A 560,231-nucleotide genomic window follows, 5' to 3' on the forward strand; every position below is an offset into this window, starting at 1 on the left:
CTTTTCAGACAGACACCATTACCGACCAGCGCAGGAAAAATTTCGAACGGCCAACGATTCCGCTTTTGCTCGAGATCGACGAGAGATAGCCATCGATGCACGCAGTCCCGAAATGGTCACTCGAACTCCCTGATGTTTCCGATTCGACACTACCGATCCCCATCATCGTTCAGGTATATTTTTCAGGATTACTCATCCGAGAATCGTTCGAGCCGTTCAGGCTCCACATGAAGAACGAAGCCTGAACCTATCCACTCCTCCGGGACTTGACTCGTCAGAAAGCGTCGGATCGGCCATTGTCGAATCATTTAGTGAGGAATGAGGATTCATGAGCGTCATGCATTCGTTCTGAAGAGATCGATCTCCCTTGACGTTGATAAACGCGACATAATAAATTCACCTTTGGAGAAGACCACCCACTTGGTCTGGAGCGTTCGAAATTATTCAATTCATTTTTCTTCCTAGCATCATAAGATCTTCGGTGAGAGAATCTCATTGAATTCGGCGCGGTCAGCCGGCCGTGTGCGCATAGTTTTGGCGACGCGACGCCACCGTGTTTGTCGCACACATGGGACTACACGTTGGGCGGCTGGCCTACGGCCGTCGAGTTCCTGATCGAAGAAGGAATGTTGCGGGAGATGACCTCAGTAGTGAAGAGAATGAGTGAGCGACAATCATTTTATAAAAGGAGAATGTCCGGACGAGCTCATGAGAACTTAGACTTGACTGGAATGACTAACAAGAGCCCGAGTTCGACTCGATCGGAATGACTAAGAGCTCGAGTTCGACTCGATTTAGACCTTTGTATCCGACACGGAAATCTGTGAGACGGTCGAGGTTCAGGTTAGGGATAAGCTCGAGTGGTCGCTCATGCGCCGCGTAGGTCCGCGTAGCATCTCGCCTCGTTGAATGCGACTTTCGAAATTCGAGCGATATCAGGCTCGACGGCGTTTATTTGTAAAGCTCTTCTCCAGATGACGAGTGGCTCCGAGAAAAAATCAATTTCCCATTCAGAAGTAACAATCTCCGGACGATTTGATGCTACAGTTCGCGAAACGGAATACGAGCACCAGGAGTCTTACGCAGATAACGCTAAGCATGTTTTTTATTCTGTTCTGTGCAGGCATCTAACTCTTGCTGCTTGGATCGCAGTGTTTCTTCAAGAATAACTTTCTCTTTTTCACAGGTGTTGTATTTTTCCACTGACGATTCAAGTTTTTTCGACGCATCCTGGGAAACCGATCGGAGCTCTTTGTATTGCCGTTGAAGAGTCTCCTTCTTATCAACGAACAGATGGAATTTTTCCTGGAAACAGGGACGTTTATTGTTATCAAGATCTCAGAGAAGATCTTCTATTCTTCTGTAGTCTGCCTTTCTTGATATAGCTCTACTCAATTTGTTCTTTGATTTCGGATGAGAGCCCGGAAGGCACTCGGCCGCACGACAGCGTTTTTTCTGACCATCTACCCTGAATCGATAATCGGGAGGGGAGCCTCTTATCCTGCAGGGGGTTTGTTCAAGGATCGCCTTGGATCGACACGAGTCGCGCTTGGTAACACTGCTGGCGCCCTCTGTGGAGGCTGGCGAAGGAGCGACGGAGCTGTCTACCCTACGGGAGGTTCTTTCAGAAATCTGACACCGGATCGATTGAACAGGTGATTCGTTCATAGAATCTATCGGGTTCAGCCTTTTCTCCGTCAAATCCAAAGATCGAATATCCTCCCAGCGACACAAAAATGTGTACCGGCAAATCGATGACAAAGTCAGGGAGGGGGAACATAGTTTTCATCGGAGTTCGGAGTCAATGCGCGACGAGCGTTCCAACGATAGCAAGCCGCCACTGTCGATATGTCTCAACTGACGAGATGAACGTTTTCCTAAGTCATGTCTCTGGGATGATGCCACCAAATGCAGAGTTTCCCTTGCGGGAGCGGACAAGCCTCCGTGTCTCCTGAGCGAGATATGAATAAATCAATGAGCAGGGGGAGGGGCTTTTTTGGAAAAACTTCATTATTAGGGTGCGTCACTTCATGCTTTAAAAAACCCAAAAAATGCATGCAGATATGCACTGAAAACGGGCAAAATATGCAGACAAAATGGGGAAATATGCACTGAAGAAATCGATCATTGGGCATTGGAAGAGTCGTAATTCTGACGTTCAACAACAATGCATTGTGAATTATATTCTGAAGGAGCTCGAATTATGGGTTGCAGAATATTACGAGGTGCATTTTCAGGTTTTCAAACGAGAAGCCCTGTCGGCGGTCGCTGAGAATGTACTTTAGACGGGAAAAACTTCTTTCGACGTCCACAGAAGTTATGGGAGCGAATTTCAAGGAGCAAATTTCTGAGGGCTCCAAAGCATCTGGAACCCGTGCAGATGACGTTTCTCTTAGGACTTCCGCAACGGCCTAATGACTGAGGCCTTCGTTTCGAGACACGACGAAATCGCATTTTTCGCGAATACCTTTCCCGATCGAGCCCGGCATCAATCAGAGACTCCGCCGCTCCCTCCTCCATTTAACACGAGCTTCTCTCTAGGCGAATTCGAGGAAACATTATCGTCTCGACTCTCGAAACACTGAGCTTTCGACCGAAAATCGGAGATAGTCGTAGTTATGCCTCGGACCGCTGGATATTACGGAGATTCCCTGGCAATATATCTGATAACATGCCTTTTGGAGGGGAAAACCTCGAAATATGCATTTTGCTCGAAAAACCGTCGAAATATGCATTTTCATGAAACATATGCAAAATGCATGAAGTGACGCACTCTATTCATTATAGATGAGAACAAATAATCCAATACGACGAAGTCGGAAGTCCCGGAGGCAAACTTCGATTGCAAATACGAGCTGAGGGTTTTGCTCAGACAGGAAAGAGATTCCGAATCCCATTCTATCTCACAGCCAGCAATGATAGAGGGATCCGTTGCTAAGTCTAGATTGAAGGTAAGGACCGCCGAACCTGAGCTTCAGATAAGATTTTCCTCTTTGCAGAGTTAGCTGGAATCAGGCATCATGCAACGGTACAATATGCCTTCGTCGGGAAGATGGGGTTCAGGTCACAGCTCCTCTCCGTCTGATTCGTAGAGTCTCATCCTCCCGTCGAAATCCATCCGAAATCTCCCCCTCCGAAGACAATCGTGCTGACGCTGCCGCCTCCTCACATAATTCTGTACTCATTTCTCGGTTCCCAGAAGTCGTCTATCCCTTCGCCTCCCTTGTTGGGTGAAGCGTTCCAGGAAAGTTTCCGGGGCATCAGGAAGGATCAGAGAGCCTTCCTCACTATCACACTGGAGACCAGACATTCGGTCAAATAAGAGATCACCGCCATGTAACTGCAGGCACTCCCGCAGGGCATGAGCCGGTTCCCGCCGAGCGCCGCGTCGCGCAATGAGCTCATTGCTCGAGAGTAGGATTCCGGGAGCGAAGTGTTGACAGTCCCCTTCATGTACCACGCGTGTCATGCAAAGAACTTTTGCAGTCGAGAGGTAAATCGTGATATCACCTACCTGGAGTTCTCGATAGCGTTCTTCGAGTGCGTGGTTTTCGCTGATCAGATGCCAGTAGATGACAATACCAATGCAGGCGCATATCGCGAGTCCCGCGATAGCGATCGGGGGTATTCGAGGCGCGCTCCGGGGAGTCGAGTATCGACTACTCTTTGGTAAGTGCAGCATGATTTTTCAGGCGAAGACTCGCCGATCGGGGAGGCTGGAAGACTTCAGCTGATGGACGCTCAAGACCTGAGGCTCAGATCGATTGCACGGAGTAGCCGAGATCGGACGACGGCGGCATGAACAATAACAAGCACGCTGATTTGCGCTTTCGGGATTTGCCGGAGGAACAATGTGAAGTCACGAGAATCGCGTGGGAATCTCGGACTTCTGGGCGTGGAATACGAGTGAATCGATCGGCGTCGGCTCGCTCAAGAGACGAAGTCCACTCGGTTTGGCCATGGACCATTCAGGGGAGGAAGGGTCTTTCCCTGTCGCTGTAAGTCAGCACGGTTCTCTGACAGTCCGACTGTCAACTTGGGAGGAAGGCATTCGATACTCCCCGCGGGACTCTGCCGTATCTCTCTCTGCTCGACCCGTACACTTGACGTCGAGTCAAGAGCATCCACTGTGCCTTTCCTCAGCAGACTCACAAAAATTTCCGGTCTGTTGTCGGAGTGCCTCGTAATATGAATGATGAAGTTCTTGCGTCGAGCGGTTTGTTTTGTCTCAAAAAATAACAAACTTGCCGTCTGCTAATCATCTGTTGTCGGATGAGCTCTGCTGTCGTTGTGGTGCCATCCAAATCTCAAGCACCATCGACTTGTACGGCGGTGAGGCATATACCTCGGCCTCATGAGGGGGGCATGGAGCCGTGCTGTCGGTGCCGGCAGGATCGAACTTCGCAGAAATGGAATCTTGGGCCAGGAGGAGAATCAGGAGGATTCAATGACATCGATGATCTTTGCTGATTACAGTTGAATCAGGCGGTCTCCTAAGGAACGTTTCGATTCGCACAGGAACCAAAAAAAGCGTAAGCTCCCTCTGCTGACACCTTCCACAATAAGGATCATATTGGAAGCAAATGACTGTCGCAATTGGGTTGCGGAAGCCCGGAATCAGCCTCCTGGGGAGATCCTTTGCTCGATACGGTCGGAAGACCCGCGGTCCGCCCAGGAAAATTCGCGAGTCCGTATCCCTCCGGTGCAGATGTGCCGATTCGAGCCCTTTGAGACCGTTGATGGAAGCATGAAAGCGTTGACAGTCAATTTGGCTCTACGAGATATCGTCGAACCACGTGCCCGTACAGCTGTGGCGACATGATTGAGTAAAGCCCAAACATTTGTTTAGGAATGACGATACGTGGAGAAACTCGTAAATCTAGCGGAAAGCATGCGTCTTAGTATATCTTGACCGCACGTAGGTGTGGGGGCATCGATTGGAGAGACTTTGAAGTCTGTTCGGTGAAGGAAAGCGCCAGATCGGTGACAGACGGACGTAGCGGTTTCATCCTGTTGGAGGAAAGGGGTATCTGTTTCCGTCGTGAGAGTTCTCATTCCGCCAAACGGAACATATCAGCGAGTTCGGGGCGAGCGACGTCGCTACCCCTCCAGGCCTCCAGGCCTCTTCCTAGGCTGTCGAAATGCCAACCGTTCTTGGCTCCAGGAGGGACTTTCCGTGATTTCATGCCTTCTACTGGCCCGATCACGAGAGGGCTTTGGTTGTACGCCCGGCTCGACCGCCTCCTGCGGGAATTCGGTCGGCCATGGTCAAGCGAATAAACCGCGGCAACAGCTACTCGGAGAGAATTCGGATACAACTGCGCCATTGCGTAGCGCGTCGTAGACGGGGTACTGAGAGTGCCGTCTCTCGCCGACAGAGAGTTCCCTCCTGGGGGGGGAGGGCAAATTCTGATCGTCCAATCGAATAGAGAACCGCGGGAAAGAACACGGATTTCGCGTTTTTTTCCCGAAGACGATTCCAGGGGGTTGGGTGAGAATCGTGAGAAACTGTCGAGTTTCAATTCACGAATGAGCTTCGTCGTAAGGATTCCTCTTATGATGCCACAGCTTGGCTTCGGGAAAATACGAAACTGAATTTCGGTTAAATCGCCGATGCCGTCGTGGTCGTCTCGCTGCGGCCCGTGAAGCTTTCGGACGTGGATGCACGTCAGGTTCCCCCCGCACCTCAGCGAACCTAGCTTTGACCACTCCTCGACAGCCATCGCTTTCTCTCTATTGCAGCATATAATTCTACCTCCATATGCGTCACACCTCTAATTACAAGCACCCGCCGGCAGCCCAGCAGGTCGAGCGTGAATAATTCGAATCGCATTTCACCCCAGTCCTCTAAATACCTAACGAGGAGGATCAAGGACGGATGCGGATGCAATATGTGGATAGTTTACGAATCAGGAGGCTGAGGGGCTAGGCTTCCAGCTCTGCCCACTTTGGAATCTCCTCCGTGAACGATCCTGCGAGTCAGACATCCGTTCGTCCCTGATAATGTCCAATCCCCAGATTGAATCCTTAGGTCTGTGATCAGAACTAGCTAGTGAAGAACGGGGAAATATCAGGTGATTCCAAATCATTCCTTATCAGCAGCATCCTGTGTCTGCTGTCTTTCGTGCAGGATCGTTCCAAACCCATTCTTCAGCAAGGCCGGATTCGGATTAGACGTCGTAAGATTTGCCCATCTCATGCACATTTGAGAATGAGAAGGTTTGCTATATTCACTTTTTCAGCAGAACTCGGCAAGCGACTTATTCTCTAGGGTACCTCTCAGCATCAGTGGCGCCCTCCGTGGCAGCTGAAGGAGCTAGACAGGGGAAAGAGGGCCTTTCCCTGGAAATGTCGTTCTGTGAGGCACAATAATTCCTGATTTCACAGGCAGTACAACATCCCCATCCGAAAGGTACATATGGAGGACTTCCGCTGACGGAGCCGTCTTATCTGGGATAGATTCCTCGACGGGAGGCATCCGGATCAGTGGAAATTTCGACGCGAACCAAGTCTCTCGCCGGGACGTGATTCTGCTGACGAGGCCTCGCGTATATATATGTTGAAGAGCCTCAATAATATTGGTGGTCCGGACTCTATACATACACGCTGACAACCTATGATTTCACCGCGACCTCGTGTACGTTCATCGACAGGCCATAGAGCTGAAATTGACCACCCTTTTGCTATATCGCCATCTCAAGCATTGAATAAATAATGCTCAGACTCACCACGACTTCCGCATATAAGCAAGATATGCGGTGGCTTCTATATAAATTGGGGGAGCTCCGGGAGAATATGGGCACACACATCCTGGCCTTTGCGGAGCCTCTTCACGCGAGAAATCGTGCTCCCCGGGTTCCCTCGGCATTAGGCGGCCGAAAAATCTAACGCCGATACTGTGATTGCGGGTGCTATGCTGTCTTCAAGCCCTGCTCGCCAAGTGTACCCCCAGCATTGTGTTTTCTGAATACATCCATTCTCCCTCGTTCGTGCACAATACCGTCGATTCACCGACTGTCGATCAATAAGGTACAGAGGAACACAAGAAAGACTTTTTGGCTCAGCAGAGCGTGAAGGCACGTCCAGGTTCCCGCTGGAATAGGGCTGGTGACGAGATATGAGGAAAGACACATGGGAGGCTCTATCGCGTTTTACGTCGCAAGGCTGGGATCCTCGCACCCGCTGACTCGATTCAATGTTTCCATCTCATCCTCATCTCATCGTCAGTAGACTCTCCATGTAGCGAACAGAAAGTCCTCCTCGAAACATTCCTGCTTCGCGCTGTCTCGTCCGCGATAAAGGCTTGTGTGAGCTCGCAGTTCCCAAGTGGACGATCTCCTCTCTTCAGGACACACACTCAATTCGAGCGGCAGCGACCGGAAGACCCGACGTGATTTCGATTATTCCACACAAATACAAAAGGCTCTTTGGAACCCGCCACTTCCTTCATTTCAGCCGCGGGCTGAACATCCCCCCTTGCCGCGCGGTTCGCTCTGAGGCCAGGCTCCGCTCCATCTGTGAGTTATTATCCGCTTCCGCGGACGACGGGTGAATCCCCAGGACTCGATCCAGACTAGACGAAGACCTTTATTGTGATACACATATTCCAGTATCGTCCGCAGTACTTAATCATTAATTCCGAGCAACGAAGTGTGCGCGACCACCCGTACCCGTTGTTGTTTCGGGCGGGCATGCCTGGCGAAGACCGACCGCGTCACCGATGACCTGCAGTAAACTAGATCGAGCTTATCTCATACTGGAATCTCTCGGCAAGATACCAAGCCGTGATCTCTCCCCACTGCGGAGTTCGCGAGAATGACCACAATCGATTCCGGTCCTGCGAGCCAGGTGGGAGCGGACATTTCCGCTCGGAAGCAGGGGATAGTGATTACCCTCTCCACAAAAGTTTCAGCAGTTTGAAATCCCGCCAACCGTTAACAACAACGGCGAATTTCCTGAAGCACTACAAGTATTCGGATTCTTTCTCATGGGTGAGTTGAGTTCCGTGGTTTGATGCTGGTTGACGAACCTCTCTTAGTCAGTCGGCTCAGCTGGCAGTCTTTTCATCGACGGGGCCGTCGAGTCCGTGAGAAAACCGAGAAGACAGATGCAATGTCGAGGGACTTGACGAGCACATCTCGGAACGCAGAATCGGTCGTTCAGGTTGAACTTGCTTTTATCCTCCCGCCTCAGGTAGTGATCCCAATCGATAACGAGAGGCTTGTTAATTTTCGAGGGTGAAATTATCAGACCCTCATCCCCGCTCTGAATGAGGCAGGTGCTCCATGAGAACTCTCAACTCGATCTAATGCTTACGATCGTCATGTCATTTGCTGACAGATATTCGTATGCCCCATTTGAATTGATGTGAGGTTTCATGATTTCAGTAAGATGCTTTTCGGTAAGCTTCACGTCATCAAACGCGATGGCGGCATGGGATCAGAATATCCCATCACGGAAAAGATCGTCATTGGCAGGTGAATACTCTTCCCGTAAACAATGATCTTATTTCTCGCATGCTGAACGGAGACGGAGCACGTTATCATGTGGTCCCTCCGCATCGAAGGTTCCACGAAAGGAAACTTCAAAATTCCCATTGGTTCCTTAGCCATCCTTCAGTGAACGTCAGGCTCAATGTTGAAAACGTCTCCGAGCGGCAGTGTCGAATCGTCCCTGAAGCCGCAACCAAAACTCTCCACCTTGAGGTACTCGACGCAGTGCACGCGACATCAGTCGGCGGGCAGCGTCTTAATTCGGGCGAGCGTAGGAAGCTCGAGAACGGGGACATAGTTGTCGTGGGGAATCGACGCTTCAAAATCATGTACCCCAAAACAAATTCCGACCGAAAGGTGAGCTCCCCGAGTCCGCACATATATCCTCCGAGTAAAAATAGCATTGGTGCTGAGGTGCTTTCGACTTCATCATCCTCGCGTTCCTCTTCCATCGAGATCAAATAATGTCCCTTTTTTCCAGCAACGGACTCCAGGTCTTGCTGTGTCAAGTTCGCGATCAGCGCAAAAGAAGCGGAAGAGCATTTTCGACTCCACTCCTCCCATACAAGCGAAGACCCCAGGTACTCCTCGGGACGAGGCCAGACCCGATCTGTCCTCCTCTGCAGCGACCGCGTCCACTGAAGGCATGAAAACTCCTCCGAAAGAAATGCAACCGAGAGCATCCCCGAGACAACTGAAGGGCATTCTGAGCGCGAAGAAAAATATTCTTGTCACGCGAACCCCGACTATGTCCCCGAAAGTTGTCCGTTGGGGCAGTCCCAAGTGAGTTTCCATCGTATTCGATCTAGTTCGGGGCCTCGGTCGGGAAATCAGAGCGATTCCGCCTCACGAAACGCTCGATCTGAGCCCCTAGAGCTGGAGTCTCCGAGATCAAGACTCGGCGGGAACCTATGATGAAACGGTCATCATCAACTTGATGATGGTATCATAGATTGTTCCGCCCATCCCTTCCGACCGCTGCAGGGTAACTGGCATTATTAAACTCTGAAATCGCTAATTTTGCATCCCTCTCCCAAGGTACAAATCACCTTCATCCCCTGGGACGAAACCGACCAAAGCGCCTCGGAATAGTACACCAGCTATCGTAACGCGATCCCCTGTCGTGGCTATGAGGAAACGCAGTTTCGGCACATTGGACGAAAAAATCAAGAAACTCGCTGCTCTTCCCGCGCGCCGTAGAAGTTCCACCGGTCCGAGCGCCAAGCCGGACACTTCAATTGTTGACGAAGTGCCCGAAACGCCTGAGACTTCTCACCTCGTGACGGATGAGCTCTCTGCTGTCACAGACACTCCGAAACATGACTTGATCATCGCAACGACCGCCCGTCGATCTTCAGGAGCATCGTCTTCTTCAGAAAAGCAACGAAATTCCGCCAAGATGAGCCTCTCCAGTTCCCGACGATCCGAACCGATAAAGGCACCATCGATTGCAACTCCCAATTCATCGAAGAGGTTTAGCACTTCTAATCTCTCCACGGTTTCGTCCACATCCAGCGCGTCCCGTAGGAGTCGATCCAATCAGAGCTTCAGGGTTTCGCCCATCGCGACCCCAAATGCCGTCGGGCTGAAACGATTGTGTTCTAAATCTCTGAGGGTTTCATCGAGTCGATCGTCGACCTCTTCGACATCTTCTCGCAAGTCCCGGCAAAGTTTCAGGGTCTCTCCTTCCGTTGCGGAAGTTCTCTCTTCGACTATGGCTGCGAGCCCTAATCTTGTAGCGAATGGGACGACTCAGCCTGTCGACTCGTTTGGTAGCCTCAGCGTCTCGGAGGCTGATCTGTCAATGTTCGACGGAACTTTGATAAACGATGCTAATGAGAACTCGACTCTCAAAGAGAGGAGATCCTCCGGATCCTCGTCCAGACAGAGGAATCGTGTCAGTCGCTCTCCGAAAGGTGAATCCCTCATGGAAGTGGATGAGTTCGCAGTAGGTGCTGAAACAGAGCTGGAGACTCCGGTGGGAGAAACTCCCGAAATTCCTCAAGCAGCCGACAATGAAGTCGACGCAGATTCTGCGTCTGTATCCTCCCGAAGGAGCAGTCGACTGTCCAGCGCGTCCTCGGGTAAGGTATCTGAGAACGCCGCCCCCGCGAACGAAGCCGGGACGGCTGCGACCAGCTCTGGGAACCAGGAGAACAAGGAACCGCTCAAAAAAACTTGGGCGGGAGTCTTGAAGCGGAGCATTGCTTCGGGCAGTCCCTTCAAAGTTAACCAGCGCAAGAGCTTCAGACTCAGATCGACGGTCAAGAATAGCGTCGCGAAAACTCTGAAGAAAAATCAGCTCCAGAGAGCGTTGAGCACTGAGATCGTCGCCGCCTTCTCAACGACGGGACACGCGCTTTCACCACAGACCATCTACATCAACAAGAAACTGAATAACGGTTCCACTCTGGAGGCGAAAACGACCCCGAAGCGAAACTCTTCGCTACTAAACAAAACACATGACATCGAATTGGAGATGTTTGTTTCTCCATTCAATACCCCTGACAACTCCGAGGCTCTGGAACGTGCGCGCGACTTTGTGAAGAGGTTGCCTTCAACTCGCAAACCCAAGAATCCGGACGACGACGCTTCTCTATCCGTCTCTCCGGGGGAAACTTCAAAGCCGAGGCGAAGCGGGAGAAGCTCGGGGACTTCCGAGATCGCGAACGAAGTTCCGGCGAGCGACGCTCGTGACACCGTAGAGGAGTGTGGACTGGGAGCGGAACCCGACACGACGAGATCGTCCTCGATCTCTTCGCGAAAGAGCACTAACTTACAGGGCGTCAAAAAACTTCTCGCGACGCCCAAAGAAGTCAAAAGCCCGAGAAATGACCTCGACTGCGACATGAGGGGCCTGAAGAAGATGTTGGCCACTCCGAAGCTCACCCGCTCTCCTGAGAACAATCTGGACACGGATTTCCGTGGGGTGAAGAAACTTCTTAGTACACCGGGGAACGTCTCTTCGCCCAAGAATGAGCTCGATGGCAGCTTCGGGGGAGTCAAGAAGTTGCTTCGAACCCCCAAGGCAGTGGCATCACCCAAGAACGAGCTCGATGGGAACTTCACTGGAGTGAAAAAACTCCTGCGGACCCCGAGGGAAGTTGTTCCGCCCAAAAATGAACTGGACGGAAACTTCACTGGGGTCAGGAAGCTACTGAGAACACCGAAAGAAGTCGTATCCCCTAAGAACGAGCTGGATGCGAACTTCACCGGCGTCCGGAAGATGTTGCGGACACCGAAAGAGATTAAATCGCCTGAAAATAATTTGGATTGTGATTACCGAGGAACAAAAAGGCTATTCAAAACTCCCGAGTGCGCAGAAGAACGCGACGGTCTCGGACCGAACGAGTCCGCCCTCGAAGGGGTTCGAGAGCTCTTGGATTCGGCGACCCCGAAACGGAAACCTCCGTCACCTGTTGAATCGAAAGCCAAGCGTAGGAAGCCTTCAACAGCAACAAAAGAGAGCGAGGATCTCCCGGTGAAGGTCTCTGAGAAGAGTCATCTCGATAACGTCATTCAGGAGGAGGAGTTCACCTCCAGATCACCGATGGCGAGGAGCCGATCAAAACGAGGCGAAAAAATTGAGCTTTTGGAGCCGCTAGCGGAGACTGAACCCACGAAAGCGAAGACGCCGACGAAGAGCGGGTCGAAGAAGACTGCGACGAAGTCGAAAGCGTCGACGCCTGCGAAGAGCAAAACGACGAGGTCTAGAGGCAAGAAGGCCGAACAGCCCGCCGATGCTGAAGAAAGGGTGCGACCGATCGTAGAGAGTTCTTCTGAGCTCGCTACTGAGAGTCAGAACTCCGCGGACGAAACACAGGAGAAGCCAGAGACGAAAACACGGTCTACTCGACGCAAGAAGGTAGAATTCGTTGAGTTGCCTGAAGCGAAAACTCCGACCGGCAGACGGGGCCGGAAGCCTAAGACGACGAAAACTGTGAAACCTCCAGGAGATGAGTCGCTTCCTTCCGAAACTGGACAATCAGAGCCCGAGTCGCAGCACTCCGAGATCGAAACGAATTCGAAACGAGTCCCGAAGAGGAGAACGAAGCGCCAGGCAGCCGAGAAAGGCCCTCAGCATGATGAATCCGAGACAGTTGACGAAGACAAGTCGCCCGCGAAGAGGGCCGTTCGGAGTCGACGGCCGAAGGCTGCTGACATCGAGACATCTCAAGGGACCGAAACACCAGCCGACTCGGCAGCCAAGACACGCCGTAAAGCGACGAAGCCCAAGACCGCCTCGAAAGCTACAGCAGAGGAAGAGAAAACCGAAACGACGATCCTCGATCAGGGCATCGAAGTCGTTGATGAGGAGGAAAGCGCGAACAAGACGAAGCGTCGCGGTCGGAGAGCGGTCACGAAGACTGAAGAAGTGAAGACCGGGGAAACGGTCCAGCCGACCAAACGATCCCGTGTCGTGAAATCACGAGGGAAGAAGCAAGAAGCTGAGGCAGGGGAGGAGACCGCTCCTGAAGCCGCGACCGAGTCTGCCTCTGAATCAGTAGTGGCAGACATCGCTTCGGAAAAGGAAACCAAGAGCAGGAGCAGAAAGCGTAAAGTCCAACCAGATGAGGGGAGTCCCTCGAAGAAAGTCGAGCCGAAGAAGCGCGCCAAGAAAGTCGAGCCTGAGGTGAGTCTAAAAAGATAAGGTTTCTGGATATATTATACGGAATTAGGGCAGATTCGAATTGTTTGAGGTCAATAATAATTCCCTCTCTGCCCGAACCGTCATGCAGTGCACGCTCTAACATCAGGTCCTTTCCGACAGGCACCCCCATCCACCTCATCGACGAGAGTGACGAGAGCACGTCGACGTTGAGCTCGCATCGATGGGATACGACGCAGCGCTTGAGCCTGGCCCGATGTGAACAGGAACGCCTTTACTAACGAGATTACGTAGCTTATCGGTTCCATTGCGCGGGACGTGCTCATTTTCGAGCACTACTTGGTAGATCGAATATTTCAAGAAGAGAGAAACACTCACGATCGGAAATACCATCACCAAATATGAGACGAGCAAGAATTTTGGGGATAGATTAGAAATTAACATGTAGTGGTAGTAAATATGTACCAAACGAAGCTTTCCGGTGTTTTTCTTCTGTGAAACAGCGAGTTCCACGAACCGATTAAAGTCGGATTCGCTCTTGTACTCATTAAAATATCGTTGTGCACTACATTTATTAACTGGACGGGCCGTCGATGCTGGAGAGCGAGCTGACTTGTACCCTCATCTATGAATAAACCTTATCAGTATTTAAGATTAGACGGCTATTTTCATTCGCCTGTTTCTTTATCGGTTATCGGCCCGATATCTTGGATCGACTCCTGAGACAGAGAGACGAACTTCATTTATTAACAAATTGGTTATCATTATCAACGGCTGCCCTCTCCATAAACACTGCATCATGCGATTCCCTGTCGTACCAGTAGCATTGCAAACAACCCTAACTAAGTGTAAATATTGTAAACAGTATTCAGACGGAGAAAGGCCGTGATGACTGCCAGGAGCAGGCAAATAATCGGAACCAACGTCAAACCCCTCGAGGGTTCAAGGATCCTCCCTCTCATGAAATGCTTCCCATATTCTTCTATTCTCACACGAACCGTCGAGCCGAGAAGTCCGGCTCTCTGAGGTACGAGGATTTGTTCGTAGAATTTGTTATGGCCGACGAGGTGGGTTTTGTCGGCGGCTATTTCTGTGACGAGAATATCGTATTCTTTGCCTATTCGATCCTTATACGGCGAGTAGCTATCGAACAATTGTGTGAGCCGCCGAGTCCGGTGCTTCACTATCTCCGTAGGTATTCTCTTCAGTTTCGCCGCCGGCGTCCCTGGCCGCGGGTAGAACTGATTTATATAGAGCGAAGGGAACTCGTACTTCGCACACAGAGACATGGTATCGTCGAAATCTTCCTCGGTCTCCGTGGGGAAACCGCAAATAATGTCGGTGGCGATAGTTATGCCTGGAACGCGATCTCGCAGGAAGTCAACGACCTGACAGAATTGTTCTCGAGTGTATTCTCTGCGCATTTCTTTCAGTACTGGATCACTCCCGCTCTGCACGGGTATGTGGAGGAATGAGTAGACTCGAGGATGAGATAAGATTTCAGCCATGTCTTCGAGGTGATCCATAATGTAAGGTGGATTTGTCATTCCTAGCCGGAGGTAGCAGCCTTCAGGTATAACCTTGACAACTTCTCTCAATAGCTCCGGCAGCGTTAAACCAATGTCTCGACCGTAGGCTCCTGTAATTCAGAATATAATATCGGTCACGACCCAAAGGGCATGGGGGGAGCTTCAAATGATGGGTGTTCGACCTGGGATCGAGAGATCGAGCCGAACCGACCTGTATCTTCGCTCGTCATCCAGATCTCCTTGACTCCTTCTTGGAAGCTCTGCTTGCAGCGTTCCACGATGTCCTCAATGGGATAGCTCCCCAGGTTCCCCCGGGCCATCTTGGTCTTGCAGTAAGTACAGTGGTTCAGACAGCCCGTGTTGATGGCCAGAATTTCGACCAATGGATTCTTCCGGATTTTGGGTAGACTCAGCTTCGCTCCTCCTTGCTTCTTCCCCTTGACCTATCGTGCAAGGGAGGATTTTACTGCTCTCCTGACGTCTTCTGGTATGATTTCGACTTGGGGTCCTATTGTCATGGCTTAAGGTGGGTCATCATGGGTACTTACCGATTTGGCGCCGAGCAATCGCACGGAATTCCCTTTCAAGGTCTCTTCCACGACTTCGACTACTCGGTCGATCTGATGCGTTCCCACGATGCTCAGACCCTGGAGGAATTCGGCCTTCGGCTCAGCTTGAGAAACGCATCCTGCGGGGCGAAACGCATTCTGATGCTTTGATTCGTCTGACGATAGATCCTGAGGAGATGGCTGCCGAACAAGGCGACGACGGAAATCTCGGGGTTTTAGTTTTCTCTTGTGGAAAAATGTCGCCACTCACCGGTCACAACAACTTTTTTATTCTGGCTCAGGGCCGATCTGATAGAATTTTTCAGATGTTCTTCCGAGGGATTCTTGACTGTGCAGCTATTCAGCAACCACAAGGATGCTTCATCCTTGTTCGACACGATAGGGTAGCCAGCAGCTGACAGCATTCCGCCCATGTACTCGGAGTCCGAAGAGTTGTGCGAGCAACCCCAGGTTTTGACATAGATTTTCTGATGACCTGTGGAGAGATCTCTGTTGCACTATCAATGAAGCTTCAGGTGAGAGCAGTGGCGTTGGAAGGAATTATCTCAATGACGATTCGACATGGTAGCCCCTCCCTCGATGAAGGTTTTCCATACCAACGCCAGTGAAACGGGATTCCTGGGGAAGAAGTCTTACCTGGCACAAAACTGTCTCCGTGAAATTCCTCCTTGTCTTTGGTCGGAGCTTTACGGATTATTTTCGGGACGACTTGACCGCGGGGCTCAGGGCGAGGGAAATTCCCGAAATCCAGATCTTCGATATCATCGACGCAGCGATCGCCGCTGGCGCCATTCTGCGCTTGCACCATGCTCTCGAATGGCTGACAGAGAAGAAAACTTCAGCAAAGAGGTTCGGGGCTCATAGCAATCGCGGAGTGTTCCAGTCTGGGGACATCGCGTGTGTTTGTTTACAAACTCACTCAGTGCCGTTCGCGCGGTCTGGAACCGTTCGCGAAAGAGTGCTCCGACAGTATCTGATCGAGAATATTGGAAGTGCGAGGACGTCTCGAGGAGACAGGTTGCGATACTGGAAGCTCGTGGTGCTCTCGACGCTCGCGGGATCAGGGGGCTCCTTCGATTCCGAAGAGCCATCAGCCATCACATACGACACATCTCCCCCATGCGTTCATTCATCGAGCTCTTCTGGCAGCTGCTGCCTTTGGCATACCTCTCCTCTCGAGCCGGATGGCGGTATTCTTGCCGAAGGATGCCAAAAAGGGTATATGGAAGTATGGTCCACCCACTCATCAATAGGTTCTGAGACGCCTCGCATTCGAGGAGGTTCCGACGAGGAAGATTCCCCCTCTCGAATGATACCTGACTGACTGAGCTTCTCCTGTACGTAACGCCTCGCGTTCCGACAGGAAACGCCCCCCTCTGGGGGTTTCATATCGTGGTATGAAACATGAAAATCAGTATGTCAGAGAGAACCGTGGATTAGATGAGATTGAGGAAAACGTCTCGCCAAGCAGTGATCAGACGTCATCGTTCAAGGAAGCAGGAAGGAGCCCCTAAAAGCATACCACAAGCTGGCGCAGGTGCGGCGCACGGGGTTTCCATCACTAAGCAGGTTCCGGAAAGAGACAGGACGCGGAGCCTGACCAGGGGTGCGACGAAAGTACTGCTCGCGATTTTTGTGCTCCAGTGTGAGATCAGACCGGCCATGGATCCTCGCCATAAATGAGGCCCTTGGACTTACTTCCTCGATCATACTTCCTCTACTTGTGGAGTCCGCTTCCAGGTGAGCAGCTGTGACAATTCCGGAATGGAAAGTCGGGAATGTATTTTGCATTCCTCCCAGACTCCCAGATACGGCTCCGGTCCGCTGCAAGGTCCCGGGAATCGGCGATAATGATTCGTATCGGCTGAATGAGTGAGCCTCACCGTCCGGAGGCGTTCTATGTTTGTTCTATGCTTTCCCTTGACGTTGATTTTCCGCGAGGGAATGGAGTCTCATTTCCGTTCTCCCCCGTCTGGATTAAATTAAGAAGATTCGCGGTGGAACTCTCTGACAACATGCTTCGAAGGATGCTTCTCACGCAGAGATCAGCGTCATCATCGATCTCTATTTACTCGTCTGCTAGACGACATCTCCTGCGTTCCTGAGCGTTTCGAAGTCCACTCTCCACTTATTCACCACAACTGATACGTTCGAAGTGCGTACCAGTATGGGTGCATTTAACTGCTCGCAAGTTTGATGTGATTCGATGGTTCGAGCTCTCTGGTCATCCTCGGTCAGCCCTACGGCGTAGAATCGAAACTAAAACCGAGAGGAGAAACTTTTGCTCTACTCAAAGAAGAAACTGCGTTTGTTTGCTCCTCCGATGAACTCCTTGTGACGCAAGCAATCTATTATGGTGAGTTACCTCCAGTATATTCAAAACTCAAGGTTCCCCGGCATCTTGACCGCAGAGTATTCCTGATTGCCACTCATCGATGGTGAATCTAGAAAGTTTCCTTATCACTCGAGCAATTTAATGAGAGTGATTTTGAGCGAGTGTACTCCTGTGGACATGAAGCGCTTCGCGTCGGCGAGAACTCAGTCTCTTGTGAATTTCATTGTTTCTTGTGCAAGGACGCTGCGACTCAACGTGGGACCCGAGGCTCTGGTGAAGATATTAGCAGTTGCTTCCGCCAACAAGCCTTGATGACACTGGATGAGTTCATTAGGAGCAACATATAAGAAAACATACATATGTCTTCTCCGCATCGCAGCTCATGCGATTTTCGGGGACATCGGCATCACATCTCGAATCCTCGAAGTTCCCACGTTGAGCTTCCATCGCCTTCTGCTCAGAAAGGGAGTCCAACCCCTACATCGTTAGGAATCATGCGCTGCTACGAGCCATGTTCTCTTTTGGGCTGAAAGACATCCTTCCGAGAGCCCCTAGCGTCTCGAAAACACCCGAGCGAGCCGCGCCCACCCACGACAGACTCCGGAACCTCGATCACCAACCCATTGGCTCGGAAGCACCGACCCCTATATCCTAGCGTCGGCGTCGATGGAGCTACTCATGAAATTCGCTCAAATCATTCTCTGAACGACGCCGCTGGACTGTGGGTGCATCCAGAAAGAGTTTCGATGGAGTCACCATGTTCTGAGAGAAAGAAATGATTGAGCCCGGATGGCGAAGGATGCTATCGAACCATCGTGTAGCCTCGTATGATTCAAATATCCTTGATTCGAGCTCCTGGCGTTTCATTTCAGACCGTCGGTTTGGGATCATCATCGACGGCCGAACTCCCGGATCACCTAGGCATTCCAGGTGCCGTCCCCCAGAAGAGAGTTTCATTCCGAAATAGATCTTCCAAGACAATGAGTCTCAGATCAGCAAGCTCGGCCCAGTCCGTAAGTATCACGAATCACGAGATCGACGTGGGGGTTCTCCGGACTTGCACCAGACTGCCCGGGAAAAAGTCCTCCTTTTAAGTTCCCTGCATTGCTTCCAGCAACTCGCCTTGTTCCTGAACTGCCAAGAAGTTACATTCGTCGCCAATGACCTGTCCACTTACAAACAATTCATCACGATCTTCAATCCGTACAGTTTCAGTGTTCGCTTCAAAGCGTTCTGCACATCTCCCCAAAAATACGAGTTATCTCTGGCGGGCGGCACGGTTCCTGCTATGAACAGTATTGATATCGTGGTAAAATTGAAAGACTCGAGCAATGTGGGCTCGGTGGATAAGTTCCGCTTCAAGATATCGGAGCCATCGAATCCCAATAATATATTGGGCGAGCGAGAACTTGATGTGATCCTACTGGCCGATAAGCCAACTTCGCACGAGATCCCGTCGGGAGAGAGCTTCCGGCCTCAGAGAGCAACGTCGCGTCCACGCGCAGTGATTCCCAACGAAAGCCAGGATTCCGAGCCGAAAGCGAACGTCTTCGTCATACTACTAGGCGTGTCCTGCTTGCTCAGTCTGTGCCTGCCAACAAGCGGAGAAGCTACGGAGTCGTCGATAGCTCAATACGTCACTCTCACTGTGAACCAAAAACTCATCGCTGCCTTCGTACTAGGGATGGTGACGATGGTGGTATTTAGAACAAAGTAGGTAGGCCGTGGTAGCGCCCCCGTGTACAAATCTCCGGTGCCTTTTGACACGCTCCTAGATTGTTATGTGATTACGAAGTTTTGTGAACGATTTGTGATGCGCGTTCTCAGAGAATCGATTTTGGAGGTTGAAATGAGAGCGAGCATGATTAAGAGTACGCGAGATCACATCTCTCATCTGTAAATGTTATCCACCTGGAAGCTGTAAGTTTAAATAAAACGATCATAGACGTTTTATACGAGCCTACGGTTTCGATACTTCATATTCTAGTCTGGTCGACCTCGTCTCGACGCGAGAGTCGACGTCACCGAGTTCTGTGAGCGAGGAAAGACAGGCAGGTTTGTAAAGCATTTCATTATTCAATGAGGAGCTCCAGTTCAGCTACTGCGCGACAATTGATAAAGTACCTTCTGAGTGAAGAATCAGTCAAGTTCGGCTTGAACTTCCATGTGATGACGGGAAATAGCTTAAATAAGGAGTCGACATAGGAAACAAGATTTAGCACCAACACGTTGCTGACTGCTGTGTGAACCTCACTCCCACCCATCGGTCGGAGCTGCTCGATTTTTGGGTTGAATTCTGCATCGACATGACTTCGGCGCGCCGCCGATATGACGACTTCCGCATGGATTCACTTAAAGTAACCGCCACACTCCCACTGACTCGACCGCGTTCCGGATAGTGTTCGATGGGCACGGTAGAAAAATAAATATACTGATACTGTCGATGAAAGCGAAATGGACGATCTGATCGTCGAGTCGATCCGCGCTGTGCTCTTCTGCTCGCAAAACACATGATCGAAACGAATTACTTCAACAATTAGTAAATTAATGAATCATGAAATAACTGATTGATCGAAAAAGAGACATATTGCCATTTGATTTCTTTCTCCTCAAGGTCTGAGTCGTCTGCCGATATCCTCTCTACGTTTCCCGAGTATATCCTGCTGATCGATGGTCGTCGCAAAATAGAGTGGCATCGATTTGCACTTCAATCTAAAAGTGATTGACGATTCGGGGAGAGCTTCTCCCCTCCCTCCGCCCTCTGGCTTCTTCTGGGAGCAACGTTTAACTCTATCTATGTAGGTCGTCCGGAATCTCCGTCGAATATAAGTCTATTTATGAGGCAATCGGAGTTCGGCGAGGCGTCGTTTTCTGAGAGATCGGCCCATTCTCTGATCGTTCGCAGCCAACGAATCTAATCGATGTCACAATGTTCTGAGCGTCTAAGGCGCTCACATGTTGTACGCAACATAGATCGGATCCAGCTGATCACTCAGGAACGAATCTCGTAGATGCATCCGCTGTTTCTCGCCCCTGGAAAAAATAATTAGGTAGGACACATTCCCTTAAATTCTCGATTAACCGTCCGAAAACGGAGGGACACATAAGCCGGATCGGAAGCTTCTGATAGCGGCGGAAGAAAAGCATTCACGAGGCGAACATTCACCTTGAGTTGATTGGCACCACGCCGGGATCCACGATAACGACAACGCCGACTATCAATTGATGTTGTTCCAGGACCCCTATTGTCACCAATGGGATCAAATCTAAGGCTTCGTTTTCAGGACCATCGAGCTCCACGACTGTCACCAGAAGATTGGTCCACGTGAACACCGCGCTGAAAATATGCCGGAAGGTCAGTCACGGACAGTAGTAGCCTCGAGCTCCGACCGAGCACACTCGCCGTCTCTATCGATCGGTCGGTGAGATTTTATCGCATCCGGTACGCACCATTCAGCAATCTTCTTGTGACATCTCTGGATGGTGGCTTCGATGTCGCATGGATGGTATCTCATGCCACGAAGCATTATCGTTTCTTCGAGCGCTCCCACAACGAAAACCGCATCGTGACCGTCTCCACGTGACTCTGTGACCACATTTTCTTCACCGCTGTCTGCAATTTCGAAATCGGGACTGATTGGATGGGAGCTTCCGAGAAGACCTGACAGGATTCCGACCCTATCTGCGGGTATTCTCTGCGTCCGAGGGTCTCGACGTCGGAGAAACCCAAAAAACGAAGATATCGATGTCGAAACGACGATTCGGAATTGCACGAACCTTCACCATCATCTGAGCCGTTCGTATCGCGAACCCTCCGTAGGAATCCGAGATAGCCAGTTCTGGCAAATGGCGTTTGCACTTCCCCTGCACTCAATTTGGCTTTGAATATGGCGTCGTGATCTGCGCCATCGCCGACCTTGAAGTAGCCGTTGGCGTTGTGATTACTCTGAACCCAAATTTCACCCAGATGCGAGTCCCCGCATTGGCCGAGCGTTTCCGGATTGGCGATTACTACTTTGACACCGGGCAAGAGCTTGCCCGACTCGAGCAAACACAGCGAATGAGGGGATCCTCGTTGGACGATTGTGACCCTGTCGTTGCGCAAGGCGCGCATGTCCACGTAGACAGAAGACGGATCTGGAGACGAAGCTCCTTGCAAGCAGAGGGCAACGTTGACCCTGCATCCGAACGAGGTTGAAACGGCTCGGGTAGATAGTCCGATGGCGGAGAAGAGTTTCGTAAAAGTCTGCGTTAGTACAGTTCGTGGTCGCTCTTCGGCCACGACGACGCAAGTCCGCACACGACTCAGATTGAGGCCGCGTTGCTGCAAGCGAACAGGGGAATTATATAACAGGGGAATATAATTTCAGAATAATTCAGTCGGCCGTCGTACTTCGTCACGGGGTTCCCGCTCCGCGTTCGGTTGCTCACCTTGAGCTCCTGTATCGATGTACCCAGTCCCCTCGTACACAGTTCCATGACTCCATAGGAACAGAACGTGTCCCTCACTTGATGTTGGCTCAGGGCTGCTAGCCAAAGGTGAGGGGCGACTTCAACCTCGGAAGGAGGTACGAGCATCGTATGATGTCCTGCATAGACAGAACTCAGACACCATAGCGCCAAGCCCAGACCCGAATAGGGTTCGAGGCATAGGCACACGTGTCGCGACGGGTACAGCTCACAGGCGAGTTTCATGCTTCTACACAGCCAGGTCGTAGCTGCATGAGACATCTTGATGCCTGAGGGGGAAAAGGAGAGAATTAGGCAGGGGGTGGGCAGGGGGAGGGGGTTGACGAAATTATTCCGCTGGGTCCCGACCCCGACCCGTTTCACGGCCGATTCTTCAACACTCAGGTCCGACACTCAGGTCCAACACTCAGGTTCGAACCGATTGCATCATCTGACGGATAAAGACGTCGCTCACCGGTTAGCATGCCTGTGGTACTGACGCTGAAGTCGACGTAGGCAATCAGGTCTGGCGACGGAGCCCGATACAATTGTAGACCTTTTTTCAGTTTGGGAGGATCATCCGTGTCCATCATCGTTGGCCACGATCTCACGTCAACCAGCGCCGTGGCATCCTTGCTTTTGAGCAGTTTGATCATTTGAGACGTGGTTAGTAATAGCGCCGATTGGCTAACGTCCACGATCATACGAACGGTGGGCAGAGTCGTAGCCAGATTTTGAGAATGCGGCGGACGTATCGGCACTGGGATCAGACCCGCGTACAGACAGCCGTAAAAGGCACATATCAGCTCCAAGCCCGCGGAGTACAGGAGGGCGACATTGTCCCCGGTGTTCACCTGCAATCGGACACGAGAGGTGTTCAAGCTCTGGAACGGACAGCGTCCGACTACCGCATGGAGAAATGGGCGTGCTTCGCTGCGGAGACGGGCACTCACCCTACCAACCTTCGCCTTATCCATCAACATTGAGGCAATTTTCTCGGCTTTCTTATACAGTTGAAGGCAGCTCAACGTGGTTAACTGAGGTGGTGCTCCCGGTTTCGAGCTCGAGTTGACCAACGTGAAGAGCACATGCTCCGGAGTCGATAGCGCTCTCCACTTGAGGATCTCTCCGATATATTGGTATTTGCACACCTCTTCTTCCGCTGAATCGGACAGGGGTCCCAATTCGCGACCACTGGCTGAAGCGAGTCGAACACCTGCAGAGGGCAAGCTTGCGTTGGGATGGCGGAAATCAGCTGGAGAGCACGTTCCGCCAGAATCGGTCATCGATCCCGTCGGAACAGAGCACGAGCAGAGCCTGAATGGGGAAACTCTCGACGCAACGAACCTTGGACAATGCTGCCCACCAGTACCGACGCGGGTCCCACGATTTGAGGTTCGCGCGGTTTCGGTAGATTAGTAACACAGGCATGAGGGCACATGAGGATATTGGCCGGATGCAATGAGCCCTCCAGGAAACGACGTTTCGTCTCCGGCAGGTGGATGCCTCCTAACGGTGTCTTGGGCAAGTTGCTCGGCGGTACTAACGCAAGGCAGAAGATTCCCACCTGATGAATACTGTCGACGGCCTGAAGAACTCGACTCATCCACTGGAATGATTCTTCTTCAGAACACTCGGGTCTCTGTTCGGCGACGACGACAACCCTCTCGTCGCGAAGAACTTTCACACCAAAAACAACAATACGTCCTCGGTAAATGAATTTCACGGGCTCCACGGCAAGAATCGTCGCTATGAGGTCATCGGTGTTGTGCTGCCTGCCTCCGGCCTGTATGAGTCCTTCTCTGCTCCCGCAGATGAACACCAGACCACCAGGACCGATGAACCCGAGGAGACCGGTGCGTACGAAGTTGCCGCTAGCGACGGCTTTCCCACTTCCGTTCACGGGTTGAACCTGGAAAACGCGAGATATTCGTGCTCTCAGCAAATTCCCTGGGATGCGATCATTTCGGGGAAGTCGGATCGGATTCAAGTGCGACATCGATGACTCACTTTGAAAATGCTCTGAGATAATCCCTGAAGACCCCAATACGAAGAAGCGGCAGTCGTTGAGCTAATACAAATTTCTCCAATCTCGTCTGTCCGACAGACTTGCAGTGGGCCGTCAAGTTTAACAACGACAGCTGTGCATTCCGGGAGTATGTGACCACAATCTTGTATCGTCAGCGAAGTCAATGAGTTTTCCAGGTCGACTCTGATCACGCCACAAGAAAGAGCCGACATCGATAGGACTCCTCGTCCAGAGGATCCCGCGCCCACTCTCCCCGGTCGACGTACTGACACCGTGAGACCTTCGGGAGAGCAAGCGCATGGGCAAACGGTCTCTGGCCGTAACCCTCTCGAGTGGAAGGTAGCGATGAACTCGTCGCACGACGACAAGGACCCTGCGATGCAAGAAGTCAATTAGATGGAGATCTTCCGAAATTCACCAGTCCACGATCATCCGTATTCCGGAGACTCCGAGGAGAGCAATTCGAGAGCAATAATTCGGATCCGCACTCACATGGATTGGCTCCGTCGGTGACCAATAGTAATCTGAGCGTTGACAAATTCACTTCCTTATTATCTCTCGTGGCCTGAACACCCCAATGAAGATCGCGGCTCTTGCACACAGCGATCGTGGCCTTGAATCGGGGTATTGAAAGCATCCAAGCAGCAGGATTCATTTTCAGCAATGAGTACGGTATGAACACAACGTGCATGCCGTTGAGAACACTCTGAGGAGACATGGGTGATTGTCAGGTAGGTGGGTAATCCGGGCACCGATCATGCGGGGCTCGATGTCGTGAATTATCAATTATTATTATGTTTTTATCATTATTATTGAATTGTAATCATCGTGATTATCATTATCATTCATATTTCCAATATCGTGAATCCTTCCGCTGCTGCGGAAGACGGTACTCACTGTGAGTACACAATGCCACAGTCCCATTTCTCTTTTATAGTCCACGACGCAGACCATAACGTCGCCTTCTGTGTATCCACAAGCAGCTGTGAGCGCCCTACTGTGGCTGACTAGGCTCTGCCGTGTTACGGCGACTCCTTTCATCGATCCTTCTTTATCGACGTAGTACTCGATATAGGCTGTGGTGCTATCCGCATGTCGCGGGGGTGGCTGCCAATCTTTGGGAGGCTTGGTGAGATGCTCTGTGACAAACCATTCAAGTCGAGGCCAGCCCTTGAAGTTGTGAACTTCCCCTGTGGACGACTTCGGCAAACTTTTGTAGCAAGCTTCCGACGTCAAAGCGTGGGATATACTGCAACTACCGAGTAGGAAGCCGAGTTGCTGGGTTGAGCTATCTCTCCGCGACAAGGGAACCTCGATCGCGACAGGGACGACACCCGCCGTCAGGCATCCGTAGAAGGCGCACATGAAGCCCAGCGGATCGTTGTTGGGATAAACCAACGCGACCCGATCGCCGACTTTGATAACGCAGCCTTCGGCGCCTTTCGAACCTTTTCCGAAGCGGTTCAGCAGGGCGAAGGCTATTTTCCTCGCGCGAGACCACAGTTTGCCTAACGAAATGAAATACGTCGTCGTAATCTCCGGGAGCTTGCTCGATAGTAGCAATATGAGCCCAGGACCTGATTAACCAGCACGTTCGTAGATAAGATTGGCCGGGTTCTTCCGTGAGCGAACCGGGCGGCTGCCCAACACTCACCGTAAAGAAGGGTCGTGCCCACTTTCCCGGCGTTGTCCAGAACAGTGGCGGCAGGGGCTTTCATTGTCGACGTCCCGTAGCGCTGAAGAGCAGCCTCGATGGACATTGGTAAACCTGCGGGCAGCTCGAGCTTTTCGCCGACCACGGGTTCCATCTCGGGTCCTTCCAAAGGAGGAGCCGCGACTTGAGCCTGGTTCGTACCTGATGGAAAGGAATCGATGACTTCTTTTCGAACTGATGCGGCTCAAGAACTAGGACAGTACTAACGTATCTTGTGGGGGAGTTGTTATGACCGTCTAGTTGGATGGAGAACGTTGCCTGTAGGTATCATGAATTGTGAATAAAATCCGATGTCGACTCACTGCAGTAAAATGATTCGTCATCTTGGTAGAACTCGGGGAGAGTCTTTTTCTTTGGCCTTTTGAGTGTTTGTAACAGTTGCTGGATTTTTGCGGAAACCTTCCACCGCGCACCGTCCACGGGTCCGTCTACCTGATCTCCTCTGTTGCTGTCGCAATCCCTGTCTCTGCTCGATCCCGAACTCGCTTGTAACGACTGTCTGCCTTGCGCTGCTGAGCTCGATGTCTGCGTGACGTCGGGTGGAGGCAGTCCTGTAAGCATCGTCAGAGGCGATTCGTCACACGAACTCGATTCATGTCTCGAGGAGCGGCGCATACGGTCGACGCATGTCGATGAATAAGGAACACGATCGACTTCAACAAGTTCCCTATACGATTCGTATATATAGTCGTTTCGGGGCGATTCTCAGTCGCTTCCGATGATATGATACTCACGCTGCCTCGGAGTAGGTGGCAGTGGTGGGGGCTGATCTCCGCTGATACCGGATAAAGGGGTATGGAGAGACTCGTGCGAAGTTGCCGTCGAGGGTGACGACGACAACAGTGGACGGCCTGTCGCGCTGTCCTCGTCGGACGAACTATCTGCTCGAGGGAACGGATTTTTTTTTAAAGATCAACTGACGATGAGCGCTATCCGGAAACGGGGGCACGAGAGATTGCGAGCTTACCATGCTGTAGATTTCTGTACACATTGGCATGCTGGCTGGCAGCCATAGAATTCTTCCGTTTGGACGGCATGGGGGCCCTGTTCGCCCTATCCTGAGCCTTGGCTTGGGCTAAAGCGTGCTGGACAGCCTCATGTCGAACCTCCGAATGGTATCTCGATTCGTTCCGGGTGACGCGGCTTCTGCGAGTGGCAACTGGAATTTTTGAAGAAGGCTTCGGAGTCGATTTCCCCAATAGCGCTGAAAAAAAATCGTAGCTCTCCTTTATCCGATTCGGAATCGCTTTTCTGCTGGTTCCCATCGGCTCGGTCACCACTCCTCAATGGAAACAATGCCTTACAAATCAGTGTAGCCGATAGCCGCCCACACCAGTCGCTGGACGGGATCGACAGGTATCGTGGGGGTCGATCATGCATGGCGCCAGGCTTCGATCGGGAATTCGCGCGACTGCTCCATTCCAAGGCATGGCATTTGATACAATACATGACATGTTCTCGTTAGACATATTAGTCAATATTCAAGGGTCATCAGTCTTCTCCAGTTTAGTCGAGCCGTCCAAGAGTGTAACGACCTTTTATCAATCACATGCTCGCGATTTCGAAGCGGATCTCGCCAGCGGAGAACGAACAAAGTTGTGAACCACGACAAGGAAGGCGCCAAGGCTGCTTGAGCTCCCGAATCGATCGAGATTCCGACAGAGAATACGTTCCCTTGCAAGCCCGCGAGGATCTCGATAAAAGCCTCCAACCCTCCAAGCCTTCGCTCCGTAGACCGAAGCGGGAATGCGCCCGAAAATTTGACCCGCGCCTCGCGAAATTTCATCCCATGCCGGACTCCTTGACGGCGATGCATGCAACGAGCGGTCTGACAGATATTGTCGTTCATATTCTTACCGGAAGACTCCGTGGTGTCCAAGAAAGGCTGGAGCAGCCGGCGACGCTTCTTTTCATAGCCTTTCTGAGTGATGTCGCCTGAAATTCCAAATATCTTAAGTTCATCATGCTGTGAATCGGGACATGAACCCATGCTCTGCTGGCGAATAACCTTGTCGGCTCTAATAAATCTGTCCGCTCGGTGACCGAGTCACGGTATTAACGAGGAACCCGATAATAACGCAATAGGCTTTCATTTGACGGATTCCAAAGAGTATCGATCAGACCCTGTGACACTTCAAGAGCCAAAATAAGCCGCTATGTTTCGAGCGCCGGGAACGTCACGATATCATCGCAGCTCACAGATATTTCCGCGGTCGAATCAGACAAAATTAATTCTCGCGCGATGGGGAGCGGTGATTTACGAACGAACATATCTCCTCAAGCGACGTATTGAGCTCAATGTTTTTTTTCATGACGAATATAGCTCCGACCCGGAACCACAAAAGGGCAGTTTCCTGGGAATCTCGAGCATGAGTCATTTGTTTAGCAAACCTCTTAGCTATGAATTTCGTCGTCGTTGTCGATACTGATCCGTTTCAAGCGACGGACGACTCCGTTTCCTCTGTCGTAGTGCTCGGGAGGATATTCATAATCTCCTCGGAGCCGAGGCTGCGTCTCTAGCGGAAGGCCGAGTCGCTCGAGTTCCTCTCGTCTCTCACGATTTCCGCATCGTTGTGGATAATCGCTGAGCGAAATCCTGCGCCAGCGAAATCTCCGCGAGCTTCTCGCGACTTCTGGCGGTCAACGCCTGTCAAAGAGGCTGGTCGGGCACATGTCACTCTACGAAGAGTTTCCGGTTCTCGGGTGAATCAAATCGGAAGCTTACGAACCTTCGGCCAGCTCGAGATCGAGCTCGGCCAGCCTTTCCAGGACATCTGGAGGGAGATGTAGATGGGATAAATCTTCGGAAACACTCATTTTGAGCCAGGGCGGCTAGCACTAGAGTGCCGCTGGTGATAGTGTTGCTGGCGCCGACGGTGGAAAAGTTCTTCTCGACCACAGTCTGTTCCTGCTCCTACTACTGCTGCGGCTGCTGCTTCTTCTTCGGAGCGTTTTTCTCGTCTGTTTCATTCAAACAAACTTGAACTCGGCGAACATGTTAGAAACCACCGTTGCGAACTCGCTACATGATTGAAATTAAAACGAGTCGGGGTTGAGAACAATCAACCCTTCAAACTATCAGCACCGTTCCGTCAGATGATAGCTCTCCCTTGTTCTCTCTCTGTGGTTGTTCAGTCGTTCGCTCGCTCGCTCGCACAAATAACACACACCCGAGCAGCGGTGGTGTGGTGGTGAGACACAGAGAAGATCCCAGTGCGCTGATCGGCGCGCTCTTTGAAAACCGTTCATGGCGCCAAAATTCAAAATCTTGTCCTTAGGAAGCGCCTGACCGACAGTAACGGCTCCCTGAGTCGTCAGAGGCCTGACGAGGAGCCAGCTACGAAACTCCGTGCTCGATGGGAAGCTTCGCTGAGATCGATCCCTGATGATCGAGGCTCTATGCCAAAGAACGCTCCGCGGGGGCTGCGAGGAAAATCAATTGGGTTCGCCGGAAAAGTTTCGAGAATTGTCCATTCCGAGTTCTTCTCCTTGGATGAATATCCATCCCGATCCTCCATCCCCATGATTTATATCTTTGACGAGCAGTAGCCTACATAAGGGAGGTTGGATTTCCCCAAGATTTGAACCGCCTCTCGCCCTCCTCTCTTCGGGAAAAATCGTAACTACGCGACATTTGTTGATGAGGCTCCGGGAGGTAAGATCCCAGGGAAGGAATTCACTCGCTTCGTTCGGTATCACAGCCAATCGAGTCCTACCAGGTGAGATGGGTTTCGGATCTCACTATCGGATCCCGTGTGGAAACCCTCGTCGGAAATTCTGGCGGAAACCTTGCCGGAAACTCGAATCTGGGATGCCGCTCCTAGCTGTTCAATTCTTCGAACTCCGGATGGTTGGACGTGACGACATTGATAACATGAAGATATTCGTAATAAGTCGTGGGATCTAAAATGCTGCGGAATATCCGAGAAATTTCGATCGTAGATACTTTTTCATCGTCGCTCCGCATTCTGTTCCGCCATGTTTCTGGGCGGACTTTTATCTGTCCACGCGAGCCCGTCACCCGGCGATTCCGGCCCCCAGGGCCGGAATCAGGAATTCCTCTCCATGAGGAGACGGGAATGAATGGCTCCTGAACCCGCCATAAGCCTGAGCCAATCGTCCCACTGGACGATGCGCTGCTGGGAGCTATCTCCGCATCGCGTACCGTTTCGATTCGGCCGACCGGGGGAGGGGCTTTCAAAGGAACGCGTTGGGTTGAAAGGAATTCTCTACATTCGCCGACGCGGCGGGCGCTCCTGATTAGTATCACTGCATCAGTCAGCCACAGCGATTTTGCTCTCAAATTCGGGTTATCCAGAGTTCGGCATAGCGAGCGGAGCCGATATCCGTCTTGACCAACCATTTTTAAAAAAGGTGGACTTTCGCAGTCGCTAGCTTCATGACGATGATTCGGAGAAGAATTGATTGCGACTTATCCGGATGCCCCTCGGAGAACACCGGGGAAGCTTCCGGGTCGCATGGAAGCAGGAGCTTCGCCGGGAGTCGAACATCACTCGAGTGATATTCTCAAGTAATGGAGATACGAGGAAGGGACCCATCCTGATGGCTTATTGAAACGCTTAGGCTCCCATTACCCTGGATTAGCGAAACGCGACGCTGCGCAATATAATCAGCTCCCGCGGAAAAGAAGCTGAACTAATGAGCCATTAATAATGCCCATTCGGCTCTCGAGAGATATCAAAATCAACGGATAATTCCTGGCGGCGCCGACGATTCCTGATCGAAATGATCTGGTGCACTCGGGAGCGCCTCTTGGAATTGCCATGTACTGGTCGGCTCATCGGAGATCCTCCATCTACTCTCAGTCAAGGAGCGATAGCGCAGATTTGGAGGAAGCGCGTTGAAGAGATGATCGACTTCGATAGATTCCCGAGATTATCCCTCACAGAAAGTTCCCATACGGAGGGATACCAAGAAAATACGCCTCAATCTGAGACCCCGCACGATTCTAAATCCGATGACGATACGTTCGATAGGTGCGCTTGCGGGAGCAAGGGCTGGTACCGGAACGGCTCAGAGTTCCACCATGCCGAGAAATTCTCATCACGTCCTGCTTGCTCGATGGAATTTAGCGTAACGATGGGATTCCCACAATAGACAGCAACATGCCAAACTCTTTCTGTGGTTCGCCGTAAACTTCCTTTGGTTGCTCTTGCCATCGGAGGGAAGACTCGTACAGTATGAGTCGAACGCCTACCTAAGCTTCCTGACTTTGAAACTGAGTGATAGATGAATTGAAGCTTGAGCGACTTCCCACTCCACGAGCTCAGAGATTCGGGCTCCATCTCATCCGCGGCTCTTCGAATCCGCCCGCGTTCTTACTGAGAATGGCTCCGCCCACCGTTGGCTCCTTCATCCCCGTCGTATTCCCGTCTCCTCTCGCGAGCCCGCGGTCTCTTGACGGCGAATATTTAGCGGGACCAGATTCTGGAAGACCCATCGGAATCTCTCCCGACTCTCATGAACGAAGACGAGTCGAGTTGGTTGTTAGACCTCAATGATGGAGATTGGATGGGGATCCGACAAGCTAGAGCGACGAAGTACGGGACCGGATCAAGCAAATGAATTCGAGAGTTCTCTTGAGCATAAATTCAACCTCTGGGTCGAATCGAGGCTCATCTGACAATGAGTTGATGACGATGACGCACCTTAGAGCGTTCCCGCTGTCATGATCGCCGCGCTTGCGGATATGGGCTCCCGACGTCTCGAGTCAGGAATCGGGGGAAAAGCCGCCGGATTCACGATTTATTATCACTCTACTCTTCCACATGCTGTGAAGCCTCGCTCGGCCATCGCGGGAATCCGCGCATTGCGACTGAGACACGGGAGCTCCCTGAACGACTGTAACGGACTTTAACGCGGGAGGAGTTCACTGAATGCTCCTTACATCCATCATTCATAGTACAAGAATGGCTCAGAATACTTCCGAGACTTTATTCATTCCGGATCTGATTGTTCGTTATCGATATAGCCACGTTCCTTATCTATTGGCAATAGCCAATCATCGCCGAAGAAGTAGTTGATTTTAACAACCCGATTGTTGCGATCGCTGGAAGTGAATTCATCGATTCATGATCAGAAAAATCTCATTTCTAATCGGAATGAAGTCCGAGACCGGCTCCCGGAAACTGCATAACCCGGCGGAAGACTGGGAGTTCGCCGAGATGAATCGCATCTCGGTCAAGTTGAACGACGAGAGATAGTGACCCGGAGGTCAAGAATCATCGGAGATCGGATTGATTCAAACAGTCGCGAGCAGAGCCGACCTTCCCTGTCCCGTTCCCAAATTGACCACATGTCGGATGAGAACCCTGTGCGTAAAAATTGTTTTCGGAATCTCTCCCCATGGTTCTCTGACTCAGACGCAAGATGGCGTTGCCCGTCCCGTGTTTCTGTTTCTGCTGGAGTAGGCAAGCACAGAGAACGACAGGCGCACGGGCGCTCGGGCGTGCAAGCGAGCAAGCAGGCGAGCTGGCTCGAAGGGTGGCTTGCAGGCGTGCGGGCGGGCAGGCAGGCAGGCAGCCTTGGGGCTCGAAGGACCCGGGGGCACGGAGAAAGGAACAGGGGGCACGTTGACGGGGGCAGGTGGAGAGGGCCGTGCCGTACCGCGGCGGCAGCAGCAGCGGGACGGCCTCGACGGCTGGCTGGCTGACTGGCTGGCTACGTCGGATCGATAGCCGTGCGCAGGGACCCCCTTCGGCCTGCGCAGCGGACGCACACAGCGCCGCTGAGAACGTGTCGTCAGATGGCCGGAGTGTCCCCAGCGATCAAGTGCGGCGGCGTAGTGTCGAAGGAAGATTTTTCGGGGCCTTGTGAAAACGGGTGCGCCCTCTCTTGCTATGTGAGAGTGAATGTGCTAGACCCATGTGCTCCCTAGGTCACGGAGTGAGGTGCCACCAAAGGCTGAAACAACTTCCCCACGACGTTCCCAACCGCAACCACCGAGTGCCCCAGTGCGCAATCGACAGCCCGACTTGCGCCGTTCTCTCCCGCTGCGCGGCGGTTATCTGTAGACGACGACGAGTCTCAACCGAGGATTTTAATCGAGGCAACGAATCGTCGACCTCGCTCGACTCACAGTATCGACTGCAGCAAGAGGAACCGAACGCTCAACTTCTTAAAGCGAGCGAAGGAAAGCCACTGAAACCCCTCGAGGAGGAACAACGAGAATTCGAGGAACAGAAGAGAGTCGGATCGAACTTCGACCAATCGACACAAAACGCAAAAGAGATCCGATCGGCAGCTCTCGGCAGCAGTGGTTTTGATCAGCAGAACGGCGGCAAGGGGCAACGAATCGAACCGAAGAATCTGTTGTTGGACTGTAAACGAGAGAACGAATCGCTCACAGGACGACGCTCGGCCAGATTAGTCGGCGGCGCAACGAGGAACTTGCGAGGGACTACCTCGACGGTACACAACTCCGAAAACAAGAGCGAGAGGCCGATCAGCCTACATCTACTACTACTACTACAACAACTACTACTTCTACTTCTAAATAATTATTCGACGAGGAAGCAGCGTGATCGTGCGAGCGCTGTGAATTTTCTTCGGTCGCAGAACTGTCGTTCGAAAAGCTTCTTCAACACTTTAGTTGCACCACTCCCACATCTGAACGAGCCGAAACTACCAACAAGGAAACCTCTGGGAGCAAACTCCGAAGTATCGGCGGTGAACGCCTCCACAAGCGCGATTTCATCGAGGAGACTGTGTCGTCCCTGTCTGAATCGGCGTGAACCCTCGCCGGACTCCGAGTTGCTGCGCGCTGCGTTGTTTCGAATTGCAAGCCATCGGAACAGCGATAGGAAGCTTCTGAAGCTAGTCCAGTCCGCGCTACGTGAATACGCTGCGAGGCCGAGATCGGGCTGCGCTCCGCGAGGGTCGTCAAGCGAATTCCGGCGACCCGGAGCCTTCACGAGAGGCAGTAGCTCGATATCTTTATCCGATCCACGTTATTCATCCACTTCATCGTTTCCACTGTCGTCATTATCTCCAGGAGTGTTCTCATTATCATCGTCATCATCGACCCTCCTGCCAGGGACGTCGCCGGAGACGAAAGCTGCAGCCGCGGCGGCGGATTTACCATCGCACGTTACATCAATTTCGCTCCGAGCATCAACGTCGGGACGCTCCGACTAGAGCAACACTCCACAGGGGCGAAAGTTGGACTAACAGCAAGTGTCAAATGAAGGTTTGTGTGAGTAGCAACTTTGATGGGCCGCGGCGATGAGAGACGACGACATCAAGTGCTGCTCCTCTCGTGCTCCTCCGACGACACGACCACACGCTCCGCCGACAGCATCAACAACACGATGAAGCTCTCTGAGTAGCAATTGAGAACTTGGATCAACAGCGGGTCCGACAACACTGGCGACGCATCGTACGAAGGTCTCTCCGACTGGCGAAGTGTCGCGGCGGTATCGTCAAGGATCATAAATCCGACTTCTGCCCGCCAGGTTAGTGCTGTATAATAAATTTTTTTCGCTCCTCGCTTTTACCACCCATTCACGGTCTCGGAAGCCACTGGTCTGCCGCGCTCTCAGTCGGCGGCAGATGAATAGAGAAGAACAGTCTAGCAATCTGCGGAATACTGTGCTTGAGAGACAAGCGTCTGACCACCAGTCGACCGAGTGCTGATCAGAGGTCGTTTTCGGCCGCTCCTGATCTAACGGGGGCTGTCGATGGTGGTGGTCGTCGTCGTTTGATCGACTGACTGACGGAATGACTGACTGACAGACTGATTACTTACACTCTGTTCCTCTCCCAATCAGAGACTACGCCATGTGGGATACTACCTCAGGCCTGGAAGTGAACTAACAAGAAACGATCCGGGCAAACGAAGCACAAAAACAACGAGGAACCACCCGGCTACTGCGACAGAGTGAAAGAGTGACAAAGAGGCCGAGAATATCTTCGGCACCAGGAGCAATTCACAACAATAGCAGTCGCAGCAGCAGCAACAACAACAGCAACGACAAAGACGGATACGACGGCTCCTGCGTTCAGCAGACTCAGTCCCGACCGACGTGAAGGCAACTCGAGTAGGTTGGCGACGACGATGACGATATTACCGACAGTATTCCTCATCGAGCCCCATCGTCATCGACACTGAAACCGCGCGACATTTTTTCCGCTTTGACTTTGATGGTTCGCTGCATCGGACCTTCAATCGGACGAACGGAAAAAGCCTGTACCTTACCATTAGCAAACCAAGGCGACATACGCAGGAAGAAAACGACGAAACCTTGCTCCCAAGCTATTCTCGCGGAACAACCGCATCCCTAACCTACCCTGAGAAAGTACTCCTAGAAGACGAAACAAAAAAACACCAGCTCCGAACCCGAGTGAATCAGCGACTGCGAAATATCGACATGAAGAAGGGCTGAGTGAGTAAACATCAGCGGAAGAAGCGGAGATTCGTTCTGCTGGCGCGAAGAAGGCGTCGACCCAACTTTTCCCGGACCCCGACCGAAGTCGAATTGATGAAAGGAAATACCCATCGAAACGCAACGTGTCTGCCCTGAAAGCAATCATCGACGAAAAGCACCGTATCGATATAAATCTACGGGGTGAACAGCGAAAGCGAGCGAGCGAGCGAGCGCCTCCTCCTCGTCGACGCACCGAGGAATCAGGATTCCAATCCGTCGAACTGAAATCCGCGGCTCTGGAAAAACTCCTGCTCTCAGTGAAAGCATGTGAACAGTGTTGGACTGCATATAATCTAGTTGTGCCGCGGTGATAGTCGGAGGATTCCGTCGGTAAATCGTTGTCCAGACGAAACGCCTAGGATCGTTCGCGAACCCTCACGGGAGGGACGGAACGTCCCGCGGAACTGAAACGGTGGAATCGAGGACCTGAACTCGAACCAGTGGTCGACAAGCGACACAAACATGCTCATTTGCCGGAATAGAACAACTTTCTACCTGTTGTTACGATCACATTGCTTCGCTGAGTGATAGACAAACTTCGAGTGATTCGTTCATCCACCGACCAATCGGCCCCTCGATCGATCCGAGGGTCGGTCGGCCCGAAGGCACGGCCAGCCGGCCATTCCAGCCGAACACACGCCGCGAGAGGCTCGCCGTGACACCGTCGACACCAACAACGGCTTCTCCTCGGAGAAGGAACACACCGGAAGGGAACCGTTGTTGTTTTCCTGCACTTTCGTGACGTCCTGTTCCTTCTCCGTTTATCAAGGTGCTAAGTGCGACGACTGCTGTTAAGCTCTACGAGACGGTGGCGTCTGAGTAAACAAAGCGGTAGCACATTTGCTCCAGACTGTGCTGGGCAGGCAAGCGAAAAACCCATAGTCTCTCGCTTGCGGTCCGAACCCCGACAAATAGCCAGCCGAGCGGCGGCGACGTCCTTTCCGTCAGCGTGGCACGAACTTCCACCAGCGGAAAACACACTATTGGGACAAGTAATAATCGGGGACACGGGAGAGGATTGGACCCGAGTCCGAACAGCACCGACGGCGGCTCGTAGCTCCTACGGCGCGCGCGTACCTCCTATATGAGGGCCAGCCGAGCGGGGCGAAATCGGTGCTTCTCGTCGGACTATGCTTGTGTACTGTCTCTACCAGTCTTGCCTTAGAATATCGACACTTCTAGCGCTACTACTAATTAAACTAATACTACTGACCGGTTGTGATTTAGCTGTGATCATTAGTCGACGTTTTCCAACGAAGCTACAACAGAAACAACAACAGCGATCGCTACGACGCCGACGTCAGCAGCGACATTCGGACGAGAAGCGGAGCTGTCGGATCTTGCGTTCAGAGAGAATTTCCCCGAAAAACAGTGTGAGCCACGACAGCAACACATTTTGCTCGGTCAACGATCAAAACGACGACGCTTCCGATACGAGGCAAGAGCAGAGATACCTTCGAGCGTCAGTGATTCCGAGCGTCGGAAAACTCATCGCTTCCATCGGTAGACTGGTTGCGGTCCGAGCGTTTTGTTGTTTATACTCGACCGGATATTCGTCAATTCCGCAGGGAGACAGAGTCCCCGGAGCGCTTGGCTTTTGTCGGATTATCGACTTCGATCATCCAGGAGCTCAGGAACAAGTCCCTAGTGTGACGGCGCAGCGACGAGACCCATCAACACCGGGAGCACAGCAGCAGCAGCAACAACTGAAAAAGGTTCAGCGTTCGGGAGAGCCGGGAAATTTTTCGCATATAGCAGAACGAAGACATCGCACTGTCCCCTGCGACCCGGACTCTCAACGTTCGAGGACGCCTATGCCATCTAGTTGGACAGCTCTGAGAGTATGATGTGTCAACGCTGGAAACCCCACACCAAAACAAAACACAGGTGAGTGCATAGAAATCGGTCGCCGCTCCAGCGCGATCCGTCCGCTCGAAATCTCAGGATGAACTCCCCCTTAATTATTCCTCGCTAGATCCGCCGAGTAGCGGGTTTGTTGTTTCTCGTGCAAGGCCAGTTTGATTGCTCGAAATATCCTGCCGATCGAGGCTCGTCGAGAGGGATTCCCTCGTGGTTCTCCGGGATTCCCCGGTTCCCCGCGGTGCGCTCTCCCCCTGAGCCAATCGGTGGAGATTCTCGCCGAGGTTGCTCGCCCGCTAAACTCTCGTCAAGCCGGACTGCTTCCATCCGGGAAATATGTAAGCATCGTCCTCCTGGGTCCTTTGATCATCGAAGGCTAATCTGCTCCGAACATCAGGGTTCCGCTGCTTGTCAGACGCGTCCAAAGTACGGGATGACAGAGTCCATTGGCGCATTTTTACACGATAGCTGTCTCGCTAAGAACTCTCAGACAGGTTCGGTGGCTGTCAAGATCAGCACGGCGATCCGAACCGAGGGCTGGGATATAGAAGAAAATTGTTCACCGAGAGCGGTATTTACCGCGTCTTCCGAGGGGAATAAATATGGGTTCACTTTGTCTTCCTCGCTTTCTGGGACAACTGTTGTCCCGAACGGAACTAGACAAGCGAATGAGAAGGCGGCCGCAGCCGCGCATTACCCGGGTTCTTCGTGTTTCCCGGAGAGTATTCATGGTGGAGGAAATCCCAATGAATGATTTTGAGATGACTCGGGAGCTCCCACCTCAGACATTACTCGGGCTCACCGATGGCCGCCGATCGATTACCTACTAGGTTGCCAACCCCGCAAGTGGCCTTTTTGATTCGAGTGTTCCGTCCGAACGCGAGGATGATGAACAAACCCCAAGGTCGTCGAAATGGACCTACAGCCCGAGAACACTCCAGGCCTTCGCTAGAATTCAGTTCGATTATCGCCTTTACGCCAAACGTCGACTCACTGGGAGATCCGTTCGGGAAGATTTCACGCCTCACGGCGTCGGTTCGAACTCCTGCAGACGTATTTCTTTAAGGGAGATCGCGGCACAGTTCGATCTCGGAACCATTGACTTGAGTGTCCACTTCGAGCCGTCGAGGCGAAACGAAAATCGTGGATCGATGATGAGTACCCGGCGGCTTCCGTTCGAATTTCGATGGCGTATTCCGCAGCTTGAGGGAGAAATCTCTACGAGACAGCTCGAATTTGCGCTTACGTACCCACATGTGGTGATAGAACTACGGCGCAGTGCATCGCGATCGATACAGAGGCTGACGTCAACGTTCTATTTTTGTTATACAATAAGGTATGGAAATACCGGACTCGTTGGCGGAATCCCGAAATTGCAAAACCGATGAAATAACAGATCCAGGCATTGGAAAATCCGCCTTCACATGCATGACACCACATTCCAATCATTTTCCACGATGGCTATTACTTAAATGTTACGCAACCAGACCTAATTGCGGCCTAATGTTCGTATCCGAAGCCGGAGTAGTACTAATCTACTGATAAAGGCTTGGGGTAGAAGGGTTGGCGTAGAAGTTTGAAGCCGGAGAGAACGACTTCGACACGGGATTTCAGTTTGAGCCGCATTGGTGTGCTGTGCTTCATCGAAGTCGATACACAAGGAACCGATCGATGGGAATTTCGCTCTACACAATCATTCTCCACTACGTCCGTGACGGAACTCGGAGGAGACAGCGAAAGCCATCACGAATACATGCGCAGCGAAAAAAAACCTGTGCATTCGCGGCGGCATTCTCTGCGGCGCTTGGCTGGATAATCGAGCGGCGGCCTCAATCGTTCGGCTCGTCCGCTGTAGTTGTCGTTCTTAGCGTAAAGTCCTTGTCAGCCTGTCGATACGTGGTGGGACGGCTATTGAAACTTTCGCTCTTTAAGATCCTGATGATTCCAGACTCGCATCGCGAGGCTTCGGATATCGCTCGGGCTGTCCGGAACCTGCGGCTCGGTATTCGGCAACAGCATCGATCCGTTATGACGTAGAGAAGACTAATTCGTCGAATGACAAGAATCTTCGAGAATCGACTAGCGAGCGCAGATTTTTCTTCGAAAGGGCGACAACTGACATGCCGGGAGGTCGTCTGCGAACGAACCGCTTGGTCGGTGCAGCGCGCGGCCGATGACCTTCCGGCAGCTGAAGGAGCTCGAGTGCGCGGCATGATTCCTTCACTCGGAAGGTCTGTGTCGATGAGCGGCGACATTCCCCTCGGGAGAACGCCGATGGGGGCGCGGTTCCGACGAAGTATTGTCGGAAACCATATATAGATCATTCCGAGGTTTTCCGGCATCCTCGCTACATTGGATCAAAACGCGATATCCTCAAAAGGCTAAGATTGCTCTCCGCTCGGAGAGCAGGAGCTCCGCCTCACTGAGTATCGATCACGGCGGCGCACTTTATAAATTGCGAACATATTTTGTCCTTGGCCGCGCAAAGAGCGAGAGAATGAGCATTTCGACTTATCTGCCCGGATTCGAGAGCTCGTATCGGATTCGGCCTTTCTCCACGAGGAAGCCGTTCCCGGCTCACGATTCCCGACCCGAGAGTCTGCATTTCGAGCATGGCTGGCGTGCCGCCTCAATGGAGGAGGATAAGACTGGCATTTAGCGTAATATCAAGAACCCCTTGTCTCTGCTGAGGTTGTCGCAAGTCGTCGCGGAGCAGACGGGATCGCTGGGATCCGCCGGCGGATTCGAGTCCAATGGGCATGATGATAGCATCCGGTTCGATGGGACCGTCCGGGGCTCGTTGCCGGCCGTGTATCGGTTCGAGGCCATTCTGGCTCTTGATTTCCCGTACGGCGTGTCCAAGTATCACCTCATCACGTGCGAAAGACCTCGTCCAGGTTCGGTTTGAATCGGAATAGTTCTCCAAAGCGCGCCCGTTCCGCGGAACTCGCGAGATCGTCCCCCGACGCACGGATCGATTCCCGTTCAGAATCGGCGGTCGATCACACATGACTCCTCTGTTCGAACGGACGCATTTCCGAACCGGAGAACAGACGTCTGCGCTCCCTCCGAAGTCTCCTCCGGTGCAATAAACTCCCGAAGAGGGACCGTAATGCGGAATGAATTGCCGGAATGGAGAGAACATAGTCAGGAGGAGACTTTAGACAATCATTTCCCAAATGGCAGATTGCCACCTTCCTGCCACTTGTGGAAGTGGAAATGTTTCTCGAGATCGAATCGCCCTCCGAATCAAAAAAATCTATTGAGCAGCTTGACGGAGGGAGAGAGGGAGCGGTCGGTCGGTCAAGTTTCAACAGAATACGGTCCAGGCCAGTGATTTTCGGCCTGAAGCGACGGAAATTAACCTCACCACGGCTCATCGTCTCGCAACGGTCTGGGGTGTGTGACTACCGCAATTTATCGCGTTACTTGATGAGCCAGATTAGGATCTTGCGTCAAGCAAACTGCGCGAACTCGATACCCAGTCAGAGCGAGTGGATTCGACGCAATGAGTTGGAAATGAGCGGTGATCTTGTTGTCTGTCTCGCCGACGACCGCCGGTCTCCAACTCGTTGTTGTAGGATAGCTTTCACGGTCAGAGCCACTCGACGGACGGACGGTCGGAAAGAGTTAGCGTATAGGTGGCTGGGTGTTTGGTATTGAGGGACTCTCTAGCGAGCGCACACCAATTGTAGTCGCAAGCTGGGCGAGCAGGCGGACGAGCGCGTTGGCGACCGGACGGGCTTGCACGTGAGAGAGCTCACCCACCGACCGACCGACCGACCGACCAACCAGCCAGTCAGTCAGGCAAGCGGAGCGAACGGATCGGTGTACGGACAGGCTGCAAGCAAACCGACCGACCGTCGAGGTTCAGTGTCCCTTCGGATGGATGACGTCACGCTCTTGAAACGCTGCCAGCAAACTAGCGGCAGGCGCAGCAGAAACGGGTCTCGTACGCTGCCGCCATGGCAGCCATAGCGGGAACATACGGCCCCGCCTAACCCTTTACTTTGGAGGGTTTTCTCTTCTCTCCGTATTTTTCGTGTTGTCACTGCCGTTTTCGTAAACGGAACGTCGACATCAAAGATGGCCTGCATCGCTCCGACGGGCCGATTCAGGTCCTCACAGCGAGGGGGCTGTTTCCTCACGAATTTACGGAGCGAGGGAGAGGGAGACAATTTATGAGGTTCCTAATACTCCTAAGAAATACTCTCTCAGATTTGAATCGACGGCGCCAACCGCAACACGATCTCCCCCAACACCGACAAAGGTTAGCCAGCTCCATACCGTGATCGGATTAATGTATTCAAGGCCCTTCGGGATTCCACTGTTTAAGGGGGAGGGCGAACGGGTGAGTCGGACGGTGCACTGGAGGGGCGAGCGGCTCGCTGGACAGCGCACGGGCGGGCGGTTGGTCTGAGCGTGCGAGTCAAGTGAACCACATGTTGGCGAGCTGCACGACGACCGTTGCCATCACCACGTTCGTTGCCGCCGCTGCTGCGTTAAATTTATCGGGAGATGCTCGCTTGGGAATTCTTTTTATGCGAAAAGATGCGATGGATGAACTGCTCGCGCGCTAAATACAACCACGCGGATTATCGACCGAAATCTCAAACGACGGGAAGTGACGATGCTTGACCGCAACTGCTGGGGGGAAGGGGCCGAGGCGGCGCGACCAATCGCCACAGGAGACGACCTCCGAGAGTCAAGCGATCCGGTCAAGTCGGTGGATCCGCAATCATTTTCAATCGATGCTTGTCGAAAGCTCGTGAATCCGGACGGAATCTGACGGAGCTGCCGCGGATTGATGAATCAGCTCCGAATAATTCAAAAAATGGATGCATCGTCACGAAGCCCGAGTTGCAATCGCTTCTGGATTGGGTAGGCCGGTGCGTATCGACTCGGAAGTGCGTCGGGCACATTCGCGGAACTGGGTCAGTTCATACGTTCGTCCGTTCATCCGTTTTTCCGTCCATGCCCTCTGTTTATGGACGGTGTACGGTCGAACTCGAGCCCCGATACTTGTTGTAGTCCGAGTGGTCCGAATCGAGCTCTCCCGCTCAAGAGCTCTGGAAGCTTTCTTGAAGGGAGAAGCGTTGAGGAGTAACCTCTTCGGAAATGAGCTCCTGTCCGTGTGGAACTTGAGTGGCGCCGGCGCACGCTCGACAAATCGGCAGTAAGTTGGACTGACAAGGTCAAAAAAATACCCTCGGACGCAACGTCGGAGAAGGGGTCCATGACGAACGAGGGCAAAGGGGAGGAGACGGGGAGGGGGGAGGAATAAGGGTCGGCGGAGTCTGAGAACGGAAAACGACAGCTCCTGCGGTCGCCGACAACGCTCTACGCTGGCTGGCTGGTTGATTCGTTCATTTGTCCGCTGCCTTGGCTCCCCGGTCAGAGTAGAGGGCTTGTTGTTGGGTTGGGCATGTGGGTCCTGATGCTGCTGCTGCTGCCGCCACCGCCTTCGGTGGAAGCAGACGACGGAGTAGGAGAGCGGAGCCCCTTACCGCCCAGAGTCCAACGAGTGAACGAACGTATGACGGCGCACCCACCCAACGATCAGGGCACGGTTTGCGGGTCCGAGTTCACCGGCGGCTGAAGCAGCGGCCGCGGTACCCTCGCTGCAGCTACGGAGGGCTGCTCTGCTTGCCTTGCCTGAGTGACTCCAAACTGGGTCATTGAGATTCGCGCCCGAGGTAGCAAGTCTACCTACTTGATGTTTAGTCGCTCATCTGTGGCCTTGAACGAAGAGTTCTCGACGGAGCCCTTTTCGCCCTTCCAAAAAGAAAGCAACAATGAACGACGATCGAGTGTGTCGATTGGGTACATTTCCCTGGATGAAACGTTTCCGGGAGCAATGCCTTATATCGCAAGATCTCTTCACACGAAATGATATGCCGCATATTGCACTTCCGAAATTCCGAAGCCTTACAGGCGAGCCCAACTTATACGGAATCGATCATATGACAGAGAGGAATCGTCGAGGGGACCTATCTACTGTTTCTAGGATACTTCTCGAAACCAGAAGGGCTGATCTCGGCGTCGGAATCGCAAGACGAAAAGCGACAACGGGCGATCCATAGCTAGTTCGGGTATCCGAGGAATTATTGAGCTCTATCTGTGACCGAGCCACCATCGAGCGAGTGTCTGATCGAACCTGCGATCGAGGACTCCAGTGAAGGAGAGGAGCTCGGGGAGGCTGTACTGTTTTTGCGTCCAAGGTCATTCTTAGCGGCGACCTCCGATCCGCCTATTCGACGGGCTACTCTTCACTTCGACGACTTTGTGAGCATCCACGCTGTCGTGTGCTGCCCGCTGGTGACAGATACAGCGGATGGGGCTTCCTGATAACATTATACGGAGTGTCACGCGGCCATTGTCATGACTTTGGCGGACCGTAATTCCAGAGTTCACAGAGCGCGACCATCGCTTGCTCTGATTACTGCTAAAGGCCGTAAGTGCGGGTGTCCCGTGGCCAAATAGTATCACGGATACGAAAAAGATTCATTCGACTATCTAATTCATCGAAGGAATAACAAATTGAGGGCGAATAGACATTTGAGCAAGTCCGATCCGGGTGCAATCAATGTGACCGCGATCAATCGGCGCGCATCGGCGCTCTGGCAGAAAAGGAAGCTGAGCCTGAGCTCGATGTGGTCTGGGGCGGGGGCATTTTTTCCGTATTCGGTTTTTCAATAGATCTTATGCTCGCTACCTCCGATGCCATCCATCTTTCGAGGCGCTGCCTTACGACCATAAAACCTAACCGAGGGAACGCGGAGGCTCTGGTGAGAGTGGGGCGCGAGGTTAGGCGCCCTGACCTGACTCTGCCTCTACGCCTATTGACTTGAGTCTAATTACCTCACATTAATTGTCAGAGTGACTTCCTCTCTGGGGCTGGTTGCAGCTGCTGACTTGTCATAGCGAGCTCGAGGAACTGCGCTCGAATTGGACCTGTGCACAAAAAGGATCAGCGTCCCAATTTCCACTCACGGAACTCAGGACTCAGAAAAGCTCCCGACTTCACTCATTGTCATGAAAGATTCCGAATATGGGAAGCGTTTTGCTAGAAATCATCAATCCATAGAGCTGGTGCTTATCGTCCGCATCTGTAGCGATGCTGTTCCTTCGGAACCCTCCTCTATCTCTTATCGACAGCAATCGAAGATTTCATCTGTGACAGACCGAGTCTCAGAAGTCAGGGGGCTGCCATCGCGGAAAACGTTGTAAGAATACAGACTTTAATGCCCGCATCCCTCATTTTCGCGACTGACGGGACGCCTCTCCGATTTCATTTTTGTCTCAAGAAACGAGTTCAGATGGGGCTCCGTCCGGCCGACGGCGTTGCCTCGATCTTTTCCGATTCAGGGATCATTCCTATGGAACTCAGAACGCATCTTCCCCGAGGATGCGCTCTCGTATTGAAAAGCACGAGTCCTTATAAACTCCTGAGGGGAAGAAGCTCCGACGCGCAAGCTCGAAAGAAAAAATAGGAAGAGGCGTCGCTGCGGATCCTCTCTGACCTCAAAGACGAATCTGTCGATATGAGTCTGCTGTTGAGTTTCGGCTCCGGCTATGGCTCAATGAAACGGAACGCGACGACGGCAACGTTCAGAAATAAAAGTGATGCTAAAATGAGGGAACGTTATTTATGACCGGAGTGTGAAGCGCGTTCCGCACGCTCGAGATGGAAATGACGTTGACGTGACATACGGTCACCCCTACGGCGAGAAAGAACCAACGAGAATGACATGAAAAATTTGAGGTCAATGTTATGCAGAAGACGAGAAAAACAAGCCTCGCTCGACAAGCACGTAAAGAGCCTGTCAGGCCACATCGATCCGCTACGGGGGAACCTTCATTTCCTCCTGTTCAAAATATTGAAATATCTCCCCCGAGCTAATCTCCACTCGTTCGGCTGCCGGACAAGTGTTCGATCGAGTTCTCGATATTCTGCTGAAGACCCTCCTGATCCATTTGAATTCATTGCAGGTTGTTGGAGCTACAGAGTTGCGTACCCGCTCGGGGAATAACGAGGACGAGCACGAACGCAACCATCAGGGAGTGTTGGCGAAGGAAAGTGTCAAAGAGGCTGTCGCTCAGGGACAGCGGTGACCGACCCCCCAGCCAGAGTCTTCCACCACTAAGGGGCCAGCGTTCGGGTTTCTAACCACTGTGTACAACTGAACGAACAGGACATACGCACTAATCGAGACTCGAACTTTGTCAAGTGTTCGGCAAGAAACTCGGTCGACAGTCTCAAGTTGGACAAGGAGAGCGCCTCTGAAGGAACTAAAGAGAACGATTGAAATCCCTCCCGAACGAAGCCACGGAGCAGTCGCGGCAAACAACTCGTCGTCGACCCCCGAGGCGGCTGAGAACGAAGGTTGTGGAAGCAGAAGCAGCGGCAGCAGCAACGACCAGAAGAGAACGAGAGCAGCCGTTCCCGCCGCAACGGCAGAGACAGGTTCGACCTCCTCGCTCGACAGCAAACTCTCGATCCCTTGTCGTTGTAGTTGTTGTTGCCATCGTCCCTAGTGTCGTGATCGGAGACGACCACGACGATACGAGCAGGAAAGAGAATAGGAAAATCATAGAAGGGAACAAGCGACCACAGGAGCTCAGCGAATTTCGAACGAACCGTAGCGCCGGTGTCAAGTCAAGAAGGAGCAACAATATCATCAACGACCGGAGGGAGCTGACTGTCGCCGTAACGAACGCCGCCGACACCATCATAATAAAAGCAATCAATACCATTCCCGGCAATATACGCGTCACGAACGTCGCTACGACAGCCGCCGTTGACACCACCACCGCAGTACCGAGTACCATCACACCGACGACGCCAACAACAAGAACAACATCCGTAAACGACAGCAGCAGCGACCGTGAGGTGTCTGACGAAGAAATCCAACGACGAAGAAACAGAAGGGGTAGCTACGAACGAAAAAGCAGCAGCAGAGGAAGCAGCAGCTGGCGCGCTCGAAGCCAGCGGCGAAGCGGGACAGTGAAATGCCACCGGTGCCCGCCGAGACTGCTTTGTCAGCTACCACAGAGCAGCAGCCGCCGCCGCCGCAGCCTGCTTTCAGTAATACCTGCAGCGCCACGCCGCACGCCCTTGCACTGCCCGTCGCAGGAGATGGCGATGACTGTCGGCGACTGGACCACTTTGTCGAAGATGAGCCGCAGTCAATTTTCAGACCTTTCACCAGAGAGAGTCTCGCCGCCCAACTGGCGCGCCTGGCCGAGGAGGCGGCCAAGAAGGCGCAGTTGGAGAAACTGCGGGAGGAAGGCATCGAGCCTGAGCCGCAGTTCTACCACCACAGAGAAGAGCTCGATCCGGAGCCGGGCCTCGAGGCCGGCTGTACGCTGCCGAAACGGATCATCAACGATTTTCCACCTGAGCTGATCGCCACACCGATCGAAGAGTTAGATAAATACTATGAAAATAAGAGGACATTTATGGTGATCAGCAAGGGCAAAGACATATTTCGCTTCAGCTCGACCAATTCCTTCTGGTTACTCAGCCCTTTCAACCCCGTTCGTCGTCTGGCCATCTGCATTCTGGTGCACCAATTATTCAACTTCACTATAATTTGTGCCATTCTAACCAACTGTATTTTAATGACTCAGGCTAGCGACGGAACCGAACAGACAGAGTGAGTATTGATCGGAATCGTTGAATCCTCTAGAATAATCGCGCGTGTTGGAGGATGTGTCGAATACTTTCCGTACAATATTTGAGCTCAAAGAACTTCCCGGAGTTCGCCTCGGATTACTCTTTTCGCTCAGGAGCCGCGTCGGCGGGAGCGCCAGAGAAAGATGAGGGACGATAGATGTAACTGTCGAATGGGCGATAGTGGGACCTTTCGGCCTAATATATGGAGATATCTATGGGGTACAAGCGCGTAGAATGTGGATGCTCAATGCTACGCCCGGGATAGTATTGTTCGCTCTCTGACGCGAGAAGCTCGAGTGACCGATACATACCCTGCTCTAACCAATTGATATTCTTCCCCAGAGCTATATTTACAACAATATACACATTCGAGTCTATCATCAAAATCTTGGCTCGGGGTTTTATTTTGGAGCGATTTACCTACCTTAGAGATCCGTGGAACTGGCTTGATTTCATAGTAATAACGTTAGCGTAAGTATCCCTCCCGATTTCTAAAACATACGAATTGAAATCGACGGGGAAGGAAAAACTGAATATGGTGAGCACGTCACCTAATTTGTCTTCCGCGTTCCACAGCTACGTAACGATGTTTGTTAATTTGGGCAATCTCAGTGCCCTGAGAACATTCCGTGTGCTTCGAGCTTTGAAAACCGTTGCTATTGTACCTGGTGAGCAATACAGATTCTACCATGTGCCCCTCGTCCGCCGATCATGCGGGACAATTGTGATATTTCTATCGAAATCGGGTCCTGACGCGGCTAACCCGTTCGCTCCTCTTGTTTGCAGGTCTGAAGACCATCGTAGGCGCCCTTATAGAATCTGTAAAAAATCTACGGGATGTGATAATTTTGACTATGTTCTCTCTGTCAGTGTTCGCCTTGTTAGGACTACAAATATATATGGGAGTTTTGACACAGAAATGCGTTCAGAGACCTCCAAAAGGTCTTAGCAATTCGGAGTGGTACGACTTTATCCACAACGAAAGTGAGCATTGGCAACACATCTCCATTGGCAACACATCTGGTAGATCTATGGGAGGGACTGGCGGATCACAGCTCACTATAATGGCTGCCTCATTTTTTTCAGCTCATTGGTTCAAAAATGCTGACGGCAAGTACCCCTTGTGCGGGAATAGTACAGGAGCAAAGTGAGTACCGCGTCAGCCCTTCTTGCATGGAGTGATTCATGGAATCTCCTGCCGTATTGAAATATTCCTCCCCCTCGAAGAAACCGAGCTCGATTTGTGGATGCATATCCACCGAGGTAGGATCTTGAGAGCACGCTTGAGGAGACTCGGGATTCAATCCTGGGAATATGTGACGATCACAATTCATTTCGCCTCACCCCGGGTCGATTATTGTCCCATCTCGACTGAGAGTGAAACTTCCATCGAGTATACATCTTCTGTCGAGCGTTTTTACGCTTGCAAATCTCGATTCACGTCTCGCTGGCTCGTTCGTTACCATCGAGGAGCTCCTTCATACGCAATGGGGTTCGCGACCACGTACTCGCTCTTAATCGGGAGCGGATATGGGTCGTAAACCCATTCTGAGCAATTAAGAATCTTCAAAGTTTCCAACTCCGATTGTAGCTCTCATTACGACTATCGAATGCTGTTGCTGTCCCGGCGGAGGAAACGAGCGAGCCTGTACCAGCCGCCGCTGCGATTGGGAACTGCGAGATACGCTGTAGGGCGGCAAACTATTCTCCAGTTGACGTAGACCGAAGTTTATTCTTAGCTCGAGGACTCTTCGGGATGATAGCTCGGAGAGGGAAGCTCCGACACGCTCCTGCTCTCAGGGCGTGAATTATTAATGCCTGGCCACGAAGCAAGGAGATTCGACCCATGAATCTCACGGTTCCTGCATTGACATTGATGACAGCTCTCCCTTGATCATGGTGGAGGAGTAAAAAATATTCGGCGCATCTGGCCGTCCCACATCCTACAGTCGATTTTGGTTTCCCACGCTCCAGATTCGTTGCATCGCCTCGAATCCTCAGAAACCACCTAGCAGCGATTCTGAATACGAGAGCCGCGTAACCCTTTCAGGCAATGCTCAGCTGACTACATGTGTATTCAAGGGATTGGCGAAAATCCCGATTACGGCTATACCAACTTCGACACCTTCGGCTGGGCCTTTCTTTCGGCTTTCCGCCTCATGACTCAAGACTACTGGGAGTCACTCTATCAAATGGTCCTACGATCGGCGGGGCCCTGGCACATGTGTTTCTTTGTCGTCATCATTTTCCTGGGATCATTCTATCTTGTCAACTTGATCCTTGCCATTGTCGCAATGTCATATGACGACTTGCAGAAGCGCGTCGAAGAAGAACTCGAAGAAGACCGCCTATTAGAAGAAGCAATGCGAAGAGTGAGTTCACTCCCGCTCTCCATGCTGAAATCCACGAGTTTTTTTTCGTTTTCGATCGTCCTCGAACCCTCTCAGCGATGGTCGAGTCCCGAGCATGATTGACAAAGCATGGGCGAAGCCGCGGGCCTCAGACGGGCTCGAGACGCACAGCGGGGATGCGTTTCAACAGAGCGCGTCACGAGTGTGCTTGTCGATTCCGGCACTCCGGCCGCGCACGGTTCGGGGCTGATTCGCTATTCAGTTTGTTGTCGTTCGCCCCTCTAATGCCTCTTCGTCGACCATTTGTCCGCAGGAAGAAGAAGATCGGGAAGAAGCGAGGGTCGAACTTGCCACCCGGCACGCAGAGGCTAAGCGTGATCGGCGAGAAGGTCGGAGGGAAGAACGGGAATTAGCTGCCGCTCAACAAGCTGCCGCCAACCAGCAGCAGCAGCAGCAGATGGTAAAGAGCCCCTCTGAGTATTCCATGCGCTCGCTCGACGTCTCTCAGAATCAAGGCCTAGACGAACAGACGAGTCTCAAGAGCGTCGACGGCGATTTACGCACCACAGCTCCCTACATGCAAAGTAGGAACAACGGCAAAGTCCAACGCAAGGTGAGTTCATGCGGGACTCGTGTCCTTCAATCGTCTCGACCGTTGACATACCTTGACTACGCCCTCTTCTGCGTCGAGACGTGAACGCATGCCGGTTCGATACCGGATCGCGTGTGTCCCTGTTTCGAAGGACGGAGATGTGGTGTAGTAATTCAGTCGAGATCGGATTCAAGGATCGTTTCTAATACTTTGGATCATTCGAAATTCTGGGGAGTTCATTGGAAATCCTTTCGCCTCATCGCGCTATAGAGGTAGCTGCTCACAAGCTGCCGCGTCTTATCTCTTCTCCATGGGCAGTATGCTTCCCTATCTGATCGTTTGTCTTATTTTCGATTGACCTGCTCCACTGTCCGACGGCGTGACGCGTTGCTGGGGCGTGAGATCAGTCACGTTGAACGAGAGTCGTCCAAAAGAGTACCCATGTACGGGACGTAGAAGCTCGCGTCGTAGGTCGTAGCGGGAGGAGCTAATCTCATGTCTCGATCCGAGCCGTTAGGATCCGAATACGGCTCCAGGCCTCAATCGATGGGCGCAACGTTCCCCCTCGCTCTCCCTGCAAGGAGCAGCGGGGAGCTCCCTGGACACGATGCTCCTTCCTGCCCGACTCCGCAGAAGCGGTCGGAGAAATCGCATCAACAATGAGGGCTATGCTTCGCCGAAGGAGGACACCGTGGGCTTTGGAGCCATGAATGGACTTCGACGGCGACGGTGCTATATTCATCCGCTCCGGCAGTCGCAGCCAGAGCAATTGAAGTCCTGCCTCTGTGCAGCCGTTGCCGAGTTGGATAGCTGGGCGAACGTGACCGCGATTTGAGCGTGTCCACTTCACGTCGACTGTCGGTTGGTCCTCTGTTCTGCTGAGCTCGCGTCGCTCCGCATACTGGTAGACGGAGTCAGGACGGATTTTGGACGGTTATTCGGCTACAAGCGCTCTTCATTCGGGCGAGAGTAACACCATTCTCGTTGACCGAAGCGCTTGTGGTCGATGATTTTGGAAACTTCATTCGATCCGACTTGAACTCTTTCGGATCGAGCTTGTCAAAGCCGCGAGGCAACGTGCCCACCCGATGATGCATTCGGTGGGGCTCTCGCTTGCCGTGTGATCCAACAATACGGCTCGCTCCTTCTACCCTCATGACTCATGACGAAATGAATGGTCCGAACGAGAGCTCACTTCGAGGACCTCATCTCTCAGGGCTAATGTAGCCACGGATAGCGTCCGTTCAGGTATACGCTCTGGATTGCGAAGCGGGGCTCTGGTCGCATTCTAACGTCGATGCGGTACGGTCAGCGTTGACCGATGGGTAATATTCAGTGTGCGCAAAGCACTGACTGTGCACCGGACCTGACGCTTTCTCGATCTGTGGATGAGGATCGAAGGTAAAATAGGGGCTCAGATTCCGCTCGATTCTCCAAGATGAATTTCGTCCACAAGGCAGAGCAACGCTGCGCCGACGAGAGGAAGCGAGACGTCGCCTCGATAGGCATCGAGAGAAAATCAGCTCGACCCCCGCTATCCACCTATCTGGTGACTCATGAGTCATGACCAATGACTGCAGGGCAACTCTTGAGCTAATTCCTCTTACAGGCAAGTCTTTCTCTGCCGGGATCACCGTTCAACATCCGGCGCGGTTCACGGTCAAGCGGCAACTGGAGACCTAATTATCCAGTTGCCAACGGTAGCCGTGGAAGACAACCTTGTTACGGGAACAAGCCTGTGGTGCTCCAAACTTACGTCGACGCCCAAGAGCACCTTCCGTTCGCCGATGATTCGGCAGCGGTGACACCGATGTCAGAAGACAACGGAGCCATCATTATTCCTCTATACTCCAATCTGCAGCATTCACGCAGATCCAGCTATACGTCGCATTCCTCGCGTCTATCGTATACCTCACACGGGGAAGTTTACTGCCTCACTAAAGAATCTCAGCTCAGATCGAGGTCGCGGAATCTCCAGAACTATTTCTACGATCAGGTGAGTGCTCTATTGCGGGAGCTCTGGCCTCGCGACCACCCCCCCCCCCCCCTGCATGGACGGCCTCGTACCCCAGTACGAGTTCCTGGGCGAGTGGGGGCCAGCGAGAGTTTTCGTCGTGCGACTTGCGGATTCGCGGTCTAATAATCGCAAACGCCTTCCCGGGGAGTCTCTCCGGGCTGATTCTTATCCTTATTTCCAGGAAACGAGACTCGACTCCGAAGACTACATACTGTCAAAAATCAAGCAAGTCAACAAACCTTACATGGATCCTTTGAATCGGCAGCCAATGGTCGACATGAAAGGTAATGAATTTTCGACCGCGTCGAGATATCCCTTGTTTCTCCATCCGCAGTCGAAAATACAAAATACTGAAATTCATGCGGAAGCTAGCTGCTCCCAAGATACTACTCGGGCATTGTGGTAGGGCGACCTGTATTGATTTGTCGACGCCGCCTCACTTTTGAGTCCGGTACTGTATCGATCAAGTGACCTCGACAATTCTCTGTGAGGCCTCTCGTGTCCAGACGAGAGCGCGGCCCATTTTTTTCCGAAGAGAAATGACACCATAACATCTTAACCATCTCAACTCGGTGCCCCTCTATATATGTGAACACGGGGTTCGAGTCTATCGACAGTAAATAGCACATGGGCTCGGGATCGTATGTAGTTTTCATCAGCAAACCCCGGAAATCCCCCTCGAGACTTGCTGACGTTCCTTGTCTGGAGATCTTGTCGTTCGAAGCGGCGAGGATCGCTGGTGATGAGCGGCGGTCGTCGGCAAGCGATTAAGCGATCGCTTCTGATTTCTTCCAGATGTAATGGTTCTGAACGACATCATCGAACAGGCAGCTGTCCACCAAAGTCGGACAGGCGAAAGAGGTATCCAGAGCAGGAGTAGTTAGAATAGCGCGACATGCGTAGGTTGTAGCGGTGACTGGGCCTTTACGAGAGAGAATGTAAGAGAGGAAGCGCAAGCAGAAGAAAAAGAATCAGGAACCACCTAGAGGGAAACGTCGGAGGACCTGGGAACAGAAGTATCCGAATGAGAGCTCAATCGAGCCACCGGAGTGTAGCCTTTGCTGCTCCCCTGGCGGATTTACTTCTGCTTGTCTGTCCTCGTTCGATTTCCGTCATTGTCAGTGGGATGGAGTGATTTGAATCGTAACTCTCGAGTGATCATGCGTTGTGCTTGGCTATGTTTATTTCGAGGAGTTGAGAGATGTCGTCTGTTTGGGATTGCCGCCGTTCGTTGATCGGTCAGCTTCGGAACAGCTTTGATTTGATGTCCTCTGGGATCGAATTTACGATGCTTATCGCTTTTCCGCATAGTGGCCGTTCGCTTCGATCCGAGGGAAGCGGACGAGAAGAGGGCGACGGAGGCAAGAACACCAGAATGGGTGTTTGCTTTCACTCGCCTCTCAGGAAAACCGAGAGAAAAAATAAGGAAGGCCAATGCTGAGAGCACACAGCTGTCTCCCGTGGGTTCTGTTGTATTTCGTCACTCGCGAGGGGGAACAACGACGGTCATGACGATGACTACCGAATTCCTCTCGAAAGACCTCTGCAGGCAGTGGTATCGATGGACGACCCTCTTTGTCGCGAGCGATCGCCAAGTCGTCGATATGCCTTGAGCTGAAGGGCTTTCGTGTTTCCGAAACGACTTTCATATAATTCTTTTTGCGGCTCACCCTGAGCTTCGGGACCGAGATCGGCAAGATGTGTCGTCCTCCTCGCAATAATCCTCAAGGGTCCGTATGTCGAGTGTGGAGTAGCGCGAGCAATGGTGAAGAACAGCTGATTGTGAGCTTGTCCGAATTCCTGTCTGAGTGGGTCAGAAAAAGGCTCTCTAGAACAATTTCTCGGCGGGGGATTCTACCTCTCTGGAAAGGAATCTGTGTATGATGAGGAGTCTTCCCCTTGAGTCAACCTTTCATGGGAGGCGGTTGTGTGTGCGAATAGCAATCGAGGCGATCGACGGCATTGAGACCCTTCCATCGGTTGGCAGCAAGCTCGCACCAAACGCACCTCAATTCGCATGACAAACGGCACGCATTTCTGGGAATTCCGTGGACCTGAATTAAGACGGTTGTCCTTGCGGCGGCGGGTGGGCAGACGGGCGGTCGAATATTTTCCCGCGCCGATCGGGATAGCCCTCAACTCGGAAGAGAAATTACAATGAGCTATATGCGACTAGTTCCGCGAGCCGACGAAAGATAGAGGACTGTCCTCAATGGTCGACCGCAGACTGCATGGATTGAGCTCTCCCCTGACACTTTCGGCTCACACGTGAGACTGAACTGCATATACCTTCTCTACGAACGTCTCCGATTTGTTGAAATCGTGCGGGACGAGTAAGTCTCGGCAGTCGCTGGTTGGTGGGCCGGTTTGTCATCGGTCGCTTCGATCGTTGCTAGTATGGTGCTTATTGCTTGTTTGCTTTCGCTTATCTGGAAAACCGGGACCCCGAAGATCACTGTCCCCCCGTCTGCGTCCTAGCCGGAAACCGACGAGAAGAATCAAGGGAGGGAGGATTCCCATTTTGTTCGAGACGGCAACGAAGGAAACGCTTTCGGCGGAAGGACGCGTTCTCGATTCCGGTCGCGCGCGAACAAAAAGAGCAGAAGAACAAGCAAATTGGTGATCATTCGTTACCGAGCGGATCGAGGGACTCACAGGGGAATGAGAGAGCTCGCTCGGAGTGCTCCCAATGGGCACTCGCAGACCCAAAATTCGAGAATCTGCGGGAGCGGACCGGAGCCGGAACCGCTTCGGTTGTATCAAAGTTTTAGACGCCGCTCGGGATGTCCAGGTTCAATTTTCCTTCCCTCGAGCCAATCATACGCGTACAGGGAATAATAATTCAATATGTTCACGGGGGGAGAGGGCGCCTGATCTTCCGAAGGAAAATCGACGACGCTTCCATGAGCGATCCTCGGGACTCCTGAATCGGAAAGAGGGTCGCTGGCCCGCTCTGCGCTGTCCAGCGACCGCCCTCGGGCTTCGCGCAAGGTAAGCTTCGACGAAATACGTCGGCTGGGTTCTTGATGGATTTCGAGGTTTGCTCCCGGAAGTTCGAAGGCAACTGCCCGCGGTCATCTCCGTTAAGCGCCGCGGATGATAACTCGCCCAAAAGGCGGTCAACTCGAGGACGCCGAGGCATATTCAAAGTTTGCCGAGTGAGAACATGTAATTCGGTTTAGGTAGGGTCCTGAGCCAGCACCAAAGCACCGCCGTTCACCGCTCAACTAAACGCATGATCGCGTTATTAGGTAGGAATTTGCAAGCCACTAGGGAACAGAGTCATCTACATCACTAACGATAGCGTCCGTCTACTACTTTTCGACAGACGACGACGACGACGACGATGAGGAAGACTCTACTGAAGAGGAGGAGGAAGAAGCGAAATTCAGAGAAAAATGCCTCGCAGGTTGTCTCAAATGTATCGATATCTTCTGTGTGTGGGATTGTTGTTGGTGCTGGATACGCGCCCAAGAGATTATTGGTCTCATCGTATTCGATCCGTTTATGGAATTGTTTATCACGCTGTGCATTGTGGTCAATACACTTTTCATGGCTATGGATCACCACGACATGGACCGAGACTTTGAAAACGTGCTTCGCTCCGGGAACTATGTCAGTATCCTCTTCGCTCGTTATTTCGAATCGAATCAGAAATTTTATTCAAATGATAAATCCATCCCGTGAACGAAAAAAAAACGGAGATACGAGGCGGGTCTCTGCGCGAGCCGAGCAAATCTCGCGGAGCACTGAGAACACCTCTAACGAGACTCCGATTCCACTCTTCCAGTTCTTTACGGCGACATTCGCCATCGAAGCAAGCATGAAGCTCATGGCAAAGAGTCCGAAAAATTATTTTAAAGAAGGTTGGAACATTTTTGATTTTATCATTGTTGCACTGTCGTTACTCGAGTTAGGCTTAGAAGGCGTCCAAGGATTATCGGTGTTACGTTCATTTCGATTGGTGAGTACCGTTCCGTCCATACCGTCTCATGATTAATTGTTCAATATATTGGAATTACTCGATCGCGGAGCGACTCTCGGCTTCGAAAAACTTCGTGTTCCAAAGTATCTCACTGACGGTAGAGCGTGAGCCTCGTCTCTGCCACTTCGGACTTCAACGGGACGGGTCGGCAAGCTGCTAGCCACAGTTATGAATGACCCTTCGATTATATCGATTCATCGACCCTCCCTTGAGTGCAGATGCGATCTTCCTCTTCCCAGTTGTCACCGCTTTTCGCCTACCGTGCTCCTTGTCTCGGAGTCTTTTCGAAAGAGGCGCGCGGCCGACCCTCCCAGCGAATGACTCCGAATCCGAGAGCTCGCGAAGATACAGACTAGCGAACTAACTCCCCTGCGTGCGATTCCAGTTGAGAGTCTTCAAACTGGCCAAATCATGGCCAACGTTGAATCTGTTGATTTCCATCATGGGCAAGACCATCGGGGCCCTGGGTAACCTGACTTTTGTGTTGGCAATTATCATCTTCATATTTGCCGTTATGGGAATGCAACTTTTCGGGAAGAACTATGTGGACAACAAGTGCTTGTAAGTACCTCATGAGAAGCCAGCGAAGGGCTGATAGCTCGGATCGGGACTCGAACCCGTGTACACGCGAAACACGCGGGAAGAGCCTGCTCACACGAGTCTTCGGGGAACCTAGAGGGGGAGAAAGAGGAAGATAGTTTACTTTCGCAAGCGGTTGCGATATGACGCTTTGCGGCTCCTTGCCCCCTTTGCGGATCGGCTAGGCGCCCGCTTGCTCGTTCGCTTGGTCGACTCGTTGGTCGCCGCCGCCACACCCAGTCATAATGTTAAGTGACCTGACCTCTTGCTCGCACGGTTGCTCCGCATTTACTTCTCGATTCCACCGGCTGCTCGCACGCCGGCTCACTTAACGAGAAGCAACTTCATGCTCACCGGTGTGTGAGGAGTCAGCAGGGGCTTCAATCAGATTAAGATTGAGGTTTGAGAGAAACTTCAAATCGGATGCAAGACGGAGAGCCAAGTACCTATACTATGGAGACTACTACTGTCCCATAGATTTTCTTCGATTCTTCTCTGACACGTCTAGCCCCCTCATGTTGTTCCCCGGACTCGAGATACGAACACGATCACTGTGAGATCTGAGAGTATCGACCTTGAGCTCGGCGCGCTCATATGACTATTGAATGCAGGTTCCCCGAACAAAAAGTTCCCCGATGGAACTTCCTGGATTTCATGCACTCATTCATGATCGTGTTCCGAGTGCTTTGTGGCGAGTGGATTGAATCGATGTGGGATTGCATGTGGGTATCCGGCTGGCCGTGCATCCCATTTTTCCTCGCCACCGTCGTAATTGGCAATCTGGTCGTACTGAATCTCTTCTTGGCCCTGTTGCTCTCCTCGTTCGGAGCATCCAGCTTGTCACAGGTGAGTTCATAAGACCGCGCTCGCGGATCATGTGCTCGCTGGCCTCGAAAAAAATTTTTGACGGCTCGAGCTGGCGGAGCACGAATCGATTTCCCCTTCCTCCCTGTCCGGATCGCGGAGGAATGTCTCGATTTCTGACGCTGGCGACGCAACTCATAGCGGTCCGGACTTCTTACAGGCCAATCCCGATTCGGGCGATACAAAGAAACTTCAAGAAGCGATTGATCGCTTTCACAGAGCTGGAAGATGGGTGAAACGAAAATTCAGAGACATGTTCATGGTAGGTTACCCGTTGCGCTTCTGATTCCTACGACGCTGATAGCAGCAGCGGAAATGCACGCCTCTGGTAGAAAGCAAGCGAACGACTTAGAAACTGCAATCTGCTGAGCAACACAATGTTAGAACGGCAGAGCACTGCCTGGCCTGACGTATCGTGAGTAGAACCTGAGAATATTCAAGGGGAGGAGGATTAAGGACGATTAGCCATTGAAAGCCTAAATTTTAGCCAGTACGGTGAACGATCACGTGAGAAAGAATGACTACTAACTAGAAAAACTACGAAGCACGTCAGAATCGCCCGAGATGGAGCCTCACATGCAGTATCTTAGCACCCTCAATGATGGACGGGATCGCATGGAAGAATCCTTAGACGGAAATGCTTGATTAGTGAAAGGATCGCAGAATTTCCGGGACATTTCAGGGGATTTGTGGCGGAAAGCGTCAAGATCATCGAATAATGTCGAAATCGGGCTCCTTCGCGAACGCCTCTTCCCCCAAAGCGGGTTCTCAATTTATATTTCGATCCCCTTCGGTTGGTTTTTTGAAAATTGTGGGTGCTCTGGGAGAGAAGTAACACAGATCCTCTCGGGAAAATCTTCGACCGCAGATTGAATGCAGGGAAACGACTTGCTTCGCCTTGGCGTGACGTTTCCGCTGCCGCTTAGATTTTGATCGGTTTCGCTGACTTTCAGCTGTGTTCCGGGAAACAGCGCAACCAGATCTCGGACCAAACTTATCCAGATGATCTCGACGCAGACACTGGAGTCATCATCATGGATGGTCAAGTCATAAAGAGGGAGAGCCCAACACCCGAACTTATAGATAGGCAAGTTTGCTACCATTAGAACTTTCGATCGGGAGTCCTAGAAGCGTGGAATCGACTTCAAGATTCTCACCGCCAGCCGTGCCTCAATCGTTTCTCATGATCGTCTGGACCTCGTCCCTTTTCAGGTTGGACATTGGTTTTCAAGGTGACAAACAACAGGACATTGTCATGCATAAGCTTAAAAACTATTCCCGACCTATCATTGGCAACTCGAAGGAATTCAGCAATAAAGTGCATCCGGGTCCGGATAATTACCTTCTGAAGCCGTCCAACGAAAGCCTCATTCAGGACACAGAGTTGGGACCAATTTCACTCAGTTCCCCATCTTGTATCGTCGACCAGCCATTATCCGCGCACGACAGTCTGCACCGGAACTCTGAAGGCCTCATCACCCCGCTGACCGGAGGATCTCCTTCGGTTCGCTTCAGCGCGGAGCTCGATGATAACCTTCAGCCGGGAGATTTCAGAGCAGCAGGTGCGTACCGGATTTCGTTCGCGTCGACATCGATTCACTATTCTATCGAGCCCCCTATTTGGCGTCGTCGAGAAGTTCTGAATCATTCTCCTAAACCAGACGGAGATTATTTTGTGCCTTGATGAACCCGATTGGTCTTCGCAGATGAATCTCCCGGTACCGGTTCCGGGGACCGGCCGATCAGAGGCGCGGATAGTGGGGGCGACAATGAAGAGAGCGCCGCCGACGAAGTCGACGCAAAGGAAGGGTCGGAGGGCGGCCACAACATCGAAGCCGCGGCATCCGATCTCATCATTCCGGAACTTCCGGCGGACTGTTGTCCTGAATGCTGCTATGTGCGTTTCGCCTGCTGCTGCGTAGCTGACGAATCAATGCCTCTGTTCGCGAAATATAAGATGTACCGAGCGGAGGCATTTGCTCTGGTTGAGAATAACTACTTCGAGACCATTGTCGTCGTCCTCATCTTGACCAGCAGCCTAGCTCTGGTAGGTATCGATGGATCTCCTCATAAGTATTGTATACTTCAAACGTATAAGGAGTCCCGGAGGATATACCGGCAGATCGGAACCTTGACATACATAGATATTCTTCCCTCACGATTGGACGACTGAGAGAGGTTTCTAACAAGCGGATCCCTTCTAGGCTTTGGAAGATGTCAATCTGAAGCAACGTCCATGGCTTGTCAGTATACTTAACGTCATGGACAAAACTTTCACTGTGATTTTCTTCTTTGAAATGTTACTGAAATGGCTTGCTTTCGGCCTACAAAAATATTTTACCAACGCGTGGTGTTGGCTCGACTTCGTCATCGTGTTCGTAAGTATACGACTGGTCCGACGGAATCCACACGGTCCGGGAATTCGGTCACTCGAATCGTTCCCATGGGTTCCCAAATCATCACTTTGAGTTGATCGAAGCGAAGAACAGCTCGCGCTGAAGATCATCTCGAATTGTGGCAAGTTCCCTCGAGACTCTTCCTCCTGATTGGTCTGAGCAGCGACCGCGATCCGTTCTTCGGCTCGTTGGATTCTGTTGGCGTTGGCCTGATTATCATCATCACCTCTCTCCTGAGTTCCCTTGAGTTATACGTTTTCTCATCGAGTTGACCTATTTTGCGAATTTCATTCCAAGGCTTCTTAGTATGACATGAGACATCACTCAGTCAGACGTACTCTGCGTGAGAAAAATTCAAGGATATTGATCCACATCATGAAGATGCCGATGGACGCCGCCAGCGGCGGCCCCAGATCGGGAGCGTCGACAGTCTCGCGGTCTCAGGTCTCACAGTCTCGAAGAATGGATCGACGCGGATCTGCCGACCACGAAAGCTGGACCCTTATAGATACGAATGTACTGTGTCGACAGCGATGAGGATATTTGCCCCGGATGATTCATGTACCGTTTTCTCCGTGGAGGACCCCGTGCGAAGGAATATCCCCCGACTTAGACACTTGAGCATCGTAGTGTTCAAGATGTCGTTATGAATAACCCACTCTTACTAATTCGACAGGTATCGGTTATTAATCTGGCGGTATCTATGATGGGTTTTGGGAAAGTTCCTGCATTTAAAACAATGAGAACCCTTCGAGCGCTGCGTCCTCTTCGCGCCATGTCACGGCTGGAAGGGATGCGAGTAAGTAGGCCGGGAATGATCGCCGAGCATTGTCGAGCTGCCCTGGTTTATTATCGTCGCTGAACCGAGTTGGGACTCCGCTGATTGCCCGAAGAATCGTCGTTGGCGCTTGTTTGACGGAGCTTCAAGGGGCTAGACTCGTAGCTCTCGCTCCGCTGGAATGGGGCCTTGAGAGCAGCCGAACAGAGAACCTTGGTGATCGAATTCGGATGCAGACCCTTCAGAGTCTGCCAAGAGGAAGGACAGACAGAGTCTGAAATGATGTCGGATTGTTGTCAAGCTCACGAAAAGCTCTTCACAACGATCCGTCAGCACGTACGGAATGTTGCTCAAGGGATTTCGACGGGTGCACATGGTGTTTGGCACAGCCTCGGGGCGGCGAAGTACGCGTCTCTTGCGACGACAACAGCAGCGAGTGCACGAGCACTGTCTGGTATCGCGATTTTGCGTCAGCTGTCGCAGTCTAATGTCTGTGAAATAATCCTCAGACTCTCAGTCTGATCCTCTTGCGAAGATTCGAATCGAAAAACACCATTCGTTCCCTATGTAAATGGCTACTGATATCGTGGAATTGATGATGCAATTGGATAAGGGTTACGAGCGCTGCAAGCGATTAACTGCAAGCGATCGATATGCTCTGCACTAGTGATTCTAGTCGATATAGGATGAGTTTGTTGGCATAGGCGTGTTTGAGGACAGAGTAGTAGACGGTACGGATAACGTGTTAGTATTCGAATGGCTGACTGACAGAAAAGGACAACCCATCCTTCTCTCTAACGCGATCAGCGGTGGATTTTTTCCAGCGTCTGGAAGGATGAATGACTGCCAATAGTGACTTGATGTAGAGCAGGCTTAGACTAGAACTAAACTGAATCGTCGTACATGTGTGCATCCATAGCCTCGAGAGGCAAATTAGTTGAATTATGGCCAGAACTAAAAGCGACATTACTTTTTCCGTACTGTGAGAGGGGAAAATTCGGGGACTTGATCGCAGAAAATACTGGGACAGGCTTATAGCTTCAGGGTGGCGCGGTGGGCCGGTCAGCGGTCAATCACCCGGAAACTCGCTTCGTGAATTGTGAAAAAGCACTCGACCGCTAGATCCGGCTACCAGAAACGAAAAGCGCGATCCGGCTTTCCTCCTCGTGAGACCTCATCGATCGATGTCAACTGGAGCAGGGGAGCGAATTCGTCGATGACCTCCCCGAATCCTCGACCGAAGACAGCTCCGAAAACATGGAACTCCAGGCCCCTCTCCCTCCGCTCCCAATCCTCCTCTTCCTCCCGCGCTACGTGAATCGTGTCTCCAGAGTACAACATAGATATCACCCATCCATCAATCATCCATCCATCCATCGTTTCTTGCCCTTCCCACTAACAAGCTTAGGCGTGGTTACTTGAGTGCTACCTCACAGAATTCTTCATCTTCCTTAGGTATCTGTGATCAATCTAGTAGCGACCTGGCTGGGAGCAGGTAAAATTCAAGCGTTCAAGACCATGAGAACCCTGCGTGCCTTGCGCCCTCTACGAGCGCTTTCCCGCTTCCAAGGCATGAGGGTAAGAATAGATCGAAGAGTGTCATAACATTCCATAACATCTCTCGAGTCGTTTATCGGCCTTCCTCTCTTTCCAAGCTCCAATCTGCCTATCGGCTTATCCACCTGAAATTCACCCTTCCACTTGCCCGCCTTTCTTTCTCTTCCTCAATGCATCCCTCGATCCTTCGTACACCGACTGTTTTCCTCTACTCGCGCTCTCGATTGACCCCGCCGCTGATCTTCTCCGATCTCGGTGTGTCTCTTGCTTCCCAAAATCGATTCTCTTCGAGCCCTTCCCCCAGGGTTCTCTGTTCTGTGTACTCTCCCTCTATGTTTCTCTCATCATCGAGAAAATTGGAAAGGAGAAGCCCTCAAGAGAGCAGGTCTCCGCTATCTCGGACTTATATGTATTTCCGGGGCCGGCCTCGAGCTCTTCCCATTCTGACAACTCGTTTCCGCATTCCGACTTCGCAATCTTTCTTCCTAGTTGAGTTTCTGAGTCTCGTTTCGGTGGAGTTGATCGTTTTGAATCATTTCCTCGCTTCGTCTTGCGTATACACCTCACTCGTACAGTCGCAAAGCATGCTAACCGCAGGGCCATTGTCAACTCAAATCTCTAGTGAACCGCCGAGTCCAATCTTTGCTGATTGTCTCTTTCCGAACCGGGGAAGGATCCTCGCGAGTCCGTGGAAATGAGAATCCGCTCCCGAGCGTCAAGCTCTCCGTATTTTGCCTATTTGAGATCAATACGTAGTTCGCTGAGCAAGGGTTTGCCCCCTCCCCACCCTCTTATTCCCGGATCCTCGATGTCCTATCAAGTTCCTTGACTGTTTTGAGATCTTTCCTCTACTATCTGTGTCTTATTACCTTGACAGCATCATTCGAGAAAACAGTTTCTTCTGTGCGTTGTGGGAAATGTTTTCGATTTAGTGCTTCGAGGTCTCTCTGTGAGTGATTTTCGGCCGGAATTCTCTCCGGTGATATTTCGTTTTGAATCTTATCTTCTGTGTGCGTGTCGGTGGAAGGATCGCGTGCCTCGCCCGAGGAGATTCTAGACCTTGGACCTTCTGGTTGGACGGAGTGAAGATATCAGTCGTCTGTATGTCAATATACTGTATGAGATCATTCCGAGAGTTGAATGAGGGTCGCACTGGCTCACAGTCCCCCACAGTTCAAGCAATCCGCTCGTTGCGGTTTTGGAAGAGTGGTTCGTCGTCCTGAGCAAGGTTTAGATCCTATCGCCGAGCGGTTGACTGTTTCCCACGGAATCTCAATCACGACCGGGGCAATGTGGTCGAATAGCGGGAGAAGTCCATAAGTATAGACATTATTCAATTGAAAAAATAGTTTACGGAAATCTACGAGAATTCGTGCTCCGAATTCTCATGGTAGGTCACCAGCACCGACCCTAACTCGCATGGGAACAGGATAGCATGATAAACTTCCACTAAATGACCACTATGTCCACCCATCGCGGCACTTAGAAACCTCTAATAGTCGCTTGTCCCGCTACTCATCGAATGAGAGAGCCCGTGAGGGTAGCGGTGACCGTCCCGGCTGAATGTTTCGAGCAATATCTTGACGTGACGCATGGCTTACGAAAATGAAACGAGCTCGTCCACTGATTGGCACTTTCCGAGGCTTCTCTAAACTCGAGATTCTTGCGGAATCCTTCAAACTTCTGATTCTCTCCTTTCCTCCGATAAACCGACAAATACGAGATCTTACTGAACCCGATTGAGCTCCTCGACCCTCAGAAGAGAGAGCGTGCACATTGGAATCGGATGGTCATTGGAACGACAACTTACTAACATGGGTATAATGTGCCGGCGTTTCCAGGTCGTCGTTAATGCTCTAGTCCAAGCCATTCCTGCCATCTTCAATGTGTTGCTGGTCTGTCTCATATTCTGGCTGATCTTCTCGATCATGGGAGTGCAGATGTTCGCGGGCAAGTTCTACCACTGTGTTGACGCTAACGGCACACAGCTGAACTCGAGCTTCATCCCGAATCGGGAGGCCTGCATAAACAACAACTTTACATGGCAGAATCCCATGATCAATTTTGACAACGTGCTCAACGCATACCTGGCCCTTTTCCAAGTGGCTACATTCAAAGGTTGGATCGACATAATGGCTCACGCTACGGATTCCAAATCAAAAGACGATCAACCTGACTACGAAGTCAACATATACATGTACCTGTATTTCGTATTCTTCATAATTTTTGGAGCATTCTTCACACTGAATCTGTTTATCGGAGTCATCATTGACAATTTCAATGAGCAAAAGAAGAAAGCCGGAGGATCTTTAGAGATGTTCATGACTGAAGACCAGAAGAAGTATTACAACGCAATGAAGAAAATGGGATCTAAGAAACCCGCAAAAGCCATACCAAGACCAAGAGTAAGTCCGCGCAATCGGCTCCGCTGCGCATCCCATTCCGAAATCCTTCCCGATCGGGGGCTGAGCAATTCTGACCCCAACGTCATCCCATCCGCCCGTTGGCCGACACCCAGCTGATCTTGACGGTCGCTTTTTTCTCTTGCAGTTCAAACTTCAAGCAATGATATTCGACCTAACAACGAACAAAATGTTCGATATGGCAATTATGATCTTCATCGTGCTCAACATGACGGTTATGGCTCTGGACCACTATCAGCAGTCAGACCTGTTCGAATCGATTCTAGAGAGATTGAATATATTTTTCATCGCCGTGTTCACTGCGGAGTGTGTGCTCAAAATCTTTGCCCTCCGCTGGCATTACTTCAAAGAACCCTGGAACATGTTCGACTTCGTCGTCGTCATTTTATCAATTTTGGGAACCGTGCTCAAAGATCTTATCGCCAAGTACTTCGTGTCACCGACTCTACTCCGAGTGGTGCGCGTCGTTAAGGTGGGCCGAGTTTTGCGTCTTGTCAAAGGCGCCCGTGGAATACGGACATTGCTGTTTGCCCTTGCCATGTCATTACCTGCTTTGTTCAACATTTGTCTACTACTATTTCTCGTGATGTTCATCTACGCGATCTTCGGCATGTCATTTTTTATGAACGTGAAACATCGGTACGGCGTTGATGAGAACTTCAACTTCGAAACATTTGGTCAGTCCATGATCCTACTGTTCCAAATGTGCACATCCGCGGGTTGGAGCGACGTCCTGGCCGCGATCATGGACGAAACAGACTGCGAGGAACCAACGATCGACGAAGACGGCGAAACCGAGGGAAACTGCGGCAAGAAAGGAATCGCCGTAGCGTACCTCGTCAGTTATCTGATCATTTCATTCTTGGTCATCATCAACATGTACATCGCCGTCATTCTCGAAAATTACTCTCAAGCCACCGAAGACGTTCAAGAGGGTCTAACAGACGACGACTACGATATGTACTACGAGATCTGGCAGCAGTTCGACCCTAAGGGCACCCAGTACCTACCCTACGCCCATCTGTCGAACTTCGTTAACGCCCTTGAAGAGCCGCTCCAGATACCCAAACCCAACAAGTACAAGTTGATCGTCTTGGACATCCCGATCTGCAAAGGAGACATGGTTTACTGCGTCGACATTCTTGACGCGTTGACGAGAGATTTCTTCGCTCGAAAAGGACATCAAATCGAAGAACCACCGGAGCTTACGGAACAAGTTATACATATTGACCGACCTGGATACGAACCTGTATCGAGTACACTTCTCAGACAGCGACAGGAGTACTGTGCCCGAGTAATCCAACACACGTGGCGGAGATACAAGGGTGAGCGCACTATCAGATGTTCCGAAAGGAAATTATTTTTATTGGAAGTATAAAGTAGAACCTCGTTATAGCGGACTTGACGTCCGGGACTGCATTCATTATGACGCGCCGCGCGACAATGCAAGGAACCTCGGAAATCGTCTGAGATTCTATCGCCCCCGACTTTCCGACTAGATTCTTTCATTATGCGGGGGGGGATTAGGGCTGGAACCGGGGCCGAGTCGTCGATCTATCATTTTCGAAAGTCAATCATCGGCGCCCTACATGGGGAATCCCACAGGCCGGCCGAGACGGAGCAATCGTTCATTTTTCATGAGCGTGTGTCCTCTATATCAGGGTCCCTATAACGAGGCTCCCACGGAAGAATTCTTGCACGTTGGCGATAGAGCTCGAAGTAGGGCGAAATCGATTCAAGAATGAAGATTTCTTCCGCTAAATCCTCAGGTGAGTACGATGATTCCGACGATGAGGCCGGAGGAGCTCAGGATACCGCCATCGTTGTTGTGGATGGAGACGACACAAAGACCAAGGTGGTTATCCGCACATCACCCCCTCCGCCGAAGGACGCGACTCGATCCGACGCGCAGGTATAGAACTAATTGACATTCGCGATCATGCCTGTCGGTCAACTCGGCGTACCAGTTCACACCACGTCCCACTGGATCAAGGTCACGGACTGCAGCACCCAGGGCACAATCTGACACCCAGTCTCTGAAACGAACATCTGGCAATGCTTCCCAAAAAAAATATTCGCCTAGCCGTCCCTACCCCTCCTATGGCTCGGCATTCACGTCTTCATGAATTGGGCCATTCACTCAACGCCACTCGCTTTGTGCCCTGGGTGCGGGAAATCGTCGAATCGATTAAGAACTAACTCAACGGATACTCCCATCGACCCACAAGTCGCCAACTGAGCCGGTAGGAGACGAAATTCAGCTGTAGAGCAGTCATGTCGAGAGAACTGCGACCCGCACGGTTTGCACGCTCTGGGGTCTGACTCTTCCTCTCGCGCCTCTCTGAGCCCTGAGTGGCCGCCGTGCTCAATTTGCAGTAAGTTGCCGAGAAACGTTAAATCCATTCTAATATCTGCACCGAAAGATTCCTGATTGAGGTCATCGGATTCCTGACTCCGGCTGGCGTTTCTTCAGCGCTCAGCCACCCGTCCAGGAATGAAACTCTCAAGCTGAACTGGACGCATCACTACTCGTGATCTTCCAAAGCACCGCCAAGGTCGCAGTTCTTTCGACATTAGACATCATTGTCCTCCTCCGCCGAAGACGTTCCCGGGGCTAAGGGAGCGAGGACTCCGTAGTTGAGTCCAGAAGAGTGTCACTCATAGGATTCGGTTGTTGCTGTAAGAGTGATGAAATACCTAGTTCAGACCACTAGGGAGGTGTAGGTGGATGCTGACAAGAATTTCGAACGCATCACAGACGCATGCAATCGTTAAAGTATGTATAACCCAGAACATCAAAATAGGGTTCGAGGGCTCGCAGTCACCCCGAGAAGGTCGGTCGACCGGTACAACACACTCCCAAGTTTTGTGCTCCAACAATAACACCAAAAACCACCACCAGCATCAAAGAGTATCAATGACGCAGAATGAATGAGCGAAGAAACAAACGTCAACCAATCTCTCCATAAATGAAATCTATGGAAGCTAGCAGGAGCTTGCTTTCTGTTGAAACCGGATTATCATGTCCTCGCCAGTTCCCGCCAATATTTGGAATAATTTGACGCTGCTACCAGAGGTTGTGACTTCATACACACTTCTCCCGCGCTCACTCGAGTGCATAAGCGACGAACGAACAAAAATCAAAGAAAAATGTCTGAATCGGCCTCATTGGCGCGACATGCATCTGAACGCAACATGCCGAAGAACGTTCCCCCATCGTCGACCCAATCGACATGATCCACTGTATGTCTTATCTATAACTATGGTGCCATCTCTCATTCACCCAAAAGATCTCGAATGTGTTTATCTCTCTCGTTGTAACAGAATACTTTGAACCCAATAGGATTCCGACTACCATCTTCGAAGAAAAAATCCATCGCACTGCCCTGATACCCCTACATTTTCTCATTCCTTCCCCCATTCCCCCGCCACTCCCGAATCCCTGCGTTCTAGCTCCTTGCCCAAGGTTGGAAACATAAGACGGGATTTTCGACTGGAATCGTATCACCTCCTTATGAGATCGGTCTTATAAAAGGAACTTATCGTTCCTCTATGAACCTATATTTCCACGTTTCTAGAGACTCCGATTGAGAGTTTCAAAAATTGTCAGATTTTTCGCTACGTCTTCATGAAATTATGGAGATTTACGAGATTCAATTATTCTTAACTTTAATAAGAAGTGACGACCAAGAGTAATTGCCAAACATCACGATTGAACCCGGCGATCCGAAATTCTAGGACGACGATTCGAACATTCCAACCTGTCTCGTCCCCTATACCGCTCAACCCAGAACCCATCATGACCCATCAACCCAATACCCCAGACCCTGATTCCCGAACCGCTGTTACACTTTCCCAACTACAAACCCGATAGGCTCAAGAATCCCTTGCTGATTCACTTTCCCAACTACAAACCCAATAGGCTCAAGAATCCCTTGCTGATTCACTTTCCGAAAAATCCTCTCCCCCCTCCCTCAAACACTCCCTTACCCTGACATAATATTCGAACCCTCTGCCTCCGAATTGCTCAGAGTATTCCAAATCCCCCGACTGATTCCCAGATTAACCTTTACCACGACAACAACTGTTACAAGGAAAACTTTTCTCTCTCTCTCTTGTCGTCGAGACATATGAAAACGTGCATTCTAGTAGCAACAGCAGCGGCCGCCTTAAAGCAACAAATGGCTTTGAGCGACTCGACTCCGAGTCGCATGACTAAGAAACCTACACCCAGCACAGAAAATTCCACCGGAAAGCTGGGTGCAAGTGAGCAAGCGAGAGCTTCAACTTTGAACTTAGAAATCGAGACTTCATGAACCGCAAACAAGCTTTGTGACCGACGAACAAACGGGAAGCAGAAGAACGTTCTAGGGAATGCTTATCGAGCCTCAGTAGTAAGCAGTCTCGGCGACCGGCAACGACCATTGTTACTAACAACACCAATGCAAACACCCAAATGGTTGTTCGCAAAGAGAAACAAATGAAGAAGGAAATGTGACTAAGAGCGGACCCCATGTCTTGACAAAAACGATACACGATACAAACAATTTCGACAACAGCCACGATTTGACGAACCATGTCATCAATCTGATCGAAATGCATCCCAGCCACGTTGTTCAGGAAACCGAACAATTTCAATTTTGTCCTGGAGTTTTGCCCCGGTTGTCTGCCTTCGTTGGCCGGCGACCCAAAGCGAAACAGTCGTACGACAAACTTGTGAATTTCGTTTAACTTGAGACAAAACTGACCAGAAAACCCATATGACAGGTGAAATATGCACCCATGAACGGTCTGGAATCGGAATGCGATACTTTTCGTATATCCGAACCTATCTATCCACTCTCCGAGACGCCAGAACCAAACTAACCACCCTACTTGACGCCCTTCGACTTTTTATGTTTGAACACAACTCAGAACTCTCATAGCACGTCTTTCCGAACTTTCAAAAGACTTCTGCACTCGACTCCTTGGAATCCGGCGCCGAACTTGCCTGAATGGAAAATTCAGTGGTTACCGCGTCGACTCCACACGGATACATCCGAATATTTCACGAAGCCCATCCATACACAAAAATACCGCTTGGAAAACACTCTCACCAATTTATTCTACAAATGGATCCAAAGAAACCTTTTCTCCTGAACGAATTCATAAGAATCATAGGCCTTCCATTATCCTCCAGTGCAAGTCCCTCCTCCTACATCGTGAATGGAATTCGTATTTTTGACCTCGACTTCATGAAGAATCTTTCACGTAATAATAACTGTCCTAATCACCCGAGTCGATCTTGGCTTGGTGTGACGAAATATTCGCTACTGACAACCTTTCTGTCCTGTTCTTCCAACAGAGCCTAACAGTAAGTTTTCTACAGCGAAGTCCAGCCATACCGGGTGTGTGCGTCTTTACCTTGTCGTATGGTATGTTGTGATTTGAGTCCTGGAAGATTCGTTGTTAATTTTGGACTGTGTATTGTGCTAGCGCATCCCTACATAACCTACTTATGGGAGTGTGCCCGAAACACACCGAGTCCAACTTGAGCAGCTCTCAGAGCCCACTGATCGAAAGGATCATCTGAACGAAAATAACAGCTCTGTACAGTTAAAAAATACAACAACAACAACAAGAACAACAACAACAAGGGAATACAAACGAAATCAACCAAACAACAACAATATATCGAAGCAACAATTACGACAATTACATTCATCGAGTATCGGACTCGACCGACGCGAACAGTATCAGCAGACGACGTCAGCACAAGAATTTCACGGGGAGGTTTTGACTGTTGATTTGAAGATTTTTGTATGATCATGATGATGATACGATGATTAAAGGTTCATGAACATTATCAAATGCAGGCGAGCGATCGATACCGATATCGCCATATAATTCTGATCTACGAGACATCATTTTGGAGACGCAAGAGCAATATATGCAAGTATAGTTGAGTACTAACTGACTATTATTGACTGGATAACAGAGACACCAACAACATCCCACCCACAAAAGACAAAAATCGACAGAAGCGAAATATGCCCAAGGCAAGTACTCGGAATGTTTCACATTTATCTTTCTATATCGGCTCGTTCATTTAACAACCTGAATATTCATATACACTGCCGTCGATCGACAAGAACGACGGTGAGGTGATGGAGTCAAAGATCTCCATACATGATGTGGAACAACGTCTTCTTCCACACACCCGACGATGAACTGATACGGAGTAACTTGAGACAAAAGGCAGCGATACTGTGACACTCCCTCATGATCGTGCGAGCGTGAATGGAAACATCGAGCTTACGACAACGAGTCGAGGACTCGACAAGACTTTTCTCCGACCGTCGATTAGCCGTCGACACCCATAAAACTTCGCGCAACCTCTAGGAAGAATTATACCAATTTACCTACCGGTGCGGATGAGCGTTCTGCGACGCAAGCGGGGCAAGTCGACCCAAGCTGTCGACCTAAGCAGAATAACATCGTCGAGATACGTGATCGTTAAAAGGTAGAATCAGATGACGCGATCCTCATGCTGTATCGCTGTCAGTTTCGCCCGTGTGACTGCTCGGACACACGAAACGTAGACTCTCTGACCGGTAGCACGACGATGATGATTATGAATGCAGGAGAGATGTAAGTGTGCAACAGAGGAATGATTGTAATAATGAGTAGAACGAATGATCGGATGAGCGAACGAGCAAGAATGCTAAACATGTGAAACTTCGATAGGTCATTACCGAACGCAGGTTATACATAGATGCGGATCGAGTGATGTGCTTAGCTACTCACTTGATAGAAATGACGAAAAGTTGATTACAAGTTGATCAGAGATCCACAGTATATTTGTTCAAGACCACCAAATGAGGCGCGCCCAACTCTTTCTATGCTTCGACTTTGGCTGGATTCACGAGATGAGCGAGCCGCACTCGTATCCAGTTAACGTGCTAGTTCTGGTTAGTGATTTTGGACTCTGTGGGCTGCCCTCGGTCAGTGTGGTTTTCAGGAGATACTCCGACGAGAATACGCGAAGTCCTCCATTTGTAGGACACGTTGTAAATTCATCTTGTGTAATCAGAACGATATGGTCGAATACCGATGGCGACAATAGTAGACGACAGTTAACACCGAACAGATACGGCTATTCTAAACCGGCAGACAAACAAAGCTACAGACAAACAAAACTAGGTACCTTCATCCCAAAGAAATCGCTCCATGGCGAGTCATCCGCATCGGATTTGAAATTCCTCCCGCGTGAATACGGAAAACCGCAAACGTGTACTCAACACAGTGAGCTCCAAGCGGGCAGTTGAAGAGGATGTGCTCGGTACTCATTCCCCTCGGGGGTTTGTCGTGCGCGGTCGTGACCCGCTGCGGGGAGATCGGACAAGCGTGGAAGGTTCACGTTCGAACAAGCGTTGTTAAGAGGATTGCGCAGGCAGTGGTCATCGATTCTCCCGCCTCGTTGATGGAGTAATTGACTGATGTGAAACGAAACGGTCAGTATCTCCGGAGACAGAGCCACTAACGTGACCGCATATTTGACGCTTACGTCTCGTTGAACAGCTCTATCTCGTGGAGAGTGAATGAGGACATCTCACATCGTTCACGAGGCTCTCAGAGGGAGCCGACGACAGGAGGCAACAGCGTGAGAAAGAGAGACAGGGGGACACCCTAGAGACATACGATAGTAGTGGTTGTGAAAACCTATTTGAGCACCGTGAGTTTGACAAACATAAAATTCCCTCGGCGTCGGCGGTCCATTTAAACTGTTCTGACGCCTTGTGGAGAACCGGTTAGTGCTTCTCGCTGCTCGCTTACATAGAGTTTATATCCATTTTAAGCAGAAACGCTTTGGTCTTCTGCGACTCTTGATGATGATGATAACAGCTATTCTTCTAGATAATTAATCTTGATATCGACAATATCGAAAATCATCCGACTGAGATCAGCAGGGCAGACGACTGATTTGCGGGCTTGGCGCGCCCGCTTTCATGTTGCCGGAATCGAGGATACCGATGCTACTCAATTCGAATGCGGAGATGGTTGACTCTCATATTCCGGCGACTTTTGCTGGACTCGAAAACCCAAACTGTTTACAAAGGTCGTGTGACTCGTGTCGTCAGAGATCAAATTATTGACCCCCACGATCAACAAACATTTATCTTATTGAGGCTCTGAGAATCCACGAGCCATCATCGCAACGGCCGTATGCCAACCCTGTGGGGAACTCATCAGCAGTGACGGAGAGGAAACAGTTCCCGGGATCATCGTCGGAGAGCCAGGACGAGCGATATTCGTGGTCTCCCGCAGCACTCAAAAGTGCTTGTGTCTGGTCGTGGATGAAAATTCGTCCCAAAATGATCCGTCTTCTAGTAGTGAGGAAATCGCTTCTATAACGATCCACCGCGAAAATTCGAGTTCAGAAGTGTAGAACGATCGATCCCCCAATCCAATCGGAAGTCGGAAACTATAACCGTCATTTCGGCCGGTGATAGAGCTACACATTTCTGAGCTTGTCGAACCAGTGGTGGAAGACCGTCTCTGACGTCGCGCGAGAGGTCATCGTGGACCGTCTTTAGGCAGCATTCGCAGCCGCCGCCGCATTAGAAGCAGCAGTCTTTGCATTGATCGAGGCAGTCTACCATTATCCGTCCTGGAGAAATAACATAGGCTGGCACTCCATGAAGGCTGTTCGAATCGAGCTGAATCCCCGCTTCGCTTCGAAATGCCGAATTTCCGACTCTCCGATTAGCCGAGTCGCGGAGGTGGACTGCCAGATCTGGGTCCTGTAAATTCAACGCACTAGATTTCGCCAGCCGTCTGGAAAACTGGCCGTGTGCTGATTCGTGTCTCAATCTCTCTCTCAGTAAGTGTGCGAGGAACAAGTTCACCAGCTTGACGGACGAACACCTATGTACGAGCTGATGTTTTTTGAACGCTGTCTCACCGCCTCTACACGTTCTTACGTGCGGCAGAACGCCTGATGTGTTGATGATAATTTATCGGGAGGGAATGTAGCTTTGAATAACGGCTTACAGCCGAGAGGCTAACGTTGTTTACTACTACTTCTACTACTACTCATACTCGCAACTTGATCAAGTCCGAGACGATTACTCCTCGGCGCTGACGCATACATTTTGCCAGCCAGCCAACACTTGAACTATTGATTAAGAGACAAACAGAAACTCAAGCAGGAACGAGCCTTACCTGTGCAAGCGGCCGTTCCCGAATTACTCGCGTTATCCGGTCGCTTTCATCGAGCGCCGGGAAGCCATTAAAACGGGCGGGATGAACTTTCCCCCAGAGATTCATTCGGGCCATTCCGCCCGAGTGAGTGGCACGGTGTTTAGTGGTACTACCTACTTGCAAGGAACTTTGTTTGGAGTTCTTCCGATTTCATCATAATGATGAGGGTGATGAAAGGAGCTCGCTGTTGTCCCTTTACCATGTCGTCGTCTACTACTACAACTACCAGTACTATTAAAACATAGCTCTATAGATGCTAGCTTGACCTGGACGGCAGGAGGTTGTGAGTTTTCTAGAGTAGATTTGACCCGGGGGAACCGTTCGAACAACCCACCAGTGAGGAACACTACTCGATCGCCTCTATTCCGAGTGACCGCTAAGGCGGACTTCGGCCGACTTCAGCTGGCGCGGCGCTAACCAAAAAGTAGAACTGGTTCTTTCGGAGGTATGCAGACCTCCGTAGACCATCTTCCATAGAAGCTGTCGACCGCTGGCGGCGAGTCCGTATTCACTGGAATAACTCTCACAGGCTGTTCGGAGTGTGTTTTTGTTTCTTGTTGACTGTCTGGTTCAGCCGAAATCAGTCTTGACGACCGTCTGCGCGGAGTTTTAAGCGCTGGCGTCAACGACGACGGATGACTGAGTTCCCGGTTCCCTATGCCTGCCCGCTCCGCTGGTCTGTGGACAAACATCAGAGCACTAGTTGACCACTTATAGCTATCATTACCTCTCGAGGCGAGGAAGAAACAATTAGGGAGAGATACATCAACGACAAAGAAAACAACATAATTCACACCGCAGAAGTCATTTGATGTCGCCTACGAAGCAACAATAATAACAATACTATCGATAACAATAATGACGGTAATGGAAATTGAAGAGGACGAGGCTGATGATGGTAACAATAATAACTACGACGATATTAATAATATTAAGGTGTAGGGAATTCATCTCGCCACTAATAAATATTTGAACCCAAGCGGATTTCGAGCAGAGGACAAACAGAGAACGAGTTTAATTCTCGTCCTCGATGAAGTTCGACAGTTAATTTAAGAGACGAGGACCCACCAATCAATCAACTCACCGCATGCAACTATACACGAACAGACGCCCATGCACAACCACGAACACGACACAACCGCAGAGCTAAATTTTCTGGCTCGATATTTTATCCTGGAAATCAGAACAAAATACCGGAACGAACAATGTCTCGGACATTGAGAATACGACGTCGAGTCGGGTTCGAGTACAGCGCATCTCTGGCCAACTCTCCACCGGAAGCAGCGCTGTCAGTTTTGAGAATTAAACTAACCACGTGAGTACTCAACAGACAAATCTACATGACACTCCGTACACGAAGTTTCCCCTCAGAAGAGTGAGAGGAATCGAATCAAGTATGATGAAGGTTTTGCAGACGGTGATGTAATATCGAAAGATCTCAGATATATCTGCTGAAAAACAAGCAAAATCGGCTCTCGAACACAAGTCGCGTCTCCACCGGAGAGCGTATCTCCGGTGGAAGCCCGGCACCCTCGTCGCCGGCCCGAGAACGGCGGGTTGTGCGACGGCTGTAGTTGATCATTAATACGATGATATTGATTATAGTGTTATCCATGAAAGTCTATGAAGTGGTTTTTGCTTTCTCGCTTTTTTAAGCATGATGACACTATACAGTTTGTACTGCATATGAATGTAAATAAAAGAAAACCCATCGAAGAAATTTTTTTAACAATGTTTGCCAACAAACAAAAAAATCTGTGTTTTCATTGGCCGGACTGACTTATCGAGGCGCTGGCTGCCGACATTCTCTGCAAGGTAGCGAGCGCGGTAAAAGAATATTTTGACCCTTGTTTCGGAACTTATGTACAAGACCGATGATATTCTCCGCTACTCCTGGGCATTCCTATGACGATCTCGAGAGAGGATTGAGCTTTGCTCTCATGATTTCTGAGCTCTTCCTGGGGATACCATATGCACGCATTCAACGAGACACTCCCGCCACCAATGATATCATTTGCGGAATGTCGAAGAATATCGACAGTCACTCCTGAGGCCCTGAGAAAGGTAGGTGCTTCCTTTTGCTCCCTCTGAAATTCCCTGGTATGGGCTATGTACATCCAGCGAATCCTGTTCTGAAGGAGTCCTTCTCTGGGGGATCACGCTCACGATAGTATCCATCTTCACAAGCTCTGCAAAACGGAAACAAAGCCGTCGAACTCCGTCTCTTCCGTGTACGGATTGCAATTTCAATTGTTATAGTTGAGTATCCCTTGGAAGACTCATTCCTCCGACACCGATCGAACTATCCGACGAGTCGCGGATAGTTCGAGCTAACGAACTGTCAAAGAACCGGTTTCGGAAATGTGACAGAAAAGCTCTCTGATTCAGCGAGGAGTTCTTTCTTTAACCTTTCAGGGTACTCGATGGAGTCGGGCGGTGTTAACTCGATGACTGCGATTTGAACCATCCGCGCAGTAAGTAGCGGCGCGGAAGAATAAGGGAATTATCGTCGATGGATCTTCTTTATTATAGCGCACCGTCCGATTGTCCCGTCTATTTTGTATATCTTATGTACACATGAATATATATCTCCGTCAATGATACTTTGTACGTTTACAATCTATACAAGCCGTCAACGCTTTTTCGCAACGCAATTCGATCATTGTCCTGTAGTGTTATCGGTGGAGATACGACGCGACGTGAGTGAGGGTAGTCTTCGCCATACAGATCTATCATGGAAGGATCTTACTCCGAGGAGTGATAACACGATTCCCTCCCGTACATTCGGGGAATACTACGTCGATTCGCTCGCCCCTTGACCACGTTCGTGTTCTTCCCAGCTTTGTGACCATACATTACAACTGAATTTTCCTAAGCATTCGTTAAACATCATAACTTAGTCAGCGGGAAAACTACATCCCGTGAGCCTCCCTCGGGGAGTTTTGCGCGCAATTTGCGGCCAGCGGGTGATTTTCCTCGAGGCCGCCGGCAGATTTTTCAGGATTTCCTGTCGGCACCAGCAGGAAGCTTCGTTCGACGCGTGAAGTAGCAGAAGCGCCACCTGCGGGCACCGAGTCTCCATTGCTATAAGTGTGTCGAGATCCGATTAAATAGGCTGAAGGCGCGCATCCATTTCAAGCTCTTGAGATAGGTCGGTCTCTCGATGGAGCCCAGCGATGACGCATCCTCATCATCCGCCGGAACCATGAACGGAACGCTGTTCTCCCCGGCATTGTCCACGTCGAGTGCGTCGGGTCGAAAGCGTCGACGTTTTTTCACGACAACCGGTCGATGGCGCAGCAGACGAACGGGTCTCCGTCTGCGAAAGCATTCATCATTCCGATAAATGAATTAAATTAATCTGTATGGGTATGACGTCGAGCCAAGGACGAGACCTTGGAAAAGTGGGAAAAACACTTACCCCAAGGCGAGCATCTGAGTATGTAGCCGGTCCCAGATTTCGATAACGTTCTCGGCGAGAACTTCCGGCGGCACGTCTGAAGCTTTCAGTACGTCCCATTTCGCCTCATCGACACAATGAGGGCTCTGAGGATGAGCAAAACTACTCAGAACGGATAAAAGAAGGTCTCGTGGAGGATGATCGAGCTCATGACTCAGCAGTCGACTGATTTAGTGATTTTCCATTTCTGTCATATGCCCTGGAGTCTAACCTGGAGTATCTTGGCGTCAAGGTTGTGGTCGCCACCTGCGGCGCCGCCCGTCGATATTATCGGTATTACAAAATGGTCGTTCCACAGGAACTGTTCCGCTTCGTGGGCAGCGCGGGCGTCCCCTGGAAGATAGAAAGGCACAAATCTTTTGAGAAACTTGATTGCAGGAGCACCGGTCCGAACAATGCAGCAGGCAGAGTTAGTTCCGAAGGTGCGTGCCCGCATGCATAATTCAAATGTGCTTGCCTCGACCGACTAAACCTTGACGGACCTCCAATGAGGATGCAAATGCTGAATGTCCTCCCGACGAGGAGCTCCCGTTCCTTGATCGAGTCCCCGATGTAGAGCGTTTTGCCACCTTCAGCATCTCGAAACGTTCCGTCGCTATTTTGAGGTGCATCGTCAGCGTAGTTGCCGGAATCTCTCACGGGTAAAAGGTGGAACAAGGACTGTGCAGTCGACGGTGCAGCGTCGGCAGCGGCTGCGCGGTTTTTCCGCGCTTCGAAGAAGCTTCTGGCCACCAGCTGTTGGACACCGTAGAAACCTCCGGTGATCAAGGTGATTGAAGCTACCAGAGCGAGTTTTTTCCCGATTTCACTGTAAGGACGAGAGAAAACATTGAAGCGGGATTGGAGCGGGATCGAAAGAGATCAATATCGGCCTGGCGAATGAATGAGCTGGTTGTCAATTGGTCATTTATTAGGCTAGTAAATTCAACGTCATGAGCGGTCGCTTCTGCTCCTGGTGCTTGCTTTTCTGGACGTTTGAGATTTGGCTTTGCTCCATCCAGACGCATAACACAGACAGAGGCTTTGAACTCACTCGCAGATTTTCGTTGTTCGCTCATCGATGTCCCTCGTTGAGCCCGACACGTAGACGCAGCCGTCTTGGGAGGGGAGTTTCTTCAGCTCGTTCTCCCACCTCTCGCAGATGTATTTCTCCTCGGTTTCATTGTCGCTCGCGGGATCCGATTTCTTGAGCTCGCTCTTGACCCGTTTATCCAGTTGAGCTTTGAAATCAGCAGCTTCGATCTGGAATTTCGCGATCTTTTCGGACAACTCTCAAGCAATACCGTCCTCGCACGGTCATGAGCAGGAAAAGATGGTATAATTTTTTCGAGCGGGATGCCTCGGGTTCCAGGGTCGGACTCGTCCCGAAGAATCCCGAGCTCCCGTTCAGAACTTACGTCGATGCTATCCGCGCCCATGAGAGAGTCCCACCAACAGGGAAGATCTTTAGAGAGTTCAGTCTTCACGACGATGACGTGCTTCCGTTTCTGACAATAGTAGACCTGCTGCATCGACACTGTGCTCCTCAGGAAACTGTCAGAAATCAGGAATATGACGAGCGTTGTTTGAGCTGCTTTCTTCGAAAAATGGTTACTTTGAGCGACTCTGAGGCGCGCCGACTCGCCGGATCCAACTCTGGAGGCGGGCGTGTGTTGTCCTTCACTAGGACTCTCTGGAATCCAGTTCAGATTCCGACTCGTAGGTGAGAACGCGAAGTTCGTGTGGGCGTGCGGTGGATCGCCAAGAGGACTGATGAGTCCCGATTTCTGTATTTCTTTGTCCATTTCCGTCGTCGACCAGACCGAATAGCCCTTCGATTTGAGATGTTGCATGACCTGATCTGCTCTCAGCTTCTCTTTAGGATGAGCAGAGATGAGGATGTCGATTTTCTCGTTGACCTTGGGGCTCTGGTTTGTTTCGCTCGCCTCCTGGACGCCTAGCGGGAAGGAGGCGACCTCCTCGACAGGCGTCTGCAGCAGGACCGAATTCCGAGGCGTTGGCTGCAAGTATACTCAATTAGGCGTACCGGTATCGTATATAATTCGGTGCGAATGTCGGTGGACAGCCGGAGAAGGTACTTGGTCTTTTGATTGTTCCTGAATCGAAGGCGAGCGCAGAGTACTTACGCGAGAGCTACTGATCCTCTTGACAGATTTACGCACGGCATTCTTCCGCTCTTTGTCACATTCAGCTTTGAAAATCCTCGAAATGTCGTCAGCAACGCGTTTGACGTGCTTGGCGTCCCATTTTTTGGTGGGCGTCAGAGGAAGACTAGTACTATGCGAATCCCCGGAATATCCCTCATCGTCGTGGTGATCTGTCGTTCCCTTATACGCGTGAATGTACTGAATCGTAGCTAATTGGATAGCGAGACAGTCTGGAGGCCAGCTATCAACAAACGAAACCGGAAGTATCTTCTTTTCCAGCTTGTCGGCCATCTTCACCTGCATTGTTTGATTCGGAAGTTCCTGTTAGAATGAGTGATACGAGGAAACGGCGCCATCGAGTCAGGTGTGAAAATTTCGTTCTTTTCACGAACACAGAGGCCAGGAGGATCTCTGGAAGCGCTCTCGGATTTCCATCCATCAAGGATCTTATTTCTCGAACCCACCTCACGGTTTGTCCATTTCGTGATACCATAGAGCGGAGAGACCAATGGCACAAAAATTTTGCAATTTTTAATGGCGTTGTTCAAGGAATCGGCCCAGTCGTCAGCGCCGTTGATTTCATGAACGTCGAGGAATACTCGGAGATTTTTCTTGGTCAGTTCTTCCTTCAGCTGCAGTGCGTGCTCCTCGGTCTCTTTTCGGGCATAACTGATCAAGATCTCCCATTTCAAACTGCAAGAGACGAATATAATCGTATATTGTAGCTTACGAGCCCCCAACTACATCGAGTCCACCCCCGGAAAAATCCTTCCCCGGGAGCCGGGCGTTCCCGTGTGAATTCTGCGACAGAAAATGAATGCGTACTCACTGCTCGTTAGGTTCGTGTATGCTGACACTCTTATTCGATCTTTTCGGCGTGTCCTTATCTTCGGGTTGCCGCAGCGGCACCTTGGCGAAAGACGGCACTTTCACAGGCTCAATCTTCTCCCTATCCGAGTGATCGATCTGATCCAGTGCACAGAATCTTTGTGTCGTTTGGATTGTGATAGTGTAGTTGTGAACTATGTCGAGCACGGTGAAGAACACCTCTTGTTTTGAGACGATCGGGAAGCCATACGAGTCAAGGAAATTAAATGAGTTGTTCGAAGAGGGAACGTCGTCGAAGCCCTGTTGGTCAATGAAGAGTTGCTCCCAGATCACGTCACGGACCTGCCGCAAGACCATGTTGTTCTCGACGAAGACGTAACCGAATTTCCGATTCCGATCGGATTGGACGCCGACTTTGTGTTTCTCTGCGATTCACCGAAGGTGTAACGTTTTAATGAGTTCGAATGAAGGGAGCAGCGGAAGGATTGATTCTGCTGTTCCTTAACAAGTGGGATGCGAATTTCTGTTTCAGGGCGGATCGCGTGAGAAATCGACTCGATGAACTCACCATATTGTCTCACGAGACGCAGCGATTGATTTTCAGCAATTAGACACTGCAGCGTCACGTTCCGCTCTTGTTTTATCTTTATTGGAGATCTGGAACGAGGCAAACAAAAATAATCGTAATCTCCCGGCAGACATCAACGCGCGGAAGTCCGCGACGAGAATCGTTCGGCCCATTCATGTCCGAAAGTGCGCGGAGCGCGGCGCCTGGCCACACGACTCTCGTAGATGATTGATCGAAAATATGTATTATTGGTTCGATTGCGAGGGAGCACGACGGGAAAATTCCAAGAAGATCGTGCGGTATTCGGCTCAAATCCACTCGGGTCTCGGCGAATATTCAGCCATCAAATATCGCGGCGCACAAATTTTTCTGTCGTTCCCGCTTCAGAAATATTTACGTTCACGCTTTGAATGAACGTACTTTCCCAACATTATCGAATACGACGGCGGCGTTGGGCATTTCCTGGCTGTCGTATTCTCGAGTGAATTAGAGAAAGCCGAATTTTTCATGTTGTTTCATTCGGGAGTTCCCTTGCCAGAAAAAAACTCACTAATGGACGTTGTTTCTACTTGACCGAACGTGCTGGAATCACTCATTGAGAAATTTCCCATCGAAACCTGAGATTCTTCTAAATAAAACGCAATGCTGGAGCTTTAGAAAGACTCCGTGGCGGGATCATGTGAACCGACCGAGTGCGGAGGAGCGCACCGTGAAGCAACGAAAAAATGAGCGATAGAGGACGCTCAGGTGGTCAGGTGACCCCAAGGTCAACACGAAACGACGAAGAACGCTGAGGCCAGTACGAAACTTTTGAATCGGCCCGAGGGTACGTCTGTGATGCCTTTCGCGTTTCTCCTCGCGAGAGAACACATAAGAGTATTTTCCAGCGAATGTTCCCCGATACAAAGCTAAGGTGTTAGCAGTGAAATGTGAGGGAGAGCGTGCGAAGGACACTAGAGCATCCGGGAGCGGACAGGAGGAGCGACACAACTTCGGAAGTCGGGAATGAACGGAGGAAGAGAATCCCCCCTCGAATCTGTCCGTCCCAACCATAAGCCCCGACCGTTCTTTGCAGCTGGGTCTGGAGGTCTTGTCATGAGAGAACTACCTCCGTTCGTAGTTCTCGGTCCGCGAGAGGAGTATTCTCGAGTCCTCATGGGAACAATGTCGTCTAGGGATCTCCCGAAACGAGAAAGGAAACGCCGCTTTACAACCCTCACTAAAGATTAGTGGGGAGCTTGGCGCCAGGTTATTTCTTCATTGGAAGCTGTTCGCATCCGTGGGTCATTGGAATGATCACGCCTAATCGTTTTATGCGAGTCAGAGAACGAACGAGTAGTGCCGTACGCTCTTTTTGGAATTTCGCCTTTTGTCGCGAGGACTTCGACCGATTCGCTGATTGGTAAGGCTTCTTGTCCACGAGAGCTCACTAAGAAATCTTCGGGTCTTCCTCGAAGCTCTTTTTCACGAGAGAAGCTTTCCGGAACTTTCCGGTTCTACGAGCCGACGTTGTTGCAGAGCGGCCACGAGTTCCGGGACAAGGCCCCCGTCTCGCTCGTTATATAAGGACGGCAAGCAATGCGCGACTATCTCTCAAGGAGCCGTACTCGCTTCGTTCACCCGTCGTATCAAGTCTGACAGGAACTGTGGTAGAGCGCATTAGGCCGGGATAGATGATTAACAACGAAACGGAGACCTCGGCCAACGTACTCTAAGCGCCATTCGGAAAGCCTCCTATCATCTTGGGCCACTGGTAACAACAAAAATATAAAACGGGAAGAAGAGAGGAGAAGAGCGCATTCCTTGAGCTTGCCCGCCGCTGCGAATCTCTGATGGAGTATCAAGCGTTCTTGCTGATTGTTGACCTTTCGCGTAGAAATGGAGGAATTACTAAATGAATGGAATACTGCGTATCCTCAAGCCTCATCCTCGGAGGAATGAAGGAGTGGATTGAATCCCCGAATTGCTCGCTCTCATTCCTTTCGTGACGATCCCTGAGGGACCTCCGCGATAAAAAAGAGGCATTTTCCCTCTGGTGAGTGACGTCGAATCAGGTGTGAGGGGGGGGGAATCTGGGAAAAGGTGAATACGATCAAACCAGTCCCTGCGAGAGGGGGGTATGCGAGAAATGTTATGTCCAATGCTCCCTCTTCGGCCTAACGGGCGATCGGTTTTCATCGTTCATTTGTCGCGTGCCACCGATCGCTATACACAGATACGAGAACCCGAGCCTGCCTCGATGCTGACCTGTCGACCGGGCTTGATTCAATTCGAGAATTCCTCCACCCGCGACCAGCAACATTCAGATTTGATCAGGAATAACTCGAGCTGTCACTGATCACCTTTTTCCTTCCAATCGATTAGATACCGAGATGTCGACTTGATCGTATCCGTGCCTTCAATGAACGAGGGCTCTGATGTCTAGCTTTCGGAAGGCCTCGTTACGAAAACCGCGCCGCCACGAGAATTGATCGCTCTCCCTGTTTCCGCTTGGACAGATAGTGAAACGACACGGGTTTTCCCAGAGCTCAATCGCCGACAGAAGCGAATTGAATCCATCGAAGCAAAGCAAGTCTGCGACTCAGTGGCGAGGGAGCGTGAACGGAGGAGCGCGGAGAGGTTGTATTTACGTGGAGGAAGTAAACCGAGGTGACAATGATCATTGATTCCGCTGGTTGACTGGCCCGTCGACCACGTCAAGGTCAGTCGGCGGAATAACCCACGATGCCGCCATTAGAAAAAAAAAACGTTGTCAACATCGCCGCCGATGCTGTCTGTCACACGAACACCGTTAGCGGCCGTTGTATATGGTAGCGGGCAGCGACATCGCTTGCACTCTGCGAAGAGTTCTTCTAGATAATTACTCTCAATTTGCTCACGAACGAAAAGCGAAAGAGCGAAACTGCCGGAGTTCCGTCAAGTCGTAACTGAGGCTAGCACCACCGGCGTTCATGCGCTATTTTTAGGACGACTAGAATGCACTTTCGTGGCATTGATGAGACAAACGGACCCCTTTTCCCGGAACGCGCGTCAATGATAAGAAATCAATGGCAAGCAAGGAGCATGCTCAAGAGTCGGCGATTTGGGGACTCGTCGATGATCCGGAGCTCCGCTCACCGTATATCTCGCTTATCGTTGATTTATTATTGAGAGTGACACCGACATGGAACTCCATAGGACGATGGGGAGATTCTCGAGCTTGAAGACAGCTACGACGGCAACGTCGACAACAACGAGGTCAAGTCGGCTGAGCATGCGAGACACGCAGCAGACGTTCGCGCTTGTAGTGCCTACATTCGATCCTGCGCTCGTAGGAAAAGAGAAACAACCCACGATGGAAACATCCGAAACCTTCCGCTAGGTCAGCCTTCTCAAATGGGTCGCCGAGTGCGTCAGACGCGAAATTGATTAGACGAGCTCCTTCGAAGGATACGATTCTCGGTAACGGAACGTACACCTCCGTCCACCTACATTGCCGACGGCAAATAATCCAGCGTTGCTTCGCCCGGCCATGAGCGATTCCACAACGGAGGATACGAACGGGAGTTTCTCAGGCTGACGCGATAGGCTCACGGCAGGTCATCGCCACCCAACGAAGGACCAATCATCGGCAAGCCTCCGAGTTCCGAGTATCCGCATTGGTGTTCATCCAGGTTCCTCAGACGGAAAATCCCCCATAAGAGGTCTCTCTTATGCTTTGGATTCTCGGGTACTCGGTCATGAGTAGCTCCAACGGGGGATGGGGAACGACTCGGAAGAGTGTATCTATTGAAGAATGTGCCCGTCCGTCTGCCGAAGCATTCGAGGTCTTATCAGAAGCGTCCGGTTCTGCTTCGGATCACACGCCGCACGAAAAGAGCCCGTCTGAGTGAATGCTCGTCTAGACGGAGCGGAGTCGAAGCGGCAGGGTCAAGCGACACTTCTCAGAAAACGAGCGCTGAAAATGCCGAAGTTAGCCAGATTCGCGATGAATTGCTGTGCTGACGTCACCCCGCCATGGTGAGTCATCACGCAGTCAATGGATGGCTTACGATTCGGTTGAAGTCAACGCAACTTGTGAAACTTGCTTTACGCTACACTACACTACGCATCACTCCATGTCTCAGTCATTGGCGCCGTTCAAGTTATTCATCGTTTTGGCGAATAGTAAGAGTAACTGTTCCGCGGCTAATCGAAAATCAGCGATGAGATACGTTCGGAGCCTGCGGCGACCTCAGATGCGAAACTCCTCCGATTCCCGGTGTTTCAAGCCGCGGAGAACACCGAGATCGGAAGCTGAGTGGATTGTATCCGCTCCGGAGCGACTCCGAGGGAGAATATTCACTTATGTCACGACGGAGCCGTTCGTAAGAATAACAAGATCAGACCTATCACGACCACTTGATTACGCAACGTGATTCGGCAAAGTCAACTGGAGCTCTGAAAGAACAATAGAGCGAGCGAACTTGAGCTGGATCCACCAAAGTTGGATTTAGGATGATTTTCAGACGGCTCACCGCCGCATCACCTTTCGGAATGGTCCTTATTTTTCCCCTACAATCCTTCCCCAACCCCAAACATTTCGGTACGGGTCCTCGGTCCTCACTCCAGCTATGCGTTGCGGGAGTCAGATCGGGCAGTCCCAAGTCCCATCCGTCATCGGTGGCTTCGACTTGCTCGGAGCTTATGTTAGTGTGGTAGAGCTTGTTTGGGCGAAATTTTGTCCCGGGAGCGGGCACATACGATCACACCAAGGCAGAACAATTGTCGGCCATTGGAGCATATCTAAGAGATTCATTCTGTTCGACAGGGCTGACGGCTTATGAGCGTGGTTTGAGCCGGACGACCGGGCTCGTGGTGACGGACTCGTTCTCATGTTTACCTCGCCGAGTTTCGACTGATACGCGTCGGAACGTAGTTGGCGTAAGCCCGCAAGGAGTCCGCACGAGCGAAAGGAGCTCTCGCTAAATGTCAGGATTAAGTCTCCAGGGGAAAATCGAATTGCTCGAATTCTTTCTAGATTGGAGCGTCGAGAAGATTTTTTTCCGTCAAAATCTCGATACAGAATTCCGACTTTCCTAATCCCTTGATACATACGGAGCAAAAGTGGGATTATTCGTTATCTCTGCATCTTCATGATGGGCTAGCGATGGCCGTATGTGAATTCAATCAGAACCAAATACATTGGAGGGGAGCGACGTTGGAGCCCCCACGGATCTCCAATTCTAAGCACAGAGTCGAATCCCGGCACGTACACAAGGAAACTTAGTCGTAGAAAGCGTAGACAGAAAGCACAGTCTCGGCTCGGAGATCTCAAATCTCCACTTCGAGGAAGTTCTCTTTGCCGAGTGAGGATCGATCTCGAACACGTCTTCGGGTGCCGAGAGGCAACGACAACTTTAGGTAATTGGAGCCGTATCGAGGAACGAGATCGACTCCGTGGTTTCCCGAAACCACGAATTATCCGAACTCCAGAGTCATTGAACAGAACCGTAAATGGTCGTGGTCATGCAGCCGACGATTTCTGTCGGTGGTCCGGGCGGTCGATCCGTTGGACGACCGGTCGTCTGCCCGACCTTCCCATTCTTGATCGGCGCTCTGTCCAGACTTGCCGAGCATTCCGTCAATTTGACGGTCGGCGACGGATTCCTCGCGTCGATAGCGTTATCATCTGATACTTTCTTCGTTCGTTGTATCATTTCAGTCTCCGCGTTTGAAGCACAATTATCGCTTCTTGTACAATGTGCGAGCTAGGAGCAGCCGTGATACACATCAGCCACCAGCAGCTCAGGCCGTTTCTGCGGAGCACGTATTCGGCGACTCACGCTGATACAGTGAGCGGTTTCCTACTTATGAGCAAGCGGCAACTTATCCTCTGAATATTAGGGTCATCAACAGCGTCGGCCCGTCGAGTTGCCGGCCAGCTCATGTTGACAATACATGGGGACATGGCGATAGCGTGGATTGACGCATCCCGACTGGACAATCGACGCGCGCGATGGGCATACCCGGCGCGGATATACTCGCCAGTATGCCCGCCATCAACGCTCCTCAGGTAGATAAGGAAAGATTGTAATCCAGAGAGATAATTTTCTTCGTTCTCACAAAAGGAGACAACGTGCTGCCGATCAGATAGCTGAGTGAGAACGGAGACTGCGAGACTCCAACGATATCCACGTGGTTTTCAAACTGGGCCAACGGACCAACTTGGACTGCCCATTGAGCGTATCTCGTACCTTCCCCCGGCCGCTGTGATTGCGCATCTCGCAGCTGTCAGTATCATCTACTTTGTCTACACTTCCATGTCATCTCAAACAAGCAAGCTTAAGTGGCTGTCTGCGTTAGCGATCGTACGCCGGAAGCAGCCGGAACCGAATCCATCACGCGTGACCTGATGCATTCGGGGAGCGCATATCGGAATACACGGTACTCTGAAGCCAAGTGCGCGCAGTGGCCGGCTCTTCTTGTTAAGAGCGATCAAAAACGAGAGCGGACAAGAGGGCGGCCGAATGAAAATGATGATTGCCTCAATGGAACGGAAACTCGGTTCTGTGGTAGAACCTACTTCTGTGCACACTGTAGACACTCGCGCGGTTGCAGAATGGTCGATTCGCGCGGCGCATGCGGCCGCGCGCCATCGTGACGCGACTATCGTCGGGAAGGTCCCGGATTCCATCCCCGTGTCCGGCCGGGGAATGAGGTCTGTGCCCCCGATCGAAGAGTGAAAATGTGCGAATGAGTCGGGATAAGGAAAAGAGAAAAAATATCATAACGCCTAGTGAGTATGTATCAGACCATACGAGGGGGAGGTACACCATGGTATATGCGCCATATGGATTAAACCAGGACATTCTCGTCTGCCGGAACAAATAACTTGTCAAAGAGAGGGCATGTCCCACGGCACGGCGGGAATGACCCATGGCGGCACGACGCGACGGCCAGGACTCCGGACGAACGGACCTCGTACTTTGGTCTGCGGTTGGGCTCCGATCTTATCAACGGAAGTCATTGAATGAGACGCGAAAGCGATCCACGGAGTCTCTGTATTGATCTCCCGAACACTTTGTCCGGGGCGCGTGCAAGGACGGGCATTGAAACAGATGAATGACCCACGATTACAATAATGGCTAGAACTGAAACAATTGCCGGAGTCGTCCAAGATGCACTAACAATAGCACCGACGACGGGGTGAAATAGCCATGACGTACTCGTAGAAACTATCGTGACGCCCATCGGAGAACGTGTCATATGCCGCAGGTAATCCACTTGCCAATGTTCTAAAGCATATTTCGTCCTCAATCAGATCCTAGAGCGGCGCCGTCGCGTGGTACAATGTGGTGTGGGCATCGATGGGAGGAGGAAAAACTAGTGGCTCAGAATAAATGTGTGCTCTCGATTTCAGTAACTTGTCATCCCGCCGAGCTCCAACCTCACGACCTGGAGCGCTTGCCGCTCTGATGTCGATCGAATTTAGGCAAGAAAGCTACCTCCTCACCGGTAGAAAGCTAACTCTGACTGGATGGGGCGACCTAGCGTTCGAGGCTGAAATCTCGCTCGCAACTTACCCATCACGGGAGAGGAAGAGGAATTTCACTGGAGCGTCGGGGAGCTGGCAGAGGAGTATCCTTCGAACTTCATCGGCTGGCATGTGTTCTTCCTGTTTTTCGATGAGAATAGAGCCCATGATTACTCCGTGGGACGGTTCTGAGTTCCGACGAGGGAAATCTGGGATGAACCTGACACCGATGACGATTCGCGGCTCCTGTGACAGTTCCCCACTCTCTGTATCGGAGCACACGATATTCCCGGTCGTCATGATCGGGGATCCGCAGTCCACCCTGGGGAGAGAAAGTCGGTCTTTTAGACGGATCGGACCTGCGTAGACCTCCGGCCAGGTGACTCCTGTTCCTACGAGGGTCTGAGGAAACCTATATCAGCTGATAGATTCAACGAGATCGGACGAAACTTTGAGAGATTCGCGAATACTTTTCAGATTGAGTGATTTCGATGGAAGCGTAGACTGACGTGCGTCCGGGATCATGTGATGTTCCGATCCGTTCGGCTCGACTCACAAATGTTTCCACGGTGGGGAATTGTGACTTTTTTTTCGCTATGGCGCCAAACAGAAAATATAGGGTCCAGCAGCGATATCGCAGGGCTCGAAACTAGCATGAGCAGAGACGTCACCAGTGAATGGAGGTATCTTTCTATTCAACACCAGAAGGGAAAACAATTAGGATGGACATCCGATGTTGGTGCCGTGTCGTGTTGAATGGAGAACGCCTGGTGGCTGGTTTCGTCGGGAGGGGTAGAATTAAATCTCGTCGTTTTTTCGCTCCGAATAGAATCGCTTGGGTTAGCATATCCCAGAATATGGAGTCAATGTGCACTCTTAAGAGCGAACTGAATAAATTTTGAGGCCTTTGTACGAGGCTGACTTCCCTCTTCTGCTCTTTCGGATTTTACGTTGCTGGGCAAGGAACAACGAAACCTCGAGTCACACTTACACCGAACAGGCGACGAAAGAGAGCGCATGCTCGCGTGCGAACTCGATTGAATCTCTGCGATGTTTCCTTTGTTTCCCGAATGGTTTTATCGATGCGCAGAGCAATGACAAGGAACGCTCAATAGCCTGAATCGGAAAGATGATAGGTGGAAACATCGCGGGCGCCGATACATTGCTCGCTCCTTGGTAACTCAGCGGGCCGGTCAGTGTGTAGACAAGCGCGAGGAAGACGACAACGACAATGCTGGAACGGCTTAAAGGCCGACAACTCCCATGGCGTTTTCCTCGAATTAAACGCCTTTACAGATAAGTCTTGATCATCTCCGTTGGAGCCTTGTGGCTGATTAGGGATCTGACTCGCTACCGCCCAGTGGACGACACATGTCGGATCTCGAGGTCCAGAGTCAGGTCGTGATGAATGATGTCTGAATCACTTTTTCAAAAAGTGTACAAGAGTTCATCGTCACGGTACATCTACTGGAAGAGGTCCGCGACTCTGCCGCGCTCCACGGTCCCAGAGGAGAGCTTGTCAGGTATTGTGTAAGACGCTATCGTAAAATGTGCCATAGCCGCTCACGGTGTACGAGCAAATGATCGCACAGTTTTGAGAAGGGACAGAACTTATTATTAGCGATGATAGCGGTTGGACAAAGCTCCATCGTTCGAAACCGACGAGCGGCAGAGGCGACAGATAGCGCAGGCTAAATGTTCCGGAGGATTCCCCAAGGGAGTGGGCTGATATACGGCAGCTTTCGTAGAAAAACAGAGCTACAACAGGAAGCCTCGACCGTGAATCCAAGCTCGTGTTTCGGCCCTCGACCAACTCCGTCGAGATGGAGATGACTCGATTGATTGAGTGTGATTCTGAATGAGTCCGATGTACGAACCCCCGGCGGCTTCGGAGAACATTTCTCGGGAGCGACTCGAATTTCCCGCACGATCAGAATTTCTGCGAAATCTGCGGCGCTTTTCAAGCCGAACGCGAGGGCGCGTACACAAATGTATCTCTGAATCGGAGTCGGAATCCCGAAGCGAGAAGATTTGGAGGGAATTCCGCGAATAGGGAAGCTCCTGGACCATTGCAACGACTCTGAAGAGCTGACGCCCTGCTCTGAAGGAGAACTACGTGCGAACGAACACGTACGCGGTGTGTCAAAATTTGAGAGTCAAATCGTCTGACTGGGTGCCGAGCTTTTAGTATGTGCTGAAGCACTCCGACACGGCTCCATCGCTACCTCGAGTCCGACAGTGATTGCCGCGTGAGGTGAAGCGGCCGCCTGCGTTCGTGGCGCGCGGATCCGCGCAATCGCTGCTTCACATGATCGGCGGGAACGGCATTACTGATAACTTGCGTGAGTGCCTAATTTGGGAGTCACAGACAGGAGACGCGCTCAGCGTTCGCCGCATTATGGCGACGAATATGCTTTTGTCCGATTCGCATAGGCGCGATGCTCGGCACGAAGCTTCGTGAACGGAATCGAAGCGGTCTGGAAACTCTGTTCGGGACAAGCGGACTTCACCTACCGCTGATAGTCGGGCTCATGCGATTCGAAACTGTACGCTACGTCACTCGAGAGCATTTGGGGCCTCGTTCTCGGGATGAGGTTACTGAGATCCAAATCCGCCGGTCTGGAGACAGCCACCGATATCATTGAGTTCTGGGTCATGTCAAGCGATGCTTCCATGCACCGGATTCACGGTAGAAAGTCACAACAACGGTACCCCTCTCGCTAAGGATACGAGGTGCTCCTTCTCCGAAGGATCAACACTAGGAGCTACTTTGTCCGAGCTTATCGAACTTCGATGGTGAACTGATCAGCCCGGCTGCATATCGGCTCGCACTATGCCATGTGAACACTAGTATTTACTGACTTGGGTACTTTACGTTCCGTATAGGAGAGAAAGAGACAGAGAGAAGTGCTCGCTGATGGTGGCGGCCTCGCGCGGCACTTTTGCAAATCTTCAAAGCCGCCCTTGCGTCGGGCATGCTGCTCGACGATGAGTCACGCTTTCGGGGCCAGCCCGCGCACGTGACACCTGTCAAAAATCGTCTCTCGCCGACGCTGTATCTCTCTGCGTGAAATTATGAACCCGATTGTTTGGGTTCATGAGACTTCGTAACGAAGCGTCTCGGATAACCGGCTTTGCGGAGGAAGAGGGAGCAGCCACGGCATTTTCCATAGAAAATATACGGAATCCTCGATCGACCGTATGCCTCATGATGAGAAATTGCCCTCCGTGTCACTATGGATTGAGTGTCATTTCCCTGATTCTGGAATATCCGAATATTTTTCGGGTCATTCGCTCCCGGTGGAAGCGGTGTCTTCGTATCGATATCCGATGAGTCGCCGAGCGGTCAATTCTTCCGTCTGTCCGGGTAATGAGTGAGCAGAATAGCAGTATTCGATGACGAATACTACGTGGGTGCTACACTGGCCCAACGTAAGGTCTACGCTTGTTATCGGACAGCGCTAAATCAGGAGACCTTCTCAGCAATTGAGGCAGATTAATGAAGATTTGTGGCGTTTGAAAACCGTGCGCGAAGGCCGCTAGGCTGCCGCGGTGAAATTTATATCGCCAGCGGTCACTTTAGAAGGGAATAGAGATATTGAGTTCTAGGGAACTTATTTCGCGCCGCTGATCGTCTGCTTGCGTACGACGGGAAACAATCTCTTGATAGAAGAAATCATTATGTGAGGAGCAACCGAGGCCGACACATGAATGCTCCGATGTGTTGGCATTGTGGCGTTGTCCGACACAATTATCCGAGCGCGAATGTAATTTATCGATGTGCTGCGGAAATCTCGTCGCTCAAGATAGAAAATAGACCGAGCGGCACTGAGAAACCACCGAAATCGTCCGTCGACTCGTGCTTAAGCTTAGCGAGGCTGGAGATCGAGGGGAACCACCTACAGCGTCGAGTTCTCATCCGACCGAAGCATGCGACCGATGGTGATTTTTGAGCATTTCGAGTCGTCGCTGCGCTCCGAGATCGGGGACGTCTCGTTCCGATCGGATTCATGGCCTGGTGGGTTTTTCAGCGGGTTTCGTGGAAGCGCCGTACATCCGAATGGAGCGCGGCTGGTCAGCACGACGCGAAGCATTCTCCAAAGAGGAGCACTGGAACGGTGCGTCGAAAGACTTCCGCCAGTGATATCACAGGAGGAAGCACTGCGACGATCCGGAGCGTCCCGAAATGAAGGAGATGGGATCAAGTGATTATTCGGGTTCCAGTTTTTCCTGGCAGAACGTCGAGGCAGGAGTTCGATTCCAACGGCTTGGGCCTGAATTCCACGAGGGTTTATCTGTCATCTCTCGAGGACATGTCTCACCGAGTAGGTACCCTGAGCGGTATCATGCATTTCGAGAGCATCGGTCTATCGAGTAGCTCTGCTCCCAGTGTGGCGATTGAAGACAATAATCGAATAGGTGCTATCCTATGAATTCTGGAAAACTCGATTCGGACCAAAGAGTGCCGAACTCGTAGCCCTGGCACGAACCTCCGCTATTTCGTGGTGACTAAGTGGAGCGATCCGAAATTTCGATTCGGTAGGAGCGATCATCCCGCAAAAGTTCTAGAAGCGCTCGTGAATAAAACGAACGCACGTGCGGAGCGTGATCCTTCATGATGTGTATTCTGACGGTTTTGACTAGTTTACGCTAGGTCGAAAAATATTAGCTCGATTATTACGTTGCCGACCGCACATCTTGAGCAAGCTTCGAAAATACTCACCTGCAAACTTTGCCCCAAACACCGCCTCTGTACCGCAGAGACGCCATCGATCTCATAGGCCATTATATGTACATGTATGAGCGATTCTCAGTATCCAAGCGTCGATCACTTCCGTTGATGGTTTAGCAGATCGACAGAAACAAAATCTCAGAGCACACTCGGAGAGAAGCCGCGGATACTGCTCGCGGAAGTCGTTCTCCCCTAAATCTCAACCGTCTCTGGGCTCTTTTTGGCGATCGGTGTTGGGCTCGAAGCAGATGTTTACATCAGGCGTTGCAGCGTCGCATCCGCTCAGTTCTTGTCAGGAAAAATTACCTGTGGGCTAAAATGACTCAACAAGGGGCGGAATGGGATGGATAGAAGCGAACACACGTTAGGGGTGCAGTTGCCGGCTCTTCACCGTCTGGGGGAATTCCCGTAATTTCTCCAGTAGACCACGATCTGTGCGTCGAGTCGACAGCTACCGTGCATATGCGATTCGTCCGCGAGATTTCAGGACTCCGCCTGCTCGAAGCGGATCGAAGCCGATCGCGACTCACAATCGAAGTCTTTATCCTCCTAGAGACTGCAAATGATCGTAGAATGGTGTCGTACGACTGGTCACGGTTGCGGTGAAACGTCATATCTGCCTTGAATGCGATTACTGCGACCGACATGTGTCATTGTCGCTGACTGAACACCTGTCCGGAATGCGGCAAGGGATTCACCCGGCGAAATCCTCCCTATTGTTCGGACAATAATTAGATCTTGAGACGATGCGAACACTCGAGACGTCATCGAAGACTCGTCACCCGACGGCTCCGAAATCTCGTCGTATCGAAAAGGTGGCTTGAGGAATCATGCGAAGCGGAGTCGTTCCAATGCGCGAAAAGTTGAAGACGCGGCAAGATCTGTGGAGTTCCATTGCGAGATTAGACTTCCCCCGACGGACCCGGAAGTAGCTCTCTGGGAGTTTCATGCGGCAATTCTTATATTCCCCCAGGATCTCACTCCATTTGCTCATGCGACATCGGAGCCTCGTGGTTGACGACTGTTTCAAGGGTTCGGCACAAACTCACTCACTCGCTCGCTGACCCAGCTCGTTCAGCAAAAGACTCATATCAATTTCCATGCGTCCTCTGGCTACATGATACGATTCCAGATGTGATACAATGCTTAACTCTGAATATGAGCCATGCATCGCAGGATCTACGGGAGAAGTAGCACCTTCGGGAAAAGGATCTAAGAGCACCGCGGGAATCGAGCAGCTAGGGCCTGCCGTAGCGTGAAAACGCACGCGTAGCCATGCGGCCATGGAGCAAGCGTTCTCTTCCCCGACCGGAATCAGAAAGAATGAGTTCATCGGTTTCAACGAATGTCTGATAAGCACGAAGACTCGATCCGGGTTCCAGATTCTTCAATAGACTCGTTCCTTGCTAGAAATTGTCTTAGATACTCGATATAGCTTTCTCCGGATAGAACCAGTGGGAGCCATCATCTGGGGACATTCCCAGGACGACTATCACGTCTCGCGCTCATACAATTCCTGAAAAGACTGAGGCGAGAGGAGAGGAGAGGCTTGTATCCATGTGAATGGGGGTTGGTGGAAGTTGGTAGAGATTTTGCAAGCCTCCGTTCCCATATCCCTCATGATGAGCATGAATCAGGGGTCCATGGACTGACCCGCATAAAGATTGGTTCTCGTACCGGATATAACCCGCATTTCTTCATACTTGAGCATTGACGGTCGGGTTACGGAGGAGAACCGTAGGTTGTCAAAAAGAGCGGAAGCATTGAGTCATCAGATGGCTTTTACAGTAGGCAGTATCGGGTGGATGAGATCGCTGCGATAAAACGAGTTTGGGAAATGTCTCCAAGGTTTTGCATCCCCGCTACTGCCTCCGATCGATGCGTCGTGGACTAGAATTCACCTCGCGGATTCGCCTGGAGGCTTCCCAATCGAATACGGGGACTTCAAGTCGGGGTCATCTCCTTACGGAAATCGTCACCGATGCAATACCACTGAATGTCGCATTCCAAAGGTCTTAGCCGATTCTTGATCTATTCAACAGTCCCGTACTGAAGCTCAAATCCACCTTGATAGCAGACCATGCTGAGTCTTGAAAATGAATTCGAGGAAACGAACGCCCATAGTGGCATCCATCGCTTTGAATGATCCACCGTCAAGCTCGAAGTATCGAGGGCCTCGATCGATTCGCATTTTATTCACTCGAGACGTCGGCGTCGTCGCCGGGAGCAGAAAGAAGGCAAAGATGGAAGAAGCTTCCGAGGACTGGTCACACGAGGAGATTGTATTGTTTTAGGCAATCGTAGGCGTTCTTGTCGACGATCGCAGCATCTTCAGGGTCGTACTCACTCATCATTTGACTCCAGAGCGTGTAGCCTATAGAAACTCGTTTCGTTATCCTTCCACACGTTTGCTTTGTTCAAAATTGAGTGCCTCGGAGGAATCATACCTGCGTTTCCATTGATGCGACAAACCTCCAAGATAAGGTCGGTCGCGCTCATGCCGGGAATCGCCAGCGTACGCTTGTTCCAAATTTCCAGTGCCTAGAATTCCGAAGCGGGAGCCGTTCCAGTTCAAATGAGGCATATTCACGTATCGGTCTGCTTCGGCTCGAAGGTTCCGGATACGAAACCGTCATACGAACCTTCGGTGGGGCTTTTGGCAGGCCACAATTGATGAGCGTCTCCATGATTTCTGCGTCGAGAGCTGTAAGAGTATGAGGGAAAGGAATCCTGGAACATAGGGTGGAGCATCCCCGGCATAAGGTGCTCAGAAGACTTCTATCGAGCAAGCGGCGGGAGATGTAGGATTTTTCCACCCACCACACGGGTTGAAAGTATTGGGCACCCAAGCTGCGAAGCACACAGAAGCTAAGCCCGAGAGAAGGAGGAACGTCGATCTCATTGCAGAGGCGAACTACCCTCATCAGCGGGACAGCGCTGCAATGACGGCCAGTCACAATGGTAATTAAGTCTATCGATCGTTTTTATAAAATATCGATGCAGAAAACAGTCAGACTTGATGAGCTTGTCGAATTTATTGCGCAAGCGAGCTTGCTCAGGTGTTCAATTGGCTCCGTGCGAGAGTTTGGTCGACTGCTCCGCGCTACCCGGGTACGTCGCTCTTCCCGAGTTGGATCCATCCAGCGATACAGGCCGTGGGAGACGAGGATTTTTCCCAGCAACGGGGGACCCACCGGGGGAATGAATTCAGTCATCGCGGAGCCATCAGATTATTATTATCCTGAGGAATCGTCTGGGCTTCAGTTCCCGCGATCTCGAGCTTCAATGCCCATGATTCGTTCGGTGAGGGAAGACGGGAATCGTCTTGAGTCTCTAGCGGTACGAGGTGAGCGATAACTTGGTAGCCGATATTCAAAACTCTTTAAATCCGTGTCCCGTGTTGATGACAGTGAGTCACGACTGGAACCATTGCCTCGAGTCCAGATTTATCTTGCTACATCACCCAATCTGGATCATTTTAATGCTCGAAAAGTCCAGGTCCGGTTTCCGAAGAGAAGCGTCGTTCGACAAGCAGGGAGTAGAGCCAGTGAGTCAGGACTCGGGACTTAGCTCCTGAAACAGGATTAATTAGATGGGATCCCAGCGATCAACGTGGAATTTCGGCTAGGAGGACGATATGCTCGATTGAAAGTGCGCGGTGAGCGTGTTTTCAAGACTTTGCTTGCGTTCAAGCAATGGAAATGAGTCACCGGGACTGCGCCCCAAGCGTATCCTGATTTCCCTAGGATGGTCCATGCTGCAGGACTGCACTCAAAGGGCTCCAATGGCCAATGCCTGAGCTTCAGATGAGGTTCGCATGATTGGGGCTATAAGGGACTCATAGGCTATTATTCGTTTTGGATATAGAGATCCGCTGGGATGCGGAGTGAGATCGCCTCTGACGAGGAACTTTCACGCGCGGAAATGATGCTTCGGTGAACCATGAGTTTTCATGCCTTGTGACATGACGAAAACTCGGCGGCGGAATATGCTCAAGTATCACCTTACAAATCATGCCCTGAGGGAGATACGATGATCAGGCTCCAAGGTTCTTATTCGGTTGCTTTCAGCGACCATAGACATGCAGGGAAGAAATTGAATTCCCTTTGCGTCGGATTCCATCATACGCTAATTCCTTTATTTGCGATCTGCTGCCCAATTTTCTGGATACTAGCGAGAACTCATCAGTCCCTCCGGACTGAAGGCTCGAGATTTCCTATACGAGAATCATTGGGCGAGCGTTTCGATCAACCCCGCTTTCTCATCGTCAATCTACGCCCGCTGTGGAGGAACAACAGCTATCATCAGCCGAGCTATTCATCACGAATCTCATCAATAATTGAATGACCATTTTCGATTGGATTTCCATCAACGAGTCGGCGAATCAGCGATCACTCCAATTATCATCATCATCATCAGTCTTCCAAGCGTCGAGCAATTATTATGCTCAGGGGAAACTAGAGGTCTCGTTGTTGACACACATGTCAGTCACGATCGCCTATTGTGACGGAATAATAGCGCGCAGAGAATGAGAGCGCATAATTTGTCGCAGCTCGTCATCGCATGAGCGCCGCTTCACGGAAAAGTTCTGGCGGAAATTCGGTGGCAGCTTGCAAGTTCTCCCTCCGGGAAGTCTGCTCCCTCCCTGCGTGTGCAGAACTATGATAGAAAGGCTCCTCCTCAGTATGTTTCGTATCTCGTTCATTTTTCCCATAATAATTATGATGGCTTCTAGTCGCGGGCTTCGATCTCGAGTCTCCTCGGGGCAGAGGGGATCATGCCACGGCCCTTGTCGAAAAAAACAGGTTGCTCGACTGAAAGGGGGGCTTCCTGAATAAGTGAAAGTTGAATCTGACTTCGCGAATCGGTATGTCATGGCACCGCTCCAGCCTCCCCCCATACCATCGATCTCAGGGCGGCGTATTATAAGGTACGATCTGATGCGAATGGGATTTCCGAGATGAATGCTGATGCCACTATAATTCGCTGTGGGAAACGGAGGGTTCTATTCCCCGATTCAGAGCCAACAGCATTGATGGAGATAGGCGAATATTATATATAATAATAATAATAAATAATAATCAACGAACTATATCCAGATATCGAATTATTTTACCCTATCAATTATCACAATGTATGGGCCAACTTCGATCGATCACTCGATCGCTTGTTCCCTCAATCCTCTTGTGTGTCCACCGACTTCTCCTCTCCGTCACGCTCAACCAGTCCGAGCCGGATTGTGTTCGCCATGTGAATCAGCGCCTCGTTGTCCGGCTGACTATCTTGGAATGCTTGTAACGCTTCCATGACTCGATCTTCGGACTTCCCATTGCGATACATGCTGACAGCCATATTGATGGCGATCAACGGGTCTTTCGGATTCAGCATGATCGCTTGTTGATACGCTCTATGTGCGTTCTCTACGTCTCGTACGTTGTCCAACGCCAGAGCAGAGACTTGATAGAGTTGCGATAGGGCTTCCTTGTTGTGACTCGCCAGGCCGAGCATGATAGCCGCCTGAGCAAAATGGAACGCGGATGCGCCTTGCTGCATGGTCAGGTGCACGAGGCTTAGGTTGTACAGCACTTGCCAGTGGAAAGGGCCGTAGTACTGTGCGCGTTTGAGGCAGCTTATCGCCGCTACGTATTTTTTCTTAGCGAAGAAACACATCGCGATGTTGTTCCACAGTGTTGCAGAATGCGGTCGTTGACTTCCCACCAATTTATACTTCGAGAGAGCTGCGTCTAAATCGCCGTAGCCTTGGAGGATATTGGCCGTGATGAGCAGTGCGTCGGGTCGTTGAGGTTGACGAGTCAAGGCCACCGCGAGTCGATCGTAGGCTTGCTGTGTGTCTTTGTTATACATTTCCAGCAGAGCCAGCTCACTGCAAAGCGTGGCGCTTCCCGGAAACAGGTCGACTCCCTTCCGGTAAATCTTTATGGCGCCGGCTAGATCTCCAGATTTCCGAAATAGCTGGCCAAGTTCCGTGTAACTGTTCTCCACGGGACGGATCTGGATGGCGGTCGTTAAAGCTTGTTGAGCCTGCTCCGGCTGACCGAGTTTTGCATAGCAAACTCCCAGGCCGTGGTGACTCTCCCAGTCTTTCGGGTGAGCTTTGACGCACTGCTCGTACACGTCAACGGCGTCTTGATGGCGGCCTAGCAAAAAGTAACATTTTGCCATGTGTTTCAGAGTTTCCACAGAGGGTCGGATGAGAGCGCAGTTTTCGAAGAGTTCCAACGCTTCTTGAACTTTACCCTGCTGGCGAAGCAGCAGAGCGTTGATTGTCAAGGGGTACAGGGAAAGACCTTTCGATTGCGCTAGCGCGTCCTTACAGAGTTTCTCACAACTCGCGAAGTCGCTCCGTACGTAGCACCAATGGAGGAGCCAATTGCGCCTTTCATGCGATTGGAAATCGCCCATGTTAAGTGGGGCAACGTTGACACCACGAATTTGGTAGTGTGCTCCCCCGGGAGATTTCGGTTACCAACGACAGTATGAACGGTTTCGATAGCAACAAGGTTCACCCAATCATCACATAGAGGGCACCACGGGCATGGGGCTGTCGACTGACTTCGCTCTCTCCGATCCACGGGGTAAAGTTTTATTTTAGACAAACGAGAGTGACCGATAGGTGTTACATCTTTCACATGAATGAGATTGGTCATACACGCTTTCAATGAGCATCCAGACTATCCACAGTGGGGTCTCAATCTATTCCCCCGTGGATTCGAGACTGAGGAAAACGATCCGATGACTCAACTGGTCCCTTGATGAAGCTTATGCATATTTTTCCCTGGAAGAGTTAGATATTTCCAAGTTTTCATGGTTCTCATGACTGTAGAAACACGCAGTGGATTCCAGCCACGAATAATTCCGCCCAAGGAGGCATCGTCGCATGCCTCTTCGCTTGATCGGGGGTATGTAGTCTCGGACTCATTACTCTTCCTCGTTGAGCGGAAGCTGCACTCCCTGTCAGAACGATCGAAGACGACGCGGATAGATTTAGGAGTTTAGGGTCTCAACGGCAAGGAGTTCCGTCCGAAGTGGGTTGGCGGGTCGGCGACATCTAGGCGTTGTTTTTGTTGCGTTGTCATTGTTTCTCCCTTGTCATCCCATGATCCGGGTTCCGATCAATCGGACAGTGAGCTTCCTTCGACTCGATTCGCCGGAGAGCTCCTGAGTAAAATTCCGTAGGTAGGTATCTCATTCCAGTCTACTTAGTCGGCAGCAAAGCACTCGATGCGACTCAGGAAGAAATCGGTCCGATTGTACAGCTGAAAGCCGGACTCGGTTCCCGGGGAAGTTCGACCTCGGTGGGCTTACTCATGTGCTCGTGCAATGCTTATAGATTGTGCCATGGGGGTCGGATGCCCACTGAATCGACGCCAAGGAAGCGCAGTCCCATGCCCCAAGTGGTCTCATCGAGAATGTGCGAGCAGGTGGTGCGGTCATCGACACCACCGTCTGTACTCGTGAAGAGTACGCGATCGTCTCAGTCTACCATACTCCTTCAATGCACCGGCACCGCATTGGCCGTGGAATAGCCGTGATACGTCACGCTAGGCCGTGATACGTCAAGCAGCATAGCATATGGCTGCGTGTCGTTTCTCATGTTCATTTCAAGTTGTGATCTCCTTTGTCATGTTTTTGATGTTGCCGTCACCAGGCAGTGGGATCTTTGTCGAGCCTCCCCAAAGTCGTGATCTCCCCGCTCTCCGTCCCAACTCTAGCGAGGGTGTTCCAGTTCGTCGTGGGCGTCCCTGTTTTCTTACCGAACGCTTGAACGACTCGTTGCAGTCAGTTGTCAGGCTCCCATGCTTCTTGTACCTACATAGTTGAAGCTTGTCTCTTCGTGTCCGCTTTGCATGTACCCTGACCGGGGAGGCTCGGAAACTCTGGATCGTTTCTTGGAGTTGAATTCCGCCCTGAAGTATCGACCTGATTCTACGACCATTCGTGCTCTCCAGAAGAATTTCGAGCAAAGTCGGGAGTCCGCACAGATATACTCTCAGCAACGATATCGAGTTTGAGTAGAAATTGATACTTGTGACCGGTTTAATGATAGAAATCAAGCTTGTCCGCTGGTCCAGTCTTGGATTCGAGAGCGCTATTGAAGAACTCGTGAAACTCGAACCAGATCTGAAAAAAATGTCCCGCGCTAGGAGAAACACCGTTTCACGCACAGCTCGGTGAAGTTCGAGGAGAACCCAGGAATCGGCCCACGGGGGATGCTCCGTTCCCTCAGGAGCGAGACAAATCTCAATGGCAGGCTTTCCCGTGGGATTTCGTTGTGAGGCAACGAGCGGATGTGAGTTATTATTATGAAGAAATCTGAACTGTACAAGCACGGTCCTCAGCTACCGAAAGGGTCAGGATCCCCTCACACAAAGGACGAGTTTTCTCTGAATGTCCGTTGAAGCCAAACTGGAGACATTTACGCAGAAAAGAGTCTTGGGGAGGGCTTCCAGCGGTTCCTACCCGAGGTTCTGGAACCGCGGGTTTCGGCCGATTCTCTCGGATCCGGAGCCGACTGGTTTTCTCGGTTCTTACCCGCGGTTCCGAGGGGGCAAGTCAAATCATTCCCGGCGTCTAAACCACCATTGACATGCTCCAAAATGAGTAAGAATCCAGGCCGAGATGTTTTCGATGGCTGAATGTCTCTCTCATGCACGCTAACAAGGAAAGTACTCGAACTGACCCTCGCGATTTAGACGAGATAGCGCGGGATTTGTAGGTCGACCCGGGTTTTGAAAACCCCACATTACATCTCGCTAATAATCAGGCCGCCTACATACCTATACAGTAAAAGCTCGATACTACGAACACGGAGGGACCGACGAAATTGGTTCGTTGTACCGAGTTTTCGCTGTAACGAATGCCGCTCAACACTATCCCCATGGCGAGCTGGCCAAAGGAGGAGAAATTCCTTGTTCGTTGTAACGGGAAATTCGTTTTAACGGGGGTCGTTGTAACGAGCTTTTACTGTACTCGGGGGTCAGATTATTCGGAATCGCGAGGGGGCAGTTCTGGTCACTTCCCCTGTAGCCGCTCGACAGATGAGCGGGCTTGCTCTCGCTGCTGGCCGACGTGGACCGTACCGCGAATACGGAGACTGAACTCGGCAAATATACCTTTCTGATGGAATAAAATTAATTCGACTGAGTCCGTTGGCTCCGAAGAATGGGTAGGTTCAAAATTCTCGATCAGTTTCGCCAGGTATCAGTCCCAAATCAGAGGAGGAAAAATTCGGTTCTTTCCGGTTTCTACCCGCGGTTCCGACTCCACGGTTCTCGGGTACCCGAGAATCGCGGTTTTCGAAACTGGCGGGTATTTGGGAGCCCTAGTCTTGGGCAACTTAGTGGGCATATTCGATCGCGTCCAATGATCGGCGGAAATTGGTGTCCGCTCGTGTGCGAACGGAACAGTATTGGATCCGTACACAAACGCCGACGGAATGCCTTGCGATGGATTCCGCTTTCGGAGTGAAATTAATAATCTCTCACGCTCTGAAAGATGCGGACAACAGCGGCGGGTCGTGATGTTCCCACTCGACATTCGAAGACGACTTAACGCACCATCGATCCTTCTTTTCTAATTTTAGTCCAGACAGCGTGGTTGTTCTGCCTGGCTTGAAATATTCATGCCAAAAACTTCCCTAACTGGCAGAGATGCGCTCGCTGAATTCCAGTCTCGAAACCACGCACAAGGGTCAAGAACTTCGTATAAAAAACGCCGAAAGTTTCTGCCAGACGCCTTCGGAACAGTGTTTCTTCATCGGTACAAGCCAAAATATAGCCACACTTGTGACCAATATGCGTTGTCTCGCTCTGCACAAGATGCGAATCCAGTGGTCTGCTTATGCACACTCTGACGCGCTATTTCCGAAGTGGCCATGACGGAAAGGAGATTTGTGTTGAATTTGATCCCTTCCCACGGGTTCTCCAGTCCCCGATCATTCTCCGAACTAGCCATGACATTCGGAGGGAGCAAAGAGTGGAAAATTATTCGATCGACTTCAGGAGCATTCATTCCTCGATACTGATGCCGAGCCTGAACGCTTGCGGAAGAGACTGACGACAGGAACGCTTTGTTCTCCACGAGTCAAAAATGGATCTGCTGTTTAGCCCTTCCTCAAGAGATTCTCAGGCTAGCCGTATGGCCCAGCGCTCAGTACATCAAGCGGTATCGGCGGCTGAAGAACTATTCTAACCATCAATCGCCGAATCCGGTATAGGCTGGAGCTACGCTTCCGAAGAAGGCTTATGCTGGCGATTTTCTTCCAATGAGAAAGAATAGAAGAGTCCGCATTATTAAACCGACAGCAGGGTTCATAAAAGTATCGTTCCGAACGAAAGAGGTAGTTTTGGCGTTGTCGTCTCCATTTGCCGACTTCATGACCTTGAAAGAGTCTCACACGCACAATTCGTAGACGGTAGAACTCTAGTGCCACGTTTTTCACGGGGAGGCGAGCGAGAATACGAGCCAATTTCTCGAGGAGCGTCATGCAGCACTCATTTCACGAGCCGTGACGTGTTCCTGAGCTTGGAGCTAGCTCCGGCACATACACACCGATGGAGACGTATACACGGGAATGTATGGGCATCTAGCATCGTCAAAGAGAGTTCATCACCAACATTATTGTGTCCCGAATAGGAGATTCTCTCAGCATGTCGACATTGGCGGAGAGACGAGTCCTTATCTTTCTCTGGCATAAACATCTTCTGGAGCCTCAGCTCCTTTTCTGACTTAACGATGGATTAGAGAGATGATTTGCGCGACGCTTCCGCTCACCTGACATGAGCTGCGGGAAAAACACGCGATGATGAATGCGAGACAGCACGTGTGTACAAACATAATCATCACCGAGCTCCTACAAGAGGTTAGGGGATCGATGGAACGCCTGTCGTTCAATCGAGCACTTGGACGGGCTCGCGCTCTCAATCTCTCAATGAGTGGGCCTGCTCTCGAGACAGTCAGCGAACTATATGAGCAGTCTTTGGGAATCGGCAGAATCATTGAAAACTTTATGGATTTTTTTGTTCTCGGCCCTCGCTTCACCGTCGACGATCACGAGAAGGCTCTCCAAGGATAATTTCCTTCCAGCGGATAAAAGGGCAACTACGATCTGGGCATGGTAAGCGACGCGGGATGTATTATTCGGAAAAAAGGAGAAATTTTGAGAAAAAAATATTTCGGAACTACTGGGAACCTACAACTCCCACAAAAGTCCGCTCCGTGAGTGATGAGGGACGGAGCGAATATCCAGCTCTGTCGAGTAGCGCAGCGAAGGGACTGTTTACATTAGCCTCAACAAGACGAAATTTCGGAGCTTATGCGGCTGTTGCGTTCCCGATCAATTTCTGTCTTGATTTGTTCGTTTCGCCTTGTGGGGTAGTGGCTGACCGCTATCGACCGAAAACTTTCTTAGTACCGAGAACTTAACCTAAAGATCAATCGTAATTATCAACATGATAATTACCGAATCGCATCGAAGGGACTGCTCCCGGTGAGCGTATACCGCGAAGAGCTCCTCTGAGCGGGCACGTGTGGAAAAACATTCTCCCGCTCGGATGGGACTTCGGAAGGCCCTTTTCGTTCCAATGGCAGCTTTCGAACTTTTAAAGTTTTTCCCCCGAAGTCCCCAGTGAATCCATATCTGCCGGCGGCTGGCTCCAAGACCATTACTCCGACTACGATGCCTTGACGCACTTGTACTCCAAGATTTTCCTCCTTCCTCCTCTTTCGGGAGACTTTACGAGAGGCTTGGCGCAGGTGTCTCCTCCGGCATCGACTTCATGGACGCCTCATCGGCTTCCCGAGTTGGCTGCTTCCCCACAAGCAGCAGCGATTGACACCGAAAATAGGAAAACAGACAAGCATGCTTCAAGCCATCGGGAGAAGCAACGAGCCATGGCGACTGCGTCCGAACACCGGCAAGCCAGCCGTCAGAGGGGATCACAGATGAAGTAGCGGCAGCCGTGGCATCAACAGCGAGCGAAGGCAAAACCGGGGGACTGTGGCTGGCACTGCGCGCCACAAACTTCAAACGAAGGAAAGAGTCGTCGCAGGAGAGCGAACCCGGGAGGCGGACCCTGTGTGCAACGTGTTCCCCTCACCCAGCCGCGTGCCAGTAGCCGCGTGTCCGCGCCACTGCGAGGATCGGGTGCTGATTCTTGTTGCAAGTGTTGTTGGTGTGGAGACTTTGACAGTTTTGTTTGCTTCGGAAGGATACTCGTGAAGTGATCACCGCTGTGCCGCTGAAGCCGTCCCGCAACTCGTTCGATGGCTGCCCCAGGACTGGGTGCGCTAAACTCACAGCCTGTCTGGCAACCAGGCTCCGGGGAGAATCGCTTCAAGCCGGAACGCGCGGCTACCAGAAGAAACGTCCAGAAATTGACATGGAGAAGCTCTCACTGGCAGGCCGGCTTCCAGGCCGATTCCGTTGACGCCGAGCCGCCGTCGACACAGGCCAGGATCCAATCGATGACAATTTCAGATGTGTCTCCCGGTCTCGCGATCCGGCGGATTCTCCGCATGTACGAAAGCGCGCAACACAAAGAGGCTGCAAACTTCATCAACAGACTGAACCAGTCGACTTTTCGTTCGATTCTGTCTGATCTGCCCATCGAAGTTTTTATCGAGACCATGCCTTCAACCCTGCCAATGCTTGAAGCAATTTACGCCAAAGTGTTCCTCGCAGACGGAATCGAACCGACTCTGAAGCCTCTTAAGCCCGACGCCGTTGTTTTCCAAATGGTAAAGCTGTTCGCAAGTTGCCACCAGGATTCAGCTCCTCTGGCTCCTCAGGATCAGCCTTCACCAAGTGTGAAACCAGATGATGCCAAAGAATCAGGACCGTTCTCAAATTCTACCGGACAGCCATCGGCGGGCGAAATTTCAGCCTGCAAAAAACTTCTAAAGGTACGTCTCGATCTGGTCAATCCGAAAAATTCCAATGCAGATGGCGGGAGGAGTGTCAAGAGATCCCCGTTCAATTTCGTTTTCCTGCCGATGTTTCGCGTGGAGTCAAGACTCGCTCCGATGCGTGATCTACGTCATCCCCAATCATGACTTCGGTCAAGAAATGATTGTGCGGCTGAATACCAAGCGAACCGCCCTTCATGTAGAAAAGCTCTCCACTCATCGAGTGCATCTTAAGTCAGAGAACGGAATTTCCCAAGTTTTGTCATCTGGGTCAAGCAGCGGCCATTGCGGTTTCTTTGCCCAGGTAGGGGTTGCATCCGTCTGTCGAAAAGATTCGAAACACGCGTAAAGCATGATACTTTCTAGTTACGTGTCCGATTGGTTTTCTCGCTCCACGGCGAGGATCTCCACGTCTCCATGGTGGACGCAGAGCAGAAAGGGATCCGTATCCCGACCAGGGGAATTTCGGATCGTTCTCTAGGCTCAGTTCGAATTCTCCTCTTTTGCTGCTAACATCGGCGCGGTGGATTGAGCGGAGGAGTCCTCTGAGGTCGACAGTGTACTCCTGTGCGTCCCCTCTCCGGGCTCGGATGAGAATGACTCATACACTTAGAGCCGCTGCCGAGTCCTACCTGGGGAGCACGCGACACGAGATGGAGCCGGAGAGAAAAAAATATTCTGACTCTGACTACGAGTCCCCCAGCTCCGCGGATCTCTCGCGCGCCATCGCTTCGCCCCCGAAGAGGATGTGCTCAGAAGCGTGTTTCACGTTCCTCGAACACTTTTTCCGCCGAAAATTCTTCCGGCAGTACACGCGAAGCCCCATACACTTTGTCTGCGACCACCAAAACCGTAGAAGACTTGTCAGTGTTCCTGAACTCGACTCACTCAGGAGAACAACGAATCGTGAGGACCTGCTCAAGCTCGCTCTGGATCTCGAAAACTCTCTCTGCGGAAAAAAGTTTCAAATAGAAAAGCTATTGCATATGCAAGCGGTGTTTATTCAGCGCTTTCAAACACGCATTTTTAAGCTCGCCACACGATCCATCTGATCTTGTGGGGAGTTGGGTGAAGTTCAGACGAGCACACCAGAGTCGCTGCAAACATTTTTCCTTTCTCCGCCTTGCGCTGCTTGATGATCGGTGGTTGTGCATGTGATGACGGCGGCGAGCGTATGAAATGAGGGGTCCGGTGACGGGCAAGGGGTGCCATGGGTGGCGGGCGAGCATGCAGTCAGTAGAAAAGAAAACGACAACGTCGGCAGCGTTGGCGGCGGGAGACAACAACAAAGGAGACGGATATTTCCTCTACTTTCCATCTTGCCTCGCTCTCCGAGTCGACCGCGAGAGCTGAGGACCGCAAGCGAGCCTCCCGCCCATAGAGTCCCTGCGGCTGCTATTCCAGCCGCAAACATCGAGACTTCCCCCCCGTTCAACTTGGGGGGCCTCCTCGAACTCGGCAAAGCTCGCTGTCAGCTCGACTGTCCGAAATTCTTCCACCGGCGGCGAGAATGTCAGAGCTCCGAATCAGACGTGCGCGGACACGAACGGAAGAACAAGAGCAACTTTGTCGGGAAGTTATTCGTGTTCCGAAGTTTTTCGCTCATTGTTCTCTTCACGGTCATCCGCGGCGCCTGGTAGGAATTATTTGGAACGAACAGGGTTTCTGGGCGTGCAGACGTCGGAGCCGGCACCTAGAAGAGGAAATTGCGAACCTAAAAATCGGACCAAGATTCATTTGTTTCCTCCCGTCGCGTCCTTCCGTGAGGATCCGAGCGGCGGATATCTTGTCTCCGTGGCGTTCCGGCGACGAACGTTTCAATTCAATCTCTCCGCGCCCGAGTGAATGGCGTAAAGGAGCTCTTTCTCCAAGAGTTGTCGGCTCTATCGGGATGAATTTCACGGAAGCACATCTTCCCGAACGTTGGCGGGAACTTTTGATTTGATGGATGAGGCATCGAGTCTGACACCGCTCTGACGGATAAGGGCAGAATTCCAACGTAAACTATTTGTTCGAACCCCTTGATCAATGATTGGGGGCAACTATCGGCGTCGTCGGGGCTTCCGGAGCCTTTTCTTGCTTCCCTCGGGCGAATGGGAGAAGATGCCGTGGCAGCTAAACGCGCAACCTATGCTCCTTCTCTGGGGATCCGACCGTTGTCCCGTAGGATTTGCTAGGCGAGATGAACCTTGGAAAAATAAGACAGCAACAGATGAAGTCCCTTAATTCTAGTGAGTTCGTAGGTGGAGTCGCCACTTGTACGTGGCCTCTCACGTCCTACAGCGAGCGGGCAAGCCCGCCAAATGCCCGCCGGAGAATACCAGCGGACAAGCGATACGGCGAGCCACACGGTCCGCTGAATTCTCTTTGAGTATCGCTGCTAGCGATCGTGATTGTCGGGGGACGGGTTAGGGTCGGTCGGTCGGTGGACTCGGGTCCGCAAACTAGACGATATATACACTATATCCGCCAGAGCAGACGAGCGCTCTTCTTGTTGCTCTATTCGTTCGACTGTTCATCGTGCTTTATTCGTGGTCACTGACAGAAGTTGTCTGACTGTCCTGAGGTTATTGTGTGCGTTCATGCTGAGGTTTGTGGCGGCTAAGCAGACCTGCACCTATTGTTTGTCTACCCTCCTGTTGCTATGGAACGAGCTGGACACTCCGACCGAGTACTCTATCCGCATTACAAAGACAATGCCATAGCTCTGTTATTGCTATAGAAAAAAAATGTCAGTGATCGTATCTAGACTTGCTGTGCTGGCATGAGCCTGCAATGGCAAAAATGCGTAAATTCTTTGATGACTCGGATAGAGTTCTGGAAAAGAAAGAAAATCTATCACGGAATGGGGCGCCTACCGTCGAGGAATAAGAAACAGTCCCTTCGACCGCTCTGCTCCCTGGGAGAGCTGGTCGACAGAGGTCACGAATAGCTTCCTGAAAATATCGATCTCGCCCCTTGTTCGCGATTCGAACGAAAATTTCTCGGCTGAGAAGTCGGCGGATCCCATTCCGCTCTCAGATTCCAGGAGACGAAGAACAAGGAGAGGATCATTTGCTCTGTGGCGGTGAGGTTGCGTGACGACAAGGCCACCTGCTCGGTCGCAATTACGGGGGAATCTGCCCATTCTTCTCTTCTCTATTCGTGCGACTCCTTTACGAGAGAGGGTCTCGAGTTTCTCGTGCCAGTATGTATGTATACATGTGTGTATATATATGAGCAATGATCTCAGGAAAAAGCACGACGGGGATGAGAAGCGAGAGCAGATACTCTGCCGACATCCTTCCGCTGCAAGCTATAAATCTCGCTACGGTGGTCGTTGTTCTCTCTCTCTGTCTAAGGGAGTCTCAGCTCCATGAAGCGAACCCCGGCGACCAACAGGAAAAAAAAGGACGAAAACTACACCAACTCAGTCGGCAGCAACACGAGGGAGACGTCGACGACAAAAAAATTCTTGGGGGAAAATGAGATGTGGGAGGGGCTCTGAACGCTTTGCTTTCCCTCTGGATAGATCCACTATGACTGTGAGATTGTTCCGGGCACGCGAGCCCTTGCACCGGCAGCCGCAAACCAACCTGTGCCTCTTGCCAGGCAGCGTCGGCGAACGGCTGAATTTTTCAGAATCCACGCAGGGAGAAACGAACTTCTCCCACGGACTCGTTTCGTTGTCGTTCGCCTCTTCGTCCGGCTTTTTACTGCTCACTACGAATTCGGGAACATTGTCTCACTCGGTGAGAATGCGGCGACGGCGAAATATATCCCAAGGGGATCCTCGTCCCTCGCGGTACGCGAAGCAGGAAGGCTAGATGATCGTGCGGATGGATAAGCGGATGATTTGGTCGATTCACGATAGCTCGCAGCCGAAAAATGAGATACGCTCATTAAAATCCATCGGGGCACGCTCGGGTCGCCGGGTGGTCCGCATTTCTCGGAGACTGTGAGTTTTCGTGACCGAAACACTGACGATATCCATTGTGTGTCGCGTGTGGAGGGACCCTCCAAGCTGTCCGACCCAATCACACTTGAGAATACAGAGAGCTCAACATGCCACTGCTGAATATTCACTTTGGACATCGGCACGCAGAACATACCGACGAGTCACAAACAACCATCGATGCGACAGCCGGCGAGATCCAGATGAAGAATACAAAAGGCGACTAACAAACGCCGTGGAGGTCGAAGACGAATCCCTTCGTGTCGTCGACGAAGAGGCACTGAGAGTTCGAGCCGTGACGGTGACGAGGGAGTAGAAGAACAAGGAGAACAGATTGCCAGATTAGGTCGTAGCCCGTCCGTTCCGCGTTCGTTTGCCGACTGCAAATAAATATCTGAACAAGTGAAATGCAAACTTGACTATCTGTTCCGACACGTCACTCTGCGCTACGAGGGGAGCGAGAGCTCTCCGATACGGACGCATTCGATCAGCGTTGAACCGTCTCCTCGTTCATTTCCGAATCAACGTCGAGTGTCCCCCCTGTCCGCTATATCACAACAGCGGGTAACCCCGTGTACATGGAGCGTTCCAGTAGGTTTTTACTCCGAACGCAACGAAACCAGCAAGCGTCGTGCACCGGATCGATGGAAACAATGAGACTCGACAACAGGCGAGAGAAATAGTGGGCGAGGAGTGTATATCGGAAATTTCCGGAAACACTATTATGGGTAGCCGATTCTTGGAACGAAACGAAAGGGACAGCGAACGAAAACGAACAACGATTGCGATGTTGCTCGCTACAAGGCCGCGCGAGAAAGCGAGTCTTCAATAATGACGCATGGTCCCTGGAACCCTGCGGGCTGCGTTCGATGGAGTTCGTGGTGGACTGGGGAATTCGGGGCTGGATCATCCGGTCTGTGTTTGAGGGATTTGCGGAGTAAGTGTACGCGACGATGGGCAGAGGGGGTACACGGACCGACGCCGGAAAGTGGGTGTGCGTCCAGCAACCACCAGCTGGAGGTTACGTGGTCCCATCTTGTTCGCTCAAACGTTTTGGTGGCCTATAAAAGTTCCACCAAAGGTACGCGGTCAGCCAAACGACCGAGCAAGCGGAGTTCCTGTTGTATCCGAGATCGAGACAGAAGTAGGAGATCAAAAACCGCTCAGCAAGTCTTCCCGTCCGTGTCCAACTCTGTGGGCTACCCACAGGAATCTCGAGTTCACCGAGCGACGGGAAACTTCCGAAGAGACCGCCGAATATATCAGCGGCGGGTAGGGGAACTAATGACTGACCGAGCTTTCATACGCGAACTATGACATTCATGTAATTGAGAGCGAGCGTAGAGACTACTCGCCGCTCGACCATGAGACGCGAGCCCGAGCCTCCCGAGCACAACTCCCTCCCGCTGCCGGGCTTCGGGTTCTGCGTTACGTTGTGGTTAAATACGCCAGTAATTTGTCTTGTGTTCGTTCCGCTGCCTGTGGTGACGTATGAGTGAGGTCGTTCCAGGCGGGCTCTGGATCTACAGGAGAGTCGAATTTAGCGACCATTGTAAACGGCAGCCCAGACGGGCCATCAAACTCTTCTCCGTCATAGTTTTATCGAGTCATCACAACTTGCGGGGGAATGTTCGGAGGATAATCTTCTAGCCTGTCGTGTATCATAATGGGAGCTCGAGCGATCGCAGATCAAGGCAAGAAGCTTGACGAGGATTAGTGGGGTTTCCGAGACACGCCATAATCAATTCCCATGGCTGAGAGGAGCGAACCCAATATATTAGCCCATGCATAGATCGGATCTATGATGATTATTTAGGGAACAAACTCTGTTGATGTAACGACACCAAGACGCCGAAACTCGCAAAGGAGAAAATTCAGGGAATGACCTCGGAATCGATGCGCAAACGAAGAGGTCTGGCTGCGCCGACCGTCCTCTCGGTCGCACTGAGGGAGCAAGCAGCGGGAAAAATCTCGAAATGGCAATCCTCCAAAAAATATCTCCAAGAGAGAGGCACAGTTCCCTATCGCTCAGTTGGGTACGCGAGGTCGCTCCGAGACACACATCCCGAGTCTTGTTTAATTTCCGGGAAACAGCGCAGATTATCAGAGTTGCTCTGGATTCAAAAAAGAACAAATCGTACGGACTTGAATCCGCGCGAGCTCTCATTCGGAAACTATCTCGTCCCGTGGAGAATATCCAGTCAGTGATGGGCGCTGAGTATCGAGGGATCGTTCGCGGCGGACAAAGAAATCAGTTCTCTTCCTGGGGTAAAAATAAGTGATTACGGTCCCGAGCCGAGCTCAAGGGCAGCAGTGCGGTCATCACGACGAACTAGAGGAGACTGTATAAAAGAAAGTCATTGCTTACCAAGCCAATGAATGATAAGTGCTCCTATCACTCATCCTAGAATATACGCCACATTGTCTCTGCGAACGTCTGACGTTCAATCACGGTAAGGAGTTGCTCGTTCGAGTCGGCTAGCCTCGGCCGGCCGGCCGGCCGTCCATGCCGAGACGGTCCATGATATCTGACGGATATTTCGAGGTCGTCGCCGAGCCTGTCGGCGAGGGATCCCCAGGCGGGAATCCTCGCCGACCTCGCTTCTCCCCGCCTTGGGAACTCCGGGACTGGATGCCGCGGGCGATCGTTCCGCGGCGGCAATCTGGAAGCAAAGCACAGTTTGATGTTGATAATGATCCCTCCGAGTCTTTCGTTGTGCGATGAGTCGTTTCTGCTGGGGGAGAATGAAAAAAAGAGACAGGGAAAATGCTCGAGAGGGAACCCCCGGATGTACTGAGACACTTAAAGAAAAGTGGTGTGTCTCTCAGATCGGCGCTCGCCGGCAGAGTCTTGATCACACAATGTTGGCTCGTCGTCGTCGTTGCTGTTGCCTTTTATCTCTGTAGACTGTTATGAAGAAGGGTGGTTGCTCGGTGGCTTTGCTAGTTGGTGCCTCGGCTAGAGTTGGGCGAATAAGCCAATTAAGCTGGCGTCGTATTTGAGTAATGAGAGCAGACGAAGGGAGCCGAGGGAGAATGGAGAAACCGAGCTTTGCGGAATTAGTGGGAAGGGCATCTTATGAGAAAGCCACATTTTGACTCAGCCGACCGACGTCCAACATGGATAAGATACAACGATGAGATTGTGGACAAGTTCAACGCATTTAGCACTCTTAGAAAGCGAGGGCTGCGTTTACATCCGAGTGACCTCAGCCCGTGACTCGCGTAGGTTCCCGTGAGGAACGGGGCTCATTTTTGATTAAGTTCCTCCGTGGGGAAACTCCGTGATTGCGAGTGATTGTTCCGAGCGGAATGGGGAGGCCGTTCGCCGCCATCGGAAGACGACTGAAGTCACCGTGTCCACTCACCGTCTAGTTGGGACGTTTGTAGATTGATAAGCCAGCTTGCTGGCACGTTGGAACCCACGAACAACCTAACGAACGGTGTGCGCCAGCTACAGAAGCGAACAGAAGACGGCGGCGTTAAATCAGAATTTCAAATGTAGCCAGCCGGCATCTACGCTTGGCTGTTTCGCTCGTTCGTTCGTTCGTTCGACCCACCGACCCTTCGACCGCCCAGCCGTATGCCTGTATGCTTGAGCGTGTCGCTAGTGTTTTGTCTATCGCAGCAGTAAATAGAGACCACATGCTCGGTCTTCTTGCTTGGTCGAATTCGGTTGCGTCGTTTCCTCGTTCGTTCTTTCGATGGTTCGCTGGCCTCGCTCGGTGGCCTTGCAAACATGAGGCCAACTCCGGTCGCAAGCCGGCACCGAGCCTGGGCCCCGTGCTCCAAACGAGAACACGGAGAGCACAATTCTGAAGCAAAAACAAGAAAAACGCAAAATAATCACACGAAGCCTACCGTAAGGCTTCAACTGCGCTCCGGTCAGCTTCAAGACACACTTCCTGTGGATGCGACATTACCGGCAGTGCTGCAAACGGTTTTTGGTTTCCTTCCCCTTTAGCGATCGGGGCCGGTCCGTTCCGAGCAGCTCCGGTTCGAGTTCTGACATTCCCAGTCGTCGAGGGAAGTTTCTCGTCGTGGCGGATCGTCGCGTCAGAGTTGATTGAAAGTTGTTGATGATTTTTCCATCGTCGATTCGCGAGCCCTGATTTCCCTGTTTGTTCATGACGCGGCAGCGAGTTCTGAGGAAAAGTCATTTACTCTTCCCTCCCCAGCTGCGTCGCTCGCTCCTCCAAAAAAACGAGCATGCAACCATTCCATTCAAGAGGTCTCAGTCTCTCCCGTCGGAGCGACAAGTACTCGCTTGTTCGATTGCTCAGGGACACTCGACGTGGGGCTTGGGTTCGGGGGCGGGCACGGAGAGGCGTTTGGAAGGTGAAATTCGGAGGAATCGATTTGCTGACACAGTGCGTCGTGTCGCGTTATTCGTCCCGAGAAAAATGTTCCGGAGTTTTCATTAGCATCGTTTCGTTGCGACCGACGCTTGATTCCTCTAAGAGGAGAACGACCGACGTACTTGTTACGACGCAATTAAGCTCCACCTGAGCTCCGGCATTCCTCGCTGACCGAGTTTCCGACTCGCGGTGAACTCCTTGCTTTGCCGACTTCGTCACGAAACGCTTTCTAGGAGCTCAATGAAACGACCGAGACGATTTAATGAGCGAACTGTCCAGATGAATCGAGCGCGCTCGAATCTCAGTGCGGGCCGGGATCTTGCAGAGAGCGTTCGTTTCCGACTCGTTGTTGGCGTCGTTGTTGTCGTAAAAGTCGAAAAGGAGCATTTGAATTGCATGTTCTCTGATTCCATTGCTCATGCGAGGTAAAAAAAGGCGAGAATGTGCGCCATAAAACTCTCGAGATGGATGGTTCAGAATTCGCTTTACGGGAATTCACGAGAAGATCTATTGTTACGCGCCATCCATCGAATTTTTCATCGGACCCTCCAACACGTCGCTGAGGTCCTCGCTCGGACGAGGCCGTACTGCCGGCTTTCGCTACTCTGACGGCCGGCCGACCGACAGACCGACGACGGGCCAGCTTTTCCCTTACACCGCACGCTATATGCAAATATGGTGGTTCGACGGTTCCTTTTGCGTGGCGTTGTGATTAGCGCTCGGGAGAGGTGGTGAAAGTGAGCTCCGCGGGACGGTTGACTTGACTGGCGGCGGCGGCGACGGCGGAGAGTTCGTGGTCCTTCCTCGACGTCTTGGTCCTGGTCGGTCCCGCTTTAGCTCGCCAGGCTCCGATGCTAAAAGGCCTAATGCTGTCGGCGCCAACTCGGAGTGGCCATTGAACTGTGAAACTCTTGAAAACGACGCGGCGATGACGACTACGATCGAGGAATCGGGATTTTGCGCTGCGATCAGCGTGTCAGACGTCGAGCGGCGACAGCGGCAACGGTCGAACGGAAAAACTCACCCGAGCTCCCGTTGACAGTCTCACTCAGCGGGCCACAGCGTATGAGGGGAAGAATTATTTTTGCTCGATCTTCAATGTTTGCTGTTCCTTTCTGGAGACCTTGACGCCTCAGCTCGGCGTTTATCGTGGTCACGAGCGTTGGCATGACTGTCGTAGTTGCATCTTCACGGAGGGGCGATCCTTCTCTGCGGAAAATATCGAACAGCGCGGTCTGAGCGATATGATGCGTCGAGTCCATCTTTTGGAAATTTCTCCCACGAGGTTTCTCACGGGGAAGAAAATACACGAACTGCGAGGGAATGAGCTCCTTAAGGGAGGGAAGCCAAAACAGACGGCATAGCTTCGTCATGACTTGCCCCTCCGATGGCGAGGATCCCAATCGATCGCCTCCAACTTCGAGAGACCCTTATCCGAGCCGGAGATGAAATTGTGTGCACTTGGGGACTGAGAAGTAGATCTTATGGAGAATCCATCTCTGATGGAAGCCGAAACCCCTCTCCCATCTGAGGAGGCGGAGGAGGAGCACACGTGGGAGGTTTGCGCAAAGGTCGCAAGCGTTCATTGAATTCCCCCTCCTATTATATCGAACCCTCATCCGCATCGTTGCGGTAATGCCTCTTTAAGTCAGTCAGTTCTATGATTACATTCGCATACAACGGAACTTGATCATGGTCACGGAAATTACGCGGGGAAAGTAGCTATCGACTGTTCGGCGCCACGGCGAGGCTCTCCGGCGAGAATCGTCCGAACGATGCTATCGGAAGGTCCTTGAATCCAGGAGGGGGAGTTGGTATGTGTTCCTTATTGTTCTTGTGTGCGAGACAACAAGGGAGTATCTGGAGCGGATGCCGGTCTCGTTATGTTGTTAACGGCTGAGACTCGTATCAAGATAAACTAATTGATCCCGGTATCTAAGTGAATTACGCACGGACACGGACAAGCAAGCAACGCGTGGAATAGCGGGACGCTTCGCGCCGCGGCGCCCATAATAATCAGGCTAATAATAATCGTCTGGAACGGAGTCAGACCCACGGTCTCGCGCAATATCCAGAGATCTTCTTCTGTCGACTGATCCGAAGAACTAGCCAAGAACTACCGAATCACGATTCCGCGTGAAACTCTCTCAAAGATCTAGATCCCTTCGCTCATCGTACCGCGTTGTTCCTGTGACAATCTCCTTAACCTCCGATTCGTTTATCCCATGATCGGAGATGAATAATTCGCCACTCGGCCGTAGACGATGTGGGCTTCCCTGGACTTCCCCGGAATCGTTGCGTCGATCGGGAGTGAGATCGGTTTCCGCTCGCTCGCACCTTCGTCGTCGGGTTCGCAACTCTAAAGTTTGATGCGAAGAGTTCCACACGGGATCCCAGAGAGCTACTCTCTCACCAGAGGAGCTTCCGAGTAGAAGTCAGGATGGAGTCTCCGAATCAGGAACAATCGCATAGGATCAACACGGAGCTAAACCCGGCGACCTAATTGAGGTTTGCTCAGAGTGACGGTAACTGCCCGGTCAGCAGAATGAGACATTCGATTCTTGACGGAGTCGGTGGCGGGAGCAACCCGGCCTCACGATTCAGAAGCTCTCCGATCGCTACGACAAACCAGCAACGAAGCCATTTTCCAAACGAGGGAAGCGACGGACCGACCGACCGAGCGACCTGGGCAGAATCTAGTTTGCTGAATCACTGCTTAAGATCCGCTTCTTCCCGAGGATTGATTCTCCTCCGCCGAGAAGGCTTCCAGACGGAGATTTACGGCGGCCAAGAGGAATCGCAGACGACAGCACTTTGAGATTTATGTCGATCGTTCTCTCGGCATTTGTCAGAGGAAAATTCCCAAATGGCTTCCGATAATTTGCGAATTCTTCGATCGAGGACGACTTCGGGTAGGCGATTGCATGACTCGGGATCAGCGGGTTCGACAGCTGCATTGAATCAATTCAGGTCCCACCTTTTCGGAAACGTTTCCAGATCGGGTTGATGATCGGAACTGAGCCGAGGAATCGGCGCCGGAAAATCTCCGTACGGAAAAAATCGGACGAGCCTCGTCCGAGTTTGGGCCGTCGATCCTGTTCCGGTGAACACGGGAAAAGAGCGTGCGATTTTCCCCGTCCTGAGCCGTCGTATATGCATTCGGGCTTTTGTGATTCGGACGAATTGAGATTGAGAAGAGTCTGCTGAAAGCTCCCGTGGTCCCCGGGAGTTCGTGGAGGAATCTCGGGCAACAAAATGAACTAGCACGCTCTGAGAAAAGAGTGAAGGAGAGAAAAGCATATAGAGTGGGGAAATCGAGACTCCGGGAGAGACTAATTGAAGGGATCACAAAGCTCAAATAATGGGGAAGCCTTGAACATTGCTCGACCATACGCTTGACAGGTAACCCCTCCGTCAGAGATATTCAGACGCGGATGATCCTTCTTCGTGAGCGCTTCAGGATCGATATCTCATCTGTGGCCTTGGGGAGCGCACCGAGACTCGGAGCGGAGGAGGTTGGCATTCTCGCTGGAGAGAACATTTCTTCCAGAAAAAACGTATTCTGTCGTTCACCTATGCCGGAAGCCATTCCATAAAATGTAGAGTGCGTTTTCCGAGCCGCTGAAAGGACAATAGGTACGTAGATCGTCGGCTCCACTGGCAGTCTGAACCTATTTCGTAGGATGGATGCGAGTTTTTCAGCCCGCTTTAATATTTCGGTCTCACGCCGAGTTGAAATATGGCAACGGTCATTGTGCGCGAACAGGTTCGTTTCCATTCATCCGGGTCTCTCGCTGCAGTCTTCGGAGCCGCAGGTCGTCGCGACGCTTGCAACGGTGTCAGTGACAGCGGTTGTGGTCAACTCGTCTTGCTTGGCCTAAGAACTCCGGCGGGCAGGCCGAATCGGAGGTCTACCGTGATACGTCGCCACCAGAGATGATCCACGCCAGTCAGACAAGCCCCGACCGAGCCACGAACCGGTACGAAACGGACGTTCGCTCTCCGCTTCTTATCTAGAGACCGGGTGACATTATTAAGATTCCAGTGGGGCGAAAATGAGTTACGGAAGACGTGCTGGCTCAGGTGAACAGGTGCCGTCACGGCTCCCACCAGCCACGGGGTTTCGACCACGACGCGTGGAGCGCTTGTGACAGCGAAGTGATCACATCGCGGATGAGCGAATGAAGGAACAAATATTCTGCGAAAAAACGCAGCTCCTCTCGCCTTCGACATCCGATGACGAGAGAACTTGATGGTAGAAGACCTCGAAAGCGGGAGATCGAGCTTCGTTCCGTCGGGACAGTGTGACCCGACCCACGTAATCCTCTGCTCGATCATCAGTACACTCTTGCTCCAACTCCAAACGGGGAACAAAAAGATCACGTCCTCGGTCGTACCTCGCGTATCGACGTCTAGCCTGACAAGGGATGATGAAGTTGTTACGGCGAGGTTTGTGGACAACATTCTTTCGGGAGCCGTGTCGGAATCACCGCAAACCCCACGAGCAAGTGAGACCGCACAGGGTCCAGTGATAGCAGCGAGCTGAAACTCCGACGACACCCACATAGCGGTCGATGGCCGTTACGTAGAGCGAATCTTTTCACTAAAAGCCGTCTCGCGTTCAGTGTGCGAAAGGCCGGCGCGCCTGGTCGATTTGAATATATATTGGTGATATTGAAGAGATGAAGTCTGCGCTGCCGCCACGGCCGCCGCCCCCACCGGCTGAGAAATCGTTCCGTTGTTATTCTCCCTTTGGCAAGGTTTTTTTCCCCTTTCCTTAAAGGAATCGCGACAAATTCTGCTTTGCGCCAAGAACTCTACATTCAGGTCCTCCCTAATGGTACTCCTACATAGTTGTACGTATTACGTGAGAGGAGACGGGAGGAGGGGGGCATGCCGACCCAAAATCTCCGAGAATTCATCCCCGGTGACTTTTGAGTGCTTCGGGCGCAGTTTCCGTCGACAGTTCCTATCACTGAAAGTTCATAAATTCGCATGTGTTCGTTAGTGGGGCCCAGAACACGTTGAGCCAGGTGCTCGCGATGTCTCGACCCTCAGATCGATGGGAGCGGGGTATTCGAAGGTGGAATCTCAACGTTGGATCTCCGGTCTTCACTTGTCGAAGGCAGCACAGTCTGTGGCCATCGGTCTCCTCACCTCCGCGCTGTTCCTTCGGCGAGTCCCGTAGGGGTAAAGTTGTGTCCGGACGTGTTGGAGCTAGGTCTCGAGAGGGAGAACAACAACAAGGGAACCTGCGACAGGGCTTGTTCTACGAAAAATGATCGAGGTCGACCCGTTTGGCGGGAGTTCCTATTTGTTCTCGGAGGTTAGAGGCAACGACAAGGAATAGTGATTGAATAGTGAACAAAGGGATATTACCCCGTTGTTCCCTAAGGTTGAAGAAACCTTCTCGACCGACGAGCTTCACAGGAACCGCCTGCTCAAGTGAGTGGTTGAGGTCTTTCGGCTCTCGTTTGTTTAGAGGTAAACAATTTACGAACAATAATTCTCTCCTTTTCTGTCAAGGCTTTTGTATGTAATGTGCTGTCGTCGTTGCGGCCGCAGCTCCGAGCGAGCCGCCAGAGTCCGCCCAAAGAATCCCATCGACCGGATCCCCATGGCCGAGTTCCTTTCTCGTTCGTTGCTCCTCGTCCGAAAGCGGGCCTGCCGAGCGAGCGGTCGGCTGCCCGGTCGGCAGGCAGGCGGGAAGGCAGGCAGGAAGCCGACCGAGTCACAAAGCACGAGTTATGGAATGTCTGTAGGTTCAAGAGAAACTTCGGCAGCCGTTTCATGAATTTAAGATTCCCGCTCGACTGCTCGCCGCTCATGCCGCCATTTTTATTTAAGTACGTATCGGAGCAGAAGTTTCGGTTCTGTCAACTTTGAAGTTTCTCTGAGGGTCTATCGACCGTCGGGGCTATCGAGAGATCAATGAAGCGGCTGCGCAAATGCCTGGGAGATATTTCTCTGAGAATAACGTTTGGGAACGTCTCCGTTCTCCCCTGTTTATTGTCGGACGACGGAAGTATCGGACATGTGCTCACGTAAACCGCTGGCTTGGCTCCCTGGATTCCGCTCACCGAAACATCGAATTATTTCACCGAGAAAACAAGCATGGTCGTTCATTGAATGATTGCGAACTTCCGAACCGGCTTGTCCCGGAGTATCTGGGCGAGGGGTATGCGGAGGTATCAAATCCACAGATTGGTTTGAAGGTGCGTAAAAACGGGCACAGGCTCAGTCAAGTCGCGAAGTCGAAGAAATGAGAAGTCGATACGAGGCGGTTTGAATGTCGGCCAATTTGGTGGGACTGGTCGCCTGCCTATCCACCTACCAACCCGCCATTCAGTCAGACAGCTACCCGAATCCATGGGCAGACAGCGAGGCTGAAACTGTATTGGTTTTGAAGTCTGTTCGACTTTCTTGGCTTCTTCGCCGTCTCTCTCTCTTCGACTGGTGGCCTATTAAACGGTGGCAGATGTTTTAGGGGCTTAGCTTCGTGGCTATTCATGCTTTCCGAACGACGAGTTCAGACGTCCTCTCGTGTCGTCGGCGTACGCTCCTGCGCCCCCGCTTTTCCAATGTCGACTCCCGCCGCTGCCACCGACGTCGTAGCTGCTGTTGTACAGGTGGGACTTAATAGCTCACGAAGCAAGACTGCCGCTGACGTCTTGGTCAAAAGCCAGCCAACGGCCGTGGGGTCCGCTCACCAACTAACCAGCAGGCTGTCTGAAGTCCTCTCAGTCAGTCATTTGTATTGCACTCAGCGCAAACGACCGACCGACCGTCCCGAGCAGCGAATGCGTGGTCGAGCGACCAGCCGGCTTGCCTGGCTAACCGGCTGCCATTTGAAGTGGAGTCTGGCACCTGCAGCACCTGAGTGAGTTGCTGCGAGACGACAAGTTCACCGCGGCCCTCTGAATCCCCAACACTTGGTCGGACCGCTGGAATGGAAGTCGCACCACTCGTCGCATCCCACGCTGAATTCGGCGTTCATATCTTCCCGCGGATCGTTGTACGAGCCGCTGAGCGTACACACGCGATATTCCTGAATTCGCTCATCACCCCCGTCTATGCGGTTCCCGGCGAACGAAATCCGTCGTAGAGCCGAGGGCCTGGAATCGTGTGCACATTACATGTAGATTTGCCCGGGCCACAATCGCTTCGTGAGACGACGGGTCAGACGCGAAATGATCCTCGTCCGTCTGGAAAACCATCGTGGAAATTATGTTTCTGAGCGTCTCGTGCGGGCACGATTCTTGCCAACACCCAGTGATCCCCCTCCGACGTGAGAGGGCTCATAGCGATTTTCAGAACGATTGCGATGGATCGAGCCATTCGGTCGCGAGCGAAACATCAATTAACGAGACTTTTCTCTCCTTGCAGGTAAGTCGAAACCGTAGATCGGGCTTCATCGGGGATCGGCTTGACATTGTTGGTCTGCTCGGGCGACAAAAGCACGCAGGCGTGCAAGAAGCGGCATGCCGAACATCTTTTCAACAACAATAGCAGCGGCGAAAGCGGTGGCGGCAGCTGATTAATCAACAGCACACTGCTTGTTGTAAGACTTCCGTGGATGCCATTATAAGAAGCAGCTTGCTTGCCCTCGGGTTGGTTTCTTGTTTGCTCGCTCGGTCGGTCGGCCGGCCGGTCGGTCTGAGCATCCGACCGACCGTCCGTCCGTCCTTCTGAGGGCCGGATGGGTGGGTGTGGAGCCTTCAACGGTGCCGTCAACGCCGCCCTCAATGGCCCTTGAGGTTTCTTAGTGCAACATCGGCCGTGAGAGGCCAAGCCGCCCTGTGGCGACCAGAGCAGACGCGAAACGGACTGGATGCCCACCGAGGCTTTTTTTCTAGCGCCCATGCTCCGTCAATCGGCGTCCGCGGACCGTGACAAGAAAGGTTGAGGATCGTCGGGCTCCAATCTACGCCCTGAGTCTCGACAAGCTAGGTATCTTAGGAGTATCATGCATTATTCGGGTGCCTTTCCGGACGACTGAAGTTCTCCTCCTCAAGTCAAATTCCTCATGAGAAATTCCTGCGCACCGTAAGCGATATCGGAAAACTCATACGGTTTATCGGTGGCTATCATGTGGTTACTTCTTGGCCTCGACCGATCCCTATCGGAAGCCGTTGGGGATCGTTCCGCATGGCGGGCTAAAAACGAGAGTTCTTGCGAACTAGATCGTTCCCCTCTCGCGGTCCAAAACCGTCAACATCAGGAGGGCTATAAAGCGTCTTACTCACGCTCGAGATTGATGGACACAAGTCGGAGGTGGCTCCTGGGGACCGAGCTCGCTAGCCGGCGCTCGAGATCTACTCGGAGAGCATCAATCGATCAGGTAATTTTAACATAGGCGAATTTTATTCGGCAACGCCTTCTGTGCCCGTCACGAGCGGTGCCGCCTTGGACTCCCTCCGCAAGCGCTCGGACTATTTCGATTCGCCACCCGATGCACGGATTGGTGCGAAGTGTAGCTCGGAGGTGAAGGTTTTTCGCAACGATTCAAGCCATCCGAGGACCGCTCAATGTCGATCGTCAGGACACGAGAAAGGAGATAGAATAGGTGACCGTTGGGGAGCTCGTGGTTGATGAAGCTTCCGGGAATATCAAAAACGATCCTCCCTCCCCTCATGGTCGGCTCCAGAAGGATTGACGAATGAGACCGCTGGACGACGGGTGAAAATCAGAAAATGCTTCCAGCAGTCCCTTCAGCTGGCTCGCGCTATCTCTCTCCGAGATGGAGCCTTGCTCTTAGTATGGCTCCTCCGGGAGATGAGAAGGAAGAACGGAAATTGCGGAGAAATCAACACGCGCCGCGCCCTCTTCATTCTCCGGCAGCGTCCCAGGGAGCCTTTTCCCCTACTCTTCTCTCTTTCCCCGCGGTTTGCCCCCCTCGCCGATTCCACCCGATATCCTCTCTACATTCCCCCTCTAGGGGAGCATCGCGATGCTTCCTGGGCTCAGCTATTCGGTTGTTGTGGATTCAGTCTCAAGTCCCTAGCGGCATAATGAATGGCAATATATCCTCAAAAACCCATCACGGCTTGAACTTCTAGAGCAGCAATCAAAACTTCGCGGCTGTTTCTCTTATCAGCGCTTCAGGAGATCCAATTAATGGAGTGGGTCTCGAGTGCAGATGACACTTCCGGACTAACCGCATTGAGTGAGAGGAGCTCATGAAGCCCCATGGATCGAAATATGGAGTCTATGGCCCAATCTCTCGTACTCACAGACCTGGAACTGATCACGCTGATCTTTTTCCCTGACTGACGATATACTCAGAACACAATCATTGAGAGACGTATTTCTCGCCGTTTCGATTCCGGGAGGTGGTCGAATCGCTCTTGCGCTTCCGCTACCCCATTTTCTGACGCAGGGCCCTATACTTGGGAAGTCTCATTCCCAACGCTGTATTAGGAGGTGTCCGACGAGAGTATCGACGAATCCCTATAAGTTAATCCCGAGTTTTCCTGCAGCTCCGCATTTGCGTCGTCGGCAGGAAATTGGTATTTGGCCTCGTGAAGGCTTCGGAACTCAAACAGATTCCCCTACTGACGCACGCCAGCAATCATCGTCATTCGGGGGAATTCCTCCTCCACCAAGGCGCCCTGTTCCGATTGCGTCGCTGTAGTTCCGAAACTCGACCAGCAAGTTCGGTTTCGACTTCGGAAATTCGCTCGAAACATATAGGTATGTACTGCTGTTCGTGTGGGTGATGATGATGATCTCCGTCAGCTTGATCCTAATCCAATTTGTTAGACGGACGGACGGACGAACTTGGCGGGTGAGCCTGCGAGGAAAAAGGAGAAGACGAATTCCCACTCGTTCAACACCTTGTGCTCCCGCTGTGCATTTCTCACGGCGAACAGAATGCGCTCGACCGGAATACCCTCGCACGGCGATCCATTTCGTCAGCAGCCGGCGATGCGATGGCCGCGTTCCCGACGGTATGGAATCCCGGATCCCCTCGCGGAAGCTCGACCGCAACAACCAGAACAAGCGCGCTCGTCTCATAATTCAGCCTCTGATTCCGTGCTGTCAATCGAAGCTTTGATAGAGTTTGGTGTAAAGGATATATTGCGGCCCGTGACGAAAGTTGCGACGACCCTAATCCCACGGATTGAGCCGCCGAAGCCGCTCCGCCTCCGCCGCCACTGACAGCTGAACTGGATCGAGTCCGTGCCGGCCGAGGCCGCAGTCTCCGCGTTCGTTGAAGATCGACCCGATCGAAAACGAAATCGCATTGATTATCAAGTCAGTTGTCCTGATCAACTGGAGTCGAAGAAAACGTCGCTAGGATTGTCGGTACGGTTCGAACCCGAGCAGAATTCTTTCATTTTTATCCTGTCGGAGAGCTTGAGCGCTGCTAGCGTCGATCGTGTCGGCTACGGGAGCTCCCGCGAGAGAAAAAGCCGCGGCGTGACTCGGTCGTGGGGCGCAGAGGCATGCGACGGCGTCGGATTTCATGACAATGAGAAGGAGAGCAGGATAGAGCTTGGGAACGAGGGGGGAGTTCTCGGTCGGGAGAAAGACATCAAAGCATGGAAAATTTCGCACTGTGCGAGCCCTCCGATCAGATTCGGCCAGGTTTCAAGCTCGGAGGTGACGCGGGGCAAGGGGGGGGGGCGGATGGCTGCTGTTGCTAGTGCGGTTGCCATCGTCGCCGTTGCTATTCGTGGCCAGGTCCGTGGGAAGAAGATGTCCTCCTCTCGACAGCTTCACAATCTCCGGTGTCCTCCTCCAAGTCAGTTCTGTTCTCCTCCAATCTGTCCTGTCACTTGCGTCCGATCACAGGACAAAGGACGGTCGTTGCATCTATCTGCTTAGGCAAGTCTGCCCGGTCTTTGCGACATGACGTATTCTTGGATCGCATTAAATGAGATAATATTTCATCGTGTGTACGTCATCAATCGAGTCGATGATTGTTCCACTGTCACGATAATTTATAATCGTTGGAAGAAGTATATAATTCGAGATAAAACCTACACCTCTAGATACGAAGGACGCGAAACTTGGCATCTACGTCTGAATCGGAATTATATCGATCCAGGACCAGGACGCTCATCTCTCATTCTCTTGGGAGGGAAAACGAGATGAGGTGATATCGCGCTTCGCACCTGGACGAGAAGTAGCGCTGACAAGGGCCACTCCGATCAGCAATAGAGATTGCGAGGCTCACTCGAGCAGATTCAGGTCCTGTCGAAGTCCGCTGAGAGTCCGAGCGGAATCCCCTCAAATCACGCTGACTCGCAACGTAGTCTACATAGAGCGCGGGCGACAACAGCAGCAGCGGTGGCACGACGACACATGCATACATTTCCCTGAGGCGCGTCCGAGCGTTAATGACCAGCACCGTTGCCATTACGAGCACTTATCGGGTCAAGCCCCGCTTCTCGTTAGGACTGTCCATGCTGACCGACCGACCGACCGACCGTCCGACCAACAAACCGACCGACGACGCACAGATGGGCTCGCTTTCACTGAGCGATTGCAGTAGCGCTCGACGACGGCGTCGTGATGGCTGTATACAGTAAGTTGTGGTGTTGCATACCGAAATATGTCGTTTCGTAGCGAGCTTCAATGCTCCGGGATCTATCCTACCGCAACCCAATCTGCCTGTAAAGGCCCTGAATTCTCATCATCATCAATCGTTGATCCTGTACCGAGATCGTTGAGGTCGTTTGAAAAGTTTCGCGTCCGTCGAGCCGGATGATTCTCATAAGAGAGCTCTTTTGGAATCTCGAATGACCGCATCCGTGAGTGGAATAGACTCCGAGGGCGAATTTTCGAAAAATTCATTTTGACCGCGGAGCTTCTGCGAGTGCAGCGAGAGGTGGGCGGCGGACGCTGTGCTCTGAGTCGTGCCGTCGTCTCGGCTCGTTTTCTCATCCCCGAAAAGTTGTCCTTGCTACCGTTGTAGCGATAGGCCTCTACGATTTCTCTCCGATCCGACGAAGTTCGGGAAGGACATTCGAATGATAAATCATCCAGCCGACTGTGGCGGCTTCGCTCGGTCAGCTGCCTCGGATGTGGCACCGAGGACTTACAAATTCCTCCGATTAAAATGTGGCCTGAGCGGGAATACGCTACCGATGCTGAATGTCCTCGTAACGATCAGAATATGCCTCTCAGGTACTACTACGGCTGATCCGACGACCTGATTTGTGTTTGTTGACCGCGCGATCGTGCGATTAGAGCTCCCAGAGGATCTTTCCGCCGCCGTGGCGTGGGCCCTGACCGGGGTCTCTCCGTGACCTCATTCGAGGATCAGAGATTGGACTCCGCCGCCATCATGTCCAATTAGATTCATTTTGACCGACTGTTGAGCGAATGAGATACCGATGGAAATAGGGGTCACTATCCCGTCGAATCTGCAGAACGAGGTACACAAACCCGACAGATTTTGAGCAGTCACAACTGCATCCCTTTCTGATCCGGAAGGATAACCGTTGTTGTTCGTTATTGGAAAAGACGAGAATGTTGAGCTGCGCGAGAGAGGTTCCATAAGGATGAGCCTTTGTATATCGGTGTAATCTCGAGGTTTCCTCGGAAAGTCTCTCCGTCTTGTACACCTGTTCCAATGACCAGCATAGAATGCAGCGGATGGAAGAAGTTACGAGATCTGAAAACCAACGAGATCAAGTGACTCAGTCCGCTCCGTGGAAGTTCACATCATGTGGGCGTGGATGAGAGGGACAAACGTCCAGAGTCCCGCCGTCAGGGCCCTGGCTCTTTGCTCGGAGCTGTTGCATCGGCCGAATACGGGGATTCCTGACTGGTTCTTCTCCTCGCCGGAAACACTCGAATCTGACCGAGAAATACAGTGGAATTTCGGCGCATCGACTCCGCATCGAGGGACTGAGAAACTTTCGATTCCGAAACCCCCGGTTTTTTCTTCCTAGAAGTCCTCGTGTCAAATCCCGTCAACATCCACGGATGTGAGAAAACGGGAGCGGATAATATCAGTCCGGGGGGCCATTGTGTGAGAGTTGAGAGAAACTCTTGTCGCTCATCCAGAGCTGGGGAACAGTAGAACGTTCCCCGAAATATTTCTCTCTCGATTCCGAATTCGTTCCTCTTGAATTCGAGCCTCGTTAGAGACGACGACGTTTAGAATTCTCGGTCTACGAGCGCGACGAGCGAAGAGCGCTTTCTCCCTATTCCTCGGGCTCTTCCTTCTAGCTTTCGTTGCTCTTCGGTTCGAGCAAGCGAGAGAGCGCGGCCGTCGCTTGGCGCTCAGCAAACGTGATCCGCAATCTTTGAATTCGGCCAAACAGAGAGAAAATAGTAAACGCCGCGCCCGAGCATTTTCTTCCTCAATCCCTCGCTATCCTTGCGTCGCGTCGGTGTTTTTTTAGCCTATTCCTTTCGGTCGCCGTCGCCACTTTGAGCCCGAGAGGACGGAATGGGGGGAATAATTTGGAGCTTGCCTTCGAGCCGCGTGTTTTGCTCCTCTCAATTTCGTGGTGATGTCTCCCTCCCTTCACCCCCTCGCCAGCTTCGTTGATAGCGTATCATTCGGAGCGACTGCGGTTCTGAGCTTACACGTAAGCGCGCCGAGAGCAGCAGCGCCATCAAAAAAAGCTCGGTTTTTAGTTGTTGTCGTCGTCGTCGACGTTCGCTAGATTTCCCGTCAACGAGCGGCTGACCGAGCTTGATATTAAAACGTGTGAAACGCTCCCGTCTCTCCACCCAGCCGCCCGTGCCGTGAGTTCGCTGCGGGTCCAGAGGCGGCAAGGCGAGTCATCCGATTCCGGAGGTCTGCCGACCTCGACAACGTCGAGTTTCGGAGCGACTAAGCGACCCGGAGCTCAAACACACCGCATTCCGCGAGGTGGTGTCGCAGTCGGGCGACCCGCCGCCCTGTAAACAGACAAACGGGGGAAGCCACAGAGTGCGGGGAAAGAACGGCGGGCGCTGGGGCAGCAGGTAGGCGTGGGGCATAGGCTGACGGGCTTGACAGAGATTCAGGATTAGAGGAGCGTAGGGAAAGCGCGAAACCACTTACCGTCGCTTTACGGCCGCTTTTCCGCTGGCTCAGGAAGAGAAAGAAAGAGAATTTCTTTCAACAAAAAACCCTGACGCGGCTGTCGGTGCTGCTGTTGCCGCGAAATGAGGCAAATGACGTCGGACGATAAAATCGCGTTTAGAGGAAAAGTATGAAATTCTTCCCATCCGCGTGTTTTGCAGCCCATTGTGTCGCCGGATGGGGCGTCAGCACTCCCCCAAGCTCCGGATTCTGTCTCAAGAGAGCTCTCTCTCCCCCCCCCCGCGCCCCTCTCTAGTATTTCTTTCTGGTGAGGAAAGTCCCCACCTGTGGCCACGGCGATCTGAGACGTTCTGAAGTGGTCGCTGCGAAATTCCGCCGACGTGAAAGTTCTCCAAAATTCAAGCGAGTGCGTCTTCTTCAGGCATCGATCTCAACAGCGGGGAGCTCAGGCTCATTGCGCTAGACAGCGAGCGACACGCATCTTCTCTTGCGTGTTTTCCATGACGAAGCGAACTCGCGCCGATTTCGGTATCGGCTCGATATTATCGAGCAGAAACCGAGAGTGTCGTCGGGTGGTTTCGGCGACTTCTCTCATTGCCGGCTCCGTTCAGCCGAAGAGCCAAAGGGAACAACCGGAGTAAACGAGGCAAGGCGGAGATGCGGGTAACGGCGAGTGGATCGTACCAGGAACACGACCGCGGGATTTCCTCTGGGGGCCATCGATTGTTCCATCAACTTGGCCATTTATTCGGGTGTCCTCCATCCATCGACTCCAGGCCTCTATCCGTGAATTCGTCCGCTCATTATGCATCGGATCATTCATCTATTCCAGGGATGGCCGACGTCATTCTTATTTGACTTTCGCCTTCCGTGGCCGCCATCCGCCTGTCAGTTAGGCTAGCCTCATTGGTTTGTTCGTCTACCACGTCTGCGAGTAGACCAAGAGGAAATGATACCACTGCCTCGCTCCCAGCACGGTAGTTATTGGAAACAGCCTTAGAGAGCGGGACAAGGAGAAGACGAGCCGAACAATATCAGTTTGTTACGGTACGGACGAAATTCGCTGGTGGGGGATCCCGCCGACGAGCAAATGCACGGTTGTCAAACGAGAAATGCGCTGATGGAAAGATACCACCTTGCAAGTCGATGAACGAGATGTGAGTCTGCGTTTACGGTCCGCGCCTGTTCGGTCGGGCACCGACACCAGCTCGCTGAAGGACGAACATGTTCACAAATGTTCATTCGGTCATCGAAAATTATGACAGCAATAAAATGTGCAAAGGGAGCGTATCGCGTGTGGATCTCGTCGTGACGAAGCCGTGAACGCATGATCTCGTTCGAGCCCGTCCGTTCCATCGGACAGAGCGGTGTCGCGACAGACAAAGTCAACAAACCTCATGACGCCCACGAATACATACCTTTGTGATTATTTCGTGGAAATAATCCTCCTCGGCTCAAGGCTCTGCTCGCCGCTTGAGCTCCATTGGGCATAGTTGGGGAGAACTCGAGCCGAGAAACAGCTTGAGCGAGCTCGAACGTTTTTCTCCTAGCCTCAGCGTCGCTGTCGAAGCGTCTGCGTGTCGTCTCCCTGCTTCTCTCGTCTTGTTCCCACTTTGTCGCTAATTGGGCCAAAGCTGATTAAATGCTGTCTGACTGCCGTCTCGATATCTACACAAGAGCAGAGCAGGGCCGACGAGAGCGAGTTGGAGAAGAAGACGACATCCCAAGTTATTTGCAGAGACGGCTGGAGTACATTATTGGCCCTAATATGGAAGTTGCCTCATTGGAAAGTGGCACGCCGACGGGCTGACCGGATGGCCAGCTGACTGACCGGATGGCCAGCTGACTGACCGGATGGCCAGCTGACTGACCGGATCCTCGCTGGTCAGCTGCCTGGCTCGCAGGTCGGATCTGTGATCGTGAATCGAGTCAGTCAGTTCGAATACACTTGCACAGACACCCTCACAGGCGATTTCGTCCTCCCGCTGAGTTAATCTCGTTTGCCGACACACCACCGCGAAAAGCGGCTCTCGATTACCCGTGTATCAGTGGACCTTTTACGTGGCTCCGTCGAGCTTCGCGCTTTTTTTTCTCTTGCGAAATGGGTACTTCCGCTCGGCTTATCTCAATAGAGTATCAAGCCCAGTCGCTCAACGAAACATCGTCGGAGCTCGTGAGCGTCCCATCGGTGGCACTGACGAATTCGGGACGAATCGCTTCCGCGGAAGGAATTATTCGTGGTTCCGAGTACCGGACTTGTATCCTGCCCGCGCTCGGATTTTCCGTGCCCTTTCGTTCAGAGCCTCTCGGCCGCGGCCGAGAACCTTGGGATGTAAACTCGACTGGAAGCAATGCGAGGCATCGAAGGAGTCACCTACGCGAATCTTTCCCTCATTTCGGAGCACGACCGGCCCCCATGCCCCATGGCCAGGGCGGTGCTACAATTACGGTCGCTCGAAAGTTCTCTCCGCCGACTCCCATTTAAAGGCATCCCGTTCATTCTTCCGCTGTTTAAAAGAGCTTCGAAAGCCATTTCAGCGGAAGGGGTTCTGGGGTTCTCCTGGTCGTGACAAGTGGACAAATCGTCGGCTTACCTCGCTCAGACCACCACAGTCCCGCTGCTTCGCCGACACTGAACACCCGGACCGATCCATAAGGCATCCAAGATCTTACCTCAGCGACTACTGCTCCAAGCCGCCCCGGAGCTTATGCACTACTCCATGCAGAGACCATTGTGACAATCCGATACAGAGCACAACATGCTAATTAGGCGCTTGTGATGGCGTCTCCGAGAGAATCCCCCCCTCCGAGAGAATCGACTTTCAGTCGTTCCTTGTCTGTGTTCGCCGTGTGGAGAAGCCCTGAAACAACTGGCGAACGATTCCTGATCCGAGTGAAGGGGAGCGAGGACTCCCTACTATCTATGGGCATCGTCGATGGGTTCCTTGCCCCCTTCGAGTAAAAATTTTCTAAGAAATCGCTTGCGTAGGGGGCGTGTCTGAGGAAGTCGAGCTCCTCGGAATGCTTGGATTGGAGGGAAAAAGATGTCAAAAGCATAAAAATCGCTCTTCCGTCGAAGGCCATCGGCGCGGACATCTAGGAAGAACGGCGCACGAGAACCATTTTCTTCTTTGAGGTCCTCTCCGAGGTGTTCCCGCGCTTGAATATGCCGTGCTGATGTTCCGGAGCGACGTCACTGCGGAGAGAACCTTTGCGCTCGCTCCGGCTTGACCCTTGCGATGGAGCGAATGAGCCATTCATCGTCTCCGGAACGCTTAGTCTTCTTTGTTGTCGCCATAGACTCTCGCCGGCTCGCTCGCTCGCACGACCATCGTCGTCTCCTGTTGCTGCTCCCGCTCGCGATGACGGTCCTGTCACAGCTTTTCGATCGGCTCGCGCGGTGATTCTCAGCCGCCGAGCTGCAGAGAAGCGATGGCGGCAGACGTGTCGAATCGCTTTGTACTCGAAATAGAAATGCGATATGTCTTCCGACGGTGCGTTGTGAGCGTTGCGACTTCCCCCGAGCTTAGCCGAAGTTATCTCTTACCCATACGTCCTCGTTGCAAATGTTCTCCAATCTACAGCTGAGGCGGATGGGACCGACCGCAGATGAGCTCAGAGAGCAGTGGCTTCGGTGGCTCCCTAAACGAACGGATGGGATGGCGACGTGTCACGAGCAAGTCCGTTTGTCGGTTTCGGGTTCGGGGCATGCCAGGTCTTCTCGTGAGTGGAGAACTGGAGAATCGCCGCTTCTCATCGAATCTCCTCACGCACCGCCGGAATTATTCTCGCGTCTCCTCACGGCAGGATATTCGATTCGAGACCCGCCTCGGGGGCACAACTCGCGCTCCCGGAATTCGATGGATTCGCTTAAGGTCCGCGCTCGTTGTCGCGTTCGTGTGACCGGAAGGAGCATCGAGTGAGGGGAGCGGACGTGAGCGAGCCTCGGAAAGCAGGGTTTAATCTTTCGTTTCTCGGGCAATATCTTTGAACGCGGTGAAGCTAAGTCAGCAAACCATGCCGGATGGAATTAGGGTTCTTTTGAGAAGTGGTTTGTTCAGATCAAGCCACTCCTGGCTCAACAAGATCAAAGCAAGAAGGAACCCGCGCCGGCAATTTACATACAGATTACCTTTGACTCAGAGTATGCGATATTAGGGTGAGGCTGACTGGATGTCCGGAGGGCCGCGCGACCGCCGCAATATGCTCGGATAATTACATGTTTTGGGTCTTTGAACGCGATATGGTCGGCACGAGTCTCCATGGGTTCATTGACAGACGCAACGAGCACCGATCTGCTAGGAAAAATGCTCTGGTCTCTCCTCGATGTGCCATGTGAATTTTTCCCGTCGACTTGGCGAGTTCTTTCTCGCGGAATCAAGCTCGGAGTCCGAGGCTCGGATCCTATCTGCTGATCGGAGCTGGTCTCGTATACTTTACGCTTACGAGGTAGAGACTGTGAGTTTCGACAGTGAAGTTTCGCTTCTTCGAGTCATCGTGGCTTTCGTTTTCATGACATGAAGCGAGAACGAGCGCCCTGGCGGTTCGATAGAGAGATAGACAGACTGCTTGCCCAAAATACGCTCGGTATTCTTTCGTTCTTCGTCTCTTGAGGAGAAGCTCATGACTAAATCGTTGTAGGCTCACCGACCCGTTGACTCGATGAACGAGCGTCGAATGTTCCAAGCTCTCCTCTGTCCGTACCTAAGTTCTCCTGAGCTTCCCACCTGAGCTTACAGGACTCTATCACGGCACGTGCTTCGTAGAGCTGCGTAGAAATTCATCTCGCGACGTAGGCTCCCCGACCAGCGGTTCATTCAGTGACTTTCGACTGAGGCCTCTCTCACACGGCCCCAGCTGACGGACGCACTCGACTGACATCGGAAAGGAGGAAATTGTTAAAGCCGAAAAAAGATTCAAGTATTGAGGAAAGAGTCTTTCCGTTGCCGGCACGACCGTTCGCCGGGTCGATCTCTCTGGTTACGTGCTAAGGGCTTCTGAACGTGCCCGGGAATTGGAGGCCATATAATTCAATCGCGCAGCTTCGGCGACCGTCGGGCGACTATCCGACGGCGGCAGCCAGGTGGCAAGCGGCCCAGACTGTCCGACGCGGGCGGCAGGCGGGCGGGCGGGCAGAGGAAAGCGGGGCAATCACGGTGTATGTATGGCGTTAAAAAGCAAGTTTCACTTCGTGGGGCCCTCGCGGCTGAACACTTTCCGAGTTCGCCGGCCAAGTCCCACTCAATAGCTGCACTCAATATGTGCTCTCTAGCGAATAGGGTTCTGCTGTCCATTCTGCTCTAAGCTCGCTATTCGCAATCCGGAAAACTGTCCGGCGGCCCTGACGTGGGAGAATCATGATCGTGCGGAGGAGAGTGTGCCATTCGATATGAATTGCGTCGATCCGATTGGAGGCAGATATCTTGGTCTCAAGACGGACAACCGCCCCAATCTGAGATCGAGTGCAAGGGAACAAGCTTCCACAGAGCTGTCTCTGTATGGACTAGAGCGGGCGTCTGCTTCAGCCGAACCCGGGGTTCGTTTTCTTGGAGGTCGACCAGAGCGGGGCAGGAGCCACCCCGCCCGCCTACGGAGCGCCTGTAAACGCGATGACGCACATATCGATATTTCTTGGGGCCAGACACGGTTCTTGCATTACGTGACCGAGAAGAGCATCGTATTGATTACGCCTGCTTTCGGCGGGACACAAGGTATGGGCGATCCCACAACTACCTAATAGATGTGAAACTTGCTGCGACGGTGCCGTACTTCAGGATAAGAGATCGACTCGCTACCTGCACAGGATACTTCTGCCCCTCACTAGGCAATAACATTGTTTTCCTATGTGCTTGATGCGCACCGAGACGCGCGGGACGTCCTCGAACGTCACGCCCTCCTTTTGACACGGGGTCCGGGCCAGCTTGCCATTGGGATGCTTCCCGTAGTGAGACGGATCGTTTGAGAGAGGCGAGAACAAGACCGAAAGCTTCAGGTCCGCAAGAGAATATCTAGGAGAGCTCGAACGGAGCAATTATACCGCGATGATGGTTTCGCTTCCGAAAGTTTTGCTTCCGTTGTCACGTCGAGCGCCCGAAAAAAAGTCAAATTCGTCGTCGACTGAGGGATCTTGTTCAATTTTGAAATGGGGGGATGTCAGAAGTTCGTGTGGAACAATACGGAGAACTGTTACAGCGAAGAGCTCTGCGACACCGTGGTGGCTGGATTTTCCTATGTCGGCACCGACACGTTGAGCTTTGTCGACTCGAAACTATTTCGCCCGAACAAAAAATCCGATTGTCTACGAGTCGGCGTTAGGAGTACGAAATCGAGCCAAAAAGGAATGAATCTCTGAGTCGAACTATAATTACTAGGGACCTTCGGGTTTTGAGCGTTACGAAGGGCGAACAATTTATTTTTTTGCGTCAACCTGGAGCCTAGAAGAGATATTCCGGAGCTTCGCCCAATCATCATTCAATAGCTACCTCGCCTGTTCGAGCGCGACAGGCAGATATTAGTGAGGTCTGAATAGATTGTGGACTATTATACATCTATAAAAATTTATTGAGGCCGAGCACTAAGGATTCCATTCTTACAGGTGAGTGTCTTATATGGCGAGGATGTTGGCCTCAGGACCGCGAGAAGCTATTCCATTGGATGACCACGGAGAGAGTAGGATAGGAGGAGCCTTCGGTCCCGACGCGACTCGAGTACTCTCGGTCGTAGGTAGTCGAATGGCCATGAAGACTCCATAAGATCCAAAGAACCCCTTCCATCACCGACAATGCGAGCCATTCCCTTGTCATCTCGGGCTTATTTTGGCGACCTCAGTTATTGAAACCTTGTCCGGCCCTCGACTTCCACGCGAGTGAGCTTCGCCAGGAGAAGTAGCCCACGTATACGATGTGAGAGAGCTCGCTATTTCTACAACTCTAGGTTCTAACTTCTGACGTATAATCAGACTGTGATGAGCGCGGTGGGCAAACGAGCTGGGAAAGCACAATAGACGAGAATTTCCTCAGTCTGCCGAACTAGTTGTAAGACTTGTGTACAAGATAGTGATTCTTGCGGTGGGAATGTTGAGGGATTCCAAGGCACGCTTGCATGCACGCATCTTTTTGTTGGCATCATAGAACTAATTACACCGTGCCTGAAACAGAGAAAATGCATCCATGGAGGCGAGAGCAACACGGAGGCAGCTCCGAGCCGAGGTCGGTCGTTGCGGGCGTCGCGTCGACGGGACGATGGTCATGACGAAGTCGACCGGGACCGAGAAGAGTTCCGGATCTTTACGAAGCGGTCTCGAGGAGGACATCGAATGATGATAACAGCAATTAGGGAATGGGACGCAACGCGACGGATTCCTCCGCTGGAATAGTCATCTCGTGACGTCCTTCAGTTGCTCTCCCTCTTCGGGTGGCGCCTCCACTTGTTTTCCTGCGTCTGTCTACCCCCTGCCCGGCCGATCGAATGTCGGACCGCTTGGCTGACCCCCCGCTAGATTGTGGAGTCGGGCTCGGCCTTTGAGCGGGAGATACGCCCGAGAGAGAAGCAAGACGACCAAGAGCGAATTTTTCTGGTGCCCAAGCGCGTATCAGGCGATGGGGTCGACTACTTGTTGTCGTGTATCCAGTCCGGGATATCCAAGGCAAAGATACATCCCAGGTCCTCGCAGATGATCCGAGCTCAACGTCTGAGCAGAGAACATGACTGAGTGCGTCTTGACTAATTGTGAGCTCTGAACCAGAGCTCGGTGCTGACGGTCAGGGCAACGGGAGTCGGGGGCTTGGCATGGGACCATACGGACAGGTATCTTGTCTCAACTACGTTGAGGAGCCGTAATTAGCAAAGTGCGTCCCGAAATCTGGGATTACGAGGCCTGATTCCCAGATTCATCCACAGCACTGCTAATAGGAACTAGAGACGACCGACCGACGAGTCGCCGGGAGCTCGGCTGGACAAGACTTTCTGTTTGCTTTTTTCCCGCTCTCAAGTTCGCTGTCACTTACTTTCGTTGTACGTCCGTCCGCTATCTCTGCGTCCCTCGTCTCGAGCAGTCCCCTCGACGCAACACCAGACGGTCCGTCGGGGAGGGCAAGGGCTTGGCTGCGGATTTGGTTTAAAGCCGAAAGAACGAAACACAACGAACGATGAGGCTCTTAGGGAGATTTACGAACATCAGCTGCAGCTTCTCTAAGATGCAAAAATTCAATCCACCCAAACAGTATCCCCGAAGTATCCTCGGACCGGCCAACTCGGTCTTAGGAGAACGAGCAGACAACGACCCGGCAGAGTCCGCCCATTCTCGAGAGGAAGAACTCGGGATTCCTTGCTCATGATCACGAAAAAAAAGTGGCGAAGGCAACGACTCGACGAAACTGCTGGAGCCGGAGGAGAGAATCTTAATTCGCGCTTCAGAGATATGAATTCAGTTCCCCGATCCGTCTCCCTGCTTTTGTGGTGTCCTCTTCCGCTGTGGCAGCTCGCTGGAAATAATTAGACTTGCGATTCACAAATCCGATCGTCTTAGCTCGAGTATCATCCCCAGTTTGGGACGGATCCAATAGCGGATATCGGAAACGAATAAACTCGAGAGCTTCCGAAACATTCGACGCGGAACAACGAAGAAACAAGAAATAAGTGGCAGGCTTGTGAAACTTGATCGCCTTGTTTGTTGATATCCCACTGTCGCGAAGGTTGAATCGAGTACGGAAAGTCTCCGCTGAAAATCTGACCCGCATTCTACGAATGACTCACGGTCGGTTCCCATGAGCTCGCTCTGCTCGTGGCGCTCATTTTCCGCGCACCCCACAGACGACAGTCATTACGCCTGTTTGAAGGATGCGGCGAGCGAAGTCTATCTGCTTCCCTCGGTCCATGTTTGCCGAATCTTTACTCGAGTGGCGTCGTTCTCCAAAGACGTCGTGTACTTCGTCACTCGTCCACCTCGCTACAGAGCTGTCTCTCCAATAAGCAACGATTCAGTTGTCGCAAGACTTTGCCGGAAGGGGACAGCTACAGTCGAAAAGGGAGAGGACGGAGCAATCCTTGAACGGAGGATAATTCCGTCGCTGTTCGCCTCCTGGTGTCGAGGATCGTCGCCGTTCAGTAGTGTCAACACACTTATGCTTCTTCTGCTCAATACAGCTTACGTTCGCTTCTCGTGGTTCCCCTCGGGGCCCTTCGGCTCGCCGAGTTCGCCTGCGACCGTGTCTCCCGTCGAGGCTGCCGAAACCTCTGTACCCTCCAGACCCCTGCCCGGTCCCCGGAACCCTCGAAACCCCAATCTCGTAGAGCTCATGCGTCGCGACTGAGGTGGCTGAGCCACGAGCGCGTAGCCAACGCCAGTGAGCCGCGAATAGGAACGAACGAAGTACGACCGACGCAGATGCGATCGGACCGGGACGGGGGGAGAACTGTAGAGGGAAAAAGCTGTGGAGTTTGGTGTGACTTATCAATTCCACGAGGATTGTTTTCTGCCGTTGCGCCGCCCATCCTTCGAGTGGGGAACGGAGGCTCGAGTCAGCCAATCCTCCAACAAGAAGGCACCAGCCGTGCAAGTCATGCGGGTTAACGCGGCAGACTGGCAGGCAGTCGGTTTTTTTTCATGTTTTCGTTGTTTCTCGTTCTTCCGCGGGCACGAAACGACGTTGGATATTCGTAGAACGAGACACGGAGCTTAAAGTCTGCCGAAACCAAAGTTTCGAGCTGCAACTTGCCCTGTACCAACTTGTCTCGACAAGATTGCCTACAGCGGCTTGGCGTTAGCTGGAAATCTTTTCGAGATTTTCGGGGCTTGAGTGATTCGGGAGTCGGGAGGCAAGTACGTATATTCATGTCTGGGAATTTCGGAAATTATCTCAAAAAGCCTTCGTGAGATCCACTATGACGGGTTTCTGCGAGGAGAAACCGAGCGGAATCACATGGGCGACGTCTTAGGGCGAGGAAAAAAGATCTTCCCGGGCGACACTGATCATTATCAAACGCTGAGAATCTTGGTGTCGCTCATCGTCAAATTTTTGGGGTTGAAAGAACGAATCGGACCCTCGGCAGAGGTTCACAGAAAAACGGAAGAATATTTTCATAACGAATTCTCCCATGAGCGAGCTACAACGGCACAGAGCGACTGGCAAATGCAAATAATGATTTGCACATTTTCACGTACCACTAGGCTTCAAGTTCTGGCTTCGTCTCGTTTGTTCGTGCCGTTGCGTGAAAGTGGTCACAAAGCCACCCGATTCGATCGTCATCTTGTGAATCGTGTTTATTTTTTTCTGCGCACTTCCACGCGGAATCGGGGAATTTCCCCGTTGTTTTTTCGTCGGCAGAGATCGAAGGAAAATACGCGAGACACTCTCCCCCGTGATGATTCTCATGCCGAAGATGCTCATGCCGTCGATTATGGTACGGCACCGTATTCAGAAGCTCGTCGCGACCCATCGACGGCTATGTCGGCGGCGGTCTTGGGACGAGGCAAGACGCCTTTCCGTGTCCGGTTGGGCTCGCCTTGGTTTGGGCACGGCTTGCCACCGCTTCACGGAGTGACTCGTCGCTGACATGGTCGGATCACTGCGCGGTGTACCGAAAGGGGACGTTCAGTGCGTGAGAGGAGCAAGAACAAAATTCTCATCGAAGCCGAACCAGAAAGACGGAAGTGAACAATATGACCGAGCGACGTCGTCGTGAATCGTGATCCCTTTATGTGTTCGGCCAGGAGCAACCGGTCGTCGCATCGGGCTACTGTTCCTCCCAGCTGCACGAGCAAATTGACGAGCAATCGACAGCGCAGAAAACGATTCAAAGTACAGATTGTTGTCCGTCGCTCGGAGCCACGACGACGCCTCGGAGCCGTTTCCGAGACAAATTGCTCCCGTTTTCTCGCGTTCATGAATTTAATTGGCCGCGATTCGTTGTCAGTGTGATCGGGAGCTTGAAGACACGTTGCACTGGCTCATGCGATGACGTGAGACCACTAGCGAAGGAGACGGAAACGACAACATCAACAACAACGACGACGACAACAGCGACTTGACGTTATTGACAAACAACAACGTCAGTAAGAGCCCGAAAGTCTCGCTCAAAGCTAGTCATACATACTCAGGGCGAGCCGTGTACCTAGCTGTTGACCCTTGGAAGCCCATTTTAGATAAGCAGCAAACAGATTTGGGATTCTCCGGAGCTCCTGTGAAAAACACAGAGAATTTCTCACTCGGTGTGTGTACTTCTGACTTGGCGGGCTTCTTCCAGAATGGAAGAACTCCAGAGGGGACAGGCATTCAGCACTTCTCAAAGCTGAAACGAGGGGAAGTCCACTGACACATTTCGGTGTTCACGTTTTTCTTTGGAATTAATTTCTGACTGTCTTTTGCAGACGTTTGAAACGATATTCGCTTCCTCGCAGTTGTCGTCGTTGCCATTGTTGGTTTCGCCGCCGCCGCCACCGTCGTCGTCGCTGTCATTTTTGCTTCCCGCTGTTCTCTTAGTTGCCTCGTGTGTGCGAGTGTATCGCTCGCTCATTCGGTAGCTTTCGCAGCGAAAGGAAGACACGAAGCATCTTCATCGCATTTCACATTTCATTCATAGTGAAGCTCGCTGTCCGCGAGGAAAACTCAACCTACTCGCCGGTCATCTCGTCACATTTATAAAGCAATGCTGTGTCCTGACTGCCGCGTTGGAAGAAGCGCACGAGCATACCGAAAATTTTTCATGAGGTTTCGCGTGTCGACAATGGCCCTCAGCGGGTTCGATGATTGAAGATGTTTTTTCTTCGGTGGGTCATATCTTCTTCGTTATGATTCTGGGCTTCAGAACGGAGCTCCCGAAAGGAAAATCGCGGCAACTCATTCCGCGATCTCTGTCAACGTGAACGAGGGCCTGATCAATCAAAGCCAGTCTTTGTCGAGTTTTGATAAATTTGAATTGGAAGCTTCTTGGCTGTTTATGACCGCGCGCGAAGTCGTCTCTTCACAATCTGCTCCTCAGATCAACGCGCGGTGGGGAAATCGATCACAACGAAGACCTATCCAGCGGCGGAAGACCACGCAGAAACATGCTTTCGCGGTGATGATTATTCCGCTGACGGGGAGAAAATTGCTCCAGATAAGGCTCTTGTTCGGACAAATCAATCTAAGTTTATCTAGCCGGAGACGTCTCAATCAAGTCCAGGTTCGCAGCATACAAACGCGACGGTCGCGATCGGGCCGAAAGGGAAGCGAGTCCTGACGAACGCTCTTGCGGAACCAATTCATGGAGCCGACATTTGACGATTCGACCCCCCTCTCACTCAGAGCAGGAGTTCGAAATTTTCTACCGGATGACTATACTCGTGTTCATATCGGCACGGACGCGTGACGGCAACATGAGCGATGGCATTCTCGAGATGATTTTCCGTGTTCGTCACAAAGTGATAGTTGGGATAACAATCGTGAGGCTGGTTGCCGGGGAAACGAAGGGGTTTCGTAACGGGAATTCAAACAATCTTTAACAAAGGGATACATCTGCTGAGATATGAAAATAGTTTGCTCAGACGGAGACCTGCTAAATATATGCCACTGTGACGAGAGCTGAGCCACAAGAAGCAGCGGCTAATAGTCGCTTCTATTATTGAAGCGTTTTTCATCCCGACGCATCTACACAGACCCACCAGACAAGACAAGCAGCAGTTTACGGTCGCCAATTTTCGCTCTCATTGTTGAAGTCGAACCGAGTGAACGTTTTTCCGTCGGTGGCGGCGATGCCGCCGTAAATCGACGAAGTCGTCGGTGTTCTCGCAGCTGCTACTGCTGTTGTTTTTTGAGAGCAGCATACGGGATAGTCCGCGGAGCAAGCACAGCAAGAATCGTCAGAAGAAGCGCAGAATGAGATGTCAGCTGTCATCGAACGAATTTCTTCGTTCCCCTGGTCGGCCGTCCACACGTATTTGACAGCAGACCGACCCAGGGTCGAACGGTCGTTCCGAGAGACGAATTCTGAGTTGGGAAATTCTTGGAATCTCATGATTATTCCAATTTCGTTCGTCTTTACATTTATGCGCAGAAATCGAGAGCATCGAATGCGCGAGTCGGATCTCGGATCGATGGATGCGACGTCGGTCTAGGACAAGAGAGTTCGCTTCGAATATTCTCGAATACCGTGACATAAGCGTGCGGGGGAACAATAGCGAAGGCTCGCGAATCTCTACTCCTCCACGGAACATTTTCTAATTTTCGAGATGGTTCTCAGTAGGGAAGCGAGATCATTCCACTCTTTTCGCTTAGGCATCAAGCCTCTGAAGCAGGCAGGGAGGCAAGTCGGGAGACAGCTGGCTAACATCAAACTGCCACTTTTTGCGCTAAAACAGACTGAGGATACGAGCTCTCCTTCATTGGGGCTCCCGTGGGGGAGACGGAAGCGCTTCGCAGTTAATTTTGAAAATCATTAGCGACGCGAGTGTTCTCCTCCGGCGACGATTTCGACGATTATGATATCTCGATGCCATTATCAGATGTCGCATGGGTTCCTTACACCAGATCGGATGCACGGGGCTGCTGTGTGAGTCTCGGTACTTTTGTCGATGACGTATGACCCCGACCGGGAATCGAAGAATACCTCTTGGCGACCTCAACTGACCGAGTGTGTTCCGCTCGAACGACCCTCGGGTTCTTGGGAATAGTCCATGATCCATGAGAGAAGATGAACTGCGAGATCACTCCCCGAGCGGACATCCCTAGCGTGGTGACATTTCCGAATGATCCAGAATTTTCACACCCGGTCCTGGTACCTACTCGGCGTAGCTCCGAGGTATCAGTTGATCGTGATACTGATTCTGGTTCCGTATCTTTTGGAATATCGAAGAATATTCGTCTGTCGGTCAAGGAGAAATGGCCCATGCTCGGCGTCATCGAGGACCGTCTCATTCGTTTTCAATACAATTTGGGAACGCTCCTCGACACCCGATTCTCTTCAAGTTCGTTGCGGAGGAGACGCATAGAGGAATAGATAGATTCGATTGGCATCGAGAATAGCGTGCTGCTCAATGAGTCCCGCGGGACCTTTGACCTGTTTCTCTTTCAACGCGCAAGCGAGCGAGCGAGCGGAATCTTTTTCTTTCGTTTCTCCCTCCGTTCCTCGCCACCGACTCGACAATACGACAATCTGGAATGGGATTGTCTTTTCTGTCCGTTTGAGAGCCAACCAGCCGACCAACCGCAGCTGCTCGGAGCGTGGCGAGGGCATCGTCGGATGTCTTCTCTGAGAGCCGCTAACTACAGATGGTATCGCTTTCGTCATTGTTTCTCTTCCTTCCCCGAGCGGATGTCCATTGATTGCTCGAAATTAGATTTCATCGCGAAAACGGCGATCGAAACGCTGAGAACTTTTCTAATTTGTTGGGAAGAGTCCGACAGGAACGGAAACCCATCGTGAAAATGAATGAATACTTACGTCGGCGTCTTCTTCGGAAACTATATGCTGACGGGGAGTTTATTCTCCGGGAAACAGTCACAACAAATAGAAGAGAACGCTTCGACCGCAGATTCTTCCCGCTATGCATTTCGGTAACAGTTTGACAAATAGCTGTTTTTATTCATTCTTCGCACACTGTTTTTTTTACTCCGTTTTTACGGGTTTCACGTTTTCGCACACGTTTTCGCATATTTCCATTCGCCATTCAGCCGCATCTGATCGGTGACGGGCCGGAAATGAGACATCCGTCTCATACAGAAGCGCATGGGGAAAAAGCCTATGAGGGAACGTAATGAATAAAACTCACGTAATAAGTAAGATTCGCCTAGTCGAAACCCGCTACCCCCGCCACGGGGGCTTCTCCCGTTCGACCGTCATCGAGGGAGCATTCTGCGGCTGACCCGCGATGTTTCCGGATTTCTTCCCGAAACAGAAATGTATGAGTGACATTTTTCCGGGAATATCCCGTGTCTGGGAGCGCCGATTTTTTCTCGGAATTCTGCTTTGCTTTGTCCCGTCGTTCACCCACGGCCAACATGGAGATTTCCTGCCGCTTCGTTTCCTCGGTTCAGACTTCGAATGAAGTGATTTCAAGATATTCAAGCTTGACAAGCTCCGAACGGACAACTCAATATGAGTGAGCTTGTGACTGTCATTGCAGCCTGCTGCATCTATTGTTGTGCTTGACGACGACGTTGAGGTCGAAGTCGAATCCTCCTTCATTCAGGTTCGATTTGACTCGAATCAGAACGGAAAGGTGAGGTGACCTCCAGCTCGTCACCGAACGACGACCAAATCTTCCCTGGCTAATTCACCGATAGAGGAAAATGTGACCGCCGCAATGACATTCTCTGATGGAGGTATCAACGAGTCCTACGGACATGGATGAGCGAATGGAACTGGTTCGTGGTTCGCGAGTGTCCCCATGCTGTCTCTGATGATGCAGTCGTCGTTCGCTGTTGATGTTTGCCGCAGAGAACCCGCAGCAACGTCACTGATAATGCTGGTGAAAATTATATGAGACGGCGCAACAACGAATTTAGAAATGTTCAGCGACACTCGGACGGCTGAGAACACACGCGAGGAGCTCGTTAAACAAGGGAAACAACAGCAACGACCACTCCGTTTTCAATATGCCAGCACCCATTCCCCGGAGCTTTCTTCTCCGGAAAGGCTGTGATTCGCAGTGTGAAGCGCAACGCGATCACATCATTCAAGATCAGAATGTCAGGGCAACGGATGGCACGCTATCGATTGGACTTTCCTGCATTGGATCATTATCATACGGCGGCCACCGCGTGCGGATGCGAAATCGCAGCGCGAGTTGTACGCAGCTCGATAAGCGCGGGGCTCGTCCGAGCCCAGGTCTGAATGATTGATCTGTCTCCGGAATTCCCCATGAGCTTTCTCGGATGAGCAAACCGAGAACAATTAATTTTTCGCTCTTCTTCTTACGAGTGTTATGAATATTTCGTTGGCGAACCCACAGCCGATTATCTCGGGCACTATCTCCCGCTATAAACGATGATATTACCCCCAATATACACGCCGAGGATATTCCGAGAGACGTCTTCTTAACGATGACATCATCAAAAACACTGTCGTTGTGATGACCACCATTTGATAGCGATCATGAATAAATCGAACAATCTTTTTGCCCTCCGCGGGCCTGACGGTGGGTCGCTCGTTCGGCCGGGCGTTCGGTCGTTGGAACAACGGCAAACCTCATTAGGAGTCTCGGAAAGATTCTGTAGCCGGCTGAGATAGAGAGAAGATTGTTCATCTGCTATTCTCACCATGCTAATCGGTGGATATTTTTGTGCTGGTACTTGTCCCGCTCTTCTTCTCCGGCCCAAGGCCAGCTAACCAGCGCCCCGGACGCCCAACTCTGCGACCCCCTTTTGCGCCTCTTCCACGCTCGGGGGAAAAACGCCGAACAACCACGTTCGGACGACAGCCAGCGGAAAAAAATTACTGATTCTCTTGTCGAGACGAGAATCAGTTTTTCATTGCCTCGTTCATTGACCATTTTTTCCCTCTGTCCCGCCAACGCTCTTTACGCGTTCCATCCCTCGGTTGAGTTTCGTCCTCTGATCGATTTGAAGAAAATCTAACGACAGATCTTGAACCCCTTCATTTCCACCTGCAGAGAAGATCTGCACGTCCAGCCCAGCTGCACGCAACGCTTCGGAGATTTTTTCGACGAGAGTGGGGCAGCAGCGATTTTTTATACCTTCGAATGGATCTCGACGGGTTTTTTTCTCGTCGCTGTCAAATTGAGCAGGTTTTCCAGATTTTATGAAGAACGTCGATATGATCCGCAGTGGACTCGCATAAGATGAGATCGATCGACAGAATCGGCTCGGTCTTGTTCTTCTTCAATTACCTCATACAGTCTCCGAAGTTTTTTTAGTGAATCGCCTCAGAGTGACTTACAAAAGATATCTCCATGCATATTCTCCTTCTACTCGCTTATTTTCACGTGGAGATTACGATCCGTCCACAGTCCACCTCCCATGGTCGTAGATCGGATGTCTCTGCGAAAAAAAATTGAGGGTTCTCGTTTCCTCGAGCGTGTTCATCGATTTACATCAGTGCAGTACTCGCTCAAATGGAAGAAAAACGCGCAGCGGGGTCTATGAGTGAAGAGTCCGCGATGACGGGCGGTGAGGCGGCAGCAAAATCATTGATTGATCCTCGCTGAAACGGACGTCCCGTTATCTAGGGAATCTCCCGGGGAGCCATGCGGACAAGCGCTAAAGAGTTTGCTGTTCACGATGCGAGTGTCGTAACTCTGAATGATTCGCTTGACGCACGAAATAGAATCTCGATTGTGATATTCGCAGACTTAGCCGGTTTCCGATGAGTTACTCAAGGGGTTCTCAGATTCCGCCGATGAATCTATTTCTGTTTGATTTTGAAGCAAGCCCATCGAAGGCGTCCCATGCGTTTCCGTTCCTCTGCCGAGAGTATGGAAGTGACCAGTCGGTTTCCCCGGCGGAGCTATAATGGAGTGCTTGATGCCGTACTTGGGGATTTATGCCGCATTTTCAGGACGTAAATCGCGCACGAGAGTTATTTTGCTCGGAAGAAGCCGGAGCTCTGTGAGACGGTGTCAGACAATTTCTGGCGCGTTGTGTTCGGGTTGTCTTGTCTTTCGGTCGGAACACTTCTGGGTAATGTCTGAGCGCTTCCACCGGCATCATCACGGCGGTCGTCGGAGTCGTCGTTGTCACCGACGACAACAACAACTCCGAAGAAATAACGGCGCCGACGGAAGATCCGCGATGCCGTCGGAGGCAAAGCACGGAGCAGAAGCACAGCCGTTAAGAGCAACAACCAACCATTTTGCCGACTTAGCGGTACAAGGCTATTGATCGTTGTCTGTTTGCCGAATTCCGAGCAGAAAGGAGGGCTGTCGTCATTGTGGAGCTTGCGGATTCTTCACGGCGAGCTGTCTCGAGAAGCGGCCCGGATTTTTTTCAAGCGTGGAACAAAATAACTAATCGTCAGTCCGGGCTCCATCGAGAGTTTCGGAAGAAAAAACGAGAGCTATAAGTTAGCCCGGGGAACCAGAGGAATCCCAAAAGCGAACAAGCAAGGTGCCTCGTTCAAGTTGTGACGCAGAGCAAACATGAGGATTCCCCCGAATGGAATATCCGCCGGCCAAACTCGTAAATTCATGCTACACGGAGCGCCGGGGAACGACTCGAGGTGGGGTGAGGTGGGAACCATAAGTGGATTAGTTTTATTGAGCTCGCAATTCGCTCGGCCGAATTAGGACCCAGCCTTGGATAGACCCTGGACAGCGCATTTGTATCCATCTACGCAGGTAGGTAAATCAGCCACGCGCACCCTACGATGCCCACAAGTCAGCAGGGACCCGGGTCGGGGCTCGCGGTCGGGTCAGTTCTTCAAGGAAGAGAATTAAGAGCGCCGATCGATGCATCATAAGGAAGGCGAGCTCCCAGAGGATGCCATCCCTTTGGAATTTTGTTAGTTTAATCGCTCAGCGGTTTATTGTGAGCTCTGAGAATTTGAGGCCGGACTCGAGCTTCCATACCCCGGGGTGACGTTTTTCCAAGAACAGGAGCGGATGGACGGGTACAAACCCCCCGGTTTGAGATGGCAGTCGACGTATCTTTTGCCAGAGGCACCGATTATTCAGATCGGTGTTACGAACGCTTTCTGTCTGCAGGGCAGGATAGAGGTAGTTCCATGGCTCTCTGTTCTCTTGCTCAGCATAATTCCGCTCGAATGCGGTCATGTAATGGAATGAGGTGTTATCTTCCAGAGAGCCAGAACGCTTGTCACTTTCACACGGTTTCTTATTTCCGAACGGAAGCTCGTGACGAATTGCGTTCTGAGAGTCTCGGAGAGCGACAATGTCGACGTAGATTCTCGTCTGGCTCTCCATGTCAAGCCTCGAAATCAGAACAACACGTCCGGGTCTGGAGTCTGGACTTGAAACGAGTGATCGCACGGGGAGGGATGCCGGACCGACTCTCGCCGGACGCGCGATTCCGTATTTTCTGCCTTGAACTCGCGGTGAAATCGAATCAGTTTAGCGTGGGTTGTACGCGCACTCATAAAAAATCGCTCCTTTTCAATAGCAGCTAGCGGCCACGAGGAGAACGCGTACGGGGCTGTGTATCAGATTCAACCACAAAAGAGACCCTCGAGAATGGAATGGTTGGACGTGATCGTCTGTAATTGCCGACTTAGCGCTCCGGCCCCACATCCCCACTGCCACCACCGACAGTCAGAGAGAACAGCGACAGGCAGTCACCCGACCAGCGCTAACCTGGCTCTTTTGTGAGCACCGCGGCATTTCGGAATCAAATCCAGCTTCACTGTTCCTCGAAGAGCGCTTCTTTTTCACTTGCCGAGGCGCATGTAATTTCGTAGTCGTCGCCGCTGCTACCGCCTCTCAACCACCGAGATCCCAACGACTTCCCTGTTTCGAATTCTCCCTCCGGAACTTTACATCCTTCTGTTGGTCGGAGGAAAATACCGGTGAACCAGTGGCGCCCATCCCGAATATTTTCGAGTCTGAGCAGCGGAGATCCTTCTCCTTATTCGTGAGACCTGCTTTTGTGGTTTTTCTAGAGTAGAATCTTTGAATTGTAAGTAGCTCGATCGTAACATGGTTTCGTGGATGTCAACGAAAACAAACGAGTGGAAAAAAGGGAGCAGGTTCACCTCGCGACGACATCTCTCTCTTTCGCTTCGATGGAACTATCGGCGGAAGCCGGACCGGAAGTCCTTCACCAATAGCCGTCAATTTGCACAGATAGCTCGGGCGGTGACGCGAACCCCCACGTACGGCCCCAAAAGTCGAGGCAAGTCGAGCCGTTTTCCCCGCGGGGCAAACTATGTCCATGGGAAAGTGAACGGGAACCGATGAGCATTTAGTCGGGAAAGCGGCTGCGCTTCCCGACGACAGATAGGAGACGCAGGAACAAACCGTAACGACGTATCCGCGAGCTGGCAGGCCGGGGAAGTGAACTCACGAGAAGGCGGGAAACTCAAGGACCTCGTCGGCTGTCGTTAAGGAAGCGAGCGATTGCTAAGCAAAACAACAGAGTCTCGGCTTTCCGAAATGGTACGTTCCGGATGTACATACACGTGTACGAACTTGGTCATCGGGTTAATAAAATCTATCGCTGTAATCCTCCCCAGATGGTGGGGGAGAAGAAGAAGGAGGAAAACTGCTGACCGGCATACTGATCAGCTGTCAGTTTACGACACGTTCACCCGTTCATTCTTCCGCTCTCTCAGAAACAATCGTAGCCGAAGAAATATATTTTGATGGGCATTCGGATGAATGAACGGATTGATGGATGGGTGGACGGACGGACGACCGATCGACCCAACGAATGGCTAAGCAGACTGACGACGCGGTCGCCACCGACATCGAGCGTAGCGTCGTACGCGCGGGGACTCCACAATGAGGTCAATTCGATGAAATTACGACTCTTCACAATGGTGAAGAATGGAGAGGAGAGCTTGAATATCATATTCCCACGGCCTGTTCTCCGCATCTCTCACGTTCCGCGCTGGTGTCACTTACCGCAGTCGCAGAACTTGGACATTAGCGCACCGAAAACGCGTACGATTTCTTCTCAGCAAGATTTTTGAGAGCTGACACCGGAAGGGATACCCCGATGCGAATCGCTCGGGAGAAGGGCAATCCGTGCGAATATAGCGTCCCTCGAGAACAATTCTCAGGGGTTCGATCTGCGATGGTTCAGTATCGTTTTGGGATTGCGGATCGAATTAATATTAATGAATAATATCGATATTAATATCCGACCTCCCGACGTCGCGACGGGGGATTCCCTCCGAAGAGTCTCGTGACGACCTCGAATTTCTCCCGCGCGACGATGACTTTGTGGTGAGCTGTGAGAGGTGCGCCCGAATTCGTCGGGCAGCCCATAGAATAACAAGAGTGGGCTCAGCGGACAGCGATGTCAACGGTGCAAGAAGAATGTTGGTGGTTTCACAGATAGCTTGGGAACTGCGGGTTCGGGGAACGGGATCGCATGATCTTTTCCTTATGATCTTCGTTTCCCTTTCTCCCTGCGCATCCGTCTCTCGGTTTGTTCGTCCGTTCGTCTGTCTGCCAGCTCGTGGTAAAGGTCAAAGAGTCATGCGTGAGTCGAGCTATCCTTAGTCAGCTCAGCCGAGCCCGCGCCGACCGCTCCTGACGCTTTCGGCTGCGAAGTTTCTAGGAAAGAAAATAGAAAGTTGAGTCACGTTGAGAACCGCAGTCGGGGAGCGATACTCCTTAACGAGTAATCCTTAATTTTTTCGTGGAATCCCCCAAGGGACCCAAAGTCATGACGAAGTCGATGGACCGACAATCCCCGGTAGATTTTGGGTTCGCATTGTTTCGCTTATTTTTACTTGGTTACGATAAATAGAGAATCATTTCTCCCAATGTTTGCGTCACCTCCCTCCGCGAGATCGAAGTTGTCGTCGCCAAACAATGCATACGACAAAGGAGCCTTCAATAGAGAATCCAGCTATCGATCCGACGCGAAAGATCTCATCCCCAGCCTCTTTGCGAGTGGGTGAATCTCAAAGCCGGCGACTTCATTGAGCAAACAATGTCCCCATATTACTTTCCGGGCGAACATCTGATTTTCCCACGTACTGGTTTGTGGATATAATTCCGTCGAAGATTGGCCCGGATACTCACATGTTTTGGACCGTACGATGAGAAGACTATTCTTGGACCATTTTTCCGAGAGCCTCCATGTATTGGCTTCGAGCCCTTTTCCGGGGACCAGAGCGTGGTCAGCGGAGATTTATCACTCGGGCGATGCGCGTTTCCCTGCTACGAGATTCGGCTGGCACCGGGGGTAGCGGGGAAACTCCCGCGGGGGAGGGTTGGAGCTCCTCGAAACATTGTAGTAGTGTCAACTCTGAAGCATCGACTCGCTGTCTCGTTAGATGACAGAACAAGCTTAGGGCCGACAATGTGAGAAATCGGGAGCGTCTGTTTTTTCCTCGAATTCCGGATCCTTCCGTTCCAATCCGGATATGGTGGAAACCGGCAGAGAAAAGTGTTTGGATACCGCTTGAGCTTTGCAACACGTTGAATAATCCTTGGAGTATTTATTTGTGCGAGAAGAAAACGACGCTGGTTGGAACGATTGGTGGTATCGAAATGAAATTCTTGATCGCTCCGTGGAATTCATGAGGCTCTTTGGCACTCTTCATGTCCGATTCGATAGTCACTCGATGATAGCATCACACTTCTCTTGACACGAGGTCGATGACGGTGGCCCGTCAAGTGCGTTGATACTTCAACGGATACGTATTTGCGAAGCGCTTCTCGCCTTACGCTCCCGCATTGTGAGGGCTCCGGTTCCCAGGACATTCACGAAGTTGCGGTTTCCTTGGGCAGCTCAGGAATACCATTCGAAACGGAATTTCGATATGATTCAGGGGCAAAATTCTTAATTACCAGTGGAGAGGAATGACGGGAGGCGCGGTGAAGCTGAGGGCGAGCCCACACGAATCCGGGAAGGTACTTCGGACGAAATTCAAAATCGTCGAGCATGACCGACGGAAAACTTCCCATGTGATACGTATGAACGTAAAAAACGCGTCTGGCCGGCTCGGATCCCGAGATCGCGCCAGTGTCCGATTCTTTTGGCGGAAATGGATTGTCCAGACAAAAAGCGTTCCAGCGACGAAAACAATTCAGCTCTGTTCACCCCTTATCTGCGTGGCCCTGCTCCCGTTTAATATCTCGAGTTGGGTTGGCTGCGAGAGGCCGAGCCAGCCGATGCTCGAGGGTATACGGCATCCGAATGAAGTCCAGCGCTTCGGAACTCTTATCGGCGGGGCTTTGCTGTCTCAGCGGAAGATCTCGACGCGCTGCAAGCAGCGTTCGGGCTGATCCGCCTCCATTAGCCGCGAGATGAGCTGTTGGTGTATTCGATGACAACTTGTAGTTGTGTGAGTTATCGCTTTTCCGAAAGCACAACTATTCCCCCTAGGACACTTCGCACTGACCGCAAGACGCCGCCGCCGCCGCTCCGCATATCGGAATACGAGAAAGCATGCGTCAAGGAACCCACTCCCAGGCTCGGGGACGTGAACCGCGGATGCCCCCGAAACGAGTGGGGGAAACAGGTGAACTCCGCTCGCGTCGAGGGGAGAACCCTGCTGAACACGTATGATTCTCCAAAAATTCCCTCGCGGCCGCTTGCCATCCCAGTTTCCGGAGCGTTGCCGGAGAGCTCAGAACTCCAAATGACAATTTAGTTGAATAATGAAAACGACCCGTCCGGGATGCGATGGTAGCATGAGCAGCAAACGTTTACAGTGTTGACCGACGCTGACGGACTGTTAGCAGCAGCTTCGGGTTGGCGACAGGACTCGTTTGTGTGCACACCGTAGCCGGCGGTGTTATACAACGTTACTTATGAGCAACTGCTCCAGCCGCACAATGGCAGGAAATTTTCCAGTGATTTCAACAGATTAAACAGGCGCTGCTGGGTCGTCGTAAGAATAATTTGGCCGCATGCAACGATACTTCCTGGTGGGGCTCGCTTAACTAACGAAATTAGTTCTGTCAGTTCATCCCAGGGGACTGACAGCGCGAAGAGCGAAGACAGCGGCGGACGGAGGAAGAAAAGAGGGGGAATAAATACCTGTAAGGTTCCAAACCGGGAGAGTCCTCGACAGGGTATTCGAAACTCTCGATTTCGAGCGAGCGATATGCCAAGGCGTAAACCAGAGAGAAAGCTATGATGTTCTTGAAAGAACTCGAGAATTTTGTGGTCGAGCTCCTCCACTCGTGACTCACTCAGTAAGACCCTTGGCGAGAAGATCCCTGTGGTGAGTTATGAGAGACCCATTCAGTTCTCTTTTCTCTGCTCTTCCTTCAAGCCACTAGCCGGCGGGGTCGGCAAGCTCGGTGGCTACGCCGTTCTTCGTCCGCTGTCAGTGACTAATGTGCGAAAAGACGGCTTGTCACGGATTTTGTGTTCGTTCTTCTTAATCTTCGTACATCCACGCCGTATAGCGTCCAGTGGTGGCTCAAAAAGCAGCTTGCTGTACAATTGCGAAGCGAGCGATTGCAGGGGGAAAAAGGATTGGCTCGCGCTGGCTGATGGTAAAAAGTCTAAGATTAAATAAGCAGAGTATCACGCTCTCTCCGAAATGTAGGCAGCATGGGTGAACATGGAAGAGGAAAATCGACCGGGAAAATCCGTGATCAAATTCCGTCTGTGTTTCGTTTCACTGAGTGGGAAGCGGCGGATGGAGCGCAGTTAACCCAAATGACTTGAATGAAATAAGACAGATTTCGAGATTTCGCGGCTGGTCTGGATAAATAAGATGAAATAAATATACTCATCTGACAGAATGCTTATCAGAAAAAAAAGTGACCGCTCCAGAACGAGCCTCAAACCTCTCTTGTCCCCTGTTTCGGGGCCAGGTGAAGCTCTCGATGCGTTTTCTGAATCCAGAAAGTCCCAATTCTGTCACCGTCAACAATAAGGCTGTTCGGGCCCCCAGCAAGTGAAGCTCGGCGTCTTGCCGTCCGCCCAACGCTTGTCATTCCACTTCATCGATGACGGTAGAGAAGAACCGGGTTGAATGGTGCGGTGCGCGAAAGCGATTCTCCTCATTCTGTAGTCATAGCATACAGTCAGGGGCCGTCCGGAAAAAAAAAAAATCGTGAGAGACGTCTCTGGCTGGGAGCAAGGGATTGGGGGGAAAGCGAGGGAGCGGCGTGGGAATAGAAAAATGAGGAGGGGGTTATGGTAATCTGGTCGGAGGAGAAAGCACAGGACGCTTCTGCCTTGCCGCCGTTGCCGGGCGGTCCGGACAACGCACGAGTCAGACGGGTTGGCTGAGCGGCAGCGGACCGCGGACTGAAAAGGGTAAAACACGCTCATTCGCGTTCACGCACTCAGGAGCGGGGTGGAGAAAGGAGACGGGGAGTCGAGACGGGAGGCTTCAGTTAAGCGGCCGGGGGCATCGGCAGCACGGCGACGGACAAGTTGACTGACAGGGCTTGTAAATAAAGGTCCCCGCCGGTTCCATCGCCGACGCCGCCACCGCCTTATCGTCGAAGTGACAGGAGTCTTTAAGTTTGAGATAAACAAAGCGAATCTCAGCCGGAGCATTCCATATTTCAAAACGTGCTCCGTCTCTCGCTTTGCGTCTCTCCCCCGGGCATATCATCGCGGAGTTTCAGCCAGATCTCCAAGCCGAGAATTCGATTCAGACCTGGGCGAACGCTTTGCGAATCAGGGACGATGTATTCCTAAGCTCTGAGATCTGCATATGACTTGCCATAGGGGAAAGAAGGAACAATTGAAGGAATTCGAATTGCGGCAGATCGTAGGGGAACTCACGAGAGGGAGAAGAAGTCGCTTACCCGGAATGCTGCACGCAAGCAGGAATGGGTTGAAACGAAAGGGGGAAACCGAGCGGACAAGTAGACACAGAAACAACAAGGGTACGATGATCCGTTGTGCAGGGCAGCGGGGAGAGGGGCATCGTGGCGCCGCTGCTCCTACTGAATTCGTTCCCTACAGCGTAAGACGGATCTCTTCCGCCGGACGACAGCAACAAAGGCAAACTCCGTATCCCTCGGCGGAGTAGCACCCATCGTTCGCTCCCTCGGATTGCGCTCCTCGCTCGTATGCATGCCTCCTTGTCGACCCCTTCGCCCTTCTTTCTCGCCTCCGTACGCCAGAAGGACGGAGGGAAGTAGTTAACCGGAACTCATCACGGAGGGCAAAGGCTTCATGAATCAGAGGGAAGTCTCAGCGAGAAAAGAAGAGTTCGAACTTCAGTCGCATCCGCTCACGCTCCGCGTCATAGGTGAAGGGCCTCGATTTTCGTCGACCTTCTGCTGCTCCGAGAATGTTCGGCCGGGGACTCATCCAGATTCTGGTAGATGAAGAAGTCCAGCCGCTTCACGTCCGAAGCGGTCGGACTTCTCTCGTGAACCTCCGTGCTCGAATCCCCGAATTGATACTCGGAGTACAGCCGACGTCCACGATTGCCTACCGAACTTGCGTCTGTATCTAAACCGAGCGCGTTGCCGTCCCGCGGTGCCCGCCGGAAAGCAGCTTGAGCACGAACGATATCGGGAAAAGTTCTTCAGAGCAATCGCTCGCCGATCAAAAGTTCCTGAGCTCCCTAATAAGGTAGAGGCAACATGAAACCCCAAGCTGCGGTCCACAATTAAATGGCTTACCTTCCAAGCTTCTAAGGGAACCCTCTCTTCGAAAGTGCTCACCCATCCCCGTGCCATGTCGAACGAGAAAAGCTCGACTGCAGCTCCCCTGGTCCCACCCAGAAAAGTCCCGAACCCGGAGACCCAGGGATGAGATTTACGTTCCGTGTGCTCGAGTCATAATTGAGTTTTTCGGTTCACCTCCTGAATTTGAATGAAGTCGACCAGTCGCTCCAGAATTCTATATTAACAAGGAATTCATCATCCTGAGCTCAACTTCACGGTCTGGGGAGCAGGAGAGGGAGGGAGATTTCTGCTTGCCGCCAAGGTCACGCGAAATATAGGTAGGTATATTTCCTTTCTGGAGAAAGCCAGGAAACAGCTCGAATGCGAAATGTGATTTTTTGTGCTCGCATATGAGAACGGAGAAGTTTTTCCGAAGCTCGACTCCATTCAACAAGCTGGACTGCTAATGAGATTCTAGCTTGCGACGTTGACACCTGCCCGAGCGATGGCGGAGACCGGGCAAGTGGAGCGGAGGCTCAAATATTGAATAAGCAAGCGGCCCGAGCAAGGAACCAACGAACGAACGAACGGACGAACTGACTAGCGACGCCGACGCAAGAAAAACTGAGTGAGCTAACTCTAATATCGGTTGTTCTCTCCTCCGTTTCTCTCGGAGCAGTCACGCGTTCGAGGTGGTTATGATCGTGATTTTTACTCACTCAGTCGAGAGAAACTTGACGGACGAACATCCGAAGCTAAGGGCCTTGCCCGGCAAGGAACCGCCGAGCCCCGCCGCACAGTCACTCACTTAGTGAAATATTCAGTGATGACTAAGAATCACAGCTTAGACTCCTAGGCGACTGCAACGACCTTCGCCCGGTCGGCGGTCGGTCGGTGGGTCGGTCGGTGGGTCGGTCGGTCGGTTGCTCGGTCGCTATCTGCGGGATCGAGATGATTGAGACCGATTATCGGCAAGGTGTTCCGTCAAAAGCGCTGCTTAATCCGCATCTCTGTCGAGGACCGTCGGAGTCGACCTCGAGTCGGCCATCTACCTGAGTGACTTTTACGGCCCAGTTCCCGAGGAGACTCAACGTAATTTAACTCCGAGGTCTATGATTGTGGATTGTTCACTTGATCCATGGGCTTTCCCATTTTGAAAATTGCAATCGGTCGAATGTGAGTGTGGAGCTTGAAAAATGGCGTGATACTCCACAAACCCCTTCCCCTCCCCCTCTCTCAAAGAATTTCCTTTGTACTACCTTTCCCTTGTTTCGATCCATCGTTGTTTGTTGATACTAACTGTCGGCACCCAGACGCGGTCCACCTTCTCCCCGGTAGCGTAATTATAGTCGACGAGAAGTGTACTTGATCATCAAGCGGTTTCCCCCGCACTAGGGGGGGGAAGCGAAGGAAAAGCCCCGCCGTTGCGTCAGCCGACAGAGAGGAACGGTCGAGGAGAGGGACCTGCCGCTCGCTGCTGCTGTCTTTGAGCCCCCGTTTCCCGCTCAGCAATCCAGCAAGTGGAGCGGCAGCCATCACTCGATGAAAGGATATAGGAGAACGACTTCGGACCGCCGCCAACGCCGCTCTAGAGCAGTTTGAGATAGGGCTGACTCAGTCGTCGCTTGGATCGTCGGTACTTAGTTGATGAGGGAACGCTTGCTCGCCCGTCGGCGCATCGCCCGTGAAGGTGGCCTCTGCGGCGGCAGCCTTCTCCTGGACCATCTCTTAGCCGCACCCACTCCGTGCCCGTTAATGACATTGATCGATGCGTGTTTTTCTCCGATCAAACTTGGATTTTCCTGGGATCATTGATTGCGCAGGGAGCTTCAACTCTGTGCCAAATGATAAGATTGATCTTTTTTGTTGCTAGTTGACAAGATCTGTCCGATGTGCCTTCGATTCCGGCCAGCCTTGCGGCCATAAGAGACTCCGTGACGTATTCGACCGTCGGAACGCGAGGTGTGAATCTGGCGGATTCGAACCACCGCATCTCCGGGCTCCATTCATGCAATCGCCGGGCAGAATATTCTCCGATCGGATTCCCCGATCATACATTCAACAGTCCATGAACCATTGAAATGCAAGTGACTTCCGTCGTTGTCAAAGATGTAGTGGAGGAGCGGACGTCAAGCTCACTGTTCGTAAACATTTTTATCGAACTTCATTGTGCTATCGAGAAGGGGAACTGCCTCCAAGTGAATCTCGATAACCTTGACAGTTTTGGACGTCTGAAATATGGATCTGCCATGCGGATCATTCATTTCGTAGGATCGATGCCGAATATCTGAGTCAAAATCAGTCGGGACGACGAGTCATTCGTCCGGAACTCACGATTAGATCGAAGGGAAACCCGAGAGGCAGAGTCAGTGAAGATTTTAATCTCCGCGATCTCATGTCCCGAGTGCCTCCTACAGGTCTCGAGAGATTTTTCTCGGACGGACCGTAATCGATGGAGAGAACTCCTCGGATGTGCGAAGGGAGCCGGGGCGGAAAAATACTGGTGCTCAGGCACTCGCATGACAAGAGCCTCCAGAACACAAGAGATTGAACGACCTCGTGGTCTTGAAGAAAACTCAATGCGAAGTTTACTTATATTCAAAGGTCCCGATGCGGGGGCGTGGGCGTAATTTCATTCGCGGACGCTCTCCGAGAGAGTTGACGACGAGCTCCAGAGACGCTCCCATCTACGCGGAGAGATATCGGGAGCCCCGGGACCTATTCTGTGACGTTATGAAAACTACGTGAAGTAGTTCATTCGTACCCGAGAGGGACTGGTTACTCGCAGAGGTACATCGATCGAATATCCCATGCGAATTTTCCACGACTTCGCGGGTCCATTGCCGACCCACCACTTTGACCGCTTTGTCAACCACTCATCGGACCGATCGTGTCGTGGAACGTCACAAGACTGCCTATTGGACGTGTAAGATCGATACGACATCGAACGCCGGAGGTTCCTGAAAGGAACTCCTTGCAGATCACAATATGCGGAGGACAGATTGACCGTTGTGCTCTGACGTCACGACTGCGCGTTCCTTGTACAAATCACTCACGCGGTGGCTGGAAACGTACCTTCTCATCATTTGGTTGCTGTTCTACAAGGCAACACCCATGCCGCGGCTGCGAGTACAAACGCGGAAGTCGCAATGGGAGCTGGAAGCTACGCTCCCGAGAGTAACGGATGGGAAAGCTCCCAGATATCTTGCGACGACTCGTTCGGGACTTCGAGCGGAATTCCATCGGAATCCGCGATGAAAATCGTTTCCCATGCTCAGTCGATGCGAGGTTGTTCTCCGAGACATATTCTTCCCGTGAAGAAACATATGAACCTTGGAAGTGGGCGGAATCTCGGATCAGAGACGACTATTAGGAAGCGCTACGTCCATCGAAGATTTATGTCCTCCAATTCTGACCTCTTGTAGGACCATTTAAAGTTCAGCGTTCATTGTTTGCCGTTTTCCGGTCCTCTCTGGGGCAGTGAGTTTTCCCAACTCGGCCGTTTAGAGGACCGGCTGTGGGCAGCGATAATGTCCCCGAGGCCAGCTTTCCTTCAACAGAGGAAAAAATAACAAATTAAAAATCAATGCTCCCGTCGCTCCTGTTGTTCTCGAGCCGCAGCAACGCGCGAGCTATCCTATCGGGACTTCTCTTGCGAGCGTTTACGATTCGACCTCCATGAATCGGGACTAAGCGACAAGGACCTTTCCTGAGAAGCACGGCGGAATCCCCCTATTCCCCCTATATAATAAAAGCGCTATGTCTGTCTGACACCGGACCACTTTTTAGCGCTCTCCACCTACGAACGGACCCCAAATTTTCCCGATCGTTGCGCAATCACTCCAGTGAGGTCGAGTTATACTTTTCTAACTGCTTAACCGCATGTTTTCCGTGAAATTTACGTGTTTCTCCAGTAATCGTTATTTTTCACAAAATGCAAAGCTGCTTCTATGATGTCATCAGTACTCATCATCTATTGCTTGCATACCCTCCCCCTTTGACAACGAAAAGCAACACTCGATTTTCTTAAGGCTGTGGGGGCGCGAAGCGCCCTCACGGCTAGTCTTGAATATATGTGGACGATACTGAAGAGAAAACGAGGTCTCTGCTTCTCCAAAAGAGCTTCTCATCGGAGGAGCTCTCTTGCTCACACCCGCATATCATAAGAAGCGCCCTCAAGAGTTTTGTAGGCGAATGCATATACTCGACGGCATGCACGCCGTCGCGCCGAGTTGCTTGCCACCCTCATTAAACGTGTTCCTCATAGCACTAAAACCAAACCTATGATCAAATCCATCAGTGTACGCTGGGATCATCATCAAAGCCCCACCCAAGGCGCATGCTGTTGGATTAACATCCAAATTGACCCTCTATGCCTGTAGTTGAGAGAGGGAGCGTGCTATTCATTCTTACCAGACCTATGGCTGCGGGGTCGAGACGACTCGGAGTAGAACGAATCGACTCTGTAGTCGGGAGAGTAGCCGACGGAATTCTGCTCGAAAGTCGGAAATTCCGATTGAAGGAGAAGGGATGAAACTTATCGGAGCCTGATTATTCATGACTTCATGAAAAACATGGTTCCAAACTGAGGAGGAAGTTCAAGGGGAAAGCTCTGCCGTCAGGCAACCCACTTCCGCCAGACCGTGACAGCTCACTCTGGACGTATTGCTTCGTTCGACGCAGAGATTCCAATCTGCAGTTGTTTCAAGTTTCGCTGTCACTGGTTTATTTATTGCTGCTCATGAATTTCAGTCCTGGACAAGCAAGGTGCGACCCACCGAAAGGAGCTGACTCCGAAACTCAAGTCAGAAGCGAGTTCTCTCGGAAATCTCCATTAGGTCTCGCTCAGAAAGCGCTCTTGCAGTGCGACGGTCTCGTTTGTAATAGTCCATGATGGCTGGCGAGCTGGGTGGCTGGCAGAGGGTTAATAGGCTGAAGAAATAAAGGCAGAAAGAGTGCTCCGTAATGAAGAAAGACTCTCCGAGGATTGCTTGCCGGTCGGCTTTATGGACGCGCATTAATAAACTTTGATCTCCGTCACTCGGAGAGATGTAACTCTCATATACAGTCAAGTCTGCTCGGGTCTGGGAAACGAGACGCCGTCTTCTCCGACATATCGGCTTGCAGTCCTCGCTCGGAATGTTTCCGAGGAATTCCTTCCCCGATAACATCTTCCCCAAGCGGGAGAATTGATTCTCGTTCACTGATTGACTTCCATTCGATTTCCAGGTGATAATACTTAGCGAACCCCAGCTGCGAGCGACGATCTGCCGACGAAAGAGAGCTTTCGATAGAGCGATTCAAAGTCTCGGACAACACGGACTGGTGGGGACGTCGGACGATGCTCTCATGAATTTGCACGACGCGCTCAAGGTATACCAACCGCAACCATTAATGCATGCATGCAAACTTTCCCCGTCTGGATGTGAATAATGACCAGGGAGAAAACGACGTTATCATTCAAAGAAACCTGAGAGTCACGGATTTATACGCTTCAGACACGAGATATACGCCAGCTCGGAGCCTCCTTGTCACTCTCATATCTTGAATTTTCAGCTGGAATTCGAGAGAATTCTGTCGCAGTACAAGAGCGCGGTCGGCAAACTCGACGAACTGTCGTTAGCTCCGAAAACTCCGGTTGCGAGATCGTTGTCTCACGGTCCCGCGCCGACGAAGGCTTCTCATCAGCGGCAACTATCTCTGAAACAAGGCGAAATCCAGGAACGACTCATCAAGAATCAGAGCCTGCTCAACGTGCTTTATCCCGCGCTCTCGAATCATCGAAACCTCGAAATTCTTCTCGGCGTTCTCCAACGACGCATTGATTTTGACAAAGACGTTCTATTCCAGGTAAGTCAAAACGAACAGCTCGCCGTAAAGTTTGCCCCTCGCGCCTCAATCATTAGGCCCGGTAGCAACAGCGGGGAGATCGTCGTTTATCGAACCTTGAACGAATCAATCGTCGATCGGGTTGCTCGTGGTCCCTTGTTGCAGCGGGGCGCATGTCTCTCGTTGCTCGATGATTTGTTCCGAGAGCAGGACGCTCTGTGAGAATGAGAATTTGATTCCTCCTCCTTCTAAGCCCATGACCCAGGAGGGAGGTAATCAAATCCTCGCACAGATGGACTTAGCAAAAACATGGCGTGTATTTGCCCGACAAGGTCGAAGCGGCCGCGTCAGAGAGCGCCGTACTGGCGAGGCATCGAATTTCATACACATGGTCTCACAAATTCGTTAATTCCTTCTCTTGGACCAATCTGAACGTGGGTAGCATCTCATCCGCGCACGGAGGACAGCTCCAGGCTCCGGCAGCAGCGGCTGTAGGGAACGCCCACGCCTATTATGGTTGCAATATGAAAACACTAGACCACTCGCCGGATCCCACTATGCGCATCTTTTACCTTGTCTGTTTTTTGGGGGGGAGACGACCCGTAAGCTCGCTCGCCCGACCATGATGGGCGTTGGTTACGGGAAACGGGAGAGAAATGGCTGGTTAACCGAAGCTGCTTTGGTCATCATCGATGTCCACCAACACGACGACCGCCCGCAGCAGCAAAAACAGCGGCTATGATGCCGGCACGAAGGAGTTGCCAATTTTCCGATCCATTTGCTGAGAGCTACGGGGATGTCTGAAAAGAGAGCTCCCCCATGCTTGCGGGGAACAAGTGGAAGAACGCCTCCCGACCTCGATCAGGAACGAGCTAATTCCGTCAGGAGAGACACATATTAGCCAATGAGTACGCGGCTGGAGCGATAAGGATCCACTCGAAGCAACCAGGAGACACATCGTAAATTCCCTCAACTCTTTTAGTGTCTAATACTAGAGTAGGGCTTCCTTTGGCGGAAAATCATTGAAGATCCGTTCGACGGAGATCGCAATTTACGCAGAAGGACATCGCACGTATGCGTCCACGAAACTCTGTCGACATTCATAAGTTCCCCTGACCGCTGAATAGTTGCGCAGCGGAGTCTCGCTTCGATTCAATATCCGACTTGCGGGAAATTAGGTTCAAAAATATTCCTCAATGAGCCTCTTCCATTTTGTCGGTGAGCCAAAGATGAATCCGTCGTATCCACGGCAACAGAGAGTCAAAACAAACGCGCACGACGAAAGCTGGTGGTCCCTTGTTCCATGGCCGTCGTTGCAGGAGCGGCCGGCTGGACGGGCGACCGTCGCCGCATCGATCTGCTAGGCGTTAATAATAGAGAGAGCCTCGTAGACCAGTCGTATACGATGGTATATGGCGAGCCCCGCTCACACCGAGACTTCGTGCAGGATGGCCTGTCGCGCCTTTGTCCGATGGCTTGGTATCCGCGCGTCCCGGCCTAAATGAAGAGGATGTCATCGTCGAATACAATACGCATTAATCGAGTCATTTTCGCCGACGAAGAAGCTTCGGCACTCATTCAAGGGAGCCGCATCGTCAGCTTGAGGTACCTTGTTTCATCTTATTCGACGGAGACCGGAAACGCTCTCGAGCCCTTCTATCTCCAAATTTCCGTTTGCTCCTCTTCTCGCAAACTATCGCTCGGACCCTGTGAATAGCGGAGAATGTATGATTTCAGAAGAGTCAGATACTGTTTCGAACCGGCAGTTCGAAGCGATGCTCCAAGTACCTCACCGACAAATCTTCCAGAGCGCGAAATCGCTCAGCGGTATCGGTCGACTAAGTGACTCTGTATCGCTTTATTCGTTGCGGGCGCGGGCTTGCGAGTAATCGTTGCCTTCGCCGTTGCTACCAACGATGACAACGTCGTCTTTATTGTTGGCTGTTGTCTCTCCGCTCCCACGATATATCTTAACCAGGGCCGAAATACTAAAGAGGAAAACGCGGGAGGGACGATAATGCGACCGGTCTTAGGAAAGGAATGTCTTATTGAGAATGCCATCAAGTCGATGAGGGAAAGTAGGACATGGCGAAGAACGTGAACCGATCCTTGTTTATGATCTCTGAGGAAGACCAGGAGAGAATTCTGCTTGTCCAAATATATGGTATGGCAAATACTGTCGGCTCCGACGCCCCTGTCACCGACAAGCACGCTGCTGGAGCCGCTGTCGGAAAGCGGCAGAATAGCCGAGAGAAAATGAGCGACAGTCTTATTGAATTCTTCCGCGTCCGTCGTTAATTCTCCCGATAATAATGAGCCGAAATGTAGCGTCTCGGAAGACAACGAGCCTTGGCCGCTCGAATTCCTGGCGGAGTTACGCGCGTCATGCCTTGACGAGTTCGTTCTCCGAGCTCTCAGTTGACCTGCCTCCGAGGCTCGCAAACAAGGAATGAGATCGGCGATACTGAATAAAAGATCTAAAATGCATGGACGATGATCGCCGGGTAGCTAACTCTCGAACGAGCCCACCCACATTGAAACGCTCTGGCTACCCCCATGAGAGCGACAGATACGGCAATGAACGTTGGTAGCCTACGGAATCGAGTTTTGAAATATCGATCGGAGCTCTCTGCCTCCCTCAACGATATTCTCTCAGATTCCGATAGCAGACGACGGTCAAGAGATTTCGAATATCGACAATTCCTGAGCCTTTGCAGAGACGTTCGAACTCGAAGCACCGTTCTGTCGTGCTTTCGCGGGGAAGAGGTTCCTCACTTTTTCGTCTCAGCTCCCGATGAATTTGACGTTGGCGCAGCGAGCTCCGCCCGTCCGTGGCGTCAATCGTCATCGGAACCACGAGAAACTTCTTCGGATACTCCGAGGATGTAGAAAATCTCGAGGAGAATTTCAAAATGTGGTACAGTTCTTCGGAACATGGTTAGCACTGAGCCATAGCTCGGTTCCGGACTCTGACGCAAAACACATCATCTAATTAAGACAGGACCCGATTCCTAGACGGAATCCACAGTAGGCTCTCGAGCTGCTTTGGAGCCATGAGCCCGATGACTCGGTCCCCAGCGGTAGAGTACAACAGGTCGAGGAGTTTTCTGGCGTGCCATTCGGTATCCTATATCGGTCATCCCGATCCGTGGACGGTCGCGCCTGGAGCTCCGGGACAGGTCGTACGGCTCTTCTTGTTCTGAGCGTAGCGGCTTCAAAAAGCCAGTCGACCAGCTGGATATTGCTTTCTGAGCAGGCGACACCTCGCTCGAGCTGCCTTCGAGACTCTCGGGTCTACAAGCCCGCGGGCCATCGGTCGCTCAGTCAGGAAAGCAAGTTGCTTTTGTGGAAATTCGTGGCCTCCATTTCCCATATCCGTTCGACATGTGTACGCTTCTGTCTTTGGCTTGTTTTTCTTCGCTCGGGCCGATCGTTTCCACGGTGCGGCCGTCTGCATGAAGACTTTCTCCTGGTATCGAACGGAAGTTTTCTTTTCGGGAGGCGTTTTACCTATTTCTGCCAAAATAAATCGCTTATGAGGAATCTCGCGGAAAAGTGTAGCCAAGTTCAACTTGGACGCCTTGGATTTCTAATTCTGTTGCTTAGGAGGCACTGAGGTCATCGGAGCCGAGTGATACCCCGCGCGGCGGGGGCGTTGCTCGCGGGGAGCGCATGACCTCCTCTCCGCGGATCATTTCGATTATGTTCACTTTGCGGGACAATTATGTCATCGACGTGAGTCGCATAGACATGCTCGGCAGCCTGATTTGGATCCATCGTTGTGGGTTTCGGCTTCGAGCTCCGATTGGATAGAATGTCTACAGAATAAACTGCGCTCGGCCTCAGGGAAACTTAATGAATTGCTTGTCAGGATGAGCCTCTGTCAGTTAGCTCCCTCTCCTCCTGCCGAATCGGAAAGCACACGACACAACTTCGGAATGCAGCAAGATATTTGAGGAAGTGCGTTCAACCACTACTCAGGCCTCGGAAGGTCCGTTGGAATCGAGTGATGTCTCCGACAATCCAGGAGATTCGAATATTCGACCCTCTCAGAAAACGAGGAGTTATTACCGAGGAGCGTTCAGCTCTAATCTGAGAATGTTTGGCCTCTATTGGGAACTCGACGTCCCGCCCCGGGCTCACAGAGCGTGGGATGCCTCGATGCACTCAGGAATGGCTTCGAACTTATGAGCGTCTGTAGACCCACCACGACGACGACGACGGAGAGACAGACCGAGCGCCGAGGAAGGACCGAGCCGCCGACCGAACGACCTAGCCCTAAAGCCAGCGACCTATATGAGCTGATAAGATAAGCTTTACGCCTCCATATAGCTCTACAAAAAAGATATCCCCCGCTTCCCGTAACGCGATACGGTGGCGCCGATACATACTACGAGTGCCAAAATGATTTTGAGGGCGTCAGTGAGGGGGAGTGAAGGGTTTGTGGTATTTTTCTGCCTTCTGAGAGCTTGACGAAGGAATACCCTTGATAACTATCGAAACGCCGGAATTTCATATCGATGTCGAGAGCCCATTAACGAGAGTTCTCAAGGCAGCTGGCTAAATTCATGAGGTCGAGAAACAGGAGAATCGCTCCTGAATTCGCATTCGGTCGAATATCGGAGATGATAAACAATAAGGTCCCAAAACTCCCCGTAGAGGCGTCGGCGACTGCGTCAAGTTCCGGCCCAAAAACTTATCAGTGCACTGCAGGCCAAGCGGACTGGCAGCCAGGCAAGTCGACCTCCGCACTTGGGTCTCTGGGAGCTCCTGCCTCTGCGTCCTCCCACTGGCAGCTCCTTCTAAAAACAATTCTGATCTGCGGTGCCATAAAGACGGTGAGCCAGAGCAAAAAGCGCAATCTGTCAGTGGCTAGCACCGAGCTATGGAATCCCTTGCTCACAGCGAGCGCGAGCTCGCACCCGGTCTTGAGATTCGGAGCCCAGGGAATATCACCGGATCGGTTGGTTTCCGGGATGCTTTGGGGATCCTCTTCCCCTCATCCGATCAATGAGGGCTCAAGCTGTTCGAAACTCAGTGGTTGCAGCGGATCTTCGAGCGCATGGCCTCTTTTCCGTAGCGAATATTTCAGTCATGATCTGAATAAAGCGTTCGTTGTCCTTTCAGTTCACTCAACTCCGGAAAGAGGCGAAGGATGTCGACGGAGATGCATCAGTCGTATCACAAGCATTGATGCGTTATTCCTGGGGTTGTCAGAAGGTCATCGACCTCATGAAAGAAGTGGAACCCCAAGGAAATCCAACATTCGATGATCACGAAGACGACTCATCCACGGACCTCAGTGCAGGTTATCATTCGGACTCGGATTCGAACTGTGCTCGATCGTCGAATTTGATATCGAACAGCAAGAACGTATCATCACAACATGGTGAGTCCTGAGTCCTGATTCCTGATTCCCCTTCAATATGCGGGTCTAGCTTTGGAATTCTCGTTGTTCTCACTGTTTTCCCGAAACCGCGCGATGAGGATCTCGAGTCAATCCTTTTCCTCTTGAACGGCGCCGTTATGCCCTAATTGATCAATGGGGTGAGGACTGAATTTCCAAAATCGATCAAATGAAGACTTCCATGCACTATGGCGTGACGGGAATCATTTCTTTTAATAATTTCTCGAAGATTAAATACGACGTCTCGGTGACCGACGCGGTTTTTTTACATAGTGTCTGCATAGGATCACAAAATATCACATCAGCGAGATTCAATAGTAGCCGTGGTGGCCGGGAGCGGCGAGGAGACCGGCCTTAGCTACGGGAGCGGCGGCATAGGTGAGGGCGGGAGCCGCGGCGACTTTAGCGATCGGGGCCGCATGTCCGTAAGCGGCATAGTGGCCGACAGCGTGGTTGGCGTAAACTGGAGCAGCGGCATATGCGGGGGCAGCGATGGCGTGCTTCGCGACAGGAGCGGCGTAGGCGGCATGGGCGCCGTAGGCCACGGGCGCAGCATATTGGCTGTGGTATGCGGGAGCGACCGATCGAGATTCGTAGGTCACGGACTTGGCGATGCTGGCAGGCGCGGCGTATCCATAGGCGGGGGCAGCAATGGCAGCCTTAGCGATGGGAGCGTTGTAACCGCCGAAGAAGGGGGCGGCAATCGCTGCCTTAGCGACGGGGGCAGCGTATCCGTAGGACGCTACGGGAGCGTGTGCGTAAGCCGCGACGGGGGCATGTGCGTAAGAGGCGACAGGGGCGGCGACGGCGGCCTTAGCGATGGGAGCGGCGTATCCATAGGAGGCCACCGGGGCATGAGCATAGGAGGCGACGGGAGCGGCCAGAGTTTTGGCGGCATATCCATAGGAGGCGACGGGAGCGGCGGCCACACCGTGAGCGTAAACCGGGGCGGCAGCTACGGCATGTCCGTAAGCGGGTGCGGCATGAGCGTATCCTCCGACAGCAACTCCACCGGCATTGGCAGCAGCCACCAGGGAAGCGAGCGTGATGAACTGCGGCAGGGAAAGTCAGCGAGATTAAAAATTATTCGATCTCAGATGAATCATTAGAGAATGAGAGACGTCGATAATTTCCGCGATGGCGTCCGATCGAGCACCATTTGCGACCACGACATCGGAGATCAGGATTCGGAAAATGAATCGGAAATTGCAAAACACGCATTTGCAGCGTGCAAAGAGAAACATCCAGCGAGTCCAACTCCGAGACATCGACCGCTAGATGCGGAAGCATGTATACTCGACGGTGAGCTCTCGGAAAGCGCCCTCCAATACTCACAGTGCGCATTTTTGCTCAGGTCACGTCGACTCACGTTCTTGATGTTGGCGCTATCGGTGTCCATATTTATGTAGTTTCCACCTCTCCACCCACCGTTCCCCCAAGATCAATGTCAGAAAGCGGTCGGATCGCTGGAAGTTGGGATCTGGCGCGCGGCAAAGCGGATGTTAAACGGATCGTGGGAGAGGAAAGATAAAACCGGAGCTATACCACTGCTGGCGATTTTTAATGATTATCTGATAGGATACCAGAACTTATCCAAATCACCCGATGCATTCATTCACTTTCGAGGAGCGTGAGAGCTTACCGATTCGGAGATCGAAGCTTCGGAGACTGGCATCTCACTTGATGGGCTTGATGTTCGGAGTTTATCCTGAACTTCGGTCGTGGGAGGGGTAGTACTACCGCCCCCGTTGACATTGGTGAATAATTTTTGTAAAGGGTCACCTTCAACCAGAATATCAACGGCTTGATAAATCATCAAAGATTGGGCTGCACCTTCTGATTCCGAAATACGGAGAGCCATTATTTGATTGATTGATGGATTGACTCACTTAGTCTATTGCGACTATTTTCATCGGAAGCTCATGCAGGCGAACGCTCTTGGTATTCAGCTCGAGAAGAACTCAGAGGAGTAATGAATGACCTCGCCTCAAGCCGTGGATTTCCCGATTTTTCGCACAATAGCGTCCGGCGAAGGTCGAGGTGGCAGGAGCGTGCAAGGCCCGTCGAACCTGCAGGCTCAGGAAACTCGAAAGCGACAGATGTGTATTGATGGAGAGTTAACCTTCAGTTCGGAAAGTTCCTGTTTGTCAGTTATTCTTTTGTGTCGTCGTCATCGTTCTTAAAATCATCATCAACGCCGTAATAAAGAGTCTCACTCAGTCACTCGATCGACTTGATCTGTGTTCGGGGTAGCTGCTGCGTTCGAATCCCTTCTGGGCATCGTTTTATAAATCCTGCAATCGTCGGAATAAGCTCCCTTAATGACAACAAGCCTTGGTTACATCTCATTATTCGGGAACTGCATCGGTACCACGTCACGCGCTTCGTAACGATGTGCTCGTCGTTTCTTTTTTTTTTCATTGCTTCCAACCTATAATCGTCATTCGTAATTGTCATCTAATTGCAGAACGGCTTTCTGTTGTGCATTATCCCGCCGTCAGTCGGGATCGAAGCTTCAGTATCTCGTGATTCATTGATTTATCTTTTCGTTTGTTCGTTCGACGAACGACGAAAACGAACATTCTGTTGTTTTTGAAAGGTACTGAACGGCGAGCCGAGCCTTTTCAACGGTTTGCCGAATTCCGTCTGTCTTGACATGGGCACGGCGGTCAGCTATTGTCAATTATAATTCTCTCGCCGGTGTATTTAGCCGATGGCTGTGGAAGCGAACGAAAATCGCCGCAAGCCGCTGACACAAGCAGCGGGTAAGCGACTCGACTCGCTTCAGGCTCACCTAGGGTTCAATTGGAGCTCCGACCTTGTGTAGTAGTTCGCTCCACCAGACCTTGTCATCGCTTATTTTCATCATTGCATATGCGGATATCAGATTCACAGAAACCGATCATTGCCTCGAGTGGATCGGGCCATCACTGTGATCGCCGCTGTGATCGTACGAGTTGACAGAGCGATGACGATTTTTCACCGTGAGTCATCTAATTACCGCACATATCCAACAGTTGAAAGTTCTTCATGCGTTCGTCAAATATAGATCGACACTCGATGAGATCAAGGTCCCGGCTTTTTTTTAATGCATTGCTCGCTATCCAGACTCGCTAGGGCACGAGCCGAGTTCGGAGGTTCCATCCTACCCGGGGACAGTTCCCGATTGCGAAAAATCAGATAGACAGGGATCAGGGATGAGAGGGTCATCAAAACGCCGTCATCTGCAAGCTTGATACTCTCGCACTTGGCGCAACCGGCACGTCCACGCTTTAGGTTCTTGGGCGCTCGAGAGGGTGAGCTTGAGAACTTCGCTCGGAAGGCTTCGGACGCGCATGTAGGGTGGCTGGGTGGCGGTTGGTTGGCTTGTCCGTTAGTCTGTCTGTCTACTTCGGCGACTTTTCCTCTCTGGGCGCTCGCCCGCCGCTCAGCGTAGAAGCGGGTGCCGTTATCTGGAAGGCGCACACCGCCTCCTGGGAATGGAGTCTCTCCTTCCTCCCTGTCTGTGGAGAAGTCATCTGGGAAGCATCCATTTGAGGAGAATTCCAAATGCAACGAACAACATTTTCTGTCGACTGTACATACGACCACCTCGCTACCTATCTCAGCTCATCCCCTTCCCGATCGCGTTGCTGATTGTGAACGTTCCACAATTGACTGAGAGCGGGTTTTCGGGGCAGGATTCCAAGCGAACGACGGGCAAAGCGGTCACGATGGTCTGCTTATCGTATTCGGCTTCGCAAGAACTATATTGACGCAGTTTCGGGCGGGAGATGGCCCAACGGTCCCGTACTTCTCGGGCGGGCGTCGATTTTGGGTCCCTAAACCATGGCCGACAAAGCTTCAGAGCCCAAACCCCGCGCATGGGCTTCGTGTAGTTCCTTGCGGCGGTACCAGCGGGAGGCTAGGATGGAAGGAGTCAGGACGTCGCCAGGTCGATTCCTAGGACGCCTTCCAACGTCACGTGGATGCGTATCCGTAGTGTCTCCACAGAACCCGAATTCCTCGGGAATACTCGGGATCGGGATGCTAGAATCTGTCGAGAGTGAGACGAACTCACTTCTCGTTTCGATGCCGCCCACGGGAAGGAACGGAGAGTAGCGAGCACCTGAGGGGAGTCGGAGTTTCTCGCACGAGACAAGCAACTCCCGAGAGCTGCTCCTGAGGAGAGAAGAAATATTTCGCCATTCATCTCTTATCTATCCCTTGTTTCGGGAACCGATTGTCGTCGCAGCCGTCGACACTGTCCGCTTCTATTCTCCCCTAGTTTGGACAAGCGATGATCATTCCTGATTTGACGAGAAATGTCGTTGCTGCTGCCGCCGCTGCTACGTTGTCGTAGTCCGCGAACAGACAGGACAAGCCATCTGTGCCAGTGGACTACGGCGCTCGACGAGTCCCTCGGGACAGCGACCGCGCGGTTGACTTCGGATTGAAGCCTTTGTTGGTTGTCCAACTCAGCTCACCTCACTCGCTCTCGCAGTCGCTTTTTTCGTCAGGTTGATTCGCCGTTGTCGACACCGAGTTTTCCCTTCTTTATATTTGCTCTTTTCCCGTTGACAGACTCCTTTGTCGCCGCTGATTGAAAGAGCGCTCCTTGCAATCTCCCGGATTCGGAGCGACTCTGTAAACTGCAGCGCTCACCAACTTCGTCGGCTTCCGTCAACTCCAGGGCTCTGAAATTCCAGTTCTGTTCCCAAATACTGCTTTTTCTTAAGGAGCAGACTTTCAGGAAGATCAAAAACCCTAGGCCTTGTCTCCGGCTCCTCAGGACCTGGTCCTCGAATAGTGGGTTTAGCTGCGAGGGGATTCGAGAACTTCTGAACCACGTCCATCGGCGCAGCAGTCTGGGAATTAATCGATGGCCGGCAATGAGAAGCACATTGACTGACATACGTTTATTGACACTTGCTTGAGCTGAATCCGAGACGAAAAGCTAACCAAGCACTCACCGAGCGCTTACAAAATGAAAATTCGCCAATAAACGCGTGCGCCGATACCGTCGACATCGGGAATCGGAGTCGGCAGCGACGACGTGACCATCATTAAGTGAGTAGTATCAGAGGAATCATGTGCTTGTAATGAGAGCAATTAGTCCCGGCAAAAAAATGTCTCCGGCTACCGGATTAATTGACTCGAGTGGGGCTTCTTCTGACGAAACCCCTAGTCAGTCGGCTCAACGTTAGCGTATTTTCCATGAAAGTAAAAAGACGTCGACTACCTCTTGGTTGCTGTGCTTCCAGTCAATGCACCGTCCCGACTTGCTGCAAGATCAGGAAAAATCGGAAAGCTCAGACAGACATTGAACGTCGTTCTCTTATGTCGGTTAACGTCAACGGAATCAGTTTCGAATGGGGAAGAAATATACATACATATGTAGCTGCGAATTCTTTCCTCCAAGCATTTATTATTCTCATTCGTTTTGGAAGATTTCGCATGGAAAAATATCAGTAACTCAGATTCCTTGTTTCCGATTCAGTTTCTATGGAGATATTTCTCCGCGGAGGGAAATTCGCGCGCGATGTGAATCCGACTCATGGACGGACTGGCTGAAAACTGGATTAGTGGTGTCAAGTCGGAAGTCCGATTCCGAAAGTTGCTTCTACATCGGGACAAAAAACGTAGACAGTGTTTCGCAAAGAACTCAAAGCGAGGGTGCGGAAAAAGCTGGATGACTCATGGCGAGAGAACATGGTCACCAAAGCCACATTACGTATATGTCGGCAAGCTAAAGACAAAAGGGGAGAGTAATATATACGACAACACGCGAGGCAACCGACTCCTGGCGCATGCAAGGGAAGGAATGCTCAACACCAGGAGTCGGCAACACGCCCGAGACCCTTCGATCGACGAGAGCGGTCCCAAGTGCGGAGCCCCAGACACGGACACCCACATCGTTCTAGAGTGCGAGGAAGGAGGATTCGACTCACAAGAGTTCTAGTACCGACTCGGACTTCACCCTGGTATTACCACGAAAGATCTTCGGAGGACGAAGAATACCTCGTTGCCTTTCAATTGAGGTGATCTCTGCGCGATGAACGACAACGACCGTCCTCGAGCAAATCGGGGTGTTCGGTTCCAACTCCTTGAGTCGAAAAGCACATACACATTTAGTGGCCCATTGGTAACTGGTGACGGGATGTTTTTCCGCCGAACATCTATACTCAAGCCCTGTGGCTAATCTTCCTGCCATCAGTGCTTCCTGTAGCGTCGGTATCCTGTGTATGTACGTGCGTGTGTCATTAGTAGCAACGCTCGAGGGGTCTATTACGCTGTGTTGTCTGACGCTAGCCTACGGACGAACTCGCAGTGATTTCGAGCCAAAAAAAACCCGGCTCCGTTCGGAACATAATTTCAAACTTTACCCCGTGAGAGCATCGAATGCGACTGAGGGAGCAAGCCCGACCCCATTCTGGCCTGACCCTTGATCAGGGAAAATTCGCCTCTTCCGAGATGGACGTTCAGTAAGCCCTCGTTTTTTTGCGATCAACGGGTTCCGAAGTCTCCCGCGAAACTCGAGCTCCCTCAAGTTCGAAGTATTTTTTTCGGGATTGTTCAAGTATTGAGGAAATGTCGGAAACACTTCTCATGCTCTGAATGTATGCAAACTAACACGAGTTTCTCCCTGACGAAGAGTAACACCGAGCACCACGTACTCTCCGTTGAAACACGCCTCGCGATGAGAAGCGCTCAATCGACTATGTTTGCACACGAATCTCATAATTTTATTGGAATAAGTTGATGACTTTCACTTACACAACAGAACACAAGATTTCCCTCCAATATGAGTCCGCAAGCACAATCGTTCGTTGCTTTCCGATACGCGCTCATGTCGGCACGTAATTATGATACGAGGTGTTCCGCGGATCTTTCGAGATTTCTATCAACTTCTCATGATATCGGATGCATTCGCGAAGAGCGGATCTTAATCGTGGGAATACGGCGGATGATATTGACATTCATATAACTAGTAGAACGAGAGCTGCGAATTATTGAGTATCGTTATTGATATCATACAGCGAGGGCTCACAACCTCCACACATCCGCGTATTCTAGAAACCGCGAAAATACAACCACGAATAGTCCGGGGCTTTACTGCACTCGGATATGCTTGGAGTTCGAGGGTTCTCCACTGATGGCCATCGCTTGTTAGTGATGGCATAGGTGGAGTTGTGCACGAAGAACTCGCTGCTGGAGGCTGTATTGCAGTCCCGAACATCCCGAAGGTTTCGGACGAGGTTTTTTTTCTAGTGGGGCAGCAGGCTGTTTAGGCTAGCTCAGAGCCCCCATGGAGTTGTATAGCTACAACAGTTTGACCTCGAGGTTAGTTGGAGATAGCAACTCTAAGTGATTCCCGATTAAGGGTCCCCGAGAGGTTTCATAGAGACGGTGTCTGCGGCACCTGCTGCCTCCGGGAGCGGCAGGGTGATGCCCGACTGAGGCGCAAACACCACTCGGCGGAACACTTGCGCACAATTTTCTCGCATTCTTCCGGATCTCGTACACACCTCAGCGACTCGCTCCGGAAACGCTTATCTACGGCTGACATGTTACAAGCCAACTCGAGCGGCACGCTCGCGAACTTAGCCGGGGCTTGCCTCTCTATCGCCACTCCCATTCCCCTTCAGAGGGTATGTGAACCTTCCACGTATGCGAGGACTTCATGAAATCAGAGGCGGACTCGAATCGTGGCTTGTAAGCACATTGCGTGCGGCGTCGGCTTAATGTTGCTCTGATTGAGGTAATCGTCAAATGAGAATGTGGCAGCGAAGCTACACGTCCAACGTGGCACGAGGGCGTTAAACGAATAAAACCCAGCCACTTAGCTCGAGCTCCTAAGCGATTCTAAATGAAACTGCTTACCTCCGGCTGTGAAAGGAACATCAACTACAGGAGAATCAGCGGCAGGACGACTGGTGGCGGCAGCGGCGGCCGCTGCGCCGCTACAACAACAACAGGAGTGGAGATTGTTGTTGCTGCTGTTGTTGCTTTCGCCGGCGCGGTCGTGAGAGCAGATGCCCAAATAGCTCCCTGATGTCCTAAGTTAGCGAACGAAAGCTGAATTAACTGCAGCAGCACCAGTCAGCGAAAGGCATCATCGTGCAACGTGCGAGCCTTATCTTAAAGTTAGCCGCAGTGAACGAGATAAAGAGTCATGAGAGAGGAAACGCAAGCGTTCGTTCGTCGGCTCACTCACTTAATGTAGATTAGCGACCTATCCAGTTAGCTAGGAGCCAGTGAGCGCGCTCGCCGGTCCGTGCGTCTGCGCGGCGAGCAGCTATTCAGACGGCTCACCTACGTGCAGCGGCGGGGGCGGTAGCCGTCGCGTCCGTCGTCGTCTGGCGATAGAACAGAAGCAACAGAAGGGATCTGCAATTAAAAGTACGCCTGGCTCGCTTACTTTCGGCTAAGCAGTCAGTCAATCGGGCAGGCAGTCCGGTACTCCTTCCTCCTGAGACTGAGTCCAGGGTTAATGAGCTAGCCCTCAGAGTAGCCTAACGAACGTCAGAGACTTTCAAATTCCCCGAGCTTGTCTTTTGTTCTTCTGCTCGCTTCCTCCAACCGTCTGCAGCCCGGACGAACGTCCACTTCGGAGCTCCGGCTCGAATTATTCTGCGGTTTGCCAAGGCATGGCTGTTTCCTTCGGTATACGAACGGTGGGAGTTCCGGGTTGGGTTCAATTCGCTCTATTAGAACCGCGGCTCGAGCACTCTCCTCCATACTAGAAATTAGATGGTGCTCGCTCATCAACTCATCACAGCTATCCGCGAACCCTCTTCGAACCTCTCTTCCGATCTATTCGCTGGTTTCTGGGTGTGAAAATGATTCCTTTGCTTTTCAGGGAGTGGTCCAAGCCCATCGAGCCGATCAGCGTCGTCGACAACCCCTGCCGTAGCATGGGATCCACCTAATGTACAATCAGAACTCGAGGCCCTGAGACTCGAACTCGAAAAGGCGCGACAGACCATCAATAGTATGCAACAGAACGAACAACAACTCAAACAACGGTGAGTTTCTCCTTCTTTCTCCAGTTTCGGATTCCGGAGGGATGATTCGAAGAGCCGTGCCAGAATACCACTCATGAGCGGTAGAGGAGTGCGAACCCGTCCCGTCACATACCAATGCATCGATTCCGTCGGAGCGACGCTTGAGAACGATCGTGGAATCGCTGAGAACGACTGGCGTCGGAGCTCGTTCGCTCCCGACAAGATATATGGAGCCGTGGCGAGCGACATCGTCATAGTCTCGAATTCTGAGGTTCTTGACTCCGCTCCCCGTTCGTCCTGTCCGCTCCCCGTTCGTCCTGTCCTTCTGGCTATATACTCCCGAATTTATCAGCCTTTCGATAGGGAAACTATGCCGCTGACTCCCAATCATTTCGAGAAATTCGAGTTTGAGCACTGGCTGTGATGCTGAAGTAGGTATACATAGATCCCGGGCAGGCGAGTCATCACATTGGTCGTCTGCCTCCCCCGACCCCCACAGAAATCCTGTCCGCCAGGCGTTCTACTAACTGGAGAGTTCTTGCTTGAAGATTGGCGGCGGCTCCGGACGCTCCACGAAGCGGCTCCTCGGACAAGAGTTCTTCGGCGAATTGCACGTTGGACAAAAGACCTTCAGCTCTCATTCGGCGTTATGGCTCTCTTTACGCGCAAGCGAGAATCGACACTCTCGATGCACTCGAAAAACTCCCACAGCTTAGCGATTGCGATGAGCTGAAATCCAAACTGCTGTTTTCTGTTGTCGTGGTAAGTATTCGCTGTTATCATCGGAACGAATGGTTCCTTCCGCGTGACCGGAATTGCCCCGGGCCGGCAGCCTTCGATTTACGTCGCGTAGGATCGTCGCCCATTCTCGTCCGACAATGCCCGATTATTCCGACTTCTGACACATTTCTGATGATTTGCAGCTCGCATTCCGGTCCGTACAGAACACCATAGCTGACATGAAGAGCCAGGTGAGGAGAGCTCTGAGAGTCAAGGATGCCGCTTCTGATCCTTACGCTGAAGATCTTGAAGCTAGCGTTGAACTTTATCTTCGAAGCAAGGCTGAAGACTTCGACGTAACGAAAAACATACAAGTGAGTTACCAGCGTTCAGGTGTTCAAAAAGTTCATAAGACCTGAATAACTACTCGTTTAGCTGAAAATGAGCTCTCGCCACGAACTCCGCATATATCTCCTACCCACCGAACGGCACGCTACTGGGGCGCGTCATTCCCTATATTCGAATCTCGCTCGTCAAATCTGGTTCAAACTCTTCTAGGATGTCTGCCAACAAATACTAGCAACACTTTACGACTACCCGTGTCTGAAAGACTGTCGAGGTTTGATCACCTACGTGGGAGACAGTGTGAGGTTGGCTTGGGCCTTATCAACTCAGACACCTCCCTACAGGTGGGTAATCGGTGTACGGCCCCCGTCCTGGTCGAGCAACTCTGAGCAGCCCGATCGCTATCGAGCGCAGAGAGTCGACGTCGATTTCCACGATATCCGTCCGTTGCCCCCTCGTTCCCGAATAAGCTTCGCTCAACGCTGAAATCATTCGAATTTTCAGACTGGAGTTTGAAACCCGCACATTCCGCTCAGACTACCACGTGCGATTCCACTCTTCGAATCAGAGTTCTGAACACATCCGTACCTACCTGTGGCCAGCGCTGATGGAAGCTGAAAATGGACCTTGTGTACACAAAGGAGTAGTTATCACATAGACTCGTGTGACTGCGATCATCTTCCGACTTCCGACCAAACCTGCATACATACACGTAGTGGACACGACAAGCATACACACAATCGAGACGGCAAGGGAAATACAGACATATCTTACACTACGTTCACAACACTTGCCTTAGTTGCCTCTCGTCTGAACCTTAATCGAAGACAGGCTCACCTCTTGCTCCGAGAGAACGAATACTGTGGCGCTGGTTCAGCTTGTTGTACATAGCCTGTATGCTTGCTCCTCGATCGCGGTTGAAGAGCAGTCACTCACAAGTGCTTTGTTACCGGTTCGTTTGTCGCATCTGATTATAACATTACACGGACGCATTCGTTGACGCAACGATCGTGATGGAACTCCTCTAACGTTGGTTCAACAAACAGCTACAAGTATGAGACAACGAATCACCATTTTCTGGAACGCTCAGCGAACCTTGTAAAATATATCATTTATTATTATCGAATTACCTCTCGAGGAAACTCATCATCATAGATTGTCGTTTAGCCCGGAGGTTCCGACGGAAAGGAAGGTGAATTTCTGACGGCGCCGGCGTGCTTAGATCAGTCCGGGCTGAATGGAATGAATACACACATACCTATCATGTTACCGTTGCTGGATTTATCATGCTCGGACTCGATGACGAATCGCCGTAGATCGGACAGCCATACATAGATGGGAGTTTTTCGCTTCTTCCGCCGGGAACTCTACGTGCCTCTACTGGAAAACTTCGCGCGGGTTTCGTCTTCCAGCTTACCGGAGTTGGAACTTCTGTCCGATTCCTCCACCGCATACACAGTGCCGTGTACATACATTCGAGATTGGGTGACGTTCGTAACAAATAGACAACCCAGCCCGAAGATTACGTGACTCATCGACTCCGGCGAACTCGGGCGATACGTCTATCACGGTGCCCGAGATCCTCCAGCCACGGGCACGTTTTGTCAAATATCAACCTACGTACCAAGGATGCACCAATAAAAAGAGAGAAATAGCTTATTTCATGAATTACCGGCTACGCTCTCTTCAATTTGCCGAAGATGGTAGGCATTTTATTCCTTCCGACGGCGCGTCCGTCATATCACGCGGCTCGCGGCGCAGAATCCGCTTAATTTAGAATTATCTTATATTACGCCCATCTCAGGGAAACCTATGCCGATTATTTTTTCTGATTTGTTCGAAAAAGCTCAGTGCCGGGAGCTTGCTTGATTTGTTTTTTGAAATGTTTCAAGCACCTCAAAGCTTGTTGTGGTGCTGCTTTCGTCAGAAGCACTGAGATTAAAATTGCCAGTTTGAAAGAATTCAGATAACCCATGAATTGTCCGAAATATAACAAAGACAAAGCACTCATCCATACCGAGACCGAAGCTGCGCCGCCACGTAGGGATACTACATTTATGCCCACGGCGGCTAAGGAAATGCTCTTCTGGAAAACTATACACATCCGTATCGATATTCGAGGGAGCGCTCGCACTTTACATCGGGGCCTGAATATTTTCGGGGAGTATATGTGCAAAGCCAGGAGCACTGTCGAGAAGACAATCGTCAAAATCGTCTCTAAGCTCGAAACCAGGAATATCACTAGAACCACGATAGGTAGGTGTCGACAAGTGTCCAGGGTACTTTTGAGAAATTGCAGCATGAGTTCTGCCGCTTGGCAAACGTCATGAAACATAGATAAGGTGTCGTGGAAGAGTGGGAGCAAGTGAGCCAAGAGATGCATCTTTTTCTGGAACGGTGTTTTAGATTTTCTCGTCTTTTTCACGGGTCTTCTCAACCTGTATCCAATGCGATGACTGGAGTTGCTAGAGGCGAATGAAGAATATCCGTGATTCCGGTATCCATTGCGTCCTCGGGATGAGGCTAGAAAGTTGAGAGGAACTTATAAGGGGGCGGGTTTGAAAATAATTCCCCTCTCTCAATGCTCAAGCTCAATGCGATTCCCGCCGAGTCGACAGCTGAAACTTTGCCATTCACTAACTCCAGCAGGGACTCAGACGGCAAGACGGAGAGACTCATGGAGATCCATCCAACAGAGGACGCGAAGTTCCCTGAAGTACTCTCGCACAATATGTTGGGTTCGACCTTTCCTCGAATCGTAACCCTCTCCTGCGAAAGCCTCGAATGCGTTCTCGCAGGGTGCGGATCTCGAACCTTCGGAGTCGTGATGAGTCCGAGGGCGGATCACTCTGTGAAGTGGTCCGAATGACTCCGGATCAATACTCCAGAGAGCTTCATGATCAGGGAAACGAAGTCGTACGCCTGGAGTCACTATCATCACTGGGCCTCAAGTCAAGTATGTATGAAGTCGGTGATCTACTCACTTGAATGTATGGTTTCGTGTAGTTCCGCTGGAGGTTCTAGACGAGCAGCTTCGGACACCACCAACTCCGGAACAGTTATGTGTTCGATTGGCGGGAGTTCGATCTCGATCTCTGGAATGCTGCGAATCCGTTCCAGTTTCTCCAGAGATGACTGGGACTCCCTCCGAGTCGACGAGATCGTTCTCTTTTTCACCTTCCTACGAATCGCCCCGATGAAATGAGCCGGTAAAAGGAAACGGAGACGCATTCTGATTCTCGAGCTTTTCGAACTCAGGCACTATTTACGCACATGTTGCGTAGTAAGAACACTGCCACACGCCGCCGTGACACGAACGTCGCGGAATACTATCGGGAATATCGAAGACTGAGGGGTGTCGCATATCAGCGGGAACGAGCTCCCGGGCAGTCGATGGAAATGGATCTCTCCCTGACAGTCTCCCAACTGGATCGCTCAGCTGTCGATCGACTGAGTGATGGTCGCGGGAGCTATTTGCGGTCTCAGACTGTAGCTCCAAGGCTCTCCGATCGGGGCGCCAACCCTTCGAATACGTTCATCCATCCATCCATTCGTCCAAAGCTCGATACGGAGCGATCTGATCCCTACGGACGAGCGTTCGAGGGAGGACGGATATCAAAGCAGACTCAGCACTTATCTCCCGATTTTCGATCGCTTCCGACGGGATCTTATCGACATTGCCCCTCAAGCTTTCCACAGAGGAAGAATTACTATTCCTTCCATCCCCCAAGCCTCATCGCAGCGCACCCCGAGTCCATTCGCTGTACGGGATGACGGTTCGCTGATAGGCGCCTTCAAAGAATGAGACAATGATTTAAAAGCGTCAGCTCGTTTAAAAAGCGCTTTTATATTTTCCCTTGCTTCCTCGCTCTCATCTATCGGAAGACGCGCTCCCAAGTTTTCTCGAATAGGCTCCGAAGAGTATCACTATGAACAAACTCCAAGGCGTATCTATCTATCTGGATAAAGCTCAAGCTTCGCTGGATATTTACAGAACAGATTCACCATCAAAACCGAAATCCTGATTTTGAAAGATCTTCCTTATCTCCCATGGGCTTCCCCCATTAACGGCACCCCCTGGTTGCTGACGAATGTTTGTGAGCTTCCTGGAACACTGGTGGTCGAGACGTACTCAGGAGATTCCAATGGTCATTTTTCAAACCCAACTCCGGTCCTGTGGGAGCTAATCTTCGTCTTCGATCAGTCTTCTCTCCTGAATCTCCGCCGATTCTGTGCTCTCGTAGCCGGGTAAGCACGGAATCTTTATGATACGATTGTAAATTTTCATTCCCAACACGAGTACGAAGAAGCCAGCCAGCGTCAACGGAATGAATGATTGCCATTTGAAGAGCACTGTGAATGACCAAATGACGATGATGCGAACAGAATCCAGAACCATGCGGGTCGTTGCTGAAATTTCTTTCGTGATTGACACTCCAGCGAAGTTGAAGAAACTAATCGACAGTACGGTTCCGAAAAAACCGCCGGCGATTTGCGGCGAGTTGTACATTTGGTAGAGTCCGTCGATCGAGTCCTCTATCGGAGCACCGTGATAATGGATGAAGTTTAGCGGTATGAGGAGCATTCCCATGCAGAGAATGCCGAATAGACCTTCCCAGCCGACGGCTTGCAGAGGAGGCACATTGCTTCCAACGACGAATTTTTCTTCTAGGACCATCTGGGTCGCTGTGACTACCTGAGCGCACACAATCAGTACATCACCTAAAAATCAGGAAATGCATGCCGTCATCCCTTATGCTCCCCCCGATCATCGCCGATCAAATATCAATTGTGTTGGAATGTCGGTTCGATGCCATCTCGAGCATGACCGGCACCCGCCAAGAGATCGACTCCTGCTTGAGAACGTAGGGACGAAGCTTACCCAAAAACACATTCGGAGCTCCCGAAGTATTCCCACCGTAGACTATATCAGCAGCTCCCACTATCGCTAGACCTACGAGAACAAAAAGGATGCCGATCCACTGGAACAGGCGCACCTGTCTCTTCAGGAAAATCATCGAGAAGAGTCCAGTGAAAAGAATAACAGCACCTAAAAAAGACCAGAGCGTGTGTCAAGATCACTGACGAGATTGCCCCGACTCCTGACTAAAGGACGGGTCGGAGGAGCCTCAACCCTACCGTCTCTTGCACATATACCATTATCGACTTGTGAATATTCTCTCACCTCGGAACATCTGCGCGGAAGATGCGAAGGTGAGGGTGAGACCAACGTACATAGTCGTCGTTCCGATCATATCACAGAGAGTCGGGGGTAGGAATATCAGTGGGTTGAAGGTGCGGCTTCCCCGGAGTACGGAGGGGATCGTATCTTGATCTTCATCCTCCCGTCCATTCCAGCCCACGTATCTCCATAAAAGGAGTTTGAAGACAACGAGACATGTGAACTCTCCAATGAACATTCCAAGCGCCTGCGGAAAATAGAGGATCGAACAATTCCTGACAGGAATCCCAATGCGAGTAGCTCTTTCGGAAATTCAATTTTAAGCAAAGTTCCGATCGCATGTTTTTGTTTCCTCAAGGCCGAATCGACGAGGGGATTGCGCTCTCATCTCTCGAGAAGCTCTCATACCTGCAAGAAGGCATGTTGGAAGGTGTGAGGAGTCAAAGTGCTCGTTCCGTTGCGCATGACGCCATCGGGTCGACCAGGAGCAACGCCTCTATCCGCCCATCTGGTCGAAGAAAGGGAGAAGATGATTAATATTCGGGTACGATGATCCTGCTGACGATTATAAGTGATTTTTCCACATAGGGGAGCCTTCTCACTTCGTCGCGAGAGTGTTGATCGAGCCGGTGAAGACCAGTAGGCCGGCCAGGAAAAATTGATAACCAGTCCAGGCCATAGCGATAAGTTAGACTTGAGTCTGAAATGAATGCAAATCGCGATAGAGTCAGAAACTTCCGGACGCGTGCCACGACATGGAGTGCGGCCCTATCCGTAGTACGCGCCCAGTTCTCGCGGCGCAATGAGAACGTCGAATATCGAGATCACGAGGTGAAATTCCGATCCGTTTAGATTCAAGCATGTCCAACAGAATGTGAGTCATAGAGGCCCGATCGGGGAGCTACTCCGCGCGATGAATAAGCCACCATCTCGCGTGAAATGCTCGCCCTGAACGATTTTACTTTCTTGATGACCTCTCCTAGGAAATCCCGCGTAAAATTCGAGAAAAGTATTTCTCGGACATGTCGCGACGCATCGAAATGGGTATTTCGGGTCGCAGAGACGATGCGATGCCAGGCCAGCTGGCGCGGGAACGAGAGCTTGCTTCCCCATAAGCCTGGTATGAGAGAGACGCGCAGTTATCAGGCCGTTACTCGGAACAGTGAAGCAGGGTGACAATTCGGGAACAGAACACACATGTGTCACAGACTTGGATGCCCATGTCTCGACGGGGAATTCTCATGAAAACCATAGTGCTTCAGGGACTCTGTCAGGTGGTTTTCAAGATCTGACATCGCATGGTGGGACCTGCGAAAATATTTCCTCCTCCTGGACGCAAAATCCATGGAACTCGGGTCCCTTCTCGCTAGTATGGAGGCATCAAAATGAAATAAGGATTCCAACCGAAAAAGGCCAGCGTCAGCGTGCGAGGTTTCGGAGGCATGGAATTCACTCGATTCCAGAAAACGGACTCCCACCGACACATCAATTAGCTCAGTTCGAGGGATTCTTGATAAAAATCTAGGCAATTCTACAAAGATCATCGATGAAAGGTTGTTCACCTGCTTATCGATTCTGAAGTTGTGAAACTCCTGGTTCCTCTCAACGACTGATCTCCGTCAGTGCCATGTACGTCAGAACGGGGGTCCCAGCTGTTTCGAAACGTTTCACGAGACGAGTCCGTGTCTGGGAGTTCGGGGAGTGAAGAAGCTTCGACGATTCACTATTCAACGGAGTTGGATCATCGCCCTAAGGCTTTCGTGGGAGATAAGGAGGAAATGTGTTATTCTTTGACAGACTCTTCAGATGGATCCGATCTCGATTTCCTGCATTAGAGATATTGTGTACAGATTCTGCGGATCAGAAGTTGCAATAAGCATCAGGCACTCGTTTCATTCGACAGCTTTCGGGTCGTTCCTCTCTGCCAATGACCGTTCCGACGAGAGTGTGAATCACTTCTGCTATGATTCGGCGTTGGGGGAACAAGGCGGTTTTGGGACCAGCTACCCCCGCATGGCTTCCATCTGTTTGCGGACAGGTTCCTGGAGGTTCAGATTCTGTGGTAGTGACGAGAGCTCACAAAGAGATCGTTCGCCTTAGAGCCAAGAGGATGGACAACGGAGAGCTTTCGCGCTATGAGAGCGAATCGGAGAAGCATCCCGTCGTAGGAGTGGAGGGAACCGGCGATAAGAGGGGCGAGACAGCTTGTGCGGCCCGATAGTCATGATCTCCTGACTTCGGAGAGTGAACGAATTCTTGCGTCTCGTTCAGTCAATGAGCCTAATACGGTCGATCTCATCGCGGTCAAAGCAACTTGTATACCACCTAATCCAATAATTCTTCGCCATGCTCGCATTAGTCCATCCTCTGTGTGTACGCGAACGATTGAAAACCGAACGCATTTATCCGTCACATATTGTGATTTGATGGTGATTCCGTCAGTGATAAGTGATAACGATTGCCTCTGATTACGGAACTTGAGTGAGACCGCTCGCTCTTGGTCAGCCGAGGCAACTGCCGTTATGGCTGAGCAGTACAAGGCACCTTCTCTCTACGCTCGATTTAGACTTGGGGAATTCCCGGGGGTGCAGTGCATTCGTGCTTAATTCGCATGCGGAATCCTCACAGAATCCGTCCGGAAAGCATGACCGCTTGCCTATGGGAAATCTGAAAGAGGCCCTAACGAACAATGACTTCGGGTCAGCCGCCGTGGTGGCCTCTCTCTACGACGGGCAAGACCAACAATCCCAAAACCTGAACATTGTTCTGACCACTGATAGTCTTTCATTGAGAGACAGGAACCCCTACAGACGAGAGTGGTCAACTCTTTTCAATCATCGCGAGTCGCAAGTCGCAAGCACTGTGGATAAGCCGTCGAATTTCGCGCGAAGCTGACCATTCGGATTTGATAGCCGAGATACGAGGGCTTGATTACGTTCACCCGTTCGCTTCCCAAGAGACAGCATACTTGGAAATTCTCTCCTTCAGAACGTTGAGATCCGGGATAAAACCGAGAGCCGAGGGTCGGGCTCTTTTGATGGATCACGATCATCATCCATATGGGTCGTCTGCTAGCCATTGTTTACCTCGCTGTTTTCGAGTGCAGAATACGAGCTGCGCAAATCCAGAGCAGCTGATGCTCGTCAGGTGCTCGATTGAAGTTTTTTCCTACCACGGTTACGGCTTGCTCGTCCCGGATAAGGATCGTCCACGGTCGGAGTTGAATTGGATTCGATGACGCTCTGTCCTTGAAGTGGGCGGTCGGACGGAAGGCAAGGAGCTCCCGTGAAATCTCGCGTTGCCGTCGGTGAACCGTGCGAGTTGTTCGGGTGAGCAGCGAGTGAATCGTTATGATAAAAGCAATGGTGTCGCTCCCGGTGCGCTCGAACGACAGTAAATTAGGACACGAGCGCTCCTTCTGAATGAAAAGTGACTCTCGGTGACTCGGTGATCGGTGCACGATGTGGATGTTGTCAACAATAGTGTTTCTTGCTTCCCTGCCCGACTGGTCGGAGTCTTACATAAGAGTATACAGCGGCAACTCGAACGAGAGCTTGCTCACGATCGAGGAGAGAACAAGCATCACGTACAGCACTCCTCCCGACGATGGAGCGTTGGGTCGACTGGTCATCGCGGCGCCCGTCAACGCCTGTACGACGATACCGAATGTACCGTACCCGAGCAACGATAGTTTTTCGTGGTTCCTGCTGGTGCGCCGCTATGATTGCACATTCTATGTAAAATTGACAAACGCGCAACGAGCTGGCTACGCCGGTGTCATAGTTTACGACAGTGATGAGGAACATCTTCTCGCTCGTCCTTTCGGTCTGAGCGACATCAGCATATACGCTGTTCTCATCTCGAAAAGAGATGGGAGGACGCTCCAGCAATTCACCTACGACGAAGGCTACTTGCTAGAATGGTATCCAACGACGGAATTCAACCTGCTCGGATACATTATTCCGTGTATCATAATTGTTTTACTCTGCATCATCATGATATCTTCTCTAGTCGTCGCTCAACATTGTGCCCGTTGGTATCGGGAACGACGTCGCAACGCTAGGTACAGATTAGCAAAGAAGTACTTGAAACAGCTGCCCGTGAAAAAGTGGACGAAGGGCTCTCCGGAGTTCGAGAGATACGAATCTTGTTCTATTTGTCTCGATGAATATCAAGAAGGAGATAAGCTCCGCGTACTACCGTGTTCGCACGCCTACCATGCGAAGTGTATCGACCCATGGCTGACAAAAAATCGTCGGGTGTGCCCCCTCTGTAAACGCAAAATCATACTACCGGGAATGCCGGAAGACTCCTCCGACGATGAGACAGCTCCTCTGCTGAGCAATCAACACGACACGGGCGGCGGGACATTTCGAAACGAATCACCGAGACCCGAGCATACCGAGGTGGGTTATTTGAAATTTCCCCGAGAACATACGCCCGGAACTCGTGCTCCTTGACTGGAGGATCGATTCTTTTTCGAGTGAATAAAAAAAATTCTTCCGCCTCCAGGTGCAGATCGAGGACGTTGAGGGTCCTGCTGGAGCGGCTTCCAGCTCGGCAGCCTTCGCCCCTGGAGGTCATTACTCATTGAACGATGAAGTCGAGGTTCTGCCGAGACGCAAATTGAAGAAAAAGAAACGATCTCGCAGGCACCGGCCGGAGCCGCTGGACGACGCAACTGTCGCCGGTCCCTCGACATCGGCGGAACTATCACCTCAAAATCAAATGGTGTGCGTTACCCAAATGGGGTCCGACGATGAGCAGCAACTGCTGTGAAGATGTTCGTTTCCCCCTTCCTTATTTCGATCGTGTTCCGTTCCGTTCGAAACGGAAATTTCCAACTCTCAGGTGATATACAAATATTATACAAAAGTTAAGGTGTGCGGTGAACCGTCCGTAAGCTGCGTAGGGCGCCCCAATGTATCTGAATGCCCTGTCGATCGAAATGGGATCGTCTGTCTTGTAGAGTTTCGTTTTTCGAAAAAGAGGAAAAGACCAATCGTGAAAACAACAACGACTTAACCCGATTTGAAGTCGAGCGCCTTCCATCTAATTATACCGAGCGTGTCTATTATGAGGCTCCCGCCGCATCGAGGTCCGTACGGATGAATTGATCAATTCAATCAATAGCGTGAGCTGAAGACCGGTGGACGAACCGATAGCCTTTCATTGAACCATCAATACTACGGTCATCGAGGGAGAGGATTTACCCCTTGTTCAATCTTCCCAGCGACCCTCCTGTTTTCTGAGGGATTTTCCTGGCTCATCGATTCCTTCTCTTTCTTCCTCCCAATTCCCGCGATATGCATGGATCATCTGAGGGAGAGTGATCATTCGTCGAGAGAGCATATTAGGCTTTAGGAAGACAGATCGTTGGAAAGAATACGCCAGTCACGCTGAAGATGAAGTCAAGCTGTCGATTGTGAGTGTGCTTCCTTCTCTGAGCTTGTGATCACCATTATAAGGTTCATTAATTCATTATTGAGGAGCCGCATCGCGTGTCTTCTCCCCCACGGAGTCACAAGAATTGTCGAGGTAGACTTCAAATCAGTGTCCAAAGAGAGGGTGTCATTGTAAATAGCTGTGTCGAGAAGAACGCTCTCTCTATACATTATTTTGGACCGAGTAGCTTGCTCGGCGATTGCGACGGTAGCTGTCGTCGGACACTGGAAAGTCCACGCGAAATGTTCCTCTGACGACACGGCGTTGAATCTATCCACCACAGCATCACAATCTCAGTCTATCTCTGATTTTTCGAGCTGCTCTGTGATGAGAGTGGTGCTGACCATGGTGCGAGTTGATGGCGACAAGACGAATTCGATCCGTTTCCGCGAGAAAAATAGTACCGAGAATTCAGTTTGAGCGTCCCGAGCATCATCTTTCCGAACAACCGTTAAGTATATTAAGCAATGATGCGAGAGAAAATCAGTGATTATGTTAAGTGAGCCTCCCAATTCCGAAATAAATGGCCGAGAGTTTCCAGCAGAACTGTAAGCCCCCGCTTTTCCCTCCCAATCGGATACTTTCTCGTCGATGTGACTAATGCGTTGCCGTTACTCCGTCACGACGTAATCTACGGGGCACTTGAGGAGCGTTCTTTGTTTTCACAAGCAAACGACAAACGATCCGCTTCTGAGAGCTCGCAGTCCCGCTTCTCACATCTGCACCGATCTCGCTCCAGAGAGATGAGGAGCCCCCCCATGCAGGGACACACCTCCGAATCCATAACTTTGCAGGAAATTCACTTTCATCGTGCTCCGACATCACGGAATCGACTCGGATGGAGATAGCGGCGCCCGGTCAGTCATTCGCGAATCAATTCCTCCAATACCGACTGCGAGATTTGGCGATCCGTCCGACTCTCGTATCTATGAATCAGGTTTTCGATTCCGCTGGAAAGCATTTAAAGCCATATTGTGTGATTCATGCGGTCATTAGGGCGAGTCATGCCGCCGCGCCGCGTATAGAGGAATCCCTCCCCTTTCGGGAGTTAAAGGAAGTCATGTCATCATGCGAAGGAGCTGCTTGAGTCAAATCGTCGCTCCTGACTGAAAGGATTTCTTTCCGCTGGGACTGGGGGGTATAAAAACTATCGATTCCTCAGCCGTCGATTCCCAGCCCTTACGCAGAAAGATGAGAAAGAGGTCAGCTGAGTCCCACAGCTCTCGGTGTCTTTTGTCATCCTTTATTGATTGAAGGGTGAACAATAAGATGTGCTCGTAAGCTCCACGCCAAGTCATGGGAGCGAGTCCTAGGCGATTATTCCGTAACTTCTGGCGCCTCCTGAAGTGACTACTAGAAAAATATTCTGACTACCGGCGAGAGGACCGAGGACCACATCGACGAGGCAATCGCCTCTGATGAGTTTTCCCCGTCGCCGGAAGATGTGGGAAACGCCAGGATGAGGATACTGCAACCAGATCTATCCTTATTCGAAAGTCGGAAAATTGAAATGTTCTAAATTCAGGAACTCCAGTAGTGAGTTATTGTAAGGTAAGACGCCCAATCCCGATGGGTAATGAGCAATAATAAGGTAGGGCGCCCAATCTCGATGGTACTGGAGACGTGTTTTATTCGGACTGGGCAGCTGTTTGCTCCAGGCTCCGTCCGCTTTACCTGTTTTAACAAATTATACGATACTCGAGGAATCAGCAAACATACCGCTGTTGAAACTAGCTAATCTGCATCCATAATGGATCAGTACAACCTAGTTCTTCTCGAAAGGAAGACGGATTATACAGTGACGAGAGGACCCGACATTCCACCATATCAAGGTTTCGGATAAAGCCAGAATGCCTCGGAAATCAACTTATTTCGTCGGGACTTCTAGATGAGTGGCTCTCCTCCCGGTTTCTCCTGGAAATCGCTGAGCAAATCGATGACCCAAGTTCTTCGCGCTGAACCACACAGCCAAGGTTTAACGTCTCGGGTACTGTAACCCGGGGCCTTGATTCCCACCCCCATCCAGGCTCAGTGTCTCTTCCGTGTCAGCAAACCTTGTCTACGTCCACGCCACTGGACCTACGAATATCATTTCTTCCACCTGAGAAGAAAATCGTAATGAGGAGTCGTAGTCAACCAACGGTGTCTGAAACCATAGGCCACGTCATCTGCGAATGCAACAAAGCATTCTTCGAGGAAGAGGAAATACTGAAACGACTGGAACTTCACAGAGATCCCTCCTCGAGGATGATACGCTACACCAAGAGACTCCTACAGCGGTGGGAGGAAGAAACTAACAATATCCGCTGAGACTACTCGCCACCGGAGTGAAGGTGTCATTTAAGAAACCTAAATGAGGATAAATAAATACCAATACCGAGTCTTAGATACCAATACCAATGGTAAAGTTTGCTGCGGAAGCACTCGCATCGATCGAGCGAGGATGCGCTTCGGAGGAGGAAGAGTATCCCGTCACGGGGCCCTTTGTTCCACGAGCTGACTTTGTTAGGATCAGATACTCGAACTCTGAAAAATCACGCGACCGCCGGAAACGATTGATACCGCGGCCCCGACAAAAGAAAAGGTCAGAGAAGAGGGTGAATGTTCGACGACCACTCAGCAGGCGTGGTCAGTGGAAGCTTCGGGATAGATGCGAGCGCTGAATCACTCGTTATATAACGTTGCCACCGCACCGGGTCCAAACCTCAATGAAACATGGATCGTTCCGCGATTAGCTGCTATAGGGACACACGAAAGAAATCTTCGGTGTAAGCAGCTCACATTCGATCCCTCCTCTCTATGCAGGATGATAAGTCCGAGAATGAGAAAAACTGCCCAGAGCTTAGTCTCGCGAGACCTTGCACGGAAGCCCAGACTCGATATCCAGCAAGTTCCGTATGGGCGCTCTCGTGCAGCATCACTCTCTCAACATGATTTCGCCCCGTCGAGTGGAATTCGGTGTCGGGAAGCCCAATTACATATTGGGGTCGCCTCCGTCAGCTCGGTCTCTCATGTGAGCCAGTCTGTCGGAGTATGTTCCCCGTGTCCCGTTCTCCGAATTGCATCCAGAGAGACGGAATGGAATCTTCATAGTCTAGGAACGTACCGTATGATTATAGATCTGGAATCCGACCCAAAATAGGGTCGCAGAGCCCGCTCAGGGGGTCGTTGGGCTCCAGCTATTTTTCAAGCATTGCTTCGGGGTCTTCGGCTATTCCGCACTGAAATCGACGCTGAAAATTCTCGCCTTGCGTTCTTCCGCGCCGCATTGCCGATTGGGAAAAGGGTGAAGATGAGCAGTACATGACAGCTCGATGCTGGACGGAAGCCCCCAACTATCGAGTCAACCCTCCGATTTGATCAGAGAACTCGCACGGAAAGTTTTGGATCTGGCGACTTCTGCTTTTCGAGCTGTCATCCAGTCCCCGCGAAGTGAATAGCGCAGTCACAGTGTTACTTCAGAAATCTGGCATAAAAACTCTAATCTCTGTCACGGGGTTGAGTGTGCCTCTTAGGGGGTTGCGGAGCAAAGTGATTCCTCTGAGGGGGTCCTGGGACGGGAGAGGGTTGCAGATCACTGTTATAGAGAAATTGTCCGACGCCTGATAGAGTCTTATTTGGCTCAGCTTTTCGAATTCATGCGGACGCCGTTGTTCAATATGACCCTTTCGAATACTTCGAGCATAACCTGGGTACCTACCCAGTCTGCTTCCCGAATGAATACGTCTGTTCAAGCAAAAACTTTCTACAAATTTATTCGTACCCCTCTCTTCCAGCGGGGAAGGATATGAACCGTCCTCGGTGCCCTTCCACCTCATGACGTGTTCTCCAGGAAGTTTGTCATCGATAGAGCGTGGTCTATCAGAACAAGGGCCAAACAATGATGCTAGTACATGGTAGACCATCGATGACCCAACATCGAACAAGAGGCGAGTTCAGTTGTCGTCGTCTCTTTTCGATCGCTTGTGTTTCTGTCTGCGATCTTCTTCGTCGTCGTCATGTCGCCGGGATTTCCGACTAGACCTGAAAGCGGGTGGAACAATTCAGCTTTGAGATCTCATTCGAAAACATTCGATGCGATCGATTGTCGCAGCTGAGACGGTCGTCTCCCCATTCTCCTACGATGAATTTTCTCTCACCTGTGTCTACTTTCGCTCATATCTCGGTGATCTCGGTCTCTGTCTCTATCCTTTTCCCTGTCTCTCCTCGAATCTCGGTCTTCTCGGTCTCTGTCTCTTCTGTCATCCCTTTCGCTTCTGTCGCTTCGGTGCCTTCTGTCTCGGTCGTCGCGGTAATCGCGTTCCTCACGGTCGTCCCTCGATCTGCGGCGAAACAGTCCACGATGTAAACCCGGAATCGAACTTAGGGGAAGTGGGAACGCGGACGAGAGCCGCGTCCCCGACACCCCCAGCAGGCCCGAAAGCCGTGGGGAAAATTATAATTTACCTGTGGTGTCTTCTTCGGTCAGAAAAGTCCATATCGTCCGGCATCATAGGTGGACGATCATCGGGCCGATGAAAATCGCCACCAACAACCGCATGTGGGGGCGGGCCACCGTAAGGATCGAAAGGAGGCGCCATATTCATCGGGGGCGGAGGGAATCTCGGATCAAACGGTGGGGGTGGCTGTGGCATCGCGTGGGGTGGAGGCATGCCATGATGTGGCGGCATGCCCTCATGGGGATCAAAACCAGGTGGTAATCCCGGTGGGAATGGCATGTCGGCGAGAGGCGGCATCATCTAGAAGGGAAAAATCCTCGTCCAGGGAATTTCGGAGCGACGCCGACGAACCAACTCTCCCAGAGCATCGAAATATCGTACATGATCCACTCACAGGGGGCAGTGCTTCTTCATGTCTCCTTGAGTTGGCACCTCCGATTACGTCTATGGTTCCGCTCTTCCTGAATTCTTTTGGTTCAGATCGAGGTTGGAATGAGGATCGGTACGGTTTTTCGTATGGAGGAGCCGATGACACAACTTGATTGACCAAGCTCTGCAAAGGTTAATTGTTTGTGTTGAACTCGCGCGAAAACTCCATTCAGACAGAAATCGGAGCGCCTACAATGGTCCCACTGAAAGCGGCAACGAGCGGTTTCTCGGCATTCATTCGACATCACGAACCTTGACACCCTGCGTGTTATTATTGTCTCCACGGAGTCGTCTCTGCCGATCACAATATACTTTCCAAGTATCTTCAGTGAAGCCATAATTGAAATAATCTGTTATGTCCGCACCCGGCTTCCTCCACGGTTTGTCCTCAAGGGAGTCGATGTTGAACTCGTATATGTTCGTTCCTATTTTGTATGAATGAATCATCGATTAATAAGCCGTCATCCAAACCTGATTCTACAACGCCGTCATCCGCATTCCACGATTCTGTACATCAGGATTGCTCATTATATGATGAAAAATAGTGTGAAGTCTTCAAGCGTCCATCTCCGCCTAGATCCTCCTCTCCGACGAATCCGATACAGTTTAAGAGCTGGGACTAACCATTTATACTAGCAACAGCGTCGATGTCTAAGCCTTTATGAGGGGCTTTAATCAACTGCCCGCCAGGCGCGGACGATGAAACTGCGGTTGTCGCTATGCTTTTCTTTATGTTTATGTTCACGGGAGCAGCGGGGAAAGCTGACGAAGGTGCTGCCGGTACTGCTTTCGTATCGCCAATGGTGATCTAGGAGAGGAAATCCCACTATTAGAGGCGTCTGAATCCAACGCTCTAGGTATGCCGAAAAGCGTCTTTCCGAGAAAAAAATAATTTCGCTAAAATCCTACCTCGATGTCGTCTTCGTCGTCGTCATCTTCTTCTTCACCCTCTTCGACCTCGCCGTCATTTTCGGCCTCGCCGGTATTCTCCGCGGCTTTCCCAGCGAGCGGATCTTCGATCAATGGTTCTTCCTGAGAATCATCTCCATTGGTTTCCTGTATGAGGTAGATGCGAAATCAATGGAAGAAATCTCCACATTGAATTATCGGAAGACAGACAAGCTCAATCCAGAGACCCCCTCGCGAGGACGGGGGCTTCGCGTGAAATACTTCAGAGAATAGTTCCAAGAGGGACTCCCCAAAACCACGAACAATGACCCTACCTGTGATTGCGCTCCCGTGTCTTCATCGTCGCCGGTACCCGGGGGAACGTTCGCGTCCACAGAATCTTCTCTCGATTCGTACAACCATGCTTCTTCATCCACGGTCTGAGGTTCTAGATCACCCATGGCTGTCACTATCGATTTGGCTCGTTACGCTCAAAAACTCAATCGACTCATCCGCGGGATTCAGCTTAGCAAGGGCATTTCGAAAAGGAAAAAGCAGTATTGTACTGATAGTGGCCGTCCCCGCTACCGCAGCTTCGAACGCAATAATGGCGGCGCCTATGCTGGCGCCCGTCTATTTACAAATATTCGACTCTGAGCAGACGGTCTTCATCTTCTCCGGGTGGTCTTCAGCGGGGCGGACCGACGGTGCGCACGTGTGTCTTGTTTTGAGTCTTTTCTTCGCTGTGCGTGAAACTTGGCGGACGCGATTGGCTTGCCAGTTTCAGAATTTGAGATTTCTCCGGATTCTTGTGTGGAGATCAGCTGTGGTCGTTGAACAGCACGAAAGATGTCTTCAAGTGATTCTAGTGACTATGAAGAGATGGATGCGGAACCGGTGGACGCAATACCGTGTGTATTCTGTACAGAGGCTTCGTCAAATGATCACGAGCTCATTTCTCACTGCGCGGCAAAACACGGTGTTCAGCTGAACAGCGTTTTCGCGCGGATGAAGGACGTATTCGACGTGATCAAAGCAATCAACTATTTGAGGAAAGAAAAGCCTTCGCCGGAAGAGTTCAGCCTGCTGTCCAGCGCGCAGTCGCCTCCCTGGAGCGATGACAAGTATTTGGAGCCTTCCATCCCTAACGATCCCCTTCTCAGGGTGGATTTCGAGCGTTCTCAAGATCATAATCATGACGAGGACTCGATGAACGATGTTGCTTTCCTCCGGGAGCAGCTGGATATCGCTCACCAACGAATCGTCCAGATGCAAAAAACAGCACGAGTGATTCTCGACGGGAGACAAGGACAGCCCGGGGATGTCAAAATATCGAGAGCCGTTGGAGATCTCAAAGTCTCCGAAGATTCAGGCTACATAGATTCATATTCGCAAATTGAAATCCATGAGACAATGTTGCAGGACAAGCGCAGAACAGAGAGCTATCGGGACGCGATCGTAACGAACACTCCGATGGTAAAAAACAGAGTCTGCCTCGATGTCGGCTGCGGTACCGGGATTCTCTCGATGTTCCTGGCTCGAGACGGCGGAGCTTCGAAGGTTACCGGCGTCGACTTCTCTGAAATCATTTACCACGCGATGGATATCGTTCGCGAGAACAAGCTCGAGAATATCGTGCATCTGGTCAAGGGAAGACTTGAAGATCTCGAGCTCGAGCCAGCTGATGTCATCATTTCGGAATGGATGGGCTATTTCCTCATTTATGAGAGCATGCTAGATACGGTCATCGCTGCGAGGGATAAATATCTCAAGCCCAATGGAGTGATGCTTCCCAACAGGGCGAACATGTATCTAACGCTCACCGACGATATGGAGCTATACAAGCAGCACGTGGCGTTCTGGGATGACGTCTACGGTTTCAAGATGTCATGTCTGCGTGAACCCGCAATAGCTGATGGAGTGGTGCGACAGCTCGCGCCCGAGTCCATATGCGGCAGTACCGCGACGATAAAAACCTTCAACTTGTACACTGTGACCGTTGCGGATACCATGTCCTTCCGATCCCCGTTCGAATTGAAGAGCGAGCGAGATACGACAGTCACTGGTCTCGTGGGTTTCTTCGACGCGTGTTTCGACCTACCGCGGAAGGTGGTGTTGAGCACCGACCCGCGCGGAGAACCTACCCATTGGAAACAAACTACATTCCTGCTCCCGGATCCCATAAAAGTGTCTGCAAACGACAAGATCTGTGGTACAATCTGCGTCGAACGGTCTCCCCGTGACCGGAGGGGACTAGAAATCTGCATTGAGCTCGACGGTCGCCCTCCCTTGAAATATCATCTGTGAGCGGGTGATCGTTGTAACTAATTTATACATATAATAATATCTGTATGAGCACGGCTTCACTATAAATGGAGTTTTCATTGGCCAAGCGCGAGGGGGGTTGCGAGTAATTTCCTTCCCGTCGAGGGGACTTCCTTTACTCGACCAATCTGTGACCGCGAGCAGACTCCCATCGTTTCCCCCTGACACTTCTGTCGATACGAGCTGCACAGGAAAATATTCAGACATGAATCACCTCCGTTTATTGAGGATATCAGAACAGTACAGCCCGGATGTGAGTCATGAGCCCATGGGAACGCCCGGTATTTCGGCACTACTTTGGGATATAACGCATTTAATGCACTTTTTCAGACGCAAAAAAGTTAATCCACCGATCCGAGGAATAGATTCCTGTAAGAAAAATAGAAGCCTCCATCGATTATTATCCAGGAAGCGTACCCTGGAGCAGGGGGCTTATTTTAGATGACAGGGTGAACTTGTCTCATTCGCGGCTCGAATCGATCCGATTCATTGTTCTATCTCTGCCGACTCCGCGAGTCGCTTCTCCGTCTATCTACATCAGCGATGATTCGTCCACAGTTTCGCGCTTCTGCAGAAGGATATCCAGAGACTCTCGGCTCATGCCGCTGACTCAGGGAAACGTCGAGGGTAATGTGTAATTAATAAAATCAGCTGATGCCCAGATAGTCGTCTATCTGACAAACATGAGGTGGCCTCGGTGCGGGAAGGGGTAATTCGGACTTATGACTACTAATTGAGATTACGGATCAGTGAGGATCACCGTCAAAAGCCTTTCTCAAGGAAACTTGCATGGGGGATCCTTTATCCGGGATTGAAGAGAAGCACACAGCGGGGAGCGTGAGTTTGTTCTGGGGCAATTTTGAGGTATCTTGGAACGGTCGGATCCGCTCACAAGGAGTCTATAGGTTCAATGGCAGAGTCGAGTCGAAAACATCATTGATTGTCCTTCCCGCAGACATCATTGAAGTCTCGCACAAGACTTGTCAGGCTGTACCTACCCGCAGTGGTCTTCGCTCAGATGTCCGATCATCCACTGATTCGGATGATCGCTGCCGCTGTCGGAAGATATAGCTCGAATATTATTCCGATGAGTATCACTCAATCTCTAAGCGTTCCTGCGAATGCAGGGAAAGACCACCCCTGATGAAAACTAAGAATAGTCTGCAGTGCTTGACATTTATGACAAAAATCGCTAGGCCATCCCCTAGATCCAAAACGGTATAGGTAGGTAGCTAATTTTTTCCTAAATCACCGCGAAGAGCTTATCTCGTCGGCTAGTAGATCTACTGCTTTCACTCCCGCAATTATTTCATCTTAAATCAGTCAACGGAATGCAGAATCACAAGCATTCGCAATACTCGTACATAAATCTTTCGGATAACTCCATTGTTCAGTTCCAAGCGAGAATCAGACTTTCTGAAATATGAGCGGTACAAAAATATCGATTCGCCGAAAGTATTTTCTGGAAAAGTCACACAAAGTATACAATTTGTTCAGTCGCATGTACAAATGTGAGTTCACAGAAGTTCAGAATTCGGGAACTTCCCTTTGGAATGAGAGCATTACTGGAATTCAACACCGCTCTTTCGTGATATCCATGGAATGAGTTGAGACTCGAAATAACTCGGAGTAGAATCATCGTCCAGAAGGAGACATTCCTCCGTGGGAGTGTCACACGGTTCGCAGGATTAAGGGGAGACCCTTCCTCCTCGGAGGATCTGATCTCCGGACGTCACAATTATGAGGTTCCTTCGAGATTCTTCCGGCAGTGCGGCTCCGAAAGCCACCGATTCAAGCGGATACCAGAGGATCTTGCTCGATCGATGCTCCGGCATTCACTGCTTTCATCGCTTCTGCTTTCTTGGATTTTCTCCGGCTCCTTATAATTAGAGGTTCCAATGACCATAATGATGCCGAAGCTATGCAGATGACTCCCATAGAGAAGAAGAGTCCATCGTAGTTCCCGAAAGTGTCCTTGAAAACACCTAGAAAGTGAAATCAGCCCATCAGCAACGAAACACTCCAGGTCATCAATCAAGAATGAGCATACGACCGGGTGGATTAGGCATATTTCATAATAGGTAATCTGCACTATCGGATTATATAATTTAGGGCGGCTGAGTCGACTCCCCCTCACTCGGGACAGGCGTATGATCTTTTTCACGAAATACACTAACCGATAAACGGTGGCCGGAGAAATCCGGTTATACCCACGAAAAAGTTGCCAAGACCGATTGCGAATGGGACCTGGTTTTCAGAAATATTCTCTTGGAAAATTATCGGACCGATGAACGAGAGACCACCCGTCAGCAGACCGTAGATGAAGGCTATGATGGCGAACCACAAGTAGGTCCGCGTATACGGCAAGATGAAGCATATGACGCCCATGGCAACAGATCCGATTATGAGTAAAGCTTTCGTCGTGAGAAAGTTGTTGTAGGTCAGCATCCCTGCAAGGAGTAGGGTATTTAGCGCGTCACAATGTAGGAGGAAAATCAAACGATGTCCGTGGACAAACGTGAGCCGTGAAGCCGCTCGAAGTTGGTAGGAGAAATAAGTGGTGTCCAATCTATTTGTGTGTCGCTTCCCGGGACCCACCCAAAAATATTCCGGGCACCCTTTTCGCTCCATGAGGCGGTGCGACGCAGTGCGTGGCAACGAAATACCGAGAAGGGCTTTTGATTCGCGACGCGAAACCTATTCATCAGTCTTCCACTCTAATGAAAGCTCGTCGAGGGCTCCTGTCGTGAATCGCTCGAGGGGCAGACACAAACAAAATTCACCCGTTCGCCTGTTCACCCAAGCTTCCACTCTCCGAGAAGTCAACGGCATTGCATCCAAGGTCGACGGGAGTTCAACGAATTTGAGAGTGTCAAGCCGCGAGAGAGTCATTCTGGCTCATGGACATGGCTTCTTTTTCCCAAAACGATTTATTACAAACCTGGAAGCGGTTTACTGATCAGGTCCGATATGCCGAAGATCGTCATCAGAAACATGGTGTCGGAGCGTTGAATTCCGCTATCCATCGCGTAGTCCGTTATCACAATGAAAACCGTGACGTATACGAAGAGGAAGCAGACTTGGGAAATAGTTATCAGTTGAAAATAAGGATCCAGAAAAACGCTCAGATCCTTCTGGAGCGTTTTAATGCATCGGACCAGAGGCGAGGATTTTTCTTCCTTTTTTTCAGCAACTGCGGATGTAAAGAAGTCGAAGGCTCAATTCGACGCTCATCGAATCGCTCCGACTCGTAGAATCATGAAATCGCCTAATTGATTACTGCTCCAATTTGACACGGCTGTCTGTGGAAAATGCAACAATGCCTGTCGCTAAGCCACAAACGGGTTCCGAACTCACACTTGATGCTAGGTTTCACTGTCTGATCGAACAGAGATCCGATTTCGTCTGAGTTCCCGATGCGCTCCTCGCGCTTGCCTCGCTTGACTCCGTCCCGAGCAACCTCATTCGGCCTACGTAGGAAGAGGGCGCCGAGTAGCGCGTTCAGGATCAAACCTGTCGGAGCGTGAGCGAGAGGCTAAGAGAACTGGTAGAAACTTTTGCGAATACCTTGTCTCCGCCGTTGCGGCTTGGCGGCTCTTACTGCAACCTCATCAGAAGCGGAGGAATTGATTACAATCACATTGATGAAAACAAGCACGACAAGTTCACTCGTTTTCAGGGTTTGTCATTAGCTTAGTCAACGTTCGACTCACCGCCGTAGATGAGCATGGCGCCGCGGAGGTTGAATTCTTTAACGAGCCATTCGAGCAGGAAAGGCCACACGAACGATCCAACTGACGATCCAGAAAAGGCTATCCCGTTCGCCTGGGGAACGATACCCGGTTTTCATCCATGGGGTATTGTCTCGAGGGCGAAAGTTACGTTCGCGACTACTCACCAAAGTACGCTGCTCGGGAGGGAATCTCTCGTTCAGGAGAACCGGAGTGAGCGTACACGTGAGCCCGGTTCCCAACCCATACAGGAGACCGATCAGGATCACAAAGTAGCCGACGTCGTAGACCCAGTAGCAGAGCGCGCAAGATGCGGACGCTATGAAAATTCCCCATGTTACGATCGCTCTGATCGATATAATTTTCTCCATCAAGCCCACCACCGGTCCTGTAAAGCGCGAGAAAGCTTAGAACATCAGAAGCTTGCCGCCGAAGACCGACGATATCTTTTCATGTTTGGATAGAATATGTCATGCATGTAATGGACACCGCAATCGCACGCTCTGTGACAGGATCATCGCTTGGCTTGAGTCTCTGGCGACGAATGCTGGTGGAATAGATCGGAATATAAGAAAGTGGTCGCCTCAAATAGGGTCTCTCAAGACTTTCTCGACTATTCAGTGATTCATCAAGAGTTTCGCAGCGATCCTCGCAAGGCGGAAAGGGACTCGGCGCACGATGCACCGCAGCATCGCCCCGACGTCGGCGGAGAACAGAGCTGCTCGAGCGGAACCCGATTCCGATGAAGTCGACCTTCGGAGTTGGATTCAGCCTTCATCGGGGTCATTGGCTCCGCTCTTCCACGAGGAGCGCCTCTCACATTCGGAATCTGAGGGCAGGAGGAGGACGAGGGATTCCATGACTTGCGATTCAGTCTCGAAGCACAGTCATTCGACGAGGAAGGAAGGAATCAAATATGAATTGGGACGTCTCCTCCTGAATATTGAAAATGATAGCTCAGATCTCAGAAACGCTCCGACGCCTCAGCGTTGGTCTCCAGCTCCCCAAGCGCAGTTGTCCAAGCGGAAATCTTTCACGAGGCGCCCTCATCCGCGATGACAGACGACACGAGCGCAACAACGAGCTCCATCAGACGTCAGCTGCTATCCCGGGGAAAAAATCACGGTGGAGGCCCAGCCTTCTGAGGTCAGACATAGCGCTCTGGAACCTTTCCAAGGTCTAGCGAAACATTGAGCTGCTGAATCGGAAGAGCTCCCCATCTCGGAATGATTTTTATCCCATGGATATTCCTGGCAAAGATTCGACTACTTTTTCGCGAGAATCCCGCGGGGCATCGCCTCAAGAGATGACGTCATCAATCTTCGACGATCAAACTATGTCTCGGTATACGAGAATTAATCCCTCATGAACGAGATGAGGGCGCACTCGAGTCACAAGTGCTGCGAGCCCCCTCGAGGACGGTAGGAATGTAAGTCAAACAATGTCCCTACTCGAGGGTGCTCAATTTCTTTTGGTTTGCTGATGACCTAGTAATAGGTTTTGTTTCTATCCGCGGTGGAAAGTCGATAGGTTTCCTCGAGTCACTGGGTCAGCGAGCGGCTGCCGAAAAAGCTTCAAACCACCAAACCATGTTATCAGAATCTCGAGAGGTTAGAGAGGCCGGTCGACGAGGCCGCAATAGTTTAAGATTCATTCGAAACCCACTTCGGAATAATCGCCGTCAATGGATCGAGAACAAGATATCGTCCTGTCTTCGGTGGAGTCAGATTTCGAATCCTCCGCCAAAGTTCCCCCGTGACTTGAGTAAAGGGAGGTGTTCGGGGCATTCCTGTTTTTCGATATTTCATTTTAATTACGCATCGATGCGAAATACTGTATTGAGCCTGGTACCGATGTACCCGGTGGATGGATAGAACACAGGCCGAAATTCGGGCTGTCGGCGACGACGAAGACTTCGGTCTTGGCGTACTCCGGCTTTTCAAATAAAAGTCAGTCCGTCGGTCTAGGTATCCGAGCGGAGGCGACATGCTTCATCGCGGGCAGACTGACGCGTCCTGACATGTCGAACGCAAGCGAGAGGCTACGCGCGATCGTTAAACGGCTCAATCACAGAAAATCGGCATGCGCGTCTCTGCTGGGCACCGGTACCGCCGCGGAAGATGGGGATGTCACTTACCTATCATACAAATCGAAGCTCCCGCCAGCGACAGAGGCCACGAAGCGACATCGTATGAGCAGTTGAACGTGGTGACCAATTCGACGTAGATCAGCGCACCGGATCGGAGGAGTCCGAAGAGACAGAAATTTATCCAAAACACGCACGCCACGATAAATTCATTTTCGTAGCGGCCGCACGTCATCGTGCGGCGGGGTTCCTATTCGCGAGAGCAGAGAGTACGAGAGTCGAGCAGCTGGCGATAGAGCCCAAGTGTCATTCCGGAGAAGGCGCGATACCGAGCGTGGCTCCTCGCGCTTCACTGACAGTCGCTCGCTCGGTCCCTCCGTCCGTCAGTCACGCAGTCAGTCAAGCACACACGTGCTCAGTGTTCCTTCCGACGAAAGTGAAAAAGCACAAGCGGTGGAATACCAATGATGCCCTCGCAGCCCACCGGCATCCTTCTCTCTGCTGAGCGGCAGCGGCGACCGCGGCTGCACTGTAACAAGCAGCGATCCTCACCCGCCTCCACGATTGACTTTCACTGTCGGATTGAGACAAATGAGAAAGAAGAACTCTGCTTCTTGCTTGGTCAGCAACAGTCGCTGACCTGCGGCTCGCCCACAGGCTCCTTTCGCGCTCCGTCGGTGGATATCAGTGATTCAGCCTTCGTGTCATTGCGATGCCGGAAAGTGGAGCAGCGGGAGGATGACGTACGGTAGCAGCGATTTCCAGTCGGGATTCCAAGTCAAAACGTCGCAGCAACATGAACACCGACAGAGGAGCTCCATAAACGGCGCTCTGTTTTCGTTTCTCTTCCACTCGCTCCCTCTGTTATTGAGGAGAGCGCCGGGTCAGTGACAGTTGCACGATTTTGACGTCGCATCGGTTGCTTCTCTCTGTCGCGAGCTCCAACGCGGACCTTACGCCGAGCTCCGGCCAGAACTGTCTTTCGCACAGTGGGTCTGACCCTGTTTACTTGGTGACTGTCAGCTTCGAAACCTCATTTCAATCAGGAAGTGTCTCTAGCGGTTCCGCCACCCTTCATCTCCTGCGGATGGAGAGGGTCCCGCCACCCGCCCGCCGGAAGGTCCCGTGTTTACGACGATCGAGCCGGGACAGCCCGCCATGTGAACCTCAATAAAAATCTCGGTACATCTGTCGTCCTCCGGGAAAATGAGGAGAAAATTCGTCCCTGGTGTGCCTCGGGGGAAGAGGCTGTTCCTCGATCAATACGCGCATAACGTATTTTCCCCCATCTCCCCCAGCCCCTTCGACTGCTGGGAGAATCATTGCCCTGAAGCTCCGATGCGATGCCTCGAGCCGAATCGAACGATGGCTAAGGCTAAGATAAGATCTCCATTAATCAGCGCCGGTGAGAAATATCGATTACTGTGCAGTGCGCGGAGCGTGAGTATCCAGAGGTCGAAAAAAGGGGAGCTCAAACTCCGTCTTGAGAATTGAGAATTTTTCAAGAATCCTGTCAAGCCATTCCGACGCTCCTGCATCAGATACGACAAGGGATATCATTGCTGACCACCTGCTATCTCACAAGCTCGGAACTCCATCCGAGGAGAGCATCTCTTGGCTCCGGACATCTCAGTGCTCAGCAAGGGTAATGTCTTGCCACACTGACTGGGACCAGGCACGTGTTTGATTTTCCTCTCCACTCATGGATCCGATGGCGCCACCTAGCGGTTACTGAGGAAACTGCGAAGTCATAGCATGGAAAAGTCTCGCGCATTGAGTTCCGGAGAATTATTTCCGTCTTCAGAAAAACTCCATAAGCTGAGCAATGAAATCGAGATACCCTTACGGAAAAGTTGGAAAACACCCCATTTTTCCCGATCCGATTCTTCCCCTGAACCGAAGGCGGATGGCGAGCGATGGCGCCAGTCCAAGGGAGCTGGAGCTAAGTATGACAAATTCGATTCGACACGACAAAAGTTCACTTTTCCTTAACCTCGTATCCGGGTAACGATTAAAAAGTTCGTGATGACAGCGTGCGAGTCCTCTATCAGGCAACAGCGGAGGACCACTGTGAGCGTGCGTACCAAAGAGTGCGATAGTCTTCCCCGAAAGTCTTTCATTTTCTATTCATGTACGATCGACATCGTCAAGCAGCCGCTCGCTCTCACTGGGCGTTCCGCGTGTGAAGACTCGAGATCGTGAAAAGGTCTTTTCACGACACCTCACAATCAACGATGCAGCTCAGCTGTGCTGCTCTAGGGCTATCAAGGATCCTGACCCACTTTCGAAAATCCCGAAACAGGCTCGAATTCACCAGGATAGCATTTTCGGGGTACAATAAACTCCAGGATAAGGATTCACCCGTGTTCATCGCTTGTCCGAGGAAAATTCTTTCGGCCAGGCAATATATCTCCGCGAGAGCTCGACACCTGCGATCAGAACACATCTGGAGCTCAACACAATGACTCTCCAGATAGGAGGGGAAATGGCCGGTGCTCCGGAGGGGAATTTACTTCCAACCGTTCATGTATCCGCAGTTATAGGGGGTCTTTCAGTACGAGCGACTCCAGGAAGAGCTGATTGATCGCCTTCTCGACGGGCCGTCAGTTTCCGACTCATTGCAAGTATGAAGTTTCTTCCTCGAGCGCAAGTGGAATGGAGAAATATAATGGTGCTCTCCGAAACCGTCCGAGGAAGCTGCCGTACTGCTTGGCACAGAGCCACCGGTGGTCCGCGCAGAAGTCCCTACAGATGTTCATTTTCAAGGCCATGCCTCACCGGCCCATCTGAGTAAGAACTCAATATTCCGTATTCGTTTCCAAGCGCGCCTGTCTTTCTCTCCCGGCACAGATTGTGTCATCATCGTCTCTAACAGGAATTCACTATTCTAATTAGAGCTCAAAGCATCTCCTCTTCTCAGAGGGGGAAAACGGCTGTCACACATTCGGTACACATCTGTATGCTCATATTGACAGGCCGATATCCTCAACCTGAGTAAGAGGAGAAACAAGAAAAATGAATCATGAATCATTGATATAATCCGGAAGACTCGAGGAACAGACATCGGCATCTTTGGTAGTTTGCTCTTTGTCCATGGTAAGGCTTCTCGACGACCCGACACTGTTCTCGCATCGTGAGCGGCGCGGCTCCGACTTCAGTCGAAGGGTTTGATCCTGAAGACCTCCAATACGGCAGCGAGAGCCTTGTCATGGAGTTACCCCGGAGAAGATTTGACCCAATGCCATCGCGCACGTCACCGCCACAAAAAATGAAGCCTCAACAGAATCAGTTTTGAGGATCTTTGCGCTCAACCCTCCGAACGTCTGACATGAGGTGTTCCCGGTTAGCTCTAGGGGCTCCCGCCGGATTGTGAAGGCCCGCGAGTGATGAGCTCCAATCTGACCTAAGCGATCGCCACTCGACAATATGTCATCCGTCTCCGAAATTGACCTCGCAAAGTGGCAATATATTCCGTCTCCTGCCGAATGTTGGCGCCGCGCCAAAAATAGCAACCAACCGCTATTCTTATCCTCCCCCGAGTACAGGCTGTAGCGTAGGTGGAGTGAAACCTTGAGGGTGATTTCCGAAGGAAACATCGTCTGCACTCTCCTGTTTACAGCTGATACCCACACTCCATACTGACTGAGAATATCCTTGCTCGGCGGCACCTGGCTCAGCAGAACTCCTTCTCCGGACCGTTCCGATGACGCAACATGGGGAAGAGCATGAATTGGAATCGAAAAGTTCGTCCCGGTCCCGATGGAGGCAGATCGAATGATTTTCGAAGCACAAGGGCGGGGGAATTAGCCTCCTCGGAAAAAAGGAAACTCCGTAAAAATTTGCAAATTCTGATTTCTGTCCCCAAAGTCCGGAGGCCGGATATCGGTAGCAGCAGCCGAGCTGCCCTGCCTCCTCCATGTCGAGAACAGCCATCAGCCGTCCATGACGACGACGCAAGCACTGATCCTTCAGCTCGCTGGCCTGCATTCGGGCTGCGGCAACTCTGAGTCGAGAGAGACAGCAGAGAAAAACAGATGTTCGCGATTTCCGGTGGATCGTTTCCATTTGACCATCAGGGGGCTTCCTGGAGACTGTCGAATATCCCCAGATATGATCAGAATTCTGCCGCTGCATCATCATCGAATAAAGCATGGGGGGTCTGCTCGAGGTGCGCGGGTTGCAAGCGATGCGCAGTCACCATTCAGTCGCTGGGCGAAAGTTCCATTTTCTTGTTGACATCGCCCATACCCATCGAGCTCTGTTCTCTTGGCATTTCCTCTTTCACGGCGATCGTGAAGGGTTGAGAACAAGGAGGACACAACGTTGTCCGTCAGGTAGCTCCAGGCTCCAGCTGAGTTTCGTAGCAGACGGCTGTCGGCGAGGACCGCTTGTCCAATCGATGCGCGGAGAGACATGCGCAGAGAGTGCCTTAACTCTGCGACCCACTGGCCTCCGATCGCGGAGTCGGTCTCGAGACTACGAGCGGTTGGCATGGCTTCGGGAGGTCCACATTGAACGTGCGCACTTCACCGAATAGGGAAGCATCGACTCATTGATTTGTTTCCCGGAAACCCGGTAAGCTGAGCCCTGATTTCGGCCTCGATCAACGAATAGAACACCAGCGGAAAATCATCTGCTCCCGCGACTCACTTCGAAAACCGCGGATATCTCACTCAGAGAAGTAGAACCCAACGGCTCGACGTCTCAGAATTCATCGAACACTAGGAGTTTGCCCGGTGGAAGTGCAACATGGCCGGAGCGAAATTTTCTCCTCGAATCGTTGTGGACAACGTCAGCGCAGGAAATTCTATCGACTGATGCAGCGGCCTCGATGGGCCACGTCGGTCATCAGCAGTTCTTGACGAAAAAAAAAGCTCGCGACGGACCTGCAAACATGAAACGAAAACAGGAACAGTCGACGGCCACACAGAAATCCCTCCACGTGCAAACGCTTCCCCAATGACCGGACATGGAGTCCACGGACCTTTCGAATGCCCAGTGTCCGGACTGGATGATCCTCGACAATGAAAAACTGTCCACAGCGAACGGCTTATCAGGGAATGCCGTTGTTCCGGATTTGCTGAAAAACGCCATCGACGAAGAACTTGTCGTTCGCTGCAGGCAGAAACTCTCCACGGAGTTGCAAGACAATAGCATGTTCCTAGATATCAAGGCCGACTTCGAGGAGTCCAATGACAGCGTTGAGGAGGCCACACAAGTTTGTTACGTTGACAGCCAAGGCAGATGGGTCGTGTGTCATTTCTCTGTGCTGCCGAAGTGGCTTCAAGATAACGACTTCCTCCTCAACGGACATCGACCACCTCTGAGGTCCTTCAAGGCCTGCGCAAAATCAATGTTCCGCGTGCACACGGAGACCGGCAACATTTGGTCGCACCTGATCGGCGCCTTCATGTTCGCCTTTACGGGATTCGGATTCCTAGCGTCGCAACCGATGAAATTTAGTGAACAATTGGCTTTCGCTGTATTCTTCTTCTGCGTGTTTCTGTGTTTCTTCATTTCAACGCTCTATCACACGATGCACTGCCATTCGAAGAAAGTCAGTCGTCTCTTCAGCCGTCTAGACTACTGCGGCATAGTGAGCATCGTAGCCGGCTGCTTCACGCCATGGATTCATTTTCTATTCTGGTGCTCTCCTTCAATCAAGCTTTTCTACATGGTGCTCGCGTATACGCTTTGTACACTGACCGTCATAATTACGATGTGGGAGAAGTTCGGTCGATCCCACTACAGGTCGATGCGGGCTTGCGTTTTCACGGGGCTCGCGGTGAGCTGCTCGATTTTGCCCGGCTCACACGGTATAAAGATCCACGGATTCAGAGGGGCTTTCATCGATCTCGCGTTCGGTTGGCTGCTGGCCATGTCGGCCGTCGCCATGATCGGCGTAGCTTTCTATGCATTGCGAATTCCAGAGCGTTTCGTACCGGGAAAGTTTGATATCATGTGCCACTCGCACCAGTTTTTCCACGTAGCTGTGATCGTCGGAGCTTACGTGCATCTTCATTGCCTCTGCCAGATGGCGCGCTATAGGCACCACGGTAGGGGAGCGACGTGTCCCGCCGACGAAACGAAATGGTGGTTCACTCCCAAGATTTGAAGAACTCGAATCGGATGGCGTCTCGAAGCGAGACTCGACTACGAATCCGAGGCTTGCTGTGCAATGCACTGCTGACTACGCTAGTCGTTAGGGGAACAGTTCAACAATCAACCGATGTCGTAGGTAGCTAGGAAAACAAATTCACTATTCCATTAGGTTCTGTACATACGGGGTCGGGACCTCGAGAAAGATGTTTTTTGGTCGCTGGCAGCAATGACCGTCGGAATGAGCACTACTGTCTTACAAGGGGACTCAAGTTGGCAGGGCAAGCTCAAAACAGTCTCTTTTGAAAATAATGTATCACAGTGGTTCTCGAGAAGGATCCTCTCGACCCCGGGCACATGCTCCCGAATACAATCAAGACGATATCAGCATGAGCGCATGGGACTATAGCAAGCCTATGCTCTAGGCGAAAGCACAGGAGCGCAAGAAGCTTTTTTACGGGCATTCCGGTAATGCCGGCGAGCAGAAATCTGACAATGGACGTCCAATACAAAGCCTATACATATACATACGCTGACGACAACAGCGTCGGCTAGAATTAGTGTAGCGAGTCAATGCAGCTTCGAAACTCCGACAAGCATTGCTACGTGTCAGCGTGAACGTACAGGAGTACGGAGGCTCCGCTAAAATAAGCCGAAGAGCTGCTGCCGCGGAATCATCGGTATATTCGGACGATCGATCCGGACAGAGGGAGCGGAACGGAATTGTGAGTCTTGTACGTATCCCGCATCGCAGAAACAACACCTGAATGTAAACTAAGGAGACTGATCCAAACTTCCGGTCAAGGACTGTCTGCCAAGCAATGCTCAAGGGGTTTCACTTGCTCTTGCACAAACCAAACGCGTCGAGCGTTCTCAGTGATAAGAATTTTGAAGGATCCATAGACTGCGCCGTCGAAGACATCGTGCATGATCGGTCGCAGTGAGCTGAAGAAGCACCATCTGACGTTTGCCTCTAGATGATTCTCCGATTGTTCGAAAACGCCCGATTCTAATTCGAAGACTACTCGAAATCTCCGGAAGTCCGCGTGGTGAAGCGCTCCGGATATCTGCTCTCTGAGGAATCGCTCCTTGTCCATTGTCAAAGAGAAGCGAAGACTCAGGGAGTAATCTCCGTATTCATTGTGAAGATGTCAGTTCGTCGAATAGTGCAAGCATACCAAAAATAATTGGCGGTTGTGAATCTTATCGGGATCGGATTCTTGAGGAGACGACGCTTTGTTGATGACTTGTTGTGGAGTTCTACCTCTCTGGAATTTAGGCCTTGCTGAATAAAGAAACCACTTTAGAAATCTTTATAAGGAAAACACAAACAATCCAGTCGGGTATTCTCTTCCTTCAACAATTGATTAAATATCTCGCAGTGGGACATCTCATGGAATATATGGAATCTCGCCGGTCCACTTCTCGCTCGAGGGCCCAAGGGTGAGGATGTTTATTGCGGAATGGTGATTGGAGCTCTCATGTCTTCAGCACCATGCAAAACTCGAGGGCGGATTGATGTTGCTCTTCCGCCTCGCGGGAATGCTCCCCCACGTACAGCGAGGGGAGCGAGCTCGGGAGCCTCATTCGGTCATCTCTACAGACCACGGCAATATCCCGATTCCCGTGAGACTTTGCGTTACTACTTTGCGTTGTATTTGTATCGTCTTGCGGAAATAGCCAATAGTACAAATTCCCACGATTTCCGGGAAAATATCCTTCGTCGCACAAGCTCGTCGTGATTTCCTTCGTAGGGTTTGAGGTCAGGGTCGGAGAGGATGCGGCATTATCATTTTTTCAGGACCGAGGTGGCTCCAATGACTCTGAGGAGCACTTGAACTTGGGAACTACGCATTAGAGGATGTGCGAATCGAGGTGCTCTGTCGTAAATCGACGGTTTCGCCGGACGGATACTGGACTGGCCAAGTCGGAAAGGCCAGCCTCGTGCAGGACTCGACGAGGTCTCTAGCTTCGTCCGCTCAGGGCTGAGATGGCGTGTTCTTCGTTCTTCCGTTCTCCTTGGGGCCCATCAAGGAATTCTTCATTCCATGAAGTTCCGACAGTCTGATTTCAGCTAAGACTCGGGATCGGGATTCACCGCAGCGCTGATCGTGCCGCAAAGTGCTCCCTTAATCCCGAAATATCCGGCCGATTATCAAGAGTCGCATGTATCATGGAGGAAGCAGAGCATCTGGAATAAGCACATTCTCGAACCATTGCGCACCGTCTCTTTTCTGCGAGGCATGGAGAAAACGATCTCAGATTGAGGATCCCGCTATGGAGGCGCAAGCATGTCGGATGGATTTTTGCGGCTCGTCTCGCGAGTTTCGCATTCCTCGCAATGAAAGACTCCGAAACCGGAGAACGATAGAATTCAGCTGCGAAATGTCGCAAGCTGCCCCACGTCCTCATGCGATTCACGTGGGATCCACTAATGAGCGTTTGAAACGTCATGTCTGGCCAATCGACGGAAGTCCTCCGCCAGTGGAACTTGCGAGTTCTCTCCGAAGGTCGGGATTATGCTCCGACTCTCGGGGACGGAGAAACGAATGCCAGCCGCCATATTTTTGAACATGTGCGGCGTTACTCAGCTCGTAGGCCTGATCTCGCAACTGGTCAGGAGATTGACGACTGCCTACACTCGGATTGAGAGGATCTTACGCTCAAATTAACGATGACCTCCCATCGCCAAGACGAAAGCGCGACATACGCGGGCGTTTCCATAGGTTTGAAAAATCACTCCTGTGGAGACATCAGGAACTGCTTTTCTCGACCCTCCATCATGTCAGATAACAGACCTCGGACTGGATCGTTTTTGTCACTTCCTCACGGACAATAAATACCAAGATTCTGGGTCAGAAAGGCCAAGCCACGCCTCTATTACATTTGCCTCCTTCGGGGATGGAGGCTTTTCGTGAGCCGCTCAACGCGACGTCAGATCCGTAACCGCGTCGGCTCTTCGCGTCGCTCTCTCGCTCAGTCGTCAAGTTTTCGCAAACACTTGGATTACGAGTTCCGTTAGCAGCACTCGGTTCGGAGAAACTTTGTGGTGAGGGAGGCTTCCCGCTTCCTTCGAGACGTCACGCCGTCCTGACAGAACGGTTTCAGTTTTTGCCTCCGGGGGATCATGCCCTGACCTTTGTGGGAGGAGTTTCGTTTGGGTTGCCTTGGAGAGACTCTACTCCTTACCAGCCTAAGAAGATAAATACAGATGCGAGTCCCCAGAGACATTCATCCACTCGTCACTCGTCAGGCAGTCCCTCCCACTAGATCCGCGAATCACGAGCTCTGATTGGACAGATTTGTTCTGTCATTCTCAAATTGGGTCTTCAAGGATCGACCCATTTTCCCGGCTTGTATGATTCTGAACATCGGGACGAACCATCGAAAAGAAAGGAGTCCTATGGTACGAAAGCCCGTTCCGAGCGGGCGCTGACGAGCTGTCACGATCCGGTGACAAAGAACGTGTACGAACGTCAGGGCCAACGGGCCCAGACTCATTGTGGAGGAAATGAGGGAAGCTCAATGAGTTCTGAGCCTCAACCAAACTCCGAGACGTATGAGGGGCTTCTTCTTCCCTACCAGACACTAGGGGGGAGGGGGGCTTTTCACTTCATGTGTGCGTTCCAGCGGATGCTTACGACCTGCATTTAAGATTTCATAATGAGGAAGTTTTCGCGAGTAATCTACGCACATCCAGAAATTGTCGGCTGGGCGAGCAAGCCGAATGGTACGGCTTCCTCTCCTCCCATCTCAGACACTCGATTTACCAGAAGTGCTTCGCGAAAGGGCGAGCTTAGAGAGAATGAGCGACGGCAGCGTAGGATGTCTTTCGCGACTAAGGATTCGATTCGGATTCTGAGTTGACCTCGGCGAATCACTATGTCGACCTTTGCAGTTCCCAGAGAAGCCATTCTCGAAGACCGCTCCCGATGTCATCCGGAAGGTTTCCTTGTAAGTATGAAAGCTACTGGAGGGATTCACTAAGTTAGTAATCTCTGAAGGCGGAGACTCCGCCTTCCATCTCGGACGCTCTCTTCGAAACGAAACTCCGGCGGGACTCTACCTCTTCGAGAACGGAAATTGTGGCTGAGCGCTGAGCCTCCGGCGACTCTCAATGATTGCCGTGCTGCTCAGTCACTTGGCGACGATTCGAGGTTTCGAGGTGTCTCGCAGGACGATGCCAGGATTGTCTTCCCCGACAGGGTCCGATGATAATGGCGCCGCCGGCCCGAGGTTTCTCCAGAGAAGTCATTGCCGCCATAGACCTGATCCCCCCTAATTATGGATTGCGGACCCTTGACGGCGGGAAATGCTGGGAATTCTTCCCACCCGCTGCGAGGAAGCTGCCCTAAACGAGCAGGTCCTGCCGTCGATGTTCAAGCTGCCCATTGAGCTGACGGTGAGCCCAACCCGAGCTTCTAGCCGAAGTGCATCCGACAGCGGGCGTCTTCTCCGTCAAGCGATGGGTCCCACACCAACTTTGTAAGAACGGAGCCTGATGTACACAGAGCCTTGCCGACTCGATTCGAAATTCAAAATTGGCAATCGAGGATCCGTCGATAATACATGTACATGTTGAATTAAAGCTGCGCCCGTGCACGTTACGCTGTCTAAACTCGCGAGCAGCCAGGAGAGACCATTGCAGTGAATTGATTCGGAGTAGCGAATGATTTTCCAGGAGGATTGATCGATTCGCTCGCCGATACTTGGTGTCATGCCTGGACGAGACTGTTGTCAATGAACGCTCTTGCGCGCTCAGAGCCTCATGACTCATGACTAGGGCTCGACTTTCGACTCACGACCGCGATTTTCCGTCGCATTTCGGGGCGTTTCCCCATGAAAGTCTCTGGGAGCCTGAAAATGCCGCGAGTTTCCGGCTAAAAAGCCGCGACGAAAGTCGAACCCTACTCATGACCCATGACTTTCATGAGGAAGAGGTGCTTCTCACAGCAAGATCTCCTTTCGCTTCCAAGTCATACCGGAGAGCGGGAGTCACTTCTGTCGCTCTTTGAATCCTGTCAAAGAGGAGAAGCGGCTCAATTCGGGGCTAAGGTTTACGCGGGAAACATCTCGCGGGAGATGGCGGAAGGAACCTTGGTTCCTGCCTGTCTGCGAGACTTCCACCTTGTTGAGCATCAAGATATCACCATGGTATGCTTCCCCTATCCATCAGCAAACATTCCGTCCGATCAGTGTCTGACGGAGTCGGCTTCTTGGCTTTTCATCGCCGCCTACTGAGACAACTTCACGCGCTTTTGATCTATAGAGCTGATCCATCGAGCTCCTTCAGGAAGTGTACCCCGGAATAACGAACCAGGCCCGTAGGGTGTAGCCTCGCGAAACATGGAAGGCTTCGGCGTCTGAGTCCTCTCCGGCAGCTATGCTTTATTTTCTTACAATAACAGAAGATCTCGGACCAAATAGTTCCACGTCTGGATTTCCACATGGAGGTGATGAGCATTTTCCTCGCGAGACTGCATCGTGACGAATCCTCTGCCTCCGGCGGATCTCCTGAATTCATTAGGGCCGATGACATGACGTCATGCAGCCTAAGAGCCATCCGCGATTTTTCTTCGAAGTTTTTGAAGCCTAGTTTTGCGGATCGCTAGCCTCTCACTGATCTCTGCGTCGGCTGCATGAAAGTATCGATCGATTCATATCTGAATATCATAATCGGGAATACATGAAAACATATCCGACGCAGACGATCTTCATGCGAACCTGAGTTGCGGAGTTCGTCCAAAACGACAGCGCCATCGGCACTGATTCGGATTTCGAAGCCCGAGCCGTATCCTGGCCAGTAATCGATGCCGAGGCCTAGACGTTCCAATACAGGGACGATATTTATGTCGGAAAGGGAATATTCCACAAAGTTTGTGCGAACATTCGGGAGGTCCCTATGGATATAGATCGATTCTGAAGTCAGTTGTGATTTCGGATGCGCTCCTGGGAATGGGACCGAGACGTACCTTAAGCGAGCAGCGATATCGTGCACAATCTCAGCGAATAAGATCTCCTCGAAACCTCTGATGAGTTGACGGTTCATGATGTTGAGGCATTTTTCAAGCGTTTTTTCGTCGGCATACGGCGGCAGAGCATGTCCGGTTTCCTTCGCCAAAAGGAGACTCTCGACGATCTGATACCTGTTGGTCGTACGGGGATTCGACGGTGAAGTCTTCTCAGAAGGGCGGGCGTCGAAGCGCTGGATCTTCGAAAGAGCTCCAGGTCCGAAACTCGTACCCGATCCCTCGTGAATCGAAACCACCACCATGATCACCCCAATCCACGGTCGCGCGTGACGAGGCGGAAGTCCAAGTATACCCAATCAAGTTCGAAACACTCATGCAAACTGGGAAGATGTTCGATGAGAATAATCCATGTGATGGTGGTCCCAATAAAAAATTGATTCGTCCCTTCGAAATATTGGAGCCTATCGGGGAAAAACTTACTTCTGCCATGGTGTCTCCTTGGTAGAATTTGCTTGTTCGTTCAAAAAGTTCACGTAGTCGCTGACACGGTCGCCTTGGTCGGATCTGAATTCATGGGCCATCATGGCGTCGATATTGCGCGCGATCATATCGTGGTAGAGATCCGCGAAATTCGTCTTCAAAACCTGTTTCAGAGAGAGATTCCGAGTGCGCTGAATCGCTTATCGATTCTATTAACGGAATCAGAGAGCGGTGAATTCCGAAGGGACCATGACGATGCACCTCCAACGTCGGAGAGAATCGAGTATGGGAGCTCAGCTTTTCAACCTCCGCGAGATTCCGGCCTTGGGTTTACTTACGGCAACATTGACCTCCTCGTGCAGGAAGCTCTTGAAAAGTATTTTAGAGCTCTCCACGCACCTGAGAGAAGGACCCCGTGGTGAGCAATCCCCAAACCGAACAGCGATCTGAATGGAGCTCGAGGAATTTTTGTCTTTATCCTCACCGTGGCACTGAGGACGCGATCGCTTCAGGGATTACCGGCTCAAGCGCGGCCATCCCGTCCGGCCCGTGCTCAAAGGCCAAATGCCGTCCGAGAGCAGCCATCTGCAGTCTTCCTCTATCAGTCAGCGTACCTTTCGACAAGCGGAGTCTCCATAAGAAAGAAATTGATTGGATCGAAGCAGAATATTCGGAAGGAGCTCCTCCTATGCTCTCTGATCCTCCTCGTCGAGAACTGCGATTTCTCAGGGAACAGTTGATCGAGCTGAGTTGAGTTTCGTATGGCACAGTCGGACATGCATCTTATTGTCTCACCGAGAAGCTCGGGCGTCACGGGCTCCCCGATGCCTTCGAAGTGCACGAACGGGTGTCGCATCCCATGTCGATGTAATAGGAGAATCAGCACGTTCGACACAGAAGTCATCTCGCTCTGGTTGTAGCTCTGCAGCGAAAAAAATCGCCCCGTTATGGAAAAACCCGCGGCTCTCAATAGATCTCCCCGTCGTTGGGAGCACTCGAATCGATCTAGTCGCGGATGTTTGCGTGATTGCCTCTATCAACATTCACGATTTGGGAAAGGATATCTAAACTCTCTAATCTTCTCGCGATCCCAGCGGAGGCGCGAATCTACCCCACACAACTAAACAGTGAGTAGCCGCGATCTCTGTCGAGAAAAAAAACAGCTATCGAGCTCCACGGATCGCTCGGAGCACAGCATGGTAGATCCAGGACCCCTATGCCGAGGAGAGCAACCCTGCCCATGAATGAGCGGATGCAGAGAGACGTCCCATGGATCGCCAATCATCTGCTCCGGATAAAGAGAACCGGTGGATTTCGCGGTGCACTTGAGCCTATCGAGCATGGATCGCATGCGACTGGACAGCTCCCAAAAAGGGAGGAGGGAGCGGGCCCACTGGTGGAGGGTCTCGCGCTTCGGGATTCCATGGATTTTTCTTTCTTGACCTAAGAATGGACAGAGAGACATCCCTAGCCAGCACTCGACACATCGACATTGAACCAGTCCCGAGCGTCAACGCGCCAAATTTGAAACGTGACTTGCTCGGCCTCACGCACGATGTTTCTCGCAAAGTCAGCGGAAGGGATCCACGTGGAGTAGAACCTCTCTGCCCACACGATTCGGAGCCCCTCATGCCGCAGAACCGTGGAGAGTCCACGGAGGGATGAACTATGGAGTATCTCGTTGAGAAGGACTTCTCCGAGCCATCCGATAACGCAAAATCCGCGTGTAAGCCGAGAGACATTTTCCATCACGCCTGATCCCGTTTTATTGAACCGATTTCAAACCTGATCTTCCGGCACCGTTCCTGAGGTGTGTTAAACATCAAACGCGTCGTTAGAGATGTAGGATCAAAAAGTCACACAGCTTTGCTAGAGTAAAGCTCGTATGAGCGACGCCCGCATAGTTCGTGAATTAGGAATGATGTTTAACGACTCGGAACCCGCAAGATGACTCGCTTCGATAAGGACCCTTATTCATTGCGAATCATGATCCGACAGACATGATAACTAGAGCTCGGAGTTTCGAGAGGAAAACGCGACAACGAAAAAACTCGAGACTCGGAATCGTCTCGGACCGGAGTTTGTGTGCGACAAGCGGGAAAGGGGGGGAAGCAATATTTTGCGAAATGAGTCCTTTGTGAGATCCTGGCAACAACTTCGATATCCACGCGAATTTCTACCTCTCCACGATTTCTACCGCCGAAGTTGCCAAGACTCCTGTGGATTCCGCTGGTCTGTGTTTCTCACGCTCCTCGGAGAAAATCCGAAGAACTCCTACAGGCGTGAATTCCTCGATATCCTCTCCGGAGATGATATGATTCTGATGAACGATGAGTGAAACCTCCTTCTGTGTTCACTCGAACACAGAGCCGAGGAAGCTTTCTCAGATATTGTCACCGGTCCCGTTTGGCCTACTCTGATTTGGAACGCCGCGCAATCGTAGGTCAACGCACGACGATCGCGCATTGGTTCGCGATGTCGGGATATAGCTCTGCGTTGCTCTGAACTCTGAACCCGTCTCCGATGCGAGAACACCGCATGAATATTACTGAGGTTGAAGATTGAACTTCCTGATCTCGAGAAAGCGTGTTAGGAGCGCTACTGGGGTAGCATCCGTAAGGGGGGATTTCTTGTCGACGCATCCGAATTCGACGTTTCATTTCTGAAGGACGTTAGCGGAGGAAGGCTTTGCCGGCTTAAGGCCCTAGGAAGTGGCCTTAAGCCGGTGAAGCTGATCAATACAGACCCATCCCGTGTCGAGCCACATTGAGCGCAGATAAAAGATCAAGCTTCAGGCCGTCGGGCCTTCTGAGAGTGACGAGACCGGGGATGATTTCCCGAGGGTTCTCGATGTTCTTCGCGGGCGATGTCGATGCGGGGAGCATCCGGAACGACCCTTGGAGCTCGTCGGATCGGGTTTTTGAGTTTGAGAATGTGTGTTCCGGGGACAGTTCACGAGGAAGATCCGTGCAGCCCCCGGCGATTCTCTGAGGTCCGATAACCTCTGGAGCTCATCGAGATTTTTTGTATTGGCGATTGCTCGGCAAGAGGGGAATCGGACCAGCGAGCCCTTGGAATATGATTCAGAGAGGCATTCCCTCAATCATATGTGAAATCATGAACAAGAATGCTCCATGGGGAGATCGAAGGGTTGACAAGCACGCCCCTTCTGAGGGATCGATTCAATTTTCAAATTCGGCAGGAGCTAGGAAGCCGGAGTGAGTGAATCCTCCAGAGCTCGGTGCATTCGTCAGGTGGCCAGGTGATCGAGCCGCGTACGATAAATACGAAGTGTGCCTATTCGGCGAGCACGGATGCGGCGGACGTCAGTAGGAACCGAATAAGCTCCCTTAGACTACCCTCTACCACAGATGTAATTCCCGAATTGCCCGACGCCGAGAGTCAATATTGCGCTAATGGTTCCCAGTCGGGATCCCTCGCCATCGATAAGAAATGCCAGCCCGAATCATGGTAGGAAATCGAATTGCTGATTAATGACGCTCCATCCTTCGGACGTGAACATAAGAACCGTCTACTCCCCGCTCTTGTTAGTGTGGTCGAGTCAATAGCAGTTCCCGGAGTGAGGGATAAAGAATGGGAACGCTCATCAAAGTTCTAATCGTATTCCACTTCTTGAACGATGCCTCTTCCAAGAAAGCTCTCCTGATGGAGTCATTCGATCCGGAGAAGGTTGGTCAGTCCCTCACCCCGATGATCGCGCGCTCTCCTGGCATGCTCCCGATTCTTGAAAACTTCCGATCTGATTCTAGATCCAAGGAACTTGGTATGTTATTCGCCGAAACCTCGAACTGTTCGATTCAGTGAAATGCATCAAATTCGATCTGAAACACGATTCGAAGATCGAAGATCTCTACGCGTTGACCACGCACTGGATAAACTCAAAGTGAGTTCGACACTAGAGTTTGAACGACGGAGGACAATGAAATTGACATCACCGAGACATGCATAATTTTCCGGAACGCAGCGGATAGCGGGACATCGAATATTGGTTCACAGATCCGATTACCTCGAGACACGCTTCAATATCGTTGACGATCGAGCTCACAGAGCTCGTTTCTTCTTCGAGTCCCAGAGTAAGTTCCCCTCCTAGCCGATTCATGATCGATTCTTTCTTTTCGGAAGAGTCTCGTCCGATCGGGGATAACTCTTCTGCTACTTCCGATTCTCTCCTAGGAGATAAGCTGGCGTCAATAACATTGGGAACCGACTACGACAATTACTTGGTGGGTTTCGGAGTGAACGGCGTCAGAGGCAAGTTTCACAATCGCCCATCTCGGCATGGATGATCTGGTCAGGTTTCCCAAACTCTGACCCACGCCCCTCATGATCAGGCACGAACATTCCCGGGTGATGGACGTGGGGTCTACACGTGAACGCAATCGTGTTGCACATAAGACTCTTCCAGAAGAATCCATGATATCTCTGATCGTCTGGGCAAAGTTTTCGATCGCTCCGAAACGAATATCTCTATTGCCCGTCTGACGACCCTGCGCGAAGAGCTGAACGGTATCCAGTATCGAGGCACTCTACGAATACCTGCTCTCCTCTGCGTTCAAGCAGGCGCTGATAAATAGACTCGAGGAAGATAGGAGCCATATTGCCCAGTCTCTCGGTAGGTGAATTCATTCAGCGCGACTGATTGATCGTTGTCCCCCTCAGAAACTTATTTCGTAGCCTCTCGTACAAAGACTCTCACCCCGGAGCACAACGCAGCAGCGAATGAGATTCTCGTCAAGAATGAAGTCGTTAGAGATTGGGTGGATGTCAGTCACGTAAGTAACCATCGACCGCAGGCCAGGCGTGGTATTCAAGGATCGATTTCCAAGTTTCTATCAACCCATGATCTTATCACTAGGACGGGTGTCCAGCTGAGCATTGATCGCAGCACCAGCGCGGGAATCTCTGCGTCGAAGGAGCCGCCCCTTTGCCCTCGCACAAAGGAAAATCTTATAAGTCCCTCGGCCGAGGGACGTCTCTCCGATGGGCGACAAAAGTTCCTTGACGGATCGAGTCGGGGGGAAGGGAATTCGGACCGACTGCTGCCGACCCGTAGGTGTACCCTGAGTGAAATCGTTCTCATGTATGGTGTAAAAAAACCGTACTCCTCGGATGTTGAGATTCGAGGCTCTCCCTATGAATAAAAACGAAAACTACTCTGTCTAAATCCATTGGATATCATGATTTAGTGTAGGTTGTTTCTGACGTCATACATGTACAAGGCTCACGGCCTATGGCTTCTCACAGATACAATTTGATGAGCTCATCGCTCACAGCAGAGGGTGTGAGGGTGCCCAGATCCGTTATCAGCAGACGGATGAAATCTGGTGATGTGTAATCCACGCATGGGTGGCCATCTTTTTCAGCGTTCGGCAGTGATTTGAGATCCCTCTGACTCAGGGGGAAGAATCGAATGCATTTCACGCTCTCGGCCAGTACATACACCGGTTTGTTGAGTTGTCGAGCACAAACGGCAATCTGGAAGTTCGAGGAAACTTTTCCAAACATGAATTTACGGTAGCAGTGATCAGTCCACCGACTCAAGGTGATAGTGTCCGGAGCGAAATTCCGCCGCGACTCTCATGAGCAATGACCAACCTGGAAGGTTCCTATCCGATTGATGATCCCTCCTGATTCTACGATTCCTTCAGCGCCTAATAAAACCAGATCGATGCGTTCCATGAAGTAACCGACAGCAGCATCTTTCAACACATGGCACTCGATACCGGCGACCGTGCTGAGTTCCTTCGCCATCTGAGCTCCCGACTGATCCGGGGCTGATTCGGTGATATATACCGTGAAATTGCTCCTCTGCGTGGGAAGAAGAACAAAGCGTCACAGATAGCTCACGGAACGAATAAAGTGAGTTCTCCCTCCGGACTGCGAGCAGACGTTTCTCATCCCTGATCAGTTGCCATAGACTTGTCGAAAATCGACTCATTGGTGAACTCTGCTCACCTTCGCTGCCTCGAGTAGAGCATCTCGAACGACCCGCGATCTCGAATGGACAAGAATTCTGTGACCGTTGAGAATGAAATGCGCCGCCAATTTCGCAACTTTGTGTCTGTCGCTGGAAATCTGTGAATATGGCGGGGGTCAGAAGTTCTGAAAATTGATCTAAGAAAAAGAATGGGACGAGAGAGGGAATCGGAGCCCTCATTTTTTCGAAGCTGCAATACTGAGGGAGCGCTCACTTTTCGTAGGAAGGATTCACCGCGAGACACAAGGGCCGGCTTCAACTGATTCAGGTCCACATCCAGGCGGGTTAGGGTGATGTATCTCTTGAACAGTTCGCAAGCGCTCTCTACCCCGATAGTGGCGCAGCTCGAAGTCATCAAGGACTCGCTGACATTGTTGAGGCTCGTCTGGGGAAACGGAGTCATCTGAGTGAGGAAATACTTCCCCGGGAGCTATCTCAGAATCCCGATCTGATTTCGAGAACGGTATTTAGAACACCATTCGAGGGACTCTAAGAACTCTGTTTGGCTCGGTCGATCTCGCCGGATGACTTCTGAGTCCAAAATGACTTCTGGTACTTCCTGCCTGGCGAGGAATGATCTGCCTTAATGAGACGGAGCTATTTCGAATACCTGGAGTTCTTGTATACTGCCGAAATCTGAATCTCTCAAGCAAGAGAGGAGAATCCGGATCGCGGGAACAATCGGAGCGAGATCTGGTTCTTCCTGACACTTCCTTTCCAGCTGTTGCGCATAGTCGACAACCATTATTATCGCAAGTTCCACAATACGTCCGGTTACCGCTGGCTCATATGAATTGAGAATTCGATAGAACGAACAGGGGAACTAGTTGGAAACTGATGAATGAATTGTTGAAGCTGCTCAGTCTGCTGCCTGCTCGGAAGGGAGAAACTGGAGCGGATTTCCGGGCGGGTCGTCCTGAAGCTGATTCGTGTGGGGCAGGCGTGATCCGATCTCAAGTTCAGCGATAGACAAGTCACTGAATCATTATCTTGGATCGGTGAGCTTGGCAAGAACATTGGATGCTGTCCGCGAGACGCAGCGAGGCTTCTATGGCGGGAGCGACTCCGTGTTTCAGGTTCTCTGCTGGTTGTTTTGGTTTCCGCTGCCGCCGGTCCCGAGGAGGACGAGCACAACAATCTTATTCACGGCGGTGTAGCTCATAGGCTCCGCGTCAGCGAGGAAAATTTTGAAGAGTACGCTGAATCTCGATTTCTCGCGCCGTTCAAAACCAGAATCGAGTCAAGATGAGTCGTCGACGAGCCTACGAAGATGATGACGAGGACGGTAAGTTCATCCACGGCGGAGAAATTCGAGCAAAGTAGTTGCGTAGCCGTCCATTACTTCTCGTCGCTCTTGCCTGGCGCCGACCGGCTGTCAAAGGGATTCCTTAAAGGACATCATATCGGGGAATGTCACGGACGGCAGATGCCGAGTGTTGTCCAAGCCATTTCGAGCCTATGCTCTACGGGGGGGAAGATTCCACAGAAACGTCAAAATCAGCGCCAGCTCACCCATCGTCGCCGAGCTGTTTCTAAGACTCGTCGTCCGATGTGATAGAGTGAACGAATCGATGGAAATCTCTGTCGCAACCGGGCTCCGCGGTTCCGGGAACCACACTAATTTCTGCGGTTCTGCGATCACACGGGGCGTTCACGGAGGACCGCATGGAACCGCGGTTCTCCGGAAAATACGCAGTATCTTGTCGAGAATAGTCGCAACCAGCATACTGAACCCTTCGACGAGACGAGCGAAGTGTCGCTTCGTCGTCTCGTCAGGTCCACGCACTAGGTGGTTGATCTGCGCGGGGGATTGATTTTCCCGCCTCTATCACATAGAGTCGCATATACAACATTGAGCGGCTGGATAAAATATATTCGAGAAATAAGAAGGATTTGGGAGCGAATGAATTTCGAATCTTGATTGTGGAACGATCCACTTCTCATACTCGGAATTCGATATACCACCATCGAACACTTTTCTACGGAGAAAAAAGAACAAGCTTCGTTAGCGAGATGTATCAGCGGTTTCCGGCGGGGCGCTCGAGGCATGGGACGGAATCCCCGTGGGACCTAACACCTTGTCCTGGTGCTTATAATCGTTAATCTTCCTCCTGATAATCACGAGAGCTCCATCTGAGGTTACTGACGCTGTGCAGCGAATCTCACCGCTCCATTTTGCAGATCTACGCTACCGCAAGAGGCGTCGTATGGTGTCCGAACCCCAAGAGATCGAAGATAAACTCGAAACGCTCATAGTCCGCGTTGGAGAAAAAGTGAGTTCTCTGCCAGGGTTTCGCCGACTTGGAGAACTTCCCGGCGAAGTTCTCATCGCGGCGAATCATCCTCGATAGTCCTTTTGATCCTTGGATAGCGAAAACTCGAAACACCATCTCCTTGTGGACAATACGAATTTATCACTTGCGATTTCAGAGTACTTCATCGCTGGAATCCAATCTAGAACAGTTATCCGGTGTTCTTGTGTCAGATCTATCCAACTTCAAGTCCAATGTCCTGAAGATCCTGATCGACTGGTAGGCCCTCCCGAGCACTGATGCGCTCGATCACCCGCTAAATCAATGCCGGATATCTCATCTTTTTTGATGCGACTGACCTCTTGGATCGAATTCCAGTGCTCAGAAGATGCCAGAAAAAACAACAATATATTCGACGTTGGTGGGACTCTTGAACGCGAAAAACTATTCTTTCGGTGGCGAATTTGTGGAAGTCCTCTCGAAGAGTCTCAAGGACTCGCTGAAGAACCAAGAGTGGGACACCGCGAGATACTGCGTCCGTTTTCTGGCTGATCTGGTCAATTGCAAAGTCATCAACATCAACAGCATTCTCAACCTATTGGAGAATTTCGTGGCTGTAACCAGCGAGGAGAGTATCCCGCAGGTGAGTTCTCGCGAATTTTTTCACATTCGCTCGATACTGTCGACGGCCTGGGGGACCGATTCCGAAACTTGTTGCTCGCATTGCAGGTTCGAGGTGATTGGTATGTCTTCACGGTCTTATCGAGCCTGCCGTTCGTCGGGAGAGAACTACACGAAAAGAAAGATCAAGAACTCGATCGGCTGCTCCGTCAGATCGACTCATACATCGGTCGGCGTAGGAAAACACACCTGCCTGCGCTCCAAGCCTGGAGCTCGGACACTCCACATCTCCAGGAAGAGGTAAACATCTGTCAACGCTAGATGAGTTGTCGAGGCTCGTGCGTCCGCGATTCTGCTCGAGCGACGGGGTACAGTGTTCCGAAGAGTTTCAGCGTTCATGACCGGCCCGGATCTCAGACGAGAAATTCTTCTTACAGTATCTGGACTGTCTGTGGTCTCAGATCTGCAAATTACGCAGCGACAAATGGACCGAAAACCATTTGGCTAGACCGTACTTGGCGTTCGACGGCGCGCTCTCTGAAGCCCTGCAACACAATCTCCCGGTCATCACTCCCCCGCCACATTCGACCGAATTCGTGTATCCCTCACCTTGGGTCGTTTTCAGGCTTTTCGACTACACCGATTGTCCCGATGTGAGCTCTGCGACGTTCGACCAAACAGATGTATGCGCATGTTCCCTCGGGAGGTCTCTCCTTTAATTCGCTAGATTCTCCCCAGGGCCCTTCACTGCCTGGAGCTCATTCGATCGAGCGCTTCTTGATCGAGGAGCATCTCCATCGAATTATCCGATTGCACCACAGGGAGCGGAAGCAGTGTGCCGCCGCGCTGCTCTCCTTCCACGGGAAGAGTAAAGTTCCCTTCGAATACATGATAACCGAGGTGATCTTCGGGGAGCTTTTCCTTCTGCCGAATTCCCCGCATCTGGACATCTGTTACGGCAGTCTCCTCCTCGAACTCTGTAAATTACAACCCAGCACCATGCCGCTCGTATTGGCGCAGACCGTGGAACTGCTCTACGAAAGGCTCGATACGATGCACACGAATTGTATAGACAGGTTGGTACTCAGCTGGATGCGATTGGTGCAATATCCTTGATGAACTTCTCTTCGGATAGGGTCACGATTTCTGCTCCGCCCCGATACAGGTTCTGCAGCTGGTTCGCATACCATTTGTCGAACTTCCAATTCCGATGGACTTGGGAAGATTGGCTCGACGCGGCCTCTTTCGACCATCTCCATCCGAAGCCCATGTTCCTGCAAGGCGCCCTAGCGAAGTGCATGAGGCTCTCGTATCACCAGAGGTTGATGGAGATCATCCCTCAGGACTTACAGCAGTTTGTGCCGAATCCTCCGCTTCCGAAAATCAAGTACGGAGAAAACGCTCCGGACGACACACCGGGTCTGGCCATTTCGAAGAAACTGACGGAGGCAATCAAGAGCCGCTGCACCGACGAAGAGGCCATGGAGATCATCCAAGAGCTCGGCAAGACCTCACCTGGAGACGAAGCGATGGACACGGGGGCAAACTTCGACTTGCTGAAGGTCGACGTATTCGTGCATACTTTAATGGCGATTGCTTGCAAAACGATGTCGCACTCTTTCGCCGGAATTGCCAAGTTTCATTTCGTGTTCAAAAAACTCAGCCAAGGCTCTGACGAGAAACAGCTCCAGATCCTTTTCTCTGTTTACGAAATCTGGAAGGATCACCATCAGATGATGCAGGGCATCATCGATAAATTCTTGAAGACACAGATCGTGGAAGCATCCACAGTCGCCAACTGGGTTTTCTCTAAGGAGCTCAAGGGCGACTTCCACAAGTGAGTGTAAATTCGACTGTGCTCATGTATCGAACAGCGATTTTTAGACTCGTTCCACAATTTTTCCATTGACCCGTCTGACGTCCCCGCAGGCCTTACCTATGGGAGATACTTCACCTCACGATTCGCATAAAAATAAAACAAGTGAAAAAGCTGCAGTCCGATCTTGAAGCCGCCAAATCGCGGAAAGAAGACGACGACGAGGAGCCGATCCCAATTGAAGATCTCGAGCGCATGGAAGAAAAACTCGACGCTGCGCAAAGCGAGCTCAAGAACCTGTTTTTGATCATTTTCCAAAGATTCATTATCCAGCTGACCGAGCACATCGCTGCCTGCGAAGCCGAAGGGACCGATTTCAGAACGCAGTGGTTCCGTTGGACGGTGGGACGGTTGTTGGAGGTATTATTTAGGGTGAGTTCCGATTGTGGAAAACGAATCCACTCCCGCTCCGGCGCAAGCGACCGCAGTGTTTCTCCGTATTTTTCCGCCAGCATCGTTCCTGCCGATGCTCAGATCGCTCTCGGATTCATCGGAGTTCTCACGAATAACTTTCTTTCCAGCACCATGAGCATGTCTTCAACTACATCACAACGCTTCAAAGTTTACTTTTCTCATCGGATGTGGACCCTCACATCCTGGCGGTTTACGAGCAATTCCTGGCCCTCCGTAATTAAATTGAAAGTCATACCAATTGTATCCTATATTCAATGGACGATCTGAATAAAGAAGTTTTCGTCAAGTCACGTCTCGATCCTTGCCGGCATCATGGGTCGACCTTCGATCTAGACACGTTCTATACTCCCGGAGGAAAAACATATCACATCGCTTTGAAGCTCTATGATTTACGCGAGGGAGTCCTCCAATGGAAATCTGAGAATATATTGCTCGTGACCCCGTCGTGTATGTGCGCGCGTGTGATTCCACTCAAAGCCGCCACGCTCAGATAAGGCTCAAACAGTGAGGAGAGGGAGGGAGCGCTCATGCTCTCAGACCTCCTCCACAATCAACGAGAGTGATGCCGGCGAGCAGAATTTCAGTCGCCGCTCGATAAGATCAAGATTCGCCCAGAATCCGCTCGAGTGGGCGCAGTGAGGTCCTCCTGTACATCTTGTGGAGTACTTAACCACCGCTGAGGATCCGTTAATTTCTCCGGTAAATCGGATGGAACCGCCGATTCCCGGGTCGAGGACGATCCGCGGAGCGATACGTTTAGTGCGTCTGATGGATTGGTCATGAACCTATCCCCGGACTCGATCCGGCCTACGGCGGGTGAGGAAGATGCTTAATTTGTTCGGGGAGAAAATATTTCCTGGATCGAGGAGGAGGCAGCCGATTCCGAGAAGCAGGCTTTTCCGCAGACCGCGATCATCTCTGACATAATGGAACCCGTTCCCCTAGTTCGTGATTTTCTTAGGGGATTCTCATCGGAAAGGCAATCAATGGAAATGATCGTGGAGGCAAGGACGGAAAATTGTGTTCCTAATCGGGATGTCGAGTGAGCTCGTCTTGGTTCTCATACGAATCGCTCATTACGGGAATAAAGGGTACGTTTCCGTTCAAAGTCGGAGCTTCGGTCGATCCGTTTCCTGAGTCAGTACCGCTTACGAAACCATGTTGACCAATATTCAGCCACAGCTGGCGTTTCTTGAACGGTCCCTATTATACGATCCTGCTCGCTCAAAGTGACATGTGGGACCACCAGCTTGGTGACCGCGGGAATACCTTAGCCATTCTCACAGTGTACAGCTCATCAAGTACGGGTCTGGGATTCAAGGGACAGCAGAGTCGGAAGCATATAGCGTGGTACAATCTTGATTTATTCTCCAACACCTTATTCCAGGTTCCAGGGTCCCTTGTGAATATCCGCCAACGGGAATCAATCGAAGAAGCCTCTCGCTCGGTATCCGACGAAGTTTCTTTCCGCCGCTAATCAGCTGGTCTTAGAATCATGGTAACCACAGATCTCGACGCGGGATCCAGGGAAACCGAGACATCTCCGGGAAGCTTGGGAACGACCGAGAGACAAAGTTTGGTCAGGACTGACCCTCGCCGCAAGAAAGCCTCAAGTGACCGAACTCCGTTGGTGAAAAATCCGACAGATGTCAGGGAGGAAGCCCTACGGGTATCGTTTCGGACTCGAGGACTCGAGACAGAGATTTGTGTGGAGAGCATTCTGAGACTCCCACAACCAACAATGATTCCCACCAAGATCCATAGGTCTGAAGCGAATCGAAATTAAGATGTGAATTCTCAGGTTCTCTCGTGTGTGCTGGCATCATCGGTTATCCTGACCCTGTCGGGGATGTGTTTGATTTTCTTCACCGAAGACATCAATGATGTTCTGTGGGAATCAATCGCTCTAATAATCATCGGCTCATCTGGAACCGTGGTCACCGTTCTGCCTGGCTCGGGTCAGTTTGATGCAATACTAAACGTATGATGATTCGATATGACTTCTTCTTATTTCGGCCCAGGGAGCTTCCTCGGTCGGATCTCCTTAGCGGCAATCTATGCCCGAGGAATTTCACGTCCAGTTTGAAAGATCCCCGCAAAGTGATAACCTCCCGATTCCCGATTCTGTCGAGCAGGGCCTTTCATAGTGGATCAGTGGAAAGACTTGAAGTCGTCTCTGCTGGTTCAGTGCCGTCATCTATCCTGCTGCGGTCCTTGTAAGAGCATCTACACCCGCAAATCACAAGAAACTACCGAGCCTACCGCCTAGTGCTGACCCTCATAATCGTGTTCATTGATATTCGTCGCGACAAATCATCTGCTCCTTGGATCGGTCTGAGACGCGCATATCCTACGAAGAGGACTACATCTACTAGGGAGTCGAGGTAAGAATGGGAAGCGTGCGCGGTTTGACGACGCCGAATCAAGTATCTCTACGTGACGTATGCATATACCGAAGTATCGCTCGACGGGTTCCTGACTGATGCAGGTAGGAACATGGATGCAATCGAAACAATGAAGAGTCCTTAGATCATTAGATCTCAATCATTTATTTTACAAGGGGCATGATTCCGATATTCGAGTATAAACACTATCAAACAGAATTTGTTCGAGTGTGAGAGGAGACGATCTGTTCACCCAGCGGAGTCGCCATCAACTTGATAGAAAACCGACTCAATATTGCCGGGAGAAAATATCATCGGTTGTACCAGAATAGCTTCTATCGAAACTAATTTAGAGCACGAGATGGGAAGACGAGGAAATCTCGGTTGCCCGTATTAGGAGCGGTCATTCCGCCTCCGAACTAAGCATTGGAGCAATAAAAATTGGAGACATCGCTCTTCGAAATCTTGAAATACATTCACAAGTCGTGCTCCGATTTCCGATATTGCCCTAGCTTTGAGAGTGAGGGAGGATCAGTCCGGTAATCCAGTCCGGCAACATCGTCCGTCTGGGTGTCTGCTGATATTCCCCCGAAGTTTTTGAGAGAGAACCAACGATCAGAGTCGGGCTCAGGTGACGTGGAAAAATATCGCGGTCGCAAGCCGAACTGCCAGGTTCTAATCATTATTGGGAGAGTGGGTGACAAGGGTGCATTCAGCGAACCATATTTTTCCGTGCCCGAATCCCGAGATTCTCGGTCATGGAGAATTCCCTGCTTCTCGGAGAATCGTTCCTTTCAAGAAATGCATATGTATGTTCGTCGTTGCATTTGGACTGAATCAATCCCATCTCGCGGAGAGAAATCGTGAACATTATTCAAGGATCCTGAGCAGATGACTCTAGAACACTTGTTAGGCGGAGTTCTCCGTCGGGCAGGTCTTGAAGCTCGAAGCTCCTCAAGTATCTTCGATGCATCGGGCTCGTCACCGAAGCTCCGGAAGACATGAGCTCTGTGAATGTTGCGGAATCATTTCGACCGTGGCCAAGTATGGATAAGCTCGCACGCCAACGCACAGACAGTGCCTCATCGAGATGACGGTTGGGAGAGAATAATCCTCTCAAGTTTCTACCCGACATCGGCTGTCGGAGGGAGCCGCATACCGTCTCCAACGCATCAAACTGGTCAAGCTCCCCGGGACTGTATTCGGGATGGAGGACCTTTTCCGAGTGGCTCCGTGGCCGTTCAACCAGGTCGACGGGTTCTCACCCTTCATGAATAAAGCTGGTGGCTTCGTAGCGATCTACCATGTGCGAATATCAAAAAAGTTAGTTTGCAAATTTTTGTATTTATTTTTTGCTCGTAAGGATCATGCAGTTGCTGATGCCGCTGTTGGTGGTCTCGCCTCTGCGCTCAAAAGAGTAATACTTTTTTTCTCGATGCGCAATCGCTTTCTCCCCAACGTCTCACTTCCTTCGAATTTCCACTCTTCGACATGTTTCAATTTCTCTATTGCCGCTCTTTTTTACTTCCGACTTTTTTATATACTCATATATATATTCAATATCGTTCCTCCTCCTTTCAACCTTCCCTGCTCTAAGATCTCTATGTTTGAAAACAGGAGAGAATCAAGGGGGCTGAAAATCAAATAATGCAGTAAGCGTAAGCCGGATGATGATGGGAATGATGGACTCGATGTCGAGTTCTGTCGGGTGCTGGAATTTCCTCCATTCTCTTGGCTCTCTAATGAAGGGATCAAGATTTGATTTCATAAAAGGGGGAATGGGTAGTTTTACTTCATCAAGTCCGGTCGGTCACCAATTTCTTCCGCTTCTCGCTCCTACTTTAACTTCGCTCCCGCCTGAGTTTATGAATCTGCCCATCCTCCATAGAAAATCATCAGTAGAGCTCCATCAAACGCACAGGGGTCGACGAGGTCAACCTCAGTATTCGTCTCGCCGTTGGTTTCCCGTTCGCACGTGTCTTTCCCAAAACCACATCCACGGCTCTCGTCTCGTGGGAACCGTTCCCGCCAGATGGATTCGATACCCAAGTCACCGATGGTTTCCTTTCATTTTGTAAATTATAAATGTAGTGATAATCGTCGTCGTTTCCGCCCTCCATCATGATAATAATAATGGCCCTTTACCTACTACTTGCCATCCTCAATTACTACACCGCTATTGGTAACAGCCCTCCCACCGTTCCAGCGTATCCACCTTGTTGCTTACCTAAGAGGTGCACCTTCTCTGCTGCATACATCTCAACCAAAAGAGAAATCAGTTCGGACTCGACTCGTCTATTCTGAACAGCAGTAACCTCGAGAAATTGAGTAACTATGTCATTTCAGGGTAGGGATGATCGGGAAGGATTCGGGCGGGACAGGTGGGCGCCATTTGGTGCAAACAGGGGTGGAGGGACAGTTCGTGATTAGGAGCTAACAAGAGAGGCTTTCGTAGAGAAGGATCTAACATGGAGTAACGACGCATATTCATTCTTGTCTATCTGTTTGTTTGTTTGTTTGCTTGAAGGGTTTTTTCTTGGTACGAAACGGTCGTTGTTACCAAATCATTCGATCGAGGGAGCGAATCGTGCTGCACAGAGGTGGCGATGGTGGTATGGTGTGTGGTCACGAGGAGGCAAAGATCGGGAGTTAAAATCACATTGACGGTCAGACTTTGCGTCGACAGCTGATGCTTCCTTATTTTTCCCCAAGATGGTGCTGTGGATGGTGGAGAAGGAGATAGCATCTACTTGCAGCATCCGCCTGATTGGTTGCTCTCTGCGCTCTGAGCCACATTTAACCGCTGTCCTTGTTGATTCGCTGCGTCATTCTTGGGGAGCTTCTTGGCGATCGCCAAAAATATATCGTTCACGTTCGTGGCCGTCTTTGCTGAAGTCTCCATGAAGAGCAGCTGGTTCTCATCGGCGTAGGCCTGCGACAAGGGCGTCGAATTAGGATCATGGCGCGGACGCTCCATTGTGGACTCGGGGCTCGTCGCCTTCAGTTTTCGATTCTCGGTAAACAAGCGAAAAATTGCTCTCCAGGAGGCGGGAAGGAGAATGGCCGCGGTAAACTTCCAAAGAGCGGGAATGACGAGGAGAGCGGGAATTACGGGGAGAGCGGGAATTGGGGACTCACCTGAGCTTCCGCTGTCTCGACGGCTCGTTTCGAAGCCAAATCAGCCTTGTTGCCGGCCAGAGCAATGACAATGTTCGGAGACGCCTGTCTCTGCAGCTCCTTAACCCAGGTCTTCGCGCGGGAAAATGTGTCCGGGTTCGTCAGATCGTATACTACAATGGCAGCCTGCAAATTGGAAATTGTACTGAATCTGTGCGCTCGAGTCTCGTTGTTTCGAAGGACGAAAATCAATGGACACACGGGTCATCTAGATCTGGGCACAGCTCGGGACTATGCGGCTCTAAGGGACCTACCTGAGCTCCCCTATAATACATGGGTGCAAGAGAGTGATATCTCTCTTGGCCAGCGGTATCCCAGATCTCGAATTTTACAGTAGTGTCATCCAAGCAAACAGTCTGCGTGAGAAAAGCGGCACCGATGGTCGACTCCTGATATTCGTGGAATTGTCCTTTTACAAATCGAAGAACTAATGAGGATTTGCCTGTAAGGGAGCAGAGAATATTAAGAGGGTGTCGGAAAACAATTTTCAAGGCAGAAGTTGAGTCTCTTTGAATACCTCCTCCAATCTCCGCTCTCGGGAAGGCGCGGGTGATACTTCCAACTCATCTACGTTTAACTCGATCGAAACTAGTGCTCAGCAGTCGAGCCAGAGGGAGGAAAGTCTTACCGACAGCACTTTCTCCGAGGAGAACGAGCTTGAACTGACAGATCTTGCCGGCCGTCGCGCCGTTACCCGGTCCGCCTTGTGCTCTGTTCGACATGGTTTCAGGTTCCCCCAAAAGCTTGGATCCTCCTTCCGGTGACGCGCGAAGTATCCTAAAACCGCTTCTTCACTTCAGACCTGGAAATGAACACGAAATTATCAAATAAGAAATCGAGACGGCACCAGGAGCCCACACAATCTCCACTGCGAATCCTTCGGTTTCGAGTGCACCGAACGGTTTCACGGAGCAAGCGGGATATCCTCTGGAATGAGATGGATCAGAATGCTTCCGACCCCACGACCCCGGCCAGCGATCCGAATCCCAGTGCCATGATTAGAGGAGGGATCTAGATATTTTGGATGGCACTCTCCCGGCTGTAGAGCGAGATTTCCCGAGAGATCGAGGGAAATTTGAGAAATTCCGGAAACTTGTTTCGGGGGAATCCGGTCACGGAGCCGTCGTTCATGGGGGACCGAGGTACGGACATCGGAGGGCATCAAGGATGTTCCTGGTTGTGGCCGGATCGTATCAACTGATGTGCCGCTTTTCTCTGCTCCGATGCTTCTTGTTGACTGGAGCATAACGGAGCTCCCCGCCCCGACAGTGACGTAAACTCGTGTTAGGCTTCAGGGTTAAGGACATCGAGCCCACCGAACGGAATGGGATAAATAGACGACCGACCGAGCAGAGGATACGGCGGCAGAAACGGGCACACGATAGGTCAGTTATGCACTAAGCCGACGGGTGAAATCCTTCGACATTCCAGCAAATGATGGGCGTATATCAGCGAATTCGATGGGTTCTGAGAAAAGCGGATTTAGAATGGGATCAAGCGAGAGATCAAGGTTTCTTGGCGAGCGCTTCAATCACTTTGGGAAGGAGAACCGCACCGATTCTGCCCGATCGCCCCCTGGCCTCTGAAATCAGCTGTTCTCCGGAACAGAGGCTTCGCCCGTAATCACGTCCCCACAGAGCGACGTCCGTGAGACTAGAGACCAGAGACCCGATGACTCGAGTGCATACGGTCGTCCATCTCGAGATGTAATGCAATTCAATATACAGATGAACGTCCGACCATCAAGAAGGCATATGTAGGCATTTGTGGAGTATGGGACGAACTCCGCAGTACTCGATGGAACCTCACTCGAAGCTAAGTTCGAAAACACGTGACGGCGTAGCTCTGCTATCGGCCACTGCTAGAAATAGGCACCCCTATGGCGAGCGAGAATTCCACTGCACACACCGCGACGTCGACGACAGGAGTTCCATTACGCAAAAATCATATTCACGCGGTACGATAACTGTGGGAGCCGTTTACTGCGACGGCGAACGCAACCGGAAGCACACAGCGTCACCAGTTGCCAGGGAGCTGCTTGAGGATCATTCACGAAAGTGCGAGTGAGTCTTCAATGCTTGCGAATAGCACTACGCAAACTGACGCGAGCGTACCGTGGCCGTCGCCGCGATCGACCACTCGCCCATCGGTAGGGTTGACTCCGAGTTCGTAATTGCGCCAGTTCAATGACAAGGGTATTCAATTGAAACCTCGGATCAACTTAAACACCACATGTGCCGTCGGTGTTATAGAAGCAGCAACGACAAATCGCCTGTCTGACGGACGGACTGAGTCATTTCCAAGTCGACGGAATGGAAGAGAGAGAGCTCTCTTATATCGCAAAATGGATTCCTACACCACGACTCAGGAGCTCGGACATTCCGAAGGAGCTCCCGGAATCCGTTTCGAGCTCTAGCGGATCCCGCACCTTGCTCGCTGGTGGGAATGTCAGGCCGTCACGGGAGCTAATTCAACAACAGTTCTGAATTGATCTCGCGACGTCGAATCAAGCGTCGATGGCTGGCCGTGTACAACGCAGTTCTGTCAAAGCAGCGCGTTCATAATCGAGTCGATATCGTCGCCGAGAACACTTTAGGCCTCACGACATCACTGCAGGTCGGCATCACCGCGACCGCGAAGAATAGTCCACGTACATGAGGAGACACGGGACAATTTTCGGTCCTTCTAGTGCATCTGTCATCGAGAAGGGGATCGTTCAAAGAGGAGGAAACCTTCAAAATCGAGCATAAATACGAGCCGAGAATCTAATTGCATCTAAAGGGACTCACGCGCTCCGAACAAGCAGGGCTTCTGAACCCTACGACAGGAAAATCACTGTATTATTGATTCCTCAAGGAATCGCCCCTTTCAAGAGATGGTAGCAGCCGCCGCAGCAGCAGCAGCCAGCAGCTCACTCAAGCTCATAGCTACCACTGGCAACTCCCACACGGAAAGTACGTAGCACACAAGTCAGCCGACTCGATGGCGTTGGGCTTCGATTTACCTCGGCAGGGCGCAATGTCCTGAATTGAAGCGGGTCCGACTCTGATTGCGTTTGTACGAATGCGATCTACGTGGGGCTTCTCCGTCTCTGCTTCCACTTACTACCTCTGCTGGTGCTGTCGACCGATGGCCACCACCACCAAGATGTGTCTTGTTGCCAACAAACAAACGTACCACGACTCCGACGTTACGGCGGAGGCACTTCTATGGCGCATTTCAATACTAGCTCACTACGCGACAACATCGTACAGTTTACCGCAACGCACTTGTACATCAATCGCGGCTACACATGGCGTTTTGAATTATCACACTCTGGGAATCTCACCTTACGCATGACGAATTCGAAGTCTTAGTCCGGACCGTTCACCCACCGAGTTTCTCGCTTAATGTGGAGCATTCGAAAAGTATAAGGCTCATTTTCCGAATGAAGTTCGTCTGCTAGGACTGTTTCGTTTAGGGTGCAGCGGATCGGGACCGAGGCGGAAAAATTCGACTTGTGGTTAATGGTGTTGAATTACCATTATTTATTAGTGGTCGGTAATCGCCCATCCTTGTCGCGCCGAGTTCACCGTGGCTCGTAGGCAGGAAGGTGCACGGATGAGATTTCCGTCTTTCTGCAAAGGGGATAGATGCCCGAATTTCTTGGCGGGGATACTCGGAGGAGAATTTCTCACGCCCTATCGATCGTCCAAATCATCACGAGACATTGGAGGGGACTTCAATCGTGACGAGTCGGACCTTCTAAATCCTTCCGTATCTAGTTACGGCGAAGCGCTTCATGTGAGACATCCGGAGCATCGGATTACGGCAAGGGTCGTACCTCGATCCGCAGGAGACTTAGAACAAAATGCGTTCTCGGAATGCCCGAGAAAAAAAGGAAAAGAATATCTCAAGAGAGCTCATCGGAGACGGCTCGAGGACCGTCGAGAACTTCTCTATCCTTCTACTAGCTGATTGTATCGTACGTTCATGGTGGCTAGCATCGATTCACCGTACGCGGGGCTTGGCCATCGCGGCTCTCTTGAGAGCTGGAACTTGGTCAAGATCGATTAGAGAGAGTCCGATGACTTATGCCATTGGCTACGGAGCGGGATTCCACGCTTATTACGGCCAACAGCTTGGCAGTTGCTCAATGAGTTCACTAAAAGGGGTGCTCCTGAGGAGGTAGCAAGTGGCGACTGTGCCCGGTCACGGCGTGACCCGGCTCGGCACCCTTCCCAGCTTCCGACTCTTCTGCAGCGGAGCTGATGCATCAGAGGTCGACAACGGGATGCAAGCTTACCAAAAGCATAGGGATTATTTCGAGCGATAGGTGCAGCCAACGAATGTTTACCAATCACTGAGGGACCCTGAGATCCATATACAGAGCTATGCCTATTACTCCAACCGATATTCAGGGGGGTTCGACGAAGGGGGAGGGGTCGAGGTGAAAAGTTGCGGACACAGCTCAACTCGAGCTCGGACACACAGATACTGCTCAGTACATCCTCCGTGGCCACGTATAGGGCAGCAATAATTTTCGCGACCCATTCAATGCGACGACGCGTGGAAGGACTCTATCAGCTGGATACCTGTATCCTGACGATGGCATTCAGACGATGCTGATAGTTAGCGCGGGGGATCGAGGGATACTTCATCGGCAAATCAATAGTCCATCGACACGGAGCCCTGAAAATTCTTTCCCCGCTGACAGATGAGAGAATACTGATTCCCCCGGGAGGAGCCCGGCCAGGAAGCTTCATGACCCGAAAATAGCGAGCTAGTATGTTCGTCAGGATCTAATATAGAATAAGGCGGTCTTGGCACCGGGATAATCGATGCTCGATCCAACAGGTATATTCTTGGTCTTTTTCATCCAACGAGAATGAAAGTTCGACTCCATGAGTCCGGATGCGCCTCACGCTCTCTGAAGCCGTCGATGCGCTCTCTGGCGTTCCAATCGATGTCGTGCACGACTCGCGCGTCTTCAAGCCGTTGCGAGCCTGTCCGAAACCCCTTTATTTACAAACTTCCTGCTGGACATCGAGAGGGAGACATCGAGGAACTGAAGCCAACCCAAGACGTCAAGTTTCACCGAGCTCATCCCAGGAAATCCGTGGTGCTAAATGGTTCTTTCCGTGGTACATCTGAGATGGCAGACATTCGAAAATTGGCGGGATCCGTCCCGGGAGCTCGACGGGATCCCAGGTCGTAGTTTCGACGAGAAGCACGGATGAGATCGGGAGGATTGTGTGATACCGCTCTCTCGAGATCTATCTGAGCCTTTATCCGCCGTGCCCTTGAGATCTGCTGGCATTAGCAAGACTGGGGTCGATACGCGATTTCGGAAGATGTTGGGAGCGCCCGCAACGGTCACGAGATGCGTTCATCCGTTTTCTGTGGCAGGCAGGACTATAGTCAACGGCGGCGGCAGTACAGAGCAGCAGAGCAGTTGTTGTAGCAGAAGGCTAGCAGACTCAGTAGTGCAAGGAGGGATCGTCGTCGAGAGTGGGTGCTACTATTGGGCATGATCACTAAGTGCTGAGTCCCGAAGGGGACAGGGGTCCCCTCTTCCAGAGGTAGCACTCCGACTCGAGAAGAACAACGGAGCCCATCTGCCGAGAATTTTCATCTGCCTCCTTACTCTTTCAACAAAACCGACGTAGACCTCATATTCTGAGAAAACAAACTACCACGAAACCATCATCACCCCTGATCTGGTCTGCCAATTGGATGCAAAGAACTCCTGAAATCCTCCACGATGCGAACGCCGGCTTTCGACGCGAGAGCCACTATGGCCTCTCTGGTGCTGCTGGCCGCCTGCGGAGTTTCGGCCCAGGAGACAGAATCCGTGAAAACCTACTCCAACGAATTCGTGGTGAAAATGCCTGGGAAGACACCTGACGAAGTGAGACAGCTCGCGGAGGAGCATGGATACACATACTTGGCGCCGGTGAGTTTCCCTCTTGCTTCATCCTCGATTAGCTGAACCCGACCCCTCGAGGGACGACGTGATGGGAACTTGGCAGGATTATTTGCACTCCAGCTGGGCTTGCGAAACTATGAGCCGGAGCGTCCAGACGGATATCCTATGTTCGTGGACCAGCCAGCATTCGGCGATTGGCGCTCTCCGGTCATTCCGGAGGCTATTTCTGCGGGAGCATGACCGCATGTACACAGATGCTCTCGTTATCTCTACAATTGTCGCCCCATCGGTTGAGCATCGAAATGAGTCTGGCTGCCTGCAGATGCTCAGGCAGCCGAGTCGCGAATTTCCCGGAGCCCTACACCGCAGTGCGAGGCTTTAGCCGCGAAAAATCGGCATGGAGTCGCCGGAGCTCGGGAACTGGTCTGGAGTATCGAGAGATCCCCCGTAAGCACGGCTCTGTGAGAGTTCGAAAAGAAAATTCTCATCCACCCGTTCGGCGCTCAACCCCTTGCGATGACCTTTCCTGCTGTCAGTAACTGCTATCTCAATCAGAATGAAAGTCAATGCAGATTGCCCATCGTTCAGATATAGACCAAGCTGTCTCTTTCTCCAGTTCGAGAAGGGATTCGGCATGGCTTGCTGATTTGAGCGAGGCCGATGTATCTCGTGTATCCTCATACGAACTCGTTTCCCTGTCCCGAGACTTCCTTGTTGAGTTATCTTCGCGCTGGGGGCCATCCGCCCGGTCGTAGGACCGTGGGGTTCGCGTAGGAGGCAACTTCGGCAACTTTGCAGAACCCACTTAAAAACTTTGGGAACTGTTCGCCGTGGCCTACGCTTCGATTGATAGCGCAATAAGAAACTCGGATCATTGGTAAACTTTTCCCAGCTCCACAACACTCTTGGAAGCTGTTCCAAGGAGAAATGCCGTATTAGCGTGTTTACGTCGTAGGGTCAGGTTTTCGAATGCACTCGGTGACGCTGTCGAAGAGCTGAAGTCTACGATCGCTGTGAGCGACTTCAAATGCCCGCAGTGAACGAGGCTGTTAGTCAGCAGGAAACCAGCTTCCGGAATGCTCCGGACCCATCGGTGATCGAGATGAGGTTCCCTCCGAAGAGACTCCAATGATATATGGAAAATCTTCGGTAGGGAATTGACTTACAAGAAGGAGCAACGGAAGGCGTCTTCGGCGTACTCAAATAATTTCGAAGTTCAAGTCGGGAATCTTTAGAATCGCCTGCAAGCATCGAATCTTTTTCGGTGTGGAACCGTTTCCCATTGTTCAATTCAGGCTCGCTTATCTTCTGGTGAAGTACGAGGAACGCTTTGTCATCTCGCTTCTCCGATCAGCTGATAATTCGGATTCTCAGTCGGCCGTTGAAATCATCTGTTAACCCATCGGTCAAATTCTTGGGCCTTCGTCCTTCTGTTCGAAGTGTCCTGTTCCACCCCTGAGGACTTTCCTGAAGCCGTTCGGCGCTGTTAATCCATTACTCAACCCTGAAAATGACCTCTCCCATGCAATGCTGGCGCTCGCCGTCGTGGGGAATGTTTAACAGAATAAGCGATTGACAAGAAGCGGATCGTTTTAGATGTTCACGTGTCTGGTTCGCCTTCCGGAGGTCACGGTTTCTCGTGGGAGACTCATCCGCCACGAGAATCGTGGTCGTCGATGCGGTCGACGGCGACAGTAGTCCTAAATCGAATCAGATTGGCGTTGACTGATGCATCGCCTGCTGGCGAAACGATAGAGACCTGGAATTTCACGGAGCTCCGACATAAGTCATGATCGTTTATAAAACGGCACTTGTAGCTTTATGGTCGATGTCGATGGTGTCTCCGCTCCGATAAAGTCATCGTCAGCAGGAAGACGCGGAGCGACGCCCATCCGTGCTATGACCAAGGAAACATCGCAGAGCACCGAGAAAAACTACAGGGGGGAAAGACTCGACGGGCTACCAAAGATTTCCATGCTCGGTATGCGACTGAGCTATTGCGGTCCGGTCTCATTAGCGATGAGTGTCGGAAAAAAATTCGGCAGGGTAGAAGGGTCGATTTGAGGGCTTCCCTGCGAGGAGATGGGTCAGGGCTTGAGAGAGCCTGTTTTTGGAATTTGATGAAAACTGTCCGACGAGAGCGTAACTAACAAGCGGAGCATTCGTCCCTGCGACGGTAATTCCGCGCGAGCAGATTGTGTCGGGATTGTGAACGAGCGACCGACTGAATGAACGAATCGACGCCCAACCTAGTGACAGAGCAGCACGAACAAAGACTTTCCAACTAGATGTAATCTACTAGAACGAAATTCAAACAGAATATCCAGGCGCGGGGACATTCGGTGATTTTTATAAGCCGCCACGGAATCTTTCCAAACACAAAGTCATCAGAGGCGCCTGGATGAATTTTCTGACAGTGATTTCACTGTTGTGGCTTCCATAGTCGACGGGAATCATTGTTCGTGCCGTGGGTTTCACGTTCTTTTTTTTTATCGCTCCGCGTAGTTCTGTTTCGACATAAAGATACTGTGTGAGGTGTTGTCTATTCATGATCAGTGATGACAGTCACCGCAGAAACAGCATTCATCGACTTCCGAGTCGAATGGAAACTCCAGTCCAGCTTCGGTTTCTGCAAGAAGCGACTGCTGAAGCGTCAACGTTCCATGATGATGCAAATTCCTAAATTCAAATTTGATCATATGTGGGTGTCGTCAAGGTCGCTCGTCCGCATGGAGATCACCGGCCTCGATGCCGAGCTTGAGGACGATTGCGACTTTGGGCTCGAGTTGTTTTCCGCAAGCTTCTCGAATCCCTTGTCCTCGTCGTCGGGGCTCTCGGGCGGGTTCGCCGTGTTGTCGGTAGCCCGAATTCCGGCGTCGACCGGCGGAGCGATCTGCGGCCTTCCCGTCTGCCTACCCGCCCGTCTCTCTATTCTTTCCATCAGTGTGACAGTTGCTCTGTTTTGCATCGGCAAATACTGACTTCGCGGCCACGACGTTGACATTGCCGTCGATGCACTGCGTCTGGCACTGATAGCTCTTCGGATAGATTTAAACTTGCATTTTCTTATGGGGGCCGTTTAGCGAGGAATTCGGCTGGCAGTCAAAGCGACTCCTCCGCCAACGTCTCACGTAGCTCGGGACCGATGCCCTGAATGCAGTTTCCTTGATAGTTTCGGTCGGAAGACGAATTAGAACCAAAGCGACTTGGGCTGATTTTCATTCCGATGGTGACGCGAGCACGAATATCTATTCTTATGCGGAGGATGAGCGGCTTTCGTGTTCTTCGCCGACGGGGTCCAGAGGACAAGGATGGCCGCTGATGATCTCATGTCTGGATCATGCAAAGAAGCTCCTCCACACTAAAAGCTCCCCCGATCGATGCAAATCACCTCTGGCAGACTGCAGTGTTCTCCTAATGACGTTAGTCTGAAAGGTCGCGCGGTCCTCGACTGTAAGACACTCTGTCCACATCTAAGTATATCATTTCTGAATCGAACTTGAAGACTCCGTCTAGTGAAACATCGAATCAGCCATGCGTCCCCCGAGGTGAACGCCTCCGCCTAATGGGCTTCATTCACCGAGCGTAGTGACCGCCCATATTTTATGTTCGTCGGTGACGTCCTGAAAGAGCCGAGTCAGAAAGTTCCAAAGCGAATTTCATGACAATGTAGGACACAGAGTAGAACGACTCGAGAAGACGAGGTGGAGGGTTGATCCGCGATACGGAGGAGCGTTTTGCGGATGCCTTTTCCAATTTTGGCCTCTATGGAGAACAAGCTAGCCATCGGTGGAATGACTTTTTCACTTGGGCTCGCTTTCTCCCCTGATGTCGTCGCGTAAAACGTGCCCCCCCCCTCTCCGGAAGCCTGAGCGCTACAACATTCACCTGATCCGTGCTCCTGAGCTTCCCGGATCCGATTAGGGGACGGAGCCTTCAGCGCGACCTCTTCTGCCTCAATACGCCATCGGGTACTTCACTCGAGTGCATGCCAGGAATCACCCGATTGTTCTCCGGGAATTAGTCTCTTCCCATGCGTCAGAAGTCATTGCTCGTTCTCCGTCGCCGCCCGAAAAATGTCGCTCTGACTCAACGAGTGAAAGCATTCGAATTTGGCAGCAGCTGATTTTGATGGCCACTGGTAAAGTGCCAAGAGCTGGGTCCAATCGTGCTCAAGAGTCTACTAGTCGTCTAGGTTGCAGGCCTTGAGCAAGGCGAACAACGTTTTGATACGGTTAGACGACAACCTGCTGGATATCGAGAATCGTTTCCCAAACCAGAACCGTCAACGGAGAGCGCTCGGAATGAACTCTCGTATGGGCGTCGGAGAATCATGCTCTCCGGAGCAACCCGCGAAGCTTTCTGCGTGGAATGTTGATTAGACATCATCATTGTTATATTGCGCAAGCAAAACAAACGGAAGCGGAATCGTTTTTTCGGTGCGAAGGTCACAAGTATATGCGGGGGAGTCTTCTTCATTCAGATGAGACGAATTTTCTGATATTATTCGCCTTATTCTGTTACGACGCCAATTTTTCACGCGCGGACATAATTCGACTTCCACATGCATATGTACATTCGCGGGTGCATATTTTACGCCGGAAACTCCGGAGGGAGTAAGTCCACAAAGAGAGATTTGCTAAGCAAAACCCGAGCAAGCAAATTCTAATGCGATTCTAGGACGCATAGCGAAAACGTTGCTTCACAGTGGTTGCTCTCAGTCAGTGAAACGCTCAGTCAATGACAAAGGATCTTCCGCTTCGAAGCCAAGCGAAGTTACCGGCATTAGATACGAACGAACAGGGCCCGCGAGTCCAACAAATAGTTCTCCTCCATGCTCGGCTCTCAGAAGTCCCAGATCATTCGAACGAATCGGCCGCGCCTGGGATCGAATACAGAAAATTTCAGTTAGGCACAATGACTTGAGAAACCGTGACGTAGCAGAACGGATGCGAGTTTGAGATGTCTCTTTGGGAAGCTCCAAATGATGAGTCACTGAATCGATGACCGGAGTATTTTACCCTTGAATTACGCCACCGAATGTCAGTTCCTCGGCCCACGGAATTTTAACGGCTTCTTGAGCGCCCCCTCTTCTTGATTTCTCTTCGTTTCCTGGAGTAGAGAATTCTCTCGGGTTTCGAGACGGAATGATCGGCGGTTTCGAAGAGATGCTGATTCCGTCGAGCCTTATCAGTCTCGCGGAAAACGATTCGACGCAGGAATGGGCATTGTTAGAAAATCTCGTCGCGCCGATTAGGAGCCCTGCCGCCACTTTGGAATTCGTCTCAAATTCCCCGTTCATTCGCGCAATCTTCGGCGCCCATTTTTCTCTCTCGGAGCGGTACACTCTACTCCTGGAGGAAGAGACACCGGCGAGAATCTGCGATTTTTTTCGAGGTCCGTGATTGTAGATCTCGGAGACACCTCCAACTTTCTTCTATTCTCGGGTAGTTTTTTCTCCCCGTATGTTCATACTGAACGTTTTCCGAGAGGAGGCTGAGGCCGGAACAGGAGGTCCCATGAATAATTGTCTTCTCTGTCTCCTATGTTTGCCCTCAGTAAACTCCGGCCGGTCGGCCAAGATTCGAAAAGGAAACGTCGAGCGGCGCTAGACGTCGTTTAGGCTTGAAAGTGTGAGTCGATTAGGTTACCTTGGGACTACGCAGTCTTTCAAGTGTAACCGACTCGCGTGGCGTAGGTGCTCTCTGTCTGTGCACACGTAGATGAAAAGCTCTCCACTCGTTCCCTCTTTCGCGTAAACGTCTCAAAGGCGCCGTATCGGGCCGTCGCCCTCCTCTAGCTAGCACTGGATTTGTCTCAGGGGTAACCTGAGACCGCAATGGCTGGCTAGCGACAGCTCGCTTGAGTCGAAAGAGCTCAGCCTGTACGTGAAGAGAGGAAGAAAAAAAAACACCGAGTACCTAGTAGCCCGGACGCTGTATCTCTTGTCGCCCAACAACCGGACGCTACTAAGCATTGATTGCACTTTTGTTGGGGACACTTCTGGACCATCAACCCCTGGGGAGACGGACAGGCGTCAGTCGCGCAAATTTTGGCTTACGCATCAGTAATTCGCCACAAATTCAAGGAGCGATGATCCTGCCATGAGCCATTTTTCCCCGGTTCTTCAGCAGAGCCGGACGCAATGCTTGCATCCCGACTGACAGAACCGCGTCCGCAGAATGTAAATCCGCTCCGACGGAACGAGTCAGACGTTTGACTCCTGACGAATACGTTTCGTTTTCGCAGAATGCTTCGCTGACGTCATGCGAAGCTTTTTATGGAGTCCTTTGGCTTTGATACGCGTGTTATCGTTCTCATGCTTTTCTGACATCTTACGAGTAGCTCGCTCCGATGAGTAATTCGCAAACGGAGAAAAAGGTCGATCCTGAGCAGCAAACTTCCGCGAAAACAATCGAGATCCTCTGATGTATTTGTTGATGAGAATTTTCTCCCATGGCCGAGTTTTCTCCTGGGACCCTTTTCAAGCTTCGGATGAAGGGGGTTGGGGTTGTGCAATCCGCGAGGAACAGATCCCTATGCCAGACAACTCGATTCAGTGGCAGTCCCCCTGATGAATCGTCAAGATTCAGTCCCTGGATCAGAGTCGTTAATTTCGTCAAGACTCTCATCCGTCAGACGGTCTGCGAAAGTACCAAACGTCGCTAATACATATTAGCAAAAAGCTCAAGCATCGCTTAGGGTGCTGAGTATGATCGAGTCGATGCGGTCAAAGGAGCGCCGAGCGAGTCACATGCTGTAGCCGAATGCGGCATATAACGTCACGCATGGGCCCATAAGATACCGTAGTTTTGGTTCACTGTCAGACGCGGCTCCATTGACATCAAAGACTCCTCGCTGATGAACGACTTCTCTCAATCGTGTGCCTACTGGAACACTAGATTGGGGCCTTACATCCGTGCGGCACACTGCACGTTATTCGGCGGCGGCGTCGTCGCATTGTCTTCTTAATGGACACGTAGGCGACCGCAGCGGCAGGCTCTATGCCGACGAAATAAGGGCACAGGACGACCGTATAGTTACCGCTGGCGTTTCCCTATCCCTCTCTGTTTGAATGCTCATTCATGCGGCCGATAGGCCGGTGACATAGAAAGTTCTACGCCTAGACGAGGTCCGCCGCGTGAGAGCCAGTGAGGAACACGAGTCCCCCTTTCTCCCCATGTGGATAGGGTACGATTCGGGTTGCGATGATTAATTCGTTTACGGTTCGGACTCTACTCGAGAACAAGGACCTCATGAGAATAGCCCTATGTCGTTGAATGCGAGCGGTGACCTGCTTATGGCGCAGTCCCCGGCGAGATGAAAACTTTCCGTCGGAATTGTCGCTCGTCAAATCGATGTACTCAAACAGGTCAATTTTTTTCCCTCGACTGGCGACAATAATTCCATCGTGGCTACGCCCTTTGACCGCCCATGCGGCGACCACCGTAAGTGTCAAAGATGATACACTCGGTGGCCCCAGGAGTGTCTGCGCGGCGGCACCGGTAGCCGTTGTTGGACGCTGATGTCATCGAGTGAAATGTGGGCCACGTGTCTATTGGTTGTGATCGATCCTCTCCCGATTAGTCATCTGGCACCCCACTCAGGAGTCTAGCTGGCTGATACTCAGAGAACGATACCCCGACGAGTTATTCCATGCTGCCGCTGAGTCAATAGCGGTATAAGAATTTTCCAACGGCGTCGTCGTCGCTGGGAACAGCTCGCTCGGCGAGCAGTCAGAACATCAAACAGTTCGGAAATGAGGACGGCCGAATTATGCGATGAGGTTTGCGAACTTCGCAGCTGGTGCCTCGCGCCGGTGTTGACGTACTGGAAGAGTCTTTCTTTTTTGAGACGAACGCCCCTTCTCCTGTTTTGCGTTCAGCTCTTTGTTCGGAACCACCCGTCGCGGAACGTATTTTGCTCGTGGCTTTGATACTAGACGAGAAATTTCCAGGTCTGATTCTATCCGAGCTCATTCGGAGGTAGCACCTATGCGTGTGGGTACGTCAGAACCGTCTTTCTGTAAATCGTGTGGCTTGTACTAAGCTGTTTGATGTATCTGTTCTTTGCTGCCATAGACGGAGTGGCGCTGTCAAGATGTTTGCTCTTCTTGTCGTGGAATGTGACACTGTTAATCAGAGTAAACGTGTGCGCTTTGTCCGCCACCGAAACGGCCAAGATTCGGAATCAAGATCTTCCCATCCCTTTTCATTATCGCGAACTGTTCGTCTAGAGTTGAAGCTCACTGAATACGACGGCTGGAAGCGCCATGATTCCGCTAGATGTCACCGAGGTTTTTCCTCGGTGTGCGTCCATCGCGTTTCGGAGAAATATTCTCCATGAGTACCGATCGAAAGGTCGGAACGGATCAAAGTGACAATCGAATTCAATTGACACGTTGCTCCTCGCGATACGGTCCCTCGCTTGAGCTGTCGGTACCGTTTCTGTCTCTTTTCTTTTTTTGAGGACCTTCCGAGGAATTGCAGAACTTCGGCTTTGATGGATCTTCGTCGGAAGACTGATTCATCCTACAGTACGGTGTTCGAGGTGAACGAACTCGGAAAGAGGAAGGAATCGCACCTCTCGCCGTGGTGCCGGCCGGCCGAACAGCATCTTGTCGGTAGAAATGCGAGGGCCTATGTCTTCGGCACCCTTCCGTATCCCGATATCCACCGATTCATTGGAATCGGAAACTCATTCGAGCATAGGAGTTTTCAGCTCGAAAACGATTCTGCTACCCTGTGCAATTTTCGCGCTGGTCGTAGTTTGCTCGTAATGCTCGATAACCGATTACGCTAGTAGTGCGTCTCCCTCCAACTTTGGCAACATTTGTCGATGCGACATTGGGCAATTTATCATTGGAATCTCGTCCGTCCGGAAAAAACTCCCCGCGAGCCGCTGGGCGTCAGCTCTTCAAGGAGTCGTGGCCCTTTTCCTACACGATGTAAGTGAGGGAGGACGAGGCACCGCAGCGATTGGATATTCAACAGCGTTTGCAAGTGGGATCGCACCACTTCGACAAACACAACAATAGCTTCTGTGGATGAAATAGCTCCGGTCAGAGGCTCGTGGCACGGACCAGTCACGCGAATTGAAGTTTCCGGAGTGAAATAGGGTGCAATGCACCAGTTGGCGGACCGTCACCGGACTGATTTCATCAGTCCACGAATGCCAGGGCTTGATAAGGGCCATTCATTTGTTCGTTCATCCCATGGGAAGTCGAGGACGAATGCTAACAAACTCCGAGATGCAGACCTTCTCCCGTTATTCTGTGCAATTCGAGAACGTGTTCACAGAATGAAGGTTGAAGCCATCATATGAAAATGATTTCATTTGGCAGATATGCACACTGTGAATGTTTTTGATTCGCTTCCGAATGTAATCGTTATGTCCTAGGTGGAATGTGGCTCGTTCCGGTCTTCCGGCCGAATTTCGTGGGGAAACAAAATTCTTCCCTGAACGAGATGTTTTTCCTTTCCCAATGTAGACAGTTGAGTTCCCCGAATTCCGCTATGATGTCCACTGTCGCGGAACTTCGGCGGAAACAAGATTGTTTCCTGGACATCGTTCTGATCAAGCGTGGAGAATGCAATAAGCCACGCTCTGTTCGGCCAGAAGCCTAAGAATGATTAGGGTAATTTGAATGTTCCCGGCTCGTCTCCCATCGGGGCTCAGATAGTTGCTGCTCACCCATGCTCGATCTTCTGTAATATATTTCTCATGGATTCGAAATGAGCAGCATTCGATAATTAATCTGAATAAACGCGCAGGAGGCCCGCCAGTCGCGAGACATTGCCGGGTAGAGGAAATGGCTGTGGAACATCAACAATGAAATACCTAAATCAAGTTTCGCACAACATGAACTGACGCCAAAGAGCTTCATACCCAAGTCGTGGAGCTGGTCTGAGGGTTGCCCCTGAGAGTCCCCATGGAAATTCGGCATTGGTTTCTGATCGGGTCTCAGTTGTTAAGGTTGTCGCCGCATTCCGAGAGCGGGCTCGCCGTCGACTGGTTTGCCAAAAGGTTCGATCATGCGTTGTTTTCTGGACCCGAACTGATCGCTTTTTGAACTGTTTTTCTCAATTCAAAAAGCTCCGATCAGATCCGGAATATTATGCTCATTGAAATTTATGCTTCGAGTTTGACCGTTGACGAAATGCATTAGACTTCGAATCGAGGGAAGCAGGTCTCGCGAGAATTCCCCGAGCAGCAGAAATCAACAAGGAACGCCTTCGTCAGGGCAGGACAGATCAATCGGAATCCCTAATTGGCTTGGGCGAAGATATTCGGAGTGCTTCTTTCGCGAATTGCGGAGGTCTTCCTGCGGTGCGGCTGACTTCATGGATTTCGGGGAAAGTACTGAATTTCTCCGGAAGAATCTAAATCGCCATCGACGACGCGGTCAGAGAAGCTCCCGAACTTCGGGTACGACAAGCGCGACCCCTCGCCGTGCTTCTCGACTCGGGCGTCATCTGAAGCCTCGCTGGCCTCGATTATGAAAGCAATAACTCAGAGAGCGCCTCCAAACTTTCCACCGGAGCCCCCGGACACCGAGGCCTTAATTGAGGGCGGTGGCTAGTTTTCTCTGCATTCTGATCTGAAAGCATGAGAGTCCCTCCATGACTGCGGCTCAAAAGACACGGAAGAATCCAGCAGTGCGGGTTGACGCTCCGCTAAGCAGTTGACGGCTTTTGTTATGTCGAATTTGAGAGAAGAGTTCAATAGTCGCAGTCATTCACATCGCTGCGCCGATCTGACCAATCGTGGAAAGCGCCTTCAAGATGCGCATGAAGCACCCCGGGCGGCCTGTATCAGACTAGTACATTAGTTTTAACTCCGCCCGGAAAAAAGGACCGCGTTCTGTAAGGTCACGTGTCCATACGTCGCCAACTCTAATCCAGCGACCATGTGCGCTCCACACGGGATCTCATCAGTGTTCCATAAACAGTTATGTATGTATGTATTAGGCTGTTCAGCTGATCGTCACCACACCGCCGCCATCAATTCATCGCTGAGCAAGTTCCGACTGGGTTGCCGCCTAAACACTGTCAGTTGTTACGCGAAATCCTTGGATACACAAGCTTACCAGCCTCTCGCTCTGAGCCCGGGTCCAGGCCTATGATCTGGGAAGCTTCTCTCAACAACAAGTGTACATTTTCCCTTTCTTTTCAGATGAATTTCGACGATCTTCATCACGTCCGACACAGACGCTTGGCGCGTCGATCGCTCGATTTGCATCCAGATAGCTCGGCCGAACCTTGGCACGAGAGAATACAGCAAGAAGTCAAAATCCGAAAGAAACGCGATTACGGTATTACGCAAGAGGGTAGTTCGTTTCGGTGGCGAGACGACGAGACAGAAGACGAGCTGAGCAGACAGATCAGAGCTGCATATAGACATGAAAGGGCCAAGTACGTACGACATCGTACAAAATCTTAGATAGCCTCCCTATTGTTCTCAGATATGTAATCCTTCCCTACTCGAACTTCTCTCGTTCGTTTTGTACTCGATCTCTCGTTGTGCGAAGCTCTCTCTCTGGCGGGTTTACGACTCTGTTGTCTCAACATGCCTCAGATCTCTTCGTCGTCGAAACTCAGCGAGCATCCCCTGGAGAGAGGATAGGAAAAAATAAGGAAGAAGATTTAGATCGCCCCTCGTGAGATGATTACACGATGCCCTCGGATAGACCAGCTGTATTCGGAATTCCCCTCAAACCGAAGGATCCCGATTTGATTTTCCAGGACGCAAATGAATGATCCGAAATGGCCTCTCCAGTGGTACCTGAATCGCGGTGGCGGCCTCGACATGAACGTCGAGAAAGCGTGGAGTGAGTTCAACGTCAGCGGGAAAGGCGTCGTTGTCACTATTTTAGATGATGGTCTGGAGAAAGATCATCCTGACATCGCATCGAACTACGATGCCCTAGCCAGCTTTGACATGAACGATCAGGATCCAGGTGTGTGACCGTATCAGATTGCTATCTCTCGAAGAATAATCGTCCCATTCAATCCGTATGCATCGAGTCTCGCTCGCAAGCAAGCAGCGGAAGAAAAACGATTGTGCGCGATGCTCGGTCTCCCGTTTTCGATTCATTCTCACGTCGACAAAGAAAAAGAGAAATTTGTTGTGGCCGAATTACCAATTCAGAATATCCGTGATAGCTGGACGTCGTTTCGGCGTAAGTTGAAAGAGACTCACCTGGTTGGAAAATCCGCTAAAAACCATGAGCTGCGGAAGTTCCGGAGCGGGCCCACGAAAGGTGTCTTGTATTTTTCCCCGAATGCACTTCAAAGAAAGGCGGGCTTAAGAATCTGACTCGCTTCTGCGAAGTCCATTGAGAAACTGTTTCGTTTTGCTCCGTTGCGCTAACTTCACCCAGAATCGTCACCGGTCCGAACGGAAGCCGCGTTCCTGTTTTCCCAAATTCGCCGAGTCCATAATATGATTCCAGGATGGGACGAAACTAGAAAGATAGCTTCTAATCGTGAGCTCGTCGATCTTCATTTTCCAGACCCTCAGCCGCGGTATGAAGTAAACGATTCGAATCGTCACGGTACGCGGTGTGCTGGTGAAGTTGCCGGCCTGCGCGACAACCAGGTCTGCGGCGTGGGAATAGCGTATAAAGCGTCGATCGGTGGAATCCGAATGCTCGATGGCGATGTGACAGATGCCGTGGAGGCTAGGTGAGAGAAATTTTACATTTTTCCTCCTCGAGGAGCAACGTCGTTTTCCAGGAGCTTTCGCAAAACAGTTGGGGCTGATTCGCGTAGAGATTCTTGGACCAGTTTAGAGATGCTGGCCGCATCTTCTTTCTCGAATTTCGTCCCGTCCGGCGCTGTTGAGCCGACTTCTCTTTGAAGCTGTACTCAATCCGAAGCCATAAATAAGTCGAAGCGACCCACGTTGTTCATGATCGGAAAATATACCCAAGCTTTCATCAACAGGCTTCTGTTGTGACAATAAACGCTTACGCGTGGCAATGTTTTTGGATGTTGCTTGCCGGCGAACTCGGAAGATCGCTTTCTTTTGTTAGCTCTCCCACTCAGATCCTTTATCCGTTAAGACCTGTCAGATACAAAAAGTGACGTCAATGCCTGATGTGTAGACATGGAGATCGGCTTCTGGTAGGGAGGAACGTCAAGGAAATTTGTTCTATTTCTGTCGTTAGACAACCGGAACCGGCGAGTTCGAGGAGACTTGTCCCGCGAATAAGCCATTGGACTCCTGGCTGGCGGGCAGGCGGTCTGAGCGTGAGTCGCCCTCCTCGTTGCTACGACTCTAATTCTTGCATTGCAGATCCTTGGCACTGAACCCTCAACACATCCACGTGTATTCCGCTTCGTGGGGTCCCGACGATGACGCACGTACGGTCGACGGTCCAGGCCAACTCGCTGATAAAGCACTTAAGGATGGCATACGGAACGGCCGTCGCGGCTTAGGTGAGGCTATTTCCAATTTGATTGCCTGATCCATGACATCATGCGTAGCGTGATACGACTTTGTTTCCGTTTTACAGGCAGTATATTTGTGTGGGCGTCCGGTAATGGCGGCAAGGAGAAAGACAACTGTAACTGTGATGGATACGTGAATTCAATCTTCACGCTAGCCGTGTCGGCTGCGACCGAGAACGGAAATGTGCCGTGGTACTCGGAAAGCTGCGCGGCGTCTTTGGCCACTACTTACTCATCGGGGAACTACAATGAAGGTCAAATCGTAACCTCTGATCTCCATCACAACTGTACAGAGCGACACACCGGAACGTCGGCTTCGGCGCCTCTGGCCGCGGGAATCGTAGCCCTGGCCCTCGAAGCGAATCCGCAACTCACATGGCGGGACATGCAGCATTTAGCGGTGCGCGCCACCAGGCGGGCGAACCTAAACGCCCCGGATTGGGTTACGAATGGGGTGGGCAGAAATGTTTCGCACTCGTTCGGCTTCGGATTGTTAGACGCTCACAAAATGGTGGAACTTTCCAAGAAATGGAAACGCTCTCCGCCACAGAAAGTCTGCACGGTGAGCACTCCCAGGAGCGACAAGCCCATTCCTCCGAAGAGCACGCTGCTGTTACATTTGTTCGTGGAATGTAAAAATGTCAAATACGTCGAGCACACGATTTCTAAGGTGAGTACCCAAGGTGAACAGCTCACGTTAATACGTGGGGTGAGGTTCCCGGGGCCGAGGCCGCTGAGACTCGAGTCCCCAGATGCGGTAGAGATCAATCGACCGGTCATACAACGGCTACGATCGTCACGCTCTTTCTTCAGATCACACTGCAAGCGATGCGCCGAGGTGACATTCATATCTATCTCTCGTCACCTTCCGGTACGAAGAGTACACTGCTCACGCAGAGACCGAGAGATGATTCTCGACAAGGCTTCAATCAATGGCCGTTCATGACGGTGCATAATTGGGGAGAGAACCCAAACGGAAATTGGACCCTAGAGATCCACAACGACGCTTCTTATCTGGGTACGTTCTCCCTCTCTACGTTGACAGCTCGGAAGAAGCTCCTCCGCTTCCGGAGAAGCCTCGGTCTCCTCTCAGGAATTTCAATCCGGTGTTTCCACTCCAGGCAAGGCGCTCCTCAAAGAATGGGCATTATCGATGTTCGGCACAGCGGAGGACCCCGATGCGCAGTTCCGGACGGATTTCCCCGATAAACCCGCTGGGGAGGCGGAACCCAGCAACGATCTAGGCGATCTCGAGCCTCCTTCAGGAGTGCGCAGCGCTGGCGTCAGAGACCGTAAGTAATCAAACGTTCTGCTTCTCCTGCCTCTTTTTAACAACAAGAGAGATGCTTTTGTTACCTTTCGATCATGCAGGGCATCAGTCCGGTTTCCGCTGCTTCGCGATAATCATATTAATCTTGTCGCGGCGCGGCGCCCCGACTCTACATGATTTTTCTCGCATCTTCCCTCTCCCATCTGCAAGGCAACGCGCTTGTAGATCGGGAGCAAACTCGATCCGCTTCCGCGCGCGATTCAGGCGCTTCTGAGCGATGAGACATCGAATCTATTATGACATAATGCTCTCGCTACCTCTGCTGCTACTGCTGCTATTGCTTTCCATTCTGTCGTCAGCAATCGTTCCTAAAGCACACTCGTGAACGTAGCGTAGTCACGGCCGTAGAACGAAGCCACCGGAGCAAACGATTCGAATTCCACCAGTTGAGTTCTTCATCAGTATATACCGGAGCACGTCAGTAGTGCGCAGGCGCTCCGATCGTTTCCCGACGTTGTGTTGCTCGACGTGAAAGCTAATTGTCGCCGTGCACGTCGCCGTTCTCGGCAGCGAGAGAACTTGTCTCAATGAGCGACAGAAATCGCTGGAATCGTTCGCCGTTGAATCGTCCGTAGTGATACGTCGAATCACCACCGGATTTAATTTTTTCCCCGGATAATTTGTTTGATTCTTCTCCTAGTTCTCAATTAGTTTTGTCCGTCGGCATTGCTATCGTGGTCATCGTGATAAGCCTCATGTCGGTTGTGAACGTGGGAGACCCCCCCCCCCCCCAGATCGCGGCATCTCGGCTCCAATTTCTGGATGTTAGCAGACAACAATGGGCTGGTGTAAAGACTTTCCGATGAATTATTATTTTTAAAAAAACGTGAATACTTAGTTTGAGAAAATCCCAGCGGCTTTCTGCTTCGGCAGTCCCCGAGAAGAGCCCAGACGGTCAGAAAGGCAGGCATAAGAAAAATTGGAGTGCAAGGACAAGCAGAACGAACGTGGAATTAGGTGTTCGTCGAAGAGATCCATATGTTGTTGATTGAGATGATGATGATGTTGTTGAGATGATGAACATGTTCCGCTCAGCTGAGCGGGAGGCTGACAGCGGTGTCTCTTTTTTTGCAGCGATTGACAGCGACACGGTGCTGAACTCGCGCAGTTCGGTTAGCATGTCCTCTTCAGCAGGCCCTCCACCCCCCCGGTTGGGCGGAGCCGTTCGTTGCAGCGGTCTATTGTTCATAGTGATACCTTGCCTTCTACTCGCCCTTTGTACATCGAGTCTATGCTAACTTGTTCATAGCGGCGTTCTCGACATACATGTATGGCCAAGTGGTTTCCCACGGTCGAGTGTTTCGATTGCGCTCGGTCATACCGTGAATTTAGTATTAATGCGTAGCTCATGGTGTCGGCCAGATACCGACTCTGGCGGATCGAATAGCAAGTTTCTAAAGGCGGGACATGATGAACCGGCGCGGGAATTCGACTTGATCAATCCGAGGAGAGGATTCCAAATTATGGAGCGTGCTCCCAGAACCGATCGCCGGCCCCACGACTAGTCGTTCTTGAGCTCTGCTCTAACTGAAGAGAGGGGGAACAGCCTCAGAAAGCATTCGCCGTTCGCTGTTCTTCCCGGGCTGCACTAAATTTAGGTTACTTCATCATTTAATATTCCGTTAATTGTACTTTATCACTTTCTGCTCGAACGAATCGACGAGGCGTCGGAATTTGCGGTCCGGCTGTAGACATAGGTGTGATAGGAGACGGTATCCGAACAATCTCAAATACTCGCCCAAATACTTGCGAACGATTCCACGGCAGCGTTCAGGTAAAAACCCACTGTTCATTGAATGACGACGCCGAGGATGCGTGATAATTGGTAGCAGACATTGCAGTAGGCATGTCCGCCTGCCCGGAGCTCCATATGTGTGAAGACAGATTAAGAATTGACGGATGAGCTCTTTCCCATAAGAAGAAACAAAGATGGAGCCGAAAGTAGAGCCGATGGAACTTTTGATGGGAATAAGTCTACCCGGAAAACGTGTCGCCCGGGAACGTATCGAGAGCCGTCGGCAGGCACACGGTAGCGGCACGGAAAATTTCGCTGAAGCGTCGCTGACATTTTGAGCCTGATGGATCTCGTTGTCTGTAATAAAGCGCCGAACCGGTTGGAAAACGAACCCCTCCCCCATTTTTCCCCTGCCTGGGACCGCACGCGCGAAGAATCTTCAACACGCCGCCACGAGATTGTAACAGACTAAGTTTCTGCCGTTGGATGCCTAATCGACTACTAACTAGATCCGTTCGTCTTGAATGTTCGTCATGACGCCCTGGAGCAGCACTCATTTACGCTCATTGCTTGCTGAGGCGTTCTTCGCACTCCCCATCACGATACTCACTAACTACGACACGAACTTCAGCAGCGACTGATTTTGAAGGAGATGAGCCGGCTTGGAGGAACACTAAAATTCCGCGTTAGCGCCTTCGCCTCACAAGAGCGAGCGCACGTGCGGGTCACTAATCCAGCGACGTGCTTGCGTACACTTATCCGCGATCTACAATGAGCGGCGTTGTGGAGCGGTCTGCTTGAGAATCATTTACGGCAGACTCCGTTCGCTCGTGACAAAGATTACGATGTTGAACGAGGCCCCTAATCCGAGGAAGTTTGTCGAAGGGTAGCTCTCAAAAGCAGTTCTGCGCAGCTTAAATCTCGCTCTGATCTCAAAAATGTTCATCGGTCTGAGCAGTTCCGTGAACGGTAACAAAGCAGCTGCCTGTCCCCTCGAGGAATCGGTTTGATTCACGCCGCTGGATAGTAGCCGCTGAGATACGCATTCGAAATTCCTGTTGATATGAAATCGATTAAGCTCGTCAAATACAAATGCTTCCTCTCGGAAGGCCGCCCCCAGGCAGCAGTCTGGTTCAGCGGTTCGGTCCGCCCCGACTTCCAGTACCGGCCGGAAGAGTCCCCGTCGTTGATTGGCACGTCTGATGCACCTCTATCAGTAGCCCCAGATCCACCCCCAGGTTCGACTTACAGGTTTACCGACTGGGCCGGCGACCCATGAATGCGGAGCGAGTTCCTCGACCTTGCTGGCTTGGATACGTCGTTTTCTTGGAAGCTGTTGATTGAATACTGAAGATCGACGAATGCTTTCATTCTCGCTCTCATGAGCCATTCGAGTTGTAACACCAGAATATACATGGAAAATCAGAATGCGGCGTTTATTTCAAAGATAGCGTTCACCCGAGAGAACGGACATGTTGTTATGAATATTGAAATCTTAGTGAACCAATTGAATAAAACAGTGATTTTTATAATGACTTGTACACTCGCCGTCTACTCATTGATCCGAATCCACAATCGCAGTCTCGGTCCAACGGATCGGGAGGTTTGAAGCAACGTACGATTCGGAAAGCTCCGATGCGAAGCTATACAGGATTGGGCTCAATGAGTGAAAGCAATGAATCTGTAGGATTGGAAGGATTGTTACGACAATAATTATGACCTTGAAATCCTCTCCGAACGACCGATAGTCCCTCACCGACGTCCGCCTCGCTCTGCCGGCTTGTTTTTTTCGAGGAGAGGCGTTCGGTGGTGAGGACAGCCGCGCTTTCTGACGCAAGGCTCCCACCAATGCTTATACAGATCGTCCATCCGCTGCGACGGCTCGCTGAAATCGCTAATTAGGTATATGGAAATACCCGAGCCAATGAAACCGACGGCGTCCCAACTAGAAAAGAGGATTTCCTTCCGCTTTCTATACAATTCTCCGGTGGCTTCGATGATGGATGCGTTCCGCGTGGGCGAATGTCTGACATCGTTTTCCGTTAATAACCCTCATGCTTGTGGACTCGCTACAGATGATGATGATTATAATTATTATACTCTATACGAGCAGGGAACGACTCCATCTAACTCCTCTATCGATACTTCTAGATAACTGTACAGAAGGAACCTATCCTCTCAACACCCGTCCCGATGAGAAGTTGTGTGCAAAGTGCCACTACACGTGCAAGACGTGCGCCGGTCCGAACGACTACCAGTGCATTGGCTGTTACGAAGATTCGTTGCTACATTCGGGTGGATACTGTTATAATAAGAATCTTCTGGAGCAGATGACAGTGCGCTGGTAAATGGCTTCTTTGATTTGAGACTCCATCGCTTTCCCGACCGAAAAAATCCGTCGCCGTATCATGCGAGGTCAAGAGAGATATGCAGATCGGAGATCCTTTCCCAAGGGGAGCCTCAAACCCAGCGAATCACTCGAATTTTCACCCGATTCACAGGCATTGGTTGAACGCGCTTCTGGCGGGTTTCCTCATCTCTTGCATCCTCTGCATCACGCTGGCCTGTATTGTGATGTACCTCGCGTGCCAACAGCGCCGTCGACTCCACGCTTACGAGGACCGTACGTAGACTGGTGAAGACAGCTCTCAGCAACCGCTCATCAGCTAGTTTACTGCGAGCCCGATTCTCCTCGCACAGACTCTATGAAAACATAATGAAACAACTACGTTATCAGCAAGAAACAAGCAAACAGCTCGACAATCGAGCGACAAAAAATTTTTAATCGGGGAAACGAATGAATGGGAGGCATCGATCACGTTCGATCAGCGGGCGCTGACGGATCACCAGGGACCGTTAGACGCAGCGCGACGTCATTTCCTGGTGCACGACGAACCCATTCTGTTCTCTAGCCCCTCAATTCCGCACCTTGTTTCCCCTTGAAGCATTGCTGGGTTTGGGGATAGTCCCCTCCCACCATGCGGAGATAATCATTTTGTCGTAATGATAGCCGGGAGAGCACGGTTCAAAGTTCGTATTGTTGGAGATGATCGGAGCGTAGGTTTGTGCCCAAGGAGATCTACACCATAGGTTTAGGCAGTGACATTTCCCGCATGCTGCTTCACCATGTCAATCTAGTCTTTACACATATTGTGGAACTGATGCGTGAGCGTGTGAGATGGCTGAGAATTAGAAGTGTAAATAATAATGCTAAGTTAATCAGACGGCCCGTTCGCGCATTGTGGCCCGCAACAGAGCAAGCGGAATCAGATCTGAGCTGTGGAGTCGCCGAATTTTTTCGTCAAAGCTGGGGAGGTTGAGATCAGCAGATCCGATCGGAAGACCTGGAAAGGTCAAGTTGGACTGGGGTAGAGGAATCAGACATTCCATTATAAGCGACCCTATTTGACTTCGAATCCCTGTACATAGGAGCTTGTTCGACGGAAAACACGGCAAATGTTCTCGAGTGACTACCGCGACAGCGTTCGCGACGGAGACCGACGGAAGCAACTACTTAATTATTGTTCAAGTTCCCTTCGAGTCGATCGCGACAATTATCCTGAAAATTATGCGAGGCTACTGTCCTTAGTCCTGGACGTTCCATTTCCCGCGGAGCAGGTTAGCTGGAGATATTCCCAGGATGAGCTTCTGATGCGTTCGACTCATCCGGCTATTGGTCCAAAGTGATCGTGCTTGTGAGACACAAAGCTGAGAGGGCGCAAGTTTAGGCAAGAAAATGTTTCAGCACTCATGTGAATGGAGCAAACGGAGTTATCGGGAAGCGAGATGAGGACAGGAAGGGAAATAAAAAATGATTCCAGGAGATTGTTGTAGAAACGATATGACGTAATCCTCTGCCTGACTCGCCCCGAGTAGATCGCACGCCGTTTTGTACAAAGTTTAATTTCCCGGATGGCATGACATCGATTCGAATCGAGGCCTCCGCCTAGTGGCGTGTATGTCGTTGAGTGCATATCTGTTTGTCTGTCTGAGCGTCTATCTACGTGCCCGCCCGCGCGCGCGAGTGACTGTCCAAAGAGAGATCATGAGCGATTCTAGGCAGATGTTGGATGTGACCAAGTAAGGACTACCCAAGACTTCAATAAAAGCGACTATTTATTTACCTCCATTGAACTACGACGAGCGCGTTCGCGCTGCCATCTCCCTATCACCCTCCCCTTCACCCTTCCGCCTCCTCACCTCCGCTGAGATTTCGACGTAGAACGCGTCTTGAAGCTCGCTTATGTATACATCGGAACATGTAGAATATGAAAATGGACGTGACGCGACGACTCATGATCGGTCAATGATTTTCACCTCGAAGAGAGGGATGGCCCGACTTCGAAGGACTTTTCACATACAGTCAAGTCTTCCTAAGTTATAATTCTCGGGAGACCGATTTCGGAGAAAATTATAAGTTATAAGTTAGCGAAGGCTCATGTTTTTTCCTATTCTTCCTCTTCCAGCGATCTTTTATTAATATTTCTATGGTGAAAGTCTATGTTATAAGTTATCGGAGCGCTGCTGGAAATTGGTTCAAATTATAACTTAGCGAGGGTTTTTAATTTAGGGCGGGTTCAATTTAGGAAGACTTGACTGTACATTCCCGGAGGCCTCGAAAAACAGTTGCGGGGATCTAAATCGCCTGTGATCTAGCTGTAGTCTTGAAGCTTGTCTTTTCGCAATCCGGCGACCAAATGCGTGCGGGATTCGGAATTCACGAGCAGCCGACAGCCGAAATCGCGAGACCAGGCGGCTGTCAGATCGTTCGCGCGGACTTCAATATTCAGGGAGGGACTGTGTTTCATGTGACCCCGCGGCGAGATGGCGAGAGATTGATGTGAGCAGCCATCGTGTCAAAGCAGCTGATCATATCATTCTGGATAAACTCGAATTCGCCAGGGACATTTCACTCAATATCAATATCCAACATTTAGCGACACACGTGAAAGACTTGGTATTGGTATTGGTATTGGTATTTATTTATCCTTCTTGTCCGATGCAGTTTTAATGGATGCGAGCCCCCCTCGTGTAAAGGAGTCGTGGTACGATAATGCCTTTCGCCGACTTTCGATTCCTCGCGTGGAAGGAGAAAGCCATCCGTAGTGAGGGAGAATCGCCTTGACATGACGCCCCATCGCAACACCCATAGACCCAAAGACAAGACAGCCGGAATCGATTGCGGATAGGTCTGCTTCAGTCGGATCTTGATCAATCGCAATGACACTACTCTAGGCTTTCGTGTACATACATCACAGCCGGCGCGAACTGGGCGCAGGTCGGTGAGTCTTCCGATCGCCAACGAAGCTCTCTCGATGCAGGACAGTCGCTTACGGAAGAGGAGCCTTTAATTATATGCACGGACTTCGACTTTGACATCAGGAAACACCTCTCAAAGATGAACTTTTTGCATTGACGTACTCGCGATCCCGAGCTTAATTCAACACGGACTCGGAACAATCTACCACTATATCAATATCATGCATTGATTTGATCTTCGCCAGGAATCTGAGTTTCCCTCGTGTCGTAAATCATATATCTTATTTTAGTTGTCATTAGCCGATCCTCACCATTTAAAACCGAAGAATCTTCTCGGAGCCACCCACCCCGAGCTTCGATGAAACAACCTTCCTCATTCAAACTGAGGGCGGATTAAAAAACTCTCCATGATGGGTGACGTGGCTCACCGTTCCACGCAAATTCCGGTTCGGCTCTAAGCTCCAACTCTGACTCCTGAGACTCTTGAGCCGGAACCGAGTCGATTCTTTTCTTTGAGAGATCGACAGTCATAAGCGTGATCCCTTATCGGACAATTATGCGTCCGAGGAGAAGAACCCCTTGGACCTGTGGTTGGGGCTTTAGTTGAGACCCTGTTTTCCCGCAGACAACACACCACTTCTTCCTCGTTTCAAAAATGCTGAAGGAATGAGAAGGGAGAATTCTGTTCAAATAAAAATATATTTATTGGAATGTACGTCGTTATTCTCCGGGTCTTGTTGTGTGTTACTCAAGCCTTGGAAGAGCGGTAGCGGCCACGAGCTCGGAGAGCTCACCTAACCTAAATTCGAGCAGGAGTTTCAACCGTGACCGGTGACCGTTGTTCCAGATCTTCATCCAATGGTGAAATGAAGCGAGGAATGCCCATGTTCTCGTTGTAATTGGCAGCGGAGAATCTTCCGATTCATGCGATGCTCGACGGCTGGCTGGAGACGTCCACTTCCGAGCACCGCTTGAACGGCAACGTTGCTTATCACGGTCATTCTGTTTTGCATCCATGTTCATCCCATACCGAATGAATTCAATGAAGGTCGCAGCCGATCAGATACCACACCTAAGTTGACTACGCTCTCGCCGAACACTGTTTCCGTGCTCCTCGAGAATGATATCTGTACCGGCTAGTATGTTCTCGCCGCTTCTGTCGCTACCTTAGCGGTTTCCGCGGTCGTCTTAAAGGAGCAGTTTGCGCAGTGACGATATAACACAGTTTCAGTCTTACGCCGAATACATTCCATGCAGACAGCCACACTTCCGCGACTGATGAAGCAAGCAGTACCTCTTCGTTCTGAACAAGCCAACCTTACCACGGGTAAGGAAGCGGATGCTGACGCCTTTCCTGAATAGCCCGAGTCCAAACTGTGACCATAACCGGACTCCAAGCAGAGTTTGAGCATCGGATGTTTTTCTTCCCCAATAGGTTTCGATTGCTTCCACCCATGCTTCGACGCCCGTGCGTCGATGGAGGCACAGGCGCCTCGGACAAGTCGTTCGTCCGCTCCTCGGTCTGTCTTTGGAAAACTAAACTACGAGCGAACTAGGCGGCGAGCCCTGGAGCAGAACCCAGTCAGTCCTGAACATGGGCTTCGCGCGCGGTCTTTGCACAAAGTTCATCATGGTGTTTATAAATAGATTTGCAAGGCCTTTCGAATGGTTGCTCCTCCTGTAGTTGTCGTGGTTTCCGCTTTTCTCAGTTCAGCAGCAGCTACAGCACTATTAGATAATGAAGGCTGATTTAAATTATTTCACTTCTCTTTAATAATGTAGCCGAACATCCCATCATCTGTTCATCACGGAATATGATAGAGAATAAATGATTGTGATTGAATATTTTTCATATTCGGTAAAGATTGGCAACCGACCAACGAAATGTACACTTATTCAGGTAACAAAAAGGACAAAAACACGTCGTCATCATCATCATCATCAACAGCATCATTTTCCGCAACCATCCGCAACTAAAGGTTGGTTCCGTGAATAATTGATTGGAAGATAGATCGATAATGACTACAAACAAAATGAGAGGACAGAGAGAGGTTGAGCCGAAGATTCACGCACTGAGCCAATCGATGATCCCTTGTCCGCTACCACATGCCCTTTCCAACCCAGGGAATCAAATCGATGCCGGACAGGGTAGCTCCTAGGAATTATCATCGACGGAACGCATCCTCGGACACCCACCTCACTTTGGTTCGCTTTGGCGACGAGGGCAGGATCCGCGGTAGCAGTCGGACACGCGGCGGCGTCAAACAATACGACGACGTTCGAGCGACCGACCGAGCCGCCGGCCGGTTGACTTTTGCCCAGAGATCAAAACTCCACGAAAAACAAGAAATCTCAACCCGATCAGATAGGCGAACAAACTATCAATCATTCAATCAACCAACCAATCGATCAAGCAACCGGATCGACAGATCGATTTATTGATCGATCGACTGTCCAATCGATCAGTCATGCGTTCCTCATCGGCCTTTCTTCCAACGGGGCACGATCGATGAACTCACTTGACTGGAGCGTCCACGTCGACCCGTCGGTTGGCCATCCGACAAGACTCTCCGCCGACCACCCCAACCGCATCGTCGAGACGCGTCCGCGAACTACCGGAACGCTGACAACTTCGACAGCGCTCTCGACTCTCCGTCTTCGGCGGCGACGACGGCGTCATCGGTGATGGTCGCAGAGAACACCCTAAAGCTGCTATAATTTGCTATGTACATCACAAAGGGTCTGTCACTTTGTATGTCTGACGGACGGAGGGACGGACTGGCTGACTGACTGGCCGACTGACTTCCGGTTTGCCCTATCTGTCACTGGGTTGCTTGGTCGGGCTTGCGAGATGATTCTTTGGAAATGGACTTAGTTTTTTGCGTCACGCTTCACAATACGCCCATGGTGTGACTACCGTAGAACAAAATGGATAAAAAAAGGTGGTTCTGCTTGTGGTTGATGCTCGGTTTGTCGATGGATTGCTTGTTTGTCGGTTTCCTTTCTTGGTGGGTAGAGGGGTTGGTTGCCTTCAGTTGAGAGGGCAGGTCGGCGTATTGGCGGGCGGGCAGACGGAAAGACGCATTCTTTTCAGAATGACACTCCACTTTCTCTGTTCCTTCTGACTATTTTCTTTGTAAAAAAAAGTTTAAAAATCTGCAGCATCTATTTACACGATGAGCTGAGAATTCACAGGAGGGTAAACGATCACTGGAGCTTTGAGACGCGACGCTCAGTCGTGGCTTGCGATCGGATGATTCCGGCCGCGAGTAGACGAACTCCTTCTGAATCCACCACGGCCACCTCCGTACGTTCTGTTTCCGTAGCCATCCTGTTGGAATCCATTATTCTGCTGCCCGCCGGAGTAATAGCCGTTGTTGTTGTTATTGTTACGTCCGCTACCATTATTGTTGTTGCCTTGCGAGTAACCTGAGAGCGGAAAGGATGGACTGTACTATAGGGCATTCAACTCGTCGACATGTTATTATCCCTCGAAAGAATCATCCTGAGATTTTAAAAAACTCCGAAATCGGTCAGCTAACCATTATAGCTTTGAGATTGTTGCGACTGTTGTTGCTGTTGTGGGGCCTGTTGCTGGGGCTGCTGCGAATCCTGCTGAACTTGTTGCGGAGCTTGCTGTTGCGGTTGCCCCTGCGGCGGAAATCTTTGACCGCTGTTACACCAACCGGAACGGAACGGTGCACCTCGACCACCCCGCTGATTTCCTCCCTGATAGTTCCGACGCATGAATCCGCCCCCTCCTCCGCCATGGTGGGGTGCGCCTCCGTTGCCTCCGCCTCCCCCTCCTCCGTTGTAATTCACACCACCGTTCCCTCCGTGTCCACCGGGTGGAAACCGTATAGGATGGTTGTTGCTCATGTGGCCTCGAGATACGTTAGTCGAGTGCTCCATCTGAAAAAGCAGGGACGCAGGTGAGAAGGCATACGACGAAACGGGGGTTCTTCACATGTTCGGGGTTACTCGACGCGGTTCCGGGTCGAGTACCGGGCTCGAGGGCGGCCCGTTAGACAAAGGGGTTGAAAAGGAGGGGAGAGGCGGGGAGAAATGGCGACGAATGGGAAGGCAACGTCAAAAATGACGTCATGATGAGAAATAATAATTTTTGCGCGGACTCGCCTGGTAGTCGTCGTTGGTAGCGCTGGCTACAGGAGATTCTGCGGTCAGAGGGGGCGTTGACGCGACCTTGATCTGAGGGGGGGCCTGCGAAGCTCTAGAACCCGAATGTGGGTGCGATGGTGGGGGAGCCGCTTGTTGTTGTGCTTGGGGCGGCGGCGGCTGCTGCTGCGGCGGTGGCGGCAGAGGCAATCGCTGCGGCGGGATTTGCAGCGGCAACTGTTGCTGTGGGGGCGGCAACGGCATTTGTTGTTGCTGTGGCTGGGGCTGCTGCTGCTGTTGTTGCATCGGGTGGGACTGATGCTGCTGTTGTTGTTGCTGCGGCGGCGGCGGTAGTTGTTGTGTATGCTGCTGCGGCGGCGGAGGCGCTTGTTGCGAATGCTGTTGCGCAAGCTGATGTTGCTGATGCTGTTGTTGGTGCTGCATGTGTTCATATTGCTGAGGACTTATCATCCCTCGTGGATGAACATGCGACATCGGCACGGTAATTGGATGAGCGATGAAAACAGCGTTTTGTGCCGGAAATCTATTGAGCATTGTCAACGGCGCATGAGGTTCGACCAGCATGATGTTCTGCTGATGAATCTGCTGAGCCTGCGGATTGTGTTGTATCGGCGGTGGGAGAGGCGTTAGAACGATGTTCTGCGCGGGAGGAATCTCCACTGCGTGCATCGGCGGATGGACTTCTCCGACACTCTCGGATGGAACCTCTACTCGAGCAATTTCTTCTAGCGGAACTTCTTGTGGTAGCGGCGGAATGTTTTTAACGGTACTGGTTCGAGATAAATAAGGATCGTTCAAAGGAACCAACGATGCCAACGTTTCAATGCTCTTAATCACTTCGTCCACGGTGGCCGTATCCAACAGCAGCCTCTGTGTTTCTCCGAGAGAGATATCGCACTCTTTCTCCGCTACGAACTGTTTGAGATCGTTCCTCAACAAATCCATTTCGCTGTCGTCGAGAACATCGTTCTGAAACAATTTCAGAAAATCGATCAAGGGGAATTATTTCACAAATATCTAGAGGGTGAAATTATTGTCCCCCGCAGGGAACCCTGAAGGATAAGGGTTGCGACATTCCTCCTCTGGAGAGGTCTCCCTCAGGACTCGCGCATGAAGGCGTCGGAATCGGCTCACCTCCGAAATACGGCGTTTTAGGTCATCTGCCTCCACCTTCCGGTTGTGAAGCAGATTTTCTGCCGATCTCCTCAGCGTCCGGATTTCTGTCAAAATGTTCTCCCTTTTCACCTTGACAGCGTCAAGTATTCTGTCAAAAGACTGTGTTGCGATCTGTTCCGCTTCATCGAAGCACTTTGGAAGCTGTGGGCAGAGGAATTCCTCAGGTTTTCTGTCGGTGCATCAATTCAAACGATGCCGATGAACGCAGTTCACGCCTTCTCACTGATAGGATCGTCGACAGAAAATACGTCGCAGATACCAACCTGAGGGGTAGATCTGTTCAAAGTCAGGATTTGCCTCCCGAGATCTTTTTCGAGCCGTCCCATGTTCCGCGGTCCTCGTTGCGGGGGAGCCTCTTTTACGATTGTTTCCGGTTCCGTTTCTTTTGCGAGTGGCGGCGAAAGCGCCACCGTGGGTTGCGGAACCGGCATTTGTGCTAGCGTTTCCTCCTCCAAGCTCACCGAAGAGATACTTTCGGTGGGCGTCGAGCCCTCCGTAGTCAACGGCACAACATCACCTGCGGATGCGAGAGCCTTCTGAGTGAGCGGACTCCTCGAATATTCTGCGATCGATTTTTTTTCGCGGTCGGTGCCCGAATTAACATTTACCGTTGTCAAGACTTGAGCTGTGGTTATGGCCATGCGGATGCCCATTGTCCCTCCGCTTCCTGATAGCCTGACGACCGAAGTTTTTACTTTTACCTGCTCGACCCATTCCAACTTCGAAACCGTTGCCTGGAATAGGAGAAAACCAACGTGAACGACCACCGGGATTGAGTCTCTCGCGTTCGAATCTCTTAGTCCGTCATCAGTATCTCCTCGACTGTTCCGCGAGCCGAGATTCGACGGACGAGTCACGAATATCTCCCGAAACGTTTACTTGTTTAGTGGAATGATTGAAAAGTTACGACACGAAGAATGCGGATCGATGCCGAGCCCACCAGCTCAACAAAGCAATGCTCCCTGTCCCTAATTGTGTTAATGGGAGCTTAGCCGCGCCGGATGCGCCCAACGTAAACCGAGGAGGACCACAGGGAGGTACTGCGGCACCGCGGCATCGTTTATTGCGATAATGATGAGAGACCGATAATGCTCAGTCGGGTCTCTGCTCTGATTCGTTTTCTAAATTCTCGTCAGCGGCGATCTCTCAGCCCAAGCACGACTCGACAGCGAATAGGACACGATCGCTTTCGTTTCCGTCTCGTCAGGCTGGATAGAGTGCAGACGCTCCCAGCGAGTATTTCATGCACGAAATATGAGCATCTCCAGACAAAAGAAAGATCAAGCGTGGACTGGAAACGTGCATTTCCTTTGCTGTGAAAGAATTGAAAGATTCGACAAAGCAATCATCCATCTGCAAGCACAATGGCCGCAGTACGGGCGCAGCGAACAGCACATTATTGAATTTAACCGGAGATATTCTCTCATCTTCCCTCACGATTTCCAGTCTCGAATGGCTCCACGTCCGCATCGATTTGAAATCTACCTCAAGAATAGAGAGTAACATTAATCACTGGAAATTTTCGTGAAGAAATCTCAAGACGAATCGTACCGCGGAAAACACACGGAAAGCGCACTCCCAACGTTCGAAGGTTCTGTTGAAACTCGATATCCGAATATGAGTATATTCGAAAATACGGCAGACGAAACTTCGAAAGAACAAATATTCGAATGCTCGCTCTCCACTCCGAAGAAGGGCTGCACTTGAAAATATAGCTCCGCCATTTTCTCTATGGTCGTTTTGCAAGCGCTTGTTTTGGAGCACTTCAACGAGCCCCGAGAGTGCCCACAACTAGATCCGCTCACAATATCCGAACTCGAAACGGAAGCGATTCTATGAGCGGAGAAACACTCTACCGCGCTTGGCCGCACCGAAAATTGAATTTCTTCCCGATCCGACCCACGGGTGGTTCGGCGACCAATGCTCCGTTCCCATGCGTTAGAGTTCGACCATTCGGCTTAACTCGACCGGAGCCCAGTGCAAACACTCGGGCACGAACCAGCACCGAGAACACTCGTCTCGCGATTGCGGATCGTCGAAACCAAGTCAAATAGCGTGTTTACAGCGCTGCGAATGCAGGCACGAACTTGTAGAGACTCATGGAGAGTTTCGATCATCCACCGGCAGGGAACCCGTGTGTTGGAAACGCGCACTCGAGGCTCGAACCGTTACGCGTCTGCCCGACGAGAAACAAGACGACCGGGTGACTCTATGCACTCCAAAAGAGATTCGGGGCGGTCGAGTCGAGTGTACTCACAGTTACTCTTCGAGTCCGCCATCAGTTTGCCTTTAGTTACATAGATAGCGACCAGCAGGCATGAATCGCATTGGCTTGACGTGAGCTTCTTTTTCGTTACCGTCGAACACGCACCACAAGCTACATTCTGATTGGTCTTCGGCTGAAGCAGAGGCAAGCGGAAAGCGCGCGCAAATTCGAAAGTGACACACGGCGCGCTCTTCAAAGATCGAGCCCCTTTCTTTTTTCGCCGCAAACCTCACGAGCCTTAAGAAACTTTCTCCGTTCCGGAATTCGATCCACGATTCATACTCGGGATGTGAGTTTCCGTTCCACCTACACGCTGCGAATCGTTTCCGATAGCCGCTCCGGAATGTGGTGACACTGCAGGAACCGCAAAAGCTTACTCCTCCGGTACCGAGGCAATCCAAACAACTAGCCACGGAATTGTGGGAGCGCCCATGGCAATCGTTCCGAATCTCCCTGTCTGCACTCCGTTCGAATTTCAAGGGTTACACGCAAGGAACGCACGGATCCACACCTTGTTTTGTCGCTGAAAGTTTCGGATGCACACCACAACTTTCCACGACTACACGTGTGCATTCGAGACTACGCAATGGGGAGAACACCGCGCGCGCGGATATACGTGCAATGTTGACGCGCGGATGGCAAGTCTCGCGAACTTCACCGCCTGAAGTTTCTGATACACAGGCGCGCCATAATGGCTGACGGGGCCGTGAGTACTTCTGTGATACCTCGGGGTTTATTCCTCAGCTTTGAGTCTCGCGAGGTGCATTCTGAAAAGGAGTTCACACCGTGCCACACCCTGAATATTCCTTAAAGTCATCAAGATCGCCGTATCGATCCTGACGCTCGTCGCTTTCAGTTTAGTTGCGACCCAGTACAAGCAAAACTCCCATACGACGAAGCCTCACAATGCCGATCCAAGTTCCTCCAGAGAGTGAGTCGCTTGCCTTTCGTCGATCGAACTGTCACCTGTACTACCGGATCGTACCGGGAGCTGAAGGAAACTGTACCCTCCATAGTGAGTCGATTTTCTCTTGCTCCCCGATCTCGATCAGATCCGAGGAACGATTTCCTTTGCGAACTCCTATCGTGCGAGCTCGGTACCCCTCCTCAGCCAGCGCTTCACGAGCTGATCTCAGGGTTATCTCCCACAGATCCGATGGATGATACTTTCCGCAGAAATGACAACATTGAGACTCTACGAGAAGATGATATCCACATTACATGACCTCCCGCTGTCCCTCGACTACGCAGATAAAATCGCTTGCCACGGACTCGACGCTCTGGAGAATCTGGTTAGTCTCGGCAACCGCATGTTTGGAGATTCACGGACAGTCTCTCATTCCGGAGGAGAGTCGCTTTGCAGCGGAGGAGCGAGAATCTGAGCAGGCTTCTTGAGTTGGCCAAGGGTCGCCGAGACATGGCGATTGGCGGCAGGCAGTGTCTCCGGCGAGCGTACCTCGACCAAAGAGGAGTTCGAGCCGCTTAGGTAGACATTATTCTCAGTCAGTGGTCGGAAAGTGTTCACCAGTCAGGTTTTCGATTCAGGGAGGGAAGGTCTACACCGCGAGTACAGTCCTCCGGAGTACGGTCGAACGGATAAAACTTTCGGCAAGGCGTCGAAGGCGGTCACTCGAGGATCTGAAGTCCCGGTTGACCGACCGCTGGACTCGTGTTGCTCTCGCTCACATGCCGGAAATCGCAATCAAAGTTTATGGAGAGCTGAGGGAGTATCGAATCGTCGATATGCGGAAGTATCAAGGGGAATTACCCATATCCACTGAGAAGGTTGTGGCGGATGAAGTCACGAAACGCGAGCAAGAGAGTAGGAGGAACGAGGATCTGAACGCAGAGGGATCGATTACCGTACACGTGAACTGTTCTACCCCGGATCGTGATGACGGAATCGCCGAAGCGCCCTCAGTCGGCGAATCGGAAGGCTTTCTTGATGTCGCTCGAGAGGCCAATGGTGACAGCGGACTCGAACATTCCTGCGAGATTGAAACGTGCGGCGTAAGTTGGTCTGAAGAAGTTCTCGTCAATTCTTCTCCTGAGGTAAATCGAAGTGGCGCCTAATTCGCGATTCGCGATTACTCGCTTGCAGGACGCTGCCCCCAAAAAGAAATCGCGGAATAGGCGTCGCCGGAAGAAGTCCACGAGTCAGCCAGAAGATCTCATTTCTTAAGGGGGAACATATATGGGCTCGAATATGGACATGAAGCGAAACGATTGTGCGGAATCGTATGGTAACTACGCAGGATTGTCAGCTGAAAACGAGTTGACTCCCCACGTTGACACAATCTGTATCGACCGCAGATGCCTCGATCCTGAATAAACTTCGAGTCAATTTCCATGGAAATTCCCTTGCGTTCAAAGGCTCAGATTAGACGACGGAGAGACAGACTCGATATCTCATGGGTAGTTCCATCAGCACCATCTTCGTGCGAGTCTCCGAACTGTATCCGCCTCAATCATTAGATCCATCGGGAGGATTGCGAGGTCTGATCATCAGAGTACGCGCTTTGAGAGGGGACCGGACTCGAGAATTATGAACTATGATCGCTATACCGTGAACATCTCTTATAGGGCATGCCCGTCTATTTTTTCGACCATCAAAAACTTGCCCGATTAGCAGAGACAGCCCGTCTATTGCAGACGGCCCGTCGGCTCCTCCCGGCCTCCAACCAGTGAATCGAGTCCGCTCACCCACACAGGTATACAAGATTGAATCGATAAAACATTCACCGCGAGAATTCGAGGAACTCACACAAAGCACCCGCGAGAGCAGATTTGCGATCCGCGCGTTTCGGGTGCTTGAATCTCTTCGCTGGAGGAGCCCATTTATTGAGGACTGCTGTCCTGCTATTCAATCATTCCACCGATACCTTCCCGTGTATCGGAGACTGCCCTTCCAAGAGAATATTTACGGCCATTCTCCTCAATACGTAGGATGTTGCGAGAGAAGCGTTTGCACTCCCTGGAAAAAGAGATGACCGCTGTTCAACCAGTCAGCGTTGTTGACAATGGCAGTAATTATCGGAGAATCCGAGGATCTGACGTCCGAGGCGATGAACTCGGAAGAGATACCGGGTTCCGGGTCGTACAGGCTCTTGATTTCGCGTACAGTCACTGAATTAGCTCTCGAGAGACAAATTAGAATAATTCTCCGCAATATTTCTTCGACAGATCATCTCTAAGAAGGATGTTCGTTGATCCTTCATCTCCGAGATATTCAGAAAATTTAATAGAGATCAGGCAGCTCGAAATGATTTAGCGACCACAATTACAACCCTTACGGGAAAATTATGGGGAAATCCCATTGATCGGTGTACGCGCTGCGCGTTTCGTGTCCGCTTCCCCAATTACACCTTCGTCAGTCTTTACTACTCATGATGGTTCTGAATCCCTATAATCGCAACTCCATCATTATTGGAAACACATGAGTCAAGTGAATCTCGCTTACAAGAGGACCTTATCCGCGACGTCGGGATGAGAGTCGTATGTTTTGCGGTGATCGTGGAAGAGAGCTCGAACCAATGCGATCTCGAATCTTCTCCGAGAAGTTCCCATGTCTTCCATCTGCCTCAGGCTCAAATATTTCTCAAGAGGATGAGCTTCAGGAGAAGAAAGAAGATGCACCATCGTCGTATCGGGGATCATGGATCAGGCAGAGTCATTCGAATCTCCACATATTGAGCACCGCGAATTCGGAAATAGCATTCACTTAAGCGACGAAAGCAATCTCCTCGAGTGAAATGACGTATGTACCTCCGTGCTTGATCACTTCGATCGCGCCGTACCGTTTAGTACGACCAAGAAATCATGATCGGACATGAAGGAGCAACGTTAGAGACATCCTGTCTGATACTGATTTTTTTTTTCATACTGATGTGGAAGGCTCTCTTTCAGGAACGTATATAGGATTTTTTTGGGAGGGGCCAGCAAGGTTTTTGGGGGGAGGGGCAAAATCGTGATGATGATCCCCATGGACCGCAATGTACGAAGGCGGCGCTTTGGGGGGCCATGGCCCCGTTAATCACCCCCCCTATATACGCTACTGCTCTGTTTCATATGAGTATTGTAGAGTGCATGAGGGGGGGGGGAGGTAGGACTCATGGATTCAATGCTTGTCAACATGCGCCGACTCTCTGACAGAGTTTGAATTTCGTGAGACGAGCCTGATGATAGGCCTCGAAAAGAATGGAGCATCAAACATCTTCATTATCCTGTAGAGTCAGTATCTCAGATGTCACACGGCGAGTCAATCAGTCATGGGACGGCAGCGTGGATAGTGCCTCGAGAACATGAACAACGTGCATATCATGATGTGAATGACTATTGAGGGATCGCGGAGAACGGAAGACCTGTGTATCCAGATGCAGAGCGGCGACCATTCTCTGTCCACAGCTTGCACCTGCGGAACAGAGCTCGGGACCGTGGCGCAAGGGACACCGAGGTCCTCGATTGACTCTATGCGAGCCAGAGCTTCGTGTCCGATGAAGCACGGAAGGGATGCAGAGTCAGGACCCACACGCAGTATAAGCCTTGATATCTACGTTCGCTGATACTTTGAGGCCCATCTCGAGAGTCCTCCAGGTGCATTTCACGGTAGATATCGAAGACCAACTCAGACATGATGATGGAATTGAGCGACATATCCTCCTCGCCTCACAGTACCAGCCCTGCTGCGCTGCTCCCGAAAACATGCCTCCCAATGATTTTGTGGTACGCGACGCCGATCGACCAACAGAACACGGCGATCCGATACAGCATTTAATTGACGAAGTAGCGCTAATAATGATTGGCCAAGACTTCGACTGCCGGGATGTAGTTCGTCATCGCAAAGGATTCCGGAGACACATCGTTCATATGACGCTTCGCAAGATCTTATACCACGGCAAGGAGCAGATGGCCACCATGTCAATATTCAGAAAGGAAAAGTCCCCGATCGAATGAAGCGGTAGAAGAGCGAATAAGTGGCATGCAAGAGTCGGGTCCAGATTTCTTTCCCGGGGAGGGGGAATCAATATTCGTATTCAAGGAGGATCAGCGCGCTCAGTCCGTGCGCTGCTTCAACACGGAGGATGTGGAGATATCGAAAGCTTTCGGGACGGGCGATCGCAAATTCGCCTCCCGCCCCTGGATCCGTCACTGGCGCCATGAAGTATGAGGTACTCATATACATATATACTGATGGTCGAAGAGACTGAGGATTACAATTTATTGAGATTCTGACGATTATTCTATCGATGCGTCGTCGATGTGTATGCGAAAATTGAGACTCCAGGAGTTCGAATTTTATCGCGTGCAATTTAACCGAAGCGTTACATTGTGGCAAAGCGCATCGGAACGCTACTTACGAATAGAACGAGGGAGCTCGCTCAGTCGGAAAGCAGTAGCAGAATGATGATGCATACGCTCTTCCGATGGGAGCTTTGCCGCTCTCCCCCGTCAATCTCGAGGAAGCGGTAGGTCTACGGCTTAATTTCAGATTAAACATCGTGGTATATCCTCGGAAGGAGGCATACTCGCGGTTCAGAAAGATAATCGATGATACCAACGTGTCGTCTCCGACGATGATTCGTTCGCGTCTTTTTATTGGGCACCGGTTTTTCGGGATCGCTTGCAAGGAACTGCAATACATTCTTTAAATATTTACAGGGACAGCTCGATAAACGGATCCTTCTGAGCCCAAAAAATGTGCATATGGTCATCGTAAATTATCACTACCTCGAACGGCACCCTTATTGACACGTTCAGACCTATAATACTGTCGTCCACAAGCATCATAAGCAAGCAATATCGATTCTTGAGGCATGATACGTGAAGTCGTTTCTGGCTCGGAGTTGATCATATGTTCGTTTCCTCCCTCGTGTCGCTCACGTGCGAACAGATACAGCCAAATGGAAATAAGCTAAGGAACAAAACAGTAGCAAGATTGAGGCTTGCGCCGTAACGGTATCGGACGAGTTTCGGCCCTGGGTGCGCCGTAGGACCTTCCCTCGCCTGATAACGTTTTCTTCGATTGATTCTGTCGTAGTCTTCGGAGCTTGAGGTTCGGTGGAAGTCGTTGTATCCGGGGAACTGCAATCGACGAGGAATTCAATTAAATCGACGGCGATCGAATGCTTTTTTCTCCAATCAGCGACTTGGTTGAAGAGCGTCCGAAGCAAGTGGAGATTACCCTGACTGGGTAACCATAGCTCGTCTAAGCGAACGAAGCGAAGTTAGTTCATGCTTTTGCGATAATTATTACCCACTTTGAGAGGAGTATGTTAGGCGACGTGGTGCCGTATTTCGGCAAGACGTCTCTTGAAAGATCGGGTAACCACGCAGTGTGGTTTTCCGAATTTTTGAAGATTCCAAGAGGATCCTTGTTTTTGATTAGAGGACTGCATGCGAATTAGTAGATGGAGGTGGATTAGCTAGTGTTGGGTTATTTTCTGGAGGTACCCGTCGGCTTTGAGCTCGCGGTCGACAGCCCAATACTGGGTCTTTCTCCGCTTCTCTCAATCGTTTCACACGTTTGAGCGGAAAATTAAATCGGATCCCTCAACGGGCTATGCGCCAAACATCTTGTCAGTCGACATCGCCTCTGTGGCCCCTGATGGAAGTCCGCCGTCACAGTACTAACCTGGACACGATGTATGGTTCCCAGAGGCTACATTTGTCTGATTTTGGTCCTTTGACAACGGTGAAGTTGTTGGGTGCCATGTATACGATTGCGGGATTAGCCTTGGTGTACAGTGGCCACTCTCGATCACTTCCTGGGATTCTTGGCTTTCTGAAATCGCAAAGATGGGATCTGTTGAGACTCTCGTTTTCACAGAATAAAAGAACAACGGGATTATCTCATGGATGCCAAGAGCAAGCGGTCATCGATCCGGGGGGTAGGACGAAAACATTGACGCACTTCCGTTCCGCTTGTGTACGGACAAGATAGAACGATTTTCGGGATACCATCAGTCGAAGGGAACATCGACCCGTCACTGCGAGCAGACTCGAGTCCTTGATCCTGATATGGCATACATACAATATATGGACATGCTGATTCATGTCTTTCACGAAAGAATGATCCCTTCAATGAGATCGTCCGCTGATACCGTATCATTGCCCACGTACGCTATTTCGAACTCTGACGTCACGAGGGAAATCTTCTCTATGGAAGTGATAATCGGCCACTGACTTCGGAAAATACCTACGGCGAAGATTATATATAAGCAGAAATATTGATGCTCCGCAGGCCTCCAGAGTTGACATAGGCGGTGAGACCCGATCGATGTCACGTAGGACATACACGAATGAAGTGAGTTTCGTGTTCCGAAATCGGCTTCCTCAGCAAGAAAACGAGTCTTCCTTCGGAAGTGACGGTGGCGGAGCTCGCACGTCGTTCGCCCGGCATCCGATCTGTGAGTCGCGACAACAGCGCAAATGCGTCCGCGCGGAATTATGCTTACCCAGATCGCATGAAATTAGCGATTTGTCTGATGACGACTCTGGAAAAGTGGTGTTCTTCGGGAGAGAATTTCTTTTGGGCATCGAGGAAGAATTTAGGCAGTTTCATTCGGAGCGTTCGACTATTCTCAGCCACCGAGTTTATCGATCCGAGCATGAAGGGGATGTCGTCGATGTGGGTCGGTTCGTTGCCGGTGTTCAGGTTTATTTTCACCGAGGGTTGATGAGCATAGACGTAATGTCGAACTTTCACGCCCGACGCCGCCGCATGCCTTGCGAAAATTTCCGTCGGGCAATCGAACACACAGTGTCCGACGATGTCACTGACTTTACGTACGAGTTCGTGGCTCGAGAATTCTCCTGTGGCGGAGTCCGCGAAGTAGGCATTGTATATTTCGGCGGATTCTCGTATCCCAATGCCGAACAGTACCTTCATCGCCAGGCGTATCGCCGCCTGCGGGGTCTGTCCGAGGAGATCGCTGAAGAAGGGTAGCCTCCGACCGAAGTTGTTGATGAAAAAGTCGCCTTCACGCAGAGTTATCCCGAGCATAACTTCTTTAATGTGGTACTTATTGCGATGCAGCTCGTCTACGGGATGATCCATGAGCTGGTCCACGGAGCTCGGGACGAGGTTCATAAAACGTGTCCGGAGCTCGTTTTCGATGCTCTTGAGGCTGTTCCGCGTGAGGTTTCTCGTTGTCAAGCAATCGACAGGATCGACTCCGTCGAGGCATGACAGAGTGTTGGCGACCGTTCCGAATAGGTCATCGGTCGAGGTTCTCTGCAAGAACTTCAGAGAGAACGAGGAGCCGCTCATCAGAAACGCTCGTTTAAACAACCCCCTCGACAATGGCGAGTAGGTATGAATCGCCGCTGAGAAGGCGCCGGCACTCTGACCACCAAGCGTCACCATTTCTGGATCTCCACCGAAACTTGCGATGTTTTCGCGCACCCATTTCAGAGCCTCGAGCTGGTCCCAGAGCCCCACGTTTCCCGGTATCCGATCGTCGGGCGATTTCAGAAAGCCGAAGATGTTCAATCTGTAGTTCACGACCACATAGATGGCGTCCGCTTCGGCTGCGAACTCGACCCCGTCGTAGAGCGCGAGTTGGTTTTCTCCCCAAACGTACACACCTCCGTAGAGGAACACAAACACGGGAAGCTTGACGTCCTGCTTAGGTGCCTCGTCCTCGTAGTCTTCTGCGCTATCGGATCTTCGGGGCGCGAAAACGTTCAAGTGCAGACAGTCTTCCACAGTGTCACTATTATCGATGTCCACCACTTCAGAATACTTCAGATCCAGCTGAAGACATCCGGGCCGCGCTTGTCTAGCGTCGAAGACACCTCCTTTGCGACTGATCGGCACCGGTCGTTGGAAGCGAAGCTTTCCCAGAGGTGGCTGAGCGTACGGAATTCCCATGAACGCCGAGATACTTCGTCCCATCCTCGATGAAAGGACGATACCTTTGACAGCTCCATTGCTGGGCAAAATCACCGTGGGATAGAGCACATCCGTTGCATTGGGCGCCGGCTGGGAGGTCACCACCGACTTTGAAACGACTTGTAGCGACAGCAGAAGTGACAAAAGATGCCGCCCCATGTCTGGCGGTTATGTATTGTCGCCTGTGGAACAACTCCGTAAGTAAAAGTGGGTTCGCGGATCGAGTTCTTAGGCGTCAGGCTCAGAAGAAGCGGGCGAGAGTTTTTCTTGGTTACTTAAACGACCTTCGGCAGCATTTCTTCTGATGCGCCGAGGCATTACAGAAAAAGTCGGCACAAATGCAAGTTCACGTAAATATATCACATCGGCGATAAGAAAAATTAGAGATGAGGCACTGCAACGCCTCTTGCTGGCATGAGATCGAGAACGCTGAGAAGGAAGCGCACTCTTATGAAATACGTATCGACTTAATCGCGAGAGAGAAATTTTTTGCGCAACACGTTCCAAACCCAAAATGCTGCTGCTCCACGCAGTGAGTCCAAGGCAGAATTGATCGACTACTGTGAATCAAAGCTTAATGCTGTCGCTTTTCTGATGACAGGTACATGAAGCTTCAAAATTCTCAAGGGTGAACGCTTCGAAAAGAAAATTCAACATATAGCTGTACGTAGTAATACAGTCACCAAATCCATGCGAGAAATGAAACACAGAAAAAGCAGCTCTTCGTGGGTGATCATCACGTCAGCGGTCCTTTCTTGAAGGCGAACACAGTCTGTTTGAGATGAGAGTCCAAAACCGAAATAAATCCAAAGATGAGAGATGAAGCGGGGAGGTGAGGCTCACACGATCTCCGAAAATATCGACCCAGCGAAGCGAACTGCCCCGAGTTGGAGGGTGCACTGAAGCACTCATCAGTAGAGCCTCATATGCTTCGGTGTGGTCAAGTTTTGGAGAGGTGCACGGCTCACCTGGATCGGAACTCATCAAGTCGAATCGCGCCGATCGCCACCATTCGGCCCGGCTCGACTAATTGAGGGTCGCGGATACTCGAGAAGGTCGATGATGAGATCGAATTATTCTTTCCGTACGGGTCGACACCTCAATGGATCCACGCGTCTTTTAATTTGGAAATCGCTGAGAGAAGACTGCAGCCCGAGTTAGTTCGAAGAAGTGATCCTCCTGCTGCGACTCATGTGTAGAAAAAAGTCTTGAGCCAATATTTGGCGCTCTTTGGAAGCCTCCTGGGCTCTTCCATTCCTCCAAGTCCCAAGAGAATTGTTGCTTCTAATCTTCGAATCCAGCAAGAGTTGGCCGTGCGAAACGTGTGGGTGGCGGTCGAGTCGATCCACCCTCTACGAGCTGGAGTGCAGAACTTCCGTCAGCCAGTGAGCACGTTCCACTCGCTTTGCTCAGGAACCGTGAAGGACATAAACCAAAAACACATTCAATCTCATGTGGATAAATGAGGCAGACGACAACGACCTTTGATTTCCGAGCGGGGACATTTGGATGGCGGTCACTCACGAACTCGGAGACGCGGAGCTCGGGAAAGAGAATCGTTAGACCTTTGGAAAGCTCGGAAATTACCATTATTTTCGCCATAGACGGAGAAGCCCCGTCCGAGAAGTACTCGTCGAAATGATGTATTCTCTAGCGTGATCGCTCATCAAGGCAGAACGTCAGTGCTCGTCAGACAGAGAGCGATGCTCCCTTCATCGAGAGAAAACAATATATCTGAGCCACTTTGGCGCCATCGGATTCGTCAAAGCGTCACCAGCTCACGACTAAAAATAGCCGTTCAACAGTAGCAGCAGCGAAGGCATCATAAACATTGACAGGACTTCCGCATCCAGTCGCGGTTGACCTGTATAGCTTTTCAGACCTAACATTACTGTCAGAGCAGAGCCGAAAATTGGTTTTCGAAGCCGTCTCAAATGCGAGACCTTGTCTCATTGACTTTCCGAAAGGGACGCGACATTCAATATTAATCGTCCGTCGTTTTGGGCCGTATGCCAGAATTACGGGTCCGAGACAAGAGTCCACACGCACAGGATATATTATGCAAGCTGTGTGCTGGGTGTCGTAAAACAGTAAAACTAGCAAACTTCGGTGCGGCACTGAGCCAGGGAAAACTTCTGATGCGTCGAGCGACTCGAGTCGGGTAACTTCTGGAATCCGATGTATCCAATCAGTGCTGATCCGAGTAATTCTCCCCAGATCTATCTAACACTGTTTCTGGTTCTCACCTAATCTATGTTGTAACTTCGAGTGCCGCGTCCGCAAAGCCGAATAGGTAGATAGATTCCCAAAAATCACGATCTGTGCCCTTATCTATCTTCTGTGACAATGAGTGTCTAATCGTTTCCAATGCTAGAATATTCGGTAGTGAGCACCCGCAATGGGTGACTAACCCGATCACGGAAACAAGCTGGTGCTGATAACGTCACCATGGAAGACTCTTAAGGTCAACTTCTCTCTGGGTATTGTGTTGACCGGTGACGAGATCGAGAATTCCTCTCGATGAACGAGTCAACGCAGACGCATCGAATTCGATGCCAGACTCCCGAGACGTATTCCGGAGAAGCTAGCAATTTCCGCGGTGAATCGACCTTCCGCCGATCGTACTTGAGCTCCGGATCGGGATAGCGTCGATTTTCCCGGAAGGATTAACGTCGCAATCGATAATGATAATCGTGTCGTAACGATGTTCTCCCGGAGCTTGAGATGCAAGATCCGGGTTCTCATCGGAGCGTTTCGCCAGAAAAGAAAACTCCGTCCGCCGATCACTCACCCGTTGTGTAGATATTCACCGATGATTCTCATGGTGTCGAAAGTCCACGAAACTTCCGCCGCGGTCATGTTCAAATCACCAACGTCGGGAACGACATAGGACTTCTTCACATTTTTCGCGTATCCGAGGGCCTGACCACTAAGAATTGGTAAATCGTCTCCATGCGCGGCCACAGAATACGAAGGCCAGGGTGACCAGCTGGGTCGTGCCTCGAACGATGCCCTGTACACGGGTATGCCGTTCGCTTCGGCGGCGTCTGTGAAGAACTCAATCGGGCAGATGAACAGCATGTCAGAGATGTATCTCTGCAGGATCGTCTCCGCGCTCTTCAGATCAGGCTCGGACTGATCATCGAAGTACGAGTAGGCGATTTTCGAGGCCGCGCTCACGGGTATCTGCAGCAGTTGTTTCGTTCCGAGGGCCATCATGAAACGGAGATCCCCCACTCCCTCGACGAGATCGGCACCGCGCACTCGCAGGATCTCGAGGAACACAACGCCTTCCGTAGCACATGATGTGACCAGGAGGCTCTTGGCCGAATGCAGTTTCTGTCTCTTCACGAAAGGATCCACCGGGATGAGATCGTCACCGATCACGGGTTGGAAAGAAATGATATCCAAATCGAATCCTTTCGGGGCGAGCTCGGAGAGAATGGTCTCAACATCCAGTTTCTTAGCACATCGGATGGCTTTGTCCCGGGAACGCTCGTACTGATCAGCATCTTGCAGACAACCCAATCTCACGAGAGTTCTCGCAGTCACTTCAGGAGAGTTCTGTTGGAATAGAACATGACCGGTTTTGGTTGCTCCTGATTGCAAGATGGCGTGGTGGAAGAGATTTTCTGTTATCGGTGAAGTCATGAAGATTCCGGCTGCGATCGCACCGGCACTATGTCCCCAAATCGTAATGTTTTCGGGATTGCCGCCGATGGCCCGAGCGTTCTTTTTCGTCCATCGGAGACCTTCGAGGATGTCCCAAAGACCTTGGTTCCCAGGTGCCATGCTCCCGCCACTGGTCAGGAAACCGAATACTCCCAATCGGTAATTGACAATCACGTAGATGACGTTCGTCTCGGTGGCCAGAATGTCCCCATCGGTGAGGAAGAAGTTCGCGGATCCGTGCAAGAAGCTTCCGCCGTAGATATAGTAAACAATCGGCAAGTCGGTCTCGTTGGTGACAGGTTTGAAAATGTTCAGGTAGAGACAGTCTTCGGAATTCCTTGTGAAGTTGATGAAGGTTTTCTCACTCAGCGCCACTAAGTGCTGAGGACAATCGGGATGTTCCTTCGTCGCGTCCACCACGGCCTCGGGGTCCTCGTACGGGACCGGCCGCTCGAATCTCAGATCGCCGACCGGGGGTCTCGCGAACGGAACCGAATGGTAAACCTCGCCATCTACACCGTTCTCCGAAGTTTTCAAGAATCCGTGTAGTTTCCCGGTCGATGTATGCAACACCGGATCGGCGAGGACCAAGGCAGGGAGCAATAAGTACACGAACATCTCGGCACGTTCTGCGAACAAGGATGAGTACGAGTAAAATTGTTGCTTTTCAACCGAGCAGTCAGGTGAGGGCACGTGGATTAAAGGACCAAGAAAGGGCATTCGAGGAAACGCGAGCTGTGCTCCACCGTGATTTCGTGTTCATCAGATCGATTCCGATCGCGGCGTGGCATACCGGAGTAAACTGTGATCAGAATGATTGAGCGTGCGGGGCACTTATATCGAAACTTCTGAACCTTGCCAAACCGCATCGGAATAAATGCTGCGGCGTAAGTTCACGCTGTGGGAGGGTTTTCCCGACGAAGTACTGGCTTTGTTTGTGAAAATCAAGCATCCTCATCGATGGATAATTTTTCCTCCCCAGAAACAGCTGCGATAATTGCTCGGAATCGGAGCGGGAAACTATGTTGCCGGACGGATCGTCTGGCCGCAATAAAAGCTGGCTGGCTTCGAATGAAAACGATCGAATGGTCCGGCGTCCTAGCATGTATTATTGCTAAAGGACACAAAACGACCCGACCTGTCCCCGCTGCGAGCGGGGCGGAAAGCTTGACAGACAAGCCGCTCCCCACGAGCGTCGTCCCGTGGGGCCAGCATTGACGGAGACGTCACGTCAGCAGCTGTTCTCCGGCAACCCGCGCAATCGATTGGTACTCGCGGTTTGCGACGGACGGTGAAAAGAACTTTCGAAGCGTGGGTATTTCTCGTCACTGTCTCAGCGTCAACCCCGTAGCAAAAGCTTTCGGTCCAAGTACGGAACACCAACAGCAAAGGTTTATATACAGCACTGCTCACCTTGCCAACGTACGAAGTGTACTGCCGACTTGAAGTACTATCTCGAACCGAATGTTCGAACGATAAAGAATTTCTGTGTTTTCAACCTGCAGCGGATACCGAATTACCTCTCACAGCGCCGCCGCTCTGCGGCACGTAGCCGGCGCTTGCAAAGCTGTTTCGCCCGATTCCTACGTCAATGGGAATATTTTCTTCCCGTTTTCCTCTGAGTTCTTCTACCCATCATCGACCCATTATCGCACGGCGCTCATCGCAGATGTCCGAGAGGCAATTATTAGGGCCACGATTGATAAGATAGCACTTGACTTGATAACAGGAGATATAAAACACGACGATTGAGAGATAGTTTCTCCTCACACCATCCATTGGAGAATTCCGACCGATCAAGGGCAATCTACCTCTTGAGCATGTAAGGACGGAATCAGAAAAGAGAAATTATTATCTCCCTCGTTTAGCAGGCTATGATCGAATCGGAGCTCTTCGATAGATTGCGAGAAGACGACGGCGACGTACTCGGTGCGTCCTTTCATTCCGGAGTGTCCGAAATCGTAGGACGATTTGGAAAGGGCGGCCGCATTGAATCCTCGAGGGATTTCGGGGAGTTCCTGCGCGATGGAGGAACGACCGACTTTGCGGAAACTCCGAATTTTTCAAGAGCTGCCTCATGGCCTGTCCAGAGGGGTCGAGTCCTATGTATTCCGTTCGCTGTCGGATCCCCTCAGAGCTGACTCTTCTAGTCTGTGGCTAAATCGGGAGAGCATATGCGCGTGGCTGGATAATGGCCGGAACTTGCTGCTGACGGCGGAGGCTGCGAGGACCCTCACGGAGACCCTCGGGAAACCGAATGCGCCCTTCGACGGGCGGGGACCTAGGCCGCTGACTACCCGACCGTTTCGTCCGCTTCCGCAACACGCCGACGAAACGAGCGGAACAATTCCGATCGCTTCGCTCAAGTGGACGATCATTTTCGGAGGCTCGTCGGGGTTGAGCTGCCGGATTCTAGTCGAGAATCATCAGATTGCACAATCGATGAGGAGGGGATTCAAACCACCGTGGAAGCCCTCGATATTCGATTCCGATCCGGACCGACCTGGTCGGCAAGTCCCCCGATGGACGCGTGTGCGAGAATTCTTCGAGAACCACATCGAGCAATATATGTACATAGGTGCAAGTCAAGGACCATCTCATTGTGTCAATCATTCTATCGAGGCAAGACGACGCGCGAGAAGTGCCGGCTCTTGAAAGGAAGGAGTCGGAGTTTCTCTGAAGACGGCAGTGAACGATCGAGAGTCGAATTACGGCTGCCAAAACTTCCGTGGAATTGTTTTTCCTGACTCTCGCCGATTCTCATGTTCCTCTTCATGCGAGGGGCGAGTACGGTATGAGGATTGCCGAACTAATGATGCCGAGACTTAATAAGCTTGTAAAAATGGAAAGACGATTCTTCTCAATAATTGCGGCTCCCCTCCAGATATACAGCTGGTTTCTTTCCAAGATTGTTTTCATGATTGCGGAGTGTATTGACGAAGATCCATCGACGGGTTCTTATTCCGCGGCTAGAGATTGACAGACCTTGACCTGGCACGACCGTCAGGAAATCGCCCAATTTTCGGACAACTCTCTGATGGATTCATGAAACTGAATAATAATATTTCACTCGTCTAGCCCTTGCGTCATGATATGTCTGATTCGATCCATCGTAGCTAGTTGATCGCAAGATTAAAATCCATCCAAAATCTTGCTGATGACGACCTACTCTCAGGTTCATGCGAGGAAGTTTCTGGTTGCGTGCGTCTGCCTCGTAATTGTGAGTATTCATCATTCGAGTCCCGAAACCATTTATTTTGGCGCCATCGCGGCAAGCCCCTATGTCTGACTGTATTTCTCTGGATTCGATAGCCAGAACCTATACCGTTCCAGTCGATATTCGATTTTATGGCCTGCCTCGGAGTCGAAGGGCGCCGACTTGATTTTGCGCAAGGAAATCGATAAAAACCCGTGCACACGGATGCATGGAACACTCGCGGTAATGATTTCCTTGCAGACTACTGATTTCATGCGAAGGTAGCCGGCTGAGAGAAAACAATTAGGAACCTCTACGTTTCGGCTGAAGGGTCTCCCAATGAAATTCGATTCGAGAGAGACCCAACAGTTTGTAGGATCCCGTGATCGATTGTCTTCTCGGAATCCATCTGAGTCGACTTCGCGCGCTGACAACCACACCTCAAGCCTCCCAGAACGCGGAGACTCGTCTCGTCCCGCAATTTTTTTTCCGAGGTACCAATGCACTCAAAGCGCTGCATTGGTTGGAATCTCGTTCCTTCGTCAGTAGTCCTTGTTGTGAGCTGGAACGCAGGAGACCGCATGGAAAAAAACACTTAGAAATGGTGGAAGGAGATAATCGAAGCGGACGGCCCGTCATAGTCGAATCAATATGCCGCGCACGTCCACCGATAATGGTCTGAGAGACGGAATGCCTACACGCCGACAACCGTTTTCAAGCTCGTCTGGCCTCTGCTAGACAATGTTGGCACAGGAAGGCTCTCCCGATGAACTTTCCTAGAATACCATCTGTTCTGTCAGCGTCTTTCCAATGATCAATCTGACTGCTATCATAACATTGTGCCACTTTGGAAAGCGAGAAGTGAGTGAATAATGAATTCTTCGTCGCCGATGTGGACTTCTCGAGTCTAACGATTCCTCTTCGCCTGTCCGGATTACGGAATCCATTCATACGCGGTATAATTATCGCGGAATTATGGACGCGATAAGGAGATTTGCTTAGCTCATTCATTGATTGGCACTACATCGAGGTGGAATCATGGATGAGCCAAGAGATTTACGGACTTGGCGAGATCTTCAGTTGACGCGGAAATGATCGGCGGTTCCTCGTTTAGGGGGAATCATGGGTGGATCATCAGAGAAAAACTGCGTAATATAGATAAAGCTCCCGTTGGAATAAAACGAGGCGACGACAGAAAGCGATCAAGACATATCACGGGGTATGGGAGAGCGGATAGCGTTCGGCTCTGATTTAAGCGCGTCTCGCAGCGCACTCGTCTGTGACATGCATTTCTGTGGACCAACGAACCGCAATGAGCTGTGCGATCTGGTTCCTTCCCAGGAGAACCTTGAATACGAAACGCTCCGGACTTCGGAGAAAGTTGAGCCAGTTTGAGCTACCATTAATTATTGGTTTTGCATCTTTGGCCAGAATAATTATCGTGATATCTACCGCATTCTACGACGACAATTGGCGGGCAAGAGATGTTAATGACCATCAGAGGAACAGAACTCGGTCAGGATTCAGTTCATCAGCCAAGTCATTCCTCCCCGACAGAAATACACGATCGTGTTTCGTCCCATGACCGTGACTGTAGGGGAATAATACATTCAGACGTTCTCCGAAAAGCCCTCGACGACTGGGATATAAGACGGGTCTTGAATATATTTCGGATAAATCATAGCTGAAGCATCGTGCGGAAAAGTCGCGAGTTTATTCGGCTCGGCTCGCTCCTGTTCCCATGAGAACCGAGTGAACGAAATCGAAATGTTTTGGAAACGGGCTTCGGGAGCATGGACGGAGTCGCTCCGAATGCAATGCTTCTTGATTGTGAAGGTCGCTGTCTCATCCACGAATTCAAAGTCGTCAAAAGCGTCCTACTGATAGCATATCGCGGAATCATGGAAAAATCCAGATATTTGCAGAATGTTCGAATTAATTCAATCCCGACGATCTCAGCATAACCTCGATAGACCCTCGGAAATTTCCTACCGAACATCGGCCCGACGGACTCGTGCTTGAAATTACATTTCTGTACCGTCGTTATCAAGCTGAAAAAGTGTAACAAGACTCGACGGCCACTCACCTCCCGTGGAAGAAGTCGCCGATCCACTTGACGATCACGTCACTGAAGTCATAGTCAGATCTCGATACGTTCACAAAAGAGTTCATCATTGCACCGGATAATCCTTTTCCCGGCTTGTAGAGGTCCAGGTTTCCATGCATTAAAGCGATCTCTTCGGCATGGGACATCGAGGCCCATTTTGGCACGAACGAGAAGTCCGGTCTGAAGTGAAACTCACCGCGGGAGACTCGGACCCCCCGATCTCCAGCGGTAGCTGACCGGAATTCTGCGGGACAATAGAAAAAGGAATCCGTGAACATCGATGCGATGCCCCTCTGGATCTCGATTTCCCTCAACTCCTTCGACAGCCTCGACTCGTCAATGACGTCGTCCGGGATGTAGCGCCGAATAATCTCAGCGCTTTTCTCGTACGGCAGTCGGAGCACGACTTTGAAGGATATTTTGAGAATGGTGCCCCAGTCGATGGACGTTATGTCATTAGTTTCATAGAGTTTCTTGACGAGACCTTCCAGAATTAGGAACGCCTCGAGCTCGTTGCTAACGACGAAGAGCTCCTCAACCGACGGGTCGATGTGCGGCGAAGCGACCACGTCTTTTTTCAGAAGCTTGCCATCGATGAAAGGCTGGATGGAAACTTTGTCGATGGTCCCGCCCTCAGACCTCGTCTTGATTATGTCCTGCCAGGGGACTTCTCGCAGGCATGACAGGAGTTCTCGATCGTGTGCTTCTCCATCGGGCTCCGCCGAAGAACAGCCCAACGTATAAGCGAGTTGCCGACTCTCGTATTCACCGTCGAATTCGAGGAGGAACTTCGCGAGTCCCGCGGAGCCCCCTTCGAGTATCGCCCGTCTGACCAAGCCGCTTATCGCGTCTGATTTCAGCAGAAAATCGATCGAGATCGCCCCCGCACTCTGACCCCAGAGCGTCAGTTGCTCAGGGTTTCCGCCGAAGGCCTCGGCGTTCTCGTGAACCCAGTGTACAGCCCTCACAATATCCAAGAGACCGACGTTCGTGTCCGAGAGAACGGGGAGGTTTATAAAACCGAGGACACCCAATCTCATGTTCATGGTGATGTAGACGATGTCCGCTCGAGGAGCAAGTCGCGTTCCATCGAACGGGAACCAGCCTCCGCTCCCGGCAACGAATATCCCACCGTGGATGTACAGAACGACCGGTAAATTCGACGCGTTCGCAGGTGCCCAGATGTTCAGATAGAGACAGTCCTCGTCCTGTTCGCCGAAGTCTGCGACGACCCATTTCCCGATCGATATTTCGGGGCCCGGACAGCTGAATTTCTTCTCGGTCGCATTATAGATGCCGTCGGAGAATAAGGGAGGACGGGGGGCTGCGAACCTCAGCGCTCCCACAGGAGGTTGGGCGTACGGTACCCCGAGGAAGGCAGCTGTCCGACCGAAAGGAGTCTCTACGTCCAAACCACGCACGGTGCCTTGGCGCAATTGAACTTGGAGCGCACACACGTTGGGAACCAGAAGAGCACAAATTAGGATCAACCGAGCCATCGTGATGTGTCAGTGATTGTAAGCGATCTGTACTCAGAGAACTGTTCGAGAAGAGTGCCCTACGATTTTGCCCTCTCCACTTTGGGAATGTCTTCCTCAATGATTACTCGTCCCTCCTCAAACTCTCGACGGGTCCAAATTTCCTCGATACTGAACTCCGCAACAATTCTCCAATCGTGCAGGAACGGGCATCTGTCTTGTTCAGAAATCTGCCATATCACCTGTGACCTCGGATAAAATTGCTCATTCTGCGCTCAGATAATTGTATTAATGGTTGTTACCTCTAAGTGAATTCACGTAATAGATTAAGAGCAAGAAGCGTCATCGCGTAGAGATTCAGTGCTACCTACATATCAAGATGAGAGAACTCATCGAAAGTCCTTCAACCCTCCGATGCGATTGTCTCCGAGCGGAGCAATATTGGTTTCTTTGAAGTAATCGAGCTTGTTCCGTTGCATTCCCTCTGGGGCCGAGAATACATTTCAATGCAACTCGTCCCACGACTATCTCCAACGGGAAGCCAGATAATTTCTAGAAAATCACCGCGAGAAATCAGTCTCTTGAGATTTTGGCTCGGGATAAGTCCATGCTGGATAGAGACCCTCCGGAACCAGTTCGTTTGGAGTGTTTTCTTCTTCCCGACGATTAGATAACTGTTCTCGACTGATGGAGCGTCCCGAAACAGCAAAACCGGTTCGCCTTGTCGCAGTACCGAAAATCGTTGGAAGTTCCATTCACTCCGAAGCCTCCAATGTTGACATGTTCGATGAAGGCGATACTCATACTAGGCGTAGTCGGCATACGGAATTCGCTGCGCCGCCGCAATAAATGCACGAATGCTGACGTCAAGTGAGCGTCGCGTCCAAATCGATCTTTCGTTCATAATTCGCCCGCACAGAAGGTGCGGCTTCGATGATAATGATACTGGGAGTCAATGCTGAGCGAGTACTTGGACGTGGAACTGTGGCCATGGAATAAAAATTCCCGAATTCGCATCACGTTCCCAGGGAGCTCCCGAGCTGATCTTGCCAAAACGATGCTCCCGGACGACAAGCCCGCACTCTGGAAATCGATGAATGATCATGGAAAGGCGCTGAGGCGAAATTCCAGCTCAAAACGATACAACCTCCATCCTTAAGCGGATTTGCGGATTAGAGGTGAAGAGCCCGCATAGAAAGAAAACCCCTGATTGAGCGAAATCTGAGCTCGATCATTCAGTGGGTCCTTGTGAACCTTCGCCGAGTATTTCCACGCAACATCGTGTCGATGACCGCGGCCGACGCCTTCTGGTTCGATGCTCACGTATCTGCAGGAAAATCGTTTAACCCAGGGGTGTCAAACCCGTGGCCCGCGAGGTCTCTTTTTGTGGCCCGCCTCTATTTCCCGCATACTCGAAGCCGACGATTTCGAACGAGTACTTGGAAACTGGATGAGATCGGTGGAATCAATCCCTCCGTAAGACCGAACAGGCGAACAGCTCCCCCCTCGATCCCCGTAGGGTGGAAAAGCATTCTTTCATGAATGATAGGCATATATTTTCCTTCTAAACGGAAGTGAATTTTTAATGTGGCCCGCGGGCACCTGCAGCGCTCGATTGTGTCGCGCCAAAAATTTATGTCCGACACCCCTGGTTTAACCCATACACTGGTTTGTGTATTCGATGCTGGTCCGCAAATCTGCCCGAGCAGAGGCGACGCATCTTCGCAGAAATGCGAATTCTGTAGGGGATCGCATTATGCCGGCGGCGCCGAACATACTGTTCTGAAAATCTTCGTTTCTGAATTTGCATGTAGTCGATCACGAAGCCTCGGTTTCAGTCACAGCAGAAGCATCGGATTAAATCTTGCTTCCAGCAGCTGCAATGGATGCTTTCGGCTGCTCACTTCGGATGGACTGACTCATTTTACGAGCGATTGAGCCAAAGGGAGCCACACAGGGACTGCTGGGGTAGAAATTCTGATTTCGAGCAGGCGAGCCGCCGTGATCTCTGATTTGCATTCCGTAGGTGTCGGCATCCACTTCTGGCCGGGAGTCTCGGGTCGGCTTCCCGGGGGAAATTTCCACGGTCGTGAATCAGTCTGAGCCTTCAGAATGGAAACTGCTGCCCTTATCCAAATCAGCGGAGCAGAGTGACCCTCATCGGAACTCGAGAACGCCGGATATGTTCCCGGCGGAACCATTGACAGATAGCGTACTCTTCCGCTAGCAGACTCTCGATTTCGTCACAGCCATTATTAAGGGAGGTTCCAGCAGCCATTCCAGCACCCAATCCAACATATCTATATCGCAGCCCGAATGCAATTTACGCTGTCATCTTCAAGTCAGTGACTCCCTGCTCTCTGCATACCTGGGACCACCGGGAGAAATCTGCTCGAGGCATCACGGCCGGACATGCTCCGCGGTTTGGAAAGCATTCTGAGACAAGAATGAGAGCTTCGTGGAAGCTTCTGGACCGCTCCCGGATCAGAAGTGAGGATGATGCTTGAAATCAGAGGTGTGGAAATCGAAAGTTTTCCAATCTCAGAGGGACGCCCCTATCTGGGAGTCGAGAGAGTGAGTCTCACTTGGGTTCCTTCCACAGATTTTCCACGGCACCATTAGTTTTTCCCTCCAGTGTAAGATGCCATGAGCAGATACTTGCATCTCGTAGATGTCCCGAGAAGGTCTTCCAGTAATCCAAGCAGATACATATCATTTTTGAAATTCTGCTTTGCTTGAGCTGCGCGGATTTGGTGCCCGGCTTTCCAGTATACGCGGCAAAAGGAAGCTCGTTCAGATCCGTTCCACGCTCGACTCCCTAGTTCCTTCAGGGACGCCATTGATCAGATCCGCCGCCGGAGGCTGCGTCTCTCACCGAAATCTGATTTTGCCGCGTCTCCGCCAAGCTCCGGCTGAGGCTCCTCGACGCCTGGACCGAAAAAAGACATTCCGTTCCGCCGCAGCGGGATTCCTTGTTTTTGGGTGCCGTGCGTAGAACCTCGGATTTTCCGGAACGAGGAAGCTCACGCGCAGGGGCACCCGTGTCGGCGGCCGCAATCGCGGAAGCGTGGACGAGCACGCAATCGCGAATCCGAATTCCCGCCCCCTCCAATTGACTTCTACGATACGGATGGCGAGACTCTGTGCAGGATATTTCTTCTATTTCCTTCTCTGTTGAGGCTTACGAATCATTCTGACCGATGTTTACCGCGGAGCTAAGAGGAACATGAGCGATGCTCGGAGCGGTCGTCTGCGGAGTCGACGCGCAGCGCCGCCCAGACGCTGAGGGGTGGCGGAGAACCGTGAAGACGAAGCCGTGGCGAAATTCCGGGGAGTTGAGCCTCGTACACAGATTGCAGAACCGGCTTGGATTCGCTGCGCGGTCCGCGCACAATCCAAGCCAAAACCACTAAGTTTCGACTGCTAGTTTCGGACGACTTCCAGGTCATATATCCTCATTTCGACGCAGGGAGGAGGGAGCTCCCTTGAATGGGACGCAATTTGAACTTCCTTGGAACGAGAGAGGGCGCGAAATGCAGCCGATGCGCTCATATTCAAGCTGACCCCAGAGCTTCCTCAATTTCGGGTCCGACAATGGGACCTGGGGCCTGATTGAGCAAGAGCGACCAGCGGATGCGATTCGCCTGCGAACGTTTCTCGGCATCCGCCTCAGATTCTAGTCACCTCATTACCGGAGAAATCTCGACGTTCAAGATTCACCAGCAGTCGGCGCGACTTGCCAGCGAGGGGCTAGACTGACTTTTCTCCTATGTCTGATGGATCGATTTCCCCCGACTCCCTCTGGATGCTCTTTCGGGATTTGCAGACTCGTCTTCCTCGAGCACAAAAACGGAACGAGTTCTTGTCAAAAATGTCACTTGTTCTCCGACGAATCGCTAGTGAGTCGCAATGACTCGTTAACGACGCGTCGCGTTCGGAGGAGCTCTCTTTGTTATGCGAACTCTTTAGTTCTTCGAAAACGTTGCGACGCACGCCGCCTCAGAGATTCTCTGACAACGATGAGTGAGTTCAAGTCGGAGTCTGCTCGTTCCCGACATAAATCCGGCATGCCTCAACGGTCAGATTAGAAGTGTTCAGTGAGAACCTCGAGTCTCATCTACGAACCTCGAGGGAGGATCCGCAAGGAGCTGTGACGTGGTTGGGTCACCACGATTCGCGAGCGGCAACCTCCCGCAATATAAGGAGCTATGAACCGAGCGCACCCACAGAGCACAGGCGCATTCGGGAAGAGGACCACATAGGGTGAGTTATTGTACCGTTCTACATATTTCACCATGAGCAACGAGGACGCCATGAACGCTATGGCGGAGGGCACAGTTTCAACATGACCATATGTTGAGCATCGATGCTGCGGTCATTTTTCCGTGCGACTTGATTTCGGCGTGATATAAGCCGAGCAAGTGTCCTCAACTTCAGCGACTCGGGGAATCTCTGACCGACGCAGCTCGCGTGCTTAAATCTCATTTGATCAAAATTGTACAGTTTGGAGGTTTGAATCTAATGCTTCAGTGGCGTTGTGAGATTTTCGCGCTATTCTAATAATCGAATTTCCCCTGGTGCATCTAGATAAAAACGGACCTCGATTCCCAAGATGTTCATGAAAACGTGTGTCGTGTCAGCTGCCTTCATGGCGCTGATCGCTTCGACAATGGCCAAACCTGACCCCGAGAGTGCCAATGTGGCTTCAGCACCCCAGGAATACTTCGGTGAGCCGCCAGAGCCCTTCGATTCGACCTGGACGCTCCCTCGATCCGTGTGCTTTGCTGGCCGGCCGTCTCGATGAGGCGCGGTTGCGAAATGGGTGACCTCCAAGATTCTATGCTGAGAGGAGAATGCTGACGCGCTGAATCGTTCTGCGGGAAAAGCGCAGTCAGGATATTCCTTCTCATCTGAGCGTGATAAGTGATAACCTAGAACAGCTCTCCAGTGGATAGCACATTGGAGGAATTTCATGCTTCGGCTCCAGAGATCGAGTCCGCGATGCGAGCTGGATCGAATAATTGAACCTCGCAATCGCTTTCGGAAGTGAAATCACAGATTGGTCTCTCAATCTCGACAGATGCTCCAGTCGATGCGGAATACATCATTTTGAAGAAAGCCGACGCGGCTCCCGCCCATTGGAACCGCTTGTACAATGATTGGGGTAAAAGGTAAATTACGAGACAGTTCCTCCCCCTCTTTATATGCTCTACTAGGTCTCTCTATTCTCGGAACGCAGACGGTCAGATATATATATCCTCATTTTACAGAGCCGATCAATGGAAAAACTTGAACCATATGTGGGGCAAGCGATCGGCACCGGCTCCTAACCGGTGGGACAAACGACCTCAACCGCAGTGGAACGAGTTGTCCGGTTATTGGGGCAAACGTTCGTCGGCCTAGTTCTATTGAATCGGGTCGACGAAGAGGAATGAAATTTTCAATATCCGTTCCATTAGTGACCTTATGTTGACGAGGACGTCGCGGGAGAGGGGAGAGGGACAGCGGGGCTCTCCAGGTTCGTTCTGGTGGTCTGCAGGACGGGAGATCCTTTGCCACCGGCAACATTGTCGCAATCAAGAATCTCAGCTTCGCATCTTCTAGGACGGATCCCCAAGTCGCACCAAACACCTCCAGTCGCCATTTTCCCATTCCTCAGTTGAACCGATTGAACGTTGACTGATATTCGAACGAATAACAAGAGAGAACACACGACAGCAGTAATCAAGCGAATATTTGAAGAAAAAACACGGTCGCAATGCTCATCCTCTCGCACTGGATATTTCCGCTGTGGACGCTACGAATCACAACATCTGATACAACCAACACTCAGACTGGCAGAATCAATAAATCTACGTCATATGATAGTATCGATAGCAACTCTGTGTTTGTGTGATGAATTAGCTCATGACGGAACGTAGAAGCGTCCGTCGCTCCCTTCGTCCGCATGAGACAAATTCTACGCTAAACGCTGAAGCATCGGTCGAGTTACCGTATTCTCTCTAATAGTGGGGCACTCTCTTTTACTCGGGCACTCTCCATTAGACGGGCACCTTTTCGGAAGATGAAAATATAGAAGGGCACTCTCTAATATACAGGCACTCTCTATTAGAGGGGCACCTTTTTGAGGAGGATAGAAAATGATTTCTTGAGAACTGCTCCTGATTGGAGAATGAGCTGATGATTGCTCCCGATTCCTTGAGAACTCCACGAACTGGTTGGGAAATGAATTGACACGCTGCACACGGTAATCCATCTCGGTATGTTGAAATTATAGAGGGGCACTCTCTAATATTCGGGCACTCTCCAATGTAGGGGCATGTTTCGGAAGCTCGAAAAATAGAGGGACTTGCCCCACTATTAGAGAAAATACGGTACTCGACTCGAGTAGTTGTCAGGGTATAAGAGGTCTCTCAGGGGCCCCGATCTTTCCCCCGGAAAGGACCAAGGAGCCTTCCATTCCTCTGTAGGGGCTCCTCCCTGGCTGGAATTCCGCTCGGAAGCGTTCAAGGCATGCCGCGAGTCGCGAGCGCTACGAATAATTTGAGGGCGAGAAACAGGACTTAGACATGGACGTCCCTCGTGGCCCACGAGGCGAGGGGTAATTGAAGAGGAAGTTTGCGTCTGAATCCCTTCTGAGGAACCATGTATATTTGGAAATTAAAAATGTCAGCTCAGACATCGTCCGGCTGTTGTTGAACGAACATTTCCAAAGTTTCCTTCTCTATAGGGATTACTAAATAATCCACCCCGTCATGCCCTTTCTTGAGTCGAATCATATCGTGATCGACGAACTCTGTCAGTTGAGCCCTCAAAGTGAGATCTGAATTGACGAGGAAAGCTTCACGACATTGATGGTAACACGTTTGGAATGGCATGCCGCGGAAATTCGACGTGGAGTTGTTTTCCATTGTGTAGTTCGCTATCAGGAGGAATATCTGGAAGGAAATGAAATCTATGAATGCTGGTCAGCGATAGGGCTCAGATTGAAGTCCCCATATCATATCGGGAACGAACGACCGGCTTCTCGATTATGGACTCACTCTCTTTGCGTTGATAGTCAGGGAAGCGAAAACGTGTTCGAGCGACGAAAGAGTATTTGCCGCCGAGCTCCGCAAAGCGTCTGATGAGAGCTCAACACTGTACGGCTCGTACGTAGTGGCGTCAATCCAAACCCATCTGGAAGCCGACGGAGTATCACAGTTATTCTTCTTGTTGCTTCCGGGGAGAAAACTGGAACCATTCGCTGTCCGGGATAGAACAGCCAGTTTAGACTTTCACCTCATCGCTCTCGCGCGGTTGAGATCCCACAGCAGCGGTGCGTTTATGTGGTTTACAGTTCCGATGAAGTGGAGCATTGGAGCACTTGCTAATGTTTCTAGAGCTTGGAGGCTCTTCGCGGAAATGAGGGGTGCGGCATCGATGCAGTTTACGAGCACGAACAGATGTTCTGAATTAGTTTTTCTGAAGTGTGAATTTATGAAATCCAACTGCGGAGGATGAAGAATTCCAATTAGGTTTCTCGACTAGCGCAAACTCCAACGTTCGCGATAAGTCCCAACTGTCACGGGTGATTGAAAGATAGGACAGAAAGTTCCTCCGATGAAATTGTGTCAAGCTGGGCCGATCTGAGATACCTGAGCTTGTAATCCGATCAATCCCTTCGGCCGGGAACCGCTAATCGCTGCGAGGATATTCGTGACGATTTCTTGAATCGAGCATGTTGGTAGGAAACCGTTCACTGTCATCGTCATGAAATTCCGGTCGTAGAGGAAGTCGCTCAGTTTCTCCAGGAGGTGATATTTGGAGCCGAGGCCGTAGAGAAGCAGATTGGATCCTTCGATGCATAGAGATTCCCTGCGGAGAGCAGATATCCCGTAAGCTTGACACCAACATTTTTTTCTCGTATTTTTCAACCGACCAGTGCGGGAATCAGAAGGTCGCGGAAGCCTAACCAGAAATCGAAGCTTCTGATCAACTTGTCCAAGAGCTTCCTCCTGTTCTTGGCATGCGGATCCTTGTCATTTTCGAGACACGCAGTGATTTGTTCTTCAGTTAGCATGGCTTCTCCGAGCTTGGACAGCGTGTGATTCGTGGTCATTTTCTTCACCCCCCGACTGTTCTGAGAGAAATAATCCGATGCGTCGTCAGCCTCCTGAAAAGTTCACTAGTTGAGTCATGTGGAACAGTAAACCGACGAAAATTGGGTACTCATAATCATTCTCTGAAACTTGGACTCTTGAATTCCGTCAGGAGTCCGGAACGTTCTCGAGGAAGTACCTCGTCTAGAAGAGCACCCTCGCTGAAATCGTCGTCATCATTCTCACTTTCGTCTGAATCTTCTCGGTTCTTGAGATTTTCTTCTCGTATTTTCCCCAATCTGCTAGCGATTTTCCGTCTGACGGCGTGCGGGGTGTTGACATCGTGAGGCTTCCTCGCGCTTCTCGACGACGGAGTGGTCTGTAAGCGAATTAAAGTTTTACATTAGTATGGCTCAAGATCCGGATTCTCGCTGGGGGCGATCGGAGTCATTCACTGCTCACCGCTTGAGCTTTCGTCGTTCGAGTGGTGGGGGTTCGAATGCCTTTATTGGCTTTCTGAACGAGTGTGAGCTTCACCGAAGGAGACTGTGATGGGAAATTGAACATATCTTTCCCAGCCGATGCGTCCACCGATTGAGCGCCCTGCATTCTACGCTCGTCTGCGATTTCATCGCCACTATCACTTTCTGAAAAATATTAAAACCAATCTCAAGCAATGCGAGAGCTTGTCAAGGAAAAATCTCCAAGTAGTGGCCCGTGTTGTGAGCGGTCCTCACCAGTTGCGTCGGAATTCTCCTGGAGAAAGAGCTCGTTCATGTTCGAGAGTTCCTGTCGAGCGAATTGTTTCTTTGCGATTTGCTCTTGCTTTTCCACGCAAGCTCTGCGTGGTCGGGAATCATTTCGTTCCATGGTGGACTAAGCGTATTCCATAAAAGTAAAACAAAGAAGCACTAGCACGTTGGGGTCCCCGAGCAACTTGTTCGGCGATCAGCTGCTCTAGGAAAAAGCGCCAAAATTGTTTCGCCTGCGCAGCGCCCTCTGGTGACAGTCTGGGGCAGGATCTCTGGATGACTCGAAGACGAAAATGCTATTCCGAGGCTTGAGGCTCGCGCTGCGGCTTCCGCGTACTACGAATTCGCCTCGATGAAGGATAATACAAGCAACAAGAATGCCGGCACCGTCTATTTCGGATTGTTCTTCGGAATACTAGCAGCTCTGTCGAAAGCAAAACTCGCACGGAGTCGATTCCTCGATTCGGATCGAGTCTGTGTATTTTCAATCACCCTGGCTGAGCTCTGCTTCGCGGTACAAGGCTGCTCATCTGGAACGGAGAGTTTGGGGAATACTCTCTCTCTTACGGAGCTCTTCCTGAAGTGCCTCGCGCATTCTCTACTCGTGAACTCAGCCTTGCCGAACAATGTTCATCCAGCGTTCACGAGCTTTTTCCGAGAGGGGTTCCCCTTGAATTTTATGAGGGAGACTCTATGAGGGAGGTCGATCGGAATCACCAGGTTCTAAGCATGATCAAGCCCGGTATCTTGAACACTACGGATCCGTCCGTGATCCTCTCCCACAACACAGTGTCTGGCTGATCGCTGTCCGAGTAATGCTCGCGGAACCAAAAGCTCTTGCTCATGTCGGGATCGAGTGCGCTCGTGCTGATATCATGTACCTCCGTCCAATTTAGTGGAATGAACCCGCGATCGCACAACGCGTCATCAGTCTCAGTCGCGTCGGAGTATCCGTCCCCCGTCGGGGAGGGTAGTCTAGAAATCCAGAGCTTCTCCCGTCCTCGGGAGACCTGCGAAACCTGTTAACGCTGCGCTCTGATGGATCGCAATCCTGACAATCACAATCCTGACAATAGCAATCCTGGGGTGAGGGCTCCTCCAACTCGGAGACCAAGGACAGCGAGTAGCGCTCGAGCATGGCCAACTCCTACCAGTTGATATATTCATCAGTTGATACTCGACTTCGAGATTGATGACGTCACTCAAATCGATCGCCAGCAGAAACCCGGACTCCAGATAGAATCGGAACTGAGATAATATCTCATCTATTATCCATTCATCGCATACCGTGGTGGCCAGGAAATCTCGATCATGATTATGAATTGGAATTCTTTATCACATGTGCGTCCCATTCGTGTATTCGATCATTCACATGATTATATAGGTAAATAACAGTTCGATCGATCAGAAGTGATCGTTCAACCAGTCCAGGTACTTGGTGACCCGTGTATATGCGCCAGGGTAGCCAGGAGTCGCGCATTTCTTCCCGAAGGACACAACTCCGATGAGATAAAATTTCGTTCCCTCGTTGTAGAAAAGAGGACCCCCGGAGTCTCCTTGACAAGAGTCTTGCTTCCCGTCACCCGCGCACAGATATTCCGGAGTTATGTCGACCTGCGAAGGGAACGTTTGAGAATTTTGAAGGACTCCAGGTGTTAGCAATTATAGATTGAGGATTGACGCACGCCCAGAGATTGAGTAAATTCGCATGGTCTCATTGCATTCGACGTGAGCTCCCGACTTCCAGCTGAACTTCTTAGGTCTGAGGTCCAAGCTCGAACTAATGAAAACTGTAGCGGTAGATCAATGTTCGAGAATCGAAAATCAGCGGCGGCGGAGTGGTAATATGAGCTTATCAGGTCCGGGCTCGTCTTTCGATGCTCCACGACCAGATTCGTTTAAAGACTCGGGAAAGCCGTGTAAAAGAAATGTCGAGGGAGATTTGAGGCGGCATTCAAAATTCTTCCCTCCCGCTCCCTATTGGGCGGATTCCATTACGTTTCTGCCAACGCCCAATAACTCCAATTAAATATTCTCATATTGATCGGAAACTTCCTGAACCTCACCTCTTTCTTGTAAGCTTCCCTGCATTCATTCTCCGGCCAGATCCGTATAGCCGCTTGTTTCAACACGTTGCTTCCCTTCCCCTCGTACTTCGTGTAGCCCCATCCTGAGACGATCGCGATCTCATTGTCGAGGTTCCCGTAAACTCCGTCGTAAGGAAGACACAGAGGGCCGATGAACTCGTTGAAAGTCACCGGGGTTTCGAGTTGCATCAGAGCGATATCGTTCTTGTAAGTCTCGGAGTTGAATTGGCTGTGCCTGCTGATCTTCGCGACTTTGAAATCTTCGCTAGCGGACGAGTCGTCCTCAGAAACTAGATCGTGGTCACCCAGACGGACCAGGAAATAGCGAGTGGGTAGATTTTGGCTTCGACTTCCGGCCACCACACAATGAGCAGCCGTGACAACGTGCAAGTTCGAGACTAGAGCTCCCCCACATGCTTGTAGCCAAGAGTTCTGCTGATTGTAGTAAATCGCTGCCATCCACGGATAATCCCCGACACGGGCTTCGGTTCCCCCAACGATACGTCTCAGACCAGCTCCGAGACCGCATTTCTCCGGGAGAAATGATGGTTTGCGAGGTCTCGTGGAGGAAACCTCTTGATTCGATGGTTTCCTGGTCGCTGGGGTTCGCGTAGTTGCTCGCGGGGTCACTGTCGTTGTAGTTCGAGACGGTCGTTGACTCGTCGGGCTGAAATATAAATTGTTCACGGGTCTTGCATACTCAGGATACTGAGGGTACCGGGAAGAGGGCTGAGGGTAGTATCGGTTGTAGTTGTCCTGCTGGCCGTACTGGTAAGGATTCTGGTAGGATCCGTACCCATTGTCGTTGTTGTTGTTGTAACGCGGGGCGCGGGTCGTCGTTGCCCTCTGACCAGAGTAGAAATACTCTGATGTCCATCGATAGGGACAGCAAACCAGAGGGAGCTGGTTCTCGTAGCCACAGAGGAAACTCCGAAGGTACGATGCGTCCCGGATCCGGTAGATTCCCGGGCACTGACGAACAGGACCGCAACTACCGGTCTCCCGCGTTGGGGCCCGGCATCCAGAGTACCTCCGCGGCAGAATGGATCGACCCCCGAGATCAGATGATGAATTCTTTGGATCTTCTTCGACACTGGCAGGCGTTGTCAGAAACTGGTGCACTGCCTCTATATGCGAATCCGTATCGGTCGCATTGAGGGCGATCGTAACAACTTCGGCAGGGATCGGTGTCGTACTCGAGAACGACCTTGGAGTTGTGTTGGCGGTCGATGCAGAGTCGTCTCCGGGAAACTGAATTTCGAGCGCGATCGCAGGCGAAAACAGCACAAGCGAGAGTATGACCCTACACGGCCACATTTTCCAGGCCGTACGCTCCGTCACGCCTCGATGAAATCGTCTCACAATCACTGGGGGATGATGTACTGTGTCCTCAATCTCTTGCCAGCTGCGGAGAGGAGTCTCACCAGTTCTCACGGTAGAGATGAGCGCCGCTCCTTCCAACGATGTTGTGTCTCAAAAGATAAGTCGGTACCCTTCCTTAATACACAGTACCGGCGATCTTCTTCAGTCAACTTTTCAGTCCCCTCGATCCTCCGCAGGTTTTTCTTTCTCCGATCGGGATCCGGAGAAGAGAAATGATGCTTTCAAAATCATACGGGAACGGTTTCCGGATTCGGACACAGCCTATGAAGAGCGCACAGAATGCCAGCCACCGTCTTCGGCATTCCGATTTTTTCTGTCGGTTCTCTGCTGTTGGAAAGCGTCTTCTTGCGATGACCACTGTCTTCTCACCTCTGCCCTTGCCGATGCTTTCTTGTGCCCCGTGACGTGGGATGATGCTCTTAAGACGCATCCCGTGTTCTCGGTGCTCTCTTGAAAGCAAGCTGTCACTATGATGCACGAATCGGTTCGTCGCGATTCCGATTTCCCCGCTCACGTTGTCGCTGCTACTCTTGACGCTAGATGGCCCGCATCGGGAACGGCCCACGCTTCCCTGACAAGAGATCCACTGTAGAAGCGGACAGGTGATGGAAAGCGATGAAGGGTCGTCGTATTCGCTTGCGGTTTCAAGGATACATAGCGAATACATGTATGCTTCCGTCTCATCCAAGCAGCGCTGATGTAGCCATCAGAGCAGAGGAAAACACACCGACTGGAATCTTCCTTCTAACGATTTTCAGATCATGCTTCCGGAGATGATCTCTGGCTTCTGCCAACTCCAATCCGGAAGATTCCTCCATTGTAAACAAGCGCATGAAGTGCACGAAGCGAATCGTGTCGGATGTATCATCTGACGGGTCGTGATCAATGACACCAGTCGGGAAATATTCCCACTTGGATATCCGAGCATATTTTGCGCTGGACTATCAAGCCATATCGTTCTCGCCTGGCCGAGTGGCCCGCAGAATCGAATATAATCCTGGACGAGGTCTTCAGAGTGCGTTTCCCGGACCAGCGAAGTTTTCGGCAGCGCTGTGCTCCCTAACCTGATTCACGATCTCCGATCCTTTCTCCGCCGGTGATGCGAGATGCAATCCCATGCAGAAGTACATAGCCTTCGACTTGTTGCACCTTCGCGTAGACATGGGGCACCTCGGCGCAACCCCGCTCATATGGAGAACGTTCCCTTGGGATGTCTCATATCGCGCTCGACTAACCTACATCGACCGATGCCTTCCTCATGATAGTCTGCATCCGATCGACCAACGCCCAACTCAAACCTTCCCTAAAGTCCAAAATTAGGAAAGTATTTATTTTTAAAGTTCTACATAGAAATAATTATACTCCATATATTTTCTACCGCGTTTCCTTGTCACCAGACCTGGCGAACGCGGCCTCGGGCCACGCTCCTTATTTTGGGCTCTCACGGGACGATGGCGGATTGTGACAGAGGTTGGGGAAAGGAGGGGTGGAGGGTGTTTTTAAGAAGGAGGTCTTTTCGCAATTTCAAGACCGAGTAGGTCTTGTTCGTGTTTGCGAATGGAAGGAATAGCGGAAAATTTGGTTTCTGTTAAGAATTGGATCGTAGCGTACATAGGAGAGAGACTTCATTGACTTCATGACGAAGCTGACACCGGGCGTCATGGTGGGATACTCCAGCGCTTGCTGCGAGAGCGCTGGCATGAACGGCTCGCATTGGTTGGAATTCGATTGCGGCGGCGTGGCTGTCGATAATTTTCTATACATGTCCGTGGCACTTCATCAGATGGGCGGGCGGTTACTCGAGTGGCACTGTATGGTGTAGTTACCGGCTCTCGCTCGAAACGAAACTCTTTCGTGATCCGGAGGTGTCCGTCGCGCTGACTCACTGCCGTAGACAGCCGAAGCTCTGAGCTCAATTCCAAGATTTGTTGGTAAGTTCTTCGATCACGGACGGTCCCGCTTTATCAGTAGGGGATCTCTCAGGAAAATCTTTCAAAATGGTCCTCCCGACTCAGAAAGGTTGAGAATGGTTTCCTCTCTCTGTGATCTGAACAGGGTCAACCACTCAGGGGATACACCGGGTGTAGCTCAACTCGAGAAGCACCTTGACGAGCATCTCTTTGACACTGTCGCAGAGCACAACCTGGGTCCGTTTGAACTCGACCGTTGAGCGATGGACTGAGCCTAATGATGGCAGTTAGGTTGTCACCTTAAACAAAACGGCCCCAGATTCTACTTGCCCTAATGCTTCTAGCTGACACATGTTATGCTCCTCGGTAAGGAGATAATGGTCTCTCTAAACGATCTGCGCACTCGACTGTTCACCATGTTTACACAACGAATCGGATACGGCTTTCATGAATGACCCATTCACGGCTTCGCTCTACAGACCTGAGCAGGACATGGTCTTCGCGCAGATTTTCCCATTCGGATGATCCCGAAAGTCAGCGCAGCTCCCAGAGATATAGGCTAGATCTAGGAAGGCACACAATTTGACAACGGGAATCGCCCAGTTGACTGGGGGCTTCTCCTTCCTCCATTTGATATTTTCCACCCGACAACAAGCCGTATGCTAGACACCGTATGTGTGAACCGATCATAGACGACAATGGAGAAATTTCCCAAAAAACCCGTGTTGCCGGAGAGTCTGAGTATGTCAGAGTCTGTCGATCTTTCTGTCAGTTTACTCGTTCAAGACCATTAATGTACAAGACGAAAACAAGGGCCGGGCAGCGAGTTCTTCGGTGTTCACTGAAGGCTGAAACCGAACCGATCGACTCTTGCCGGACTCGGCGAAGATCGGCGCCTTGCCCCGCGGAGTGGTCCATCTATCATGCTAGCGATTGGCCTCCGAGCGTCGACCTAGCTGACACCAGCCTTCCAGAGCTGAGTCGAAGACTTGTCGGCGCCGAAAGTCTACACCCTGCCAGCAGTCACCGAACGAGATTCTTGTCGCTCTAACGAAGGGGATGGGACAGGGGGTTGTGGGAGTCGACAGTCCCTGGAACGATAAAGAAAATCCGGAATCACCCTTCCTACAAGGTCGACTGCAGGCATCGTAAACCTCGATCTCGTCGAGGGAAAGCAACAAAGCCCTAGTTTCCTGTTCTATCGGGATTTTTGCTCGGCGCCGCTCCTTCATCGGCGGAGCGGACTCTTCTCTATGCCGACCGTACTCTAGCTCAAGAGACCGAGGTTCGATCAGTGGTATTCAAAAATCAATCGAGATCCCTGCAATTCAAAACCGCCACAAGAAATCTCTCTGACCTCTAATATATCGCTCACATCGCACTGTCTCATTTCAGTGAATTCAAGAGACTCGGCAACATGGTTGATGGCATTCAGTGAGGTCTGCATGAAGAGGACACACTTGATGACAGGAATCCATTCGAATCGACACGATCCGAAGAGACGAATTGGGTCTCCGCGATGGCTGCGAAAACCAAGCTGCGGCTCCCGATCTCCAGGTTGTCGAGTCTCCCCTCCATCGATAGTTACCCTCCCGATCAAGCGTAAGGAATTTAATCCAATTTTTTCAAAAATGAACTGCCTCGCGCCTTCTGCTTCGACGTTCAAGAACATCACTGTTTGCTTACACAGTTCTGCAGACTGCAGTCTCAGAATGCAGTGTGAACACTCGATCCCAATAGCTTAGTGTGCACACTCCGCGATATTTCCGTCGAATCAGAAGTTTTCTCCACAAGACCACTCCTTGTTCGCAGTCTCTAGAAACACACCTACCGAGCTGCTTCTGAAGGCCGCACGAATCAAGTCAAGCTTCAAACGTTAAGGGCTAGCAAGAAAGTAGCCGCGGATCGGTATTCTTGAATCGGGAGATCCAGCGCGTTCTGAGTGAGACGAGGCGAGAGTTTCGTTCAATGAGTGATACGCGACTCGTTCCGCTTCTGAGCTTGCATATCACGGCAGCCGGAATCTCGTGACGCGAGGGCAGGACATGGGGGTTAGATTAAGAATCTTCTAGATAAAGAAAATCGTTTCTCCTGCCTATGCCCGATGCTAGCCTCCCCGGAAGTCCCAGAAGAATGCTCGATCAAACGAGCCCTGATGAGAGAGCTCGACATTCGGTTTGTTGGCGAGCGGTCAGAGATCATACTCAAGTTGCAAGGGAGCTCGTCGCCGAATCGGAGCAGAGACATACAGAAGACGTTTCTTGAATCTGGTCAGCAGATTAAACGACGATCCAACGACTTCTTGCAAACATCACATGGACGTTGAATTGTTGAAACAGTCAGACAGAAAAAACATAGCCTTAAGCGATGTAAACATTTCCTCAACTCCCTGAGTTTCGGAAGTTCAGCTCTTTCTTCACAAGTGCACTATTCCTGCCGCTGGTGAATTACATCTGACCGCTCGATCGGCGTGCCCAGCAGGAGACCCGATAGAGATCGCCACGATTCGGTGAGTAAAACCGATACCCCATTTCTATGGTGGAATTTCATGTGAGCCCCCTGGAGGGAGTTCTAGAACCTCGACGTACGACAAATTTCCTGTAGAGTTTCCCTCTCGGGGAAAACCGTTGCGCTTACGTATACGACTTGCTCGATTCGACATTGATCTGTCCACATTCGAAGACTTCCGCTGACGCTGAGGGCGACATATGAACTTTTTTAATTCCTCTGACACGCAATTCGATGCCTTTTCCAGCTAGCTAGCTAGCTAGCTAGCGACAGGCTGCTCGCCGCAACCCTGTTGCTCGGAGCGAGTGATCTTAGAGGAACCTAATACTGTTCAGTGCTGTTCGTCCCCCAGGGGTCGTTTTGATCCAAACTTATGACATTCTGACACGTGATATGAGAGTTAACGAGTTAAACATGGACTCGTTCGGGAGTTTGTATGGTTCTACCCCGTCGTCCACGGGTACGATCTGATTGCTCGCTGGAGGTGCTGACAGCAGCTGGTTTACAGATGCGACACCTTGACCGACCTCTCATCGTGGTTCCAAGGTCTCTTGTGGACTTCTCGCGAGAATCTGTGCACAAATTTGTATGCTCCACGACAGAAACGAGAATCAGTGGTCATCAAGAGCATAGATTCACACACGGCCTGCGCGCTCTTGCACTTGGGCGAAGTAGCCTCGCGAATATCCCTCCCGTCCGGAAAATATCCTGGCCATAGGTAACCTCTTGATGCGACATGAGCTTCTCGTTGAGATCTGAGTTCGTTGCCCTATCGACTTGAGGTTCGAGGTAACGGAACAGAACGCCAGCCTGGTCACACATTTGTGATTCATCCTCAGCTCTGGATGGAGCAAGTATGGCCGCCGGCCGTGTAACACTGCAGAGGTATCCGTGAGCGGGAAGTTGATGGACGGAAAGTGAACCTCAGTCTTGAATACCGCGGTGTTCAGCAAGTAGGTAAGTTATCCTCCCAGCCCAAGTCCATGATGATGGTGATTTTTCGAGATAAGTTACGTCGTCTGAATTCTGAGCGAGGAGGCCGAGCGATGGCCCTGGTCCCGGTCACTGAAATCTCCGTAGCAGGCACGAAGCTCGGCATGGCTGACTTATCCGATGACCGACGTCCCCAGCATCTGTTTTGGATCGGATAGCAGCTGAAGCTCGACTTTTCGGACTCTGCCGGAGCAAAACTTGTGGCGAGGCACCCGACGAGCGAGGACGCTCAATTAAATCACGGTCGGGATCCGCGACTTTTGTCGAGAGCTAAGCTACAACTCTCTCGAAAAAGCCCCACAGATGCCAACTTCCACTCGGAGAACATCTCCTGGGGCAGCGGAAGACGCGAAGTCGAAGCCTTCTATATCGCGGGCTGGACACGATTGCAGGCACTCGACTCCCGGCCATCCCGTTGGCTACCTGGCTTGGGCACGAGGCATGAGGCAGCGAATCTGCGGAATTCCCGGAATGGGATTATTTTTCAAGAGTGCCATTGCCATGCCTGACTCCGGTCACTGTTTCTTTCGGACCTCGGGATTCGCGTGACATGCGCAGCCTGACTGTTTTCGATAAATCGTCGATCATGGAATCTGTATCCCGTGTCGAGCCAGAAATGCCCTGGTGCCCGGGCTCTGTTGTCTTGGTAGCGCGAGACCTACATATACGTAGATCGGCCTAGACAAGATCTCGATGCTCGACGATACACAAACAGCAGATTAATTACGCGAAGCGCCTCACCACAGAAAGAATAAGAATAATAAATCTCTGAGGTCACGACTCCGGCGAATCCTCGGACGGATAATAATCGATAGAACGTGTATTGATCTAGTCATCTCATCACCAAGTTCCAACATGTGTCTCTCTCGCATTGCTGGCGGTCCGCTTGGTTGGCCGACCGCGGTGGCTGTCCTCTCGCTTTCCTGACTACCTCGTCACGCTGAAAGAAGACCTCCAACCTGCTAGCAAGCCGACAAGAAGCTACTTCGACACGATTTACATCCAGCTCGGGTCGCAGCCGCCGCCGCCGCCGCCGAAAGACACCAGCTAGAGGGGACTCGGTGTCCCACCAGCGTCACCAGCAGTTAGCGAGCCATCCGTTCGAGCGGCCAACCAACCAGCGGCAGCGAGCCAGCGTCGGAGGGCCCCTTTCTGCAGCGGTAAGGGCCCGGGGCGGGCCCTGAGACTCCGCCTTTGCGCTGGCAGGCGCACATTGCTCCTGCCACCGGCGGATGTCCAGCGCCGCCGCCAGGAAGCGACTCGAGCCGCCGCCGTAGCATCTCCGGCCGCAACAACTAGTGCTAACAAATTTGGCGCCACCGGCGTTTTGAGTAAATCTTCTTTTTGTTGTTCTTCCATATTTCATTTGTGTTAGCTGACCGGCCAGCTGCTTTCGCGTCCGGCCGGCTATCTGAAAGACGACGACGACGGCACGGAACGCGGCCCCAGTTGCGTTCAGAGCCGCGATTGGCGAGCTCAGTGACCAGAACCGCAGTGCCTACGAGATAGTATCATCCCGTCCGAAGTGCAAGCGCAAACGGTCAGCTCTGAAGTTCAACGAGTGAAGTTCGGTGAACACCCAGTGAAACCCTGGAACAAAACCTTGTGCTGCTCTTGGAACTTGAAGCTGTCACCGTAGTTCGTCAGATCATGTTACCTCACTCGCCGGCACCGGACACGCTACGAATGTAGCGACGGCTAGTTTAGGTTATTAGTTCTCAAGTGACCGTATGTGTACCTGCTGTAGCCGACATCTAGGGTCCGTGAGGCGCGCACAAAAAAAAGTCTCCGGTAACCGGTGAGTTCTTCATGCAGCAGAAAAGTTTCCGTACTTTGAAATTCCCAAAGTAGAACTCGAGAGGGATCCGGAGAAACCCCCAAACCGGAATTGCTCCTCATTTGGTCGAGGACTCGGTACCGGGAGCTGGGAATCTTAGCGGTGTATCGGTCGTCGACTCAAATGGTCATGGGGCTCACAGAGTCGCTCGTGAGTCGAACCCTCTCCGATTTTGAGACCGCGGAGGAGCTTCCGGAATCCCTCGCAAGGTGGAAGACATCGCGCGACCAGTCACCATCCATTGGGGAAATACTCAGTGAGCGACAATGCAAGGGGAAGAAAGGCCAAGCGCGACAAGCAAGCCGCAAAAGTAGAATTCTTTAATCTCATCCGGTCGACCAGGGTGACTGTTTACTCGCAGCTTCGACCTGGCAAGCTTTTCAGCAAGCTTCGTCAGACACCATCTGTTGTCAAACAGGGAGAAACTTCGTGTTCGTGTTGTGATCCGAGCGGCAGCAGGACAGGGAAATGGAATAGCAGTTTTATACACATACGTATTTGATATATTCACGGATAAATGTAGTTTGGCAGACCTCCCGTTTCAATTTCCTCTCTGTCATTGAAACACGATGTGCCGTAGATCGTTCGAAATATGTTTAAGTTCGCGGTCCTCCGACGCGACATTTTTGCTGAGGATATGACGTCGGACGAGAGGTTTCTCCCTCAATGCCTGCATTCATTCGATGGCACTGGACTAATAATAATTCTGGTAGAGAATTACTCGTATATCGTCGCGGCATCGCCGAACTATCCGATTGAGTTCTCCCTCTTGGAGGGCGTCTCGGATCCCACGTGTGGTGAGACTCGAAACGGCGGAAACTTGAACGAGATCGCCGAATGCCTTTTCAAGATTTTTGTCCGAGCGGAGCGTTGTTCGAACCTGCAATTGGCCGGCTCCTTTCCGCAGGTCGGTCTTGCTCGAGTAGGATTCCCCCGGTCTATTTCGAAAGCACCGACGACTTTTCGCCGGAGATATCGTCCCGATAGAATCCGCACGAATCAGTATGAATGAGTTCCCGGTTGTTTCCCCGCGGGTCTTCGGGAAGAGAGGGCGACGGTGACGAGATTTGAAAAGATATTAAAAATTCAATCCTCGCACCCTGCTAAGAAGAGAAGGCGGGAGAAGGCAAAGGAGAAGTAGGAGGAAAATCTAGGAGAGAGCGAGCTCGGACTCCGAGTGGAGGGAACGAACGATTCGAAAATCCGATGGGTGAAGTTTCGACGGGAGAAATCCGAATATCGAGCGAGAGCTTCTCCCCACTCGCAGCACAAGAAAACAGAAAACAAAATCGCAGGGTCGAGCACATTTCTGAGGCGTTCGTCGATCGTCTACTCGCCTGTTCGAATCGGAGGGAATTCCGTCCGGCTCGAACGATGACACGGCTTGCGTGCTTCATTCGTACCTTATTGGCTCCACATCTACGGGTGAATCACGTGACCCGCAGCTACCCCGCCATCCTCCACCGCCGCCGCCGCTACCGCTAAATATTCAAGTCGACTGCTGCTCTCATTAGGGGCTGGTGGCAGCAAAGCCGAGAGGCAGAACCTCTCGTCTGAGGGCAAGGCTTTGTTTAAATATTCATAATAAGAGTAAATAATGGCCAACTGGGCAGAGTCGGTGGGTCGGCAGTCTCGGTCGAGCTCGATATATTCCGCTAATGAAATCTGGGCCAACTGCAGACACACCGCTGTCGCCGCCGCCGCCACCACCGCTGCTGCCGCTCCGACTACCGCGACCAGGGCAGTCCCGGTGAAAAGGCTGACTGAAAAATTAAAACGAGTTTCTCCAGCCGTTCAACTACCGACATCATCACTACCACCGCCACCACCATGGCCGCGACTGCCACCGCCTTTGCCATCACCAGGACCATTACGGTCGCGATCATCAGGCCATAGAGGAGCGAGCGGGGCAGAACTCCGAGAGCGCTTATGGCCCGTGTGCCCAACGAACCAGCGACCGACTCAATGAGAGATCAAGTGAGAAGAGTGGGAGCACTTCTTTTCGCTCTCTGATTTCGGTCGATTTGCGGGAGGCGGCGCGGTAATCGATAATTGTCGGAGGGAATGAAATAAACTTCGAACTAGCCCGCGGCCGGGACGGTGGTGCCAGCGTGGTGTTTTGACCGCAGAGACCGATGAAGAAAGCTCCAACAATGGAGTCTCTTGAAAAAAAGTCACGGGATCCTGGTGGCAATCTCGACTTATCGCCGGCTGGGCGTTGGATGCGTGAAGGCAGGCAGGCAGGCAGGTAGATTTGATGGAATCCTGAATGCTGATTCCGTGGACATGATGTGAAGCGTTTTTATAGCTTCTTGTTGCTGTCTTTGATGCTCGCACTCTTCTGGCTTTAATGGTCTCTCCGTATAAGCGTCAGGGTGTTCGAGAACAGTTTAACGTCCGACCCGACGAACGAGATGAGCGGCAGCTCGACAGCTACGGAGCCGGAACAGACTCACGTGTAGCATGCGGCTAGCTCCATTCATTCTAATCGCGACCAATGCGCTGGTGTTCTGGATTTTTGTCTTTCGTCAGCTCGCCTCAGCTCATAGTTCGCTGAGTTCTCGAGCGGAAAATTCTCTTATCGGAATTCCCGAATGGACACAGCTATCTGTTCGGCGTGAGCTTCGCAGAATAGAATCGGCTGAGCACCTGCTCAGGAAGAATCAGATCGCAGTTTCTTCGATTCGAAAATTCCGATCGCGACGATTTCTGTCGCCAATGGATCATGGACAGACGCAGCAACAAATAGATGAACAGAACAATTTACCGCAGTCACATGGGCTTGAATAAAGCTTTTAATGATGAATATAATAAAAGCGATATAAAACTGCTTGCTCGCTTGCAATTACGCGCTGGTTGACGCTACGGATGCAGGAGATAACGAGTGGGTAACTCATTTTATGAGGCGCCTTAGACAAGCCACCGACCAGTGGACGGTGGCTGACCGGCCGACTGACCGACCGGGCGTCGGACGCGCCGACAGACCAATTCACTGACAGAAAAAAAAGAGATACCGAGCAAAACCGAGAGAGAAGACGAGCTGGCGAGTCAACCCACTAAGTGAACAAGTGAATGAACCACTGAAACAACAGTGAGCTCTTGATAGAACGTAGTCGCGGACCATGTGTCGAAGCGACAACTTCTGCCCTCGCGCTCCGAAGCGTTGCTGATAGGCAGGAGCGTAGAGCTACGGCCGCGGATACAGGACGGAGCGGATCAGAGGCGCTTGTTGAAGATAAGAACGATGAAGTACATCAATGGGGCGAGATGGGTTAATCCGAGCGATCGGAGGTGCGACGGGAGCCCATGCATGGAGCTGAGAGCAGACCCCTATGCCCGAACGGAAAAAGACGTCTCGGAGGCATGCCCTCGGCGAGCTTCCCATCGCTTGCATGGGGAGAAATTAATCTCGAACGGACTGAACGTTTTCCGTAGCTTCATTGCTAAATTGGCCCAGTGACTGGCGAATGAAGACCACCCTGTCGAGGCTTATGGCGGCACTGCAACCAGAAGAACGAAGACGGCGACAACAACAGCCCTTGTTTGCGCTGAACGCGAGTAAAATGCCGAGCGGGGAAAAGATTGAATCTTCATGCAAAGGAAGAAAAACGCTGGAAAGGCGGTCTCCTTTAATCTCTGCACCGTCGTCGTCGCTCGCACACAAACCGAGCGGCTGGGTCTCTTACCGACCCGATGCACCGAGCGAGCGGACGGCTTGAGCTTACTGACTGATTGTCTGACGAACGAAGAGATGTGAGGTCCGACGTACGAAACTGGCTCCGCTTAACACCGTAACACAATTAGACAAAAACTAAGAGGGCTCGGATGCAGCCCAGAGATAAGAGTCGAGTCGGGCACGGTTTCTAAACAGGCTGCTTGATGATACCGAAATAGACAAACGTGAGCATCGAACAGAACTTCTGCAGCTTACGCGATCTGATCCGGAAAGTTCCAGCTGTTCTTGTCCCGAATGATAATCTATATGCGGTCTGATGATGCGGTCGGCAGCCGCTCCGGTAGCACCGAGATTTTCTGAATTTTTGTATTCGAACTCGGACCTTTTACGGTCTGTCCCGGTTGGGAACTCTTAGAGGAGATCCGGGAGCTTGCTTGTGATATGCGAGAGCCTAGAAGCTTTCCCGCTCCTCATTCAGAATTTCGAAGCCTTTTGAGAGCTGAGCCGGGACATTCTGCACATGCACGGGAGTGCTACGGGGCGCTCGGGCCGTCGGAAACGGAAATTCCCCGGCGAAGAAGCGGTAAAAACCCATTGGAAGACTTGTGTAGCGCAGACGAGTGGTGTTAATCCTCTTTACGGTTAGAGGATCATTTTAAAGGATGCATGCTCGAACAATAAGCGTTGTCGCTGCTGTCGCCACCGACGAGATTATGTAGCCGCTGGAAATGGATCTCGAGGACATAATTCCAACGACACGATCTCGCTCGGAAGTTCCTGTGACGCCGTGACGGTCCCAATGTGTCGGGCAACGCAGACTACTGAGGTGATGAGCGATCGTTTGATAAACTGAAACCACGAGAGAATATGCTCAATCTTGTTCAAAGAGCTCGCTCCGAGTGTCCGATACGTACCCTCCGCTGGCATGGAGAATCGAACGGCGCACGTTGCTCGGATGAAACGTCAGAAGGATATACTGCGCATCGTCGACAGGCGTATATCGATGAATCGGATTGACCGCCAACAGCTCGTTTGTCCTCTTCGAGGAACAGCAGAACAATCTTCTCTCAATCAGTAGCCTAACGAGAGCCCAATATAACACATGAATCGTCAGGGGGAGAGATGTCCGCCTCGAAACGACTTATCTATCAGGGATCCATTTTCCTCAATCGGTTCGCGAAAGCCTGTGTTTTTCTCGCCGCGAGAAGAAAAAACCGAGTGAGCCTTCAAACACAACGGACATAGATAGAGATTCGCGGAAAAACGTCCACGCGGGAACGTTCCGTCCTCATATCCAGATGGACGCAGTCAATCAGCTGGAGAACTCGATTGCAGGTCGACGCATAGTCGGTACGCTGTCAAGGATGTTGAGAGATCGGAAAGCGAGCCGACTTTGAAAACTTCCGGTCAAGTCACAAGGTCTTGTCAAACACATTAGAGCTTCATGCTCAAGAGCTCATCGAGTGCTTTTAAAGGCAACTCTCTTCCGCTAAGGTTTGAGGCTCGCAGGCGAGCGGACGGAGGAGCCGTGGGTGCGTCGAGCGGAAGAGCGTCAACTGCATTAGGACACCCAGACTTCTATGGGAATAACGTGAGAGCTCCGTTCGCTTTGCGGTGAGCGCGATTACACCACTCCCGAGCGATAGATCGATCGCTCGATCGTCGCAAGCGCGGGCAAACGGACGTACGGCCGAACGAGCGAATGGATGTATCACCCTTATCTCGTTGTTCGGTTGTTGACTGTCTGTATCACTCCTATTTACCTCTTATAGCAATAACATTAGCGACTAGTGTCGGACCTTTCACGGATCCCTCATCGGTCGCTGCCGACGACGAACCTTGTGTTCAATTTATACAAGTGCTCGAAAGTATCACCGAGCAAGCACTCACTCCACTCAGTGTCGTCGTCAATGTTGTTCGAGTCGTTGATTGACTCGAATGCTTTTCCAGAGCCGGCTCCCAAAAGCGTCGCCCCATCGAAGCCTTCCTCCGTGGTTGCAGTGATCGATTATGATTGTGATAATGATGGAAATGGTCGATGACACCGACGTGTGTCGTGTCTTCGAAGTATACCGAGCCAAATCGACTCCGATAGTCTATCATGAGCCATTCCTTCTTGGGTGACGAATACGTATCTAGAAAGTCACTCGAATTATGTTGATGATGGTTTATGTCATGAATGTTCGATGCTATCCTTGGGACAAGGTCCAATCTGGTGATTGGAACTGCTTTCGTAGCGAGAAAGACTCGTAAGTTCCTCACTTAAGGGGTCCTTGCCTCGGTCAGCCGTCCTCCGTCATGGAATTGGAGCTGAGAAGTGGAGATTCAGCGATGTCTCTGCCACAAAACGTCGAACACTCTCTACTGGTGACGGAGTATTTCGGGACGTTTCAAACTGCTCGACACAACTCGCGTCGAGGCATGCAATAAACTGCTTTGGTAACCATTCACGGAAAACTCGCTGCTCGGGGGTCCCCTAGTTCCGGAATTCTTTGATCCGCATTCTTTCCGCGGGATACGCAATCGTCAACATTCGGAGTAAGGTCTGCGTGCGTGGACTGTGGACTGGATCAGCGACGGATTCTTCTGAAGAGTTCTTCGTATAGGAAAATAGTCGGAAAAACTCATCACTCGCTCATGAGCAAAATCGGGAATTTCGGGGCTCCGTCACAGGAATCTCTCGGGCCAAGGAGCTGACTATGCTTATATTCTGTGAACATTTCGTCGTGAGCCTCTCGAGAGACGTTTCAAGGAGCTCGAACGGCTGCACCTCTTCGAGTCGCCTGTCTCGATCGTTGCTATCACATTAAGTCTCTAAATGGAAAAGTGCGGTTTGTGTGTCCGTGCGTGTGAGCATGATGACGACGTGTACAAGGTCCCGTGAGACGTGTGAGCAAGATTCCAAGTGGAGCTGCAAGCAACCCTTTCGTTGTTCGAACGATTCTTCCGGACCGCCTCGTTCACTCCTTCGAGCCCCCTACAGAACCGAGGACTCCTTTCGGCCAGTCGTGAGAGCGCCCGATATAATAATAAGATATTTGCCTTCCCAGCAAACTGAAGTCGCCTCCCGTGGACTTGTTGCTGGCTTGTCGGGAACGAGTTGAAATCTTTTCCGGAAACGTATTCACGACAGATTCGGCTGAGTGCGGCTCCCAAACGCTGTTTTGACAATTGTGAGGGGGTGGACAGCTACGTCGATGGTTTAGTTGCTCTTGTTGTCGTTGCCGTCATTGTACAGTGTGGTTCCGCATTTGTGATTTCTGATGATAACGCTCAGCAGCGTCAGTGTCCGAGAGAGTGGAGCGGGCAATTTTCGAAAGCACTTTGTGCCGCTTCTGTCGCCCCGACTCCCCGGCCGTTATCTCCCCGTCGTCGCGGCCGCTGACCGCCATGAGCGTCCGCTCGTTCGTTGTAACGAACTCCACGCTCGCAGTCGGCGTGGTTTCAGCCGTTGTCCATGTCGAATAGCTGCCGGAACATTGTCAGTGCTACCGAGCGACTGACTGAGTTGACGGCCATCTCCATGATTAGCATGAGGGATCAAACGATTCCACGAACAGAGAGCAAGGCTGAATGCCGATGTTGGACAAATGACGAACAAGCGGCCCTTGTACTTGGATTGTCCGCGGCTAGCGCTCAGGGAGCGTGTTGTCGACGAGCCTCATATCTCGCCCGGTAAAAGCTCCTCTTGCAGATAAAAAAACTTCGAGTGCTCGGCTGTACGAGAAATTACGGGAGAGAATTCGATAAGGACGACACGAAGCTGCTCCTTAAAGCGTAGACATTCCCGATAACTCGAACAACATCGAATGACACTCACACGCTCGGCGGACTTACGCATTAGAGTCAATCATCAGTAGGATACACCTCTCGATATTGGACGCTTTCCGAGAGTAGCGATGAAATGTCGAAATTCGAATTGGATTGACCTCCCCGGATTTCATTCGCCCGCACCACGCTCTTAATCCGGGCGTCAAAAGCTGGTATCCGGTCCGGTTTGACAAGAAAAAATATTCCGCCGTGTGAGCCTCCGCGTTTGGAGTGTCGATGGGAATCTGTAGTTCTGTTTCCCTGACTGCCAATTCACCCGTTAGCTAATTGCGCGAATTATTATCGATCGGGTCGCGCAACCCTCGGAGATGCGTGGCCCAGCTGTGAGAGACCGGTTGGTTGTGTGATTTTCTCCTCCGCCTGACATCTTGTTCCCTGCAGCATCCCAGGAACGGGGTCTCGGGAGAGCGGGTGAAGACGGAGACTGACTCGGGTGAGACGGCGGCGACTAGGAGGAAAGTCCGGTTAACCTCTTGGGAAGGGATTAAGTTCTCACTTGCTGGCTTCCTCGCTCACCGGCTCCCCGTCGATGTGCTCGGCGAGCTCAGAGGCATCGGGGGTGTTGCCTTCGCTACCACCGGGAGGATTTTCCTCTACGCAAACGCCTATCGAAGGCGATGACAAGGCTTCCCCGTTTGGTTACAGAGCGGAGCCAAACGATTCAAGTCGAGAAGACGATACTGTTCGAGGGCAGTTACGAAGCTCGCTCGGCTGCGAACCCCGGTGCTCTATCGTCAGCTGAAACAAACAGCGGTGAGCCCAGGTTAATAAAATCGGCAGAACCGGCTCCGGTGTGGGATGAAGGTTTCCGGGAAGATCCATTTGAAGCTTGACTGTCAGTTCCAGTTGCGTTTTTGGTTCCCGAGGGGGGAAACTCGCGGTACGGGGGGGAATTCACTCAATCCGAGTCATCTGAGTGTTCGAGACTAACGAATGCATTTTCTCGAAGCATTCCAGGATCGGAGCACCGGGACGGCCTTCTCCACTTGTAATGTCGACCATGTCTCCACCCGTAGTGAAAATGGAAGCTTTAGGAGAACCACAGGGACCATCGAGCCCGCCATCGCCGTCGGGACATCTTTCCGATTGTACGCCCCTCACTCATCCAGTTAGCGGACAGCCAATTTGTACATGCGTTGTGAGAAGGTACGACTGTACGAAATCGCTCTATCGAGTAGCCTTTAAGCCAGACCGCCTCCGGCAACCGACCGATAGTGACTGACTGAATTTCGAACTTCGCGCAGATTATCGTCAGCCGCGATACCGAACGCTTTTTCGGGTGCACCTTCAACCCCATCGGTCTCCGCATCGTCATCCACGTCATCGAGAAGCTCACCCACGACGGCCGCTGCGGCTCAGATTCCTAACCACATGCTCATGGATCCTCATCAGTTTGCGCTTCTGCAACAGGTAAGTTCTTCGCTCTTTTCGTCGACTTATCGTCGGTATGCTCCTCGCTCATCAGAGACAGTTCTGAGCAATAGTATTCGTCGACGGTAGTCATCGATCCCGAGTCAGTTGCCTCGACGCATACCCGGCCCAAGAAGCAATATACGAGAGCTCGAACAACATGGAAAAGATACGGTGCCACAGGAGAGACTTTGTTTTCGTTACTTGAGCACTTTGTGGCCTAACGGTGCAGGCCGGTAGCAGGCGGCACAAGCCAGAGTTAGATGTCCCAGAGGCTCAGTGCGCGAAGCAGGGGGAGGCCTCTCCTATCACCTTAGCGAAACGACTGATGACAGTGCTTTCAATAAACACTTCCATTTGAGAGGAACCATCTGTTTTTACGTCGATCGCTTCGAGCAGTTCATAAAGCGCTACGAAAACAAGGGTGAAAAACGATACAATAAGGAGCTTCCACCTCCTGCTCTCACTTTTCCTCTGGGGAGAGGTTTTTTTTCCACCCTCCCGAATATCATAAATTACGTCTCGAACAAAATCGAAGCCTCGAATCGCCATCCTGTCTCATCGATAATCCACTTGCTCACTAGTGGTTCGTCGTGCGTCGTCTGGAGATTAGAGCTTCCTGCCGCAACCGACCAGGATGGCTCTCACGCGGGGAGTGCGAACTAGCGAAAGTTCACCGTCGGTGGCCGTTCCCATCAGTCGACGCAGAATTGGTGGCGCTGCCCACTGCGCCAGCAACAGAAAATTAATTCTGCTCAGCTGTTGAAAATTATAGGCTCTCTAGCGTAACACCTTTTAGCGAACGAGCGAGCGAGCGAATATTGCGGTAGAACACGAACGTCCCACTTTTGGCACCAAGTTTGACGGCGCTTTTCCCGAGCTACGGCTGTTGCTGTTGTTTTAGAATTTGCTCGACTCTATGCTACGGCATCGAGAAAGCTCCGGGAACAGAACTAAGGGTCATCCGTGCACGGTTTGAGCAGACAGGCTGAGAGATGGACGACGGGACGAACGGACCACCGGCAGAGATCTCGTATCTTGCTCGAAAAGAATAACTACTACATGCTCGGGCGTTCTTTGTATAGCCACATCGACCGAATGGGTCTTTCTTGAACTACATTCGGTGTAATTAACACGTTCTAGACAAAACGAGCAACTACTTGTTTTGGTTGTTGAAGACAACGGGGGAGAAACAGAGTGATCGAGATATTTCGAGTGTACATGTAAAGCCCGAGCAATTTATGGGATGACCTTTAAACCACGCGCTGTCAAGTGGTGATTCGATAGGGAACTCTTGAAACAATAAACCACCAACAGCATCGGCGGCGGTAGTAGCAGCAGCAGCAGCTTTTCTAGCTTGTATCTCCGACTGGTAGAAGAAAAGGCGCATTCCGATGTCTTGTGCCGCGAACTTCCGATGGCCACGATGGTTTATAATTGCCATCATCGAAATTCGGAGGGAGACTCGATACGAGTCGACCGATTGGGAACGGTTTCCTCGTGCGATGGGTGAACGACGAAGATTTTTTTCGTGGCAGTGAATAAAGTCGCATTGAAGATCGACGCTCCGTCGCCACCCTCAGAGCGAATCGAGAGTTGCCCGACCGGTTGAGAGTTTGAGCTTCGAGCTCTGCTAGTGCGTTGTCTAGACGCAGTTTCCCTCGCTTTGCGTGGAGAAATTCGTAACACGAAAAAAGTCTGTCCCGTCTTCTACTCAGCTCGAGTGTCACGCAGTCCGCTGTCGGCGACGAAACGAAAAACCATCTCGGATCGAGCATTCGGCAGCTGGTGTCTGTCCAAGTGCAAGTGACGCGAGAGCTACAACATGTCAGAGCAACGTGCGACAAGACAGGGAGGGACTACAGCTGTAGAACAAGGAACATGGCAAGAGACAAGCCGGAGAGATCCCGTTTTTGTGTCAGATCGTGTTGGTTGGTCGAACTCCCGCTTGCCCTCTTGCTGGGCCTCCAGTCAACCCCTCGGTGTCTCTCTTGTTCGGTTGGAGGAACATCCCCCCTCCGCTGGGTAGGCGTCGCTTCTCAAATCACTTGATGCCGTTTGACTTTGACCAAAAAATCGTTTCCCAGACGCCAATGCTGCGAGTGAAATCTCAGAAACTTCAGATCGATGGCTTCTGTTTTCGGTCCAGAGTCTGAGGTTCTTGTGCGGAAAGGAAGTTGCGGACCCGTCGACTCTCCTGGTTCAAGGGAATAGCGACGAATTCATTTATTCATCTATAAGAGGAGAATCGAAGTGAATTTCGAGAGCTGAATAGGGCAGTCGAGAAGTTCTCATCGATTCATTGAGAATTCATCAGTCAACATGATGAAGAAGAGGGAGAGCGAGAATTCTGAGCGTGTCGAAGAATGTTCGAGATGGGATGGCGCTCCCTCAACAGAAATCTCCGGCTCCTAAGTCAGCTCTGATAGGGCACCTATACATCGGTCAGCTTGATGACTCCCGACCGCTCCACTGGCGCCCGTCATTCCGGACAAAAACGTCCATCGTTCTGATGTTGACAAAAATATCACGTCTTGTCGCCAGACGCATACAGATGAAAGTTTGGACGGATCAAACTCCTCAAAAAACTAACATCGAGTCGTCTCGAACGAATGTCGCCTGTAGGCGAACCGCCAGAAAAAGCTCCGTCTCGCTTTTTACCCGAATGGGCGCCCATGATATCTCGCAACGATGTCCGCGTTCCGAAGCTCGTTGAAACCAGATCCATCGTGGAAACTTCCGTGGAGGGAACGTTTCTCCGGGAGAAGTTTCCTCATTTTCTGAGGATACCTCAATGACCGTAGGATGCTAGCGATTGAAGGCACACGAGACACGTGACCGATTCTCAGTTCTTGTTGAAAACACGATGAGCGATTGATACAAATCGGAGGTGTAATTTTTTCCAGGCGTCGCTCCACAACTCCAGTCCAACGACGCTGCCCACGGGATCAACAAGTTTAAACCCAAAAGAAAATCTCGAAGCCTGGCGACACCTATCACCCGCGGCGGCTGCGGCATATGCGCAAATGTACTCAGGGACGACTTATCCTGGGTACGATCCCGGCAACGGGGGCGTCCTCTCGGGATACCCTTTCTCAGGGTAAGTCGATGTCGATTCTGGCCTTAATCCCTTTCCGGGGTTATCCGGGCCGTTTTTTCGGAATCTTTCCCCTTCTGTCATTTTCACCGACGGACCCAATCACTCATGGATTCGATCTTGACCTGCTTTCGAGGAATGAAATTTCTCACCCGTTGTCGAGCCCGAGCGAAGTTTCGTCCTCGCCTCATGAATTGTCCCCATAGCAGAAATGTCTTCCGGGAGAATATAATGTCGCCGCCGATGGACTCCGAGAGCTATCGCTGGGGTGTGACTCGGTGCAAGCTTGCGCTAAGCACCCCTGACCCATCGAGATTGCCACCGATCAAAACTCCCGTTCTGGGTAACCGCTGCCCTCCCTTCCCGCCCGCTCTCGCGATCTCACTCATTTGTGAATGGAAGCATGAATCAACGAATAAATGTATGAATGATCGTCGTCGCGAGCGCACCGAGCCACTCGCGGAATCTGAGCGCGGCTTGCATCGAGCAGCCTCTCAGTCGGTCTCTCCACCATGATCCCCATCCATCGGGAGCCGTGTGCATTTCCGCGGGCAGGTGGATTTATCACAATTAATACTCGAGTCACAGTGGAGGGAAGTGCGTTTTTCTCGCTCCGATGTGGCAACATGCCGGCATCCGAACTAAGTTTCGGAGCACACCAGATGAAAAATGAAAGCCATTGCAAGTTGCGAATGGCTGCCTAATGAGAGCCGCCGGGCATCTTGATAGCTGTGGTGTTGTTATTGATAAACGAGGAATCTTGAACAATGCCGAAGAGTCTCCTCGGGTTCTCAAAGCATCAGAGCAGGCGGAGATTCCGCGCTTTCGGATGCTGTATCATCATGATTGACGGATGGGGCTTTCCAGGTTGGCGAGCATGGACCTCAACGGAGCACGACGGAAAAACGCGACGCGAGAAACAACGAGTACTTTGAAAGCATGGCTAAACGAGCATCGCAAGAATCCATATCCAACCAAAGGAGAGAAGATCATGCTGGCCATCATCACTCGGATGACTTTGACTCAGGTAAAATAAATATTCCGCTCTCTGGGATCCAGAGGGACTAGGATTAGCGCTCCCACGCATGTATGCGAGGGAGAATGAATTTTCGTTCTTCCGAAAGAGCCTTCTGCGACTTCCATCCGAGTTGGAAATCGCGGAAAAGTCGGTGCTCGAGGTGGTGGTGCGAAACATCGGTATTGATAATATCGATTCACGACTTCACTGAGTGAGCAGGGTGTTTTTCACACCCTGCTCGCCGCCGGTCAGTGAATGGCGAGCGACACGCATTTGAGACGATTCGACTTCCGTGGCTTCCGTGCCAATATCGTTCTAACGATGTTCTGTCCAGTAGCTCGCAAGCCAGGTATCGGCTCATTGGCGATGAGCTGAGCCGAGCCAGCGAACGGAACACCCAAATTGGGCTTGTCCCTCCCTGATATCGCTCAGTGGCAGACGGCGTAACAATCAACGAAACTCCCGTTCAAGTCTTGGCGGAGCGTTTTCCCTAGCGTTGTTATCACTTTTTCTTTCGTTCCCCCAACCGTCCCCTATCGGTGGACTACTTCTCTGCGGCTGACTTCCGTTCGGTGGTTCATCCTTCTGGAAACAAGCTCACAAGGAGCATCTAAGGCTGATTTCGATGAGTCGAGTTTGCGTTCCGAGAGTACTGACGCTCGAAGTCTTCCTGAATTCATCTCGTGAGAACCTCGTCAGAATCAGCAAGGATATTGGGATCTCGTTGATGAATTTCGTCGCGGTCTCTGAGCGCTCGAAGATACGAAAAGCGGAGAACGTCGCTCTTTGATCTCAATTCTGTTTCCCGTTCCTCGGTGGATCTCGGATCGGTTCGGATCCAATGTCGTCTCGGAAAGCTCTCCCGTCGTCAATGTTCCCTTCATAGAATTAACAATATAACAAATGGAGAATCCGAGAGGAATGGCGGAACATCATCATCGTGTGGTCAGGAAATGCGATCGCTTCGACCGCGAGTTGTTCTCCGAGCTCATTCGGTCTATATATTCGCTGCGGCGGTCGTTGGTATCGGTCGTGCAATGATAAATATGGTTGCTTGTTTTCCCCAAACAATTGTCTCGAATCGAAATCGTTCAAACTATTGCACGAGAGAGCTTGTACTACACGCCAGACATGAGATTGCACTTCCGCCCCGACCCAACGAAACGAGCATCGGTCTTTCGAAGTCTATGTTGTTGGTAGATCGGAGGCGGCCCGGATCCGATTCGTAACGAGTCGAATGAGAAAGCAAGCGGCACAAGCACTCGCTCCAAACGATGGAATAATTGTTGTCCGCGGTGTCGCTATCTGGCCATTGCACTTGTTTGGCCCGTGTAGCTCTCGAGTGCAAACGAACTAGAATTTTTTGCTAATGGAGCAACTTCGCTATTCGAATGAGACTTGTTCCTCGACCTGAACTCGGACGCGGCCATGTAGCGAGCCACGCTGTAAATGGCCTCAGCGAGGAGACTCCCGCGAAACAAAACTTTAATGAACTTTCGAGGCGAGGCATCGATTCCGACGCTGGGGAACGAACCCGACGTCCTAGTCGAGGGCGTGAGGCTTAGGAATTCCGAGGTAAAAATGATGTCTCTTGGTCTACCCAGGTATCCACTTGGTTCGCGAACGCCCGCAGAAGACTGAAAAAAGAGAACAAGATGACGTGGTCTCCGCGGACTCGTGGGGACGACGACGACATGGACGACGACGACATGGACGATAAGGACGAGAAAGAGGACCTCAGAAATTCCCAGCAAGCGAATCAGAACAGGTACTATACAATTCGAAGATTGATGAGAAAGGAAAACTCGGAGAATCTTCGAGTGGGAATCTGGACCCGGTATGCCCCTGGAAGTCAATCGGTTTATTCTCCCCTATGATGTGTGCTGGACGATTCGCTCGATTTCAGGGCTGCACTCCTGGCGGCGGATGAAATGGCGAGACGAAACGAACAACTGTCTCAGCTCATGGCTTCGGGATTGCCTCCGCCACCCGCGCTCATCAACATGGAATCGTTGACGGGCAACACGATGACCCCTGAGAACATGGCTCACATACATTCCTTGCTGCAGTTCCAGACGTCTCAACGACAGCAGCGGAGGGCTGACGAAGGTGAGCAGAAAAAAAAATCCTCGTAAGGACAGAGAACCTAGGGTGGCGAGCCTTATCCTTGGGAGACGAAGCGTGGTACTCTGACATCGAATCGCGATCTCATGTCGGTGACGGATCGCACACTCGTGCGTAGCTGCTTATTCAATCAGGAAAAGAACAACCACTGCGACGCGCCCTATCCTCGCGGTCCATAGCCAGTGATAGATAGAGAAAGTGACGGGGCCGCTTTGACGACAATGCGAGAGGTGGCGATGAATGCAAATGTTTCGCCAAGAAGAGCAAGATATAGACGGGCTCGGCCGTCCAACTTATGCCGTGAAATATCCTCAGTCCTCGAGAAGTCACTTAGTATCAGATGACAGAGGGGAGCAGCTGCGACCAGCGTCTCCGACCGGGCGCCTGCCTTCCCGCCTGCCTGCCCGCCCGCCGTCGCTGCTACAGATGCCGCTGTGTGTGATCCAGTTCATAAATAAACCTTAGCTCTCGAAGTGGACGTTTGGGACATCGTTTTGGGCAAAAGCCGAAAAGGGAGCTTGCATACAAAAGCACCACAGGCTGACCACGGACCGATGCAAGTCGACACACAAAAGTCAGATATCGCAACCCGCAGCGGGAAAACGTTGATTCAGGCTCGGTCAAGTTCCAACTGAAGCGAGTTCGATTCAATGAATATTCATTGAATGCATGAATCCCGCTGCCTCGAATGGCATGGTCTGCGTAGTAGACGGTCGAGTTGCTAGCGTGTTCTGCACGGTGTGTGCAGACGCGCGTGGTCCCCCACAAGATCGCCAGATCGATCTGCGCCGCCGGCAAGCATTCAGGCCCCGGATTCGATCCCCAAGGATACGTACTTGTATTTCCGGATACTATCAATGCTTTGGAGAGAGAAGCTGTTCGATGATGAGCACCGACTTGGAGTTTGTCTCTGAGCGCAGCCGAGGTTGGGCGGCGGTAAAAAATCTTCGAAGATGGACTCGAGTTCCTCACAGGTCACCGATTTGTGTGCCTTTAAGGTTTTCTCGCTGAGGAGTGCGGAAAGAGAAAGAATTAGAGGGGAGGTTTAGAGATTTTTGCGCGAGGATCGAATTTGGAATTGATTCCGACTTTGCCAACCTGATTTGTACATTTCCGAAACCATCCTTGTACCGTTCTGAAAGAACTGATCTGACGGACGGGATGCGGACCATACGCACTTTATGTCTGGCTCTATCAGAGTCTCCTCGGGCTGCTCTCACTAGGGAGATGAGTGGTATAATAATGCTTGCGGGGGCAAATGTCGATGGTGCCACCCCCCATCCGGTCGGTCATGAGGCGAGGAGGGCGCTGGCATCAGAGCAGGCTCGCTTACTCGCCCGCCCCGTTGGCGAGCTCCCCGCGAGAGAAGGATGCTCGGCTGGTTGATTCTCGATGGCTTACTCGCTGCTAGGATTGCTCTCGCTGGCAAGGAATATAAATAAATAGTCGTTTTATCGAAGTGGACGAGCGGGCGAAGGAGCAGGTAGGCTGACCGGAGGGGCTCTCTCCTCGCCAAACTAAAGGCAACCTGTAAGATGGGTTATTGCTGCTCCAGTAGCAGCTTGTCAAGTATGTGGTATTTGTCTGCTACCACATGCTTTGTCCGCTCATTTCGAATATCTCCCTGAAGCACTTCGGGACGGGGCGGCTCGGTCGGATCTGGCCTGGCTCTTGTCGGACGCGATCCGATCTAATTAGTATAGCCTAATACATACGATGTTCATTTGTTACAGAAGTTAGTGTGGACGACGACGATGACGGTGGTGGAGGCGGCGGAAACAACATCAAGAACAACAATAACGGTGACGAGAACGAAGAGGCTACGAGCAAGAGGAAAACGAGCAGGACATCGGTCACTCCTCCGCCTGCGAGTCCCGGAGCCCGACCCAAAATCTGGAGCATTGTGGACACAGCGACGACCGAAGCCGCGGCAGCACGATCCCCATCGTCGGATTCACCTTCGTCCAGTCCGCGGCCACCGGCAGCACTTACCGCCGAGCAATTATTGATGGCATCACGACTTTACGGACACCAACAAGCTGCCGCATTTCAGAAGCAATGGTATCAAGCTTTCGCTCAAAACGCCCTGCGAAGATCGGCGTCTCCCCAAAACGCATCATCACCTTCACCATGAATTCATGTGATTTTCACTGTTTGTCCTGAATCGATAGCTTTCTATTTTCCTATTCTAAGACAAACAGACGAATAGCTGTACGGATCTGTCACGTAAGCAGACTGGCAAACAGACGAATAAGTAATTAAATGGAGAAATAAATAAATAAATAAGTAAATAAATGAATGAATGAATAAATGAATCAATATAGAATAACAAACACGAACAAGCAACAAAGTCGACTGTACAAAAGCGTGACTGACTACGTACTCGGGGCTTATCTAAGGTGGGTCACGGCAAGCTCATCGAGCCATTTCCGGGATAGATGATCACATCGGTATGCTGTCGAGAAGTTGGGTGCGATCCTTTTGGCAGAAGTTTCCCCCGAAAGACGGGAGGGGGGGGGGGTGGAATAAATCCCGCGGAAAGCCATTCCCGTCAGAACGTCGCCGTGCTCACGTTTTCGCGTGCATCACTCAGCAGTATTCCCGACATGGGATGTCAGTGTATCGTTCTGGTTTCGGCAACTCCAACGATATTTATCTGTTAGCGACTCCTCAGGATAGGTCGGAATCTCTGGCTACCTGCAGCATCTGGAGAGATTGATCTGAATCTTCTGTTTGGGTAATTGTGGAGGTATGATAAGAGTCCTCCGAAGACTCCAATATTGAGCGGACTCCCTCGCTATGAGAGAACGCTAAGCGATCGCGAGCGTTCGCCGGGTGAGAATTTTCGAGAGAGAGAAGTTTCGGAGAAATCAAAGCCATGACGATGTGAATAAATGTGTGTTCTTGTTCAATTTGCAGCTACCCGAGTTTTCCGTGCGCGTCTCAGTTATCGTTCGGTGCAACTTCCCGACAACAAGTCGAGGCATTTCCCATTCTGTGGCTCGGGAAGGCACGGAAGAGAACTTTTCAGATGTCTTAGACTTCGATAAGATCGTGAAACGGAAAGGATTAAAATCTGGGGTTTCCCTTCCCGAGCTGGAAGCAGTATTCTCCCAAGGTTGAGAATTTTCGCCTTGTCTGTAGTTTTGGGCGACTGCGTGAGCCGGGCACAGAGAGCAACACCGTGCAGAGCTTCATCCGAGACTCAGAGCAAATAGAAGTATCAGTGGATGGAGATGCTTCCATTGGTAAGCGATTCATGTCATCAGCTTCAACAAGTTCCTCTCTCCCGTTCACACTGATACGACTTCATACGAGGACTGAGCGAAGCATGAAAATCCCCACCGTAGTTCAGCAATTACTGGCGTCGAAGCAGTGATCCGTCATCGCGAACACCCATGGAGACGTTTCATACGTACGGGGCTTTAGCGTGCTGTCCGCTCAAATTGGGCATCGAATCTTCAGCCCACTGAGAGCTTCTGGGTGGTGCCAAAGCCGCCATTCAGGCGAGTAAAAGTGAGTTCATCCTTCTCAGCCGATTTCGGTGATCTTCGCCATTCGCAATCCAGCACACGTCCAAAGTCCCAAGTAAAAGCTCCCCGGACAAGACAGACCGCGAACGAGCATCCGGGAGTTTCCGGTGGAGATTCCGGATCGAAGCGATCCCGAACATCACATCGATGGGTTCCCGCAACTTCTGGCGGACCCGCCGGTTGACGGCCGGCGATCAGCGTCAGAATCGACTCGCGCGAACAGCGCTAGCGCGAGGCCCGCAACGAGGAGTCGTCAGGCACAGAATCAACAATGACGGGACGCAGCGAGTTTAATCTCCCCACTTTTTTGTCCAGTTCCATTCGGCGAGTTATTCTGCAGAACAAACAGACAGAAACATTAATTCATGTTAGTAAGTAATTACCATATAATTTATATAGCCATTAAGTTACAAATCATGTCTCTCGCTCGAGCAGGCAAGGAAGCAGACGGACGAGAAGCGAAGTCGACTGCGGCGCATGCATTAGCCGGCTATCCAATTGTTGTTGTCGTCGCCGCCGCCGCGCCGCCGTCGTAGTCGTCGTCGGCTTCTGTTCTTGGTCACATCCTGAGACTGCTTGCTGGTAGCTTAGCTTTCCATGTTCGTGTTTGTAATTTGTACTTCTTCTTTGCTACTTGATGAGCGTCTTCCTCGCTCGGCATGTCTGTCTTTTGTTGCTACGTTTTCTTTCTAATGCCGAGCGGTGGCGGCTACGCAATGCACATTCGGCGAAAATTAAGAGCGTCTTGTGACTACGTTGGCGGCTTCGTACGTGTGGCTTCGAAGAGGCGGGGAACGTTGTTTTCGAGTCTGCTCTAACTGCATTTGAGAACCACAAGCGGACCCCAAGCCGTAATCAGCATCGTTGGCGTCGTTCCTTCAGAGTCATCGTTCTCGCGGAAATGTAAATCGTCGTCTCCATCGGTCATCCCTGGCCCCAGCGCTTCCGAAAGCGGCAACAGCAATGCCAGCGGTCGAAGGTGAAGAGGAAAGTTTTTTTCAGAAGCTCCTAACCGCGAGTCTCCGACGAGATTGTTCGTCTTACGACTTCCGCCGGCGAGGATTGTGACGAGCTCCTAGAAATGTTTGACTCCTAGGCCCTATTGGAATTGTACGCCTGGTCGGCGATCGGGAAACCAAACCCGAACCTCTCTGCTTTTGATTTTGACAGGTCTAGATCAGGAGGTCCGGTGAAACCATGACGGGCTCCGTCGCGTTCGAGAAGGTCCGGCGGTCTCGGATTATCTCCCCTCGTCCCAAAACTACTCGTTTCGTCACGAGTCCGGGACGTCATGCGAACGAGTCGGTGAGTGTCAACGTCGATGACGTGCCGCCCTTTCGTCAACAAACGATGCATACAATAAACACTTGACACTTTGTTGTGTCTCAGCCCTCATAGACGCAAAAACACAAATGCACATGGACACGCAGACACTTAGCAGATAAGAGGGGGAACTTCTGCCGGAGCTCGTTTTGGTCCGTTGTTTGAACGCACGGCGAGTGAGCGAAACGAAGAAGAAACAGGCGGCGCTCCACTGACTCTGCTCGGGGTCACGGAACCAGCAGCCGACATTGCGCTTAGCTATCCGTATGATAACGGTTGTTAGTGAGTATCGGACTCCGCTCTTCTCGGAGTCGACAACCCAAATCAGATGTCAACGGGCATCAGTTATCGATTGAGCACTCCGCAGAGATTCAAATAATGATCGCAGGCAGCTTAATTCGCCGGTCGAGCTCCCCGCTTGCGTACGGGCGATCTGAGCTCGAAGTTCTCTCGGGCTTCGTCCCGACAGAATTATCCCTCGATCAGAAATGAAAACCGTTTCAAAAAAACTCAAACCAGCTGAATTCGGTCACTCGGTCGACTCCGTGAGGGGTACTCACTCGATGTTTTTTGTTTCCGGCGCTTTTCAGCACCAAATGCGATGCTCGCCTCCTTACTGGGGGAAATCGGTATGCGGGCTCCATGAGGCGGACGACAGCAAACAGATCGTGTGACACCCGTGGTACAAGTCTGATTGCGTGTCCAACAATCACGCAACGCGCACCAACGATGGTGGCGCTGCCGCAGCCTCGGTGTGCTCACGAAGGCAACAGCGTTCCTTATCAACCACAGCGCTTAGTTGGAAAGTTAGAATCTCAATTCGACGAGTCACCGACAGATTGGCCGGTCATTATCCAGATGAGCATCGAGGACTCGTTCAGAGATCCGAGAAGGCGAGCTTTCACCCTACTGCCAGCATTTGTCGCTTCTGTCGAGGAGCTGAAGTCGAAAGCGCTCTGACGGAACAGATTTGAGCCTAATTCACATGGAATTTGCATCAAGTCGCTGCTCGCGATTGATCTGCATGAAACGCATGACGATGAGTGTGCGGGTGGGAGTTCGTGAGCGCGAGGATTGCCTCACTGTGCCAACAGAGCATTGGAGACGAGCTTGTGTAGCAATCGCTCAGCAGAAATACAAAGCGTTTCCGCTTCGTGTTCACAGCCCACAACGATGGGCGGCACCCGTCGAACAGATGTGAAATTACTTACAAACAACACACACACACACACGTATACACAAACGAGGGAAACAGATACTCGACAGGGAATCGTTACGGCGCTGACTCGGACCGAATGTTTTCTTTAGTAATTGCTGCGTAGAGCCGAATTCGAACCGACGTTTGAGTATTCGGCAACAATTACGTCTCTCCGTGGTTCACGGGTGGTAACGCCGTCGAAGGGGAGGGAAAGTCAACGAGCGTTCGAAGAGAAATTCTTCCGAACCAGAGTTTGGGAACGGCGGGGAAAATTCCGTTCGAGCATCGATCCAACTAAAGGAGCATTTTCTGCTCGTTAGCAGGTAGTTTCTCGAATGAATTTCGAAGAGCTCCTTAGGATTTTCCCCTGCGCTTCCGTTAGTGAAAAGCAGCTGTCGGCCGGCGATTAGACTTTTTGAGGCGGCCGCCGTCGAGACGCAGCGGCGGTGGCGGCGCTCATGGCGGCGGCGAAATCATCAGAAATAGCAGAAAAGTCGACGAGTAACGTTGTTACGGACATGCTACGTGATATTGTGACGACACAGACGAGCTCACAGCGGCGGACGGGAAGACAGAGCCAACTCCCAGCGAGTGAACGAGCATTGCTCATGAAAACTAGGGGATAATGAATGTTGTTCTTTCAACTTTATCTCGAGTCTTATATCGTCTCGTCTTGGAAAACCCGGAGAGCTCATCTTCTCCACGCCGTATCCTGGAAAGCGTGGATACTACTGAGTCGTCATGTTTGCATTGTTGATCTTTCTCCGACAGAAATTAAACAAAAAGAAGAAACGAAAAGGAGGAAGAAGAAAACAACATCCGAAAGAAGAAGGCTTTTGGCCGAAAGCAAGCATTGTCCCTCGCTCGTAGCTAAATTAGTTCTTCTCGGTTGCCTGCTCGCATGCACCGCGGAACGTAATGGCTTCGATGAGTAACGTAGAACGAGTCCAAATTCAGACTCGACTCGCTGGAAAAGTAGTCGAGGGTCCCGGGAGTTTTGAACGCACGATCTCCCGCTCAATCATGGTATTCTTCTCGATGACTTAATCCCAGGAATGAGAAAAATACCAGGCTCCCTCTTCCTCTCGAGTCCCATTCAAAGTCCCCCGTAGCCGTCACGATTTGCATGCTCAACCGATCCGGGACTCGGGAAACGGGGGGACTCGCTGAATGAGTAGCGAATAAGGTCCGACAAAACAAAGACAATAACTCTGACAAACAGGGTGCAGTAGAAAAAAAAACACTGTGGTCGACAAGTATTCAAACAGTCAAAAAAGGCGGACAAACAAACAAACGACGGACGAACAGGCGGTCGAGCAGTGGACCGGTGCGCCAATAGAGGCAAGGCCTGTAACCTGGTGGTTCCTGTAATTTCAGTGTCAGAGAGCTTAGCTCACCGGCTCCTGGCCACAAGCAGACGTAATAATAAATATAATTATAGTCCGGAGTTGTGTTTACACGCCCGATGCCCGGTCCGTGGGGATGGTTAGGACGTTGTCAGAGAGGAATGGATACGCAAGAACAAGTAACGACGACACGACAGAAGCTGACAGAGAGGTCCAGTGATGACAACGTCGACAGAGGCTGGCACAAAGACATTGTCATGTTCTACGACCCTCGAGGCAGCGCGCGAGCTTCGGAGGGAACTGCGGAAGGCATATGAAAAAAAATCAAAGAACAGAAGTCGCGAAGAATCATGAATCCTCTACCGATCTCCTAATCGGTTGGCCCTTTCGTATCGGAACGAGGACCCTTAGGGCAGACGAGGAGGTAAAAACTCTGTGGGAAAATTCTCCGTGAAAAACGCGCCGCACGAAGGGAGAGTAGGTTCTGAGAAGCGGCTGCAAATGAAGGGATCGGAATCGTTTCGAGAGGTACTCTTTTCCGTCTGCGTGCTTATCACCGGCAGAAGATTTTCGATAAGGGTATTCAATTTTATAATATCGACGAATTCCTTCTAGCTCACGAACACCGTCGCCAAACATCGCTCGTCTGATATTTTTTTGCTCCTTCAGACCGAGGACTAGCAGATGAGCCGCCGTCAGGCTCGAGATAGGGCAGCAGCCTTGTGTTGTCGCTTATCATAATGAGTGGCAGGCGGGCTTTCTTATCGAACGAATAGCAGTTTACACCGAAATGGCTAATTGTCCTGTTGGGTTAGGTTTCAGCTACGAGTCAAAGCTTCCAGAGACACATCCACACCATGGAGCTCTCACCCGTATACCTCGGGGAGACCATAAGCTCCACGTCTCTCGATTCTTCCGAAGTTTGCGAAATTTCGAGAGCTCACCTTGTCGTCGAATCATAGCGAATCGGTGGCATAGCCTCGGAATCGCTAGCAGTCCCAACCGGTCTTCCACGAAAAGAGAGAGACTGAGTTTTGGCGGAGCTTACGAGCAGCAGAAAGAATATTTCCTGTGCAATTCTATCTGGTAAGTCTCTCAGAAGGCGAAGAAGCTCACGGTCCGCTTCTTCTCCAGGGTGGTCCTCATTTCCGATCGTCTTATCATCCATAGCGATGACGAATAAGGGAGAAAATTCTTAACGAGAACGATAACGGTGATAAGCGTATCACAACGCCTGCCATAGCCTCCGATGCCGCCGCGCCGTCGGACATCGCGGCCGCGTCAACCTACACCACTGGAACCACCGGAGTTTCGGATCTAGTATAGTCGACGTCGCGACGTCATCCTCACCGACTCCTTGATGATGAACGGTATCGGATGCGATGAAGAGAATGAACACTCTTTTCTCATCGAGGTCGAGCCGTAGCTGTTCCCGATAACACGGACAGACATGGATTTTTTTATGAGAATTCTCCGCTGCAAATATGGAAGGCGGCGCTTTGCGATCGCTGTGGGAATCTTTCAGGTGGTCTGAGAGCTCGGCGAGCGAGCGGGCGACCGAACGGACGGCGGTCTGTTTGCTCGAGCAACACGGTAGCACGTACCAGACGACTCAGTCTTTCGGTTGTTTCTTCGGATGCAACTCGTGAAACTTCACCAACTTCTGTAAAACTGTCAACTACGTCCGACTTCTCATCGCTGTACTCATCAGCAGCTACGACAGTGCCGATTAGCTCGGAGCTTCCGTACGCATCCATTTTCATGGGTTGTCTGATCTTGCGATGGTGTCGTCAGCAGAATACGAAGAAGACATCAAATTAGAACGTGGGAAACGTCCTACGGAATCGAAATTAATAGAAACAAGGCGAGGACATGGAGTTTTCGGGTGCACCGGACCAGGTTGACAATGCTTCAGGGCGATCCGCATTTTCCTCTCGCGTGAAAATCCACAAGACACCAGCGAACAGTCTATCGCGAAGACGCTCGAACGACCAACCGACAGACGCACCAAAATTCTTGACGAACAGAAACGAGCGGCAATTAATTTTAATGAAAATTCTCCGCGGGCAAGCGTCGCTTAAGCGCATCTAATGAGAAGCTGGGGATATTCTTAAGCCGTGTTCGTCGTCCACTAGCCACTATTGAATTAGTGTCTCACGTTACTCCGATGGTGCCGTGGCGAACAAAATTTGAACCCAAAAAAACAATAAGGCGATCGTCGGCACTTTGTGCACGACAAGAACAAAAGGTGCTTCATCCTTCTGGAGATAGCCAGTCATCATCTTGGGCCACGACGCTGGACGTCTTGCAAGGCGCCCGTCGGAGTGCGAACCTTCCGACCCATCAAGCGACTCATTCAAAATTTTCGTGGTGAAGGATCCAACGTACGGGCGATAGTGTGTCGCTACGGAGCACTCCAGAGGAGAATTTCTCTCCTGGCCTCCTCCCATTTGGAGTTTATGTTCCTCGAAGGTGAGTAGGGACAGGAGCTCCCAGAGATTCGAAAATCCAGTCCTCATTTCGCACCGTAACCGCAGCCTGGGCTGTTCCTCAACATTGATGATGGAGCCTAGGAAGATGTGGAACCATAACCACGGAGACTCGACCTCAAGAGAATCTGTCCGGCGGCTCGCTCCCTTCGACGGCCATTGTCGGCCGAACATCATGGGAGACGTCTATCAGATCAAGATCTTAAGTGGGGTGCTTGGCTGGCAGCGATCTGCTGTGTTCCCGAGCCAAGATTTCGAGGGACCTGCTTCAATCGCGCTCCCCGGCTAGCCGGCGGAAGGCTGTGGTCGAGAAACCGAAGCTTTCGCGCACTACCTCGGACTCGGGTACTATGTTTGAGCCGTGCATGCTCGGACTCCGTGATTTGTTGAAGAATTCCCCCATAGATGCTGCGGCTTGGTAAGTTGAAGTTTATCTGGCATTTGACGTAGGAAGAAGAAGAATACTGACTTTGAGATAAGTTTATCCATCTGAGGATTAAACCGCAGCGTGTGCTCCCGTTGTGCACAGTATCTTGCGGAGGGACAAACGTTCCAAAACCGCCCTTGCGGATTTCCTCCATTCACCGCTTGTCTCTTAACTTCACGTCGTGCATAGTTCACTAAACTTTGCCAGCAACGCCCGAAATGAAACCACCGCATAGTTAGACATTCAGTCGCTCGGTGTGTCTCTCGGTCGCAAAACAAAGCCGCTGTAGATAACAGACAACATGCGAACAGAGTGATAACGGAGCTAATTTTGAATATAATCATTCCGCTGTCTCCTCAATTCATTCTCGTTGTTACCCGCAAAGTTCATGTCAATGATGAAGAAGCCGCCGCTGAAGCAGATCCCACATGGTCGGTGAATTGAGTCCGCAGGCTGTCTGAGATAAGAATGTCAGAATGGGATGTCTTCGTAGCTCTACTTCGCGGATGATGCTCTGTGACGCATTCCTGGAAGAAAGCTCTGCGAAAAATGAAATGAAGGGGCACGGAAGGGAGCCGGCGCGAGCCGGGAACAATTAATATCGTGATGCCGATATGTGTATTTTTCCCAGACCTCCGTCAGGTACAAGCCGGCATCGCATCGCTCAGAGACGCGGGAAGCGTGCGTGAAACGGGTACCGAGCGAATTCTGCTGAAGATTTCTGTTGTTTTTCTCCATTCGGCAGGACACACATCGCGGGGAGCCGCCTCTGCGTTCAAGTGTTAATCAGTGCTGCGGTGACTACGGAAAATAATGACATGTCCTTCATGCTGGAGATCCATCTTCTTTACACTGAGCGAACCACCGTCCAGTGTAATGAAGTTCTTTAATAGAACAGCATCAGCGGTATAGTATTTTTCTTGGAGAGCAGATTATTCAAAAAATGAGCGATCGCTTCCCTGAAACACCCGGGTAGCCTCTGCCGCACTATAGTCTTCGTATGTGAGTTCAACATTTAAAACAGACCATCCTGGACCGTTAAGCTCATCCGTTACGGGGTCTCATTCCTCTCTACTCCAGAACTCTCCCTGACACGCTCTTATTCGCGAGATACATCCACGACGACTCTGTGATGCAGCCCATGGTTCCTTCCCCCTTTCAGAAGTCCGCGTGATTTCTGATGCATTTTCCCCGGAGCCTCTCGAGGCTCCTCCGCTCCATACCGGAGACATCGATTACTGCCTCTGGAATCGCCCTAAAATCAATCTTCGCTGCAGAGTGGGAACTCGTCAGCCGTTTCCCTTTTTCTGTGTTTATTCAGATTTTCGTATCGACCACGTTGAGGATCGGTATAGATCTCGAGTCACGGTTTTTCGCGAATAAAGAGAACGACGGCGATGATCACGAAGGTACCGCTGCGAAGTATTTGCTCAACTGGCCTGTAATTACGATCAGTGACAGAATGTCCTTATGTGAGGTCTCGAGACGAAAGCTACGCTTCTGATATGCACATCCAACCAGTAATCACATAGCCTTGCTCTGTGAGGCTGGCAATGAGCGCTAACAAGGAACGAGCGAAATTTCGCTAGAGAAAAAGGCCAGAAGTCGAAATTCGGGAACCACAGCTTCTTCGATTCTTCGGCTCAAATTCTCGAGAATATCTCGGGTCGGTGGTTACGATGCTCGTCGTGTCGACCGAATCCCCGTGATTTTTCCGTTCAGTCCTTGATCCCAATCCCAATGCACCTTCTATAGTGAACTACAAGAGTTCCTACCGTATCCTTGCCTCCGTCTGAACCCACGCGAGATCGCGATGTCCCTGGACAGAAAGCGCTCACCTCGTCGACCGTACCCTCAGACCCAAATCCCAATCCTTCCACCTGGAATACTCGAAAGACGTGCTCTGTCATCTCCCGAGGTTCCAGGTGTGAAGTCTATTTTTCCTTCACGCCATTGACGGCGCGGGTCGAGCTTCCCACCGTGTATTTTCCCGCCTCTTCCTTCTTGAAAAACCCGTCTCTTCCGAAAAACGTCGACCGCCTGCACGGTCGCGATACGATCGGGTTTTGATGTCACGATGTAATGTAATTTGGATAATTAAAAGTAATTTTTCATCGCATATCCTAACGTTGCCAGGTACTGCTGTGAAGCCTCGGCTGTTTTACACGACGAAATCATATTTTCTTGCGCTGCGAGCTGCTAATATCTGAGGCGTAGTGTGGAATCTCTATAATTAGCACTTTTTAGCAGACACCAGAAGCGTTTCAGGCGACTTGTCTTCCGTAATTTTATTCGATCCCGTCTCTCGCGGCTGATGCGGCTGCTGAGCGACCTCGAGTGCGTTGACGACACGCGGACAAGGAGTGACCAACTAGAAACGCAGAACGTTGGAATGAACGGAAAAGTTGAATTCAGACAAGACAAGATACCGTGTCGTTCAACTCATTGACCAAGGTATTCGATCAAGCTCCAGAGGGCCTTATAAGCTGTTTGTGTGTGTGTAGCGTAAGTAGTAAGTCGTCGACAAACTTCGAGACACGGCAATTTCGGTGGTTCAACGGATGGATCGCCCGGCTTTCGAGTTAATCCTCCTCAATTTGACCGATCGATGATTCCGACGATCTCGCTCACGATCGATCCGGAGCGGGAGATACTGTGATCTCAGGAAATTTCGGAGCAGCCAGAAGAAATTTCGGTGCGACTTGAAAGCTGTCCTAATAACATTTTTTCCTACTCCGAAAGCTGCCGTCACATCAGAAAGCTACCAGAAGCGGCTAATCCTCCACTGCATCCATATCTCCTTACGGCCATCGTATTCGTAGTGGTCTTCGTCCTCCTTGCTGTTGTTTTTCCGTGGTGCTACGGTTGCAGTGGTAGCAGCAACGATGCTATCAACCCATCCTAATTGGATGCTCTTGCCCGAGAAGAAAAGACCAGAAAGAGTTTCCCGAGCAACTGGGGTTGTCAGATCCAGAGATGACGGGTGTTATCTGTGGAGAAAAAACGGGAACGAAGAGCGCGGACGCCGAATCCGTACTTTGAGGCTTTTTTTCGGCGAAGCGCGCGCATTTCCAACGGAAGGAATAATAATTGCCGCATCGAACGAAGCAGCGACAATCACCGGATAAGTAACAGTAGCGCAAAAAAAACAATAACAACTACGTCAGACCGAACTTATGACTGATTTCGTGCTTCAGTCTGTCACTGTTGTCGGCTATAATTACAACGAGGCATGCTCGTACTAATTGGCTGGCTGCCATCAATCGGCTCGCCGGCAGAGCGACGGGCGAGCCGGTTGGCCGTAGGAAAAAAAAGTCGACGCGGAAGGAACCAAGGAGAGTCGGCCATGGGTTCGACCACCAGGAGGGAAGGCATTCAGCAAATATGTATTTTCCTTCCTCTATTATGGCTCCCCTTCGAATTCGCCTGCGACGCGATTCCGAAGTGGTCGACTCGATTAGTTGATAAGTCCTGTTCCGAGACAGCCGCCGCAGAACTCTGGCTCATGAGCAATCCAGATGACTTGACTGCATGAATGAATGGATGGACGGACACCAAACTAATGTCTGTGGACCTCGGTGGTCTGTGGCAGGCAAGAGTGCTACCGGTCACTACAGATGCATCTACCACTACTTTCGTTGCTGCTCCTCCCGCTGCTGTTGCTGTTGTTGCCTCTGCGTCTGTGGCTGGAGCTACAACTGCTCGACGTGTCCGCTTGCTTGGTCGCTCGGTTGTTGCTCATCAGAGCTGCTGATGTGGTGTCCGATAAGCGATGAAATATATGTTCACCACTCAGTTCATGACATTCTCCTCCTTCAAGACGTGTGACGATTATCCAAATTATTATTAAGTGTTGTAGCGCTCCTTTCGCTTCTGCAGCGTTCGTCTTCGTTGGCTATTCTTGTTGTCGTTGTCGTCGTCGTCGTTGTCGAGAAGCCCTTCACCGAACGAGCACGGAATGGACGGGACGGGCAACAAGCTCTCCCGGCTCACTCGTTCGACATACGCGGATGATGCCATTTCTGCTGCTTCTGCTTCTGTAGTAGGGGATGCTGTCGCCGTAGACGTGATTTGCCGCGACCACGCGGCGATAGAGACGGCGACGGGTTGCTCCGAATCAGGCGGAAAATCACAGATATCTCGCAGAAGGGCGAGTCCGTCCATCGGAGTCGTGTTTGATCAGTGGACGATTTCGTAGTAAGAGTAGTGGCAGCGGCCGGAGAAGAAAAATTCTCTCCTCCCCGAACATCCTGAACATGGCCGGGATGAAAATAACGATTTTCGAATCGTCCGCTTGTTCTGCTTGTCGTCGTCCTAGCCATCATCGTTTCGGTAGTCAGACTTTGGCGAATGTCCACGCAGCCCACTGGATGAGACTTGCGCGATTCTCACAGTTTTTTTTTTCTCCTCCTTTCGATGGTCGAAGCTTTCAGCGAACGGAGATCGGACCACCCGGCTGGTGATACGTTCGGTATAAGCTGGACAAGCAATCAAACGAACTCATTTGCCATTTACAGTTATTGGTGGATTCGATGGAGATTTTACCGCGTTCCTAATCTATCGATCGTTTGGGAATGAGTCCGATGACAGAAGTCTGATTCGATTGTATCTTCTGCTTCTGCTAATTCGCGGAATCAAGCAGCACCCCTCTCTCGGAGGCTCCCCATCGAATTGTTTCCTACCTCGAACATTAGGGGACGAGGCGAGGTAACTTGATTGGTCCGGGGATCGGGGATCCCCCGCATGCGAGCATGCGCGGTGCATATCATCCACCGTGCCTGACCGTTTGACTCCCGAGCAGGTAGCACGGCAAAGCGCATACGGGAAGCAGGAGGTTCAATGTTATCACCGCATTCTCGATCAGCTCGGCCGGAGAGCTGCACCGAGTAGGACGAGTGGATATCTGTGAGCAGCGGAGGAAGGGTACGAAAAAAATAAGAGTGGAGGAAGACAGAATGCAGCAGCCGCTAACTAGCGCCGGAAGGTCTACGTCTTCATTCCTGCGCAGACAGAGTAATAACCGTGAGTCTCTGACTGCCGGGCAGGTCGTTTAAAGCGACAAGTCATATTTATTTCACAAACTGCATAACCATTTCAGCCTGTCACGATTGTAATGAGCGATAAGACAAACAGCAGCATGGACAAACAACCAAGCATTGGCTCTGATATTCTTGTACAAGAAACTGCCGCACTAACTTTTCCGATCTCTTCGAGTCCCGGAGATCGAGTCGCAGTCCCCTTGTGGGTGTCGGGACCGAAAAAAAGAGTTCGCAGTCACGTGGAGCTAGAAGACCGGGTATCTTCCGCTCATTGAGGATTCGAAAGTAGACTGCTGCTTAAGAATACAATGGAATGATTGCTTCGCCCGGGGGTAATTTTCTGTTCCGAGCGCGTTCCTGCCGTACAAAGTGCATACAAAGACGAGGCTTTACGAAACCACGTGTTAGTCTCCGCGCAGAAATTATCAAATGTGACAGAGTGCCATCATACTCTCGGGGCGCCTTTTACGTTCTCTTTACTTTTGTAATTGAGATCCCTTATCAGGAAGCAGACCACGACTCGGACACTGCTAAGAGCGAGCGGCGCGGCCGCCGGATCACTGGGCTCTCCGCGGCCACTTATCGTCGGTCGTACTACGTTACGATTCAACGCTGTTGATTTATCGGTGACATCTGTTAACTTAATTCCGTAAAGAACCGAACACGAGAAATGTCCGCCGCCCTTTTCACGTTTTCTGCTTCGCTTGCTTGTTCCACCAATCTGAAATCGGTCTCGCACTGCGCAATTACCGCGAGACTGAATCATACGGCATTCAGACAAGGGAATGTACCAAATAAAGCTCTCATCTCGCTGCTGCATCTCAATTTTCATCCATTCAGTGTGACGTTTCCTAATTCAGCCGTTTGACCGAAGTTGCAGCGAATTTGCCCGCCGCAGTTTGTTCCGCTCGGAAGTTGATACACCACAGCTTCAAGAGCGAGAGCTTTCACCCTTCGAGCTCACCATCTGCTCACGGCGCTGCTCCCAAGAGTGAAACGTACCCGACGACGGTTCCCGGGATATCCACAGGACTCGGTAAGAAATTCACGGGGCTTGATACGAGGTCAAATTTCGGCGCCTGCTCGAGACTTGCTTGATACTGCCGCGAGGCGGGACCTACGACTTCGCCCAACGCCAACGCCGCCGACGATTCCGATGACGCTACAGAAGTCGCGTTGAAAAGCGCGGCGAGTAGCACGTTGGAAACAAGAACAAGTGAGCAATGGCGGCGGCAATAAGTCATCGTGTTTCTCTTGAGCATTGTGCTGGCGGACGGTTACGATGACAGCACCGACGGCCGCATGAATACGGAACGTCAACATTATCCAGCTCGACAAACGAGTTCCGACAAGTGATTGGTACAATATGGAATTAGGGGACAAAAGCCAAGCCGGATGATTAATTGCGACCAATTCAACGGAGGCAAAAAGAGCGACAACGACGGCGATGACAACAACAAGCAAGCTTATCTGTTCGTTCAGTTTGTTTGGTTGCAATGACAACTCGTATTCAAAACGGGCGTCTACTTCTTCTCTCATGCAGATTACATTCGAGCAGGCGCAACAAAGCTCCGAAGCTCGCGCGGTCATGCCGAGCGCGATTTGACGTAGTCGAAGCGAGGAGGTCCGACTCGGGCTTGCCGTCAGTGGGAGGCTTCGAGCGTCGCAGTTCTCCCAGAATCTCCTGGCAATCGTTAGAAACTTGCGAAGAAGGGAAAACAATGAATCAGGGAAAAAGGCGCCCCTCACGTGATCCTCGGCTCGTCATCAACACTAAGCACTTCGCACCGGTGTTATCTGAGAAATCGATTACGTTTAATATCCTTTCCCGGAACCACAAAGTCAGCAAGTACCCTCGTTCCTTCGGTTTTATCTTTTTTTTCGGAGTCCAAATCGCGGAATTACAATGTGCATTATGCTGAGCGCTCAGGCCGGGGAGAGTCTATCGATCGGTGGCTTGATCGATCAATCGCTTCAAAGACCGAACGGGTCTCGAATCAGTTCCAAACGGCCAATCAGGTCGGGGAGCCGCGCAGTGAACGAAAATACGTGTTAGTATCTGTCGACCGTATGATTATTTCGGCGCCATACAGAAGCCAAGTGATAAATTCGATAGATGATAAACTTCCATCAGATAGCAGCGATCGAGAAACGAGATCTGTTCGACGTGTTTTCAGTCGGGCTAACTCTACGCCTGTTTGGCGAGCTGACTGACTGAGAGTCGGTATAGCACTCCGCGACGCCGACCTGCGCAGGAACAAAAGCCTGCCAGACGGCCCAGAAATTTTATAAATTACTTCATTGACTCGTTTAGCTCTCATAAATATGAGAAATCGCCGTCACGATAAGAGCTTTCACAGCGCACCGAGCGGACAGGCGACGATTTCGGAGAGTCGCACTCGAACACTAAAGCTCTTTCTGCCGTCACTGATTCCTAGGTCTTTCCTGGAACAGATAAGACGCTCGGTTTCATGCGCGGCTCTGCCTTCCGGTGCCCGTTCCGATACGCTTCAGAGCTCCGAAGTCGAGCCCGATGAGACAATGTTTCAGACTGACTGCGAGCTTTTCAAAGAATTCCACGTCCCGATTCCTCTCCTTCGAGGACTTTCGATCAATTTCTCCTTCATTTCACGACGAAACGTTTCGTCGCCGAACCGAGTTGACGATTCGAAGACAAGGAGTTCGCGCGGCCGAGCCCATCCGTCATCAGCCGCGGTTGAGGAGCACCACCGATGGTTAGCAGTCGGAGCAGCAACAGACGTAACGAAGCGCGAAGTAATTTCTCCAACAGAAAGACGGCTGAAAATATCGTGCGACAAGAGCGACAAAGAAATCGTCACGGAACCTCTCGTCGCTAACAGAAATTAATAGGAAACCAACGGACGAAAAAGAGATGACAAGATGGAGATCGATCGATCGAGGTTTTCGGCAGCGTCAACTGCAACGAGTGCCAATGATCAGCGTGCGTCGTCGTCGTCAGCATTCGCTTGTTCCCGTCGCCGTCAGTCGCATTGAATGCGCCGACTCGCGTCTGCTCATTTGAAATAACATCCTCGAGTCCGCGTCTGTCCGTTTTTCCGTGTGAAGGAATCACAGAACTCGGTACGTGACCACACAGCTGTCCGCAGATCATCATGCGAACGACTGGGTGGGTTTGTAGTCGGAGTAATGAAGGTAGCGAGGAGAAGATGAGGGCAACTTCAATCCTTGCATGAAGTGCGGAGCTCAGTGGGCCGATGCCGTGGCACTGGAGATATTTTTTTGGCTCTCGAAAGTGGAACCAACGTAAGCTCGAGAAATCCTCGCCGACAGAGAAAGTTGCGGATTTTTTTCTTTGAACCACGGACATGATATGACCGAGTCCGGTGCCCGATCTAAACCTTGTAATAATAATAATATTGTTTATTCAGACTGTTAAGTGTCGTTTCTACCTAAGACCTAAACCTTGTAGAGGTAGTTTTACCAACGCGGAAAACCGTGTCCATATGCAGCCCGAGGCCCGACTTTGATGAGTTGGAATCAAAGAACACGGGAAAGTTCGAGGAAAATGTCCGACCCTAGTCTTTTATAAAAGCAATATTGAGTCGTTATTATTGGGCCTTCATGGAAGTTTCGGCAATGAACTATTCTAGGTTCTTTCGAAAGAAACCCCGAAGACGACGAAATTGTGAGAACGAGCGAGAAAAAATTATAGTCACCGGATCGGCGTCGTTCTCCCACAAAGAAAATGGCGATGCGATGATAAACTTGTGCTCGTTCCTAGAAATTCATACAACATGAAGTTCGCGGCCCTCACACCGGCAGTGACTATTAGCCGCTAGGTCTCGGCGGCATTCATCGAAGTTTCGAAGGAGAGCGTTCTCGGATCTGATTTCGAAAGCTCTCCGCATTGTTGCTCCGCTGTCTCATGACTCCGTGCTCGACCCTGACATTGGAACGCATCACGACGTCGGACCTATCATAATCGATCCTGATTCGGTCTGGAGTGAGCAGAGTTTCTGTGCAATCTCCAGAACGGGGATCGATTAGCTCAGAAACTCCCTGGAAGTCTCATGGAATAACTCTAGGGATCCGGCGGGCGGAGCTTTTTTTCCCTAAAACTTCGCCAAGATGTAGTTTGTCTAATGGAGCGGGCGAGCGCATAAGCGAGTGTCAAACAAACGAGAAAGGAACGAGTCGCGACGGGACTCGGCATGGACAGGCGAGTGGATGGATGTTTGAATGCAGAATCGCTCTTTGACGAAGGTGTTTTTTTTATATTGCCGAAACGAAAGACAATTGTTGCCAAAGTCAACAACACCGCTTCTGTTTCTGATGTCGGAGAATTCGCCTTTTATTCACGCGGACGCTCAGGGAGCTCGGAAAGCGACCGACGGACTGACTTACGATAGGATAGGCGACGGACGAACAACCGTTTGCCGCGACGGCGTTAACTGTGTTAACAATGTCGTGTGCTCACTCACTCGCCAGAAGGGTTTTTGTGCGAGCAGTCAGCTCGTCCAAGTGAAACGGCGGCGACCAATTGTAGCGGATTTTCGGTTGTCGCCGCTTATTTTTGTGTCTTTGGCGCGGAATCGCTCGTTCGTCAATGGAGCGTTCTCAAATTCAGTTGCTTTTCGTTTTCTGCTTTCGCGCAGCAGCCGGAGCCATTGCCCCGGAAACAAGCCATTGCCAGCTTCAGATGAAATCCATCTCTCGGGCCCATTTTTTGCTGTCCGACATTCCGCTGTTTAAGTTCTTCGTGTCAAAGCATTTCCAAAGAGAGGAAGAGAAGCGAAAAAGATTTCAGCTAACGTCTAGAGTTCCTCTGCGGGTGGCCACGAGAGAAATGCCGCCGAAACACGCCAATTCTGAATGGGGTGCAGCAACTCGTACCGAGAACTCGTCTTGCAATAGGTTCTCGGGCGCCACTCGACAGAGCGCAATCGACCTCAGGAGTCAGAAGCCCAGGAGAAGCTAGTGACAGGATTCGGCTCCTCGCATTATCAGAAGAACGTATCGGAAACTAATGGTCAACAAGCAGTCAGTCGGACGGCTCGAGAAACGATAGGTTACACCAACTGTCCACAATCCCTCTGAGCGCAGCACACTCTCGCAATGCCTTAGCTGTGTTCGTAGAGAGAAACAATCCAAAAGGAATTAAAGTACATTTAGTATTTTATTCACATTAGATCCCGTCATGCTCGCTGCTGTAAAGGTAATTGCCATCGACTATTTATCTTTGTCGTAATTGGACTGTCAGCAGCCCGAGCAGAAGCAGAAGTAGCCGACCAAATGACTACAGAAAACGGCAGGAACAGACAGCGAGTTGTCTAAGTTAGAGCAGAGATGAAGAAGAAACGAAAAAAAAATTGAACCAACAGAAACATAGTCAAGAATGAATTACCAGCTTTTCGGCTAAACAACATTGAACCCCGCGGACAATCCTCCGCCATTTGGAGCGGGTCTTGCCGAGAGCTTTTCAGAACACTCAGGACTATCTCGTATGGAGAACAATTCTTGCAGGGGGAAATTCAGAATCTTTCTCTGAGCCGTGTCTGAATCAAGGGTTTTGAGCTCTCGGATTAGTTCGACTCAGGAAGCACGAAGCGCAGGCTCACCTGATCATGCGTATGTTTGACTCGCAGCGACTTGAAACACTGGGATTTGCTTAGGCGGTCGACGCAGTGAATCACCGGGTCGGGCGAAGGGTTGTGTCGTCGAGGGTCATTTGTTTAGATCGGGGTTTTTATTCCGCTCGTTTAACTCCTCAGATGTGTCAGGAAAACCGTGACAATCGTCGACTGACGTGGATATTGAGACATCTGCTAATGTTTTGATAGTACCAGCCCTCTGTCGAGTGTGGATAGATACTGCTTTGTTACCTGGTTTGCTCGGTGCTAGGTTGTAGGATCAGTGGATGACTGACTGACGAACGAACGGACGGATCGAGGGATCGACGGAAGGACAGATTGACTGGCTGGCTGACATGTATGAGATCAGGCATGAAAAATCTCAAGTTTGATTGGCTTGCTTAGCTTCTGAGTGACAGGGGACAATGAGCTCGTTCCTGTATGATGAGGTGGCTGATATTTAGAGAAGACGAAAAAATAACCAAGCCATAGAGCAGAATAGCAGAAGTGATGCACAAACACATACATACACTCGCGCGGCAGAAAACTCACAACAAGGACGACAACGATCCCTGTTTTTGTTGTCGTAGATGCCAGTTGCGCTGGCGATGGTGACGGTGTTGTTGCTGCTGCTGTTGATAATCACAATAGCTGAAGATTTCGCCTCGTTGGATATGTGTGTGACATGTGCTTCTCTCGTGTTGCTCTCGGTCTCTTCGTCAGTCTCGATCCAACTGTCTGTCCGTTCGTCACTTCTTTCGTTTGTATATTTGCCTGCCTGCCCGCCCGCCCGTCCAAGCGCTCGTCTAGCTGCCCGAATGATGTGTGTGTTTGAGTTGATATGAGATCTGGCGATATACGAAAGGGGACAATTCAATTTTACACAACATCCCGCTGTAAGAGAAGTCAATCCGCCATACCCGTCCAACGAGCGGCACCGCAGCGTCAACAGCAGGAGCCAGACAGAATCTAGGTACATATGTACGCTAGATCGAGCGGGATCATACGCAGGCATTGTTCGATTGCGTGCACCTCAGAAGCGTTCGTGAAACAGACCATTGGAGGGAGTATCTCGGGCAAAGGCTTCGGAGCGCTCCGTGGAGGAGGCGGGAATCTGGGATGTTTCCGAAACCGATAGGGTACGGAATTGAAATCTGCGAGGATGCCATAGTAAAGTCACGGCCTCGCCGACGTTCGACCCGAGGGGTACCTCGCGTCTGTTTCCGGGTCTCTCCTCGTTTTCGGGTCTGCGGGAGATGAGATTTATGTCCCAAACTTTATTTATCAAAGAGAAATGTATCCTCCACGGCTTTGGAGAAATCCGCGTCCTCTTGCGTACGTGGGAACAAGAATATCCTCCAAGCAAGATTCGGATTTTCGAATTCGACCTTTAAAATAGCACTCGGAACGAATTCCTGCTGCCGAAATCGCGAAATCCATGCTTCTCCATGGTTATTTGAGTTATGGGCTGTGTGTGCATGCTATTCTTAGAAGGTAAGCGATCACGCTTTTTTTTCGATTCGTAAGGATGTAGTCCATCGTGTTCTGTGATCGTGTTTATAGCGAGACGCCTGCATGCATGCTTGCTCGCTCACCGCTTGCCGTCGTCAACGACGCGTCGTCGCTGCCGCAGGCTCGTCGGAGCTGTCACCTGGAATATTAGAAATCTATTTAGGAAAGTATCATGCATGCCAAACGCATAAATCGGCGGAGGAACTGTCAGCCAGCCTACAGAAGGACCACCGTTCGGTCCCTGCGGCGTCGAGCCTCGAGGTGTCAACTTTATTTATCAACTTCTTTCCCTGATGTTGGTACATACAACTCATCGGACTGCATTCAATCACCGAGCTCAGCGGTCCGGCCGGTGGTTCGACAGCTCGCCTTCAAAGCAACAGCGATTTGAACTGTACGTCAAAGAAAGAGGGAACCGAGGGCAAAACAGCCGTCGTAGCGCGACAAGCGACAGAGATTCCCAATGCGCTCTCTATGACAGCCCCACTTGATCCACAGTGCCGTTACCGTTCGTTGCTCGTTTATGTCGCCGGCGTCGCGATGACGACGTCGACGACAAGGAAAACGAGGGATACAACGAAAATGCATTCCGCCGAAACGCATGGACTCTCCCCGCCGCAAACGAACATCTCGAACTAGGCCGCAGTCTCGAGTCGACAGACCGACCGACCAGCTAGAGCATACAAGGAGACGCGCGGGCGAGGAGCGAGCGAGTGAGTGTTGAGACACGTCTAGAATACCCGATCGTCATTTTTGTTTGATGGAGCATGAACAACGAACGATGCCACTCGTATGACGTCGGAAACATTCTTCATCGGAATGAATGCCAACAAGCAGCCACAGCACAATCGATACAATAAGTACAGTGACGAGGTTGACAACGACGACCGCTGCTGCGACAGAGACGGCCTGTCGCTCCGTCGACGTGGAGAACTACCGGAGTCGGCCCTCGGCGTAAAAGAAGCGAAACCATATTCTCGATGAAATACTGAAAGTGAATACTTCCAGCTAGAAATCTTGAGTCCGAAATTCGAAAATCAGGTTTTGACGGGGCGTGCTACGAAAATCTCGATGGACGGAGACAGAGGTCCGAGGGAATCCCGCGGGGGTTGCGATAGAACAGCCGTTCCCGGTGAAATGGAGGAGTACTCGAACCATGAGAATTCTGCGGGCAACCACAGGAGCGATATTCTCATCTTCTGAGGGGACCACAGAGCCACAGAGCAGGCAGTACCGATAGCAAGCGGAAAATGAGCAAGATCTCATTGCGCTAGGAGGAGAAAAATACTGGAATCGGACATTCATGAATTACATTATGAACGACCACCGGGGAACGGAGTGTGTTTCGTCTTGAAGGAATAGAAATATGCTCGTTGTAGTAGATGCAAGACCCTCATCTCTCGCTGGGAAACAGCCACGCTGTGTTGATCCATCACATTGGCTTAATTGTTCTTCACGCACCGAACAGGACACATGCTGGGTGAAGATTGAAGACTTGACCGAACTCTTTCATTTCCATCAGCGTGATGGCTGCCTCGGAAATTCTCATTTTGTATAACAGCTCTTGTAATGGCTAGGCAGCGAGTAGGTGACAAAATTGCATATATTCAGATCACCGACCTGGGAGCCGCAGAAAACGAGCGAGGATCGCTCACAGCCAAGAAATAGTGAAATAAGTCGGACAATGTTCTCCTACTGAGTGGGTGGGTTAGTATCTACGTCGAGAGAAACACGGCAGTCAACCCGATTGATAAAGGTTTCGATTGCTTTCAAGCCGACGAGCGAGTGATTTTCTCTGGCCACTGCGAAGAAATCACAGGTATTCCCGACTCAGTCAGATGGAACGGGCAGGACCTAGAGGATTCTGCTACTGGTCTGGATGCCTATACATATTTCCGGGAACAGAGCTACAAGAAGACAGCAGTTCGCATGTGAAGGAGTCTCTCCCGTAGACTTCTGTTGAGCTACTGTCAGACAGACGAGCTCCACCACGAGCACCGCCGCCGACGCCGGAATCCGGCTGGTGCGAGTCGAGCGAGAACAAATCACTTCTAGGAAGTGACTCCCGTTCACTAAACATGGGAGTCCGAATGATTTAAACTCGATAAGTCTCCGCGGAAAAATGTTCGCATGCGTTCATCCGAGCTCGATCGGGAATTGCTATGCAAACTGAAAATAATTCAATCACAGAATAATTTCGTCGCCAAGTTGTCCTCAATGAGTTTTTCCCTGTCATTCTTCCATGCGGGCGGAAGGGCGAGTGGACTCACGAGACGGAGAACGACATGGCGACTCATCGTCTGAGCAGAGGGTCGTTAACGAGAGATCGGCTCGTGCGATAGCTCTCGGCTCGGATTCCAGTCTCGGACCAAGAAGACACCCGAGAAGGTCCAGGAAACTTTTCAATGGAGCAAAAACTCTTCAACTCCATTGCACGTCGGTCGACATCGTGCGTATAGGGACGTCGGATTCCGTATCGTTCTGGATGCAGAAGATCGTGGCGCGCTTTTCAGGCACACCGATGTCCACTACGGCAATGTCTCCGACGATTATTCAACTCCATACGATGGGATATTTCGCAGATTCTAAAGACATCCGTCGGGTTTGGGAAACCTTGGGCGAAGCTGCGAGCGTCGCCCATCCTGCTGATCGCTCTCAATCACCAGCTCGTCGAACTCTCCCCCCCCCCCCTCGTTTACATTCGCATTTCAAATACAAAAGCCTTCATCATCGATATTTCCGGATGGTTGCTCTACAAGATGGTGGGGTCATCGAATCACTCGATAGCTCAACCCCGACGGCAGCGGCGGCGGTCATCGGTAGCAGCGCCGGTTGAGCGATATGCTCCGATGGCAGAAAGAAGATGCGACCTGATTCGATTTAGATAGCCCGCGATTTTTCATCCGATTCCTTCAGGTCCTAATTCTTCCTCCATCTCAAAAATCTGTCGCCAACTTCTGTTGTTTTCTTCTGCTTGGACTGATATTCAAATGAGAATAGATACGGCTCGGATACAAACTGATGAATATTTAGGGCGTATCATTTTTGGCATTCCTTTGCACCGACGATAATACGGGAATCGGTTCGGAATTTCCATCAATGGAGTATGTACTCTTCGTACGGGGAGCGCACGCGCGTGCATCCTGCTCACGCCCCACTTGTTGACCCACATCGGGTTGAATGTAGCAGAAAACAGTTTTCGCTCGTTAACGACAGCATCGACCTCAAGAGCGGAAAACAAAAGACGGGCTGGAGGGGGCGTCTTTTGCAGGAAACGACCGACACAGTGATGGAGCGGCATGGTGCAGGACAGACTGACTGAAGGACGGAAGGGAGCACCGAGAGAGTCTGGGGAGGATCAGGGGTAGACTACTTGTAAATCAGCCGAATTTATCAGCTAGTCCATTGTCTAACGAAGCTAGCTGGCTAACTGGCTGACTGACTGACTGGCGCAAGGTGATCTCTTGATCTCACCGTTCTTGTCGTGTGGGTTCGGATTCCGCCGCAATCCCGCTGCGAGCGTCGTGGTCGCCGTCCGCCATTCGAATCTCCATCAGCATCGGAAGACACCGAGTCTGGACTTCCCGCGTTCCAGTCGTCGTCTCCGTTGTGGTCGCGGTCCAAATCGCGGTCACGGTCTCTCCATAACAAGCTACAAACACCGGGCGATGCAGAATCCAGCTAACATGGATCTAATTGACGGATTTCGCCAACAGATAAACCCGAGAGACGAGAGTTTCACTCAGACCCAGGCTTCGCACTCGGGTGATACGCGTTCTTAGTGTTTCACTCGGAGATGCTCAGATCCGGGAAACGAAGCATGACCACCTCCGGGTATTCGTCAGAAGCTCCTTCGAGAAGGACATCGAGGAGAAAGGATTCGGACCGCGGAAGTCGGGCGTTAGAAATCATCCGCCGGCAAGTCTACGAATGTCCACAGGTAACGTGGGAGGCCGTCGGGAGGAAGACAAAAGAGAGTTGAAAGGTCAAGAATTTGTCGATTAATCCACGATGCGATAAGTGATCTGATCGCTTGGGGATCGATTCGCGATATGAGCGCCTAACTTGCTTCCGGGTGAAACAAAACAAAAACGCCACCCCCAAATGTTTTTGCGATGTCCAGCGGAAATGTATGTGAGGGGAACGGGTATACGGCAATCTCACGAAAGAGACTTTTTTCTACACTCAGGGGACAAGTTTCTCCTCGCTCATATCATGGCTCACTATCAGAAACAGACCGAGAACTCGCTTTCTGCTACCATAATAATATTGTATTCGACCTCCAAGGAGACACGTGTCGGGTAAAAGTCAAAAGGTCCTTGAGTGGATTGCAGGTGTAGAACACGGCTTTTTAGCGGCCCATCAGTTTATTAGATTACGATCTGAACACGGCCCTGGATCGCATATCGCATCGAACTTTTTTTGGGCGGGATGTTTACCCAAAGGAACTTCATTTTTCAAGCTCAATCAGGTATAGCCCTACCCGAACTTCCGGGCTTAATTTTTCCTTTTTTTTTCGCTATCGGCGTCGGCTTTCGGGTTGTCTTGTTCGGTAGAACTCTGCGGGGAAACCGACAAGAGTCAATATAATAGACGAATCCGTAGCCTTGGTGAGCGATCTCAAATAAGGACAGCGCACTCAAAGTTCCATAATGACTGGGCAATTTCGGAATCCTTCGTGTATCATCAGACGGATTGTCCCTAAGTTAGTGGCACTCAATTCGCGATTCGACGAGAGCAGTGTGGGCAAAAACTCCAACCCAGAAGATCAACCCATTATAGTCCGCGCTCCCATACTTTCGAAACCCTTGTAATATCCAGTTCGGTACGAAGGAAACATCAGGTCCACAACCTCGCGGAAGTCCTGGAATTAACTTCCGCGAACGCTCAGAAGTATTCGGATTTCTTCGATCCGGAAACTTTTTTCCTGCAGAAACTCTCTAAGCGCGAGAATATTAGGAACCTATCCCTGAAATACGATAGAAGAGCCTGTGAATCGACAAAGGTCGAAGTCGATAGCAGGCAAAGAACATATCTTTCTATGAAATTCGAAAGGGTTGAGGTCACGCGGGTGAAGTTCGCTCGTCAGCCGCAACTATTGATTGTGTGTGGAAGAGCCAACGAACAGGAGATCCTAAAGAAACGTTGTGAGCATCGACATAATTATGTTGATTCCGGGGTTCGTCAGCGGCATTGGTTGCGAACAGCAACGTCCGTTGATCGCAGGCGGTTCGCAAACGCTCGCAAAATGAGCTCCGGCAGCGGAGTCAGCGACGACATCAGCAGCAGCAACAACCACAACAACAACGTCAGTCAGTCAGTCAGTCAGTCAGACAGGCAGTCAAGTCAGAAAGCAAGCAAGTCAAGTTGGCAAGTCGAGTTGGCAACAAAACCAAGCAACGAATGAACGGAGCGACCAACCAACGAACGAATGAGCATTGTGTGGCCAACTGCCGCCGCTGCCGTCGTCACCGCTGCAGCAGCATAGGGGTCAGTCGTGACCGCACCATCCTTCGCTTTATGACACACACGGCAACCAAGGAACGGACGCCTTCTTCGATTTCTTTTCCTCCATTCTTTTTTTTTCATCGCGTCGTCTTCCTTGCTTGCTTGCTTTGCATTGTAATGTCATCTCTTGTCCCCCGCGAGCACCAACCGCCGTTATCGACGCACGCAGACGACTGCGCACTAGCCTTTACGTCGTCGTTTCCCGAGGTTTTCCCTTCCATGTTGATTGAATCTATTTTCTAATACGAGGTCGCTTGCTTGCTGACTGGTCGCCCGTCCGTCTGTTGTGCGCAAATTGTTCTTTGCTTGCTTGCGGTTTGACTCGCCGCCGCCGCCGCGCCGCCGCCGCACCACCACCGTCTAGATGGACTGCTGAATGACTGGCAGGCTTTTGAGATATATTTTCAGCGATTCGCTTCCATTCGTTCATCCTTGTGCCGCTGCTTCGGAACCGAGTTGACGATACCGAAATTCGGCGATACCCGTCTCTTGGGTCGGGAAGAGAAAACGCACCGAAATTTTCCACGTCTGGACCCGCAGCTCCGAATGAAGTCTAAGTGAATTCGGTCGAGGAATCGCAGGACTTTGTTCCGGGCAACGACTCCAGAGGGACGAGGATATGGAATTCCAGATCTAGGAGGAGCTGGTATATCCCTCCGGAGAAGCGACTTCTGAGCCTTTCGAGACGTCTACGTATCTGTACGTGAATCCGAGGGCCATGGTGACGCGAGAAGAGACTTCAAAGTGGGGCGGTGCTGGCTTCCTCCGTGACGACCCGGGTTGATCCGGACCTACCGAGTTGAAAACGAAGTATTCCCTCAATTCAACGACCGAGGCCCTAGATTCAGAGCAGCCTAAATACCGATACATACACTGCCCGACGAAGAATTTGAGCTTGGCACAAGGAGCAGGTAATCCCCCGTTGCCACCGACGGAGGAGCCGAAGTCAGAAAGTCGAGAACCCGCTCTTCTACCGAGGAGGAGGTGAAAGAGGGGGCGGGGGCTCAAAATACCTCTGCCATTAAACCCCATCAGAGAAAAGGCCTCCAGCATGACAGTGCTGCCTTTCGGAAACGGGCACGAGGGGGCGTGAAGAGTGGGGCTTCATATTCTTCTCTGCTGCCTCCCACTGAAATATTTGAAGAATCAGTCGGCCCGCTCGCCGGTAGCTCTTCTGATGATGAGGGACGCACGGACACACGAATAAGTTCTTCGATGAAGAGTCCAGAGAAGAAGAAAGAAGATGATGATCGTACCGCTTTCAACAGTAGCGGGACGAGTGTTGAAGAGCATCTTCAAAACAGCAATGCTGAAGAGTCCACAAAACAGCTGTGAAGTGCAACAAAGACTGGGCGTTGGCCGAATTCGGCTGTCTTGCTCGCTCTCCACTCCGAATGAGCACCAGTAGCGAATACCGACGACGGCAACAAATACCAAAGAGTGATTTTATCCGCCTGCCTCTGCAATCGCGGTTGCCGCCGCCGCGACTACAATCACTTTGTCACTTATTCACTTGGTTTGGCATTGCCTTCAGTCCGTGCTCTTCAAATTCCCCGTAAAGCTCTCTCCGTACCCTCTTTCTTCAAACCTTCCGTTCAACATTCCTTCGGACGATACGCGACTTCAGCTTTCAATCATGCTCCCTCTCATCATCAGAATCCCGGGCTGTGGCTCGACGTTTTAGATAGATGGATGGATGGAAACACCTTCAATCAAATGTTTCGATTGGAAACCTCGTTACGTAGCGGTATATCGCGTTGAACATAATATCTCGCTGATGCTCGAAACCATTAGAGCCTGTCTAAGTTGTGGATCAAACGACTCAAATAAAACGATTTCGGAATTCCAGACAAAGATCGCTCGGAGCTGCTGGTCGACGGTCGGACAGAAGTCATCGCCGTCGAAAGCTGGTGGGAATCCATCCATGGATCGCAGAATCAAGCGATCCACCACGTGTAGATTCAAAAATGGTAATGAACTCTTGTCAAGAAGAGGAAAGTTGAGCGATGATTGAAGTGAACTGGTTCGAGGAGCGACGAGGAATAGCTCTAATTCCTCGTCGCGCCACCGATCGAAACGCAGAGCGGTTCGAGGGAAACCGATCGTGGCCTAGCGTGACAAGACGCGGAATAATCAACGTGTCAGTCTGCTGACGCGGTAAGAGAAATCTGTTCTTGTACACAGGGCAGCGGAGCCGACTCGAGAAGCGGATGGAGTAACAGACACCTCGCCTCGGGAAGGTGTGTCGTGGAGGACGAGGAAAAATCTTCAGCAATTTCTGAGCGAGCTTTCTCATGGGAAAGGAAAAATCTCGTATAAAAATAAAATCGCAAAACTAATGAATGGAGCGAGCGAACGAGCGAGTGAGTGACCGTTCGCTCTTCGTCTTTCCATCCAGCGATCGATCAAATAAAGTATCTGGTTGTCGTTTGTCTCGCTTCCCATTGGATCACATCGACATCGTGGTCCGCCGCCGGTTCTGCTGCTGCATCTTCTACAGCCACCGTCGGTCGGCCGTCGACTATGCCGCTGACGAAGACCTCCCGCACCCTCGTTTTAGGGTCTAAGTCGATGCCGGACTGCAGATAACTTGTTCCTTAATGAACTTTGATAACTGGCCCTCACTTAGACGACGAGTCTGCTTATCTGAGAGTTGTGGCTTGGTCGGTATCGGCTTCGAATTTCAAGCACATTGGTGCAAACTTAACGCGTTTTCCTCGAACAACAACAACTGCGAGAGATTAATTCGGAAGACGAGAAGAAAAACGCGCGACAAGGACCGAGGCTGTGAGGAAGCGGCGCCCAGACACAACCCGATAAGCTTCAACAAACGTCCAACCTTTCCTAATGAAGCTCTATGTTTGCTAACATGTTGTTTCTCGCGAGCCGAACCAAGCGGCGGGTCCCGGAGGCAGTCTCTTGAAAGACTCGTTCTATGGATCAGACGACTTCGACATCCGGAAGAAACGCCATTCCTCTCGATTGCTTGCATACGGAGGCTCCAGCCGACGAGCACCGAAAGGAAACGCGTCAAACGTCAGCGTGACAAATACGTCAGACTCTTATTTCCTCTTCAAATGACGGATAGGTGCAGTGATCGGATTAAATCGTGCCGTAACGGAATCGATGAGCTATATCAGGAGGTAGACAGGAATCGAGATCCCTCTGATCTGTCGTTTTCAGATAATTTTTCGTCTGACATCTGCGTTGAGTGAACGACGTTTTTTTTCTGCCGAATTCGATCAGTGGCCGGTCGACTCGCCTGCCTGGCCGTATACGGCATGGCCGGCAGGCTGAGTGAGACAGCTGCGGCCGTAGCCTTACGATGTTGCTTTCACTGGCGGTGTTGAAGTTGCCATGGATGCCGCCTCTGCAATTAAACATGTTGAAAAAGATCGCAGCATTCGACATGAGCGTAGAACAGATGTTCCTGTTCTTCCACACGTATCGGCTTGCGTTTCGAACAAGCCAGCCGCGAACGACAACGTAGGTAGTCGTTGTTGTCTTTGGGTTGCAGGTTGCTGCCATCGACACGTGTTTTGGTAGGTGTCGTACCTTCGGCTTCTACAAGAGGTCGAAGCGAAAATAGATCTACGATATGAGACCTCTACAAAGCCACGTTTTTACTCGGGAACCAGCTTAAAATGCCATCACTCGTCAGTCATCCTCACTGAGCTTGATGAAATCGCCACTCAATTGATTCATCGGCCGATTCCCAGCATCGAAATCCTCCGATTCCCCCGTTATGGATTCGCTCAGGAAGAACACATACTGGGAAGCGAGGAGATCGGATTCATTATATTTTCAGATTCCGATCAAGTTCGAATTTTCCAAGAAACTAGACAAGCCTCCCATCTCAAGGGCTTGGCAGAGCGGATGAAAAGCTCGGGAAGCCGACACGCGGAAGTCGAGCTCGAGCTTAGCGTAGACCGGAATCGGCCCTCGTTCGATTCTTATTCTGGCTTGCTTCGTTGAGAAAACTCACACCAGAGGCTTGCAACGGATACTTGCTTGCGTTAAGCCCCGATCATTATTCGTATCCCGGTGGCTTCATCGGACTTGATGTATTAATCATATGTATGTATTTCCAGGTCGGATTAATGGGAGATCGCACCCGAATACATGAAATGACGGATGGCCGCATAGATGGATGAAGACGAAATTTAACGAGCTCCGCAATGGAGCGGCCCGGCGAGATAATGGTTCGAAACATTACCGGAGGAGTAACACGGGTAAGCCCTCCTTGGCCAAATGAGGTAATCGGTCAAGTCCTCGGAAGCGATTTGACGCCGACCACCGTCACAATTTCACTATAAAATCATCGACCTCATCTCCATGGAGCGAGCCACCAGAGCCGGAACGGCGACTCCTAATACTACCGCCACCATCAGCAAGTCCGCTGCGGTCGTCGGGTGAGATCTCAACTCTAAAAAAATGATAAATGACGATTTCGAGTCGCATTGACCGACCTCATCCATCGGAAGCGACTTACGATTTTTCTCCCACCGTAACCCGCTGTAATTTTTAGACAACATCTCAAAGCCATCCCGGTCGTCAGTCTCGGAACTCGAACGGTGACTCCTCTTTTCCTTTCCGCGATTCAAGCCGCTGCCCCTCGAATCGAATCTGGTTCCCTGGTGGGAGCAAGGATTCCGTTGCGGTTTCGAAGTGATTTAATTATCGCCTGGGATTCCAGTAATATCAGTTCTTATACGCTTCTGAGTGAGTATAGAGCGAGCTGGGCTCTCTTTTCCCGAGGACTCGAGAGACAGACTCTGGCACTGTCGATCTGCGGTCTGCACCGCTTCGAGAGCTAAGATGAGCGCTCAGTTGAGCAATAATGGCTCGCCATGGCCAAACCGCGATTCATATGATCCGTGATCGAAATGAATGGCTCTGGCGCATATGACGCCGCTATTTGGATATGTTATTAACTACATTATTACGACATTCTTGGCGAGTGAGTGTATGATGTCAGGGGTGAGTAAATCTCCCACAACACACGCATGCGCAGCCCTGCGATTCGCGCCGCTTGTTAGCTAGCTCGGACCTGTCGAGCCAGCTAGTCACCCACCTACCTTCGTTCCTTCCTACCGGGCTCGCGGCCTAAACGACTGAAATATTGTCAAACAGACGGATAGTCAGTCAGAGCGACCGACCGGCCGGCCGACAAACCGACCTACCGGCTGGCTGGTAAAGCAGGCGACGGCGATTGACGGATAGATTTCCACCGCCCCATTTGATTCAACCACCCAATGGAAGAGGACAGTTGTCTTTATGACAACACATCTGTGTATGCGCTCGGAGATGCTCACGATCGACCTGTTGCTCTCTGTCGTCGCTGCTTGTCGGCTGGGGACGGAAGAAAATTTATTCCCTCTCCTCGACTTCCACCTAATGAACTGCGCGAATCGCCGATGTTTATAACTGTCGACTGACGCCAGACCAGGACGTCACATAACTCGGAAGACGCCGTCGATTCCTGAACTCGACCAGGAGCTCGACCCGGCTCGGCTATAAATTGTAGAGCACTCGAAAGGGAACAAACAACATATTGTGTTCGTAGAAGAAGTTTTCACACTTCCCGCTGCCGCCGCCATCGGTGTCTTGTCCAGCACCTCTTGATCCTCCTGGTGTCGCGCCGCGGCGTCTTTTGAAAATGGATACAGCTGATGACTTATAACAGTCTGTCGTCCCATATCCTCACTCCGTTTACAACTTCTTCCAGAAACAATAATGTTCACTTCCTCCCCACTGATCTCTCGAAGTCGTGGTATGTCTCGATCGAATCTCGGCGTTTTTCCACTTTCGACCGAAATCGAGAGCAGCCGGGATTCGAGGAAAATCACGCGGGGAAATCGAACACCGATTCGCAGCTGGTGTCAATCGATTGTGCGCTACAGAGGAGGTCTGATGTCATATCGCATATTTGGATTAGCTCGCTGACACCAAGTTCTTACGAAGTTCGAGGCGCGGAAACGATTGGTAATTCTGAGAAATCTTGAGGAAACTCTATTCTTCCGCCCTTCCCTGAAGAGCCGAGAGATCTCGGGAGAGCCTAAAACAGGAAGGCAACAGTAACAAAGACAACAACAATAATAACGTAAATAAATGTAGCCAGTTTCCAGCGGAAGTCCTGATATCTCGGAAACGCCACTTCTGGCTCTCTTCCAGTTTTCCTAACATCGGAGAATGGCTTCTGGCGAGAAGAGTTTATCGTTGTTGATCTTTATTGTCTGCCTCCCTGGACTGCATCTAGAGAACGAACGAACGAACGAGTCAGTGTTGGTGGTGCTCGAGATTTTGGAGAAGATGTCGTTGGTGAACAGCATGCTGAAGCGGGAGTGTCCACTCACGCCAAACCGAGTGAATGAGCGCGGCGAGCGTCCTCCGCCACCGGCTGAAATGCTTGCTGGGCGCGAGAGCGGCAGCTAACTCTATGAGTGAGGCCTCTATCGCGTAAAGTTTACTGCCTAACGATTCTTCCGGAGGAGCTCCGCCTGACACAACTCTTGGAAGAAACACCGCCCACGCAGACACTGTCGTTGTGGTCGTCAGCTCGGTCGTCGGCTATAGAATAAGCATTAGGTTGACAGCGTCGCGTGGGAACAAACGCCCAGTCACTACCACTCACTCTGTGGAATGTCAATGAGAAGCAATGCGTGCCTGATGAATAGTATAGCCAGCTCCATTAGGCTCGAGCCGGTCGTTCTCGTGATCTGCAACCGATCACATTTCGTCGTCCTCGACGACCTTCTCGCAAGGAACATCCTCGACGGGACTTCCTCGACGCAACCTCACCGACGGAACCGGCGGCCTAGGGTTCGAAACCGGTGAACTCGATTTCCCATGGATCTTCAATCCGTGGGGTCCGATTAATCTGTATCCACCCCCTACCGACAATGATGACCGAGCTCCGTCTACATACGAGACTCCGGCCGCAACGAGATCAACGACGTAGACGACGACACATTCGGACCGCGGTCGGAGCGGCACCAGCGGAACGAACGGCTCACTGAGATCATTTTAGTGATCGTTGACTCGATCGTGTTGTTATCTCTTGACGTCGTCGTCTTTCAGCATGATCGTCTCTTGAGATCTTCCTCATTCAGCGCAGGACGGTCCCTGCGCTCAATGGCGCCATCGGCTGCTTCCATTGGTTTCGTCGTCTAATGTCGTCGTCGACTCGAAACATCACAAGTCAGCTCCGACAGAAGATAGCTAGACATTACCAACTTCAAATAGCTGATGCCCCCCCCCTAAACGCGTCCATTTCGGACTCGGCATACAGTCAGCCGACGTAGTAGCTTGTTGTACTTGAAACCGAAACGGAGGAACGATGATGGACTATCGTAAAATTTTCTTACTTCCTCAGCCTTCAGTCGTTTAGATAGCATGGCGGCGGCGGCCGCCACGACGACGGCGGCAAAGGGCGACGGTGTCGATCCGAACAACCCTTGATGATGGAGCCAATGATGACGATAGGAGCAAAAGTAAAAAAAAGACAACTGGCCATTTGCGGTTCGTTTTCGTGATCTTATCTCTGGTGTTCCTGATTGATCCCTCCTTTAAGGGATGGAGCCGATCGTCTCTACTTAAGGGCACCTGATTCCCGAGGGGGCGAATCCCCCCGAAAAAGTTGAGCTCACCAGAGCCCATATCTTTGTTTCCGCCACAATGAAGTTGCGATCTTCCGGACGATGAGGAAGTTTACCCCGGGAAAGCAATTCCTCTTCCTGAGACGCTATCCGCCCGCTCGTTCAGCAGTAGAACGTGGAGAAAGGCACGGCTTGCTCTGACTCGTCTTGTTGTGGCTTGCCGAGTAGTATGGTCGTCACAAACAACACCCTTAAGGCCGAAGAGCAGAAGAGCGGGAGAGAAGAAAAAAATATCGATGATTTGAAAGTTCCGTGAGGTTTCCCGTGTTGTGTTGATGTCGTTATATTTTCCGCTGGATTCTATGCCTCGACGCGCAGGTGGCCCCGGAGAATTAAGAATAACTTTGCATAAATACCAACAAGGCAGCAGCGGCGCTCAATCCGAACCTGATGCTGCTGGTAGCATATCGAGCTAAGAGGAAGAAGCGAGCTGGCAAAGTTGGTCTTTGTAGTTGTCCATAAAACTCACTTTGACGCTTGAAGGATCGCTGGGAAAACACTCGTTCATCGGTCGAACAGGGAGGAACATCTCCCATTCCATATATGCGCGACCGCACCTCAAGCTAACGGCTCCCCACAATGGCATTGCAAAGCGCATTGTATGGCTGTTCTATGTGTCCTTGAAATCTTTCCAGACTCGCCCTTGCGAACTCACCCATCGAGCGAACGTGCACCGAGAAGATTGGGAATGACCACCGGCAATGACTCAGGCACTGTCGCGATGGAAATCTCAGACCTACACACGGTTGAGCTACGCAACGGTCGTTCGAAGAAGCCTTTGGAGCTCGATTGATTTCCCCGGCAAGACGATAGAGACACGGAAGCAGCTTCCCCATCGATAACGCGTCATGAGTCAGGACCGGATAATTGGGATAAAGTCTAATGATTTCTGACGGTGGATCGCCTTTCTCACTCCGAATCGCTCGGAAACAGAGGCCCTTCACAGTGTACGAGGCATGCTACAGAAATCTTTCGCGCACGACATAAATTATGCCCATCCCACACTGCTTTCGCTGTCACTTCTGTGTCTGAATACGGTGAGCGGGGACAGAAAATCAGCCCTATAGATAAACGAGAAAGGAAGATAGATAAATAGTTGGATGGACACATCGCCCGATCGATGAAGCAATCGAGCGAGTCTCAGCCGTATGCTGTCAACAAGTATCGGGTAGGGCAAACAGTCTCGAAGACCGATGCTGATGATTCTGACCGAGTAGTGTTTTCCTATCTGCTTGTTGGTGGCAATCAGTGATCCTGTGTCGTCGCGTCGGCGTTGTTGGTGTTGCCAATTTCAGGGTGACGAAGTGTTGACAGCAACGAGAGCCATAATAGTCGGAGCTACTCGAAAAGAGAGCGGTGGAAGAAGACTCAAGGAGAGCACGGAGGCGTGCAGGTTCGTCGTTCGAGCGACGTATTGGAACCCGCGCAGAAAACTCGATAACGGCTATCTGATGGTGAGCATTTCCGACGGCTAAGCTCGCCGCTGCCCATGCGTTGTTCGGGTTTATTCTGCTTCAGTCCTATCTCTTGTTTTCTCCCCCTGCCCGATGGTTCTATCGCATGAAGCAGTTCGGTCGAGTAAGCGGACGATACTGGTACATCTGTATGAGCAAGTGATCATCCGACTCAGTCAGTTAGATAGGCAGGCAGGCAAGTTAGCGTCATCTTGATTCTTGATGATCTGGCGGCCGATCGAGCCAGCAGCCGGAAAAGCAAGCGGATCAGCCAGTGAGGGGAGCAGGAGCTACCGTCGACGTGTTTTACTTCTTTCTTTCTGACAAAAACCAATAAACTTCATTAACAGCTTCTAAAGATAACGTAGTCGGCCAAAACGGAGTACGCTTCCCATACCGGCTGTTCCAGGTATGTTAAACCAGTTTCCCGGACCGATAGCTGGAATCAGACGAAGTTCGATCATGATGAGTCGGAAAATTCCGCTCGGTTCCTTCGCGAGAGGATAAAAAATATTCCCTCCAGCATGCGCTTGGGTTACTCGGTAAACTTCTTTCTCCAGTCCTGAAGACTCTCACTACATCCTCCAGCCTCAAACTTTCGCGCAACGTTGGACCGGGACGTCGACGTAGACGTGAGCGCTCTGCGACGGTTTCCCCTCGCTGGCCGTGTAGGTTTTATGTAGTTCCCCAAGTCCCAGTCGCATTGTTACAGTTCGATGGCGCCGAGTGGGACGTATGCTCCCTGTTCGTACAGTATACACGCATGCTGACAGCTCCTCATCGTTGCCGGAACGTCTGGTTACCTAATTGGTGCGGTCGCCAGTTAGTTGGTGGAGCTTGTGATATGCGGTTTTTGTCCGGTCGGTCGCCCCGGTGTTCGTTTGTTTCTCAGTGTGCGACTGTCAATGATTAGATTCCTCTGTGTTCCGAGTTTCCGAGTGATTGTGTTTTTTTTCTTGAAGGTACGATGACAACGACGACGACGTTCACGACGTCGACGACTGTTTGCTGCTAAGTTGGTTTATTTACAACTGTCGACAGGCGAGGCGAAATAGGCGAGGTGCCGTGATCTTCGAGTCTTCGGAGCTCTTTTTCTCTATCTTTTTTCCTCTCGTTTTCTGCCGAGAGGACGTATGGCCGTTGAAGATAGTGACTTCGTCGACCAGACGCCTGGCGCCTTCGGTGCCATACTCAATAAAAGGAGCTAATCTTATCTCTCTGGCTAGCTTGCTTGCCTGTCGACGATAAGCATTACAATCCAGCGAAGCAGTACTGTGCGCGCCTACATTTAGATACGTCGACGACTGACTACATTTCGATACCTCGTTGGAATCATTTTGTTTTTATCTCGACTTTATTATCGAAGACGACGACGACAACAACAACAACAACATCGACAGCGTCGCGGCAGAATCAATATATCGCGAGCTAACCAGTCCGTCCCTACGCTTTGGTCATCCGACGCACCTGAGGACCGGTCCGTCGGACGATGCCACTAATGGAGGAGAGAACAAATCAGTTGCACTTTTGTTTTCATGATTGGATCGTTGCGCGGAGTTTCGGTTCCGTATCTGGACGCAACCACGGATCCTCCCGCTCGCCTGAAGACATCGGGCTTCTGTAGGAAAGAGGAACAGGGAGAAATGAATTATTGACGATATATCGCGAGGAATTCCATGGCTGCTGTCATCGTGCTTTTGTGTGCAGGCAGCCCGATTCTACGGGGTGACCTCCAGCTCATTTCGACAATTGGTTCCTGTTCTGCAAGTGCTCATCTTTCAACGGGTGCTCGTATCACCTCAGTTCGGCCGCAGCGAGGCCACTTTCTGCAACAAAACAAGTCATTTGATGCTCGTTCTTTTAATGCAATGTGATCGTCATCGTCGTTCCCGCTCGCTCGCTCGCTCACTCGCTCGCTCGAACAGCGTCAAACAGTAACAATCGCGGAGAGCAGGCATCTGTCGTCTGGACTACTGGTCGTACAGACTGTTCACATGCAGCCGTGGTGTACACACCGGCCGAGCTACACCGCGCGCACCATTTCATGCCAGCATACTGATTTTGGTTACAGGGGTATCAAAGTACTGTTGCTAGCCAGCGAGCGAGCGAGCGAGCAAGCCAAGCCTCACCGAGCCGAAGCCATACAATTAATCAATTGTGAATTAGAACGAAGGAAGCATAATACAGTAGCGACGATAATACCCAAACACAGTATGTCTGCAAACAGAGAGCCAGAGAAGTATTCAAGAGAGCTCACTAGAGCGGTAGTGTCGACCCCGGCTGGAACCCCGAGACGCTTGCACTCGGGACCGGAACGCGGTGTTTTGCGCCCCGAGCGGCGTACACAACCGTCGACGTGCGCATTCGATGTCAAATCTTATTCTCCAGGAGATCGACAAGGAGATGCAGCGTCCAATGTGGAAAAATCGCTTTCGTGAGATATATCGGTCGGTACTCACGAGTCGCTCGTCACTCGAGGCCACCCGTGAGTCCGTCCATCCCCCTCACGCCCATATTTCAAGAGTTCATTGCATTAGTGAGAGATTAGATTCAATGGTGAGAGGGGTGGGTGAGCTCGGATCCGCTGCTCAGTTCCCGGCGTTATATGCTCACAATTGGTCCTGCGTTCCTCGGATCCGAGTCGTAGAATTTGAATCTGATCCGTTCTCCATCAATCCAGACCCTGATCCGTCGGTCGCTTGCTCGGTTGACTGGTCGATCCGCGGATCGCTGGGTCGATCGATCGAGCGAGCGAGCGATCTGTCTTTCGATATGGAACTTGCGTATTTCGTCCGCTGATCACTCGTCAGACATCGATGTCGACACTTGTGGTTCAGAAATCCCTCGCTACGACGATCCGAAAGAAGAAGCGAGAAGAAAGGAGAGTCATGAGCAGCTAGATCGGGGTATTCAACGGAATAGGATCCAGATTCGCAGGGTGCGTCTTTTGTCATTGTCGGATTCATTAGTAAACGCGAGTCACAGTGAGCGAGCGAGTGTTTCCGTACGCGTGATACTTCCTGGATTGCCTTGCAGTGTGTTTCTGTCCCTTGGGTAATGTCTGTCAGGTTGTTGCAAGTCTTCATTAGCGACAGGAGAAACAGAACGGCAGCGGAGAAAATATCTATCACGTACATATTTCCATATCTTTTGAAACAGGATACCCGAATCCGGCGAGCCTCTCCGCACCGGAGCTGACAATGGCTCAGCTATCAGGACGACTCTCTGTCCGAGAGAGAAGCTCTAATAAACGACGACGGAGGAGGATACGAAAAGAAAGCCACTCTTCATCAGCGGCGCGCGGAGTTCTCTGGTTTGCCAGCGCATTTTTTACCTTATTTTCTCCATCTCTCCCTCATTCTCAACTTACCCAGCCTGCTAGCTCGAGCGAGCGACCGAGCCACCGACCGACCGCCTTCTCTCTGTCAGCTTGCGGAATGAAGTCGGTCTAAAAGGGTTGGGAAGAACCTCCGCTACCGTGCGGAGAGACGCCTTGAGGAATGACAAAGCATAATTGGGTGAGAAGTAAGTCTATAGCCGAGTGTAAAAACGCTTTTAACTTTGTCCCGTTCCTTTTCCATCCTTTTTGTTCTAAATTATTGCTATGGTTTGCCGCCCGAGCCGCTGCTGTTGGGAACGGCGGATATATTGGAGCCATATTTTCGCTTTGGATTCCTCGCTTCTCGAGTCAGTCGCAAGCCGCCTGCCAACCGGCGGAATCGTTGTATATAGTAGTCGCTCGCCGCCACGGTCGTCGTCGTCGTCGTCAATATGGATACCTCGCTCCCCCATTTTTTAAGGGCCACTTCGCCATACCCTGAGAGGTTCACACATTTTCGCGAACGAACGGAATGCTTTCAGTCCATAAACCGCTGTTCTCATACCTTGGCTTTCAGAGATTGTAGACGACGAAGAATAGGGATTTCCTCGAGTACCACTAAACTCCTGTTTCAGCGCAGCTAACAAATCTCGAGTAACCAATGGCTCTTTTTTTGTGCCGGATCTGCTTCAGTGCTTCAGGTGGCGCACGCGGAAGAACACCTAGAGTGGTTTTGCTCACTGCGTCGACCCTAGAGATCGAGCAGCTACCCGATCGACAAGGGCAATTAGCGTCGGCTCGAGCCTTTTCGCGGTCTCAGTCGCAATCGAAGTGGACTTGGATCAAATTCAAGCTTCACTCGTCTGCCATTTTCTGTCGAGTTCCGGATTGGCTCGTGACAGAGTCGGGCTTGTGTTTCTAGGGCCTTGAATTCTGAGCGATTTCCCGCGTGTGCGAAACTGATGCCAGACGCCATCGAATGCGGGTCAAGACTTGCTGAGCAAACCCATCCTCAAGAACCGCTGTAGTTGCGGTGCCGTCGTCGACCGTTTCTGAAGCAGCAATGGCTATGGGGATTCTTCAAAGCAAATATTCCGTTTGCTCGGTTGACGCCGCTCAAAAGAGCGACAGCGCTGTCCGGAAGGATTTGGGTCACGTAAAGGAGGAGAAAGGACAGGCCAACCTGTAGTTAAGAGATTCTCCAGATTCGCGTTCTATGCGCCGCAGATTGCATTGTTTATCACAATGCGATGTCGGAACAAGCGCGAGACAACTTAATCTGCTGTCTCCATGCGTCGCCCGTCGGAATCTGGCTCTACGGACGATATATGCGATGATCTCTCGGCCCGGTTGCAGAACTCCGCCCGAATATATCTCGTGTCCGCTTCAGCCGGAGTTTCTCCGATGATTTCGGATAGCCACCTCCCGGAAACGCCTCGGATTCCGTATATTCCCATTGGATGCCTCGACTCGGTGACACGCAATCCATGAGCCCACACGTACCCTCAACGAGATTGTCGTTGCGCCAGCCTCCCCTATACCGAGGTTGCGCTCGGACTCAAATGAAATGATTGTCGTCGTAAAATGTTCGCTCTTATCCTAGCCTTGTCATTTCATTGGCCAGATTTGGTTCTCGAGGTCGGTCCGTGGCGAGCGACCGAGCAAGCAAGACGACAGCAAAAGGGTGGAATGGGGAGAAGTTCCTAATTTCCTACTGAACGGGTCGGGGCATGGCATGACATCCACGATGCTACCACTGTCGGGTGCACTTTGAGGAGAGGAAGACGACTATTTGCATTTATATTAAATCTTCCATCCCTATGCGATGCGGGTATTAACATGAACGTTGGACATGCGATGACACACGACAACTGGGCGAGATCGCGATTTTTAGTCGAGAAAAAATTCAACAAATACAACGGGAATCGTCAACGCGCGGCTTCCGCCGCCTGGCGAGTGGTCAAGCGAATAGTCTACTGGGCAGCAATTCTCCCAGATCAAATCACGAGCCCTGATAATTGAAAGTTTTCTCCAAAATCGCGACGCTGGGCGAATCAGAACCGTCGATGACTTCTGCTCTCTGAAGATTTCTCCCGAGTTCGTCGTGTTATTCTGAATGTGAGAAAAGTAGAGAAGTATAAGAGGTTCGATGCTACTCGGTTCTGATCTCGGGGGATGAATTTTCGAATCTGCCGGCGGAACGCACTCTCTTTCGGGATTCGAGACCATAAATGCCGAACTTCCGTGATAGCGAGTAGTTACCGAACCCTCTCCTAGAGGGCGCTAAAGGTCCGAGTCTTCGTAAGCCCTTCGCGGATGACGAGCTCCGCATCTTTCGGATGAGCTCCGTGGACTCCCGCGCCGACATGTTAGCGCTAAGGTCTGGATTTCCAAGGCTCCCTCGAGAAGCCGTATCGGAGCCGAAGTTCCAGCGAAATTCTGGATTCCCGACATCGAATTCCGAGGCGGGCAGGGAGACCTCTCAGATATGAAATCAGGGCGCAAAACTCAGGTCTTCCTGAGCGGATTGCGACAAAATGGAATGGCTTCTTTCACTGGGAACAACATGTGATGAAATTCTATTACGTCAACATCCGACCATTTTGAGAACTGACGAATCTGTGGGTCGAGTAGAATTATGGATTCGTGCGTGACGCTGGCGGCGAGTGATAATGAGGAAAACATAAATAAAAAATAACAACGAGAACAACAGAACAGCGAGAAGAAACGAAACAGACACTTGAAACTAGAAAATTGCTTTCTGGGACGATCGGCGGCGCTGACAGACTGCATGATAAATGTCTGTTCACTCTCCAGACTGCTTACCTTACTGCCGTTCGTTGGTGTGAGAGCGCGGCTGTCTCGCGCTCGTTCACTTAGTTAGTTCACCTTTGAGTTTCTTTGAGCAGCTTCCAGCGACGAAGATTGGTAACGCGCGAGTCTCCGCTCACTAGTGGATCCGAATGCCTCGGGAGGGACCGGAGCCGGAGAAATATTCAACTTTTCAAATAAGCTTCCGTTGTCCGATCGGGGAAAGCTCAGTCGGGATTTGAGTGCCACGATTTGATCTACCGGTAAGAAGAATCGGTCTGAGCTCCAGGATCAAAGAACGAAATTGAAGGCGAAGAGTCTGACCACTCTGAATTCCGGAATGCATGTCCCAAGTTGAGTTTTCAGTGCCTTGGGGCTGGGCAGGCCGACTGGTCCAGTGTCTATCCCTTTGGACGACTCGGCTAATGGCCATGGCGGGCGAGCCGGCAATGGTGGCGCTTCCGCCGTGTGGAAGCAATAAATGAAAGTTTAAAATGATATAAAGTCACTTACGGCGAAATGGCGACCAGTGGTCGGTCTCTGCCGGGGCTCGTTCTTTGAGTGCAGTCGAGTGGCCGGGCAGTCGACAGGGAAGCCAGTCGGCCACAGGTAGCGCGGCGATGTGAGAAGAGCCACTTACACTGCTGTCGCAGACTCCTGTAATAAATGGAACGTTTAATTGAGATACTTTCTCTTTCTCAGGAGAATAGTGCTCGCGAAGCTAGCCAGTCGTTCGTTTACTCGGTCCCAGGACTGTGTCGCTCGCTCCCTGCTTACTTGGCATTTTCGCTGTTCAGGACAATATCTCACTTAGGTGTCGGCCGTACGGGCGAGGCGAGCGGCGGACCCATTTGCGTCATCTACGCTTTTCGAGCTCCCTAATTTTTATACAGGCGTAGGTATAACATCAGGAAGATCGATAATCAGATGCGCTCGTGAGATTTATTTATTTTTATCGCAGGAGGCCGCATAAACGAAAGCGCGTCTCTGGAGCAACGGGAAAAATCGACTTCTGCTGCTGCAGAAATTTAGTAGGTCGCTTTTTGGTTTGTTTGCATCTCCTCCATGCCCAATTCGACTGTTTGTTATTCTGATGTGAAAACCCTTTTTTTCGTCTTCAAATGAAAACTCTTTCTCGTCTCCGTGTGTCGGACCGCCTGTTTGCTTTGGATGTTTCTTCTCCTCCGAATGCGGATGCTGCCGCTGTCGGTAATGCTGGCTCGGTGCTCTGTTTCGCTCAGTTCACTTTTCTGTTTCTCTCTTGCGACGGCTTTTCTAAAGACGACGACCAATCCAAAAACAACAAACCGCGCCGCAATCTGAACTCTTGAACTTCGTCCCGGTCCCCGTCTCTCATCCGAGACTCCAAGACTCATGCCGTAAGTCAATCGGCATTACGACTAGCAGCGGCTGCGGCAGCACCACCGCCAACTCTAAGCTTTAAATCCTCGTTCAGAGAGCAACCGAGAAAGCTACACGGACGGACGAACAGACGAACGAACGGACGAGTGTCGGTGGTACAGACACTGAGGAGAGAGGTTGAAATAACGGGAGGGAAAAACATTTGAGGAGATCAACATTGAGGAAAAAAAACAAATATTTTCAAGCGCGACGGCGGAAGTTTTATTCTCCGAAGATTAATCCAGCTAGCTCGGCAACAAGCGGCCGTCTCAGCATCCGCCACAGCGGCTCTACCGATTTGAACTGCAACAAGAATCAGAAGAACCGAGGAAGGAGAAAAACCAACGAGCGTTCGGGAGAGATCTCGCCGACCTGTTTCCTTTCTCACTTGCCTCCTAAAAAATAAGAGCGAATAAACCTAAGAACAGCTCTACCGGAAAATAGCTGCAGTCTGCATTTATCCCTCCGATTCGCTCAATCCGGAGCTTTCAATTCCCCTCCTCCGCCGGGGAACCGTCTCCGGACGAGCGAATGTCCTCAGTGAATCCATGCTTTCGAGACACGTCTGTCTCCCGACGAGCATTTTCCCAACCACATCCGAGCGAGGTATCCGGAATCGATGCAGTTTCTACCGGAAAGCAATCTGCAGTCATTTTTTTCCGAGCCGTCTATGTCATCCTGGGATTTCCTTGTTTGCAGGACCGTTAACGATTTGGTCGTATACTCGATGGAGATCAATTTTGTTGCCACTCTAAACCTGTTCCCCTTAACTAAAGCTCTCTAGTAAACCATAACGAGGGAAGGTAAATGTGATGTAAATGCCACCGGAGCAATAAAGATCTTACTTAGTCTGATAGGGTGCTAACCTGTGCTCCTTGGCTATTGGTCAGGGTGTCGGCCATCGAGCTCGCAAGGGAGACAGGCGAAAAGAACGAGGCCAAGCCGACCCAGCGAGCGAGCGAGCGAGCGACTAAACCGACCAACGGTCTGGACAGACAGCAGGTGTGAGTGTGGCTAGATGGAACGAGACGAAATGTCTATCTAGGGAATATGAGGCTGGCTCGAACAAGCACTTCATTGTTCATCGCCCACACAGAGAAACGAGGACCAATGGAACGATTTTCCGAAAAGGGGAAAAGAGGAGAAAAAACACCTCAACATAGACGCAAGCGCCCGACGGGGAGAACAAAGTTTTGTCTTGGCAAACGCTGCGGGAAAACGTCAGAAGAATCGTCGGAGTGTCCCATCGATCTGTCATTGATCCATTCGGAGAGTCTGCTGTGACACCGACGCTCTCAGTAAACCAGTCAGACAGTCAATCGGTTCCTGTGAATATTTCATCGAAGCATAGGCCACTTTGCTCCGATTCGCCCGTCTCCTCGCTCAGTTGACCTATCCTCCCTGTTCCTGACTGCAGCACTCTTCTATACTATTGCCCAATGAATGGCTGGCGTTCTTTCAGCTTCAGAGTCACTTATCTTCAATAAATCTTTATCCTACTCGTCGTCGTCGTCACCGCCGCCGCGGCGCCGTCCTGAAGGAGCTGTTCCTTCCCGGGAGGAGTCAACGATTGTTTTGTCCCCGGGGGACACCGCAGAGTGCGAAGAGACTCTCTATGGATGGATGGATAGATAGATAGACGTGACCTCAGAGAAGCGTTCGCTAAACACTTGAGACCACCCCGCCGTCGCTAGCAGAAGCGGCACGGGAAGTGATTTCTTCTTCGTTTTCTCCTTTTTCCTTTGCTTCCCTATATCGTCCTCCGCACCCACCACCCCTCACAGCTGGTTCGAGCGAAACTTGCAGCAATGGCCGACACCATCACCAATAGACCGACAACACAGCGACCATCCTTCCGAACGACCCACCGACGGATGGGGAGACCAACCGAGCGACCGACCGACAGACAGACAGACAAGAAGTTGATGCAATTCCTGGAACCACGCAGAACATTCAACGACCGACTGGCCCTCGGCTTCTGTGAGCTCCTCGGTTTGGATAGGTCGTAGGGTAATATTCAACGTCTCGCCGAGATTAAACGCGATCTTTATGAAACTTTCGCAAGGTCTCCCGGACGTACCGAGAACTTGCAAGCACGCTCGAGACGCGAGGCCTCGTCTAGAAGGTTGCGAACCCGACTCCCTGTCGGCGGCTCGGACACCATTCCGGAGGACATCGCCTCGTCGTTGGTCGGAGGAAAACGCAAAGTTTATCTCGTCTCGCATAGAGCCCTGTGGGGGACACACCGCACCAGGTGGAGAGGTTGTCGACTTGGCTCGCCGGTCAGCCGACGCGGAAATCCATTCAAGCTATCGGAATTGAATGGAGCGGTGGTTCGATGATCATCGTCTTCAAGCGAGCTGAGCTTAAATGTAAGTCCGGCTCGCCTCTCTCGTCAGTTAAGCCACTACACGTGAGGTGCATACTCACGGTGAGCCCGATGCCCTGGGGAGAGGGTGTCACTTTTCTGAAATGATTTGCCAAACAACGACGAACCCCATTCCCGGAGGACCACACTTACACCAACACCCAGGCGCAGGCGCAGAGACACACATCGAATCAGGCACCGAGCTATTGGAGATCACCCGGATAGCGGGAGATATAATCGCTCGCTCCCGGGAATCAGAGCTCATTGTATCATGCGTCCGGGGAACGGCAACGTCTCGCGCACGAGTAGTGGAAATCTAGGAAAATAAAAATAATGAAAAACTGGATTTTTGCGTTCGATATCTAAAACTCTCTCGACTCAGTGTTGGCGTCATGCTTTCCATGGGTATTTCTTGGGAGGCGATTCATCAGCCCAAATAAAAATCACCCAGTCATACACTTCCGAGCGGGCAAGTAGGTGCCGGACCGGGCGACCTACTCGCCGACTGATGAAGGAGCTAACTATCAGAATTGATGACCGCTAGTTTAAAAGTTGCTGGTTCAATCTTGTTGACCGGCCACAAGGAACGAGATAGACCTCAAGTACTCTCCCGGGCATCGTCGAGGTAACGACTGCAATAGCAACACCCGCTTTCACACACAATGCCGTGCAAATGATCTTGTTAGCTAAAGAATTGCCTCGATACCTTACCACTGAGTCTATCTTGGCAAACGGACAAAAAGAGCTCGTTCTCGTAGCCGTCGCTGTCGATGGAATGAATTATAGCCGTTCGGTAACAAACTACTCGCTCCCCAACGAGGAGGAACGCTACCTGCACGAGGGTAGTTTCCTCAATCGGAGTCTAGTCCACTGTGACGTTCTGCAGGAATCCTGGGATCGAAATTAACCGGACGGTATTTCCCCGCTGTCTTATGGAGAGATCATGAGACAATATTGTTTGATGAATTTCGGAGTATTCCCCCACGATCTCGAGTCATGATCATATCCTTGTAGGGATATCTCCGAGGCTTGATTCCGATTCATGGGCGCAGATGTTTCCCTTTCTCGTCTGTCGGCCCCGTAGGCAGGTCTCGTCGACGAGGGTAATATAGCCACAAACGTAGCACTACACGCTTGTCAAGGACCCGATGGGCAACTCAAGAGTCCGCTGACTGCCTGCCGGCCGGCTGGCTTGCTTGCTTTGGTGGTATGAGGTCGCTATGGGGTGAGTTGGAGCCGCGATTCGGGCGACAAGCTAGCAAGCCGGAGACGGAGAAACAGGCGACCAGACGAGCGAGCGGTCGAGATGGTGTTTATATGACGCTGGGTTTGCTACGCGAAACATCTCAAATACCCCCGACCTAGCCAGCCAGTCAGTCAGTCAGTCAGCTACTTCTCGAGCACTCTTCACGCAGAAAGCACATAAAGATAAGTCTAAATTAATACCGTTCAATAACACAGTCCGCAGATAAGCTAAGAGTGGTGTTTAGGGCCACTTTATGGCCTCGAATTCGGGGGTTTCAGAAACTTCTGCAACTCCTCCCCATTCGTTCGCTGCCTCTCTACCAATTCTTCCGACCCGGAGTTTCGATTGACAGCAGCTTTCGGGACCGTGAAGAATTCCTCGGGAATGAGTATTACCCTCCGTGTCAGAGCATAGGAACAATTCAGGGAAGATGAGCAGGGTCAACTTGGTAGGTAATTCGGATCAGAACTGGGATGTAGGTACCTCTCCATTTCGAGGAAATGTTTCTCCCCGCTAGCCTACAGGGCAAGGTTCCAGAATGAGCTCAGCAAGTCTCACTCAACCGGCGCCGATCCAGAGAGGGATCGCAAAATCAACGACAACATCAACGATGGCAACGACAATATTAACAAGAGGGCACCGTAAAGAATGAGTGACGCGCTCGACCGCCCTCTGAACAACCTGACCGTAGAAAACACGGCGGCGAACCCAGTCCCCGCGGTCTCGTAAATTTGAGAGCACCGCAAAAACTACCGCAGCGGCCCATGCTGTAACCTGCGCGACCAAAAATAATAAAAATCCTAAACCACGGACACCTAGGTCATTGGACATTGAAAGCCCCTTATTATTATATCATTAAATCATTATTATATCGCGAGTCCTCGACACGATCTTCCCGGGAACCGACGCAGAGCCGAGAAGGGGAAATCGGGAGTGGATGAGAGTACGGAGCCTTCCGCTCGGAAGTTCTGTGAAGTCTGGATGCGCGATCTCCGCAGCGGAGCTCATCAGGTCTGCGTGGTTTATTCTGAGGATCGGTTTAGATTTTTTTCATGAGCTCGATTGTTGGATTTTCGGTGTCAGTCCGAAGCGAGAAACCGCTCCGGTGCATTGTCAGTGCAGACGGGAAACGGCGGGGAGAAACAACAGAAATCATGAACGACTCAATTTCCACGGTGAAGGATGAGAGCTCCCACTACATCCATTTAGCAGCAAGCTTACCAAGCGGATAGGCTGCGAGTGCACAGACCGACATGCCGACTCGTTCCTCTAGCGAGCGGTTGTGAGAAAGCCGACGAACGCTTGTGCTGCTGCAATGTGTTATAAATGTGCGGACGTGCGCTCCCCAAGGGTCTCTCGTTTCTTCTTTCTCGCCGCCCGCGCGCCTGACTGCCCCTCCAGGAGGATTGAGCCACGACGTGCTCTGCCTTGCTCGGGTCTTATCCTGGATTGTTAATTCTGACGGGCAAGCAGACGGACAGATATCTCGCTCGCTCTCTCTCTCCCTCTCGGTCTCCCTCCTCACTTGACTGGAAATCCTCAGTAGCTGCAAGCTCCTACAAGCTCTTTTTCCTTGGAACTCTCTGACATACCCAGCACAACATTTTTTACAGCTCGTAACGAACTCCCGCAAGGCTGGACCCCCATGCGCTCGAATCCGCCTCATTCGCGAAGGAATCTGCCCGAACATGAAAGACTCGTACGTGCTCCCTAGAAGTTAGAGGACGTCCGGTTGCGAAGTGAAGACGCTGCCGCGTCTTTCCTTCAGTCCATCGATGCATGTTTTCGCCACTAGAACTCCATCGGGAGCCGGAGTGCTAGCTTGCGACGCCAATGGGGATCGTGGAACAAAGTCTGCTCGACTGGGTGAATGTCTCTCTATTTGGCTGACTAGCTTCAAAATGTTCGAAATGTTCGGACTGAGGATCGGAGTTCCATGTGCTCAATGTAAAAATCACGCATGGCATAACAGTGAACGAGTGCGATGCTCGGTCGGCTCGCTTTGGCGGCGGCGAAGGGACTCGGGAGGGAAGGCGGACTCGGCGGTTGATCAGATCGGCAGGTCCACCGCTTGGCGGTCGGTTAGTCGTTTGGTCGGCAATTGCGAAAAGGTAGCATCAATCTCTTTCGGCTGAGTTGGGCCACACCTCCTATTGGTGTCAAAATGTTTTCTAGCTGACATCTATATTATGTGCTGCCGCCGTTGTGTCGAGTCACTGTGTTGTTGTATGCACACAAGCAGTGTTGGTCTTCAGTCGCAGGCAAAGCGGCCCTAAAAAAAGCTGTTCATTGGAGCGAGGAGTATTTAGGCTTTGTAGAGTCGAGGTCGCGGTTTCATGAACGAGGATTTGGTGACGCCCATTGCTCTCAACGTGTTTGAAGGCAAACTAACATTCGACGCTTCCCAGAGCGTACGGTGGTTCGGGTCGGGACCTCTCGAAACTTCAATCCGTGCCGTCGCGAGTTCCTTCGGCAACTCGTCCGTTTCGCTCAGAATTCGGTGGCTGTTGGCGTCATCGCTCGACAATCGAAGGGTTCCGGGATTTTCTCCGCCGCCTCGATCACGGGTTTCTGTCGCCAGACACCGCACTGTTTCTGAATATTCGTTCGTGAGGACACATGTTTCTATAATTCATTCTTTCAAATAGGTTCATTGAAGCGCTTGCGAACCCGAGTCCCAGGTATTCATTTGAACCACCATCTGACAAAACCAGAAAACCACATTGAACACAAGCGCTCTTGCAAGCTCTGCCGCTAACTGCCCATCACACGAGCGGCCCTCCCCCTTGGAACATCGTTCAGTCATCCTTCAATGACGATTTTTTCTCATTTTGGCATGAGTATTCCGGTCCGGGGTTCTTTTCTCGGGGCCGGCCCGTTCTGCACTTCGCACGTAATTCCGCGCGTCAATTTGAGCTCAGAGCGTTCCTTGCACGGAACTAGTCACGAATTTCGATCCTGAATTCCCGGACATCGAGGGAATTACCGCGTGTCCCGAAATCAGGCCACGAGTCACTGATCGGCACTTGGTTTGCGATCAAACGAGCAAAAGAAGCGGCCTCCATTTCGGCTCGACGAAGGCGTTGAAGTCTCTATTTATTCCCTCCTTTCTGTGAATGCCGCAACACGACACAGTTTTCAGAGTCCCTACAATGCTGTCGTTGAATTTCGTCGCATTCCACAAAGGGAGAATAGGTAAGTTGATGGTGTTGTGGTTCGCCGGAAGGGCGTGTCTATCGGGATTATAAATCGAGCGTTTGCAATCTTCCACGCCATTAAACGATTGACGCCGCTCTCAATGGATTGTTGACACAATGCATTTCGGGAAAGCTCGAAGAAACCTAAACGAGCCGACTACAAAGTCGCGAAGACCACGGACTCTGTCAGCTTGACTTCTTCGATCGCCGACAATCTTTGAGAGGATTCGGTCAGCGACGAGCCACCAGTCAGGTACGAGTCAAGTGAGTGCGGATAATCAGGGCTTCTCCTTTTCTGACTGGAGAAAGTGCACTCCGATGAGCATGCGGGGAGCAGGACTGAGATCCTGCCCCCTTCTCCCCTCGCGTACTAGGAATTCAGGGATGTGGGAGAGGACTTGTCTAATCTGCGGTCTGTCGAATCAGGTGTCTGGGAGACTTATTCGTGACCAAGAGCAGACGAACATTGACCAGGCAATGGAGAGCAAGTCGTCACGGGCGGAAGGAAGTTTTCCTCCGGTAGCTCGCAGGAGAGGCCTTCTCCAGATTCCGTCTAAACATTATCCTCCTACTTCTAGAAGAGATTCATTCAGTCAGTCAGTCAGCGGCTAACACCAACAAAAAGCAAGAGAACCGATTCACCCACGCGCAATATTTACTCGAGCTATAATGTTCAGTACCCCAGGCGCCCGGATTGCCATATCGGATGCGAGTTGGATTTCAACATTTCCAGACACCGGATGACAGGGATGGGGAGCGGGAGAAGCACGGAACGTGACATCGACCGTCTGAGATGAACAGCAACCATTGGCGATGATCCCGTGCAGAAGTTACTTTCCTGCACAAATTGAGCGGCAGCTGATTCGGGAATATGATCTGGAGCCCATGAGACCTCTCGATCAACATACTCGTGACAGGAATCACATTTCGGAGGATGCCAGGTTCCATGAGTCCAGTCGCACGAGCCCCCGGATTCCGAGGGATCATGCTTACGGATATTTACGATTCCACGCAAAATTTCTTCGATGTGCACGAACAGGAGAAAGGAGCTGGCCCATTCGCCAGTACACTCCGACGGAGTATCTTCGCTTCACATATTCAGTCCGTATGCGAATGCGCCGTGTGCATTCATGTATTGATTTGTCGATCCACGCACAATCAGATTGTTCGTGCTCGCTGTGTGACCGACTGGCGTGTGCTGCTGTGTAGAAGTGACTGACTGACCGAGTGAACGAGCAAGCGAATGCCGATCATAGCGGCATCAGTGGCAGGAAGCACGAGAAGCAACAGCAGGCTGTGTTTAAACGATCCACGCCCCCATCATCAGATCTAATCATTGAGTTTGCTTTCAGTTGCGCGGCAAGTCATGCGTTCAACCGGTGCGGTGGTAATGAAACTCTTTTCGATTACGCTGCGATTCCGAATGTGGTCTGTGATAGCTTCTGCTCTGCCTAGCCTTCTGTTTGCTCGCTGTCGCTTCTGCCGATAACGGCACGATAATCACGCAGCCACGCTCGCCACGTCACGAGCGTCGGCGTCGGTACGTGATCGAGTTTTCTCAGCTGTCGAGGCCGAGCTGTCCCCCAGTCGGCGTGCCGTCCTGCGCGGTCACCGCGACTATCGGAACGCTGTTTGTATGAGTATCTGTTTCTGGTCGGCCATTATGCCTCGCGCGAATGAGTTCGCTCTGGATGTCTGAGAACGAATCTCAAGTCTCTGGTCCTTGTCTCGAGATTCGATTATACCCCGTTCTCTGGTAGCCTGAAGATGAGAGCGCTAGCGGTATATATATTGTATATTGCTGACTGTCTCTCTATCGATGCTGCGCTGTCAGAGCCGAGCGACCCGATCTCTGAGAATGTTCACTTCAGTGTTCTAGGAACTCAATTTACAATCATTGAGTGTCTCTTATGTTGAGGCCAACGATGAGGGAGATTTGGGCTAACGCAATTAGAACGTGGTCAAACGCACAAGACAAGCATCTGATTCAACCCTTTATGGCTTGGGAACGTGAGGCCCATGAATGGAATGGATTTACTCGTCTCGCGGTAATTGATTGATTCGATATTTGATTGAGATATTGAAGCAGGCGTCTTCATCCGAATTCTCTCTGGGACCGAGTGTGCGTGAACGCGGCCAGTCTCGAACATGCGGTCATGCGCTTGTACACCGCCGAAAAAGTTATGTGAACGGATTGTCCAGGGATCGCTCCATGCGAGGAGCTTCCTCTCTTTCGTCTGCATGAGGACATTCAAGTCAGCGGGACGAACACCTGATCGTCAGGCTTTAAAGGCGCTCGTTACGCACAGAGAGGAAACCCCGCAAGAATCCCAGAGAACAACTGAAACCGTCGCTGCTGTCTCGGTGACATGCACTCCTGGGAGTTAAAAAGTTGTGTCTCGTGTCGTCCGACCGAGCCTGCAGCGCTCGTGTGTGCTAAGTTGGCTAATTCGTCGTCTGAACGAAACGAAGAACGAGCGGAACAGCTGGCTGGCTTTGCTTCGTATTCCCTCGTTCAGTTCAATACTGTCATCGCAGCTCTCAGCCCGCTGCCTCAACGAGGTCAGTGTCATCGACTTGGCGTTGACAGCAGTCTCCTCAGCTGATTCTCTAACACTCGCTCGAGCTTATAGCAAGGATTCCCCAGACGCCTTACCCTTGATCGGGTTGCTCCGACCGTCCGGAGGAGCGACGTACAGACGGACGGTCGGAGTAGTAATGATCTTTTTAGACTTCGACAATGCCTGTCACCCTTCCAATTAGTTTCTAACGAGTTAATAATGCATGCCAGCGCACGGAGCTTGTACAACAGTACACATTATCCTTCCGACGAACAGGCAACGGTGTCAGCCGCCCGTGCGTCCGCCCCGCTCTTAAACTGAGATTGAATAGCTGTGTCCCCATTGTGTTGCAAGTCGCTCTCGACAAGGACTCGAACTCACCTGCTTGTCGACCGTTGACTCGCCTTCTCCCTAATTTCCCGATTGACTGAGTAACTTACTTATGGCAGAGTTTAGTTCCGAAATGCTCGACCCGCTGCGCTCATCGCCGACTGAGGACGTGCGATCCATTTCGCGCGGGCATCGAGTGCAAGTTTTCAACGTTATCAGCGCGAGATGCCCTCACCCCGGCCCGCTCACGGTTCACTTCGCTCCCATCAAGGGAATCCCCGTGTTTCAGTCTCAGCTGCTCCTTGGAAAATATCTGCACGTTGTTGGAACAATTCACGATCGGACGGCGCGCAGTGGGGACGCCTGAACGCAAGGGAAGTTTATGACAGTTCGCACGGACCCTCGATCCAGCACGGTTCGCAACGACCTTGTCAGGAGCCGTAGGGAGGACAAGTTCACAGAACAGTGCACCTGTTGTATATGCTGCACGCGGATATGGGAGCCCGAGAGAACAGATTTGAAATGTTAATTCTTCCGTCACGCATTTCATTCATTCATTCCTTCGTTCGCTCGTTCACTCATAAACTCGTTGAAACGACGAGCTACGTCACGATGTCATCCGCTCGACATCCGGGCAGACGGCCGACCGACTCGCGAGAGATACGCAAGCGAACCCGAGTGCGGCAATGAGATGAGGCCAGTCACACGGATGTTAGATGTATGAAGTCGAGCAGCCAGTTGTGCAAGGTGTTACCTCGTGCGATTGACAGACACACCCCACCGCACGGCCGACGGGGACGATCCGAGTCGAGCAAATTATTACACGCTGACTTTCACGCTGCAATTATTAGAAAATGCTCCCCTCCGCTCGCTTTGCCGCGATCTTCGCCGGGCATCGATCCCCCAGCGGCGCTCAGTGCCTCTAGTCCCTGAGCAGATTCGCATCAGTTTTTTTCGCCTATGGGTCTACGGCATGAGAATCTTGACAGCGTCGGGCTCGTGATCATCGAATGGGAGTTGTTCTCCCCTCGAAAATCGAGCTCACAGCGTCGCTGACGTTCGCTTCGTTCTTCCAGAATCGCGTCTTTCGTGGCTGCGTTCATTCGCGTAGCGGGTCGTGTGTGTTTCGTAGGAGCGGCTCACTCAGTTATGCGAAAATACGGCGGCAGCGCCGATGATGGCGGACGGCACTCGGCCACACTGGACTGTGGGTCTTTGTGTTTGCCGAAGGAGCGTAAAATGTCGGCACGACTCGACGGCGATCGATTAGCCAGCGTAAACCTTTGTTTGAGTTACCGCCAGATCACGAAAATAAAGTCGGGGGCACTCTTTGACGAAGAGCCACAAGCGAAACAAAAAAAGAAACGACACGCTCACAGCACTACCAGCATCGCCAGCGCTAGCGGCGCTGCGAATGGTTGGGTCGCCGGAAAACCCCACCGTGGGGTCACGTTAGTCCTGCATACATGAGCGTTTTCGGACGTCGATGACAATTACTATCATGACAATTACCGTGCAGAGTCTCATGGATGATCGCTGAATTCCGTCGGGCGCTCCGTATACATGTGACCACACGCAGAGAGGAATATCCTCAAGCATTCCCTGCTCCACCGAGGAATGGTGACAATGACGGAAGGACTTGATCTTTTTTCCAGCGGACCGAGGAGGGAAACATGATTTGTCATTTTCTAGGAACCGATGAGGCTAACATACTCGATATCAGAATGCCCAGTGATCCTTCTCGAGCTCCCTTATCGATCACTGACCATGCACAGTCGTTGCCCGGCAGTCAAGTGACTCTCGACTTGACTGTCCGGGAACCTCCGAAAAATCATCCCGAGCGATTGTTTTTCTTCGGTTCCAGAGATAGCGGACGCCGCAGTAGACGGCTAGCAGACAAGTCTTTGGCTGATCCGACGGTGATAACCCAGCGCGCCGTGCCATTGAGTAAATATTGAAAAAAGGAAAGGCGTCACATCGATCGTAGGCCGAGTGAAACCTGCGCTAAACATAATAATTAGAAGGCGGCCAAGATCTGTCTGTCTGGTGTTCGGGGGTTACTCGCTCAAACACTCGTTCGATCTTGAGCGTTACGTCCCTATTCACGCTTTTGAGTCAGGAGTAAGTCGGTCCATCGGTCGGTCGGTCGCTCGGCCAGGTCGGCGGACGAACGACTGAGCGAACGGGCGGACGAGCAGGCGGAACAGACATCAGACGAACTGCAGACGGTGTCGGGACTCCGCTGCGACGGTGTCTGGACCTTTGTGGCTTTATGACACGTACGTCGGGGGTGGCTGTGGTGTTGGTATTACGTATGTTGAAAGGAGAAAGTTTCACGACAGGGCGTGGTGACATAGGCGTATATGTATGATTCAAGTTCTCTTTGACGTGAGTTTCATATTTCAACATATTTCAACAGCTCCGGGTGTCTATACTCGCTTGACTCCATCGACTTGCGAGAGGAGACCCGGCACTACTGAAGCAAGGATCGGACTCGAATGACTTTATTTCCGGCGTGGGACGATTGCCGTTTTCGTAAAGGGATACCTGCGTTTCCCTGGATCAGTTTCTCGGGCGCCGTTGGTTCTGAGGATGGGAGCGACCTCCCAAAGTTATCAGAGCGCCCCCCCCCTGCCGAGGAACTCGCATGACCACCCACTCTCGCCCTCACAGCCGAGCGCAAATCGGCGATGGACTGGATGGCAATCCGAATACTCCATTATTAATTCTCGGCACCGACCCCGGAGTGACCGCCTCCGTAGTAGGCGCTACCTGTACGGTGCGAGACCAAGAGGCCACTCACAGTGAATAAATTGTTTCCGAGAACTCTAGTCGACTCCAACATAACGAGTGTCATGACACCTTCGTTGTCCCACGGAACGTAGGATATCTCATATTGGCGCTTCCTTACAATCTACGAACTACGTCCTCGTCTTCTTCGACACCCCGTTGCCCATCGGATTCGGGGCAGTCATCCTTGATCAGTTGTAGAGGAATATTAAATAAATAAATCATCGGGAGTGTTCGATTCAGGATAGAGCACACCAGCGCCGAGGAAAACGACAAGTTGCGCGTGATTGACCATCGGAGGAGGCAAGGGGTAGGGGAGGGGCTCGGATCGGAGTGGGAGACGACCGTTTTCCAGAATTACCTCCCATGAGCATGTCAACTCCGAGATGGGACTACGAACGAGACGTCCGAACGTGAATGAATTAGTTTCAGGAAAGTTCCTTGAATGCCTCGAACAGAACACATTCCGGATATTTTTTGTTCGCTGTAGCAGTCGCTCTTGTTGACGACAGTCAGTCACTGGTTCGTCAGTCTGTAGGTCCCTTTGACAGTTAAGCAGGCCATTGCTGTCGGTGGTGCTGCTGCTGCCGCCGCAGTAATGGATGCTCCGCTCTATGGCGTCGCGTCGCGACCTGGCGTTGGAGTCTGATTGACTGATATTTGCGGCGGCGAACGACGTTAGGTTTTTGGTGGAGTCTACATGACGCCAGTTGGTGACACCTTGACTTATACGACACAGAAACAACACAAGGCAGCTTTCGGACCACTTCCACCGCGACGAATACTACCGCTACTACGACGACGACGACGACGACTACCGGCAGCAGTACCATTGCCGCCTAAGGACTGCAGTCTCCGCAGGGAGTGAATGGAGGCGGCGCGACGACGGCAGCAGCGGCGGTCGTCGTCGTAGTGAGTACAGACAGGACTCGAGTGTCACACGACTGAAAACGGGGCCGCCTTCCGATAGATAGACAAACCAACCAACCGACCGACCGACCTAGCAGGCACAACTAAACAGGCATCAGGTCTGTTCCCGTGCTGCGCGGAGCTCTTCCAGGAGGCACTAAAGCGTTCCAGTAGCGGAGATCGAGTGGGCGAGGAGCATCCCGGGGAGAAGAACCGGTCCGAGGATTCCTGCCTGCCTGCTCGATCGTCCCGTAGGTTGGGTGCAGGAAAGAGACTCGGCGGCGACTTACGATAGGGAGACGAGTGGCGCCGAGGACGTCACTGTTGAGAAACGCGCAGAAATGTCACCCCGGCGGCTACCGTTTGAACGGAGCGCTACTCGTTCCTGCTAACAAGGACCAGGGTTCGTTAATCCCGACCACAGAGTGAAATCCACATCGAGCTGGAGAATTCTCGAAATTGCGTCCTAATGAAGAGCGTTCGTGGGACTGCAATGATTCGGGACCGGAAGTCACCTCGAGGGAGAAGTACGCTGCGAAGAATCCGTCGTGTCCAATCCGTGTCTCCAGTATACGGGAGAGTCCCCTTGAAAGAACCAACTGCATCATGTATGGATGTGTGATTTAAGGTGCGCGCCGTGACACTCGAGATCTACGAGCTCGATGAGAATGGACGACGACGACGACAACGATCGCGACAACGACTACGACGCCTACCTCGTTTTCAGATCTAAGAGAGATTCCAAGACATTTCGTATCGACCTTCTATGATCTTCGAGACTGTCGGGACAGCCGATAAACTATTTATTCTGTCATTCACATCCGGCCATCAGGCCTTTTCAATCAATCTCAACTAGACACCCACTGAACATCTATAACTCATTCTCTCGACCCAGACACCTTCCACCATTCGCCTGTCGCTCTCTTTATTCCCTCGAATACTCGGACGACGACTCGAGAGCGGTGCTTCGCAAGATGTCACGACAGACGTTCACGCTCAAACTGCATGGGCAGCGAAGGTATCGTGCATCGCTCATCGATCGTTCCCATGCATCACTTCCTAACAACGGTCACCATAATTGCTGATGGAGTCGCAGACTCTGGAGCGCCGAGATTTCCTACGCTTCCAGCGCGTTCATTGTAAGGGATCTGCATGAGATGTAGTCTGTCAGCGGCTGTGGCAGCCAGTGTGTGACGGCGGGGAGGCAAGCTACCGGAGCCGGCGGTCAAGCGAACGGATACCTAGGTGTATGTGCAAGATAAAAGCAGAACGGATGAAGGAGCGGTCTCTCGACCATATATCATCGTGCTCGTCATATTCTTCACCAGAAAAGTGCACACTTGTATATCACATGCAGATAACGAACAGCATAATCGCTGAATTTGAAAATGCGAAAACTGACATCAGCCCATCTGGCATGCTGAGCGACTTTCTGCGTTTATCAGTCATCGGGGCTTCCTCCTGTAGGAAGCCTTCGGAGCCCGATTCTCAGCGAAGGATCTCCTCATGTTAAATGGACGCGACCCAGAGCTGAAGTCCCATGTCTAGTTCGACCGATCATTGCGCTAGACATGTGCGAGACTCGCGGGTTTCGAAGATCGGTGTGAGCAGACTTTCCCAATGCTCGATGGACTGCGTGCTCTCAAGCGTCAAGGGAAAAAAACCGACGTTGTCTATTGTGTTTTAATGAAATGAAGAGCTCATTATCTTTTTGGTCAGCTGTGATTCTTGCTTCCATTGGAGGAGGAGATATTTGTTTGCTCTCTCGCCACTTGCGCTCATGTGGTCTAAATTCTCGCACGAAGTGAAAAAATCGCCAAACTCATTCGACGTCGCCGGAACTGTTTGGATAAGTACTTTTCGCTCACCGCTAACTTCATTGTGCTCCAGTTTCACTCGGAGGGAGTGCGATTTGGCGATTCTCATGGTTGTTCCCCTCCATCGTCGTCGTTTCTGTCGATGATGATGATTCGACGGCGAGCTGCCCGTGCTCTTAGCATCGCTGGAGTCGCTCGTTTCGGTCTTAGCGGTCCTCATCGTCGTCGACATCGCGGCGCAGAGCAACGTTTGAAAAGAGGCTCTGAAGTCGTGGGCCAAACATAATTTTTTTTCTTGAAGTGTTCGCCGCTTTTTCGCCTGTGCGCCTGCTCAATGATCCGCGTAAATTTTATTAGAAATAGCGCCGCCCGCCCGCCTGCCGTTGTCCGTGCGGTGCCCGAATCGTTCTTCAGCCGGCCGGCCGGTCGGACGATCGACTGACGAAGCGACTCCAGCTCCGCGCTTTTCTGCGCCGTGTCCGCGTGTGTTAGACGTGGTTTTTTCTTCCAAGAAGACTCGTTTTTTGTGCCGCCGCTGCTGTGCTGCTGATGTTTTGACACGCTTTGCTGGCAGCGTTGGTTGTTCGAAAGTAGGAAAAATGTCCGCCATTTGCTTGAGGCTGATGGCAGAGCTATCAGATACAAAAACACCATTCTGTATATTCTGCTTGCTGGCTTGCTCGAGACGATCTGTCCGAGCAATCAAGTCATCTTCAATCGCTTCATTTTACCTAAAATCCGGGATCATAATGTGAGCGCTCTCGATCCGACGTTGGAGAAGCGATTGAGCCAACGATGAAGGAGGAACCCGAAGTGATGACTCCCTCCTCTTGATAGGCGTCTGGCACCTCGTGTGCTGAAGGTGCCTTTCCGAGGAAATGCCGCGCGGGCACGAGCTCGCTCATACGGCTGGAGACTTCGTTTCCCGTATCCGTCAATATTCCAAATGTCGTAACCCGGTTTGAGGCTCGGAGATATGGTCGGAATCGTTCTGCTGTACGAGGATTCTCGGTCCTCTCATTAGGTGGGGAACAGTCGGCGAGTCTGACGAGGATAGCTCATCGTCGTCATGGTATGTCGACCGTCCCGACACCCAGAGGGATCCATGAGGGTCAAGACGCATCATTTGGCAATATAGAGACGATTGGTGAACACAAGAGTCGCCTTGCCCCGGTACATTCGCGCGATGTACACCGAGCTCCTCGACGTCGAGCGTTCATAATAAGCCTCCTGTTGCCTCTCACTTATTCGAAATGCGTTTTTTTTCTGCTACTTCTCTCGGTCCGAGCGACGGGACGGACGAGCGAGCGAAACGGTGTCTGCCTATTCGTTCGGCGACACAGAGCTCTACAGTAGTTTTTATGCTGAGGAGAAAAATATCCAAAAGGGGCACCAAATACACAGAACGTTTTCAATGCAGCAAACCTTGTCATCAAATGTCTCCTTGTTGTACTTTTTTTGCTCTTTTCACAAAATGTTATATTGTGCAAAAATGCTTCACTCGAACTTCGGCAGTGTATGCGTCTCGGATTGCCTCGACATCGGCTCGCCATTCGGCATCTCCGCTCGTTCATCCCGCAAGTCATTCCCGATATTGTAGGAGCTGAAAATTCTATCGGGCAATCTCCCTCTACGGCTCGTTGAGTAGAGGTTCCCGTGATCGGGACATTGGGAAATAAGCACGCTCGGAGCTTTCGAACCCGAGCGCTCTGATCGATGTCACCACATTGCGGACACGAGGCAGCCTTTTCGGAGCCGGCTCTAATACCTCTCAAAATTAGCTCTCTCCTATTCGAGTAATAAGTCCTGAGAATCGTGATTGTTGCTGCTTGCTGCAAGTTTCGTAACATGTTGAAGTGTAGACAGGGCTTGCTTGACACCTTGAGCAGAACAGGATTCGTGCGAGAGACAAAAGTCCCTTTGGCTTTCTCCTACCTAGCCTGCCACCCAGCCAGCCAGCCAGCCCGACAGCTACCTCCCTTGCTCCCTTCGTTCGCTCATTCGCTCGTTCGAGGCTTCTCAACTGGAGGCTAAGCAGTTTTGACAGATTCTCTGAGAGCTTGCTGCTGCTAGGATCAGGCATGCCACGGGGTAGGATAGGATAGGCACCATCTGCTACCTCTCCTCTTCCATATGACTGAGCGGCTGAGTACCCTTAACTCCAATATCACTTCGCAAACAGCATGCAACGCTTTGATTCGTCGAGGAACGAATCGCCTAACTCCCTAAATTTCAAATTTGTCAATCATGAACTTGACAAAGGAAAATTTAGAAACCGAAATCCTCTGAGATTGGATTATCGAGCTCGATCTGATTCCACACCGATCCGTCTTCTCGGAAGGACACCGTCGGGGGTGAGTTCAGACGAAAATTTTCCCAAATATTTCCTCAGATTGATATAACTTGAATTGGTGAAAACGAGGGATCGTTTCCTATTTAGTTCCGGAGAGGAACTTCATGGGACGCTTGCTCTGGATCAATAATCCGCAAGGGCTCCCCCCAGGGGGAACAGGGACAGTCAGAGAATACTGTCAGAGTGAAGTCCATGGAACGAAGAAGCGCGCTCAGGAAGAACGAGCGACCGGAACAGAGACATCACTCCCACGACTATCTGTTTTATTTGCCTTTCACACCTCGGCCACCCACCGATTGGGCGAGTGAGCGAGCGAGCAAGCAAGCAGAGCGACCGAAGCAGAGGAGTCGGAGCTAACCAAGCCGATATGGTCGGATTCGATCAGATTCGATAGAAGTAAGAGAGGATATCGTAGCGGGTTGGCTAACTCCAAAATCAAACACAGATGCTGCGGCGATACATGATCCGCTGCTTGCTCATCATCGGCCCTCCTCGAAGTGGTGACGAGTCTATATCATGTGGTGACATGTTCTGTCAACAATCTTCTCGGCAGGCCTCGGATTTCGTGTGTTTGTAGTTTTTCGCAAATAGATCTGGATCCGATGAAGCGATCAAGGCCCGCCACGGCATGGAGCAAGGCGATTCTTCTATTTTTGTCCGTGGTCCATTGTTTCGCCCGGGTTATCTTTACTCCCTGTCCGAGTGAGTAAAGCCTCCTATTCTCGCTGAGAAAACACCTGAGAGCTCGAAGATGTCCTCCCGCTCGATTTCAACCGAGTCGATTCCGGGTCTCCGAGAAGCCGGAATAAATCAGAACTTCGCGGTCGACTGCGTGCTCCCTATACGAACATTGATCAACTCAAGAACTTCGTGAGAGAATTTGACTACAATGTACTTTTAGCCCGACCTATTCGCCTCTCTGCCCTGTGAAGACCGGATGCAGAACCATCATTGACGTTTTCAGTCTCCGCGAGAATCCCGGCGACGAAGGATCGCCGCCGCCGTCCCTTCTCTCGGCTCCTTCTGCTACAAGTTCTCGACTTCATTTGTCACCTGCTTACTAAAATTCCATGCTACGTGTAATTCATGTGTGCCTGTCTCCGGCCCCCCTTTTTATCATCATCGAACTCCTTGTACTAATGTCGTAGCTTAGTGCTTTTTCGCACCACTTTACTTAACCCATAAATCTTGCAAACTCTGTGGTAACGGGCAAGATAGTCGAACATTTTTATTACAAGCGTTATCGCAATTTCATATTCTCGCTCGCTGGCTCGTTCGCTCCTCTTCTCGCTCGGTATGTTGGCCCGTCCATCGTCTTTTGCTTATTAAGGCTTTTACATCCATTTGAGCGCACCTATCAAGATAAGATACGCTCGCATTACACGACGCATTGGGATGTCGAAGCTTTCGTACAGTTCAGTTCGAGTAGGGCCATTTTGAAAACGAGCCCCTTCATTCTTCTTCTCGCTGTTTTATGACGATCATGCATGAACTTGTCACGTTCATGGTCCATACTATTTCATTGTCCAGGATCGGCTAAATTGGCTATGAATCTTCATAGCTCTCGTCTCACTTAGGAAATCACGGCACACGCGGGAGCTCAGTGTTGCCCATCTGAAACGGCTCATCGTGAGTCCAGGAGGTTCTCTGTCGAATCCGCTCGATTTATTCAGTCACAAGTCGCGGCGTTCCCGGAATCCTCAGAGCGGTCCACGAAAACGAGGATGTTCTGTCGTCCGCGGAAAAGACTTCTGGAATTGATTGCTCCGAGTCGATCCCATTCCTCGCCTAGGAGATTCTTGCGGTCCGGAACTATTATTCATGTCGTCTGACGATTGTTCGCAAGGGACCATAGCGAGCTCGATGACTAGTCTTTATCGACTCCTTTTAATTTTTGAACAGATGTCCGGTTCTTCGAGTGAGTTGACCAGCTTCGTGAGCGCTTATCAATGTTCTGGAAAGAAAGTTTCCATGCCGTCCATCGTTATCACAGCATATTTCCGTGGAGCCTATCGTTGCGAGCGTTGTGTATTCCAGATAATGTCTGGTCTACGTATGTATATCGTTTGGACTAGCTTGCTCCGCTGGCACGAGATGGTATCAGCGGATATTGTATTTTATCGTACACGTAGATCTATCGGTATCCGAGGTGGGCAGCGAGTGCCGCACGCCGTGTTGTTCAGATGGTTTCGTGGTATTTAGCGTGAAAAGCAACATCGCAGGGACGGTTACGTTGGTGAAGAGTTTTTCTCCCGTGCCTTTCGATTCCGTTACGCGCGTAACGGCACGCGGTCGGGCCGTTCCCTCACTTGCTCAAGTAATCTCCCTAATACGTGGGCGCCGTGCACCGACATCTCTTGGCGGAGCAGTTCAGGGAGACGTTAACTTGAGAGCTGCTCGTACGTCACGAGAGCTGACATCTATGGTCATTCGGCAGGATCCAGCTATCTTAATACGTTCGACATGCTAATGCCCGAACATTAGAGGGTGCGCCGTGCTATCGTTTTATCGTTGCGAGCCATTCTTCTAACAGTTTTGTCAACCATTCCTCCAGATAGATTGTCCTAATATATGGTCGGGCAGCGTCGGCCGCGAGCCGTGCGCCGCGCGATATTCGCCGCAATGCTCTCCTATAATGGGAGCCTTATGTATCATAGCACGATAATCTCGCTATTCTATTTTAATGTCTATGTTATGCGGCAGGCTCACGCCCACAACAGCGTTGAGCTAGAACAGTCCACCACTGTTGGAGGCTCGAGCCGCACAACGATGATAGAGCTCTGATCCCGTATCTCAGTCAGCTGAATATGAAACCAGGGCCCGGAGCTCCTCCTGAGCCTCGAGCGCTGTATCGCACCGTTCATGGGGAAATCTAGTAAACAGCGCGGGTGATCGAGAGACCGACGGAACGATCGACATGTCTGTCACTGCGTTTTGTATTTCGCGTGGTAGGCGATGTCAACGTGTTAGCACAAAGCATTCGCCCGTACGATACATGCACATTGTGGCATGCAGCGCTGCTTCCGGACCTCTTTCGCTGTCAGGAAGATTTGATAACGCGGAGTGCTCTTCTACTGGATACAATCGTCGTAGAATGCATTCTCCGTCGAGCAAGCATGCGACGACGACGACGACAACTCCTTGGGCGGTTTCACTCTCCAAATACACACATCGACACAAAAGTGAATGGGAATCGCAAGAAGTGGTGGAATTCAAGCCAGGTGTTTGCTTCTGCCGCCGCTGCTGCTAGCGGTGATGTTGGACAGTGCACAACGTACAAGCGTGCGGGTGGTCGCCCGATCCCGACCTGTCTCAACCCCAGGAAGCCAGAAAACTAGTCACTGAATGAGCCCGGCCAGAGGGAGAGAGATTGTGTCAAAACACGATCTCTGAATTCTGTACGAAGCGAGCTCCGACTGTTTGCCCACCGCCGCGTTGCTTGTCATTTATACAGCAACGACGGAAATTCATCCTCTCAGCAAACAACAAACCGCTGGCTGTCTCCGTCTGTTGATCTGTCGCTTCTAATAGAGTTGCTCACAGGTGCGACCCTTCTCCCTTCGAGCATCACGTTCAGCCACCAAATATTTGGACGTTCTCCGTCGATGTTGACCACCGGCCTTGTCTCAGACCGCGCTCTCCGCGCCGGAATCCACTTCTGGAGGAGGACCCATTTTGTTGCTGTCGAGGCACACATTCATATAGCTGTCCCGAATCCGAAGCATGATAGAAAATGCCCAATCTCATAATCATTATCATATGATCATGAGCATTTCCCCGAGAAGAGGAAGCTCTCCCTGCCGAAGGAGCATTCCCTTCAGCACAAAATCTTCGTTAGATGTCGGGCGCGACGATTCATGGAATGGAACACCGCGGAGATCGCTCCGCATCCGACAATCGCGTTGTTCTCACCGAGATTGTTTCGAGTTCGCCAGACTCCGGCCCATATTCAGACTAATCATTGATCGTCCGAAGCAACGAGTCTAAATTAACATTTTTGTAGCCCGCGGGGAACTCGGCTCAAGGTCGTCTATGCCATCGGATAGGTGACCTCATCGAACAAGGGTGTGACTTTCACTGGGGTCGCTCTCCTCTAAATCATGCCTAAACTTCGACTGGTCGCGATGCATAATCACTGCTTGCAAATCACGGCGATGCCAATAATTTGCGGCATCGACCGATCGATCCGATGCGCTGATTGTCGCCGAGGTGCTAGCTCTGAGGCCGAGCCCTGGGATCATCGGACCAATGGTTAGTCCATGGGAGCAGTGAGAGTTCCGTCGGGTGCCGGCAGTCTTGCAGCGAAGAGAGATTATATTGAACCAGTGTCTCTAGAAGACGCGTATTCTGAAGAAGCCGCACGAATGATCGCAACGCTGAATCTGGATCCGAATTGTCCGGACATGGAAAGTTCAGCTCCTGCTGTGGCTTTGGTACGAGTCCAATCTGGACGATTTGGGCTGCTCGACGGAGAAGGAAATCGGGATCGGATCTGTGTTCGAGAAAGACAACGTAAATTATTGTTGGCAATGTGCCTCAACCGCACCGGTGTCTAAAGGAGCACCTGGTATCGTTGACTATCAGGTCAATTCGGCCGCGCTGATAACGCGTAGTGCAGGACCGAAGACAAAGGGAAGCAATCGAGCCCGATTCATTTACGAGTCTTCCTCTCGTTACGGATGTAATTATTATTAAACCTTTCTGGACTCCTGACCTGCGGACCGCCCGTAATGTAGCGACTCAGCTCAGTTCCGCAATCCGAGTCGGTAGAAGAACCGCGCAAGGAAAACCGCTCCGAGAGTCCCGATGACATGGAAGAGCATCGATCGCGGGTGCTCCGAGTGTTGACGTCTGAGCGCGATCCGCTAATCGGTGGATCTATCGACGTGGACGTATCGAGCAGCTGAACTCGCTCCGGTGCGCTGCTGCAGACGCACTATATTGAGAGTTGTTTCAGTTTCTGGTTCCGTCATTATCGCGGCTCCTGTACTAGATGTCGCTGTCTGCGCCGGCCTGTGTTGATATTAAGTGGTAATCAGACCACAAGTGATTTGGTGTTCGGTCGGAACGCCGCTTCGGTATCGACAGATGAGGATTCTGGTTATTTGGTCTGAACACGCCTGATTGGTTGCCTGATCTGGCTGCTGCAGCCCGGGGAGGCTCCGCCTCAGAACAAGAAGCGGCCACTGTAGCAGCACTCCCGGCGTTGCTGTATCTGGACGCTGTTCTTCTAGTGCTCGCTCTGCCGATGACTGTTGCTGTTCTTCTGTCGGCCTGCTCAGTGCGTCCGTTTGTTCGACGCCGATTCGACGTCGTTTTCGGGCTTGTTGATTACTTGTTTGTCTATGCTTCGCTTCTTCCCAATCCGATGGAACAGCACACCGGAATCGCATCTCCGCGAAAGCACCGCTTTCGAAATGGCGTGCTAGGAAAATCATCCATCCGCGGCGAAGCAAATATACCCCGATCGTTTCCTTCTGGTAATGCTTAAGAGAAAGGAACGATCGCGAACCCCACCGATGACTATGTACATATATCTGGTGTCGTATCGATCGATCCGTATAAAAGAAATGTACGGAGCGCCGACAGCAGCTCCGTTCGTTTCCCCTGCTTCTAGGACTTGCGGTATCTGTTCGGGTCGCGGTCGGGGCATCCAGTTGGGCCTCCAATTCTTTGGTTGGGGGAAAGTCCATCGATTCTCCAAGCCCATCCGGTGACCACAACTGAGCAGAAATGCACAGAATACTGACTTTTCCCACGAGCGAAACCGGCTTCGACGTTGTCGCCCCGGAGCTCGGACCGCGAGAACGCACATAAATAGCGCCTGACGTGGGCGGAGGACACCTTGCACATTCAAACGTTTTCCAACACAGAATGCGTATGCGATGATCTAATTCGAAATTCTCCTCGAGTCGGGATTCCACTCTCCAGTGGCGAGCTATAACTGTGCTTCCACCTCGCACCGTCGCGAAGTCTAAAGGGGACCGAGCCCCCGCTGAACTAGATCCGGGACCGGGCATCCATGGGACTGGGTCAAAAAATTTTGAATGGACCCGGAAAAGTCGGCGGAGAGAAAAAAATCAGCATTCTGCCCACCCACCGAGGATAGGCGGTGATCGCTTGTCACTTATCGAAACGTCTCGACAATGAGGTGCGATTCCGATGAAAGAGAAATCCTATATCGACACGGGACTCCATAACCGTCCCCGACCCCCCAAACCACAGGACCATCGCTCAGCGAAAACGGAGCAAATCTCTGAATCTTTAGGAAACCATACGAGTGGGAGAACGCAAACATATTCGACTTTATGAGTAATGAAGGGAGCCACCCTCGGCTAGTTGTCGAGACGCAAACAACAAGGCGGTGCTCATGCCGGTCTGATTCATTCATATCGTGGAGCGATGTGTATACGAGCCAGCGGAGCGATCCGAGCTGCTGATGATGACAACGATGATACAGCGACCGCCGCCTCCGCCGCCACTCGTACACATCTATTCATACGGGTCTTAACCAGAGCCATAAAGAACAAACGGACCGAGGGATAGATCACACCTAGCCACACTTGGTAAGCTTGCCGACTTCGAGCGGCAGCCAACGAATCGGCTGGACGACTTGCTGGTCGGTCGGCCGGTCGGTCGCTTGGCTGACTGACTGACTGACTGTTCGTTCCCGCTCGCTCGGCTGGGTCCGTCTGTGTGTTCAGGTCCGCTTCGATGACAAATGTCACACGACAGAGTGTTCTGCCGCCTCGAGAATTAACTTCTCAATCAACAAGGCTTCGAGAGTTTCGCCGCTGGCGCGTTCACTTTCGCTGGCGCCAGCTCGCTCTGTCTTTGCGGTTGCACTGTTCCCATATTGCGCGCATCGCTGCACACATCAGTTGGCGCTTGAAAGACAATTTGTCGTGGGGCTTATCCTCGTTTTCGTCTCCACCACCGCCTTTTTCCTCCTCCTCCTCGTCCTGTTCGTCGTTCCAGTGACGGTGATGATGGTTGTCAACTTTGTGAGCCTCTATCCCATCGGAGCTTTCCGGTGGTGGCATATGGCACCGTCAATCGTCCTGACTTTCCATCGATCGTAAGCCTCGGAGGCGCTTGACGGCGATCAGGAGCCGCTCGGTCGATTGGACGCACGTTCCCCATACCCTCGGCGTCCTTATCTTATTTCCACATTTATGCCGACGATGGCTTTTATCCCGTTCATTCATCATCCCCCGTATTCGAATGCGTGTGGACCTCTTTCGACTCGTCTCGACTCGTACCGGGGAAATACTCCCTCTATTTCCTTGTGAAATTGGATTGAATTCCCCCTCCTCCTCCTGACAAGTAGTTGGGTCTCCTCGTACCCTGATGATAGAACCAGCTGACGCTGATTCAACGTTCGACGGTTTTTCGGAAGGACTCCTGGCTAATGAGTGGTATTTTCACGAATGAGATTCAGGGCTGTTAAGGGCTACCCACATCGTTAGCGACGCTGTCAGTGTGCCTCGCGCCCCCCTCCCCCCTCCGTCGAATTCTGGAATTGCCCCCATCGAGGCCGTTCGAATCTTCTCTTGCGGAATCCGACTCTGGAGTGGATGTTTGTACGGAGCAAGAACCAGAAAGATCGAGCGCTGATATGCTACCATCAAGATGAGATGTGTACAGTCATCTATCCTCACACATGGATGTTCTCGATTCTATGGCAAGCATTTACCAGACAAGCTCGCTCCATAAATGCCGGCGATGGCGAACTTTCTGTCAGTCAAACAGTCGCTCGGTCGATCGACTCGATGATGGTGTAGCTGCAAGAGAGGTCGGTTGCTCCGTTGTAAAAGCCGCTTCGGATGCCGTAGCTGACGTCACCACCGGCCGAAGCTGAACCATCGGCGAACTTTTCCACGTGTTCCCCGGCGCCGTCTTCTGTCTTTGCAAGATCCGATGAACTGAACAACGATGTCGATCGATAAGACGATAGCAGCATCAGCAGACGTTCCGAGCAGAAGCGGTCCAACGCCAATCAGATGCTCCCGCAATTGCTGTATCGGTGGCTCCCGTGCTATCTGTCGCGAATTTCCGATCCGCGTACTTACAAAACGACTCGGTAAATGATGGAATTGAGGACCTTCGAGATGTTCCTTTCGCACTGAGCCTATCCGACGTATACTTAGGTTCAGAGTTTGCAACGAAACCACCCGTGCGATGCGGTGCTCCTCGGTATTCAACAATTCATCATTGAAGATCTTCATTATTCCAAGAGTTCCACTCTAACACGAATCACGAGGTGACGGTGATTTGTTCAAGACCGATCTTAGGGTGCCACCATCCGACTTTGAGCGAGGGCCGAGGACCCTGCTACGTCGTATCGCAGTGAGGTGCCGATTTCGATGTTGTCTCAGGCGGTGAGATTCCTCGAAGTAGCACACTGCTGAAATCAGCGGAATCGACAGTAGCGTTCTCAATCCCTCGACTGTTCTTCCTTCAGCGGGCTCTTCAATAACAATCGGTCGAGGTGAACATGCCATTTGAGCGAAGTCCTGAAGCGACCGAGAAAGCCAAACTCTCTGCTCGTCCTGGAGAGTTCCGGCCAGAGCCCATCAGAGAGAGGTAGGTACATAGAGGGTCACCTCACGCAACAATGCGAGGAAGGTACGCGCAGAATATTGAACGATGCTTCAGGATCCGAACCGGGCAAATTACCCCGGTTCTTTTATTGCCCCAAATAGTTCGAACACCGAGTTCGGAGTCGGAGCTCCCCAGCTGTTGACGCCTGCTCCCGAAGTTGTTTGTGGTTTCTGCGCCCAGCATGACGATGAAAATCGGAGCGCAGCCACGACAAATGAGCAGTGAGTAAATAACATATTTGCGAGGTCTAAGCCGCCGCATCGAAAACCGAAAACTGTTCCGTTGGACGGAGTCTGGAGCACCAGCAGCCACAACAAATATGGAACGCTTCGAGTGGCCGATGATGCTTGAGCGGTTGGATTCCTCTGGGCCCTTTTTTGGACGACTGCTGTTTGATGACAACGAGAGTTTCGAAAACGACGATCAAGTGCCTCAGTCATTCACTCACTCAGCCAGTTTGTCCGTTCGCTAACGGGCTGGCAGTTCGTCCGCCCGTCCGTTCGTTCGCTTGTACGTTCCTCCGGCTTCAGCTCAGGCCCCCTTGTTGGATGAAGTTCTCGAGTTGTCTATTTGCAAACAGCTGTGCTTGTATTTCTGCTGCCTCCGTTCGGATCTCGCCACAGCGTCGACAGCAGTAGCAACAACGAGAAGGATAACAACATCACCGACAAGCGGGGACACCTTACCAGTCATCGGCTCCGGACACAGGGCAGCTCGTGCGGAATCTATTTCGAGAGGATTTTGCCGACAGGATGCCATTTCACGCCTTTTCGATATCGTAGGTACTCATCGACCTCGAGGAGGAAGCACACTCGCTTCCCCATTCCCACCAAATTTCGATCCCGTTATTTCTGCGGAAGACGTCCTCGTGTCGCCCGCTGACGCTAGGAACAGAATGCTTCCTCGTGGCGAATGAGGCTGCTCAGTCACAATCGGATTCAAGCCTGTCGTCGGGCCCATCGTGGCCGAACCTAATTGCACGGCTCGTCGCTCGGTCCGCCGCGCCGCCCGCCCGCGTGCCTGGTGGCTGAGTAAACGTTCAGCGAAACACAAGATGGAAACCATTTACATCGAGAGATCGATGACAAACGTGTTCTAATGGCTTGCCGCACGAGAAGCTCTGCATGAGTACTCGTGCCCCGATGCCTTCGGTTGCTTTATCCAAACGCAGCAGATATCGGACACTCGAGCCGCGTGCCCCCATTTGAAAAATCCCTCCGGGAATCTGAGGGAGCGGTTACGATCGAGCGCGCGGTCGCATACCTCAGCCGATTTCCAACTCATTCGAAGAGGCATTCAAGTCGATGGATTCAATGGAAGTCCAGACACCGATCGTGAGCCCAGAAAGGCAAACCAGTGTTCGTCCGATATTCCGGTAGGACTCCGCGGGCGAACCTCGCGATGCAGGGAGCCTGATCGCTAACCCTCGACCGGTTCTCCTCTCGATGGATACCTTCGACGGGGTTGGGCATGTCCGCTCCTGCGCTCAAATGGCAAAGTTGCGTTCGTCTCGACTCTTAATAAGCGTCTCTCAAATTGAACGAGACTTTCTCCCATAGAACATGCCTTGGGGAGCGGACCTGCGACGTTGATTGCGATCGAATACAGCCAGCGCGGTATCCCGTCGTTCCTTGATCGCTCGGTGGCTTTGCCCGGCTCTTGTCCCATCAGCCAAGCAGCGAGGCAGACAGATAAAAAGTGCGCATGTGTGCTGATTAAAAGCTAATTAAATAGTTTATTATTAATTACCTAATTAATTTACCCACTCAGTATCTTGATGACTGAGGGTCGGCAGCCGCACGACGAGAAGCTGAAGTTGCACGCTTCCGCCACGCTTTAGGCACCTGATGGTCCGAGTACGCGCTCGGGAGGAGCACGAGAAAACGAACGAGTGCTCTTCATTGATTATTCTAACACACTCGCTAACAGCAGTTTGCGCCAGCGCGTCGTTTGTGAGGGAAGCCAAGTTGCTCGAAGTGAGCTACTTATCCGTACCGCGGTCCTTGGGGTCTCGTTAACAGCTGGAAACGAAACGCTCCAACAGGGAAAAACTCAGCCGCAAACCAAGTCCGCTGAGTGTAACTGGCGATTTCGGCGCGGATGAGTCTAGTGATTGAAGTCGAACGCGCACCTCAGGAAACCATGACCTCAGGCTTCCGGAAATGAGGAGACCCACAAACCTCACTTTTTCCTTCTGGGATCGCCTGAATATCCCTTAGTCCACCGGATTCGCCTGAATATCCCTTTCTCCGCTGGAATCGGCTCGAATTCCCTCGTTAGCTCATATCGTCACTCAGATCGAGGAGTTCAAATCGGAGTCTATGCCAGGGATGGCGGGCTCGTGGGCGCTCGGCACGCGACACAGGAAGAGGGAGAGCCTGCGGGTGGACGCCGGACGAATCGAACGAGAGGAAAAGTCCATTAACCAAACAGTATATGGAATACTTTAACACATCGAATGAGTTCAAACAAAAAACCCTATTCAGGGACGAGATTGCGAGGAGTGGCCGGTCGCGGATTCCCTCGAGGGAACTGATTGGTCGGGGACATGCTTGCGACTAATGGCCAAGCGAACAAGCGAGCGACCAGCGAACATTGAACCGGTCAGCCACTATCCCGATCTGGATTTGAGCTGATTCGCCTCTCAACGTTTCTCCGCTCAGTCGGTAAGTAAATGACTCTTCCCTTCAATTCTGTTCCTTCGCGACATTTCCGGCCGGCGACGACAGAGGAAGAATCGGCTGAGCTCCCGACTTTGAACTCCAGGTCCGCAGCGAGCATCCACGGCCCGAACTAGAGCGCTGGACTTCCCTCTGATCGAATCGGGAAAGTTCGATCGCTCTGACAGGGTACAGGCTCCCTAGGACGACACCTCAAAATTTTGAGAAGTTCCGGGACCATCTCCAGTTCATGACAGGGATTCATCCGGAGCAGTCGAGCGCGGCCGGCACCCGCTATCGTGAGCAAGGGACGGACGCACTCTCGTCGAAGTGGTCATCGTCCGCGGGACGCTATGCTCTCGGGGCGGCGATTAGCCCCCCAACTTGGGACTTGACATAATCAGGGAGGAATTTCGACTTCTTTTACGTCACCCGTCGGATGAACGGCAATTTTCGGAGGTATAGCCATGCCTATGGTCTCTGATGATCATAACAACACACAGGTCTCACATCGGCAAAGCGAGAACCTTTGTTCAATGGCGCGTCGTAGGTGCTTTTCGGGGAGGAGCCCGGACGAGTCGTCCAAGTGGCAATGCTGGAGAAAATCGGTATAAATGACGCAGAAAATACTTTCCGAATGAGATGTGACCGAAGTCCGGGTGCGGCGATTGAGCGGTTGTCGGTAGAGGAAAAAAAACACGCCGATCGACGCCAATGACGATTGTTGAACGTGTGATTGCATCGGATGCAAAGCGGTCTTCATCGATCGTGTCAAAAGTATGACATTTCTAACGACTGCTCCGTCAGATCCGACAGCAGTGGTTCGGCGGTTCCGATCTTCAGACGAGAGGGATCCGACACCCTTGGCTGGAGGGTCGTATCGGGGAATAATTCTCGATTCAGAGGAGAGCGGTAATAAAACAGTAGAGGATTCAAACCATATGCAGATCACGTGCTCCGGGTGTCGTTGAACCCTCCGAATAAGATTTTGCCGCCTCTTGACCGTGTTTCTGAATCTCGGACTTAAATTTTCGAGGTGGTGAAATTCCCCGCCGATCATCGGCTGATGCTCGAGTCGCTCAAGGATGCGTTGCGCTGAAGACAGGTTCAAAAATGTTACCTCATTCGTCTGACTTGTCGATTTGGACTCCATCAATATAAGTATGTAGAGAGATAGCGTTTCGTGAAGTATCTATAACGCATCGCCTACTTCCCTTATCAGCATTCGTCGAGTGGATGCGGCCGCGAAACTTCAGATCAAATGGCTTATAACTTCAGAAATGCTGTCATGGCTGCTGGCGAGTCGGATCGAGCTGTTGGATGCGGCTTCTTTGAAGCGCTCTCACTCCATGACATAAGCACGACACGCGATTGTTAGTCTCTTACATCTAAAGGGGATATTAACGACATCTTTATCTTTCTCGAATCGAACAGCTCGGACCGGTCTCAGGCGAGGGGCATGAGCCGCTTGCCGGGCTCCGCTTCTTCAACTCCGAATTCGGTGCAATTCCAACGGAATCCTTCGTCGTCGCCCGAAGCTCCGCGGCGTGAATCGATCGCAGCGGTTGTCCGATAGATTTTTGGAAAGAAACTCGGGAGAATATTTCTCGACGAGAGACTCGCTTGCCAACGTCTCGGTGAACGTCGGGACACGGCATGCCAAGAAGTGGACGACACAACAGGCTTCAAAGAATCGCCGCGCCGTTGACCAAAGCTCACAACGATGATCGGCCGGCAGTCTTGGGGTTGTTCTAGCACTTTATGGCCGAGCGAACGAGTCACTGTCTGCCTAAGCAGTCCCGGATGAGCGTCTAGACTCCGGTTAAATGCGGAGTGCTATCGATCCCACGCGACGAGTTTTCCCGATCTGATCGATCCTGTTCATTTATGCAAACACGTGATTGGAGCTCGAACGCCGTGATTTATGCACAGCAGCGGGAACACAGTCGAAACCGCATGCAGGTCTACGCGAAGAACGAGTCATTGAATTTTTAGTTCTTCAACGCGTCTAAACACATGTAGAACAAGACGGAGACTTGTTCGAGTGGCGACGTAGTACCAACAACCAGACGCGACGTTCTGTATGGATCACATTTTTCAACAACTCTCATTTACGGAGTACCTCCTCGAAGCATCGTTCATCTTCTCTCCTTGCAACGATATATACACGCGTAGTATAAACATAGTCGCCGACTGAGGATTCTGGAGGAAGATTGTTCCCGGTCCGATTACCGGTACTTCTGCGTTTATGTCTACACGGTCGCCATGCTGTCGAAAAAACTCAGTGAGAATACTTTTGTGATTCTCCTGTACTGTATGTATGTATTCCTTGATCTCTTCTCTTTTCTCGACTGTCACCCCCTTATTACGGGGCACCGCTCCTCAAGGAGCACTTCAAGAGACGCCTCCACCAGCGTCGACGTCCGAAGACCGCTACAATGATTGTTTACACAGAAACTTTGTTGGCCCCATCAGTGTCTCAGTGCAAGCCCGGCTGTTCGTCTTCGCGTGGTAGTCGATGTGCTACGCGTCTGAGGTGCTTGGGTGAGATATTTGCCCATTCCTCCCGATTCGTCCCTACAACTCCAAATCGTGGACAGGATTGTCCGAATACGCGCGCAAAGCCCCATCAACCGACGACGTTGTCAACGTTCAGGTGAGGAGGGGTCTGCAGCCGCTCTCGAGGGAACGCGAACCCGGAGGAAATTCTCTTGAGTCGAATATTCTCAAGTAAAATACGTTGATCGATGGGTTCGACGGCAACAACGTGTGGACTATTGTTGTTCGTCCCAAATAACGTGGGTGCTCCTTGGGAGGAATGTCGACTCCGCAGTAGGTCCCATCGAGTCCGCAGGATCTCCGTACCGGAGCATGATTGAGCAAGGCAGAACTTCGTCAAGCACGGCTATGGTTTGTCGCCGAGGGTCGAGTCTGACTCTTGCTTTCAGCGAGCAGCACCTTCAGCGAAATCTCGCCTGTTTTTTTTTGTCTTTTTTTGCCATCGATGAGAGATGATGGATGTGTGATACTTTTTAAGCGAAGAGAGCGATGGACGTGATTACCATATCGCCGTGGTCGTTGAAGGGAACTCGCAGCGGCCTACCACCGAGCAAGCGAGCAGGGCTGGCTGGCTGGCTAGGTATTGCATCGTTCGACACAAGGGAGCCTCCTGATCTACTCACTTTTGCGCACTCGTTCGCTCGTGCGTTCTTACACTCAAGTCATATCGCTCAATTCTACCTCGGTGGTGCTGAGTAACCAACCGGTGGAAGGCAATGGTAGATGATATTCGCGCAACCACCGACGCCGCTGTTGCCACTCGCTGCGGCCTGGCGCCATTCTCTAAACTCAGGAGGACCCACTGACTCCTTCGAAGTGACGAGCGGTGACTGATGGCCTCTCGGATTGGAGGGGCGTGTGAGCGCGAAACACACGGACGCAGACACGATCATATCCATCCGACCCGGAGCGACCGAGTCGGAGTCCGATCGAGAGACTCGAGCCGACTTACCGGGGAGCGTTTGCTGCTCGTCTATCAATAACTCTCGAAATCAACAGTTTTCCGAATCTGAATCTAACGCCGAGCGCTCCCAGCCCGCACCCGTCGGGGAACTTCGTATTCTATCAATTATTGGCCTTCGACGTGTTTTTTTTCAGCAACAAGACCGAATGGACACTGACGGAGTGGGCGAAAAAGTATCGGTTAGCGGGGTAGCTCGAGAAGGAAGCGGGAAGCGTCGCTGTAACGTTAGCTGATTCGTTCGTCACAGGGGTCGTCGAAACGGGATAACTCTTCTCGTTTTCCATCCACGGTCGAGTGTCGGCTCCGGCACTGAGTGGGATCGAGGGTTTGGGAAATAGCTGCTGCTGCTGGAGCCATTGCCGTCGTTGCCGCTCTGTGGCGGGAGCAGATGATGAAGAATCGGGAGATTAATGATGGAAGAATGAAGTTGAGGGGCGACCAGGAGGAAAACCAGGGGCCTCCTACCCAACGCCACCTCTAAGCCACGGTCGGAGGCGGGCCTCTGTTCGTCGTTCGCGGTCTTTGCGTCCGAACTTAGCAAATGATCCAACGGGGAAAAAATAGGAACCAGGTCCAGCCCAAATGGGAACCGGCTCGCCCCGGGAACCACCAGCGAGCCCACTGTTCCGCCAGGCTCCGCGCACCTCAAAGCGCAAAGCACGCATGCAGGGCACATTTAGGGGCCGGAGAATCGCTTGTATGTATTTCAAGATTCGCCGGGTTGACCTTCCGAGAGGGGGAATCTGCCGAAGACGAGCCGTTTCTCATCGTTGGTCTCGCGAACGAGGAAGTGCAACAAGATCGGGGGGAAGAGCGACGCATAGCTGGCGAGCCCTAGAGGGAAACAAGGGGAGCACCCGGAGCAGCGTTGCGGGTAACAGGAGATATCGGTGGGCTAGAAGTAATAGAGTGGAAAACTCCTCGTCTCTCAGGTGCCACTCTCGTTACTCACTCACTTACCGGCTCGTGCGCTCGCTCGGAAAGAGTCACCCTCATTAGAATAGATAAGGCAAGAGATGGGCGACCAGGGAGGGAGAGAGATGCAAGCCGAGTGTGGAGCCGCCTAGCTACTCTCTTATCTCGAGGACAATTCCCGCTGTTGCACTCGTCGCAGAACAGAGAGTTCTTTTCAATTTGGCTGAAGTCTCTGTCGGAGCGGATACATGTCCCCGAGCAGAGGAATCGATGCTCGAACGTATCCGGAACGGCTTCGACTGCTTTGAGTTTCGTCGGCGGCAAGGGTGACCGAACCGAATTCTCGCAGAGTTTCTCGCCGTCACAATAGCCTCGATCATCGATCTCGGGAGGGATCTTCTGGATTACGTGGTTTCCGCAACTGCGAAATTCCTGAATTTTACGTCTCGGATCTCTTGGTCTCTCATTGTTGCTCTGCGTCCCTATGGCTCGGAGGAAGTCGTCTCCGACTTGTCCTCTTGCTCGCTTACGCCCTTGCTGTTGTATAGGATCCGTTTTAATAGATTACCTGTTAGCTCCCGCCTGCTCTAAAACTGAAGCGGCACTCGAGAGTCGGTCCTCGTCGCTCCGTAATATCCTTTCGCACCCTTCTCTCTTCTTCTAAGAACCGATAAATCGCGTTTCAGCTTCTGCTCGACGCTGCTGCAATCGTCGAACGAGAGCACCGGCGGCTGAGCACGGGCACGACGCAGACAAACGAACACTTTAGTTAACGAAGCTGCCGCAGCTCCCGTGTCAAGATGAATTACCCAGCGACGACATGCTACCTGCTTGCCTTCTTTCGTTCTAGCTCGTCGACGGAGCTGGTTCTTAAATCTTTTTTGAGGCTTAGACCTGAGTGGTTGGAGTTGATTTAAAATACTCAACGCGTCCGAGTAGATGAAATTGAAAGCTCACCGAGAGGAGCTCTCGATACAAGATAAGCTCCGCTCCCCTCGTCGTCGTCTTTCTAAAAAACGAGGGCAAGCCGGAGGTAAACTGGCGGCGGCGTCGGCAACGGCTTTGCAGACAGGCCAGCACGAGTCAATGATCGAGTAGCCATCTGCGGCAACTGCAGTTACTGCAGATGGCTGACGCCCACCCGCCCGTCCGCCTGCTCGCGCGCCTGCATTCTCTCATTCTTCTATTCTCGGTCGGAGCCCTCCTCACTTTTTCATTCGTTTCCAAAAACGATGAATCGATGAAAAAAGTGGCAAAACTTATGACAAGGGAGAATCCGTGAAGGGACTGACGTCAGCAACTGCGCTTGAAAAGGAAAGTGCCGGCCCGACCCGCTGCTCGGCAGACTGCTAGGTTGGTCGGTCGGTTGCTCGATTGACTTAGAGGGATCTTGCGGTGGCTCCATTTTTTTCTGCTCGCCCGCTTTTTACGCAAGCTCTGCAGCATTCCCCTACTTTGTCCGCTCCTCAAAAGGTCTCCTGGTTGGGCTGGGAGGTTCGGCGGGAGGTGGTACATCAACAGAGTCTGACGAGCTGCGGACGCCAAACCCCTCTCCTCAAGGGAAGAAGCCTGACTCCTTGAGAGGTTCCACTCGAGACCGACGGAACGAGGGCGATGGCGAAATCAGGGGTGTCTGATATATAACAATATCCGGCTAATTCGCCATTGAAACGAGGGAGAGGTGAGAGTTCCCGATTGCCAAACCGCAGCTCGGGCGAAGCTCAGGCCTACCGCCACAGACAGGGATAGGCCTCCAAACGGATCGTGCCGGCATATCCGGTTTGCAATATTTCTAAGATTTTTGCGGCCGCAGCCAGCTGGATTCGGACCTTCGGAAGGCCTGCACAGGAGTGCATCTCGAATACGGCTGGAGCACACCGCTGCGCTGTATCCGGCCAGCAAGGTGAACCCTGTACTTTGGGGGATGTTCGGGCCGGAGACAAAATTACTCCGGCGAAGAATCTGTTTTCCGGGAGACGGTTCATTTCGCGAAAAATCGTTCAGGAATTCAGGCCATTCGCGATCCTGAGTCGTGTTCCAGCTCGGAACGCTCTGCTCTCTGGAATAGAGAATCAGGCAGAATCGAGCTCCAGATTTCCCTCGTCTCCCGATTCATTTTTCGAGTTTCTGTTCGAACCGAGCCCATCGGTTTGCTCAACGGAAAATATTCTCTCGCTTCTTTTTGCGTTGTCGTGTAAAACCTGGTGGCGGGTCGCGTGTCCATGCAGTGGTAATCCTCCGGGAGAGCGGTTCCGCCCGTCGCGAGCACTCCACCGCATTATCCTGAATAAGAGGGCATGTTCAATTCCGGTTCAAGAGTCGCTCGGTGCAAGCGTGTCATGGCGAAGCGAAAAAGCAGCGAAGGATCCTCCTGATTCTCCTCTTTCCCATTTCTGCTGCCGCCGCTAGTGGTGTTTCGCTCTGTAGAGCAAGCGTTGTACGTAATTTGGTGAACATAATAAGAGAGCGGAGAAGAGATGGGGGCGACCCACGGAGCACAAGTGTGGAGAGCTTGCCGTCTGCTTACGAAATGTTAGCGCTAAGGAGCGAAGCTACGAGAGGAAGGGATCGAGTATGGCTGCTCTCGAAGCGAGCCAGCCAGCCAGCCAGCGAACGAAGAAGGAAGGGAGGGAGCGAGCGAGCTGGCAGTCAAGGAGCGACTCTGTGGGTGAAGTGAGTGGGGCAAACGAGCGAGGCAAGCTTACCAACGAACGAGCGGGCGAGCGAGCCAGGCAACCAACCAACGAACCCGCTTGCCGCCGGGGGCTTATCGCCAACAAGAGTTGTCTTCCCTTTCGCTTGCGTGCTTGCCGGTTTCCTCCTCGGTGTTCCTTCTTCGCTACGTTCAGAAGCAGCCGCAGCACCGCCGGTCGGCAGCTGCTGCTCTTTCTCGATGTCTGCACTTTCTCGAGCTATTCAAATACCCAGAAACAGACCCTTAGGGTCAGATTGGATTAGCAAACTGTCCAGTCGTGTAGCGAGTCATCTAGCGATTGATTCAGCCAGCCAGCCGGCCAATGGTCTCATCGCAGACTTTGCTCGCGAGGGAGCTGGACTTCTCCAGGGATCTCTTTCGGAGAAGGATGGGACTCCGCGGTTCGAGGGAAGCGGAGAAATCCGACTTCTTGTCACGCATCGGCGTTCCGCGATGTACGCTATCCTTAGCCGCGAGACGGAAAGCCGCGGAAGGTGAATTTGTATTCATTGATCGTGGCTAGGCTCAAAGGTTCTGGAGTTTCGCAGTAAGGTTCTGGAATTTCGCAGTAAGGTTGCGAAACAAAGTACAGGATCGGGAACGAAAGCCGCATGGTCGGGCTCCTGAAAAACGGAAGGTCAAGCTGAAAGGAATTTCGACACGGATGAGAGAAGGTTTTCGAGACTTCGGCTCTGAGCTGAAGAAGAAAGAGTGTCATCGATGAAGATCAGATTCGCTGATTCCCGGATCAGTTTCTCTGCGCCTGCGAGAACACCGTCGGTCCGAAAGAATATGTACGGATAAGTGTGCTGTGTCCCGTCTCGCGTTCCATGATACAGACGACCGACCCCACGACGACTAGTAGCGTGTCATGAATGTGGTGGCGCCGGCGGCGGCGGCAGCAGCGGCGGCGGCAGAGGGAGCTACAGCGGCGCTGGCAGCGGCGGTAGCAGCAGCAGCAGCATATGCGCTTAGACCGCTCTTCCGGTTCAGGAAAGAAGGAGGAGCCTCCTTCAATGGCTATCCGCCTGCCCGCCCTCGCTCGCTCGTTCGTTCGTTTGTTCGTTCGTCGGTCCGTTCAGCCGAGCTTGCTTCCTCGCTGGCTGGCTGGCGGCTATATGGCAGTCGCTCAATAGCGCCAATTTTCCTCGGCGCAGGGCAAGCTTACTCGGAGTAACATAGCGCCGTACCCCATCGATAGAGCGAGCCCACCAGTAGGCCGCCAACCAACCCACTGGGTTCGCGAGGGAATTTAGCGGGCAGCCCTTTCCTCCGCTTGTCGTCCTTCGATGGCTGCCGCCGCCGACGTTGTCCTGTTCAACATCAAGCAATGACAACTCGTGGCCAGCGAGCTAGATCGCCCTCGGGGGTGCTCGGCCGTCGAAGTCCTCATTCGAACGGGAGATAGGAATTCCTCTTAATTTGTTTTGAGGATCCTCTTTCGGATTCATCCGCCGGTGAACTAGATATTAATCGCTCTCGACTTTGGTGGTTAACCGGGGAAAACTCGTTTCCTCGTACAGCTATCCCGAGAAGAGACATCCCATATCTTACTCGAATCCCTTGCGATTCCCGAGGCTCTCACTCGAATTTTTCCCCCGGTCAATCCACCGGCAGGTTCTCTAGCCCGGTATTCCCATACTATGACCGAGGATCCGTCGGCGAGCGAAATCCCAGCTAGGGAGTCCAGAGGGACGTTCTTCGACAAGGCAAGCATGTAAACGATGAGAGAGACACGGTCGAGGGTTGTTACGCACGAATTCTCCGGTGTTGCGGCGCGGGGTTGCGAGAGCGGAGACGGCGGCCAGATTGGAACTGTATGTTAATTTACGAGAATAACCTAAGTACTCTTTTATGACTTGACTATGCAAAGGAGATGGCCGCGGCCGGTTGAGGTGTCTTCATATATATATACATATATTCACCATATACGGCATTGGGGTGACTCTGTGCTGCGTCGACTACTCCCGCAGGGTGGTCACACGAGCTGAGTCTCTCGCTGGCTCGATGACGGGAGCCGACAGAGCGACCAACCGACTGAAAGACTCGCCGATCGATGGATGAATGTCACAAGGGTTGAGAAGGGGGGAAGATCCCGGAAACACTAGACCCGGACGGACTCCGTACGGCGAGGTTAGTAATGAAATCTTTAGGCTGGAAGAATGATCAGCCGCCGTACCCTATGATGAAAAAACGATAATGAAAGAGATCAAGTGATTTTTCGCTGAGAGACGCTCCCATGCTCGACCAGCCGGAAACATGGGAGGGAATTCGGAGTTGGAGTCGACGGCGATGACGTTTCTTCGCGATTCCCTTTCTCTCAGAAGACTAGTTGGAGAGAAGAGAAAACCGTTGTCGACATGTCTTCTTCTCTGGCGGCTTTTCCGGCTCCCGGTTCTCTTTTTCTTCCTCCTTGTTCCTTTCGTCTGTCCGCCGTTCGGTCGCTTGCTCGCTCGCTCCGACGGTGGGTGGCTTCTCCCGGCAGGCAAATAGACGGACGCGAAGACCAACCGTCTGTCGCCATCGCTATTACCGCTGTTCCTCGCAGAATCTCCGATTCCCCCCTTTCTTCAGTGTCCCGTCCCATCCGATCCCGGTGTCTTCTTTTTTTCGCTCCCGTTCCCATTTTGTCCCACATACGGCGACACCCGAACGCGTGTCGTTCTCCTCTCGAGCTCGTCTCCGCTGTGCGCAAGAGACTCCGTCAATAACCCTCGCGGTCGGTTATTCCAGATGGAGCAGAAACCGAAGGAACGAGTTTCGCTCCGGAGTGAAGAGTCAATGCCTGGAGTCGGAACAAACACAGGAGATTCCTCCCCGGATCCTCTCAAGGAATGGGAGCGCGTCTCTCGGAGTCTCTGTCGCAACGACCACGTAACCTTCTTGTTCTGTACAGGCTGTCTCACGACGAGGTGCTGTCGATCCCCGTCGGAGGAAGCCGCGACTTGAACTCCCCCAGAATTTGTTGGCGACCCGATCCGATCTGTCTCTAATCTCACACAACAAGAGCGTCTCACATCTCCACTCCCCGTTCCGCCCAATACTTGACTGGCCAAATTCTTCTCTTCGCTCAGCACTGTTGCTCTCATAAGTTCTCTTTTTTTTCTCGCGCGCGCTCTCCCTCTCTCGGCGTTTCTCCTCGAAAGGTAGGAAGCCGGAGAGATCTTTTCTCTCTCCCCACTCTCCGCTACTCTAGTGAAGCTAATGCCTCTAATAGACTCACAATGCAAATCCCTAGGCAGCGGGAGCAGCAGTAGTTACGGCCTCGACTCGAGCTCCTCGTTCATCGAGATTTTCGACGACAATGAGTGCTGTCGCATCGATTACAGCGGTCCGAGATTCACATCGCGCGGACCGGAATCCCATAGCGCGCGAAGAGGAGAACCCTGATTTTCACTTTGATTTTTTTCTCTCGACGGTGAATTATTCTTCAGTTCGATAAATTATTCTCACTGTCCGCGGCTCCACTTGCTCCAATCGGAACGACAGAAAGCCCGCCGTCGACTTTTATTTGTGTAGCGTGTTTGGGTGGATTCAGCTGTTGTTGGATGAACGAACCTCACACGCCACCGTCGGTCGTAAAACCTAATTGCTCTCGAAAGCTCCAGAATAAATATACGCTCTTTCTTCTAAATATGTATTTGGATTTTTCAGAGCCTTGTCACGGATCCCTTGCGATCACCAGCAGCTGCTACGCAGAGCGCCGGACGCATTGGCTTGCCACACCCGTTGCAGCGCACCGTCGTCGTCGGAACGGGACCGAAATACGAGAAGGACGGGGCTAAATGGCATCAGGAAAATGGACATCACACGCTTGGTTTATTGACAGACGGGTCGACTCATACATACCTACGTTCGACCGAGCTCGCAAACAAAGTGACGGCGGAGCCTCGTCCACAGAAAAAGCCGGAGAGCATCTGGTGCTGTCGTTGGGCATCTCCATATATCCGCTATCTCCTCAAATACTCATTGTTTGAAAATATATTCAGCATGCTTCAGATGGGGACTCAGAACGTACCGTCATCACTCATCCTCTCGCTTGCCGGGATTTCATGCCCACCAGCAGACACCCGAAACACATTGAAACGATAATCCCCCAGCAATCAGAAGGATGACACAATCGATACGGGGAAGAGGACGGAAACTATACGAGATATAGTCCAATACTTCCGCATCACACTACATCCTAGATACTGGATCGAATCCCCATCCGGATGAAGATCGCCATCCATTTCCTGATCGGGATGCCAGCATCTGTAAAAATGTTTGGAAACAAGCGCCACCTCCGTTGTGAGGTCACGATAGTTCCCGCGAATCTCCAGGTCGGAACCTGCGGTCCGCGCCGGTTACTATGCTTGTTGCTGGACGTGTCGTGGGGGGCTCGTCTATAGCCCCGATTACCGAGATTCTTCCTGACGAGCATCTTACGCGCCCTCGAAGCCGCGGTCCAAAATCTCCTATTTGAAAGCGTCGACTCGGGCAGCTCTGGGAGAGGAACAAGCGCTCCGTCTCGCTTGCAGGTCGGCTTGCGAGCTCGCCGGTTAAGTTTGATTTGATTCCCAATCTGTCATCGACCATAATGGAGTGGCTCCGAGAGCCGCAGCGGAATCTGCAGGCAGTCGCGTTATGGGAGACGACCTGAGATAAGTCAACTTGGAGGAAATGAAAACTACTCAGGCGGGGGCTCGAAGAATGCTTTTCTTGCCAACTTTAGAGTGATCTGCCTCCGTCGGATGAGGAAAGATGAAGCACCTATATTCTGGCTTTCATGGCACGCTCAGGCTCTCACGCCTGCACGCCTCCGGTCCGAGGAGAACTGCAGGCGTCCTACCGCTGTATGAGCTCATTCAGCAACAATCGAAGACTTCGAGGGAGAACGTCGGAGATTTCTTCCTATGCGGCGCCGCGCTAATCGACACCGTCGGGACCTTCTGGCTCCCCGGGAGGAGGGGAACTCCCGCCACCGAATAGCGGGGAATCGTCGCGATCTATTCCGATGAAGATCCGCGAAGGGAGCGCCAGCGTAGCCTCCGTAACGACGCTTATCGGCGCTTTTCGCAAACACCAGAGAACGAAACTCACATGCTCTACTTTTCTGTCTGATGTTTTACTCCCTTCTTTGGTTTCTCCAACAACATTGGATTGTCGCATGTTCGCTCGCCTGCGTGCATGCTTGGCCGTGGCGAACGAACAGCACTCAGTCAGTCTGTCGGCCGTTCGGTCGGTCACACACACAGTGACACAGTGTCAGATGTGTTGATGTTATTTTTAGCGGGCGAAGAATGCACTGACAATGAGCTTGAGAATCATTTGCGTCAAGCTCGAATGCGTTAATTGTGTCTGAGCTGAAATATCGTTCGAACAAACAGTATTGTGCGGCGTTTGCGGTCGAGGCTCCGCTCTCTTTTCGAAGCCCAACCGACATATGTTGCCGTGCTTCATGTTTGCAAACTCGACTGAACAACCCTCGTCGACAACAAGAGAGCCAACCAGCTTTCACCGATTCGAATCGATGAACGCTATGACCTCGGAGACAACACCGGCCAATTCCGCAGCGCCGCAACTTGTCGTCGAAGCCTCTTGAAATCGGCCACGGGAGAATTCGAGGTGTCACAATGGGTTTAGAACATCGGATCGATGACCGTGCGCGCGCTCCATTTACGAGAGAATACCGCCGCGCCAAAGAAATTCCGGCGATGTGAGGTAGACTGACTGATAAGCTCCGATATAATGATAATATTTCGGAGAGCACCTCGGCACCTCTGACAAATAAAATGCTGCGAAGCAGCGACATATGCTCCGCAGGTATCAGCTATACAACGCGTCAAGTTAAGCTTCTCGCGCGGTCGCTCCTCGTTTCTACTGCCAGTGCTGCCGTTGCAGTGGAGTTAATCCCCCCGTGATGAATGGCAGCAGTCCTCGATGGCCAGTCAGAGTGAAACCTCCTCACTCGTCGTCGTCTCCTGCTCGGCGCTTGTCCCCAGAGATCTTCATTCCTCCTCATCCCCTTGCGACTCGCTCCCAAGTGTCCTTCGGAATGTTAGGAAGGGGGTTCCGAGTGTGGCTCCACGGCGGTGTAATGACGGAAAACTGACAATCAGACTCTTTTCGTTCGGATTCTCGCAAATTATCATCGACGAGACGCCATGTAGAAGTATTTCAAGTTTTCTTCTCCTCGCCCCACTCGAGACGAATCGTGTCCGGATTCGGAATTCCTCTCGAACTCGTTCGAGAAAAACTCTTGATCGAAGGTTGTCAGCCTCGTAGGTCAGAGGAAAGTCGGTGAGTGGACGCCCCGCGTGAGGCCTGAAAGGGGGAAATTCCTGCCGACGAAGGTCAGAGCACCGGCTGGAACGCCGCTGGCCTAGGGCCCACGACCCTTCCGCCAGCAGTCGGGACAGACCTGTAATAAAGCGGGGGCTTGCATTCTGACTGCAAGCCCTTCCGTTCGGGAATAAAAAGGTATCCAGTACCTGGAACCTCCCGAAGGTCAATCGCCCCCCAACAGGAAAATTTCGTACCGCTCTCTGGGCTCAGCTCGCACCGAATTTTCATACCGCTCCCAGCTCAGCTACTCAGACGGAAAAGTCATTGTCAGATGTCTTCGATGCATGCGGCTCTCAATTCGCGAGCGACTCCTTGCTTGAGATTAAAAACCGGAGTTGGACATTGAGTTGATACTCTAGTAGGACATCTCGAGAAAGTCTCGCGGTCTCTCGATACCATCGAGCCTTGGATGACCATTGTAGTCGAAGGTGTGACGTGTATTCACAATATCTTTGTCACTGCTCCCTTTCTCGGCGAGATCTCCCCGAAGCCCGAGATTGGAGTGGGAATAGGCGCAACGGGATCGAGAAAGCCAAGCGCTGTCTGATCCCTGATCAGGGAGGAGGGTTCCTCGGGTGCTTGGCTTGTTGCCTCTGTTGAAATAAGCTCATTGACTGTTGACAGGCGCATCATCCTCATCGTCCATTCGTCTGTCTCTGGCTCCGTGCATCCAGCCATTGAGTCGTTCTCTACTTCGTTGGAGCATCGGGGGAGTCGTTAGTCGCCTTGGGCATTCCCGTATTCATATGGCTATCACGCGTCACCTTCACCTCCCGCAGCCCTCCTTCAATTGGCTGAAGCCCGGCGCCCTGTGTGGATGGCTTGCTGGTAATCGCATTAGCCCCGAGCCTCCCCGTACTGATTCCTCTTGACACCATCGGTATGTTTGCTCCCAATCCCGCTAAATATGATGGCTGACGAGCGGTGGATGAGCAGCGGCTACAGCCCCGGACAACTTCAAATAGCCCCGGGACAAGTTTTCTCTTTTTACTGCGTCTTCCGCATTTGCCCTCCTTTCTGTTCATGGATAGTATTCAACATGGTCATGTCGATCTTCAGCAATGGCGGCCAGTCGAGCTCTCGATCCCCGCTCGGGACAACGAATGAGGTAGAACAAGAATTGAAAAATGATGTTCACAAACAGCAATGCCAGGCTTGACTTTCGCCTCAGTTTTCGCCACCAACAAAGGTACCTGCCAGCTTCCGAGAGGATGATTACTCATCGCTCGATGGATCGACAGTTCGTCTGCTAACTCGATAATCTTGTTCGAGGGCTTCCGTTTTTCGTCCAGAGTTCTTCCCACCCTCCCCGTTTCCTTATCCTCTTTCAAATACTTTTCGCCCCCCCCCCCACTTTTCGTTTCCCCTTCTGTGTCATCGGCGTGTCTCAACGAAGGTCTTCTGGAGTTTCAGCTCCTTATCCAATTTTTCAATTCTTTCCATTGATAAGCACCGCAGAGACAGTGTCAGTGGAGTTGATGATCATTATATTAGGCACACCCCATTAAGCCCCGGGCTATTCCCATCGCACAGGTGGTTCCGGGAGCTGAGACTTTGCCCGCTGCCTCTCAACCCAGACTCGAGAATCACCTCCGATTTGCGATCTCTCGCATTGCTCAGCAGCGCGGAAATTCCCATTCTCAGTTTCCCAGATAAATTAACATGGGCAGTTTTTCGGCTAAATTGAGAATACCGATTAAAAGGAGTTTTTCATTTTGTTTTCCCTGCAAGCTCGATTGGTGCAAGATTCGCCTGCTTTCGGTCGCGATCCGGTTAGCTTGCTGAGGTTCGTTTTTGCAGCGTCGCTGAATCGGGACCCTTATTATAACAAAAATGGAAATAATCATAACAAGGGGAGGAATCATAATAACAAAGGTACCTCCGGGTCTACCACGGGCTAAGCCTTTCGGGTTCGACAATGCGTCGGGGATCTGCATCTGGAACATCGGTCGGAGGCGATCTCACTCCCTCGTCACGTGTCATCGTGCTCCTCGTTCTTCAGGTCGCTGTCTTCTCCCTACTCCTCACCCCGTTATCAGTCGTTATCATTTCAATTCCCCACTCTCGGCTGGCTCTCCTGAAAGAGCGACGACGGCGACGTCGACAACGACGACGAGGGAGATGAAGGCTCCGAATCCCGCTAACACCACAATCTTATCCTGTAGCTTAGCAGGCAGGGAGTCCGTTGAGTAGGTTTCTTAGTCGGCAGGCAGGCCGGGCGGGCCGGTCAGTCGGCCCGCTGGTCGGGCGGTGGGTTTTGCGAGCTATCTCTCAAGTTGCTGCTGTGATAATCTTTTAGCATTGTGAGGACAACAGCTCGCAGCGAGTGCTATCTATGCAGCGAGCGAGCGAGTCAGTAGACTCCTCTCAACGGGATCGCCCTAGCCCGGGAAGGCTTTGGCAACGAACGCAGAGAGAAAATGAGGACACCGCACATGTTACCCGATTGCACATTGTCCTTGTGTCTAACTAGATAGAACTCGCTCGGGCACAGCTCTGTCGCGTAGCCCTGTCACAACAATCGCGAAGGCTAGCCTGCAGGACGTCCAAAAGTTCTAAGCCCTTTTTTACCATCGAAAGCGAGTCATGTCCTCCATGATTTATACCTCGCGACGGAGGAGGACCACCTCCTCTAAGGTCACCTCTCTTCAAAAGTGGAATAAGTCGCTCAAGAATGTAGAACTAACAAGCATACACGGAACGAGCGAACAACCTGGTCAGCGAGAGAGGGAAAGTGAGTGAAAAAGCAGACGCACAGAAGGACGAGCGAGAAAAAAAGAAGCTCACAGCACGGTGAGCGCAGACAACTTGGAGGACAAAATTTATTGGTTGTATTGTGTGGACTGTTTGTCATCTTCACTACTGGTATTCTCTGTTGGTCGAGCCGAGCCGGGATTATCCTGAAACCTCGGCTACTTCGACGACGGGCAGAAGATCATTCTTCTCTCGTTGTGTCCAATACCATCATCGAATGAATGAACTCAGTTTCGCTCTGACTGAGAGCAGATTCGCGACAGTTGGGTATTCCAATTTTTCGGAACGTCCATATGAGCACGTTCACGGCACCTGTCCGTCTATTCCGGTTCCCGCTGCCGATCTCCAAATGACCATCACCGACCGCAGGACGATGTTCGAAACTCCGGGCTGACTCTGGAAAAATATGTCGAGTCTGGGAAGGAGTCTCACGTGTGCACCGGGCCACCATTCGCTTCTTGTTTTCTCCCTCGTTCCTCCACAAATATTTCGGTTCTACAATCCTGATTTCTCCTAGAAGGAGCATCGCGGAGGGGACTCGGAGTTCCTCCGGGCGGACTCGCTTGGGATGAGATGGGTGGGCTTTGCCAGCTAATGACGGATCTGTATCAGAACTGCGTGCTTCAGGATGGAGCCCGAGGCCTCCCAAGTGCACTGCTCAGTGTAGTCAGTGAATGCGGTGCATTGTACCGCGAGGTATCGATGTATACCAAGTGTATGTGTGTGTCAGTGTTTGTACGCTGGACCTCCTCACCACTGTTAAGTCTAACGACAATCTTCGAGTGACAGCCAGCGATCTCTCCTCCACTAAGATGTTCAACAATGGATGAAGCAAGAGGAATTCTTCTCGTAGTATTTTGCCGTATTTGCTTTATTTAAGCTGCTGAGTCGTTCGTAAGGCTGTGTGTGTTTGCATCAGTCCGTATGTATGTCGCTCTGTTCCTGTTCGCTCTATTTACATATTTACAGCAGCAGCAGCAGCCACATCAGCACTGAAGTCCACGGGAGTGCTAAGGTGAACGAAACACAAAAGGAGGCAACAATAGAGGTGCAGTGGCTGCGTGCATGCCACCCAGCTCGAAGTGGCCACCAAATGTATGACTATGTATGTGTGTGTGTGAGCAAGGTAGCCTGATCCCCTTTATTCAGACCCCTTCCCCGACTACCTATATCCTTCCCCATCCGTCCCCTCCTGTCTTGCGCTGTGCCTTCTCGTAACGATATCAATAGCCTTGATCGCGGCTTCGTCTTATTCAAAGGCTCCTAATTACTTACTCTAATCGTAATTGAGTCAGCTGTTCATCAATAATTTGAGGTGAGCACCGGGGATTCCGGCGAAGGAGTCCTGACATTTTTTTTGGTTCACTCGAGGAGCGGGTTTTGAGCTTCGCGTGATCCGCCTCGAATGACTCTAGGGTGCCGACGATCTGAAGAGGATCGCTCTGTGTCAGAGGATACTGTAATAGCTCGTGGGAGTGTTTTCCCCGCTGATGACTACGGTGGCGGCGGTGGTGGTTGCTCTTGGTGGCACCCCGGAAAGGACTCGTGCCTTCCTTTGTTTGTTGGCTGGCGGGCTGCAAGCTTGCTCTCTCGGAGGCGGGCTGCTAATGAAAAACGCATTAAGTGGCTCCTCGATTATGACACGCAAAAGCGGCGGGACTGGCAGCAGCAGCCGCAGCGGCGGCAGCATCAACACTTCTGAACGATGGAGCTCGAATTCAGGCTCCATCGTTCGTCTACCGATTCTCAACTCCTGCGCTTGACGGCGCGAGCGGGGAAAATCTTCAAGTCGGAGTCGTCCGCGCGGCAACATCAGGTACAGAATATCGAGGGAAGTCTCTTCGGAATGATTACTCAATTCGAATATCTTCCATCTAGTTTCGCAGACACGGCGTAGCGTCGCTCCTTCCCGCTCGAACTCTGCTCGACTGGCTGCTCGGCTGCTCACTCCCTGAGAAACCGCCACTCGACGATTCGTTCCGCCTTGGCAGCATTCGAAACGCTCCCTAATGTGCTCCATACATAAACTTCAAACTCGCATATTTTTCAACAACGAGAGAGACATGCGCTACCCGCAGGGAAAATAATAATAAAATGCACTATGGAGCAGCGAGCCGACATGCGAGCTAGAGACGGATGGTCTCGAAGTAATGCCAGGCAAGGGGCAGACGAGCATTCCGACGCTCGGCTTCTCTTTAATAAGCCTCGAATGGAGGGGATCTTCCGAATTAAACCAACTACGGGCTCACGCTCCATTTGAGGAAATCAAGAAGCGAGAGCACGAACTCGACGAGTACAAAGGAGGAATGCACAAGAAGAAGACACGATGCGCTGCGTGTGGTCTCCGATGAGCATGGATGGGGAAGTGCCCAAGACACGCAAGATTGCGTCGAACGAATTCAAGAAATTCGTCTCACTCCCAGTCACGAGCGTCGTACCGAGGCTCGCTCCGTTCGGAAAATGAAATCCTCAGAAAAAAATCAGAGCTGGCTGTGTATTCCACTGCCCGGGAAAAAAGTTCTCCTTCTTGAATTCGTCCCCATGCATCCGTGCACGAGCTGTCCCCGTGGCGGAGCCGATCCGGGAAAATTCGAAAAAAAAATCTATCAACAGGGATTCTCCAACGAGCTACGCGGACGAGAGCGAGGGAGGAAGCGAGGATTCAGCTTCTCTTGACTCAATAAGCGAGCGACCGAGAACGGAGGTAGGTAGTCGACGAGAATTGGATGATCCCTCACGTGACTTGAGATAAGAAGAGGTAACAGGCGGATGGATTCAGAATCAGCAGCGGCGAGCGACAGCAGCAAGGTTTCAGCACCTCGTTCGAGCCCTCCCCTCGAGTTATCACCGATAAGCGGGAGATAGAAATACAGAGAATAGGATCGAGCGAGGAGCGATATAATCGCATCAAGCCAGGCCTTTTCATTATTTTCGCGACATGAGTAACAGTTGCACGCACGTGCTCTGTGGATTCTTCCACGCATGCTCCCGCTGATCCCTTCGCGGTATCTCTCGAGTATGTTCGTTGATTTAACTAGCTCCCGATGTCTTTGTGTATTTAAATGCGACAACGCGTGCTCGCGACGTGTTTATCTATTCACCGTGCTGTCGGGGAAGACGACTGACTGGTTTTCGATCGGGTTGTTTTTATCGCGACGCGTAGCTCCCATCAGGAGTGCGACTAGCGCGATCAAGGTTGATTCTGGGAGAGCATGCTCAACTGCAAGTTTTTTCCCGTATCCGCCGGAGAGCGTTCTTCGAGTAGCGAATCTGTTCAAACAGCTCCGACGCTCCTGAGATCTTTCCCATGTGGTCAAATAAGGAAGCATGGAACACAGTTCGATGTAACCGAACGAGAACGGCACGGCTAAGGCGATGTTCCAGAAGGCCCCGTGACGCTCCCGTTTGTTCACCTGCTGCGGGTCGATGGGCCGACGTCTTCGGCGCCGACGTCGCTCCTGAACTCTTGCAATTGACATCCGAAGCATGAGGGAGCGGTGACGGTTAAGATTTTTTTCAGGGAAAGTGACGGCTGAAAGTATCGCTTATCTGTCGCCTGCTCAGGTGTAGAAGATGACAGCCGTCGCGATCGGCTGACCGTGTTGAAACTTGATTGCGCTGCACTCGAAAGATGATCCAGATTCACTCATTAAGGGGGAGTGACAATACAACATCAGCGCTTGTTGGGTGGGTGTTGAAATCGAAGGGTATCAAAGCAGCGGTGGCGGCAGGCCGGAGCGCCAGTTCACAGAGAGTTCGGGGGAGAACTCGGGGAAAGCGCGCGAGCGAGCGAGCGGGCGGGCGGGAGCGCACGGGCAGCGAGGCTTTGGCTGCACGTGAAGGGCACGCGGTTCTTCAAACCCCGAAAAACTTAATAACATCGCACGCGACCCCTGTGCTCATTTCATTGGCGCTTCATCGTCGTCACCCTCGTTCTTCTTAGTTGGGTGGCTGGCTGCCTGTCCGCTTGCTCCTGAACCTCATCGTCGCCATCCCGAGGAGCTAATCTATGAGAAGTAACTCTCCACCGCTCGCTTGTACACCTTGAGAATCATATTGCACTGCCCGCGGATGATGAAGGGCGATCGGGCGGCCGGCGAGCGGTCGCTCGGTCGGTGGGAGATCCATTTCGGCTCGAAAGAGCTAAATAAGTTGGAAGTTTTGTTCCTCGGTCGGTTGGTCGATCGGGCTGCCGCATACATACCTAGCTGCTGATTCAATGGCGGCATCGGGCAAACAGTGGAGGCGGTGCTCGAGGCGGTCGTCGTCGGTGTTTCGATTGATACTCCCCTCACCTTTTGTCTTACGAGCTTTTCCCTCGGAGGAAAACAAAGGAAAAAATCAGGAAAACTCGGCGGGGGAAAAACGGCAGAGAGCGGGCGAGCGAGCGGCGGGTAGATAGCGGAGAAAGCAATTGAATCGTTCCGAGCATCGGTGGGAAATTTCAAATGCCCGTCACCATAAATCTGAGCGTGCCCGGCTCGCTCAACCTGCTGCCGCTGTTCGTCCTCTTTCCCTCCCACTTGAACGCCCTCAAGTTCCCTCGAGGACTTCGTCTTGTATCAAATCGCACTGCAAATCTAGATAAAATACCGTGCCACCTCCGCAAGCCAAGCGGAGTATGAATGAATTTACTCTTCAATGACAGCAGCCAGCCAGTGAGTCGAGCAAACGGCCAGGTGGCCGTTCCCGAAGTCGGTCCCCTCGGCGTTTTCCTGCGAATTCCCTTCAGAGAGAAGACCTCGTATAGTTGCCCCGTGGCGGCCATCGTAGATATTTTAGAAGCGGCTCTCGCTGCTGCGACGACGGTCATGGATCAAGGCGCACAAGTGGACTATTGGGATTCCTGCTCTCGCCAAGAATTTCTTCCAGGACGCTTCGTCTTGAGCGGACGTAAAATAAGAAACGTGAAAACGTGGGCTTCCCAACGGCGAGCTCGACCCAAAGTCCCGGAGCCCGTCGTCGGCAACGCTATGCCGGCCCGGTACAGCCGGAACGACAAGGCCCAGATTCCCAGGTTGAGAGACGATGCCGATTCGGCGACTGCTCAGGCGAGAGCAGAAAACGTAGAGGTACGATAGCGCCGCGGCGCCGACAGGAGCTGATAGTGAAGCATTAGCATAATGTGAACCTCGATGTCGCCGTCGGTGGCGGTGTTGTCGTCATGCTGATCGTATGCATCAAAGATAAGCAGCTCTATGGTCGCCATGGTTGTCGCCGTTGCTTTCGCCGTCATCGTCGACGCTGTTGTTGTCGAAGAGACAGCAGCAGCAGCGGCAGTGGCCGCAGCAGCAGCTGATAAACTTCAGTGCTGAGGACGACTCCAAGGAGAGCTTTCAATGAGACACGGAGCGAGTGGGTGGCCGAGCAAGCAAGCAAGCAACCGACAGATAAAAGTGGAAAGAGATAGAATAAAGATACATGCGAGAGACGGACAACTCCGGACTTATTGAATAGTAGATAGATAGAGAGACGGCCTTTGTTCTCTTCGCCCTTGCGAGCGTGCACTCTCGGCTGTCAGCGTGATTTCATTTACGCTACTTCCACGAGCATAATCAGATTGATGGAATCACCGAGCAGATATTCGCTCGGTCTGAACGTCACTCGCAGATATGCATAGGCACGATGACGCCGACTCAAGAGAGTTGCATTTGGGTCGAACCTGAGAGCCGCTTGTTGGCTCCGGAAAACCCAGTCGGTTCCTCCGGTTACCATTCTCCCTCGGCTGATCCCCAAATGGATCCTCCCAGTCAAGTCGACTCGAGCTGCAGAGTTTAGATTTCGGACCGCGAGTCGATAGAGCCCCTCGTCGATTACAAACCCTTTGAGGGCCATGACGTGTTCTCAACCGATAGGTTGCGCCGCTCACGGCGCCCGAACTCTTCAATATTCGAATCCGTCCTCATCCGTCCGGGTTATGGTTGGGGAGACGACCAGGAATCTCCGCGGAACGCAATGTGACACCTTCCTTATGTGAAAGCCGGTACAGCGGCGATTCGGAGAACAGGCAATGATGATCGTCCCGATTGGGAATGAAAAGGAAACGACTGACTGAGTTGCTGTGGAATTGTGGGGACGAACGAATTGCCTCGAACAGTGTTCTCCCCGTCCTTCCGATGCTCCCTTCCTGCTCTAATCGGCATATGAACTGGCTGCTACTCGATCTCTCCTCGGTAGTTTGTCCGCATATTGCTTTGACCACATCCTGCATCCTGTCGGCGGGTCCTGTCTAGTGGTCTCCGGTCGAAAGTAAGGGGAGACTGCTGCCGAACATTTAGCCGGCCCTCATCGTACAATGCGAACGGCAAACAAGCAACACGATGGGGTAGAGGGTAGACCAATCCAGTCGGGATCGAAGTAGAGTACGGTTACAATGCGGTGTTCGAAAGAGGATTCGAGTGACGAATTCCTGCGAATGAGCGGCGATTCGACGCCATATCAGTCGCTTATCGACGGGTCTCTCCCCGCTTCTGGAGAGTGAAAAACCCTTCCGAGGACTTTTCGTCCATCCTCTCGACTCTCGACGATGGCTCTTCCGACTTTCTCGTGGTCGAGCTCATCTCGTTTCGAGCTTGGTCCCGAGGATCGCCATATCGCCAACGGGCTGACTCCTTCCATCGCTCGGAGATTGCTCACCGCTCACCTTGTTCGCGATGCGTGTTTGAATCGCAATGCATTCCTAGCGAGGAAACTCTCCGTCGAACAATTCCTCAGCGGAGCTGCAAAATTCTACGACGAGCACCTTTTCCCGCATTCCAGATCTCCCCGCTCGCTTTCTCCCCCATCCGAAGCCTCGCTCGGTGTTTAGCCAGCCAGCTCGCTCGCTCACTCACTCGGTCGCTTGCTGCCCATATGCAATAAAACGCGGAAGCATGATTGACAGCGCGTTGATGCATATAATGGGCTTAAATATATTCTTATGCCATTCGCAGCTCTACCGAGATGTGCGCGAAGAAGCAGATGCTTTAGCTTGCAGAGCTACCGCACAGACAGGCGCCCATGCAGACAGTCGACCAGCTCCGTCCCCCATCTACCCTCCTCACATGGATGACATGTCCACTGTGGGTCGGAAAAGAGAAGCACCGAGCGGCTGGCTGGCTGGATAGACGGACGAACGTGCACCCCAGTGGACAAACCCAGCGGCTGAACAGGCAGGCGGCCTTTGGGCATGCCTTTGTATTCATGTCACCGCTGGTCTGCTGCTAGACGTCACTATCGTTTGCTCAAACTCAGCGGTGGCTAGGTCGCATCAGCCATCGCCAAGCCCTGCCGTTCTTTCTGACATGTCTCAAAGGACGTGCGCGTCGGTAGCTTGCATCGTGGTCCTACGAATAGCCGCATATCTTCCAGGACGATTCCAGGAGCGATATCAGCCCAAGCCGACGAACCTGTGGAGAGCTCATCGACTACTCTCCGCGGCCATAGAGCCGAAGAAGCATCATCCTCGGCAAGGACTAAACCGAGGGTGGTCATAACTCTCACCGTTTCGGAAAACCCGAGCGAATTCTCTGAACCAAGCGGGTAGCCCAACAACGAGAGCTGGGTTGATCGAGCAATGGGTAAGGGGAGAATTCATTTTTGTATAAACGATGATAGCCAGTAGTTGTACTAAATGTGGAGAAATCAAAGTCGTTATTCTATGTATGAGCTCTTCTCTCTCCCCCTCTCTCGTCCACCGCGCTGTGGGGTCACGCTTGCTCTCACTAGGATCCCTCATTAAACGCACCTCACAAAGGACTCCTACTGAGATGTGAGCAAACCGCGAGCGATATAGCCGTGTCATAAGCCGACCCGACGAGGGGATCAATGCGTGGCTTTCCGGACAAGTCTAAGAGTCACGGTCCGACTTTTCACCTCGAGTCCACTCCGGAGATATTTTCCGTTCCCCTTCCGCTGTTTCAGAGAGCGGAATATTCTCACCGAGGTGAAAAAATCTCGCGAGTCTTGGACGCAAGCAAGTAATCTTCTGGACCCATGAATGGACTACGATTCGGTACGGTTCACGGTGCTCAACGTGAACATGCATGTAGTGCTGTGACTCCATGAATATATTCAGATGCCGGGCTACCTGTGGCTCCTGGAGCAGAGTGGCTCGTCTGTGAACGAGCTGTGTCAGATTGGTGTTGCTTTGTGTCCCATGTCCCGTGGGGATCATAACTTTCAGTTTGGAATAGTTATGCTGATTGTGGGCGAATCTAAACCCGCTGCGACTCGTCCACAAGCGTTCCAGTGCATGCACAAAAGAAATCGTGCCGCAATCGGGTCCCTCTTAATTGTTCGCCGGAGTGAGAACGGGTACTTTTGGTGGATCCTCACGTTTCGATTCGTGACATTATCTCCTAGAACAACATGAAGACCGCTGGTATAAAGGCTGTCCCGTCACACACGTTGCTCTAGCGAGTGGCTCCATGAACGGCTCTGACAATGGATGTGAAGCTACACCAAATGCAACCACCAGAGATGGAACTTTCGTTGTTCCAGCCAAATCGGAAAACCGTAACTTAGTGGAATGCGTCCGTTTTCTCTTGTTCACGAATTAGGAATGGGCTTATCCAATTTCGCTCTAGGTCTTCAGCACTTCATCATTCGGACGGAACGAGAAGAAGACGGAGCAGAAGAGAACCGTCCAAAAGTGCCGCTAGCTCGCGGTGTTTACGACTCGAAATCATGGCAGAGTAATGGTTGCTCAGTGAATGGCTGAAAATTCGCTCTAAACCGTTGTTGGTGGTGGTGGTGCCATGTCGTCTCTCTGAGGCTTCGCTTTCCAGACGAGCTGACGGACAGCAGTAGGACAGACAGATGAACAAACAAACAAACAAATGAACTAAAATTCAGACTCGCAGACACACGGATACAAAAAAGATCATCAATTATTCCTAAGTGAAGGGGACTCCCATTCCAGAAGCTCAAATTGTTGCAGCTTTCCCGAGCAAGCAATCTTAACTACACTTCAATTGACCATTCTTCTTTGTTTCGGCTCGTTCATTTCTGTTTCTGGCTTTCGCATGGCGGTGCCCTAATGAGACGATGCGATGAGCACCGGACAAGTTTGAGAAACTTCCGAGCTCACCTAGAAACGCTTACCAGGACGCGCAGTTAGAAGCTTGGAAGAGGAAATCTCGTCGCGCACAACATTGCCAGCCATGGGAATGTCCCCCGTGTCGCCCGATCACGTTTACAACGGGCAGAATCGCAGGAAACGGAACCTGAATTGCTGAACTCTAAGAGTAGCGGACAAGGGGAAAAAGAAACGCCGCTGTTTCCTTATGGATCGAATCGATCGGAGTGCTCCGGAATTTCCTCGCAAATCTCTGCGGATTTCATAGGACTCATCGACGAGACGAATCCATCAATGGAGGCGTGTGTCGACGCCATAAAATCACTTGTCCCGTTCGAACCGCTAGTCAACCATCACCGTGTTCCAGTGCGGTCGTGAGCGGCTATTTGTAAGCTCATAGTAGACACGCCCTAGCTTTGATTTGAAGATGAGCGTTGACCATGGATCTGACTGACTGACGAGACTCCGGCTCGTGGAGCGTCCCACTCATTGAACCGGACTTGCTGAGCCGTTTCTCACTCACGAGGTCGTGACGTCGCCGTCCGGAAAGTTCAAACGAACGCGGCATCTTTTGCGTCTCTCCGATGATGGCTCGTTGGTGATACGTAGTATTTTAGTTTACGCTGGAGCTCGCACGCCTGCAGGGCTCGGGCGCATGGGATCTCGAAGCCAGCCGGGTCTTGGCTCGAGCCTGGGAGCCACTCCAACGAGTAGTCGGGCGAGCCGCGACCGAAATTTCACAGCTCGACGCGAACTCGAGACAGAGGAGCTGACCAAAAAATAAACAGAGTTTAGAATTCAGGCGATACTTTATCTCTGTTGTCACATCGTACTCACCACGCAAGCCCATTCGTTATGTCAACACAGTTCTCGTGAGCGATGACGACGGAGGTGGCTGCGGCGCGCGAAGAGTCCGCACTCGCACTCCATGGCAGTGGCTTGCAAACGAAGCAATCAACGAGCGAGCGTACGACAGAACGAAGAGAAACAAGGAGTCGCACTTAATCCTTGTGGGAAGGAGATCGCTATCAAAACAGGAGGGCCTCAGAAGTTGAGCTCAGGATCTGACTCCTGCCGGGCTAAAGAGCTCGTCTAAACCCAGGACATAGGTTGACTTTTTGCCTCAGTTTGCGGCGGCGGCGGCAACATCATCCATGGGAAGGAAGGGTGACCGTCCAAACATAAGCGTGGATATACCACCACACGTGGCATCGCCATCATAGTGATCCTCACGATCATCATCATCGGCGGTAGCGGCGGTGCGGTGGTCTCTTATTTATATGGTGGTGGATGGTCAGGACTGGTTTATGAAACTATGTTGTGACTCCCTCACTCACAAGTGCCAACCAGTCCGGCCCTTCGAGTTCACTCGGGCGTATCGGAACTTCACAGCCTCGGACCGCTTCGAAGATGGGAGTCACTATACGGCGTCAAACATTCTACGAGGTGGAAGAGATCGATCATCACATTGCGAGTCACTGACCTCGCGAGCCTCCTATTGACTAATTAGAGTCCCGCTGCAATTCTACTTGCTCATATTGTATGCGGCGACGCCATACACAGAAATTGCATAGCGTGGAAGAGGAAGCAAGCAATGAGATGAAGGCCAAGACTGTCGAGAACAGAGCATCGGACTCCACATCGCTATCAGCATTAGGCAGACAGTAGGTAATAACAAAGATATTACTCGAGGAGGAAGCTTGCTGCAACAGATGCTTTTGTATTGGATAACCCTTTTATCATGTGATCTCGAGTCGTATATCGTCTACTACGTTAATTTCTCGGGTCGGCAATCCCACGTCCCACCTACGTCCCCGCTGGCAGGCAGCAGTCCTCTGACACCGTAGGGCTCTGCGAGCAAAGAGTGAGAAGTTTGCCAGGCAAATATACGTGGCTCCCACTTTCCTTCTCGGTAAAAGTTTCCTGCGTCTCTGAAAAATCTCGGCTCGAGCATTCGCGGACGGAGCTCAGTTTCTTGCCAAGCATCCCGGAGCGGTCGCCATAACGGTAAATAGCAGGAGACGAGCTGCATCAATCTGTAAGAACAGCGCTATTTCCTGCGAGATGCTTTCGAGCAGACTTCCTGTGATCACACGCTACATTACCCAATACACATGCCACCGTTTGAGTGGAAAGACATTTACATCAGTTCGTTTTGGCTTGCACACCACTCCAGCCACTACATAACGGGCACACTCATGGTCTCTGTTGAATCCTTATTGCTCCTTGCTTACTTCGGGGATCTCCGGCGATGATTTCTCGAGCATGTAATCTCCGGAGAGCCGTTCCGTTTCCGAGATCGCCCCCGATCTCTCTCCTGTATCATTCATTGACACAGCCGTCGCGGGACAACAGTAATCGACTGTCCCAGTTGTCCTTCGACCTTTAGAATTATCGCCTTGCCAGCTACCTTGATACACATTATATTCCTCAGTGATTATTATTGAATTCTTAATCGAGGCTTCCCGTAGATTTCGGAAGATATCGAACTTAATTACGTCTCGGCGACGCAGAACAACTCCGAGAGCCCCGAGGATTATCGGCCATGAGGGTAAAGTGAAAGCCTGACAACGAGGCCACGTCAGAACCGACAGGATTTACATGCAAATCCTCTAAAGGAGAACAGGGGAGAAAGCAGGAGTACCGAGAGGAAAATTGATCCTCCGGCCTGTTTGGTGCTCGTCGAAGCCTGGGCGGGCAGACCGGCAGGCGAGCAGACGGAAGTCAAAAGAGCAAACACAACACAAGAAGATCGAGTGACTAAGACCATTCCATCCTGATCTTCTCCCCTTCTGAAGAATGTTTCCCCAGCGGTTCTTTCACGCTTGCGGTTCAATCGCAACTTCCGACATGTTCCCATCCACCTTCTGCCTGGGCAACGACTGCGCAGTCCTGGAGATTTTGGATTGCGACATGGATTCGGAACGAGTCGTAGAAATCTTCCGCTCATCTCAACTCCAGGCGAGACCACGAGTTGGCGACCGAGGGGAGCAAATCATGGACTCGACTAGACTTTGTGCTTTTCGCGAGCTCCGGCGCCATGGAGTGTCAGCCTCGATTATTTCCCGTCGCACGCGCAGCAAAGAACCCGTCTTGAATGTCTCCGTGGAGTCGTGATCTGAGAGCTTGTATGTAGATGATGCAGTATTTGCTTTGTTTTATTCCTGAGTTACGCCGCTAGCCAGCTATCCAGCCAGCCAGCGAGCAAGCCAGTCGAACTCCAGCCGCGTTGATCCTCAATTGAGTGGGCGGGGGTTGAGTAAATATGTCGCTTGCACCTCGAAGTGCTCTTCCTAGAAAGCCTGGTGAGAAGGAGAAACAGAGGATTGGGACAGACATACGGGCGGCGAACGAACTACTGGAGGAAGCTAGGTGACATCAGCATGTGCTAATGAGCACCGTGTGGTGTCAAGGTTTGCTCAGTGTGAGTGGTTCACATATACTCTATCCTCGGCGAGTAAGTGCCACCGCTACCGGTGCTCAAGGTCTGAGTGTATATGTGTTCCTCGGATATTTTTTCCTCATCGATAGAAGGAGCCTTGCTCTTTCCGCGATGTCTCATGGCGGACTCAGTTCCCAAGCGATATGGGTTCGAAAGGAACGGGAGGATTGCAAACTCCAATCTTGGTGCCGACATTCTCCGCGCAGGATCGCAGCCCAGCGCATCAAAGCGTGCAATCGGCGTAGGACAAGAATCGGCGCTTTCCGCGAACCAACGAAATATCCCGTTAGAAAATCCAACATGACTGTTTCCCGGGACAATCGCTGATATCGTTCGTGAACGGAAGATCGAATCTAGGTCTAGACCAGGTTTCTTCTCTGGCGAGTGTTCGACATCGAAGACGACGACGGCGATGATGATGATAAGGCATAGAAGCAGAAGGAAGCTCCGACGAGAGAAGTCTGAAGATCATCTGGCGACAGACAGCAGCAGGCCTGTTCCAAAAAAATTACGACCTGTCGACAGGCTCGACGACAACCACGGCAACGAGGACGACGACGTCTCGACGCAGGTTAAGATAATGTCAAGAGGCTGAAGAGCAATTTCGCTTCTCATCAGTCCGCTCCCCGGGGCTTAGCACCTTATTGGATGTATTGACGTTGAGGCTGCAGTCTGCGGAGGCATCGCGATGAAATCATCGCCGTCGGCAAACAGCGGGGTTTCGAAAAGCTGCGGGAGGGTTTTACACTTCGGGCCGACAGCGGCCGGCAGAAGCCAAGTTCCCAGGCTACCGTGCATCTATCCGCGAGGCATTACGTCAACCCAAATGACCGCTGGCGAATACTTCGCATACCTCGCCCGTTGATTTGTCGTTCACGTCTCGCCTTCGCGCTGCGCCCTGGAAGCTTTCGACAGCGACTTTCGGTTCGCAAACTCGAAAATTCGTCCACCGCCCCGATTCCGTTCGGAACGAGTTCCTCCTCCAATCGTTCACGTCCGGCGAGCTCGTACCGTCAAATGATTCCGGGCTCACGTGGGAGTCCAAATCGATACGCGTTTTCATGCATACGATTGGGACACTGGGCATACCGATGCCTCCGTCATGAATTTTTTTCCGTATCCATTTTTTTGTTATCACTGCCCACTTTGAATGTCATCGTCGGTATTTAATAATGTTGATTCATCCCCCCTCGGAGAACAACGGTGACAACGACGACGGAGGCCTTGAGATAACCTCGACGTCCGCGGTAACAACGCTCAGCTCAACGAGATCAACTTCGAGCTACTGATAATGATAATGCCGCCTTTCGTGGACGATCGCGTCCGCGACGACAGTGGCAACGGCTGCACGGCGTCAGCGACAACGACGACGCTAACCGCTTGATGATTTTTATTCTAAATTGGCGTCGACCGAAGAGATCGCCACTGGAGGGATCATGGATGATATCACCTCACACTGAAGTCGCACACTAAACTCACAGCCGATCGTCTTATCTCGCTAGCGTCGACTGCTTGTGGCATAAACCACACGCGTCGCCTGAGGGCCAGAAGCTCGTCCGACGTGAGGGTGCAGCGATCCTCGGAAATCTCAAGCACCGCCGACTTCCCATGAGAGCTCGGAACTCAGTCGGTCGATTCGACAATACGCGGCGGGTAGCGCAAACAGCATCGAACGCGAGCATGAAATCGCTTCGACTCTCGACTATCGAGCCTAATACTAGAGAGCCAGAGATACAAGGCTGGGGCGAGGTCGGCAAACGAATCGGGACGGTTATGCAGCCGGGTCAGTTGACCGGGAAAACTCGCGATCCAAGAGTGATGCGAGGGGCGTCACGGTCGCAGACGCCGCGTCGCCGTATATCGATTATTCTCGGTGATGATGATGAGTTCGAACCACAAGCATCCGAATTCCGAACACACGAATTCCGCATCCGGAAGGACCTGGATGATGGTATCCTATCGAGGTGTTCCGGGCTTCTGGGTTCGCTGCACCAATATCGAAACAGCGTCCGCGTTAGAGCGGTTAACTTGAATTGGCTTCAAGTTCCCTCCATCTCCTTCTCGATCCCGCTCCCGTCCTGCTCTCTCATCGTCGCAGCCGTCGTCGTGTCGTCAGCAAGACTCACCGTCTGCCGGTAAGTGATATATTCTTAATTCTACATCGTGGACTGCTGTTGCTGCCGAGGACGACTAAGTCTTTCGTCGCTTATTTCAAGCTATCTAATCTCACCATTGCTTTTTTTTTCATCTTCGCTCGGCTCCTCTTCGAGCTGAGGGCATCTGAAGCACTGACGTTGATCAATGGCGAGCGGAATCCTCAGCTGAAACAAGAAAAGCGCAGCTGAGGTGCAGAATGCCGATGCAACCTATCGAGCGACCGTTTGGAGGAGGCGAACATAATCGAACGACCAAGTTAACAGAAATCATCATTTCGATTTCACCAACATCGACCGTTTCACCGGTTACCGTTTGTTTTGCCGATTCGGGGATTTCGGTATTTTTTTCAGCAAGCGTGCGAAAATATTGCGGTGCGATTATTATCGGCCGATTAACAGGGAAGAAGAGGTCTCGTTGCTGCTCGGTACATAAGTTCGAAGTTGTGGGTAACCGGTAGACGAGAATCGAACGGCATCGTCGAATTGAGCTCATCCCTGTCACGGAGCAGGAGCATTTGAATGGAGTGAATGGATCCGCGAACCGATCTCAGAGCGTGCGGGCATGGAATCGGGCGGCGGGCTCCCTAGCGGAGCTCTTGCAGACGGACTGAGGGCAGTTTTCAAAGCGCTCGCTCACTCTCGCTAAACGAACGAACGAGTCGACGGAGGCGGGCGCGAATTTCAGCGTATTTTTATAAGAAGACTGCTTCTCTGACTTGGAGCTTGCCCTTTTGCAAGTGAGTCGGTCTCTGTGCTTGCCCCCGCTTACAACGAGAGCTCACTGTGCGTTCGCTGGTTCCTTTTCGTCGTATGGCTGGCGACGGCGGCGCGAACGAGCTGGAACAGATGTTCGAAATGGTTTCTTCCTTCCTCCGTTCTCCTTGCTGCAAGATCGAGAGCTGGAGCTCGTCCGCCCGCCCGCCTGCCTGTTCGCCACTCGGTTCGCTTACAGAAGAGGGTTGGCCGCTGCCCTCCTGCCTGCGAACCTTGCGTTCACTTACGCTGCTCCAAGCATTTGAACGAACGAACGACCGACCAACCGTCGGTTGGTGGGCTGTATTCAGCAATTTTGAGAGAGTCGGTGGCGGCGGCGGCGGCGGCGGCGGTTACACTCGTTGTCGTTCCCGTTGTTCATAATATGCTCGCCTCTTGCCGAGCACAGCAGTAGCAGCGTCTCTCGCAGCATCCGTTCCTTTTCCCCAATTTGAATGCCCTGACCGATCCACGCGGGCAGGCGGGCGCCCGACCGACCCAAGAGGGTGTTGCCGTGTTGGCACGAGCCAGAGCAATGAGGTCGCCGTCTCCGTCGTCATCGTGCCCGCCGCCGCGAGAAATGGAGAAGGCGGTGGCAATATGCAAATCTTCATCCACATACCCAACCAGCAACCAACCGACCGACCAAGCATACAGCCAGCCAACACTTAGATACACACACACATATATTCGGATACACACCCGGTAGAAAATTCCTGGTCACGCAGGAGGACAGCGGCCAGTATGAGAACGCATTGTAGAACACACGGACGCATCACGGAGCCGACAGATCCACGAGAGCCAACAAACGGACCGCTGTAAAATGACGATGCCACGCAGGCGGTCGACAACAAACTCGCTTACCTTGCACCTCCTTTGCAAGCGGCTTCGGGGCGACCTCCGAGTGCTTCTACCCTCGGAGAAGTTGCAAACATCGATTCCCGGTCTACTTCAGCTCCGATGATGGATTCCGGAACTGAGCCATCTTCTCGGAGATCTTTCGACCGCTAGCTCTCGAAATATGCTTCTCCGGAATGCGGACTGGTGGCCTTCGAAGGCGATCCGTGTTTCCTCCGAGCATTAGAACCGTCTTTTCGAGGACGCAGATGTGTGGAACTCAAAATTCGCACGTCGCGCGAGAAGATCGACCGACGGCTGCCAACGCGTTCATCCAGATACGATGACGATCATCAGATGAACTTGTCTTGCCAGCTCACAAGTCGAGCGGATCTATCTTCCCGCAGGACGTCAGAGCTCCGACCTTGTGCGGCATCGGCGAGCACAAATCACGGGCGATTATGTTCCTGACGCTGTCTGTCAGTGTAAGTGTTCCCCTTGAATGAATGTCCTTGGACACGAAGTAAAACCCCACCCGAAGGCCTGACGGCTGCTTGCTACCAGTTTCATGATCCTTCAACCTGAGGCTGATTCGGATTCGACGAGTTTCCAGGCTAGCAAGGACCTCTATTTCAACGCTTAAAGTGGGAGTGAAAACGATCCTAGAGGGATGAGGGTTGGAGCCTCCAGCGACAATACCCGCCGATCGACGTTAGAATCCAGTGTCAACAAACACAGGAGCCCGCGCGGAGTTCCTTTGAGCCGGCGCAAAACAGAGAAGAGGAACAAGCTGGGATCTGTTTGCGATTTCTAATCGCCGGCTTCAAACAAAGATCGAACGCGTTGCCATGGAGGGCGGCAAGAGGGGTGGCAGCGGCACCGGCGGATGTTACGGCCAAGTTAACAAATATATTAAAGCAATCCTGACTGAACTAAGAAGGTGAGTCTGTCGGCGCTGCCGTTTCAAATATCCGGGTAGGAGTTGCTGCCACTGGAACTATGAGAGAGACGGCGGCAGGAAATTAAAATCCTCAAAAGTACGAAAAGGCAGTCTGAGAGAAGGACACAGCAACGCGGCTCAGGACGCCTAGCAAGGGGAGGAGGAGCACCATTACCACCTTCCACGGGTACTGAAATCGAGCTGAGGACTGCCGCGGCGCCGATGACGATCGATTATTATAAATCTTGCGGTGAATTGCTTTCTTGAGTTCACTCAGTGGTATTCAGTATTCACTCGGCACGAGCGCTCGAGATTCTCCTCTTCTCTCGGAGGAGGAATAGCAATTAGGTAGGGAGTAACACCGACCGAGCTTCCTACGGCCTAGGAGAAGCTTCTGAAATCCGTGAAGCTCCCCCAATGTCGGAGTTGAAACTGGAATGCGGCTTGGGAAAGATTCCGATCATGATTCCAATCACGCCCGGATGAGATCTGAGGCGTCGCGCAGCTTCACCTCCATCTGACAATTCCTTGATGACTCCACCTGATACGCGGGAACGATTTCTCTCTTCGAGGAAATTGAACTCCACTCCTCCGGAGCGGAACACTTGCTCGACAAAATATTTATCTGCGAAGACGAGAGCGACGATACGCTCATCCTGAGCTTATTGGACTCGTTGTTTCGGGTATGCCTTGCGATTGCCGTAGTCTGCTGGAGAATGCGGCAGAATTCCGCTTTTTTATGACTGCTGTCGATACTCATTGTCTTCATGTCTACTTGACAGCGTGTCTCTCCAAGATGCGTGTGTACTCGGTCTGGATCGGGCTGCCGGACTTTTGGTCGGCCACTCCGCTGTTCTTTTTCTCCCGAGCGAACTTGGCTCCGTACTTGGCTTTTTTGATCCTCTTCACGCTCTTACAGGATTTGAGCACCGCTGTCCCTCCGAGCTCCCACACTAGGCTTCTACTTTCGAGCAAGTGCTGATGCCGTTCCTAGACGACGACGACCGCGGCTGCGTTGTCCTTTTGCTGCTGCTGCTGCTGCCGGTCCTCCTCGTCCTCGCCTGGGTCGAGCACTAAAGCCAATAAAACGGCCTTAGTAGTCGCTCACAGTCTCTCCCTTCGCTCTTCCTTTATTTAAGGAGAAGGAGATACTCCGAACGGTTGCCGTTGTCGTCCTCGCGGCGGCGGAGAAATATCGACCCTAATCTGTATTTGAATTGGTGTGGAATAGACAGTAGCCGGTGGTGACCCGGATGGTCCGCAAGCAAACCCGAGCTATATATTGGCTGCGCGGGCAATGTTCACGCCCGTAAACAAAGCCAGGCCAAACGAAGAGAATGGAAAGAGGCCACAGGTGATTTGTGAAGCCTCTTCAGACCGAGCATTCGAAGACAGGCCCGTCTTCGCTGGACAGCCGAGTCTCCTTGGGCAGCGACGAGCCCTTCTCGAGTCGCTCAGATACGACGCAAGATCGATATTGGTTTTGACGAAGTGGATAGCTCCTTGACTTGATACGGGATTACGATCCGACTGGTATCCACTCGGATTTTCTCCAAAATGCTATTTTCACTCCTTGTTGACGCTTAGATAAACGAGGGGCGGATATCTGGAAAAATATTCGTCCACTCGTGTCAGATCGACGATCAGCCTCTCGATCGATTTGAGCAACCATCTAACGGAAAGGCGACCCGAGAACGATCACACGCCATATCGATCCGGAACGATGGAAGAAGTTTCGAAACCGCGCGTCGAGCTCCCGATCCCAGTTGTTCCCGTGGGGATACTTCCATTCCGTTGTCAACGTATTCCTGATTTCATTCTGAAGAATTTACGCTCTCCGTTCCAGTAGGATGCGCGACCTCAGGGCGTAAATTGTATTCGCATTCAAGCAACGACAATCCCGAGCTAATCTGCTTTTTTCGTCCGTTCCCCACACGCTTTTTGCGGGGGGGAGGGGGGAGGGAAACTTTATTTGATTTGGCATGCGGAGCCCCATTGTTCGCCAGTCTCTCGGCTGTTTTGCTGCTACAGCTTTTGGTGTTTGTCTGCCCGCCTTACCGCTCGCTCGCCCGTCCGCCGTCGCCTCGGCCACCGACGTCCTCTCATCCTTTGAGGTTTTTGTTCTTCGTTGTGCGTTTTGGTCTTCTGAGCCTGTCTCGCTCCTGGGTCCACGAAGGATTCTCCCTCGCTAATAATAAACAAATAAACAAAAGAAGCCTCTCTGTCGTCCTCACAGGCACAGTTTTTCCGCGATACTCGTTCCCGTGAAACCAGCTTGCGCGCGTTCTTTCGCTTAACAAAGCACCGTGTCTCCGATGAGAGCACGCATCTACCGAGGCACGGCGTTAATTCCCCTCCGCTTTCGTACTCGCTCAATCGAGGAAATAGGAGAAGATCCAAAAAGCACCGCGACGCTTATCACCCGTCAACACACGGTTCGAACAGAACGGCGAGCTCAAAACGCACCCGGCGCGACATCACAAAGGCATCGAGAACCCTCAGAAGCCGGGGTCAGCCCTGAGGTACCACGTCAAGGTTGCCGAGAATTCTTTGTGTGTAATTAATTCGTTCTATGTAACTCGTGTCCTCCCGGAACATTGAAGTATCACCGAAACAAAATTTTTGTATCTCATGTGTCTTTCTTGCGGAGTGAAATTGGATTCCATTTGCGAGGGAGAGAAGTAGAGAGAGACTGAGCAGGAATCCGAGACTCGCATCAGAAACTTACGAAAACCGTCGGAGCAAGAACTTTCGAAGGAACGCGGCAGGTGGAGGGCAGGGCAAAACCCCTGCGAACAAATGAGATGATGTCGCAATTTCGGCTTTAAGCAACTCTTGACGAGAATCCGTTCAACTCTAATCCTGTTGTGTTGTTCTAGCGAAGCCCCCGCTACCGCTTCGCCGGGTTATTTGTGTAATGGGTGACTGTCCTGGCATGTAACAACCTCAGAGGACGAAGTTTTTGCTCGAACCGCGGCAGATTTCATCCTGTCGGGAAAATCGCTAGTCGGCTCTTAAGTCCTGCACGTCGAACCAACAAATATGCTCTGAGAGAGAGAGGAGGAGGTTTCCCTATGAGGTTCCCGTCCCTGAATAGGCATCGATTCCCTGGTACACCTTTTAGTGGTGCATATGCGTCCCCCGTCCCGTCTCTCCACTTTTCCTCCCCTCCCCCCTCTTCTCCGACTGTCCATCCCCATCAGGCGGCAGGTTTCGTTCGCGGTTACCTTCCGTGGACGAGTATCAACAGCAACTCAACGAGAGTCTTTCGTCGTCCTCTGGGAAATTATCTCCTTTCTTTTGCATTGGATTCGTACTCTCTTTCTTCTGCATCATCTTGATGCTCTCGACGCCTGTGCCGCCGCCGTAGCTGACGAAATGATATATCGCTGTGTGTAGGTATGCTATATGGCACGGGCACCGTGTTCTGTGGAGCGCCCATTCCCCGCAAGGACCCGAGCATCCTCATCGTTTCCATCAGACGACTTTCCGACATCGATTGTCGACGCCTACTATAAGCCATAAAGGAGAAAGGAAACGTCAGTACGGTTCTCATCGCGGCGAGTATCGGCGCCGAACCTTCATCACTCGCCGACTGGTTGGTAGACCTTGCAGCCTCCAGTCAGCCACCACTTGTAGCTATTCTTCATGCAGGCTGCCAGTGCGCAATTCAGTCAGTCAGTCGGTCGGAGCCGTCAAGGCGACGACGCACTACGGCATCCCTTCGACCCGACTCGGACTCGGCGACTGAGGCTGAAACCAGCGAGGCCGCCAGTTGAGCGGCCGCCCGTCGGACGGATGGATGGATAAATGGACGGACGGACGGACCGACCAACCAACCGATAGAGCCCCCAAGGGAACCCTCTGCAAGTGGTGGCAATTCGTTCAATTGCTTTGTGACCTATTTATGCCAACTTTGCGACCAAGCCGAGTCAGGATAGCGCTGGCTCACTCGTTCACTCGATGGATGCCAATGTAACGAATGTGAGAGCAAACGAAATAGACAGATAGCTGCTGCAAGTGCTACCGCTCTTTCTGCTGCTGCTGCTGCTGCGGCTACCAGTGTATATATGTGAATATTTGTGAGAGAGAGTGTATTCATGGGGCAGCATTCGCATACAATTTGCAAGGGAGGCGAGCGGGGGAGTAAAGGGAGAAGAATGGATGCCAAATCTTCTGGCGGCGGTGACGACAATCATCTCCGAGAGCTGCCACCGCTACTCCTTGCCAGGAGAATCGAGACTGTCGCCGCCGCCGCGACGCTAAAAGAAGAAAGCGTTCGATCTAAGCGAGTGTCTGTCAAAAGCACAGCTCCAACACCAGCAGCTCATGTGAGGAATGACAACGACTGGATGATGGTGCCACTAGCGCCGCCGCCGCCGCTGCTGCTGGTGGTGGTGGTATCCTGCGGCGATTAGTTCCCTCTTCTCTCGTCGTCGTCGTCCACGCGGCTGTTGTCGCAGTCTGATCCCAGGAGTCATCCGAGGTCGTCCTCATCATCGTCGTCGTCGTTGGCGTCTCCTCCTTCTCTTGAGGTTGTCGCTCCATTCCCCTTTTTCCGATCCTTAGATCCCGTTGGACGTCAGACGCAGCGAGCCATAAATTGCAACCCTTATGGAGCGGTTCCAGGCCGTAGCGGGTCGGAGAGCGAGCGAGAGAAACCATCGGGGGTACAGGGGGGGAAACAGTGCGAAAGACTGAGTGCCCGCGAGAGACTAAAGGGGAACCGCCTCCTGTGGAGTTGACATCACCACCGCCGCCGCCACCACCACCACCACCACAACGACGGCGATGACTCCGGAGATCATGACCTCGTTGAACGCGAACTCACTTCTGGACAAAAAATCAATTTCACCCTGTCCGCTGTTGTTAGCAAAACCGGGAGTTCAAATAAGTCCTCTCGCAGGAAATCACGGTCGGATTGTCGGTGTTTCTCGGTTGACCGGCCATGTCCGAGTATCGGTCACGCTCTTTCCTCCTAATTCGAAAAAGAGGATTTGAGGCCGTTCACGGGAACGGACGAAAAAAATCGTCGGCAGACTCCGCCGGCTCCTCGGTGAGCTGAGCATGCACTTTGGGAACCCTTGCACCGATTGGAGGGAGAACTCCTTCAGTCGGATCCTTTCGGCCGCGGAAACGGAGTTCCGGGGAACGGAGACAGACGACGAATGCTCGCAGCTCACTTCCTTGACCGCTCAATCGACGGGCTAAGTTGGCCGTCGCGTCCGTCGAGTCGCCCATAGGCGCTCGGCCAGGAGCACTCCTGGAGCACCCGCCACGATGCTCGCGGGAATCGACTGTCGGGACGAGTGGATCACGACTTCCTGTTTTAAGTTGAGCGTCCCTTGAAGCTTTTTCGCTGTAAGTGTATATTTATGCCAGACTGCATGAAGGCCAGTGCGTCGGGCTGCTGGCGTGCGTGTAAGTGTACACAATTGGCGCAAGCGGCTCGCCAGCCTCTCACGGCCAGCGTCCGTCCGTCCGTCCGTCCGTGCGACCGGCAGACTGACCGATCAAGCGAGTGCAAGGAAGCGAGCCGATGCTTTTCACACAGCATGCAAAGATTGAGTGTTCGCTCCAGCCCTTAGCAAACGAGTGTCGGCGGCCCCACTTGGCCGACGAACCGTGTAAGAGGAGATGGCCACCCGCTTGCTCTTCTCCACGCCCATATCCTCCATCCCAATGATAATCATTTAGTCCCTGACTAGATGAATCTCGGCCACTCTAGCCTTTGGGCCGCCAGCTCTCAGTCTGCTGCCGTCGCCGCCGCTTACTCTGCTGGGGATGGGACTGGGAGGCCGGGAGATCGTGAGAAGGAGCGATAATACCATGGCGGGAGTGCGGGTGTCAAAATCAGGATAATTTGATCATCTCTGCATGGATGAGCCGCGAGGGTGAAATATGATCACCTCATATACGAGTATCATCATTATACTCGTTCAGCGCTCGCTTTCGTTCGACCGACCAAGCATCCAACCTACCGAGCGACTGTCCGACCGTTTTACTTCTCTTCGTTCCTCTGTCGGTCGTACCGCCCATCAATCCAGAGTTCGACTCCCTGATGGTCGGAAGTTCGTCCAGCTCTAAACGCTACGCAAACAGAAATTACGCTCCGTTCAACCGACGCCTCCCTCGGTCTGGGGTCTAATGCCAGATACTTCTGGAATTCGACAGGGTTGGAGAATTGGATTTTTCCGGACAACTGATCAATTTGAGGATCCGTGGGGGACAGCCTACCTATTGCGTGGGAATTCGGTTCCCATCGCATTGGGACGCCGGCGCCGCCTGGCTCGATGTTCAGTCGACGACGCCGCGGGTCTGGTCATTGAGCGAGGAGGAGCCGACTCCCATTGATTTTGCGGATATCAACCGCGCTCGTTGGCTGCCCGGTAGCTGGTGGGAGCAGGCCACTCAAACAAATCAGAGCATTCGGTAAACACAACTAGAAGTGTCCAACTTCATCGTAAGCAGGCTTTGAACGCCCCCATAGCGTTCTCGTGTGGCATGCAGTAATTTTTGCTCGTTCGGTGAACGTTCAACGCGATATCCTCATCCGTCTTCGATGGTTTCAGATTCACTGAGTGGAGCTCGACCGACTGGCTAGCTGTCCATCCATCCGTCCGTCCGTCTCTTCGCTCGCTCGTATCCGTCCATCTTTCATCCGGATTGCTATCCGTGTTGGAATATCGAGCGTCACGCCGATATTCTGACTGAGCTGCGGGTCGGTGTCACTCTCAATCTTTCTCCGCCTGTGCGTGAGTTGTTTCAGTGGGCATGCGAGTGTTCGACAGCAAATATTGTTCCAGTGGAGATGCTCGAAGCGGGCTCGACAGCGAGACGTCGCTGCAATACGTTTTTTGGAATAAATCCCGTCCGGTCGATCTCCATTAGATCGACGAGACCTCGGTAGAAGAACAACGGTAGAGGAACCGAAGGAGACAGCCGTTCTCGAGAGGAGATGCGACAAGAGGAAGCCTAGCCAGCGGTTTGTGTCGACGAAGTTTCGGACTAAGAAGGAGAATGCGTCGGAAGAAAAATTTCTGACTCGCTTCGGTGCAGCGGCACTTAAACGGTAGCAGCGACAGCAGTCAGGTAGCGGCAGTCTTCGGCTGTTTACATATGCACAGTGGACTCGATGTAGGAATGGAGCGAGGGCGTGACAGAACACTTACGGCGTTTTTTGTGTGTTCGCGTCAGTAACTCCCCCAGGACCGGCTAATAGCGGCGAGAGCAGAAGCCATATTGAAATGACGATATTGTTGTTGCTGCTCTCATTGTGATTGAGACCGTTGCTGCCGATGTTGTTGTTGTGGTGGCGGCGGCGGCGGCGGCGGCGGCCTGTTGTTGATTGATGAAGACGACGACGACGACCTCCCAGATCGTCCGCTCTGCATGTTCTGTCACCGGTTGTTGGCCGGAGGGCAGTCGACGTTCGAAGATGTCCTGTAGGTCCGTTGCTCGGCCAGCAAGCGTACAGCTCTCGAGCGCTTGTTCACTCCCCAGAAACGCGTGGGAAGCACTTATGACAGAGCTCAGACGTCGACGATAAGGTCGTTCGTTTCGTCCATCGTATCGAGAGCCAGCGCAGGAATAAAATTTCGAAACTCAGTCGGAGTCCCATTCCGAGTTTCTCCTCTTTTAATGAAGAGCCCGGATCCTCCTGTTCCCCTCCAGGACCAGGAGTCGGAGCTCGAGTTTCACAGATGTCTCACCACCACGGTGCAGGATATGATACTCGAGATTGTTTATCTTGAGGAAATTCGAGCCCCAAATTTAGGTTCAGCTGTGAGGTCCGGGAACCGATGGGTGCTTCATTCGCCCGACGCGCTGTTGTCATCGTCTCCTTCGTTCATGATGATGATCGTCGTCATGGAGTCGTGGATCATCTTTTTTCGAATCATCTTCCTCGATGGTCATCGAGTGAGGCCGGCCAGGCGTTGGAGAGACCGAGCGGACTGAACGTCGAGAAGAGGGAGACGAGGGTGAAGTTTTATGGAGAAGAATGTCGGATGCCGGCGTCACTCGGATGTTGTCGTCGTTATTGTTGGTGTTCGCCTAGTTGTGCGACAGGTGAAACGTAGTTTTCTGGCAATCGAACGGACAGACCGTTCCCCTCCGCCAGGCCGGCCGACCGAACGAAAGCCAAGTATAACTCCCTCCCCCACCTCTTCTTTTATTGTGGCTCACAAGTCTCCTTTGTTCGATGACCAAGCGAGCTTTCGACTGGTGACGGGCCGCTCCTTCGCATCAAACGACAACGAAGATCAGATATCATCGTTGTCGTCGTCGTCGTCGTTGCCGCCGCCGTCGTCTTCGTTGCCGTTGCCGCCGCCGTCATCGACGCCATACTTGAGGAGAGCTGTGCCCTTTTTTCTGCCGTTGTCATTGTCGTCGGTTGTCGCCGTCGTCGCAGCCGTCATCCGAAGAACAGCCTCAAGCAAGATCACCTCAAACCACACCATTACAACAACCATCACATAATGATAGATAGACGGACAGAAAGCACCCAAACCATCGGAGAAAAACAACAATCAAAAGAGAAGACGGAGGAGGCGATCACCGAGGATCAACGCCGCATAAACGATCGAGGCAACTTTTGGTTTTTCTGCCGTGTCAGCATCGTACAAATGGCTCTTGAGCATTTGTCCGGAACCTGACCCGAATTCCGAAATCCCGCGATCGTCATGGAGGAGGACGACCGGGAACCGCAAGGCTTGATGGTCTTGACCCAAAACATCTGTTCGGAAGCATTGCGAGAAGCTCGACCGAAACTTCGTGGATCCGGGAAGGCGAAAGTTTTGGGCGAAGGGGGACCGAACACATATATTTATGGAGCCTTATGAGTATGGTTTTCCTATATGACGCAAATGTGGAGTCGAGATGAGCATGGAGACAGATTCGGCGCAGGTACTGATGACGTTCCCTCGGGTCCGAAGTGGACGGGAAACTAGGGATCGTGACGCGGCATGCGTTTTCGGTTTTTCCGGAGTTGGTGGGGAAACTAGATTCAATGGACTGTTTACAGGTGAGTTTCCGTGTGATTGAAGTCAGATTCGGCTCGATACGGAAACCAAGACGCGAACGACGTTGAAGTTGCCGGTGAGATCCACCTGCCAGCAGGGGGAGGATCGAGTCACGACATCGACGACGAGCGCGGGAGGAAAGCGTTTCGAAGTCGGACAATATTTTCCATTCTTGTTCTTCTTCGTCTTGTCGTCGTTGGCTTCTGCTCGAGGTTCTATTACTTCAAGACCGACCGAGCGACCGGTCGGCTGTCTGTTCGACTGATGTCCATCCGTTCGGTCGGTTCGCCTGGTTTTTCCGCGCGGTCTGCCACACCTTCGTCCACATTAAAGACCATTGAAGTCGACATGTAATCAGCGGCTCGCACTCTCATCGCCGAAGAACAGATAGGCAAACACATACAGCACGATTTGGCTCCTTTCCCAGATCGTGTGAGTTGGCGAGGGACCGCGTACGTCGGGACGATGATGATCCGATCGAGCAACGAGAGAACCGTAATCCTAGCCTGGCGTTCACGATGTGATCTACTGTACGGACAACGACGGCGCTGTCGGGCTCGACCAGGGTCGAGACTCCATGGCGCCCGCCAGTTCGTCCCCTTTTCTCCACCATCGACACCATTGATCGTACTTGCCGCACTATTGGCTTTGACGCCCACGCATAGACCGGCGACGTTCAAACATGATCGTGGACTCGACGTAAACACGAGTAGACACCGTTTTCGATGTGTTTGTGTCTTCCGCCGTTATGCCATCGAGCATGTCTCGACCAGAGCTACGTACTCAACCGTCTCAACGGTATCCATTCAGTCAGCGTGATGTCTGTCCGTATACTACAGAACTCGGAGCCAGATCCCTGGCGAAGACGCTATTAATTGGTCTTGTCATCGATGATTCCTGGAGGATCCGGCGCATTTCCGTTGGGAATTCTCCACCAGAATTGCGTGCCCCATGTACGCAATGTCCAGGTTGGAACCCTAAGCTCATTTATGAATTTCTCCTCATTGAAATTCGAGTAAAATCATTTTCGGGACTCGAGAGCGTGGCGGATCCTTTTTCGTGACTTATTGAGGAATACCGGTGCCGAATAGCCGCTCTGCTCGCCTATCTTCCTCACACGCGTGAGAGCTCTAACCAAGCTTTCTCGGTTCCAAGCTCGTCGTCCTGAATAGTATTCCCACCTCGAACGGGATTATCGGCGAGAAGAGCAGAGAGTACGAAGTCTACAGAGTCTGGAGAGATCGTTCTATTTCGACTTATTCAACCTTAGGGCCGGTCGTCCGTCTCTTTCAACTCTGGCTGTCTCGGATCGACGCTCGAGATAATCCTTTTAAAAAAATAGCACCGTTTCTATCCATTTATCCATCCATCCGATCGCTTCTCCCGAATCTCCTCCTAAATCTCACCGGCGCGGACACAACTCGGTCGGACGATTTCCCTCAGTCAGCCGGAGTTTCGCCGATAGGAAAGCAGTGCTCAGCGATTACCGTTTGCCTTGGAGTAAGCTAGCTAGCCGTATGATGTTTTTCTAACCGAATAAATATTCAAATTAAAGCCGCTAGGGAGAAAGCGACCCGTGGAGGAAAACCGTAGAGAGCTATATTATAGCCTTTCTCATGCCTCACTCGGTTTCGTAGTCGTTGTCTCCGTTTGTCTGCCCGTCTGGCGACAAAATCCTCGCTTCCCGAAGGAGGACGACGACGACGACGTTATGCTCTCCTGGTTTTTATTGGAGATTAACGTTTGACGCCCACGGCTTCCTCTCGGTCTGTGTCGTTCCTTTGCCCAGCCGTCCCGACTTCTCGTGCGTCTCGCCTGAGCGAAGATCTGAAGCGACAGGTCCATAGTCGGCCGCCACCGCCTCCACCACCGAAGCCTCGAAAACCCTCCGTTAAGCCTTTCGAGCTTAGATATCATCGAATCGACTGCCGCGGTTCTCGTCAATCTCCGGAAATGCCCTCCGAAGCTCTCCCAACGACGGAATGCATCCCGAAAAACTCCCACTCTGAGACTTATTTGATGAGTTTCGGGATAAGCGGTGTCCGGTTTGTTACCCCTGCCCAAGCTCGTTCGTATATCCTGCGGAACGTTGGGTCTCGAGCTCGAATGATCGCGGTCGAAACATCGAAAGTGGCAGCGAGCCCGAAAATATGCCCGTTCCAGATTTCAGGAACTGAATCTCCTCGATTCGAAAACCATCCATCATGCAGCAGCCATATCGTCCCACCTCTATTAGATGTTCCGACGGGGATCAAGCCGGATCGGCATTATCCTCAAGCACTTCTACATATTACCTCAGTCATTCTTCGTAACGTCTCCTGCTTCGGTCGACAGACGCTCGCTTGGCTGGCTGATTCTCATTGGAGAAGATTCGAATGCGAGCGAATCGCGTAGACACACCGAGACCATCAATAAGTTGACAAAAGCCGCGGAAAAATTCCCCTCCGCTCGATTCGAGCCGTCGAGAAGGCAGCCAAAGAAAGGAGGGAAGGATCTCGGAGTCGCTGTGAGCTCGTCGATTCCATTCGGCTACGATGTTTGCTCGAAAGTCTCTCGTCGGATAGGAGGAGGAATCACAACCGATCGGCGATGTGACGGAACAACGGACGGACGTACCGCGAGAGGATCCCGAGGAGGATCGACAGGGAGAAATGGGCTGTGTGTGTGCGGAAGCATTCTCGAAACGGTCACATTCAGAGACACCGTCGGTCCTTTACGGATGAATTCACGCTTGAGCCGCAAATCCTGATGGACCCGTCTTCACATATTGTGACACTTTGGTCCTATCGTCGCAGAAGGCGACCATAGGGAAAAGTTCTATTCGTTTGCCCCTCTCCCATTCCTCCCCGAAAACGTCGTTGACTCCCGTTCTCCCAAGGTCTACGTTTTCATTGACTCCGGCGCGACCGCCACCGACACCTGGACCCACCGTCGACAGCTCGGGTTCGCTACGATTGATTCTGAGACGAACTTGCGGAGCTTGGGTTTCTATTGATTTCCGAATCCCTACTCCAGGACGATAGCAGATCCTCACCGTCCGCTCCGGAAAAGCCACGCGTTCCTCCTGAGTTTACCCGCGAGAAGGGCGATAAAAGGAGACACGAGCTCAGACCTCAGCGGTGCGAGCCACCGGTTGCATCCAACGTAGAAGAAAGACGAACCTGTCGCAGCACCTTCCAAGCTAGGAAAACAGCGACCTAAGAAAGCAATTATTCTCATTGAGACAATTATGAACGAGTAATGAATGGGAGAGCGTGTTGCGCCGACTCGGGGCTGGAGCTCATTGTTTCGTAAGCTTGTTGCGTTTTTGCTGCAAGAAGGAGCCCCGGCGTATCCGCATGCAGCCTAAGTCGAGTGACAACCTCAGTTTCGTCTCGTTTACTCCCATTACGCCGGCGCCCCCGTGAGCCCCGGCCGAGAGTGGGAAAAAAGAACCGCATCTGCCCCGGCACGGGGCATTTCGCGATTGGACTGAAGGCTTGAGCTCCATGCGACCTTCGAAGGAATGCCGATCTTCAAGAGGACCGATCGCGAGAAGATCTTTGGTCCTATTGAAGCGACGTGGATCTCCTCGTTTCTCCGAGCGGTCTACGCGACTGAAGTTCCGGTGCTTGATGAAGTATCCAATGACACAGACCCTTCGGGTTGACCCAGCTTCCAGCCTTGCGGCACGGAAAGTGCGGCCTCAAGATGCTCTTTCGCGTCGGTGTGGAATCAGAATAATCCTCAGCTGATGGCTTTGCAGTATCATCGTTCCGTCGATCCGATTGTAATGAAGGACCGCTGTAAGACCACGTTTCTCGTAATGAAATGATTCTGGCAATGTTCATAGGCTGACCATCCGACCGACTGTCTATTCGAAAGTGAGGCAGACAGACCGACCGACTGATGGAGCGCAATTGCGCATTGTTCGAAGGAGTGCATTTTACAATTGAAAGCTTTGAAACTCGCGGCTTGCCTCAAGCCCAACGGCCTAGACCTCAATTAGCGTTGTTCTCGTAGCACTTTGTTGTGTCTCTCCTCAATGTAATTAAACTTGACTCAATGAATGAAGGGATAAATGGATGCATGAAAGAACTTTTGAATAGCGGACATTTACCACTATATTGTTGGATGTCGTTGTTCGAAAATTGCTTCAGATAAATGATCTGTGTCCTCCGGCGCGCCAGGAGCAGCTCACCAGGCGCTTTCAAAAGTTCTGCGTTGTGGACGTGTTCTAGCCTTCAGTAAACATTCGGGTGTCACGGAACTCTATTCGGATGCCAGAGCTTAGGTTTTTCGGTCTTCATAGCGCTCATGGATCCGATAACTACGCTCGATGTCTTACAGCGTCGAAGATCTACCGGCGTCCGTTACTTCCCCTCGGGAAGCTCAGCTCCGTTCCGGTCATTGATTCGAAGTGAACTCCGCTTCTGCCTGCCCCCGCTCGATCACTGAGATGGGAGCTCTCAAGACTTTCAAGCGATTCACGATACAGGAAACTTCGTAGGTTCTCCACACCTTCGCGACTCAGAATGAGCTGATTGCAAGGATCGAGAATGCCCGGATGGGCAAATTTTCCTCCTCAGGCTGATCAATCCTAAAAGAACTTACGACTCCTTACTCGAGGTGGGAATGACTGGGACGATTAGATCCAGCATAAACAACAAAGCGGTAAAGCTCCTCTGCTCCGGGATCCAGATTACGTTGCAAACGCCTGCTCTTCGGAACTTCGCCCAGCATTGTCCGACTGCTGATGAGGAGATAATCCGAACAAGGATAAACTTCAATGTGTAAAGTTTAATCAGGGAGCTCTTGAAGTTAGTCCGATGCGACGCCGGATCGCGCTCCAGCTCTCCCCGAAGTCAGCCGTCCGTCAGCAACTCCGCGCTTTCCTCGCTTTCATCCCGGAGAAGCATTCATCTGAAATTGTAGTTTTGTTTTGTATTCAAGATAGGCGATAATCGCCACCGTGTCAGTTGCTCGTCGTTGTGACTGAGGTGAGATGGAACTTCTGTAACTGCAAGCCAATTAGGGAATCAGCCGTTCGCATTGACTGTTGTCCACTGCTGTTGAAAGGCAGTCGCAGTGTTGTCACTGATGTCCGTGGTTTCACCCGTGATGCCGATGACGGTTTAGGGTGGCGCAGAGTCGGCCTTGGCCCTATTAGCCCTTTGAAAAGACTTTGCATGGGTGCGAATATTGTGTATTTGTGCATCTGTCCGCCGCCGGGATCCTAGACGGAGGCGAAAGCTCCGGTATCAACGAGCGAACGATGACCTAGACCCCTTGTTGGTCTGCTGACTCGGTGGCTCGCCGACGGTGATCTATTGTCACGCTTTGAAAGGAACGGCGATACATTAACGTCGGCGGGCGCATCGTTGCCACCTAGGTATGTAGCCTCCAGTTTCCAGAAAAATGAGATCAGTCGTCGACGCTCCCGATCGCAATTCAGAATGAAAGTTCTGACGGACCTTGGTAATATGCGATGGAAGGAATGGGGAAGTCTGGGATGCGGCGAGGAATAATTGGTTCTGACGGGAGGAAATATTTCCCGAGCTTCCTTCTGGACAGAAGAGATTCATGCCATCGAGATCAATGCGGGTCAGCCGGTTGCTAGAAGTCATCCTGAGAATTCTCTGTTCAGGGAGTATAATGACGCTAATTCTCCTTCGACGCGATCTCCAACAGCCAACAGTTCTCGGCACACCATTGTGTCCTGTGACTCGGATGAAAAATGTTGTCAAAGCTCATAATTCGTGGCTTCTGTCAGGAGCAACGTTGACAGACACAGGTAAACAACCAATGAAGTCGAGCTATTTTCACGGTGGCATTCTTCTCGCCGCGGCTCCGTCTTTGTGCGATATCACCTCGTTGTATCACGATAGGATTCCAGCGGTGGAACGGACGGATGAAAAGTCATCAAGTGCCTCCTAGACATGGAACTCGCTCGACCGGGGACACTCAATACACACTGGCCGGCAACGGTTACGACGACTCATTGTTGTACAGGAAGACCAGAAGAGACGCGAGTGGATTTTTCCGATTCAGAAGCCAGCGAGCTGTCCCCTGAAATCATAGATCACAGGAGGAAGCCGTTAGAAATGCCTCTTCTTCTCCGTCAGAAATCCCGAGCTCGGGTCATGTCCGAATTGCCGCTGCTGGATTTCTGCTTCGCCCTCGGAGAGTCCCGAGGCTGCGACTCTCGGTCGAGAACTTCCTCCGGCACCGGTCGTAGTCGTTCGATAGAAACCTTTTTAGAATATCATCCTTGCTCCTCTTCCATTCCCTCTAGCTCCTGCGCGAAACACCCTATCGAATTTCGGCAGGGGACTTCGCGTGGCAATAGCTTGGGTGATACCGTCTCATCCTCCCTAAAGCTCTCGTCATCTCTCAGCTATTGGAAGTGTCGATCGCTATACAGCCCCCGCAGAACCAGCGTGAATCGACGCTCCTCCGACACCGTACATCTCCTTCTACAGGGAACGCTCCCGACTTCTGCCGCGGCCAATTCCGGCCGCGGATTTTCCAGGGTCCCTCACAAAAATCGTAACCACGGAATTCGGTCGTGGCACATGCAGCTTCCGAGCACGGCGAGGGTTGAGTATTCGAAGATGATTTTTCCGGAATTCTAGAACCGGGATCCATGCGGTCTTAAAAGATCACGTGTACAAGAGACAGCGACTTAAAATCGAAACGATGCGGACGACTTGACGGGAACGGCGCGCGGGGACAACAACGGTGTCGTGCAGCCACGGCGGCGATGTATTGTTCCTGATGGATACTTGATGGCTTGAGGTGAATTGTGGAAAAACAAACCGTACTGTGCAGTGTTTGTGTGCATGTGTCGATTTGACTGTTTGTGAGCGTTGTCGCTTTGAATCGTTCGAACGCCTAGCTCACTGATCGCTCGCCTTCCTAACAGCTCGCCTGCCTGGCTGCGTGCAGGTTCCTTCTCGCGTTTAATGGGCTCCTCCATTCTGATGGAAATCGCCGAATCCAGAATACGACACTAAGCAAGCAAGCAAGCAAGTCAGCTAGCAAACGACGGCTGCGGCGGCGGTGTCGACAACGTCGTGGTCTAGACAAAAGGAAACCCAAACAAACAGAACTACAATCGGTTGTTCTCGACTGCAAGTCGACTGTGAGGACCTCATGGCGTGAATTTGTTTCGTCGAACAACAGTCTAATCGGCACCATTATTCGCTCAATTGCCAGAGCACCATTCAGCTCGAGTAGCTGGTAGGGTATCCTAGCCCGCTCGTTTTACTGCTGTCGGACTCACACTCTCTGAGGGATCAAAGACGGAGAGGGGGCTTCTTATCCAACGCCGAATGCAACGGAAGTCGTCGCCCGTATTGTCGTTTTCCTACACGGAGCGGCTTTCGGAACTTCATCGCGTCTCCCCTGCTCCTCAACGACGTCCTCATCACATTCCCTTATTTTTTTCCAGCAGTGACCGATGTGGCATCGACAATGCTGTCGGCATCGATTTTCTGCAATTAACCCATTATCCAAATTTTTACGAAATATTTTCGAGCCCGGATCAATCGAGAAAAACGGACGAGCTCCAACGTAGTTCTTTGCTCCGGGAGCACGCTGCTGCCATGGCCGTGGCTCTCGGAATCCAGGGGTCGATGCAAAAGTTTTGTACCGCATTTACGGAGGCATCTCATTTATCCACCTCGTCGGTCCGTCTGCCAGACAAGCCACTATGCAGGGAAGCCCAGCAGTCGGCCGACCCACCGGCAGCTCACTCGGTCGTTCGGACGTCAGCCGAGACAGGCATCCAGCAAAGCGACGAGAAAACGCTCGGACGTCCGAAAAAGACGAGACCGATAACGAAGATGTAACATCAAATGTTTTTATCAAGAAGCGCTCGGCCGCACCGCATAAGATCATAAGTGGTGGAATTCTTCATAATGTACAGACGCCGCACCGCCGTGAGAGCGGCCGGCGTTCCCCGAAATTCGTAACGTTTAGCTGCTTTCAGACAAACACACGAACCTTACAGAAACTCGCAAGCCCGACCGCGATCAAACACGATGACCGGAGACGGGAATCTGGTCGGAGCATGCCGAGTCGAGCGCTTTTGATATCCCCTTTCTGCTGGATCATCAGGCTAAGCGTTGCGATCCTCCGTCGAGCGGGAACGCTCGAATGACTGTCAACGATCATAACAGGAATCGAGCGCGATAAGTTTGGACATCTCTTGCCGTCGCCGCTGCCCTTGATGCTCTGCCGGGGAAGAGTTCTCGTGGCAAATGAATTTCCACATCTATCAAGAGCGGAGGAGTCGTCTCACTGAGGACTCTGGTATCTGAGACTCTCGGTGTCCTTTGTGAGCTCGGCTTGTGCATTTCGCACGACACACGGAGCAAACAATCGTTGTGATTTCACCATCTTCTCTTCGACGGTCTTTCTTGTGTGGCTCTCGCTGCGTCCGAGTCGCTCGTCCACTCGCTAGCTCACCACGGACTGCACGACAGTGAACAATTGCTCAGTGCACGGAACAGCACAGGGTTGGAATGACGAGATGCTCAGGTGGACGGACGAGTGCATTTTCGAGCAAGAATGAAATGAACACCTTCGAACGGGCTTGGAACGAAGTCCGACTCGAAGTGACCATCACCGAGGCGGATCCTCCCACCTGCGATTCGTGTCACGAGCCCGCTCGATCGATCAATTATCATTTGGGACTTTCTACAGCGACATACTTGCAGAGAAGTGCTCTATGAGGCCTCCACTCCGATGGTTCTGGATCGGGGTGCGCGGAACACCGTAGGCAGTGGGATTCCTCCGATACGGATGCCTATGATTAATACCTACTCTGAAATACACCTGATCAAAAGTATTCACTTTCTCCCGATTTGTTACCGGGAGATCGAAATCAAGAGAGTGATTGTGTAATATTTAATTTCAATATTCACATTTATTATATACAAAATGAAATAATGCTCATAACGTTAAGGATCTTTCATTGTTTCCAAAATCTTTATCGCCATCGTATTCTCGCACTCGATAATGCGCATCATCCTCTTCACTCAAATCTCATCTTCTTGTCATCGTGTGCTTTGAATCGTGTCCGCTTTTGCGAACCACCGAAATTCCAAACGAGTTTTGGGGAATAGGTAGTTCGACTCGAAGAGCTCATCGATTCCGAATGAATGCGGAACCGTCTCCCTCGTCGTGTTCGCTAGTGTTTCTTTTCTTTTTTGCTCGCTCGCTTTCCTCGATCTTAGCGGTAGATGTCAAGACATCATTGAGAATCTCGCTGAGGACGCCCCTCCATCGATTTAGATGATGATGATCGAAACGAAAACGGTACACTCGCGCGACGGTATTCGAGAACAACAGCGTATGAATACTTCTTTGTTGAATGCTTTTCGTAGTGGCACGCTACACTTCACAAATGAGAAAAGACTATACCGCTCCTCGTCGAATTGATAAATACATACATCCATCCCCTCCCCCAGACACCGGAACCGAAAAATGCGTCGAAGGCATCTTATGTCCAACGACCCTTGACGGCCGGGCAGAGTCTGAGAGCGTCATCCGTAATCTCAATCCCAGAACATTCGAAAACAGAACCATGCGCGGAGACGAATACACTTTCAGATCGCTCTTTCGTCTTCGATAGGAGAGGAAAAACATCGATCGAGAACTAAATCTCGTCGATCCTTAATTGACATCTGCTTGCGGAGGCTGTTTGTTGCTGCTGACAAGAACGATCGGTACTTGCCATGTAAAACCTGGATGACTCGAACATCAGGAGCGGAGTGCATACGAAGAATGTCCGGCGGATATGTGGGTTCAGAACCATTTGTCCGTTTTCTTCCCTAATCGGACCTCTCGCGCTCGCTGTTCCGCGATTTCGACCGTGTTCCGGCTTCCTGTCACTTTGTTTCTAAATAACTAGAGATGTGTCGATCGATCGATGGGTCTATGGAGATCCATTAATTCGGCACGATTGCAACCGATCGCTACGCGCGTAACGCTTGCCGGAGATTCGTCGGAGAGATTCTTGGTAGATTGGAAGGTATTAATTCTCGCCTGTACCGTCAACGGGTCGGCAGTAGCGGTTGTCGCCGCCACCGCCGTGACGTGCTCGACGGCGGGATCGAACTCGAGCCGCTGATCGTTTCCGTTCGTCTCAATCTAGTTGAGTATTGCAGCGAATCCTCTTTCAAATGAATACATTGTAGAAGTTGACCTAAGCGCGCACAGCCACGCTGGATGCTTTTAAGACGTCGAGGACGTCGTTGAGGCCGCGGGCGACTGCGCTCGCTGTGCCAGCTGGGCTGCCGCCGCCGCCGCAGCCGCGTTGTGCGCCAAGGCGGCGTACCACTGCTTCTGTTGAGGCGAAGCACCGAATAATCGATCGGCAAACAATGAGTTTAGGACAGGTGCTGGTGGAGGCGAAGACTGTGGAGATCGTTCGGGTGACTTGGTCTCGGTAGCGGTGTCGACGATACTCCAGATACGAGGTTTCTGACTGCCAGGGCTAGTGTGGTGGATGGTCGGTCTCGATTGAGGCGATTTCGAACCTTCCGTTCCCCCGTTTGCAGTTGCGTCGTTTTCGCTCGCGGCCGAGCCTTCACTCGATCGACGCTCCCTTTTCGGGGACGGAGGTTCAGGACGGTCATCGTCAACGTCTACCAAATCTGTGGACAAACGAAAGGGAAATTCATGAGAATCCAAAGCGTCCACAGGCCTCGTCTTACCGATTCCTCCACGGCCGACTGCCCAGGAAGCAGCCGGGCTGCTGGGGCACCGGAACCGAAACCCGGGTTTTCGCCCCGGGTTCCTCGCGCAGGGAAAAATGGAAATCAAGCTCACCGTTTTCGTCGTCGTGAGATGGAGCTGGTCGCTTCAGCTGCAACAAGCCGTGTAGTTGGGCGAGGTGAGGATGCGGATGACCGAGAAGTGCGGGATGACTGAGCATTTCCTGGCCGCGCATCAACTCGGCAAGCTGCTTATTTCTCTGCGCCGCCAGTTCCTCAGCGGCCATCATCGCTGCGCGTTGGTGATCGCCAGACGATTGGTTCGATCTATTGGAATCACTTTGTTCTCGAGGCGCTGTCTGATTGTTGTTGGTCGGTGTGGCCTCGTCGAGATCGTCGTCATCGTCCTCGTCACAGCGGTTCCTCGGCGACCATGTCATCTTGTTCTCCTTCTTGAGCCTCCGTCGCGCGTTCGCAAACCAAGTCGATACCTGCAGCGAGAAAACAGTTTGAGGTTAACTACCTCTCCGTTTTTTCTTGGAGATAAAATTCCGCCGCGCTGTAGATGTCGTCGCCAGCGATGGTCACGGCGTCAACAACATCTGATGAGTTAAAGGACCCGCAATCTATCTACAGCGACACCTCGTTGAGTTTCGAATTGCCCAGCAACAACAGAGCCCATCATCGAGCGTCTTGTCTCGCTGTCGATAGACTGATTCGAATACGTGGACGCCGACGACAACAACGCTATAATGATGATGGTCTCAGCGACGACGAAGAGGAAAAAATAATTCGCTGGAAAAACACACAGTTCAAACGACAAGTGAAACTCGCACGACTAACAGCCCGAAACGAAACGACTCGGTTCACCACCAGTATACTGGTCTCTGTAGTACTGATTACTTTTCGTTGCTGCGGCCACGGCGACTGAACGAGCAAAAGAGACAACTAATTGTAGAAACCTGAGCCGTGCATTCGAAAGCAATGTACAATCTTAGACATCGTAAGGACGAGCCGGCGAAAGCTCGACGCATTCATCATCGGTCATCAACAGCATCGACTCACTCAGCGACGGCCGCTTCTGTTGCTCGCTTGAGGAACCGTCCTCGATCGAGCAGATTCGCTTCTAGAGCACACACATTGGTCTGAGTGAGAGAAATTCAAGACATTCAATCTCCCACCGCTCGGTGACAATGGATTCCAGAAATCCTCGGCTGGTCGCGGTACGCGCGATCCTGATGAATTACGGCTCTGCCGGATCTCACACCTAACAGCTGGTTTTAAGGCCGCGGTGGAAAAGTCTACGACGGTCACGATGAGCGATCGCGGCTCGTTCAGTCGTCATACTCGACTAGTTGCTTCGCTCACAGTAGGGCGGCACACAACGACGACGACCAACAACGGGAAGACATACATACATACATACATATAGACTAGCGGCCGGTCGACCGACCGACCGATCGAGAAACAAGCTATCTGTCTACCCAGAGGTAAGCCAGGTCGCTTCAGGTATAGCGGCTCCCCGAGTTGGCCGCCGGCCACTGAGTCCCGGCCATTAGATAGGGCTCTTGTGCGGTCTCGCTTCATAGACCGAAGCTACGCTGGGTGGCGAGCACCATAACTCTCAATTTCGCCGACGAAAGAGAGCGCTCGCAAGTACAGTGCCATTTGAGCAAGTACACGCAAGTGAAAAGCGACTTTCTTCGATTTCGTTCTCATCTATTTCGGAGTCGATCCACTGACTGAGTCACTTTTCGGGGTCGAAATCCCGGTTTGCGTCGCGCTGCGATTTACATCGCGATGGCGCTCCGTGCAGCCAATTTCGAACACTTCGCGCTTCGAGTGAGCAAAACCCATTCTAGAAAATACCTACCCTCAACTCGAAGACCGGGCTTCAGTCGGAGAGGTTGACTACGTACGTATAACGAACTAGAAGGAGCATCACCAACCTGAGTAAGAGTCATCCTGGTGATAATAGCAAGCATAATCTTCTCCCCTTTAGTAGGATAAGGATTTTTGCGGTGCTCATTTAGCCACGCTTTCAGCGTACTCGTCGTCTCGCGGGTGGCATTCTTCCGCCGGGCGCCGTTCAGATCCATTCCATAGCTGTGGAGAGAAGATCAATCAGCGATCGGAAGCGATCCCCGCAGCTGTTCCCCATCGGGGCCCTTTCGGGAAGTGGCTGAGGTCAGCCGGGCCCTTGTCTGCTCCCAGTGATGAGCTCCCAATGTTGTCGTGAAACTCACCCTGCGAATGGGTAGCCGGCTAGAGGTGCTGTAGCAGCATCGTATGGGTATCCAGCTGAATACATCGAGGCGTACGCAGCTGCAGCTGGAGAGAGATTCCTCCAAGCTTCGAGGTTTTCCTTCAGTTCAAGACCTGCACCAGGAGTCGGAACTCCGGCTGGATTGGCCTGTAATTGAATGACGTTCGACTTGAGTATGATTCCTGAATGGCGGTGGTCAGCTGAACATCGCGGAATCTGGAGCGAGGGCTCGATCCTTGAGACGCACGTTCGGCGACGCTATCCGATAAGCGGATCGACCTGCGAAAGTCAAGCCCCGAGTCCGACCGGGTCTGTCGCCCCAGTGGGGACTGCACTCGAACGAGAAAGAAACTCACAATACTGTGAGTGGCACCCTCTAGATCAGCCGGGCCACCAGCCCGGCAGCTCGTTCTCACGACGAGGAGAGGCATCATCTGGAGATACGCGATATGGCGCACGCTCGAGAGATCAACAGTTGCTTTGCCGGTCGCAAGACCCATTGTTAATTAGCTAGCTAGCTGGCTGGCTTGCTAGCGAGCCCGCTCCCTGTCCCCGGCGCGCTCACCGAGAAGGGAGAGTTTGTCAAGCCGATTTAATATATTTGTCCAAGACTTCGCCTCCATGGGGACGAAGTTCGTTCTCCCGCCAAGTCGCTTCGTCCCCCTGTCTCTGGGTGTGTCCCTTATACCACCTCTTGACATCACACTCTCACAGTGAAACCAAAACCGATCAAGCGAAACAGTGCCTCTGAGAAAGTTCGCTGTGATTGTGACGTCGCTTCCACAGAAGCCCCTCTGCGACTTTTTTGACCACGGTCGCGAAATCGAAAGGGAGCCGAGACCGTTCGTTATTGAGAGGGAAGAGACGGGAAAGAGAAGATCTCCTGCATCGACCGACTAATCAGCGACGTCGACGATGGAATTTTGGACCGAAATTCGCGTGAGCGCGGTATCCAGGTTTCATGTCGCCGCTCTCGATTTTGCTTCGAATCGCCGAGGGAGTCGAGAGAAACCGCGCCAACGCGTTTGTTCCCACGGAATTCGAGGCAGAAATCGGCTCGGATCTTGGATCCCGTCTATCTAAGAAGAATATTAAGGAATAGCGGGAAGATACTCACGCCAGGTGGGTAGAATGCCGACGGAACTCCATCTGCAGCACCTAGAGGAAGGAATCCAGCTGCGGCCGCAGCCTGGAGAGCGGCTGCAGTTGCGGCCTGTGAATCTGTCGACGCCTTGGGCGCAGAAGCCGGTGGCGGGACTCCGATCGGAGGACTTAAGGCGGGCGGGCCGTACATTGTGCTGCTCGCCAATCTGCAAACGAATCGCGATCAGCTATTTCTCTCATACTCCCGTCGCTATCCCTAGTATGTGCTCGTGACCGAGTACTCTCTTTCTCTGCTTTTCACGACCAGTTTTCCCCTTTCGAAAACTCCACGAACAGACTCTAAGCTAATTCGTCCCCGAACGGACTCTGCCGAGATTCCTACGACTGCCTTGCAGGGCTCATGCGGTCTACTGTGCGGAGAGATCTTGGGTGTGTGTAGATATCTCGAGAATCAACAGAGTCGGGACTCACAAGTGCTCCCATCAATGGGAGTTAACTCGAGTCTCAATTCATCGCTCGCTCAGCTCGGCTTGAGTAGCCTAGGCTCAGCTCACCTCTGATATTGTGAAACACAGGAGCAAATCTGTCGTTGTGTCACAGGATCGGCAGCGACTGGGGTACAGTTGGGAAGATGCTGCAAATGAGGTGGCAGACAGTGAATTCCGCTTGTAGCCGCGGGGGCCGGTGCGCTGAGAGCGGGGGCTGACGAGCTTTCCGTAGGTTCGGTTTTCACCGCAGGATTCGAACCCGGCATCACAGATCACCGCTAGAGATAAACACGGTGGTTCTCAGGTGAAGCCTGCGTGGAACAATGCTCTAATGAGAGATCCGTTGCTTTTTCTCCATGGTACTCGAACTCTTGCCGAGTATATTGGGAATCAAAGGTAGGATTCCTGAATTCCACGAGAGAGTCGGGAGTCTTCGGGGCCTGACGCGTTTCCTAGTTTTTTTTCTACTTAGTTTTGAGCGTCGATTCCGACTTCCGACTCGTACGTCAAGAGTTACGTCAACGAGGGGAGCAAGCGAGGGGGCACTTACCCGAATCGAAGAGGAGATGACAGGGGAGTCGGTGAGTATGAAGATATGGGCGACCTCAGACTAGACGAGGTGAAAGTCGATTTTGGCATCCGATAACTTGTTGAAACAGAAGACACAGGAAAATCCCACTAAAACAATCCGTTCAATGTTCGACAGCAGATTTCTCCGTGCTTGTCAGCGAGTAGCTTCCAAGATCGGCTGCCTTCCAAATTCAGAACTGAACAAGCACAAGGGACAGTGGAGACACAAACACCATACGCGAACTGAGCGAACACTGAAGACGAGGTGGCGCTCACAACAACGACAGGTTATCTGAGCGATGATGCGAGCTCTCCATTAATTGACCGAAGACCGATGATGGGAACGATAGGAGGAAGGTGTCGTAGGAAGGGGACGTGACATAAAATCGTCGGGTCTGCTCGCAGACGTAGACGCTCTCGAATGCCAGAAGGTGTTCGGATCTTGAGTATCTCACAAACTCTCCCAGATGGGACACTGACGCACTCAGTTTACGTCGTCGACACTAACGTATGCTTCACTTTCTGAGTGCTCGCGGATCGAAGAACCCCGATCACTAACTCGATGATGAGCAGGTCCGAGTTGCTGGTATTCGTTGATCTGGTAGCCAGCTGTAAGCTCACGGCCGGCTGGTTTGTCGTTCGGTTACCGCTGGCTGACTGGTTTGTAGGTAGCGCTAAACGATACGACGACGAAGACGGCCGGATCAGAAGCGAATCAGACAGCGACCGAGAGCGTACTGAGCACAGAGACAGCGGACAGCCAGGCAGCTTGCTTGCGTGCCGTCCACCACCAGAACACGAATAACTCTAATCTAACAAGAATGACTACAAAAATTTTGCTGTTCTTACACATGTACCCGTGTTTCTTTGGTGGATAGTGCTTGACGCCGCCCAAAACTCCTCCCTGGCCCTCCCTCCGAGGCGGGCTCTGTCGGGTGAGAGCTCTCAACGACAAATTGAGGAGAAGGGTATGTTCCGCTCCGGCCGCCGCCGTTCATGCCGCGGCTTCCATCACCCTGGCCATGGTTCGCCTTCTTTCGGTTTTCCTCCGATCCTCGCTCACCACTTGCGTTGACTTGCATGCCTCGGCTTACCCGGTCGCTACTTGTTCCTCGCCGCGGCTACTAGTGGAAACGGAACCGGGATGAGTTGTCGAGGGGTTTACCGCCATTGGCAAAAATCATGATGTTGCCCGGACGAGATCTCAGCGGCCGAGTTCGCCCGATCATCCCTAAGAGAGAATATATTCATAAGGGGAAGAGGCTCGGACTATGCGAGAGTCGTCTCGTTCACTCAGTCAGTGGAATTGGCGCTAATAGACCTCAAGTCAAATCATCTTCGTTCGCACAAACTTCGACTGGGTTTCCGGCTCTCAAATTAATGATCCGCCCCGAAACTCTCTCAGGCTGGGAGTTCCCCTGCACCTTCCGTGATCGGAGGGAACGCAACGATTCTCGCGATAACTCTCCTGATTCAAAATATTATAATTGCCGATTTCCCCAAAGGAGCGCACCGGATGAGTCGACGAGGTCTGCTGCCGCCGCCACCGCTGAGTGAGTCTGCAGAGGTTTAATGTTTATAGAACGCTTCCACTCCTCCCCGCATCGTGGTCCTTATCCCAGACCAGGTCGCCTGGCGGGTCGATCGATCGATCCTTCGCTCGCTCGTCCGTTCTTTCTAAAAACAGTTATTAACAACAAACAAGTAAACAGAGGGTTCCTCACGCCCCGCATAAGCATCTTCTACCCTCCGCTGCTGCCGATGTGGTAGTTGCAAGTAACCGAGCCAGCCATTCAGCAAGCCGGAGAGCAAGCTCATTGTCGAAGCATATGGCGCATCGTAGCGAAGTGCGAAGGCTTTGCGTGACATCTGCTTCCCGGCTTCCATGGCCGGCATATGCGAGTGCATAAGCTGGTCGTTAACACACGCAGCATTTTGTGTCGTTGTCATCGTCGTTGTCGCTGCTGCTGCTGCTGCCGCCGCCGCCGCCGCTATGATCGCTCAGATTGCCAACCACCGACTATGCACAACGAAGTATCGAGGAGGACGAGTTCGGGCGGGCGGAACCTCATTCGCTAACTCATGCGCGTTTTTTTTCTCTCAGGGGACAACAACTGTTCGCCAATACATATCACTGCGAACCGATCGCTTCCGAACGTTATTTGTGAACAAGGTGCAAAATCATATCAGCGGTGGGTCGAGCCGAGCAGGTAGACAGATACTCAGGCACAGGCTCGGACAGCGATTCGATTCCGCGGAAATCCTTCGATTGCTCCGCAGAGGAGCTGACCGCATCCCCTCCGAGCCAACTTGCGTTTGAAGAACGAACGGTTGTTCCGAAGTGTGGTATCCCTGACGCATCAGGAGATTCGGCCCATTTTTCTCGGATCGCCCGCCATACGAGCGACCGGAGCTCATCCCGGTGCATCATGGAATCGATCAGAAGAATCACATCGACCTATCAAATCGTAATCCGCCGGAAGACTTTGCAGGTGAATTGAGCTACTTGGCGACAGTCTCGCGCTAGTCGCTTTTTAGCGTCGTCTTTATTTCCGAATACCTCGCTTGCGTGATGGATTGAGGGCAATTACTGTTCTCGCGCCGATAACTCCGGAATACGAATCTCTTCCACCGAGATGCTCCCGGAGAGCTAGAATTCATCCAAGTCAAGACTGCTCACATTCCTTACCGCGACGAGACGACTGGCTCCGCCAGCTTCGTTTCGCTCTGGGCGAGCTTTAAGGGAGCTCGATTCGACCATACATCATGACATCCAAACGAGAAGCCTTCGATTCTTTAGCCAGCAATGGATACCGATTTGACGAATTTTCTAAGATGTGAGACTTCCCCCCCCCAAAACCTTTGATATGTGCGACCAAAAATACTCCGTGGGTCTGAGGATCGTCCTCGAGCTCCATGAATCCTGCACGACCATGGGTGTCTCGCTTGCGTACGCAAACGCTTCCCGAGAGTTCGTCTCAGCCGCTCACGACACGCAGCGGGACCTGAGGTCGATTCGGAAATCGGTCAGAATCAAACTCGCGAGCGTGCGTTTTTGAAAGGAGATTGCAGGCTGGGGACAAGAATTATTCACCACCTCATTCGTTCTCAGTCAGCCTTTACGTGCGGCTCGGAGCGCGCACGCAAATCTCGCGATGTAAGAGTGCTCGTGAAGGTTGCTCGAAAGACGGGATCCAGACCAGACACATACCTATTTATTCGAATCTGGAAAAATTCTCGTGAGAACGGCTCGATTGGCGATGTCCTGTGTGAGGGGAAAGTAGCTGGACACTTCTGTAATCGTCAGGAAGAACTTAAACCCAGTTTCTTCCCCGAATCCGATGGCACCCCGGAGGACCGCGGGACGCGGCTCCGTTCGACCTTTCACCCAGGCGGCGCTCATTGAGGGGCGAATCTCTGACTTCGAACAGGGGACGAGCGGGATCCCGGCAGAGAGGGTAAATCGGCGAAAACTCCGCCGATGCAAAGTTCCGATCGGAGCCATTGGAATCTGATTGTCGATTCGTCACTGAAGCAAGGCATCGAAAATTGCTTCAGAATTCACGTAAATAGAATCGATTCTCGTCGGTGGTTGGTACACGCCCTGAGCGTCAGACGATACAGGGAACGCATGATTGACTCACTCTTGCTCTTGGCTTTCCGAAGTTTTCTCATGCGTATGCTCCCATTAGACTATGAAAGTCGTCACTAAGCAGTGTTCACATGTGTCAGATACCTCTTTGTCAGGGGCGATTCCTCAGCGGACCGCTCGGGTGTCGCCTACCAATCGCTGCTGACATATCCCGCTTTGACATTCTCGGCTCCGTGGAAGAATTGTATCGCATTGGTGAACAGATATGGTCGGGGCAAAGCGGGTCCGCTCAATTCGCCATGCGATTTGTCTTTGCGAATATCGGCTCATCAGTCAGCGACATTCCTCGTAAGAGCCACGAGATCGGAGACGGATCCTTCTGGTCAGGCTTGAGACCCTTCGTGAAAATCCGCAGATTAAAAGTCGATACTCTAATATACTTTTGAGGCCTGTCACTAGGTCGTGACAAGGCCCGGCTCTCCACCCCCGGGACCCTGGTATCCCCGATAGGGCAGCGCTGTTCTGACCTCTGGCTGAGCAGCCTTCGTAATTATCGATTCTCTTCCGCCCCCAGGATTAGGGTGAGACAACCCTATAGGGGACATTCGAGAGGATATCTTATCGAGTATGAGCTTGTGTGAAGCACCGATAATGTCGGTTTTCCATATCCAATAGACCTCCCAAGTTTCACCGAAACATAACGGTGTTGAGAAGCCGAGTCATCGGAGCATATCGCTTCGGGAAAGATCCCAGCGAAAACAGACCGCTGCGCGAGACAAATCAAGAACAACTCAGCCGGGGAGTGGTAAGTCGATGCGCTTCTCATCACTCAAACCGGAGCATGGTTCCGTAGCACACTGGTTCGATTGATTTCTTGATCGTGGAGGCCTTGGAACTGGTGGCGCTCCCTGGGGAACGAATGCCGAACCAGCTCGGAGACAATGACTGGTCGATATTATTCATGGAAGCGAGCGAGAATGTGGTCACCACGTAACTTCGCTAGATCTCGAGTCCCATTCCTTATTCCCGTCTTTGGGATCCGTCGGCTTATCTGCCGTACACGCTGCGTCCGACGATCGTGAAACTCCTTCGCCATGCATTTCATGAGTCGCACAAGATCGAGCCCCTCAGACTGGCGCTTCTGGTCAATCGGAAATCCTATCCGGGGGCATTCCCTCTGATTCGTCCTCAGAAGGAAGGTCCGGACATGGGACTGCGCGACCGAGAGCTCACGGGCTGCGAGGACGAACTGCAGGAGTACGAACATAATATAAGCGGAGGCCTGTAAATCGATTATTTATCATTGGCTGCTGATACGAAACTCGTGGGGGTTTCCGAACCGTGTTGTGAATATGCATGGAGATGATGATTCCCGAAGAAAGTACCGGAAGAAAATTGAAGCAAGGACAGTTGACGGTTCCAGTGCTTCCGGCCCGTCGTCTCTGACCGCCGGAGAGAAGGTCAAATCGCACGTCGAAATATGCATAGGAACCGAGCCATGAACGCGAAGCTTCTTTTCTTGAGGGGATTCTCATTTTGAGGGAAACTGACTAAACTTTCAGGCCTACCGAATATCATGCCCGAGGGCGGGCTCGCATGCAGGCGGGAATCTCTTCCTAGGACAATGAATTTATCCCAATTTGTGATTCCGCGCGACGATAAGCCGATCCGCGAATCAGCGGGAGCGGAGGTCTGCTTGAGTGCAGTCAGCGAAGCTCTCCGAAACTGGAGGTATCGCGCTCGGAGGCGGTCCGTCGAATTCTCGATCCAAGAGCTTTGGGAGCTCGAATCAGACAGGGAACGGAGAATTTTAACTGGGTTATGGTAATCAGTAATCACAGTCAGCTATCACGCCGATCGTCCCCTTTTGTGCACCATGTCGCCCCTCGACTCCACGTCCGCGATCTGAGGGCCGCGTCGAGCACTCGGAGCAGGTCGCTGGCTTCCCCATACGGCACCCTGAGGATTTCCGTATTGGTGCTACCAAGATACCTAACTTGAGCTCATTCGCCAATGCAAGTCATTTCCGTTAGTACGGAGCTCTCGTGGAAGAGCGGTTCAAATCTTGTCGAACGGCGATTCAAAAAAGGGAGCACTTGTCTCTCTGTGACTTTGATTCCCCATCATCGCGATCATTCAATCATTCGATGAAGCGGTTCTCCGTTGGCGCTCTACATGCTGTCTTATTCTCCAGATACATGAGCCTTCCGCCTCTCGACCGGGGAATTTCACCGAACGTCTCAGGAAACCGGGCCTTGCAAGCTCAGCTGTCGAACAAGAGGGCCGATCGGTCAGTCGATCGGTCAGTCGATCGGACGTCTCTTGCATTAGGGCCAAGATAGCGGGCGACAAGTTTCTTCCCGAGAAAAAATTGTCTGAGAGCCGGGAACGATTCACCTGCCGGGGCGATTCACCCGACTCAGAGAGATCGTTGTCAAGGGGGCATTCATCCAGCGTCTGTATCCGCCTTCCGAAACCAAAAAATGATAATACACTGAAAAACATTTCTCCGCCCCGAGTTTATTCATTGCTTTCTATCTTCATCTATCCCGATGCGGACCTCAAGAAATTCGAGAGAGGGTCGCACACAAACACTCGTCCCGCGGAATGAGTTACGTCAGTGGGTTTTTTGTGTGACGAATAATTTCGATGCCTCCAGCAACAACCTGACTCGTATTCGTCCACCAGACATCACTGCCTTCAAGCACTTTCGCTCCCAGTGTCTCCGGGTGAGAATACCCCAAGGAATATTGACGACCCGTCAGACACCAGAGCCACAGTGGTATCGAGTGGTTCTGATTCGGAACGAGACTCCTGTAGAACTTTGTCTTCATCGGTTAAAAGCCTCGCTGGGTGAAAGACAATTTGGAAATGGTCGAAATGGGAAAAAATCTCAAATTAACACTCGTTGAAACTAATAGAAATTACAGACAGAAACAGGAAGTTGTATGCGAGAGTTTCTCAGTAGAGACTGTTGGCGTTCGTTGTCCTCGGTCTTTTAATTTTCTCCAGATTTTTCGTTAACATGTCGTGGATAGCCGCATAATTGTTGAAAAGTTCCCGGACAACGAGCTTGACGTTCATGTACTGTTTCTCGTCGAGCTCCTCGATTGTCTTGCGGTAGTCCTCGACGTGGGGATACTTCGCCAGTTTGACGATCATTTTCGCGCGGGACATATAATACCGGGCGGGTTGGTCGAGGTAGAGGGCGGCCTCCGACTCAGCGGAACTCACTTCCTTGAGACATTCCTCCTGGATGTCAACGCCGAAGTTGTTACCGTCTTCGACCTTCGGAATCGATAATTCGATCCACATTTTTAACAAATTACAATCGTTGATTTGTTGAACGATCAGGGGTTTAGTGATTTCGAACAGTTTGGTGAGAGTTTGGTTAAGTTTCACTGGCCCGTTCGGGAGCAACAAAACCTTCGATCCGTCGACGTCGGAGCCCTGCGTGGAATCTTCATCAACTCTTCTTCTTTTCCGCGTTTGATCAGTTTCAGCATCACCGCCGTTAGTTTCCGCTCCCGACGGGTCCGGTCTCGGGATATTGATCGGAGCATGACATTGCGTGAAATTCATGTTGAACTCTGGTGATTTCATCAATTCGGTGAGCTGATAGATTCGAAGGGGGAACTTCTGAAGGAGGGTTTCCTCAGCGTCCTTCATCACCTTCGACTTGAAAGCTTCCAAATGTTCGACAGCACTGACCGATTCCACCGCCGTCGGCTTAGACTTGGAAGCTTGTTCCTTTACAGCTGACATTTTGAGTGTCTGTGCTCTCGAGTTCGAGCGTGAAACCAACGAATTGTCAGATTGTTCTTAGAAAGCCGCCAGTAGCCCGAAAGGGGTCCAAATGTTGAGCAAACGGGTACAAACACAAGTAGAGCGTGTTACTCCGGCAAGTGCTTTCCTCGAGTGTTGTGCTTACAGACAGCGAGCCTCTCTCCCTGCTCAGTGCGCTATCGATATGGCAGCCGACCCCGTGGTCAGGGAGCCAGCTGTGAACGTCAACTCGCGTCAGATCCACGATCTTTGCAAGCTCAAATCGAGGGAAATATTAGGATGTCGCGGGGACACGCGTCGGAATAAGGGACTTGTTCAAAAGCGGGGAGACCACCATTTCGCGACATGTCTCTAGCGGCAAAGCTGAACGTTTCTCCGATTCTCAGCACAGATAATCGACATCATCGTCTTCACTCTCCCCCCGTTCGATTTCATCTTCAAGACGTTCTGCGTGTCGCTCCGTCAACACGAGTCTCCAATGTTGTTGCTGAAGTTCGTTGGATCTTTCGTTGCCTCACGTGCGAATGTACGGGGACGAGCAAAACAGGAATTATATGGGTTCCATGACGGTCCGGTAGGGAAAGAGGAGGGACGACTTATTAGCACACGGTTTATGATGGGGAGGGAGAGTTCCTCTTGAGCTGGGAAAGGGCACCGTGTTGAGTGGTGGAGTACATCATATGAGGGCACGTGTGTGCCCATCATTAAGGCTGGGAATAATTCACGGCGTTTTTCCCGAAAATTCACGGCAATTTTCACTCCCCATTGACTTCCTATGGAGGATCGCCTGAAAATGCCGAGAAAATTCACGGCTTTTGGCGCGATCGCGCCAACTTCCAAGCCCTACCCATCATCGACCGCGAAATGCTATCCTGGGATTATGGCATAGGTTTGGAAAGTTGGATCCCCTATCTGTGAGGTGCTATCTTCCCTTCGACGGTCCTCCTTTCGGCAGAGCCAGTATGGTTCCTCCAGTTGAAGGGTTCTCTGAGCGCGATGATATATCACGAGGGACGATTATGTCCGCGCAGTTTTTCGGACTAGGAGTGTCGTGTCATCACTGACTCGGGGGAACTTTCTTCGATCGCAATTTTCATTACAGCTGTCTCATGACATACTTCGACTCCATCAACTCCGTGCTAGATCAGCTGGAATATTTGCATGCACTCGAAGCGGTTTCGGAACACGATCTAGACACCTAGATTGCCTTGCGACTGCTGAATAGCAGCTTCGAGACGGATCCAGTAGATTCAACGAGTATTTGTTTGTTGCATTTTTTCGCGTGATTCCCACATCGCATCGCAATGGCAGTTTCTGCAGGCAAGATAAGCTGATCCTGCTGAGCGGTCTTGCGCTTTTCCTTCGCGCGGCTTGGAGAGGTTCCCGATGAGCGCCTCTCGCTCAGTGTCGACGAACAGCATATCGATAAGCGACTCCTGGGGAAGGAAAAGCTCATTACTTTGCACCTGAGCGTAAAATCAGAAAAAGTCTTTCGTCATCGACATGTGGGGCATTTCCTCTAGGTTGGTATTTTGCAGAGCAGTCCTGTTATTGATACAGAGAACTCCGTAGGACAATCGCTACTTCGGCAGTACCGCGTCGAAAGGTCCGAGCCCGCATAACAATGCGCAATATATTCCAAGAAGTCGACGTAGGGAAGAGGTTCAGGATCGAACGGTGCAGTGACGGGAGGTTCAAAGGAGAAGTACTCAGGCATCCATGCACCGCCCCCTAGAACTAGTTTTCCGCGACTCGCAAACGGCTCGGTGTCAGTCAGCTTCCCTCGCATAAATGAGGCTTCGGTTTCAGAAAAACCGAAACTCGTCATCCATTTCCTGATCTCCTGGGCGTGACCCGCGTCCGCATCTCCAATATTCTTCCAGATTTACAGCCGGGCATTCCAGCGACACTTTGAGGAGAAATACAGAAAAATCTTGAGCGGCTACACGACCAGTGAATTCGGATTGATCCCCAAGGGACAGTGCGAGCAGAGGAAATTCTGGACATTTCTGCGACGGCATGTGATGATGGGCATATTCATTCAGTAGTCCGAATCGGTTTCCGCCTCCAGCGCTACTGGAAAGGGTCGGGAATCTGTACATGACATGCTCATTATTTTCTGCTCTCACCATGCGGGATCGGCCTGAGCGGGCCCGAGCAAGAGGACTTTTCGGATCTATCGAAAAAAATACCCGCTTCACGGATTGTTTCGCGGAACTCCGAGTGGATCCGGATGACTTGCGGGCCCCCAACCGCGTAGGAGACCCTAATGCGACGCCCCAAGCCGCGAAACGAAACTCTGACCACAGCCATTTCCGCTCCGCATGTGAATGAGAAAGAACATGAAGAATCGCGACCTGGCAATGCAGTGCAAGGCACCATGAGCTCTATCAATGTCATTCACGGGCAGGATCACCCGTTTATGCCGACAAGTATGTACATCCCAGGCAGCGATCGACTGAGTGATCGCCTTCTCGATCTTATGTTCTCCCAAAGCTCCCCCAGGAGATGTAGTTCGCAGGAGTGGGTAGGAAGGAGATCCCGGTCACCGAACAAGTCAATTTGCCTCATATTCTCTCCTCGCTTTTCCCCAGAATCGAAATTTCGATCTGTCAGTCAGATTGCGCTTTTGCGCAAGATCTCTCGCGGCCGGCATGGCAATCGACATCGAGTTGTGAAGATCGAAACATCGAAAAAGGTTCTGAGTCCCGTGAATGGTACCCTATCTGAACACCTCCGGGGCCCAGGAATCAACGGCTTACTCGGAAGCAGCCTCATACCAATCACTCAGTCACCCAAAAGGAGCCAATCTCTGCTTTCAAATTCTGGACATGTCACTAGCGGTCGATTCCGATCGTGCTGAGGGAGAGGTGGTGAACGGGGATCATCGTAAACACTGGCGAGCTTTCAAGACGAGTGCTGCGGAAAACTGCGAGATTACAATTCGGCGATCGAGGAAGAGCACTTGTCGGCGGGGTCGGTGAGTTACGATGGAGTCATTCGTGATCGTCCTTAATCGGCGTCGATCTTCGATCCATGAGCTACCGCAGACATGGTCTCGATCATCAGCCACCTGCTCGTATGCTAGATGAGTCAACCTCAGGCCGGCAAAACTCCGTGTCGCAAGGGAGACTTCCGAGAAGTCACCCACTTGTCTTCACGATCGATATCACCCCTCTATCTTCGCAGCCATGAACATAGACTATGTGAAGTGTATTGCCAAGAGCGCCTTCGCCAGCACTGGGAGAAGGAGCATGACTCTAGCGGTAAGTTTTCGAATGATTCTAGCTATCGACGATCCGGTATACCCCGTGGATTTATCTCGAATCGAGATATGGAACAAGTATCAGCAAGTGCCCTAAACGCAGGCTTCGCCCGCAGGAATTCGCAGCCGAGTACAGAAAATGCGAGGGAGCCGAAATCCCTTTCCGGGACTTCCAATACGCGACCCTCGAATCCTTCCTGACAGAGGCTGTTGGAATGAAGTATAACGGGGGCTTGCTGTATTGTGATTCTGAAGATGTGGAACACGTTCTGGCGCTGGTAATTCTCATTTTCGATACTTCAAATGCCATCTCCCCTACTGCGTTCGAGAATTCCCCGCGCATTACTCCCTGGTGCTGTTCGAAAAATTCAATGTGTGAAGCGCCATCGCGACGAACAAATTTCCCGAAGTTTACTTTGCGGAGGGCCGCGCGATGTTCGCTTAGGCTTCCGAATGTGATATTTTGCCCCGGAAACTCAGGCGTGAAGGTTCGCCCGCGAGAGCGCTGTCATCTCATCTCAGGGGCGGTTTTTTCTCTTCTTGCAGATCCAAGGTCAGAAGTCCAAACCCAAGGTGTCGAGTACTCCGATGAATAGAAACAACTATCGACCGGCTTATTCATCGCTGTCTAGAAATGGTCACAGCTCTTCCTCTCTAGGTCTGAATGAGCCCTCGACTTGGTCGACTAGCCGATCCATTCTATCCCGCGAAGAATTGGAGAGGCATTGTCGTAGAATTTATCTGCCTCCTTTTCGATATGAATTGGGGATGAAACTTCGCCAATGCTCTCCGGGATGTTCACCCGAAGAGTTTCTTGAGCACTTTAATCGATCGAACGCGGCGAAGAATCTCAAAAATCTAGATTTGAGGGGCTTAACCCTGATGGAATTCGTGAACGGTTTGACAGATGTCTTCCGGGTCGAGACGGTAGGCGGCAAGACAAAGCTTTACCCCGCAATTACAAGGTCGTTATCTTCGTCTAAACTAGGAAACACGACGGCACCATCGGGCTTTGCCAGCTCGAAGAATCAGATCTCCTCCCGATCCTCCATTATCCCCCCCGCTCCGATGAGCCTCCCGGTCGCTGCGAATCCTCTGCCGAGTGTCAATGAAGTCATTCCGATCTTCAAGCGAGTCAACGAGCTTTTCGCAGGCGCAGAGGTTAGCATGGCGGACTATCTGGAGAAGGTCGGCGCGTTGGGGGGAGCTGGTGTGACCGCCTGGTTGAGAGCGAAGCGCTTCAACATGGATACCTTCGCGTCATTTGTCGAAGGGAAAACGACAGGCCATGTCATTGAGAAGGTTCCGGGCGGCGAGGCGATCCGCATTCGATTCAATAACGCTGCAAGCTCTCTCCCTGCGAGAGATCCGCCTCGAATAGCCCCGCCCAGCCATGCCAAGCTCAACGATCTATCTGGTGTAGGATTTGAGCCTTACTCAAATTCATACAGAGTGGAGAGGTTGTCCAGCGATAACATCAGCGTGGACCTCAGCATCAACAATTTCGATACAGATACGATGTGCGTAAACTTCACGCTTGTCGACGACTTGCAGCGGCGTTTGGATTTAATGAGCCGAATGCGCCACCGAATGTATGAGCGCTTGTCTCCACCGGAGATCGAGTGCGGCATGGCGTGCATTGCCTTCCAGAAGGCCGACCCGCCTTTTTGTCGTGCCGCAATCGTGAGAGTGAAAGATTTGGACAAGGTAGAGGTTTTCCTCGTTGACTTGGGCATGAGGCTTTTTTACTCGTCCGAGAATCTCTACCGGATCCCAGAAGAACTCCTCGAAGAGAAAGTCTACTCGTATCCTGGGACTTTCGCTTACATCAGCGCACCAGACGGTAGCGCCAATCTTGGACTCGTGGCTCTGCAGAGCATCAAGATCGAGTTGGACTCCGCGATTGTGAAAGGTCGAATTGTCGGGTACGTTCAGATATATGATAATGATTTCCCAATAGGAGAGATTCGATTCTTGATTGATGAGTTCCGTTCCGTTCGACCAGCTTTTCCGAAGAGGAGCGCAAATACGGACTCGATCTCGAGGGCACAGCCTTGGACCTCCAAAACAAAGGCTTCATATCCTACAAGAAACCCAGTCTCCGCGTCACGAACGGAGATCAGTCCACGAGCTCCCAGGCTCAAGCTCAGCCGCGAGCAAACGGACACACCGATAGCGAAGACTTGAGCCGAGTGACGATCAGCGTACGTCCCAATAACTTCGATTCAATCCCTACAGACATGTGCAATAGTAATAATGATAATAATAATCTATACTCCCTCGCTCACTGGGAGAGTCGCAACTCTTATAACCTCCTATTATCTGACGTTTTTTTTGCCAAAACAGAACAAGGTGCTACCGAACTGCGAAACCGTGATGATAGTACAGCGCAACGGCCTCTCCTTCATCCTGTCCAGTGATGTATCTCGTCTACTCGAACTGGAAGAGGACACATTCTTGAGAACCCTCGAAGAAAACAATATTGCTGTTTTAGGGGGTTGGAATCCCAGCCGGGAACTTTTGGAGAAGCTTTCGCGAAGCCAGGATGGTGTGTCAACGATAGACAGTGAAGCGGTTCTCATGCCTCTGTCAGCCGTCGCACCCCTAGTCAGAGCGTACCTCTGGGTTACGTCCACTACGCTGAAGAATGAGAAGCATTTATTGAGAGCTTTGACCCCAGCTAGCTCATCACGAGCCCTTCCGTGATATGTGGCCATCTCTGAAGGCTCTGAATGGAGTGCTCAGAGTTGCGATCATATGCTTCGAGTCTAGCTCACATTCATAAGCCCGAAGAGAAAAACGCAGATTTGCTTGGTCGACACCCGAATGTATCTCAAGACGGTCTACGTACATTTTTTACTCACTCAGTCAGTCCAATATACGATCACCCAACGGTCTCGGAGGGAGCGTTGCAATGTAGAGATAAGAATAATTGCCTAGGGCGGCAGCTCACTTCAAAGCACAATGTAAAGACTATGTTATGTATATTTGGGGAGGCCCTGAAAATCGCTGACGGCTGCAATGGTGCAGCTTTCCTCGTTAGGAAGAGGAGCCCCCGAATTGTACAATCCCGTGCCATTGCGTGGCTCCTTGCCGTATGAAGATTATATTTCATACAATCACGGCAAATGTTGATATTTATTCAGCGAGCGTGGGAGCTCCGCGACGGGGCTGTTCGTTAAGGCCATAGATATTATGGTTGTTACCTTGTGTGGTGCAGAGATTACGTTCCGAAAGGGTTGAATCGTAGCTATGCAATGTTTCTCTCTACCTATTGTCTTGCGACGTCCAATTGAGGACCGATTTCAATAAATCTATTCTGACGGACGACTTCCCGAAGTTCTCTTGACTGCAGTCGTCACGAGCTGCAGAGACTGCCAGCCGGGGAATCACTGATGCGGGAAGTATTCTGATGGATGTATTCGAAAAATTTCCGACACATAAAGAACCACACGGTGATGTGGGATCTAGAATTTATTCAAAGTTTAAGCATTGCAAACGTATAATACATCCACAGCGTCCACTGAGAGGACGCGTCATGAGCAACACGGTCTGTACACAAGGCGATGATCGGTCCGATTATACGCGGCTGAGCTTCACGCCCGCTGGAATGATTCGAATCAGAACTTAAAAATCAAGAATGGATCTATGACGACATGGGGGACTAGACGAAGGATCTGGCTGCGCGCCGAACACTCCGTCTTACCTCGAGATTCGAATGTATGCGCTAATCCTACACGCTTCCCCCCGAATTACGTTGGTACATACCCTCGTCGTTAGAGTAACAATTCTGACAGTGCAACTTGGAGTTCCGCACGCGGACGTCGGTCCCGCAAGTTCCGTTGCCGAGTCGTTGTTTGCACACGCAGCAACGGAAGCAATCCAGGTGGAAGTGCAACTGGAGACTTTCGATTACCATGGCCGCCCCCCGACCGAGTTCGGAGGAGCAGAGAGAACATCGTTTCCTGCGCGAGCGTCGAGAGGAAATCGTCAGAGCGTAATCGTCATTCCCAGAGCGTTGACGTGATTAGACCATAGCTTCTCACTTCTGAGATCTTATGAATCTCTGGAATCGATCTATCTAGAACTTACTTTCCCGAGATCGCTAGAGGCTGACCCGACTGATTGCCAGGGAAAGCCGCGGTACTGGGCGGAGCACTTTTTCTCATCGGTGGCACTTGAGGTGAAGCTTCACTCATGTTCAGAGCCACGTTCGTGATATTGGCCTGCGGGTTCGGAAGAGTCGAAGGGGGGACACAGTTCGCATTAGCGCTGCTCGATTGAGTTTGAGGAATAGCAGAAGCGTAAATATTGGCTTCAAGCTGCCGCCGCATTTCAGCCTCTTGTACGAGCCAGTGATTTGCGTTGAAACTCCTGGAAGAATGATCGATACAGAATCTCGATGCCAACGCGATTCGTCCAGTGCGTACGACGCATGCATATGTAACGCAGGCATGCTTATCGCGGCGATCATGAGTCATCCGCGGAGCGTATGCTGTCTCTCCAGGACATCGCCGGAAAGCATGAATCTCTCGCCCAAGTGAACGGCAGGCTCGAGTGAGCGCTAATCCGTGCCCGTTTCGATCGGAACGGCTCGCTGCCTCTTCCTATCGATTCCTCGAACTCACTTATTCGCTTGAGCAGGCTTTCGCTTCGCCCCCATTTCCGCGGTCAGCGGTCGCGGTTCTTCGAGGTTTTCCGCGCTGCTCCTCTGCGGCCTCAACTTCGGGTCCAGCCCGGTCGCTGGGGCACCCATATACGGTTGGCTACGTGATCTGTAAGCGGCAAGAGAAAGTGCTTGAAATGTGATCGATTGTTGCCGAGGAGACAGAGGGAAAATCGAGCCGGAAAGCAAGGCATCGCTACGTATGCGACGACGGAGCAGTGTTCCTCACCTTTGCATCTGATCATGAGCGGATGACTGACCCATGGGGATTTTCACTTTACTTTGGTCAGTGGGCCGCGGGACCTCGTAGAAGTCTTCAGCGACGGACGGCTTGTGGAGATTATTCCGGTAGTCCCTGACCTTTGCGTAGGCTTCGACGTTTTCGTAGATCTCCTGCCCGTACCCGCCCCTGTCAGAGCACGCATCTCCACCGGGTGGGAATTGCGATGCCGGTCTCCCGGGGAATTGCGCCGAGGCGTCAGAGATATCTTCACAGGATTTGGCGTACTTCCGGGTGTTTTCGTAGATGTCCTCAGGACAATTGTATAAATTGCGTTGGCCCAGATAGTCATATGCGGGATAATTGACGATTCCCTCATGATAACTCTTCCTCTCGTGCTTCCTGATCTGATGATCTCGTTTTTTCACCTCAATCAGGCTGATCGAATCCAGCGCTGGTTTCCGAACTTCCCCGTACACGCCATCATCTCTGATTTGATTCAATGGCTGCATGTGATGACTGGTCTGGACGTTAGTGGCCACTTGGATGTGAGAGGAAGCAGCCGATCGAGGATTTATCGCTTCTTTCCAAGTCGGTTGGAAAGCGCCGTGATAGTACTGTTGGGTTTTGAATGGCGGGGCGTTTTCGTACAATTCCTCACCGTATGGAGCGACTCCGTTCGGTGGTGGCGGAGCGACTTCTTTCTTGTGACCTCTCGGGAGCTGGCCCGGTAACTGATCGTAGAGTTCGTACATCTGCGAAGCGTGGGTCTGTCGTTCTCCCGCTCCTAACTCGTGATTCTCGTAAGCATGATGGTCCATATCAATAGAAATTTTCGTCGGTGCGGGCCCAAGTTGTTGTGCTTGCGGAGCTGGGTTCAGGTTGACCACCTTCGAGAGGAAGATATGTAGAAATTTCAATATAATAACTCGAGCTCTTGAGAACCGGTGTCGAAAATTCATACATAAACTCAATTCACCCCGGTCAGGGTCTCCCAGCGAGCCCGGAGCTCGAGGCTCTCTGGAAGCGAAAGGGAATGTTCTCTTACCTCACTTCTAAGGAAATCATCTCCGCGTTTCGAGAAATTCAGCTGCGCTGGTCTCTGCTCCGAGCTCTTCGAGGCCGCGGTCGCGCTATGCGAGACATGCTGTCGGGCAGGCATGTCGTCTCTTCTTGAATTTTCTCTGATCCACGGAGTATGACCAGCGTTTTTGACGCAACGATTCCGCTCGGCTACAAGAGCGGTCTTCTCGATTTGATCTCTCTCGCTGGGGGGAGAATCTAAAACAATGTCCGACAGTTCTCTCCGCTCGGGGACTGCTCCTGTGGCGATGCACTGCTTCGGGGTCCCGAAGTCGAAAAGTTTGTCCGTCGCTTCGAAGTGCAGGCCCTTGTTGCCCAGAGGGCTGCAGATCTCTGTCTCGGGCGAAACATCGGAGAGGTGAGCCGGTGACTCGTTCCTATCCGAGACCGGAGAGAACAGAGAACCGGAACCGACTGAGGACATCATGGGATTGCCGACTTCTCGACGGATCTCAGTCACCGTTGTGGTAGAGCTGGACATGCTCCTCGAGTCTTCGCTGGTTTCAGAGCAAGCAGCCGGGGACATTGCCGAAGAAGCGATCTCGACTATCTGGGTATTGCGAGACGCTCTGCGATCAGAGCCTGCGAGGTCCGCGACAGCGGCCGGTACGGCTTGTGGCGGTGGGGAGTCGTCCTCTCGTCGGATCTCTCCGTAAACTTCAGCTTCGATGTTGGCTAATTTGACGCGACGCCTCTCGATTTCATTCGTCATCGAGGACGAACAGAAGAGAGCTTCTTTGCGCTTCTTGATGAGGTCCGGTTCGATCGGTACCTCACACTTGGGCTTTGACTGCATGTTGTTCACGGTGAGCTCCACCTTGCGGCTCGGATCGCTCTGGGCCAATGGAGCTTCGGAGCTGTTCTGCAGAGGAAGCCGTTGTTCCTTCTCAACACAGATCGCTTCGTCTTGCGGAGTTTTATGGACCAAGGTTTTAGACGCGTTCTCGAGGAAATCCGCCTTCCGCTGCTCGAGCAGTTTCGGCTGAATGTCCAGGTCGAGATGACCTTTGGTCGACCTCTGTGAGGCCGCGTCGAGCCTGTTCTCGATGAAACTGGCCTTCCTCTGCTCGATCAGTTTCGGTTCGATCGGGACATCGACCATGGTTTTTTCGATGTCTTTGCCGGAGTGTTCGAAGAAGCTCGCTTTCCGCTCTTCGATGGTCAGCTCGATGTCGACGGAGGGGGTCTTTGGCTTGTTTGGTTCGGAAGTGTTACCACTCTCTATCGAGGCTTTCAGTTGGGCCACCGGCACGGAAGGCTGCAGGTCGAGGACACGACTGTCCTCGTAACGTTGTGCGCAGTTCTCGATCGACGCCTTCCGCTGGACGACGATGTGCGGCTCAACCGCGATCTCGGTTCTCATCAACGAAATGTTGTCACTGCTGGCCTGTCGGATGAATTCGGCTTTCTTCCGCTCGATAATCTGCGGTTCGATTTCATCCAGGGGCGTTCGCCTGTCCACCGCGTCGTATCGCGCCTCGTTCATCGACTTCGACAGCGAATTCTTGCGCTTCAGAACGAGTTGATCTTCGACTGGCACGAGGTCCTGAGGCTTCTCCCTCTCCTCGTTCTCCTGCTGCTCCATTTGGAGCGCCTGGATGAAAAGTTGAGATTTCCTCCGTTCGACGAGCTTTGGTTCAATAATCACTTCGTTCGCAGCCGTCTTGTCGCCCGCCGTGCCGCCGGCAGCGTCGCCCGAGAACCGAGCGATTTTTCGCTGAAAGTCACTTATGCGTTCCGCCTCGTCTGCGTCATTGCCGCCCGAGCCGTCGGATCGGTAGATCACCATCTCCAGCTGTCCTGTCATCAGGGCGAGATCCATGGATGACGGTACGCTTCCCGGCGAATCGGCTAGAACGCCATTCAACGAGATGATCTCGTCGTTTTTCTTTAGACCCGCAAGGTCGGCCACACCATCTGTAACGGAATCGCGGACGTTAAAAGCGATCGGAGGGATTCCGGAGCTCAAGCGTCAGAGGAGAAGTTCGATTAGGACTCTAGAGAGAAATTTCTTCGCCTACGTTTCTTTTTATCTCTCTACAAGAGGTTCCGTGAGATGAATTCGAAATTCGACGAGAGAAGAGGGCACAACCAGAGGTGCGCACTTCAAAAAATTACAGCGACTAACGATTTTTCAAATATCGAGATTCACACCTTCGTCAACGGACTCCACGACGACCTTCTGGCCGTCTTGAGTGAGCGTGAATCCGAATATATCCGACGACGGGTTTATCGAGAGACGGATAATAACTTCGTTCGGATTCGAAGACTCGTCCCGAGGGATTGGCTGACATTCTGATGGCGAACTGAACTCTTTCAGAAGATCAGTGCTGGTGGTTATGGCCAATTCGGTATGGTGACTCCCGCTGAACGAGTCTACGCCCGAGTCGGCTGTCCACACTTCGACGGGCGAGGCCAAGCGCTCCTCGGAACCGTGCGATTCGCTTTCCGTCAAGCGCTCTTCCGAAGAAGCTCCGTCCGAAGATTTTCCTTCGGACTGACTGTCGACCGAGTCTGCCGTCGTCAAGCGCGCAGTTCGTTGCATGTCGTTCTCCTTGTTCTCGTCGTCGAAACTGTAATAGATTTCGGTCAAAGTCCGTCACATATTGCCACGTTGTGCAGAGTTTATTCGGTGCAGACTTCTGGATTGAGCGACCCAGAGCTGTTATCGAAGTTCGATCATGAATCCCGATCCGACTCACTTGTCGTCCATATCTTGGAAAAAGTTCAGACTGTACCGACTCTGTTGTCGATGCTGACGCTGCTGCATCATTTCTGAAAACGTCTTCACTTTTCGTATCTGTCTCTGCTCTTCCTCCTCGAGCAGCTTCTTCGCTTCTTCGGCACGACTCAAGAGTCTCTCAGGCACTCGCTGGCGGCGAGCCGATTTCCATTTGTCCAAGTTCTGCAAAACAAATCAAGAACCGTCAGACGAGGTCTCACGGAACTATCTCTCACGTTTCTCGCTGTCGGAACCAGAAAGTGCACTCGGACTCCGATTTTAATATCACATTTTATTGATCGTAGCGATTATGATCGATCGGAGCTATCCTTCGAGACCTGCAATGAGTGATCGCTCCGACAATGAGCATGAGGAGCGCTTTTTTCATCTGCTGGATTCTACCACCGACCGACCAATTGGCGGCGTACAAGTGCAGAGCTCTGAGAAGAGGACGAGAACATCCGTCTGCTACGAGCGTTCTCTTTAAAGCAACGAAATGCAAGTAGAAAAGTTCGATGAAATTTGCTCGCCGCCGTTCGCTGTTGCCTAAAACAAGCAAAAGGTCATCAACCGACCCAGAATACTAACACGCATTGGATACGACATGTTTTCGATGTATTCACCTCTGACGGCACAGTTCAACGCAGTGAAGCAGCAGCAGCAGCCATCGGACAGCTGAAGCGCTCCGTCGCTAATCACGAAATTTTTGGTGTTCGAAACGAGCAAGACGTTCGAACGATATCCATCCGAAATCATCCGGATTGGATTCAAGTTTTCCGAACAGGGAGATTATCGGAAAGCGACGCTCCAGAGACATCGTACACGCATCAGACGATCCTCACGTTCGGATTGGGACTGGCTTTTAGGCCGAGAATATCGAGACTGTTTTCCGTCAATCTGTCCAGACTGGTTCCCAACAAATCCATTGAACGATTCCCATACCCAACGAATCCGCGCTCATAAGACTCTCGCCCAGCATTGCAGGCTTTCTTGACTGGATTTCGGACTGACTGGTTGTCTGGATGTCAGTGCCATCCGCGTCGATGAGGTTTTCTCGACTGCTGGTTACGGCAGTCGGCGAGAGCCGTTCAAGAACCGATGGCACAACAGATCTCAGGTATTCGACATAGAAGGCACCGCCCGAGGTGGAACGCGACGCGGAGTGACCCAGTGACTCGATCGCGGCAGCGGCGGCCGTTACCCAGAGACAGATAAGCGAGCGAAGATATTTTTTTTACTTCGGAGCCATTGGAGATGTGTTGAGATATCGGCTGCGAAAAAAGGTCCCAATCGAATACTCAGTCAGACAGTCAGCGAGCCAGTCAAGCACGAAGGCAAGAGCCAACCAAGCAAGGGAGCCAATCAGCGGCCCAAATTGAAACTCGCGTTCTCAAGTCCGGGCATACACTCAAAATCGGAGATACTGACTGAGCCGAATATCCACTCCGGCGACGTCAGCAAATATCCTAATGCCAGAATCCGGAAGCGATACGAGTGCTCATCCGATCTTCTCGCCGACTACCAAGATACGGTAGACATGGGACGAGTTCAGGACGATGCACCAAAGAATCACCGAACCACGCGGACAATCGAAAATGATTACGCTAACGTAATTGCACATATAATAATTTGTGATGCGCAGCGCGGTCACGACGGCGGCCTTCAGTCAGGAGAAAACGGCGGAATACGCGAAAAGAGTAACTTTTGTGGTGGTTCGTGACGATCGGAGTATTGAGGAGTCCCCTCTCAAACGAAAAAAAACAGTTGAAGTCCACAGTAAGATCGTAACCGGTGCAGAGTCCAGACGAGGAAAGCCATAGCGCGTTCCAATCTCGAAGAGAAGTCTCGGCCCCGATCACAGTGAATCCCGTAACGCGAGCGCAGTCTCGAATGAGTTGTTCGCTCCGCGGCTCTTGAACATCGTTCGGGAATGATGTTCAGTCGCATTAGGGAATGCTCTGCCGAGGGAATGACTCTCTTGTGGAATCTCTTCTTGCTTGGCTCCTGACGAGGATTCTCAGATCAGTATTTTGACTCTTTCCCTCATGAGTTTTCTCTGCTTTTACTCATGCGTAGAGAAGCCCACACCCCGCTTTCAGACGGTAGGTACCCCTCGCGCTTCCATTGGGATTATAAAAATGCGTGTTTACAGCTAGAGAGCAATCGAGAGATGATTCAAGACCAGCTCTACTCGGACCATGGGAAGCTCAGATCGTCCGGACAGATTGAGATTGCCTGGGTACAGATATCGAAACCATCGATACTGTCCGAGGTCGAGCGCGAAAAAAATATACGCCCGATCGACCGAGTGTGGTGAAATCTGAGGTCGAATGATTACGTAGTAGGGGTCAATCATAAGAACGACCAGCTTAATACCTAATCCTAGTTTTGAATAGACAGCTTTCACAATTAAACGTCGCCACGTCACATGCCTGCCGCCAAATCACATGTTCTTGCCACAGCCTCTGGGTTAGAGGATGCTCGAGCTAGGGGTGGAGGCCGATTACCCATCTCCACGGGATCGGTCTGGCGACCCGTCGTCGACCTCTCCCGCGATGGTCTTATTCCAATGCCATAGAAATCATCTCTGGGAGCCATAATGACGGAATGTCATAGATTCTGACATTGTCCAGCTACGCTCCATCACGCAGACAGTCAGGAAGCCATACGAAGACACCGGATGCCTTCTCCCACGGGTGACCGTAACGTCCAGTCCTGCACTCACGTCTAGAGGGCTCGCTGTGAAGTCGTCGAAGTCATTGATGTAATCCTTGTTCTCTCGAACTAACGAACTTATGGATCTTCTGCGAGATAGCTGAGTCTTCGGTTCTTCGATGAGGGCACCGATATGCATGTAGTCGAAGAGCAAACTCTTGGATCGACGCACGTTGTTCACCGCAGCAGCTCTTCTCCGTTCCATGCTTGCTGCTCTTATCACTCACACGACGGTTGTTTCACTTCTCATGTCCACTGTGGGCGAATAGCAACGACAAACACAGTTCTCAAACAATAACAACCTTGCCAAAGCTCCGTTCACCATGGAAAGCCATTCCATAGATGAGGCATTTCAACGGTACAGCTGCAAACAGCAATCACTCTGGGAGCAAGCACACGATTCCTGCTGCCGGTCGACGTTCTATCAGTCAGTCAGGCCGTCGCTCGTTGGACGCTCCGTACACCCGCTCTGGTGTGTACGGCGGTGGATTCGGTCGCCGTTCGAAAACCCGCCACTATTTGGCTCCGGAGAAGGAGGTGTGGTGGTAGAGCCGGCCGGCCGCGAGCCAGTCAGCTGGCTGGTCAAACTGGGAAAGAGGAGAAATACCCTGCCGCGCGGAGCGAGAATTCTGAGCCGACCGTATGTATTCGAGCGAACGACCGACTGAACGACCGTCTGCCCGTTTGTCGGTTGCTCCGTCCGTCCGGTACTTCTGTGTCACTGTCAAGTTGTGCTCGTTCGTAATTAAGCGCTACCGGGCGTCATCAGACGAGCACGGTTAGCGATCGGCAGCCTCAACAGCGGACAAAACGGTGTCCACAGGAAGCTCACCATCCTAACACAGGAAGCTCCGCGCCGCGAACTTCGGCGTCTTTTCAAACGATTTAAACCAACGAGCGGCTGAACTGGTGGGTGGGTGGATATTCGGGCTGTGCTCCCGGGATATGCTGCTCCTCGATTCGCTCGGCTCGTTCAGCCCTCTAGGCTCTGCCGTAGTTTTCTGCTGTTGGTGCTGCTACCAGCTGGCCTTAGCTTACGTCAGATGTGTGGACAGAGTCTGCTTCACCGCTAGCGGATCTCGTTGACTGACTGCCCTCTGAACTAAGTGCGCGCTGGATCCGAAAGAATGCATAGAGGCCTCTGTTCCGTTTCCATCTCTCCACGCGGTACACCACACGAGCACCGCTACCGGCACGATCAACATCACACGAAGGGAGTCACGCTCTAACGGTCTGAGCGGAACCCAAAAAGATCCCTCGATGCTCGACCTCCGGACATTCTGTACCGACAGAGAAAAACAATCGGTCTGTCACACAACTACGGAGCGCCTTGCCGAAACTTTATCTGGGACCCGGCGGCTCCCTTCTGAAGATCGCAGATACGCGATATGTCGATGTCGATTCTCGAACTTTTGTTTAGGGACGAATATGATGATTCCGGATGACAAATTGTCGCTCCCCGGATCTCAAATGAGAGTCAAATGATCGTTGTCACGAATCGGGAGCAGACCAGAAAATACATGGAATATCATTCCTATCGGCTATTTTCTTCGTTGTGCAAACCTCTAATGACAGGCGGGTCACTCGTGGTAAAGTCGGAACCCATTCCCTCAGATCGAGGCTCGCAAAGAAGAAATGACATCCTCATGCGACGATGCAACGTCCGTCTGGAGTCCAGGAAGACCAATTCCAACAATTCTTGATGAAGGGGCTCAATCAGTCGAGAATGGGATCGTTTTTTTTCAGAGAATGTCCTGACCTGGAGGATCTCCGCGGTAGCCCACGAATGAACTTCCCTTTGGAGTTCAGGAGTAGAATGCGGTCGCTCGACCTGAGACCGACTCTGAATCAGCGGACGAAGGTGACCGATGGGATCACGAGCGACTCCGATATGGTGGACCTACCCATGCTTCATACAGTTATCAATCGACTGTGACGAAGGAATGCCGGGATTCCTCTGATTGAAAGACATGCTGGTACTCTCGGGCACCCGGACAGGGCTCTAACTAGACGGGAATTCTCCGCTTGTCGGGCACCAATCAAACCTCTGATTGTCGGGCACTCCATTGGTCACGACCATAGGGCTGGAATCGTTTCGAATGGTCGGCAATTGACGCATACATAATTAGTAGAGCTCGGAAGTTCAGGCATTATGCCTTATTTGCCTATATCTGCTTTTTTCGGCATTTTTTGATGTAAAATGCCTGTTTCATTTTTTTTCGTGTCTAGAGTGCCTTTCCGAGCTTCTGAGGGGCCGGATTCCGAGGATTTCGGGGGAAACTTAGGCTTTCTTATTGAGAACGATGGTGAGATGAGGTCGGCGAAGATGAGGTCGGCTAGTTTCCAGGAGCACATCTTGCTCTCGACAAGTTCCGATGCTCCGCCAGAGCGCGCAAAAAAAAATTCGTTCTTGTAAAATGCTCGTATCAGATCGGCGTCGATGACTCACCGATGGGAATCTATGATACCACATGAAATTCTCTTAATACGACACTGATGGACGCTTCGATGCGTTTGTTTCCTTGCCTATAACGCCTATTTTGCCTAGTTTCGGTGCCTTTTTCGAGGGTTTTCAGTGCCTTCCCGCCTGCCATTTCTGAGATTCTTGAGTGCCTGAACTTCCGAGCTCTATAGTTAGGGTCAGATGATGTTACAAGTGTAATGCGAGACAATTGAGGGAGCGAGTTGATTCAATAGGGAGAAAACAAATTCCTCTCCGAGGAGCCATATGCGACCGCCCCCGAATCATTCTACACGTCTATGCTCCCATAGACGGGCCCATCCATTCGGTGTAGACCCCTCCGGGGCTCATGGACATCCGCGAGGTGTGCCTCTGAATCCGATGAATTACCGCAATCATAACTCTTGACGAGTCTCGATATTCGCTCGAGCTGGCTTGAGGGGAAACCTTGGAGGTAACGTCTGATGAAATCAGCCGGGAACTTCTGGTATCCGGCGCCTAAGACTCAGGGGACGCGATTATCCAGCCCAGATAATGGCGTCAGCGTTTGGCCCAGAATACCTCGAGATCGGTAATTTTACGGAATCCCCCGCGCACGATTTTCTTCGTTTCGGAATCTGGACAGAAGTCGAGCATAGGACCCGAGCGGACAAGGTATGCTGTCGTCTAGTCCCGCCGCGAGAATCGTGGACCGACCGCGCCCTTGTTATGCGGAGGCTAGGAGACGTTTCTGGCAGTCACGATAACATTTGGCTACTGTGACAGCCACCCCTCTTTAGGATACTCATATCGAAAAGATTTCTTCCATATTATACGCTGATGAATATTTTCACGAGAAGTTTCACCGTCGGAACCGGAGAGCCGAATCTTCAGCATAATTGTGAAAATTTTAACAAGGGGGAGAGGTTTTGGCACCTCGATTCCGGGATTGTCGATCTCCTTATCCGAAGGAGAGGAGATCCGCATTGGGAAAGCGTCAGCTCCGAATGTCACCAGACGAGGTCCTGCGGACCTCACTGGACGCAATCCGGCTTGTTTTTCACATGTGTAGTCGATCACAATGGTCAGAACGACAGGAGGCAGAGGCCACCGGAAACTCGGCCGGAATTCACGCACGAGCTCATGTAGAATGCGGAGCAGCAATCGATTCGCTGATTTTTGATCTCTTCTGGTCGCGCACAAGGTCATGATGTTTTCGAATGATGGTCGTCACGATATCGAGGTGAAAACTTCATTTGTATACTGCATCTCTCATCCATGTGAACCCCGAGAAGACTCCGTGTGCGTGTCATTCCAGAATCACCAGTCTCGACGAACCGGCACTAGCGCTTTGTTCTTCGACTCATTCAGCTTGATACAATGACGGAAATTGAGGTCAGCTAAACCCTGCTGTTAGCCTCGAGACAGCTTGGCCCGTATATGTCCGCGGAAGTCAAGTTAACCGCTCTAGCGACATCCTTTGTGAACGTGTTCAGAATTTCAGGGGGAGTTGTGAACTTAGTAACTTGAATCTGTTCGTTGTTGTTTTCGTTCCGTTTCTCGAGATGCCAGGACTTTCTGGATTTACTGGTCGCCAACTTGAGGTTCAGACGATTCACCAAGTCCATTCCAGAAAAGAGACCACGCGAGCGAAGTTAATAGATAAGAGGCAGAGCTTTGTCCCCGGCGTTATGAAAATCTGCATGACGAGAAAGCGCCGAACAGATCCCCGCCAGAGATCTGACAGCGCAGTTCCGGATAACGGACTCATAATGAGCGAGGAATCAGCGTCATCATCCGGTCTGAAGAGCCGCGGATTATACCAGCCTCGCAGTCCGCGACCCTATTGACAATCGAGGTAGATAATCATGTTCCTTCCGAACATGGGCGGTTTGATGGGTAGATCAAGTGATTGATCGAAGCTTGTTAGGCGGGTGAATGGAATGGATGGATGACGCTTGATTGCTTACCGCTTGCCATTCTTCCTCCTCTTCCTTGACTTTTTCCTTGGTAATTTTGTTTTCCGTCGCCAGTTGTATCTGCTCAACCGCCTGCAAAGGAGAAGAACATCGTGAACGTTTGGCGGTTGAATATTCGGGGTTCAGGTGAATCATTAATTGCGAATGAGTTTCATATCTTCGTTTCGTGCTTTCGAAAAATATAAATGAGGATGGTATCGGCAATTATCATAACTGATGATATGCGTGAACGATGCGATGAATAAACGATCAGAGATTCCGGTCGGATTTTCCCTGAATCGGGAACTAGTTTTCGTTTCCCATGAAGCGGGAGAATTTCGTTCGCCACGAGACCCATCCAGCATCGCGGCCCCCGATTGACAATCTTCAATTCATGATGAGCTCATAAGCCATTCAGAACATCGAAGAAACCCAGTTTCGACTCAGAGAAGTTCCGTATAGATAGAGAAGCTGTGCCATTCCTCGTTGGGTACAAGAAGGAAATCGAAAATGAAGGTACGAGGGAAGGATCGAGTTTCGCATCACTGTGCGTCTATTCCGGCTGCAGGCGCGTCGCAGTGTTCGAACAAACGCGTTTGCACAAGGTGTGCGGCTCAGATGCAAAATGGGCCAAGGTTTCTGGCTCGAATGTCCGAGAGTCGAGCCGGCGAAAACTTTGTTAATTAGCGTTCGGTGTCAACTGGCTAAGTGCCAAGGGTTCAGAACCTTTGAAGATCATGACTACGAGCCCTCTAAGGAATTTCTCCACTGTGATGAAGACGGTAAGCTACGGCAAGCTCGGCCCTTAGCCGCTCGGCTGTCATCGGAAAGGAAGAAGACAAATATGGATGGGGGATCCCTTGGGATGATTTTCTGCGGAACGAGGTGCCGGCAGAATCGCTCGACCCGCCGCACGCTGGAACTTTGTCAATAGCTAGCGGGAAACTTAAACTTTGAATAACCCTAACACATTTCAGCGCGTTCGGGCTTCGTGAACTTTGAACCCGAGCAGTGGACTATATCGAGGCGAACTCGTCCACTTTCAATTAAGTGAGACACGCAGACGAGGAATTCGCGTCGTTGACATATTTCAGGAATCATCCCCGAAAAAAGAAAGCTTCTCCTTCGTCGATGTTAGAAAACAGAAAGACTTCTCCCACAAAATGAGGCGAAAACCGAGCCAGTAAAAGGCGTCGTTCGTTCATCGTGGAGCGACGAAGACAGTTTTGCGGATGAGAGTTTGCGGATCATCCGCCGGAGATCTTTCCAGGACGACTTGCCGGACTAGTTCCTCAAGCAAAAAAAGGGACAATCGAGAAGACTCGCCGAGAGAGGTTTTTGAAGTACACGACCTGGAATCGGATAGAGAAAAAACGCTCCCGTCACGCATCGATCACGATGCAGCTACCGTGCCTATCATCGTTGAGAGCCCGCTTGAACTAATCGCTTTTAAGCGGTGGACTGCCGATGTATCTGTTTGCTGTAATGTGACCGTGCGCAGTACCTGTTTACATAGCGACGGTACAGGTGTCTTAACGAATTGTAGCGGATCAATGGGCAAAGGTTTCGAAGCTGGCGTGGCCAAAGTTTTTATGAGCGGCGCGGGTGGAGATTCTTCACCACCCCCGTCGACGAAGTCGCCGCCGCCTTCTTCTCCGCCATCGTCATCTATTAGACAAGGAGGTCCTCCCGGCGAGCTGTAATCTGCTGTCAGGCATATCTGAAAAACAGTAACGAGACACATTCAGGAAGAGTATCATGCAAGAAAATCGGATAGTCGGCCACCGAATAGATTCCTAGCATAATGAGGGAAAATTAGTCAGTCTCAAACTGAGTCAGGGGCGATCACGAACGGTCTCGAAGAGACGTTCGACTCTTCCCCTCGGATGAACTTCATGGATTTTGGAAATGATGTCCGTGACGGGTTAGTTTCGAGATCACGTTTTTCCCTCGATGGAAAAGCTCATTCATAGTCAGGAAGCGTATTCAGGGGGAATTTCATTCAGAGAAGAAAGAGAAAGTACGTGTGACAGCAGACAGTGACGGGTTGGGGAGGGTGCGTCGAAACTGGAAAGAAATGTGCGGCTGCCGCGTGCCGTTACTGTGGCTTTGTTGTTTCCGCAACTTACCGGTCGCGCTGCAGTGTTGTCTCTGTCGTCGTAGCCGCGAATCGTGACCACGGGCTTTTCCGCTGCGGTTGCCGCTGATTCTTCGAGGTAGGGGCTCTCGTAGGTGGCCGAATAGCGGAAACCACTGCCAGGCATTCCGACGGCTTGACGAGAGGCGGTTTCTCTGTCTTATTGGTGGACGAAGTTCCGCACCACCACCGTTAGTTTGGCTGTAGTTATCGCATCGCAGCAACTCCTCGAGTTCTTCTGGAGAGAAAAATGACACGCACTTTAGTCGCCGCTCATTTCTATTTAGTCGGAGCCGGAATGTGGGCGTGACAGCGACTCATTCCGAAATACATTCTGCTGTTCGGTGTCCGGCCAATCTTTCCGCGAAAACTTTGGTCAGACTCCCATCGAACTATACGCTGTGGAGGGAAGCCAGGAACGTCCTCTTCAGCTGGAACATTCAGATGAGGGAACCCGTAAACGAATGTAACTCATCGTAAATTAAAAGCGAGCCTAATCAAAAGCTCAGGATGATGCATGGATTGCGTCCTCGTCCGGCGAACCCCTTGCTCGGGACTGTAGACCCCGGGCCAGTTTCCGAACCGAATATGAAAGCGTCCATCGCAAGGGACAGTGAAAAAAGTCCATCCGGGACGATTCATTATTTGTCGACCGTACCACAGCGTCATAGTCTCACCGTTTCGAGCGTTTACATGAGCGAAGGCTCAAGCTCTTACAAAACCGCTAATCAGTGGATCCTCTCCGTTTTGTTCGCTTTCAGTGTCCGTGGAGTCGAGATAACCCCGCCAGCGGTCACTTGTTCTCTCACAAGGAGCTGCAAGGAAAATCTGCGAGAAAGCCCACGCATGCACCGCTCCGGTGCTTGAAGTCGAATAATGTGAATTTTCATTTGCGACCATGTTCTCCGGGAATATCATCTATTATTCTTTATCATTATCGCTCTGGATACGTCGGCGGGGTTTCTGCGAAGAACGCGACGATATACCAGAGCCAGGATTCAGCATCTGCCGGGGAGAAGGGTTCAATAACTCGATGCAGACCAATGCGGTACTGAGGAGAAGAAAATCACGGCAATACTTCGACATACCGGCGGGCTCTCGCGATCAGGGAGAATATGAGATCGACGAGCGGAACTTCGATCGGCGGAGAAATCCACTAGCGACTCCGAATCTTCGATATGCGAAGGGTTTCTGGGGAATCGATTCTGACTTCACGGAAAACTTTCCGAACCTATGCCACGGACGGAGTCAATGTCTTTCCTGGGACCGAGCTCTGTATAAACAGAACGAAACCCTCCTCCCGTATTCCATTCTTCCGATTAATCGTTGCCTCGCAGCCAGAGTTGCATGAGTGAGGAGTAATCACATGAAGTCGTTCTCGTTGTCGTCGTTTCCCGCTGCAGCTAGGACTGCCGCTGCTCCTCGCCGTTTTTGCTTCTTACGAAAATGTGGGTCAGACCGGTGTTCAGACTGGGCATCATCCTTCCTGTTCTTCTTTGTGCGAACACCGTCCGGTCCAGAAAAGCTGAAGCAGAAGCTGTTCCGACGGCCCCGGCGGTGTGAGGAAACGAAAATTCAAAGCTGACGGACGGTCGACGCTACACCGTCCAATCAGTGGATTCAGTTTAGATTCCCTTCCGCTTCATTCGTCATTATTCAACACGCCCCAATTGATCACCAAACAACAATTCTTGCTGTGAGGCGCGAGAAAGAAAGTGAATGATTTTCGACTCGTGCGATCCCACAGAAGCCTCCCTGGGAAGCGTTGTTGAGAAATAAGCGGGAAGCCCATGCTCAATTTTACGCGCGAAGATTCGCTTTGGGAAAAGGGAACGATTCCCATCTCCACGAGGATGCTTGTGCTGCCGGCAATTTTCCGACGGTGAGGCGAACAGGCGAGACGTCTTCGAAGAACTACATTTGAAAGGAGTCCAACAAAAGTTGGTCCCTTCGACCCCGTGTTTCTACTGCGTGAATCCCGAGTCGTTCGTACTCACTGGTGCGTCCACTGACATGGGGAATTCGTATACGTCTCGTTTCGTGAAATGATCCAAAATGCATGAAATGATTGGATCGATCATCGCGTCGAGCTTCCGAGAAAAAAAATGGATCTAGCACGACAAAATAGGTAGCTGTGATATGAGCTCATTCAGAAAGTGTTCGGATTTTCGTCGCAACGGGATGATACGCATTTACGCCCGTGAGGCCGGATCCGGAGCTCGATCAAATCCGCAAAACCTCCGATCTTTCGGAGGAGAATCGACGCGTGATTCGCCGGAAGCCGGAGAAGCCTTCACCGCAACGCCTCATCGAGCCTTCTCAGTTTCCCGGTGAAATTGTTCGGAAGAGCTCCCGAAAAACTTTCTGCTACCCCTGACGCCGCCGCACCGTCGCCGTCACGTCGTCTGCGGCGGGAAAGCTTCTTACTCCCGTTCTCATGCTGCTCCTGCGAATCGCCCTTGTCGGAACTGGTTCAACTCGGGAAGTTCCCTGTCCGTCCGCGACCGAGCCACCTTGGTCTTTTCCAGTTTGCGGATATATCATAGTGTAGGAGACATATCCCAAAAGTCAAGCTACATTTGTAGTCGAGTCAACTTTTGATCGAAAAATTGCTATAATTATTCTTCCTAGCATTGAAGGACGTAGCGCGACCACAATGCCCGATGGAAGAAGGCGTTGATCGAAATGAAGAAAGAGAAGAGTATTGAAACCATTATTCGCCTTCGAAGTGAACAAAGCGCGGTAGACGCAACAAACGCAAACGGAAAAATAGAAAGTCAACGTCTGGCTCTCTCCGGCCAGCCCGGCGCGGAATGAATTGATCACAATTGTCACACGGTTCATCAGTCAGACGAACAGAAGCCCCACTGTGGCTCGAATACGAGTATTATCTTCAGGCGTTTGACGTAAGACGTATGCCGTTGCGTGGTTAGAACGTCTGTAGCCGTTCCTCAGCATACATCCGTCACATTCGAAGCATCCATCCGTCTACGGATGCCCTTCGCCCCCTAGAAGCCGAACGTAGTTGAACCGGTGACGCCACCGCCTAAACCCTGGGAGTGAATATTCCCAATGAGCAGAAAACTATTCTATTATACGCCGCTCAAAATACACCTTCTACTATCGCATTGACCGCTGTTGTTGACGCTAGATTTAGCAACACGAGTTGCGGCCGCGAATTCCGCGATCGCGTCAGTTCCGGAAAACAACAACATTTGTCCTAGCAACGGCTCGAAAAGCGGTCTTCGACTGGAAATTCTATCGCGGGAGCGATAGCGGTGTTTGGAATCCGAGTGTATAGTTGCCCCCATCGAACGGTGGATATTCCGTCGAGTTTTCGGCCGAGGTCGGAATCAGCTTGTGTCAATGTCTCCGGTGAACGATTAATTAGACTCATCGGCGGGGCGAAGCGAAAAAAAATAAATTCTCTCACACGGTCGGTAAACAGAGGGAGAAAAAGTTCGTGGCCTCCTTCGAGCGTCATCATTGGCGTCATACGGTGCTTTCGGTGTTGCTTGACGAGCTCCTAGGGTCCTTCGGTGGCTCGCCCGGCTCGACGGTGTTATAGCTGGTGCCAGTTGTGGTGGTCGTGGCTCTTTTCATTTCACCACCACCCCGAACCTTGTTAGCGCCTCACCGCTAACTCGCTGGCCGCGACCGACTGGGAAGTTCTTCGCCGCCGATGGCTTTGCTACGGCTCGGAGCCACCACGTTAAGAGCCAGACGGATGAACCGGCGTCCACGGAGGGACGGACGCACGGAGAAACAGACAGACGGAGAGACGGACAGACAAACGACTGGATAGGAGGGTTGAAGGGTGCCCCAGTCAGTCGGTGTCTACGGATCGGCTCGTCAGTTTACCCGCCAAGGAGCAAACAACTCTGTTGTCGTCTAATCCGAAGATCGAGCAGTTCGAACCAAGCACCAGTGGCAGTAGCAGCACACGTGAAACGAAGTCAAACAGCGAATTACAAGAATGCTACCTGTTGAACGGATCACGCCGCCGCTGGACCGCTTTCGTTTTTGATTGAATTTTCAGAGTGATCTCACGCAACGAAGCTCCTTTGAAAGTTTGTCACGTTTTGGACGCCCGCTGAAGAAAATCAATGACTCCTGTTTGGTAACGTCTTGACAGCTAGCATGGGAGCGAATTAGTCTCTAACTTTGCACGCCTGATTTCGCTCATTCTCCCAGAGGCGAAGATCCGCCCGAACCTGAGATATTGCAGAAATGGGCCGTCCAAATCTGAAGCGACTCTCTCGGATGAATCAGCTCAACTTCGAGGAGTACTGCGCGGGCACCGCTGCCCTCGAATGGGGGAAATGTTCCCACTTCCGGGGAGCACGCAGGGAAATAATTATTGCTGATGCCTCGAGACGCTCGAGCGTTTCTTTTTCCTGGAGAGCTCGTTCATCGAAAATCCTTTGTGTTCCCACCCGCTTTCCATGGAGGAATACATTATGGGAATTTGGGCGTATCAGTCGTCGAGCGCTCGCGCAGTGACGCAGACACAGGTCTCCGATTTTCCGCCGAGAAAAAAGAGACAAGAACCGGCAAAAGTGAAGAGCGTAGCGCTCTTTTTGACCAGAGGACCAAATCCCATCCTTGTTCGGAACAAAAAGAGATTAAAGAGATAAGTTCAGCGAGAAGAAACGAAATTCAACATCTCTTTCGAGCCGCCGATCGGATATGTTACCTTTCGAATACCACCAGATCTTGAAGCGGCATCAATGGCCGCAAGCCTCGCAGTACCGCCAAGTCGTCATGTTTTTCTCTTCGGATCCTCTTGCGGATTCCGGTCAACGATGAACTTCACAGACCGGGAATTATTAACAAAAACGCTCCGACAATCGTTCCGTCTTACCAGTCTTGGGTTCTACGACCCTAATCCAAAGTTCTAGATAGATAACCATGCGTAATCGAAACGGAACGGGTACCAGGTAGAGAAATGATCAAGTCATCCTTCTAATCTGGTCGCGAATCGAAGACGGGGAGCAAACAAAGCGTTCCGAGCCTAAAAAGACGAATACAGCCACGATTTTGTCATTCCCAGTTCCCACGATGATAGGGTTCAAACTGACTAAATTTACTTTGGAGCTGCATTTAGCGACTCGTGTTGGCCGCTGCTTAACGTGGATCGACACTTGGTTATCACAGATCACTCGATGGAATATTGCTTCGAAACCTGCCGATAAGCTGGATAGCCCAAATCATACATCGCAGACACACGACCGTTTCGCCCGGAAGACAGGGGGGAATCGACGGGCGCCCCCACCCCCGGGTCTATTCGCTTCCAGAACAACGCGAGAGGGAGAAAACTCACACGTCCGATAGAGACGCGGCCCGATCATGTTGAGCTCAAATCCCGTCGTGGCCCGTGGGGCCGACCTTCTCTCGGCTGCCTCCCGTCGGAAATGGTTCGAAACTGCCTGACTGAGATCCAGTTTCATCTCATGGAATGTCAGTCACTCGAAGACGTTATCGTTGTGTTCGAAGACTTCCGAAGTGATGTGAAGCGGGTAACGTCCCTCGGATCTTCGGAGCGAGCGGGCGGCCGGACGGCCGAGCTGTTGGACTGGCTGGTCCGAAAGTCGGGTTCCACCTCGGCATCGTCCAGCGCATCACGAGCGACGACGACGACGCCAACAAGCGGAAGAACTTTACGGAGTGAACGTTTGAGCAAAGCTGCGATTTGAGTTTGTGTCTCTTATGATTCTGCTTGTTGACAGCTTGACCAGCTCCGTAAGACGACGATCCCCGCCGCTACGAATAGGATGTGTTTATGTGAGCCGCAGTTGGAGGTCTCAAGGTTCACGCTCCGTGGCAGCTAAGCCCGAGTGGTTAAGCAGACGCAGTTGGAAAGTTCCTCTCTGTAGTGAGTCGTCTCTTCGCTTTTTCGTCCGCGTGTTTGTTGGCTTTGGTTTGAGCAGTCTAGTCTGCCGCTCGGCTGAGTTCCGAAAGACGCAGCCAAACAGCCGTCAATGACGCCAGAAAGCGCACGGCTCGGTCTTTCTGCTCCCGAATGGTCGGCGCAGCGGCGTCGACTCGAGTCAAGCTCCAACGCACAGACGCTCAAATCATTGAACGTAGGGCCGCCGTATCCGCTGATTGCTCACCTAGAAGGGAAGCTACCTCCACCGTGGACAGCAGGGGCGGGCGAAATCGCTGAAACTCAAGCGGACCATGAAAAGCTTTCAAGTTGCCTATGTCGCGCCAGAGTGCGCTATTCATCGTTCGGAAAGCCTTCACTCTTGGGAGATTCTCGCGAAGTCTGCGATTGTCTTCCGGTAGAGTTGAGCGTCCCTCCAGCCGTTCTCGACTTCCTTGAAGTTTATGAGCTCATCTGAGATCTTAGCCGTCGCGTGCGTTGACTGGTTTCGATTAGATGTGGCGCGGGCGCACGAATTTTTAGCCTTCCGATATTCTTCTAATATGAAATTATCTGATGTCCCGTTCGCTGGTCTGACAACAACATCGGCAGAATCGCTTCAAACAACGGCGGCGATTGTACCGGCATCGCGAGAGCCGCAACAGATCAGCGTCAGTGGGATCGTGTCTTCCTCTTCCGGCGTTCGTTGTATCATCGTGGCTAATCTACTTCGAACAGATGCGCATCGTACCGACGTATAACATTCTGCTAACGGTTCGATAGTTTTCGTTGGCATCGGTAGCGACCGGGGCGGAAAAGTCGCGGCTCCAGTCCTCGCGACGCGGAGCTCACCGATCGCGAGCCCCGCGAACCACGGATCGTATCTGAGAAACGTGACATTGTGAGATAGAGCTAATTCTGGATGTGAGAGAAAGCATTTGCCGGAGCCAGTGACGCCGCCGACGTTTTTGTCGACGTTGGATGAGGTTTCCATTCACATTGCGAGCTTCTCGCTGTGCATTTCACTTTCTCTCGGGAAGCATTCGTGGACATGAGTGCGTTTTTGAAGGCGAGAACCGTCACGTTTTTGCGTGGAATCACCCGATTTCCGTTGGAAGTTTTACCACGATTAACGGCCATTGCCTCCGCTTCAGCTCCGCTTGTCCTGCTGATCCCCAGAGCTGTCCCCGCGCCGAGCGATGTCTTCATGGGTACACACCTGACACCGGTGATGGATAACAATTCGATATCATCGGATAATCTAAGGTCTAAAGAGTGAGTTGCTGTGAGAATGATCATCAGTACAGCTCTCAGCGTCGTGGGCGTCGATATTGGTCTATGCGGATCAAGCGAAGCATGCGCGATTGTTCTCAGGCAGTCAATTAAATTATCTGTCTGTTACCCACTGGAAGCCAGCGTTACGCTCCACCGCATCAAACCTCAGGCAAAAGCGTCGAACCGCGGCAGCTGGGGATTCAGAGCAACCCACATACATGGTCTCGAATACAACATCTCAGAAGAACGAATTCCGCGTTCCAGTGGTGAAGTTAATAATGCTCTAGTTCAGGAGACCAGAAGAAATCACAGCCTTCACCCACGGTACGCCCCGCCGAGGTAATTGTAAAATCGAGCATTCTATCGAACAAACAGTGCTTAGCGGACTTTCTTGGGAAATCGATGTACAAAACCGTTAATATGTTTTGAACATCGATGAATACCTCCCCTGTCATCGAGCCAAGAAATTCGACCTCCACAGTTTCTGTTCGCTCCGATCGGATCGTCGCAGGCGGGTGTTTCCTGGGAAAGATCCAGACTAAAAGTCGGATGCAGATTCCTAGTCGTATCTATTCTACTTATTAGGAATTGAATGTACACTCGTCTGTGATGGTCGTCTCCCCTAGGAAAGTAGGAATTACCTATGCCTGGAATTTCCCTATATGAGGCACGGAGTACAGGGGAAGGTTCTAAGCCTGTCAGATCTGGGAAGAACGAACCGCATTTACGTCATTCTGTAATTCCGTTCGGAACGCCTTCTTGGGGAAGCTCCGTTATTTTTTGCCATTTTTTGTCATCGATTAATAATTTTGCATCATTATTCTTTCATGATCTCCGTGATTCCATGAATTCCGTGTCATCTCAGTCATTTTCGATCTTGCTCCTCTACGGAGACATTAGCTGACAATTCTTGCGGTCTTAGGTCGCCAGACGTCGGCGCCAGAGGTGCTCTAGAGGTTTGTTATGATTCCATCCGAGTCTCAAACTGAAGCTGACCTACGAATACAGGATGTGAATCTGGTAAAAACCGGAGTGTCTGATGTTCGAACTGAGACCCTCATGGACTCTTCCGGGTTGTCTCAAGAAGGTCGAAAAATCTTTCAGGGTGTTGTTTGCCTGGTATCCTGAAGTGCTTCATTAGCTATACCGCCCATTAGCGGACGGCGCTCGCTGGGACGTTATTCGCGACGTGCGACGAACAGGAAAACCTCTATAGCTCTGAAAACTGATGCTCAACGAGCAACTAGATACTTGCTTGACAGGATACGGCACTCGCGAGCGCGTTTGGCAGACGATGAGGATCGTCGAAACGCGAGACTGGAAGCTGACCGTGTGCTTCATCTGAAGAGCCGATGAAACGAATGAGCGAAGAGCTGCACGCTTGAAAGGGATTCGATTCCAAACTCTCCAAATGCATTCGGAGGAAACTGAGGACGAACGGGTGGAAAGATGGTTGGCAAATGGAGCCCGGCGTGTTCAGGTCAGGCGGAGGATACATGGCGATTTGAACCTCACAGCTTCTGGGTATGACCCTGCTACAGATTACAGCACGCACCCTGGTGTGAATCTTGGGAGAATTGATCAGGTATGTGATTACTGTCGAGCACTCAAATTCGCAGAAGAGACCCCAGGTACCTATGTGCTGTGAAGGCGGAAAGTCTAGTTGCAAAAATTGTTCCTGCCGCCTGAGCCCTTAGCGGCATTGATGTCTGGGAGTACAAATTATTCCAGACATTTTTGGACGAACATTCGACAGCCGAAAGTATAACTCCTGCTTCCAAATGACATCATTCGGAGCGACGGAAATCATTCGAGAGAATTATGCTTCTCTTCTTATCCATTTGCGCCTGCAGCGGAATCCGAGAAAAGAATCGGTATAACGGGGATCAATCAACGTGCTCCAGTCCCAGCGCGAGGCAAGGGTTCATTCCGGGCGTTGCCAGCTCTGAGAGAACCGCGGACGACAGTAGAGGCGTCCGGGGGAAGGCGGAAGAGATCACCGGCTACGTGTCCTGTCGGGGATTCTCGCGAGATACCACGGCGCTCTCGGCTCCCATTCGCCGTGTTGTTCAAGAGCAAGAGAGCTGCTGTCGAATCCGTCAATATCCTCGCCGGAGATGACTCCACCCATGTAGTTGATACCGGTGAAGTTTGGATCCGCTCACAGTCAGTCAGCCGGTCCAGCAGCCGGTCAGGGAGGCAAGCAGATGCTTTCTGACTGACTACTGCAGGCTCATAACATCATCCGACTCCCGAATCTTTTCGAAATGATTCATTGTTTCTCGTGCGAAACAAGCTATTGTTAGCATCGAAGCCCGATTACATGACTTCCATTCGCATTATCTGGAATCGGACGTCGCAAACAACTCTATCCGAAGAAGCTTTCACGTACGTCGATCCGAAGGGGGAGGGAGCAAGGATTATCTGTGATCGGATCCTTTAGGGTCAGAGCCTCGAACTAGGTCAGAATCCTCGACCCGCGACATAAAAACTGTCAAATACGGTTTCATGACTCATTTCGTAAGCCCAACTTGATGCGGCCGACCCCCTAACAGCCTTCGTAGATACCTAACCCGGAGAGGTGTAAGATACCCCCAAGCCATATAGCAGCCAAGGGACTGGAGCGAGGTCAGCCTATCGTAAAACACGATTCTCCCCGGCGCGGCGGACTCCTAAGCCGAGTACGGCAAGTCGCAATGGCAGTGGATTCGACTCGCCCCTCAATCCATAGGTCCTATATCTGGCCCAGCCATTTTCGAGCATGGAAATTGAAAGATTAAGAATACCCGATCGAGAAGATGGTTTGCTATGTTCAATCAGGACAATACTTCAATCTCGGGGTTGCAGCATGGGAATGTCACGAGAGCTCCTTCCGATGTTTCCGTGAATGTTTTTCTCGGAAGACTATAATAATTCGACGACTACCAATACTATAATTGCGGGGAGTTCAAAATCAAGGGAGGAAATGATCGGTGAATACACAGCCTGGCCGCGTCGGCGTCGTGCACCACCCATATCTGATGATAGTTTTCGCATCGAGCACAAATACCCCGTTGGAAAATTGCAGGACACTCAAGTACACCGTGCAGCTCGGTGGAAGAGTACTTATTGCGCTGCTCGGACGTGGCATCATCCGTTGCATGCTGCCCTCATGTATGTGAGCTGGTATATACCAGCTACATATTCGGCGATTTTACTCAGAGTCACGCATCATTCGACGCTTTCGAAGACAGCGGGAATTTTCTCGACGTGAACTGTGAGCATTCCGCGCTGGTGGCTCGCTCAAGATCGTCCGAAAACGTCTCTAGGTTCGGGAGCGAGTCGCAACAGGTGAGTCGAGCGATGACTTGACGCCACAATGATTTCAGTCTGTCGACAGCGATCATTTCGCTACGATGGCAAAGTGGCCCCAGCCGAGGTTCTGGGTTATGGCTATTCGGTTTTCTGCCTTCTCGAATCGCTTCAGGGATGAGAAGAGTTCGATGGGGAAATCAAAGTCGTCAACAAGTCAATCTCTGTTGCTCTCAAAAGAAACTCAGATCGCTGTCTGATCATCTCTCTGACGCTGATCTCACATTAATCGGTGTTCGTGCTTCTCTGATAATTCTCAATGCCTCGGTTGAGCATGCTGCCTTCCGTCAGTTTTACCGTCAGCGTCGCTTGAATATTGGTCAAGACAAGACTCGAGACGAGCTGAAACCTCTGGTGATTCAAGCGCAACAACGATCCGACTGACCCGTTGCTCGGTTTCTCCGTTACGATCGTGTCGATAGTTTTTCCCGTCCGCATGAACTCATGGCCGGGGTCGGAACCCGACCCCCGGTAGCTTACTTAGCATACTATGTTTTAAACTATTCGGGGCGTTGCGGTTTGTTTCTTCTCGCGATTCGAGATAGTGTTACGGATTCTATATGGTCAGCTCGGTCAGACGAGTTAGCGTACCGCCGGCCGGAACCTCCCACACAACGACATTCAGCACAGAGCTGTAAATACGGTTCTTCCCCTCGGAAACCGCCGATCACAGAGCGGGTCAGCGTCATTGATTCCGGGGAAAAGCTTCCCGGCTCACAATAAATTCAGAGATCATCCCGGCTTTTGAGACGGCAATCCTCGGAATAATCTCGGGATATCGATTTCGAGACTCGACGCGTGGGACCTACGCTCCGTATACGTCGCCATTCGTTGCAGCGAAAGCTGGTGCTCGCATTGGATTCCGCTGCACAAAAGCCGCCAGGAATTCCGACTCCGCATGCGCCCTATGTCCCGTTCAGAATCGGGAAAGTTCGTCAGCGTCGTCACCGTCACCACAGCCGGCAATAGGAATATCAACGCCGGGCGACGACTCCGCGCCCGGAACATAAGACAAGCCGCTCCGGACAGCCAAGACGGCAGTTCGAACCAAAACTCTGTTGCCCTAGAGCAATCGCAGAAGCCGGCTCAGGTATTCTGCCGGCGCCATCATATAATGCATGGCTCACGACGGGTAATTGTGTGTCATGAGATTTTCATTCGGTTCATTCCAGCAATCCAACTCCCCAACGTTGTTCCGATATTTTTTCTTCGAGCGGAGCGCCCCACGACACCGCTTCCAGCGGCGTAAATGTTTTCAAAACTCCGAGCTGCCAGGAAATTCGAAGGATGAGATGAGTTACCGAATACCACTGTGACAACATGAAGTATTCCTCGTTCTGCGAAACGACAGTGGAGGGAGCTCCGTGGAATGGAAAGTGTGCCGCAACAAGCAATGGTACACACGAGTCGTCGACATCGACTGCAATTCCGTACGGAAGAATTTTTTCCCGTTGGAAAGGCTTACTCAGCAAATCCGGCCGCCCGAATGATCACTCGATCCCCTCGAGGCGCACTCCGAAAGGAATGCAAATATTCAGGGGGATCCGATATGCTCCAGCCCACAACGTATGATATGAGGTCTAGATCGACCTCACCAAAAATTTTTGGCTTGCGGACGAAATACACGGAAACTTGAAACACTCGTAAACTGGAAGTCGGCCCCAAGAAATTCCACCAACCTGATGCTGCTGTCTTGTTCAGCGGCGGCGGCGGCGGCAGCAGCGGCGGCGGCACCACCGAGTTCAGAACTGAGCGAAAACAGAAGCAGAAAGTTCGCGTCGTTTTGGGAGGGCCCAATATCCACCGGTTTAACCCTCGAAGCCTGTCGTATCCAAAACTAGTTAATTGTTCACTGTCAACACTGTTGTCACTTAACTCGGACAACCTTTTGCGTTGGCTATCCCGTAGTCGAAGTCCGAACTGAAGATCTGGCTTTGTGGTCGGCCACCCTCTCCCAGGCGTCTTCTCCTCGCTCGCCGAAACTGTTCTCCTCCCCACCCAGCGGAACGCGCCTCTGATTCGAAATTCCCGCCATGAACGCATTGTCAGCCTGCGGCCGCGGCTACCGTCTCCAAAACAAACATCCTGGCAGACAGTCAGACAGGACCCGCTTTCTCTCGAACCGATAGAAGAAAAAAGGGGGAGGAGGATGAGGAGAGCGGTGCTCACGGTGTTTACCTCTCGTTCGGAGCCTTTTTTTCAGTCCGAGAAATGATTCTGTGAAGCGCGATCTTTCAAGAGGACCGCCTTTCAGAAGATTGGACAGCTGCTCAGCTGGCGTCTCGAATCCCCGCGACAAAAGAACTCACCGACTATGGCAACACTATCACCGAACAAGATGGTGAACATACCGAAAATCGTGCTCAAATCCCAGACGCGACTCACTCTGAACGAAAGGTTTGAACTCTTCACTCTTATCCTCATAAGTCATGGAGGTATCCTCTGTCATACGGAAAGTTCCACGCTTGGCGATCGTCCTGTCCGGAGAATCAGAGGGAGGCAACGCGGGAACGCTTGACCCAGGGAATCGTCCCGGTGCCCAAAGCGTCAGATTGGAGTTCTCCCGTGATCCTTTCGACAATTTCAATTGTCGAATTTCGCGCTCGATTTCCGCGCTCGAGCTCGAAAGTGATTCAAAGGGAATCGTGATCGCTTTGGGGGGTTCTTCTCTCCGTTGGTGGAGCTTACCATGCTCTCGACGAAACGGCGCAGCTCAGTAGATTCACATTTGTTTCATTTGTAGATTCACCCAGTTCGCGGAGCAGCAAGAAGCTCGGCTTCAAATGCTGAAGAATGACCTCCGGACGCGATTGGTCGAAGAGTCTTATGAGAATGGTTCGTAATTATTGTGGTCGAATAGATGTGTAGAGGAAATTCACGACATCGGCCAGACATAATGTGAAGTCTACATAGTTAGGAAGCCTCTAACTTACGAAACATCTGACAACTCACAAGTCAGGGGGGCTTCGCCAGGCTCTGGCTTATTATGATTCCGTCTGATTACTTGGGGAAGCTCCGATGACTTGCAACGTCAGGCGATTTCGACGCCGCGTTTCAAAAAGTCATGCTTAAACCGAGCTCTCCCCGTAGTTTATGGCTTAGAGAATTCATAAAGACTCAGCTCCTGGAAAGTCCGAATTAGGGACCTTGACCGTGTTGGCGAAGAGCGAGATGATCGGAATCCGTCCGAAGACATCCAATGCATAAATGATCCAATTCCTGGAATTCCTTTTGAAAAGAGTTCGATCCGGGAAGAGCGAGATCCCTTTCCATCCTTTTGCGACTTTCGGCAGCATTCTCTGTGTTTTTCATGTGAGAGGCGGGATTCCGCACCAATAGACTCTAGAGCAGGGGTGTCAGCGAGGGGTTTTCTCGTGGCCCGCGGCCGATCCTCAAAAATTCCATAGGATCATATCCTTGTAAATTTCGAATCACGAATAGAACGAGTCGACTCTGAAAAATCGAGAATCAATTGTGACTCATCATGCACATTCATATGTGTTTCCCTCCAGCTTTCCGATCTCTCCGCCCAAACAACGTGAATTAAGAATAATGTCGAAAAAATCTCTGGATGTGGCCCGCCGAAGATTTGACTTTGACACCCCTGCTCTAGAGCTTTCCAGGATCGATTGATCGACTCTGATAATTTTCATTTAGGTTCTCACGACAGTGCGGAACTTTCGGAAAAGCTGGACGAGCTGACGCGCGACATCGACAATCCGGAGAGGCGAGCGACCCTTCTCTCCAAGAAAAAACATCGACCGAAGGAAAACCGCCGTGCTCATGATCCCCAGTGAGTTATCTCGATAGACAGCGCCTCGAATGGGTGCTATGGATTGCATGGAAATTGCGCAACAGAGTCTCAGAAAGCGAAAACATACGAAAACAAATACACCCGTCCACGTACTAAGCCTGATTCGCCTCGTGTCCGAAAGGAATGATATGTAGCATCGGGTTGTGGAGGATTTCCTAAGAAAGCCTGATGGCGAGGAATTGAGCTTGGTCTGAGGAATGTGAACATATGCTTGCAGACCGCAGAGGGAAGTTACGGATATCATTCGAACTCCGATTGATGTTCTTGCTGCGATGCAGTGATTTCGCGCGTTTTTCGAGCATGAGCTTCTACGCTAGCTCCGCGCTGAGAGGCATCATATGATGCCTCCCAAAACCCCCCCTCGACATTCCGGGAAGCAGCCAATCGTCCGACCTGTGATGGAATCACTAGGCAAGCTCTAAGTTATACATTGGCATTTACCCTTGTAGAGGAGCTCGGGAAGAGCCGATCGTTCCTGCATACCGTTCGCTACTATATGACAGTGGAGAGCGAAACGATCGAGTCAGGAAACAGAGGCGTAAGGACTCGCGACTTGTCACATACGGGGACGTTCTCAGTGGGTATGTCTCTGAGTGAGAGCCAGGACCATAGGTCACGAAAGAAACGAACGCGGTGGTCCTAGCACCGCGTAGTACACCCAGTGGGCGAGATACTCCGTCAGAGTCTAAGGTTTTTGCTCCTCCGCAGCGACAACGGAGAAGGAGAGGTTTCGCATTGGCGAGCGGAAGCTCTCAGAGGAGTCAAGCCTGCACATTTTCCCTATCAGACCAAGCAGAAATACGTCAACCCTTTGATGCGTGACTCGGACGATGAGACCACTGGAGGCGAAGGGGGGGCTAGCGGCGCTCCAGTCCATTCTCGGCTCGGTGTGAAACAATCTGGACGACTGAAGGGTGGTGTTCACAAGAACCGACCGATTGCAGCAAGCTCTCGACGCGGAGGTGAGTCTCTTCTTCCATTCGAGCTTGGCTCCCGTGATTCGGTCGGGGATGTGAGGCATGCGCATCCATCGGAACATACATCCGGAGAAAACACCGTTTTCTGCTCCTCTTCGAAGAATCCAGGTGCTTAAGATTCCCCCTCTCGTGTACCCAACAGGTGAAAAGCTGAGCAAGCATGTTGGGGGGTCTTCAGCGACCCGACATGCGGTTACCAAAGAAGATCTGGATCGAGAACTCGATGAATACCGGCAGAGGGGCAGCGTGATGGATGTTGAAATGGGGGAAGACTGACTCGTCCCTGTCTCAGGCGGATATATTGTGAACGCTGCGAGCTACGATTAATTCTGAGAGATTGGTGTAAGCGACGTTTTCAAACTCTGTAGATTTTGTACGTGGTGTATTTGTGTTCAAGTCGAATTCGTTTGATTTGAAGTCCTTCTGTGTGGACCTAGACTCACTGAGTAAGCGACAGTCGACCATCGAAATGTATAAATATCGCGTAAAATGGAGAAGCCACGATTTTTTTCATTACCACCTCCCATGAGCTGGGTAGCTGAGAAGGGACTCGAGAGAGCCCAAGTGTAGCTCTCTCACTGAGACCAGTTGTTCGAGCGGGTCAGATAAACGCCGCGAGCTATTGAGGGTTTTATCGAGTTACTTAAATCAGGTAATCACAATGAGCTCCACAGACAATCGATCATTGGATTCTTCTCCGGAATCATGGATTGCAGCTTCTCTGATCGAGGGTCCCTCGGAGAAAATGCTCCCTTCCCCTATTTTCAGAGGTATATTCCCAAACTACCTGGTAGCTGGGATTTATACCGGTGCACAAGTTTTTTTTTTAATTGAAATAATAATTTATTAGATAATGCTCTGATGAGTTTTGTATCCTCATGCTAGAATGTGGGCTTCAGGATAGCCGACGATTAGCCGAATGAGTCGAGCTGTCTGCAGATCCCATAGAAATCTGCGTTGATCGACGGAGCGCGGTATCATGAAGGCGGTCTCTGCTTCAATTCAGGCAGCCAGTCTTTTTTTTTCGGGAGCTAGGGTGGTGTCGATAAATTCTTTCCGGACGAACGTTGTGGAAGATTCCAAGGCTATGGTCGATCGAGCTGCGCTGCCTCAACCCCGCGGAGGGATCTGAGTGACCCGAGGAGAGGCATCGATCCTGGATCCCCCTTTCGACGCTCAGAATGAACCCTCTTGTAAGACTCCGCAGTCTCAACGCGGATTTCGGAGCTGCCCCTAGGAATAGCCCTCTGAAGTGCCGGAGCAATTCTTGGACGAGAGCGCTCACCGAGGGGGGAAGCAACTTGGATTTTTTCCTGGCGCAGAGGACTCGAAAAGCCCTGACACAATCCCCCTGCATTATATTCCGAAACAGAGACGTCGGATCCGGATCCTCGCGAACGCTTTCGCACTCTACATCATTGCCTACGCCGGGAATACCATAATTCGCCGATCCGAGGCCATTCCCGCTATGCGGTACTTATTCAGAGTACCTACTCTGAATATCGATCCCTCAGCTGTAGGAAACCAGGGAATCAAGGGACGATGTAGCCGTACGTCTTCTGCTCGGACGGAAGACGCACTGTCCCGCTAGCGAAAGGAATGGAGAAATTAGCAGGATCCGATCGTCGACGGGATGACTCGCCCGACGCGGAGGAGGAATTCGCTGAGCACGACGATCGGACCGGGTGATCGCCGCCCCTCCCGAAACAGCCCTTCTAACGAGCGCGTCATTTATCCCTAATAATGCCGTCCTCCGTATCTTCTTCCCGGGAATCAGAAGGGAATGAGGTCCCGCTGAATTCCTGATGTGAGTATTGATCGCCGCCAGAGTCACCATTGTCCCTCCGTTGTTCAGCTCCTGTCGCTCGATATCATTACGCGAGCACAAATGGACGGGACTATTTCGTCGCAGCCTTAGATGACACGATCGTACTTCCCCTACGGGCCGGAACCATCCGTTCTCGGCGCTGAGGGGGAGCCGGTCTGGCTCGTTCCCCTCGTTCCAAATTAGTCTCCGTCGCCGGACTCTTGCCACCTCACTCGGTGAGCCGGCGAGATCACAATCTCTCCTCGGAATGCTTCAAAAATACGAAGCCATCAAATGCAGTTGTCGCGCCGACGGTAGCGGCATCGATATCTTTCGCTGCAATGAAGATTTCTCCTGCGGCCCACGGTTGTGAGAAAGGGTCTCTCTCACATTTAGTCGTGGCATTGGTGCTGCTGTCGATGCCACTGTCTACAATAGGTGGGCAGTGAAGCGAAAGCAAGGAGTCTCGAGCGAGGTTTCAGCCGCCGCGGCTACTGCCGAAAGAGCGAAGGAAGCATGGAGGGACCAGCCGAGGGAGAGAGGGAATTCACGAGGAAGGGAGGGAGGGAGGAAGGCAACGAAGAACCGATACGCTGAGGAAAGGACACTTCGTGGTTCAGCTGGCTTGTGTGGAGGAGGGTTCGTGTGCGTGCAAGCAAGTAAGCAACTAGCCAGGCCGCCAGCCAGCTTGTGGTGTTGGTGGTGGGCAGCAGCAGCAGCCGCCGCAGTAGCAGCAGCAGGCATTCGATGCAGACGAGCCCAAGCCACAGCTCGAACCGAAAGCCCCGCGGCGAGGGCCCAACTCGTTCATAAGCCGGACAACTCGACGACCAGTTTCAAAAGAAGGAGACGGAAGGAAAACTACCGCCGCTCGACGAATTCACCCCGAATCCACGACAACAGCTATTTTTCACATGATCATCTCCAACAACATCAACTTCCTTCAACTCCGCTACCGTCGACAAGGATTACCGCATTTTGGATTTGGACTGACCATCTGACTTGAGCAACCAACCAACAAACCAAGCGACCGACCGACCGAACTACCTACCCACCTACCGATAAACTACCACAATCACCGATCGATGCCTACCCGTTCGCACGATCGACCGACTGACCGAATAACTGACCGACTGCTTGACAGTCGACTGACTGACTGACTGATTGATTGACCGCTGACTGGGAAGCTCCTCGTGAGTGAGGCCGATCCAGTCTACGAAAGCGACTGCCCGACACCCCTTTGCCGACTGACTGACTGACTGTCCAAGCAACCGACTGACTGCCGACCGACCGACTGAGTGACTGTCGGTCCCATCCTTCGTTCGTTGGTTCGTCGATTGGTGAGCAAGTCGTTTGTGCGTGAGTTCTGCGTGCTAGCCTCCCCCTTCCCATCTTTGGACTCGTCCGGCTGTCCGATTATTTCCCGGCCGAATCGGCGTCGAGTGTTCTAATCTTCACTTGTGTCAAATCGCCTCGCTCTCGGAGCTCGGAAGGAAATTCGAGTCCCGTTTCTCCTCCGTTCCTTGGGAAATTTCTTTGGTGTGCCCCCGTACCATTTCACCTGCCCTCTGTGTTCGTCTTCGACCTCTTTTCTACAGACGCCCTGCACAAAGCCATCTGCGAAACTGCCTGCAGGTGCGCTCCGCGCACGTATAGGATTATATCGTCTCATCATAAACGGCAGCACTGACGACTACGACGACAAAAACCACGATAGTAGGAAACTTACTTAGCGCCGCAGGGCATCGCTGAAGTATCCCAAGAACTCCGGCATCGATCCGGCTTCGTGGTTGCGGCCCTCGGCCCGGCTGATCGGTTGTCATCAGCGTGGCAAAAGCAACCAAACAACCAAAACAAACGAGCTCGACTATCCAGCCAGTCCGCCGGCAGCAGAAGCTTCCTCGGCATCTGCAGTCGAGATTCGATCCAGTCCCAGACTCTACGCTGACCTGGATGACTGGCTTGTGTCTGTCTGTTCGATGAGTGATTGGAATTCCCCCACTTGGTAACACGACGAAAAACTACGACTGGCGGCGGAGATATTCCGACGTCCTAAAGCGACTTCAACGTCAACAATCTCAAGAACAGGTACAAGAATAACCACTCCTAAACGAAAACAACTCGTGTCTCCCGATCGCTGCGAAAATCAGCGCGAGTCACTGCACTTCGACGCTAAGGGTTTGTGCCCTCCGTTCTGCAAAACCTTCGAAGCTGACCGGGCGGAAAACGCGTCAAGAAGGGAATAGTAGTGAACGATATCCGAACCCTCACCCCTGAGCAACGCTGAAAACGGAGAACTACGACGTCGCGGCCCATCTTTGAATTCTTCGAAGTGGGTTCGCCAGTATCTCCTGAGGGAGATAACTGATCGGCGGAAGGAAAAAATCAAGCAAAGACTCCATCGAATCATCCACAGAGCTGACCCTCGGATGAGCTCATTGGATCACTACAACCAATGATCGACGACGAGTTCCGCTGTTTGAGTTCTCTCCGCGATAAGAAAACTGATTCGAGATCACGGACAGAGTTCTGCACGTTGCGCTGAGGAAAATAGCAAACGGATCAACGACCGGTCGGCGTTCATAGTCATCGATAATCAATTGCGGGTTGTTTAACATTGAAGCGAATCGATACGTTGAGGAACCCGTCGGTCCCTCAAGTTGAAGTGTATAATTCGAACATTATCGTGGAATTCGCAGAACCCTCCATCCACCATTCTCGCTCTCCACAATCAACCCTTCATATGCAAGAGCATTTCTTGCGACGCCTACAGTAAGTCTGAATTCCCTCCTAATTTCCTCAATTAGTTCGGTTCAGAGCGACCGTGCCGTCTCTTTGTCAGATTCATTCCCGCTCCGTTTTCCAAAACAAAGGCCCGAATCTGACGGGCCGAACGCAAGGCTCGTTTGCGTCACACTCCGAGGAGCGGCAAGCGGGGTGGGGGCACAGTTATTCAGGCGAGGACCATCAAATGATAATGGATGGTTGTAATTTCCTTCGTCTCTCTTTGTTTTTGTCGATCAGCCACTCAGCTATTTTCGTTTTGAGCGATATTTGCTACACCGATGTACTGCTGCTCCCTCTGGTCGATGCCGTCGCGTCGGATCGAAGAGTCGGGATCGGGACCTTGTACCCCTTCCGAATTATCTTCCGATGGAACACCGGGTCAGTAAGGGAGGGTTCCGGCGGCACAGCAAACTGGAATCAGATTGTAAGGACTTAAGTCAGCTAGAGTAAAAATACGAATGACTCAACATCGAGAAGGCAGCGGTGTGAAGTGCGTTTCACCGCCGCGCCGCTGAGTCTGAGAGCTCGTCTGGCAGACCTCGAATGATCTCGGGGCTTCTACGTTTCACGGACGCGGTTTCATTCGAGATAGAGAGACGACCGCTGAGCAGGTGATTTATCTGACTGAGCGATTTAGCGGCTGAGATTTAGATGCCATCCTCTGCATAGGGAATTCTCCCTTGCCTTCGATCGAAACATTGCCGAGTTCGTCCCTGTTCCTTTTCGCGACACAGCGTTGAAATGCAAATCCGATGCGCGTCAAGGGAGCGCTCAGACGTGGCAGAGCCCGTGAACACCCATGTGCCTACGTATATATCCGCACCGCTGCTGTCATCTGGCGACTGTTGTGTATAGAGCCCGAGTGAAAGACTGACTGACGCACGGTCTGGAGCACGGACTGACTGAGAGTCAGACACCGGAGCGATGTCAGGCGGGCAAACGTCCATAGGCCATCCGGTCCGCGGGCCGTCATCCGAATTCATCAGCTCTCCAAACTGGAAGCGTTTTCCGTTCTGGAGTCAAGCCAAGAGCAGTCGACTGTTTTCCCCTCAAAGCTCTCGATTTTTATCCCGCCGGCCCTGTTCATTCATTACTGTGAACAGCAACCGATGGGATTCACCGAGGGAACTCTAGTCCCCTAGGTTTTAGGGAACTCTAGGACTCTAGGTTTTGTATTCCACAAACGAGAAGCAATCATGTGTTCTCGTATTTTAGTGCTTCGGAGCTGGGTCAGTAATTCGTAGATGGCTCACGTAGCTCTCGGTCCCTCGAGGATCAGCTCCGGGAAGTGAACCAGTCACTACCGGGATCTACCGGAATTCTCTCCGGTCACTTAGGCTCAGTACTCCTCAGCGCCACTGACCGAAGAAAAATAATCTAGGGGCTCTATTCCATGCCCACGCAAAAATTCAAGGAATGTAACGTCTCCAGCCACCGGATAGACAGCCGATCAATAACGCTCAGCGTTCGTGTTGTTTCCACAAACTCCCTTTCTCTTCGCGGAGTTCAGCAAGCACTGATGGAAATATGCATGAGCCCCCGAAAACTTCAATTGGAGCCGCTGGACCCGTATCCTCCCAGAGTTCATTCTCACGAGGGACCGGGGTGGAGAGGAAAGAGATGAGCAAAAAGCCCTTCGGTGTGATGCGTCAAGAGATAATTGAAGAGTTTCATCATCAGCCTCGGCAACAAAGTCTCGCCCTGAGGAGACTCGGCTCCGCTGATGGTGGAAATCCTTGTGAGGAGTTCAGGGCGCTAGATGTAGTCTGCTGCTGAGATAAGACTCCCACGGCGTTGGAGTTAATGATTTGGAAACGTCAAAGAGGTTTTTCTTCGCCTCTCACAGTTGAGGTCTGCTCCTCTGTGTGAGCCGACGACGGCGTGCTCGTCGTCGGCGCTCGATGTGCAGATTACCTCGGATGGGGACGAATATGACACAAGCTAAAGTTGCTACAATTCCATTAGAGCGATCATTAGTCAACGCTGGTAGAGTGTAACGGGAGCTGAGAGCAAGCGAGACAAAGCCGTACCGGCCACCCGTCCGTCTCTCCGTCTGCCCTGCGTCAAAGTTCGCAAATTTTGAACTAACGTGCAAGCGTCCCCCAACGAGCAGCACGCTGTAGATTTCGCGAACGCGGCCGGCGGAAACGGTACCCGGATCATTCTGTTGACGTTCCGCAGGGACCCTGGGTCGATTCCGCGGCAGCTGCACGGGCAGGATCCGTGACAAGCCGAGCCGTCGTCTGGATCGTCGTTCTGAGAACGAGTGGCGGCCTCTCCCGTTAGCTATTGTTGTTCATATGGGCGGTAGGGGAGGCGGATGCTCGTCGTTGTTGCTGCTGCCACCGTTACGGTAAAAATCATTGCTGTTGCAAGCGTTGTTCATTAAGTTTGATAACGGCCAGACCAGCGGACGGCAGACCGATTGCACTGCTGTTTCTTCCCGCCAGCAGCAATCACAGAGCTTCAGGCAAGCGGGCCTTCAGGCGGGCCCGCGGGCAGGCTGACCGGTCGGGAGACCAACAGACAGACGAGCAAACCGAGAGGTTCAGGCAGCGGGCAAGAGAGCAACTTGAAGCCATTCTCCTGACTCTGTCGTCCTTCCTATCTCTCTCCCTTCTCTTCCTCCTGCGTGAGCTCGGCTCCGCCAGTCAGCCATGATCTAAATGGTGTTCCGCTTCCCTTTCGCTGTCCCCCGAACCGACACCAACCAACCGAGCGACCGAACAAGCCGGCAGGCAACGTCCCTGCTTGCCTGCCCCGCGCTCCTTCCTTCCTTCTTCCTTCCACTTGCCTGCTCACAGCTCCCTACAGAGGCAGCTTCCTTTCACAACTACTACCACTCTTGTACGAGCACTGGCACCATCTATTCCCCTTCCACTCGGACGAGGAAAACCTCCCAAACGATGCTTTTCTATCCTTGAACGCATCCGTTCGCTTCCCACCGAGGGGGTCGGGGGTGGGGGGACATCGGTTGTCTGCCCGACTGTCGGTAGTCTGCCATCGATTCGGAGATACCACGATGATTTCGGTCTTTCCGACTCCCAGTAGACCGCCATTATGATCGGTTCTACGGTGGCCACCAGGACCCACGGCGCGCTGACGTGTCGAATTCGAGCCTCTGCTAATGACAACAACGTCCTGCACCCTCAGACGGGAAGCCTGTGATCAGTTGCGGGGGGATGGGGGAGGGGAAATTCGACGGTCGAATGGAGCGAGGTCCGGAAAAAATCTCCTCCCCCAGCCGTTCGTCGACCGCTACCTCGCTCGATAAACAGGATTCGCGGACTTGAGCCCCGTCTAATGGAGATCACACGAGCGCGCTCGATGTTAGCCTCGAATTAATATCCGAATTCTCAGGAGCTACTAATGATCATATTTCGGGCATAGTTCACTGTTTCGTCAGCAGGAATTCCGCAGAAAGCCGTTCGAGAAGACGGTCCACATAGGAAACCGCTTAGAGGTGACTCTGAATCTTTACGTGAGCACCCCGAGGGTCGAGGGAAACGGGAGCTATAGCCCTGATTCCATCATTCAAATGAGCGAGGATAATCCCGGATGGGGATGCACGGGACTTAGCCATAGCCCATAGCGTCCTCCGACCGCCTTCCTCCATCGGCTCTCCGAAGGAGAGACCTGTGAGCAATCGAGGAGTAATCGTGAACGGCGGACCACGATAAATAGGATTTTCCCCGAAATTGGGAAGATCATCCGTCCCATGGTTCTATCTGGGATCGAATTCTGTTGCCTTAAATGCGGATTTTTGTGCGCCTCGGCGGCGTGGAATTCCACGGCATTGGAGCGTTCGCTTTCATCCTCGACGACGGCTTCTTATCGTGCAAGCTTTGTGTACTCCACCCGCCGCAGGTCCGGCTATGGCGTGTTTGTAAATCAGCAGTTTACAAGGTTCTACGCTTCCGGACCGGCTTTCGTCCGTCTGTCCGTCCGCGTTCTCGCTTACTTTGAATGCTCCGCGTTATTACGTCGAGATGCAGCACGTAGAGCTCCCGGTGACTCCCCGCCGCGTTTTTCCCGGAGTTGACGTCCCCCGGTAGTCGTCGCAGCAGATCGAGAGGTGCAACCTTATCGTACCGGACTCGCATCTGTCGTCAAAACACGCACGCGCTCGATATTCATTCTTTACTGGGCGCAGTTTCGCCTGACTGCGTGTCTGTATGCAGGATCCGCCGGCACGCTTTTTCTTCTGCGTCTTCTCCTTCGCTGACTAAATAGGCAGAGAGAGAGAGAATTTATTGAATAGAATTGGTCATGCAGAGCGACAGCTGCGCGAATGATGGATACGAGCGGAGCGTGCGTTCCGTCCGTTTCGCAGATGCCGATCGGCAACCGAAAGGGTAGTTTTCTTGGGGGCGCAGTTCTCTCTGCGATACAGTTCGCGTCCCGGAGAGGTTGGCTCGTTCCCTCGTCCTTTCGTTGTCGCCTCCCTATTCGGAGCTCCCGGATAGGGCTGTCCTGAGCTGCAAGCTGCAAGCCGCTATGAAATATGTCGACGTTTGTGTCAAATTGCCCGTGAAGGAACGGACCGCCGCCGATTCGACTTGGCTGACATTATAGTCCGTGCACGATCGGGGGCAGCATCTCGATAAGATCTGCTGCGTCCTTTGGGTTCAGCCTCGCTTGACCCACGGTATCATGATGCTACGGCGATGCAGACGGTAGCTTGATGGTGATGATGATGAGGATGACGTCGCTCGTGAGGAACACGGAGGACAACGACGGCATTGTTGTTCAATGATGGTTGTTGTATGGCAGAGGAACGAGGAAGGCTTGTCGCGCTTTTTGTTCGATGAGAGGTCCGAGAGTGGGGCCACCAACGAGAGCCACGACGACGAGCGCCAGCGATTCAAGGGGATGGGAAGAAAACGGACGAGGAGAGCTCCGCTGTCGGGAGCCAGGGGACAGATGGTCTTGTCGTTTCTTGAGATGGATGGCGTCTCCGGGTTCCTTCAATTTTTCCTTCTCTCCCGTCTTGCGTCGCAGACTCTTTTACTGCACGTTAACGTCACTCTTCGCGAAGACAGCTCCGGCTTAAGGCTCTGTGTTCAGACGAGCATCCGGATGACACCTGCTCCGATAGAGCGGTATACCTCCGGCCCGCGCTCCATCCGAATTCTCCCGCGAGCTCACAGATTCCGTCAAGTCGACGAGAGCTCCTGTGGTCCGCCGCAGATGGAATGACCGCGTGGAATTTCCGGGAGACGATGTCACGCAGTCGATGGTGACATCCTATATCCACCGCTGAGACTGGAAAAGCACTCGATATATAGCTTAGAATGATTCTACTCATGAGGGACCAGTGCCTGGCTGGTGTCGCCACACAATCTGGGACCGGGGGAACGACCGAAAAAAAGCTTTGTGATGGACAACCTGCCGATAGCAGAAGCCGCGGCGAGAGAATGGCAGCACCGTCAGATCGCGGCTGCCGTTACTCTCTTCCCCCTAGCTTCGTTCTGCAGTTTGAATTTGCTTGACTGAACATGACTCTTGTCGTCCCCGCCGACTAGATCAGGGAAGCAAAATTCAATTTTGCAACTTTCGCATTACACGAGTAGTTGACGCGAGATCACGAGCAATCCGGCAGGCTGAACGCAATTCAGCCCTTCCCTGCTCGCGCAACTCGAAACCTCTCATAGAAAGCGACGAGTCACCCTTCAAAGGAAATGGAATGGTGGAGCCCTGTGAGGAAGTTGGCTAGCGATGCCTGTTCCGGAAATAAACCACTGGGCTCAGTCGGAAATGTCGTCCCCTCGGCTTACGATTTGGAGAGCAAATCGAAGCCTTAACAAGCTGAAAGCGCAAACGCCCGACTCGGAGAGTACACTAAGCCGTTGTAAGTTCGTAACGAGGCTCTCCGAAATGGCCGGTGAAGAAACACGTTTCAGCTGGCTGCACCGCAACTCGGGGCTTGGAGCAGTCTTTGGTCTAGGCAACTCGTTTCCACGTCGTTCCAGTTCTTCCTTATATCCTCGAGGAATAGTCAGCATGAAATTCCATTCGAGCTCGAGATCAGGGGGGGAGCAAAGAAAACCTTCGCCTTATCCGACGCCGAAGAATCTCGCCGCTCGCATCATGGAGCTCTATTCCGGCTTTTCCCGGCAGCTAGGAATTTTTGCCACAGACTTGGAAGTCGGCCAGTCCGTTATATGCGGTGGATCCTCAATTCCGGCGTCACACGAGCTCTTTCCGCATGCAGACCGCCGGAAATGAAGGCGAATCACAAGGCGCTCGAATGGGATTGCAAACGTCTATGGAAGCCGCATTACGGGAGTCGCACTCTCGTTCAGGGATAGGGAAGGAATGGAATTTCGGCATGCATACTCTGAGAAACTCCCGGTAGATGAAGGTCCGGTGCGAAGACTGAAGAACTCCTGACACGAGCCACGGCATGGCGCGCAAGGCCGGCGAAGACCGGGAGAAAAGTGTTATTCCGCAGAGTCGAGGTATTTGTGCGAAACCGAGATCGTTGGAACATATATTAATAGAGGCAGACGTCGCGACATCCTCTCATGATAGGGACCGACTGCCGTCATCGTCATGATTTCGTGTCAAGCAAGCTAGTCTTACGCCTCGCTCCGGGTTACTTCGAGATGAAAGCTGATATACAACATCTCTGACGGAACAAAGCACGATATCACCGGAGACGGCCACTTCGAAGTCTGTTGGACATCCCGGCTTGCGGGGAGCGGATACAAAAAAAGAGGCAAGAGTAATCGGTCGACATCGATTTGCTTTTAGGCAGGAAGGCAAAAACGAGGATTCCTCGTCAGGTCACTGAATCAGCCGACAGCTGCCGGACCTCGATCGAAGCGTTCCTCGATATACGCTCCAAGTTCCTTCGAGCTCGGGGAGCTCCGTGACTTCATCAACGTATCCAGACGCCTTAAGCCTCCGAGAAAGTTCCGAGAAATGATGACTCGCGTTGCGAGAGGAAGGAACGAAGGGATGACCGGAACTCGAGGGCATTTGATCGCGGACAGGCCGAGTATTCATATATGTTTGTATGCTCCTGATGATATTACTGGGGATACTCGAGCCGGAGCTTCCCGCGATCCGGCCGTGCATTATGCGAAGAGCTTCCCCGGCGCTCGATAAATATTTCACAGCACCGGTCTCCTGACGTTGAGGGGAATGGTGAGGGATGACCGTCAGAGAGAATGACCCGGGTCACGTAACGTCTCGACTGCGCGGGATCGCTCGCAATGTATTGGCTCTCCTCACTCGGCCCTTGAAATCGTGCGCCAAAGTCTCAAGGAGATCGCCGGAAATTCAGTCAATGCGGCGAGAAACCATTGAGCGCGGTTCCCCGCCGCCTGAACGACTTCTGGAACGGCGCATAGATTTTTCATCGTCGACTCCCCCAAGATGTGTCGTCATGAAACGGAGGGCGAAGCGGCAATCCAATAAGGACCGAGCTCAACGCGCAATCAGGGATTGAAAAGCAAGAGAGCGGGGAAGTCGAAGCCGAAACTTCAAGTGGAATTAGGGAGTCGGTAAGCCGGATCCACGCTTGAGCGTAATCGTTGTTGACATTGATCTGGGGATACGCGTTCTCTAGCTCGCTCGGACGCTCGTCCGGCGGCTAGACGGGCGGGATTAAGGAGTCTTAGCGCGCCTCCTTAGTCGTTCCACTCTATGCGTCCCGCCTCCTAAACACTCGGAAGTTCATGGACACCGCATCTCCACAAAATCTCACCTTAAAGCGGGAAGCGTTCCGCATCAGCCCTGGCGATGGTATACATCACCCGTCTCGACCGGAGCTCGTGATTCGAAAGATTCCGTGGACACGGATCAGAACAATCCCCCAATCAGGTGGACCTCAATCGCCTACATCGCGTTTATTCCGACATTATCCACGTGCGCCATCGAGTTGTGGCTCGTGGGAACGCGAGGACAACACGAAGCCTCCCATACTATTTATTCGCTATCGAGACGTTCCAGATCTGAATGGCGAGCCAAATGGGTCAGTTGATGGTATTGGAGAGTCTATGGGCATTTGATGAGGCTCTGTCCCCTCCGAGGTAGAGTAGACGTAGCTTTTGTCATTCTTTTGTCGGCTCCATTACCGTAACTTCGTTGTGCCAGAGAGAATAGATGCGATGTCCGGATACATAGCTGAGCGTATACGTGTAACGGGTATGAGACATCTTGTTGATTCCCGTCTCCCGTGAGAAACGATGGAAATGAAGCACCCTCAATTCTGGTTGAAAATACCGACTTTTGTGAGATGCGATGGATGTGATCTATCGAGATTCGCGGGTCCTCTGTCTCCCTACTCGACCGCGTCCTCGATCTCTTCGGGAATCTATCCGCAAGTGACGTTTCGGGCTGATCGACAGTCGCATCGTGGATGAAGAAGAAATGCTTCGATGAATCCGAGAATCTTATCCGAAGCCATTCCCACCGAACTTCGCAGCTCGTCTGACTGTTCCCGAAGGTATGGCAATCTGCGAGGAGCAGATTGTTCGCGCATTCTCTCGGGGATGGACTGCGAGATTCGAGCTTCCCGGGAACTGCTTCAGCTGTGCACTAATGAGTCCGACGTTCACGTGGAGCTCCTCTCAAAGGTCAGATTTGATGAATGAAATCCTCGCGAAACCAACGTATCGAGGAAACGGGGCCTCTCCGCGGGGACCGTTTAAGGTCACAACCAGCGCCCGGGAATCAAAAATCGCGATTGTGCGCGGCAATAGCATTAATCATGGTCGAATGTTCTCTGGGAAAGGAGCACTCGGTCCGCGACGGCGAAGAGAGCCTCGACGGATGTAATGATTGGCAGAGGACACAACCAGCGGAACCTTCAACAAATAGACGGAAGAGAAGACAAAGGAAGCGGACGAGACCGCGGACGGCGGGGTTTGCTCAGACTTGACGTCGTTCCTTTCAGCTCCTCGGAGCCCTTCATTCCCGCTGTTCTTGACTGAGGAAGAAGAGGAGGAAAACGCCGCAGGCGGTCGGTTTCCCCCCTCGGTTCATTCACTTGCTCGTCCGCATGCGGCTTGAGTCTTGAATCCGTATGAGCAACTGAACTTTCAATTCTTCCATCGCCGCGCATCCTCGCGGGTGAAGCGATAGGACCCGGCGCCGCGGGTCCCTATCGACTCGACCTCTCTTCCAGGCTTCAAGTGAACGAGCTCTGGTAGCACAGAGCTGGCAGATCATCTGGAACGGGGCGTCAAGAAGAAGTATTCGATACGTGCTCCTCTCATATATTTTAAGGTAGTAGGGGAGGTGAAGTACCTTTGAAACAGAGATCTGACGGAGGGAGGGCGTCGGGTGTCGGGTGGAACAGCTGATCGGGGCACGCGGGACTACCAGGACGACGCGACTCCGACGAAAGCTGGAAATTGTCTCAAGCCGGCTCCCGAATATCGGTTGTTTCGTTGATCGCGAAAACTTGCGGCGCATCGGTGATTGAATTAATATGTGGAACACGCCCAAACACTGTTAACCTTGAACGTGTTTCAAATGAATCATGTGCATAACGCCACATCAGAATTTAATGGTTGTTGGCGATACGCTGATCGGTGGAAGCTTCGGAAGCCGATATCCACATTTAGGATCGGCCCTTCGGTATCCTGCCAGTCGACGGCGTGTCGTGACTCGCAGACCATACACAACAGCCGATGCTCTGCCCACGAATTTTGAATCAAACACGACCTCGCCCGATTTGGACGCGAACCGAGATGCGAACATCGCGAATCGTTCGAAACATTTACATTCTGCTGCGGTCGTGAGTCATGACGAACCCCAGGACGGCTCAGGATGTCCTCATTTCATCGTTTGATTTCTCCAAATTGAATGCCGTTGCTTTGTTTGGTGAACTCACTAGAGGAGGTTGCTGGGCCGATTGTTTCGGACCCACAGCTTCGTTTCCTGATTCCATTGCGCTGCCTTCGATGTGTCTCAACAATGGCGAGCTGAGCATTCGTGATTTTCATTGAGCCTCGGTCTCGATAAGAACTTCCCTTAGTTAAAGGAGAGCTCTTCTGGGCTAGTCGGAGGGAGGCACGGATAATCGCAGACGGCGCGGCATTTGTCCGACGGAGGGGACGTCATTCCTGGAACGCTGTGAAGAATGGCTCTTCCGCGCATACAGCGCCGCGCATACAGCGCCGCGCGGGACCTGGGTCAGCTCGAGTATATCAAGGTTAGGAATGACGGCAACCTGTCCAGCGATCAAAGAATCATAAGGCGATACATGCTGTGTCTCCCGTGAGTATTGGTGGTAGGCTTGGTAGGGAATCCGCTCCAAGGGCCGTAAACGATCTGATGACGGCAGGCGCCTGCGGTTTACGAGTATTCACCGCTTGCGGAACAAACACGCATGAGTCTGCACAGAGACCAGCTCCCCCAGAATTTCCGAGACCCTGAAATACCAATGTTCAATATGTATCGAAATCAAGTGAGTTCACAGAAGTCAGTCTCGGAATCGAGTGCGTCATAGTCTCGACATTGGCGAGCCGCGCTGTCCTATCCTGGGCGGTGAATTCTCGCTGAGTCCCTACCACATTTATCGACGTCCACAAAAAGACGTACTGAAGAGCACGCGCACGCGGGCACCGCCAACGACCGAATCTGCCCGTCGGCACTCAAAATAGAGCGCTCGGGAGCATAAATGAGGAGCCCGCTGTATCTATTTGCCTAATTCCCAGAGTCTGCATTCAATGGACATGACCGGTCCGACGAGGGGATTCGCGAGAATTTTTATCGCAGCTGCCGAATTAGCTTGTTGATCCGATACGTTCTCCCAGAGCAGACCAAATCCGGTTCGGTGTAGGAGAAGTCTGAAATGCAAATCATCCAAATGTTTCATTGAATGATCGCGACGGCGCGCGGCAGGCAGGATCCCAGATGAAGGCCGAGGAAGTCGGACAGATAGTGCGATATTCTCTTTGTCGACTTTGGGGAAAGGCATCCACATCCACTGAGCACGAATAGGCTCATTCGCTCAGATAAGATTCATACCCTTCTTCCGCAGCGCTGCTTTCAGTGAGACAGTAGCATGGAGGAGCAGGATACGGGAGCCGATAGCGTAGGTGTCCTGAGTAGAGGACGGCCAGAGCTCGTGATTGCTTTTGTGTCATTTTTTCTCGTTTTAGTCAGAGGACTCTGGAGCGGACGGGGAAGATTCCCGCTGTTTGTTGGAGAGCTGCTGGCGAGCGACGCGACCGACGGTGGCAGCAGCAGCAACTACGACGGCGGCGGAACAAGCCTTATCGCCGATTCAAGTTTGAAAGCGGCTGGATGATCGATGACTCTTGGAATCGACTTCGATGTCAGTGTGGCAGTCGGCTCGGATCCTTGAAGCGCTCCGCAGTCGATTCCTTCATGGGGTAGACGAGACCTCTGCTCGGAAAACGAATCAATCTCCACAGAATCCTGTTTTAATCGGTCGCGGAGTCGGTATTCATTCCCGGGCTCGATCGTCATAAGGACCGCGATCCTATGTACGGTCCCACTGTCCTCGGTTGTGCGTTGATCCGTCTGCTGGACGAAACCCTTAGCAACAAGGCCCGCTCGAGCAAAGAGCACTCCAATCTCGGGAGCGATGAAACATGGATTATACGCAAACAGGACACCAGACATGTAACATTTGCTGGTGAGGTGTATCCGGCCATGGATCGCCGTTTGCCGTCTCCTTGCCCTTATCCGCCCACTTATTATTCCGCTCATATCTCTCGATCGGAAGGTTCATCCTTCCCGATCCTGGTCCTCGACCGCTCCCCCTGATCTGTAGATGTTTGTTCATATCACTGGATATCCTATTTATTTACAGCTGCGTACATACATATATGTGTGTGTCTGCTGCAGTGGGTAATACAAGGTATGATATGTTCCGCCACACCCTGCTCGAGCTCAGGTCTGATGGCGTTACCATTCCGTGTCGCTGGCTGGAAGCGATCAAAACTATTTCACGACCACACCCACAATTGAGCGAGAGCTGATGAGCCGACCGATGTCAGTTCCCTTAGAAAGAGTGCTATCCGAACGCAATGCAATTTCATGCGCCGCGTATAGATCCCGGGCCCAGACGCCCCCGAGCCGATCCGGAGCTCCGAAGTCTGCTACATCCCCACATCATACACAACGCAGGCCCCTGATAGAAGACCGGCCCGTCCTGCGATGGCGCTCCGATACTAACATTGTGTTCCTAATGAGATCGGAGGGAGGCTCGGGAATAGATGATGTTCCTTCGACTCCTCTGTCCGCCGCCTGTCGACCTCCGTGCTCTGTGAAAGTGCGCCGCTCGCTGTCTGTCGGGAGCACGTTTCATCTACGGAGAACACAACGGAATCCGAAGGGAAAAGGGAGAACGAACGATCCGGAGGGCGGCAGACCCGCCATTTCGTTCAGATCGACGAAGGCCGCTCCCGCTCGGCTGTCTCCTCGCGCTGCGAACGACCCGGGAGAAATTCCGTCCTCCGTTCTTTACGGGACAATATTTTGCTCTCTTTCGGGACGTCGGCGTCGGTCGGAAGTGAAAGAAGGAAACGGAACGGCTCGCGTGGCGGGATCGTGTCCCTCCACAAAATTACTTTGTCTAAACGAGTTGACGTTTCTCGAGGGGATTCTTCTGTTCGCCATCGTGTCTGCGACCATTCGCTTCAATCCCAATATAGGTATATTCGGGAGACGCTTCGCAGATTCTTGTCCTTAAATCGATTTCCCGATCGTTCGCCGAGAGCCTGTCTCGAGAATTCGAGCACGAACCTTACCTCGGCTGTTTTTTTCTTCGGTTTTCTCCCCGCAACTATGATCAAGGGAAGAGGAATTCAACAGGGAATCGGTGGGCATGGCGTGGCTTCTTTCGGTCATAAACTGAGACGAGCTGACTGAGTGCAAAGAAAAGTTCAGGTTGAGGAGAAAAGCTGAAATTGCTCAAAATACTCATCCGAGCCAATCGCTGATTCAGAGTTCCTTCTTCCGAGACGAGCGAGCCGAAAAACTTTTAGTCTCCCGGAGTCCTCTCGTCTGGACTCATTGTTGCGTTTCGTCAGCAAACTACATTACTTTGACGCCGCCTGTGCAGGGGGCGACGACGACGGGTCGGAGCAGAGAAGCTCGTGTCATGAAATATATCCTCGGTTGCCGATACTCGACCGAGTCGATAGTGCACATGAAGTGCGTCGAATGTCGACTCAAAATAGATTCTGCCGCGACGCCATCCGTCATCCGCGAGGAAATATCATGCTCCGTCTCTCTCGAGCTTAGCTTGATGCCTCCTCCGACGAAGAACATGATATCTCGCTAAGCGTTCAGCGATCAGAGATACTTTCTGCTCTGGTAACGCTAAGAAGCAGACGGAGGCACTCTCGGCTCCAGCTTATGCTGCGTCATTAAAAATCCATCTTTCGCTTGGAGAATTTCCTTCGCGCCGATCGCTCGTCGATCGTCGGGGCCTGCGCACGTATACGCGAATTCCAGCCGGCATTCGGTGCCGTGAACGGGTTAGCGCACAGTGCGACACTTCGTAATGAATTCGCTATTTTTAGCTCGGCTTGTTCAACATAGAAACGCATATAAGTATCATACCGTGCGTTTCAATTTATGTAAGCGAGTTCCGTATTCAGCATGGAGTGGTCCCGGCCCCGTTCTCCCTCCGATGCCGAATTCGACCGCGACCAGTGAGGATATTATTCATCTCGTTGATCACTTCGATATGTTGTTCCAATCACTCGGTGCAAGCGACCATCCAAACACCGACGCTGGCGGCATCACTCTCATTGAGCAAAAGGTAACGCTCGACGAAACTCGAACTATTGGGGCGGTGCGCAGTCGACGTACTCGCTGAACTCGGGTCTGGCGTCGGTCGGGCCAAACTGCACGGCGGTCTCGAGCGAACCTCTCATTCCTAACACTGATTGACGGTCCGAGAGACCGACTCTGTTGCACAACGAACGCTTTACCGAGTGTGGTTTCAGTGGTGCGCATGTTCCGGAGCGGATTCTGTGCTGGAGAATCCGTTCGGGGAACCGGTAGAATCGCATCTCACAACGAGACCCGCGGACAACTGAACATGAGAAGCTACTCCGAAAGTAGTTCCGAGGACGACGACGGTGTCGCGTGGTGTTATCTCGGAACAGCGCCTTTTCACTTCGATCTACCGACGGCAAGGAACGCGAACTTACCGTCCCGCTGTGTTTCAGGTATTTTTGATCCAACGAGGATGACATCGGAGGTGGCTCATATACAAGTAAGTGCTGCTATCAGGTCATCGGCGTCGTTTCCGGATCAAGCGACGTGCTTCGTGGTTTCCTTCGATATATCCGTCCCGAGACGGGAGCTGACGGTATCGTCTCACGTCTCGTTACGGGTGGATGGTCTCCGGACGGGGAGCCCGCGAGGATATTCATGGGAATATTCTGAGGGAACTCACGCGAACTCCTCAAGGAATTCGTGGTTATTCCGCGGGAGCTCTGTGAATTCTCAGCGGTGCGGCCCTGCACGCTGCGGACGGCTCGGACTCGTCGGAATTCCTCCCGGATAATCGCATGTTTTTGCTCGAATACTTGCATGGTTTTCCTCAAATACTCGCACGCCTGGGCACGGAGACTGGTACGACCGCAGAGCGTCGAAGCGACTCTTCGTCTCCATATTCCTCATGCCTAATCATACGGCAGATGTTCTTCTTGGCGGTGGCCAACGTTCCGGTGGCAAAGGATGTTGAAAGTACGTGGGTGCGTTTGATAAAGAAGTTTGCACGCCACGGCTGCGGACGTTCTCCTCTCCGTCCATCCCCCCCCTTCCGTGTGCTCGCTAGTTCCCTTCTCCGCTACTCTCGGAGGCGAGTCGTGTGGGACTTTCTCGTCCGAAAACGCTCACAAAACACGATCAATTAATCTTCATAACTCAGTTATCTCCATGAGCTTTTACGAAGTCCCCTCGTGGTGCTATTCTACTGCGTCGGCCCCGAGTTGCAGACATGGCTGACGGCCACCGTCTGCTGCTCATCTGGCCTAGGACGGGAAGTCCGTCGGAACTCCCCCCTCAGACGACCCGAACGTCACGCCCCCGATTCTTCGGCTGCGTATCGTGGTTCGACGCTTTGCCGATACGCTTCCTTGGTGTGGGCAACTCAGGTGCCATACTACCGAGGCTGTGACGTTCGCAGCACGTCTGCCTTGCAGAGATGGCATGATTGATAGCAAATTCAGAAAAACTCCCGACTTGTGAAGACGGGCGACTATGATGCGGCGGCGTGTGTGTATAGCACGCTGCGGAATTCAGTCGCCGGCTCAGCACCACATCGTCAGTCCAAAGGCAGAGCCCCGAGAGGAAATAGTCTCGGGTCGGGATTCGCCCACGAGTCCCGTCAGAGGGGGCCAAGCGTCGCGTCGTCACCGGCTCTGGCACCAGGATCTCGCCCCGTAATCTACCATTTCCCGATCCCGCTCCGATTCCTCAAGTCATTCACGTGAAGTCGATGAGGGTATCGTACGTGATGTCGTCGTGGACTCCGTACGCGATGATCTCGGGCTACCGTTCGGAATGTCGATTCCATGATACATCTAGGGATGCTACTGTCGTCGTCTACCGATACCTCCACCCGTTCAAGTCTCCGCTGGAGTTTTTCGTGGCAGTGTCTTTTCTGCGTTGCCTGGAGATGACTTCGTTCTCCGTTGGTCCAAACGCTGCCGGCGCGTGCATTGGGGTAATTCGAGTCCTCCTTCCTCGTCCTTCTGTAAGTCAGCGTGTGGGGTCTATAGACTCCCAGTGGAACCCAATTATAATTCCTGAGGAGAGAGTCATTCGACTCAATCGAGATCTGATCGATGCTGAACGCTGACTCCATGATCACGATGAAATTCGAAACGAGAAGCGAGTTCCCAGAGAATCGTGGAGCTTCATCTGCAGCACGTCCACAAACGTAGTGGTTCGATGGTTTGCATCGCTGACTGCCAACTCGCGCGGTCAGGATCCGGATGCTGGGTACTCAATGATGTCCCCATGGAGCCTTTGATTTATGACGCAAACGCCGAGACACTCGAACAGGCCACGGCTGCGGTCAGCTCAGATGGGTCATTCCGGGACCTGAAGATGCGGAACGGATGAAGGAAAAAAACGCGGCTGGTACCGAGCCGAAAAGGCTGCATCTCGCCAGTTCCCGAATGTTTCTCCATTCAACAGCTTTACCTTGTCTGTTCATCGCTCGTGTTTGTGTTCCGGAACCTTTTCCACACCATTCTGGGATAGAGACTCGCTCACGGGAAATGTTGCCTGAGGAAGCTTCCTTGTTTATACGTTTTTATTTCCAACCGCTTGCCGTTCCCCTAGACGCCACGGAGACAGCGTGCAACAATCAAGTTCTGAGAGGAATGACATCTGTCGCTCTATTTCAGCCTAGCGCGATGCACGGCAGCGTAAGCGGAGGTGGTGGTGGAGGCAACGAAAGCGGAAAAATACGCCGATCTGCAACTGCAGCTAACGCCTCGAAAATGCAGCAACGAGGGAGACCCAGCATCGAAATATATCGACCGCCTGGTGAGTAGCCCTTCGCTTTCACTTTGTCCTCTTCTACCACCCGGTCTTTCATTCACTGATGCATGCTCCACTCGAGCACTCAGCAAATTGCTTCCACCGTGAAACTTCACGAGGAATCGGCTCGTCTCGGGGAGAGCCCGTCGGGACTCGCATCGAACATCCGGAAGCCCTGGAGTTTCAATCGGGACATCGATTCTTTATCGAGTTCCAATCCTGGCGTTCGTGGATATCTCTATATCTCCCACGAGCCGAGACAGGATACATGTTTCCGCATAAATCATTGCGTAACCGCTCACTACGCCGAAAAGGCACTATGTGCGCCACCGACTGCGTCGGCCACGTATCAAAGGTTACCTGCATTATTCCATTCCGTCCCTGACGGTGATAGATCCTTGGAGAAATGTGCCAAGATTTGGCGCTTCGGGATGAGGGGCTGTCATGCCATATCTTCGGCAAGGAGAATTATATCGGAGGCGACCCGGCTTCCGATGTCGAATATTTCTGGGATGCGCTTGAATATGTGCCGAGGATTAGTCTCCGGGAAGTGTTGAACCAGATGAAACTTTGATTTGCTCCGCGTTCGGAATTCTGATCCGTAGGGGTTCCCGCTCGAGAGGGGCTAGAGGCCACCAATATCTCTGAGCCTGCGATTCGGGAGCAAGGACGGATTGGAGTCCTTCTCTTCTTCTGAGGCGTGCCCCGATGTCGATCGGGTGTTCCGACAGACGAGCTCAAGACCGGTGAACTTAATCATTCGATCGATCACCGAAACGATCGTCGATGAAGTCGGAAGCGTGAATTATGACACGGACGGACGCGTCGATCGAACAATCCCAGCCCGGAATTAGCCCCAGCTGCATTCTTGTCGAGCGAGGATTTCTTCGCTGTCATTCACCGCGGTAACCGCCCGGCGTCGCGCAAGACACCTCCGCGGATCTGAGATTATTCCCGTCGATGCTTTGGGGAGTCTCGTGGATGCGATTGTCGTGGAATCACCGCAGAGCTGTCCTCTTCGAGAATACTAGAGGTTCCGAGAATCTCGAGACAGTCGATGTGAAGCTCAGGCTGCCTTGAGATTACGGATCCGTTCAGTCCTTCGAGAGCAGCTGTTCTGCAATACGAAGTACACGCAATCAAAGCTCCGGAGGCTTGACCTTCGGATCGGCCCTCAACTCTTAGATTGGAACTCGGAGAGCTTTGTTGACAAATTTCCGAGCAAACGTGAGCGACACGCCAATTGCTCCAACAGACGTCAAATCATAAACCAGGCGGGATAATGCTGGACCGTCGCAGCGCGGTCGCGTCCGCCTGCGTGACAGTCTTCTGCTTCACTGAAAGTTTCTCTCATCGCCTCCTTTCTCTATCTTCTTCAATGCCTCACTTCTGAAGATCCGGAGATCGGAAAACGATGTCAGCAATCCGCCGGTTGAGTTGAGTCTGAATGGGTTCCAATCGACGCCGCAACGCTCCGGAGCGCTTCGACGCCACAGAATGCGACGAAGTCCCCGCCGAGAATGCGAACAGATCCGACCGGATTCCGATCAAAAAAATCACGGCACTCGCTCTCGCAGCACCTGTTTCATTGGATTCCTACACGACTTATACATGTCACTGCTGGACTGGCGCCAGTCGCACCTATTTAGTTCGCGGAGAACGAACTCCTAAATGGAGTGGAGTCCCTGAGCGCAAATGGATTACACCTCCCCCCCCCTTGTCAGAATCAACTTCTAATCAGAACTGTACGATACGACTCAGGTGTTCGTGAGGAGCCGTTGAACAACACTAAGAGCGTTCCCCAAGCGGCTTCATTCACGCAGTCGTACGTCGATGCAATGACAGCCTACCTGGCAGATCAAGGTACTATGAATTATCGAGGCGGATGTCCAGCGGTCCCAAAAAGCCGCTGCGCACTCATTCACGATCTCTCATCATTGCCTCGAGAAGCTTACCGAGCTGCCCGAAGCATTCTGATGTCGGTCCCGGTCTCCAACCCCCATGATTTTGCGATAGTTCGCGGTTTTCGCCATTGTCGTCGGGTACATATAAGAGTTTGCTGTAATGAGGGAGATAGTGCCTCGTGGCGCGGTAGCGACTCGAGAAATGAATCTGGGATATAATTGCCTCGTCCGACTTGTTGTACTGTTCACGAGGTCGCGTATTCTCGTTCCATCTGCCCGACCCCCATTAATTGAAGTCTCGTTGAAGATACATACACACACGCCCGGCCACAGAAAGGCAGATCCTTTGAGAGCTTGTCTGATTGACATTGTGTAAAAAGCGGGCAGCTCTCGCAGACTACAATCGTGATAGTTTTACAACACGATTCGCTCTTCTCGACGAGCACCGATGCCGTGCCGACGAGACGAATTAACGAAATGAGAAGACGTGTGTCTGAGAGTGCTGTTTTAGGTGCAGGTATTTATTTCCTTTCGATGAATCATCTGCCGATCGGTCGGAATTCGAGCCATTCGGGGGTGACGGCGATTCCCTGATTGAGCGTGACCTAATATCCTTTCCTTGATAGAATTCTATCGCTGCTTCATTCATTCGGTCATTGCCACGGAATTGATTGAATTTGCTCCGCCGACCATCGGGAGCTCTATTTTCCCTTATCAATACGACCACAGTGTTTGGGCATCGCCAACCAATCATTAGCGAGCTCGGTTGTATCGAGAGTTCGCTCCCTCGACTTGTCTTGGATCGTCGACGAAATCCAATAGGTCATTAATGTTTTCTGCTGTTACAGCGAGCGGTGCTGGAGCCGAAGTGGCTGCTCAGCTCCATGCCCGAAGCCACTTTTCCACGGGAGCTGTTTCCGTCGGCACCCATAATGGCGGTGGCACGACCATCGGCGTGGGCGTCAAGTCGGTGCACTTCTCCCCTTCAAAGAGCTCAAACTCTCTGAAGAGGTCGAAGAGCTTCGCCGCCCAAACGAACCAAGGAAGCGGCCACGGACACAGCCACCACACCCAACAACAGCAGGTGCTCAGCCAGGCTATCCAGGCGCAGGACGAAAACGGTCACTCCAGCGCGGCTCTTAACGACCCTTTAGTAAAAAAAGCCCTCAGTGGTACGTGATGCTTTTCCACGTGCAGCCTGATACCTCTGTCACTGGATTAACTCTGACTCGGAGCTATTCACGCGCAGTGCGTCTAATGGACCGACTGATTTCCAGATCCGAATATGTTGACTTTGATGCAGATAATGGAAGTGGTTCGATCGATCTGTGGGAAAGCCACTGAGGGAATTCAGCATGCTGGCCCGTCTGCTCAGCTTTGCCTTTCAATAATCGAGGTACCAGAGTAGAATTTTGCAGAAGGAGATGTCGCCATCTGCCCTTGCGATACTTCCGGGATGATTTTTCCCTCATGAATAATGATGAATTCAGCGATTCCTCCGGCTAAGATGTCTCGAATATTGGCCACGGAATTTCATCGCGGTTTCCATCTTCCTTTCACAGAAGGAAAACGGAGTTACGTTCTTGGAGAGTTTGTTGAACAGTTGTCGTGAATGGTATAACGACAGGGACAAGCTCCTCAGGTCGCCTCAGGAAGGTTCTGCGATACCGAAACGGTGGACTGCCTACGTGACGTTCGTCGCCGAACTCTATTATCGACTACGTCCCCAACGCCTTATCACGCCGAGGTGAGCTCAAACTGTTTAGCATTCTTCCCCCGATAATCGTTCATCCTCTCCTCGGGCTCGCACCGATCTCACGAGCCTATTCCCTCTATTGATACTCGGCGACTCCCACTACATTATCCCGGCTTCCCGTCTGACACAAGAAGCCGTCTGTCCCTTCCGGAGCGTGGAGGCTCATCAGTGGCTTGATCTGTCTTTGATTACACCAACTCGTTCCCCGGTCTCTTCCTGCAGTGTTGCTACTCGAATCTTTTGTTCGGAGCCTCTTTCAAAAAACTCATCCCCGACGAGCCGGTCAGCAAGATCGTTTCTTCAGTCGCTGTTGCTCCCCCTTCTCCTTCAGCTATGTGTTCCTGACGCTATCCATCTCGTGGAACATTTGGCTGGTCGCGAGACCCGCCGGTCGTTTGTCCGCCCGCAATTTTCTCCGAACGTCTGACCTCGAGGCTTGCCGCTGGCTTTTTTCCTCCGCGTGTCACATTCCGCTTCGATTTCATCGGGGACTGTCCTATTGACAAACGCTTTTCTCCCGCTAGGGCGGTGACGTTATGTACGCTATTGTACGACTGCCTCGAGTTGCTGCTAAAGCCGACCTCGCTCAAGAACCCGACTGAACTTGAATGTCTCCGAACTGTTCTGTCGGTCGTCGGTAAACAAATCGATGCTGACGCACCACAGAGGTACGTATCAACGGCTCATTCCGGACTCACACTATGCTCTACCATGCCTCTTCAATGCCATCCGGAGTAGCGGAAAGCGATCCCGTTTCGATGTCAAAACGACGTCTCCCCGTTTCCTGATCCAGCTAACATCCGGACCCGCTTTCAGAATGAACAATCTCGTGAATCACATGCGCGATTCTTTCCTCGGAACCATCTCAGCTAATAACCAGCAGATGCGAAAAAGTATACTCGAATTGATCGAGCTCCGGGCCTCCTCCTGGCAATTCGACCTCCAACAATCCATGTACTACTTTCCCTACACCAAATAGGTCCATCGTACGCGTGAGCGCATACGAGGAGCGAGCGGTCCCCAGGCGATAGTCGAGGGAATCCCACGAAATTCCGGACAAGGTAGTGAAACATCGAGCGATCGAACTCAACTCTGGAGCGAATGGAGCCGTAGAAACACGCAAATACATGCCGAGGCTCATGACGGATAGGAGCCGCACGAGAGTGTAGCTCATCGATCGCTTTTCGCTCACGCACTGCTAGACGAGTAGGGGAGAACATGAGAGGAACAAAAGACGGGTTCAACGGACGCGCATCACCGATACCCGCGAGAGGCTTTGTTCTCTCAGCAGTACCCGGAACGCGTTCGGTTGCACTTCGCAATGTCGACGTACGCCTCCAAAAGTCGGTGGAGGCTCGCCGAGTACGAAGCCGATGCAGAGCATGACTCTCGAAGCTTGGCGACCGAAGCCATTGATCTCGAGCGATCGAGAGGAGAGTGGACATCCGATCACATTTTAATCACAGAACGAAAACGAACGGACGTCGATTTCGATATAGATATTTGTGCGCAACGCTCCCAGTGCGTCGGGCCGAAGCGCTGTGTATCTCACGGCGTTGGATGGTTCAGGCGACCCTCACGGTTAGCGTTCACGAACTTTTCCTAAGGCGCGTCTGTCGCGTTTTCCGACCATTAGTTGCTCTCTTTTCGGGGTTGAGAGCATAGGGACTTCCGCGAGAGTAATTTTGTATCTACCTTCCTTTGACAACTTCTAGAACAAAAAAATACACAAGTAAGTGAAAACATCTTATCGCGCTCCAACCATACTCGAATAGGATCCTATTGTGGCAGCCGGTGCGGCGGACCACCTTGTTACAATCACGTCTCGTCGACAGACGATCCCTCCCTTAATATGAGGGCCTCGTCAGCCTCTGACTACGCGGAAGGAAAAGTCTCTGTAAGTTAGCACCTTTCTCTCGGATAGACCCATCTTTGAACGACCCAACCCAAACGAATTACAATGTAAAAAAAAATATTTCTCATGCCCCATGCGGGTCTCCTGTGAAGTCTGGAAGCAGACATGAATACCTTTACATGCAATAGACCACAACTATCCCTCCCAATCCTGAAACTCAGTCACATAGCTTGATGAGAATACATATGTCTGTATATTTCTATTGTGGAATTCTGTAGATGGGCTGCTTGTACCTTGGTTCTATCACATTGGGAATGAATCGAGATCTTACTCGGCGACTTCGTAGTGGCCCTACCCGATTGTTATGTCGATGAGTTGAGAGCTGAGACTATGAAACGAAACGCTTTGATGAACGGGTCCATTTCAGTATTCTGTCATGTGTTTGTAACGACCCCATCTGGATCTTCATGCAATGATGGGCGATCCTTAGATATATACTCGAAGACTTCAAGCGCTTCATCACTGTCTACACACGACCGGTATCATTCCCGAGAGTTCTTGCCTTTTCCACTTTCACAAAACCTTCGCCTCATGCGAGGATACTACGGACCGAGTGAAGTAGTCTACAGGAAACACATACGAAATGGTGCTCTGCGAGAATACTTGATAGTAGTTCAGATCGCTGCGATGCGGTATGGCGAAAAGGAAACGCCAGTTAAGCGAGTATTTTGCGAAATCGCTTTCATTCGCTCTAGCGGGTCGTATCAATCAACTTGACGGAGAGATGTGCTCTCGATTCCGACGCAAGGAGTTCTGCCGGGAGAACACCTGGCGCGCCGTTCCCCGACGCGAGATACACTCTGAGCATCCTGGGGTTGGGCTCTTCGACTACGGAGCCAGTTGTTATCATCAAGTATTTTTTTAGCTAAATACCCACACATCGACTAGGGAAGCCTGGGACAGAGGGAGAGATGAATGCAAGCGCCCGGTAGGTGTCTCGGCACGCGAAGTGGAGGCCCTTGATCGGAAAGGTGGGCAGGGCTGAGCGAGTGATGGGCTAACCGATGATCCCGATGAGATCTCATAGCAATCTCATGGTACATTGCGCCCCGGTCACACCCGACCCAGCCTCAAGCGTATGCGTCGCGGAACGAGAAGGCATCTCTGTCTTGAACGATCAATCATCACTCCAACAATCAATTTACCTATCTGTTTACGAGTCCCCCGAGCTGATATATGAGTGGAACAAGCTACTGATTATCCTAGAAATATTTGAGATACCGATAAGCGGGCTCTTCGCAGCCACACTCAATTATTACGGGGCTGGCGCAAAATTCTTTCCGCGATCCAGCGGCTGCCCCACGCTCAACCCAAGCAATAAGCACTTCTTGATGACAATGATTACTATATGTACTACAATACAATTATAAGATAAATTACATAGCATTGCTGATGATCTTGAAAACCATGATAACCATGATATTCGCTCGGGACACGCCGATTGGGAAAGGGCCTGCATTCTGTTGAGATGATGGAGATGCAGCTCTCCGAGTAAAAGCTAATCACTCACTGCAACATTTTTGCGCACTGCGTGGATCCTCCATCGCGGTGGAGCAAGTTCGGAAATTTAACGAATTCGATGTAATATTTCTTAGCATCTCCTGATCTGACGATCTAACATCACGCTGTTATGGATGATGAGCCACGATGCATCGATTGTCGCGAAAGCCGAATCACTTTCGCGTGAGTTACACTTGAGCACCCCAGAAACGAAGAACAGCAAGAAATCTAGTGCTTCTCTCTAGATCTCTCCCAAATCGAGCCCCACGGTCACAGCTCCGCGTGGAATACAGTCAAACGATATCTGGTCACCTCGATCAGTCGAGATTTTCAATATTGGATTCCAATACGTCAGTCATGGAATATTGGTCCTTGTCTGCCCTCAGTGTCCCTCTGCCTCCCGGAGCTTTCTCTACTGAACAAGTATCTCTGAACGCGCGAATCGTTCTTCTACATATGTTTCACCGAGAAAATTGTCGCTCCTCCTAGTAGGCCCGCAGATATATTGGTATTTGGAGCCCCCCAATCCTCGTATTTGGCAGAATATTAATACGAGGAATGGGGCGGAAGTGCTACCATAGACCAGACCGAGAGGAAGTCCATGAGGACTATGAATATTTCAACTCAAATGAAATGGTATCAAGATCGAAATTTTACAGTCCTCCCACTCAACGGGTATCACGGGCGCTATTTGGAAGAGTAATGCTCTAATGAAATATCAACCGGCTCTTCCAGACGAGAGTGAGCTCTTGTCTAGGAAGGAGGCAAGGATACGTACGCGGTTCAGACTTCAATCGAATCCTGGTTTCTCCGCTCTGGTCCAGGTAGCATCCGGTTTACCGTGATAAGCAGCGAAATCGTGTGGATAAGGCACTTGGAATCCTTTCAGATATGTGCCCCCCCCCCTTGGTGGCGGCAACTCCTTAGAACCCACCTCGATGATGAAAAGGTTTCTCTGATCATGATGATCAGGGGGGGAGTCCGGATGGCTTCCCAATCCAAATCCGAATCGTGTCTCGAATTTATTAGCCGAACCCCGTGGGACTTCCATTCTGAGAGAGATCCCTACAACGAATAGATGAGAAATATGCAATACTTATCAGACGATCATTTAGGCATACCTCACGTGACTCCATAATCACTAGCCTCTGAACACACTCACAAAATTCGGTCAAGGAATACGCTATGCAACCCTCTGCGAGACGGTGTGATACAAAGAATTACACATTCACCTCTACATAAGTAATAAGTGCTCCTCCGATAACTACCATTACCTTAGATGAGCAAACAGAATGATTGGAGGACAAAGTTATAAAATAATATACATACAAACGACTGAGACTGCAACATCGAATGAGCGACTGATAACAAAGATTTGAAAATCACTTCCATCATCTTTGTACAATATGTAGGATAAGGTACCGCGGAACGGTCCACATTGATACATGCATATATCCCTTGACGGCATTGTCTGCAATAGAACACTCTGATGGAAAAGAATCATTTTTTGCAATATAATCTACTATTATCGTGGAAGCAAGTACTGACATACATATAGTTAGATGGGCTAGTCTTTTATCAGTGCCAATGGATGGATTTGTGAAGAATTCAATAAACTTGGAGGTCATTGCATTGTACGTTTATCCGACTCATTATTAAAACTACATCTTTCCTCAACTCGACCGTGGAATGCGCGTCTCTGGATTTCCTCGTTGCTTAGTCTCCGCGACGGGGAAGATTTTCCACAAGTGTGGAAGTACAACTCAAGCTTCATCGTAGAGCTCAATAAGCAATTTATTCGCTGAAATTGACGAATCTCAGAACGACTCCCACCGACACTCAACAATCGGAAGGCAAGCACGACCGGAGAACAAAACGAACAAGGACTAGAACTTCAATACACAGGAAAATCCGGTGAGTTTAACGATGTGACTAGACGGTAGTCTCGTCATCAGCTCCCAATAATCCACACCCACGGCGCAGCGGACTCCCGGTAAGGGTAAATTTCGGAAACTAACGCGAGATCATCTCTGAGAGATTCTCGGGGGGTTCGGAGCGCCCCAATGAGGAAGAAGACTTGACTGCGGATGGTGGGGTTCTCAGTCGTCATCATCGTCCGAAGGCACGAAGATGTCATGTTCCTCCAGGAAAGCAGCGCTATATTTGGATAGGGATGCGCCGATAGTCACCCCGGGAACGACGACGAGGAATACCTGATGACAGAAAAGATCATCATCCCGCTGTTCCTGTGTTGGGGCTTGGGAGCGTTCCAATGGTGGAATTCCTCATAGCTGGAAATCGCTCACCTTTGTGAGAGGGAAACTCATGATTTCGGGCTTCGCACGGTAGGCTCCGGTTCTCGTACCAACCATCCCTTCGTAGGCTTTGACCTCGAACGCTCGATCTAACTGGCGCGTGATGGCGCGGAACAATCTGCAAGAAAAAGTCCACATCGAAATCCTTGCTTTCCAAACTGCAGAGAACAGATTTCGCTCTTCCTTCGCTGCGCCGCGGCATCATATCAGCTTGTATCAAGCAAGATTCAGCTGGGTCAGGGTATCGCAAGCATTTTCGAAGAGTTCTGACGAATGTTTACCGAGATAATCGACTCGTACGTATATCAGTTCCACTCAAGATACGCATCGCCTCTGCACTTGTCCGCGATTCCGTAAGCGAATATTGCTCCAATAATATGAATCCGGGCATCGCGATCACAATATTGTCCTCACTCGGTCAAGTCTTTCCGGAACTGAATCAGCTCTCTTTTCGATGATGGTGATGCATGGTCGATGGAATCGCTACAACTCTAGCTTCCTCGTCACGACTGTGAGCGGAATGGTAGGACGGGACCATTTCCATGGAACAAATCAATTCCTGCTCATTGCATTGGCTTCTCTGGTCGGATCCTCAGTCAGCTGTCAGCGACTGACCCCTCGACCCGAACGCGGAGCACTTCGAGATGGCCGCTCGTTTCCCACGCGAGATGTGAATGGGACTCGGACCCCGACTAAAGAGCAAGAGCATGCATGTTCGGAGTCGAAATCGAATCCTGGAGCTATCGTCCAGTCTAGAATCTTAAGAGCGATGATTTCCATTCTCAATCAGCTGTAGATTATCCTCTCGCGCGCGGATCCCTGGATAACTCGGGGTCATCTCGGTCCCACACCCGGATGTACTCACCCTCTCATGGCCATCCTTATTCCGAACGCCGGCGACGATTATTGGACGAGGCTCCGACTCCCAAGTGCGTGTCTGTATCGGAGTGCAGTAACAATTTTATTCCTATAAATATTTCTATCATCATCACACTCTCAACCCTTCTCTCCGCATAGAAGCCTCGTTTTTAGTACCCACCACTCAGAGAATCACACAGGGAGCGCACAATTGCTCGGACCTCATCTTCTCCCGGCTGATAGAATCGTGATTCTAATTCGTACACCATCCCACAAGATGTCAAGGATCAATGTAGTCGAAGCGATTTCTGATGAAGATGAGGCACGGGAGGCTTCTATCAGAAGTTTTCGCCCCGTTCTCGACAGAGCGCCGGCAGCCTGAGAGCGGTCCCCCGGCTGGCCGAACTCCCAACTCGAGATAGCCCGTCGAGTTCTTATCTTTTTTTCTATCTCTAGAAACGACGATCTCGCTACCTTGTCTTATCTAGAAGCTGATAATCTATAGAGCGAGACAGGACGCCGCAACCCAGTGCCACTCTCGAACATGTCGCTGTGCAGAGCACTATTCGCGCCCTTGAGGTAAGAATTTTCTGAATTTCAAATTAATCACCGCATCGAGTCCCTGATATCGAACAGAATCCCCTGCCGGGTCCCCGATTGATTCCCGGATCAGGTCCCTGGAGTCTGCAGGAGCCCTCGCTCCTAATCGCATTCTCCGCGCGGGAACAACACCGTTGCTCATGGGGTGCTCTATTGACCTTACGCATTGCAGACTTGTTTTCCAAAGCTTGGACTGATGATGCTCCGACCCGCTCTGAGAGCTCGAGCTTTCCTTACAGGACCGGATTCCAAAACCGTTTTCTGTCGACCACAAATCGGTGTTTGGAGCGATTATACACAGAGAAACACGAATGGGTTGATGTCGATGGAGCCGAAGGAAAGGTCGGCATCTCGGACCACGCACAAGATGCACTCGGCGACGTGGTTTACGTTCAGCCTCCAGAGGTATGTTCACCCCTTCCCGTGTGAAAACTCGTCTATTCCACATGGAGGCTGGCGAGGCCCCTGAGAAAATCTCGCAGTCTCATCGGATTTCCCTGGAGTGAATTCAAGGTCCACAGGATCCCTCAAGTCTTCACTATGAGCCTCGATTTGCAGGTCGGGCAGGAACTCACCAAGGGTGGCGAATGTGGTGCCGTCGAATCCGTCAAAGCAGCGTCTGAGATTTATTCCCCGGTATCCGGCATTGTCACCGAAGCGAACAAGGCGCTAGAAGATAAACCAGCTTTAATTAACTCCTCGTGTTACGACGAAGGTGAGCAATAATCGCGGTGTTTCCAAAATGTTCCGGGGAAATCGCCTTTTCTTCGCTGTTTCTTGCCAAGACCCCCATGTCTGGGTGCGACTTGCGATCGAACCTCTGTGCGATTCGCAGGGCTGACCGGCCTTGCCGGATAAATGAGAAACCGCCAATCTTATCGAGAATCTAAGAGCAAGGGTGCACCGCAGTCGGTTAATATACTGAAGACTGCGAAAATGTTATCTATCTCCCAGACTCTCAGCGGCCTTATTACAGGTTGGATTTTCAAGCTGAAGTTGACGAACCCCGATGAGTTGAAAACCCTCATGTCGGAAGGAGCCTATGAGGAATTCCTGAAGACATCCGATCACTAGGATGCCCAATCGGAGAGCCGATTAGCCTGTACATATATATTAATAAATGTTTGCTCACTTTCCGATAAGTCTGCCGATCTGTCTCTGCATGTTTTGGTTATATGGTGATGGACTTGGGGAACGCTCCGCGCCTGCTTTGGTTCCGCCCTTCGCTGCTCAATACTAGGCGCCCCTTGAGAAGGAGCATATTCACCATCACTAATGGTCCAAATTTAGAGCTCCCTCGTATCGAAGCAAATTCTCGCGAAAGCCGACCCCGATTGGGGACGTAGTCCGATCGGCTCCATCACGGACTTTCGGTTTGCGGTGGGCGTCAGCGTCAAAGTCTCGCTCCTGAGCTCGTAAGCTCAATCGAGCCCTCCATTGGTTAGGATCATTAGGCAAGCGAGAAATCCTCAGCTCCGTGCCATGACTCCATACATAGGTCTTATCTCTCCGTAAGCTAACGAAAGTTGAATCATGTCCAGTGGACGCTGTCTTCCCCCGCTTGACCAGAAGCGAGGCTTCTACTAATCGTCGATCGGAATCGAATTGCAGAGAACGCCGGCGACATCTTCCAGGGGCATCGACTGTATCCAGCTGAAGGCATCAGCAGTTTCGGGGGCGTAGGTTACACCACTTCCGCCACTGGATCTGCTATGTCTTTTTGTCGTTCTAACATCTGAGAGGGACTGAGCGGGTGAGAACCGTGGAGTCGGAACCGCGTGTAAAAACCGGAGATAACCGAGTTTTTCCTCCTCTCGTTTGGGACTGATACCTAGCGGAACTGATCAAGAATTAAGAGACTAGCCATTCTTCTTGGCCCATGGAATCAGTCGAATTAATTTTATTCCATCAGATAGGTATATTTGCCGAGTTCAGTCTCCGTATTCGCGGTACGGTCCATGTCGGGAAGTGACCAGAACTGCCCTCCCGAATATATGTAGGTGGCCTGATTATTCGGTCCAGAGGGCCTACCTGGCGAGATGTCATGTGGGGGTTTCTAGGACCCGGGTCGACCTACGAATGCCGCGCTACCTCGTCTAAATCGCGAGGATCAGTTCTGGTGCTTCCCTTCTTAGCGCGCATGAGAGAGACATTCAGCCATCAGAAAAATATCGGCCTTGATCCTTACTCATCTTGGAGCATATCAATAATGGTTGCTCAGACGCCGGTATTGATTTGTCCCTCGGAACCGCGGTAGGAACCGAGAAAACCGGTCGGTTCTGGATCCGAGGAAGTTGGCCGGAACCCGCGGTTCCAGAATCTCGGGTAGGGACCGCTGGAAGCCCTACCGGGCACTGAGAATGGAAGGTTTCCCGAACCTGAATCAGGCTCGGTGAGATCCAACCGTTGCTTGAACTTCGTTACGAACTCGGAGACACAACCGGATCAACACTTGCCACGAGGGTCGAACTTTGAAAGATTATTCGTCCCTGGGGGTCGCTCTCTCTGCGAATTCTGCGATTTTCCGCAGTTCCGAGGGAATTTCGAGGTTTCCTGCGAATTCCGAGTTTAATTTCGCGACACTTCACAATTGCAGCGATATCATGCCGTGAAGGATTCACATCCCCATCGATCCGGGGTGCTCACGACTGGGAGCACGAGAACGTCGAGTCCTTCGCCATTCCGTCGGAGGAGAGCAAAAGTGCTCACTTCCCTCGGATATATGCTAGGATCCGACGTCAGCAATGACGATCCATTTTGAGATTTGGCGCCGTTGACAAACGCGACGCTCGCAGCGCCCTCTCACCGAGACCGCTGGTCGGAGCTGCAGAGTGGTTTCGATTTCTTTTTCGTGTGGCTTCTTCCACGTGCCGCCAGTTCAGGTACATTTCAGCATTTTTGAGTGGAAAACATGAATTTGAAGCGATAGGACCGACCAGGCATCCCGCACGGCACAGCCCGGTCTCGACATTCACTCAGGAGAGGGGTCTTTGGGTCTCGGCCTCAGATAGAACCGGTAGTGGCATCGTGTAGCCGCATGCTGACTTCAACAACAATCGAGAATTTCACGATTCCGTGCTTGTGACTGTGTTCCAATTATTCCGGTGACGAATCTTTGACGTTCGAGAGTGTTCGGGAGAGCTTCGATGGCAGACTCAGTTCTTGTGGATGATTATGGAACTCGTCGAAATTCACCCTCTAAAGTCGGGGTCGAGTGTTTCACGAACGGGAAGGCTGACACCTGAATTTGTTTTCAGCTGAGAACCAACCATGGGTCGCATGCACGCCCCCGGGAAGGGTATCTCGCAGAGTGCCATCCCGTACCGTCGCTCAGTGCCGAACTGGCAGAAGCTTTCAGCTGAGGATGTCAAGGAGCAGATCTATAAGCTGGCGAAGAAAGGTATGACTCCGTCACAGATCGGTGTCATTCTTCGAGACTCGCACGGCGTCGCGCAAGTTAAATGGATCACGGGCAACAAAATTCTGCGAATCCTCAAGGTTAGTTTCATGGCTGCGATGCTCCTCAAGACAAGAAGTGATACGCTGGTCGCTGTGATTTCGCTCTTTCGTTAGTGGTGGAGCTCCGAGTTATTCACGAGCCGATCTGTGCATTCCAGAGCAAGGGTCTCGCCCCAGACCTCCCTGAGGATCTGTACCACCTGATCAAGAAGGCTGTCGCCATTCGTAAACATCTTGAACGCTACAGGAAAGACAAGGACTCGAAGTTCCGTCTTATTCTCGTCGAGTCCAGAATCCACCGCCTGGCTCGTTATTACAAAACTAAGAGAGTTCTAGCTCCAACCTGGAGATACGAAAGCTCAACCGCATCCGCTCTCGTGGCTTGAATAAATCCACGAGGTTCTCTGGTGTCACGTAGCGAATCGTCTCTTTGTTGTGATAGCTTTAAAAATCATTCGATTGAGGGGACGGGCTTGTCCGCTGATACCCGATATACTGAACGTTCCGCGAAATGCGAAAAGGGGAAAGGCTCTGATCCCTATGAGGGTCGATGCGGCCGCCTCCAGTCTGCGGAGCTAGAAGCGCCGATGCGACGAGGATCAACATGAGCGTCAGAGAGGGCGAGCTCCGAGAGAAACATTCGGAAGTCTCATGATGATAAGACACGGATTCTTGGGAACTCGTCTATCGAACATCTGGAAGGGAGCCAGGATTCACCATCCCGGTGTCGACGGCATGATTTCTAATACCCTCTGCCACCCTCCCCTGACGGGACGACTTCCACGGAGGACTCATCCTACATCCCATCCTCCTCGCTGTCTGTGCAATCGGCTTGAGCTGGCTACCTACGAGAACCTCAGGAGTCGCACCCCGCGCGCGAGGAATCGGCTGATTTTTCCGGAGGCACCCCCGATCTGCTGTAAGTCCTAACCTTCATCCCCTGCTCCTAATCATTGGTTTACGGGATAAAGGGGAAGGAAGAGAGAGGAGACAACCCACACCTCGAACCGATGATCCTCGATAATTATTGATAATAATAATTATCGACGCAGCGCAATTAATCTGATGACCGCAGCTGATGCCATGCTCTCCGTTGAAATGCGATCGTCGAAGAGCTGCCTATCTCTGAGGGTCTTGTAGTTGCTTGAGGCGATTACCGTCAGCTACTCCTATATCCAATTCGATTCCTAGATTCGATCTGATTCCAATCCTCCACCGATTTCGTGACTCCCGCGACGGAATGCATGAAGGATGAGCATCGCATACCCATCCCCGGGAGATCTGATCTTCGATTCGAGGAATTACGGTCCTTCATCTGACTCCGATACCCATATCCGATCCACGCGTTCCTCGGTTGGAGGAAAGCGTTGTCCTTGCGCCTCGTTGCAAAACTTCCGCGCTCAGAGAGCTAATGGACTTATTCTACCCGTGCCTCTGACCAGAATTGCATCGCCCGCTTTCCCCTTCGGTGCGGGTCCATGAGCCTGCCTAGACGCACTTCCTGAATTCCCTATCATCCTGCACCCTTCGGTGACGATGCGAGCTACAGTTCTGATCTGGGGGTTCATTGAGTTTTCATGGACCTCCCACATGTCTTCTCTTCATTTATGTTACTCGACTCACAATCGGGTTAATGATTCGATGTGGACTGTGGCCACGAGCACACTCGCTGGCTGCGAAGGAATCCTTAGCATGTAGGCCCTGGATCATCCCGATCTCTTGAACAGAGTAATGGATTCTCTGTGTCTAGAAACCCCATAGATTCCCGGAAGATATCCCAGGATGCGAAAGAGCTGTACAGACTTGCTGAATTTATTACGGAAAACATGCTATAATACAGGCACTTTCAGCTCCGTTTCTTGCCATCAGGTCTGTATTTGAGGTACTTTTTAGCATCGAAGCCGACTTTGAGTTCTTCAACTTTAGCAGCTTTCTCCTTCGGTCTCCTACTCAGAAGAACCATTTTCTGTTCCTCTGGAGTCAGCGCGTCGAAATCAAGAGGAAGAGTGATTGCTTGAATCGGTTCATGGTACCTTGAATGTGAATCAATGGGAAATTTTTAGTGTGGGCTCATTACCACGTTGAGGTGTGTACCGATCCACAGGAGCGAGCTCAAGCTCAGCGGGAGAGCACACGGATTATCGAACTTCTAGCAAGGCGAAAGTTTCCGCGCGGGGCATCGATGAAGGACAGACTCCCCATCAGGAGTTCCCGAATCGTACAATTGACGACTACAATTGAATCGTGCGTCGTTTCCATTACATGGAATCTGTACGCTCGATAATCCATTCTGAATTATTGTCGTTATCAATCGCGCGGCCGTATAAGGATGGAACACCATGCCCTGAGGGTGACTTGAGCGCGAAACCGGTGTACCTTATCGTGAACGTAGAGCCGTCGGGTTGAATTAGTGTTGTTGGATAGGTCCTAACATAAACTGAGCGCTTCGGTCTAGTGATGAACGCTTCATTTGTATTTTGTAGAGGCCGGTAAAGATGGAAAAATCTTTTGCACACGCCGCTCATGGGTGCCGCCATTTTGTGCGGGACAGCCGGTCATGCGCGGATGAGGGCGAGCGGCCCCCTAGCGGTCGACGAAAAAATCTGGAGAAACTCTAAGCCTTTCCTGGAAACACGGAGCCGAAATACCGGGGCCCGGCCCCTTTCTGATCGAGGATGGGCCGAGTGATTTCCGAGATTCTCTTAGCAGCCAGAGCGCTGAGCGTATTTTTCGACTCAGTGGTTGGACTTTCCGTATAAAAGGCCTAAGCGCATAGCTGCGCGTGCCCTCTCCCGACACTCCAGTTCTGCGTTGCCTTTGGCCGATCGTCCTTCTAGTGTCACACAGGACGCAGAGTGCATTGGGTGGTGATCGTGTGTCGTGTTTTGCCGACAAACAACAAAAATCCAGAAAGATGTACGCCGCTAAGTTGGTTGCCCCTGCCCTTTCGAGGAGCCTAGCTACGCGCACCGTGCGCCCCGCTACCCAAATCCTGGCTCAAAGTTCATCCAACAACCAGAGCCAGACCACACTTGCGCCCGTGTCCTCTGTGTTCGGCACCTTGGCTCCTTTGAGGCCTCTGCACACTTCCAGCCCCGTGAGGGACATCGACTCAGCTGCCAAGTACATCGGTGCGGGAGCCGCCACCGTCGGAGTGGCCGGATCTGGAGCTGGAATCGGCTCCGTGTTCGGATCTCTGATCATCGGCTACGCCAGGAATCCATCTCTTAAGCAACAGCTCTTCTCGTACGCTATCCTGGGATTCGCCCTGTCCGAAGCCATGGGACTTTTCTGTCTTATGATGGCCTTCCTGCTGCTGTTCGCTTTTTAGATTTTATCCCCTCCATCGATACGGTCTTCAGCATAGAACCGCCGCTCGACGAGCCATCTCCACCAAGAGCATCGAGAACTGAATGGTGTGTGAATGCTACGAGCACCAAATGAAAGGGGTTAGGATGTATGTAAAAGTTTTATGAGAATAAAAACTCATTAAAGATCGAACTTTTCAGACTTCTACTTTCGGCCGTCCAAGCGGCCCAAACATAACCTTTTAACCTTGGGTGTAAAATACAAACGAGCGAGATATATGTGAAGCCCGGCGAGACTCATGATCTGCGCACCCTCGAAAAATTCCTTCAATTCAATCTGTTTCAATTTAGCTTTATTCTCTCAGGTCAGGTCTACGTCCTGCCGGCGTTTTCTAGATCGGTTTCATTCCTCGTGCTGCGTTGCTGCTGTTGGGAAGCGGCTGCCTCTCCGGCCATTTCGGGTCGTCTGCTAGGCTCGAAAACACGACGGAGGAGGCTCGCCGATCGGGATTTTCACCGGCTTGGAACGTAGGGAAGAGGTACTCGCGAGATATCTCTACAAGGCGATCCTGAATCCTGGGATTCCACATCCCCACCCATCGTCTGACGATCGTTGACGGATGATGGAGCTCAATGATGATTGACCGATGATAATGGGTTCCCTTCGCGTCCGAGGTCTCGAGCCGCACATTTTGCTATCGGGACCCGTGGGATTCCATTCATGAACTGAGCTTCACGATAGTGGGTCGCGAAGCCAGACCCTGTAGCCAGATAGGCATGAGAAGAGCGACCCTCGAAGCGGGAGTCACCTTCACTGATCTCTATCTACAGAAGTCAATATGGGATTTCAGGTTGATATGTGAAATTCCAGTGAAGTTTCGGATGTAGCATGGGTTTCGTTTTGGAATGCCCAAATCACATGCCCCTCTCGTTACTTTGAGAATCGAGCTCATGCATACAGCCTAGCGAAGGGACTTCCGTTCATCGAGAAACATCCCTCCGAGAAATTCACAGGTCATAGCTTGCTGTTAGTATTACGTAGATAAGCTTCCGAAGTGATGTCCTTGGGTTGTATTTCTCCGCATGGAGAAGATGACAGCTTCTGCATAACGTGATTTTTCCCCCCGGAAAACCTCCATTTCAGTGCGATCTAGCGGACATTGGGAGTGAAGAATTTTCTCCAAGAGGGTTTTGAGATGAGGGATTAAGGAGAAACTCTTCACGCCGATACTTGAGCATCCATGCCCAAAGCAGCAGGCTTGACCACAAAGCACGAGTCACTCGCCTGAGGGAGTTCTCTCGCAGTCGGTTGCCGAGCTGCTTGCGAAAGAGTCAATATTCTGAGCGCGCCTGCTGGGCAGTGCCGTGTTCCTGCTTCTCAATCATGATATTCAGTGAATGGGCACTTCCGGGGGCTATGGGTTTCGGGGTGTGAATCTAGGCTCTAGACTCTAGATTTTGGAGTCATTCTAGAGCCAAGAATCTTCGACCCCCCCCCCCCGCCCTGCCTCGACAGGCAATACCATCTCATGTTCGGAAGACGAACCTGAAGACCGACAAGATCCTACGCGGGCGGAATGCTCGGCCAGCAAGCTGACTGGATCGGCCGCCTGAATGTCCCCGATCCTCTCCTCCCGGAACGAATCGATACTTCGGAAAACTTCCCTCATACGATTGCTCCTCTGTCGGCAGAGGATTAGCGATTCTCATCGATTTGTCAGACGTCAGGACTCCGACCCCTATCCCAGTTGCACAAGATTCCCATCGCGGACAAACGGAAAAAAAATCAAAGCGAAATATTCCGCCCTTCATAGATACATCGGAAAAGAAAAAAAAGGTGGTAAGAGCCTAGGGACGCAGTCGCGATCTCGGAAGATGCAGCGGAGGAGGATGAGCCAGGAACGGCGACACAATCACCCTCCTGTAGCGAGGAAATCCCCAATTAATATATGCGAGAGAGAATCTTGCCTCACTCGGGGCCAACACAATTCATGCATCTTTGTTTTCAGTCCTGATGACTGATGAATGATGATCTTCATTATGATTTCATGCTTCGTTTATCCATCAAAATTTTCCCGGCCTATCGACGAGATGATCGGGTTGGTTGCGAGAGTTTGGAAGAAGGAATCATCTCATTCCGCGCGAAGACACGCAGTCAAATAACAGTCTCTGAGAGAAATCAGAACTCTCCGTGCCGGGAGAGTGCTGCCATCGACTGCGAAGGGTCGCGAGAGCGGGTCAGACCGATGAAGTTCTGCGAAATGCTCTGCCGGCTCTTCGCTCATTCAGTGGCGGCGGCCCGATGCGTGGGAGCCTGGGACGCTCCCGCTCGGGAAGTCGGTATCGCGATTAGGATTTCGTTTGAGCCAAGATCAGAAGCTGTGCGGCCTCATTCATATCAAAATTCTGAAGCTATTTCGACCTGGAACACGGAGTCGATCATCCCTTTCTGCCATTGGCAGCGTTCGGATTCGCCGCGTAGATCAGAACGATGATTATTCAGCTCGAGATGCGGGCAGACGAAGATGACCTTCCGGCTTAACATCCCTCAATCTCTCGGAGTCTGAGAACTTCCCTTGATGCGGCTTATCCGTGCATGCATGCATGCATAAATTCACTACTCGAGAGGTCAGATTCAGGACATATTCTGCCGTTGGTTTCCACTGTTCGATGTCAGCTGTGAGAGGCGCGGTGCGACATTCGACAATCGCTCCGGAGCTTCTGGCGACGGATTCCCCCTCCTTCCGGCAGAGACTTTGGGAGAGCCATGCCTCATTCATGAGTCATGATTGGGGATGTAAATTTTTCGCGGACCGCGATTTTTCCGCGAATTTTCGCGGAAATTTCCGGCTACTCCCCATAGAGTTTCAATGAGGGCCGCGAATTTGGCGGAAATTTTCCGCGAAAAACTTACATCCCTAGTCATGATGCCTTGACTTTGTGAATTCGTCGAAAGACGGGAAGCACTCCCGGACTCTCCGGCATACTGTGAAAAGTTAGGCAGAGACCTCCTCTCTAATCCGCCGCTCCGATTTTCCTTTATGTAGACCAGCTCTCTCGACGCCGTCGGAGCAAACGCCACGCAAGGCTCAAGGACCAAGACTCCCGGAAATTGAGCATTCAATGTTGGGATCAGCGTCGCGGAACTCGCGCCGGGGATCATCTCGATAACAGAGCACGTCTAGTTCTCATCCCAGTGATCATCGATTCCGTGACCGATACAGAGAAATCTGACCCCTCGACGGCCCCGACGTATACCATTACGAAAACTCGTAGACAGTTTGGTCAAGGTCCGCCGAAGGTCTTATGACGATTCCGAGATCGAGATTGAATCCAAGATCTTGGGCGTAAGCATGAAAACAGCGAAAGGGCAAATTGACAACAGCCCGCCAAGAGAGTCCGCAAACTCGGCGAAATGCCGATCACTTGTCTAAACAATTTCTTCTTGATCCGGGGTGCGAGTCGCAGGTGTGGATATTCCTATTCGGTTTTTTCCGATGATTCCTCCGGAACCCTTTGAGTTTGGCGAGCGAAAAAATGTGAGAATCATAAACTAATTCCTGGCCGATGCTCGTGCGCATATTCACGCGTCTCCACAATCAAAGATCGTAAGAAGTTCCACGGTAGTCACGGCTTGATATTCCGAACTTCGGGAGCGCTGAATCGATAAGGGTCTGCGCGGCTACAGGTGCTCCCTAGATGTCAGCACTTGCAAAGACGGCGGCGCCACTATCTGCTGGACCTCGGCTCATCCCCAACTTTCCCTTGGCCCGCCAACTTTTCGGGGTCCTTCTTTGCAGGCCTGCCATTGACTCGGGAACTCCTGCTGAGCTGCGGTAACCCACCTGTTGGTTGATGAAGTGAATCCACTACCTCATCTAAGGTGAGTCCGAAATTCCTCTCTAGTCATGCTGCAGATATCTAACTATACGGCGAAATATCAGTGGAGTGCCCTATCTGTGGAACTTCAGCGCTCCTGACAGCTCTTCGCGAAGTTCGCCAAAGATATGAGCCCTCAGAGGTCACCCACGGCGAGGCTTAGGATCACTGAAAGCCAGTTCTTCAAAGAGATTCTCCAATCTGGTACTATTTGACGTAGCCGCATGAAGAAATGACTCTAGAAAAACATGAAGAGGTTATGGGTCAGATCTTTAGTCGGACCCACCGAGTACGGGAAGCGCTATGAAGTTCCTGACGATAAGCCTAACGAGGTGTCTCGCGATGATAGCGTGGAACAATCGAACGAGCGAGGGGCTCGCTCTTGCGCTTCTACGCGGATGATGGACTCTAGACGAGTCCCTCGAAGCTACTCGTCAACCTCCATTGTTATATCTAGAGGTCAGGAATCACAGTCGATGAGCATCGATTCATCCTTGCTGGAGGTTAGAAGCTCTTCGATGGGAGGATGATTCTCTGAGTCCGGTCAGTTATGCGGAGGCTCACAAGGGGAGACCCGCTCGGCACTGACTGACTCACTGAATGAATTAATTCCCTTCTCGGGCTGGGACTTATCGTCCATATAGATGAGCGAGAATCCATCTTTTGAGGGTAATGGTTGCGGATCGTATATCCCTATCATGAGCGAATTTTAGCGAAGTGATCAAGAGAGTTACTAAGGCCAGCGCTCCCAGGGATCGTCTCGGTTCTGTTTCAAACTTATCGGCCTTCCTCCACCGAATGGTTTGTGCTTTCAAAATGGGCTCTCGATTCCGGAGGAAAACCGCGATTCTGCTTTCGCTCCTCGATACGCTTCAATGTCTCCTTGGGATTCTTTTGGACTCCGACTCGAAGCTTAAAATGAGTCTCCGATTCAGAATTGAGTATCCGTCTCTCGGGGACTCCGATCCGAGCGCGTGAAGATTGACCCTCTTCCTTGATCGCTCGGAGCCCCAACACTGTCTGCAAACCTCATTTCCTCATACAGGGAGCTTGAAATTCGACGGAGGGATCCCTCCTTCGCTCCAGAGAAAGGAGTCGGAAGAAACTTCTCGCCTGAGACATCCCTCTTTTAGTCAGACGCAGCTTTTTCCACAGGATGACGGTTAGCGGAAACACGCAGACAACCTCCCTGCAGGAGTTGATCGCGCGCTATCGAGGAGACCGGAAGCTTGTGCTTGTAATAGTAGCGGTCGCACTGCTCTTGGACAACATGCTCCTCACATCTGTTGGTAAGTCCCCCCTGTCACGCTCGAGACATCCCACAGATAGCCTGACAAATCATACATTTATGGGCCGTCGGACGCTTCATATTTCTCGGCGGAGGCTCGAACCCTTGCCGTAGTCAACTCTTCCGCACCAACGGCATCGCTAGTCGGATGATTCGTGGAAAAAAGCTGAAACTTCGATTTCCATACGGCTCGTTCCTGACGAGCGGCCGCCTGGCTAGGCGCCTAATACATAGCTCCATCTCGTCTCTCGCTGTATCCGTTCACGAGCAACGGTCTGCGATCCTACTGAACTTTCGTACCGCCGGGAGCTTCGGGTAGATCCATCGGATACGGCAGGAAGATTCGATTCCAGGACGACAGGTGGGGTCGGATTCGTCCGATGAGTCAGGTTTCTCGGTCTCACTCACATACACAAGATTGACCTCGACCTCGGGAGGCTGAGTGAACTGAATGGATATCGACGTGATCACAGACCCTAAGAGCTCGAGGTCATGGACGGCTGCGGTTTCTCCAGGAGGTCTTCATACTAATTGAGGCCTTGATGTGCCAAGGAGAATGTCTGCTTTCTCTGCTGACTGATTGACTGAGTCGGTCGGCGACTCGACCCTCCGACCAACCAACCAACCAACCAGCCAGCCAGACAGACAGCCACCAGGGAACGAGAGAGCGGACCGCAACGGCGAAGTTCTGCGCTGTCGGCTCTTCACCGCGCAGGCTGATCGATTCCCGAGGAAGAATCTGCCTGGGGACTTGTGCGAGGAAAATCACCGTAGGCTGGAGCCAGGACTCAAACGAGAAGCTCCTGAATAGAAAATCCGACGATGCGCCTCGCGCGATGTGAACTCAACGCTGGCCCAGGTTTCGCACCGGATCAGGTGTTTTCCAAAAATAGGAACGCTTCTTCGGTCGGATAAGCCTTCCACAATAGGCTTTCACCGCGGCTCAGTCGTGCTCATGGGAATGATCTTGGCAGTTCCCGTTCAAACGTGTGGAGCTCTCAGGTGGCAGCCTGATGACTGGAATCTGGGACCGGGTCTGAAAAATGTCCCCTCTCAGACGTGCAGCACGATCGAAGAACCTTCCCCGTGAGGAAAACTCGAGAGAACTTCTCGACACCGCGTAGAGGAGTGAACGTATTGAGGGAAGGGACAATGAGTTTGTAGACAGGGGAAAGAAAATGTTAGAAACCCGACCGGAGGGAACGCGAACATCAAATCGTGTGCAAACAGAGGAGACGACTTGCTGACAGTCAGAGACCTGTTCAGAGTCCATTCCACGAGGAGTCGTCCGACGAAATCGATTCAGAGGGAACTCGAAAGGGCACGAAAAATAGATATTGCTCCGGGAGAAAGAGCCGATGCAATGTGTATACAACGCATCTGACGATCTATTCCAGTTCCAATCATTCCAAATTTCCTCTACGAAATTCACAAACGTGAGCTGTCGGAGCAGAATAAAACCTTAGAGATCATCACGCCGTCACCCACACCGAGAATGGTATCGTTCTCTGCCGATAATGCAACAGATCCGGGACCGGATCTCATAAATCATGTGATAAAACCCACCCGACCCGATGTCACGTAAGTTTAGACTCGATTCGAGGGGCCGAGAGAAGGGGTGTACAGATATCCAGAGAAATCGAGTGGGGAAACTCTATCGAGCGAGAACGGAGGTCTATGAGTTCATGACCATGCTTTAAGGTATTAATTTTCCAGAGAATACGGATCCGGACGGACTCTTGCTCCTCCGATAGATCGGAACGCGGCATCGGATGAGCTCCGTAAACAGCGACAGGAGGAAGAGGACGAAAGACTCCGTCATCGACTGCTCGAAAACGAAAACGTGGAAGTGGGTCTATTGTTTGCATCGAAACCGGTCGTGCAAGCCATGGTGAATCCGTTGGTCGGAGAAATCACCAATAGAATAGGATATACGGTGCCCATGTTCGCGGGCTTCGTCATCATGTTTCTGTCCACATTAGGCATGTACCCATGTTCCGGGACGGGATTTCGAAAATCAATCGTGTTCGCTCAATCGCTCGGGCAGACGATGCGAAACCGGACTTGATCGCTTCGAGCTATCGTCGAGCTGCGATCTAAGGAGCTTTTATCTCCACAGTGTTCGCGGCTGGGGCTTCCTACGGTACGCTGTTCTTCGCGCGAATACTTCAAGGCGTGGGATCTGCTTGCACATCCGTCGCGGGCATGGGGATGCTGGCCGATAAGTTCCCTGACGATAGGGAGCGCGGCAACGCGATGGCAATTGCGATGGGCGTCGGCTTGGCCCTCGGAGTCATGATTGGACCTCCGTATGGAGGAATCATGTACGAGTTCGTATCGAAATCCGCTGCTTTCCTGGTGCTAGCTGCTGTGACCTTGCTGGACGGCCGTAAGTTGAAAACCTAGGGCCCAGGTGGTGCATAAATTTTTCGAAATCACTACCGTGGATTCGTGGACGTTCCCCAAGCATCTGATGCAGAGCGATTCCCAAGCATCGGGCTCTCTGCACGTAACTCGTATGTCTTTTACAGTGCTCCAGCTTGCTGTACTCCAGCCCTCGATAAGTCAAGGAAACATTGAGGGTGCTTCTCTGGGAGAACTTCTGCGCGATCCTTATATCATCATCGCCGCGGGGGCGATAACGTTTGCTAACCTCGGAATCGCTGTGCTCGAGCCGTCATTGCCTCTCTGGCTGATGGACACGATGCACGCCCCAAAGTGGCAGCAAGGTTCGAATTTCCACGTCAAGGAAAAAGTTTTGGACACATTGATGAACATACATTCACCGTCAACCGAGGGAGCGCTGCGCTGAAATTGATTCGATGAGCGCTTTCCGTGAAGATTCCCCCTCCCCCAGTCTGACAACCCTTCACGCTGTCACCGATCTTGCAGGTGCTGTGTTTCTACCTGCGTCTATATCGTATCTGATTGGCACGAATCTTTTCGGTCCTCTCGGTCACAAGCTTGGCCGCTGGCTATCCACAATGGTCGGCCTGATCATAATAGGACTCTCACTCCTATGCGTAAGTGCGGTCGGCGAGCGAGGGATCGGAGCTGAATAACGTGAGCGCTCGCACCCCACAAGCACCGAATTGAGGGACGCCCCATGCTTTTCCAGATTCCGATGGCAAAAAATGTGAATCAGCTGATACTGCCCCAAGCAGGAATCGGCTTCGCTATCGGGATGGTGGATTCCTCGATGATGCCTATGCTCGGCTATCTGGTGGATATTCGACACACTTCGGTGTATGGCTCGGTGTATGCCATCGGAGACGCCGCTTTCTGTATGGGCTTTGTTCTTGGACCTCTTATCTCTTCGAGCGTCGTGAAAACGTTCGGCTTCAAAACGTAAGCATTAATCATTCTCACCCTCTAAGCTAAGATTGTTGTTATCCATCTGAATCTACAGGATTTCCTCAGTTGATTTCGGATTGAATTCGGAGGAGCCAAATTAACGAGGCTTCCCCTTTTCCTCAGGCTTGTATATTTGACGGGAGTTGTCTGCATCTGTTATGCACCGTTACTGATGATGTTACGGAGCCCACCTGCAAAGAACGAAGACCGGGTGAGTGTAGATGTCGGCAAGGTCCTATACTTTGCAGCGAAACTCGCAAATCCATGCCAGGATCGAGGGCTCGAATCTATCTGACATCGGAATCTCGAGATGGTCGCATGTTTCGGGTTTTTGCACGACGCATTCACTCTCTCTCTGGAATTCCAGTCTCTCGTCATGGGGACGACAACACTTCGTTATGACACCTACACTAATGAAGAATCGCCCGTCGAAGAAACGAAACTATCGAATCAAAACTCCGCCGTTGTTCATTGAAACGTCATTCCTCACTGGCCTCAGTAGCATCGAAATAGGATTAACTTCCAGTTAATTAGCCAATTATTACCCCTGAACTTTAGACCGACATCGTGTAAGATGACTGCGAAAGCGTTTCATAGCGAAACATGTTTATTCTATCGGTAAGGTGGGGAGTGTCGAGAGGTACACAGGTCATACAGGAGGAAACTCTGCAAGGATTGGGTTGCACCACTTGGATCGTTGAAGACAGAGAGTGATATGTTGTATGATTTTGATTAGTATAGTACCCATATGACATTGAGGATATGCTAAAGCGATTATCACAGTAATAATCATTGACTATTATTCTTATCGTAAGAGAAGTTTGTCTAAGCAAGACTAACTATGGCCTTTCCGTGCCTCATTCTTCTTCGGGATTCGACGTGATATTCCACTCCCGACTAGTGGATAAGTGTGAGAGAACTCTTGTTCCTTCGCTCACGTGTCTCAGAGGAGTCGACTCCTTGATGCTTACGTACCAAATGTGAATATCATGATATTCTGGAAGTATTTCCCGAAAAAGCTTAGTTAGAGTGATCTCACATCTACAGTAATAATATCGAGCAGTAACCTCGACGATGAGCTGTCTAGAATGCAGAACTCCATAGGTAGATGGCAGCGCGGCTTGACCTTTTGCGAGTCCAGACTTCTACCGACGCCCAAGGACTCCTCGGACAGAAATAAAGGTTCGCTTCTCTCGAATCGGGCATCGCATTCATTCTAGCATCGAAAAGACGGTGCTTTTGGGGAAGCAGTTCGCCGAGTCTCGTATTTAGAAGGGAGAAACCTAGTGTTCAAAATCTCGAACGACCTCCTGCTTTTTGGAGAGGCGGATTTTTATTGAGACAAGGTTTTGTACACATTACACATTCCAGTATTCCTCAGCGTCTTTGGAATCGTATAGAAGAACACCACGTCCCTGTTCCTTAAAGAGATGAGCTTGACGCTGACTCATGGGAATTCACTCTCGGTGCCTGCCCGCTTGGGGGCTGGACAAGCTCACCGAGCGGAACTCTCGCTGATAGGAGCTCTGATGAAGAGAAGCATGGGACGACGATATCATCGATCGTTGAGTCGCTCTACGTCGACTTCATTGCCTACGGTGTTTCTAGAAACGCCGTCCGAGATCAGCGCCGCATTCTCGAAATGTGATCCTTGCGACGAGTTGAGCCTTGAATGAGAAATTGAAAAGTTTTGTCCGGATCGAGATGACGCAAAGGTGTATGCATAGGGACATCCATGAGAGCATCTCTGATATCAGAGGAGGTTCTGCATATCCTACCTATCGTATTCCCGGAAATCGTCAGTCGCTGCATACACCTGAAGGCAGAGTTCTCCCAGGTGAGTGAAGGCTGCCCCTGCCTTATTGAAGATTTCTCCAACCTGGAATGCAAATTCGAATCCTCATTCGATTCTTGTCGAAAAGACACCGAAGCAGCTCGAAATCAGAGGAAAAGGCTCGAGACCTCAGAGTCCGCGACACGAGCCGAGTTGCCTCAAATCGACACAGGTTTCCCGAAGAGATCGGAGATCCGCAGAGCCTGCGCGAAGTCCCGTTTTTCGGAGGAGCTCTTCTTGAGATCTCGCCCGCTTCGCTGTCAACTCTTCCGGGAAAGGTCTCCGCGACCCAACTCTGATGGGCAGGATGTATTTCGCCCCACATCGAGTTAAGTAATTGAGCTAATGCAGCGATCAAGAGCCCCAGGCGATCCCATCCGATTCTCCGCACGGAAGAGCCTTCTTTTGGCAATATTCGATTGCTAGACAATCTCGCAAAAGAGCGGGAAACTCTGACCAATCATCAGACTGACTCCTGTGCGAACTAACAATAAAATGGAAGCCGAAGTTCCATCAGGGCACAGGACTGAGAATGTTAGCGCTCGTCGGGTCTCATCATAGTAGCTGAGGTACAGGAAGCGTCCCGGAGGCATTCGAAAGCTCCGAACTGAGCTCCATGACGTGACTGGAGATTGAACCCGAGCTGCAATCCAGTTCGCGCTCCAGGCAAGCTTACACTGAAGTCGAACTTGAGCTCAACTGAGGCTCATGCTCGACTCAGATCCGAGCTTCCGGATCGGTGATCAAGAATGTATGAACAGGCTGCTCGTGAGGAGCTCTCCTCCGGAGGCTGCTCCTTCAGCAAGTTCGCGCGTCGCAGCGGTCAAGTGATGGAGCAAGCGATGCCGATCAAGCTCCTCTCAGGCCTCTCCTCAAGGATCCCTCTCGAAATTCCAAAGGATTCAGGACTCGGGAAAAGGTGAGGGTCTCCGATCCCTTCGCATGGAGCGAGCAGGCATCAGCTGTGCGAGCCAACTTCCCTGCGATGTGAGAGTCGGCACTAAATGTTCCTATTCTTGTTCGCACTCACTTTTGCCGCTGAGTGTTCCGAGCTCATACTTCTTCCCCTGATATGAGTGAGTATAGAGCTCCAAGCGAGACGAATCGCCTCAGAATCACCACGGGAATAGATGCCGGTAGAATTTACCAATCTGGCAGTGCCTCAGTGACGGGGTAATAGCATCCGTCCGATCACGAATTCCACAATGCTCCAAGGCGCAGCGATAAGCACCTCATATGGTGATTTATCGTTCAGAAGTACGGGTAGACTGTGACGATTGAGGCTCAATTAAGACCGCTTCCTTTAACTCCATCCATACGAGACTAATACTGAAAATTGTTTACTTGGCGCTGATGATGATGATCTCTGCTCGAAAACGGGAGTATTCGGGGGTTCTCATCGAGACATCATACACTTCTCTTTCCAAGATTTGCCGGAGAGGAGGGGATGCTCGTTATGCTAGAGGATAATGCTCCTTGTTTCCGCAGCCCTGTCCCGAGCCCTACGCCCAGAGACTCCTGAGACAAAACGTCAGGGATCAGAAGACGACGCCATGGGGGCAACATGGTATGCGCGGGACCGGCGTCGATCGTTCTCCTTGCAGGGGAAGATTACTTGGAAATTGCGTAGAGAAATTCCCAGACAAACAGCGTCCAGGATTGTCAAGAATTGTTCCACGATTTACGAATTCCCGTGAGCTGAATTCTACGGCTGATGGTGTGTCGTCGGGATTCGAGCTGCTCGAAAGTGAGCAATATCCTGTTCGTGCGATGGTCTGCAGACATTGTCCATATGGTTTCGTTTCCGTCTTGAATTCTCTCCCCGATATTGCTTGAGAGCATTGATGATCTGGTTAGACCACACGCTCCCATGATTCGGAAGTCGAGACTTTGGAACATCAAGGTGGATTCGATGAATATCTAGACCATCTAGTCCACAGGGCCTATCGCGGCTAGACTTATTGGATGTCAGACATATTTATTCATTTTGCATTAATTCACAATTGTACAGAAGTTTACAAAATTATGAGTGAGCCAACCTCATATCGCATTTCCGGAGCTCGTCCGCAGGGTGTGCACGGGCGAGCGACGACCACATCGATGGCGCAGCAAATTGGCGTGCGCTCCGCTTCCGAATACACTATCGGGGGGTGATTCGGCGTTCAGTTCGAGTCGTATTCCAGTTTATGCGTTTCGGTTAGCCCCACCACGTCCACTTCGCTCTCCGTTGCATTGAGCATGTTCAGCGTGATATCGGCCGACGTTTGCTTCTGCTGGGCGAGTATCGTCGCAGCGAGGGCTGCTTGTTGCGAACTTTCTTTCTTGATCGTGACAGACGGGCCTTGTTTCGTGCCATTGTTCGGTGCGATGGTCTTTTTAGCCGGCAGACTAGCGGTTTCCACAGCTTTCCTCTTCATGTTGGTTTTGATCTGCAAACTACGATCGGGAAACGTTAAACTCAACAAGCCATCGAGAGAGCGAAAGAATTATAAATCGATGACGATGATTCTACATTCGACGTCCTTGCTCTTCAAGGCTCCATCCGCTCGACTTACACAGCACGGCTTTTTATACACTCGGAGAGTTTCTTCAGATCGTCCGAAAACCGTCGGACCGCTAGTCTGAGCATTTCAATCTCTTCTTCCGTCCACTTGCCCCTGGAAGTTCCAACAAGAATAATTAGAATCTGAGTAAGCTGGCGCGTCCATCGCAAGGGAACAATAATTACCTATAGCAATATAATAGTATCGGCGGGAGGAAGTTGCATTCGCCCGCTCAGCGAGGAAGAGCGACGCATCGGTCAAGGATAATTAATTGGCGGATAATACCGTATTCTCTCTTATAGTGGGGCACTCTTTTTTATTCGGGCACTCTCCGCTAGACGGGCACCTTTTCGGAAGAAGAAAATATAGAAGAGCACTCTCTATATACAGGCACTCTCTATTGGAGGAGCACCTTTTTGAGGAGGATAGAAAATGATCTCCTGAGAAGTGCTCCTGATTGGAGAATGATCTGATGATTGCTCCTGATTTCTTGAGAACTCCACGAGCTGGTTGGGAAATGAACGGGCACGCTCTACACGGCAGGCTATGGGCTGTAATCCGTTCTCGGGATGTTGAAAATATAGAGGGGCACTCTCTAATATTCGGGCACTCTCCAATATACGGGCATGGTTCGGAAGCTCGAAAAATAGAGGGGCATGCCCCACTATTAGAGGGAATACGGTAATCAATTCTCAGGCTGCATTCGATCGCGGGATCGATTCCTTGAATGGATTCTGTTGTGGAAGGGGGTCGTCAATCAGCAACGTTCCTCTGTAACGCTACCGCTGGAGATCAGAAAATCCATTAGCGCTTCCTCCCAGCTATCTCACGGGGGAATCTTCAAGTTCTCCTGATGGATGGGGTGCAACCATCCGCGCGGTCCAGATCATCATGTTTCTAAATTACTCCATGCGGCATCTATGAATCGGCGCATCGATGAACCCCATCTCGACTCATTCAAGTCTCCGAACTCTCCCTTAAGAGGAGAAATTTAAAATCCGGCTGACTACTAATCGTTTTTTAGGTCTCGATTTTCTCGGCTCTCGAATTCTGGACGTCTTACCCAACAAGGTTTTGGTCGGTGTTGGAATACAGCTGTGTCGACAATTCTCCAAGTTGCGAGAAGGCGTTCCCCGCTGCCGTAAATACGTCGCCAACCTGTTGGGAAACCGTATGATTTTGGAGAATCTGAGTATCGGTATAAGTGGTATTCGGATCTTTCTATACGTTCTCGCAGGGAGTCCCAAGTGTCGTGCCGATTGAATCTCCCTCGCATTGACCGATAGCAGTGAGATCTCACGGATACTTCCGCGAACCCATCGAAATCACTCCGAGAGTTTCTTCTCGGTGTTCTCCAAACCCAAATAAACATTGTCCCAAGTTGTCAACAGAGCACTTCCCGAGATCCGAGTCGGAACACTCTCACGGTTCCCTGTATTGTCTGCATTTGAGGACTCTCACCTTGGCGGCGATCTCGGCGTTGTTCATGCCGAAAACGAATGCGTTTCGCCTGTTATAGGCGAGTATTCTTCTGCTTCTGACAAATCCTTCTTAATCGCAGTCGTAAGTCAACGGTAGAAATCAACCACTAAACCCGACCCCGTCCTACAGAAGTGGCGCTGGATGCGCCGCTCGGTGGCGCTGGTGCCGATGCGCCGTGCCGGGAGCAGACGAGCACCACAACCCTGATGATCCCTTCGAGCTAGGACCCGGCTTCGTGGGAACCGCGCTCCCTTGCGGCTCTCCCGTGACATGGTGTAATTATGGGGAAACGCGAAAAAGCATCTCCCGAACAAAATCTGCGATTCTACATGTTTGCGAGGCACAAGCGGCACGCGGCGCGGGTTCAGGGTCGGGCAATGATATTTCCGCAGAGACATGGGAAACTAATGACAGCGCAGCGCGCGAAATTGATCGGAAGGCTCATCGCGCGACGGAATCATTCCGAAACTGACAGAGGTCCGTTTGGGATGACTAAGAGCGGCGGAAACGTAGACGAGGTGTTCTACGTAATCACCGTTTTTCGGAAAAGTCGAGGACATGTGATATTTTTCAAACCGTCTTCTACGGACATGGTAAATTTTCCCAATCTCTTCCTCTGTCCCTCGGGGGCGGATATCATTCTCCAGGATCACGGAATCCCTAATGAGGTATACATAGAACTTCAGGATCGACGAAGAAGCGCTTACGAAAACAGATCAATAGCGGAAGCAGCGGGGGAAGGGCATGGCGCGAAGGAGGGGCGAGTCGGAGTACGCCAGTCTTCTCCTGCGTTTTCCAAGAGCGGGAAAATGCCTTACACGTGGTTCCTGCAGGAATCGATGGTGAGGATTTCGCGACCCTCAGAAACCTGGCTTCTCTCAAGCTTCAGAGACAGTCTGCCCATAGACTGAGGCTATCAGCAGCTGTCGATGGAGCAGGGAATCGCTCCATGAAAGATGGAGCACCTCATGCCGTGAATGCATCAGAAACGGAGAGAATATCTCCTGGAAGAGGCTTGTCTCATACCCAGCTTTGACCAACGCCTCGGTTCAAGTCACGGTCGCCGGAGCGATCGAGCGCTCATCTCCGTAGGAGGACCCGACTGCGATCATTGAGAATATTTTGTACGTACCTAATTCAATCCGACACGTGTGCGGGCCACGCATATCATGGCGTGCCGAGAGTTTTTCCCTGTGGAGTCCACTGAGTACGAAGTCCATCGCGAGGATTCCAGGGTTCCACGATCCCATCGATCTGTGCCAATGATTCGCAAAGCTTCATTGGTTGGATGATCAAAAAACCATCTCGGCTTTTTGCATGGAATGCATGAATTTGAATTCCTTCGACATGAATTGAATCGCTCAGCTTTCCTCCGGCGACGTTCACCTGTGCTGGATCTCCCAGGTCTCCGTGAGACTCGACGACACATCCGAAGGGACCGGGGCAGTGCTGCGCGGGAGATGGAAATATGGAGAATTGATGAGTCGATTAAATCGATTGTCGCCACCAAATCGAAGCATGGGATTTTCTTCTCGGGAGTCGAATCGAATGGCTTTGAGATCGATATACTTCGGTCGATCCGAGATTTCGAACTTCCCTTTCAAAATAAAATCCGCGGATAACCCTACCCTGAGGTTTTCTCGGGACTTGGGAGCAGAGGGAATCATCGCTCACTGTCACGTTCGTAAGGCCTTCCGCGTACAACGGTGTCCATTGTTGCGATTGAGAATTCATCTGTCACCAAAAGAACCGACAGCTGTGCGCTGCGCTCGTCGCAGGAGGAATTTTCCTCCGAAAATTCGGGAACACGGTTCATGCTGAGTTCCCTGCGTTTCGCTTGGATGCGACCGCGAGACTCGACTGGTGCCTGAGGCGTAATTTCAACCTTTCCAAGCCGAATAACCAGCGGAGATGGACCCCGATCCTGCAGAGTCGCATGCAGACCGAAAATAGTTCGATGCAATTGAATAGATCCGGGAATAAGCACTTTCCCCGTTTCCGTCCTCTTTGTTGTGACTTTCCGACGAGCGTGTCTGAAGGACAGCTTTCGACGGTCCGGAGAAACACTGACATCCATTTCATATCGTCGCCTACAGAGACCCCCCGAAGCGGAACTTGTATACATGAAGGAAAGCGACGACTGTGTGAGATGTTTCTCTTCAAATTCCTTGCTCGCTGCGAGAGATTCTCACGTACACCCCTGAGACTGCCAGCGATGAGCGAAGCCGCTACAGAGCCCGAGGGCTTCGGCCCTCGAGAAGCTCCCGATCGGGAACAAAAGCGTTTTTTCCCTCCCGGTCGAGTGTTCCGAGCTGGCCCGCTGGACCACTGTTCGAAGGCTGACGTTTTTAACAGAACGATGAATCGCCTCTGGAGCATCAATTATTCATGAGACCTTCATTCTCAACTTCATATCTAGCTCGGCAAGACTCGACTCGGGGGCTTCTCTTGGCCTGTGTCCGCGCAATATTCGACTTGGAGGCATCCAAACGACGGAAAAACTTCACGGAGGTAGTGTCATGACACTACCGTGATAGGACGTGAAACGCCTACGCCAAATCGGTGAACAAAACCCAGCTTTTTTTCATCATTATAAAATCTGCCACAAATTGCCACAAATAATGTTGATGTGATCCGTTTTCTTCCCTACACAAACTTGATAAATTAGAGCTCTTATAAATAACTGATGAATATGATGAATGCTTATGGAATTTATGATTCTGCCGCACTGTTGAGACTCATATCTTCAAATTCGTCATTACAACCTTCGGCTTCAAAGCATCCTCGAAGCCTAGCTGTATTTGCGTCGTTCTCTGCATCGTCAATGACTGTATTGGTTGTTGAGGAGAGTTGTCTCGCACCGTTATAGCCACGAATTTGGACGTTCCTGATGATGACAGCCTGCCCTTCTTTGCCATCAAGTTTTCCCACAAACTCTGACCAAACGCCAAGATTGATCATTTTCATGGTGTCATCCAACACTGTTATCGTCTGTTTTTGCCGATTGGTTCCATCGCGACAGTTGAACGATTGAACGCGACGCACAATCAAGGAACATCTACCGCACAGCTGACCAGAAATCGCTCCGTAAAAAACGATGTGCATATATGTATATGATCAGGATGGATAAAATACTAAATCCTTCTAAATAAAACATTCTTCGGAACTTGAGAGCCTGATCGTCGAGTTGCGCAGGGGGACCAAAGACACTAGCTTTGGCTTGTAAGTCGAATCAGCTTTGAAATCCAATGTTCATAGGCTCTGGAGACATATTCATCAAGGAACCGCGGAGATTATCAGTATGATTGGAAATCGGGTCGTAAGGGCTCTTAACGTTCTCAGAATCATTTCAAACTCGAATAGAAGATTGGCCCGTAAATTGTCTGCCGATCAATACATCCCGACAAAAATTCTGTGCACAATTAAGAAAGTTCTAGCCTCTCAAAAGCGGCGTTAAATCGTTACATGAAGGACGAAGTAAATTGAACGCGCCCCCCTAGTCGAAATTAAAGACGTTTCACGTCGAAAAAAACGCGCAGGTAGTGTCGACGCTTGCTTCTGTTCTACGATGGGAATGACTAGGTCCTTGTACCAAGAACGGAGTCACCAACTAGATATATTTCCAGGATGATTACTCCTTATATAGCACTCGATACGAAACTCGTGACACCCCCTCTCAACATTCAACAGACACCAAGTCTCCTCCGACAAAACTTGAACTTTTCCCTTTTAGATATCTCAAGATTCGTTTCACCAAAGTCCTGTGTCTCTTTGGGGATCTGAGCAGAAGTGGTTTGCCAAGCTAACAGCAAAGCTGATGTCTGGACGGGTTGTCTGAGATATGAATATTAGGCCACCGACGGCTCCACGGTAGGGAGCATCAGCCGGGTCCTCTTCTTCTGATCGCTCCGCGTACCTCGCAACCGGTTCCACGGCGGTCTCGACGGGATTACAATCAGCCATCCTAAACCGCTCCAGAAGTCGTCGAATGCTCTCGGTTTGATCAAGCACAACAATCCTCTCTTCAGGTCTTTGCAAAATCTTGATGCCATGGCAATATTGAGCCTGCTCTTAATTTTTTATCGGGAAGATATTTCCCAATTCCATGACGACCTCGGTTCGCAATCCCGCATCATTTGTGAAGATCAGAAAATCGTCAACATAAATCGTCAGTAAGATAATCTTGGTTCCGCTCGATAACCAATAACAGCATCGATCGGCACTGAACTCGTTCAGACCCAAGGATCCAAATCCAAGCGGATTCTCGAGGAAACGAAACAGCGTGGAATGAGGATGCCTCCAGAGGTCGGTGACGCCCATGATTCGGACTTGAATTTGCATCCATTCGAGCGGGAGCGATTACCTGTATCGGAGCATTCGAGATGATTCGACTGTTCAGTGTTTATTGCTAAGGCCGCTCCGGAACTCCGCTGAATCGGCGGCTTTAAAAATCGTCGAATCGTCAAACGATTCGACGTATCGTTTTCACGTCAAAGAAACACACACAATTCATCCCCTAACTCCGTCGTTTACCTAGGCGTTCACCGACTCAATTAAATATGTAATGAGGAATTGGCACGAGAGGTCGTTCAGATCAAGCCCGCCGGCGTTCTTTTGGAGTCCTAATTAGTTTCACCGATTCCGAATACATGTACACTCGTGGCGTTGGTCACCGCGCATACTCCGCAGGAGTCGGCACGCCGCGGGGCCCTAGAGATTAGACGCGCTATAACTCATATTCTTGATCAGATTTGATGCAACGCTTAAGCGTCTATACACTATAAATAGCCGCGGTGCCTCCGAGCTGATAATCCCGACATCACTGATTCCGTGCGGTTTTAATCGCAGCGTCTTTGCGAAATCCTCCTGCTGACTTCTCTCAAGTAGACGGATAATAATTATTCACCGAGTATCATACGAGTTCTCTGATCTACCCGGAGGAATTCTGTCCGAGGTCGTAGTGAAGGACGGTGCCTCCGTGCACTGTGCGTGACTCTCCCAGGAGCTTCTGCAACGCATCCTTGGCTGGCAATCGAAAAAAAAAACTATCATCAGAACTTTCTCATTAGTTTTTGACCAGCCACTCGGACAGCAAGCAACTAATTGGACTCGGACCAAGAGGAGGTGATCTCTACCTACGTGTCTAGGCACGAGGGCCAGACGAGGTCGGCCTCTCGATCGATCGGGAAAATAAACTTTCAGGGAGAACTTCCCCCGAGGGAATTCCTTGAGCTCATTTTGGACCGTCGACAACAACTCCACAAGTCTCATACACTGTCCAGGTGTCCTCTCGGAGAAAGCGGTCGTCAGGCAGAAATCTGAACTGGAAGACTCCTTTCTATTTCTTCTCTCGGATCCGGTTTCTCAGAAGCGTTCCGACGTTCCCTGTTCGCGTTTCTCAAAAAGAATCTTCGCGTCAGACAGGACGCTGCGTCCGCAGTATCGCGGCGTGAATGAAACTCAACGCCAATGTATGGCCTGCCTGCTTAGTAGGTCATCGAGGCTGGAGACCCAGTTTGCACGAGTCTTCCGTCGCCGATCGTCTCGCTTTTTGGAGGAGTTCCAGACGATCATATGGTAGTCACGGCCACGAGGAACGGCGTCCCGATAGCTGGGAAATATGTACAAAGAGTATGGCAAAAAAAGAAGACGACTCCTTGAGTCCTACGTGCATCCGGAGATACGTCTCCTGCGTCGGAGGGGAGGAAGTCCCCCGAAGAAGACACCGAGAGCGCAAGAGCGAGAGGAATTGATGGGAATGGGCGCGATTCCCTCCGAACGAGGGAAATTTTCCTATGGAACGGGCGCGTCGTACAAATTCCAAAAACCCTAATGCATTTCTTATTGGGCTGTCTGAAAACAGCCACGAAGATTACATTCTCGAAGGTTCCAAAATCAAGAGGGAAATGCTCTTCTTCCGCATACAGGAATGTGTTCACCAAAGTTATTCTGTTTCATCAAAATCGTCGATTTGATTTCTGGGACTCGGGAAGTATTGATAAATGACATTGTCTGCAGGATCGAGAATGGCTCTCCAGTGGGGGGTTCGGGCTTTCCTTCCGAAATGGCGGGGGAGGGCGACGAAGTTATGGCTTAAATTGAATTGGAGGAAATCTTGTTCCGCTGCAAACAGGCCGTCCCCAGAGAGGGTCAGCAACCCGGAGTAGCAGAGTCGAAATTGCTCCGTAGGAAGTCCTTAGAACATGGGTTCTCAGGTCGTTAGCCTCCGTGCGGAACGTTCAGTTTCCCAGTTTCTTCGCGCAGGGCGGCAATTCATGCGCCAATGGTGCGGAGAAAGGAAAGTCGGTATCGCCAGTATCCCTGCGGATGTAGAGCCATCAAGCTTGTCGCAGAAGCTTACTGGAAATATCCATACATCCAGGCTGATCATACGCGTACAGGAACGATTTCTCAGTGCCTTCCGCACACGGATGAGCTCGAACAGGGGTGAGCTTGTCAGGCTCTACTTGCGCTCCGCTGCGCGTTGTGAGGCGCTGAATCTGAAGCCACTTATAGCCTAATGGCCTAAGTTCGAGCGATCCGTGAATCACATGCAGATCAGCCTTAACACGGTCAGGTCGGATCGTGCTAGAGGTCGCTGATCGCGATCCGGCGGCCGAAAAATTGAAATCTTCCCCTGATTGGATGTACAAACATGTTCGGAGCCATTGCTGAAAAGCTTCGAGAACTTCCATTGCGACCTCGAGCGAGACGGGCTTATACTCCGCATCATAATCATTGTGGAAGAACTCGTCCAACGATTGGACTTCTTTTCCGCTCCCGCTTTCCGGCTTGGAGCTCTCTCGCAAGAGCCCAATGTGGAGCCAAGATCTCGCCCCAGATTTTCTCCGAGTTCGGGTATCCAGGAACTCGTTTTAATTTGTAGAAGAGCGTGAACGAGGGCTCAGCTTGATCTGAACCTGGTTGAACTCGTTTGATTTCGCAGCCAAAGACCTAACGTGATCTCGCATTGCATGCTCAAGCGATTCTCGGGAGCTCTCACTCGAAGCTGTTCGAAAGTATTACCGAAATCTGAGCGGCGCGCATGGGTGAGCGCCGTCAAACACGGGCGACACATTGCTCAGCTCAATACCCGTTGCTCAATACCCCATAATCGTTCCACGGTGACGCGATGAACAAATGAGCCCGGGGGAAGTTTCATATATCCGCTAGTGGCGATAATCCTCTTTGGAACTCAATATCACGAACCGATGAGCAGAGCTCTTCGTTCGATTTTGAGTCGCGACTTCCAGATTGTCTGAAGGGCGATTCCGTTCATCACCCCTCGAGCTCCTCCTGGGCGTTCGGGCCGTAAGAGCTTATTCGTCATGAGGCAGCAGTCAAGAGTTGACGCTCTACTCTCGATTAGATCGCTGACCACAGCAGGGAACGCGCGCTATGGCAACAAGGCGCCACGCTGTCGACGCCCATGTCATTTCCGGAGCGCGCACGATCCTTGAATGCCGGAATCCTACATCGCGGGTCGAGGGGATTGACCCGATAATTATTACTGACTCTGATTACCGAGGAGGGACTGCGTTCGATCTCCGTATGAATGGCGAGGCTGAATCGAGTTCGTCGACGGAGAACGACAATCCGTTGCACTGATTAAATGAATGTCAACAGGAGGATTGATGCAGATGACAGGAGCCTATGATCGGAACTCTCCCAGGCGACGGTGAAGTTACACAGAGCACTATTCACATGAGCCAACAGCATCAGATTGATGTTGTCCAGGGGCACATCCGACACCGCTCGAAAAAAACCTTTCCGGGAGCAGCATAATCGTCAAACGAGCAATTCTCGCTGGTGGGCGGGCGGCCTATCCGACGAAGTGTCGCGCACCGATGGTCGCTTGATGAATAGATCCAGCATCGACTGCTTCCTGATGGATGGAAGATGTTCGTTCGGCTGTTGACCTCAGTCGGAGAAAGCTGTACATAGAAGTGCTTTCACGGTGTGACCGAAAGCTGTTAGACAGCAAGAACTCCCTAACGTTCTGGCGTGCGTACGTGCGGCACCTTATTATATTATACATTCCCTATTATTCCATGCAAATGAGCTCCTCGACAGAGTCGCAGCTGAAACAACAAGCAGGCCGTAAGACTCGACTCGTTCGTTCTCGGTCAGTGGGCCGAGTTCCGGATAGCAGTAGATCAATCCCTACAGACTTAAGGAAACGATTCGGCGGAATCCAGCTGATAGGCTTTGCGGGTATCAACGGATTAGGCGGGACGACGAACAGCGCGACGGTCTCGTGACGCAGAAAAGCAACAAGCTCTAGTGGACCATCTACGCGACAGGAAAACAGCGCGCAAAGGGGAGAATCATGCGTGCGTTTGAACTCGACGGGGCAGGTTGCGCGAATCAATGCTTCCATTTTTTGCATATCCATCATCGAGGGGCCGCCACTCAATTCAAACGCGTTGATCAGCTGTACGATGCTCGAGCGTACTCCGAGGCCCTGTGACAGAGATCAATGAGCTTAATCGACAGAGTTACCAGAAGAAGAGACTATTGCAATGCGGCGATTCATCGATCGATGTTCGGATGAAATCTTGGAGATTCAAACATGGAATCATTGAACTTGACTGTCCGCCAGAAAAACATGCTTTGAACGCTTCGAACGCAAGATCATCCAAGTGATGTTTATGAAATGGAGATAGCGCTTCTCTGAGTTATCTCTGCAAAAAACACGCAGAGCAGGTAATTGCTGCTCTCTATTACCCTCAAGCCCAATCATGCAGAGAAGATTGCGCATCTATGGGAATGATGCCCACCTTCATCCACTGGATCGTGGTTTTAGACGACGCAGTCAACGTGAAAGGCGTCTGTGGTCTTTAGCAGCTCCAGCATCGAATCTGAGTGTCATACAAGACTTAAAAACTGGTTTGAAAATAAAACTGTTCTGGAAGCTCACCCCCCAAACTCACCCATCTCCCCACAAGTCACGGCTCCACGGATCTGCTGGTCGGGTCTTTACTTCCTCAATTATTTCGATGGATCTTGTTCATACGAAAACGTCTTGGAGGGTTAGGGATATGAATAAAGGCGCTTCGGGAAGACGGATTCCTGCGGAAGCTACCGCTCAGCTATGACGCGATGGTTGCGAATGGTCGGGTCAGATGTTTCCAGAAATCCGGATCCTCTATCACCATCGATGACCGTGCATGAGTTTCACATCACAAAGCGATGAGTGGCAGAGAACCATGGATTCGGTACAGAGAATGTGGGGAACCACCGATACCGTTTGTTCACAAAGATTGCCACATTCCAAAACTCATCACCGTGGTTCATTCTTTGTCATCAGCGCGTATAACTTATAATTTGCAGGCTTCATACACGGGAAATCGAGAAATCACAAAGCTTTTATGCGCAATCGGGTACCACAGCCCAACCTCTCCATGGCAGAGAATATCGAGACTCGGAGGGAAGCAGAATGAACCGGAATGATAGACCGGATCTCTGTTAGCCTCGTGTGCAGCTGAGCTCTCTTGGCTCAGCTCATCCTCAGTTCGTCAAATTTTGCGTGACAGGGCTTTTGACTGTATGTCTCCCTCAGGCCGAATAACTATTCGAACCTTGAGGGATTCCTTGACCTCTCACACAGAATGCCGACGAGCTTCGAAAAAGTCTCACCACTCATCATCAGAGGAATCTCCCATTCCCATATTTTGCAGCCCTAAGCTTCTAACTAACCTACTGATCAGACAGTGAGCGACGTCGGGAGAGGCTCCTCATGAGCACCAAGTGCGATGAAGTCAGCTCGCATGAGCCGTAAACGGACCAAATAGGAGATTAGTTGCGCTTTTCCATCCCTCCCACAAAGAACGATGAGTGACGGCTAGGTCCGATGATCGTGCAGAGCCGCTACGACGCCGCTCGCGCGGGAGGCGGTGTGGGATCGATCCCTGCTGCCGGAAAAATATTCCTTAAGGAAACGCAGGTACTCGGCCTTGATCCTCCTGGGTAAGTTTGCTCTATGGATCCGTCCTCGGAAGCAATGTGATTTACAAGTACCCGGGACTTTGAACCTTGGCTGTGTGGTTCAGCCCGGAAAAGTTTTTAGATCCGAAAATCTGAAACTTTGCACCTCTCGAAATTGGACCAATTCTCTTCCATATTTATCGTTTGGTGTTGATGCATTCCTAGAACACTGCGGAGACTTAGTCGAGATAAATGTAGCCTTCCGTTGGCGTCGTTCACGCGAGGGACAGTAGCGTAGTAAAGGACCCGAATGGCGCTCGTATCAATCTCGCGACGTCGACCATCGTCGAAGCAGTCTGCAAGACGACCATCGAGGCACGTCTCAGGCTTCCGATGTCTCACGTAGTTGATCACGATCTGCATCGCTCACAGCAGCGATACACAATGAGCAATTCGATGCTTGAAATTATCTCCCTGATGATTATTGCATACTGCGAGAGGGTCTCGACTTCCTCTGTGGTATGAGCTTCATTCCGCTTCGTGAATAGGAAATTTGAAGGGATCGCCTGCTTTACCTAGTTGACCGGGAGAAGATCCTTCTACAGTGGTCAACGAGAATTCTCGAGCCGCGCATCGATATCATCTGCCCGAATCGAGCTCTCCAAGTGATAAGTGTCTGGTGTCGAGTAACTAGGTAGAGGCTGCTGGGATCAAACACACAATGACAGTTCGATCACAAAGCCAACACTTTTCCTATGAGAGCTCGATTTGTGACAATCAGTCGTGGTCGCTGGCCGTAGCAGTGCTTGAAAAACGATTGCTTTCTAGACGGTCTTGCGTTTTCCGATGCGTTGCGTCTAGATGAACAGAGACGCTCCGTGACAGCGATCGCGCCGACGGGAACTCGTCCCTCGATTCGGTCGGAGCTAACTACCGAGATCTCGTTCTCAGTCAGCATAAGAGAGCGCTCGTCCGTCAACACGAGTTTGTCGCGGAAACGAGACCTTTTGCTTCCTCGGCCGGCCGTTGGTGTATCTCGATAGCAAGCATTCGGGTGCAGTGCGGAACGACTTCTCCCGGAACAGCTGGCAGACTGGCCGCCGGTGCTTGTTCGCTTGCCTGGATGGCTCGTCGGTGACTGGCTGAGAAACTCCAACATGCGAGGGCAGCAACTAAAGAGAAGACTCTCCGAATATGAGCCTCTGGAGCCCATAGCAGAAGCATCCTTTGAGATGATGGTACAAAAACGGTGAGAATGTTTTTCGCAAAGATAGACGTCGAGCGCCGTTCCGTTTCGTATGTTCCGGTTGCCCGGATGCAGGATCCGGAGGGTTCTTCGAGTCCAGGAGCTTCACTGTCAATGGCGGCTGACGCTCTGGTAGATAAAGTTGTGAGTCGATACGGCCGGCTTTGTGTCTTGTGTCACAATTCATCAATACCCGTCTGACGTCCGGCTGTCAAGTCGGAGCTCCCATTCATAGGATATTGATCCTGATTATGAGTCCGTCGGAGATCGGGAATCTCCATTCATGAGTAGTAGTAAAGACCTTCGCCGTGGGCCCGCACAGCAGACCCCACCCCTAGAAGATCCCCCGAGATTTGCCGGTTCTAGTCGCGACCGCTGCGTAGGTACGCTCGAAGTCGTCGGAAGAGCGAAAGTCTCCTGGAGAGACCGTTGTTGTCGCTCGCACGCCATGCCTGAATATCCTTCGAGAGCCGTTGTACGATATTTTATTCGTAAAAACATCGCTGTGGACTCGGGTTGCAGTGCACAGCGATCCAATCGCTGGAGTGTTTTTCTGAACAACTTTGGAGTAGTTTTCGTTGAAGTTTTTATTCTGTTCGTCGCGCTGCTCTGTCCAAGGAGAGAAAAAAACGTGAGCGAACAAGGAATGAAAGTTTTCCGAACTTTGAGGAGTTTCCTCTTACGCTGTCGAGCATGGTTGTTTTCATCCCCGCGGATCCTTCGTGTGGTGGCTTCCCTTGAAGAAAAACCCGATGTCTTTTGGGGAAACTCGCGGGAGAACGTGGGAAACCAAAACACAGAACGACTGCTGGCACTGTGTCCGCCTGCTCAGGGACGGAGACCCTCTGTCAGGCTCGACGTATGTCGTCGATGACATACGGTATCGGCAAGGCGAAACGTTCCCACAAGAAGTCTCATGACTCATGATTGTACTTGTTCCAATTTCACAGTCGGAGGACAGGTTCTCTCCTACGCGAGTCGCGTCAGAACGAATTTCCGCTATAACTTACGACTTCTTCCTGATGTTTTGGTCAATTTCTCGTAGACCGTACGGTAGAACAAGTTCGCTCCAATGAGCATGCGTTTGAACTCACCGTTGTTGTTGGCACCTCGCGGTCGTTTCGATGAGGTTATATGTACTACAACTATTCATTGGATGATGGACTCGGACATCGGTCGCTGCAAGGTCCCTTCACGGTCCCCCGCCCGGGATTGATGAATGTAAGACCGAGACATTCATGCACGAATTCGTTCATCATCCAGGCTCAAGTCTATCCGACGCTACAGAAAACATCTGAAATGGACAATTGGCTTGGTGATCCCGATGGCTCTTAGCCCTCTGATGTTCTCAGACTCGAAGGTGAGCAGGGGGTTCCCCACTGAAGCGTTCCGATCGAGCGACTCTCTCGTTCGAGCTGTTTTCATCAAACCTATTCCGAGAGATCCCCGGAGGAGCCCTTCCTGTTGCGGCAGGATCTCACACGGTGTAATAAATCGAATGTTTCTTTTCTTGAATAAAAACGTGGCTTCCAGGAAGCACGGTGTGCGTACGCAATCCTTCTAATGGCTCTGTATTGGATGTTGGAAATTCTTCCTCTGCCGGTGACGTCACTGATACCCGTGTGTCTCTTTCCGTTGCTCGGGGTCATTTCCACTTCACAGGCTTCGATGCCCTACATGAAGGTATGCTAATATCTCGTACATTCTTTGTCGATACTCTCCCGGCACAGGGATTTCCCCTTTCTCACGCGGGACGCCGCTGAGCACAAAATCCGTCACAAGGACCTCCGGAGGAGACAATACAGAAGCTTCCGGACCGAGTAAAGCTTGCTTAGTCCCAACCCTCGTTTTTTCAGGACACTATCATGCTGTATCTCGCGGGTATGATCATGGCCGCCGCGGTGGAGAAATGTAATCTACACGACCGGATCGCGCTAAGGATACTGATGATCGTCGGCGCCAAGATGCATTGGTTAGTGGATCTCAAGAAGCGTCGTGTTTCAGCGTATCGAGACAATTCATGGAATCGAGAATCGTACTTGCGGAGGAATGCGGAAAAACGGAGGATCGTATTCGTTTTTCTCCGAGGATTCATTACCTCATTAGTTTCTGAGGCCGCGGAGAAGCTCCCCGAGAATTCCGCGAGAATCCGGGATTAGAGGAAGGTCGATCCAGAATATCTGACCACGAGGAGGTAGGATAGCAGGATCCAGCACTTAGCCTTATCATTTAACTCCTGGCGGTGATAGCTTACGAGGAGACAAACGAGCGGGCGCCGGCCCCGGTGGAAGATATGCCCCTGGTCGCAGGGCCGCTCGTATCCTCCGCGGGGGCAAATCGAGTGCTGGAATGCCATGAAGGAGCCTCTCGGCGGCTTAGGACCCCTCGGGGCTAGCGATAGACCGCAGGCATCTCCTCGAGATACTCCCCCGGCGGAGATCCCCGAGCGGTGACAGGGCGATTCTAGGGTTAGCCTGGTGCGATTCCCGGCTGGTGTTTGGGAGTATTTCGAATATTCCTCGGAATATCCCCTGATACATCGTCGGAATTGTTACCAAATCTATAAAATACCATCGGAGAGAG

General features: G+C 51.6%; 43 protein-coding genes and 1 long non-coding RNA gene across 48 annotated transcripts in view; 19 read left to right on the plus strand and 25 right to left on the minus strand.

The window, feature by feature from the left end:
* Positions 1-1,076: 1,076 nt before the first annotated feature.
* On the minus strand, positions 1,077-4,214 carry LOC100907654 (uncharacterized). Its single transcript, XM_003741649.2, has 2 exons — positions 3,515-4,214; positions 1,077-1,305 (listed from the first exon to the last, which is right to left on the minus strand). Exons 1-2 carry the CDS (start codon positions 3,680-3,682, stop codon positions 1,093-1,095), a joined length of 381 nt encoding a protein of 126 aa, XP_003741697.1. The 5' UTR covers positions 3,683-4,214; the 3' UTR covers positions 1,077-1,092.
* Positions 4,215-7,939: 3,725 nt separating this feature from the next.
* LOC100900921 (microtubule-associated protein futsch) lies at positions 7,940-13,314 on the plus strand. The gene is made up of 6 exons (XM_029110998.1): positions 7,940-7,991; positions 8,388-8,477; positions 8,609-8,849; positions 8,974-9,275; positions 9,531-13,125; positions 13,264-13,314. Exons 2-6 carry the CDS (start codon positions 8,392-8,394, stop codon positions 13,312-13,314), a joined length of 4,275 nt encoding a protein of 1,424 aa, XP_028966831.1. The 5' UTR covers positions 7,940-7,991; positions 8,388-8,391.
* A 587-nt stretch (positions 13,315-13,901) lies between these two features.
* LOC100907792 (threonylcarbamoyladenosine tRNA methylthiotransferase) lies at positions 13,902-16,075 on the minus strand. Its single transcript, XM_003741650.2, has 5 exons — positions 15,836-16,075; positions 15,450-15,674; positions 15,179-15,318; positions 14,842-15,073; positions 13,902-14,740 (listed from the first exon to the last, which is right to left on the minus strand). The coding sequence occupies exons 1-5, from the start codon at positions 16,005-16,007 to the stop codon at positions 13,944-13,946; spliced, it is 1,566 nt and encodes a 521-aa protein (XP_003741698.1). The 5' UTR covers positions 16,008-16,075; the 3' UTR covers positions 13,902-13,943.
* Positions 16,076-17,318: 1,243 nt separating this feature from the next.
* Positions 17,319-19,497, plus strand: LOC100907933 (motile sperm domain-containing protein 1). Of its 2 annotated transcripts, XM_003741651.2 has the most exons (3): positions 17,319-17,555; positions 18,407-18,547; positions 18,649-19,497. In XM_003741651.2, exons 1-3 carry the CDS (start codon positions 17,553-17,555, stop codon positions 19,249-19,251), a joined length of 747 nt encoding a protein of 248 aa, XP_003741699.1. In that variant the 5' UTR covers positions 17,319-17,552; the 3' UTR covers positions 19,252-19,497. The 2 variants fall into 2 exon arrangements, with proteins under 2 accessions (XP_003741699.1, XP_018494397.1); XM_018638881.1 differs by lacking the exon at positions 17,319-17,555 and having other exon boundaries at positions 18,250-18,547.
* A 170-nt stretch (positions 19,498-19,667) lies between these two features.
* On the minus strand, positions 19,668-28,543 carry DIP2 (disco-interacting protein 2). The gene is made up of 17 exons (XM_029110999.1): positions 28,456-28,543; positions 27,584-27,661; positions 26,694-26,930; positions 26,461-26,610; positions 26,029-26,277; positions 25,667-25,867; positions 24,910-25,520; positions 24,505-24,718; positions 23,994-24,385; positions 23,331-23,895; positions 22,937-23,199; positions 22,459-22,837; positions 21,966-22,273; positions 21,312-21,858; positions 20,985-21,147; positions 20,701-20,871; positions 19,668-20,567 (listed from the first exon to the last, which is right to left on the minus strand). The coding sequence occupies exons 1-17, from the start codon at positions 28,541-28,543 to the stop codon at positions 20,486-20,488; spliced, it is 4,698 nt and encodes a 1,565-aa protein (XP_028966832.1). The 3' UTR covers positions 19,668-20,485.
* A 17,501-nt stretch (positions 28,544-46,044) lies between these two features.
* On the plus strand, positions 46,045-66,171 carry para (sodium voltage-gated channel paralytic). The gene is made up of 23 exons (XM_029110994.1): positions 46,045-46,691; positions 47,054-47,182; positions 47,288-47,379; positions 47,498-47,695; positions 47,798-47,858; positions 48,762-49,083; positions 49,376-49,675; positions 51,264-51,650; positions 51,853-51,955; positions 52,467-52,532; positions 54,976-55,286; positions 55,462-55,635; positions 56,042-56,217; positions 56,847-57,081; positions 57,260-57,361; positions 58,053-58,186; positions 58,312-58,661; positions 58,806-59,146; positions 59,304-59,477; positions 61,729-61,851; positions 63,672-64,235; positions 64,381-65,578; positions 66,023-66,171. Exons 1-23 carry the CDS (start codon positions 46,045-46,047, stop codon positions 66,169-66,171), a joined length of 6,336 nt encoding a protein of 2,111 aa, XP_028966827.1.
* Positions 66,172-76,069: 9,898 nt separating this feature from the next.
* Positions 76,070-90,705, minus strand: LOC100901489 (uncharacterized). The gene is made up of 12 exons (XM_029110995.1): positions 90,509-90,705; positions 88,044-88,316; positions 80,500-80,588; positions 79,936-80,356; positions 79,568-79,796; positions 79,083-79,400; positions 78,354-78,956; positions 77,990-78,198; positions 77,439-77,764; positions 77,168-77,289; positions 76,918-77,042; positions 76,070-76,815 (listed from the first exon to the last, which is right to left on the minus strand). The coding sequence occupies exons 1-12, from the start codon at positions 90,667-90,669 to the stop codon at positions 76,581-76,583; spliced, it is 3,111 nt and encodes a 1,036-aa protein (XP_028966828.1). The 5' UTR covers positions 90,670-90,705; the 3' UTR covers positions 76,070-76,580.
* A 4,251-nt stretch (positions 90,706-94,956) lies between these two features.
* On the minus strand, positions 94,957-95,636 carry LOC100908074 (uncharacterized). Its single transcript, XM_003741652.1, has 4 exons — positions 95,547-95,636; positions 95,369-95,430; positions 95,174-95,267; positions 94,957-95,100 (listed from the first exon to the last, which is right to left on the minus strand). The coding sequence occupies exons 1-4, from the start codon at positions 95,626-95,628 to the stop codon at positions 94,994-94,996; spliced, it is 345 nt and encodes a 114-aa protein (XP_003741700.1). The 5' UTR covers positions 95,629-95,636; the 3' UTR covers positions 94,957-94,993.
* A 2,265-nt stretch (positions 95,637-97,901) lies between these two features.
* On the minus strand, positions 97,902-99,149 carry LOC100901632 (Bardet-Biedl syndrome 4). Its single transcript, XM_003741691.1, has one exon. The coding sequence runs from the start codon at positions 99,147-99,149 to the stop codon at positions 97,902-97,904; it is 1,248 nt and encodes a 415-aa protein (XP_003741739.1).
* Positions 99,150-104,884: 5,735 nt separating this feature from the next.
* Positions 104,885-176,042, plus strand: LOC100901772 (uncharacterized). Its single transcript, XM_018638868.1, has 10 exons — positions 104,885-105,552; positions 105,631-105,650; positions 159,326-159,469; positions 159,653-159,946; positions 165,053-165,314; positions 174,175-174,340; positions 174,868-175,081; positions 175,243-175,413; positions 175,598-175,728; positions 175,889-176,042. The coding sequence occupies exons 1-10, from the start codon at positions 105,012-105,014 to the stop codon at positions 176,040-176,042; spliced, it is 2,097 nt and encodes a 698-aa protein (XP_018494384.1). The 5' UTR covers positions 104,885-105,011.
* Positions 176,043-177,203: 1,161 nt separating this feature from the next.
* Positions 177,204-178,733, minus strand: LOC114828126 (uncharacterized). Its single transcript, XM_029111000.1, has 2 exons — positions 178,369-178,733; positions 177,204-177,907 (listed from the first exon to the last, which is right to left on the minus strand). Exons 1-2 carry the CDS (start codon positions 178,613-178,615, stop codon positions 177,204-177,206), a joined length of 951 nt encoding a protein of 316 aa, XP_028966833.1. The 5' UTR covers positions 178,616-178,733.
* Positions 178,734-179,221: 488 nt separating this feature from the next.
* Positions 179,222-182,225, minus strand: LOC100908356 (solute carrier family 35 member F6). The gene is made up of 6 exons (XM_003741654.2): positions 182,129-182,225; positions 181,169-181,266; positions 180,975-181,074; positions 180,570-180,813; positions 180,267-180,434; positions 179,222-180,106 (listed from the first exon to the last, which is right to left on the minus strand). The coding sequence occupies exons 2-6, from the start codon at positions 181,243-181,245 to the stop codon at positions 179,568-179,570; spliced, it is 1,128 nt and encodes a 375-aa protein (XP_003741702.1). The 5' UTR covers positions 181,246-181,266; positions 182,129-182,225; the 3' UTR covers positions 179,222-179,567.
* Positions 182,226-183,674: 1,449 nt separating this feature from the next.
* LOC100902062 (E3 ubiquitin-protein ligase RNF13) lies at positions 183,675-186,554 on the plus strand. 2 transcript variants are annotated; one of them, XM_029110992.1, is made up of 2 exons: positions 183,675-184,972; positions 185,079-186,554. In XM_029110992.1, exons 1-2 carry the CDS (start codon positions 184,028-184,030, stop codon positions 185,343-185,345), a joined length of 1,212 nt encoding a protein of 403 aa, XP_028966825.1. In that variant the 5' UTR covers positions 183,675-184,027; the 3' UTR covers positions 185,346-186,554. The 2 variants fall into 2 exon arrangements, with proteins under 2 accessions (XP_028966825.1, XP_018494398.1); XM_018638882.1 differs by having other exon boundaries at positions 185,085-186,554.
* A 3,222-nt stretch (positions 186,555-189,776) lies between these two features.
* Positions 189,777-192,370, minus strand: LOC100908214 (pre-mRNA 3'-end-processing factor FIP1). The gene is made up of 8 exons (XM_003741653.2): positions 192,103-192,370; positions 191,789-191,935; positions 191,504-191,687; positions 191,132-191,304; positions 190,845-191,003; positions 190,458-190,750; positions 190,151-190,333; positions 189,777-190,034 (listed from the first exon to the last, which is right to left on the minus strand). Exons 1-8 carry the CDS (start codon positions 192,226-192,228, stop codon positions 189,947-189,949), a joined length of 1,353 nt encoding a protein of 450 aa, XP_003741701.1. The 5' UTR covers positions 192,229-192,370; the 3' UTR covers positions 189,777-189,946.
* A 246-nt stretch (positions 192,371-192,616) lies between these two features.
* Art3 (arginine methyltransferase 3) lies at positions 192,617-194,110 on the plus strand. The gene has a single exon (XM_003741655.3). The coding sequence runs from the start codon at positions 192,617-192,619 to the stop codon at positions 194,072-194,074; it is 1,458 nt and encodes a 485-aa protein (XP_003741703.2). The 3' UTR covers positions 194,075-194,110.
* Positions 194,111-195,883: 1,773 nt separating this feature from the next.
* LOC100902210 (monocarboxylate transporter 12-like) lies at positions 195,884-208,253 on the minus strand. Its single transcript, XM_003741695.2, has 9 exons — positions 208,223-208,253; positions 208,050-208,136; positions 199,961-200,116; positions 197,991-198,211; positions 197,806-197,917; positions 197,450-197,605; positions 197,034-197,285; positions 196,270-196,542; positions 195,884-196,077 (listed from the first exon to the last, which is right to left on the minus strand). Exons 1-9 carry the CDS (start codon positions 208,251-208,253, stop codon positions 195,884-195,886), a joined length of 1,482 nt encoding a protein of 493 aa, XP_003741743.2.
* Positions 208,254-211,333: 3,080 nt separating this feature from the next.
* LOC100908638 (uncharacterized) lies at positions 211,334-213,470 on the minus strand. The gene is made up of 7 exons (XM_003741656.1): positions 213,256-213,470; positions 212,945-213,074; positions 212,799-212,859; positions 212,461-212,624; positions 211,981-212,154; positions 211,733-211,908; positions 211,334-211,643 (listed from the first exon to the last, which is right to left on the minus strand). Exons 1-7 carry the CDS (start codon positions 213,362-213,364, stop codon positions 211,561-211,563), a joined length of 897 nt encoding a protein of 298 aa, XP_003741704.1. The 5' UTR covers positions 213,365-213,470; the 3' UTR covers positions 211,334-211,560.
* An 82-nt stretch (positions 213,471-213,552) lies between these two features.
* On the plus strand, positions 213,553-217,598 carry LOC100902495 (apolipoprotein D). The gene is made up of 8 exons (XM_029111006.1): positions 213,553-213,587; positions 215,832-215,931; positions 216,115-216,150; positions 216,231-216,364; positions 216,478-216,554; positions 216,655-216,732; positions 217,141-217,253; positions 217,337-217,598. Exons 2-8 carry the CDS (start codon positions 215,914-215,916, stop codon positions 217,358-217,360), a joined length of 480 nt encoding a protein of 159 aa, XP_028966839.1. The 5' UTR covers positions 213,553-213,587; positions 215,832-215,913; the 3' UTR covers positions 217,361-217,598.
* A 55-nt stretch (positions 217,599-217,653) lies between these two features.
* eIF2Balpha (eukaryotic translation initiation factor 2B subunit alpha) lies at positions 217,654-219,292 on the minus strand. The gene is made up of 5 exons (XM_003741657.1): positions 219,069-219,292; positions 218,673-218,843; positions 218,437-218,556; positions 218,077-218,289; positions 217,654-217,956 (listed from the first exon to the last, which is right to left on the minus strand). Exons 1-5 carry the CDS (start codon positions 219,201-219,203, stop codon positions 217,720-217,722), a joined length of 876 nt encoding a protein of 291 aa, XP_003741705.1. The 5' UTR covers positions 219,204-219,292; the 3' UTR covers positions 217,654-217,719.
* Positions 219,293-219,553: 261 nt separating this feature from the next.
* On the plus strand, positions 219,554-223,904 carry Cbp80 (Nuclear cap-binding protein subunit 1). Its single transcript, XM_003741658.2, has 10 exons — positions 219,554-219,743; positions 220,640-220,731; positions 220,889-220,989; positions 221,089-221,353; positions 221,440-221,631; positions 221,769-221,984; positions 222,070-222,407; positions 222,497-223,168; positions 223,261-223,579; positions 223,729-223,904. The coding sequence occupies exons 1-10, from the start codon at positions 219,704-219,706 to the stop codon at positions 223,840-223,842; spliced, it is 2,349 nt and encodes a 782-aa protein (XP_003741706.1). The 5' UTR covers positions 219,554-219,703; the 3' UTR covers positions 223,843-223,904.
* A 3,428-nt stretch (positions 223,905-227,332) lies between these two features.
* Positions 227,333-232,099, minus strand: Rab5 (RAS oncogene family member Rab5). Its single transcript, XM_018638884.1, has 5 exons — positions 231,972-232,099; positions 229,811-229,984; positions 229,437-229,624; positions 229,144-229,308; positions 227,333-228,937 (listed from the first exon to the last, which is right to left on the minus strand). The coding sequence occupies exons 2-5, from the start codon at positions 229,902-229,904 to the stop codon at positions 228,752-228,754; spliced, it is 633 nt and encodes a 210-aa protein (XP_018494400.1). The 5' UTR covers positions 229,905-229,984; positions 231,972-232,099; the 3' UTR covers positions 227,333-228,751.
* A 2,555-nt stretch (positions 232,100-234,654) lies between these two features.
* Positions 234,655-251,778, plus strand: LOC100902781 (furin-like protease 1, isoforms 1/1-X/2). Its single transcript, XM_018638878.2, has 9 exons — positions 234,655-235,117; positions 246,266-246,504; positions 246,835-247,049; positions 247,605-247,776; positions 248,390-248,532; positions 248,610-249,214; positions 249,358-249,562; positions 249,666-249,836; positions 250,949-251,778. Exons 1-9 carry the CDS (start codon positions 234,926-234,928, stop codon positions 251,110-251,112), a joined length of 2,106 nt encoding a protein of 701 aa, XP_018494394.2. The 5' UTR covers positions 234,655-234,925; the 3' UTR covers positions 251,113-251,778.
* A 13,342-nt stretch (positions 251,779-265,120) lies between these two features.
* LOC100897386 (uncharacterized) lies at positions 265,121-266,804 on the plus strand. The gene is made up of 5 exons (XM_003741663.1): positions 265,121-265,153; positions 265,304-265,462; positions 265,599-265,739; positions 265,993-266,457; positions 266,549-266,804. The coding sequence occupies exons 1-5, from the start codon at positions 265,139-265,141 to the stop codon at positions 266,627-266,629; spliced, it is 861 nt and encodes a 286-aa protein (XP_003741711.1). The 5' UTR covers positions 265,121-265,138; the 3' UTR covers positions 266,630-266,804.
* A 3,405-nt stretch (positions 266,805-270,209) lies between these two features.
* LOC108864019 (acetylcholinesterase) lies at positions 270,210-273,379 on the minus strand. The gene is made up of 3 exons (XM_018638870.2): positions 271,902-273,379; positions 271,079-271,228; positions 270,210-270,528 (listed from the first exon to the last, which is right to left on the minus strand). The coding sequence occupies exons 1-3, from the start codon at positions 273,341-273,343 to the stop codon at positions 270,324-270,326; spliced, it is 1,797 nt and encodes a 598-aa protein (XP_018494386.2). The 5' UTR covers positions 273,344-273,379; the 3' UTR covers positions 270,210-270,323.
* A 2,748-nt stretch (positions 273,380-276,127) lies between these two features.
* On the minus strand, positions 276,128-277,630 carry LOC108864020 (acetylcholinesterase-like). Its single transcript, XM_018638871.1, has one exon. The coding sequence runs from the start codon at positions 277,628-277,630 to the stop codon at positions 276,128-276,130; it is 1,503 nt and encodes a 500-aa protein (XP_018494387.1).
* Positions 277,631-282,290: 4,660 nt separating this feature from the next.
* On the minus strand, positions 282,291-283,814 carry LOC100903073 (acetylcholinesterase-1-like). Its single transcript, XM_018638872.1, has one exon. The coding sequence runs from the start codon at positions 283,812-283,814 to the stop codon at positions 282,291-282,293; it is 1,524 nt and encodes a 507-aa protein (XP_018494388.1).
* Positions 283,815-288,018: 4,204 nt separating this feature from the next.
* Mip (Myoinhibiting peptide precursor) lies at positions 288,019-289,674 on the plus strand. The gene is made up of 4 exons (XM_003741666.1): positions 288,019-288,056; positions 288,381-288,520; positions 288,874-288,964; positions 289,064-289,674. The coding sequence occupies exons 2-4, from the start codon at positions 288,406-288,408 to the stop codon at positions 289,194-289,196; spliced, it is 339 nt and encodes a 112-aa protein (XP_003741714.1). The 5' UTR covers positions 288,019-288,056; positions 288,381-288,405; the 3' UTR covers positions 289,197-289,674.
* Positions 289,675-290,467: 793 nt separating this feature from the next.
* Positions 290,468-292,805, minus strand: Orc2 (origin recognition complex subunit 2). Its single transcript, XM_003741702.1, has 8 exons — positions 292,612-292,805; positions 292,337-292,521; positions 292,074-292,253; positions 291,749-291,948; positions 291,431-291,650; positions 291,075-291,283; positions 290,837-290,972; positions 290,468-290,731 (listed from the first exon to the last, which is right to left on the minus strand). The coding sequence occupies exons 1-8, from the start codon at positions 292,742-292,744 to the stop codon at positions 290,468-290,470; spliced, it is 1,527 nt and encodes a 508-aa protein (XP_003741750.1). The 5' UTR covers positions 292,745-292,805.
* A 1,139-nt stretch (positions 292,806-293,944) lies between these two features.
* On the minus strand, positions 293,945-296,402 carry LOC100903362 (proclotting enzyme). The gene is made up of 2 exons (XM_018638883.1): positions 294,693-296,402; positions 293,945-294,240 (listed from the first exon to the last, which is right to left on the minus strand). Exons 1-2 carry the CDS (start codon positions 296,028-296,030, stop codon positions 294,031-294,033), a joined length of 1,548 nt encoding a protein of 515 aa, XP_018494399.1. The 5' UTR covers positions 296,031-296,402; the 3' UTR covers positions 293,945-294,030.
* Positions 296,403-300,453: 4,051 nt separating this feature from the next.
* LOC100903505 (iroquois-class homeodomain protein IRX-2) lies at positions 300,454-320,840 on the plus strand. The gene is made up of 8 exons (XM_003741704.2): positions 300,454-300,515; positions 311,801-311,997; positions 312,096-312,261; positions 315,168-315,361; positions 316,226-316,385; positions 317,981-318,144; positions 318,283-318,485; positions 320,234-320,840. The coding sequence occupies exons 2-8, from the start codon at positions 311,843-311,845 to the stop codon at positions 320,632-320,634; spliced, it is 1,443 nt and encodes a 480-aa protein (XP_003741752.2). The 5' UTR covers positions 300,454-300,515; positions 311,801-311,842; the 3' UTR covers positions 320,635-320,840.
* Positions 320,841-444,609: 123,769 nt separating this feature from the next.
* On the minus strand, positions 444,610-449,215 carry LOC100903651 (iroquois-class homeodomain protein IRX-2-like). The gene is made up of 6 exons (XM_003741705.1): positions 449,016-449,215; positions 448,475-448,667; positions 447,338-447,504; positions 447,041-447,197; positions 445,207-445,582; positions 444,610-445,031 (listed from the first exon to the last, which is right to left on the minus strand). The coding sequence occupies exons 1-6, from the start codon at positions 449,213-449,215 to the stop codon at positions 444,610-444,612; spliced, it is 1,515 nt and encodes a 504-aa protein (XP_003741753.1).
* Positions 449,216-455,611: 6,396 nt separating this feature from the next.
* LOC100897921 (proteasome activator complex subunit 3) lies at positions 455,612-457,025 on the minus strand. The gene has a single exon (XM_003741667.2). The coding sequence runs from the start codon at positions 456,874-456,876 to the stop codon at positions 456,073-456,075; it is 804 nt and encodes a 267-aa protein (XP_003741715.1). The 5' UTR covers positions 456,877-457,025; the 3' UTR covers positions 455,612-456,072.
* A 6,605-nt stretch (positions 457,026-463,630) lies between these two features.
* smash (smallish) lies at positions 463,631-478,230 on the minus strand. The gene is made up of 11 exons (XM_003741668.2): positions 478,096-478,230; positions 477,471-477,686; positions 475,979-476,059; positions 468,834-469,036; positions 468,286-468,704; positions 466,097-468,048; positions 465,058-465,938; positions 464,791-464,937; positions 464,255-464,536; positions 463,931-464,127; positions 463,631-463,767 (listed from the first exon to the last, which is right to left on the minus strand). The coding sequence occupies exons 1-11, from the start codon at positions 478,228-478,230 to the stop codon at positions 463,742-463,744; spliced, it is 4,539 nt and encodes a 1,512-aa protein (XP_003741716.2). The 3' UTR covers positions 463,631-463,741.
* A 12,589-nt stretch (positions 478,231-490,819) lies between these two features.
* Positions 490,820-493,870, plus strand: LOC100898208 (uncharacterized). The gene is made up of 6 exons (XM_003741669.2): positions 490,820-490,995; positions 491,342-491,433; positions 492,256-492,391; positions 492,862-492,993; positions 493,121-493,374; positions 493,532-493,870. Exons 1-6 carry the CDS (start codon positions 490,913-490,915, stop codon positions 493,663-493,665), a joined length of 831 nt encoding a protein of 276 aa, XP_003741717.1. The 5' UTR covers positions 490,820-490,912; the 3' UTR covers positions 493,666-493,870.
* A 20,483-nt stretch (positions 493,871-514,353) lies between these two features.
* Positions 514,354-519,119, plus strand: LOC100903934 (MIF4G domain-containing protein A). The gene is made up of 7 exons (XM_003741707.1): positions 514,354-514,486; positions 516,242-516,343; positions 517,233-517,556; positions 517,662-517,780; positions 517,947-518,131; positions 518,665-518,808; positions 518,957-519,119. Exons 1-7 carry the CDS (start codon positions 514,354-514,356, stop codon positions 519,117-519,119), a joined length of 1,170 nt encoding a protein of 389 aa, XP_003741755.1.
* Positions 519,120-523,185: 4,066 nt separating this feature from the next.
* Positions 523,186-524,881, minus strand: LOC100898354 (Essential MCU regulator). Of its 2 annotated transcripts, XR_001951166.1 has the most exons (4): positions 524,736-524,881; positions 523,862-523,988; positions 523,574-523,768; positions 523,186-523,356 (listed from the first exon to the last, which is right to left on the minus strand). XR_001951166.1 is itself a non-coding variant. In XM_003741670.1 (3 exons), exons 1-3 carry the CDS (start codon positions 524,747-524,749, stop codon positions 523,655-523,657), a joined length of 255 nt encoding a protein of 84 aa, XP_003741718.1. In that variant the 5' UTR covers positions 524,750-524,881; the 3' UTR covers positions 523,306-523,654. The 2 variants fall into 2 exon arrangements, 1 of the variants encoding a protein (XP_003741718.1); XM_003741670.1 differs by having other exon boundaries at positions 523,306-523,768.
* A 211-nt stretch (positions 524,882-525,092) lies between these two features.
* On the plus strand, positions 525,093-526,470 carry ppl (glycine cleavage system H protein, mitochondrial). The gene is made up of 4 exons (XM_003741671.1): positions 525,093-525,307; positions 525,568-525,733; positions 525,887-526,043; positions 526,305-526,470. The coding sequence occupies exons 1-4, from the start codon at positions 525,273-525,275 to the stop codon at positions 526,400-526,402; spliced, it is 456 nt and encodes a 151-aa protein (XP_003741719.1). The 5' UTR covers positions 525,093-525,272; the 3' UTR covers positions 526,403-526,470.
* Positions 526,471-528,152: 1,682 nt separating this feature from the next.
* On the plus strand, positions 528,153-529,204 carry RpS13 (ribosomal protein S13). The gene is made up of 3 exons (XM_003741672.1): positions 528,153-528,210; positions 528,586-528,826; positions 528,946-529,204. Exons 2-3 carry the CDS (start codon positions 528,599-528,601, stop codon positions 529,171-529,173), a joined length of 456 nt encoding a protein of 151 aa, XP_003741720.1. The 5' UTR covers positions 528,153-528,210; positions 528,586-528,598; the 3' UTR covers positions 529,174-529,204.
* A 1,429-nt stretch (positions 529,205-530,633) lies between these two features.
* Positions 530,634-531,324, minus strand: mRpL55 (mitochondrial ribosomal protein L55). Its single transcript, XM_003741708.1, has 2 exons — positions 531,164-531,324; positions 530,634-530,820 (listed from the first exon to the last, which is right to left on the minus strand). Exons 1-2 carry the CDS (start codon positions 531,322-531,324, stop codon positions 530,634-530,636), a joined length of 348 nt encoding a protein of 115 aa, XP_003741756.1.
* Positions 531,325-531,606: 282 nt separating this feature from the next.
* Positions 531,607-532,290, plus strand: ATPsynC (ATP synthase, subunit C). The gene has a single exon (XM_003741673.1). The coding sequence runs from the start codon at positions 531,702-531,704 to the stop codon at positions 532,116-532,118; it is 417 nt and encodes a 138-aa protein (XP_003741721.1). The 5' UTR covers positions 531,607-531,701; the 3' UTR covers positions 532,119-532,290.
* Positions 532,291-537,130: 4,840 nt separating this feature from the next.
* LOC100904223 (synaptic vesicular amine transporter) lies at positions 537,131-541,091 on the plus strand. Its single transcript, XM_003741709.3, has 9 exons — positions 537,131-537,263; positions 538,660-538,843; positions 538,979-539,244; positions 539,382-539,651; positions 539,794-539,991; positions 540,155-540,285; positions 540,381-540,610; positions 540,740-540,827; positions 540,984-541,091. The coding sequence occupies exons 1-9, from the start codon at positions 537,131-537,133 to the stop codon at positions 541,089-541,091; spliced, it is 1,608 nt and encodes a 535-aa protein (XP_003741757.3).
* Positions 541,092-542,082: 991 nt separating this feature from the next.
* LOC100898784 (uncharacterized) lies at positions 542,083-543,823 on the minus strand. Of its 2 annotated transcripts, XR_001951167.1 has the most exons (4): positions 543,795-543,823; positions 543,481-543,718; positions 542,395-542,495; positions 542,083-542,283 (listed from the first exon to the last, which is right to left on the minus strand). It is a non-coding gene; the product is annotated as an uncharacterized LOC100898784 (long non-coding RNA). The 2 variants fall into 2 exon arrangements; XR_145403.1 differs by having other exon boundaries at positions 543,481-543,800.
* Positions 543,824-544,425: 602 nt separating this feature from the next.
* On the minus strand, positions 544,426-546,569 carry LOC100899074 (chromatin complexes subunit BAP18). Its single transcript, XM_003741674.1, has 4 exons — positions 546,455-546,569; positions 546,057-546,151; positions 545,006-545,107; positions 544,426-544,886 (listed from the first exon to the last, which is right to left on the minus strand). The coding sequence occupies exons 1-4, from the start codon at positions 546,479-546,481 to the stop codon at positions 544,613-544,615; spliced, it is 498 nt and encodes a 165-aa protein (XP_003741722.1). The 5' UTR covers positions 546,482-546,569; the 3' UTR covers positions 544,426-544,612.
* A 10,594-nt stretch (positions 546,570-557,163) lies between these two features.
* LOC100899218 (solute carrier family 13 member 5) overlaps positions 557,164-560,231 on the plus strand; it is a 6,846-nt gene continuing 3,778 nt past the window's right edge. Inside the window, 4 exon segments of the mRNA XM_003741675.2 lie at positions 557,164-557,651; positions 558,912-559,008; positions 559,182-559,331; positions 559,505-559,620. Coding sequence (XP_003741723.1) covers positions 557,560-557,651; positions 558,912-559,008; positions 559,182-559,331; positions 559,505-559,620 — 455 coding nt within the window. The 5' untranslated portion in view covers positions 557,164-557,559.

Source organism: Galendromus occidentalis, unplaced genomic scaffold (assembly GCF_000255335.2).
Source record: "Galendromus occidentalis unplaced genomic scaffold, Mocc_1.1 scf7180000077191, whole genome shotgun sequence".
Classification (NCBI taxonomy): Eukaryota; Metazoa; Arthropoda; class Arachnida; order Mesostigmata; family Phytoseiidae; genus Galendromus; species Galendromus occidentalis.

Excerpts from the sequence above, each read along its gene's own strand:
- LOC100902495 (XM_029111006.1), top strand. Across the intron at positions 216,151-216,230 it reads AGTCATTCGATCCGGAGAAG|ATCCAAGGAACTTGGTATGT; the intron begins GTTGGTCAGTCC and ends ATCTGATTCTAG. Across the intron at positions 216,365-216,477 it reads ACGCACTGGATAAACTCAAA|ATCCGATTACCTCGAGACAC; the intron begins GTGAGTTCGACA and ends ATTGGTTCACAG.
- LOC100899074 (XM_003741674.1), bottom strand. The coding sequence starts at position 546,481 with ATGAACAACGCCGAGATCGCCGCCAAG. Across the intron at positions 545,108-546,056 it reads ACCGACCAAAACCTTGTTGG|GGGCAAGTGGACGGAAGAAG; the intron begins GTAAGACGTCCA and ends TGGAACTTCCAG. Across the intron at positions 544,887-545,005 it reads TGTATAAAAAGCCGTGCTGT|TTTGCAGATCAAAACCAACA; the intron begins GTAAGTCGAGCG and ends TCCCGATCGTAG.
- LOC100901772 (XM_018638868.1), top strand. The coding sequence starts at position 105,012 with ATGGCTGCCCCAGGACTGGGTGCGCTAAACTCACAGCCTGTCTGGCAA. Across the intron at positions 105,553-105,630 it reads TCAGGATCAGCCTTCACCAA|CCTGCAAAAAACTTCTAAAG; the intron begins GTGTGAAACCAG and ends GCGAAATTTCAG. Across the intron at positions 175,414-175,597 it reads ACGTAACGAAAAACATACAA|GATGTCTGCCAACAAATACT; the intron begins GTGAGTTACCAG and ends AAACTCTTCTAG.
- ppl (XM_003741671.1), top strand. The coding sequence starts at position 525,273 with ATGTCGCTGTGCAGAGCACTATTCGCGCCCTTGAG. Across the intron at positions 525,308-525,567 it reads GCACTATTCGCGCCCTTGAG|GACCGGATTCCAAAACCGTT; the intron begins GTAAGAATTTTC and ends CTTTCCTTACAG. Across the intron at positions 526,044-526,304 it reads CTCCTCGTGTTACGACGAAG|GTTGGATTTTCAAGCTGAAG; the intron begins GTGAGCAATAAT and ends GCCTTATTACAG.
- LOC100898208 (XM_003741669.2), top strand. The coding sequence starts at position 490,913 with ATGGCAACACTATCACCGAACAAGATGGTGAACATACCGAAAATCGTG. Across the intron at positions 490,996-491,341 it reads CGACTCACTCTGAACGAAAG|ATTCACCCAGTTCGCGGAGC; the intron begins GTTTGAACTCTT and ends TTTCATTTGTAG. Across the intron at positions 492,392-492,861 it reads CGCCGTGCTCATGATCCCCA|AGGAGCTCGGGAAGAGCCGA; the intron begins GTGAGTTATCTC and ends TTACCCTTGTAG.
- LOC100908356 (XM_003741654.2), bottom strand. The coding sequence starts at position 181,245 with ATGGCCTGGACTGGTTATCAATTTTTCCTGGCCGGCCTACTGGTCTTC. Across the intron at positions 181,075-181,168 it reads ATCAACACTCTCGCGACGAA|ATGGGCGGATAGAGGCGTTG; the intron begins GTGAGAAGGCTC and ends TTCTTCGACCAG. Across the intron at positions 180,814-180,974 it reads TCCAACATGCCTTCTTGCAG|GCGCTTGGAATGTTCATTGG; the intron begins GTATGAGAGCTT and ends TATTTTCCGCAG.
- LOC100902062 (XM_029110992.1), top strand. The coding sequence starts at position 184,028 with ATGTGGATGTTGTCAACAATAGTGTTTCTTGCTTCCCTGCCCGACTGG. Across the intron at positions 184,973-185,078 it reads CGAGACCCGAGCATACCGAG|GTGCAGATCGAGGACGTTGA; the intron begins GTGGGTTATTTG and ends TTCCGCCTCCAG.
- LOC100908074 (XM_003741652.1), bottom strand. The coding sequence starts at position 95,628 with ATGAGATCGACGTTCCTCCTTCTCTCGGGCTTAGCTTCTGTGTGCTTC. Across the intron at positions 95,268-95,368 it reads TGCCAAAAGCCCCACCGAAG|GCACTGGAAATTTGGAACAA; the intron begins GTTCGTATGACG and ends TCGGAATTCTAG. Across the intron at positions 95,101-95,173 it reads TCGCATCAATGGAAACGCAG|GCTACACGCTCTGGAGTCAA; the intron begins GTATGATTCCTC and ends GAGTTTCTATAG.
- LOC100897386 (XM_003741663.1), top strand. Across the intron at positions 265,463-265,598 it reads AGGAAACTGTACCCTCCATA|ATCCGATGGATGATACTTTC; the intron begins GTGAGTCGATTT and ends TATCTCCCACAG. Across the intron at positions 265,740-265,992 it reads TCGACGCTCTGGAGAATCTG|GGAGGGAAGGTCTACACCGC; the intron begins GTTAGTCTCGGC and ends TTTTCGATTCAG.
- LOC108864019 (XM_018638870.2), bottom strand. The coding sequence starts at position 273,343 with ATGGGACGAAGTATCTCGGCGTTCATGGGAATTCCGTACGCTCAGCCA. Across the intron at positions 271,229-271,901 it reads GCTAATTTCATGCGATCTGG|AAAGCCAAGAATCCCAGGAA; the intron begins GTAAGCATAATT and ends TTGCGATTTCAG. Across the intron at positions 270,529-271,078 it reads GAACCATACATCGTGTCCAG|TTCCCCGGATACAACGACTT; the intron begins GTTAGTACTGTG and ends CGTCGATTGCAG.
- LOC100898354 (XM_003741670.1), bottom strand. Across the intron at positions 523,769-523,861 it reads TGAGTTTCCCTCTCACAAAG|GTATTCCTCGTCGTCGTTCC; the intron begins GTGAGCGATTTC and ends TTCTGTCATCAG.
- ATPsynC (XM_003741673.1), top strand. The coding sequence starts at position 531,702 with ATGTACGCCGCTAAGTTGGTTGCCCCTGCCCTTTCGAGGAGCCTAGCT.
- RpS13 (XM_003741672.1), top strand. The coding sequence starts at position 528,599 with ATGGGTCGCATGCACGCCCCCGGGAAGGGTATCTCGCAGAGTGCCATC. Across the intron at positions 528,827-528,945 it reads AAATTCTGCGAATCCTCAAG|AGCAAGGGTCTCGCCCCAGA; the intron begins GTTAGTTTCATG and ends TGTGCATTCCAG.
- LOC100901489 (XM_029110995.1), bottom strand. The coding sequence starts at position 90,669 with ATGGAAGCATCGCTTGACATGACCCAGAACTCAATGATATCGGTGGCT. Across the intron at positions 80,589-88,043 it reads CTCTTCCTCTCCCGTGATGG|ATCTCCAATAAAGATAAAAC; the intron begins GTAAGTTGCGAG and ends GCCTCGTTCCAG. Across the intron at positions 80,357-80,499 it reads GCGTCTCGTGAGACAATATG|AGAAACACAAAGTCGGCGTC; the intron begins GTGAGTTCATCG and ends GGTGAATCGCAG.
- LOC100900921 (XM_029110998.1), top strand. The coding sequence starts at position 8,392 with ATGCTTTTCGGTAAGCTTCACGTCATCAAACGCGATGGCGGCATGGGA. Across the intron at positions 8,850-8,973 it reads AAACAAATTCCGACCGAAAG|CAACGGACTCCAGGTCTTGC; the intron begins GTGAGCTCCCCG and ends CCTTTTTTCCAG. Across the intron at positions 9,276-9,530 it reads GTCCGTTGGGGCAGTCCCAA|GTACAAATCACCTTCATCCC; the intron begins GTGAGTTTCCAT and ends CCCTCTCCCAAG.
- LOC100907933 (XM_018638881.1), top strand. The coding sequence starts at position 18,362 with ATGATTCAAATATCCTTGATTCGAGCTCCTGGCGTTTCATTTCAGACC. Across the intron at positions 18,548-18,648 it reads CAGCAAGCTCGGCCCAGTCC|CAACTCGCCTTGTTCCTGAA; the intron begins GTAAGTATCACG and ends CATTGCTTCCAG.
- LOC100908214 (XM_003741653.2), bottom strand. The coding sequence starts at position 192,228 with ATGGGTGATCTAGAACCTCAGACCGTGGATGAAGAAGCATGGTTGTAC. Across the intron at positions 191,688-191,788 it reads ACGACGAAGACGACATCGAG|ATCACCATTGGCGATACGAA; the intron begins GTAGGATTTTAG and ends TTCCTCTCCTAG. Across the intron at positions 190,035-190,150 it reads ATGAGCGAAAGTAGACACAG|GTCTAGTCGGAAATCCCGGC; the intron begins GTGAGAGAAAAT and ends ACCCGCTTTCAG.
- LOC100897921 (XM_003741667.2), bottom strand. The coding sequence starts at position 456,876 with ATGTCAGCTGTAAAGGAACAAGCTTCCAAGTCTAAGCCGACGGCGGTG.
- LOC100902781 (XM_018638878.2), top strand. The coding sequence starts at position 234,926 with ATGCGAACGCCGGCTTTCGACGCGAGAGCCACTATGGCCTCTCTGGTG. Across the intron at positions 249,215-249,357 it reads TCGAGCACACGATTTCTAAG|ATCACACTGCAAGCGATGCG; the intron begins GTGAGTACCCAA and ends CTCTTTCTTCAG. Across the intron at positions 249,563-249,665 it reads CAACGACGCTTCTTATCTGG|GCAAGGCGCTCCTCAAAGAA; the intron begins GTACGTTCTCCC and ends TTTCCACTCCAG.
- LOC100902210 (XM_003741695.2), bottom strand. The coding sequence starts at position 208,253 with ATGCCTCGCAGAAAAGAGACGGTGCGCAATG. Across the intron at positions 208,137-208,222 it reads AAAAGAGACGGTGCGCAATG|GGAGCACTTTGCGGCACGAT; the intron begins GTTCGAGAATGT and ends TTCGGGATTAAG. Across the intron at positions 197,918-197,990 it reads CTCCCGAGCAGCGTACTTTG|GCGAACGGGATAGCCTTTTC; the intron begins GTGAGTAGTCGC and ends ATCGTTCCCCAG.
- eIF2Balpha (XM_003741657.1), bottom strand. The coding sequence starts at position 219,203 with ATGGTTGTCGACTATGCGCAACAGCTGGAAAGGAAGTGTCAGGAAGAA. Across the intron at positions 218,844-219,068 it reads GCAGTATACAAGAACTCCAG|ACGAGCCTCAACAATGTCAG; the intron begins GTATTCGAAATA and ends CCGTTTCCCCAG. Across the intron at positions 218,557-218,672 it reads GTGAATCCTTCCTACGAAAA|ATTTCCAGCGACAGACACAA; the intron begins GTGAGCGCTCCC and ends CCATATTCACAG.
- smash (XM_003741668.2), bottom strand. The coding sequence starts at position 478,230 with ATGCCTGGCAGTGGTTTCCGCTATTCGGCCACCTACGAGAGCCCCTAC. Across the intron at positions 468,705-468,833 it reads TTCCAAGATATGGACGACAA|TTTCGACGACGAGAACAAGG; the intron begins GTGAGTCGGATC and ends AATCTATTACAG. Across the intron at positions 463,768-463,930 it reads TTGTTACTCTAACGACGAGG|CGGGCGTGAAGCTCAGCCGC; the intron begins GTATGTACCAAC and ends GAATCATTCCAG.
- LOC100903934 (XM_003741707.1), top strand. The coding sequence starts at position 514,354 with ATGCACGGCAGCGTAAGCGGAGGTGGTGGTGGAGGCAACGAAAGCGGA. Across the intron at positions 516,344-517,232 it reads AGCCTACCTGGCAGATCAAG|CGAGCGGTGCTGGAGCCGAA; the intron begins GTACTATGAATT and ends CTGCTGTTACAG. Across the intron at positions 517,557-517,661 it reads AGTAAAAAAAGCCCTCAGTG|ATCCGAATATGTTGACTTTG; the intron begins GTACGTGATGCT and ends ACTGATTTCCAG.
- LOC100903362 (XM_018638883.1), bottom strand. The coding sequence starts at position 296,030 with ATGTGGCCGTGTAGGGTCATACTCTCGCTTGTGCTGTTTTCGCCTGCG. Across the intron at positions 294,241-294,692 it reads GGGAAGCTTACAAGAAAGAG|GTCGACATAACTCCGGAATA; the intron begins GTGAGGTTCAGG and ends TTCCCTTCGCAG.
- mRpL55 (XM_003741708.1), bottom strand. The coding sequence starts at position 531,324 with ATGGCGGCACCCATGAGCGGCGTGTGCAAAAGATTTTTCCATCTTTAC. Across the intron at positions 530,821-531,163 it reads GGCTCTACGTTCACGATAAG|GTACCATGAACCGATTCAAG; the intron begins GTACACCGGTTT and ends TTCACATTCAAG.
- LOC100907654 (XM_003741649.2), bottom strand. The coding sequence starts at position 3,682 with ATGCTGCACTTACCAAAGAGTAGTCGATACTCGACTCCCCGGAGCGCG. Across the intron at positions 1,306-3,514 it reads AACGCTATCGAGAACTCCAG|GAAAAATTCCATCTGTTCGT; the intron begins GTAGGTGATATC and ends CCCTGTTTCCAG.
- LOC108864020 (XM_018638871.1), bottom strand. The coding sequence starts at position 277,630 with ATGTTCGTGTACTTATTGCTCCCTGCCTTGGTCCTCGCCGATCCGGTG.
- LOC100903505 (XM_003741704.2), top strand. The coding sequence starts at position 311,843 with ATGTCGACCATGTCTCCACCCGTAGTGAAAATGGAAGCTTTAGGAGAA. Across the intron at positions 312,262-315,167 it reads AGTTTGCGCTTCTGCAACAG|GCGTCGCTCCACAACTCCAG; the intron begins GTAAGTTCTTCG and ends AATTTTTTCCAG. Across the intron at positions 318,486-320,233 it reads GCAGCGGAGGGCTGACGAAG|AAGTTAGTGTGGACGACGAC; the intron begins GTGAGCAGAAAA and ends CATTTGTTACAG.
- para (XM_029110994.1), top strand. The coding sequence starts at position 46,045 with ATGCCACCGGTGCCCGCCGAGACTGCTTTGTCAGCTACCACAGAGCAG. Across the intron at positions 57,082-57,259 it reads GAGCATCCAGCTTGTCACAG|GCCAATCCCGATTCGGGCGA; the intron begins GTGAGTTCATAA and ends GACTTCTTACAG. Across the intron at positions 64,236-64,380 it reads AAGCCATACCAAGACCAAGA|TTCAAACTTCAAGCAATGAT; the intron begins GTAAGTCCGCGC and ends TTTCTCTTGCAG.
- Mip (XM_003741666.1), top strand. The coding sequence starts at position 288,406 with ATGTTCATGAAAACGTGTGTCGTGTCAGCTGCCTTCATGGCGCTGATC. Across the intron at positions 288,521-288,873 it reads AGCACCCCAGGAATACTTCG|ATGCTCCAGTCGATGCGGAA; the intron begins GTGAGCCGCCAG and ends CAATCTCGACAG. Across the intron at positions 288,965-289,063 it reads TACAATGATTGGGGTAAAAG|AGCCGATCAATGGAAAAACT; the intron begins GTAAATTACGAG and ends CTCATTTTACAG.
- LOC100903073 (XM_018638872.1), bottom strand. The coding sequence starts at position 283,814 with ATGGCTCGGTTGATCCTAATTTGTGCTCTTCTGGTTCCCAACGTGTGT.
- LOC114828126 (XM_029111000.1), bottom strand. The coding sequence starts at position 178,615 with ATGCGTCTCCGTTTCCTTTTACCGGCTCATTTCATCGGGGCGATTCGT. Across the intron at positions 177,908-178,368 it reads ACACGAAACCATACATTCAA|CCTCATCCCGAGGACGCAAT; the intron begins GTGAGTAGATCA and ends TCAACTTTCTAG.
- LOC100903651 (XM_003741705.1), bottom strand. The coding sequence starts at position 449,215 with ATGCCGGGTTCGAATCCTGCGGTGAAAACCGAACCTACGGAAAGCTCG. Across the intron at positions 448,668-449,015 it reads TGTGTTTCACAATATCAGAG|ATTGGCGAGCAGCACAATGT; the intron begins GTGAGCTGAGCC and ends ATTCGTTTGCAG. Across the intron at positions 447,505-448,474 it reads CGGCATTCTACCCACCTGGC|GCCAATCCAGCCGGAGTTCC; the intron begins GTGAGTATCTTC and ends ATTCAATTACAG.
- Orc2 (XM_003741702.1), bottom strand. The coding sequence starts at position 292,744 with ATGGAACGAAATGATTCCCGACCACGCAGAGCTTGCGTGGAAAAGCAA. Across the intron at positions 290,973-291,074 it reads AACCGCGCGAGAGCGATGAG|ATGGGTTTGGATTGACGCCA; the intron begins GTGAAAGTCTAA and ends GTCGGCTTCCAG. Across the intron at positions 290,732-290,836 it reads TGACTATCAACGCAAAGAGA|ATATTCCTCCTGATAGCGAA; the intron begins GTGAGTCCATAA and ends ATTTCCTTCCAG.
- LOC100907792 (XM_003741650.2), bottom strand. The coding sequence starts at position 16,007 with ATGGTGCAAGCGCAGAATGGCGCCAGCGGCGATCGCTGCGTCGATGAT. Across the intron at positions 15,675-15,835 it reads CGGAGACAGTTTTGTGCCAG|GTCATCAGAAAATCTATGTC; the intron begins GTAAGACTTCTT and ends ATCTCTCCACAG. Across the intron at positions 14,741-14,841 it reads GATGACGAGCGAAGATACAG|GAGCCTACGGTCGAGACATT; the intron begins GTCGGTTCGGCT and ends TCTGAATTACAG.
- DIP2 (XM_029110999.1), bottom strand. The coding sequence starts at position 28,543 with ATGAGTGTTTCCGAAGATTTATCCCATCTACATCTCCCTCCAGATGTC. Across the intron at positions 25,521-25,666 it reads GGGCACGACCCTTCTTTACG|GCAAACTGTGGTCTCGCGCG; the intron begins GTGAGTGTTGGG and ends TCATTTCGTTAG. Across the intron at positions 23,896-23,993 it reads TATCTCAGAGCATTTTCAAA|GTTCAACCCGTGAACGGAAG; the intron begins GTGAGTCATCGA and ends CGCGTTTTCCAG.
- LOC100904223 (XM_003741709.3), top strand. The coding sequence starts at position 537,131 with ATGACGGTTAGCGGAAACACGCAGACAACCTCCCTGCAGGAGTTGATC. Across the intron at positions 538,844-538,978 it reads CCCACCCGACCCGATGTCAC|AGAATACGGATCCGGACGGA; the intron begins GTAAGTTTAGAC and ends TTAATTTTCCAG. Across the intron at positions 540,828-540,983 it reads CTGCAAAGAACGAAGACCGG|TCTCTCGTCATGGGGACGAC; the intron begins GTGAGTGTAGAT and ends CTGGAATTCCAG.
- Cbp80 (XM_003741658.2), top strand. The coding sequence starts at position 219,704 with ATGAGTCGTCGACGAGCCTACGAAGATGATGACGAGGACG. Across the intron at positions 221,354-221,439 it reads GCGAGGAGAGTATCCCGCAG|GTTCGAGGTGATTGGTATGT; the intron begins GTGAGTTCTCGC and ends CTCGCATTGCAG. Across the intron at positions 221,985-222,069 it reads ACTACACCGATTGTCCCGAT|GGCCCTTCACTGCCTGGAGC; the intron begins GTGAGCTCTGCG and ends GATTCTCCCCAG.
- Rab5 (XM_018638884.1), bottom strand. The coding sequence starts at position 229,904 with ATGTCGAACAGAGCACAAGGCGGACCGGGTAACGGCGCGACGGCCGGC. Across the intron at positions 229,625-229,810 it reads CCTCGGAGAAAGTGCTGTCG|GCAAATCCTCATTAGTTCTT; the intron begins GTAAGACTTTCC and ends GCTCCCTTACAG. Across the intron at positions 229,309-229,436 it reads TGTATTATAGGGGAGCTCAG|GCTGCCATTGTAGTATACGA; the intron begins GTAGGTCCCTTA and ends TCCAATTTGCAG.
- LOC100901632 (XM_003741691.1), bottom strand. The coding sequence starts at position 99,149 with ATGGGCGATTTCCAATCGCATGAAAGGCGCAATTGGCTCCTCCATTGG.
- Art3 (XM_003741655.3), top strand. The coding sequence starts at position 192,617 with ATGTCTTCAAGTGATTCTAGTGACTATGAAGAGATGGATGCGGAACCG.
- LOC100908638 (XM_003741656.1), bottom strand. The coding sequence starts at position 213,364 with ATGACTTCTGTGTCGAACGTGCTGATTCTCCTATTACATCGACATGGG. Across the intron at positions 212,625-212,798 it reads ACGAGGAGGTCAATGTTGCC|GTTTTGAAGACGAATTTCGC; the intron begins GTAAGTAAACCC and ends TCTCTGAAACAG. Across the intron at positions 211,909-211,980 it reads GATATCGCTGCTCGCTTAAG|GGACCTCCCGAATGTTCGCA; the intron begins GTACGTCTCGGT and ends CTATATCCATAG.